The sequence below is a fragment of the Hemitrygon akajei genome, chromosome 10, assembly GCF_048418815.1.
Source record: "Hemitrygon akajei chromosome 10, sHemAka1.3, whole genome shotgun sequence".
Taxonomy (NCBI): domain Eukaryota; kingdom Metazoa; phylum Chordata; class Chondrichthyes; order Myliobatiformes; family Dasyatidae; genus Hemitrygon; species Hemitrygon akajei.
The window spans coordinates 161,002,981-161,557,657 of NC_133133.1; the positions used below are offsets into that span (position 1 = coordinate 161,002,981).

Below are 554,677 nucleotides of genomic sequence, written 5' to 3' on the forward strand. Positions count from 1 at the left end.
CAGTGTGTCCTCAATTACTTCTTTTGACCAATCCCAACCTGGTCATCAAGACACTCCCCATCATACTCCAACCCATTGTCACTGTTGATCCTTCACCCACCGCCCTCCGCCCAACCATTCTCTCCGATTCCAAATCAGCGTTCCAGCCTGACAATTTTTTTTCCCCCTTGCCTAAATTCTCTGTGTCCTCCCATTATCTCCCCTCAGACAGCTTCCAATTCTCTTAACACTCTTTCACTTTAACATGCTTTTTTTGGAGTGCAATTTCATTTCAGGCCCACAGTATTATAAATAATTTATGGAAGCTTCTTAATGATAGTGTAGAAATGAAATTTAAGAGAGGGTTTTCTAAAAATACCACATTGCCAAATCAGCTCATCTTACATTTCCACCTACAGTGAATTCCTTTTCTCAATTATGCCTTCGATGGGGATTGCCTTCTTTCAGGAAGAAAATATTTAGAGACTGAACCAACACACTTCGGCCCAAAACATCGACTGTACTTTTTTCCAAAGATGCTGCCTGGCCTGTTGAGTTCCTCCAGCATTTTGTGTGTGTTGCTCAGATTTCCAGCATCTACAGATCTTCTCTTGTTTGTGATTTGAGAGACTGAACCAGACTGTTCTGCCCCTCTGCACTGTCAGATCAGTCCTCAGCATCAATGGATGGATCAAAGTGGGTTTCCAGCTCAGCACGCCTTCCAGAAAACGACAATACGTATGAAGTCACAGGTCACTACAGCACAGATGCAGATGGCTGTGTCAGCTGAGTCTTTAGGTATATTTAAGGCAGAGGTTGATAGATTCTTGACTGGTCAGAGCCAGAAGGAAGATGAGGAGAAGGCAGGAGATCGGGGCTGAGAGGAAAAATGGATCACCCATGATGCAATGGTGCAGCAGACTAGATGGGCCAAATGGCCTCATTCTCCTCCTATATCTTTTGGCCTTATTGCCATAACACTACAGCAGAAAAACATGCCCTTAAGCCCATCTACTCCATGCTAGCCTGGTCTTCTACCTAGTCCTAGCTAACCCCACTTGGACTATAGACTTCCATACCTCTTTCATCAATGTGCCTGTACAAAGTTCTCTTAAATGTTACAACTGAACTTGTATCTACCGTTCTGAGGGGACCTCTCATCAATCTCTAGGGGTATATCCACCCTAGTATGCCTTAAGACAGCAAGTACAACTTGTCCCATAACCTGGATACAGTCCATGGCCTTACTATTCTTCTCTATCAGTCCTATAAACTCCGTGTCTGCCCCCCCAAATGCAAAATTGTGAGAACAAATCTTACTGAATGTACCTTCTAATTATAAGTCCTGCTGTTTCACTGACCATTCTGCGCCAGATTGCAGCTAGACAACATTTCTACCCATATTCCTGAAGATGATTCTCCTTCATATTCCATTAATTAGTCAGGCATAAAGGTGGGGGCTCCCATCATCTTCAGAGCATTGGCCTCAGGGACTAAGAAATGTTGGATTGAGATTTTGTTGCTTTGTCTGGGCAATGCCGCAAATACTTCTGAATTAAATTTGTATGTGTCTCACTAACAAAAGGTGATGGCAGAATAAAAAAAACATTTCCCTACAGTCTCCATATTAGTCAGTAAAGCGACCTACACATGTGTAAATATGTGGTTGTAACTTTCACAGATTTTATGTCTAAGTTTTACAACTATTTGATCATATTATATCCCAATAACAACTACAGATTTATAAGGCTTTAAAATGTCATGAACCTTAAAAAAGGCATCAATATTTTTAAAAATCCTAAATAAACGCAATTTAATGCTGAGGCAATTTCTTCCTTCCATTTGTGACATTGGAGGTCATTTATAATAAAACGGCTTGCTACATAAGTTGTAAAGCAAGATTTGCAGCTTTGCTTTTATTGTACGTATGGAAATAATGTAGAATTTCTTTCTATATTTTGTAAATGAAAACACCCTACTCTGCAATTAATGCTCTTGTTTTTATTATATCTACAAATATTTTTAAAACAAAACATTCACCACACGTTGCGGTAATGTTGTGAGATGTTGTTTAAGATTAAGGGTGGCGCAATGGCTGCTCCCACAGTTTCCATTTTTGATCCTGACCTTGAACCATTCTGTCTGCAGTTTGCACATTTTCCCCGTCACTGCATGCCTTAGAGTTGTTGGGCACTACAACACAGAAATAGGCCCTTCAGCCCATCTAGCCCATGCCAACCTGTTTATCTGCTTGGTCTCATCTACCTGCACCCCAGCATAGCCCCTCCACAGCCCTCCCAACCATGTACCTATCCAAGCTTCTCATAAAAGCAATTGAACTCACATCTACCAATTGAAGCCATGGTCAGCTCATTGCACATTCGTACCATCCTCCAAGTGAAGAAGATTCACCTCTGACTCCCTTTTTTTCCCATTTTTCACCTTTCACTTTTAACCTATAACCTCTAGTTCTTGTCTCACCCAACCTGAGGAGAAAAGACCTGCATGCATTCTTTCTATCTATACCCCTTCTAATTTTGTCTGCCTTAGAAGATCTTCACTCATTCCCCTGTGCTCCAGTGAATAAAGTTCTAACTTACCCAACCTTTCCCTGGAAGGCTGTGTTTCCCCGAGATACTTTGGTTGGTTCCCCTGTTCCAAGGACAAAATGTTGGGTGACCGGTTGCTACAATTCCCCTTAAAACACATGGGAGTCAGGCGTTGATAGGGAGAATATGTTGCAGGAAATACAGTAGGTATGGGAATGGACTAATGTGATTGCTCTGAAAACTGGCATAGACTCAACTAATTTAATGACTCTGACAGAGTCATAGGGACATATGGAATTATCATTCATAATTGAATCGTTCTGATCAAAATGCTACTCATTTAATAATTGATTTGAAGTGGTCAACTGGAAAATAAATATGTCAGCTCTGAAAAAAGCGTGATTATTTTGCTGGACTAATGATCCAGAGAAAATAAGTTTTTAATCCCATAACAATAGCCTGAATTGTAATTGCAAATATTAAATATATATAATGGAGATCATGAAGCAACCAGATTGTCATACGAAGAAACAATCTGGTTTACTCATTCTTCATGTGGAAAAAAATCTTCTCTAACTAGGGAAGAAAATTTACCAAATTCACAGTCATGTGATTGACCGTTAACTGCCCAATGAAAGATCCTGGCAGTTAATCCAGAAGGCTTATGGTCTTATTGTATGGGGTTGAATGGGATCCGGGATCAGCCATGATGAAATGGCGGATCAGACTCGATGGGCTTACTGGCTTAATTCTGCTCCTGTGTCTTGTTAAGTTAAGAAAGTAGCTCATCCTTAGCGTCTCAGTGGAAGAAGGGTCAGCAAAAGGGTTAATGAACTAAGAAGCTAAATTTTATTTTTCTCTTTGAAATTTGTAACGCAATGAATTTTTTAACTCAATGTCCTAAGCTTAGAGCTGCAGACAGCAGACAGTCTTTCATAAATAGGATGCAGCACTGATTGCAGATGGCCAAGAAGTGGAACATACACTCCTACGACTTAGTTACTTGCCTGTTCTATGATTAAAAATATCTTGCGCTATGGATGTACTTCTTAGCTCCTTGTTTGATATATCTGCTTGTGTAACAGATTCCCTTGCATGCATAACATGCAAGTAAGTGCTGACAGATGTTCAGCATACTCACTTATATTCATCAGTAGAAATATATGCCGGAATTGCTCTCTAACTCAGAGCCTTGCACAGTTCTGCAGACTCTCCATGAGATCATACTGAATAAAGGTATCGCTGCCTGAAGTCTGGTCTCTAGAGTTACTTTTCTTCAATAGTCTCAAAGGCAATGTGGATGGGATATAAAAGCCATCATGCCAATAATGCCCACATCTAACTAATACATAAAAATAAAATTAAAAGTAATTAAACCTGGAAACTTATGAAGGGATCTGGGAATAATAAAGAAACCTCAGCAGGTAAGGCAGCGTTCTGAAGGGCAAGAAAGCTACTTAACATTGCAGATGAATGATCCTTCAACAGGTTGATTAATGATCATTGACTTTCATTCTATTTCACACATCAGATATGGTCTCTGGGAGTTTCCAGTATAGTACTATGCTTTAATTTCAGATTTCCAGCACATGCAATTCCTAATTTTTGAAAGGATATGGGTTAGTGCAGGAAAGTGGTGCTGAGGAAGGATATTTTATTCTAATCTTGAAGTAGATAAGACTAATTTCTTCTTCAATGTAATGATAGCATGGCCTCACACTCCAGGGGTTATAAATGTTGGGTGAATGGGCTGAATCTTCAAAGGAAATTCAAAGTCAAAGTAAATTTATTATCAAAGTACATTATTGTCACCATCTTCTATCAGGTTCGTTTTCTTGCAGGCATTTACAGGAAAATAAAGAAGTACAATATAAGTTATGAAAAACTGTACATATTTCCTTTCGGAGCAATAAAAAATCTAACTACCTATAAACTTCTTCGGTTGTCCATCGGAATCCGATGATGATGTCCACTCCTTTAATGGTGAGATCTTTCATGACTATACAGTCCTATCCTGGACCCACAAGCTCTATTGCAGGTGGGGCATGTATATGTGGTAGTGGTGGTAGTGATGGCAACCATGGCTGCATTTCTCCTGGCTCTCTTCTGCTGTCTTCGGGTTGTTCTTTCCATCTCCAGAATATGAACCCCCATCCCTACACAGCTGTCGCTAAGTGTTACGGTCAGCAGCAACATCCTCCAGGTCCTCAGGTCTGATCTTGCACTTCCTTAAAGCATTCCTCATCTGATCCTTATAGCGCTTCTTCAGCCCTCCAGCTGAGCGTCGACCATGATGTAGCTGGCCGTATAACACTCTGCGGGGTAGCTGACATGGGTGCATCCTTATCACGTGCCCCAGCCACTGTTACAGACGCTGGGTGATCACGGCCTCAATACTTCTGCAGTTGGTCTTTACAAGTATTTCAGTGTGAGGCACCGGCTCACGCCAGGTAATTCCCAGGATGCGCTGGAGGCAGCTTATGTGGAAGCGCTCCAAGGACCTGATGTGATGGCTGTAGGTCTTTGTTAATATCTATAAACAAAGACTGACAAACAACCAATGTGCAAAAGAAGACAAATTGTGCAATTTAATAAATACAAGATACTGAGAACATGAACTGTAGAGTCCTTGAAAATGAGTCTGAACGTTGTGGAATCAGTTCAAAGTTGAGGTGACTGAAGTTCTCCATACTGGTTCAGGAGCCTGATGGTTGTAGGGTAATTACTGTTCCTGAACCTGGTGGTGTGGGACCTGAGGCGTGAGGACATTCTGTTCTTGGACATTGGTGTTTCCATACCAGGCTGATCGAAGACCAATCTTTGGTTATATCTTAAAATAAATTCACAGTTGCTTTTGTTGTTCCTTACTGTGCCTTGTGGCACATTGGCTGGCTATCTTTCCATTTCTGTAGTATTTTTGTCTGATTTTTTATGAGGCCATGTTGCTAGCTTGACATTCATCCCAGTACAGATGGAAAGTGTGCAAGGAGCCAGCCAGATTCGAACATGGGACCTTTCACCTCGAAGTCCAGCGCGGATACCACTACATCACCAGCCGACTAAGATCACAATTAACAATAAATAATTATTTTGCTAAAACTAGCCTCTTTAACTCATGGAAGTCAGCGTTTTTCCAAAGCCGGACCCTATTAAATGACAGTTCTCTACACCCAAAGCCACTATGATTCAAATGGAAATATTTGCACGGCACAATGAACTTACTTACATGGTATTATAGTACCCATGTTCATTTCTAGGGTGGTTTTGTCATTCATCTATTTCACTCTGATCAAAGTAGAAAAGGGGAGGCCCTGGTAGAGCCAACTTTTCTCTGAAATCATATCCTGCCTGCTCAGAAATCATGCACTTGCTAGCACCGAGTCTTTGGATTTCCAGGACTTGTGAATAAGAGAGCTAAAGATTCAAAAAGTCTTATTTTCCCGACCATCTCTGGAAGTGACAGACATGTAACTGAAACATTCGTCATATTAATTTGTTATTCACTTCAGTGTTACACAACGTGCATTTTCAATTCACAAGCAGGAATAAGTGATGCCTCCAGTTGTTGAAAATGGCAGCCAAGTGACAGCAATATTCATTTTACACATGTGAAAGCATTTTGAAATTACATGAAACCTGTTTTAATAGTCATGTTACTGAAGCAATCATGACAGTTGAGATGAAATGCCTTCCATTTTTTGTAAGGCTATCCAGTGCATTCTAGTGATAATATCATTACAATTAACTTACAATGAATTGCAAAAATCAATGGAGTATAATGCAAAGGTATTGGTTGCAGATGTGTCTGTAAAACATCAAATCAAATGGTAACTTGTGTTTGTGTAGCAGCTTAAGCTAAAGCTGCAATCTTGTTCTGTGGTTCCAAATATAAATGTTCTAAAGTTCATATTTTTGGATTGAAAATGCATTATAATCTTGCAGTGTTGTGCCTAAGATGACAAATACCAAGTGAACTCATTTTTCAATCTTCTGCCTTCACTGCTGAAGTGTGTTGGAATAATGCAGGCTGTCTGTAATGAAGGTAATAAGCAATATGTTCAGTGTCTGTACTTTCAATGTATTACAAATTAATTTAGACAGCTGCTGATTTAAAATGCCTGTGGGACTGGCACATTGTTCTGCGGTACTGTCTTACAGGTTAAGTTGAGCAGCAGAGCAACAAGATATAAGGCCTACAGATGGAGAAGAGGACACACTTTGCTGTGATGTGCTAATAGTAGGTTAAAAACATCTTTAGAATTTCCTGTCACAACAGTGTCCACAAAATCAGTCGCATTCACTGGAACAAGTAGTCCACAGGAATGACACTTGTTAATTAATTATTTTGTGCAGACGCTTTGAGCAGAAAATTGAGACAGGTTCTAATTATTACACAAGGTTGTGAAACAGAACAAAGTAACCTGTTCTGTTTTCTTAGCATCCTGGTGCCAGACTGCATGTTAATTGAAGGTTGTAGCTAATTAATATACAACGAGCATAATTTCTGCATTGTAATCGCACAGCACAGGCGACATGGTAAGGGTTTTACTGCAGACAAAGAATTCTAAATCAGACCAATTTATCCTGCCGTCTTTCCTTGCACACCCACCACCCATAAGCTTTCTTCTCAATGTTAAAACTTGCCCACGTGCATGCTCATATACCTGTTGCTTCATCTGCAGTATGTGAAAATGCATGGCACATTTTTAATCCTGCCCTATCAGTTTTGTTGGCATAAAATGCAGACCAGAAAGACCAAATCGCTTTTTGCTGAACTGGGAACTGGGGATGGGGGGGGGGGGGGGAGGTTTAATTAGAGAATATATACCCTATACAACATGCTGCTGCTTCTGCGGGGAGGGGGAGAGGGAGATTTAAGGTTCTCATGTTTCTGCGTCTTCTATTCTTTTGGGATTCTTCTGTTTCTGTAGACATCTGCAAAAAGTAAGAATTTCATGTTGTATACTGTGACACGGTTGAAATCTGTTCAATTTAGTTATAAATAATTGTTCAAATAATTTTTAAAAGAGTTAAAATCATTTGTTTTTTGTGAATATCATTTCATGCTGAGAAAAGAAAAGGGATATTACTTGAAAATACTTTTATGGTATTGAGCACTGAATCTGCCATCCACTTGTAAGGGCCTGCATTCAATCTTCTGCACGAGATTGATTGCTCATTACTGCCAGAATGCCTGAGGAGGGGTAGTACGCACCATACTCATTCCATAAAGTGACTGGTGCATGAACACAGTGTAACTATTGATGCACCATCAATAACTCACGCTGAGACGTAGAAAACGAGGTATCGGCTTTTATTGACTGGAAGAATGAACAACACTACATCCTGGGGAATGAGGCAGGGCAACAGGCCACAGTCGCCTTTATACAGGGGTCTGTGGGAGGGGCCACAGGAGCAGTCAGCAGGGGTCTGTGGGAGGAGCCACAGGAGCAGTCAGCAGGGGTCTGTGGGAGGAGCCACAGGAGCAGTCAGCAGGGTCTGTGGGAGGAGCCACAGGAGCAGTCAGCAGGGGTCTGTGGGAGGAGCCACAGGAGCAGTCAGCAGGGGTCTGTGGGAGGAGCCACAGGAGCAGTCCAGACAGGTATATGTAGTTCACCACAACTATGTTTCATATGCCTTTTTCAGGGGCACTACAAAATTTTGGAGGCATGGCAGGGATCCAATCTGAGTTAATCCAGTCCACACCCAGCCTTTTCTTAATCGCCTAAAGCAGCAGCAGAGTGAGGCAGTTGACTGAGGTGAGGGTGAGGCTGAGGGCTGGGGGCACTTGAGGCACAGTGAATGCTAGAGGGTGCAGAACGCAGTCAGCAGCAAGTAATCTTACTGTCATCACAATAACTCACACCACCATCAAGGGGAAAAGAAAATGGTCGTGTTTAGGAATCTCCCAGAAGAAATTAGTGAGAAAGTGGCGTGAATTACCTAAAGACAAGCTGTTAGAGCTCAGTAGCTTCCTTCAGCTCCCGGGAGAGGACGTAACTAAGAAAACACGTTTGCCTCTCGTATCCGTGATGAGTAACCATCTGGAAAGAGAGGGGCTGGGAAGTCTGGAGGGCAGTGGCACGTCTGAACTTCAGCAGGTTGGAGACAAGTTCCATGAGTTAGTGTTTGTTACAGCTGCTATGGTTGATAAAACAGAGGCAGAAAACAGGGAAATTACCGTAACCCATAGTTCAATACCAAGGTCAGTTCCTAACAGGGGGGACTTGAGCGATCTACAGCAGTTAGTTCAGAGGGAAACTGTCCCAGCAGCGTGGCGTAAAGACTTTAAAATATCTGGTCAGGTTGGTGAGCCCGGTCAGAAAGACAAGTTGTCGTTTTCTAGCCGTCTTCGCCAGATAGAAGGCCCCCTGAATAGAGGCTATCCAGAGAAGGAGACCCAGAGTCACAGTTGAAAACATTTAGTGAAGACATTGCACAAGTCGAGGAGCAACTTCAACAGCACTTACCTGTGCGTCACCAATGCTTTTCAGTTTCAAATTAAAAAAAACAGGAGGTGAGAGCAACTCCTTCTCAGCCACAGGACCTGGCACGGAGATACCAGCAGCCACCAGGGCGGGGTACAAAGAGGCCTGAGCAGTCTACAGGGCAAAACATTGTCAGGTCTGAACTCCAGAGAGGGCCAAGCATTGAACAAAAACAGCTGTGGAAAAAGCAACACCAATTAATTGAACCAGCTCTGCCTCAATCATAACCGGTCCCTCAACAACAAAATTTCTCCCATCTCAGCAGTATGCACAGTATCGTATGCATTGCCATCTGAAGCCCAACGCCCATGTCAAGTAGCTCCACAGAATCATTTGTTTTCACCATCGCAGCATGGAACTGCATCCACCACAGTACCCAGTCCCAATATACCCTGCCCAGGCGACTTCGGTCACCATGAATTAGAAAGTGTTTCCACTGTCAGCAGAGGGACTGTGAGGAACTGTTACAACTCAGCAGGATGCAGAGCATTGAGGAATAAAACAACCCAGACAGGATCCTAAACCAAGATGGATTGCTTCCGCGGGACAGGAAGTAACCAGTGTTACTGAAGTGTCCCACCAATGTGCCAGCTGTGATGGGGTAAGTGAAGTTGAGTGAAGTTATCCCCTCTGGTTCAAGAGTCTGATTGTTTAATGGTAAAAATTGTTCCTGAACTTAGTGGTGTAAGTCCTGGGGCTCCTGCATGACCTGGCTGATGGAGGCCCTTGTTGACTGATGCTGTTACCTGAGACAGCATTTCTTGGCGATGTGGTGGGGAGACCATTTCCCCATGATGGACTTTGCCATATTCGCTAATTTTTATAGTATTTTCCATTCAAGGGTATTGGCATTTCCACACCAGGCCATGATGCAACAAGTCAGTGTACTCTCCTCCACACATCTATGGAAGTTTATCAAAGTATTTGATGTCTTGCCAAATCTTTGCAAACTTCTGAAGAACTGGCATTACCACCTTGTGCTTTATTTACTTTCCTTCATGTTTGTTCATTCTCATCCTCCCTCTTGTTCTCTCATTCTCTCTCTCCCTAACTGTCCTCCATTCATAGCTTTTACTTTCCCTTGATCGTGTTTTCTCTTATTTCTCTCATTAATCTATGAATCAGTTTTCTTCATGAATTACTTATCCCGTCCCCAATAATAACTCGAGCCTCATCTTCTCAGTGAAATCCCTTTTGACCATAGGTGTTGGAACATCAACAATTCTATTCACCCCATAGGTGCTGCTCATCCCATTGATTTTCTCTAACAGATTGTTTGTTTCTCCAGATTCCAACATCTACAGCCCTTTGTGTTTTTTCTTTGTCCAATTAGCACTTTCTCTACCTCTTTGCAACCTGAAACTGGCATGTTTTCAGTTCTGTTCAAGTGTCTGAGACAAAAAAAATATGAACTCCATCTGATATTTCAGAGATACCATCTGACCTTCCGTGCCTTTCCAACATTTTACGATTTTTTCATCCTGTCACTGTTTGGAAATTTGTCATACTAGGAGAAACTGTTGGTGTATCAGCATAGTTAGAAGTGATTTCTTGTAGATTTCTGCCAATCTTCTTGCACTTCTTTTCCCTTTCATTGGGAGTTGCTTCTCTTTGTGTCTTATCCTCTCTTCCCCTTATCTAGCTCCAATCAGATAGGACATCACATCCGCAGCTGTCACATATTAAACTCATGTGCTCAGAATAGAAGTGCTACACCTCCAATAAAATGAGAACTCAAACCATTTGCAGCACAGCAGAAGTAGCCAGTGCAACAGAACATAGCCCAGCAACATGTGAAAGACCGACCAGTCTAACGTGAATGCAGCTGAGGATCACTAGAAGTAACATTAGTGAACTTTGCCTCTACAAGTGGTTTACTAAATAAGCACAGGATCAAAAGAATTATCATGTTTACATGTCCCCTCTGTTGTGATCTCCACCCTTCTCTTCCCCAGTGTCTCCATCTGCCAATCACAACCCCTACCTTGGCCTGGATACACCTTGCCTGCTCTTGCCCCATCCTTCCCTGGCAACTCTTTGTACTGATTAGCTCCTCTTCACTCTTTCAGGCCAGATAAAGGGTCTTGACCTGAAACATCAACTGCCGATTTCCCTCTGCAGATGCTGCCTGACCTGCTGGGTTCCTGCAGCAGTTTGCTTTTTCTTTAAATTTGGCAAGTTTGTTTACTTTCAAAGCTCAAAGTTATTATTAAAGCATGTATACTTTTGCAACCTTGAGATTCATTTCCTTACAGGCATCCAGAAAACAAAGAAACCTAAAAGAACCCATTAAAAAAAAGAGACCGTCAAACATCCAAAGTGCAGAGAGACAAAATGCAATAAACGCAAGAAAATACCGTTCTGAACTGAAATCTACTAAGGGAGTCCATCCACAGGCCCACAGTTCATTGCAAAGTCAAGTAAAATTAACAGAGCAGCGAACTAAACTGGCCAGTCCCTCACCTCGGACTCCAACGCCCTGACATTTTCAATCTGGCCCAGTGCTTAAATCATCATCCAAACAATGAGTTCAGTCTCTTCAATACACTTTGGGGCTTTCTGGACCCTGCCACCTCGATACAGCCTGTACTCGACCTTTCCAATTTGGCCCAGCACATAAATTGTCATCCAAAGATCAGGTTCAGTCAAAGAACCAGCTTCAAGTGACATATGTTAAGGATTGGGCTGGATGGGGATCCTCTGACTGAATGTTTGTTGATGCCTCCCCAATAGTTCACAGCTGCAATATATGCCACTCGCTACATAACGACAAGTCTGGACTCCATGGAGCCTCCCAGTATCTGATAGTTCGTTGATCATGTCATCAGATATGCTATCAAATCAGTACTCTCCCACATTACCTTTAATTGTAGTTCCCTTTTAAGAATTCCCATCCCTCCTCCATTTTTGAACACGTGCCAGTTTTGTCAATTTATGATCTTCAAAACTCTTTGCTCTGACCGATAAGTTTAATACAATTCCTAATTTATTTATAGAAAATCAAGCAGTACACACTAGGATGTGGATGAGAGAGAATTTGCAATTTTATATAAGTGTTTACAAAGTGCTGCAAATGCACCACTTTGAAATGGAACAAGCTGCAGGCTGCCAATTAAAAGAATAATAGGATTTATTCCATGTCCTTAGGCAGGTAGATTCCATAATCCCATGTAACGTAAATCTAAAGCTTCACTTGTACTGAACAATTTCAGCAAAGATGTATAAGTAAATTCAAGAGTCTATAACAGTGATAACTTGATTAACAATTACAACATCTGGGATAGGAATTTAAACACTGGTAATATGAGTGGCTATAAGTGCTGTATGAATGTTTAAAGCTAAATGGGCAAAATTAATCTAACTTATTGAAAGGGTTCAGATATTCATTCTGCATTCTGTCAGATGTACTCTCTGAAATAGAAATTAAAACAAGGCAGCATATAAATTGGACAAAGAGTCCAATGGTGTTCATATGTAGCAAGTAGATCAAAATATTTCTTTCATTTATTGATCTCTGTGTAATAATGCTGAATGTTTCTGACCATATAGAATAAATATCAGGCTTGCAAGTTATATCTGGATGAAACAGCCCACTAACTTTTACTGACAAGACTTGAAAAAATAGTTTTGTTTAAATATAGGTATTGCCACAGTCTTGGAATACCACTGAAATAAGGCTATCCAATAAAATATTAATATCAATTCATCATTATTTACCACTTAGTTGTTCTAATTTAATTGTGTCAATTAAAACAAAAACCTAGACCTTAGAAGCATACATCAGACCAACTGACAGAAGATGGATATCATTTAGACACAGGTTTGAAATTGTAACCCTCCGCAGTGAGATTGAAAGGTCTGCAGGATGGATCAAAATTTAAGAAATATGGCACATGGCAACAGATAGAAATAGTCCCACCAACATACCATCCCGTTCATGGAAAATAAACACCGTGACTATTGATGGAGGTGGTCGGGGGGAATAAGTCAGTCATGGTAAATGCCAGTCGCTGGAGGAGATTTGAGGATTCCTTCTATTTTTTTCTCCCCCCACCCTCTATCAGTTCCCTTTGTCTCCAGGTTACAAGCTGCAGCTCCTCTCATGCGCCAGTTTTGTCAGCCTCTCTTCATCTTTCCCCCTCTTTCATTTCAGGTTTTCAAAGTGCGCTTTTAAGGACTATTGGTTTGACTTCTCAACACGTACCAGCCATTTGCACTTGAATTATTCAATAGTTGTCCAGAAACAGGAAATCTGTCCAGTATTTGCATAAATAATTCACAAGTCAGTCTGAATATTGCATCAGCTGGGTTCAGACATCTAAGGGTAAACAAAGAACCCCTCAGACTGTGAACGCTTGTCACCAGCACAAATTGTTTGGATTGAATTTTTCTCTGAATGTGTCTTTGTTTTTGCTAATTTCTCTCATGCTCCCTCTAAGTAGTTCCAATTATTCCTTTCAGGAAGATGTTGAGAACCCATAATTACCCATTTTTTTTCTGACTAGAATGTTTCTAAATTTCTACTTTTTCTTCCCTCCATTTAAACTGAGTGTAGTTCTTGTTATCTACTTTAATTTCTATTTTTATCTGGTTCAGACACAACTTACCTTGCACTGACCTTTTCTAGCACAAACATTTCATTTTGAGAATTTCTTTGGTTCAAAGTAAATTTTATTATCACAGTACATATACGGTACCACATACAACCCTGAGATTCATTCCTCTGGTAGAGTGCATGAGATGAAACAGAAGCCAAGGGAACCCATTTTAAATCTTAAAGAATCTATAAGATCTCTAATAAACAACATTTCAATGGGCCCAAGCTGACATTTGATATTGGGCTGCAAGGTGTCATGCCTTGAAAAGAGAGTTAGAGTCCTCCTTTGGCCAACTATAGCAAATATGAACTGAAACCTTCATTAAAACTTAGGACACTTTCAGCTTAGTGTTCACCTCTTGGAGGTGAGGTCTTCTTAAACATAATGGATCATTTCTAGCAGGAAGGATCAGAAATAAACATGAGAAAATCTGCAGATGCTGGAAACTCAAAGCGACACACACAAAATGCGGGAGGAACTCAGCAGGCAAGGCAGCATCAAACGAAATGAATCAACAATCAATGTTTGGGTCGAGACCTTTCTTCAGGGCTGGAATGGAAAAGGAAAAATGCCAAAATAAAAATGTGTTGTGGGGGGGGGCGGTGGTGAAGGCAGATAGCTAGAGGTGATAAGTGAAGCCTGGTGGGTAGGAAAGGCTGGAGAGAGAGGAATCTGATAAGAGAGGAGAGTGGACCATAGGAAAAAGGGAAGGACAAGAGGACGCAGGGAGGTGATAGGCAGGTGAGAAGAGGTAAGAGGCCAGAGTGGGGAATAGAAGAGGGGAGGAGCAGGAATGAGGTTCTGACATACCTTATTCCTATCTTAATCGATGTTTTCCACCATTCCCTACATAATTAACAACACGATTTTCTTAAGAACTATTCTCTCTTACTATTTTAACTATAGTATTCAAAAATTCTAAAATTTTTAGTTCTTGGTTTTTGCATATTACTATACATACATTTCCTATTTGGGGGCCCTTGATTTTGCAAGGGTTTGCTTTGCAGAACCTGAGATTAGTTTCCTTAGTATCTTCAGTGTCAATGTAAACCTGGACTGTCTGCTGATCTCCTTTATTTCAAAGATCTTCTACAAACCTCTGTTACATCCTGAAACCTCTTACCTTGGAAGGAACTTCATTTAGGATACACCTTTGTAATGATAAAACCAATAACATGCTACTCTTGGCACTCAGTGCCTGTACTACTATAGTTTACCTTCCTGAGGATCTACTTCATTCTATGTAACCAGGATATTGCTCATGATTTTAACTTAATTTTGCTTATTAAATCATCTTTATGGATATTCAGCGTTAAGTGAATGAAATAGACAGCATCATACCTTGGTTGTTACCCACACACCCAGTTTGTCCATATCCCCTTGAGGCCTCTTGGTGTCCCTATCACAATTCATACTGATTGTCCACTTATGTTTCTATCATCAGCTAACTGTGAAATACGAGAATTGATTCCTTCAGCCAAATTACCAATATCGATTGTAAATAATTGGGACCAAAATATTGATCCCTAGGATAACCTACTAATCACCGTCTCTCAACTTGAGGAAGGCCTGTTTATTTCTATTCACAGTTTTCTCACTATTAATCATATCATTTAGATCTTGCAATAGGAAACACAATTATAAAGCAAATGACTACACTCTTTTATCATTTCTCTGCACACTTTTCCATCAGCACTAAATACACAGTACAGATCCATTGAGGCATCCTATTAACGGTCAAGTGGTCAAATCTTTTTGGCAATCTATTTGACAAAATGAATCCTTATCATTTTTTACACTATGAATTTTAAGATCCTTGATTATACGGGATAAATAGAAATACTCTTTAATGTCCACTAGCCTAGTTGTATCCCAATGCTCTGTACTCCACACTTGTTTCAAACACAACTCATATTTGCAATTCCTTAAAATATTATGTTTAAAAACTGCTCGATCATAACCACTAATTTGAAATGATCAAGTTTTGAATACCAACATAATAACATGTCCACTCCTATATTTTTTCTGTCAGTTTTGTATTTATTTTTTCTTAACTGCTATGTTATTTCAGCCCATAGTTTATTTGGCTCATCCACACTGTCTGCTGACGTTCTCCGTATGTACTGATCAAATCACCTTTAACATGGGTAAACAAAACAGCACTTTTAAATCAAACACGAGAAAATCTGCAGATGCTGGAAATTCAAACAACAACACACACAAAATGCTGGTGAAACGTAGCAGGTCAGGCAGCATCTATAGGGAGAAGCGCTGTCGATGCTTCGGGCCGAGACCCTTCGTCAGGACTAACCAAAAGGAAAGAAAGTAAGAGATTTGAAAGTAGTGGGGGGAGGGGGAAATGCAAAATGATAGGAGAAGACCGGGGGGGGGGGGGGGGTGGGATGAAGCTAAGAGCTGGAAAGGTGATTGGCGAAAGTGATACAGAGCTGGAGAAGGGAAAGGATCATGGGACGGGAGGCCTCAGGAGAAAGAAAGGAGGTGGGGGGGAGCACCAGAGGGAGATGGAGAACAGTCTGCATTGGGTCTCACCAATATATCCTGCTTTTTCTGGCGGACCGAGCGCCACCTCCAACGGGATCCCACTACCAAGCACATCTTTCCCTCCCCACCCCCTTTCTGCTTTTCGCAGGGATCGCTCCCTACGCGACTCCCTTGTCCACTCGTCCCCCCCATCCCTTCCCACCGATCTCCCTCCTGGCATTTATCCTTGTAAACGGAACAAGTGCTACACCTGCCCTTACACTTCCTCCCTCACCACCATTCAAGGCCCCAGACAGTCCTTCCAGGTGAGGCAACACTTCACCTGTGAGTCGGCTGGTGTGGTATACTGCGTCCGGTGCTCCCAGTGTGGCCTTTTATATATTGGTGAGACCTGACACAGACTGGGAGACCGTTTTGCTGAACACCTACACTCTGTCTGCCAGAAAAAGCAGGATCTCCCAGTGGCCACACATTTTAATTCCACATCCCATTCCCATTCTGATATGTCTATCCATATCTCTATTGCCAAAATGAATCCAAACTCAGGTTGAAGGAACAACACCTTATATACCGGCTGGGTAGCCTCCAACCTGATGGCATGAACATTGACTTCTCTAACTTCCGTTAATGCCCCTCCTCCCCTTCTTACCCTATCCCTGACATATTTAGTTGTTTGCCTGTTCTCCATCTCCCTCTGGTGCTCCCCCACCCTTTCTTTCTCCTGAGGCCTCCCGTCCCATGATCCTTTCCCTTCTCCAGCTCTGTATCACTTTCGCCAATCACCTTTCCAGCTCTTAGCTTCATCCCACCCCCTCCGGTCTTCTCCTACCATTTCGCATTTCCCCCTCCCCCCACTACTTTCAAATCTCTTACTATCTTTCCTTCCGGTTAGTCCTGACGAAGGGTCTCGGCCCGAAACGTCGACAGCGCTTCTCCCTATAGATGCTGCCTGGCCTGCTGTGTTCCACCAGCATTTTGTGTGTGTTGTTCTTTAAAGTCAAAGCTGGTTTCTTATTTTTAAAAACTAATGGTGTATTCAGCCATGAAATTTCCTTTGCATGCATACTCTAGCTAAAATGACTTAATAAGGAACACAGCTTGAGGGGCTTGAATGAAAACTTAAGTATAAGGCTATATAGCTGGTGAACTCAAGTGGTTTACAAAGACAGCCAAATCTCTATGTGTATCACAGCCTTGAGCATGCTCCCAGCTCTCTTCCTGGGAATAGTTCGTTCTGTTCCTGTCCCACATCTTCTTGCTTCTGGCTGTTAAGTGACAGCACTGTTAGTTGTAATGTGCACTACTACAGCTACAGTTCTGTCTCACTTCAGCTGTGTGTAAATATCATGTGACAGGAAGAATTCCTATAAAATAATAGATTTCATAGCAATAAACAGGTGGTCAAATGTCATATGTCAGTGATAATAAATCTGATTCTGAAATGAAGAATAGGGAGAAAAATCCAGGCCGCTGATGGAACTCAGCAGGTTATGCAACATCGGTGGAGGGAAATGGAGAGCCAATAGAGTACATCTGGGCTGAAAAGAAAGAGGGAGAATAGCTGGTATAAAGAGGTGAGGGGGATGGGTTGAGCAAGGGTTGGCAAGTGATCCTTATGCGGAGGTGTTGACTGGCAGATGGAATCAGGTGGGTGACTTGGCCCTCTACATTACTAAAAGAACCAGTAAGCCAAACAAATCAATATAGTCAATGTTATGTTCTTTATATTCATATGTACCGTGGGTTACTAATAAAGAACCATATTCTGGAAGAAATAGAACTTTTATTTAACAATAGCCACAACGTGTTACAATACCATCTTTTCTAGATCTTTCTATCATTCCTGCACATGCTCAGAACTCTCTCCAATCATGTTCTTACATGTCATATCACCACATCTTCCTTTCCTTAAAAAGAAAAACAATTAGCAACATTGACCAGAGCAAATGCATAATTGAGCATGTCTCTATCAGTCTCTCTGGGGGTTTATCAACACGAGTAGACCTTCTAAGTGGTTCACACAGTTCTTGTGTTTTGTTGTTATTTCCATGTTTTGTCTGGTCTGCATCATTTAACTGAAACTCTGAAGTTGGCTTTTTTCTTGAGGTCTTTGTGATTTCTTCTTAACGCTGCTCCTTCTTCTGTTTGGACCATGTATGATCTGGGTTGTACTTCTTCAAGTACTGTAGCTTTCTGTGTCCATGTGTTCATTTTGTCTTGTATCCTCACTTCATCTCCTTGGTGCAGTTCAGGTAATGGACGAGAACATCTGTCAAAGTATGTTTTCTGCTTTGCTTTGTGTTCATCCTTCCATCTTTTCACTTGTTCTCAGAAGGCTCTCATCTATTGGCAGATTGGATCTCAAACGGCATCCCGTTAAGAGCTGAGCAGGTGAAAATCCACATTCAAGTGGAGTACTGCAATAGGCTAACAAAGCTTTATAAAAATCACCTTCACCATCTTTTGCTTTATGCATCAGTTTCTTAATAATTCTAACCGATTTCTCAACTAATCCATTGGACTGAGGGAAAAATGGACTGGATATTGTATGAACAAAGCCCCATTCCTGAGCAAAATGTCTTATGCATTCACCATTGAATTGTGGACCATTGTCTGTGAAAACTTCATCAGGTATACCACGTCTGGAAAAAACTGATTTCATGCATGTAATTACATTCTCTGCAGTTGTTCTGCTCAGACCACACACTTCAGGATACAATGTGTAGTAATAGATAATCTTTGTTGTCAGTTACAAGAAGATCAACGCCTACCTTCTGATAAAGTCTCTGAGGACTAGGATGTGGATGCAGTGGCTCCTTAGGGTTGCTAGGCTGGTACTTAAGACATATTTGACAAGAAGACACCAATTCTGCAATTTCTTGATTCATCCTGGGCCAAAATATCACTTCCCATGCCCTTCTCTTACACCTTTCAATACCTAGGTGGCCTTCATGAATTTTCCCCCACATTTCTTCTTGGAGACTTTTAGGAATCACAATTCTGCTACCTTTGTACAATATCCGATCCACAACAAACAGTTCTGATCTGTGGTTCCAATATTCTTGTACTTCTGAGGTACAGTCATGCTTATTATCTGACCATCCATTCAACACCACTTGTATTACCTGACTGAGAATTTTGTCCTCCTCTGTCTCAAGACACAGCAGTTCCAACTTTTCAACAGCAACAGGTACAGTCTCTGTGATCATATCAACAAATGCCTGAACATCAACAGCGTCCCTGTGACTGTCTTTTGTTGTTGAATCCAGAACTCTGGAAAGTGTGTCAGCCGTGTACGTGAATTTTTCAGGTGTGTATGACACATTCAATGCATACCTTTGCAATTTGATCATCATTCACTGAATCCGCAAAGGACAGTCGCTTAAAAGTTTGCGAAACAATGCAATCAGGGGTTTATGATCAGTTTTAACATCAATAGATTGCCCTGACACAAACTGATGAAATTTCTCGCAAGCAAACATAATGCTGAGCGTTCTTTTTCAATTTGGGCATACCTTGTTTCTGGATCAGATAATGAACGAGATGCATATGCCACTGGTAGCCAGTCCTTATCATGTTTCTGGAGTAATACTGCCCCTAAGCCTGCTTGAGATGCATCACATGAGATTTTGATGGATCTCTCAGCATCATAGAATTTCAACACAGGTCTGTTAGTGAGCACTTTCTTGAGAATTTGTCATGCCTTCTTCTGTTCATGATTCCAGGCACCATTTATTTCTCTTTTCTGTTAGCTGCCTCAATGGAGCAAGCTGCTCCAAAATATTGGGTATGAATTTCCCATGTAGCTGACCATTCCCATGAACCTTTGAACATCCTTTTTACATTGCGGTCTTGGCATGTTCTCAATAGCAGAAACCTTCAATGGGCCAGGTTGCACACCCTTATTGCTGCTGATATCACCCACAAAGGTAAGTTCAGTCACTCCTAGCTGACATTTGTCTTTATTCAGCTTCAGGTTTGCCTTGTCTGAGTCTGGCGTCATGCTCTTGTTTAGATGATCCCCAAACAATAATATCGTCCATGGAAGTATCCATGCCCTCAGTGTGCTCATACAGCAGGAGCTGATGCAATTCCAAACGGAAGCCGAAGAAAACAATATCTGGCAAAAGGAGTATTTAAGGTACACAACTTTGAACTCGGTTTAAGTTGCCAGAATCCAGAGGATGCATCTAATTTACTAAAGTACTTTGCATTAGCAAACTGTCACATAATTTCTTCACAAGTAGGCAATTTGAAATACTCTCTTTTAATGGCTCAATTCAAGTCTCTTGGATCGAAGCAAATCCTCAGTTTTCCATTTTTCTTTCAACAATGACAAGCAAATTGACCCATTCAGTCAGTTCATCAATTTTTTTTAATGACTCCTAGCCGTTCCATTCTGTCAAGCTCTGTTTTCAGTTGATGATGTAATGCAAAAGGCACTTTTCTACATGGATGTACTACGGGTGGCCTTGTGTTGGCAATTTTAATCATGTGCTCTCCTGGAAGACAACCAAGCCCTTTGAACAAGTCCTCGTACTCTTTCATCAAATCACTGTATTCTGACTCTGCGTCACTGTCCAGGACTAATACTCTTTTCACCAAATTCAGTCTCTCACAGGCAGATAAAACTAGTATTGACTGTACATTCCTTGGCACCACCACAAATGAAAGTGTGTGCACAATATTTTTGTGTGGTACTTTCGCCACGCATGTTCCTTTAACTGGAATGTCCGCACCTGAATACCCAGTAACTTTTATATTTGTCTGATGTAACTTTGGTCTTGGCTTTAATGCATTAAACTCAGATTCTGCAAGAACATTTACTTGTGCTCCAGTATCCAGTTTAAACAGAATATTGTTTTGGTTCACTTGCAATGGAAAAGTCCAGTTATTCTTACTTTGTTTTCACAAAGCACTTCTATATAAAACTCCTCAAGTTCATTTTCAAGCACTGCATTTACTTGTTTTATTTTCTTTCTATCTGCAACAGCGTGAAAAATTATTACTCTTACCGCAGTCGTTGCACATTTTCCCATACGCTAGACACTGTTTTGGCTGATGCTGCCACCCACAGTGATCACATAGCTTTTTTCTCTCAGATGACGTCTTGCTCTCTGTCATTTTTGTTGTCATTTTATTATTTTTTCTAATATGTTCGCGCTTCCTCACAGCGTCTATGTTGCAGTTCTCATTGAAAAGTTCTTTAGACTGTGACATCACGGTTTCCAAAGCTTTGCAGAGCATCAAAGCTTTTTCCAAGTCTAAGTCTTGTTCTCCTAACAGTCTTTCTCTCAGACCAATATCCAGAATGCCACAAACAATTCTGTCTTTAATGAGAGAGTCTGTGAGTTCTCCAAACTTGCATGTTTTACTCCGATGTCTCAACTCAGTAACATACTGATCAATAGTTTCACCAGCTCTCTGCATACATGTAAAAAATCTCTGCCGTTCGTACGTCACATTACGCTTCGGTATACAAAATGCTTCAAATGAGTCCATTATCGATTTTACCTTTAAATTATCTCCATTTTCAAAAATAAAATGATTATATACCTCAATTGCGTCGTCACCTATTACGTGGAGTAGAAGCGCAGCTTTCGTTTTTTCCGGTTTTCTATCCGCATCGATTTCCAATAAACACAATTCAAATCTCTGCCTAAATTTTCCCTGGTTCTCAGCTATGTTCCCGGACAATTGAAGTGTTGGTGTAAGCTGCAAACCTTCCATTTGTAAAACTGTTAGCAACACCAAAACAGTTCAAACTCTTTTCAGAAAATTATCTTTGATTCTCCCGTGTTAGGAAACATATTATTCTTCCAGACCGACTTCTGACACCATGTTGTGTTCTTTATATTCATATTTACTGTGGGTTACTATTAAAGAACTATATTCGGGAAGAAATAGAACTTTTATTTAACAACAACCACAATGTGTTACAATACCATATTTTCTCGATCTTTCTATCATTCCTGCACATGCTCAGAACACTCACCAATCACGTTCCTACACGTCATAACACCACAGTCAATATTGACCTATTTATAATATTCAAATCATGTACCCCTTGAATTGAATTTCCCAGATGGACACATTCAGATGTGTAAAATATTTATGACTGATCCGGGATCGGGATTGGATTGCTCTCGGGGCTGAAAGGAGAAGTCGGAGTCTGGGCAGAGGAGATTTGGTGACTGTACAACTGGCCTGGGTGAGAGGTTGGATCGCCCTTGGCGCCAAACTGACTTGAAGAGCTTAAGAGCAGCTTCCGAGCCCAGAACAAGTAGCTGGGCAGCACGGTCTATGCCCAGTGCTCAGGTTCTGGTGCAAGGTACAATTCGCTGTTGAGACAATTGAAATACTGGCCCAAATCGGAGGCAAGAGCCGATTTCACTCGCTCTCCACAATGTTTACTCCTCTCTCCAGCCTTTCGGTGTTCATTATGAAATCTTGAGAGCTCATATAAATAAATACAACAGAGCAGTTCATCTTGAGAGCCAGTCATTCTTTTATAAAATTATTAATGAGAGTGCAGGCAATCCAAGAGTATTTTTTTCAACTATTGATTCTTCTATTAAACCCAACAGTTTGATGAAATGGTTGCTGAAAGCATCTGAGGCTAAAAGTGAGCGTTTGGCAGCATTTTTATAGAAAAATATAAATAATGAGGTAATGAAAAACAGACCTCAAGTATAAACCTTGTTGAACCTCAATGAGCTCAACACTGTGAACGAAACTCCTTTACTAAAATAAGTTTACCTGAACTTTGAGAAATAATTACTCAGCTAAAACCATCCACCTGTGTCCTTGATCCTACTCCCACAGGCTTTTTAAAAGAAGTTTCTGACATGCCAATTGACAGTGTACTTGACACAGTTAATTGCTCACTAGTTTCTGCCAGTTTTCTGGATTCCTAAAAAACTGCAGTATTTAAACCCCTGCTTAAGAAAAATAATCAAGACTGCTCTATTTTGGACAATCTTAGACCTATTTCCAACTTGCCTTTTCAAAGTAAAATTTCAGAATATGTAGCTTTTTGACAATTAAGTGGTTATTTGAATAAAAATTCTACTCTTGACAAGTATCAGTCAGATTTAGATCAAATCGTAGAAACTGCATTGCTTAAAGTAGATAATGTTGATGCATGTAAAATATCAGTTCTTGTTTTATTTTTAGTTATGATACCGTAGATCGCAGTATTCTCAGAAACTGCCTTAGTCAATGGGTAGGTCTTTCTGGTACTTTTGAAAGCTGGTTTAAATCTGACACAACAGGAAGAAAATTCATTGTTAGCTGCGGTGACTGCATCTAAAATCTTTGATATTGTGTTTGGTGTACCGCAAGGATTAATTCTCGGCCTGTTGTCGTTCTCACCCCACAGGCTCCCATTAGGTCAGATTATTTTAAAACACAATGTGAATTACCACAGCTATGCCGATGACACACAACCGCAGTTGTCTATTATACCAGGTGACCCTGAATATCTGAACCCTCTGGTCCGGTATCTTACCAGCAGTACAGAATGGACGAGTTTGAATTTTCTTAAACTAAACAAGGAAAAAAATCAGAAATTTTGGTTATTGATGAAAAAGTGTTTATCTTAGAAATAAACTGGATCATCTGGCCTTACAAATCAAGCCAGAAATAAAGAATTTAGGCATTTTTATTGACTCTGAGCTGAATTTCAAATCACAAATTAACCATACTACTAAAACTGTGTTCTTTCACTTAAGGAACATTGCCAAGAGTTCAATTTCTTATAATATCTCAAGATGTAGAAAAATTGATACATGCTTTTGTTTTTAGGCGATTAGTCCTCGGTAATACACACCTTTCAGGACTGCCTAAGAAAGACGTAAATCGGCAACAGTTTGTTCAAACTGCAGCATCAAAAATCTGAACCAAAAGAAGAAAAGCTGAGCACATTTCACCGGTTTTAGTATCATTGCACTGGCTGCTGGTGTCCTTTAGGATCAATTTCTTAAATCTCTTAATTGTATATAAGGATCTGAATAATCACACTCCTCCATATATTTTGAAGAGTCTATTTCTTTACATCCGTAACTGTAATCTTAGATTTCTGAATACTGGCTTGCTTAGTATTACTAGAGCCAAGCATTTAAGAAATGGCAATGAGGCCTTTGCTCTCATGCACCACAACACTGGAATACTCCAGTGACTGAGAAACACCAGACTCGTACTGTGGAATGTTTCAAAGCACTTCGAAAAACCTATTTTTTTTTAACTTTGGCCTACTTGTAGGATTATGTAATGCCTGTTGATGTTGAATACATTTAAATTATTTGGTATATTTCATTATATTTTATTCTATACAATGTTTGTCCTTATTTAATTTTGCCTCGTACTTTTATGACTATATTGATTTATCTTTAAAATCTATGTAAAGCACTTTGAAACTGCATTTTAGTGTATGAATGGAGTTATATAAATAAAGTTATTATTATCATTATTATTATTATTTTAACGAGGGGCAACCTCATAGAAGAGTATAAAATCATGAGGGGTATTCGAAAAGGTAGATGGGTATAGTCTTTTCTAATGAGTCCAAAATGCGAGGGCACAGATACAAGATAAAAGAAGAGATGTTTTAAAGAAACCAGAGAGGTAACTTCTTTACATAGGGAAAGGAGTACTTGGAATGAGCTGCCAGAGGAAGAGGTCAGGGCAAGAACAATTGCAACATTTTTCAGAGTCAGAATTTGAATCAAAACCAGAATCAGGTTTATTATCACCGGCACGTGTTGTGAAACTTGTTAACTTAGCAGCAGCTGTTCAATGCAATACATAATATAGAAGAAGAAAAAATAATAAAGTAATAATTATAAATCAATCAATCAATTACAATATACATATATTGAATAGATTAAAAATCATGCAAAAAACAAAAATAATATATATTTAAAAAGTGAGGTAGTGTTCACGGGTTCAATGTCCATTTAGGAATCAGATGGCAGAGGAGAAGAAGCTGTTCCTAAATCGCTGAGTGTGTGCCTTCAGACTTCTATACCTCCTACCTGATGGTAACAGTGAGAAAAGGGCATACCCTGGGTGCTGGGGGTTCTTAATAATGGATGCTGCCTTTCTGAGACACTGCTCCCTAAAGGTGTCCTGGGTACTTTGCAGGCTAGTACCCAAGATGGATCTGACTAGATTTAAAGCCCTCTGCAGCTTCTTTCGGTCCTGTGCAGTAACACCCCTCCCCCATACCAGACAATGATGCAGCCTGTCAGAATGCTCTTCGCAGTACATCTATAGAGGTTTCTGAGTGTATTTGCTGACATACCAAATCTCTTCAAACTCCTTATGAAGTATAATCGCTGTCTTGCCTTCTTTATAACAGCATTGATATGTTGGCACCAGGTTAGGTCCTCAGAGATCTTAACACCCAGGCACTTGAAACTGCTTACTCTCTCCACTTCTGATCCCTCTATGAGGATTGGTATGTGTTCCTTCATCTTACCCTTCTTGAAGTCCGCAATCAGCTCTTTCGTCTTACTGACATTGAGTGCCAGGTTGTTGCTGCGACACCACTCCACTAGTTGGCATATCTCACTCCTGTACGCCCTCTCGTCACCACCTGAGATTCTACCAACAATGGCTGTATCATCAACAAACTTATAGATGGTATTTGAACTATGCCTAGCCACACAGTCATGGGTATATAGAGAGTAGAACAGAGGTGAACCAGCATTGATCGTCAGCGAGGAGGAGATGTTATCACCAATCCCTACAGATTATGGTCTTCCAGTTAGAAAGCTGAGGATCCAATTGCAGAGGGAGGTACTTGAGGCCCAGGTTCTGTAACTTCTCAATCAAGATTGTGGCACTAAATGCTGAGCTATATTTGATGAACAGCATCCTGACATAGGTATTTGTGTTTTCCAGGTGGTCTAAGGCTGTGTGAAGAGCCATTGAGATTGCATCTGCCATTGACCTATTGTGGTGATAGGAAAATTGCAAAGTCTCCTAGACCTTGCTGAGGCAGGAGTACAGTCTAGTCATGACCAAAGCATTTCATCACTGTAGATGTGAGTGCTACTGGGTGACAATCATTAAGGCAGCTTATGCACAGGTACAGGTATAATTCTTCTTAGGCACGGGTATAATTGTTGCCTTTTTGAAGCAAGTGGGAACTTCCACTCATGGCAGTGAGAAGTTGAAAATGTCCTTGAGTACTCCTGCTAGTTGGTTGGCACAGGTTTTCAGAGCCTTATCAGGTACTCCATCAGGACCTTCTGCCTTGCAAGGGTTCACCCTCTTTAAAGACAGCCTAACATCGGCCTCTGAGGCAGAGATCACAGGGTCATCAGGTGCAGCAGGGATCTTCACAAGGATCATTTAAGAAGCTTTTGCATAAGCACATGAATGGGAAGAGCTTGGGGAGTTATGGACTGAACATGGGCAACTAGGACTATCAGGGAGGATGCTGTGGTCGGCATCAACCAGTTGGGCCAAAAGGTCTGCTCATGTGCCATGTTACTCTATGACCATATTGTCGCGATATTAATTTTCTCCAAAATAGGGGGTGGGAGGTCAATGGTGAGGAGATTATCCAAATGTTGGCTCCCACACTTGTCTTCTTATGCAGTAGAGGCCATGGATTAGGGAGAAGCTTTAGCGATTTGCTGCAGTGCAGTTTAATCTTCACTCTCTGGGGTAATCTGACTGAGACACATTACCAGCCAATTATATCACCACCCCGGTTTATATTCTATTGATTTGAATGGAATGAATAAAAGATGGGTCATACAATATGCAGTTAATTTATTGTGCGAGATGTGCACCAATTAGGCTGTGAAGAAGCAAATCTCCACTGTAAAATTAAATTAAAAACTGAGCTGACAACTGTATTACATGTTACATTTCCACTCACCCTTTTTAGGTATGTGCTGTTAGAAAATAAATTCTCACTTCATTTTTGGAAATTTCACACATTCAACAGCATTCTAATGATATTCCTCCTATGATTATACCACCAGAAGAACATATTTTCTGCATTTATGTAATTAGATTAAAAAGAATTCTATTTTAAAAGCACCTTTCACAAAACACAGAATTACACATTCAATGAAGAAATCTTGAGGCACAGTTGTAATACAAGGAAGCAAGCAAAGTAATTCATACAAAGAAAGGTCATGTAAACCTTGTAATAAAATAAAAAAGATGTCTATTAAGTATTGTCAGTTGCACAGGGGGAAAGTAGTAAGAATAATATTATTTTTAAATGTTATTTCTAAGCATATTCAACAAACATGAGAAAGCCTGCAGAAGCTGGAAATCCAAAGCAAGACATACAAAACAATGGAGAAACTCAGTAGGTCAGGCAGCATCCATGGAAGAGAATAAACAGTCGTCGTTTAAAGTAAAATTGGATAGGTATCTGGACAGGAAAGGAATGGAGGGTTATGGGCTGAGTGCAGGTCGGTGGGACTAGGTGAGAGTAAGCGTTCGGCACGGACTAGAAGGGCCGAGATGGCCTGTTTCCGTGCTGTAATTGTTATATGGTTATATGGTCATTTTGGGCCAAGACCCTTCTTTAGGACCCTCCTAAAGAAGGAACTTGGCCGGAAGAGTCGACTGTTTATTCTGTTCCATAAATGTTGCTTGACCTGCTGAGTCCCTTCAGTGTTTTGCTTAAACATATTCATCCCACTCTTAAAGGACTTTTGATTATGTTTAAGTTGAACAGTTCTGCCACTGAAAGGCCACTATTTGTGGCATTCATTTTTGTCACTGCCTGCAAAGAGTTAAAATCTAACTTCACTCTGTCCTTCATACTCCATTATATGAAGAGCTGAAAAAATTGAATGAGTCAGGGCTCACAATGGTACTGCCATTATTGAGATTTATTAGCATGTAATGTATGCTGTTTATTATCATGTGTTTACTGAGGCTTGTGTCACAAGGTGACACTTCTTTATTTTCTACATATATATGTCATGCATCTGTCAGTTCATCATCGCAGTTACAAATTGATATATTACTTATTTTCCTAAACAATTTAAATACATAGTTAAAATATAATACTTATCAGGAATGTGGCAAATAACAGCCTAATATAACATGCACACTACATTTAATTATAGCAAAACAACCTGTGTCCTTTTCTAATTTAAAAATATGACCGCTTTGCATTTTCATTGAAACTATTTTCAATAGTGGAAATCGGAAAACCAATTTCTGATTTCTGAATGCACATTGAATGCATGAACACTACCTCACTACAATTTAATTTTTATTTTTGTACTACTTATTTAATTTAACATATATATATCTATACTTACTGCCATTCACTTTTCTATTATTATGTATTGCATTGTACTGCTGCTGCTGCAAAAAACAAATTTCACAATATATGCCAATGATATTAAATCTGATTCTGATTCTGAAGTTTTACCAATGTTGTCAGAAAACAAAATTACCAACTAAACAAAAAGCATTCATTATTTGTCGCCTCCAAAAGAAAACACATTTGTTGGGTAAGCACCTTAGTTGACCTCATTTGAAACTTGGCTTAATTGTAGTTTTAAGTTGGTTTATAGATCTTACTGAAGATCGGGGGAGTTCATTGCAGCTTCATGCGGTATTGAATTGCACACTCTTTATTGCCTTTTGCAATCTACCTTCTGTTTAAAAGAACAGACAGACAGTCTCCCTTTCCACACTGGACTCATGCTGCACCTCAACAGGTGAAGACAGAATTACCTCTAATGTGAGGAAACCTAATAAGACCTTCAGCACTCAGGTATCATGGGCTATCTTGTGTCTTTGTTAGGTAGAAAACTTGAAAATTTTCAACATTTCACTGCTACGATTGGAAGTTCCCACTTGCATCAAAAAGGCAACAATTATACCAGCGCCTAAGAAGAATAATGTGGACTGCCTTAATGACTATCGCCCGGTAGCACTCACATCAACAGTGATGAAATGCTTTGAGAGTTTGGTCATGACTAGACTGAACTTCCTGCCTCAGCAAGGACCTGGACCCACTGCAATTTGCCTGTCACCACAATAGGTCAATGGTAGACGCAGTCTCAATGGTTCTCTACACAGCTTTAGACCACCTGGACAACACAAACACCTACATCAGAATGCTATTCATTGACTATAGCTCAGCATTTAACACCATCATTCTCACAATCTTAATTGAGATGTTGCAGAACCTGGGCCTCTGTACCTCCCTCTGCAATTGAATCCTCGGCCTCCTAACCGGAACTCCAATATGCTGACGTTGGAGAGGGTTCAGAGAAGATTCACTAGAATGATTCTGGGAGTGAGAGGGTTAACATATGAGGAACGTTTGACCACTCTTGGACTGTACTCCTTGGAGTTTAGAAGAATGAGGGGGGACCTCATAGAAACATTTCGAATGTTGAAAGGCATGGATAGATTGGATGTGACAAAGTTGTTTCCCATGGTGGGGGAGTCTAGTACGAGAGGGCATGACTTAAAGATTGAAGGGCGCCCATTCAGAACAGAGATGCGAAGAAATTCTTTTAGCCAGAGGGTGGTGAATCTGTGGAATTTGTTGATACAGGCGGCAGTGAAGGTCAAGTCATTGGGTGTATTTAAGGCAGAGATTGATAGATACAGTATCTGAGTAGCCAGGGCATCAGAGGTTATGGTGAGAAGGTGGGGGAATGGGACTAAATGGGAGAATGGATCAGCTCATGATAAAATGGCAAAGCAGACTCGATGGGCCAAATGGCCAACCTCTGCTCCTTTGTCTTATAGTCTTATGGTCTAAAATCACTATCCCTGTGGATTGGTGATAACATATCCTCCTCGCTGACGATCAACACTGGCGCACCTCAGGGATGTGTGTTTAGCCCACTGCTCTACTCTCTATTACACATGACTGTGTGGCTAGGCATAGCTCAGATACCATCTATAAATTTGCTGGCGATACAATCATTGTTGGTAGAATCTCAGGTGGTGACGAGAGGACATACAAGAGTGAGATATGCCAACTAGTGGAGTGATGTTGCAGCAACAAGCTGACGTTCAACGTCAGTAAGACGAAAGAGCTGATTGTGGACTTCAGGAGGGGTAAGATGAAGGAACACATACCAATCCTCATAGAGGGATCAGAAGTGGAGAGAGTGAGCAGTTTCATGTTCCTGGCTGTCAAGATCTCTGAGGATCTAACCTGGTCCCAACATATCAATGTACACTAGTTATAAGGAAGACAAGACAGCGGCTATACTTTATTAGGAGTTTGAAGAGATTCGGCATGTCAACAAATACACTCAAAAACTTCAAAAGTTGTTCCGTGGAGAACATTCTGACAGGCTACATCACTGTCTGGTATGGAGGGGCTATTGCATAGGACCTAAAGAAGCTGCAGAAGGTTGTAAATCTGGTCAGCTCCATTTTGGATACTAACCTACAAAGTACCCAGGATATCTTTAGGGAGCAGTGTCTCAGAAAGGCAGAGTCCATTACTAAGGACCTCCAGCACCCAGGGCATGCCCATTTCTCACTGTTACCATCAGGTAGGAGGTACAGAAGCCTGAAGGCACACACTCAGCGATTCAGGAACAGCTTCTTCCCCTCTGCCATCCGATTCCTAAATGGACATTGAATCTTTGGACACTACCTCACTTTTTTAACATACTTTTTAATATTTCTGTTTTTGCACTTTTTTGTAATCTATTCAATATGCATAATTGATTTACTTGTTTATTTATTATTATTTATTTTCTCTCTCTCTGCTAGATTATGTATTGCATTGAACTGCTTAGCTGCTGCTAAGTTAACAAATTTCATGTCACATGCCAATGATAATAAACCTGACTCAGATTCTGATTCTGAAATTGGCTTGATGTAGCACTGCATTGAATTTAAGTGGAGGTCTGACCTTCCCAGTAAAACAAGTATGTGAAAGAAATATGTGAGAAATGGACCTTCACCTTTTTTCTTCTTCCTCTATCAAATGCATTTCAACTTGCACAAGTCACTAGACAGATAAAACTAGCTCCATTTCTGGGTAACTTAAACACTTAATTATGCATCCTAACAAATTAGATCTAATTAGATAATTACAACTTTACTTTGTCTGACCAACAATACTGACCAACATGATAACTTCCCTTTGTACCTGAAAACTGTTACTCAGCCATATTCCACTTGCTTTGGTAAAGGTGTATACATGTCAGGCTCTATTTAGAGCTGGTAAACTTTGGCAAAGAATGCCCAACAATTGTTTCTTCTAGGTAAATTAATTTAGCAGAGGGTTACCAAGCCAAGACAGCTCAAGCTGCCTACTAAGCAACTTTTAGCAACACTTCAAATCCTGTAAGATAGGCAAAAATTGGACAAGATATCACACAGTAAAATTGGTCTGTGTTAGCCCAGTTTTCATGTCAGAGTTCAAAGTAAATTTATTATCAACGTACATATACTGTATGTCACCATATACAACCCTGAAATTCATTTTCATGCTGGTGTACATAGAAACTAATTAAAATTGATGAAAGGCATTACCTATTAGAGCAGACAAACAACTAATGTGCAAAGCCAACAAACTGCAAATACAAAAGAGAGAAATAATAATAATAAAAAATAAGCAATAAATATTGCGAACATAAGACGAAAAATCTTGAAGTTGCGTCCATAGGTTGTGAAGACAGTTCAGTGATGGGGCAAGTAACGTTGAATGAAGTTATACCCCTGGTTCAATTGCCTGATGACTGAGGGATATAACTGTTCCAGAAACTCGAGGTGTGGGATCTTGAGGCTCCTGTACCTTCTTCCTGAAGGCAGCAGCAAGAAGATAGCACGGCCTGGGTGGTGAGGGTCCTTGATGATGGATGCTGTTTTCCTGTATCAGCGCTCTGTGTAGATGTGCTCAATGGTACCCCTGATGGACTAGGTCATATCCACTACATTTGTACATTTTTACATTCAACGGCATTGGTGTTTCCACCAGGTCATGATGCAATCAGTCAATATAGTCTCCACTACACATCTATGAAAGTTTATCAAGGTTTTAGATGTTCTCTTCATAAACTTCTAAGAAAGTAGAAGCAACTGGAAATCTGTAGCCGCTGGAAATCCAAGCAACACACAAAATGCTGGAGGAATTCAGCAAGTCGGGCAGCATCTATGGAAAACAGTTGATGGTTTGGGCTGAGACCCTTCATCAGGACTGGAGAAAAATAGATGAGAAGTCACAGTAAGAAAGTGGGAAGGAGGGGAAGGAGAAACACAAGGTGACAGGTGAAGCCGGGAAGGGGGCAGGGGGAAGTAAAGAGCTGGGAAGTTGATTGGTGAAAGAGATACAGGGCTGGAGAAGGAGAAATCTAATAGGAGAGGACAGAAGGCCCTGGAAGAAAGAAAATGGGGAAGAGCACCAGAGGGAGGCAATGGGCAGGCAAGGAGATAAGGTGACAGAGGGAAAAGGAGATGGTAAAGGGGGGAGGAGGCATTACCAGAAGTTTGAGAAATCAATGTTCATGCCATCAGGTTTGGAGGCTATGCAGATGGAATATAAGATGTTGTTTCTCCAACCTGAGTGTGGCCTCATCATGACAGTAGAGGAAGCCATGGATAGACATATCAGAATGGGAAAGAGAAGTGGAATTAAAATAGGTGGCTACCGGGAGATCCAGTTTTTTCTGGCGGATGGAGCATAGGTGCTCAGTGAAGCCGTCTCCCAATCTATGTAGGGTCTCACTGAGATACAGGAGGCCACACCAGGAGCACAGCATACAGGATAGGACCCTAACAGACACACGGGTGAAGTGTCGCCTCACCTGTTTGCGGCCCTGAATGATAGTGAGGGAGGAGGTGTAGGGGCAGGTGTAGCACTTTTCCTCTTGCGAGGGTAAGTGCCAGAAGGGAGATCAGTGTGGAGGAACAAATGGACAAGGGAGTCACGTAGGGAGTGATCCCTGCAGAAAGTGGAGGGGGGGAGAGAAAGACGTATTTGGTGGTGGGATCCCATCGGAGATGGTGCTGCCATGATTTCTTTGGAATTGCACTCACGTGCCGGGCCCTGGACAGATCCGCTGAAATGATAACACGGAGGAATTTACAGTTGTTGACCCTTTCCACCTCTGATCCCCCGATGAGGACTGGTTCATGGACCTCTGGTTTCCTCCTGCTGGTCAATAATCAGCTCTTTGGTCTTGCTGACATTGAGAGAGAGGTTGTTGCTGTGGCAGCACTCAGCCAGATTTTCAATCTTCCTCCTATATGCTGATATCCCAGATGATGATGCAAATGTGGATGATTTCCTTCATTATCAGGGGATTTTTGTATTCCATGATTCCAAAGTGTTCCTCTTTAGCTATATTAAGATATAATGGTCTTACAACCATTATGTAGATGATCAAAAAAGCCTTAACTTGGTGTTCAGCCATCCTGGCTCCTCTAGCATGCATTTAACAAGGGACATCTAATCAGGTTTCCTATGGTAGGCTCATACATTACCAAGAGACATGGGATCCTTGGCTGACATTAAGTCAGGAGAAATGAGATCCAGGGAAATTTGGCTGCATTGGCTTGTTCACAGAAGGCAGAGAGTGGTAGTTGAGGATATTCCACCTGGATGTTGGTGACTAGTGGTGCTGTGCATGGATCTGTTCTAATATGCCTGCCTTCTGTGAATTTTATAAATGATTTGGATTAGGAAGTAGAAGGGTCAGCTCACAAGTTGCTAGGGTGATTAAGAAGACATATGGTGTATTGGCCTTCATTAATCGGGGGATTGACTTTATGAGCTGAATGCTAATGTTGCAGGTGTATCAAACTCTGGTTGCATCACATTTAGAGTATTGCATTCAGTTCTGGTCAGCTCATTATAGGTAGTACGTAGAAGTTTTAGGGAAGGTGCCAAGGAGATTTACCAGGATGTTACCTGGATGAGAGTGCATGTCTTATGAGGAAATGTTGACCGAGCTCGAGCTATTCTCTTTGGTCTGGAGGAGAATGAGAGGTGATTTTATAGAGGTGTACAAGGTGATAAGAAACATTTACAAGGACGTTGATGCATCTGGAGGAGTTATAAAGAAAGATGGAATAGGTTAGGATTTAATTCTTTGGAACGTAGAAGATTCAGAGGAGATTTGATAAAGGTATACAGTACAAAATTATGAGGGGTATAGATAAGGTAAATGCAGTCAGGCTTTTTCCACTGAGGTTGGACTACAGCCAGAGGTGACAGGTGAAAAGTTTAAGGGGAACTCAGAGGGTTGTGAGAGTGTGGAATGAGCTGCCAGCGCAAGTGGTGCACGCAAGCTCAATTTGAAAGTTTAGGAGGTTTGGATGGGGACATGGATAGGCACATCAATGAGAGTAGGCAGTTTAAGTGTTTCAGCACAGACTAGATGGCCGAAGGGCCTGTTACTGGGCTGTACTTTTCTATGACTCTGTGATAGAGTGGACAGTCAGGATCTTTCTCCCAGGGCAGAAATGGCTACTACAAAAGGACATAATTTTCAGGCAATTGGAGGAAAGCATGGGGGGGCTGTCAAGGGTAGATTTTGTTTTTAAACACATAGAGTGCAGGTCTGTGCTTCCAAGTATGATGGTAGAGGTAGGTACATTAGAGGTCATTAATAGTTTCTTAGGCATATGGATGAAAGAAAAATGGAGGGCCATGCTGGATTGGTTTGAGCTTGGAGTAGGTTAAAAGGTCAGAACAACTTTGTGGGCCAAACAAACTCTAAATGCAAACACGAGAAAATCTGCAGATGCTGGAAATTCAAGCGACACACACAAAATGCTGGTGGAACGCAGCAGACCAGGCAGCATCTACAGGGAGAAGCGCTGTTGACGTTTCGGGCCGAGACCCTTCGTCAGGACTAACTGAAAGCAAAGATAGTACGAGATTTGAAAGTAGGAGGGGGAGGGGAAAATGCAAAATGATAGGAGAAGACCGGAGGGGGTGGGGTGAAGCTGAGAGCCAGAAAGGTGATTGGCAAAAGGGAATGGATCATGGGACGGGAGGCCTAGGGAGAAAGAAAGGGAGAGGGGAGCACTCCCCTCTAAGTGCTCAAACTCAAACTCTAAATGCATTGTTCTGTGTGCTATGGTCCTTTAGTGGGCTGGATAAAATGGAGAATCTTTATAACATCAGAATACATTATACCTAGTTACAAAATATAGTTTAGATTTTCACCGATAAGTAATATTCTGGTTAAATACATTTCATCTGTATTCTTAGTTTGATTCCTAGCTTTGACACAGCAATCATTCAATTCTCCATATTGAGTGAAGCAGTTGGCCTTTTGCTTTGATATTTGAAATGAGATGAAATGATCAGGGCAGACGTAAAGGACAGGGTGGTCCTCATTGGATCCATGGTGCTAGAAGGTATTGGCTTACTGATTTAGGACAACTGCCAGTTAGCCCTACAGCTGGCAATCGGTACTGCTGCTGCAGGCATCTCATCGTCACAAATCAAAGAAGAAATCTAGTATTTTTTCTGTCTATAAATACTAAATGAAAATTCCAATTTTCATGGTATCTTGTCAATAGCTGAGGTCAAATAAATTTAACATCTATTCAAACAGCCTAGGTCTCAAGCCAAGTAATGTAAAATCATTGTGATTAATAACTTTTCTCAAATATTTCACAATGTATAATGCATAAAGCCTCAGAGAAAGAATGGTTTTGAATGTTTTTATATCTGTCAGTATTTCCTTGATACATTTTTAATGAAAGTGAATTTAATAGCAGCATGAGAGTCAACAGAATTGTTTGTAGTCATTAAATTTTATATCAACGAACTAGAAACTCTTGTTTATTTGCCGACTACATTTATTGATTGATTGCAAGCTATTAAAATCACTATTGAATTATATTTTATATAAAATTTTGTTTTAACACATCTGTCCATAATTAACATCTGTATATCATTATTTAACCCCACTACAATGTGATTGGTACAGATGATTAGGCATAGAATACTTTGTCATATTTATTACCCTGAGCACAAGAGTACATAGATTCCTTATTTAAAATAAATGTTTATTTATTGTATTTCATTTGAAGTTTCATTGATTTTTGTATGAATTTGTTACAGAGTCTAAGAGTTTGGAACATCTGTTCAAACCAAATGAATGGTAAAAACTGGAGTCTTTCTGCAAGAGTCTGGCACCCAGCAACACTTCTATATTCTATGATAGTCCACCATATTCTTAATACAAGGAAGCTGCAAGTTTTGGCCTCCTGGGAAGGAGGGAAGATATAAAAAGAACACAGCCTTAAGCAGCGGGCAGCGGAGTGAGCCGGGAGCAAAGTGTAGGGCTTGGGCTCAGAGGGCTTAGGCGGAAGAGGGCTTATCTTTTAGTTCTTGTTATTTTCAGTTATTCGGGAAGTATGAGTGTGAGGGCAGCTTCTTGTTCTCGGTGTCGGATGTGGGAGATCCTGGAGTCTCCGAGCCTCCCGGACGTCCACATCTGCGCCAGGTGTGTCGAACTGCAGCTCCTGAGGGACCGAGTTAGGGAACTGGAGCTGCAGCTCGATGACCTTCGGCTGGTCAGGGAGAGTGAGGAGGTGATAGAGAGGAGTTACAGGCAGGTGGTCACTCCGGGGCCACGGGAGGCAGAAAGGTGGGTCACGGTCAGGAAGGGGAAGGGGCAGGTACTAGAGAGTACCCCAGTGGCTGTACCCCTTGACAATAAGTACTCATGTTTGAGTACTGTTGGGGGGGACAGCCTACCTGGAGGAAGTGACAGTGGCCGGGCCTCCGGCACAGAGGGCGGCCCTGTAGCTCAGAAGGGTAGGGATAGAAGAAAGAGGACCATAGTAATAGGGGACTCGATAGTCAGGGGTTCAGACAGGCGGTTCTGTGGAGGTGATCGGGAGTCCCGGATGGTAGTTTGCCTCCCTGGTGCCAGGGTCCGGGACGTTTCTGATCGCGTCCAAGATATCCTGAAGTGGGAGGGTGAGGAGCCAGAGGTCGTGGTACATGTAGGTACCAATGACATACGTAGGAAATGGGAAGAGGTCCTGAAATGAGAGTATAGGGAGTTAGGAAGGCAGTTAAGAAGAAGGACCGCAAAGGTAGTAATCTCGGGATTACTGCCTGTGCCATGCGACAGTGAGAGTAGGAATGGAATTAGCTGGAGGATAAATGCGTGGCTGAGGGATTGGAGCAGGGGGCAGGGATTCAAGTTTCTGGATCATTGGGACCTCTTCTGGGGCAGGAGTGATCTGTTCAAGAAGGACGGGTTACACTTGAATCCTGGGGGATAAATAATATCCTAGCGGGGAGGTTTGCTAGGGCTACAGGGCAGACTTTAAACTAGTAAGATGGGGGGGCAGAAATCAATTTGAGGAAACTATGGGAGAGGAGGTTAGTTCACCAGTAGAGCAAGTAAGTAGACAGTGTGTGAGGGAGGAAAGGCAGGTGATGGAGAAGGGAAGCGCTCAGCCCAAAGATGTAGGGGAGAAGAAAGAAAAGGATAATAAATTTGAATGCATTGCTAGGGATGAAAAGAGAGGAGGAGGTGGAGAGTATCTTAAATGTATCTATTTTAATGCTAGGAGCATTGTAAGTAAGGTGGATGAGCTTAAAGCGTGGATTGATACCTGGAATTATGATGTTGTAGCTATTAGTGAAACATGGTTGCAGGAAGGGTGTGATTGGCAACTAAATATTCCTGGATTTAGTTGCTTCAGGTGTGATAGAGTAGGAGGGGCCAGAGCAGGAGGTGTTGCATTGCTTGTCTGAGAAAATCTTATGGCGGTGCTTTGGAAGGATAGATTAGAGAGCTCCTCTAGGAAGGCTATTTGGGTGGAATTGAGGAATGGGAAAGGTGTAGTAACACTGATAGGAGTGTATTATAGGCCACCTAATGGGGTGCGTGAGTTGGAAGAGCAAATGTGTAAGGAGATAGCAGATACTTGTAGTAAACACAAGGTGGTGATTGTGGGAGATTTTAATTTTCCACACATAGATTGGGAAGCTCATTCTGTAAAAGGGCTGGATGGTTTAGAGTTTGTGAAATGTGTGCAGGATAGTTTTTTGCAACAATACATAGAAGTACCAACTAGAGATGGGGCAGTGTTGGATCTCCTGTTAGGGAATGCGATAGGTCAGCTGACAGATGTACGTGTTAGGGAGCACTTCGGATCCAGTGATCACAATAGCATTAGCTTCAATATAATTATGGAGAAGGACAGGACTGGACCTAGAGTTGAGATTTTTGATTGGAGAAAGGCTAACTTTGAGGAGATGCGCAGGGATTTAGAGAGAGTGGATTGGGTCAAGTTGTTTTATGGGAAGGATGTAATAGAGAAATGGAGGTCATTTAAGGGTGAAATTATGAGGGTAAAGAATCTTTATGTTCCTGTTCGGTTGAAAGGAAAGGTTAAAGGTTTGAAAGTGCCATGGTTTTCAAGGGATATTAGAAACTTGGTTCGAAAAAAGAGGGATGTCTACAATAGATATAGGCAGCATGGAGTAAAGGAATTGCTCGAGGAATATTAAGAATGTAAAAGGAATCTTAAGAAAGAGATTAGAAAAGCTAAAAGAAGTTACGAGTTTGGTTTGGCAAATAAGGTGGAAGTAAATCCGAAAGGCTTCTACAGTTGTATTAAAAGCAAGAGGATAGTGAGGGATAAAATTGGTCCCTTAGAGAATCAGGGTGGTCAGCTATGTGTGGAGCCGAGGGAGATGGGAGAGATTTTGAACGATTTCTTCTCTTCGGTATTCACTAAGGAGAAGGATATTGAATGGTGTAAGGTGTGGGAAACAAGTAAAGAAGTTATGGAACCTATGACAATTAAAGAGGTGGAAGTACTGGCACTTTTAAGAAATTTAAAAGTGGATAAATCTCCGGGTCCTGACAGGATATTCCCCAGGACCTTGAGGGAAGTTTGTGTAGAGATAGTAGGAGCTCTGACGGAGATCTTTCAGATGTCATTAGAAACGGGGATTGTGCCGGAGGATTGGCGTATTGCTCATGTGGTTCCATTGTTTAAAAAGGGTTTCTAGAAGTAAGCCTGGCAATTATAGACCTGTCAGTTTGACATCAGTGGTGGGTAAATTAATGGAAAGTATTCTTAGAGATAGTATTTATAATTATCTAGATAGACAGGATCTGATTAGGAGTAGCCAGCATGGATTTGTGAATGGAAGGTCATGTTTGACAAACCTTATTGAATTTTTTGAAGTAGTTACAAGGAATGTTGATGAGGGTAAGGCAGTGGATGTAGTCTATATGGACTTCAGCAAGGCCTTTGACAAAGTTCCACATGGAAGGTTAGTTAAGAAGGTTCAGTCGTTAGGTATTAATGCTGGAGTAATAAAATGGATTCAACAGTGGCTAGTTGGGAGATGCCAGAGAGTAGTGGTGGATAATTGTTTATCGGGATGGAGGCCGGTGACTAGCGGGGTGCCTCAGGGATCTGTTTTGGGCCCAATGTTGTTTGTAATATACATAAATGATCTGGATGATGGGGTGGTAAATTGGATTAGTAAGTATGCTGATGATACTAAGGTAGGAGGTGTTGTGGATAATGAGGTGGGTTTTCAAAGCTTGCAGGGAGATTTATGCCGGTTAGAAGAATGGGCTGAACGTTGGCAGATGGAGTTTAATGCTGAGAAGTGTGAGGTTCTACATTTTGGCAGGAATAAGCCAAATAGAACATACAGGGTAAATTGTAGGGCATTGAGGAATGCAGTGGAACAGAGAGATCTAGGAATAACAGTGCATAGTTCCCTGAAGGTGGAGTCTCATGTAGATAGGGTGATGAAGAAGGCTTTTGGAACGCTGGCCTTTATAAATCAGAGCATTGAGTACAGAAGTTGGGATGTAATGTTAAAATTGTACAAGGCATTGGTAAGGCCAAATTTGGAATATTGTGTACAGTTCTGGTCACCGAATTATAGGAAAGATATCAATAAATTAGAGAGAGTGCAGAGACGATTTACTAGGATGTTACCTGGGTTTCAGCACTTAAGTTACAGAGAAAGGTTGAACAAGTTAGGTCTCTATTCATTGGAGCGTAGAAGGTTGAGGGGGGATTTGATCGAGGTATTTAAAATTTTGAGAGGGATAGATAGAGTTGACGTGAATAGGCTGTTTCCATTGAGAGTAGGGGAGATTCAAACGTGAGGACATGATTTGAGAGTTAGGGGGCAAAAGTTTAAGGGAAACACAAGGGGGTATTTCTTTACTCAGAGAGTGATAGCTGTGTGGAATGAGCTTCCTGTAGAAGCAGTACAGGCCAGTTCAGTTGTGTCATTTAAGGTAAAATTGGATAGGTATATGGACAGGAAAGGAGTGGAGGGTTATGGGCTGAGTGCGGGTAGGTGGGACTAGGTGAGATTAAGAGTTCGGCATGGACTAGGAGGGCCGGAATGGTCTGTTTCCGTGCTGTGATTGTTATATAGTTATATGGTTATATGTGACAGTTTCGCCCTTTTTCCATTTAGGCTTTAAGCATCCATTGAGAGAGGTCAAACAAGAACCTAGAGCATGTCATTCTCTAGATCATGTCATTCTGTAGATGCGCAGTAGAGAGCATCCCAGCGTGCTGCATCACTGTATGGAATGGAAACTGCACTATGGCAGACAGGAAGACTTAACAATGGGTAGTCAAAACTGCCCAAAGCATCACCTGCACCAGCCTACCCACCAGCAAGAACATATAAACAGAAAGGTGCCAGAAAAAGGCCAGCAATATCATAAATGACCCCACCCAACCTGCTTTTGGAGTGTTTGTCCCACTGCCATCAAGGAGGAGGCTACACAGCATCTATGCCAAGACCACCAGACTCAAAAACATTTACTTAATGGAAGCAGTAAAGCTGATCAACACTCCATCTAATGACTCCTTCAAACCCCCACTTCCACTACTTTATCATTTCCTATCAGTCATTTATGTAACCAACTTTTCTGTGCCGAACATCACTTCATAGACATTCAATCAATCGCTGCTAGGTTTTCACAACCTGAGGTCAATGGACCACCCAGTTAACGGTAAGACTCCATGGCATAAAAATGTTTAGGAACCTCTGATCTATGCAATAAGCTATCTAATGAATTCATAAACAGTATACTGTATATATTTTTATTATTGTGTTCTTCATCTTATTGGGTTTAGTTGTGCTGCATCGGATCCAGAGTAACAATTATTTCATTCTCTTTTACAATTGTGTACTGAAAATGATATTAAACTATCTTGAATCTTGAACCTTGAAGAGTTTCTACAGAAGCTGGAAATCTTGGAGGGGAATAAAAATTGATATTTCAGGCCGAGACAGGAAAGGAAGAGTTATAAATTTAATATGTCAGCAAAATTGTAAATATATTCTTTGATTATACATTCTTTGTTGTTTAACTAAGCTTTATGGGTTATATGTAAAAGTATGTGAATGGCATATGCCATCATGCCACCACATCATATGTATGCCTCGCTTAAAATAAAAATGAAACTAAACATACACAAGTTATCTCCCAGATCTGTGTTTCTCTTTTAATTAAATTCTGGAGTTACTAAATATAACAGTTGCAACAAGGAAGTTTTAAAAGAAACTGAGATGACTACCTACCCGTTGAAGTGCAGCAAGTCATTCAAGTAAAAAAAAAGGCAGAAACGGACAAACTCACAGGTTCATGAACAATAAGTACCATGTGATAATCTTCATAAATAAAAGAGAGCAGAAATGGCTGGCTACATCAGAAAGATAGATGTGTTCGATTGCACAAGGTAACTTAATGTTGTATACTGAACAAATTGAGTAGTATTTTGAAGCAAATGAAATAGCCAATTTTTATTGACAAGTACAAATTTTGTTGACTTCATTGGATTTAAAGGCATACAGTTTGGTTAGAAGTTTGACTGCTCCGATCAAACCAGCTGAAATGAACTTTGCTGATATCATGAAAGCAATGAAGGAACATTTAGAACCAAAAACATAGTTGATTGCAGAACATTTTAGGTTTCAGCAGTGGAATCAAAAGGAAGGAGAGTCCATTTCAGTGCAGATGGCTGAACTGAAGAAAATATTTGAGCTTTTTGAGCTCAGTAATGGGTTAATGATGTTCAGAGACATTGAAGATAATGATGTCCTGCTGAAGGGTCTCAGCCCTAAACGTCTCTTTTTGGTAGATGCTGCTTGGCCTGCTGAGTTCCTCCAGCGTTTTGTGCGTGTTACTGAGACATTGTTTAGTTTGTGGAATCTTCCAAGAAAACTTTCAAAAACGGTTCTTTACTGAAGCACAACTTACATTTCAAAGAGCAGTTGAAATAGTTGTATTAGTGGAGGCAGCAACAGAGGAACAATTGAGTTACAGTCAGAAATGAAAATGAGCGTGAACAAAATTGCAACGTCTAAACATTCCTGAACAAATTGTGTTACTGTTGTGACAGGGGCTCACATGCACCAGACAATGCAAATTTAAAGATGAAAATGTAACAAAGTAGGACACATACATAGAGCTCGTTGGGCAGACAAAAAATTGTGGACTGCACAGTGAAGAGAAAAGATAAAAAGTCATGTTGCAGTTTCAAAAAGAGCACTGAATCTGCATGCTGTTGATGAAGGATCTGATAGTGATCAGAGTAACAAAAGACTGAATAGCCTTGAGCTTTACAATGTGAAAACTAACAAAAGACAAGCAATATGGTTTATACCAGAAGTGCATGGAAAATCAATTAAAATGGAATCGGACACTGGATTGGCTATTTCAATCATCCACAAAATTAGTTTAAAAGGCATTTCAAAGATACTGAACTGAAGCCTGCAAATATCCTAAGTCCTTCCATTGGATAATAGAAAACACCTGCAGGAATGACATTAATTACAGTGAAATACAACCATCAAGCTACATAAGGCTCGATTTTCTTTAAACCAAGCATCACCTACTGTGTTCACACAATTGATGCACAAGAATTACATAAGTGTGTTGAGAAAATTCAAGCAGAGGTCAAGGTCAGTTGCAAACCTTTCTAGGATTTTTCAGTTACTATAACAGGTGTGCTGCACTCCTTGAACTCATTACTACAGATCGGGGAAAAAATGGCAATGAAAAAGCAGTGTGAGGTGGCTCTCCGAAAGACAAAGGAAATGGTGACATCGGCACTGTACTCAAAGATTCAAAGTACATTTATTATCAAAGTATGTATGCCGTATACAATCCTGAGATTCCTCTTCCCGCAGGCAGCTACGAGACAAAGAAACACCATGGAACCTGTTCAAAGAAAACATCAAACACCCAACACGTTAAAAAAAAAGAACAAGAGCAAATGGGAAAAAGTGGGCAAATCGTAGACAGAATCTTAAACATCAAACCGCTTGTCCCTGAAATAGTCCAGGAATGTTCAGTTTAGTTCAGTTCGATTCAGCTCTGGGTCATTCAGTGACAGCAGTCTGCGTCAAAGCACCCTGATCAAAATCACGCAAAGTAGCAATTTAATAAAAGGGTAACCATAACTACGTGTAACATGAACCACAGCAAAAATGAGTCCAATCCACAAGCCATGCTGATCAAACCTTGCCCAAGACCCAAGAATCCTGCAACTTCCTCAGGCAGCAAGCAGGAAGGAGAGGGACACCCAGACCTTGACCTGCCCTTGTAATGTTAATTTGTATGGTAGGTGCAGCTGAGTTTTGCTCAATGAGACCTCCTGCAAGCTCATAGTGGAGAACTCTGCAATTATATTTCCATTAAACATCAAAAATAGGTGATAAGACTGTTTATTCATCACTGCAGGTACTTTATAATATGAATATTACTTACCATGTATCAGTTCATAACTTAATGTTGTCCAGGTCTTTCTGAATACAGGTATATAGCCTGTTAGAGTTACTCAAAAGCTGCTAATGGAATTAAACATCAGCAAATAACCTACTTCTGTCTTTTTGATGGTGTTATAACTGAATAAAATTGAGTCACACGGAAACTGTAACTGGGAAACAGAAAAGTCTTTAATCACACAGCAGACATTCAGGAGAGAGAGAGAGCTCGAGAGAATCTCACACTCTTGACTCGATGGTTTACACTTCTTCAACACAAAGATATCAGTAAACAACTAGTGTCAATTGCTATAATCACCTACAATTGCTGTAACTGCCTATTACCTGGCTGCTTCTCAAGTTATTCCCTTCTCCCTTCCCCTGCACCTGCATTCTTCCCTCTCCCAGATTCATCCATCACCTGCCCCCTACTGTTTCAACCCCTCCCCAAGGAATGCCCTTTATAAAGCAGCTGAAGACATTTGGGCATCAAAACACCATCCTTAAAAACTGCAGTGATGTTCTAAATTTCAGGTAATTACATTCCAGCAATCGTAACCTTCTTCTTTTGTGCTTATTATGACTCTAGCCACTGAAGTATTCTTCCCTTAATTCTCATAGGCTTAAGTTTTAGCACACCATGCTCAGACAAATACAGCCTTAATGTGAAGTGTTCATTCTCACCTGGAATTCAGCACTTTAATTCATGGTTGGACCAAGACTACATTGGTGTCTGTAGCCAAACAGTCTTGCCATAATTCAAACTAACAGGAATCTAGAAAACAACTATTGGACATTTATCTCTGAACTGTTGGTCTAGTACTTTGGATTACTCCATCAGTAAATTAACTACAGCATCACTGTACTGATGTGATTTCATTCTCTGTGAGGCTAGGAGAATATTACCTGCAATACATACTCACATCCTCCAAGAGGACAACTTTGTCATGGTTTGGAGGCTTGCATGCTTCAATGACCCAGAAAGTTATGTTGGCTGGAATCAGGACTTTATCCTTTGGCTCCTGGTAGGGTCACGTATTCCAAACAGGTAAAAGGGTAGAGGCTGGTGTTCCACCTGTCCTACAGGTTCAGGGGTTCAGCTCAGGGCTAACAACCCTGACTGGACTCTCCACCCAGAACTTGCATGACTAGCAGTAGTGAAAAATGAGGGCAAGCTACTGACATGATGAAGGAAGCCCTGAGCACCACCAGAGATGGAGGGTCTTCATTGCTGCCCTAAATGCCAGCAGCATAATGGGCAGTAAGTAGGTTGTACATACTCACATAACTGTCCTTCCCAATTAATTTGACACCAAGCTAACTATCTTTGAGTTTACTAGTGATTCAAGCTCGCTTCTAAATTGTTGTATGAGAATTGACACCACAAGCATCATCTTCCTTGTCCGACGCAGATGCTACTATGCCACGTATTTGCTGAACGGTGGGAGTCATGCTAATAATGTGCTATCATAATTCATGACATAAATTTAAAACAAATCAGCACCTAAAAGGTGCTAAATTGACAGATTACAGTGTCCAGGGATTTAAATATGCCTTAATTCACTATCTTGCAGACAGACTATTATTTTAAAATTGACCTGCCACACTGTTAAGTTAACCTTGTTGGGTGTAAGATTCCAAAGTTCACTGAAGCTAGTCATAAATGATTCTTAATGTGCAAGGTTAATTCTACAGTCAGGGAAGGAGACAGCCTTTTTAGCAATCATGACCATGAGTTCTAAGTGATATGTTTTCTCCCTGGTGCAATGTTGGAGGACATCGTAAAGTGTCTAGAAAACATCTGGCAAAGTCATGGTCCTTGTTGAAACAAATGAAATGAAGAAGTGCATTTAAAATCTTGCAGAGGAGCTAGTGGAGTGTAACAACGCTATAAATATTCATGTTATGTTTCTATTATTTGCTTCAAATGCAGCTCAGCATATTAGTTTTGCAGCTGAAGCTCAAAACAAGTCTATTGTAGTATTCCTGCTGCTTTCAGAGACAAAGAATTCCACGGAGGCACAGCACAGATCCAATAGCTGAACGATTCGAAAAAGATGACTCTGTTCATTATCCTGGCGGTACTGTGAATTTAAACTAGGCTTTGGGACAAGGGAAAAGGTTCACAAAGACTTAAGAATCCAGAATTCAACAACCAGAGTAGCTTGCAACATGAAACTGGATAAAAATAACAGTGCCAAGAATAAAATAATAAACTTTTCTCCTGCAGAGAAAACAGACATATCAAGATTTTAACTTTTAATCAAATAATATCAAAATCTGTTGAAAAGAATTACCATTCCAGTTGGAATTAAATATATTCTTTAAAGTATCTTGGGAAAATGATCAAGATGTAAAAGCTCAGATTCTAGGTGTTTTCTTCTGTTTGCAGAATCAGAACTCCAAGGCAAAAAGGGAGATCCAAAGCCAGGCCTCCAGCAATGTGAAGATTCAAAGTAAAAATTAATGGTGCTTCTCAAGGACATAGAGGATAATTTCCAGTTTCGTTTAATCATATTATTTTGAAGTATTTCAGATTTTTAATGGTTTTATTACATTATAAACCTCGGTTAGCTTCAATGTCAGTTGCTCAAGGAGAAAAATAATGAAGAAAGGTTTTTTCTTTAAAAAAAATCTGTATGAAAAATGTAAGTGTCCCACTTGGTTCCGATCTGTAAAAGTTAAACAGGAATGGATTTATAAACTTGGATCACTATTAACAAAATTATATTGATTCATCAGGTGGTAGCTCTTTGAATTATTTAAAGAATAATCAGTCAATTTGCACTACAAAAAAAAGCATAATACTTGTTGGCACTGGTATTCTAGGATATGGGAAGACACAAGGTGGACACTTAAAATCTTATCTGGATGCATATAATTCATGTATTAATACAGAATTACACAGCAAAGGGACAATCAATATAGTGTGAACCCAATCAGCCTCATCTGTATCACTTTGTAACTTAATTTGGTGAAGAATTATTTTCATGTCTCCTCTTATATTATCAGCTACCAATCCCTCTTTCCCAATGTTCAAATTACATATTTAGATACCTCTTTAAATATATTCAGCAACTTGGTCTCAACACTGTGGCAGTGAATTCAAATGATCTAATGTCCTTTCTCTGGAGAAATTTCACCTTGTGCCTTATCCTGTACCATGAAACTGTGACCTTCAATTCTAGAAGCAACCAGTCAAGAAAATATCCTCACACCATCCAAGCTGTCAGGTTCTCCAGTTCCTTTTCATCTTTGCTTATTCATGCTTTCATCCATCTAACAACTCTCATTAATAACTAGAAACCATCTTCTAATCAAATGTTTTCTTTAAGTCCATGTAGCATGTGCCACTATAACCCAGACAATGCCCTCTTCTCATTCCTACCATCAGGAGGAGGTACAGAAGCCTGAAGACACACACACAATATATTAGGAATAGCTTCTTCCCTACTATCATCAGATTTCTGAAGGGACAATGAATCCATGAACAGTACCTTAGTATCTATTTTTCTTTTTGCCAGTGATAATAAACCTGATTCTGACCTCCTCTGCTGGAGATCTCCCACTTATTATATGTGTCACCTCCATAAAGTACTCTCAAGTTTATCAAGGGCAATCTTTATGAACATTTGAGATCCTGCGCTTTTAATTAATTCTAACAAGCAAGAGTTGAACAACTTCTGTTTCTTATTTAAGCACTGACAGAAAAATTAAAGACATATTTAATTACCTGGTAAAACTGCCCTTGTTTTAACTTGAAAGCCTCCAGAATTTTATCAGAATAAATCCGTACATGAAAGGAGGGATAAATAGAGACAAGAGTAAGCATTAAAAATAAGAGCAAATGGGTAATCCTGCATAAGAGCTATTGGTGATTTCTGCTCAGAAGCTACAGCGATTGTGGCTGGAGACATGTTGAAAGCTTCAGAGAAGGAACACACAAGCATCCATATCAGTGCTTTGCGTAGCTGAAAAATGAGCTGTTCTGTAAGCTCAACATTCCAGTTCACATCTTCTCTAAAAAGATCCCAGGCAAAAGGAAGCATACATCGTGGGCATTATTTAAAGGGGTCCCCATTTGCTTCTAGATTTGTGCCTGGTCAATTTTTTAAGCCTGTTCTTTTGATTCTCCAAGTATTTGATAAATGATGCAGTTGCAGAGGTTAATGGAAGTTTATAGTGGGTGATGTGGTGGTGTTGAGGGAAATATTGCTGGCCTTGCAACGTCATATGAATAGAATACGGAGATGACATGCAGAGAAAGACAATCTGCTGGAGGAGGAGGAGGAGGAAGTCAAAAGCTCTCTGCAGCAGATCGTACTATCAAGTACAATGAAAACTTTGCTTTAACAGTCTGCCAGATTGGACCATGGACATGTTGAAATAATGCCCCATTTAGCCAAACAGTTCTGGAGGATACCGAAGTCACCAAAGGCAAAAGGCCTATGGCAGAGCAATCTAATGAGCAGTAGGGGTATGAGGAGGAAGAAAAACAGAAGACATCACCAAAGACCTTCTTAATAGTCTTCTCCCAGTGCCCAAAATCTGTCTTCGAAATGCATTATGGAATCTATCCATCTAGAATAGGCATGATCTTCATTGCACAATAACTCCAAGAAATTAGGGAGCAAAACCACCCACTAAACATGGCTTTTTGGACCTCACTACAGATTTCAATTGGTAAGTTCTGTAGGACACTCTATTTAAATTTTACAGAAATCTGTCCCCATCTTCTATTTGTTTCAGGATACTAGTATTTTGACATGGATAACCCCATTGATACAGAAAATGCAGAAGTGAGATTAACATTATATAGTGATACCAAGTTAGCAAGCCCTGGAAAATGAAGCAGCAGAGGAATAATTTACTTGTTTATCTTTTCCAGGCTTGAGATGTACTGGAAATAATATTTATAATAAGGAATTATAGTATAGAATAATGGATGCAATCTTTTGGAAAGAAAAATCAAATTAGTTTATCTCAACATTGAACATCATGATCACTATAGACATAGAACAAGTGGTTAGAGACAAGAACAAGGTCCGAAAAATATAGATCCACCTCAGACCTTGAATATCACTTGAGTCTCACTAAATTTGATAGATTATTAAGATTGATTGATATGAAATCAAAAATGCTTTTGCCATCTGGTTATTGTGGCAACGTGGTGGGGTTTCTATCAATTAATGCGGTGATGCGTCAGTTGCAAGTACCCTGTGGTTAAATGAGATAGAAAAAGGAAAATTTGACCTTCAGCTTAACTGTGAGTAATTCAGTGTCAGCTGGTTAATGAGGAATATAATAGATAGAAGTTTTTGGATGTAGACTACTCTCTTATAATAATCATCCCTGAACTGAATTTTTATTATTTCATAACCCATAAAAAGTAGAACACATTGTTCTGGCCTGAAGATTATAAACTTATGTAGTTGTTAAAACAAGTTTCTCGTAGGCATTATGTATCCAGGTAGAGCTAATAGGGTATGGATCACCATCCTGATCACCCATGTTCATTAGGGAATTAAACATCGACTGCCAGGAGATGTCTACATGCATGTCTATGTGTGCTTCTTCTACAAACGTACTTACCTGATGGCTATCTTTAATTTTAGGAAAAAAAAACATGCAATCGGGGAGAAAATAGAAGCATCTGCTCAACGAAACATTGAAATGATTCACCGGTAAGTTTACTAAAATAAAGCAGTCTCTCCAAATTATCAAACTCAGAGTCATAATCCACTGAGGTAAGAATATTTGAAATGGATACCATATTAAGTACCTCACGAACATTGGATTATTTTAGAATCAAGTTAGAATTTAGTTCTGAAGATACACGTCTATCTTTGCATCAACATGAGTGAAAAAAACATTTCTATCCGTCTGGAAATGGCAATATACAGTACCTATCAAACGTATTCACCCTTTCCCTTGGAAGCTTTTATGTTTTATTATTTTACAACATTGAATCACAGAGGATTTAATTTAGCTTTATTGAAACTGATCATCAGAAGTGAAAACAGTTCTGCACAAAATTATCTAAATTAATTACAAATATAAAACACAGAATAATTGATTGCATAACTATTCACTAATCACCCCCTTCAAGTCAGTATTAATAGTTGCACTTTTGGCAGCAATTACAGCCTTAAGTCTGTGTGGATAGGTTTCTATCAGCTTTGCACATCAAGACTCTGCAATTGTTTTCCCTGTTCTTCTTTACAAAACTGCTCAACCTCTGTCAGACTACATGGGGATCTTGAGTTAACAGCACTTTTCTCAATTGAATTGAGGACTGGGCTCTGACTTGGGCACTCCAGGACATTAACATTGTTGTTAAGAAAGCTAATGGCATGCTGGCCTTTATAACAAGAGGAATTGAGTATAGGAGTAAAGAGGTCCTTCTGTAGCTGTACAGGGCCCTGGTGAGACCCCACCTGGAGTATTGTGTGCAGTTTTGGTCTCCAAATTTGAGGAAGGACATTCTTGCTTTTGAGGGAGTGCAGCGTAGGTTCACAAGGTTAATTCCCGGAATGGCGGGACTGTCATATGTTGAAAGATTGGAGCGACTGGGCTTGTATACACTTGAATTTAGAAGGATGAGAGGGGATCTGATTGAAACATATAAGATTATTAAGGGATTGGACACACTGGAGGCAGGAAGCATGTTCCCGCTGATGGGTGAGTCCAGAACTAGAGGCCACAGTTTAAGAATAAGGGCTAGGCCATTTAGAACAGAGATGCAGAAAAACTTTTTCACCCAGAGAGTGGTGGATATGTGGAATGCTCTGCTCCAGAAAGCAGTGGAGGCCAAGTCTCTGGATGCATTCAAGAGAGAGTTAGATAGAGCTCTTATAGATAGCGGGGTCAAGGGATATGGGGAGAGGGCAGGAACGGGGTACTGATTGTGGATGATCAGCCATGATCATAGTGAATGGTGGTGCTGGCTAGAAGGGCTGAATGGCCTACTCCTGCACCTTCTGTCTATTGTTTTTAAGCCATTCCTGTGTAGTTTTGGCTTTATGTTTGGGGTCATTGTCTTGCTGGAAAAGAAATCTCCTCCCAAGTCACAGTTCTCTTGCAGACTGCATCCCATTTTCATTCAGAATTTCCCTTTATTTTGCTGCATTCATTTTACCCTCTACCTTCCCAAGCCTTCCAGGGCCTGCTGCAGTGAAACACCCTCACAGCATGATGCAGCCACCACCATGCTTCACGGTAGGGATGGTGCTTCTTTGATGATGTGTGGTGCTTGGCTGGTGATGTGAGTCCTGAGGTTCCTGTACCTTCTTCCTGATGGCAGCAGCGAGAAGAGAGCGTGTCTGGGTGGTGGGATTCCCTGAAGAAGGATGCTATTTTCCTGTGACACTGCTCCATTTAAATGTGCTCAATGGTGGGGTGGGCTTTGCCTGTGATGGACTAGTTTTTGTAGAATTTTCCATTAAACATAGAACATAGAATAGTACAGCACAGTACAGGCCCTTTGGCCAACAATGTTGTGCCGACCCTTAAACCCTGCCTCCCATATATCCCCCCACCTTAAATTCCTCCATACACCTGTCTAGTAGTCTCTTAAATTTCACTAGTGTATCTGCCTCCACCACAGACTCAGGCAGTTCATTCCACGCACCAACCACTCTCTGAGTGAAAAATCTTCCTCTAATATTCCCCTTGAACTTCCCACCCCTTACCTTAAAGCCATGTCCTCTTGTATTGAGCAGTGGTGCCCTGGGAAAGAGGTGCTGGCTATCCACTCTATCTATTCCTCTTAATATCTTGTACACCTCTATCATGTCTCCTCTCATCCTCCTTCTCTCCAAAGAGTAAAGCCCTAGCTCCCTTAACATGCATTGGAGTTTCCGTACCAGGCTGTAATACAGCCAGTTGATATACTGTCCATCACATACCTATAGAAGTTTGTCATAGTTTTAGATTTCATGTTGAATCTTCACAAACTCCTAAGAAAATAGAGGCCCTGCCATACTTTCTTTGTAATTGCACTTACATGCTGGGCCTAGGACAGGTCTGATAACATTAAGGAATTCAGAGTTGTTGACCCTCTCCACCTCTCATCCTCTGATGAGGACTTTTGGTTTCCTCCTCCTGAGGTCAATAATTAGCTCCTTGGTCCTGCTGACCACTCAGCCAAGGTTTTAATCTCCCTTCATATGCTGATTCATAACCATCTTTGATTCGGCCTTTGACAGTGGTGTGGTCAGCAAACTTGGAATATGGCATTGGAGCTGTGCTTAGCCACACAGTAATAAGTGTAAAGCCAGTAGAGCAGGGGACTAAGCACACAGCTTTGTGGTGCATATGTGCTGATGGAGATTATGGAGGAGATATTGCTGGCAATCTGCACTGACTGGGATCTCCAAGTAAGTAAAATGAAGATCTAAATGCATGAGAAGATATTGAGGCCAAAGTCTTGAAGCTTATTGATTAGTTTTGAGGTGATGATAATATTGAATGCTAAGCTGTAGTCGATAAAGTACATCTTGATTTACGCATCTTTGCAGTCCAGTTGTTGCAGTGTTGATTGAAGAGCCAATGAGATGGCATCTGCTGTGGACCTGTTGCTCTGGTAGGCAAATTAGAGTGGGTCCAGGTCGCTTCTCAGGCAAGAGTTAGTACATTTCATCACCAACCTTTCAAAACACTTCATCACTGTGGATGTAAGTACTACTGGATGATGGTCATTGAGGCAGGTTACCATGTTCTTCTTAGGCACTGGTATCATTGAAGCCTGCTAGAAGCAGGTGGGTACCTCAGACTGCTGAAGCAAGAGGTTTAAGATCGCATTGAGCACTCCAGCCAGTTCACCAGCACAGGTTTTTTGTAGTTTGCAAGGTACACCATCTAGGCCACATGCTTTCCATAGGTTCACTCTCCTGAAGGACGCTTGCACATCAGCCCCAAAGACTGAAATCACAGGATCATCAGGGGCTGTGGGAGTTTGTGATGGTTTCTCCATGTTTTGACAGTCATATCAAGCATAGAAGACTTTGAGCTTATCTGGACACGAAGCCCTATTGTCACTTATGTCACTTGATGTTACTTAACAGGAGGCGATAGCACTCAAGCCTTGCCACAACTGTCAAGCGTCCTTCAGTGATTCAAGTTTAGTCTTGAATTATCACTTCACCTGTGAGTGGCTTTCCAGAGATCATACCTGGACCTTCTTGGTCGCCAGACCTGAATGTGTCTGATCTGGCCCTCAGCAGATTGCAGATCTCATGGTTTGTCCAGGGCTTCCGGGTGGGGAAGACTGAATGATTTTGTGGGGACACACTCATCTACAACTATTTTTATAAAGTCTGTGGCTGCATTCATATCCACAGATGAATCCTTGAACACAACCCTTTCCTCCAACTTGAAGAAACTCAGCAGCTGCTCCTCTGCCTCTTGCAAACACATCGTTGTTGCCTTAATCTCTGGAGCTTTTGGTCTTTAGCCTCTATCTCTGTGCAGGTAGGAGAAGATCAACCAAGTGATCAGAGAGGGGGTGTCACGTGATGACGTAGGATCGAGAAGTGGAAATCCAGCTCTCCCATAAAAACTAGTAAAATAAAGTTTAAGTGAAGAAGAGTTAATAAATACTTTCTAAAAACTACTTAAAAACAACTCAGGACTAGATATGTCTCCTAAACAGAAACAGAAGAAAACTACTACTTTGAAGATAGCGCGAGTTGGCAAAGAAAGAGGCCCGACCATTATGATGGAACCTCGTACTCAAGTTGGATCTCTTCCCGGCGAAGTACATGTCGCCTCCGACGATGCAGAACAGGAAACTGTGGCAGCATTAACGGTCTCTACGAAGAAACAGCAGGAACTGCACATGCGTGAAGAAACGGGTATGTGCAAACAGGTGCAAACAAAACTACAAGTTCCAGCTGCGACTGAAAGTGAAAGTGAACTGGAAGTAGAATCAGACTCTCTGGAAAACACAGATGAGGAAATAGATGAAGGAGAAGAAGAACAGGAAGAAATTAAAGGTGGAAGACTTTCTGGAGACATAAGAAAAGCCCTGATACAAATAATGCATGAATTAAAAGCATTAAAAGTAATAAAAACAGATAATAAAAATATGAAGATTACGCTTGATAAGGTGGTGGAAAAACAAAAGAAAACAGATAAGAAAGTTAAAAAGCTGGAAGAAAAAATGGGAGACACCACTGAAAGAGTGGACAAGATGGAAGATAATATCCTTGCTTGGACATCAGAAAGAAAACGGTTGTTGGAAAAAGTAGATGTGCTTGAAAATTTTAGCAGACAAAACAATATTAAGATTGTTGGTCTTAAAGAAGGTATAGAGGGAGAAGATCCAATAAAATTCTTTCAAAAATGGATCCCGGAAATGGAAGAAGTCAGTTAATTGAAATCGAAAGGGCTCATAGAGCTTTAAGACCAAAGCCCCAACAAGATCAAAATCCACGATCAATCTTGATAAAATGCTTAAGATATCAAGATAAAGAAAGGATCTTGAAGGCAGCTGCTCAAGGTGCCAGAAAGAGAAATGGGCCATTGATGATAGAAGGGAAAAGAGTTCTTTTCTATCCTGATATAAGTTACGACCTTTTGAAGAGGAGGAAGGAATTTAACCCAGTGAAAAAAATCTTATGGGAAAAGGGTTATAAATTTATACTGAGCTACCTGGCAACACTGATAATCTTTTTGGATGATGAAGAAAGAAGATTTTTTACTGATCATCGGAAAGCAGAGGAGTTTGTACAAGAACTTCCTAATATTCGCGAGACGCGGTAAAGAATTATGGAACTGAAATGGATTAAAGATGAAGACTGAGATAGGGATCGGATTTGATGTTTATTTAAGAGTAGAAGAATATACAAATATACTTTAAGTATATGATAGAAGGGGAGAAAGATAAAAAAAATTGAGGAATATTAATTGGGAGTAGAGATATTAATTTTTTTTCTTCACTTATATATATCTTTTTTTGTTACGGGGAGCTGGAGGAGCTTCTGATCAATTGCTGCAGGATTCATGTGTGTAATCTTGGCGATTGCCATGACCCATAAAACGGAGGGGGGTAATGTTGTGTTTCTATTCATTCACAACATTAGTAGGGGGGTATTTTGTTATCTTTTTCTTTACTATCTATCGTTCTTTCTTTCTCTTTTTCTTTTTTTTAGATAGGGATGTTAAGGGGAAGGGTTAAGGGGAGGGGAGGGCTGATACTAATTTTCAGTACTCTCATTATTCTATTCATTTTATGTAATTCTCTTAAAAATTTAATAAAAAATACATTTTTTTAAAAACCAAATGATCAGATTTCCAGAAATATTGTCTGGGCATGGAACAGCAGGCATTCCTTATCTTAGTATGACAATGGTCTACTGTGTTGGAACCTCTGGTGCTGATAACAGTGGTAAAGTTTGTTGGGACCTCTGGCCATTTAGGGAAAAGACAATGAAATGAAGTACAGGAGGAACTCAGCCAGTCACACAGCATCTATGGAAAATGAAAACATTTAACATTTCAGGTCAAAGACCTTTCATCAGACCTGAGGAAGAGAGAAAGCAAAGTAGTCCAAATAATACTGAAGGTAGGGTAAGACAATTGGTGGAACAAAGGAAATGTCAATCAGGATTTGAAATAGATAGATAGATAGATAGATAGATACTTTATTCATCCCCAAGGGGAAATTCAATGTTCCTCCAGTATGATATCACATAAACACAAGACAGACCAAGACTAACTGACCAAAAAAACCACATAATTATAACATACAGTTACAACAGTGCAAAGCAATACCATAATTTGATAAGAGCAGACCATGGGCACGGTAAAAAAAAGTCTCAAAGTCCCAGATAGCCCATCATCTCACGCAGATGGCAGAAGGAAGAAGCCATCACCTTAGTCTATGTGTGTATTTTTAAATTTGTATATTCAGACCCATGGGGACATGCTAAACAGATCAAACTATACCAATAAAAGGAGGTTAGAGGAATGACATGTATGAATAGCTGATCCCAATCAAAGCAGAAAGAAACTTCAAGTTATCTGAAGTTAGTGTATTCAATATTCCAGCAAAAATGATCTATGGGTGCTGGATGCACCACCAATGCAGTTGTTAAAGAAAATATCTGTGTCAATATTTTGAAAATTATACATTTAGGTAGCTCCGTCAGAACAATTGCACCATCAACTAGACGTTCTCCAAATTTTCCAGAAGCCTTTTGCTCTGCTGCTGAGATATTTGCTAAGGTTGATTGAAATGATGAAGATTAGATGGTAACTTTTTGTATAACTCCTGGAGATATTTTGATATCTACAGAGATGTAATTTCTGTATATGTGTTTTTTTTTTGGAAATCTAATAGCTTATGTGCTCATTTCTGATTCAAAAAATTCATCTCAGCCCATTTGGAATTAATGAGGCACATCCATTAAAAAATTCAGTACTGAGAATCAAACATTGCAGGATGTAATATATTAGTGAAAAATGGTAGTCAAAGGAGGAACTGGAGCAGCAGTATGTGACAGATATAACAGCAAAATGCCCAGTAGTAAAATATCGCTAAATGAACAATAAATAGTAAAATATCCATGAAATAGTATACAGAAAATAGTATAATTTAGGATAACTATTTAAACTTAAAGACAGAGAATAACTGGAGAAAAGGTGGTTTTGAGGGACTGGGATTACAACTTGGAAAAATATAATGGAAAACAATGAAGGATAGCAATGGCAGAACTTATAAAAGAGTGGTTAACAGAACCCAGGAGAAATAGCTTCCATTTTAAAAACAGGCCAAATGCTTGTAGGATATCAAATTTCATTGGGGGGGGGAGTGATGGGGAACAAATGATGGAGCCATTTGAAAGGGGAACTATAGAAAGCAAGACAGGGCAGAACAAAGAACAACACAAAGTGATGAGGAAAAAAGTAAAAGAAAGCAACAAAATATACAACTAAATTATTGAGGAGCATTAAAATATACAGGCACAGGTATAAAAAGGGAAAACTGGGATAGGATCAAAGTTAGAAAAAATCCTGAGAAAAAATCCTAGGCCATTGGACAAATCAGTAGGATTTACCAGGAAGATACATTAGATGACTTGACATCAGAAGATGAGTTTAGACTGCATTTAAAATAAAAACATATGGAAATAAATAGCAAACTAACTAAACTCAAATAGGCTAAAATCCCTGGACTAGATGGAAGTGCACCTTTATATTTGAAAAGAATTTATAGAAAGAGCAAGCAACTATATTTCTTTAAGAAAAATTCATCACAATAATGTGTTAATGCCAGTGGACTGGTGGAGAGCTAAATCTGTACTTAGAATCATGAAAGTGTCTAGAAAACTGGAGCCTAGTCAGCTTTACATTGAAAATAAGCAATTCTTATTAAAGACAGATACAGAAACACCTAAACACCCACAACTGAAAATTTGGAAATGTTGACAATGAGCCACACAATGGAGATGTTAGGATGCATGAAAAGAAACTGAGTCAAACTTAAAGTAGGAAAAGTTGGTCTTCAGAGTTCCAAAGATTTGGGACTTAACATTTGAAGGCACACAAGCTAATGAGGGGGCTAGTAATTTCAAGAATAATAAAGACTCCAGATTCAACAAGCCCAATTTCTTGCAGGTTTATAAGTTTTAGCTGAGGTTAAAGAAGAATAAAAAAGTGAAGACATAAATCAAGAGATATGTTGATCTGGATAAGTAGGAATAATTAATCTCTTCCAGCTTAAAGATGCATGGAAAAAGCTTGAAAATTGTGGACAATTATGTGGGAATCATCTCTGAGTAAAGGCAAACATCAATCTTGAAATTCAGCACTGCCTTCAATGTTCCAGTACACAGAGTATTTGAAGGCAAAGACATTAGACCTGGCATATAATTCATGGTCCACCAGACAGTAGTAATCCTGCTCTCCCATATGATCTATGACCTGGAATAAATACAGCAGGGATGTTAAGGCACTGTAAAAATACTTCACAAGATCCTCCAAACTCACAGGAAGGACAAGCAAACCAATGCCGATATCCTTACTCAAACCAACATCTCCGGTATTAAGGCCTAGTTAAATTCCGTATCACTTCACCATTTTGGCCAGAGAACATCATTTACCTGCCTGACACAAGGTTCTGTTATGACAAGAAATGGACAGAAGAAAAAATATCAAGGATGTGCTCAAACTTCCTTGATGAAATGTTCACTGTCTTGAGAATCTTTGACTGCTTAAAGTAGAAAAGGGGCATTTGTGATGGTACAAAGAGTTTGGAAGAAATGGAAGTCTAATGTAAATGACATTAAGGGAGTGTCATTGCCCATAAACTACATGTTGCGTTTGACAAAGAGCCTGTGGTTCCTAAACCAGTCTCAGTAACTAACTAAAATCAGAAAATCCCCAAGGTCTGCCTAAGAAATACAAAGAGTGAGTGAGTTAGATGTGTATGAATTAAGATGAGAGCAGCAAATTTTCCTGAATAGTATTAACAGGACAGACTGAGGGATGCTTTCCTGGAATGCAATGGTATTGACAAGGGCATGGATAAATAAACTACAGACGTTAAAGGATCTGTGGTAAATGAGTGCGATATCGACAACGTCACTGAGGCAGCAAGTTGTAGTCTGAAACTTATGTGGCTGAAATTTAAGTGTAATCAGTCTGGGGTACAGGGATGGGCCAGGAATAGATCCTTGGGAACACTGAAGGTGCAAGTGAAACAGAAGACTTCGCAGGCATCGTTGGCAAGCAGATTGTAGAGAAGGGCTGGAGAATGATGGTGTGGTCAACTGTGTTAAAGTAAGAAGGAAAATGAGAATAGATTACTGGTCTCACAATCGCACAGCATGTTATCAGTGACTTTGAAAAGAGCAATTCAGCTTTTTGTGAAAAGGTGGAACCTACAGTAAAAAAAACATACCAAATTCTAAAGCTTATGTCTACGAGTGTAGAATTGAAAAGTACGGCCAAACATATTAAACCTCATTTACTCCACTGTTGGAGAACTTATATAATTTTGGTTGACATTTTACAACTATAGTACAAATACAGGGAAGAGGAATTATATTTGGATTTACAAAGACAATACCAGAATTGAGAAGTACCGACTTTAGGAAACAATGTGGAGAATGTATCTCTTTCCTCTTGAAATTAGATCAAGTTTTGAAATGGTTATTACAGAGAGAGTATTTCCACTTGTGGGGATGGGCAAATTTGTAGGTATTCACCAGCAAGTCAAAATAATTTAGAACAAAAAACCTTTACCCAATTATTTACTGCCATTACACCACTGTTGTTTAAGGCGGCAATGAAGGCCCTTGATCTCTGTCCATAAAGAAGGATTCTTCATTGCTGTTTTCGCAACAATTGTTTTTTCTGACCAGTTGGATTTGTTAGCCGAGCTGAATCCCCAAACCTGGAGGACCATTGGACCACTCTCAGTCTGGCTTCTACCCTTTGAACTGTTTGGCATGGGTAACCCTACCAAGAACCAAAGCATAATGCCCCATCTCCAGCCAACCTAGCTCACTGAGTCATTGAGGCACGCAAGCCTCCAAACCCCACGACAAGGTTGTAATCCTCTTGGAGGACCCAATCATGAGACTGTGGAATATTATGCCAGATTGCATTTAAGGAGGGAGATTGATGTGAAGGATAGAGGAATTGAGCTTTACGCTGAAACAGTGTTATGGTAAAATATGAGAAGCAAACTTAGTGGAGAAAACATTCAGCATAGACTGATTGGATCAAATTTCTACATTCTATATTCTGTCCAGTTGTACAAATCACATGACCTAACTGTTGTAATAGGAGATGCAGTATAGGACTAAGCACAACCAGTGTTCTGTATGAGTGATATCCACCTGGAGCAACAAACCATCCAGCTGATACTGTTTCTCTACCCTCTCCTGCTGCCCGGGCTGCATTTCTAGCATTTGAAGTATTTTACTTTTGAACAACAAATGTGTTCTTTTTCTAACATTCCATTTTAATAACTGATGGGTGTTAAAATAATAGCTTACTCTCATTACCTTAAAAAAAAGCTACTTTCTAATTCAAGAAGTTTGCCTTGGTATGGTTATTTACAGCCTGTCAACTTACTGACAGTTTGGGGTTACTTAATTAAAACGCCTCAGGTTAGGAGCTGCTGTGGGGGTTGTCTTTGTCTAAATTGTCTGTCAAATTTGTCCACTTTCATACTGCTCTCTATTAGGATAAATTGCACTTATCAGAAAAAGAACATTACAGATGCTGACACTTAGTGTACTATGTAACTATGGTGATAGGATCTGTAGTTGTCTGATAGTTTATTATTAATTGTAGGAGTGAGCCTAAATGAACAAATACATTGACACACAGATGGCATTTCAAATTAGGAAGAAACTACTTTTTACTCATGAATTTTGTGATTTAGTGAAGACTGTGAATGTGCGTACTGTGTTGGCTTATTCAGAAACACTGCCATTTGTGTTACGTACAGCTGCGCCCAACTACTCTGGCCAACAGTTTTCAATGAAAATGCCACTGTTGATTAAAACAGTAGTCTCCTTTCAAGATAATTGAATATGAATATAATTTGTGCAGTGGCATACCCACAATCACGCTCAAATTAAACACTTTGCATGTGTATCAAACCTAAGGACAACATTTCCATCAAAATGATAGCAAGATTTCCTTTTGGAAAAATCATTAATAAACTAACAGAAATTCACTTTCTGATTCACAAAGACAGCTGCAATACAAGATCAAATGTTCTTATTAAGAAAGCTGCATCTTTTTTACAAAGTGTTTAATTGAAGTGCAGAGCTACCCTACCACATTGACGGTAAATGTATCAGAATCAGAAATCAGGTATTCACTGGTGCATTTGCTGTAAGAATTGTGCCAACTCAACATGAAAATTATTACCAAGTTAGTGTTATAGCAAATGAATCTTGTTTAAATGATGTGTTTCACTACACTTCAGCAGGCAGTTACAACAGAAAATAAACAATGTTTAAAAAGTACTTCTATCTAGCTTTTAGTCTTCTGATGTCTTCTCATTTAACATTATATTGTTTCATATTTTGTCAAAGTTGGAACATCTGAAATTTAATGGTTTAGTTAATGGGAACAGATTTTTAAAACTATTCAATCATAAAATGGTCTATTTCGCATTCACCTTTGTTTGGGGGAAAGACAATCTATTTAGATCAATATAAATTCATCCATGATGTCTAAAGGATCTGTGGCATACCTATAACTTTAAATATTGTATTAATTTTTTAAATTAGCAAGTCAGTTAATTTGATGCAATCTGATATTAACATTGATCTTTCAAGCTCTATGGGAGCTACAGTTGCAATTCTTTCAGAAGATTTTTATAAGATTGTGCAATAAAGCTCGAGAGAGGCCCTTCAGTCCAACTCATCTGTGCACTCCATAATTCCCTTCTAAGCAAGTCACATTTACTTGTGTTTGGCCAATATAAACCTTTTCTATCCATGCACCTGCCCTACTAACTTTTAAATGTTATTAATATTCCTGCCTTGACATGAGGCACCTCAGTCCATGTGCTGACCACTCTCTGGGTGGAAAATGTTACCCATTAGACTCCTCTTAAATCTCTCCCCTCTCACCTTAAACCTATACCCTCTAGTTCTTGATTCCCCAACCCTGGTGCATTTGGTACATTGATCCTATCTAAGTACATTGCACATTAGATACATTGGCTCTATCTATGCCCACTTGATTTTATACAACTCTCTGTTATCACCTCTTAATCTCATATGCTCCAAATAATAAAGTCCCAAGCTGTTCAAACTCTCTCCATGACTCAGACCTTTGAGTGGTGGCAACATCCTCCTGGAATCTCCTCTGTACTCTTTCTGGCTTAATGGCATCTTTCCCTTAGCAAGGCAACCAACATTGAACACAATATTCCAAAAGAGGCCTCACCAACACTTTACAACTGCAACATCCTGAAGTTTGTACTCAATGCCCTGACTGATGAAGGCACACCAAAAACCTTATACACCACCTTGCCTACCCATGATACTATCTTTGGCAAACCATTTACTTGTACGCTGAGGTCCCAGGACAAAATATTGAAGAATCACTTGTGCTTATATTGCATTTTTCTTAACTTCTGGGCAGCTAAGACAGTTTGGAAACAATGAACCACTTTGTAATTACTGTTTTAACATAGGGACAGAACAGTCAATTTCCAAAGAAGTTCTCAATGTGGTAACAGCCAGATATTCTGATTTTGCTTGTTGACTGAGTGCAAAACATTGGCTCAAACATCTTTAATGTCGCCCCCACTTTTATTCAAAATGTTCCAAATGAAGTAGTTCAGATTTAACTGAGAGTACAAGTATAGAATCGGATGGCAGCTCATCAGGAAAAAAAGAGTTTCTGATAATACTGTGTCATCAGCACTGTGTTAAGCTCAGATTTGGTTCACTGAATCCAGAGCCGTTGCTGACTTGGAACTGAGAGCACGATCTTGTGAGCTAAAGGTGGGCCATTTTTACTCTGATCATTAGACTTTTTTAGTCGAAATGCGGTTCGCTAGCATAAGAACATAAGAAATCGGAACAAGCGAAAATCAACCAAATGTTCAAGCCGCTCCACTGCACAAGGTCTGATCAGCGATTATCTCAATTTCAGTTTCTCGACAACTCCACAATCGTTAAAACCATTTTTTAAAAAAAAAAATCTCAGCCTGAAGTACCTTAATGACTCAGAATCCGTGACTCTCTGGAATTGAAAACTCCAAAGAATTACAACAATGGCTGAGCGAAAGAAAAATCTTCTAATACGGCCTAAAATGGATGTCCCTGTATCCCAAGGCAATGCCCAAGTTCCTGATTCCTTCACCAACAAAACATTTGTAGAATCTATCCCGTGAACTCTTTCATAATTTTGTTTCAATAGCACCAGCGTTTTTTTTAAACTTCATCTTCACAAAATAACCCCTCATCCCAGAGAATGAGCTAGATCAATTTATTTCTAATTTTTCCTACCGCGAAGCGAGCATTTATGCAGTGTCCTTGCCTGCATTTATCACTTAGCCAGCAGCGCCAATAGTGGATTATTTGAAACTCGTCCTGTTGCTATTTGTGGGACCTTTCTGTGCTCAGGTTAAGTGGGTGCGTTTGCTACATTTGAAAAGTACTCGGAACTTGCAAGGCTACAAATAAATGTCGGCGTTTTCCTATTAATCAGTTGAATTCTTATTAAACTTGTCAACGTTTACAGTAGTAAAGATTGCACCGATGTTCAAGTGCGCCGTTTTGGACTCCTGCTTTTAACACCAAACCAACCCGCCCACCACCACCACCGCACCCCCCTCCAACCCCAATGCTTATATTTTGCACACACCCGTTTTGATTTGGACTGCTCGGGTTGACCTGAAACTTACCGCCCTCTGCAGGTGGATTTCATTGCCGTGGGCTTGTAGTGAGGAAGCAGAAATAGTCGGAACTGAATGGAGCCGAAACACTGCCTTGGAGTATCTGAAACGAGAACTCGAACCGGACGGAATCTTTTTCTCTCTTTATCTGTGTATAAACGGCAGAGAAGCACGTAGACGGCAAAGGCGAAAAGCGCGCAGGAGTTGGTATAAACGGCGGACACCGAGAATTGAAAAGATTTCTAATCATTAATTTCTGCAAGACCACTGGATATTCTGGTTTCAAACATCGATTTTATTTTACGGAAGTTCTGGTAGCAGAAGCATCGCTCACCCCCACCCATCCATCCATACAATTAAAAAATGTAAGTCTTGATCTTACATCGAGGTCCCCTTGAATACACAATAGCTGACGGTTATGAACCACCCACACGGTCTCAGAACAAGGAAGTCCAACTGCGCCCTCAGTCTTGCGAGTGCCTTCATATATTCTGTCTATAAATGTATATGAAAACGATCTCGTCTTGGTACTGTACTGCAAATAGTGGAGAAGTGGAATATGTTAAGGTGTTACATCGTCTACAGCATCGTCAAGCGTGATTACGTTTCCTGAACTTGTTGCTGGTGGACTGAAAGCTCTATTGAGGGACTCTCCTGTCACTGATCCGGTACAGGTTATTCGCATTTTTTATACATAGCATACATTGATAATGCACATAATGTATATAAAATCGTGGATTGCACCGATACAGGTCTGAAACCTCTAACCATCGGACAAGTGGCCGATGCTTCAGAGAGGTACGACAACAAATAGTTAAAATGTTCTTTTGATAACACTTGGTAAATGTGCGTCTGCTTTTGAAGTTGATGTCTGGAGAAACACAGCTGCAATAAGACGGTACTCTTTAAAATGCATGTGTATACAGATCTACAGAGATAGACAATGCTGCAAAATAAAAACCCTGAATCTTGACAATCGTTTGAATTAGGGGGCTTGCCTTTATTTTATTTCCCAACTCGTGCAAATTACATTCCCATTCTGGTTTGTTTTATCTTTCTAGATGTCAGACGCGCAACATCCAGCCTGGTTTTGAGTCAGGAGCGACCCGTTTCTCTCCAGCCACCCACCCATCCCGGTCAGATCGCAGTAATTCGTAAGGATGGCAGCAGGAGTAGCAGCCTGGCTGCCGTTCGCCCGGGCGGCGGCTATCGGGTGGATGCCGGTGGCTAGCCACCCCATGCCCGCCGCCCCCAGCGACAGAAAGCGGCCGCAGGACGGGCTGGTCATCCTCAACGTGAGCGGCAGGCGCTTCCAGACGTGGCGGAGCACTCTGGAGAGGTACCCTGACACCTTGCTGGGCAGTTCGGAGAAGGACTTCTTCTACAACGACGAGATCAGAGAGTATTTCTTCGACCGGGACCCGGACATCTTCAGGAACATCTTGAATTTCTACCGCACTGGCAAGCTGCACTACCCGAGGCACGAGTGCATCTCGGCTTACGACGAGGAGCTCTCCTTCTTCGGCATCATCCCGGAGATCATCGGCGACTGCTGCTATGAGGAGTACAAGGACCGAAAGCGCGAAAACGTCGAGCGCATCATGGACGACGCCGAGGACGAGCTGAGCAACGAGAACCGCCTGCCGTCCATGACGGCGCGCCAGAAGGTGTGGCGGGCTTTCGAGAACCCGCACACCAGCACCCTGGCGCTCGTGCTCTACTACGTCACCGGCTTCTTCATCGCCGTGTCGGTGATGGCCAACGTGGTGGAGACGGTGCCGTGCGGCGCCATGCCGGGGAGCGTCAAGGAGCTGCCGTGCGGCGAGCGCTACGCCCTGGCCTTCTTCTGCCTCGACACGGCGTGCGTCATGATCTTCACCGTCGAGTACCTGCTCCGCCTCATGGCGGCCCCCAGCCGCTACCGCTTCGTCCGCAGTGTCATGAGCATCATCGACGTGGTGGCCATCATGCCCTACTACATCGGGCTGGTGATGACCGACAACGAGGACGTGAGCGGCGCCTTCGTCACCCTGCGGGTCTTCAGGGTCTTCCGGATATTTAAATTCTCCCGCCACTCTCAGGGCCTGCGCATTCTGGGCTACACCCTCAAGAGTTGCGCCTCCGAACTCGGCTTTCTCCTCTTCTCCCTTACCATGGCCATTATCATCTTCGCCACTGTTATGTTTTATGCCGAGAAGGGTTCCACTGCCACCAAGTTCACCAGCATCCCGGCTGCTTTCTGGTACACGATTGTCACCATGACCACTTTAGGGTAAGTGATTGGGGTTTCTTTGCACTGTGGCTGGTTTAAGTTTGCCTCCTTCCAGTTGTGTGTTTTACTTGTGCTTCGCAATGAGTGGAAGTTTTTGATTTGGGTACCACTGTTTCATTGGCTACCAAAGGTAGGATTTATTATCATCTCGGCGTTTCTTGAGTTACTTTGGAGTAAACTTTTGTCGCAGAAGGCCAGCCTTGAGTTTCAGTATGCAGTACTTATTGAAAGTGTATTGTTTTTAAGGGTTCTCTAAATTGATCTGTTGCTTGTGTAGAAAGTGTGAAATTGTTTGTAATAACAACCAATGTAATCTGCATACATCTGGATGAATATCTGAAGTGTTTGATAATTCAATCTGTTTGCTTGACATAATTTTGGAAACTTTACAACTTAACATTTTTCCCCACCAAAATTATATTTTACAAATAAATAAACATACAATTAAAGAAGTACGTCTTGGTATTGCCACCAAGGCCCGGTTGTCATGGGGAAAATTTGTTGAGAAGCTCAACACTTCTGAAATGTTGGGCTGCAAAATTGCATTTATCTTTTGCTATCATCTGATATTAAGGTGTATTATATACTTGTGATTCAGCAAATATGGATGGGTGTTTAGTAAAATATGAGACAGCTTGGAGAACCTGATGCTGCTATTGTGATGAATATGACCATCTTTCCCACTTGTTATCTGATCTAATAGAACAAAGCAGTCCATGTGCAGTTGAATGATTGAAGTCTGAAATTTTGGTCAATGATGTCTAACTAAATGTCAATTATGTGAATGAATTCATGTACAATTCCCATACTATTACTTGTAACAACCTTTTAGCTGTAAATTTCTATTTGTATACAAAAACAATAGAGGTTAATAGCTTTTTCATCTTGTGTGACAGATCATACTGGAAAACTTCTGGTGATAGGATAATGAATAACTGGAGCTAATGACAGCATCTCCTTAGTTGAGTACATATACTCAATTAAGCTAGTTTTATTTTAGTTCTGTTTAAGATGCATGTGAATGTACACATTCTAAACCACGATGTGTAATTTCACAAAACCATGGTGCAGTTTAGATTATATGTGGATCAGGTCTTGAGTGAGGTGTACATATTGTCCTGTGAAGGCCTAAATATGGAGTTTAAAAAGTAGGAGCATCTGAAATTGCTGGATAGTCAAGAGACGGTTATGTCAAGATGTAGTTTATTAATTCTCTAAGATGAGACCAAGAACTGGCATGATTCTAGAGGAAAGTTGTTGGAGAGCCACGATAGGATAAATGATTGGACACTCTACTCTGCAAATGACAGTTTCCAAGAAAACTTCATTATGCTGCGTGAAGCTGCCAATGATTTTCAAAAGTTTGCATCATAAGTTAATAGAATAAACCTGTATAATTTTAGTTAACCCTTCTGAAATTGTGGGTCAGTTAAAATTCTGCACTATATTACAAGAAAGGTATCAGTGCTCCAAGTAGCTCTCAACAGTATTCATTTGTCACCTGTTACCCAGGTTCAGCACACTGTTTGGCTATTGCTTATGGGCCTAGGAATGGAATTTTCATGTCTGATCCAGAATCTCGTTGTACTGAGTGATGAGATTGTGCTTAACCCAGTGTCTATCTTGAGTTTTACTCCCTGCAAGTAGTGATATGCCAGACAAACTATCTACTCCATGTTTTCAATTGGATTTGAAGCTATGACCTTTCAAGAAATTGCGTAAATCTAAGTGATGTCTGGTACCCTGGATTGTCCCGAAGACCTCTTTGACGGGTGGCATTGTTTGAATCAAAAGTTTTAGGAAAGTCTTCAAAATTTGATACATTTACTTCAAACAATGTAATGATGTAAACTGATTAAAAACACTACTTCTTCCCCCAAACTCCATTCTTACCACATTCTACCAGAGCACCATCGAGAATAAATGGAACAGCTGCAGCATCATCATCTCCTATGGGAAGGGAACTGCTATGCATCAGATCACAAGACCCTGCACCAGATAGTGAGGACTGCTGAAAACATTGTCATGGTCTCTCTTCCTCACCCCTCCCCCCCCCCAAAGCATGATTCTGATCTGTTCAGGATATGTATCAGAAGCACTGCGTACATAGTGCCTCCAGCATTGTCAAAGACTCAGAAAGCTGCAGCACAGACTTCCTCTCCTTTCCATTATCTCTTTGATCTCCTGGCGTCAAGCAGAAGGTACTGCAGCATAAGAACCAGAACTGCCAAGCTGGGTAACAGCTTCTTCCCCCAGGCTGTTAGACTTATTAAACATCCTGCTGCCACCCAGCACACATGTACGCCCTATCTCAATGTCCTGAATCCACCCCTCCACTCCCCAACTCTCATATACACTCTCATCTAGCTCTGGTCACTTCTCATTTTATATTGCTGCTGTATCACATATTTATAGAACTGCTTGATTTATTATAATAGTGTAAGTAACATTATACTGTCTTACCTAAATATGCACCTTACACTTTCTGTCATCCTGTCAATCTTCAAGCTAAGTTACTCAAGGACTTGTGCTAATTTTATTTTGTGACTATGTACTGGATCGTGACTATATGCTGTGTGTGTCTATATGTACTATGTTTTGCATCTTGGTCCTTGAGGAACATCATCTCGTTTAGCTGTATACATGTGTACCATTGAATAACAATGAATTTGAAAAATAGTTAAAAAATTTCTTTAAAATGCAAGCTATTTATTTAAGTTAACTTTTGCATTTCCAATTCAAATAAAGGAGTTGCACTAAATAGGCCAGTATTGCTGAGCACAATGTATCAAACCCTTCAGTTTAGCATGGTTGAGCTCTCCCTCAGATTTGGTACTGAGTCCAGCACATTTCATACTATCATGCTTTTGGAGCAGAGCTATGGAAATTAAGACATGCTGAAGAGCAAAGAGCATATGGGCAACAAGTCCCTGTGGAATTCTGGTACAATGCATTGTTAACCCAGCATTCTCTTTTCATGAACTTCACTGAATTGTGACCTACGGTACAAAAATATTCAGATTTCCTCCCATTGGTCTTAAGGTTGCTGAGGCATTTCTGGTGTGGAATTTTCTTTCTAATGTTTTTGAACTTGATATTTGAATGTTTTGTATGGCAATGTAGTGAACTTCACTTGTTATTGAGAAAATGATACATAACTGGATATATAAGGTATTTAACAAATCACGTAGCAAGAGATAATTTCAGAGATCAATACAGCATAATTACAGGCCCTTTGGCCAAAACGAGCCCATATTGACCTTGTAATAGTTGCTCCCAACATAGGATTTTGAGCAGATCATTTCAACCGCTTGTAAGTACTTCTAATGTTCAATTACAACAGAAAGATATCAATATTAAATTTTCTTCCGGCATTATTTGTATTTATTTTCTCTCTAGAAATAGAGAGGAAATGGAAATATCCTACTTAATCTCAGTTCATTCTGTACATGGTACAGCTATTATAGAAATAGGCTTATCAAATTGATTGCTATCCTTAATCTTCGTATGCACACAGATAAATTGTTAAAACAATAATTGCTGTTTTTAAAAGACAGAACACTTTTGATGTTTGACTCAGATAGAATTAACATGAGTTATAATAGATCTACCTGAATTAATGATGCATAGTTGAAAACTGCTCATGGTAATTCATGTTTCTTATTAGAGTGATGTACCACCTAATGCCATTTTCTTGATAAAAATTTGAGGCATTTGTCTTCACCACTTTGGCGGTTTGTAGAAATTCACTATGCCTTTTTCAGTGTTTATCCAGAATCTAGCTTTGCACAGGCAGTAATATCTATTCTACTTACTTACTACCTGTTACACCACTGGCATTTAGGGCAGCAATAAAGGTCCTCCATCTCTGGTGGTGTTCAGGGCTTCCTTCATCACGTCAGTAGCTTCCTCTTGGTGTTCACTACTGTCAGTCATACAAGTCCCGGGTGGAGATTTAGGAATACCGTCACCCTCAGATGTGGAAGGATTGTTCATTGCTGTTACTGTAACAATTTGTTTTACCACTCAAGAGTTGTTAATCCTGAGCTGAACCCCCCCAAAACTGGAGGGCCAAAAATCACTCTTAGTCTGGCCTCTATCCTTTGACCTGTTTGGCATGGGTGACCCTAATAAGAGGCAATGCATAAAGCCCTGACTCCAGCCAATACAGCTGTCCAGGTTATTGAGGCATGCAAGCCTCCAAACCCAACGACAAGGTTGTGGTCCTTGTGGAGGATATCTATTCAAATATGTCAATTATTTCCTTTTGCAGCATTACTATAAAAATAGACTTTGGGTACTATTGCCGTGATAATGCTATAATATGCTGGAACAAAGCCATGTGGCTTTGGTAGGAAATGAACCATACCATTTACATCTCTGTGTCTCTATACACTAATATGATCTTGTGAAAATCTGGGCCAAGTGTAATTTCATGTTAACAATTTAAGTGGGTAATTTTATCAAAAGTGCTGAAGTGGAGTGTGCTTTAAGGCAAACTAAAACATAAAGTTGTAAATTAAAAAAACAGAAGTTCATCAGGATTTAGAGGCTTTTCGTATTTTTGTCCAAAAATGTCCTAAATTTATAAAGTGTAAATAAGAAGAACTCCAATTATTCATCAGCACAGATGTAAAATCTAAGGGATTTTGTGCAAATATTTGAGGATAGTTATGATTTTTGTGGTCTATCTCATTAATGAGTTGTAGTTCTGCAGCATGCCTTGATAATATATTACCTCATCAATGTGAGGTAATATATGTACAGTATGCTAGTTCCAAGTGTAGTAATTCTTAATGGAAATGGAGTCAAAAAAGGAGTATCAAATTTAAGTTTCATAGCAACTGTTGAAGGCACTGAATTGCTTCCAGTGTAATGACTAATGCAGACTTATTTGTATTGTAAATGATCACAGTCATAGTATTGGGATGGGCACTAGCACAATTTTAGAGTATACTGATTAAAAAGCTGTGTGGTAGTATTGTCTAATATATTGTATTGACACCACCCCTGTCAAATTTGGGGTAATACACTTCGCCTAACAAGCTACCTTAACAGTGCACAGTAGAAACTGTGTTTAGTAGCAGGAAAAATTTTGGCTACAGACCAGATATCATCAAGACTAGCTCGTAAATTCTTCAGCTTTTTCTACTTGTGTTATTACTTAATAGCTTTTAGCTTAGCTCTTTAGAAGTGGCAAGGTCTACAGAGCACTTGTAAAGTGTACTATGCATAAAACTTTTGCTTCCAAACATTGGTACATTTATTGTTCCACACAAACAGCATGACAATTGAGCTTAGATAGTCACATAGTGAATCTAATAGCTCAGAACTAGGCATCAGGGAAGTTCTGTGCACTATTAGCAATAGAGTTATACTTCACCTTTATCTGTAATGGACTAGCATTTCCTTCACTGTGGCTCACTATCAAACAGGAATGCAACCCAGATTCAATGAGAAATTTAGAAGGATTTACTGGGAGCAGTACCAAGTATACCGAGAAATTAGGTGCTAGTTAAGTTCCAGCGTGAGATGATGTGTGTGCCATATGATTAATCACAGTATCCAGTAGACAGAATTACTGTAATATATCAGGTCAAAACTCTGCAGTTATTACCACTTCTAGTTGTGAATAGTGGTTAGTTAAACTGGTGATGAGAGCAAGAAGCACCAAGAGCATCGCAGTATGTGCATTACAAGGGGTGATTGATAAGTTTGTAGCCTAAGGTAGAAGGAGTCAATTTTAGAAAACCTAGCACATTTATTTTTCAACATAGTCCCCTCCTACATTTACACACTTAGTCCAGCAGTCATGGAGCATATGGATCTTGGACGTCCAGAAAGTGTCCACAGCAGGGATGATTGATAAGTTCGTGGCCTAAAGTAGAAGGAGATGTTATTAACTTCAAACTTTCTGCATAATCTCTCAAAGAGTTGACCTGCATGTGCATGTAATGAGAGCTGTATAACTCATCTCCTTCTACCTTAGGCCACGAACTAGGGTAGACTAATGGACTAAGTGTGTAAATGTAGGAGGGGACTATGTTGAAAAATAAATGTGCTAGGTTTTCTAAAATTGTCTCCTACCTTAGACCATGAACTTATCAATCACCCCTTGTGTAAAGACAGGGTCAAAATATTTGCAGACATGTTCAGGTAGAAATGCCAGATAGATAATTCTCAGTTTCCTTCTGAGATATCTCAACACAGGAGCCAGTCTTCAGCCAACTTATCTCAATTCACATCACGTAAAGAAATGATTGAGAGATCAGGATAAAGTAAAAGCTAGAGGACGGGATGACACCTCGAGTATGATATTGTAGATCTGTGCTCAAGAACCAGTAATGCCTCTAGTTAACCTCTTTTTTTTTTGCCCATTACACCACTGGCATTCATCCAACCAGCAGCAAAATGCCTAGATGTGACCTGTTCACAAAAAAAGCAGGACAATACTGATCAAAGACTATCACCGTAAGTAGTGAATCCTTTCACATTTCGTGCTTGGTGGCTGCAGTGCAAGCCATCTACAAACTACACTGTATGCTTTCACATCAGCTGGTTCAAAGGCACAAACACACCTGCAGCATTTACCACCAAGTAAGGAGGTAGGCACAAGGGAATGTCACCATTTGCATTTGCCAATCCATCTATTGCTATTTCTATTTTTGCCTGATATGTTTTGGATTTCCTCTCCAACAATATTGACCTTCACTAGAACGACTGCAGGAGTGGAAGAAGGGTGCTTGCCACAACTTCTCAGGGGCAAATAAATGTTGGCCTTGCCATTAGTGTGCATAACTGAAAACTGTGTTATGCACTCAGTCTTAGTTAACAAATCTGGAGATGAATCAAATTTACTTGCAATTACTTAATGTCATGTGATGAGGTGCAGATCACAGAACCATTCTATTACTTGAATGAATGAAATTATTTTATTTTGGTCAGTACAAACATAACAAGAAGCATCATTTATAATGATTTCATAGGACAAAATTACAATGAAAAGCATAGATATTCTTTAAAACAGACCAAAAGGGTGAAGGCTGAAGCTACAGGTTATTATGCCTACCCCTCTTACTTACACAACAACATATACAACATCAATCATCATATCAAAAACAAAAAAATTCATAATCTTTTAACACAAAATCCAATTCCAAATATCATTTATTTACATTACTCCCATTCATTTTAAATCATGTATTTTATATTTGTTCATTAAATATTTTTTTAAACTTGTTAAGTTTGGTGCATGTTTTTAAATCCTCACTACAACTGTTCCATAGATTCACCTCTCTGACAGAAATACAATAATATTTATATTTATTCTTTTCCTTTGTTTTTGAAATATACATGTTCCTCTCAAATCATGTTGTCTTTCTCTCATTTTAAACAACCTTTGGATACTTTGTGGTAGCTGTCCATTTTTTTTTTACTTTATACATGATTTGTATTATTTTAAAATCTACAAAATCTCTGAATTTTAGTTGAATAAATAGTGGATTGGTTGGCTCATAATAACTTGTCTTATTTACTTGGCAAACGCGAGGAAATCTGCAGATGCTGGAAATTCAAACAACACACACAAAATGCTGGTGGAACGCAGCAGGCCAGGCAACATCTATAGGGAGAAGTGCTGTTGACGTTTCGGGCCGAGACCCTTCGTCGGGACTGCGTTCCACCAGCATTTTGTGTGTGTTGCTGTCTTACTTATTTGTCTTACTACTTGCTAACAAAGCTATTGGGTGTGCCTGCTGCAGGTGCAAAGCATTAATTGGAGTGGCTAGTTTTATCTGTCATTAGTCACTCTCTAACTTCAACCTCCTGCTGTTGTGATAATCATCAAAGCTTCGCAGGCTAAGCATTGAATTACTGTAGTAAATACTAGACAGCATGATTATGTGGGCTGTCAACTTTGCTTTGAAAAGATACTAATTGATTGTGTGTTACATATCCACCACTGTCCCCCAAACAAATCTTTCCATATCCAATTTAATGTGTGAAGACTTTAAGTCATTACTCTTAAAGAATTGGAACTGAACATTTGTGGATTCATCTGTTAAATTTATAGTAATTAGACTTCTCCATTTTCTGAAAAGCAAGATGCTGGTCTCGTTTATTCTTAATATAGGTCATTAATCAAATTCAATGTTTGAAAATTACTATTCCACAACCTCTTTGAACTCCCAACACTGAATTATACCAAAAATGGAATTAATTGTAAAGCCTAGTCAATGTGAATCATGTCATTCAATGTCTGTCTTATCCATAAGAATATTGATATTGTTCATCTTGTGATCTAGGGTTGTACTGCACCTGAACTTGCTGTTCTTTCAACTCAGCACTTTATTTAATCCAGGTCATTGGATCTTATTTATCTTATGGATTTTAGTGGAATTATGTTTTTTGAGTTTGATATGCCTACTGAACAACAATAAAATGTCAGCTTCACTCAGGTGTGGAACTTGTGCCTTCTGAGCTCAGGTTTGTAGACTCGTGGATATTAAACTTGGCTGACAAAGTATTAGAATACTGCATTATAGAAGGTGCCTTTTTTCAAGAAGACATTTAAACAAGGACCTCCGGCACCAGGAGTATGATTTTCCACCAGCTTTCTTGATTAGAGCTTTAAACCTCTGTAACATAATTAAAAGTGAGAAAAACAATCAGAAAATGTTTATTTGTGGAACCATATGACGTGTAAATTCAGTATCATATTTTCTGCAGTGTCTAAACTTTGAAGTATTTAGTTGAGTTTAGCATACATTTGTCCAACTCAAAAATATAGAGGGATTTGTATTACTGCCATTGATTTCAGTGTAGTAGGGAGATATAAAGCTGCTTCCAGACAGAAATAAGAAACAAGGAGGTGTAATATTTTGTTCCTGTCCAACTGCTAGTTTGTCACTCTGTCTTTTTGGATGGCAGGTCCTTTTAATGCTCACATCTAAACCTCATGACTGACATGACACCTACTTTTGGTCTTAATGAACTTAAAGTATGTTTGCATTTTCTATCCAATGTCAGTAGTTTGTCCAAAGATGAGCACAAGTGGTAAAGTTTTAATTTATTCGTATGTGGGTTTGACAAGCAGTGATGTACATCTAGACTGTTGAAAGCAAGCTGTCACATTGAGCGGCACGGTAGCATAGGGTTAGCACAACGCCCTGCAGTATAGGTCACCCAGGTTCAATTCCTGCTACTGCCTGTAAAGAGTTTGTACATTCTCCCTGTTTGCTCTGGGTGCTCTGGTTTCCTCCCATGATGCAAAGATGTACCTTTTGATAGGCTAATTGGTCACTGTAAATTGTCCTGTAATTAGGCCAGGGTTAAATCAGGGGGTTGCTGGGCAGCATGGCTTAAAGAGCTGGAAGGGCCTGTTCCACGCTGTAGCTAAGTAAGTAACTAAGTAGGTAAGTAAGTAAATCAATGAGTCCCTTTCTGGATTTCCACACCATTACAGAAACTAGTATCCAGCCAACTAAATTCACTTTGTTTAATCAAGAAAGGGCTGTAATCATTGATATTGCAAAAGCAAAGGGACCAGCTGAAGTCCCAGGAGCTCTTCTGAAGACATGTGTTCCAGAACTTGTTAGGAATCTACCAAAGCAGTTCTAAAACGTTACAGTACTTGCATCTACCCATCTTTGTGGAAAATTGTCCAAATGTGCCCTGTTCACAACATGCTAGAAAGGGATTTGACCTGCGAACTATTGATCACATGGTCTACTCTTTGTCATCAACGGGGTGATGGTAGATATCTATGTTGCTATCAAGTAAGACTAACTTGCCAATAACTAGTACTAATTCATGACAATTGGAGTATTTCACCCAATGAGATGAGGCTATGATTTCCCTTCCCCCCCCCCACCGATGTGGAAATTTCTAAAATTGTGGGATACAGATATGGTAGACTGCAAGAACCTTTCCGGTTTTCAGAGGTGAATAAAATTAGAGGACATTGACTAGGGGCAAGGATAAAGTGGGGAGCTGAATGGGACCTCTTTTCATCCAGAGTGGTGGGTACCAGGAATCCACTACACTCCAGGTACTGGAAGCAGAATTGCAAACAGCATTTAAGAAATGTCTAGCCCAGCCCTTGAATCTCCTAGGTGTAGAAGCCAAGTGCTGAAAAAACAGGAATAATACAGGATACTCACTGTCACAATAACCTGTTTCTATGCTGTGACTCTGTGATTCAGTGAAACTGAACCTATAATCAGTTTGGTTTTCCAAATTTCATTATAGCTTGGTTCAAGCATTGATCAAAGATCTGGAGATGAAGTGAAAGTAACTGCCTTTGACATTAAGACAACTTTTGACTGTGCAGTATCAAGACGCCATGATAAAAGTGAAATCCAATGAGCTTCAAAAGGAAAATGCTTCAGTGGTTAGAGCCTCCTCAAAAAAGAAAATGTTTGCAATAGTCATAGGTTAACCAACCCAGCCTCAGGTCTTCACTGCAAGTGCACTTCAGAGGAATTTTCTTGGCCCAATTATCTGCAACCTCTTCACTAGTGACATTGCATTATCAAAGTGCCAGAAGTGGGAATGTTCACTGATGACTGCTCAATTCCATTTGCAGTTCCTCTTCCTTGGCCAATGTCCATCAAGATTTAGACATCATTCAGGTATAGGCTGGTAAGTGGCAGTTAACATTTTGGCCATGAAAGTGGCAAGCACTGGTCATCTCTAACAATTGCTTGTTCAACCATTTGCCACTGATACTTAATCACATTATTATCATTAACTCCTAACCATCAAAATCCTTTATTAACAAGACAAATTGGCAGGTCAGAGGCTCTGTACCCTGCAACAAGTGATTCATCTCCTGTTACCACAAGGTCTTAACACCACTGAAGGTGCAAATCAAAAGCTGGATAGCACATTCACTTCATTTGCTTGGGTAAGCACAGAACCAACAACTTTCAAGAACCATAATAGTTATCAAAGATGCTGTGGACTGAAGGGCGTGTTCCTGTTCTATAAGGAAACATCATGTGGTCAGAACAAACCACCTTGTAGGCATCCCATCTACCACCTTCTTCCTTGAATATACTGGATGCAGTGCAGCCACTTGCCCAAGCTATGCTGACACCATCTCCTAAACCCACGGTCACTACCGCCAAGAGACAGCAGGGCAGTATGTAACTCCCTGCAGGTTCCCCTCGTTATCCTTCCTTGGATTCCATTCCTATTCCGAAGAGTGGATTCATGGTCTCCTCTTGTTTTGAGATGAGGCCACCCTCAGGGTGAAGGAGCAACACCTTGTCTTCCATCTGGGTACTCTCCAGCCTGATGGCATATATATCAATTTTCCCTTCCAGTGAACAAATTTCACCCTCCCCCTTCCTCTATTCCCTACTCTGATGTTTCATTTCTTCTCACCTGCCTATTTCTTACCCTTGGAACCCTCCTTCCCTTTTTCCTATGGTCCACTTTCATCTCCTATCAAATTCTTTCTTCTCCAGCCCTTGACCTTTGTCAGCCACCAGCTCAACTGTTTACACTTTTCCATAAATCCAGTCTGACCTGCTGAGTTCCTCCAGCATATTGTGTGTGTTGCTTTGGATTTCCAGCATCTGCAGACTTCCTCATGCTTCGAAAGGTATGGCCTGCCCCACATTGTTGTTTCTAAAATTCTGGAGTTCCTACCCCATATTCCTGTGGCGTATATTCACCAGAAGGAATGCAATAGTTCAAGAAGGTACCTCACCACCACTTTCATACCTTGGCATTGTGCACCATCCACCTCATTTGTTGTATTCAAAAGCATCTAGGAGTAATTTTCAATTCACTAGCATGGAAAACCTGGGAGTTAGATCCACTGTCCTTTTATTTAACATTTCCATTGAAATCAGTTTTAAAAACATATTTTGCAGATTAATCTGCTTGTGCTGTACTTAAATTTTTACTCTGATTGTTTAACTACCTGTGGCCTTTAACTGATCTGTCAGTGTAGTAGAAGGTTGGAGCCTATAGTATTTGTCTTGTTTCATGCCATCATTGTGCCCTGTATTAATTTCTCAAGGAGTCGTCAAATTGCCTGCATTTCTGATGTGCCTGTTGTTTAGCTTCTCCTTATCTCCAATCAGTTGCAAACCATTTAATGTTTTATTTAAGCAGTAGTTTATATTCATTTGCTGATTGCTGAGGCTATCAAAATACAACCCAGCTACTATTTATATCAGCAAACACGAGGAAATCTGCAGATGCTGGAAATTCAAACAACAGCACACACAAAATACTGGTGGAACACAGCAGGCCAGGCAGCATCTATAGGGAGAAGCGCTGTCGAAGTTTCGTCCTGACGAAGGGTTTCGGCCCGAAACGTCGACAGTGCTTCTCCCTATAGATGCTGCATGGCCTGCTGTGTTCCACCAGCATTTTGTGTGTGTTACTATTTATATGACTTGGCACATAAAAATGTACAGTGCTTTTTGTTAATATTCTTTTCAGAATTATCATGGTGGCTCATAGTTTGACTTAGTCCATTCCAGTTGTTTGGACTGCAATTTGAAATGTATTTGGGGGTTAAATAATTCAAACTTCAGGAATTTATTTCATGAAACTTTCTATGATGTTTTGATTGAAAACAACTATGAATGCCCACAAGGAAATGAATCTCAGGGAGACATAATAGTGTTTTGATAATACATTTATTTGAACTTCTTTATGATGTAAAATTCAAGCATATATCAAAATAAACTAAATCTATTTATATTTTTGCATCTGTGTCTCACGTGACAAGGCAAACAAAATATGGTTGGATTTTCTCTCCTTCCCTCTCCCCCACCTCTACTAATTTATGAAACATTCATCTAATAGATCAATTCAGAATCAATAAAACACAGCTAACACAGAGATAAGTAGTTCAGTAATTCTGCAAATTAAGTGAATACATGAGCAGCATAATTGACTAAAGCAAGTATTTAACAGAATTGAATGGTTTAATCACTTTGTTTATCTGCAAACAGCAATACTTTATGCAAAAAATAAATATTTTGGAACTTATTTTCTTTCTTTCATTCATTTTTGGGTAAAATAGCAATTATGGATTTATTCAAAGTTCAAAAAAGTTCAAAGTAAAGTTTATTATCAGAGTACATACATGTAGCCACATATAACCCTGAGATTATTTTTCTTGCACACATACTTAGCAAATCTATAGAACAATAACCTTAAAAGGATCAATGAACAACCAACTATGAAAATGCAAATATAACTGATGAGCAATAATAAATAACATGAAGAAAAGTGAGACCGTTGGTTGCGGGAACACCAGAAATAGAGTGAGTGTAGATATCCTCTTTCCTTCAAAAGCCTGATGGTTGAAGGATAGTAACTGTTCTTGACCTGGTGGTGTGAGGCCTGAGGCTCTTGTACCTTTGATCTGATGGCAGCAATGGGAAAAGAGCATGCTCTGGGTGGTGAAGATCCTTGATGAAGGATACTGCTTTTCTATGACAATGTTCCATATAGTTGGGAGAGCTGTTCCCATGATGTACTGGGCTGAATCCACTATCTTTTGTAGGATTTTCTGCTCAAAGGCATTGGTGTTCCCATACCAGGCCATAATGTAGCCAGTCAGCACACTTCCCATCGCACATCTATAGAAGTTTGCCAAGGTTTTTGATGACATGCCAAATCTCTGTAGACTCCTGAGGAAGTAAAGGCACAATTGTTAAGACGCTTTCTTTACAATTATATTTGTATGATGAGTCTAGGATAGTCCTCTGAAATAGTGACACCCAGGCATTTAAAGGTACTGACCCTCTCCACCTCTGATCCTCTGAATACTGGTTCACAGACCTCTGGTTTCCCTCTCCCAATCAGTCCTTGGTCTTATTGGTCTTGAGTGCAAGCTTGTTATCACACCACTCAGCCAAATTTTTAATCTTCCTCCTGTATCCTGATTCATCACTACCTTTGATACGGCCCACAACAGTGATACTTATCAAATACAGTATTGACAGATTTAGCAAGACTATAAAATTATTTAGGCAAGTAAAATACATTTATTTGAATCTGTAATTAAAGACAGGATTTGATTCTGAAAGGTGGTTGGATGCTTGGTTCAAAAAATTCCTAAAAGTTATATCACTTCTGTGAAGTTAATAAACTGTGAGTTGTTTATTGGAATATTTTAACATAGGGGATGCAATATCGAAATAAATTTACCAGTAAGAATTACTCGACCATAAACAATGAACATTTACTGTTTTTGTACAGTGTGGAATCTGTCCATTGTCTATTCATTTTCCCTTATGTATAAATGTTGCAGTGTATGGTGTGTTAATTTAGTCTTTGAATGTATCTTGCAGAAATCAAGTTATTCATGAATACAAAATGTGTATATTACACTAGAACTGAATGTTCTGGTGGTATTATTTCTGTCATGAAGGTGTGTAGCTATGAAGAGTTGCAGAGATATACATAATAGAACTAAAGTCTAAAATTGAAACCAGAGATGGGGTATAGAAAGAGAATAATAAATGGTTAAACTTTGTTACCCAAAATCTGGACTACTATCATTATCGTATGTAACTCTTTACCACAGTTCTCAAGTGCTGTTCAGTAACTTATTTCTATTAAAATGACATAGATTGAACACCAGTAATATTTTTGAACACCATTCATGATTTTAACATCCTCTACTGTTAACAATGCTTCTTCCCTTGTTCCTCATTTTATTGTGTCTTATTACTCTAAAGATCTTGTCCTCATAGAAGCACCAGTAAATTTAGGTTGCCTTCTGGTGCTGTTGACATCCTTCACTATCAAGACCAACTTTTCCTCACACATCTTTGCAGGCATTGGACAGAAAGTAATTATGTTTTGAATGTAGAAATACAAATTAACTATCACAGGCAATGGACACACAAACACTTATCTGTGTAAGGGAAATTGTAGAGTGTAAATTGAAGACATTGGAAAATGGTTGCAATTTAATCTGGGTAAGTTCTTTCTACAGTGACTTCTGATGACATTGAGAAAATTAGAGACCAGTGGTATTTAACTAGTTTGTATTTCTCCAATCTGTTATAGATGGTGGAAAATTGTCTAGATATATACTAAGTCACGATACCAACATCCAGTACAGAGTTTTCTTTGGTTTAGATTTAATAATACACTATTGAGGTCTTCCATGGGTGGATTACAATATTATTTATGAAATAATCAAATGTTGTGAGAGTAAGACATTTACTTTTCTATTTTTCTTATAGGATCAACAAGGAACAAAATGTTTCAATACATGGGGCACTGCAATAGCATAGGGGTTAGCAGAACGCTATTACTGCTAAAGGCATTGAAGTTCAGAGTTGAATTCTGATGTCATCTGTAAGGAATGTGTGGATTTCCTCCGGGTACTCAGTTTTCCTCCCACAATCCAACGATCTACCAGTGAGTAGGTTAATTAGTCACTGTAAAATGTCCAATCACAAACAAGAGGAAAATCTGCAGATGCTGGAAATCCAAGCAACATACCCAAAATGTTGGAAGAGCTCAGTAGGCTAGCCAGCGTCTATGAAAAAAAAACACTGTTGACATTTTGGGCTGAAACCCTTCAGCAGGACTGGAGGAAAAAAAGCTGCGGAGTAGATTTGAAAGGTGGGGGGAGGAGAGAGAGAAACACCAGGCGATAGGTGAAGCTTGGAGGGGGAGGGATGAAGCAAAGAACTAGGAAGTTGATTTGTGAAAGAGACAGAAGACCATGGAAGAAAGAAAAAAGGGGGGAGGACAGGAGGGAGGTGATGGGTGGGCAAGGAGGTAACATGAAAGTGGGAAAAGGGAATGGGAGTGGGTGTAGGCATTACTGGAAGTTTGAGAAATCGATGTTCATGCCATTAAGTTGGAGGCTACCCAAACAGAATATAAGGTGTTGTTCCTCCAACCTAAGTGTGGCCTTATCACGAAAGTGAAGGAATCCATCTCCATCTGGACCCCAACAAATACATCTTTCCCTCCTCTCCACTTTCTGCTTTCCGCAGGGATCACTGCCTATGCTACACCCTTATCCATTCGTCTCTCATTTAGAAACATAGAAAACCTACAGCGCAATACAGGCTCTTCGGCCCACAAAGTTGTGCCGAACATGTCCCAACCTTAGAAATTACTAGGGTTACCCATAGCCCTCTATTTTTCTAAGCTCCGTGTACTTATCCACAAGACTCTTAAAAGACCCTATTGTATCGTATTTAAGCTGCACTTAGGTTGAAATGCAGTTGACATTTTGGGTTGAGGCCCATCAGCAGGGCTGGAAAAGGGTCTAGGCCCGAAATATAGACTGTATTCTTTTCCATAGATGCTGCCTGGTCTGAGTTCCTCCAGCATTTTGTGTGTGTTGCTGGTGTATATATGCCTCTGGACTAGACATGCCTGGGTATCATCCCAGATGAAGATGGCAGTGTTCGTCATCGAAAAATCAATTAAAATCGATACCTGTACTCAGCTGGAAGCCTGAGGAGAGTTTATTCATCATATACTGTGGGAAAGCACTAGATCCAGTAGATGCTGGTTTTTCTACAATTACTGTACTTCTTACAAGTAACTACTAACTGCATTTCTGTGGTATGATATATATCGTACTTCCATAAAAAGCCAATCAGAACCAACAGCTTCATGCTGGTGTTTAACCTCTTAATTCAATCTTTCCCCATTCTTTTAAAGTTAAACTCCTGGACATGTCTGTGTACTTAATATTCCATTATTAATACAGTTTTCAGTCTTTTCTCCTTGGAGCAACAGAGGATGAGAGGTGACCTGATAAAGGGTGTACAAGATAATGAGAGGTATTAATTGTGTGGATAGTCAAGAGACTTTTTCCCAGGGCTGAAATGGCTAGCACAAGAGAGCACAGTTTTAAGGTGCTTGGAGGTAGTTACAGAGGAGATGACGGGTAAGTACTTATTGTTAAGAGGGATGACCACAGGGATGCTCTCCACTATCTGATGTTTTCCCTCCCCTCTCTTGACAGTCACCCATTTATCTGTCTCCTGTAGCCTTGAGGTGACTACCTCCATGTAGCTCCCATGCATCACCTCCTCACTTACCCTATCACACTGAAGGTCATCGAGCTGCAGCTCCAGTTCCCTAACATGGTCTCTAACGAAGCTGCATCTCAATGCTCTGGATGAGCTGTGGCCATCGGGGAGGCTGGAAGTGCCACATCTGACTCAGCCAGAACAAAACACTGGCCCTGCAGACACCACCCCCTGTTCTTTCAAGAGTTAAATAAGAAAAAGAAATAAGAAATAAACTTACCTACTTGCACAGATTGTAGTGAAAACAGTTAATGCAGATCCTATAAACTGATCTGCCTGTAGAATGTCAATCCAGTCATCTGACTCACTTTAATAACCTCTAGTTTTTTTTTATTGAGTGATTTGGAACTAAAAATTGCAAGACAACCTTGACTGGTACTTACAGCCTTGATTTCTCACCTCATGTAAATATCTCACTTGAATTTCATATCTTTGGTATATTCTGCACATAGCCCCACACAACCCAAGTACAAGAGAATTGCTGAACCTACTCTTTCTGACCTCTTTTTATCTGAAGTGTTCACTTTTGCATTTTAATTTTGTCTTGCTGAAGTCTGTTACACATTTTAGTTTGCTTTGCCAGAACATCCTTTCTGCAATTTTCATTGCTGACTTGGTTTCGATGTTCTCGGTTACTAAATGCTTTGAATCACAGAATTTGAAGACGGTAAGTATTCGTTATAGTGTTCTGAATATACTGCAAACTAAGGTGAGGAGCCAGCATTGCAGACTTGACAATCCTTGCAGCATTTTGACTGTATTTAATATTACCCTGGGATCTCTGCCAAAAACTATACCTTTGGACATATGAGATTATGTCTGAGGAGACTTGTCTTAGCAGTAGCCTTATTGTAAAGCAGGCTGTCAGAAAATTATGTCACTAGCTGCATCATGATATATCGAAAGAGAGGCTGCAGAAAGTTTTCATGCTCTCTTTTAAAATTGTTGCAAGTAACTTTTGCTGCCCGTAGCAGTGTGAAGTGTGTGCACAAACCAAACTGATGATCAATACTGTACATAAGTAGCAATAGCTTCACCAATTTTCCTCTGGAAAGAAGGACAGGACATGTAGTTTTAAGTTTCCTTTCAGAGCAGATACTATAACTGCCACCCACATATGCACTGAATGTTTTCATACTGGTCCCATAGGCTTATAGCATAACATTTGGACATAATAATTGTGATACTGTGCACTCAGCTCCTGTCATACCCAATAATAGCAAATCTTCAATCCTCTGACCCTCGTATTCCACCCTTGGAAATTCACTTTTCTGATTTTCTTCTCATTATTTGTTTAGTTAAAAATACCACCAAATTAGCATATATAATGAAATATTTATCAGTTGTTGATAAATATATATGGTGCTGCTGCCTTAACACTAACTTTCTAATCCTGGAATTTGCAGCACTAAAAACATAACATTTATTGACAACATAAAATTTACAGTATCTTAAAAGCTAATCAACATTTATAATTTTCTATCACTGCACCAAACTCTTCATTTTTTTTGTTTGGTCTGAATTGATGATGCTGCTGCAAGTGGTTGAATGATTTAGTTAACGGAATATAAATTTAAATTTTATGATAAATGCTTAGTTTGTGAAATCTTAATGTACTTAATTGCATGTAGCTGATATTTTATCATAGTTCTGTGAAATTTGTTTCTAATTTACAGACTAAAACTTACTAAGATAAAGGTCTTAAAATATTAAAGATTTGGCAGGTTCTATTTAATTAGATTATTCTAACAATATAGACTTCTGAGCAAATTTAATAAGTGTGATAAAACAGCTGAATGACACTTCTGTTTCCAGAATGAGTATCCTATTTTAGGATTTGGGCCCAAATGTAAACTTGGATTGCACTGCAGTGCTGGTGTATTCCTGCACTTTTAGGATCTTAGTTTCATGTTTAGAACAGGAAATACTCTTTTGTTTGGATTCAAGACATATAATAGGAAGACACAAAGAAATATGAGATCAAGTAAATTGAACTTGGGCATTTTTATTCAGATATCAAAGGTGTTTGAATTTTCTGTTGTGGCTGAATGTCATAAAATACCTATTCTCTATTGAAGTTTGAAATTGATGACTCACTTTAAGATTGGTTATTTTCTTATCTTACTATTGTCTCTTCTCTTCACTCCTGTACTCTAACCTCTAATTTCTTTTCCTGTTTTTCACACATGAATCGCCATTGTGAAACTGAATGCTCTGTTAGTCCTATAGATGAGTATGGTTGGTACGAGCTCTGTGTCCCAGATTGCCAAGTGCATGATAAATTTAGGCAATTTTGCTTGCAGCTATGTACCAGATAATTCAACAGGACAGAAATGCTCTCAGTGGACACTTTTTATTAGTTTTACCTGTACACCTGCTCATTAATGCAAATATCCAATTAACCAATTCTGTGACAGTAACTCGTTGCATAAAAGTATGTAGACATGGTCAAGGGGTTCAGTTATTCTAAACAAGAGAAGATGCTGCAAATCCAAAGCAACACACAAAATGCAGGAAGAACTTCAACAGGTCAGGCAGCATCTATGGAAAAGAGTAAACAGTCACCGTTTCGGGCCGAGACCCTTCTTCAGATCAAATATCAGAATGGGGAAGAAATATGACCTAACTGATTATAACCATGGAATGGTTGTTGGTCCCAGACAGGGTTTTTTGAGTGTTTCAGAAACAACTGATCTCCTGTGATTTTCATGCACAGTCTTTAGAGAGAATGGTGTGAAAAACAGAAAAAAAATCTAATGTGGTAGTTCAGTGGGCAAAATCGCCTTGTTAAAGAGAGAGGTCAGAGGCCAGACTGGTTCAAGCTGACAGGAAGGCAACAATAACTCAAGTAGACATGCATTACAACAGTGCTGTGCAGAAAAAAAAATATCTCTGAACGCACATGTTGAACCTTGAAGCAGATGGGCTACTGTAACGGACCACAACCGTTATACTCAGTAGCCACTTTATTAAGTACGGAGGTATGTAATGAAGTGGCCACTGAGTCTATGTACTCATTTCCATTATCCTCTAGTCAAAATGAGCTGGATAATTTGAAATTTATATCAGAGCCACACACAGGTTTCAGAAAGGGTAGACTTTATTTTTTTGTAACACGTTTAATAATTTTGTTAAAAATGCAAATTATTTTTAAAAAGGATGTTACCTGTTATCCTGGTGGATGTAACAGTTCCATTATAAGGGGCGGGTTCATAGATTCTATGTAAATTGCACCTTGGCACAAGATCTCAGAACGGATTCCCAGTCTTAAATTCTTTGGAATTCTAACAAATCTCAGCTCCATGTGTGGACCACGAGGAGTTCAGTGGTAGAATGCAGCTAAAAAATAACTAAAAAGATTTCATTTAGCAAATTTAGAACTTGAATATGCATGGAAATGTTGACAAATCCAAATGAAATCTAGATTGTGGTTTTATCAACACATCACAACTCTGATAAACTGCTTTCTGGTTGATCCATAGTTTTAATAGTTCAACAACTGAGTTATTGGGGCTTCCCAAACTCAGTGGAGTTTTACTGTAATTCATCTTGAATGTTCATTTATGCTTTATCATTGTACTTTGTCTTTCTTTTTTAGAAATGTCTTCCTTAGTAGGCTTGAGTCAGTTTAATTCTTACTAACATTAGTCAACTACTGTTGAACAAGCAAATACAGATGAGGAAGGACAGCCGCTGTGAATTCATATTTGTATTTAGCCCAAAGAAAACAATAGTCTGGCCTATCAAAATTCAAGAAACTTTGTTAGTAACTCATACCTGCTGAACTAGATAGAGGAAATATTTGAAATCTGGCATTGGCTCTGTTAAATAAGAAAATCTTGCAAATATCAGTAGTAAAAATACTCCCCAGTTACTGATAGGGAAAACCTGAGCTGTTATTAACATCTAACCTGTCACTGATCCTCTTGGGAAGAATAATGATTTCATTTGTAGTGTCAGGAACCTATAATTCTCCAGATTTGACTTTTGGTTGTGGTGTTACTGTAATCTGACACTGAACAGGGAAGTTAATCTTCTGTGTGAGTAGAATAAATACAATACACTTATCTCTGTACTGTAGGCAATTAGTGATTGATCACTATACATCCATGCAGTTTGGAATGAATTATAAGGTCTCAATGCACTATTGCCTCCAATTTGCATGACCTTTTCACCTGCTTCAATTGCATTGTCTCCACACTTTTATTTCTAATGAATTTACCAAGTGCTTTGACACTTGTATAATATATTATATATTATTTTATAAAAACAAGCAAATAACTTGAATTATAGAGTCAGTGGATTCTTAGCTTCCTTTATTTTATTTGTCATAATGCTTTTAAGTGAAATGTTAATTGGTTTAAGATACATGGATAAATTTAAGATTGAACTTGAACTGCTCATTAAAACGCAGAATAAGAAGAGCATCACAGATGAGTGGATGATAATCTGTATTCAAATAATGCAGTAGCATATTTATCCCATTACGAGTTTCTGAGGGAGAACTTGACTGAAGTATGCCTCCCAGGTCTGCAGTGGCAGCACAATTATGGTTTGCTGCTGTTACTGATGTACGAATTAGGAACAGACCACACAGCCATTTTTTTAAGCTCACACTGCCATTCAAAAAGATCCTGGCTGATTTGATTGTAACACCAACTGTCCACTCCTAATGACCCTTAACCCCTTGATGTTTAATAACCTATCTACCTGACTCAGTGTTGTACAACAGAGAAAAGGACCATTCAACCGGTCACATCCATGCTGACATTTTTGCTTAGCTACACTAATCCCATTTACTCTCTTTAAACAAAATATTCAAAGACTCGGCATTTACTACTCTTTGAGAAAGCGACTGCAATCTTCTGAAAGCAAAAGCTTCCTTTGTGTGTGGATGACATCTTACTTTTTACATATCCACTGCATCCTCTTCTATCTGTAGTATGCTTCTGAAGTCACCTTCACTCTTCCAAGCTTCAGTGGATATGAGACTAGCATAAGAACATAAGAGATAGGAGCAGGAGTAGGCCAATCGGCCCCTCAAGCCTGCTCTGCCATTCAACAAGATCATGGCTGATCCAATCTTAACTCTAGTTTTCACCGAATCCCACCAGGCAACAGTGCCAACCAACAGGGCACCATGCCGCCCATTTTATTTTATTATTCATCCTGCCCAAACCCATGTGATCACCCGGGGGAAAAAAACCGAGTTGCCAATTGAGGAGAAAATTCTGGAAAATTCCTCTCCGACCCATCCAGGCTATCGAAAAGTGGTCCAGGAGATCACATGGCTGATCTAAACCTAGCCTCATGTCCGCTTACCTGCTCGCTCACCGTATCCCCTAATGCCGTTTTTATCCAGGAAAATGTCTATCTCCGTTTTGAATTTATTGAGTGTAGTAGCTTCCACAGCTCTCTGGGGCAGTAAATTCCACAGCCCCACTACCCTCTGAGTGAAGAAATTTCTCCGCATCTAAGTCCTGGAACAGCATCCCCTTATTTTAAGATTATGCCCCCTAGTCCTAGTTTCACCCATCATTGGGAACATTCTCCCCGCATCCACCCGATCAAGCCCCTTCACAATCTTATATGTTTCAATAAGATTGCCTCTCATTCTTCGGAACTCCAATGAGTAGAGTCCCAATCTACTCAACCTCTCATCATACATCAACCCACCCATCCCCGGAATTAACCTAGTGAACCTTCTCTGCACTGCCTCGAGAGCCAGTATGTCCTTTCTTAAATATGGACACCAGAACTGCACGCAGTACTCCAGGTGTGGTCTCACCAATACCCGGTACAACTGCAGTAAGACCTCCCTGTTCTTATACTCCATCCCCCTAGCAATAAAAGCCAGAATTCCATTGGCCTTCTTAACCACCTGCTGCACTTGCATACTAACTTTTTGTGTTTCCTGCACCAGGACCCCCAGATCCCTTTGCACAGAAGCACTTTCCAGTTTCTCTCCATTTAGATAATAACTTGCTCTATTATTTTTCCATGTCCAGACTTACCGAATAAAATCTGCCCATTCCAGGTATCAGTCTAGTAAACCTCTTGAATTACTTCCAGCATAATTACACTCTTATTTAAAGAAGCGAGACTAATATTGTACAGAGTAATTCAGATTTGTCTTTTTTCTTTACAGCTTATGATTTATATATAGCTAATATTTTTTGAACACTGACACGGTGTCACAATGGAAAATCGCTGGGAACGTTCCCAGTTGATGCTCAAGTCTCTGCACACCATAGACAGTCTGAGAAATGACCTCACATATGTAATGAACAGAAGTTGATGAAAATAGAAAAATACTACATAAAGCTAAAATGAAGATCTTGATTGTGTATCGTCAGTGGAGTGACATTATGCAGTTTAACTGAATGCTAGTCATGAAACAAGCAAGGATCTATCATGATACACTGAATATTGTAATTGTGAATATTCAGCAGGCTGGTTGCAGAAATTTAATAAAAGACACAGCATTAAATTTTAAAGCATCTGCTGATCACAAAAATCTAGCACCAGAACAAGTCTATGATGCTGACTATATTTACACCTCACAAAACCTAACAAAAGTAGTAAAAGACAAATACAGTGTACTGTAACCTTTTTATGAAAAAACCACGGTATCATAGGTGGAGACTGAAAACCTGCTATTGTTTGTTGTTTTAAACAGTTGACTCCTGTATAATCTCGATGCTGCTGTGCTACTTTTGTTACCCTGCACACATTATATTTTCAGTATATCAATGGTAGGCAAAATTTTTTTACTGTTAAGTATATACCATAAGATCATAATGTATAGGAGCAGAATTAGACTATTTGGCCCATTGAGTCTGCTCTGCCATTTCATCATGGCTGATTCAATTTTCCTCTCAGTCCCATTCTCTTGCATTCTCCCCGTGTTCTTTCATGCCCTAACCCAATCAAGAATATATCAACCTCTGCCTTAAGTATACTAAAGATGCCCTCCACTGCTGCCTGTGGTAAAGAATTCCACAGATTCACCACTCTGGCTAAAGAAGTTCCTCCTCATCTCTGTTCTAAAAGGACGTCCCTCTATTTTGAGGGTGTGTCCTCCAGTCTTACTCTCCCAACTTAGGAAACATCCTCTTCACAGCCAAGGGCTTTCGCCATTCGATAGGTTTCAATGATGTCATCCTCATACTTCTGAATTCTAATGAATACAGGCTCAGAGCCATTAAACACTCTTCATGTAACAAGCCATTTAATCCTGGAATCATTTTCGTGAACCTCCTTTGAACCCTCTCCAGTTTCAGTACATCCTTTCTAAGATAAAGGGCCCAAAACTGCTCACAATACTCACAAGTGAGGCCTAACCAGTGTCTCAATATTACATTGTTGCTATTATATTCTAGTCCTCTTCAAATGAATGGTAATGTTGCATTTGCCTTGCTCACCACAGACTCAACCTGCAAATTAACCTTGAGGGAATCCTGCACGAGAACTTCCAAGTCCCCTTGCACCTCAGTTTTTTGTATTTTCTCTCCATTTAGAAATGTCAACCTTTTCATTTCTACCAAGGTGTATGACCATATACTTCCTAACACTTCTTTCTGCCATTTCTTTGCCCATTCTCCTAATCTGTCCAAGTCCTTCTGTAGCCTCTCTACTTCCTCAAAACTACCTGCCCTTCCATCTATTTTCATATCTCCTACAAACTTTACAACAAAGCCATCAACTCCGTCATCCAAATCATTGACATATAACATAAAAAGAATCAGTCCCAACACAGGCCTCTGGAACATCACTAGTCACAGACAGCCAGCCAGAAAGATTTCAAGGTATCTCAATATAAACTCCAAAATCAAAAAACCTAAATCCAAAACGCTTCCAGGCCCAAGCATTTCTGATATGATGTACTCAACCTGTAATATATTGTATTGTGCACTTTGTCTATGGCAATGAGAATCCAGCAACTGGTGAACTATGTATATGGGATCATCATCCTAGGTTCCACATATTCAGGTTTAGGTGGGTTGAGTAGTCCTTACACAACAGGCTTAAGGCAGGACACGTGGAAAGTAGGTGTGATCATAAAGGAGGGTGGCAGTTGGAGATTAGTGGCAGTGGCATGATTAATGCGATGGGTCATCAGTGAATTGGGATGAGAGCTTGTGTGAGTCATTGGCAGGGGAAAGTCTTAGGTGGACAGCTAAACATGGTTCCCAGTCTAGTGTTGTCTGGCTGGGCACAGATGACACAGTTGGTGGCCCTCTGTGCCCTTCTCCAAGCATTCCAGCTGCGGCAAACCAAGGCCCTGGGAAATGGGAGCTCCTTTGTGGGCTCTTCTCCCGAAAGCAAGGAGAGTTGGAGCCTTGAAGCACTGTAATGGGTGACATAACCATGGCTGTGGAAGTGTGTAGATTGTGAGACAGCAACACACCCAAAATGCTGGAGGAACTCAGCAGGCCAGGCACCATCTAGGAAAATAATACAGTCGACATTTTGGGCTGAAACACTTCAGCAGGCCTGGAGGAAAAAAAAAGCTGAGGAATCGATTTAAAAGGTGGTGGGGGGAGGAGGGAAACACAGGGTGATAGGTGAAACTTGGAGGGGGAGGGATGAAGTAAAGAGCTGGGAAGTTGATTAGTGAAAGAGACAAAGGGCCATGGAAGAAAGAAGGTGGGGGGGGGGGGAAGCACCAAAGTGATGTGGTGGGCGGGCAAGGAGATAAGGTGAGAGAGGGAAAAGCGGATGGTAGATGGTGAAGGGGGCAGGAGGGCATGTCTGGAAGATTGAGAAATGGATGTTCATGCCATCAATTTGGAGGCTACCCAAACCACAGGCCACCCATTTTAATTCCACTTCCCATTCCAAAAGTGTTCATCCATGGCCTCCTCCACTGCAGTGATGAGGCCACACTCAGATAAGTAGAGATGCTGCTGTGTTTTCTTCATAATTGTACTCACATGCTGGGCCCAGGACATATCCTCTGAAACATTAACACCAAGGAATTTAAAGTTGCTGACCCTCTTCACCTCTGATCTTCTGATGAGGATTGGCTCATGGACTTCTGGATTCCGCCTCTTGAAGTCAATAGTCAGCTTTTTGGTTTAGCTGACATTGAGTGAGAGGTTGTTATTGCAGCACCAATTAGCCAGATTTCTAATCTCTCTCCTCTGTGCTGATTCATCACCACCTTTGATTCAGCCAACAACAGTGGTGTTGTCAGCAAACTTAAATATGACATTGGAGCTGAGCTTAGTTTTATAGTCATAAGCTGTCAGGGTGATGGAGCAGGGATCCAATCACAGACCCAGTACTGTGCACACAGTGATATTAGTTGAGTAACAAATCCCAAGATGCCATCCAAGTCGGCATCAAAGTTCAGGCAGGGATCAAAACATCCAGAGAAATCCAAAAACCAGAATCAGGAGACAGACACATGCTGGAAAGGCTCAGAGAAATTCACTGGCACAATCTGACAGCAAACAGGTGAAAATACAGGACTAAAATACAGTGAGCAAAAAACAGAGAGGCAGATGATAGGTGGAGCACAATGAGACAGAAGTGGCAGCAAAACAGGTAATAATGAGAAACAAGTGAGAGGTGGAGTATTCACTAACAGAGGGGTTGGAGTAGAGCAGGAGCACATGGGGCATGAAAAAAAACAAGAGCACATGGCATTATGAAACCATCGTGCACATGGCAGTATGAAACCACAGACTGATGGCTAGGAGGAAAACACACGCAAAGACAAAGGTCAACTGGAGGTACTGACTTAAGTATAAAGCAAACAGATCAAGGGGCTAAGCACACAGCCTTGTGGTGCACCCATGCTGATGGAGATTGTGAAGGTGATGTAGTTGCCAATCCAAACTGACTGGGGACTGCAAGTGAGGAAATCAAGGATTCAATTGCACAAGGAAGTACTGAGGCTAAAGTTTTGAAGCTTATTGATTAGTTTTGAGGGCATGATGATATTCAGTGCTGAGCTGTAGTCAATAAAGAGTATCCTGATGTAGGCATCTTTGCTGTCCAGATGTGCCAGGGTTGAGTGAAGGGCCAATGAAATGGCATCTGTTGTGCCAGTAGGCAAATTAGACTCCAGGTCCAAGTCACTTCTCAGGCAGTAGTTGATATGTTTCATCACCAGTTTCTCAGAGCATTTCATCACTGTGGATATAAGTGCTACCAAATGATAGTTATGGAGCTAGATTACCACATTCTTCTTGGGCACCGGTGTAATTGAAATTGGTTGGAAGCAGGTGGGTTTCTCAGACACCGGAGTGAGAGGTTAAAGTTATCATTGAGCACTCCAGAAATTTGATCAGCACAAGTGTTTAGTACTCAGCTAGGTACCCCATATGCCCAAAATACTTCTCCGTAGGTCAGCCTCAGACTGAAATCACAGGGTTATCAGGGCTGTGGGAGCTCGTGAAGATTTTCCATGTTTTGATGGTCAAAGCAGACATAGAAGGAAATGAGCTCATCTGGGAACGAAGCCTTGCTGTCACCTTTGAAGAGGTAATAGTATTCAAGCCCTTCTACAGTTGTCGAGCATTCTTCAGTGATTGAAGTTTTGTCCAGAATTGCCTCTTTGCATATAGATGGCTTTATGGAGATTGTAACTGAACCTCTTGTATCTTACTTGGTCGCCAGACCCGAATGTCACTTAACTAGCCCTCAGCAGATTGTGGATCTCATGGGTCATACAGGGCTTCTGGTTGCGGAGGACTGAATGATATTTTGGGAACATTCTCATCTACGATTGGTTTTATAAAGTCTGTGACAACTGTGGTGTATTCATTCAGATCCTCTGAGTCCTTGCTTCAGTCTACCAACTTGAAGCAATCCCACAGCTGTTTCTGTACTTCCTTTGTTGTTTTTATCTCTGGAACCTTGCCATTTAGACTCTGTCTGTATGCCAGTAGAAGAAGGATAGCTAAGAGATCAGATTTCCTGAAATGCAGTCAAGGCATGAAATGGTAGGCATTCTTTGTTGTAGTATAGCAGTGGTTGAGTGTGTTGAGACCCCTAGTGCTGCAGGTCATATGCTGATGATAATTGGGCAGAGATTTATTCAGATAAACTTCAATGAAGTCCCAAACTATGATTGGAAATGTGTCAAGGTGGGTAATGTCTTGTTTGGTGATGACAGCATTCAATGTTTCAAGTGCCTGAGTAATGTCAGTGTTTGGCAGTATACAATCTGTGGTCAGGATCACAAAGAAGATCTCTCTCGGTAAGTGGAATAGACAACACTTAATAGTTAGACATGTGTGACAAAACCAGCACCACAAAACATCTATCATGAAACACACTCTTTGCCTTCTCTGAATCAGCAGTACAGTCCATCCTGAGTACAAAGAAGCCACCTGGTTTTACCAACGTATCTGGCATGTCTGGGGAGAGCCATGTCTCTGTGAAACACAGAACACAGCAATTCCTTATTTCCCTCTGATTCAGCAATTTTGCCCTTAAGTCCTCAATCCTGATCTCCTGCGACGGTACACTTGCTAGCAGCATGCTGGATAAAGGGAGTCTTATTCCTTTGAACTTCAGCCTGGCTTGGAGTCTTCCATTCCTTCCTCTCTTCCGGCCATGGTGAGGTACATTTAAAGGTGCCCTACCTCCATGCTTGAGACTTAAAGGTACAATACCTGCATGCTTGAAAACTAGCAAGAATTAAAGAATTAGTATGCTGTCTACAAAGTGCAAAGTTGCTACTCTCCTCCAACGTCCCAGAACTTCAACCTCTATAAGAAAAAAGGGCAGGTGCATGTGATTGCAGCCCCCCCCCCCCCCCCCCATGTTGCACACTACCCTCATGTGGAAATGCAGCAACAAGCTGTTCATAATGTTCTTGAGTGATTGATGTGAATGCCCTTTAAATACTACTTTTAACATCTACTTCTGAAACCAGTTCTGGAAAGATTCAGAAATGGGATATTAGTAATATTTTGAAATCTTGATTTTCATCCATTTCTTTAACAACTGTCAGGAGAGTTAAAATTTATTAAAAGAAGGCATGTTTAACAAGAACATTTCAGCCTTTCCAGAGGAAATGTTTGAGTGTCTTTATGGTTGTTTGATGTCTTTTAGAACTGCTGTTATCACAAAATCTTAAGTAAAGAGTGTCAACTGAAGCATATTCAAACTTTGCAGTAGCCTTTGTAAAATACAAGAAAGCAGCAAGCAATTGGTTGTCAAGTGGTCTTTAGTAAAAGCCCAATGAAATTAGAAACTCTTCCCTAAACTAAGCAGATCCAAATAAAGAATAATTCTATCATTTACAGTGCCTATAAAAAGTAGCCCCCCCCCCCCATCAGTTTTCATGTTTTATTGTTTTACAACGTTGAATCATGTTGGATTTAATTTGGCTCTTTTGACACTGGTCAACAGAAAAACACTTTTTTTGTGTCGAAGTGAAAACAAATCTCTACAACGTGATCTAAGTTAATTACAAAAGTAAAACACAAAATGACTGATTACATAAATATTCATCCCCTTCAAGTCAGTATTTATCCTTGGAATAAATGAATAGAAAAAATATGAAGAAAGATTTGGTGGTAATTTGGTAGAACCAACCACATTTTTATTCCAGTAATTCCCCTGAACATAACTCAAGAGGGTTGTGTAATGGGATGGCTATCCGGTGCACATCTGCCTTTATTAGATTGCTTTACTTTGCTAAAGTCTGTTCAATGTTGGTAATCTCATGATTGACCTTTTTAGTTTGGAGTTGACTACATAAACATTCTCAGTTTACTTAGAGCTCCCACATGGGAGGACAATTTGGAACAAAGCCAACATCTAATAAATTGGGCAGTTAAACTGGTAAAATTAGCGTCAATTTTGAAATTGTTTTTGAGAGTTTTCCACCTTGTAGTTATTCATGATATGGCGGTGAGGTTCTGGTGGTTGAGGTGGTGGACTATAAATGATTTTTTTTTGTAAGCACACAATTGTATGCATGCTGAATTATGCATCTGAAGGTGCACTACTGATGTAAGCAGTCTTGACTTCCACAATATAGTTTGTACCCATGCTTTTCTCCATTTAGCCATTTCCTGGGCAGTCTTATCATTCATACTAGGTCCTTCACCAAGTGCAGATCATTCCTTTTTTCTCTGAATCCTCAGAAGTGTCAGGATAATATTAGGTATGACTTTAATATAAAGCAAAGTGTCACTTATGCTCTGTAACTAATTAATTATTGAGCTATTTATACCCCATCAATATTGAAAGACTATGCATGGAGTCAAGAAGGACTGAGCAAAGCAAAATTTCAAATTTTGCATTAGAAGAATATTGACATTTCCAATTTTAAAGCAAGGCAAGCAGCCTCAAATTTGTGGAAGTGACAGCAAATGATGTCAGATTTTGGAGTAATGACAATCCTTTCTTTTTAATTGATGCTGCAGAGACTGCTTAATATTGGCTCTGAAAATTGCTGAGTAAGTTTGGCTGTTTTTTAAAATCATTAGTTGTAAACAGCAACTTGACAACTGTGTGGGCAGACATAATTTCATATAGTGATGTAATCTCCACATGAAATAGTTTTACATTATGTATGCAATTGGATTGATCAATGCAACAATAGATTTAGGACATATATAATAAAAACCTCAGTAGACTGCATCAAATCCAAGATGATAGAGTACTTGTTCAATAAGAATTGATTATAGTCAACCATTCTTAGGTTAATTACTTATGTCAGGAAACAGTGAGAATGATCCCATAATGTAAATGGAAGACTTAGTTAGGGCTGGTGAAGTGCTGAGGTGCATCATCAGTACAGACTCCCATGGCTAAGACAACTGGATTTGAAAAGTCAGCTAGTAAGTGGAAAATGGCAGCAGAAATTCAAACAACAGTTTGAGAAAGACATGAAGAAATGGAACTAAGAACAGGAAATTCATATGTATAATGATTACACTGGACAACAAACTTTTTCCAAAAGTGGTGCTTCCTCAGAATTTTTTTGTTTATGATCGACTGCTTAGAGCTGAACACAAATATCATTTCAGACTATTTGTATCATGTAGGAATTTAGAGAAAGAATAAATAACTTGAATATAATGTTTAATTGCATAATAGTGCTGATGCTTTGCGATAGTTCAACTATGCTAAAAATGTTTTGTTAATGATTTTCATTTGTACTCTGTTTGGGGCTTCTCACTTCAGTGTTCAACAATAATCAGCTAGCATTGTTGGATTCCAGTTCCCCAAAACCATTTCTCCATGACTGCAATGTCCTGGTGAAACCTTTTCCCATGCTTGTCACTGACAGCAACTAGATTTGCAGGGGTCAGTAATCTTAAATTCCAGTGTGTCACTATCTCAGAGGACCTGCCCTGGACCCATCATATAAATATTATTGCAAAGAAAGCACAACTGCACCTCATTTTCCTCAGGAGTCTGCAGAGGTTTGGCATGTCATTGAAAACTTTGGCTTATTTCTATAGATGTGTGGTGGAAAGTGTGCTGATTGGCTGCATTACAGTCTGAAATGGGAACACCAATGCTTTTGAGCAGAAAATCATACAAAATGTAGTGAATTTGGCCCAGTACCTATGTACACCATAGGTATAATCCTCCCAACCATTAAGCACATTTACATGGAACATAAGAAATAGGAGCAGGAATAAGTCATCTAGCCAATCAAACCTGCTCCGCCAGTCAATAAGATCATAGCTGATCTGACCATGAACTCATCTTCACCTATCCACCTTTTCCCCGTAACCCTTAATTCCCCTACTATGCAAAAATCTATCCAACCTTGTCTTAAATATATATACTGAGGTAGCTTCCACTGCTTCATTGGGCAGAGATTCACCACTCTTTGGGAATAGCAGTTGCTCTAACGTTCTAAATTTACTTCTCCAAATCTTGAAGTGATGTCTCCTAATTCTAGTCTCACCTTCCAGTGGAAACAATTTTCCTACCTCTATCTTGTCTATCCCTTTCATAATTTTATATTTTGTGTAAGATCTCTCATTTTTGTGAATTGCAGCAAGTACAGACCCAGGTGACTCAATCTCTCCTCAGAGTCTAACACCCTCATTTCTGGAATCAACCTGGTGAACCTCCTCAGCACTGCCTCCAAAGCCAGTATATTCTTCCTCAAGTAAGGAGAACAGAACTGCACGCAGTTCTCCAGGTGTGGCCTCACCCGTACCCTGCACAGTTGAAGAATAACCTCCCTGCTCTTAAATTTCATCCTTCTAGCAATCAAAGCCAACATTCCATTTGCCTTCTTGATAGCCTGCTGCACCTGCAAACCAACCTTTTGTGATTCATGCACAAGCACTCCCAAGTCCCTCTGCACGGCAGCATGTTGCAATTTTTACCATTTTAAATAATAATAATCTCTTTCATTTTTCCTTCCAAAGTAGTTGACCTCATATTTACCAACATTGTACAGTAATCCATCTGCCAGACCCTTGCCCACTCACTTAACCAATCTATATCTCTCTACAGCCTCTCCGTATCTTCTGCACATTTTGCTTTTCCACTCAATTTAGTATCGTCAGTAAACTTAGATACACTGTACTTGGTCCCTTCTTCCTGATTGTTAATGTATATCATGAACAGTTGCAGGCCCAGCACCAACCCCTGTGGCACACTGCTCACCACTGATTGCCAACCAGAGTAACACCCATGTGTCCCAACTCTCTGCTTTCTATTAGTTAACCAATCCTCTATCCGTGTAAATACATCACTCCCAATTCTATGCCTCCTTAACTTATGGATGTCTTTTATGCGATCTTAATGTAGAAAAGCTGCATCAATCATCAAAGATATCTACCATCCAGGCCATGCTCTGTTCTCACTACTGCCTCAGGTAGAAGGTACAAGAAACTCAGGACTTGCACCACCAGTTTCAGAAATGGTTTCTACCCCTCAGCCATCAGGCTCTTGAACAAAAGGGAATAGCTACACTCATTTAAGCACTCTGTACAAATGCAGATATAAATGCAGAAATAACAATATAACAGTTTGTTTGCAGTTAACAGTTCCTGGTGTTTACAGTTCCATATATATTCTAAGTATGCCTGCAGAAAAAAAAATCTCAAGGCTGTATGTGGTGACATGCATGTACTCTGAGAATAAATTTTACTTTGAACTTTAAAGAAGTCTAAATAGAATGCAAAAAGTGATTATTGATAAGGTTTTGTATGCTTGAAGCTTGTTGTTAACCAGCTGCACATAGTTTGGTGCTCTGTAGTCCCCAAGAATTTTTTCAACAACATCACTGAATGCCTTCCATGTGATTTTTTTTCGGGTCCCACGAGAAGTTCTTTGAATTGCCTGTCTTTGAATCAGAATCAGAACCACAATCAGGTTTATTGTCACTGGCATGTGTCATGAAATTGATGGCATGTTTGACTTGTAGACAAATAAAAATCCCTTCCTTAATATTGCATCAGTTATTCTGATTTGAGTTATGATTGAAATAACAAATATAGGCAATTATTTTAAAATGGGGCATGACAGAGAAATTTCATGATGATTTTCATGAACTGTAGTCCAAAATCCATAAGATACATCCAAAGGTATTTAGAAAGCAAAATCTTTGTTGCCCAGTGTTGTTATTTGAAGCCGTTTATGGTTTATTTTGCATTCTGAGACAGTTAATGAAGCACAGTCACAAATTTAGAGGACTCACTTTGAATTGTAAACTTTGACACAACACATCCATGTAAGTTTCATATCCCTTCATGGAGCATATCTAAGTGATAATAATCCATATGCAGCACTCAATTGGCAACGGCATGAAATTGAAACTTAAAAGTGAGCCTTATGCCTGGTATACGTCACACACTGTGATGTAAATCTTAATTGCAGTTGCATCTCAAAGTCGCAGCGTATAACTGCAGCTCCAGATGTTATAGGTAACCTGATAAAATTCAGCTTGACAAGGTTCCTGCAGGTATAGTCACCATGGAATTCGGATATTCTCCTGTTTTCCCATACCCTGCATGAAGAGCATATCACTAGCCTGCTTTCCATACCTTTTATCCCAAACCCTTCTATGCACAAAGAAAGTAAGTTTATTAAGTTTGCATCAGACATTATTGGAATAACAGAGGAGGCCATAAATAGAATAATTAATAGGATGGAGAATTAAAGTGAGAGGCAACTAGAAATTTAGTTTTACCATTTCAGAGAACCTCTCCTGGGCCCAGCATTTAAGTGCAATTACGAACAAAACACAATAGTGCTTCTACTTCATCAAGAGTTTGCTAAGATTCGACATGATATCTAAAACTGACAGACTTCTGTAGATGTGTGGTGGAGAGTATATTGACTGGCTGCATCACAGCTTTGTATGGGAACATCAGTGCACATGAATGAAGAATCCTACAAAAAGTTGTAGATATGGCCCAGTCCATCATGTGTAAAGTTCTCTCCACCATTGAGCACGTCTCACTGAATACACCTGCTGCCACCAAGAAGGTGGTACAGGAGCCTCAGGCCTCACACAACCAGGTTCAGGAACAGTTATTACTCTTTGGCCTTCAGGCTCTTGAACCAAGGGGGATAACTTCACTTGCCCCATCACTGAAATGTTCCCATGGACTCACTTTCAAGGACTCTTCATCTCATGTTCTCAATATTTATATTTTTTTACAGTATTTACTATTATTGTTATTATTATTTCTTTTTGTATTTGCACAGTTTGTTGTTTGTTGACTTTTGCACATTGGTTGTATTCCCAGTTTTTGTTGTCTTTCATTGACTCTTATTATGGTTATTGGACTTATTGAGTATGTGCACAAAATATAATCTCAGGTTTGTATATGGTGATATATATGTACTTTGATAATAAATTTTCTTTGAACTTTGAGCACTATGCTAGTGGTGCTGTTCTGAAGTGATGTTGTGGAATTGCTAGGGATGAAAAATCATTTATAAAATGGCCCTGGACCTGGATGGGTCAAAATATTCAAAAGTCCCTGAAATTTTTTTACATATATTGTAGTAAAGATATGATATAGATGAATGGAAGTCTCTAAGCTGAAGAGTGAAATGAGCTGTTAAAATAATACAGTGCCTTCTGTGGCAGGAAAGTAGTGTGAAGGCAGTTGTGCTTCGTACTGATTTTTTTCAATGTTGCAGTTCCCGTGAGAGCATTGTTAGAAGAGTTGTATGCTGGAATAAAAATTTAAATTGTGGCATGAATGTGAGTGCAGGAAACCTTTCTTACTTAGTTTGTTGTAATGTTCAAAGCATGCTTCAGCAGTAACCAGATTTTCCACTTTTGTCATTATATTTTTGTTTCCAACTTTATACAGGGTGTTTCTCCACTTTCAGTTACTACTGTGTTTTTTATATCTACTCAAGTCAAGGTCTGAAAAGTTTAAGAATTCTTATTTAATTTTTCATAGTTTGCTAATTGAACCCCTAGTGTAAGTTTCACTTGGAGATCCACAAGAAAATAATTAATATGGCTAGTTTCTGTTACAAAATAGCTATAGAGCTTGGGAAATTATTAGAAATATGCCATGAACCATAAAATTAATAATCTGTCATACTTGAGACTTGGTGATAGTGGACTAGCAGATCTTCTGCACTAATAAACGTTATTCTTACAAATACCCGTACAGTTTTAATTTCCTTTTTATGTAGTATACATTAGTAGCATAATTTTCTAGTGCAGCTGGTATGTTTTAAAGAGTTCTGAAACTGGGGCTCCTGTGAGACAATGCAAAGCTAGGGAATCAAGGTCTCCATTTGAGCAGAAGGATAATGGAGAAACCTGGACCTCAAGACAGCTGAAACAGTTAATGTTACACATCACCTCATGTGCCAGATACTAGAAACGATTCTCAGTGTTGTATGTGGTGACATATAATACTTTGATAATAAATTAATTAGAATTTTTAAAACTGGTTTTTATTAACTTTGAAATCTCATGATTTCACATTATTTATGTGGCAGATAGTTCCATTTAATTAATTTGAGTAAATAGTGCAGAATTCCATTATATTTATCAGTAAGGTAGTGGTAACTCCTGAATGCATTTTGTAGTTTTGTTTTCAGAACTCCATAATGGCTTTTTGCTCTCGCAGATATTATTTTGTCTGTTTTGAATTGCAGATTGATATATACCTTGTCAGATGAAAGTGCATTATTTAACCAAATTTTCTTTTTGGAGTTGGGGAGGTGGATGTGGCTGATGAAGAAGATATTCTCAACAAAACAAAACCTAAGCAATTCCTTTTCTATAGTAGTGTAATAGTTCTGAATAAATATACTATATGTGAGTCGTAAGAAACAAAAAATATATCCATTTATTGAACAAATAGTGAAACAGTGGCACATTAAAAAGAGTTTGGAGACAAAAATAACTGCATCACCACTTGTCGGTCTAATTAAGTCACAAAAACTTATTCTAATTTTGATCATCTTTCTTCTTAGACTTTTGGATCAGTCTCTTTCACATGGCTTACAGGGCCACCACTCTAGTGTCTGGAAGAATATACTCATCTGAGACTGGAGATGAAAAGGAACATAAGATGAACAAAAACAAGAGTAAGAGAATGACAGTTAATTTAAAGTTGAATATAAAAGTCTTCTACAGGCAAAGGGTGTGTATAAGAGACGCAGCAGATCTGTTCACAATAACATAAATTAAATATCACTGAGGGCAGAATTGATACATATATATTGGTTTTTATCAAGAAAGGAAATGCTGCCAAAGCTTCTAATTTGTGGGAGCTAATAGAGATAATGGATAGGGTGAAAAGTTATAAAGCAGATACAGGAAAGAATATCTGTTTTTAAAGTAATGAGTCAACAGATCCAGTTGTCACATACCTAGATTGCTTAGGGAGGTGAGGTTATATTCTACAGAAAGGATTGCCATAATTTTCTAATCTTAGCTCAATGTGTGGAAGGTTCAGAAGCTCTAAGAAAAAAACTGGCAAGTGTAACACCCTTATCTAGAAAGGGTGTAAGAACATGATGAGAATGTAAGTGACACACTGAGTAAGTTTGCAAGTGACACCAAAAGTGGTGATATGGTGGCCAGTAAAGTTATTCTAAGGTTACAGGTGGACATAGAGATTACAAGTGGAATTTAATCAGGACAAGTGCAAAGTGATGAATTTTGGGAAATTAAACCAGGGTAGGGCACAAGTAGTAAATTGGTTTATTTTTGTAACATAAATGAAGGTTCAGTGGACAAACTTGGTTTTGGAAGCCATCCATATGTTCTATTTCATCGCATTAGAATATTGAGGTGTGTCCATTATATGACAGAGTCCACAGGAGAGTTGAACAGAGAGATGAGGCATAGAAGTACATAGTTCACTAAAAGTAATGCAAGTATACAAGGTGAATAAGGCAAATGGCCTGCTTGATTTCATTGGTATTGAGAAGTCATGTTACATGATGTTGTGAGACTACACCTGGAATATTGTATGGAGTTCTGGTTGCCATTCTATAGGAAGGAGACGGTTAAGCTAGAGAGGGTACAAAAAGGATTAGGAAGGATATTACTAGGACTAGAGAGCTTGAGTTAAGAAGACAGACTGAAGAGGCTGGGATGTTTTTCCTTGGAATGAAGGAGGCTGGTGGATGACTTGAGAGGTTTATAAAATCATGAGTTGCATAAATAAGGGAATAGATGTGGTCTTTTTCTCAGGTTAGGGGAGTCTAAAACTAAAGGGCATAGGCTTAAGGTGAAAGGGGAAAGAATTGAAGGGGACATGAGGGGCAATTTTATCACACAAGTGGATGGTAGGTATATAGAATATGATGCCAGAGGAAGTGGTAGCTATAATTATAACTTTCAGAAGGCATTTGGATAGGTATGAAAGGTTCAGTGGGATATGAGCCAAATGAAGGCAGAAGTGGAATTAGCCCAGGAAGACACCTTGGCCTGCATGGACTGGAGTCATAGTTGTACTGCATTGAAACAAACTCTTCCAGGCTGCCTACCTTTTGGCTCAGGATCTGTTTCGGGGCTGTATGACTCTACAAGCTAGTCAATCCACAATGCAGAAGCTTTTGGAAATGATAGGAAGATATTAATAGGCACTTGGAAAAGCATGGGTTGAGAAAAATTCAATCAGTCATGTCATACCACTTTCAGCAAAAGTCATTTGACTGCCCTCATTGAATTTATTTTTGAGTGATTGTTGAAGATGATGTGCTACATGATGTTTCTGTGGATCTTCAGGAGATATTTCATTAAAATGCTGTGCAAAAGATCAGTTAACAAGACATTTAGGCCCATGGAATTGAATGATTGCCAACAGCCTGAACTAATGACAGAAAGTAATATTTAATAGTTGTAATTTGGAGGTCAACTCTTAAAAGAGATGTTTTCCTAAAACTAAAGTTCCTGAAAAGAGAGATGGAATGAAATAGATTTTTATATGGGTCCTGGCTAATACTATAGTACCCTGCCTGCACACATACGCACAACGCACATCTGGCTTTCACTTGGTTAAATTGTTTTCAGAAAGACCCAATTCCCAAGGCATTATCACAAACAAGAGAAAATCTGTAGATGTTGGAAATCCAAGCCCAAGACTTAGACTGTTTTTCCTATAGATGCTGCCTGGCCTGCTGAGTTGCTCCAGCATTTTGTGTGTGTCCCAAAACATTATTCTCACTTTGAAATTTTACAGATCAGACTTAAATTATGACACAAAAGTACCCCACTGGGCCTGCCCTGCCAAATGTTGATAAGTTTTAGCACTTTTGAATCTCCAGTCCAAACACTTATAGGTACAGGTATGCTTGAGAAGACATATCTATTCTGGCTGCACACTGAAATCTAGATAATAGAGTCCAGCAATGGCCCATATCTTGGTGCAGAATAGCTACATTACTCACTCTGACATAACCAAGAACAGTAATGATTAGCAGCTTCTCAAATGGAGTAGTGACTGATTTATTGCTGGATTGCACCATGCTCCTGGCACCCCAGTACACAGCAGGATGGAGGGGGAAATTTACATCAGATTCCTGACACCATACTGTCAGCACAGTAGTGTACTACAATGGGGAGAGCATGCCATAGTAGCAGTTAGGTATGCATTTTTATAATATAATGGTATAATGACTCCTAACACTGATTTTGTTAGCAATATTAAGACTAATCTATAGCAAGAAGAATCATGACTGGAGGTAATCAAGATAATAATTTCTTTCCCAAAAGCAAACTTTGGGTCTTTCCCAACGGGACATAGTTATCCTTTCTTCGAATACAGTGCCCTTCCAATCCTTCCTCAAACATAAGTTTTGTTTGCCTGGTCACCGATGTTTGCTTCTTGCAGACAGGGTCCTGACGAAGGGTCTCGACCCGAAACGTTGACTGCTTCTTTCAACGGATGCTGCCCTACCTGCTGAGTTCATCCAGCTTTTTTGTACGTCTTAATTTTAATTCATTATCTGGTTGAGCTTTTCTCCTAGTTTTGTTCAGGAAATGTAGTTCTGTAGTCACACTGGGGCTTGGGGAGACAGATAAGTGGGTAACAGTCAGGAGAAGGAAGGGCAGGAGTCAGAGGCTAGAGAGTGCCCCTGTGGCTGTACCCCTTGACAGTAAGTATTCCTGCTTGAGTACTGTTGGGGGGGGGGGGGATGGCCTACATGGGGGAAGCAACAGTGGCCACGCCTCTGGCATAAAGTCTGGTCCTTTGGCTCAGAAGGGTAGGGAAAGGAAGAGGATGGCAGCAGTGATTGGGGGCTCTATAGTTAGGGGTCAGACAGACGATTCTGTGGATGCAGGAAAGAAGCACAGTTGGTAGTTCGCCTCCCAGATGCCAGGGTCCGGGATGTTTCTGATCACGTCCACGATATCCTGAACTGGGAAGGAGAACAATCAGAGGTCATGGTACATATTGGTAGCAATGACATAGGCAGGAAAAAGGAGAAGGTCCTGAAAGCAAACTACAGGGAGTTAGGAAAGAAGTTGAGAAGCAGGACCACAAAGGTAGTCATCTCGGGATTACTGTCTGTGCCACACAAGAATAGAGTGAGGTGGAGGATAAATGTGTGGCTGAGGGATTGGAGCAGGGGGCAGGGATTTAGATTTCTGGGTCATTTGGACCTCTTTTGGGGCAGGAGTGACCTGTACAAAAAGGACGGGTTGCACTTGAGTCCCAGGGGGACCAATTTCCTGGCTGGGAGGTTTGCTAAGGCTATTGGGGAGAGTCTGATCTAGGATTGCTGGGGGGGTGGGAACCAAACTGGAAAGGTGGTTGGCTCACAAATAGAGAAAGCTTGGAGAAAGTGGGAGAGGGAGGATAGGCAGGTGATAGAGAAGGGACACGCTCAGACCGATGGTTTGAGATGTGTCTATTTTAATGCAAGGAGTATTATGAACAAAGCAGATGAGCTTAGAGCGTGGATCAATACTTGGAGCTATGATGTTGTGGCCATTAGAGACTTGGATGGATCAGGGTGAGGAATGGTTACTTAGAGTGCCAGGCTTTAGATGTTTCAGAAAGGACAGGGAGGGAGGCAAAAGAGGTGGGGACGTGGTACTGCTGATCAGAGATAGTGTTACAGCTGCAGAAAAGGAGGAGGACATGGCGGGATTGTCTGCGGAGTCTCTATGGGTGAAAGTTAGGAACAGGAAGGGGTCAATAACTCTACTGGGTGTTTTTTATAGACCACCCAATAATAACATGGACATCGAGAAGCAGATAGGGAGTCAGATTATGGAAAGGTATAATAAAAACAGGGTTGTTGTGGTGGGAGATTTTAATTTCCCAAATATCAATTGGCATGTCCCTAGAGCGAGGGGTTTAGATGGGGTGTAGTTTGTTAGGTGTATTCAAGAAGGTTTCTTGACACAATATGTAGACAAACCTATAAGAGGAGAGGCTTTATCATAGCATTGGAGAGGGATAGGAACAGACAAGTTAGGAAAGCGTTTAATTGGAGTAAGGGGAAATATGAGGCTATCACGTAGGAACTTGGAAGCATAAATTGGGAACAGATGATCTCAGGAAATGTATGGAAGAAATGTGGCAAATGTTCAGGGCATATTTGGTGTATAAGTCATCTGGACAGGATGAGATGTACCCCAGGCTACTGTGAGAGGCAAGGGAGGAGATTGCTGAGTCACTGGCAATGATCTTTCCATCATCAATGGGGACGGCAGATGTTCGAGAGGATTGGAGGGTTGCGGATGTTGTTCCATTATTCAAGAAAGGGAGTAGAGATACCTTAGGAAATTATAGACCACTTCAATGGTTGGTATGTTGATGGAGAAGATCCTGAGAGGCAGGATTTATGAACATTTGGAGAGGCATAATATGAGTAGAAATATTCAGCATGGCTTTGTCAAAGGCAGGTCGTGCCTTATGAGCCTGATTGAATTTTCTGAGGATGTGACTAAACACATTGATTTCAGCAAGGCATTTAACAAGGTACCCCATGCAAGGCTTATTGAGAAAGTAAGGAGGCATGAGATCCAAGGGGACATTGCACTGTGGATCCAGAACTGGCTTGCCCACAGAAGGCAAAGAGTGGTTCTAGACGGTTCATATTCTGCATGGAGTCGGTCACCAGTGGAGTGCCTCAGGGATCTGTTCTGGGACCCCTACACTTCATGATTTTTATAAATGACCTGGATGAAGAAGTGGAGGGATGGGTTAGTAAATTTGCTGATGACACAAAGATTGGGGGTGTTGTGGATAGTGTGGAGGGCTGTCAGAGGTTACAGCAAGATACAGCAGGATGCAAAATTGAGCTGAGAAGTGGCAGATGGAGTCCAGCCCAGATAAGTGTGAGGTGGTTAATTTTGGTAGGTCAAATATGATGGCAGAATATAGTATTAATGGTAAGACTCTTGGCAGTGTGGAGGATCAGAGGGATCTTGGGATCCTGTGCAGGTTGACTGTGTGGTTAAGAAGGCATACGATGCATTGGCCTTCATCAATCATGGGATTGAGTTTAGGAGCAGAGAGGTAATGTTGCAGCTATATAGGACCCTGGTCAGACCCCACTTGGAGTACTGTGCTCAGTTCTGATCACCTCACTATAGGAAGGATGTGGAAACCATAGAAAGGATGCAGCGAAGATTTAGAAGGATGTTACCTGGCTTGGTGAGCATGCCTTATGAGAATAGGTTGAGTGAATTCGGCCTTTTTTCCTTGGAGTGATGTAGGATCAGGGATAACCTGACGGAGATGTATAAGATGATGAGAGGCATTGATGATGTGGATAGTCAGAGGTTTTTTTCCAGGGCTGGAATGGCTAGCACGAGAAGGCACAGTTTTAGGATGCTTGGAAGTAGGTAACGAGGAGATGTCAGGGGTAAGTTTTTTTTATGCAGAGAGTGGTGAGTGTGTGGAATGGGCTGCCGGCGAAGGTGAAGGCGGATATAATAGGGTCTTTTAGGAGCCTCCTGGACAGGTACATGGAGCTTGGAAAAATAGAGTGTTGGGGTAACCCTAGGTAATTTCAAAGGTAAGGACATGCTTGGCACAGCTTTGTGGGCAGAAAAGCCTGTATTGTGCTGTAGGTTTTCTATGTTTCTACGATGTACTTGATCTAAAAATTAAAATATGCCAAGCTCTCCTTGGCCTCCATCCTAATGACTTATGAATGCTGTTTAAATTTGGGCTAATTTGAAGCACAAAATGTTTGAATATAATTGTTAGAGCAATGATTGGGAATGGGGGAAATGAGGACTGAAGGGAATGGTGGAGGTTCCCTTTGCAAACAACAAATCTGCAATGTGAGGATCAGCTATTTTGATCGAAGTCCATCAATTTGGCTTTCTTTATTATACTAATGAGAAAAACATTTGAATATTTCTCTAGTATATAGTTAGTGAGAAAAAAGTGCATATATATGATAATGTGGAAATTATCTATTAGATCCCTTTGGCAAATTACAAATCTTTAGACATGTATAATTTGATCTCGTTATTCTGTCTTTTTTGCACAATTTGCTTATTTTTGTCATTTATAGATTTTTATTTCTTTCCTTAGTACTGCTGCTGTAAAGCAACAAGTTTCATATATGTCAGTGATTCTGATATTTTCATTATCATTGTATGCACTTACTAAATTAACCAGAGTCATTTGGTTGCTGATCTTTCCTTTTATCTGAAATGTATTGTAAAGGTAAATAATTTCATGTTTCTCACACTGCTTTTGCACTAATGGAAGAACTTGGTAATGTGCTTTTTAAAAAATGGGTATTTTGAGGTCAAGGTCATAGTCTTCGCAGTTGATTACAGTAACATTTATTATAGCTTTTTAAACCATTCTAACCATACATGTCAATTTTGTTGCCTTTTAAATATATTTTATGCTCTTTCTGATTACTTGTAAGTAAACTAATATTTCTAAATTCATAGGTATGATTGACTAAACTAGATACAAAAGTAGAAAATAAATTTGAAAGTCATCTTTAACTGTTGATGAAACTATTTAACAACTAGATGTCAAGAAAATTTACTTTTGATACACTTTCTGTTGCACATACTCACTACTTCAGTATTGCCTTCGTTAACAAAATTTAAATGATAAAAGCTCATTTGCTTTGATTAACAGTCAGTCAGCACACGCGGTATTTATGTGTGTTCACTCTGCTACTGTAGTTCTTAATTTCCACCTCCTTTAGTCCATGGTGATGCAAAACAAACTGCATAAAAGCTATATGAAAATTGTTATTTTAGATTAGGTAGCCCATATTTCAGAATGAGTAATTCATGACTGTTTACCTACAGTGCCTTGATAAAGTATTGAGCTCCCAACCCTTTGTTCACATAAATGAGCATTACAACCAGAGATTTTGATCAATATAGAAACATAGAAAACCTACAGCACAATACAGGCCCTTTAACCCACAATGCTGTGCCAAACATGTACTTATTTTAGAAATTACCTTGGGTTACCCATAGCCCTCTATTTTTCTAAGCTCCATGTACCTATCCAAGAGTCTCTTAAAAGACCCTATTGTATCTGCCTCCACCACCATTGCTGGTAGCCTATTTCACGCACTCACCACTCTGCGTTTTAAAAAAAAGAAAACTTACCCCTAACATCTCCTCTGTACCTACTTCCAAGCACCTTAAAACTGTGTCCTCTTGTGTTAGCCATTTCAGCCCTGGGAAATGGCCTCTGACTATGCACATGATCAATTACTCTCATCATCTTGTACACGTCTATTAGGTCACCTCTCCTCCTCCGTTGCTCCAAGGAGAAAAGGCCAAGTTCACTCAATTTAACTGAGAATTTTTATTTATGAATCGTTTGCCTTTTTCACAGCAGAGCTCAAAACCAGAAAATTGCAAAGCATGAAAAACTAAAACTTCAAAAACTGAAATGTCAATAGTTCAAAGGTATTCATCCCCCTTTGCTCAGTTCTTACTTGAATCACCTCTTGCAGCAATTACAGTCAGTAGTCTTTTTAATTAGTCTCTATTAATTAGCCTTTCACAAGTGATGGGGCAAGATTTGTCTATTCCTCCTTGCAAAATTTCTTAATCTATGTGTGGTGAACTACATATACCTGTCTGGAGACGCCCCCCCCCCCCCCCCCCACCGCTGACTGCTCCTGTGGCTCCTCCCACAGACCCCTGTATAAAGGCGATTGGAGGCACTGCTCCTCCCTCAGTCTCCAGGATGTTGTGTGATGGTCTCTTGCTGCTGACAGTGCTTTCTTCCAGCTAATAAAAGCCTATCTCGCCTCACGTCTCCGAGCGTTATTGATGGTGCATCAATTTTATTAGCTGGAATTTTAAAACATGGAAAGTATTTTACATCCGGAAAAATTGGACATTGATCCTCAAGCCCCAGAAGCAGCTATTGCCTTTGAACTCTGGCTTGCATGCTTCCAATCATACTTGAAAGAGATTCCCGTGACTGAGCCTGCTATCATGCACAAAATCCTCCTCTCCAAGGTCAGTCCGAAGGTATACTCCCTTATCAGGAACCTGCCGACCTACCAAGGGGCACTGGACGCCCTCAAAAGACAGTACCTGCGGCCGGTGAACACCGTCTACGCAAGACATCGCTTAGCGACGCGGTGGCAACGGGACAGAGAGTCGAACGCTGAGTTTGTCAGAGCCCTACAGACACTCGTGCGGGCCTGCGACTGCAGGGGACTGACGGCGGAATAGCATGCGGAGCTCCTGGTACGAGACGCCTTCGTTATGGGGATCAGGTCAGCGTACGTGCGCCAGCGGCTGCTGGAAAACGCTGATCTTACCTTACGCTCGGTGATCGAGCTGGCCGACATGCTGGAGGCTGCTCTGCACAACGCTGACGCTGTCCAGCCATGCGATCTCCCGCCGGCCCATGGACACCGCAGATGCAGCCACCCGGCCAATCGACCTCAGCTGCTGCCACTCGTGAGTCCGTGAACTCCCCGGCGAATCGACCACAGCTGCTGCCAGTCACAAGTCTGCGCAGTGTTACTTCTGCGGACTCCTAAAGCACCCCCGAAAATGCTGCCCGGCCCGAGAAGCTACCTGCTCCAGTTGCGGAAAGAAGGGCCATTTCGCCAAGGTCTGTAAGTCTAAACCACGAGTGGGGTCGAGCAGTGCCGCGTGCGAGGCATGGGGGCCACCATCTTGCCTGCCCGCCTCGTGCGAGGTATGGGGGCGGCCATCTTTGTCGGCGCCAACTCGCCCCGCCTCCAACCCACGGGTGCTTACCGGGCACCAAGATGGCGATTCAACTCTGGCCTCCATAACCCTCGACCAAAGCGCCCCACACCAGCTTGCAAGGTCAATGATGGACATCCTGGTGGAGGGGCACAGGACTAGTTGCCTGTTTGACACGGGCAGCACTGAGAGTTTTATTCACCCGGACACAGTGCAACGCTGCGGACTCGTGACACGGCCGGTAAGCCAGAGGGTCACCATGGCTTCTGGGTCGCATTCCACAGACATCCGGGTGGGTTGTGTAGCGACATTGGTGGTACAGGGCACAGAATATCGGGACTTTGCGCTACCGGTCATGCCGCAACTGTGTGCGCTTGTGCTATTGGGGCTGGACTTCCAGAGCCACCTAAAAAGTGTGACTATGGCATATGACGGGCCCCTCCCACCACTCACTGTCAGGAATCCTCAGTTTTGTGGAACTTCGTCATATACCCCGCTACTGACCACACACACACACCGACCCGCACATCCCACCCAGCACCATGCCGACAGCTGCGCTACTGACACCACTTGCAGCCTCTCCACCCTCAAGATCCCTCCCCCACCGCTGTTCGCCAACCTGACCCCCGACTGTAAACCTGTGGCAACTAAAAGCAGGAGGTACAGCGCGGGGGACAGGGCCTTCATTCAGTCGGAGGTGCAGCGGCTGCTCAGGGAGGGGATTATTGAGCCAAGCACAAGTCCTTGGAGGGCCCAGGTGGTTGTTGTTCGGACCAGGCAGAAAGTAGGATGGTCATGGACTATAGCCAGACCATCAATAGGTTCACGCAGCTTGACGCGTACCCCCACCCCGCATCGTGGATATGGTCAACCAGATAGCTCAGTACAAGGTGTACTCGACCATAGATCTGAAATCCGCTTACCACCAGCTCCCCATCCGCCCGGAGGACCACCCCTACACCGCCTTCGAGGCAGGCGGCAGGCTCTATCACTTCCTGTGCGTCCCCTTCGGTGTCACAAATGATGTCTCTGTCTTCCAGAGGGAAATGGACCGGATGGTGGACCAGTGCCAACTGAAGGCCACATTTCCATATCTGGATAACATCACCATCTGCGGTCACGACTGGCAGGATCACAACACCGACCTCCAACGATTTTTCCAAGTGGCCAAAGCTCTGAACCTTACCTATAACAGGGACAAGTGTGTGTTCGGAACCACCTGACTTGCTATCCTTGGGTATGTCGTGGAGAACGGGGTCATTGGCCCTGATCCTGACCGTATGCGCCCCCGTTAGAACTCCCTCTTCCCACCACCCTCAGAGCCCTCAGACGGTGCCTGGGCTTCTTTTCCTATTACGCCCAATGGGTCCCTCATTACGCAGACAAGGCCCGCCCCCTGGTCAAGTCCACCACATTTCCCCTCTCAGCCGAGGCCTGCACGGCCTTCAGCCGCATTAAAGGGGACATTGCCAAAGCAACAATGCATGCGGTGGACGAAACCATTCCCTTCCAAGTAGAGAGTGAACTTCGTGCTGGCTGCTACCCTCAATCAGGCAGGCAGGCCAGTAGCATTCTTCTCTCGTACCCTTCAAGGCCCTGAAATTTGGCACTCCGCGGTGGAGAAAGAAGCCCAGGCCATAGTGGAAGCTATTAGGCACTGGAGGCACTATCTCGCCGGCAAAAGGTTCACCTTGCTGATCGACCAGCGCTCAGTTGCGTTCATGTTTAGCAACCAACAGCGGGGCAAAATCAAAAATGATAAAATTTTGCGGTGTAGAATAGAACTCTCCACCTACAACTATGATATCCTGTACCAGCCTGGAAGGCTCAATGAGGCCCCTGATGCCCTATCCCGGGGAGCGTGTGCCAGCGCGCAGCTCGACCAACTATACGCCCTCCATGCAGATCTTTGCCACCCGGGGGTCACCCGATTTTACCATTTTGTGAAAGCCCAGAACCTGCCTTACTCCCTTGAGGACATCAGGACGATGACCAGAGACTGCCAAGTCTGCGCTGAGTGCAAACCGCTCTTCTACCGTCCTGAAAAGGCACAACTTATCAAGGCCACCCGCCTCTTTGAGTGTCGACTTTAAGGGCCCCCTTCCCTCCACCGACCGCAATGTCTACTTTCTCAACATAATCGACGAGTAATCGCAGTTCCCCTTTGCCATCCCCTGCCCCAATACCACTGCCACGTCCGTCATAAAAGCCCTGCGCCAGCTCTTCACTCTGTTCAGATATCCCTGCTATATCCACAGTGATAGAGGGTCCTCCTTTATGAGTGACGAGCTGCGCCAGTACTTGCTGGCTAGGGGCATTGCTACTAGTAGGACCACGAGCTATAATCCCCGGGGAAATGGACAGGTGGAGAGGGAGAATGCCACAGTGTGGAAGGCCACACTTTTAGCCCTTAAGTCAAAGGGGTTGCCGGTCTCTCGCTGGCAGGAGGTCCTCCCCGAGGCACTCCACTCCATCCGCTCCCTTTTATTTACGTCCACCAATGCCACCCCTCATGAGCGCCTCTTTTCTTTTCCCAGGAAGTCTGCCACTGGGACCACCCTACAGGCTTGGCTGACGTCCCCAGGGCCAGTGCTGCTCCAGAAACATGCGAGGAGCAATAAATACTTCCCGCTGGTCGAGAGGGTTCACCTACTACATGCGAACCCCCAGTATGCCTACGTGGTCTTACCTGATGGGCGGGAGGACACGGTCTCCGTCCGCGACCTGGCGCCCGCAGGAGCAGCAGACCACTACCCCGAACACTCCACGGTAACTATGAACCCTGTACCCACCGAGGTGTATACCCACCTGACACCGCGCACACCAAGCCCTACACAGACTCCTTACGACACTCCCATACCGGGCGTCTCGTACACGCATGAGGGATCACTGACGCCTAATGGGCTGACACCTCAAGTCAGGCCGGAACCAGCACAACCACCGTCTCCGGTGCAATCACCACTGGCACCGGTGCAATCACTGCCGGTGCTGCGTAGATCGCAGCGGCAGATTCGACCACCTGATAGACTTAACCTGTAAATATACTTGTAAGAAACTTCACCCCATGGGGACTCTCTTTTAAAACAAAGGGGGGGTGAATATGGTGAACTACATATACCTGTCTGGACATGCCCCCCCCCCCCCCCCCACTGAATTAGTCTCGCTATTAGCCTTTCACAAGTGATGGGGCAAGATTTGTCTATTCCTCCTTGCAAAATTTCTTAATCTATGCCAGGTTAATTGGGGAAAGGCAGTGGACAAAAATCTTGACGTCTTACCAGAGATGAGAAAATCCCCTAAAGGCAAGATTCCTAAAGTTTAATTTGCAGGTTGAGTGTGGTGAGGAAGACAAATGTAATGTTGGCATTCATTCCAAGTGGAAGAGAATGTAAAAGTAAGGATGTAATGTTGAAACTTTACAAAGCACTGGTGAGGTCTCAGTTGGAGTATTGTGAGCAGTTTTGGGCCCTTTATCTTAGAAAGGATGTGCTGAAATTGGAGAGTGTTCAATGGAGGTTCACAAAAATGATTCTGGGATTGAATGGCTTATATGAAGAGTGTTTATATGAAGGGCTTGTATTCACTACAGTTCAGAAGAATGAGGGAGCCACTATGACTGGGCCACTCAAGGACATCTATTTTCTTCACTTAAAGATACTCCTTGGTTGCTCTTGTGGTGGGCTGTGGGTTGTTGTTTTGCAGAAAGACAAACTTCTTCCCCAGTTTAAGCTTTCTGCAGAGGTTAGCAGATTTTTATCCAGGATCTCTTTGTATTTAGCACCATTCATCTTCAGATCAATCCTGACCAGATTTCTAGTCCCTGCTGCTGGGAAACATCCCTATAGCGTGATGCTACCACCACTATACTTTACAGTAGGGATGGTGTTTCCTAATTGAAGCACATTGTTAGATTTACACCACACATACTGCTTAGTGTTGAAGCCAAAAAGTTCCACTTTGGTTTCATCTGACCACAAGACCTTCTTCCACATCTTTACAGTGTCTTCGAAGTGACACTTTGCTAAGTCTTTACAGGCAAGGATATGTTTTTTTTAATGGTGCATGTGGCATAAAGATAATACTGTGCATCAGCCAGGTAACACCATCCATACTGTAAATTATGGTGGAGGTATCAGCATGCTATACTCATTTATGTGAACAAATGGTTGGGGGCTGAATACTTATTCAAGGCAGGGTAACTAATCACAGGTCAGAGATGCATCTGATTTTCTGTTGGAGGGTGCTAAATTGTGTATTTTTGCAGGATTTGAAGTGTCTGCACATTAAGGTAGCTGGCATTGTGCTGTTTCATAAATCAGTGACATAATGTTTGGAGGAAAGGAAATGTGGAGCAAAAAAAAACATTTTGACAGAGAAATCCCGACATAGGAAGGAAGCATAGATGAAATTCTCTACAAAAGAACTGCATATGAAATCAGTACCATATTCATCACTGCCAGTTTAAAGCTTTTGCACACCAAACAGTGTTTAATCATACTAGTCAATTTTAATTTAAAACAATTGACATAACATATGACATAGACTTATTTAATACATGCATGCACCTCCTTTTACGTTTTAAGTGCTAATTGGTGAATTGTTATGAAGACTAAGCTCCTGAATTCAAAGGATGTTAGTTTCCTTTTGTAGTTGTAGGATACATCCTCAGCTCTCACCATTTTCATTTAGTAGCATCAATCAATTCAGTGCAAAATAGCATTCCATGTGACATAGTAGCCTGTTTTATGCATTTGCTGTCATATCACTGATACATTTGCACGTATGGTCCAAAATGTCTGGCCAAGCTAGATGCCAGATTGAAGATACATCCATATAGCCCCATTCCCTGAATATTCATATGACTGTCTAAAAGTAATTTGAACCTCTCCAGCGTACAGCCATAGAGTACCAAAGCATAGTCTGCTGAATGGGAAATCGTGGAGTGAATTGGAGATGGTTCCTTGTGGACTTTAAACACTAGATTAAAGCGGGAGATTCCTTGGGTTATTTGTAATTGGGCAAGGGCCAATAAAAAGAAGTGAGGTGTATATGAGGGGCCATTGTGTGAGTGGGCCAGTGTTAGATTAGTTAGTCTTTGGCTCAACAGGCTTCGGTGAGAACAGGCGAGGCTAAGGGTGCTGAGTCATTTGGAGACTTTTAGTTATTGTGGAACTTGAACTTAGGAAGTTAAAGACACAGGTAAAACAAGTGTAGGTAGGTATGTAGTTAAGACAGTGGAATGCTCCTCCTGTAAGATGTGGGATTGAGGGTGCCTAACAGTCTATCTGATGACTACATCTGCAGGAAGTGCACCCAACTTCAGCTCCTGACTGACAAAGCCAAGAAACTGAGGCTGGATCTGGATGTACTCAGGACTGTACAGGTGGCTGAAACCCTCATGGATGAGACTTTACTGAGGTGGTCACACCAATAGTGCAGCCTTCAGGAGAAGTAACGGGAGAAAGTAGTTAGTGCAGGGTTTTCCCATATCCATTGTCCTCAGCAACAACCTTGGATACTACTGGGGAGGGGTGACCTATTAGGACAGAACAGCAGCAGCCAGGCCAGTGGCACTGTGGTCAACTCTGAGGCTCAGCAAGGAAGGGTAATGTCAGATAGAGCATTTGTGATAGGAGACTCGATAGTTAGGGGATGGATAAGAGATAATGTGGGTCCAAGATGGTGTGATACCTCCCAGGTGTTAGGGTCAAAGATGTCTCAGAGCAGCTGCAGAATATTTTCAAGAAGAAAGGTGAGTAGCCAGAGTTTCTACCTATGTCACCAATGTGACATAGGTAGAAAGGGGGAAGAGGTCCTGCACAGTGAATATAGGGAGTAAGGGAAGAAGCTAAAGAGCAGGACCTGCAAGGTAATAATCTCTGGATTATGCCCAGTGCTACATGCTAGTCAGGGTCGGAATAGGGTGATAGAACAAATAATGAGTTGCTGAGGAACTGATGTAGGAGGCAGGGTTTTGGATTTCTGGATTATTGGGAAATCCTGGCAAGAGTTTAAAGTAAGTTGGCAGGGGATGGGGACTAGTGTGATAGAGCTGTGGATCAGGCAGTTAGTATAGAAGTAGTTATAGTGTATTGAAAGACCATGAGGAAGGACAGGCAGATGATAGGGTAAAGTTGGAGACATTGGGATGAGTTGAAGTGAAACATGAGAGCAAAGTCAAAAAGGGTGATGGATACAGAACTGAAGGTGTGATATTTGAATACACGTAAAATATGAAGTAAGAAAGATGACCTCATAGCATGGTTAGAGATAGTCAGGTATGATAGTGCAGCCATCACTGAGTCATGGCTAGAGATCATAGTTGAGAGCTTAACATCTAAGGATTCACTTTGTATTGAAAGGATAGGTAGGTAGACAGAGGGGGTGGGGTGGTTCTGTTGGTAAAAAGTGAAATCAAATCCTGAGAAAGAGGTGGCATAGAATTGGAAGATGTAGAATCCTTTTGGGTAGAGTTAAGGAAATACTAGAGTAAATAGATCCTCATGGGAGTTATATACAGGCCTCCAAGCAGTAGCCAGGATGTGGGGTACAAATTCAATGGGAGATGGAAAACACATGTAAAAAGGGCAATGTTACAACAGTCCTGGAAGGTTTCAATATGCAGGTAGATTGGGAAAATCAGGTTGGTACATTATCCCAAGCGATGGAATTTGTAGTGTGCCTTCAAGGTGGCTTTTTAAAGCAGCTTGTGGGTTGAGCCCACTAGGGAAAAGGCAATCCTGGATGGGGTATTGTGTAATGAACTAGATTTGATTAGCAAGCTTAAGGTAAAGGAACCCTTAAAATAGAATTTACCCTATATCTTGAGAGGTAGAAACTCAAGTCAAATACCTCAGTATTAGAGTGGAGTAAAGGAGATTACAGAGCATGAGAGAGGAGCTGGACAAAGTTGATTGGAAGGGTCACTAGCAGGGATGACTGCCGAACAACAATGGCAGGAGTTTCTGGGGACAATTTGGAAGCCGCAGGATAGATACCCAAAGATGAAGAGGTATTCTAAAAGGAGGGTGAGGCAACCATGGCTGACAAGGTAAGTCAAAAGCAGCATAAAAACAAAGAAGGGGGCATATAATATAGAAGGTTAGAGGATTGGGAAGCTTTTCAAAAAAACAACAGAAAGCAACTTAAAGCAAACCATAATAAGAGAAAAGATGAATTTGAAGGTAAACAAGCCAATAATATAAAAAAGGATACCAAAGATTTTTTCAGATATGCAGAGTAAAAAAGAGGCGAGAGTGGATATTGGACCATTAGAAAATGATGCTGGAGACTTAGTAATGAAGGACAAAGAAATGGCAAGCAAACTTACAAAATATGTTGAGTCAGTCTTCACTTTGGAAGACACTAGCAGTATGCCAGAAATTAGTGTCACAGGCAGAAGTGAACATAGTTGCTATTACTAAGGAGAAGGTACGTGGGAAGCTCAAAAGTCTGAAGGTAGGTAAGTCATCTGGACCAGACAGACTACACCCCAGGATTCTAAAAGAGGTAGGTGAAGAAATTGTGGAGGCATTGGTAATGAATCACTAGATTCTGGAGTGGTTCCAGAGGACTGGAAAATTGCAAATATCACTCTAAGGGAGGGAGGGAGGCAGAAGAAAGGAAATTATAGGCCAGTTAGCCTAACTTCAGTGGTTGGGAAGATATTGGAGTCCATTATTAAGGATGTGGTTTTGGGGTACTTAGAAATACAGGATAAAGTAGGCTAATGTCAGCATGGTTTCCTTAGGAGGAAAAATTGTTCGACAAATCACAAAGATTCAAAGCACATTTATTATCAAAAAATGTGCAAGTTATACACCTTGAGAATTGTCTGCGTATAGGCAGCCGCAAATCAAGGGGGAGGGCAGAGATCAAACAAATTAAACAAAAGACCTAACACCACTGCACAGAGAAAGAGAGCAAAATTATACTGTTCAAACAATAGAAGCAAGCCGACAATATCCCGAACCAGACTGAATCCCAGATCCTCTCTTGGAATAGCCAGAGTAGGCCCAAACCAATCCTCGGTCCCCATTTTGCACAGCAGCAGGGCAGAAACACCGTGCAGCCAACTCAGCCTCCAACCTGATTTTTGCTAATCTACCTGCGCATTGAAATCTTCCACGTCTTGTAACATGGCCCTTTTTATATGTGATTTCTATCTCCCATTGCAATTTGTACCCCACAGATAGCGCTCAGCCCACTGAGTTCCTCCAGCAGATTGTCACTCCAGCCTCCAGCATTTTTTGTCTCTATGACTTATAAATATATCTATATTAGGAAGACATTTTGATCAAGCAGCTATAATAATAAAAAATCTAAAGTACAGACACTCACTAAAAAGATACATTTTGCAATCACTTGTTTTGCTGGGATATATTTTAATGCATTATAATTGTTGTAATTTGTTCAAATGATTTGTAGAAAACACAAGGTGTAATTTGTGATTGGCATTATTTTACACTTGATAATTATTTTAATATATGCCCAGTAATTTGATGTTTATATGATTTTTATTTTTCTGCTATTGTTACCGTTTTTACTTGAGTATTTTGAACACCAGCTCATTTTTGGGATCTCTGGAATTTGCCTACTGCCTAAAGTAATGACACACCAGAAGGTAAAACTAGAACCTCCACTAATGGCATGCAACAGTGTAAATTTAATTGACATTGTTTTCCATCTAATAAACTTCATCTTTTTTGAGTTGCAGCTTAAAGCTGAAAAACAGTAGCATCTTCATACCACAATGGTTTATTTATTACTTTACTTGCAACATTTATTTTTATTTGATGTCATGCAAATTTTAAAATACCAATATTTAATGTCAAGGTTGAATGTTATTCATGTCTCAAAATTAAGAATTAACTGTTCTTTCTCATCACAGGCTGCACAAATAATTGAACCTGTTTAATTACACCAAGCAAGTAAATATTAAATTAACTTTAAAACATACGTACATTAAAAGTTGTCTTGTATTATCTTTTTGAAGGTACCCCAGAATGCAGTTTGCATCTCAATGTGCATTTACACAAAGGGTAATTGAAATTGTTTTCACAATTTCTTGCAACCAATTTAAATCACAAGTTTATTTGCATATGAAAGTTAAGTATCTAGTTAATGACAGTACACTCAGTGGCCACTTTATTAGATACATCAGCTTGTTAATGCAAACTTCTAATTAGCCAATCATGTGGCAGCAGTGCAATGCTTAAAAGCGTGCAGACATGGTGAAGGGGTTCAGTTGTTGTTCAGATCAAACATCAGAATGGGGAAAGAATATGATCTAATTGACTTTGACTGTGGAATGATTGTTGGTGCCAGATGGGGTGGTTTGAGTATCTCAGAAATTGCTGATTTCCTGAGATTTTCACGCACAACAATCTCTAGTGCAGGGGTTCCCAGCCATTTTTGTGCCATGGAGCCTTGCCATTAACCAAGGAATCCTTGGACCCCAGGTTGGGAACCCCGCAGAGTTTACAGAGAATGGTGTTTTTAAAAAAAAAACCACCGAAACATCCAGTGAGCACCAACTCTGCGGATGAAAATGCCTTGTTGATGAAGACCCACAGGAGATAACCAGGCTGGTTCAAACTGACAGGAAGGCAACAGTAATTCAAATAACCACGCATTACAACAGTAGTGTGCAGAAGAGCATCTGAAAGCACAACACCTGAAATGGATGGGCTACAGCAGCAGAAGACCACAAACCTATACTCAGTGGCCACTGAGTGTAGACTTCCAGATAAAAATAATTGCCTTTACTGATTGTATTTGGATTGAAAAAACACTTTTTAATCACAGTGGATTTATCAAATGAATGATGACTTGTAGTATCTTTTAAAAATACTTTTAAGTAAGCTGAACGGGTTGTTCTGTTTCTTTTAAGATCCCTTTTAGATTATATAGTTCTGTCTTTGCAAAGCCTCCCACAGCTTTTCATATTTTTTTAACAATTGGATGGATTTGACTTGTGTAACATGTTGTCTCTAAGTGTAATTACAGTATGTTGGAAGTATAATTTGGTTGTCACACTTATCAAAGAGCTCAATATTTGTATATCTCTGTAACGCATGTATGTCAAATAAAGTTTTTTAAAACATTAACTTTTCATATTATTAAAACCATATAATGTTTTCCAATTAAAAAACATAAAGGAAAACTGTTTACTGATTGAAACTAATTTCAGATTCAGATTCAGTTTATTGTCATTTAGAAACCACGAATGATATCACAAAAGCATATGACAAAACAGACTACACTAAAAAATCCACATAACGTTTGGCAATCCCCAATCCAGAGTCCGGAGAGGCTGCTGCGTATTAATTTGCTTCTTTCTCAACAAAAGATCCAACCAGTTCCCCTCCACCACCACCACCCGTGCTCCATCTGACAGAACCGGTCCTCGCCCTCAACAATTTCTCCTTCAGTTCTTCTCACTTCCTCCAAGCTCAAAGGTAGCCATGGGCCTCAGCTATGCCTGCCTTTTTGTTGGCTACATAGAATACTCCATGTTCTCAGCCTTCTCTGATAATGCTCCCCAACTCTTCCTGTGCTATATTGACAACTGTATTGGTGCTGCATCATGCACCCATGCTGAGCTTGTCAATTTCATCAACTTTGCTTCCAACTTCCACCCTGCCCTTAAATTCACTTGACCCATTTCTGACACTGCATGCCAGTCATACTGCAGTATGACGGAAGTATAATCTGGTTGTCACACTTACTGAAAAGTTAAAAAATTTGTATTTCTCCGTAACACATGAAACTGATTTGCTTCTTTCTCAACAGTTCCCCTCCACCACCATCCTATTCCATCTGGTCCTCAGCCTCAACAATTTCACCTTCAGCTCAAGATAGCGATTCTTATGGCTATCTTGACTATACCACTCCCCCGCCCCCCCCCCCCCCCCCAACTGTCTCCTGTCAAAATGCTTTTCCATTTTCTCAGTTCCTTTGTCTCCACTGCATTTGTTCCCAAGATGAGGCTTTCCTTTCCAGGACATCAGAGATGTCCTCCTTCAAAGAATGGGAATCACCTTTTCTCAGCATTTCCCTCCATTTCCCAGACCTCCTTGCTCATTCCATCTTCCTGCTGCCTTAATAGGAGTAGAGATAGACTTGTCCTCATGTACTACCCAATCAGCCTCTGCATCCAACACATCATCCTCCACAACATCTGCCATCTTCAATGGGATCCAACCACCAAACACATCTTTACCTCCTCCACCCCCCATCTCCACTCCCTGCTTTTTGCAAAGGTTGCTCCCTCTGTGATTCTCTTGTCCACTGGTCCTTCTCCACTCATCTCCCTCCTTGCAAATATCCCTGGAAGTGATCGAAATGCTACACCTCCCATTCACTTCCTCCCTTACCTCCATTCAAGGCTGCAAACATCCTTCTGGGTGAGGCAACATTTCATCTGTGAAAGAATTGGGTTCATCTATTGTATTCTGTGTTCTCGGTGTGGCCTTCTCTATGTTAGAGAGACCTGATGTAAATTGGAGAACCTCTTTGCCAAGCACCTCTGCTGAATCCACCCCAAAAAAATTACCTGGTGGGTAACCATTTTAATTCCTATTCCTATTTCAACATGTTGGCCTCCTCTTTTGCCATGATGAGGCCACTCTGAAGGTGGAGGACCAACACCTCATATTCCATACAGGTAGCCTCCAACCTGATGGAATGAACATTGATTTCTTCTTCTGGGATTCTTTTTCTCCCCCTTCTGTCTTCTACTATTCCCCAATCTGGCCTCTTACCTCTGTTCCTCACGTTTTCTCTCATGGTTCACTCTCTTTTCCTATCAGATTCCTCCTTCTCCAGCCCAACAGACTTCACCTATCACCTTTTAGCTAGTCTTCCTTCCCCCTCCTCCCATCTTTTCATTCTGCTGCCTTCCCCTTTCCAGTTCTGAAGAAGTGTCTGGGCCCAAAGTGTTAACTGGAACTGCTTATTCCAGCATTTTGTGTGTGTTACTAATTACTGAAAATATGTCTAAATATATTGAATTCTGTATATTATCAAATTAATACACCTCAAAACAAAATGTAGATTTCCTGAATCCTAGCTCTATCATTTGCAGTCATTCCTCTCCACTGAAATGGATAAAGATGTTGAATCTGCCTTTGTTCAAAGCCCAGATTTTCCAGTGTAACTGCAGTATGATTGTATTGCATTTCTAATTTCTACTAGGAGTGCAATTGGATTGACAACATAAGGATCCCTCGAGATGTTCAGTATTTCTGTGATTTTGGGATTGATTTTCATTTACAATCTGGTTCCCTGTGTTGGAAGTAAATGTTGTTGCCAATAATAAAATAAGTAAAACAACTGGGCCCAGAGCACACACTCTTACGACTCAAGCATTCCTTTAATTTTACTTCTGCACCAAGAGGACAGCATGGTTCCTTGTCACCCACAATGTTCTGAAGCCTCATCAAAATGGCTCATCAGTAACAGATATTGACTATTGTAAATTGAATCAGAATCGGGTTTATTATCAACGGCATGTGATGTGAAATTTGTTAACCTAGCAGCTGCAGTTCAATGCAATACATAATCTAGCAGAGAGAAAAAAAATAATAATAAATAAACAAGTAAATCAATTATGTATATTGAATAGATTATTTTAAAAAGTGCAAAAACAGAAAAATTGTATATTTTAAAAAAGTGAGGTACTGTCCAAAGCTTCAAAGTTCATTCAGGAATCAGATGGCAGAGGGGAAGAAGCTGTTCCTGAATCACTGAGTGTGTGCCTTCATGCTTCTGTATCTCCTACCTGATGGTAACAGTGATAAAAGGGCATGCCCTGGGTGCTGGAGGTCCTTAATACGTAATGCTTGAATTCCTTTCTTGCAAGATCAATCGCCATTCACAGTCGAAAACTCAAACAGACAGCCGATGATAGTTTGAAGTTGGTAAGGACAATGGAATTTGGTGTCTTTCACATCCTTCTGTTATCTGTCTCTGGCACCCCCTATTGTAAACAACCCTAACCCTAACCCTAATGTTTTAAGAAGATCTTTCTGGAAAAAGTCTCACTACATGGGCCTCACCCGTCTGGCTTGTGTACACCCTACTGCTGTCTAACTGGTCTGCACTAAACAGGTGTCGCCAGTGGTTACATTTGACTACAAATTCCCAAGGCTATCTTAGCGCTACTACACCTTCCACACATGTAAAAAAAATGTTGTGACATTGTCAAAGGCAAAATTGTCCAGTTAGTAAATGTAGCTATCACTATCACATTTATATTCATTTGAACTTTTGTTCAACTGTGTTTTGTGTTATCTTTATTATTAAATTATTCATTGAACATGTTTTGAAGGCAGCTCAATGTGGAGATCACTATTTGATTCAAAGTCTGCAAATCTGTTGCAATCCCTGACGTTCCCTGCCAAAGGCAGTATATTTAAGCAAATGTTAAACACAGTCCTTCAACTTTCTTCCCATTCAAATATCACCTTTTTTTTGGACAGATAGGTGAAATTATTGTTGGTGATCCCTCAACTGGAGGGGATTGATTTTTCATTTAAAACTGCAACTTAATTTTGAATCTCTTTGAGGTTTTTAGTCCATTAACAGTGTAGATATTATCAATTTGGAATTACAGTCTGCACTTGAAGGTGGACTATGAGATTGGCTGAGTATTTGCAATGACTTACAGTCTTCAATAGCACCTTTGCTTGCAGTGGTGGAGGTAAAGGCTATGGGTACCAAGTTGACAAAGCATTCTATTTGAGTTATAGCTCTCAATATGGAAACATTGATTTGTCACGGTCAAGGATTAGCAGGAAATTTCATACCTGCTGGCTCTTCTGATAAGTAGTTTCCCTGGTGTTGCATCCTGATTGCTGGGGACTAACCTGACAATTCAGATTCTGTATTGCTGTGATTTAGTTGCGTGTGTGATTTACTAAAGCCTTCCAGGCTTCTCTAGTGCTGGGACTGACAATTGTAACATGGTATTTGTGTGTTAGATATTGGTGCTATAATCACAGCATTTCTCTATTTTGGATTCTTAATGAAAGCCCTTGATTAAGTTGAATAATTTCTTTTGTGTATGCTAATAGCACTGTCTCCTATGTTGCCTTTCATTAACTCTGAATCATTGGGGCTGACTGCCTCAAGCAAAGAATTCTTTTCCAGATAAGTACCGGTAAGTCATTCCTTCCTGATTGCCTGCTCAGTTTTGTGCAGGAACCTGAGGAATGCTTCAGTATTCTATAGAAGTTTGACAAGCTACCTTGTTCAATTCTATACAAGCTTGTTATTGATTTGACCACAGACTATAGTATAGCTTTTAGAAGCAACTCTATGTGAAGTCTACTGTAATTGAATGGGTGGAATTGAGCATTGATAATGGCCTGTCAGTTCTCCATTTATCTCCCTCCTGGGTGCAGAACTCAGCAGTGGGGTCCTCAAGAACCTCCGGGCAATCAGTTTGTCCCTAACAGCACATCATTTGAGAACCTTGAATCTTAAACATTGGATGAGACCTACCTAAGCCATTTAGATTTCTTTGAACATGTTTCTCCTCAGCTTCCTACAGTTTCACCTTCTTGTCATGATTTACCTGGTGGATCTAGGCAAAGGTTAAATTCTCCAAATAATGTTTCAGAAGAAGCAGCAACTGATGTCAGAGTATCCACACTTCTCAGGAAAGTATTATGGAGTAACTTCGGACAATCTGACAGCATCAATTCACAAAGATTCTAATGACTTTCTGTTTTAAAGTTATTTTGTGTCAGTCATGTTTAAGCAGTTAAGATAATGATTTTTGTCTCTTTAGATCTGACATTTGTAGAGAGACCAGGCTACCTAAAAATGTAAGACATGAGGCATGACACCTGCCATGAGAAATTACTTGTGGTCTTCCTAGACCATATATGTCAAACTCAAGGCCCGTGGGCCAAATCCGGCCCACGGTGGAATTATCTTTGGCCCGCGAGATAATATCTAATTACTATTAAAGCTGGCCCCAGTAATCAAAGCGCCTATGGCGTATGATATGGCTAATGCTGAGTTTATTCAGGTACCAGGTTTTCAGGGTTTTTAGTGTTTATTCGGCAGTCTTCTTCATAAGAAACGGAATTTATAAAGTGAAACACTTTGTAGTTATAGCAGAGACTGAGACACATGAGAGCAGGCTGAAAAAACGGAGGCAACGAAAGCTGCGTTCGCACGCATCCGACTGATCCGGCCCGCATGAAGCTGCATTTTGCTCAATCCGGCCTGTGACCTAAAATGAGTTTGACACCCCTGTCCTAGACTTTGCTAAGGGAGTGATGGATTTTTACATTTAGTGTGATGGAAAAGATGTAAATGGAAATTGCTGAAACACTTGTATGTTCAGAAGAGGGGACAGCTAGTTTTGTCGGTGTAGCCAGCTTCTACTGGGTGCAAGTTGAGCAGACAATTAAAACTTAATTTATGCAGAACACAATTTTCACTTAAAATTCTATGATCTTTGTAGTGGAATAATTGATTTTGGATACATTATGCTAAAATGTAACAGTACAACCAAACGGAAGCCCATGTGTTTATCTTTATACAAATAATGTGCTAACTCTTGTATTTAACATTCCTAGAGATTTTTCATTGGACATAAGTTCTATGTAATCACTAGATAAGCAAGTAAATGTGGCATTTTCTTCCATAAAATATCCATAATGTTTACAGGAATATCTTTAATGAAGTTCCATTGTTTCTATAAACATAGAGCAGTTATAGTTTTTTTTAAACTTTCCATGAAAATATTCTTGTATTTTAGTACTTTTGAGATAATGTTTCCATATCAGTCTCAGAGTTTTGAAGTTAAAGCATCTATAAATTGGAAATTAGAAGTCTGTAAAACTGGAAATAAAATGAAAACAGTAAAGACTGGAAAGACCTGGCTATTCAGGCAGCCTCTCATGAAAAAGAAACATAATTAATGTTTCACAATGAATGCACTTGATGATTACTGTGAGAGAAAAAAAAATCAATTAAAGTTGCAGAAAGGATAGAGAAGAGGCAGGCAGGGCAAGGGAAATAACTTTAGGTCAAGGGGAATGTGAGTTTAGGATTGCCGAATTTTCAGCTCTGTCCAGCTTAATGAGGGTAGTTAGTAAGCAAGAGAAAAACAATGTAAAGTTGTGAAATAGAGGCCAGAGTTGCTGCTGAAACCTGAAAGCAAAAAGAGAAACAACACACACAAAATGCTGGTGGAACACAGCAGGACAGGCAGCATCTATAAGGAGAAGCGCTGTCGACGTTTCGGGTGGAGACCCTTCATCAGAATATGGGAACTGTCCAACAGATCTGGCAGTGCCTGTGGTGACAGAAAAACTGAGCTAACTTTACAGATGGCTGACCTTGCAGGAGAACTGGACTGATATCTGACTGATGAGTTTCTGTTGCTCAAGCTCATGGTAGGTTTTGCTGGAGCTCTTTAGGCAACCACATTTCAGTAGTTCAAAATAGAAGAGGATTTAAAAAGGTATAGTGATCGGCATCTGGAAGTTCAGAGTCCACCATGACCGAAAAGAGAGTATTCAGCAAAGCTGTCTCCGATTTGGCATGTAGTTTTTTCACTGCACTGTGCAGGTCTCTGAATAGTGGTAAGGGGCAAAGTAAAGTACCTCATGCTCTTTGCATGGAAAAGTGTTGTGGGACAAAGAATATCTTTTGGAAAAGAGCAGGCCAGGGAATAGCAGAAGTAATGGTCTCTATGAAATGCTGAAAGGTAAGTGGTAGAGAAGATATATTGATTGGTAAACATGGTAGAAAGTGTAAACAATGATGTGTGAGTGCAGAGGCTGGTGAGATGTCCGTGGTAAAGTTGAGTTTCAGAGGAACCTTATTCTTGCTCTGCCCAGAGGGGAAAAGATGTGAGCAGAAGTGCAGGAAGAAGATGAGTGATTGTCAACTATGAAAGAGAGAAAGACCAAATCTAATGATAAAGGAAGACAGTCTCAGGGGGATCTGAGGAGAACATGCCATTATTAGAGCACATGTGACAGTGGCAGCAAAACTGGGAGAATGAAATTGGGTTGCTACAGGAAAATGGATTAAGATAGCCAGGGGAGTTTATGGACTTGTAATGGATATTAGTTGCTAATTTATCCTCTGAAATGAAGAAAGAAATCTGATAAGGATAGAATCAGAGATGAACCCTGTGAAAGTAAGGGCACAAAGGAAATTGGCAGCAAAAGTATCAAAATTTGGTTTTAGAAAGAAGGCCCAATGCGATTATCAATATACTGAAAAAGAGCTGAGGGAAGGGGCCTGAGCCTGATTGAAATAAGTTCTGTTCCATGTATGCTCCCTTGTGTATTCCCATAAATACAGCTTTGACCTGCAGAAAATGAATGGTATTGCAGAAGCTGTTCAGTATGAAGGAGAGTTTGCCCTTTAATTTCAATATTAATTTTTACATTCACTTATTTATAATCTAAACCCCTCTGAACTTGCAGTGCTCTGCTCACTAAGGTACAATCCTGATATCACCTTCAAGACTCTGTGTCTGAAGTTATTGGTGAACTGACTAGAAGCAAGAAGTTATCTTTTAGACACCTCAAACGTGCCTATGGTCTGTTATCCCACAACTGAACATTAAGTAAGTCAGTGTTTCCCTAGCAATCATTTGCTTCATCTGCTTGAGATATTTCCTCCACATTCTAGATTGGAGGTAGTGGAGGAAACATTTCTCAATCACATACAGCAAGCAATTGGATTCTAGTCCCCAGTCCTGCACAGTCTGCTCCTACCTTCTACCCAAGACCCACGAGCAGGTGTGTCCAGGAAACCCAATGTTTCAGCATACTCTTGCTCCACTAAGCCTATTCTCCTTATCTTGACATCATCATTTCCCTTCACACTTCCGTCTTTGACACTTCTAATGTCCATTGAACATTTTGGTGCAAGGGAATTGATGAGAATTTTATTCATGGAAGGAACAATCCTCCCACTATCCAGGCATGGGGCAGAAACATAGTGATGAAAGTGTCCATGTACATATGAAGGTATGCCATTTGTAACCAGGAAGTAGAGGGCAACAGAGATCTCACAGATGTATGTGAGCAAGCATTGAACAACGAAAGAATGAAGAGATACATTTTGTTAGCCAAGAGCAGGCTAAAGCAATGAATCTACCTGGACATTTCTACTTGTTGAGTTTTGGAAATGCTATAACAGCTTAGTGGGTCAAAAATAGGTGAAATCCAATCTGTGGCATTTATTTTGTACTTTTGCCTTACTTCATATGGGACGTAGGAATTCTATACAGTGTTGAAATAGTAATCATGTAAAGGTATGGCAGAATACAGTGGTAAAATTTATTTGATGCTTAAACTTAAGTATTCTGGAAACAATTTAACATAAGCATATTGAACATATCCATTACATCAGTTTTTTTTCCAAAGTACATGTAAACAGCTGATATAGAACGTGGTATTCACTTTTATGAAATTTAGACAAGGTGACAGATTCCTTACTGCAGAGCCAGCATTGAACAGAATGGAAACAAGAAATATAAATACAGTAATAAATCTGATAGTGCTTCTTGTCAAGAATTGGCAGAATAGCTTTTTTTACAGGTTTCTGGAAATAAATCACTGGGATGTCAACCACAAATGTACTGTTCCAGCAGCTTCTCTTTTCTATTTTTATAGTTCTTATACCTAATTTGAATAAGTCTCCTTTCAACAATTTGGTGACTTCAACCTCATAAATGTATACAAGCATGTATTACCTTAATTGAGTAATGGAAGTAGTCCCTTTACTCTATTTAAAATTTTAAAAATTCTGTAATTGTTATAATATCTTTTTTTGAAGAAATAGTAAAATTTGTATTTTAGCTGTTAGGAGAAGCTAGTAGTAGTATCAAATTTGTGTTTTACCAGAATGAATATTTGTATTTCAAATTGCTCCATCAAATTACTTTTCCTCACCGGATCAAATCCTAGGGCCAGTTCTCTCCGGTGTCTTCTCACTTCATCTTCCATCGAACAAAGACAAAGTCTCACCACCATTGTCAGTCACAAAACCACTCTCCCAGCCTCCTCCAGAACTTTCTCCTTGCTTCACTCTCCTTATTGGATGGCCCACATTCCTAAACACCCCTCATCTCCCACAGTAGCCCAAACACTGCTCTACAGAAAGACCATTACATGACTACTACATCTATTCAGGCCTAGGGGGACAGCGTTGGGCACGATGACGGATTCTCCACTCCTTCCTCTCCCTCATCAGTGTGTTCAGTTCATCTACATTAGCCGCGCCGCTATCTTCTAGGAGCGTGTTGACCATAGTCTTGGGAGGGCGCCCAGGGTTCATCCTCCCATGCTTGGGCTCCCATGTGATGACTGGGCTGGCAGGTAGTTCAGGGTGCCATAGACAGTGCCCTGCTAGTTGCAGTCTTTTCGCCTCAATTTTAGTGGTGAGCATCGGTAGGTTGTCATTGAGCTCAACGTTCGTCATGTGTTGTTGTCAACTCACGTCAAGAACCATCCAGAGCATTTGTGTATAGCAACCATCTAGTGACTTTCACATGGTCTTGGTGAGCGTCCATGTCCCACATCTGTACGTGAGAATGGACTCTATGACTGCTATGAAGATCCTCTTTTTGGGCCCTCTGGTCAAGTTTGACCCCCAGATTTCCTTCATGTCATTCATAGCCCTCCACGCCAGCGCCTTCCGTATCTTTAAGTCCTTCTCCGAACTCATCATTCTTGACCCGAGTACTTGAAGTCTAAGACTTTCTTAATGGTATCATTCTTTACGGTCTTGAGAGTAGCTTACAGAGTGCCAGACCATCTATTGAGAGCAATAGAGTCCAGCTATACCAAGACCATGGCAAAGGTTGTATCACCAGACAGAGAAACAACAGTGTTTGAGCTCCTAGCTGGTGTGTTGCAAGGAGACACTCTGGCACCCTACATCTTTATAATCGTCCTTGATTATGCTCTACGTCAAGCTACCAAAGGTCATAAAAAGCTTGGGTTTACCATAAAACCATGATGAACCAAAAGTGTCAGACCAGCTATGCTCACAGATCTCGATTTTGCAGATGACATTGTCCTGCTATCTGCCCAGATGGAGGAAGCACAGCAGCTACTGACAAAAGTGAGCATAGCCCAGCACATCACACAAACCAATCTTCCATCCTTGGACTCACTTTACACCGCACGCTGTCGGAGCAGTGCTGCCAGGATAATCAAGGACACGATCCACACAGCCAACACACTTTTTGTCCCTCTTCCCTCCAGGAGAAGGTTCAGGAGCTTGAAGATTCGTACAGCCAGATTTGGGAACAGCTTCTTTCCAACTGTGATAAGACTGCTGAACGGATCCTGACCTGAATCTGGGCTGTATCTTCCAAATATCCGGAACTGACTTGCACTACCTTACTTTCCCTTTTCTATTTTCTAATTATGATTTATAATTTAAATTTTTATTATATTTACTTAGATTCATACTCCAGGGAGCATGAAGCGCAGCATCAAATATCACTGTGGTGATTGTACGTTCTAGTATCAATTGTTTGGTGACAATAAAGTAAAGTGGAAATTGAGTGCAATAAACTTGGACTTCACCTAAATGCTAAAAAGACAGAGTACATGGCGTTCAACTGCGACGAAGGTGCTCTCAAGACCGTAAAAAAATTACATGAAATACCATACAACATTAGCAGTAAAACCTTTACTAGGATGTTACACAACAATAACCTCTCTCTCAATGTCAGCAAAACCAAAGAGATGATTATTGACTATAGGAGGAAGAAGCTGGAGGTCCATGAGCCAATCTTAATTAGGGGAATGGAGGTAAAGAAACTTTACATTCTTCGGTGTTAATATTTCAGAGGATCTATCCGGGACAGATACTAAAGTGTCATCAGCCTTTGAACAGATAATCCAGTACATTCTTAGAACCTTGCCTAGATAAAACGGTCACCAAAAATTTTGACAACCTTCTGTAGCTTTAACAACAGCAAGGGCCAAACTGTCCCGAGTCATCAGAGGGGCAAAGCGTGCATATGCCCAGCTAATCCACAGTTACTTCCAGGACAGCGGTGACACGCGGCACATGTGGAAGGGCATTCAGGACATCACCAATTACAAGACAACCTGACTGTGCAGGTGATGCCTCCCTTCCAAATGCGCTGAATAACTTCTACACCCGGTTTGAGGCGGAAAATGATGTGGCGGCGAGGAAGTCCACCCCTCCTGCGAATGACCAGGTGCTGTGTATCTCCGTGGCCGACGTGAGAAGAACCCTGTGCAGGGTCAACCCACGGAAGGCTGCTGGACCAGACAACATCCCTGGTAGAGTGCTCAGAGGATGTGCAGACCAGCTAGCTGATGTTCTCACTGACATCTTCAACATCTCCCTGAGCAGCGCCACCATTCCAATGTGCTTCAAGGCCGCCACCATTGTCCCTGTGCCAAAGAAGTCTTCAGTGTCCTGTTGCACTTACATCTGTCATCATGAAGTGTTTCGAGAGGCTCGTCATGAGGCATATCAAGACCCTGCTGCCCCCCTCACTGGACCCCCTGCAGTTTGCGTACCGTCCCAACCGCTCAACAGATGACGCCATTGCCACCACCCTCCACCTGGCCCTAACCCACCTAGACAAAAAAGACACATACGTTCAGATGCTGTTCATAGACTTAAGTTCAGCATTCAACACAATCATTCCTCAGAAACTGATTGGAAAGCTGAGCCTATTGGGCCTGAACACCTCCCTCTGCAACTGAATCCTAGACTTCCTGACTGGGAGATCTCAGTCAGTCTGAATCGAGCATCTCCAACACCATCACACTGAGCACGGGGGCTCCCCAGCATTGCATGCTCAGTCCACTGCTGTTCCCTCTGCTGACCCACGACTGTGCTGCCATATCGTTAAGTTCGCCGATGACACCACCGTGGTGGGTCTCATCAGCAAGAACGACGAGTCAGCTTACAGAGAGGAGGTGCAGCGGCTAACGGACTGGTGCAGAGCCAACAACCTGTCTCTTAATGTGAACAAAAGAGATGGTTGTTGACTTCAGGAGGGCACGGAGCGACCACTCCTCGCTGAACATCGACGGCTCCTCGGTAGAGATCGTAAAGAGCATCAAATTTCTTGGTGTTCAGCTGACAGAGAATCTCACCTGGTCCCTCAACACCAGCTCCATAGCAAAGAAAGCCCAGCAGCATCTCTACTTTTTGCGAAGGCTGAGGAAAGTCCTTCTCCCACCCCCATCCTCATCACATTCTACAGGGGTTGTATTGAGAGCGTCCTGAGCAACTGCATCACTGCCTGGTTTGGAAATTGCACCATCTCGGATCACAAGACCCTGCAGTGAATAGTGAGGTCAGCTAAGAAGATCATCGGGGTCTCTCTTCCCCTCATCTCAGACATTTCCACTACACGCTGCATCCGCAAAGGAAACAGCATTATGAAGGACCCCATGCACCCCTCACACAAACTCTTCTCCCTCCTGCCGTCTGGGAAAAGGCTCCGAAGCATTCGGGCTCTTACAACCAGACTATGCAACAGTTTCTTCCCCCAAGCTATCAGACTCCTCAATACCAGAAGCCTGGACTGACACCTTGCCCTACTGTCCTGTTTATTATTTATTGTAATGCCGGTACTGTTTTATGTGCACTTTATGCAGTCCTGGGTAGGTCTGTAGTCTAGTGCAGCTTTCTCTGTGTTTTTTTTTTATTACGTAGTTCAGTCTAGTTTTTTGTACTGTCATGTAAACCATGGTCCTGAAAAACGTTGTTTCATTTTTACTATGCACTGTACCAGCAGTAATGGTCGAAATGACAATAAAAGTTGACTTGACTTGACTTGACTTGACTTGAGATGGACGGGGAGAATACCCTAACTGTTTGTATCCCAGTCTGGTGTGGAAACACCAATGCCCAGGTATGAAAATTGCTACACCCAGTCCATCAGAGGCAAAGGCCTCCCCGCCATTGAGTATATTTACATGGAGTGCTGCCACAAGAAAGCAGCATACGTCAGCAGTCTCAGAAATAATCCTGATATTACCCATTAGGTACTTTTTTAGGGAAGTGGAGGAGAATACAGATATGTGAATAAAATTATAAGATAGTAGTAATGGGATTTATAGCTACAATTTAAATAGATAACCATCATATTTATGGTGCATTGCTGTTAATGCTATTTCATTTTTGTTACTTGTACATTTTTATGTTCACTGTTTAACTCATTTTGTAGTGCTTTGTTGTTGATATTAATATTTTATGTAGGATTTTAGACTTTGCTTTGTCTCCTCAATTCCTTTCAATTCTAGTTAACATAACATTTATTAATAGCTGTCTCAATATTAGAGAAGTTGGGCTGTATTTATTATGCCTCTGAGGATGTCAAATGGTCCTACCAAATGTTAAACAGATAAATGAATATAGAGTTGTGTTATTTCAAATTGGGATCTCATCACATCTAGATTAGTGTTTTTCTTTTTGGTAAAACAGTATCAACATAGATGATTGGATTTTTTCAAGAATGTAATCAATTAAAGAAATACAATATAAAACAGTTATTTCTAATTAGATATTTACTTAAAAATTATAAATCTAGTTTTTAAATGTTAATGTTTGTGATATGGTATTACAAAGATAATTCAAAATAACCTGATACATAAACTGAGTTAGTAACTATCAAATTCCTTGTGACTAATCATTTGATGATGCAAAAGACAAGTAATTTACTTTTTTTCCTTTAGTGTGTTGTGATTATTTAAGTATAGATATGAATTAGTTTTACTGTACCCATTTAACCTATTTTACTTTTGTTCTTTGTGATATTGACAATGGATATCTTAGCCTTGTATTACCACATTTACTGGGAATTGTTCACTTCTTTTATGATTCTATGTATCAATTTTGCATACAGTGGCAAATGTAGAATTAACACAACAAAGGCATTTTTCTGAGCAGACAGCTTTCAAAGAGAGGCTGATTATTTTGAGTTATCATAAACTGAATTAGCAGTAACACTATATTTGTTTCAAGTTACTTAACACTTTTGGAACCAATATTATTTTGTGTATTTTTCATGTGCTTGATGAAAAATTTGTAATTCAAATATTCCAGTTCCTAATATGACTGTTTCTTACTGATTTCCCCATGGGTAAGAATGTGTGTGTTAGCAGACTACCATCTTTGTGGTTTGAATTAAGCTGTTAGTTCATATTGGGCTAGCACATGCTTGTTGGGCAGAGGAGTATTTGTGCATTAGACTCTGTGATTCTCAGGAGCCTGCTATCAAAGTATTTAGTAATGATAAAGGCCCAAGGTCCTTCCTTTGACTACTCTGTCATTGTGGATATGATAAAGGGATCATATAAGCTCAAGGCAGAGGAGGCAACAGTGACAGGTAAAAATATCAATTCAATATGATTAGTGAAATACTCACTAATCACATTCCTCATAGAGGTCCCTTCACTCAAGAAAACGTGCACTCTGAGTGCTGATTATTTCTAAAGCTTCAAACTACAACGACCTCCTAATCTTTTGAACTGACTTCTCTGTTTAACCTAATTCACAGAGTACAGGTGTCATCTATTTACCTGCATGCATATTACTTTGGATTAATGTATATTAGCTTTCATGCATGAATGCTCTACCACATAAATATATTTTTTCCAACACATTCTACATTTAGTGAAATAGACTCATGATGTGGAAGGTCCAGCTACAGTACAAACAGAGGATGTCTGATTCCAGGAACTATGTCAGTATTTTATTCAGAAGATGCCATTAGAAAAAATGATTTTTCTTTTCAAGTCTAATAGAAAGATGAGAGGAGATGCAGCAGATGTCTGCAAATGTATTATATATATTAGTAAGATACTTGAAGGAGGCAAAAGCATTCTTATTTGGGTGATGACAAAAGGGGATGTAAGTTTGAGTTTATTCAAGATCAAAGTGTGAGGTAGGGGAATTCTTTTCATCTAAATAGTTATAAAGATGTTATAATGACTTAAGTGGGAACAACAGTTGTGTGCAGTTATCAGTATGTCCCCAAACTTGCTCCAGTATTCTGAAATAATTTCTTCTGCAAATGATGGATTGGGGGGGAGAAGGCAAAGCAGGTTCATTCTTTCTGTTGATTTTGCACCATTGCTACATGCCCCGGTGAACATGTATATCTTCCTGTATGTGCTAGAGATGGAGAGGTAGAGAAGAAACACCTGCCACATTATTGTGATCTTTATACTTAACAATTCAGTTTGTTTTGAATGTCCTAATACTAAATGCTAATATGTGTTCGTTCACTCTTTTAATAGAACTATACATTCCTTATTATGATTAATACACAACACACACAAAATGCTGGAGGTGCTGCCTGGCCTGCTGAGTTCCTCCAACATTTTGTGTGTGTGTTGCTTGGATTTCCAGCATCTGCAGATTTTCTCTTGTTTATGATTAATACTTATCTGGATCCAAGACTTAATTTGCCAAAATTGATAAACAATTCATAGTTTTGAATCCATTACCCCATTCTAACCATATCCAGCTTTTAACAAGATACAGGTGTCACCTGCTTTACAAATGTTTGCTTTATGCCACTTTGCTTTTACAAAAGACCTACGTTAGTAACCTGTTTTCGCGTTACAAAGAGGATTTTCGCTTTTACAAAAATTTTTCCCATATAAATCAGTGTTTCTTCGCTTTACGCCATTTCGGCTTAAGAAAGGTTTCATAGGAATGCTCTACCTTTGTAAAGGGGGGGGACGCTTTTATTGACTATAGTATAATGTGTTCTTTATCTACATATTTCATTTCTGGATGTGCTTTCTCCTGGATTGATATAGTTCTGCAAGAAGAGGATAATACACATGAATTTTTCAATGAAATAATCACTCCAAGTGCAGAGTTGGTCTATAATCATGCAATTGATCTCTTGTTGTATTGCACATTGGGAATTAAGAACAGACACAAAAAATGCTGGAAGAACTCAGCAGGTCAGGCAGCATCTATATGGAGGACTAAACAGTTGATGTTTGGCTGAGATCCTTTGAAAAGTCTCAGACCGGAACATTGGTTGTTTATTCCTCTCCACAGATGCCTGACCTGCTGAGTTCCTCCAGCATTTTCCACGTGTTACTCTAGATTTCCAGCATCTGCAGACTCTCCTGTGTTTGGGAATTAAGAATAGTTGTTTCTTCACTTAAAGTGACAAAAGAGGGCAGAATTAATTTGGAACAGATACACAATTACCCAGCAAACTGTCTTGAGAGTGCAATCTGTTCAATGTAGAAGGTAATATTGGTACCTGTTATTGACCTTTAGAAATTAAGACCTACAATGAAAACAATACTTTCTATGAATAATTACAAAATGAATGTGATTCCTTAACTATTTTGAAGATGATATAATGAGCAAGTTTATCTTGCAGACTTGAATAACACTATGGCTCATACTGAATAAGCCGCTGCCTGCAATTTGAATAGTATCAAAGTTAAGGACTCTACCAAATGTAACGGCTATTGACCAACCTGTTCAGTTACTTGTTCGTCAGTGCCAGTCATAATGTACGTGATGTTTATGGATTCCTTTGTGAACATACTGAACACAGATCTTCATTTGATCTCTTGTGCTCATTCTGAGTATAACCACATCTCTTGATGCCATCTCTTTATCTTCTTTCTAGTTGGTATCAGCAACTAGAACTGAAGTTAATATTTCAATTTTGAGTAAGATGATATAGGCATTGAAAGAGAGGAAAGAAGTTTCAATATACATGGTTATGAGGCAGTGTATTAGACTATAAGACATGGGAGCAGAATTAGGTCATTCAGCCCATTGAGTCAGCTGCATCATTGCATCATGACTGGTTTATTATCCATCTCAACCCCATTTTCCTGCTCCCCGTAACCTTTGACACCTTGACTAGTAAAAGCCTTATTTTCTCCCTGTTTAGAAAATAAATTGTGCCTTTCTTGCTTCTACCAAAGTACACGACCATACATTTACATACACTATATTCCATTTTCCACTTCTTTGCCCTTTCTCCCAATCTGTCTAAGTCATTCTGCAGATTCCCTGCTTCCTTAACACTATCTGTCCCACCACCTATCTTCGTATCATCCATGAGCTTGGTCACAAATCCATCACTTCCATGATCCAAATCCTTGATATAAAATGTGAATATTAACAGTCCCAACACCAAAACCTGCAGAACACAACTAGTCACCAGCAGTCAGTCAGAAAAGCCCCCATTATTCCCACTCTTTGCCACCTGCCAGTCAGCAAATCTTCTATCCATGCTAATATTTTTTCCTGTAATAACATGGGTTCTTATCTTGTTAAGCAACTTCATGTGCAGCACCCTGTCAAAGACCTTCTGAAAAACTAAGTAACATCCATTGAGTTGTCCTTTTTCTATCCTGCCTGTTATTCCTTCAAAGAATTCCAACACATTTGTCAAACAATATTTCCTCTTTAGGAAACCATGCTGACTATGGCCTACTTTATCATGTGCTTCCAAGTGCCCTGAAACCACATCCTTAATAATGGAGTCCAGTATCTTTACAACCACTGAAGTCAGGCTAACTGGTGTGTAATTTCCTTTCTTCTGTCTCCCTCACTTCTTACAGAATGGAGTGACATTTCCAGTCCTCTGGAACCATTCCAGAATATAGTGATTCCTGAAAAATCATTACAAGTGCCTCCATGATCTCTTCAGCTACTTCTTTCAGAACCCTGGGGTATAGTCCATCTGGTTCAGATGACTTACTTAATTACAAATCTTACATCAACAGCAAATTTGGGAAGACATGTTATTTAAATGGCTGACATCAGGATCAAAGCAGCCTCCTTATTGTGTTGGGGGAAGGGAATATCAGGTGATGAATGATGGAAAAGTTACAAATCTGTGCTCAAAATCTTGAAAAATTGTAATATCTCCATAATCACCTGGCAATCCCTGGCTCCTGATCATTCATATTGGAGAAAGAGCTTTTGGGATGATATTGATAATACTGAATGCTTGCATTGGATGTATGTAGAAGCATGGTGTAAATGTAAAAGTGCAATACCTCATGGCTTGGCCTCCTGTTGAGCACCCCCTATTCCATCTGTGAAACAATTTCTAGTACCAATATTTATCTTGTTGATCACATTAGAATGTATAAAGCTTGGAGTAAAAGTATTTTTGATCCCAAGGCACTGTTGAAGTCAAAGACAATGTTGGATGATGATAACACTGACTATAGACTAACTATTAATTTCATCTTGGAATATTCCAAAGACTTGCAAAGACAACTTCAGTTCTACAGCATTTGCAATTTTCAAAGATCAAAGTAAAGTTGTTAACAAAGTATAAATATGTTACGATATACAACCATGAGATTCATTTTTTTGGGGGCCTACTCAGTAAATCCAAGAAATCCTTTGAGAGGTTGGTCAGAACTAGACTGGACCCACTGAAGTTTCCCTATTACCACAACAGGTCAATGGCAGACACAATCTCAATGGCTCTTGACACAGCCTTAGACCACCTGGACAATATAAACAGCTATGTCAGGATGTTCATCATTGACTATAGCTCAGCATTTAATACCATCATTCCTACAATCCACATTGAGAAGTTTATGAACCTGGGCCTCTGTACCTCCGTCTGCAAATGGATCCTCGACTTCCTAATCAGAAGACCACAACCTGTGCAGATTGGTGATAATATCTCCTCCTCACTGATGGTCAACACTGGTGCACGTCGGGTGTGTGCTTAGCCCACTGCTCTACTTTGTCTATGCCCACAGCTGTGTGACTAGGCATAACTCAAATACCATCTATAAATTTGCTATGATGCATACATTGATGACAGAATCTCAGGTGGTGACGAGAGGGCATACAGGAGTGAGATATACCAACTAGTGAAGTGGTGTCACAGCAACAACCTGGCACTCAACGTCAGTAAGATGAAAGAGCTGATTGCGGACTTCGGGAAGGATGAGATGAAGGAATACATACCAATCCTCATAGAGGGATCAGAAGTAGAGAGAGTAAGCAGCTTCAAGTTCCTGATGCTGCTATAAAGAAGGCAAGACAGCGACTATACTTCATTAGGAGTTCGAAGAGATTTGGTATGCCAACAAAATCATTCAAAAACTTCTATAGATGTACTGTGGACAGCATTCTGACAGGCTGCGTCACTATCTGGTATGGGGGGGGCTACTGCACAGGACCGAAAGAAGCTGTAGAAGGCTGTAAATTTAGTCAACTCCATCTTGGGTACTAGCCTACAAAGTACCCAGGACATCTTCAAGGAGCGGTGTCTCAGAAAGGCAGCATCAATTATTAAGAACCTTCAGCACCCAGGGCATGCCCTTTACTCACTGTTACCATCAGGCAGGAGATACAGAAGCCTGAAGGCACACACTCAGTGATTCAGGTACAGCTTCTTCCCCTCTGTCATCCAATTCTTAAATGGGCATTGAACCCGTGAACACTACCTCACTTTTTTAATATATGTTATTTCTGTTTTTGCATGATTTCTAATCTATTCAATATACATATACTGTAATTGATTGATTTATTTAGTCTTTTGTATTACATATTGCATTAAACTGCTGCTGCTAAGTTAACAAATTTCACAACACAAGGTTCTTTTGAAGACCCTGACCTGGAGTTACACTCTGACTTCAGTTCTTTGTGGAAAAGTGGGACTCACACTCAGGGCCTCATGACTAGCCGCTTTTTGATATCCCAAGGACGCAGCCTGGAAGGTTATTTGGCTTTTTTTTGTGGCTCCGGAAATGGGCTCATTCAAGACCAGTGCCCCTGACTGAGGCGTCGTAGGAGAATACAGAACATTGGGAGCAGTGGCTTAGCTGTTGGCTATGGGTCCAGAGGGCTGCACCTTTCCGGGGCCGATTATCTGGGCGCAGAGCTTGGAAAAAACGATGCAACAGACTTTTAACATCATAAATCAGTGAGTTGTTTGTTATGTCTCCCCACTCACTGTGAATTGGGGCCACCTGTTTTGCATTTATCAGGGAGAGAGAGAGCTTATGGTATGTCAAGTTACCAGGCGAATGAGTAGTCTTTGGGGTACTGTAGGTCTGTGTCTTTATTGATGCTTTTGTGCACGCTTGAGTGCTCGGTGAGGGGTGCTGATGCTTTTTTGCTGGTGGGGGGGGGTCATTGCCTTGCTGCTGCTTGTGTGTGGGGGGAGCTGGGGGGGTCTTTGGGGTTCTAATGTTTTAACTGTCATTCATTCTGTGGGGCACTCCTGTTTTCGTGGATGTTTGCAAAGAAAAAGGATTTCAGGATGTATATTGTATACATTTCTTTGACATTAAATATACCTATTGAACCTAATGACACATGCTGGTGATAATAAAGCTGATTCTGATTCTGGAATGTAATCGAATCAATAAAACACTGCATCCAACAGAATGGACAAACAACCAATGAGCAAAAGACAACACACTGCAAATGCAAAAGAAAAAGAAGTAAACAATAAATATCAAGGACATGAGATGAAGAGTCCTTGAAAGTGAGTCCATAGGTTGTGTGAATAATTCAGTGATGGGGCAAGTAAAGTTCTCTCCTCAGATTCAAGATCCTGATTGTTCAGGGGTAATATCTGTTCCTGACCCTGGTTGTGTAGATTCTGAAGCTCCTGTACCTTTTTCCCAGTGGTAGCAGGGAGAAGAGAGCGTGGCTTAGCTGGTTGAGGTCCCTGATGATGGATGCTGCTTTCCTGTGTGTAACACGCTGTAAGGTTTCACTGGTAATATATAATGGCTTCCTTGTAATGTTCACTGCTTAAGTAACGGTGTCTCTGTAGCAGCAATGTTTGGGTTATGGCTGGAGATGACAAGACTGTGTGATACATATTAGCCAATCAGGATTTTGTTGCCCTGTCTTGTGAATCTGCAAGCAATTGATTTCACGGGCTTTTGCCAGAGAGTGGAAGAGATGAAGAGAGAAGATGCGAATGGAGAGATTTGGTAGACCGCTGGACAGGGTGGACTCGGAGCGAGGGTCCGCAGGGCAGCGACGATCAGAGGAGGTTGATGGGGACCGATTGGCCTATGAGTGAGCTCTAACTTTGCGCACAGACTGTTAATAAGATTGGGCCCTTTTTTTTTCTTTTATTTCATTTCTCTACTAACCATATAGTCGAAGTAAGAGTTTTAAAGCTTAGTCGTTTAATCGCATGTTGTGCACTGTTTGTTATTTCAAGGTACTGATTTGTTACGGGACACATTGCACAGCATCCACCCAAAAGAGATTTCTTTAAGTTTGGCTGGGTAACCCCCTACATTAAGCCGCTAGGCGAAGCAATAGTTACATGTGACAGTGCTCTGTGTAGATACATTCAGTTATGGTGAGGGCTTTATCCCTGATGGATTGGGGCGTATCCACTACTTCTTGTAGGATTTTTTGTTCAAGGACATTAGTGTTTTCATACCAAACCACTTTGTAAACCCCAGTTCAAATATTTGTTGAACTGTGTTCTCAGACTTTTGTGGCTCTCCATTCCATTTCTCATTCAATGGATAAGAAGTTAATTGGGATTAACTTAGGATCAGTATATTTTGTCTGGAATTAAATGGCTGTCCCAATTAGTTGAAATTTCATATAAAGAAGACAAACTACCATTTAAGTGAATACTGTAATAAATTATGCATTTAAATGAAATACAGAGAAAATTAGAACACCATCAATATTACTACAGTACTATAAATCTGTGTATTAGTTCATAATAGTTATTGACAGTGGAATTCATCCAGTGTACACTGCTGCAATCTTTTGACTGTAAATAAACAAAATCAGTGCACACACCTAGTGTAGATAATGGACTGCTTTCATACAAGGCTGGTGGTGATTGTATCCTCTAAATCTTCGTTTTATTTGTAACATTCAAGATGATTGTCGATACCTTCAGATTCTTGATAGTTCCTAACTTGTTGAAATAGTGGCCATTTCTGGCATCTCCAAGCCTAAATGCATTCAACCACAGTGAACAAAACAGTTTGAATTGTCATTTTGCTTCTTACTTACCAACTATCAGTGACAAAAATCACTGCTTTGTGAACACAAACACACACAACTGATACTATTTTAAAAATGTTTTGCTCTAAGCATGGTGTAATCTCTAATGGCCGCACAAGTACATGTATCTGACACCTAGTTAGCAACAGTCTCCTGCCCTGGTTAAGTGGTATAGCATCCCAAATAAATGAATCCCAGCTGTTTTCTTGATTCATCTTTGCTTTTTAAGAGTTGTCCCAAATAAGTGGTTGCTCCAATTAACCAGAATCCACTGTATTTTACTATTTTCCCCCATCCGTGTGTGTTTGTGTGTTTTCTAACCAATCTTCTGCTGATTACTTATTTCTTTAACTTATTGAAGGCATCATATTGAGACTGAAGGACTTGCAAGAGCTGGTCTTAATTATTCATATAAAACAATATGTGACATTACCAGTTCTTTTCCTCCCATAGATGCTACTGGCATATACTGTATGTTACAAATATTAATATGTTTGTTAGTGCAGTTTCTGGGATTAGCACATATGGCAAATAACTTCAGCAACTGTCTTTAGCCACTAGTCTTTAGATTTGAAGTGGGAGGTATGAAGTTTGTCTGTAGTTCAGAAGTTTGTCTGAATTGTGAATTTGGAATTGTCTTTGATCTTCAGCTCTTTGGAGTGTAGAAGGTTGAGGGGGGCTTGACAGAGGTATTTAAAATTATGAGGGGGATAGATAGAGTTGACGTGGATAGGCTTTTTCCATTGAGAGTAGGGGAGATTCAAACAAGAGGCCATGAGTTGAAAGTTAAGCGGCAAAAGTTTAGGGGTAACACGAGGGGGAACTTCATTACTCAGAGGGTGGTAGCTGTGTGGAACGAGCTTTCAGTAGAAGTGGTAGAGGCAGGTTTGGTATTGTCATTTAAAGTAAAATTGGATAGGTATATGGACAGGAAAGGAATAGAGGGTTATGGGCTGAGTGCAGGTAGGTGGGACTAGGTGAGAGTAATTGTTCGGCATGACTGGAAGGGCCGAGATGGCCTTTTTCCGTGCTGTAATTGTTATATGGTTATATGGTTATATAAATGCCGTATAGGTTTGGATTGAGCAGAACACTTGCTCCGCAGTGGGGTATCTCTCTCCCTATCTCCCTCTCTCCCGCTTCTGCTCCCCACTCACTCCTCTCTCTTCCCCCCCTTTCTCTCCCTCCCTCTCTCCCCCCATCCCTTTGAAAAGGCCATCAGTTTATTTGTGAGTGTGTGTATCAAATAAAGACTACTTTTCATATCTGCCAATTGAGGCTCTCCAGTGACTTTGTTTATGTGCCAACAGTGTATATTTACAGTACAATAAAACATTGCATCAAAATTACTAATTCTATTTCAAAAGCAAATTGTCAATGAGTAAGAGCCAATCATGGTCACCTTTTTGAGTAAACATTTGATTGTGGTTATTATATTAATAATTATTGCCTGTAACTACTTGTTTAAGAAACTGTAATGCAAGTTTCTGAATTTAAACGTTAGAAACTTTTAGGTGTAAGATGGGGTAGAACATCCCAATTTAAACATGTGAAGTGTCACGTCCAAACAGGGCTATTGAGAGGTGTATTCTAGTGGAATATTAAAAACATGCACTGACCCACAATAAAACTTAAGCCGATGAAGCCCTCACAAAGTGTGAACAGGTGTAGGCGTATGTGCACACTTGCACACTCACCTCTTGTCAGTCATACTGTCACACATTTCACACTTTTCATCCTTTTAATACACTAATGCAGTAAGTGTTACTGCCAGGAATATTTGATACAATCCAACAATATTTGATGAAATAATACTATACATATATCACTTGTGACATTTTAAGGATACAGAGATATCATGCTTAAATATCAAATTCATTTGAAAATGTTGAAAGTTAGGTTTTCTTTGAATGAAATAAATATTACATTTGAATTTGGTATTTATGTACTGTATATTACAATATCTTTTATTCAACAAATGAACATTGCATCAAATATTTTACAGATATTGCCTTTAATCATTATGTAGTAAATAAACAAGTTGATAAGGTTTGAACGAAAGGGATATTTTAGTATTTTCAGTACTGAAATTCAGAAACATCAGTTCTAAACAAGTAAGATATTTCCACAACTATAATTGCTGACGTACTTGGATTTATACCAGGGAGTAGATATGACGCAGACACACTGATACAAATTGATCATTGATAACTGGGAAATTGATTATTATTATTATTATTATTATTATTATTATTGTTTGCAAACAGAAAAGGGAAAAATAAAGCTTTTTGTGAGGTAGCCATCAGTATTGTTTTTTTAAGGATCCTTCATTGTGCTACATTTCACCAATTACAAATATGGACAGAAAATGCAGAGCATATGCTCGGATATTTTATGATGCCGTGGGTTCCATTTGTACTGCAAAGTTGCAGCCAAGGTCCCATGGCAACAAAGAATGTCTGAGATAGAATAAGTGGGCACTTACCAAATTTCAAAGGTTTCAAAGGTATATTTAATGTCAGAGAAATGTATACAATATACATATTTCAAAGCATAATGTTCCTTTTTTGAAATTAAGTCAAGTTCATATGTTTTCTTATTTCTAATCTGTTGTGGAAAAATTGCAAAATTAATCCCATGTGATGTTTTGAGTTATTACCTCGTATGGTTACAGAAACACATTGCTCATTTCATTAGTCATGTTCTATATGTGCTGACAGACAACAGTTTGCACATTTACTATTTTTGTTGCCAAAAATTAACTTCAAAGGATATAGTTTAGTGTATTATCAATGTGCATTTTAAAATCCATTGATTCCTTTCTCTGTAGTTTACCACAAGAGATCAAAATAAATTCAATTTTTTAATGGTTACGTTTTATTTAATGCTTGTTGAATCAATGTATCATTCTAACCATTTTAGAGTATAGTCATCACAAATCTGTCTTCAAAGAGGCCAACAGATACTTTTGATAGTGGGTATGATTTAATTGCCTGACATAAGTAAGTCTGTAATCTTAATTTATTACCAGTTAGAATTAAGCCTTCAAGCACATCAGTTACAAGTTTGGAGAGAAAGCAGGTACAGGGTTCTGAGTTGAATGATCAGCCATGATCATACTGAATGGCGGTGCAGGCTCGAAGGGCCAAATAGCCTACTCCTGCACCTATTTTCTATGTTTCTACGTTTCTATCATATGAGGAATGTTTGATGGCTCTGGGCCTGTTCTCACTGGAATTCAGAAGGATGAGGGGGGATCTCATTGAAACCTTTCGAATGTTGAAAGGCCTAGACAGAGTAAACGTGGAAAGGATGATTCCCATGGTGGGAGAGTCTAGAACAACAGGGCACAGCCTCAGGATAGAGGGGAGCCCTTTTAAAACAGAGATGTGGAGAAATTTCTTTAGCCAAGGGGTGGAGAATTTGTGGGATTTGTTGTCACATGCAGCTGTGGGGCCTGGTCCTTGGGTGTATTTAAGACAGAGATTGATAGGTTCTTGATTGGACATGGCATCAAAGGTTATGGGGAGAAGGCCGGGAACCGGGGTTGAAGAGGAGATAGGAAAAAAGGGTCAGCCATGATTGAATGGTGGAGCAGACTCATAGGCCAGATGGCTTGATTCTGCTCCTATGTCTTATGGTTGTGGGACAGGTGGCAGGGAAGGTGTGCAGGGGTGGGGATAGCATGGGTAGAGACACTCCCAGCCTTGAGACACGAGACAAGGTCATTTGATTCCAAACAATTGGTTTATTGATCATTACGGAATGTCTCTGTGGTGCTTCCCACTCCTTCCCTTTCCCTTAATCTTTTCCCAACCATGATTCCCCTCTCCCTGCCCCTTCCCACTCTCAATCCACAATAGAGACCCATATCAGAATCAGGCGTATCATAACACACATATGTCATGATTTTTTTTTGTGTGGCTGCAGTACCATGCAATACATAAAATTACTACAGTTCTGTGCGAAAGTCATAGGCACCCTAGCTATATACATGCGTTTAAGACTTTTACACAGTCCAGTAGAGCATGTGACTTTGCATTATAGTTATCAGACTGACAATCCATTTTCAGATTCTTGAATCAGTAGAAAAAAATGGTGAGAAATTAAATAGACTGCTAATTTGTTACCACCCAGAGTGTAAATTTTAGAAGACTTGTATTTATATTCATTTTTATTTGTTATTATTTAAATATAATTTTGTTATATCAATCATAATCTTATAAAGTGTGAGTGACATTGTTTATTGCATCAGTCTAATCCAAAAAAAGTCGGCATATTATGGTTCATATTCTACATTTTTTGGTAAAATAAAATAAGTTCAATCTGAGGAATTAATGGTGAGAGGATAGGAAGGTTGGAGGGTGGGTCGTGGATGATCATGGAAGTGTTAAATGGATCCAGGAGGCAAATAGCAAAGTGGCACCTGATTCATTAGTTTTCACCTTTTTGGCTGCTAATTTTATGATGCCCGGAAAACCTAGCTAACGAGAACTAATATCAAAATGGGAGTTAATACTGAGTTAGACAACCCTGTTTTAGGATACAAAGTTTGGCTCCTGCAACCTAATTGGTTACCTGTCTGTCATCCTGCCTCTGAACCCATTTGACAGGCCTTTATTATTTTTGATTTCCTGTGTCAAACCTCTTACAAATGATGAAGTTTGTTTTGTTTGCCAGATTTACAACATATCTACTTCATACTAAGATCAGTCAGTGTAACTCAAGTGTCCAACCTAAAGCTGCCCTTCACACATAGACTTGCTAGGTTCAGTTTGATCTTTTGGCAATTTTAAGCAATGGAACCATGGCAGGAAAATCCTGAATACAGTATATTTCTTCAGGGGTAAATTGAATTTGAAGTGAATTTTGCTTCAGTGATATACTCTAAACCTCATGAACATCTGAGGTACTCATGTAATACCTTTCATTATCCCCTAACAGAAAACTTCATGGAAAGCCTGCAAATTACATTAACCTAATATATAAACATTTGGGTGCACAGTTGATTCCTGATAGATGTGTGACTATTTAGCCAACAACCTTTACGTTTGAATCAGAACTTCTGTAAACTGAATATAAAAAGAGACAAAATTGCATTGAATTGCTGAATGAACAAGTTAATGAGCTGTACCAGAGCTCATTAACTTATTCATTCAGCAATTTGATCTGAGCAAAACTTAATAGAAGCACTGCACAGGAACATCTTGTACAAACAGTGATTAGTGCTATAAAGTTAGTTTCATTCTCTGTGTGTGATTTAGCAGTAGTATGTTGAACATTGGGAGATTTATTACTTTATTTTTCAAGACACAGTGCACAATAGGCCCTTCTGACCCTTCAAACCGTGCCACCTAGCAATACCTCAATTTTTTATTCCAAACCTAATCACAGGACAATTTACAATGATCATTTAACCTACCAACTGGTATGTTTTTGGAGGAAACCCACATGGTCATGGGGAGAATGTACAACTCCTTACAGGTAGCAGCAGAATTTGAACTTTTGTTGCCTGTACTGTGAAGAGTTGTGCTAACCACTATGCTACCGTGCTGCCCTCAATAACTCAGAAACAGCTTGTGGTTTGTATTTTTATGTATAGATATTTAACTTATGTTGGATATGCTGCTACAATGGGAGATAATTGAAAGTTGTTTGTATATTGCCCACACAGGCCCGATTTATTTTTGCCACTAGTGGGAATTGCATTTTAAGATGAGAGGCTGAAACTGAGAGATAAGATTTTAAACAACAAATGCCAAAATAACATTTACTGACAATGTGCACATGAAATCATTTTACTCTTGAGGCAGAGAGTAATATTGAAATAGTCAAAATCTTTTCCATTTTATTTTGTAGTTGGAAATTATTACTAGCACATTGGAAAAATACAAGATTCATCTTCTTGCAACAATGAAGTTTACAAGTATGATATTTGTAGAGCAGGCGTATTAGCTTTTTTTTTTGAAGGTTTTATTTATTTAGATATTTCAGCCTGGTGTTGTCCTGGATTATTGGATTTGTGTTGTTGAAAACAAAAAGGTATTATCTATAATTTTATCACTACCTTACCACTCCAGTATAATTATTCCAATGAGCTTTAGTTGGTTTTCTCTCGTTGCAGTGAGATGTTTGCTGTACCCGTCGCATTTACCGCTATTTGACATTCCAACATAGTTATTCAAATGTTTTTCTTTTTAGGTTTTCTTTTGTTGTAGTGAGATGCTCCTTACAAACTTTTTAAAATAAAAAAGTAATTCTCTAAGCATGGATCATGTCACTGACATATTGGTAAAATAGAACGGACATCTTGATGCAACAAAATAATGGTCAGACTTATCAGTTTCTCGAGTGTTTATCAAATTCCGTTCGATGAGAATCAAAGGAAGTTGGCAGGTTCAGAAAAGAGTCGTCATACTGATCCCTCTCAAAGATGATCTGAAATATAAACATAAACCTAAATATAGAATATTCCAGAATTTACTCTGCGCCTACGAAGGATGTTTAAACAGTCACCATACCATAAGCCAATGAACACTTTTAATGTGGAGCATCACAGTTTTGTAACAGATCATCATTGCGTTAGATAAGATCTTTGTACTCTCCACACTTGTGCATTCTATGATCATGCAGGTGGAGGGGGCACAGGAGGATGAAGTCAGCAAGTAAGGTGGTTGGCTGAGAGTTGGCAGAGGGACTGGGATAAGGGAAAGCAGTCAAGAATCAGCACTGTGTGGTGGGCATGTGTAGGGCTGTAGATTGATGGTGGTTGTAGTGAGAAGACTGCTGCCTGGATTAGAGAACATGTCTTATGAGGAAAGGTTTGGAGTGGAGGAGCACGAGAAGTGACTGTATAAGATTATGAGTGGTATGGATAGAGTGGACAGTCAGCAACTTTTATCCTGGGCAGCAGTGGCCAATACTAGAGGACATCTGTGTTTTATTTAAACAGAGAATGAAAGGGTGCTTGGAAATCACTGCCAAGGTGGTGGTAGGGAAACTTGAGAGACTCTTAGATAGGCACATGGATATAAGAAACATGGAGGGTTATGGAGGGAAAGGTTAGATTTGTTGTGGATTACCTTTATATAAGTCAGCACAAGTGTTCTATAAGTGTCCTCAAAAAATGTCTGCATACAAACAAAGTCAGAAAGTGGTTTGTGCTGTTTTTAATACTGTTTGCTATTGCAATATCAAATAAATAGACACTGATTTTGTTTTTTTAACTAGATTAGTATTTGGTATTCTGGGGTTTGAAAACAAATAAGGAATTCTTTTAAGTGCATTTTTTTTGAGTACTATGAAATTCCAAACCAGTATTTGATTTTCTTATTTACCATATGATGTGCGTACAAATTTGTAGGTCAGTCACTTTGACCACCAAATTATTAAGCACATGACTGTTGTCACCCCGGAAACATGAAACCCCCTGTAGAATTAGATACAGTCAACAACATGGGCTGAATTTACCAAGCTGCCAGTCACTTGTGGAATCCAGCTGTATCTCAAATGGCATTTGGAGCATGGGCTGTAGACCATGTACTGGTCTTAAAGACACATTCCCAAAATTATCGAATGGTGTGGGGTTAATCTATCAATCTGTCATCGCAGTCTGATCTTGTTCAACATCAACTGGTGCAAACTTGGTATTTATTACTGTCTGTTATATGCTGTATACTCATACAATAGTGAAGCCCCAGCTCTTTCTATCAGTTATGCAGAAAACATCTTCAAAGCAGGAGAAAGACATGAAGGAAGGAGGCTGTAAAAAGCTGCTACCGTACAATGAAGAATATATGAGAGGCAATATCTTGAGCAATCCTAGATGTAGACTGCTGGGTTTGACGCTTAAATCTTTCCAGCAGGGTTTTCAGCAATTTGAGCTGGCTGGCTGATAGACCATGCAAGGGAAGGGCTGAAAGGCATTGGGTGGGATGGGATCTGAAATGTGTTCCGAGATAGTTGTATTCCATGGAACCTCTTCCTCAATGAACATAGCAATTTATTTGTGAACAGATTACTGGTCTAATACAAGGCCCGAAAGCCACTTTCATTACTGACAGCCCTAATTATGGTGGCAGCAGTTTGAATTTGGCACAGCAGCAAATTTAACCACTATGACAGAAAGCTCAGGCTTAGGGACTGTGGGTGGCTTTTGTTTCATCAGCCATTGATTATTATCATACTTGGTCAACCATTTTAAGGCAGTCATCATATTTTAAATAAACAATTTACTCTAGCTCAGAACAAAATGATGAAAAAATAGGAAGAAAGATTGTAGACACTGCATACACCAGCTGCACATGCACATACAACAATATTTTTGCACAATACTCAGTATTTCATTTTATTTGTCAGTGTTTTATTAAATAAAGTAATCAATCATAATGGTATATTCTTATCTTCACTGCCCTGAGCTGTAATCTGGTGGAGCAGATGGCCTATCCATTGTAGTATCATTTCACATTACACATTGTGGAATAAAAAGTGAGCAGATTCTGTTAGGGGTGAGTGATGCCCTCTACATAATTACTGCCAAGGAATAGAGGTTAAATTTACCCCTGAATGGCGGCACATTAACAAGAAGTCAAAATAATTCAAACACTGCTATTGCCTTCCCATCAATAGAAATTTTAACACCCTACACTAAATGTTACTCCCGACCCTATTTCATTACTACAGCTTGCGAATGTTATGTGAGACTTCTGTCAATGGCGATATTGTGAGATCAGGAGCAAGTGCCATTTTATTTTCCATTTTAATCCAATTTTTTAACACTCAGAAGTACCTAATCATGTAGTCTATGAGTCTTTTGACAGGAGTTTCAAATCATCAGGAAGACACTCCTTAATTACTGATTCCCCTTCAAAGAGATGGGTCACTGTAAATGGATTAATGTAAAATGAATTAATAATATGTACTGCCTTGCATTCATATGGAATATATTCATACTGTAGTTTGCAGATTCATAGAATGATTGCTCTTTCAATTGACAACACTAAATGAGTGCAATCAATTATGCTGCACCTTAGAAAAGCATCAAATAATCAAAACTGGAACTGGCTACCATGGATTAGATTTTAAGACTGTAATAAATGGAGATCGGAGTTTGAGGAAACCCAGAAATCAATACAATTATTTTGCATTACCCAATCACTACACCCCTATGTTATGTCCCCTGAGTAATTACTGTCCATCAAAGCACTGGCAGTAAATTGTCATGAATTCAACTCCAGAGTGTATAGAGACATGTTAAAGCTGAAAATGGAACAAATTTGGAGTTGGGAGCCAACAAAGAGGAATCTTACTCCTTGATTTGATGGCTATGTTGCTGGTTCCTCATCAAAGAGTTGTGAGTACTAGAACAACTGTACATTTACTTAGCAACTTGAGAACATCAGGAATATGTTGAGCTGAACTGAATATGCCTGGACTCTTTCTTTTCTGTGTTTTTTGCTTGTTTTTTTTTGTTACTACTTGCGTGATTTTTTTTCTTTGAACAGGTTCCATGGTTTTCTTTGTTTCATGGCTGTCTGCGGGGAAGATGAATCTCAAAGTATACAGACATACTTTGATAATAACTGTACTTTGAATCCTTTGAATATGCAGTAGCCAGTGGAGGAAGTCCACTGCAAGGATATTGTGCCACATTCCTGAATGCCTTGAAATAATAGTATTTCCACCTCGGTTTTAGTGTTTAAGGAAGAGTAAAGATTTTGTGTTCACTTGTGGTTACAGGTGTTATTTTAACATTTTGTTTGGTAAATAACCCAAATAATTGTAATAATTACATCCACTCTATTTATTATAATTTCTTGATGATCAGCAACTATTTATTCAGTTACATGATAATGGAAGGCAAGACATGAATTGATTGAAATAATAGGAAAAAGGATGTGGTTGGGTGTGTTGTTGAAGAGGTATGGTGATGGGCAAAGATAATTGTGTTTTGCAGATCTATTTTTCCTGTGGCTTTTTGTTGTAACAAAATCAAGCCAAATCTTTGAAAGTTGAAGGTACTTCTGGCAACTGTGCTGATGATGATGATGCACAACAGACATCAAACTTTATCTTGAATATCTTACCAGAATCAGAATCAGGTTTAATATCACCAGCGTTGTCGTAAAATTTATTGTTATGCAGCAGCAGTACATTGCAATACATAATAAAAAACTTAATTCCTTTAAGTTTTTATACATATAATAGTTAAATTAAACAAGTAGTGCAAAAAGGAAAAAATAGTTAGTGTTCATGGGTACAATGTCCTTGTCAGAAATCAGATGGCAGAGGGGATGAAGCTATTCTTGAATTGTTGAGTGTGTACCTCCTTCCTAATGGTAGCAATAAGAAGAGGACAGTAGTGGTCCATGTTTTGCACTTTGTTGCTTTCACCTTCTAGACCTCCCTTATTATGTAATGTTATGCAGTGTGTAGCACAGTGTAACGTATCCAAACCATTATGAAAATCCTGATTGGAACACACAGTAGATCAGTGGTTCCCAACCTGAGTCTATGGACCCTTTATTTACTGGTATTGAACCCCTGCACTAGATCTATGCTGGCATCTGAAGTGTACTTCAGATAGGGATATGACAGGGTTTTTTTTAAGAGACTCCTGGATAGGCATAGAAAAATAGAGGGCTATGGGTATCCCTAGGTAATTTTTAAAGTAAGTACATGCGGTGGGCCTGTATTGTGCTGTAGGTTTTCTATGTTTCTGTGAACTTTCAATTATAAGAAATTGCAGCATCATTGCATTGCTTTTGTGCCTCATTTTGTAAGACACCCTCAGCTGTATTTCAAATAGGCATTTCTTGTGTCCTGTCGGTCAGTTAGTATCTTTCTAAAATAAGGAGCCCAAAACTGCACACAATACTCCAAGTGTGGTCTCACGAGTACCTTATAGAGCCTCGATATCACATCCCTGCTCTTATATTCTATACCTCACTTTCTTCACCACCAACTCAACCTAGAGGTTAACTTTTAGGGTATCCTGCACAAGGACTCCCAAGTCTCTGCATTTTGAATTCTCTCCCCATCTAAATAATAATCTGCCCGTTTATTTCTTCCACCAAAATGCATGACCATACACTTTCCAATAATTGGTCAGAGTATCCAAGGAGGGGGCAGAGAGCAGCCTTGTAACCACCATGGCGGTTGTATAAACCAGGTCTAATGTGTTCTCATCTCCATTAGCAAAGTCAATATGTTTATAGAATTTAGGCAGGACTGTTTTTAAGATAGCGTGGTTGGAGTTGCAGGCAACAATAAAGAAACTATTTGGGTGTGTAGCTTGGAAGTCGCTGATGGCATCGCAGAGGTCACACAGCACTTTACTAACATTAGCAACAGTGGATGGGTGGATGGGGCTAAATACAGCCACAATCACGATGACAAGGAACTCACTTGGTAAGTAGAAGGGCCTGCATTTCACCATTAAAAACTCTACCAGAGGCATACAGTGGGTTGTCATTACCGAAGTGTTCACACACCCGTTCTTATTGACGTAGATGCACAGTCCTCCTCTGCTGGTCTTACCAGAAGTCGCAGGATTTCTGTCCACCTTAAAGGAGATAAAACCCTCCAGCTGGATAGCCACTTCATGAAGCCACATTTCTGTCAGGATGAGCACGCAGCACTCCTTCATCTCACGCTGATTTAGTCACAGATATAGGTAATCTAGTGATTGAATATTTGAAAGCAGAATCAATGGGAGAGCTGGCCTGTAAGGTTTCACCGCTACTCTTACACAAACACCAGCATGCTTACTGTGATTCTGTTCTCCTACGCACCGCTTCCATATTGTCTTCCCTGGGTGGCTGTAGCAGACGACGACACAGTGTGCAATAAGCCCATGCTGTGCAGCTCCTTTGCTATCTACACTAGTGAGGTAGACCTGCAGTAATTGGTGTTCCTCATATCCAGCAGTGTCTTGCGATCATAAAAGAGATGTAAGGGCGAACAATTACACTATTAGTTGGAGCTGGACTGGCTGGTGTGATTGGGCACACCGCCATCTTGATGATTGGATTAGAACATTTGGGAGAATAAAATTAGAGCATTCTCACTTCTGGCCAGGGATATTATGTACACCTGCATAGAGATCTTGTCTCCTTCTCCAAGACCATTTTAACCAATGTTTATATTCTTTTGTTCTACACACAGCTGTTTATTCATTTCCATAGATGCTGCATGACCTGCTGAGTTTTTCCAGCATTTTGTGTGTGTTGCTCTGGATTTCCAGCATCTGCAAAATCTCTTGTCTTTAGTCTATTAATTAATAAATACAGGAAGGACTACTGGAGAAACTTCCATACTCAGAGTTCAGTAAAACATGGCACTTGTTACAACTTCAAATGGTTGAGATGAGCAGTATTGATTCATTTAAGAGTAAGTTAGTCAAGTATATAAGGAACACCACTTCCCCATGGTGGGTCTGTAACTTTCTTTTAACCACAAAAACATGGAGAAACCAAGTTATTGAATATAGAGGTGACTATGACGTTACATTGGGGTGTGGGGGAGATGAGGGCCTTGCCCCTAGAAAACTGTCCATATCATGATTTTCCATAATGCAAAACCACAAGCATCTGCAGATGTGAGAGTTGAGAACCCCTTTTTTCACTAAAAGCTCATAAGAACAATTTTTCATCATTTATTCCTGATTTTTGGTCATGATTTGTGCATTCCATAAGGATAAATTTCTGTTAGCCAATCTACCATGATGTGGATGAGTGGGTGGAGGTCGTAAGCATGGGTCAGTTGTATTTAAGAAGGAGAACAACATTAAAGGGATGCAAGGAGAGTACAGAAATATGGTATAGAGATTGGTTGAGATTGTTTTGAATGCTGGGGAAGACTTAAAGGGTTATCATATCCAAGTAATTTTTTTAAAATATATCAAATGTACTATTTCACATGCTCTTTAAAGCTTATATTTGTAGGCTGTTCAAAATTTCCATGTTATCAGCATTGACAGATCATCTCAGGTTGAAAACTGAATATATTTCATTGTCTGAGCAAAATGTACCTGGTAGTTTAAAATGAATGAACATTTGTAGAAGCAATTTACAATAGAGAAAAGATTGGGTGTGAAGTTAATTTAAAGCAAAGTCATTCACAGATTGGTATCTCTGCAAGTTATAGCACAATTTTGCAATTTATTGAGGAGATTTTACTTTATGTGCAGGACATTTAGTAAGTACGGTAGCTGTTTATATTCTGCAGCAGTGAAATATTAGCTATTCATGTTTGTTAACACCTTAATATTGATGTTAGGTAGTATTTATGAATCTGTTTAAGTAAAAAAAAGTTTCTTGAGCTAATGAAATCTGAAGGTCACAGCCTTAATTTTCAAAATATTTCAGCTTCTCTTTCCTTCATTCTGACCAATTTACTCTTGTAAAATATTGTACATTTAATTGAGTGAAGCATTGTTATTTCTAAATCCCTTCTGATTAAGTCAAGGAATGCTTAAATTTTTTAAATGTATAAGCCGTTCCCTGAACAGCTGTTGGCACTCTTGAACAATTTCAGTCGAGAAAATGTTATTTATGATTTAGCACAGCTTGCTAGCAATTAATTGTCCATTCTAAAAGGAAGCTTATCTCATGGTTGCTATTTGCCAGCGTATTTCCTACCTTAGGCTCAGACTAAATCAGGGATTGCTGGGTGACACGGCTCAAAGTGCTGGAAGGGCGCATTCCGCGCCTTATCTCAATAAATAAATAAATCTATCTATAGGTAGATAGATAAAATGAATAGGATATTGTCATTAGAATGTTGCGGATAGACTTTAGCTTGGATTTTAATTGACAAGGGAGATGAGGAAGAAAGAAGATACAGTAAATGAAAATTTCCATTGCCAGCAGTAGGCTGAGATCTGGATAAATTCAATTCCTGGAAACTATGAGTTTGACTCATTAGCAGTTTGCCTGAAAAGATTGGAAGGTAAGCAGAACCATTACCAGAAGGTAAATGGAACCATTATCAGTAAGGTGGGGCCCTGGAGAGGAGAGAGTTGGTTTTAAGAGGATCTTTGGAAAATTAGAGCTTGGAACTTGGGAATTCTAGCCTTTCTAGAAATGTCCATAGAAGCATTTTTGCTGTAATGGATCCACAAGAAAAATATATGTTTAAACTTCTTCAGGTCCAATAAGCTCTTGCTACTATCTTCACAATGGGAAACACATTCATAGAAACATAGAAAACCTACAGCACAATACAGGCCCTTTGGCCCACAAAGCTGTGCCAAACATGTCCTTATCTGAGAAATTACTTAGGGTTCTCCTTAGCCCTCTATTTTTCTGAGCTCCATATACCTGTCCAGGAATCTCTTAAAAGACCCTATCGTTTCTGCCTCCACCACCATCACCAGCAGCCCATTCCATGCACTCGCCACTCTCTGCATAAAAAACTTACCCCTGATATCTCCTCTGAACCTACTTCCAAGCTCCTTAAAACTGTGCCCTCTCATGCTAGCCATTTCCGCCCTGGGAAAAAGCCTCTGACTATCCACATGATAAATGCCTCTCATCATTTTATACACCTCTATCAGGTCACCTCTCATCCTCCATCACTCCAAGGAAAAAAGACCGAGTTCACTCAACCATTCATAATATTATTTGAATTGTAGCTATGTGTTGATGATCTTGTTGGAAACTGACTTGTGCATTTAAATCAAATGCCTTTCTTCTAACACAGGAGATTCTGCAGATGGTGGAATTCCATTGTTCACACACAGTGCTGGAGGAACTCAGCCGGTTGGGCAGCATCTATGGAGAGGAATAAACAGATGATCTTTCAGACTAGACTGTTCATCTGGTCCTTTTTATCTAACCAAACCAGTAGAGCAAGTGCATAATTTTCATTATTCTTTCAAATCAAGACAATTATGTACTTATTCTATATAAGTTTGGATAGGAGTAGTGTGAATGAAATACCAGCATTTAAAATGTATACCTGACAGAAACATTCTTAAGTACAAGAGAAACACAAACAAAATGCTGAAGGAACTTAGCAGGTCAGATAGCATCCATGGAAAAGAACAAACTGTCGACAATTCAAGCCTAGACCCATCTTCAGGACTAATTACAACGGATGCCAGATTTGCCCTTTGAGTTATTACCCACAATGGAAGGTCCTAAAAATTAGCTGAAAATTTTCAACACTGGACGAGTCAAAATCAGTGTTAGCTGAAGTGCAAAGTGATTATGTGAGTTTTTTGGGTCAAATTGTACTGCTGCTCCAGAAATTCAATCAAGCTCTTAGTTGGAAATTATATATATATATATATATATACACACACATACACATATTTTGATGAGCTTATATAATTTCTCTTGTATCATTTATTTAATGTATTGTCTGGAGAAATTAAGTGATGGTGATGCCAGCCCTGATTGATCCCTCAGAACCAAATCAAGTTGTTCAGAATGTTCCGAACTCTGCAGATGTGAGTTGCAAGTACCATCACCAACATGATTGTTTTCTAACACATGGTATTTGCCCTGATTTCAAACTGCATCACCCCGCCCACACCTTTTATAAACCACAGTCATCACTCAACTCTTAGTTACACTGCCCAGGACCTCCTGAACCTGGACCTAGACTAAGACCTGGAATTTCATTGTGTTTTCAGTATCAGAAATCAAAGGAAATGTCCTTCCTTGCAAAAAAATACATGATTTGGTGAGGCTAGATGCCTTGAGATGTGAGTGCTATTGAGATTTCAATATACCAGTGACCATCATACAAATGGTTATTGGCATGCTGTATGATAGCTGGTTATTGTGTGTGGAGGGAATTCTAGCCAGACAATGTTATACATTCCATGCTGATACAGAAAAGAAAATAATGGAAAATAAAGAAAATGATAATAAAATAACTTTATGTATATTCTTTCCATCTTGTACAGCAAATTTGTAGTGAAACAAATTTCCAATGAAATGACATACTCAATTGCATTCTGCATTTATTACATCCATGGATGATATGATTAATAACATGCTCTTAGCAATGAAACATGTGCCAGCCATTTTACAGCACATAAAAGATTTGTTTCTGATGCCCAGTACTTTCCTAATTTTTCATTAGGAAAATATACTGTATCATATGTTAATCTCAAGAATGGACCGTGCTTACATCATATGCTTTTCCTTGAACGTCTGAAACCTATTTCTTCCTGCTTTTGTTAACAAGCACCACAAGCAAGGGAAAATCTGCAGATGCTGGAAATCCAAAGTAGCACACACAAAATGCTGGAGGAACTCAGCAGACCAGGCAGCATCTATGGAAAAGAATAAGTAGTTAACATTTCAGACTGAGACCCTTCATCAATCCTGATGAAGGGTTTCAGACCAAAGCATCAACTGTTTACTCTTTCTATAGATGCTGCCTGGCCTGCTGAGTTCCTCCAGCATTTTGTGTGCATTACATTGATTTCCATCATCAGCAGTTTTTTTCGTTTGTGCAAAACACAATTTTCATTGCTCTGAAAATGATACCTATCTATAATTTTATTTAGAGTCATTTACCTTACCTATAAAAATGTGAAAGTTTTGGTTGTTTTGTTTTATTAAGTGATAAATTAACAATTTTAGTTTATTTTATCGGATTGGTATCTAGTGTCCTGATTAAGGGTCTCGGCCTGAAACGTCAACTGTTTATTTTTTTCCCATAGATGCACCTGGCCTGCTGAGTTCCTCCAGCATTTTGTGTGTGTTGTTTTGTTAACAAGCACTGCAGTTTTTGCCAATGCTGTAGTAAGCATGTATAAATTTCTATTCTATTTGTTATTCAGTACTTCAAATTTTGTTATCTACATCATGCAAATAATATTAATGCAGGGAAAATAATCTCAACTCATTTAACAGTCTCTGTAACTTTTAGAATATAACTAAAGCCTTGTCTGTCTTTTAATTATTCTTTCCAATTAACTTACGTTGTAGGGTCATTTACTTGAGGGAACTTGGTAGGATCACATCTGAAATTTTCTAATATGTGCTCCCAGCAGGCTTGACAATGACATGCCTGCAGATGGCCACGCTTCCCTTTGCCAGAAAATTCACTGACCAAAATGTGGTCTTAGGATGTAGTTACTCTGCTTTGTTTGCATCAAGGAAAAGCTATTAATGCAGCATTACTTCTCTCGATAATGACATTTTTAAAAGTTTGTTAATACAGTGTGTAGTTTAAAATAAAAATCTATATATCAGAAACAGTGAACATTACTGTAAAGCACTACTTCAATTACTTGCAAATGCCAGAATGTGACCACACAGCTGTGACCTCATTAGCCAGGCATTAAAAGGATGTGCACACACTACCTGCATCCTTCTGACTACATAGACTTTGCACAATGGCCAGAAGTCATGTTGCTAATTATAGAGAGAAGTATTATGTTTTGAAACTCCAAAGCACTAAACTAATTGAAAGGAAACATGAAGCTGGGAATGCGTGTCTTTGTTTCAGTTTTACTTTATATGAGGCGTGTGTGTATGATGTGTTGGTGTGATGATGTATGCCATTCATGTACTTTTACATATAACCTGTAATGAATTATTTAAATGAATGAGATTACTTAAACAATATATTTACAAGCAACACACATAAAATGCTGGAGGAGCTCTGCATGTCAGGCAGCATTTAAGGAAAAAAGTACTGTTGGTGTTTTGGGCCAAAACCCTTTGGCAGGACTGGAGAAAAAAAGCTGAGGAGTAGATTTGAAAGGTGGGGGGAGGGGAGAGGGAAAAAACACCAGGCAGTAGGTGAAACTTGGAGGGGGACGGATGAAGCAAAGAGCTAGGAAGTTGATTGGTGAAAGAGGCGAAAGGCCATGGTGGTTGTAGGAGTTGATTCTGGGGCCTTAGGAAGTCGTTCTGACACCTCTCGTCACCTTTCTTCTGGACATGTTGGCATCCCAAACAGTGCATAGCAAGCTGCTCGTTCTGTTGATCTATCCCAGACCACAAGACAAAACTTTGGGCCAATGTTTTCATTTTCACCATGCCTAGATGACCAGCATGTAGCTTCTCCAACACTTTAGCTCTCAGCTTGGATGGTACTGTGGCGACCCAATTACTAGCACACTCGAACCGGCTGACAATTAGCCAGCGTGCAGGCACAAAGGCTAGGTCCGAGACAAAGGCAGAAAGCCTGAGGGGGTTTCAGTTACGTGCCTCTCGAGGCATCCGGCGGGGGAGCGAGAGTTTAAAGCAAGACTGTTAAGTTGGAATAAACTTGATCCTTGACTGCAGTTTACCGACTACGTGTCGTTATTTTAGCGCTGCGTGTAGCACACCGCTACAGTACAACAATTCTCAATCCCCACATAAGGCAACCTCTGTCAAGGGGTAAATATGGGGGAAGTGAGATTTCTGCTGCACAATCTAGCCATTCTAGGTGGCCATGTAGACCTGAGATAGCATGGGGTCTTTTCCTTCAAGGAGAATACTACAAGAGGGTGTCCTCTTTTGTAAATTCTTCAGGTATTATTTTCTCCAAAGGTAAATGGGACAATTTATCAACATTTCTGTGATTAGTTATCCTCTTGAATTTGATATTGTAATTGTGTTCTCCAGGAGAGAACCAGAGCCCAGTTCTGTATTTGTGCTGCTGCTGTTAGTGGAACAGCCTTCTGTGAATTGAAAATTAGTGATATTAGTGAATAATGATCAGTAATGAGGGTAAACACTCTCCCAGTGCTGATCAGAATGTTTTACTTCCCAAACCGGACTCAAGGCCTCTCTATCAACCTGTATATAATTTTTCTCTGCAGCAGTAAGAGAACATGATGCAAAGGCTACGGTGACATGACTGAACCTATACCATAAGGTGAGACATCACATGCAAGCTTCACTGGACAATGTGGATCATAATGTGTGAATACAGTGTCGTATGTCATAATTTCCTATACGTTTTTCAAAGCTATCTCATACTATTTTGTCCATTGCCATTCTTCCCGATCTGTAGTAATGAGTTCAAGGGATAGAACACAGTAGCCAGGTTTGGTAGGATCAGGTTATAGTAATTAACAAATGGACTGTAACTTGACAGGTCATTTGGTCTTAGGGCATCATCGGCTGCTTGAATTTTCTCAGCACACTTGCATAATCCTTGAGCATCAGTGGTTTGACCACAGTAAGTGATGCTTGGTTTAAACAGTTCACACTTGTTACATTGTGCTCTGAGCCCATAATCTTCTAATCGTTTTCACAATGTATTGAAGTTTTCGAGATGTCCTTTGTCATCCTTACTTGTAACAATAATGTCATCCTCATTGCCTGGGCAGCCATGCAGCACCTGGTCCATTGTTTTCTGCCAGAGTGCAGGTGCAGATGCTTCTCTAAAAATAAGTCTATTATAGTGATAAAGCTCTTTTTGAGTGTTTATGGTGAGAAACACTTTGGATTCTTCTTCCATCTCCATCTGTAAGTAGGCCTCAGCTAAATCCACTTTGCTGAAGTGTTTTCCGCCAGAAATATTTGCAAAGATATCCTATATCCTGTGCAGGGCATACTTTTAGTATTGGATTGATGGTGACCTTAAAATCACCGCAGATCGTGGTAAACCCATTCTTCTTGGCTAACGGTACCACTGACATTGCCTGTGGGCTCAGATCAACTTTGGAAAGAATTTATTTTGCTTCAACTCGCTGGCTACTTTATCACAGATGGTATAATGAACCAGATAGGCTTATAAAACTTGGTGTGGCATTTTCATTTAACGCAATTTTACCCTGATATGTTAGAGTTTTCCAATATCATCCTTGAACACTGCTGTGACATCATCCATTACCTTGTTTAATTTGCTTTCAGTTGATTCTTTTGCAGGGAGATGTGGTATGCAGTGGTGGATGGATCTCCAATCAAGTTGTACTTGTCTCAGCCACTCAGACCCTGCAGTGCTGGTCCTTCTTTTCACTACATACAAGCCCAATGTGGCTTTTTGGTTGTTGTATTTCACTATTATGAATGTCATTCCCACAGGAGTTTTTTTTTCTCCAGTATCAGTTCTTAGATATCAGCCTTCAGTTCACTTTCTTTGAAATGCCATTCAAACTGATTTTGTCGAATAAGTAAAACAGCCGAGCCAGTGCCCAATTCCATTTTAATTCATTTGCCATTCCCTTCTGGTGTAAGCTATATTGCTTATCTATTGTTAGTTTTCCCAATGTAAATCTCAAGGCTACTCAGTCCTATGCCACTCTCACAAGATATTTCATCAACAACATGCAGATTTGTGCTCTTTTTGAATCTGCATTTTGACTTTTTATTTTTTTCTATTCCCTGTACAGTCCACTTATTTTGCCTGCCCGACACTCTTTGTATATGTCCGACTTTATTACATTTTCTGCAAGTTTCACCTTTAAACCTGCATTGGTCTGGTGTATGTGAGCCCCTGCCACAACAGTAACACAATTTGTTCATCTAGGCTAGGTTCTGTTTAAACATTAAAATTTTTTTGTCACTCACTTTCAATCCTGACTGGAACTCAATTGCATCTGCTGTTTCAATTGATACAGCAATTTCAGCTATTTTTCTAAATGTGAGTTGTGCTTCAGTTAAGAGCAGTTTTTGAATGCTTTCTTGTAAGATTCCACAAACTAAACAATTTCTCAGTGCACCATTAAGCCCATTACCGAGCTGATAGCGATCAGGCAACTTCTTCAATTCAGCCACATGCACTGAAATAGACTATCTTTCCTTTTGATTCTGCTTATAGAAACCTAAGCATTTTGCAATTAACTGTGGTCTCAGTTCTAAATATTCCTGCATTACTTTCATAATATCTGCAAAGATAATGTCGGCTGGTTAGGTGGAGCAGTAAAACTGTATGCTCTTCCACCAATTGCAGCAAAGCTGGCATTTGATTTTCTTTGCAACGCACAGAATGTGCTGGAGAAACTCAGCAGCCAAGGCAGCATCTATGAAAAAGAGTAAACAGGTGATGTTATGGCTGAGACCCTTCGTCAGGACAGGAGAGAAAAGATGAGAAGTCAGAGTAAGAAGGTGGGGGAAGGGAGGTTCAGGAACAGACCCTTCAGTCCACCAGGATTTTACCACCCATGATGCCAATATAAATTGCATTTCTGTTTGCATGTGATCTTTCTCTCCCTCGCCCCTGTCTGTTCATGTGCTTGTCTAAAAGTCTCTTAAACATTGCTATGCAATTGGTTTCCACCACTTTCCTGGCAGTGCATTCCAGACACTTGCCACATGAAGAAGGGTCTTTGACCAAAACGTCAACTGTTTATTCATTGCCATAGATGCTGCCTGACCTGCTAAGTTCCTCCAGCATTTTGTGTGTGTTGTTTTGCATTTTCAGCATCTGCAGACTTTTTCGTGTTTATAGTTGGCTGGGTAAATCTCCTTTAAACTAAACTAACCCTCCCACCCCCCCCCCCCCCCACCCCACCACCTTAAATCTATGTCCTCTGGCATTTGACATTTCTACCCTGGGAAAAATCTACCCATGCTTCTCACTATCTTTGTATATTTCTATCAGGTTGCCATTCAGCAATCAACACCCCAACCACTCTTTATTGCTAATGCTTTCTAATCCAGTCAATATCCTAGACAACCTCTGTACCCTCTCTAAAGCCTTTAAACTGTTCCTGTAATCCAGCGGTCAAACTGCTCACACTACTCGAAATGTGGCCTAACCGAAGTTTTATGGAGTTGCAATATGACTTCCTGACTTTTGCACCCAAAAAAAAAATGGATTTACCAATTTACTTAATGCCCTGACTGATGAAGTCTGGTTGACAGTACCCTCAAATACACCTCATCTACTTCCTTAGTTTTGCTCCCAATCTGTCTCCTCACAGCCAGAGCAAGGATAGGTTTCCTCTGTTTCTTGCCTTCCATCTCACCAGCCTCTGCATTTTTAATGTATCATCTTTTGAAATTTCCATCACCTTCAACAGGATTCCACCATCTAGCACATCTTCTCCTCCCTTCCCCTTCAGGAATTCCAAAGGAATTGTTTGATGTGTGACTCCCTGTTCTGTTCTTTCATCTCTCGCAACTACCCTTTCTCAAGGCACTTCCCTGAGCAATCAAAGGTAATGCACTCCTTATCTTTCACGTTGTTCCTTTCCACCATCTAGGAATCTAAGCAAGCTTTCCAGATGACGTAGCACTAAACTTGTACTTCTAAACTACAATATTGCATTCAGTGCTTATCATGTGGACTGCCAATATTGGTGGAGAAACCAAACGCTGATTTGAAGACAATCTTGTGGGATATCACAGTTCTATGCTTAGAGCTTCCAATGATATCTCACTCTAATTCTCCATTCCATCTCATTCCATTTAGACTGATTTGTCTGAGAACCCCTACGCTCTTCTAATGTAAGTTTAAAGAACACATAAATGTCCCTTTGGACACACTGCAGTCTTAAGGACTTAATACTGAATTCAATAATTTCAGTTAAGTCTGTCTACCAATTTTTGTCCTATTTTCTAGCCTTGTCTGGGTTCCAAAGGCTGATAACACTCATTTATCTGAGCAACACATGATGTGCACACCATTGAATGGTCAGTACCATCCAATGGATTTAATAAGGACACATACCCCTGGACTCTCTGAACATATCAAGTTCTATTCTATGGCCTCTAGCTCTCATGCACTATCCTCTTTTGTGCACCCAAGTCTGCTTCCCCAAATTGCAAATAACACTTCTTGGTATCTTGCAAGAAGTTGATGTATCAAGGCCACAGGTTCATCATAAGCATTATTTGCCAAGAATGAAACCAGCAGCACAGGGGAAGTGCTGTGATATAGTGTTTCAAAGCCCATATGAAAATGCATAAAAATGACATGGCGCAAACGGTGAATAGATTTTGATTTACTGTATCTGGAAGTATCCTTTATAACTTGTATATTTGAATCCAATAAAGTCTTCACTGATTCACTTGTGCAGTTCTTCCTGAGTGATGCTTTTTCATTCAACTGTTGAGATTTGCCTTAGTCAGATGGAAATCTGACCAAAAATCTTCAGAATGAAATCTTATCCCTTTTTCCCTTTCCACTGTTGTTGCCTAACCTGCTGAGTGCTTCTAACAGTTCTCATTTTGTATTTTAGATTCTGCTTCAGCTTTTCATCCTCAGATCCTTACCCATACTTAACAAAAGTTAACTGACATCTTTGGAGTGGTGTTGCATCTGTCCCTACAAAGCACAAAATGAATGCTTCTGTAAATAGATGCAAATTGCACACTTTTGTCATCAACTGCAAAACATAAAGCCCCCTTTCTTCTCTGATGTTTTCTCAAGTCAAGTCAACTTTTATTGTCATTTCGACCATAACTGCTGGTACAGTGCATAGTAAAAATGAGACAACGTTTTTCAGGACTATGGTGTTACATGACACAGTACAAAGAACTGGACTGAACTACATAATAAAAAAACACAGAGAAAGCTACACTAGACTACAAACCTACACTGGACTGCATAAAGTGCACAAAAACAGTGCAGGCATTACAATAAATAATAAACAGGACAGTAGGGCAAGGTGTCAGTCCAGGCTTTGGGTATTGAGGAGTCTGATAGCTTGGGGGAAGAAACTGTTACATAGTCTGGTCGTGAGAGCCCGAATGCTTCGGTGCCTTTTCCCAGATGGCAGGAGGGAGAAGAGATTGTATGAGGGGTGCATGGGGTCCTTCATAATGCTGTTTGCTTTGCGGATGCAGCATGTAGTGTAAATGTCCGTGATGGCAGGAAGAGAGACCCCGATGATCTTCTCAGCTGACCTCACTATCCGCTGCAGGGTCTTTCGCTGTCTGTTTTTGAAGATGAGATTAATAGGATTATTTAAAGGAGAAAATGAGGCTACATATTTGAAGGCCATCTGTGTCACCATGTCATGAAACCAAATTGACTTCCAAAGCTACATCGAGGAGTTTTAAGTCAGAACATTCAATGCTGCCAGTGGTAGCCTCCTTGAATTGAGCTCCCTTACACCACATTAATTTAACATTAGCAAAAATAGTGAGCATTTGCAATTTGATCAAATAATAGTGACTTACCAAACACAGTGTTTCTTCAGAAATCTAACAGGGCTACAGATGCCCTGGGAAATGTGAGTATTGTCTTAATTTTACAATCGCTGCAGGATGCCATGCTTCCCGCCCCGCTGTCTGAAAAGTATCTCTTCTTCAAAAGCTAATTTTCAGATAAGAATCTTTTACAGCAGCTAAATAAACCAATAAACAAGTCAGTATTTTATTCTGGATTTATTAAATTTTATTAAAGATGAGGGGTGAAGCATTCTTATTTCTAAAAGTAGGAAATTCTCTCAAATTTTTAACTCCCATGGTATTCCACACATATATTGAAAAATATGATCTGATATTGCCAGTCTGTATTGCATTTGACTTAATGTATCTTTCCATGTCACTTTTCTGGTTCTGTGAATCTTTTTGCTTCATTTGCTGACTTCTGTTTATCTTCTTGTACTTTTCATCTTTTTTTTCCTGCCTCTGTATCTTCAAATAGGAAATGGTTTCATGAAATAGTGTGAGTGCATGGGTATGGCAACTGCTCTGCACATAACCACTGGAAACCACAGACACTTGTGTACACAAGTCACTATATCATGGAAACCAGCCTCCCTTTCATGGACTCTGTACTTCTTACTGCCTCAGTAAAGGGGCAACATGATCAAAGACACCACTCACCACAGACTTTCTCTCTTCTCCCCTCTCCCATTGGGCAGAAGATACAAAAGCCTGAAATCATGTACAGTCAGCCCTCCTTATCCGCGGGGGATTGGTTCCGGGACCCCTCGCGGATGCTTAAGTCCCTTATTTAACCTGTCTCAGTGCTGTTGGACCCGGGGGAGCTCTGGACCCGCCGCCTACGGCTGCTGCTGAATCCGCAGTGGTCCTGTTCTGTTGACGGAAAACAATCACAATTGAAACTAAAGTGGAAATAATAAAGCAATCGGAAAGAGGTGAAATGCCATCGGTCATTGGAAAACGTTAGACTACAGTCGGCCAATGATCGAAACAATTTTAAAGGATAATGTGAGAATAATGGAGCATGTGTAAGCCCAGCCCCGATGAAAGCTACAATTATTACTAAGCAATACAGTGGTTTAATTATTGAAATACATAGGTTTCTTAAGTGTTTTATATGTATAGAAAGGTAAAATATATACTATATACTAAGACAAACATTTGACTAACTGACACTAAATAATACTGGATGTACCTGTTCCGACTTACATACAAATCCGACTTAAAGACTGCCTGTACTTTGAATCATCTCTAGATTACTTTATAGTACTTAATACAATGTAAATAGTTGTTATACTGTATTGTTTAGGGAATAATGACAAGAAAAAAAAGTCTGTACATGCTCAAACAACGAGTGCTGGAGAGAGAACTTCTGGGTTTTCCCGATCCGCGGTTGTTTGAATCCACACATACAGAACCTGCAGATAATGAGGGTCGAGTGTACCACCAGGCTCAAGATGAAGAAAGCAACTAATGAGAGCCACTGATCACATTTCCTAGTGTTAGATATGTAAAACTAACTCTTTTGCACAGCTGATTTTCCCTTCCTAGTATCTCTCTATTTTTAATCACTCTCTCTTTTATTAACATTGAATGTCTTTTGCATCATCCCTTGCATTTCACATTCTCTCCTGTCCTTTGCTGCCAGGTCCCTTTTTCTTCCGATCATCTGCCTATTACTGCCTCTCCTTATTCCTGATATACATGTTTGCATCATTCCCAGTTTTCTGCTTTGTCTCACATACTTGCTATTCATATGGTTCAAATGGTTATGTTTATTATCATAGAATGTACATAGTGCCTATAAAAAGTATTCATCTCCCTTGGAAGTTTTCATGTTTTATTTACAGTGTTGAATAACAATGGATTTAATTTAGCTTTTTTTGAAACTGATCAACAGAAAAACATCCTTTCTCATGTCAAAGTGAAAACAACTACAAAGTGAGCTAAATTGATAACAAATATAAAACACAAAATAATTGATTGCATAAGTATTCACCCCTTTAATATGATACACCAAATCATCACTGGTGCAGCCAATTGTTTTAGCAGTCACATAATTAGTTAGATGGACGTCTGTTTTTAGAGACCTGTGTGCAGTCAAGGGGCTTATATTGATTGTAGTAAAAATACACCTGTATCTGGAAGGTCCAGCTGCCGGTGAGTCAATATCCTGGCAAAAACCACACCTTGAAGACAAAGGCAAACTCCAAGCAACTTTGCGAAAAGGTTATTGAAAAGCACAAGTGAAGAGATTGATGCAAGAAAATTTCCAAGTCACTTGGAGTACAGTTCAGACAACCATCAAAAAATAAAAAGAATATGGCATAGCTGTAAATCTGCCTAGAGCAGGCCGTACTCAAAAACTGAGTGACCTTGCAAGAAAGGGACTAGTGAGGGAGGCCACTAAGAGACCTATGATAACTCTGGAGGAGTTATAAACTTCCATGGCTGAAATGGGAGAGACTGTACATATAACAACTATTGCTCAGGTGCTTCACCAGTCACAGCTTTATGGGAGAGAAGAGGCAAAGAGAAAAGCCTCTGTTGAAAAAAACTCACATGAAGTCTTGGCTAGAGTTTGCCAGAAAGGCATGTGGGAGCCTCTGAAGTCAATTGAAAGAAGGTTCTGTGGTCTGATGAAACCAAAATTGAGATTTTGGTCCATCAGACTAAACGCTGTGTTTAGCATAAAAACATCGGATATAATCAAAAACACACCATCCCTACCATGAAGCATGATGATGGCTGCATTATGCTGTGGGGATACTTCACTGCAGCAGGCCTTGGAGGTCTTGTGAAAGTAGAGGGGAAAACACATGCAGCAAAAATAAAGAAGATCCTGCAGGAGAACTGCAATTTAGGAGAATAATTGTTTTTCAGTAAGACAAAGACCCCAAACATAAAACTAAAGCTACACAGGAATGGCTTAAAAACAACAAATTAATGTCCTAGAGTGGCTAAGTCAGAGTCCAGCCCTCAATCCAATTGGGAATTTGTGGCTGGGCTGGAAAAGGGCTGTTCACTCATGATCCCCATGCAATCTGACAGAGCTTGAGCAGTTTTGTAGAGACGAATGGGGAAAAATTGGAGTGTCCTGATGTGTAAAGCTGATAGAGACCTATCCACACAGACTCAAGGCTGTAATTGCTGCCAAAGTTGCATCTACTGATATGAAGGAGGTGAATACTTATGCAATCAATTATTTTGTGTTTTATATTTGTCATCAATTTAGATCACTTTGTAGAAATCTGTTTTCACTTTGATACAGAAGAGTCTTTTTCTGACAGATAGACAGACAGACAGACATTATTGATCCCGAGGGAAACTGGGTTTCGTTACAGTTGCACCAACCAAGAATAGTGTAGAAATATAGCAATATAAAACCATAAATAATTAAATAATAATAAGTAAATTATTCCAAGTGGAAATAAGTCCAGGACCAGCCTATTGGGTCAGGGTGTCTGACACTCCGAGGGAGGAGTTGTAAAGTTTGATGGCCACAGGCAGGAATGACTTGCTATGACGCTCAGTGTTACATCTCGGTGGAATGAGTCTCTGGCTGAATGTATTCCTGTGCCTAACCAGTACATTATGGTGTGGATGGGAAACAATTGTCCAAGATGGCATGCAACTTGGACAGCATCCTCTTTTCAGATACCACCATCAGAGAGTCCAGTTCCACCCCCACAACATCGCTGGCCTTATGAATGAGTTTGTTGATTCTGTTGGTGTCTGCTACCCTCAGCCTGCTGCCCCAACACACAACAGCAAACATGATAGCACTGGCCACCACAGAATCTTAGAACATCCTCAGCATCATCCGGCAGATGTTAAAGGACCTCAGTCTCCTCAGGAAGTAGACACGGCTCTGACCCTTCTTGTAGACAGCCTCAGTTTTCTTTGACCAGTCCAGTTTATTGTCAATTCGTATCCCCAGATATTTGTAATCCTCCACCATGTCCACACTGATCAGTTTCTGTTGATCAGTGTCAAAAAAAAGCCAAATTAAATCCACTGTAATTCAATGTTGTCAAACAATAAAACATGAAAACTTCCAGGGAGGGGGGAGTGCTTTTTATAGACTCTGTAAGTCACCTGGACCAGATGGTGTACACCCCAGGGTTCTGGAAGAGCTGGCTGAAGTGATCATATCCATCCCATTGTAAGAGACACTGAGGAGGGCTCTATCATTGGCGAATGGTAATTTCTGCTCCTCCTCTCTGTTCCAATGTGCTTATCAATGGGTCCATCGCAAGATCACTACCATTCAGTGCCCCAAATAGTCTTTCCAGGTGAGGCGACACTTTACCTGTGAATCAGTTGGAGTCATATACTATAACTGGTGCTCCTGGTATGGCCTCCTGTACATCGGTGAGACCCAACTTAGATTGGGAGACCGCTTCACCAAGCACCTATGCTCTGTCCACCAGAAAAAGTGGGATCTCCCAGTGGCCACCCATTTTAATTCCGGTTCTCATTCCTATTTTGATATGTCTATCCATGGCCTCCTCTATTGTCATGATAAGGCCACACTCAGGATGGAGGAATAACATTGATTCCTCACACTAGTGGTAGTGGCCCCCCAGCCTCTTCTTCTCCATTCCCCATCCCCTTTTCCCTCTCTCACCTTATCTCCTTGCCTGCTGATCGCCTCCCTCTGGTGGCCCTCCCCCATTTTTTTCTTCCATGGCCTTCTGTTCTCTATTATCAAAATCCCCCTTCTCCTGCTTTGTATCTCTTTCATCCCTCCCCCTTCCGGTTTCACCTATTACCTTCTGTTTCTCTCTCCCCTCCCCCATCTTTTAAATCAACTCTTCATCTTTTTTTCTCCAGTGCTGCCAAAGAAACGTCGACTGTACTTGTTTCCATAGATGCTGCCTGGCCTGCTGAATTCCTCCAGCATTTTGTGTGTGTTGTTTGGATTTCCAGCATCTGCAGATTTTCTCTTGTTTGTGAAGAGATTGTAGATGTATTAGTAATGATCTTTCAAGAATCACTAGATTCTGGAATTGTTCCGCAAGAATGGAAAATAGCTATTGTCACTCCACTCTTCAAGAACTGAGGGATAGGAAAAAGGAAACTATAGGCCAGTTAGTCAGACCTTAGTGTTTGGGAAGATGTTTGAGTCAATTATTAAGGATGAGGTCTCAGGGTACTTGGATGCACATGTTCAAATAGGCTGTAGTCAGCATGATTTTCTCAAGGGAAAGTCTTGTCTGACAAATCTGTTGGAATTCTTTAAAGAAATAACAAGGATAGACAAAGGGGAATCAATTGATGTTGTATACTTGGATTTTCAGAAGACTTTTGACAAGATGCCAAACATGAAGCTGTTCAACAAGCTACGAGCCCATAGTATTACAGGAAAGATTCTAGCATGGATAAAGCAGTGGCTGACTGGCAGGAGGCAAAGAGTGGAAATAAAGGGAGCCTTTTGTGGCTGGCTGCCGGTAACTAGTGGTGTTCCACAGGGTTCTGTATTGGGACGGATTCTTTTTACGTTATATGTCATTGATTTGGATGACAGAATTGATGGCTGTGTTGCAAAGTTTGCAGATGTTTTGTTGATACATAGGTGGAGGTGCAGTTAGTTTTGAGGAAGTACAGATGGTACAGAAGGACTTAGGCAGGTTAGGAGAATGAGCAAAGAAATGGAAGATGGAATCCAATGGCAGGAAATGTATGGCCATGTACTTAGGTAGAAGAATTGAAAAGGTTATCTGTTTTTTAAATGGATAGAAAATACAAAATACTGAGGTGCCAAGGGGCTTGGGGGTCCTTGTGCAGTATTCCCTAAAGGTAAATATGCAGGTTGAGCCTATGGTGAGAAGGCAAATGAAATGTTAGCATTCATTTCAAGAGCACTGGAATCTAAGTGCAAGGAAGTAATGTTGAAACTTTATAAAGCACTGGTGAGGCCTCACTTGGAGTAATTTGAGCAGTTTTGGGTCCTTATCTTAGAAAGGATGTGCTGAAACTGGAGAGGGTTCAAAGGAGGTTCACGAAAATGATTCCAGGATTGAATGGCTTGTCATATGAAGAGCATTTTAATCTAGGTTTTTAATCATTAGAATTCAGAAAAATGAAGGGAGACCTCATTGAAACCTATCGGATGGTGAAAGGTCTCAATAGGCTGGATGTGGAGAGGATGTTTCCTATGATGGGAGAGTCTATGACAGAGGTCACAGCCTCAGAATAGAGGGGTGTCTTTTTGGAACGGAGATGAGGATTTTCTTTAGCCAGAGGGTGGTGAATCTGTGGAATTCTTTGCTACAGACAGCTGTCTTTATGTATATGTAAGGCAGAGGTTGTTAGATTCTTGATTGTTTCAGACATGAAGTGATATGGAGAGAAAGCAGGAGATTGGGACTGAGAGGAAAACTGGATCAGTCATGATGAAATGGTGAAACAGAGTCAATGGCCTAATTCTGCTCCTATATCTTATTGTCCTATACATTGACTTGTCTGTGTTTTTTTGTATTAATATTCAGAGCAGTTGGCATACCAAACTGTTCTGCATCCAGACAGGATGCTTTCTGTGGTGCATTATTCAAATTTAGTGAGGCTGGATGGACTTATTGCCAATTTTTTTATAGCCTTCTGAGGAAATAGGTACATTGTTGAGCTTTCTTGAATGTGACATCAATGTGGCCTGAATAGGATGGTCTGTCATTGATGGTCACTCCTAGGAACTTGAAGCTTGCAACTTCCTTAATCTCCATATTGTTGTTATAAAGAGGAGAATATGTATTGCCTCCCTTGCAGAAGTCAGTGATCCGTCTTTTGTTTTGCTGACGTTGAGGGAAAGGTTGTTGTCATGGCACCATGTGGCTAAGCTCTCTATTTCCTTCCTGTACTCTGATTCATCATTATTTGAGAAATGGCCCAGTATGGAGGCATCATCAGACTTGCATATGGAGTTAGAGCAGTATCTGGTCATGCAGTGATGAGTCTACAGGGTGTAAAGTAAGAGGCTAAAGGCACACCCTTGTGGAGCACCTGTGTTTAGAATAATTGTGACAGAGGTGTTGCTACCTATCCTTACTAATTGTGATCTGTTGGTCAGGAACTTAACTGTAGAGGGAAGTGTTGAATTCCAAGGTCTGGAGTTTGATGATGAGTTTAATTAGAATTATAGTTTTTAAAATGGAGCTGTTGTCAATAAACAATAGTCTAGCTTGGGTATCTTTACTGTCCAGATGCTCCAGAGATGAGTTTAGTGCTGTGGAGATTGCATCCACCATACATGTTTCGGAGGAAGGCGAATTGCAGTGGTTTAAAGATGTCTGCAAGGCTGGAGTTTAGGCATGCCATGACCAGCCTCTCGAACTTCATGATGGTAAAAGTCAGAGCTATGGGAATTTGTGGGTTAAGGAGGGTGAAGTGAACTGAGTGAATACCAACTGTAGTTGCTGCTGTCTGAAAGAGGCTGGTAAAGGCTAGTAAATAACAAAAGCTAAATCTGAAAAAAAAACAATCTGCTGGAGGAACTCAGCAAGATGAAGCATCTGTGAGGTGGGGCGGGGTGAGCAAGAAGGTTTTGGGTGAAAACCCTGCATCAGTTCTCTTCCCATCCATTCACAATCTATAAAATTCCTCCAGCAGATTACGGTATTTGTTGCTCAAGTATCAGCATCTGTAGTCTCTTGTGTACCCTGTCTGGAGAAGATGTAAATGGAAGGAGATAAATGTAGTGGGAGAAAGCAGAAGAGAAGAAAGTTAAAAGTTATGTGATGTGAGACTGGAATAGCTGATTGTCTGGAATTGTTAAATTTAATGGGGAGACCTAAAGCTGTAATGTGCCAAATTGGAAGATAAAGTGCTGTTCCAAACCAAATTAACAGTTATGTTGAGGAATGAACAGTGACTCAGGATATTCTAGATGTTGTTGTACACTGCAAAAGAGGTAATGTGGTATTTAAAAGCCTTCAGGGAAGATTGTTCGTATTAACATTGAATTTGTATATGACTGAAAGTGATTTTGTCAATCTAAACAAAAAAACCTACAATTGTGTGATTTGACTTTGGCAGATTGGAAAACTAAATTAAAATAAATGATGGCTAATTTAAAATATGTCTAACATTTGGAGGATCAACATAGTTTAAAACAAATATCTGTCCCTTTAAGGTCCAAAACACTGAGAAAATCAGATAGGCTTTGCTAACAAAAGATCGTATTAAATTAAAGGAAAAGGCTTATAATGTTGCTAAAACAGTAAAAAGCCTGAAGGATTGGAAAAGCTTAATCTCTTTTCTCCACCTTACCAATTTCTTGGTGCTGTTGTGCTGAATGCTAAAAGAGATATCTAATGAGAAAAAAAATACAAGATGCTGGCAGAACTCAGTAAGCCAGACAGCATCTATGGGAGGAGGTGGTGACGACGTTTCGGGCCGAAACCCTTCATCAGGAGTGAAGTAACATGGGATGGTCAAGGGGGGATAAGAAGTGGGGGGAGGGATAAAGTAGAGAGCTAGGAAGTGATAGCCTGGGTAGCCTCCTACCTGCCGGCATGAACATCCAACTCACAGACCTCCGTTGATACCCCTGCCCCATCCTTACCCCCATCCCTATCTATTATTTCAGTCTGGTTCTCTTTCTCTCTCTTTTTCCCCCCTCACTATAATCTCCCCCCAGCCCTACCTTTCTTTCTCTTTTATTTCCCATAATTCTCCACCTTCCCCCTAGCCCATTTCCCTCCTACCTATCACTTCCTAGCTCTCTACTTTATCCCTCCCCCCACTTCTTATCCCCCCTTGACCATCCCATGTTACTTCACTCCTGATGAAGGGTTTCGGCCCGAAACGTCGTCACTACCTCCTCCCATAGATGCTGTCTGGCCTGCTGAGTTCTGCCAGCATTTTGTGTTTTTAATTTTTTATTTATTTCCAGCATCTGCAGATTCACTCGTGTCATCTAATGAGAAATACAGAGTTTAAAATCTTTAATAGATATGTAAAAAGGAAATGACTAGCAAATATAAAAAATGGTCCCATACAGACTACAACACAAAAAATTATAGGGGCCAAAAGGGAGGGGGGGGAGAGAAATATATCATAGAAAGAGACTTTAACATGAAATGTTATTTCATTCTGCACAGACGCTGTCACACCTGCTGAGTGTTTCCAGTATTTCCTGCTTTTATTTCTGAACATCACTATTAGTTGGTTTGTAGCAGCAATGTAAAAATGGTTAAATTGATTGTATCACCATACCTGAAGGTTATTCATTTTATAATGATCTTGCAAGTATGTGAGTGATTTGGGAATGAAATTGCAAGAAGCTGTGGATGTTAGGGGGCTTTGAGAATAGTTTCAGGATTAAAATCGCCTTGTAACACATCTAGAAAGGGGTTCTCTCTGGGGAACCATGACATGGGTTTCTGTTACTGAGGCTGTGGAATGACTGACCTCTCATCCTCATTTTTCTTTTGCTGCACGACCTGATATTTGTCCTATGAGACATCTTCTGGTTCTTTGATTTCTTCAGTGTTGGTCCTCTTAATTCCATATCGACAGGAATGGCTGAGTTGTTTGTTGGTTAAATTACACAGTTCACACTTGACTAATATGAAGATTGACATTTTGTTTGCTGTAAAAGTAGAGTTCACCCAGAGAGGTGCAGTCAGCAAAATCTCATTCGGAGCATCCTCATTGTGGTCTTGTGGTCACCACCAATTTCCTTGTCATGGTTTTACTGTGATGCTTGGTGTGTGCAAAATCCTAAGGTCCATGAAAGATGAAAGACAGCAATGGCAAGTTAAGATTGAATGAGTTTTACAACCTGCCATCACACCTGGAATTGATCAGTTTAGTAATCCTTTGATAATCCCATACTCTGAACATTTGACAACATTGTACTCCTTTCCTGTGCACACTTTTATTTTCAAAGAATGTGAGTTGCAGCAGTGATGTATTCACATTCCCAGTTTACATACTGCTCCAGAAGCTGAGGTACTGTCAAAGTGAATGAAGTACTGTATTATCTTGTGAGCTACAGAAAGCCGTTATTGCAATGTGCACAGAAAACTATGAAATATTTCATATATTGATAGCTATGGAAAATTGGCCTTAGTAGATGCTGTTCACAATAAGAAGGACAAATCAAATCTCACAAATAACTGCAGAATCAATCCACTTTCAGTCATTAGCGAAGAGACAGCAGTATCAATCAGTACTTAATCTAGTCACTAATGTACATTGTTTTGCCAGGACCATTCTGCTCCAGACCTCATCACAAGTTGGCCCATATGTGGAACAAAGGGCTCAGTTCTGGAGGTGAGGTGTAAGTGATTGTTCTTGACATCAAGATTCCATTTAACTGAATATGACATCAAGTCACCCTCATATGAAGTTGATGGACATCAAAGGGAAAACATCCTTGCATTTGGAGTAATAGTTCACACTATGGAAAATGGATGTTTTCATCAGAAGGCAATCATATCAGTCTTAGGATATCAATAGAGGAGTTCTTAGCCAAATGATCTTTAGCTGCTCAATCAATGATCCTTTTCCTTTGAGTGGGCCAGTGTTAGAGGGGTCAGGGTTTAGCTCAACAGGCTTAGGTGAGAACAGGCAGTGGATTTAAGTAAGTTTCCAATAAGTTTCTGATTCTCCTTGACTACTAGTACTCAGCTAGTGTCTTAAGAAATGATACAGGGTTAGTGGTACGTTCTTTGTGTGACATTATAAGGACATATTATAAACCATAGGAGCAGGATTACAGCCTTCAGCCCGTTGAGCCTGCTCCGTCATTTCATTATGACTCATCATTTTCTTCTCAATCTCATTCTTTTGCCTTCTCGCCATAACCTTTGATGCCCTGACTAATCAGGAACCTGGCAACCTCTGCCTGAAGTAAACACAATGACCAGGCATCCACAGCCGCCTGTGGCAACCAATTCCACGGATTCACTACCCTCTGGCTAACGAAATTCAAAGTTCAAGGTAAGTTTATTATCAAAGTACATATATGTCACCAAAAACAACCCTGACATTCATTTTCTTGCAGGCATACTCAATAAGTCCATGGAATAATAACCATAACATAATCAATGAAAAATCACACCAACTTGGGAGTTCAACTGGTATGCAAAAGATGCCAAACTCTGAAAGTACAAAAAGAAAGATATACTATTAAATAAATAGCAATAAATATCAAGATAGTTTGGTACTGTGGTATAAAAAAAAAGCAACTCCATAGGTTGAGAGAACATTTTGTTGGTGGGATAAGTGAAGTTGAGTGAAAGTATCCCCTTTGGTTCAGGAGTCTGATGGTTGAGGGCAATAACTGTTCCCCTGAACCTGGTGGTGTGAGCCTTGAGGCTCCTGTACCACCTTCCTGATGGCAGCAGCAAGAAGAGAGCATAGCATGGATGGTGGGGATCGCTGATGATGGATGCTGTTTTCCTGCAACAGCTTGTCATGTAGATGAACTCAATGGTGGCGAGGCTTTACTCATGATGGACTTGCCCGTATCCACTACTTTTTGTAGGATTTTCCATTCAATGGCATTGGTGTTCCCATACCTGCTGCATCACAACCTTTTACTCTCTACTACACATCTACAGAAGTTTGGCAAAGTTTTAGATGTCATGATAAATCTTTACTAACCCTCTCCACTTCTGATCCTTCAATGAGAACTGGCTCATGGACCTCTGGTTTCCTTCTGCTGAAATCAATAATCAGCTCTTTGGTCTTGCTGACATTGAGTAAGAGGTTATGGTTATGGCACCACTCAGCCACATTTTAAATTTCCTTCCTATATACTGATTCATCATCTCCTTTGATTCAACCTAGGAAAGTGTTGTCATCAGCAAACTAGAATATGGCATTGGAGCTGTGCTTAGCCACATGGTCATAAGTGTAAAGCGAGTAGAGCAGGGGACTAAGCACACAGCTTTGTGGTGTACCTCTGCTGATGGAGATCATGGAGAAGATGTTGTTGCCAATCTGAATTAACTGGGGTTTGCAAGTAAGGAAATAGTGGATCCAATTGCACCAGTAGGTATTGTCTTGGAGCTTATTGATTAGTTATGAGAGGATGATAGCATTGAATACCAAGCTGTAGTTGATAAAGAGCATCCTGATGTAGACATCTTTGCTGTCCAGATGTCCTAGAGTTGAGTGAACACTCAATGAGATGGCATCAGCTGTTGCTCCAGTAGGCAAGTTGAAGTAGATCTAAGTCATTTCTCAGGCAAGACTTGATATGTTTCATCACTAACCTCTCAAAACACTTCATCTCTGTGGATGTTAGTGGTCTGGGTGATAGTCATTGTGGCAGGTAACCACGTTCTTCTTAGGCACCTGTATAATTGAAGCCTCCTTGTGCAGGTGTGTACCTCAGAAGTGAGAGGTTAAAGATCTCAGTGAATACTCTAGCCAGCTGATGATCAGCATAGGTCTTTAGCACTTGGCCAGGTACCCTGTCTGGCAGGATGCTTTTCATGGGTTCACTCCTCTGAAGGCTGCTTGCATGTTTGCTTCAGAGACTAAAATCACAGGATCACTGGGGGCTTTGGGAGTTTGCGATGGTTCCCCATGTTTTGATGGTCAAAGGAAGCATAGGAAGCTTTGAGATCATCTGAATGTGAAGCCATGTTGTCACCTATGTGCAAACACGAGGAAATCTGCAGATGCTGGAAATTCAAACAACAGCACACACAAAATGCTGGTGGAACACAGCAGGCCAGGCAGCATCTATAAGGAGAAGCGCTGTCGACGTTTCGGGCCGAGACCCTTCGTCAGGGACAGCGCTTCTCCCTATAGATGCTGCCTGGCCTGCTGTGTTCCACCAGCATTTTGTGTGTGTTGTTGTCACCTATGTCACTTGATTTACCTTTATAAGAGATGATAGTATCCAAGCCCTGCCACAACTGTTGAGTATGCTTTGTTGATTCACTTTTAGTCTGGAATTGCCACTTCACCATAAGATGGCTTGTTGTAACTTTCTTAGTCACCAGCCATGCATGCCTCTGATTTCATTCTCAGCAGATTGCAGATCTCATAATTCATCCAGGGCTTCTGACTGGGGAAGACTGAACGATTTTATTGGAACACACCTGTCTACAACTGTTTTAATATGGTCCGTGACAACCATGATGTATTCATTCAAATTCACAGATGTGTCCTCTTCATCTCCATTTCATCTAAATGGATATCCCTCAATTCTGAGACTGTGCCCACTGGGCCTAGATTCCCCACCATAGAAACATTCCTGCCACATTCTCTCTGTCTGGACCTTTCAATATTCAATATGTTTCAATGATTCTCCCTCACTTCTACATTACAACAAGTAAAGGCCCAAAGCTGTCAATCGCTCTTCATACGATGAGCCTTTCTTTCCTGGAATCATTCTTGTGAACCTCCTCTTAGCCTTCTCCATTGTTGGCACATCCTCTCTTAAATACTGATTACAGTACTCCAAGTAAGGCCTCACAAGTGCCTTATAAATCATCAGCATTACATCATTGCTTTTTTATTCTAGTCTTCTCAAAATGAATGCTAACATTGTGTTTGCCTTCCTCAACATTGACTCAATGTGCAAATTAATTTTTAGGGAATCCTATACGTGGACTCCCAAGGCTGTTTGCAACTTGGACTTTTGAGTTTTCTTCTGTTTTGAAAATTGTTTATGCTTTTATTCCTTTACCAAAGTGCATGACCATAGACTTCCCGACACTGTATTCCATTTTGCTAAGCTGCCCAAGTCCTTCTGCAGCCTCCTTGCCTCTTCAGCACAACATACATCTCCACCTATCTTCGTATTGTTCACAAACGTGGCCACAAATCCATCAATTCTGTCATCCATATCATCGATAAACAACGTAAAAACAAATGTTGTCACTCCCCCACTTTTCAACACTAAGGATGCTTCCCTTCCTCCACCATCAACACTGCCCTCAACAGCATCTCTTCCATTTTGTATTTGTCTGCCCTCAACCATTATCTCACCACCCCACCAGGGATAGGGTTCCTATTGTCCTCACCTACTACCTCACCAGCCTCTGTATCCAGCACATAATTCTCTGCAACTTCCGCCACCCTCCAACAGGATCCCACCACCAAGCACATCTTCCCCTCCCTGTCAATTTCTGCTTATGCAGGGATTGCTCCCTACACGACTCCTTTGTCCATTTGTACCTCCTGACTGATCTCCCTCCTGGCACTTATCCTTGCAAGCAGAACAAGTGCTGCACCTGCCCCTCCACCTCCACCCTCACTGCCATTCAGGGCCCCTAACGATCTTTCCAGGTGAAGCAACACTTCACCTGTGAGTCTGTTGGGGTCATCTACTGTATCTGGTGCTCTTGGTGTGGCCTCCTGTATATCGGTGACACTCGATGTGGGTTGGGAGACAACTTCACGATGCACCTATACTCTGTCCACCGGAAAAAACAATCTCACAACACTCCTTGTCTCCATCACTTAGGGGGGACTGTGGAACTTCCTCCTAAAATGTAGTTATCCATGGAAATTCATATTCAATCTACACTTGTAGGCCATGATTCCAGACAATAGGTGCACAATGGAGCCAATCTCAGTGAAGAATGATGTTAAATAAGGTTGCATTTTTGGCCTAGCCTCTTATTCAATATTCTCATTGTTGTGGCTTCTCATCTCAAAGGAGGCTTTTGCTAGGTTGGAGCTAATCTGAAGAACTAATAGGAAATTGTTCAGCCAGTGGAAAACACTCCAGAAACCAGGTCAGCCCAGCTACAATAATCAAGCAGCAGACAATGTGGGACAGACCTTGCTGACTAATTCCTTGCACCACTGTGCAACTGGGTGTTGGACTTCCTAATAAACAGATCTCAAATGGTCAGGATGCATGGGTAGTTAATACTGACTACCAGCACCATCAAGGACAAGTATAAAGAAAGGTGCCAGAAACGGGCCAGTAACATGAAGGATCCCACTTGTTCTGCTTATGGACTGATTGCCCCACTCCCATCAGGGAGGAGGCTATGTAGCATCCACGCCAGGACTACCAAACTCAAAAACACTTTCTTTCTTCAAGCGGTAAAGCTGATCAATATTTTCACCCAGTAGCACACCCCTTCACTCCCCCAACCACCGCTAATTTAATATTTTCTGTTAGTCACATTATGTACAAACACTCCTGTGCCTAGCGTCACTTTATAGACTTAAATTCATCCTATGTATATAAGCTATCTAATGTATTTATATTTATTGTGTTTTTATTATTGTGTTCTTTTATCTTACTTGTTTTTTGTGCTGCATTGGATCTGGAGTAACAATTATTTATTCCTCCTTTTCACTTATGTAATGGTGATGACATTAAACAATCTTGAATCTTGAGTTTTATAAAATCTCGAGGCAGAATTGTAGATCTTCTTACCTCTGTAACTGAAAATAAATTTATTTCATTGTGACTTGCATCCAAGTCCTGAATTGACTTCTGTGAATGAAGTATAGATTAAATTGTCATAGTTATTGGTGTTTAATATGTATTGATGTCATAAAGCAATATTTGAAATGTTCATTTGAATATTTTGCTAAGTTGAGATAAGGTTTCACAAGGGAACAAAACTTTATTTCTAAGTTCAAACAGATGAAAAATATGATAATGAATGTGATGTTTGTTTTGTTATGATGGGAAGTTTGACAGTCAAATAGTAGTTATCTTACTTAGCATGATGGGGTGCAAGTGGTTTTTGTGCAGCTTTCCCATATCCTGTCATGTGAATGTCCATTTATTTTTATAAATAGGAATCTTATTAACTATTCAGGTTGTCAGTAATAGCTAAGGGCAGTGCTTCCAGAACATAAGACTAATAATAAAAAAGAAATTCTGTAGATGCTGGATATCCAGAGCAACACACACACAAAGTTGGAGGAACTTGGTAGGTCCTGATGAAGGGTTTCTGCTCAAAATGTTGACTACTTATTCCCTCTATAGATTTTGCCTCCAGCATTTTGTGTGGTTTGCATAAGATTAATAAGCCTTCTTTTTAATTGCTTTTCCCCCGTTAACAACAATATAGTTAGTGCCAATGTACTATTTCAAGCTTCCTGGATCTCAGAAATGTGGTATAATATCTTTATCATGGTCCCAAATTTTGCTGTAGGTGCTCATTGACCTCCAATGACAACTGTCTAGTAACAAGTAAGTTACAAAATTTAAATTCCACCATAATCTCACATCCTTATCTTCATATAATCATCAAGTTCTAAAACCCACTGAAGTATCTGTAATCTACCAATTCTGGTCTCTGATGTTCCTTCCACATTTATTGTTCTCCCTACAATGGCCATGTTTGACCTTAAACAATTGAATTCTCACCCTGAAATTCACTGAATCTATAACTTTGAAATCAAAACACTCCTTCACTATAGGTTTGAACATCTATCCAAATATCAACTCCTATAATTTTTAAGATTTTATTCTGTCTTCGTAATAGGTGGTATATCTCGTGATGAAAGAACGGGCAAACTATGCTTGTAAGTGCTGGTGTTTAGAAGAATGAGAGGTGATTTCATTGAAGCATATAAGATCACAGGTGATCTTGAGAGTGTGGATATGAAGACACCATTTTCTCTTGTAGACAAATGAAACGCTTTTTAAAAATAGTCACCTTTTTAAGCTGGAAGTGAAGAATTTCACTTCTCAGAAGATCTTGAATCTTTTGAACTCCTTTCTCATAGAGCAGGGGAGTTGTTACTTTGATCATTTTTAAGGCAGAAGTAGATAGACTTCTCAAATTCAAGGAGGTCATATGTTACTGATGCTGGTGGAAATGTGGAGTTATGCTTGTAATCATATCTGCTGTGATCTTTTTGAAAGTTAAGAGAAAGCTTAAGTCACCTACCCATGCTCCTATTTTTTATTTGTTGGTATTACAGTTTTAGTGGTGTTTATAAAATGCAGACAGTGACATAAATGATTGAAAAAGAGACTATCACATTAGCTTAGTAAACAGGTTACATCAGATTTTGGGCACTGCTAGAGAGCAATCACTCAGTGTCTCTAAATTGTTCCAGTGCAGTACATGTCCACAGAAGTCCAAAATAATTTTTAAATGTACAAAACTTTTATTTTAATTGTCCTTTTTAACCTTCTATGAATTTATTTGTTATATTGCTGTGTTTTGTGTTTAATTTTCATTTTCTGATCTAATATAATGCTCAACAGTTTATGTGATTAATAAGAGCAAGACGACTCATGATTGATGAGAATGCTATTGATGTTGCCTGAGCATCAGTAATCGTTCCTATGGGATGGTCTCTAAAGAAATTATGTCTGGGCATTTTTGCAATGGAATAATTGATACTTATGTAAAAATAGTAAAGAACATTTTATTTCAATATAATCTAGAAACTTTTCGGCTCGCACAATACGGTGTATTCTGTTTTTCGTATCTTTAGTTGCGCTTTACTGATGCAACTATGGACTTACTTCATCATTTACTTTTCAACCATTCAGAGAAACAATGGAAACCAAGAATGTTTTACCTAAACTTTAAAACCTAAGAGCAGTTTCTTTGAACACTGGTGTTTCAACTAAAACCTGAATGGAGTCAATTTTCACTCTCTCTTTCCAATCTGATCCATTGCTGCATTTTCACTATCCCTTATGACTTGGACATGAGAAGGGTATAACAGGGAATAATCAGAAAAATGAAGCAAGAGCTTTTCTGGTTGTTCTTGAATCACTCCTAGCTTGAAAACAACATTGTGAAGAAATTTAGGAAGGAATATGGAACAAACCCTCCAGTTGAAATATAAAACTGAATAAAAATATATGAAAATACACTCAAATTACTATTAATATATTCAACTCCAATAAATTCTTCTAAAATCTTTCTATTTTATTGAATGAGTAATCCTCTGAAAATTATTCTGCTGCTCCCCCTTCCCAATAAACAAATTGGGAATGCTCATTGTGTAATTGTTGGTACCTAAATCTCATTCACAGAAATATGGAATGATAGAGAGCAGGCAAAAGAATGTTCTGATGAACTGTCTGAATTACCAATGCAATCTGGAGAAAATTCGAGGTCAGCATTCCCTGTTTCTTGTGACATTTTCCATATTTAATACTGTTGCTTTGCACTCTAGTTTCATGGACAGAATTATCATGCCACTCTTTAAAAATTGTGCAACATCCTCATTAACGTCGACAGTGCTTCTCCCTATAGATGCTGCCTGGCCTGCTGTGTTCCACCAGCATTTTGTGTGTATTGTTGTTTGAATTTCCAGCATCTGCAGATTTCCTAGTGTGTGTATCCTCATTAAGCAATGGAAACCACTGTCCTACAACCACTTAAAGTGTAATAGAGCTTTGACCTGTGACCAATCTGGACATTGGAAATTTGAGAGGAGGGGATTTCACTCAGGTTCACTGCCCAAGCAGAGGAAGGCAGTAGCAGGTCAGAACAGCGCAATAGAGCTTTGACCAGCGACCAGTCTGTGTTTGGGATTGATTAGCAAGGGCAAACTAGGGGAAGGTGGGGGCAAGCGCAGCTGCCATCATTGTAGCAGCTGTCAATTGAGTATATAGAGCCATGGCGATGATCTTGAGGCTTTAGCTCTTCAAGCCTTGAGTCAGAGATACCAGGCAGGGTAGTTCAGTTGAATACTCCTCTCGTGGGATGTGGGAAGGCACGGAGACCTCCAGTGTCCCGGATGACTACAACTGCGAGAAGTGCATCCAGCTGCAGCTTCTTACAATCCGTATTGAGTTGGAGCTGGAACTGGCTGAACTCCAGATGGTTTGGGAAGCTGAAGGGGTGATAGGTGGGACATATAGAGAGGTAGGTACACCCAAGGTGCAGGACACTGGAAACTGGATGACAGGAGGGGGAAAGGGGTTAAGGGGTCAATGCAGAGTACCCCTGTGGCCACCCTTTCAACAACAGGTGTATTACATTGAACACTGTTGGAGGGGTTTGACCTAACAGAGAAAAGTCACAGTGGTTGGGTCTCTGGCACTGAGTCTGCCTCTGTGACTCAGAAGGGAAGGGGGAAGAAGAGGCATGCTGTGGTGATAGGGTATTGATTAGGGGAATGGACAGGAGGTTCTGTGGGCAAGAGTGAGATTCCCGGATGGTATGTTGCCTCCCAGGTGCCAGGGCCTGGGTTATCTCAGATCGGGCCCTCAGCATTCTTAAGTAGAAGAGTGAACGGTCAGAGATTGCAGTCCATGTAGGTACCAAATAACATAGGACATTGGTATCTCTTTTAGGGAAGGTGGGATGTGTACAGAAGGGACAGTTTGCACCTGAACTGGAGGGGGACGTATATCCTAGTGGGAAGGTTTTGAGGCTGCATGGTGGGGTTTAAACTAGAGCTGCAGGGAGATGGGAACCAGAGTGCCAGAACAGTTTGTAAAGAGGTTGGAGAGGGCATATGTTAGTAAGACCTCATAGCCAGGAAACAAAAGGTTGAGCAAGGTGCGAATAGTATCCTGAGCTGCGTACATTTCAATGCAAGAAGTATCGTAGGAAAAGCAGATGAGCTCAGGGTATGAATCAACACCTGGAATTATGGTGTTGTAACCATTAGTGAGACTTGGTTGCAGGAGGGGAAGGACTGGCAGCTCAATATTCCAGGGTCCTGTTGTGACAGAACCGGAGAGATTAAAGGAGGAGGAGCGGCATTACTAGTTAGGGAAAATATCATGGCAGTGGTCGGTGAAGACAGACTAGAAAACTTGACTAGTGAAGCATTATGGGTGGAACTTGGAAATAAGAAAGGTATGACCACGTTAACAGACCACCCAACAGTCCTTGGGATTTAGAGGAACCTATTTGTAAAGAGATTGCAGACTGTTGAAGGAACATAAGGTTGTTAGAGTAGATGATTTTAACTTTCCACATATTGTCTGGAAATCTCATACTGTAAAAGGCCTAGATGTGATAGATTTTGGCAAATGTGTTCAAGAAAGTTTCCTTCATCAGTACGTAGAAGTCCCAACAAGAGAGTGTGCAGTACTGCTATTCGGGAATGAGACAGGGCATGTGACAGAAGTTTGTGTGAGGGAACATATTGCATCCAGTGACCACAATGCCATTAGTTTGAAAGTAAATATGCGAAGAGATAGCTCTGGTCCATGGGTTGAGATTCTAAATTGGAGAAAGGCCAATTTTGACGGTATGAGATGTGATCTGGCAAGTGTGGATTGGGATTTGCTGTTTTCTGGCAAAGGTGTACTTGGAAAGTGAGGGGCCTTCAAAAACGTAATTCTGAGAGTACAAAGTTTGTATGGGCCTACCAGAATAAAAGGTAAAGAAAACAAGTGTAGTGAACCTTGTTTTTCAAGAGATATTGAGGCCCTGGTTAGAAAAAAGTGAGGTGAATAGCAGGTATAGACAAGAAGGAACAAATGAGGTGCTCATGGGCTACAAGAAATGCAATAGAACACTTAAAGAAATCATGAAGGCTAAAAGAAGGCATGATGTTGCTCCAGCAGACGTGGGGAAGGAGCATCCTGGGGTGTTCTACAGGTATGTTAAGAACAAAAGGATTGCAAGGGACAAAATTGGTCCTCTGGAAGACCAACATGGTAATCCATATGTGGACCCAAAACAGATGGTGGAGATGTTAACTGCATTCTTTTCATCTGTATTTACTCAGGAGACAGATACAGAGTCTATAGAATTGAGGCAAAGCAGCATCAACTTAATGGACCCTGTACAGATTATAGAGGAGGGGTGTTTATTACCCTGAGATGTTCCATCAGACCCTATGGGAAGCAAGTGCAGAAATTGCTGGAACTCTATGAGAGCTATTTAAAACATCCTTAGCGACAAGAGAAAACCAGAGGATTGGAGGACAGTCAATGTTGTCCCATCTTTTAAAAAAGGCTCTAAACAGAAACCAGAAAATTATAGGCTGGTGAGTCTGACATCAGTTGTAGGAAAGTTATTGGAAAGTATTCCAAGGGACCGGATGTATAAGTACTTGGATAGACATTGACTGATTAAGCATAGTCAACATGGCTTTGTACGTGGCAGGTCACGTCTAACCAATCTTACAGAGTTTTTCGAGGAAGTTACCAGGAACGTAGATGAAAGCAAGGCAGTGGATGTTGTCTACATGGACTTTAACAAGACGTTTGACAAGGTTCCACATGAGAGGTTGGTCAAGAGTGTTCAGTCGCTTGGCATTCACGATGAGGTAGTAAATTGGATTAGACATTGGCTCTGTGGGAAAAGCCAGAGTGGTAGTAGAGGGTTACCTCTCTGACTGGAGGCCTGTGACTAGTGGTGTGCCACAGGGATCAGTGTTTACCCTTTGTTGTTTGTCATCTATATCAGTGATCTGGATGATAATATGGTTAACTGGATCGGCACATTTGCAGAAGACACCAAGATTGGGGATGTAGTGGACAGTGAGGAAGGCTGTCATGGTTTGCAGAGGGATCTGCATCAGCTGGTAAGTAGGCTAAAATGGTAGATGGAATTTAATTCAACCAAGTGCAAGGTTTTGCACTTCGGCAGGATTAACCAGGGTAGGTCTTACACAGTGAATGGTAGGGTACTGAGGAGTGGGGTAGAATGAAAGGATTTAGGAATACAGGTACATTATTCATTGAAAGTAGTGCCACAGGTAGATAGGGTTATAAAGAAAGCTTTTGACATATTGATCTTCATAAGTCAATTTATTAAGTACAGAAGATGGGATGTTATGTTGAAGTTGTATAAGATGTTGTTGAGGCCTAATTTGGAGTACTGTGTGCTGTTTTGGTCACCTACCTAAAGGAAAGATGTAAACAAGGCTGAAAGAGTGCAGAGAAATTTAGAAGGATATTGTCTGGAGGACCTGAATTACAAGGAAAGATTGAATAGGTTAGGACAGTATTCTTTAGAATGTAGAAGATTGAGAGGAGATTTAATAGAGGTATAGAAATTTATGAGGGGTATAGATAGGGTAAATGCAAGCAGTCTTTTTCCACTGAGGTTGGGTGGGACTACAATCGGAGGTCATAGCATAAGGGTGAAAGGTGAGAAGATTTAGCTGAACATGAGGGGAAACTTCTTCACTCAAAGGGTTGTGAGAGTGCGGAATGAGCTGCCAGCACAAGTGGTCCATGTGAGCTCGATTTCAACATTTAAGAGAAGTTTAGATAGGTACTTGGCTAATAGAGATTTGGAGGCTATGGTCTTGGTGTAGGTTGATAGGAGTAGGTAGTTTAAATTGTTTTGGCATGGACTAGATGGGCCGAAGGGCCTGTTTCTGTGCTGTACTTCTCTATGATTCTGTTACACAGTAGTTCTTCCAGGATTACCTCCTTAGTCGAGACAAGGTCATAGTTACAAATTCGTGAGTATCAGTAAGACAATCTATATGTGTTTAAACATAATTACTGCACCTGGTATCACACCAGTGGAACCTTCCAACAACAGCTGTGCTTGTACTGTAGTTTGAAACTACTTCTTACATTAGAAATTCTAAATTCGAGTGAAATACAAGAGATAAATTTTCATAGTTTTCCAAATCCAGAAGCCTAAATAAATGTCCTCATCTAATTTTTTCAATCAATAACTCCTTTGTAGGTTATCTTACCTTTCTGGTTGACAAATGATTTCTGGAATGAATGATTTAGCTTGCAAGTAAATTTTAAGATATTTTGATCCTTTCTCTCTGCTAATGCTGGCAGTTTGAAATGCATTTGCCAAAATTTAGCCGTTTAAACAGCAGCATGTCCAGGACCTTTCAGGGTCCCTTGGAAGATTTAGAGGTCCTGAACTTACCAATAGTTCTGCAGTGCTGCACCTGTCAATTCCCTCTGTTGCTTGACTCAACATGGAATCTAATAGTGGATCCTAGGCTTCTGAAATAACCCAGAAGAAATTGCTTCTTCCATCATGCCTTTTGTCATATCTGAGAAAGAATATTCTGTTGATTTCAAAGTGACTTGCAGATGAGTGAAGGTATGAGTAAATTACAGTTTAACAAATTATTTAGCTTTAGTTTAACATATTAATTTTTTTAAATATTTTCATTGTATTCTTTAATTCTAATGTAACAGTTTTTAAATACCTTTGAATGACAAATGATTTAAAAAAAATACAGGTTCCTCACAGCTTTCACATCAGTCAAAACTTTCAGGCACTGTACATTTAAGGAGCAACACCTCCTCATGACACTGCCTGAGGGTGTGCTGCTGCTGAGACCATATCATTGAAATTCTGGATGCTTTGAGCCAGCAAGAATGCCGCTGACGCCACTACTCACACCTACCTGTTTGTCTGGTAAAACCCACCCCTCATCTTCTACAATGCTCTGTCCTTTTGAACAACACAGTGCATCATGTTACTAGGCCTACTTACCTTCACTACATCTCCAAACTAAGCTGGTCCTGTCCTAACTCCAGTGCCTAATGGCAGTTCAAGAGAGGATGGATAATTTCAGAAGGCAGAGGTTGGGTAACAGGGACCCTGACATTTTTCGAACATTCCACTGTTATGGAGTATCTCTGCAATTTTGTCTTTCATCTTCTTTTCGAATGGTAGAGCAGACTCTATAAGCTCCATAGCCTAACTCTGCTCCTACGTCTTATAGTCTTATTCTTTTCTTATTGGGTATGGGAACTGAGTGGAATGAAATTCCCTCAATGCAAATCCAAAGTTATAACTAAAAGATGCAATTTCAAAAAGTTAATCATGCTCAAATTACTAGAAAACAGCTTTAGAAAGAAAACCTTTCCCTTAGATTGCCTGCATTCAAAGTTGCCTGAAGTAAGTTAGGAAAGGCATTAATCATTTTTGTAATTAATTAAGGATATATCCGTCAACTACTATCTTTCTTCACAAAAATAATTTGTTGCATGCTCAGCGTAATCCATATTGACGAAAGTTTTATGAATACCAGCCTTCAAGTTCAACTGCAGCAAATCTTGTTTACTGAAGTTCTTTAGAGTACACATCCACAATGCATCACACTAATCAATCTAAAACCACAGCAGTGTTCTTTTTAGAGATCTGTGCCTTTTACTAAAACTATATGCTTCGCTGGTTGGGAGATTTATTGGGTTCTCATCAATAATATAGCCTCTCAGTGGAATATTTGAGCAGCAAAAAACAAGTCATTCAAAAGAATAATCTTTGATCTACAGTGGCTTTGAATTGATCAATTACTTGCATACTTTGAGAAATATTTACATGCATACTCTGATAATTTTGCACACTATATTAAATTATTTCATTTTTGTGCACAAAACACAATAAAATAAAATAAATATTACTCACAGAATATATAAAATCTCTCAGCACACCTTAGATTCAAAGCATGTTTTTAACCACCAATGGATAAATCTAGTGATTAAAATGTTACGTTTTATTGCTGACAATGTCAATAATGTTATGGAGCAATTTACCACTCCCAACAAAGAGGCAAGCTCATGAGGTGAACTGGATCCTTAGCACCCTCACCCACCATCTCCCCCTATGGTTGTCCATTAATATCGGACATTGGGCAGATGCTATGTACTAATACTCAGTGCATTGAAAGGGCAATTTTGCATTTTGAGCAAAGGAGCCCAATTTAAATATTTTGTCTATTTCAAGACTTCAACTATAATGATAGAATAGTTTATTTTTACAATTCTTAACTTGTTTCCTCTCTGATTCTTTCAAGAATCAATGGGAGCACAATGAAAATCAAGAATATTATTGTTAACAGGTAGAACAGGTTCTGCATTTTGCCAAATTGATTAGTTCCAATATTTTCCTGAGTATCAGGGATTTAAAAAAAATCTGCTAGCTCTTTTTATGTCTTGAGAATCAGAAGAAGAAGAACTAAGGGTTTGAGAATGTGGCAGCAGCAGCAGGAAGTGTATGTGAAAGAGGTGATTATGTTGTTAGTCTGATAGCAGTGGGGATGAAGCTGTCTTTGAGTTTGCTCAACTGGGCTTTCAAGCTCCTTTACATTCTCCTTGAAGATAGAAAAGAGAAAAGAAACTGACCAAGACAGCAGGCATGCTTGATGATTCTGTTAGCTTTCAGAAGCACTGTAAACATGAATTGGATGGAAGGAAGTGATGAGCCTGTTATGTACTGGGCTGTGTTTTCCATTTTCTGCAGGTTCTGGAAGTCCAGAGCAGATGCCTTATTCAGCCTGAGACATGACCTGTCAGATCTCTTTCCATAATGTACCTGTAAATGTTCAAGAGTCCTCACAGATGAGCTGAATCTTCTCAGACCCTTAAGAAAATACATGCACTGATGTGCTTTCTTGATTTGGATGGAGGAAAAATTCTGCATTTGCTTCTAAGTGCAGTTTTTTATTCCATTTTGCAGCAAGAATCAACATGCAAAGCCAGTGAAGTGATTTCTGATGCTTGTCTATAATATTTACTCACTTCATTTATAAGACTGGCAAATATGATAAACATTGGTGATTTATATTTGTGACTCTTTATCCTTGAATGATTTTACCTCAGCAGAATTCTCCCTTTGAATTCCCTATGTCCTCACCTCAGTGAATTCTGAGCAGAGCATGTCTTTGGCCAGGAAATTTCCCCATCACAACAGACTCCTCCTCTTACTCCAGCTAACACCATTCATTGTCTATATCTTATCGTTGCCCACTATTGTGATAAAATCAACTGGGAGTGTATACTCTACCCATTCTTCTCTCCAGATTTATCTCCTGACCAGGTAACCACTAACATTTGCCAAGAAATTTGATTTTACAATGCTCCTTCTTCAGTCAACATACTGACTTTATCCAAAATGGTGTGTGATAGCTGCAGGAAATTACTCAAAATTTGACTCAGTGATTCACACTTGAAGTGATTTAAATTTTTCACCTTCAACCATTTTCACCACTAACCATCAATTGGCCCAGATCTCCAAACCAACAGTCCCCTGTGGCCTCCCCACAAGTTTCCCCAAACCAACCATTCTATATTCTCCAGACTCACACTTTAATCCTTCTCGCAGAATTTTCCTTTCAGGCCCTTATTCTCATGCAGATCCCCACCAGCAGACTGTCAGTTCCCTCAGCTATTTGTCTTCATCACTAACCCAACCCCAGATCCCGGTTCTCAGACTATGGTCTTTGGCCATCTTCCCCAAATTTCACCATTGACTTTTGGAATGGAGATGAATGGAGTGGGGGTTGGAGTTATGACCAAAAGCCCTTTGCAACATCAATTTAGTGTATTCATTTAGATGCTCTAAACAGGGGATCCCAGCCTTTTTTATGTCATGCACCAATAACATTAAACAAATAGCATTCCCCAATTGGGAACTCCTGCCCCAAAGCATATGTGTCATCTTCAACACCTACAGTATATTGCTTTAGTGTTGCTAGTGTGTGAAATCTTCTTGGTTATTTGATTCCAAACACACTACGGAAATATGTTTAATTTGGAGATAGCTTGGTGTCAAACCCAAGCATTCTCAGTTTTGAAGATAGTTGTTTTGTGGCTTTGAAACCTGAACTTGTAGATGACTATATATTCTGTGTCCATGTCTCAGTACAGTACTGCTGAATATTTGCATATTGGGAAGATGTAACATTTGGATGTTCAAAATGAACCTCATGGCCACAGATTTGTTGTGAAAAATCTCTGGAGACCATTCGAGTATAAGCAGTCAAGTTCTTTTGATGTCTTAGTCAATATTGCAGCATGACTTTGGACAGCATTCACACTTCACACCTGAAAAATAGACACAACAGTGTCCAATTTCTTTTTTGCTACAGAGGTTCTCTAGCATTCAATAAGCTTGTGGTTTAGTAGCTGTCTTGATTTTGTTAATTATGATCCATTTATTCAGCTAATCACCAGCTAAAATGCTGCTCTGGAAGCTTTTGCTCTCTTTTGGGCAACTATTAAAAGGTCTGCAAAGCAATAAACCTCCTTTGATCATAATAATGAACCTTCTGAAAACTCATTGCTTATTAATATATGCAGGCTTTGACATTAAATTATTGTTCTGACACTAAAATCTTGATGCAGTATTGATGGTCAAGGATGATTGCATGAGGTTGTAGGATTTAATTATTAATAACAAAAATTTTGCATTTGTGAAAGATGAGTTATCATGGGAATTGTAATACACGCCATGACTAAATTATAAATGATTTGTGAAGGTGTTTCTTGCATTTGGGATACAAATAGTTATTCAAAGTCCCCTGTAAATGGTTCAATTTATAAACACAGTTTATTCTTGGTTATTTTTGAGAAGTATCTACTTGGAATACTTCCCACGGTCATTTATGGTAACCTCTTCAATTCAAGCATTCTGTTAAAAATGTATAAGTTTAAATTATAATAACTGTTAACAATTGAATCATTTTAGTCATATAATATACATTTTTAATTACATGTAATTACTTCCAAAGCTCATAAAGTATTTAAAAAGCAGAATCTACGTTAGTCATTAAATATATATTACTTTTTATTTACTTTCCTTAACCAAGGTTTAATCTGGTTTAACTAGCCTATGCTTCATGTCATGAGACAAAATGACTCTTGGGCAAAATATGTTGCTTTGAATGTAGTGCTGAAGGTGCAGGAGACTGTGCTTCTTCCAGGTTTCTTTTCCAGTCCCTGGTAAATGCATTGCATCTGTTCACTACCCTTCACAATCAACATAGCTTAGATTCTGAATTTCCTCTGATTGATTTTTGGGAAAACGAAACACTCATGGGATTCTATGCATTGGTGTCAACATCCCATTTAGTTACTCGCAAACTACTTCAGATGATTTTGACAATGCTACTCCACCAATTAACTTTATTTCGTGCAATGGTATCTAAGTGCTTTAGGAAAAAAATGATACTTAAACCATGTACTTCAATGTTATTCAAATGTGTTTTGATGAATAGTAGTCTTAATTTGGCACTGTAAATATTGTCAAAATTTTTACTGATACTGATTGAATTAAACCAAAATAATACCTTAAGTACTGTACAGAGCTTTAAAAAGTCACCTTCATCTTTTAATTTAAGTGATAATAGTTCTTAACATTTTTATTTTAATTGACTGCATATAGGTAGCAACATAATATACCAGGAACAGTGCCAATTCTTCATACACTTCAGAAATCTTTTTCTTTGATTATTCCTTGGGGTTGAGGGTGTGTTGTTTCCATACCAGCTCTGTAGATTCTAAGGAGGCTGATGAGGCTGACGTTAAACTTACAGATTCTGCCACATATGTGACAGAAGATACTCTATTTCCTATTCTCCAGCTGTTCTATGCTTAGATCCTGATCGAGGCAACCCCATTGTTCCCAGTTCCACCAAATTTTCTATGGTCCTTTCTTTACTTTCATCCATTTTTCTATCTGCTCATGTAGCTAAGTCAGATTTCTGCTATTTAACCTATTATGGAATCTGCTACTAAAACCAATACTTTCCACACGTGTAGAATTTCTCCTTTCTACCTCTTTTTTCTCAATTCTGCTGAAAGTTGTATCTGCAATTCTTGTGCTGGTTGGACTTGACTGCTTTCATCTCCCTTCTTGCACGTCTCACAACTTGGAAACTATAAATCCTGCATCCCGCCCTACAATAAATCCTGCTTGCCCATTTACCCATTGCTAACACCTTAACAAATCAACATTAGTCACTATTCTTCAACTGATAAAATTTAAGATATCTGTGCTATCTTCAGATCTGTCATGATGTTAGTCCATCCCCTGCTAATATCTTCAGGCACATACCCAGTCCTACTCTCGGGTCTTTTAATGTCATTCTCACTTCAGAAGCAAAGCTTTAAGATGCCTCCACAATCAACTTTTTGGAATGAACACAATGCACTCCCCCTTTACAATCATCCCAATCCCTACTAAACTGCTGTACTGTTGCATTCATTTATGGAAGGAGCAACATTGCCTTATTTATTTATCTTTCAGGTTCTGGGTATCACTCGCTGTCCCAGCATACACAAAGTGACTACTTTATTAGGTACACCTGTACATCTGCTCAATAAAACAACTTAATGCATAAAAGCATGCAGATATGGTCGAGGTTCAGTTATTGTTCAGACCAAACATCATAATGGAGAAGAAACTTGATCTAAGTGACATTGATCGTGGAATGATTGTTGGTATTAGATGGGATGGTTTGAGTATCTCAGAAACTACTGATTTCCTGGAATTTTCACGTGGAACAGTCTGTAGAGTTTACAGAGAATAGTGTTATTTTTTTTAATCCAGTGAGTGGCAGTTCTATGGGCAAAAATGAGAGATGGCAAAGGAAAATAGCCAGGCTGGGTCAAGCTGATAGGAAAGCAACAGTAGCTCAAATAACCACATGTTACAACACTGCTGTGCAGAAGAGCTTTTCTGAATGAACAATATGTTGAACCTTGAGGTGGACAGACAACAGGAGTAGAAGACCACAAACGTAATAAAGTGGCCACTTTATTAGGTACCTAACAAAGTGGCCACTGAATGTATATCCCAGCAGAATCACCAAAATGTTGCCTGGAATTAAGGATTTCAAGTAGCAGGAGAGACGAGACAGACTGAGTTTGCTTTCTTTGGAGTAGAGAAAACTAAGGGATGACATGACTGATTTTACAAGATATGAAGAGCATAGGTAGGGCAGCTTGTAAGAATCATTTCCTCATAGCAGAGATGCCTTTGACAAGAAGATATACAATGCCTATAGAAAGTATTCACCACCCCCTCTTTGAAATGTTCATATTTTATTATTTTACAATGTTGAATCACGGTATATTTATTTTGGCTTTTTTGACACTGATCAACAGAACAGATCTCTAATGTCAAAATGAAAAGAAATTTCTACAAATTGGTCTAAATTTATTACAATTATTAAACACAATAATTAATTGCGTAAGTATTCACCCCATTCAAGTCAGTATTTAGTAGATGACCTATGGCAGCAAATACAGCTTGTAACATCTGTATGGATAGGTCTCTATCAGCTTTTCACATCTGGACAATTTTTCACCATTCTTCTTTACAAAACTGCTTAAGCTCTGTCAGATTGCATGAGGATTGTGAATGAACAGCCTTTTTTAAGTCCAACCACAAATTCTCAATTGGATTGAGGTCTGGACTCAGACTTGGCCACTCCAGGACAATAGCTTTGATGTTTTTAAGCCATTCCTACTAGCTTTGGCTTTATGCTTGGGGTCATTGTCTTATAGGAAAGTAAATCTTCTCCCAAGTCGCAGTTCTCTTGCAGACTTTTGTTGTATTCATTTTACCCTCTGCCTTCACAAGTCTTCCAGGGCCTGCTGCAGTGAATCATCCCCATAGCATGATACAGCCACCATCATGCTTCACAGTCAGGATGGTGTGTTTTTGCTAAAGTGTTGTGTTTGGTTTACACCAAACATAGCATGTAGTCAGAAAGCTCAATGTAGATTTCATCAAACCATAGAACCTTCTTTCAGCTGACTTCAGAGTCTCCCACATGCCTTCTGGCAAACTCTAGCCAAGATTTCATGTAAGATTTTTTTGAGTCTCAAGATGGCGCTTATGGAGTGAGACTGTTTTAGGCTTCGCTCCAATCCTTTTACTTTTTTCTACTTACAAGCACCCCCCCCCCCCAATTGACCTGTTTATACCTATTCTAAAGGGGTTCATACTTATGAAATCTTTTTCAACTGTTTGAGTCATTTTCAACTCGTTAAAATGTCTAAACCACGAGAACCTAAGGAATCGAAACAGACGAAAGAACCGTTAACTTTGGAAGCAATTGCAAAACTAGTGGATGAGAGACTTGAAAAACTGGAGAATAAATTAACCCCAAAGCTTTCTACGCTCGATGAAATTTTAAAGACAGTCGATGCAAATCTTCAATCACTTACACTGGATTCTCAACAACAACAAGCAAGAATTTTAGATCTTGAAGAAGCCGCTCGCCAGAGAGATCGCAAAATTGAAACTGTGCAACAACAGCAAGCTTCGACTTCTCAACTGCTGGATCATTATAAATCTAAAATCACTGATCTTGAAAACCGGTCTCGAAGACAAAATCTCCGGATAATTGGGCTTCCGGAAAATTTTGAGGACAGTGATCTGACTGTATTTTTCTCTAAATTTTTAATGGATGTCTTCAGCTCAGGAGTACTGGATACCCCTCCAATAATCGACCGTGCATATCACATTTCTCATTTTCAAACAGCTCCAGGTACGAAACCACGACCAGTGATTCTCCAGATTCATTATCCTCATACCAAAGAACGTTTGATTCGGGCTGCCCAGAAAAAGGGTATGATCAGCTTTCAAAATTTCAAATTTCGTATTCTGGAAGACTATAGTCCCGAAGTTTTAAGGGCAAGAATGGCTTTTAAATCGGTTATGTCGGAAATTCATCAGAAAGGCTACAAGCAAGCGCTGTTATTTCCAGCACAATTGAGAGTTACTCTCAAAGATGGGACTTATCAGCTGTTCAAATCTCCAGCGGATGCTCAAAGATTCCTTGAAGAATAGTACTTTTTTTACTACGAGTTGACTATTGTAATTTAACTACTTGTATTAATTTTTTTTTCTTAATGCTAATAATTAGTCTATAGATTTGGATCTTTTATAATTTGATGATTTTTATGTGATGGCTAACAGTGTATTTCTTACACATGGTAAAGGTCCTTTTTTTTTTGGTTTATCCTGAGTTCATTCTTTTTATACTATTATTCTGTTAGTTTTGAAAGTAACTCATTAGGTTTTTCTTTTAAGTTCATATACACTTTTTTTATATTTTTAATGCTTAAATATTGAGGTCTTTTTAAATAAAATACTTTTCTAAGATGTCGTTTCTTTTCCCCAAAAGACCTTAGTGCTTGGATACATGGATGTGTCTGAATAAGTTTAAGGACTTTCTTTTAAAATATTAATATAATATTATCCATTTATGGGTTTTAACGTTTTAGTTTTTTTTTTCTTTTTTCTTTTAATCCTTTTATTTTATATATATATAACTAATTTTATAGTTTAATCTTTGTTATACTAACCCTTTCTTAAAATATGGGTGGTTTGTATCTGTTTTTTACTTTTTTGTTTGAGTTGCCGTCTTGAGACATGGGGGTAAAATTAGTATTAGATTACCTGCTTGCCTCTTTTTGGCTTTTTTTCTGGGGTTTTGAGGGTGGAGGGAGGGGGATCCTTCTTTTTGCTTGCTTCACGCTTAGTTTTACTTCATGGGCTGACTCGAAACTACAAAAATGGTTGCAGTGTCATGACTTCCGGTTCCTCCTTGAACTTACTTCCCTCTTCCGGATTCATGAATTCATCTTTTTTTTAACCTTATGTGTTATTTGTAATAAATATTGGCAATATGGATAAGATTATTAATTTTGTTTCTTGGAATACTAATAGTTTAAATCATCTGATCAAACGGAAAAAATATTCAAAGTATTCCACAGAATGAATGCTAATATTATCTTTGTACAAGAGACTCATGTGAGGAAGGTGGATAGTCAATGTTTTTTAGGTTTTGGAAAAACCAACAGTATCACTCGAATTCCCAAGCCAAAGTAAAAGGCGTTTCCATTTTTATAGATTCTTCAACCTCTTTTATACACTATGAAACAATTTCGGACCCACAAGGTAGATTTTTGCTTATTACTGGTTTACTTTTTAATCAAAAAGTTGTTTTAGTTAATGTTTACGCTCCAAACACTGATTGTCCTGAATTTTTTAAGTGTCTTTTTACATCCTTTCCTAATTTGAATCAGTACATGCTGATAATGGGTGGGGATTTTAACTGTTGTTTAAACCCTTCGATGGATAGATCTAAGCCCACCCAAGCTCTTCCAAATAAATCGGCCTCTCTTATTAATTCCTTTATGGTTGATTATGGAATTTCCAAAATTTGGCATTTTTCACACCCCAATGACAAAGAATTTTCATACTTTTCTCATGTTTATCATAATTATTCAAGAATTGACTACTTCTTTATTGATCATTGTTTACTTACAGATGTTATTGATTGTAAATATGATTCCATTACCATTTCTGATCATGCACCTTTGAAGCTATCTATTAAGACAATGGATTCATCTTCTAATGCTAAATCTTGGAGGTTCAACTCTATTTTATTGCAGGACTCAGACTTTCTTAATTTTATTAAACAACAAATTGATTTGTTTTTTTCAACAAATTCTACAGAAGAGATCTCTGGTGGAACATTATGGGATACTTTTAAAGCATTTATTCGTGGACAGATTATTTCATACTCTGCTGGAGTTAGGAAACGAACTAATTTTGAAATATTAACATTGGTTGATAAAATTAAAGCAATTGATAAGATTTATTCAGTGACCCCCAGCAAAGAACTTTATAAAGAAAAAGTTGAACTTCAAATGGAGCATAGTTTGTTATTATCCTCTTCGATTGAAAATCAGTTAATTAAATCTAGAACCCAGTTTTATCTACATGGAGATAAATCCGGCAAATTATTGGATAATCAATTGAAAACTGCTTCGGTTAAACGACAAATTACTAAGATTCATAAACGAGATGGCACTTTGACGATTGATCATAAAGAGATAAATAAAGCCTTTCAAGATTTTTATAATTATTTATATCAATCAGAATTTGTTGAGGATTCTTCTATAATGGATGAATTTTTAAGAAAATTGAATATCCCAAAATTAACAACAGTAGATAGTGTACTTCTAGACGCACCTATTATGGAAACCGAAATAAAAGAGGCTATTTTTTCAATGAATTCAGATAAAGTCCCTGGTCTGGATGGTTATACTGCAGAATTTTTTAAATCCTTTTCCTCTATACTCTCTCCTTGGCTTTGTAAAATTTTTGAAGATGTGTTAACTGTAGGTAAATTACCACAATCTTTTTATGATGCCTCTGTTTCTTTAATTCTTAAAAAAGATAAAGACCCCACTGAATGTACATCCTATAACTCAGAGTCCTGCCATGTGCAGAAGTTCGCTGATGACACGGCCATAGTGGGGTGTGTCAGGAATGGACAGGAGGAGGAGTATAGGAAACTGATACAGGACTTTGTGATATGGTGCAACTCAAACTACCTGCGTCTCAATATCACCAAGACCAAGGAGTTGGTGGTGGACTTTAGGAGATCTAGGCCTCATATGGAGCCAGTGATCATTAATGGAGAATGTGTGGAGCAGGTTAAGACCTACAAGTATCTGGGAGTACAGTTAGATGAGAAGCTAGACTGGACTGCCAACACAGATGCCTTGTGCAGGAAGGCACAGAGTCGACTGTACTTCCTAAGAAGGTTGGCGTCATTCAATGTCTGTAGTGAGATGCTGAAGATGTTCTATAGGTCAGTTGTGGAGAGCGCCCTCTTCTTTGTGGTGGCGTGTTGGGGAGGAAGCATTAAGAAGAGGGACGCCTCACGTCTTAATAAGCTGGTAAGGAAGGCGGGCTCTGTCGTGGGCAAAGTACTGGAGAGTTTAACATCGGTAGCTGAGCGAAGGGCGCTGAGTAGGCTACGGTCAATTATGGATAACTCTGAACATCCTCTACATAGCACCATCCAGAGACAGAGAAGCAGTTTCAGCGACAGGTTACTATCGATGCAATGCTCCTCAGACAGGATGAAGAGGTCAATACTCCCCAATGCCATTAGGCTTTACAATTCTACCGCCAGGACTTAAGAACTTTTTAAAAGCTATTATTAATGCTTTTTGAGATGGTGATTTAGATGCATATCATATTTTTTTTTTACTGAGTTAAGTATTGTATGTAATTAGTTCTGCTACAACAAGTGTATGGGACATTGGAAAAAAAGTTGAATTTCCTCATGGGGATGAATAAAGTATCTATCTATCTATCAGCCTATATTTTTGCTGAATACGGACTGTAAGATTTTTAGTAAAATTTTGGCCACTAGATTAGAAAATATATTACCTCAAATTATCTCTGATCAGACTTGATTTATTAAAAATCGTTATTCATCTTTTAACATCAGAAAATTAATTATTATTATTTATACTCCTTCATCCAAAATACTAGAATGTGTCATTTCCTTAGATGCGGAAAAAGCGTTTGATAGAGTTGAATGGCCATATTTATTTAATACGTTGTAGCATTTTAATTTTAGTTCGAAATTTATATCATGGATTAAATTAATATATTATAAACCTTTGGCTTCGGTTTTTACCAATAATCAAAGATCTCCTTTTTTTCAGTTATTCCGTGGTACGAGGCAAGGCTGTCCTTTAAGTCCTTTACTATTTGACATTGTTTTGGAATCTTTAGCTATTGCCATTCGTGAATCACCTAATATTTTGGGTATTACCGGTGGGGAAGGGACATAAGTTATCATTACATGCTGATGATTTGTTACTATACATATCTGACCTTGAGAGATCTATTCCTGCTATTTCATCCTTGCTTGCTCAGTTTAGTAGCTTTTCTGGTTACAAACTGAATTTTAATAAGAGTGAATTACTTCCATTAAATATGCAAGTTCCAATTTATAAACACTTACCATTTAAAGTTGTCACAGATCATTTTACTTATTTGGGTATTAAAATGACCAAGAAACATAAGGATTTGTTTAAAGTTAATTTTTTACCTTTAATTGACCAAATTAAGCAACTTGTTACCAGGTGGTCCCCATTATCTTTGTCATTGGTTGGTCGAATTATTGCTATTAAGATGATAGTGTTACTCAAAATTTTATATTTATTCCAAGCATTACCAATTTTTATTCCTAAATCTTTTTTTGATATTATTGACTCTAAAATATCCTCGTATGTGTGGCAGAATAAAAATCCTAGACTAAGCAAAAAATATTTACAGAAGCCTGAGAAGGAGGGTGGTTTGGCTTTGCCAAACCTGAGATTTTACTATTGGGCAGTTAATATTCGATATTTAATATTTTGGACAAAAGAATCGATTATAGCATCTTGCCCACAATGGGTAAATTTGGAATGTAAATCTGTACAAGACTTTTCATTGTTTTCAATTTTAGGATTTTCACTTACTTTTTCTTTATCTAAATTGAATAAACAAATAACTAATCCTATAGTTAAACATACATTGCGAATATGGTTTCAATTTTGTAAATTTTTTGGCTTGAAAAAGTTTATCTTATCAAGCCCTATTATATCTAACTTTTTTTTTCGGCCCTCTTTTATGGATCAAGCCTTTGTATTATGGAAAACAAAAGGTATAACATGTTTTTGTGATCTATTTTTAGATAATAGTTTTATGTCCTTTGAACAGCTATCTAATAAATATAATTTACCTAAAACTCATTTTTTTAGATATTTGCAAGTTAGAAATTTCTTGAATAATATGTTAGTCTTTTCCGAAATTATGTTCAATGGACATTATGGAAAATTTTTTAGCTCTGAATCCTTGCCAGAAGGGTTTAGTAGATAGATAGATAGATAGATACTTTATTCATCCCCATGCGGAAATTCAACTTTTTTCCAATGTCCCATACACTTGTTGTAGCAAAACTAATTACATACAATACTTAACTCAGTAAAAAAATATGATATGCATCTAAATCACTATCTCAAAAAGCATTAATAATCGCTTTTAAAAAGTTCTTAAGTCCTGGCGGTAGAATTGTAAAGCCTAATGGCATTGGGGAGTATTGACCTCTTCATCCTGTCTGAGGAGCATTGCATCGATAGTAACCTGTCGCTGAAACTGCTTCTCTGTCTCTGGATGGTGCTATGTAGAGGATGTTCAGAGTTATCCATAATTGACCGTAGTCTACTCAGCGCCCTTCGCTCAGCTACCGATGTTAAACTCTCCAGTACTTTGCCCACGACAGAGCCCACCCTCCTTACCAGCTTATTAAGACGTGAGGCGTCCCTCTTCTTAATGCTTCCTCCCCAACACGCCACCACAAAGAAGAGGGCGCTCTCCACAACTGACCTATAGAACATCTTCAGCATCTCACTACAGACATTGAATGACGCCAACCTTCTTAGGAAGTACAGTCGACTCTGTGCCTTCCTGCACAAGGCATCTGTGTTGGCAGTCCAGTCTAGCTTCTCGTCTAACTGTACTCCCAGATACTTGTAGGTCTTAACCTGCTCCACACATTCTCCATTAATGAAAATACAGCCAGAAGTATCAGAAAAAATTAAGAAGGAATGGGAAAAAGAACTTCATTGTCTTATACCCACTGAGCAGTGGGAGAAAATTTTACAATTAGTCAATTCTTCTTCTATTTGTGCTAAACATGCCCTAATACAATTTAAGGTTGTACATAGGGCTCATATGTCCAAGGATAAACTTGCTCGATTTTATTCTTATATTAATCCAACCTGTGACAGATGTCATTCTGAAGTTGCTTCATTGACCCACATGTTTTGGTCTTGCCCTTGTTTGCAAAATTATTGGAAAGATATTTTCAGTATTATTTCAACAGTTCTGAATATCAAATTGCAACCACATCCTATTACTGCAATTTTCGGTTTACCAATGGTGGATAATAGTTGTTTATCCCCCTCAGCTCAACAGATGATTGCATTTGTCATATTAATGGCTAGAAGATCTATCCTATTGAACTGGAAAGAAATTAATCCTCCAACTGTATTTCAGTGGTTTTCTCAAACTATTTCTTGTTTGAGCTTAGAAAAAATTAGAAGTGTTGTCTTTGATCCTTCAGTTAAATTTGAAGAAACTTGGAGACCATTTATTCAACATTTTCATATGAGTTAAACTGACTTTTCCTAAACCCTGCTTCTATTATCCTTAATTATTTGGATGGAGGTGCGGAGTTATTGACGTTACTGTGTATATTTGACATAATGCAATGGCCCATGTTGGTTAGGTTTTTTTTTCTTTTCTTTTTTGGGGATTTTTTTTCTTATTTACTCCTTTTTTCGTAATTATTATGAGTTTGGGAAGTTATTATATATGGATTATCATCTATTTGAATGTATACTTAACCTATTAATTATGTACTCTCAAACTCTCTGTATTCATGTTTCATTTATGTTTGTTTAAAATTAATAAAAAGATTTTTTTTTTAACAACAGTGGCTTTCTCTTTGCCACGCTCCCATAAATCTGTGACTGGTGAAGCACCCAGAGAGCAGTTGTTGTATGTGCAGTCTCTCTGATCTCAGCCACTGAAGCTTGTAACTCCTCTAGAATTGTCATCGGTCTCTTGGTGGCCTCCCTCACTAGTTCCCTTCTAGCACAGTCACTCAGTTTTGAGGATGGATTGCTCTAGGCAGATTTACAGCTATGCCATATTTTTTCCATTTCTTGATGATTACTTAATTGTATTCCAAATTATACTCAGTGACTTGGAAATTTTCTTGTATCTATCTCCTGACTTGTACTTTTCAATAGCCTTTTCGCAGAGTTGCTTGGAGTGTTCTTTTGCCTTCGTGATGTAGTTTTTTACCAGGGTACTGACTCAGCAGCAATTGGGCCTTCCAAATAAAGGTATATTTTACCACAATCAGTTGAAACACTTAGACTGCACTCAGGTGATCTCTATTTAACTAATTATGTGACTTCTAAAACCAATTAGCTACACCAATGATGATTTGGTGTGGCATATTAAAGGACTTGAATACTGATGCAATCAATTATTTTGTGTTTTATATTTGTAATCAATTTAGATCACTTTGTAGAGATCTGTTTTCACTTCAACACCAATGAGTCTTTTTCTGTTGATCGGTGTCAAAAAAAGCCAAATTAAATCCCCTGTGATTCAATTTTGTAAAACGATAAAACATGAAATCTTCCAGGGGGGGGGGGAGGGTGAATACTTTTTTTTTGACACAGTAGCTTTAAGGAAGGAATAAGAATTTTAAATGAGAATATGGAGAAGATTTTTTTCACCTGAAGAGTGAATGAAACCTGTAATTCACAACATAAAGGGATGATAGGGATAGGTACTCTCTGAACATTCAGGAGGAATTTAGCCGAGGATTTGAAATGCCATGGCATAGAAGGCTACATGCTGACTATTGGGAAATGGAATTAGTTCAATGATTTGATGTCCAACAGGGATTCAGTGTGCAGAAGGGCCCATTCCTTGCTGTATGTACATTTTCCAAATGAAGCAGATTTACCATGCAGTGCTGTTTGATGGGATAATTACAACACTTGACTGTTCTGATCAGTTTCATTGTCAAAAGTTGAATAACAGATATTATCTCTGTATTCTTCACATTTTAATGAATATACTTAACCATGTGAAAAATCAAATGCCGCTTTGCCAAGATGGAAAATTCAAATATGACTGATGTATTTGTGCTTATATTAAGATTATTTTGTGTACTATGACATAGTCATATGTTCAAACTCGGAAACCTTAAAAACATCCACGCCTCCTATTTAGTCATTTAAATAGAATTAAGATCCACATAGTCATTGTTCTGAAACAGCAGTATAGTCATAAATATGTTATCCCACTGTTTTTACAATGAAGAGAAATTGCATTTTTTTAACATGAATACCAAAAATAATGACATAATTCATATTAGGAAATAATGATTGTTTTGATACAGTGAAGCAGACTTCTGAATTGAACAGGTTTATCTAAATTGGCATTTTACCATTGTCTAAAAATGTTCATATAGATTCATTGACGTATTGTCCATGAGAATAGGCTGTTGTACCATCTTGAACTGTTTTAATTTTTTTTTACAGCTAAATAGCTCACTCGGCTATTTCAGAAGATAGTTAAGAGTCAATTAGCACCGCATTTTTTTTACTTCCCAAAGGACATAAGTGAACTGGATAGGACTTTTATGGTAATCCACTGATTTCATACATTACTAGTAATGTTTCTAATTCCAGATTTATTAAGTGAATTGAATTTAAATTTCTCAGCTATGTTGCTGGATTTTAACTAATCTCCCTATTTATCAAGACTTCTGAATTACTAGTCCAGTAATGTAGCTATTTTACTATTGTTCCCTATTAAATGTTTTTTTGCCTTGCAACAGCTCATTGGTCAATGTTTGATACTGTAATAAATTCATTCACTCTGAGTATTAGTAATGCTGATGATGCTGTCCATAAGTAGAATCTCTATGTCAAATGGCCCTGACAGTCAGCATTAATTTGAGGAGCTGGTATAGTTCCATACATAAATTTAATGCTTCTTGCTGGATTAATCAACAGTCCATGCATTCACTGAGCATTTATCTGGACTGTTTCACTGCTTGAAATTGAAATAACAATCCAATGCAAGGTGTTGGAAGAGATTAAAAAAAGAACTGTTTGCTGAGGAGGAAAGATGAAGAAGTGAATATATGTGTACCTGAAAATCAGGTGAGCATGAGTTTATAATTGACAATAATAAAACAGAAAGTGCTAGAATTAATCAGCGGGTTAAGCTTCCTTCCTTTGGAAGGAAAAGCAGACTTAACATCAGAAAATAATTTTCATCCCTCACTGATGCTCAAATCTGAATTTCAAATATCCAGGTGAGATCTTTGAACCTTGAAAATAATTTTTACTAGTGATCTAAGTAATTTTGTGTTTGGTTATGGTGTTAGAAACGTTAGGCAGAGTCATGACCGAAAGAAAATTGTTGTTTCTAATGTTGGATTATCATATGGATACATATCCAATGCTTAATATAGGCACAGAACCTTCAATTGTTTTCAGTTCCTATTCTTATAACTCAGAGCCAGTAGGAAGATGTATAGGGAATTGATACTGGCAATTACTTTACAGTTTTGCACAAATGCAGGCTGTGTTCCATATGTTGTTCATAAATAGTGATGGACAATAAATACTGGCCTTGCCAGTAATACCAGATTCATGATTTCCTAGAAAATGGCCAGTATCAATTGAGAGGTCAATTGGCTGAACCTGGTTGAAGGGAAAAGAACAAATTGTGGGAGGCTTTTAAGAGTGTGATAGCAAAACCACTGGAGCAGCTTGAAGGGTGAAGGGGTAAATCTGGCAAGTTCAGCAAACCTTCCTGACACGGAATATTGAGGCTCTGGTCAAGAAAAAGAAGGAAGCATTCATTAGGTTTAGGAGGTTGGGGATGAGTGAATCCCTTAATGACTATAAAAAGGTTAAAAATACACTTGAAGTGAATCAGGATGACACGAGGGTATGAGGTGGATATGGCAGGTAAGTTTACGGAAAATTCCAAAAGGTTCTACTGCAATATAAAGAGCAAAAGCTAGTTAGGGAGAGAGTTGGTCCCCTTAGAGATCAACAGACCCACATGTCTTGAGCTGCAGTAGATGGGTGGGAGTTTTTTTCTTTTTGGTGTTTACTGAGTGGAAAATAATGGTTACACAAAAGCTGAGAGAAGCAAATGGAGATGTTTTGGAGGATATTCATACTACCTTGGACAGAGGTGTTTGCAGCCTTGTATATTAAGGTGGATAAATCCCCAGGGCCTGACCAAGTGCAAACTTAAATCCTGTGGAAGGCCAGAGAAGAAATTGTGTAGGCCTTTGTCAAGATATTTTTGTCATTATTAGCGAAGTTCCCAAAGATTGGAAGGTGGCTTATAAGCGCAAGAGATTCTGCTGGAAATCCAGAAGACTTATGAAGATGTTGCCAAGGCTAGAGGGTATGAGTTAGAGGGAGAGGTTAGCCAGGCTAGTTCTTTATACCATGGAACATGAGGGAGAATGAGATATGATATTATAGAAATGATTAAAATTGTGAGCCATATAGATAAGGTGAATGATAAGCCGTTTTCCAGAGTTGGGGAGTCCAAAATGATGAGGCATAGATTTAGGGTGAGAGAGGAAAGAGTTCAAAGTGGCCTTTTTTTTCTCTGATGGTGGTGAGTATATGGAACACGCTATCAGAGGAAGTGGTTGAGACAAATACAATATCATTAAAGAAGCACCTGGATAGCTACATGGAGGAGAGGGATATAGGCTGACTACAGGAAATTGAGGTGCCTGGCTGGACATCACTGTTAACATAAACTCATTGTATCTGTGTTAAATTGCTCTATGCTTCCATCATGATTTTCTGTATCATGAAACTACATAATTTGCATGAGCATTAAGAAAAGTGAGTTGAAAATTATCAATTCTGATTAAATTTATTTTATTTTTTCACATAAACTCTATGAGAGTAGATTTTATGCCATAGCTTAAATTTCTTAGTGGTGATTTCTAAATTATGTAGGGGTGAATTCCATTATATAAATGACTGTCCCTGTGAGGGTCACTTGTGTATTACTTCTTAGGCTTCTTAGGATCGGAGGTGGAGAGGGCCAGTGACTTTAATTTCTTGGGTGTCACTATATCAGAGAGCCTGTTCTGGACCCATCATATAAATCTAATTACAAAGAAAGCACAACACAGCCTTTACTTCCTCAGGAATCTGTGGAGATTTAGCATGTCATCAAATACCTTGAAAAACCTCTATAGATGTACGGTGAAAAGTGTATTGACTGGCTGCATTGCGGCCTGGTATGGGAACACCAATGACTTTGCAGGAAAGGTAGTGGATTCAGCTCAGTACATCACAGGTAAAACCCTCTGAACCATTGAGCGCATCTACAGGAAATACTGTCGTAGAAAAGGAAGATCCTCATCACCCAGGGCATGCTCTTTTCTCGCTCCTCCCATCAGGTCGAAAGTACAAGTGCCTCAGGATTCACACTACCAGGTTCAAGAACAGTTACTACCCGTCAACCATCAGGCTCTTGAACAAATGGGGATAACTAACTTATTCTGTTTCTGGTGTTCCCACAGCCAGTGACTCTCTTTAAGGACTCTTTATCTTGTTATTTCATGCTCTCATTATTTATTGCTATTTATTCATATTTGCATTTGCACAGTTTGTTGATTCTGTTTACAGTTATTGTTCCTAAGATTTACTAAGTATGCCCACAGGAAAATGAATCTCAGGGCTGTATGTGGTGACATGTATGTACTCTGATAATAAATTATGCTTTGCACTTTGAGCTTTAGGCCATGCAGCAACTTATCTAATGGAATAATAAAATCTAAGACTCATCGATTCCTCCTTTAACTACAGCATGTTATTTTTTCAAAGATCTCCCATGAATTTATCAAACATGATTTCCATTTCATAATGTATTAAGAAATATCTCTGATTACCTTGAATTTTTCCAAACCCTTCCCGTAATAATAGTTTCTCATATCTTCGTTATTTTGGATCTGAAGCTGACTGCCCAATAACTTACTGGATAGTCTCCCAATTCTGAATAAAGGAATTATTTTGCTAATTTAAGTTAGGGAATTTTAGATGCTTCAACTACTTCCAAGCTACTTCTTTAAAGAACTGAGGATGAACTCCATTAGGGTAGAGATATTTGTCATCCTGAGGCAAATGTTTGCCAGTTAGCTCAGTGCCGCTTTGTTATTGATTCTAATTTCATGATATTCTGCCTTTCTTAGCATTTCTGATTTACAGCTATTTCTGTAATTTTAACTATGTTCTCTATTGTGAAGGCTGTCACAAAATAGCTGTTTAATTCATCTTTTCATTTTATTATTTTTTATTTTTAACTTCTAATCACATTCCTTTGGACCAATGCTCCCTTTGATGCCTGTTTTAAAGTATCTATAAAAACTCATTGCATGCGAGTTTTCTTTTTGTTTTCCATTCTCATTAAATTTGATTCAATCTTTGCTCTCTGTAGTGACCACTCTTCCAACTCGCCACCTGTCTTTGCACAATTATATGTTTCCTCTTTTTCTTAGTTGATCACCAATGTAAGGGTTCTACCTGCTAAAGCCTACTTAGCCGAACAATGCTGAATATGGTTGTAGTTCTCCCTGTAGATTTGAAATGAACACAAGAAAGACGGTGCAAGGCAGGAATGTCACTTTGTACATATTGATATTGTGGATGAGAGGACTATGTGCATACTGTAATGAGGTTGCAGAGCATTCATGAATTGCAGGTGGCAGAAACTGACTGACATAATCACTTCCTAACTTAATCTACCCATGCCAACGCGTGGTGTTAGAAGAAATTCCATATTCAGTGAGTATCCTGACTCATTTAACTGGTGCTGACAAATGTAGCCTTGCAGCACACACTCAGCAGCATCAGCTGCCCTCTCACACTTCACCGTTCACTGCATGTATACAGATCTCCAAATATGGCAGCTTCAATATGTTCTTTAATGCATTCCTCACAGCTCCTTAACAATGTCCACAGCTTATCTCAAATTTAGACATACTGTATACCTGAACAGCAATTACGTAGATTGATAGGAACTTCACCTATGTCGGTACCAGCAAGAGTTCAAAGTAAATCTGTATTTCAAAGTGCTGTGAATTCCAGTTAATTGGGACACAATGAGACCAGTACATTTTGGCCCAATTAAGCAAAGTTTCATGGAAATAGTTAGAATAGTGTTTAAAAAAAGACAAACTAAGTGACAAGTTATGTATTTAAATGAAATTCAAAACAAATTAGAATACTACTATAAAATTGTATATTAGTTTTTAATAGTTATCGATAAGGATATTGGGGCTTTCTGAAGCTGAGGATGTTAGAAGTGAGAAATTAATGCACCAGCCCTGAATAATATGACAATGTAACTCTCCGTGTATACCGAGTCTTCACTGACTGAGAACAAAGTGCTAGAGGAAATCAGCAAGTTTAGTAGCATCCATAGAGGGGAATGAACAGACTCTTTATCAGGATCAGTGTGCAGAATATGTTGTGTCTGTGCAACTACATACGTATCAGTTAAATAAAAGCACACGCACGAGAGATGGCTTTAATTGATGTATTTACATTGCAGCGAAAGTGAGAGAGCGATCAATGCACATGCGTCGACAACAGATCAATATGTAGTTTTAGGAGGGGAAGGTCATTGCTCTAAAATAAATAGACCTATTTATTACACTTCCTCCCCTTTTAAATTAATGCAGCATTAGACTGTGCAGTGTGTGTACAAACATTCAGTTTCCCTTTCATAAACCTACCGGTATATTCCAAATAGACATGCTTTCCCAGTAATAGTCCATAACCACCTTCACAGTTCTAAAGATTCAGTCTTTTGGGTGATGCTCTGCTCTTTCAGGATAGCGCCTCTGACCTGTGAAATGGCATCAGGTTTGGAAGATGTCTTTTCTAAGACAGTGTTCACCGTTGCCCGTGTCATGTTGCTGTCAGTGACATGATTATCACTGAGAGGTAAGTCCAGTGACATTAATGTGTCCATCTTGTTGGATACAATTAACTCAGGTGTGTTCTTCAGTTGAACGTCCAGTATCTAGTCCACATGGTGGCTCCATGTGTGATCTCCAACTTGCATTGTGCACATCAATGGTCCAGTTCTTGCAGCTATCCTACTGTGTGACCACGTCTTCTTGGTAATCACACGCTAGGACTGCTTGCCCAATCTCAAAGCTCCTTGCTACTTTACTTGGCAACTGTGTTGGACTGTTTATTCTGCAATTCCCTCCATAGGTCTGGTTTCAGGTTGTTTATGTGAGATCTCAGATTCCTGCTTACAAACAGCATTACAGATGTTTGATTTGTCATTGCATGAACAGAGCTCCGATACATAAAAAGGAAATCGTCCACCTTGTTCTGTAGAGAAATGTCCTCTTTCTCCATAGCTTTAATGGACCTCTTGAATGTTTGGATAAACCTTTCAGCTAGCCCATTTGTCAGCTGATTTGAAATGTCTGATGCCTTTTTTCTTCTGAAACAGTCAGGATTCTTCTGACGTGTATTTGGTCTGTTGTCACATGCAATTTTTTCTGGTAAGCCATTTCTGGTGAAGGTGGTCCTTAGAGCAGAGACAGTCTTTGCTGAGGTGGTTGACTTCATTGATATAACCACCAGCCACTTTGAATGAACATCCATGAATGGCCCACCAAAGTCAATATGTATTCTTTGCCATGGTGACAATGGCCACTCCCACAGGTGTAATGGTGCCTATAGGGGTGCATTTTGAACTTTCTGGCATCTTGAACAGCTTTTGGCCAAGTTGTTCAATCTGTTTATCTATTTTCGGCCACCGCACATAGTTCAGGGCAAGACTTTTCATCTTGTCTGTGGCCTTCATGCAGATTCTCTAACACTCTAGTGCACAGTTTAGCGAGGACCACAATATGAGTTCCACTCATCAGCATTCTTTGACATACCAACAGTTGGTCTTATCTCACTGAGAACTCTGGAAACATAAGGTTACCATGAGCTGGCCATCCTTGCATGGTGATTTCACTGATTTTTGGCAATGTCGAGTCATTCCTTGTTTCCCTTTGTATTTTAGAGTTTGTTACTGGCAACTGATCCACCAACGCTGTGTGGAACACTTCTGCTGGGTCACAGTATGAAAACTTCTCGTCTTCAGTTGCCAACAGTGGCAGAGCATTAGTAGCAGACCAGTGGATTTGCAGAGAGACCAAGCTCCGCACAGGTTGGGGAGAAGAGTTTAAAAAAGGAGTGATTTGCGGGTTTTGGCGCAGCAAATGTTGGCTCCCTGAGGAACTCAAGCTCAAAGTTGATGACCTGGAATCTGAGCTTCAAATACTGCAGTACTTCAGGGAAGGGGAGAGTTATCTTTGTTCTCTGTAGCCACACCCGTTAGAAAAGGTGCCTCAAATTCACTCTGTGGTCAGGGACAAGAGGGTGTGACTGTGAGTGAGGCGGGTAGTGGGATCCAAGACACAGTGCCAGAGGAGCCTCAGCCCTTGAGCTTGTCCAACAGGTCTGAGATTCTTGCTCCTTGTGTGGATGAGAGTGGGGGCTGTAGGAAGGGTGAACAACCTAACTGTGGCATCAAGGTTCAAGGAGCCATTCAAGAGAGGGGAGAGAAGAAAATGTAGTGGTAATTAGGGATAGTATAGTCAGGGGAATAGACAAGAGTTCTTTGCTGTGAGGATAGAGCTGGAAGGCTGTGTTGCCTGCCTGGTGCCTGGGTTTGGGACATCTCATCTGACCTGTAGAGGAATTTACAGTGGGAGGGGAAAGATCCAGTTGCCGTGGTCCATGTGGGTACCAACGGCATAGGTAGAATGAGGAAAGAGGTTCTGCTGAATTTGAGCAGCTAGGGACTAATTTAAAAAGCAGAACCAAAAAGATGGTATTCTCTGGATTACTCTCTGAGCCATGTGCAAATTGGCATAGGGTCAAGAAGATTAAAGAGTTAAATGCATGGCTCAAGTATTAGTGTGGAAGAAGTGGGTTTGAATTCATGGGACATTGGCACCAGTATTGGGGAAGGAGGGAGTTGTACCAATGAGACAGGCTCCACCTGAACTGTGAAGGGACCTGGTTCCTAGCGAAATACATAACTGGGGCTGTGGATAGGGTTTTAAACTAAATAGTAGGGGGTGGGTTCAACAGATTGGAGAAGTATGGATAAAGTAAAACAGAAAAGTGTGGCTAAAGAAATAGTAAAAGGAAAAGATAAAAAAGAAAAAAAGTAAGAGTGGAGTGAAGAAAAGTCAAGTGAAGAGTAAAAGATTACAAGATTTTAAAAGTACAATGAGTGTAAGGCACTTTAGTTGAATGCCCGTAGTATTCGAAACAAGGGCCAGTGAACTTGTGGCACAAATCAGTACAAAGAAATATGATTTAGTAGCCATTACAGAGATGTGGTTTCAGGATAGAGAGGATTGGGAATTAAATATCCAAGAATATCAGGTAATAGGGAAGGATAGGCAGGAAGGTAAGGGAGGTGGGGTATGCATAGAGTTGGGGATGATGTATTAGCGTGGATAAAGGATTGGTTAAGTAATAGAAAGCAAAGAGTTGGGATACATGGGTGTGACAATCAGTGGTGAGTGGCGTGCCGCAAGGATCGGTGCTGGGCCCGCAACTGTTCATGACAAAGATTAACAATCTGGAAGAAGGGACCGAGTGTAGTGTATCTAAGTTTGTTGACAGTACTAAATTGAGTGGAAAAGCAAATTGTGCAGAATATACAGAGAGTCTGCAGAGAGATATAGATAGGTTCGGTGAGTGGGCAAGGATCTGGCAGATGGAGTACAATGTTGGTAAATGTGAGATCATCCACTTGGGAAGGAAAAGTGAAAGAGCAGATTATTATTTAAATGGTTAAAAATGCAGCATGTTGCTGTGCAGAGGGACTTGGGAGTGCATGTGCAAGGTCTGCAGCTGCTTATGCATAGCGGGGGGTGCTGGGGAGGGGTTTTGGGGTTCTAACATTTAACTGTCATTCATTCTTTGGGGCACTCCTCTGTTTTCGTGGATGTTTGCAAAGAACATTAATTTCAGGATGTATATTGTATACATTTCTCTGACGTTAAATGTACCTATTGAAACCTATTGAATTACAAAAGGTTGGTTTGCAGGTGCAGCAGGCTATCAAGGAAAATGGAATGTTGCCCTTCATTGGTAGAGAGATTGAATTTAAGAGCAGTGAGGTTATGCTGCAACTGTACAGGGTCCTGGTGAGGCCACAACTGGAGAACGTGATATACTGGCTTTGGAGGTGGTGCAGAGAAGGTTCACCAGGTTGATTCCAGAGATGAGAGGATTAGATTATGAGCTGAGATTGAGTCGCCTGTTACTGTACTCGCTTGAATTCAGAAGAATGAGGGGAGATCTTAGAGAAATATATAAAATTATCAAAGGGATAGACAAGATAGAGTCCGGAAAGTTGTTTCCACCTGTAGGTGAGACTAGAACTAGGGGACATAGGCTGCTGATTCGAGGGACTAGATTTAGGGTGGAGTAAGGAGGAACTGCTTTTCCTAGAGAATGGTGAATCTGTGGCATTCTCTGCCCAATGAAGTAGTGGAGGCTACCTCAGTAAATATATTTAAGACAAGGTTGGATAGACTTTTGCATAATAGGAGAAATAAGGGTTATAGGGAAAAGGCAGGTAGGTGGAGATGAGTCCATGGCCAGATCAGCCACGATCTTATTGAATTGCTCGACGGGCCAGATGACTTACTCCTGCTCCTATTTCTTATGTTCTTCTGTTCTTACGTAAGACGTGACAAGCCATCCGTGTTGCTGTTGTTTGGTACCCTTGAGCTCTGTGTCATAAGAGTGGGCTCCTAAGAACAATGCCCAACTTTGTAATTGGGTAGCAGTCATCACCTGGGATTGAAAATGGACACAAGGGGCTGGTGATCTGTCACTTGCATAGACTTTTGTCTGTAGAGGTTATGTGGAACTTCTTCATTCCCCATACTAGGCTAAGGGCCTCTCAGTCAATCTGTTCATAGTTGTGCTCTGCGCACAACAGTGATCTTGACACAAATGCAATTGGGCATTCAGATCCCTTTCATAGCGTGCAACAAACAGCTCCAATACTATAAGGGAAAGCATCACATACCAATCTGATGGCAGTGATGGGTTATAATGGGTGAGCAGTTCATATGATGATATTCGTCTGTTTGTTTTCTCAAATGCTCTTTCACATCTTTCTGACCATTCCTACTTTCCTGCTGTCTGTAACAGTGTGTTCAATGGATGCAGCACTGTAGCAATGTTTGGGAGAAACCAGTTTTAGTAGTTTACAAGGTCCAAGTATGACCTGAGTTGTGAGAATTTAACAGTTTGGGTGCCTGTAGTATTGCTTCAGTCTTCTCTTGTGACTTATGTAAGCCATGCTCTCGGTCTGTACTCGCTGGAATTCAGAAGGATGAGGGGGGATCTCATTGAAACCTTTCGAATGTTGAAAGGTCTAGACAGAGTAAATGTGGAAAGGGTGTTTCCAGTGGTGGGAGAGTCTAGAACCAGGAACTAGGGTTGAGGAGGAGAAAAAAAGGGCTCAGCCATGATTGAATGGTGGAGCAGACTCAGTAGGCCAGATGGCCTAATTCTACTCCTATGTCTTATGGTCTTATGTTTGACAGTGATTTGTCCATAATATGAGATTTCATTCTTGAAAGACTCACATTTCTCTCTCTTTGCCCGCAGACCATACTCACTCAGCCTATTAAGCACTTTCCCAAGGTTCTAGAGGTGCTCTTCATCATTCTTCACCATAACAATGATGTCATTAAGGTAACATTGTGTTCCTGGGCTATCTTGGAGCACGATGTCCATTGCTCTTTGCCAAATTGCTGGAGCTGATGTGACGCCAAAGATGAGATGATTATACTGGAACAGTCCCTAGTGAGTGTTGATTGTGAGGAACTTCTTGCTTGACTCCTTAATCTCCATTTGCAGATAGTCTTGTGACAAGTCAATTTTTGCAAACCTCTCCCCACCTGCCAAAGATGCAAAAATATCTTCTATTCATGTCAGGGGATACTGCACAGTACACAGCACTGGGTTTATGCTCACTTTGAAATCCCCACATATGTGAACAGCTCCAGCCTTCCCTTTCTTGATCACTGAGACAATGGGTGAGGCCCAATTGCTCCACTTGACCTTGGAGATAATTCCAGCCATCTCCAAGCTCTGAAGTTCAGCATCAAATTTAGTACCAAGTGAGTATAGCCCTGGACGTGCTTTATGGAATCTTGACTTTGCTGCATCATCCAGTTCAATTCAGGCCTTTATACATTTGATTTTGCCAGTACCCTTTTCAAACACCTTTTCATTAGTGGTAAGCAGTTGTGACAGTCCCTGGTTGGTGCTCTCATTTGTGTTGCTGTTGCCTGTTGATGCCACATTGAGAGTTTTGATTGAGTGCCAGTCTAGTTGGATTTTTCTGAACCATTCACATTCGAAAAGTGCTGGCCCTTCATTTTTCAATTCATAAAGCTCTAACTGCTGTGTTTGACCTCCATATGTCACATTCGCCTTCAGTTTGCCTGTGTAGGTCTTTAGCATCACTGAGGTAGTTCAGAAAAAAATCAGTTGTAGTCTCTGTAGTCATAGACAAAGCTGACACTGTATCCAAATCCATTTTCAGTTTTTCCCCGGACACATCTATTGTGATCCATATGATTTTATGATCAGCTTCAGTAATACCATGCAGTTCTAGCATGACAGCTCAGCTTTGTCAGACGCTGCACTATCTGAGTCTGTTTCCCCATTTGGTCACTTTATACATTTGCTTAGTTTTATGTGTGAGATTTATCACTCCGCTGTGCTTCTTGTCTGACTTGCACACTCTCTCTACGTGACCTTACCCATGACACTTTCTGCAAACTTCTTCTTTGAACCAACAGTCATTTACATCATGGGAGGATTTGGCACATCGATAACATTTTTGGCTCTTTGCAGCATTCAGGAACATTTTGTGCATTTCATATTCTAACCTCTTTTTCCGTAGATCTGCTGCATCTTTTGCTGCAGTCTCTAGCCATATTGCAATGGTCAATGCCCACTCTAAGTGTAGCCTGGGAAAAATACACACTCAAGACAACAAATGCTTTTTTGGGTGTTTAATTCTTTTATCTGTTTTGGATGTTTTAATGCAGAAAGAGGATATCAGAATAAAAACAACAAAATTAATTTTACAATTTCAGCTTAATTTCACTCCACACCCTTGTGTATGAACTAGATATGTATACAGTATGAAAATTAATAAAGCAAAATATCCAAAACCAATACTGTAGTGGCAATTCTAAAAAAATTACAAACAACATTAGAATATCACCAACCCTAGACCTTATACACAACATCAAAAATATGAATAAATACAACTCATCTTAACTAAGAGGTATACTCACTTTGGCACACACTTTACTCAAGTTAACTTTGCTAATTGAATCTTTCACTGTGTACTATGAAGGCAGTTACTCACACACCACTTTATTAGCATCTGTGATAGCTTTCATACTGTTTAACTCTCACTGTTCTATCGTCAATGCAGTTGGTGATATTCTCTGACATTCAGGTTCATACTTGTCACCAATTTGTTGTGTCTGTGCATCTGCTTGTTAACTAAATAAAAGCACATACATGGAAGGTGGCTTTTGACTAGTGTATTCATGTTGCAGCGAGAGAGAGCGCGATCAATGCACATGCGTAGACAACAGATTATACGTAGTGCTACAGGGAGTCACTGCTCTAAAAGAAATAGATCCATACATTGCAGAATCTCTTGTGTGTATCATCATGAATGTACTCTTTTTGAATTTTTACTTTTTATCATTCCACTATCGTTGCAGGTACTAGTCATTTGTTTTAATTCTAATGCATCCCACTGTGAACGTGATACACTTCACAGGGAAGGAGAAAGAAGAGAAAGACTATGTATTGGCACATGATATCACCAAGCACCAGTTCAGGTGTTAGGACCATAAGGATTTAATATGCTGGATTAAGCATTTCAAATGACACCAGTTAGCTGCAGTTAAACCTAAGGTAAAGATAAATGAGTGTCTGTGCTGTTGTAGTTAGGGCTACATTAATTCTGCTATGAAAGATTTGGATAAGGTCTATAATGGAGGAGAAATTATAGGAAGGCTCCTGTGAATGCATGTTGAATTGCTTAATACGTTCTCCAGCTTGCCTGACATACTGCGAGAGATGTTAAGAACCATGGAGAGCATCTGCAAAATTTCCAGTGAATCCAGGAGAGCGTTGTCTCAGTTAAGTGGGTGGTGAGCAGGAATGATTGATGAAGGAGTTTGCTAATTCCAGCTGAAGTCCATATGACTTTTTGGAGGCTCAATCAGTTCCATTCAGAGTTCTGTTTGCTGCCATTTAAATTTGGCTACTGTGTACTCAATCTGTTCAGCTTTGGCATCAATATAGATTGTAAATAGTTTGAAACCCCAGCACTAATCCCCGCAACCCTCCACTAGTTATTGATTACCAGTCTGAAAGTGGCCCCTTTATCCCAATTCTTACTATTGTTAGTTAGCTAATCCCATGCCCATGCCAATATTTTATTCTGACCTTATGTGTTCATTTATAATGAACTTTGTTCCCATACCATTGTTAATTTTAGATAAAGGCTTCTCATCCTTGTACTGAACTTGAATTTCTTCAATGCTATGATCACTCTTCCTAAGGGATAATCAATTGCTCTTGTCTCATTTATATAATACTGGATTTAAAATAGCCTGCTCCCTGGTTGCTTCCTCCATGTATTCCTTGAGAAATCATTCTGAATACATTCTATGAAATTGTTTTCAAGATGACCAATTTGATTTGTCTAATACATGTGATGATTAAAATTTCCCATGATTATAGCAGTGCTATTTTTACTAGCCTTGGTTTATTTATTGATTCTCCCACAGCGAGGCTTCTGTTAGAGCTCCAATGTACTTCTTCTGTCGATGACCTTTTAGACTAACTATTTCTTATCAAAAACCAGTCTTTGCCTGAGGATTTTAACTGTGCATTCATTGTTTGTTCAAGCTAAGCATGTTGAGGATTATAAATCAACAATATCTAGCATTTAAATCCTGTCTTTTCTCTCCTCCTTAGAAAAAAATAATCTTTTTTAAACCTTGTGCTAATGATAAAAGCTGTGGTACCCATTTAATTCATGGCAGCAAGTTGCTTCCAGCAACTGAAGTAATGGTTGAATTCACAAAATATTTTTGAAGAAGGACATTTTCTGTGTGATAAACTAAATCGAAGGTTGAGCAATACAGATATAGCCTTAAGTCTTCTTATATTTTGAAAAGTATATAGAATATTATTATAAATTGGGTTTACTCTGAATATACTAAATTTGCTGAACAACGTTACAACATTTTTATCAATTTTGGTAATACACAGGACAACAAATTATTTAGAAAGTGTTGCTTCCTCAGAAATTTTATTTGTATGTGATAGACTGCTTGAAGCTGAACACAAATATAATTTCCAACTACTTGTATCACGTAGGAATTTGGAGAAACTAGAAATTAACTGTTATTGAATAGAATGCGTTTAGTTGCATAACGGTGCTGATGCATTGCAATAGTTCAACTAAGTTAAAAATGTTATGTTGATGATTTTCATTTATACTCAGTGTCTGAAGCTTCTCACTTAGGTGTCCAACATTAATCAGCCAGCATTGATGGATTCCAGTTGCCCTGGTACCATTTCTCCAAGACCACATTGTCCTGGTGAAACCTTTCACCATGTTCATCATTGACAGTGCCAGGATTTGCAGGGAGTAAGGTTAAATGAGAATGCAGAAAATGAATCTTTAGTGACAAGTTGCACTTTATGGTTTTATATGCTTGAAGCATGTTGTCGTCCGGCTGTACATAGCTTGGTGCTCTGTATCCCACATGCCAAGAAAATTTCAACAATATCTTTGAATGCCTTCCAAGCGATTTTCTCCAGTTCCACTTAAAGTTCTTCAAATTGCCTGTCATTGATGACCTGTTGGATTTGTGGACCAATAAAAGCACCTTCCTTAATCTTGGCATCAGTTATTCTGGGAAACCTCTGTCTCAGATATCAAAATCCTTCATAGAACTCCTTGTGCCTGGTGACAGTAGATTCCACCCTTGCAGTCTTGAACCCAGTAATACTGCTTTTGCCTTTGACAAACCTAAGTCTCTGCCCGTGTTGTTCAACTCAGATGAGGCTTAATCAACATAAAGAGTTCAAAATCTGTATCAGTATCAGTGTCATTTTCCATTCCTGGCTAGTGCATCATGGCATCTTTGTCTGTCTCTAGACTCCATGTCCTGTTTTTCTAAAACATGCCCTGCCAAAGCATGCCCAGGCATATCCAGACAATACAGAAATTTTTTTAACTTACATTGTGGGCAACATTTTAATTGACTTGAATTATGAATTTAAATAACAAGTGTAGCGCAGTTAGATATTGGCAGGTTTGACATTGTGGGCATCCCTACTGAGCTTGAAATATCATAGCTTGGAGCTTAACATCCAAGGATACACAAAAGGACAGGCAGGTAGGCAGAGGGGGAGGGGTGACTCTGTTGATTAAAAAAATGAAATCAGATCCTTAGGAAGAGGTTGGAAGATGTAGAATCCTTGTGGGCAGAGTTAAGAAACTGCAAGGGTAAAAAGACCCTGATGCAAGTTAGATACAGGCCTCCAAACAATAGCCAGGATGGAAGATACAAATTACAATAGGAGATAAAAAGGACAATGTTACAATAGTCATGGGAGATTTCAATATGCAGGTAGATTAGAAAAATCAATTTGTTGCTGGATCCCAAGAAAGTTTGTTGAATACTAGCGAGATGGCTTTTAGAGCAGCTTGTGGTTGATCCCACTAGGGGAATGACGGTTCTGAATTGGGTGTTGTGTAATAAACCAGATTTGATTAGAGAGCTTAAGGTAAAGGAACCCCTAGGAGATAGTGATCATAATATGATAGAATTCACCTTGCAGTTTGAGAGGGAGAAGCTAAAGTCAAATGTATCAGTATTACAGTGGAGTAAAGGGAATTACAGAGGCATGAAAGAGAAGCTGACCAAAACTGATTTGAATGGGACACTAGCGTGGATGATGGTAGAACAGCAATGGCTGGGGTTTCCAGGGACAAATCAGAATGCGCAGAATAGGAACATCCCATAGAGGAAGAAATATTCTAAAGGGAGGATGAGTCAACCGTAATTAACAAGGGAAGTCAAAGACAGCATAAAAGCCAAATAGAAGGCATATAATAGAACAAAAAATTGTGGGACATTATTGAGAACCTTTTAAAAAAACAACAGAAGGCAACCAAAAAAGTAATTAAGAGGGAAAAGATGGAATACAAATTAAGCTAGACAATAATAATGTTTAAGAGGATACCAAAAGATTCTTCAGATACATAAAGAGAGGCAAGAGTGGACATCAGACTGCTGAAAAATGATGCTGGAGAGGTAGTAATGGTGGCAAGGAAATGGCAGACTTTTGCATCAGTCTTCACTGTGGAAGACACCAACAGTAGGCTGGAAAGTCAAGATTGCCTTGGGGCAGAAGTGAGTGTAGTTGCTATTACTAAGGAGAAGGTGCTTAGGAAGCTGAAAGATCTAAAGGTAGATAAGTCACCTGGACCAGATGGACTGCACTGCAGGGGTATATGAAGGAATTAACTTCTCAAAGAACTAGCTGAAGAGGTAGTGGAGACATTAGTAATTATCCCTCAAGAATCACTAGATCCTGGAATGGTTCTGGAGGACTGAAAAATTGCAAATGTCACTCCATTCCTTAAGAAGGGAAGGAGGCAGAATGAAGGAAATTATAGGCCAATTAGCTTGACTTCACTGGTTGGGAAGATGTTGGAGTCCATTATTAAGGGTGAAGTTTCGGGGTACACAGAGGCATACGATAAAACAGGCCAAAGTCAGCATGGTTTCCTCAAGAAGAAATTTTGCCTGACAAATCTGTTGGAATTCTTTGAGGAAATAACAGGCAGAATAGATGAAGGAGAGTCAATGGATGTTGTTTACTTGGATTTTAAGAAGGCCTTTGAGAAGGCGCTGCAAGTGAGACCACTTAAGAAGATAAAAGCCCGGGGTATTACAGGAACGTTACTAGTATGGATAGAAGACTGGCTGTCTGGAAGAAGTGGGAATATGGGGGGTAGGGCTTTTCTAATTGGCCACCAGTGACGAGTGGTGTTCCATAGGGGTCATTATTGAGACTGCTTCTTTTCACATGATATGTCAATGATTTGGTTGACAGAATTCATGGCTTTGTGACCAAGTGTGTAGACAAAACAAGGGTAAGTGTAGGAGCAGGTGGTGTTGAGGAAGCAGGAATCTGCAGGAAGACTTAGACAGATTGTGTACTTTGGTAGAAGGAATAAAGGGGAGAACATTCAAAATATCAGAGGTGCAAAGGGACTTGAGAGTTCTTGTGCTGGATGCCTTAAAGGTTAACTTACAGATTGAGCAGGTGGTAAAGAAGACAAATGTTAACATTCATTTTAAAGGGGTTAGAACATAAGTGCAAACAAGTAAGGCTGAGGCTTTATAAAGTTCAAAGTACAAAGTAAGATTTATTATCGCAGTACATACATGACGCCACATACAACCCTGAGATTTTTTTTCTGTGGACATACTTAGCAAATCTATAAAGCAGTAATGTAAACAAATGGACAACAAACTGTGCAACTGCAGATATAAATAAATAATGAGTATGAAGTACCAAGCTAAAAGAGCTCTTAAATGAGTTGAGGCTCTTAAATGACCTGATGGTTGAGGGGTAGTTACTGTTATTGAACTTGACAGTATGAGTCCTGGGGAACTTCTGCCTTCAGCCTGATGGCAGCAGCAAGAAAAGTGCATGGCCTGGGTGGTGAGGATCTTTGATGATGGATGCTGCTTTCTATGGCAACGTTTCATGTAGATATACTCAATATTTCAAAGGGTTTGCCCATTACGCGCTGAACCGAATCCTCTACCTTTTGTAGGATTTTCCACTTAAAGGCATTTGTGTTTCCATATCAGGCCATAGTGCAGACAGTCAGCACACTTTACACCACACATCTATAGAAGTTTGCCAAGGTTTTTGATGATTTGAATCATCGCAGACTCCTGAGGAATTTGAGATGCTGTCGTGCTTTCTTCACAATTATATTTATATGATGAGTCCAGGACAGACCCTCTGTGATAGTGACACCCAGGAATTTAAAGTTACTGACCTTCTCCTCCTCTGATCCTCCAATAATTACTGGCTCATGGATGCTCAGACCGTACTTTGAGTACTGTGAGCAGTTTTCGACCCCCTTATCTAAGAAAAGATGTGCTGACATTGGAGCGGCTCTAGAGGAGGTTCATGAGAATGACTCCAGGAATTAAAGTGTTAACATATGAAGAGGATTTTTTGGCTTTGGGCCTGTACTTGCTGGAGTTTTTTAAAAAAATGAGGGGGACAGTCACATTGAAACCTATTGAATATTGAAAGGCCTAGATAGAGTGGATGTAGAGAGGGTGTTTCCTATAGTGGGTGAAACTAGGACCAGGGGGCACAGCCTCAGAATAGAGGGACATTCACTTAGAACAGAGATGAGGAATTTCTTTAGCCAAAGGGTAGTGAGTCTGTGGAATTCATCGCCACAGACAGCGTGGAGGACAAGAGAGAGTATATTTAAAGTAGAGATTGATAGGTTCTTAATTAGTCAGGGAGTTAAAGTGCATCAACAATTACAAGGAAAAGTTTAAAAGAATGAGGTTGAGAGAGATAATAAATCAGCCATGATGGAATGGCAGAGCAGAACAGTCTTGATGGGCTGAATAGCCTAATTCTGCTCCTGTGTCATATGGTTTTATGGTTCTATGTTTTTGTAGCACAAATATCTTTATACACATCAGCAATTTCATGTTTTGAAACCAAAAATCAACAGATACTTTAAATCTGAAACTAAAAGAGAAAATGCTGGAAGTATTCAGGTCAGGCAGCACCTATGTTGAGAGGACCAGTGTTAATGTTTCAATTTCAACAGTTGGTCATTGATCTGAGATATTAACAGGTGCTGCCTAATCTGCTGAGTATTTCCACTATTTTCTTTTTCATTTGAACTCTGCTTTTTTTCCCACAAGAAATGCCGTGGAATGGTGTAAATTATCCAACAATTTATGTTTATTTCCACATCAGCATATTTGTTCCTTGTCATCCATTTATGGGAATTAATAGATCTCTCTTTTTAGTAGTTTCCCATTAGGCAATTATAGACCCATTTCACTTGATTTTATTTTTGCATTTATTTGTTTTAAATTCTTCATTTGCCAGAAGGGGAGTGTCAAAACAATTACTGTGCTGATGATACAATCCTAAAACAGATTGTGAAAAGATTGTTCAGGATATATTTTTCCATTGCCTTTTAATTACTGATTTCATTCTTGTAACATACATGTTATGAAAACCTTCATTCTCTTGTAATAGCCTTCAAAATACATGGCCTGTTAATTGAGTGTGAAATGATACATAATTTAAAAAGGGAAAATCAAGATTTCCATTTTGAAGTAGACATCACCGTGTGATGATATGCATTCAAATTAGATTATACCTTTCTACAGCACAAATAGTTGTTATATATCTTGGAATTACAAAAATAGGTCTTATGCATGATTTAGTAGGTTAGGGAGACTAGGAGTGGTTAAAAAAAAAGTTTGGTAGTTAAGTACATTTTTATCATTTGGAACTCATTCATGGTCTCTGCTATTCATAAATTATTGGGGAGAAGAAACAAACTGCAACTGATAATCGTGTTTGGCATATAATAAGTAATTCAGATGAGTTATTTTCCTGGATAAGAATAGAATGGAGTTGGTAATGGCACGTTGAAAAGAATTCGGTGAAGGGTGAAAAGAAACATAATGGAATGAACAGAATTTTGTTTTGTTAATTGGAGAAATTGAGATTGATAGTAATCATACAATTGTAAGAATTTGATGGATCTTCTCAGCTCTGCAGTGGACCTATTAACTCGGTGTAAAGTGATGAACAAGTACCTTCAGGTGCAAAGAAAAGCAACTTTCTTGAAACCAGACTGAGCTCTTAAATTGACTCTTGGGGCAAAGGAAATTTGAACAACTAGAACTTTGTGATGTGTAAAAGCTAGTTGAGAAGGAATGACCCTTTATTATTATACCTCAAAAACTCCCAGCTGTCTGAATATTTCCCCAAAATGATCCAGAACAAATAGTAATTTAACAAAGGAAATACTGGAATCATAGAAATCTACAGCACATTACATGCCCTTCAGCCCACAATGTTGTGTCAACCATGTAATCTACTCTAGAAACTTCCTGGAATTACCCTACCATATAGCCCTCTATTTTTCTAAGCTCCATGTACCTATCTAAGAGTCTCTTTAAAGGCCCAGTTGTATCTGCCTCTACCACTGTCACTGGAAATGCATTCCACACACTCACCACTCTCTGTATATAAAAAAATACTCACCCCTGACATACCCTCTGTACCTACTTCCAAGCACCTTAAACTATGCCCCCTCGTGCTCGCTGTTACAGCCCTGGGAAAAAGCCTCTGGCTATCCACATGATCAATGCCTCTCACCATCTTATACACCTTTCATCCTCTATCGTTCCAAGGAGAAAGGCCAAGCTTACACAAACTATCTCATAACCATTCTCTCCAATCCAGGCAGCTTTGACTGCTATGTGATTTACGATTTTGATTATATCATGTTTCACATGGACTAATGCATTGAATAATATACATAAAATAAAAAACACATATGTCTAAGCATACTGATTTGATCAAATGAGCTATTGATATAAAAACTAGCAATTCAAATCATTTTCTACTTTAAAAATAATGTCGCTATGGATGCCTTTGGAGTATAAATCAGGGATAATTCCCAAATATTTGTGTGGCTGGCACTTACATTCATAGAAGCAGTGAACTACTGTCTGTTTAAAAAGATTAAATTAATGATTATGTCTATTTGTCACATGTTCATCAAAACATTGAAACATACAGTGAAATGTGTCACTTGTGTCAGTGAGCAACATAATCAGTGGATGCGCTGGGTGTAGGCAGCCCAGCCATGTCACCATACTTACAGCGCCAACATAGCATGCCCACAACTTAATGACCCTAACCGCTCATCTTTGGAAATGTGGGAGGAAACTGGAGCAACCAGAGCAACACGGTCATGGGGAGAACATACAAAATCCTTACAGACAGATGTAGGAAATGAACCCCAATCGCTGATCATTGCGTTGTGCTAACTGCTATGAGGCAGCTTGCCATTCTTATGGCTGTAAGTTCATCTGCAAAGTCCAATTCAGCAGCAAATAATTATAGATCAAAGCACAGAGTCAGGTTATAGATTCAAAAAGGCCACTGTAACAATTAGAAGAATACTTAGCGAAATATCCTAAGTGAAATACCCAGATGCCATAAATTTGTTGCAAAAGCTATCATAAATTTTGCAGAGCAAACACGAAGGGTCTCAGCCCGAAACGTCGACAGTGCTTCTCCTTATAGATGCTGCCTGGCCTGCTATGTTCCACCAGCATTTTGTGTGTGTTTGTATAAATTGTGCAGCCTAGCCTGTAGCCATTCTTTTATATCTCCTCCTTGATGTGTAAATGACATAGAACCAAAAACTTGGATCTGGCACATTACGTATTTATTTATGGAGATCCAGCACAGAACAGGCCCTTCTGGCTCTTCGGTCCGTACTACCCAACAATCCCTGGATTTAACCCCAGCATAAGCACAGAACAATTTACAGCAACCAATTAACCAACCAACTGGTACATGTTTGGACTGTGTGAGGAAACTGGAGCACCCAGAGGAAATCCGCGAGGTCACGGAGACAACGTGGAAACAGTGGCAGAACTGAACTCAGGTTGCTGGTACTGTAAATTGTTGTGCAAACCACTATGCTTCCATGCCACCCGTAAGTGGTATTATGCTATTTATAGCCACCTTTTGTTTGGAGAAAGCAGAAATACCCTCCTGATGAAGGGTCTCAGCCCTTCCAGTATTTGAAAAAGACTCTGACCACCCACCCTCTCATTATGTTATATACAGTACTTGAACAATAATTTTCTCACCTCTGATGACAGGCTTCAATATTCTCTTCAGTAATGTCCTTACCCAGCACCTGCTACTCTTTGCATTGGGAGTATCTTCCTTAGATGTTCCATTTTTTACCTTCTTTTCTTATCAAATTCTGTAAACTCCTCACGTGGATCCACCTATCTCTCGTGCTCTTGCTCCATTCCTCTCCCTCATCCCTTTATACCAGGTGTCTCCCTCTACTCTTTCAGTCCAGATAAAGTGTCTTGACTGGAAACATGAACTGACCATTTCCTTCCACAAATGCTGCCTGTGTTTCCCCAGCAACTCCCTATTTAAGTTCTTTGTTACTTTCTTTTTTTAATCCCTCAAGGGTATTTTCAGATTTCAGCTTTCTAAATCTTACGTAAGCTTCCTTTTTCTTTTTGTCTTGATTTGCATCATTTCTCATCATTTAAGGCTCCCGAACTTCGTCATCTTTGTCTTTGTTCCTTATGGGAGGATATTGATCCTGACTTCTGCCCAGCTAGCCTTTAAATGACTCCCAGAGATCAGAAATTAATTTACCTAATTATATAACAGCCATTCCAAATCTGCTTTCCCCAGTCCCTGCCTAATACTGCTGTAATTAGACCTTTCCCAAATGAGCACTTTCTCCTGGAGTCAAGTTTTATTCTTATCCTTAACTCTCCCAACCCTATGAAATTATGATCACTGTTCCCATTGACTCTCCAATCACTTGGCCAGGCACATTTCCCAATAAAAGATCTAGTATAACTTCTTCCCTGGTGTAACTATACACATAGTGTAAGAAACCTTCCTGAATGCACCTAGGAAATTCTACTCCATCTAAGCCTCTAACACTGAAGGAATCTCAGGCAACATTGGGGAAATTAAAGTCACACAATACAACTATCCTATTGATTTTGAATTGAATTTCTTTATTACTTACATCCTTCATATACACAAGGAGTAAAAATCTTTATGCAATATGCAATTTATAGTCATTTATAATAAATAGTATGTAGAACAGGACAGTCAATACAACATAGAAATACAGTTGTATTTTTCACCCCACAGCCGGTACGTACAGACCATGTAAGATCCTTGGCGATGTGTATGCCAAGGAACTTAAAGCTGTTCACCCTCTCAACCCCAGATCCATTGATGTCAAAAGGGTTAGCCTGTCTCCATTCTTCCTGTAGTCCACAACCACCTCCTTTGTTTTCTTAACATCACTCTGTCATCACTTGATGATCTCTGTAGGCTGCCTCGTTATTATTTGAGATGATTGAGATAGTTGCCATTTTGTATCTTTCCATAAAATGCTTGGATTTCTGTTCCTCTATCTCTAGTTATGGGTTATTCATATAACTTTATTGTTCCTGAGTCCTATCCATATTGCCTCATTGGAGTAGTCCTTCAGGATGTTCAAGTCCTGTTGATCCATTGCACTTGTGATTGCTGCATCACTGTGTCTGTCAAGACATATTTGTATCATTATCCATCTCCATGAGTTTGTCTGAGCTCTTTCTTTCCAAAGTATCTCTCAGTCAGACTTCTATTCTTTTGACCTCTGAGCCTATATATAAACTGTCCAGTTGAATCCCTTTTGTATCAGTATTCTCTAAATGTTACTCCCATTGCAGAAAGCAATGTTCCACTGCATATTTATAGAGGCACAGCCACTCTTAGTTACAACCTCCCTTTCCCTCCCTTGAAGCAATCCTAGATATCCTACACAAACTTTTACCTGCAAATCTGTTGGGGTTATCTAATATATCTAGTGCTCCCGATGAGGCTCACTCTACATTGCTGAAACCCAACACAGCAATCTTCCACAGGATCCTACCACCAAACGTGTCTTTATTTCCCCCCAACTCTCCGCTTTCTGCAGGGATTGCTACCTCTGTGATCCCCTTGTCCATTCATCCCTCCTCACTGATCTCCCTCCTGGCACATACACCTGCAAATGACCGAAATACAACACTTTGCCATTTACCTCCTCCCTTACTTCCATTCTGGGTCTCAAACATTCCTTCCGGGTGAGGCAACACCTCACTTGTGACTCTGCTGGGAATGTCTCTTGTATCCACTGCTCTGGATGTGACCTCCTCTACACTGGTAAAATACAATGTGAATTGGGGGACCACTTTGTCAGGCACCTCCACTCAGACTCCATCTGCCAAGAGCAGAATTTCCCAGTGGCCAACCATTTTAATTCTTATCCCCATTCTTATTCCAACATTTTGGTCCATGGCCTTCTCTTTTGCCACAATGAGGACACTCAGGTTAGAGGAGCAATATCTCATATTTCATCTGGTAGCCTCCAACCTGATGGCATTAACATCTATTTCTCCTTCCCATAAAAACATTTCCTCCCACTTCACTCTTTTTTGATTCCCCACACTGGCTTTTTATCTCTTCTCACATGCTTATCACCTCCCCCTGGTGCCCTTCCTTCTTCCCTTTCTTCTGTGGTCCATTCTCCTCTCCTATCAGATTCCTTCTTCTCCAGCCCTTTATCTTTCCCACCCACCTGGCTTCACCTATGATCTTCTAGCTAGTCCTTCTTTCACTCTTCTCACCTTTTTATTCTGGCCTCTTCCTCCTTCCTTTTCAGACCTGAAGAACGATCTCAGCTTGAAATATCGACTGTGTATTCATTTCCATAGATGTTGCCTGACCTACTGAGTTCCTTGGCCATTTTGTGTGTGTTACTCTGAATTTCTAGAATCTGCAGAATCTCTTGTGTTTATGATTTTCTACCACTATTTTATTTTCTTCTTCAGCCTTATTGCCTCATAGCCTCACCAGCATTTGTGCCCAGTTTAACTTTCAATATCTTCCTGTGCATTTTGGGACTAGCATTAATCTATTTGTTGTTCTAAGCATAGAAATTATTATATCAATAAAACAATAATGTGTGAGAGATGGGAGAAGGCTTTGAGAACCATTAACTGCAAATAAACAAGTGGAAGTAAAACAGAAAAGGTGGAAGATATAAAGGCAGACAGTTCTTTAAAGGGAGAGTATTTTTAGTTTTAAACAAGACCATATTTTTTAAATATGATCAGTATTTGCACACCAACAGCACATATATAGATCCAGCGCAGTAGCATCGTGATTAACACAATGTTTTACAACATCAGTGACCTGGATTCAATTCCTGCCACTGACTGTGAGCAGTTTATACGTTCTGCTTGTGACCGCATGGGTTTCCTCTGGTTGCTCAGGTTTCCTCCCACAGTCCAAAGATGTACCAGTGAGTTGGTTAATTGGTCATTGTAAATTGTTCCTTGATTAGTCTAGGGTTAAATCAGAGTTGCTGGGTAGCACAGCTTGAAGTGCCGGAGGGGCGTATTCTCAACAAATAAATAAAATCCAACCTGTGAACTTTGTGAATGTGACAGCATCAGAAAAAAAAACTAACAGAATTACTGTTCCAAGCTAATCATTGCCAGATATAGATTATTTCTTTATTATCCATTGCCAGTTTAACGTACAATGCACCTAGTAATCTGACTTTTAAAGATACGATGTATACATTGTCTTGTATAATTCTCAGATTCGGTTAGAAAATTGATGCAATAGGTTGGCAGTGATAGGTCACAGCTTTATGCTCAAAAATGTGCTTTTCTTTTGCTTATTTTACAAAATCAATTCTCCCTCATGGGACTGTATTTTTATCAATTTAATGATCTTGCAGGCTACACATGAGCAAAGTAATGCTGACTCCTCCACTCCCTTGATACTGCTTTATGAACCAGAAGGCAGAAAGTGCCTGAATTCCCTGTGTATTTTTAACACTATTCACTGTGATTAAAGAGAAGCTGCTAAATATCCACAGGAGTCACCCAGGAGGCCTAATAGCATAAAGCCTATAGTAAAACTGGTGCATAAGAAATTGGAATTTGTATATTGCAATAGGTTTATTGCCTCATTTTAAGGCAGTATAAATTGACAAGATTTTTTTAATGTAGCCAAAGAAAAACAAATTTTCAGAAACATGCAAACATGGGATCGGGCATTTTATTTTCTCAGGAATATCGGGAGACAACTTCTGTTAATGTAAAATGATCACTGAAGTGTGATAGAGCTAAAACAGAGTGTAGCTTGAAAAAACTGAAAATTAGACATTTTTGTGGCTATGGGAATTAATGGCAGAGTGATCAGGTTTGGAAATTTACCTTTATTTTGGAATGAGAATTTTATTTGGTGTTTTTAACTTTGCAGCATTCAATACATTTTTGGTTCGGTAAATAATTTGGCCAGTGCTAGTTAACAATTATTTAGATTGTTAGCTGTAAATGGTAGAATAAATTAATGGCCATTATTGTCAGAAATTTAGTCAGCACTTGTGGATTCTGCATGTGGGTTAAAGATAAAGAAACTTTGTAGAATGTGATGTATCATGTCTCTCGTACCTACGGCATACTTGTTAACTTTGGGCACTGCTTGGAAGTACCTACATTTTGCTTGGTGCAAGCATGTCAGGCTGATGAGAGACTAATAAATGGGTATAAATGATTTAACTTTGAATGGATAAACAAATTACTTAGAGAGCAAATAATATTTTTAAGTCGCAGGTTCTGTGTGTAACAGTAAGAGGCCCTGTAGTCCAAATTAATGAAGGGGAAACAAAGCTTCCCATCAAATTCAAAGTCAGACAAGACTTTCCATATCACTATGTCTTGTTTGTATGTCATATTGAATATTTTGCTAAACTGACCAGTAAAAACTTGGGCATAGAAGAGATGATGACGCCTGATAGTTGGAGGGCATAGAACTCAGGTCAAAGGATCTTTCTACAAAATGACATCACCATCTTCTGATTGGACCTGTGCTACATCTGCAGATTGATTAACATCTGCAAAATCTTGAACTGGCATTCTTTAGCAACTGACTTTCCTCATCCTCTGTCGCCTTCATTTTAAGACCAACTAGCTGAAGGTGCTTGGAATCTGGTTCTGAGTGGCAAGACCATGTTGCTGCAGTAGATAGCAAAATTGAAACAGTTTGGGAATGTGGGACCAGACAGACATACCTCAATTGCATTTATTATGAATTAAGTAAAAACAATTACAATAATGAACCTGTGCAGTGTGTAAAGCTCTGAATAATGTGTTAAAACCTTGAAATACCATGCTCTGGCCAAGGGTATGTTGGGCTTGAAATTCTGCCCTGTGTTCGTTTAGGAAGAGAGACAACTTACACCGGAATATTACAAAAACGTGGCTTTATTGCAGAATTCGTAACTGGCACAGCGAATCCACGGAGTCGCTGGAGAAGGCGTTCTGTTTTCCCCTTACAATCTGCTCTTATTTATACCCCTTTTCCCCCCAGCACAACCCCGCTACATATTAGGTAATATCGGGCACTTGTGTCCATCTTATTGGCCCGCAGCCATATGCTCACGAGTTACCTGTTTCTTTTGTTTACTGAATCGCGTGACACTAATAGTATCGGTGTAGCGGGGTCCCCAGTTTCGCTCCCCCCTCCCTCGCATTCCGGCCTCCTAACATTATGTGTGTTACGTGAGCCACTCCTGACCTGTAATGGCAGTCTCGAATTAACCCCAACACTAATTAACCCCAACACAAATTAACCCCAACAGGTAGTATTCTGTTTTTGAAGAGTGTGGCTTACCACACCTCACAACTTCTGACAGTGCTTGCAGTGGTAGGTAGGTCAGCAATCCATATGGTCAGGATGCGATGATTGTTACCCCACCCACTTGGCTATTAAACTCCATTAATGCAGCTTTACCATCAATGAAGAGATGATTGGTTGCTACTTCCTTGTACAAATAACATACAAAAATGCTCATCTCCACTCATTAATATGTATCCCCCAATGTGTGAATGACACACAGAGTGTTGGAGAAACTCAGCAAGTCAGGCAGCAACTATGAACTGAAATAAACAGTCAACATTTCGGGCTGAAGCCCTTCATCAGGACTGGAAAGAAATGGGGAAGAAGCCAGAATAAGTTGGGGGAGCGGAAGGAGTACAAGGTGGCAGGTAATAGATGAAGCCAGGTGAGCTGAAAGTTGGTTGGGGGAGGGAGAAGAGGGATATGTTGTACCTCTCTTTGCAGGGAAATTTACCAATGCTATGTGGGAGGGGTTAAACTAGATTGGCAGGCAGCTGGAGCTCTTGACAGGAATAAGTCATAAAATAAAGAACTGTGGCTGACCTACTGAGTTCCTCCAGCATTTTGTATTTGCTACTCAAATTTGATAAGAACAAGTCCAGTAAGAATAAGTTGAGTAATCAGGATAGTCAAGGACACAGGAACAGCAGGGAAAGGAATACCCAGTTCAAATGCATTTATCTCAATGCATGATAGTTAACAGGTAAAGCAGATGAAATCAGAGTGTGATTGGCTTTGAAGACTGTGATGTTATAACCATTATGGAAACATAGCTAAGAGAAGGGCAAGATTGGCAGTTTAGTGTTCCAGGATACAGATGCTACAGGTATGACAGAGATACAGGTAAATGAGGAAGGGCTGTTGCCTATTTGATAAGGTAGGACAATAATAGCAGTACCTAGTGTATAGATGACTTTCTTGGGGGATCATCCAGTTAGGCCATTTGGGTAGAACTTAGAAGCAAAAAGGGGAGGATCATTTTAGTGGTGTTGTAATATAAAACATTTCTCATCCTCCTCCCCCTCCCACCCCAATAGTCAGTGGGAACTCGAGAAGAAAGTATTGAGAAATTGCCCATATTTGTAAGAATAATAGGATTGTATTAGTGGGAGATTTTAATTTCCCCAGTATTGACTGAGCCTGGACAGGATGGAATTTGTGAAATGTGTCATGAAAAGTTTCCTGGTCTATATATTGAGGATCCTACCCGGCACTGTGCAATACTAGACCTACTGTTAGAGAATGAGGTAGGGCAAGCAACAGAAGTGGCAGTCAGGGAGAAATTCAACCCTAATGACCTTAATTATGATAGCTTTAGGATAGTAATGCACAGGTCCAGAGGTTAGGGTCTTAAACTGGAGCAGGGCTAATTTTTGGGGAATTAGGCAGGATCTAGCAGAGGTTGATTGTGTGAGCCTGTTTGAAGGAAAAGGAATGAATAGCAAATAGAAGGTTTTAAAGAGTGTGATATCAAGATTCCAGGAGCAGTATAGTCCTGAAAAGAATAAAGAGTATATCTGGCAAATTTAGGGAATCCTGGCTGATGAGAAACGATGAAGTAAGGAAAAGAAGGAAGCCTACTGTACATTGGGTTTAGGAGGTCTGAAACAAGTGAATCCTTTGGTGACTATAGAAAGATTAAGAATATCCTTAAAAAGAAAACCAGGAGAGCAAAGGGCTGGGGTATGAAATGGATCTAGCAGGTTTGCTGATGGCAAATCCCAAGAGATTCTACGTCTATATAGAGTAAAAGGGTGATTAGGAAGAGAGTGGCTCACCTGAGAGATTAGCAGGGCCACCTATTGCTTGAGCCACAAAAGATGGTGGAATTTTTAATATTCCACCTCTGTATTTACACAGGAAAGTAGAACCGGCCATATGGGGACTATGGTCGGCATGGAGTCATTGGGCTAAAGGGCCAGTATCTATGCTACATTGCTCTATGGCCTGCTGTTTATGAATTTTGGAAGTGACAGGGTAATGCAGCATATGCATTTGTCTTCTTTAGGATATTGGGCAGATTTTATTAAACAATAAAACAGAGATTAGGCTTTAGTAGGAGAAGTAGGCACAATGTATTCTGAATGCTTTTTCTCACAAACATTGCAGAATGGCAGTGCAGAAATAACCAACAATTAGTAATTTCAACTATGTTAGACAAGCTGAGGTCATTCTCCTTAGAAGTATCTCCTATTTTCTAGTCCTGATAAAGGTTTCTTACTCAAAACATTAATGTCTTTTTTAAATGTCAACAGCTCTGCTTTGTACTTTCAGCATTTCTAGTTAATTTCAGATTTCCTGTGACTCCACATAATTGGTAACAATTTTCTTCTATTTGACTGGTGTATGGTAATTGTTTTTAATTGACTTTAAATATTACAAATTGACAAAATTTACCATGGTTCTGTAGGATGTTGTGCCATTTTCAAAACAACAAAAAGGACTGATTTCCTGCCTGGTGCACCATCAATAACTCACTCTGAGACGTAAAGCGAGATATCGGCTTTTAATGACTGGAAGAAGGAACGAGCAGTGAGTGACCACCATACTACATCCTGGAGACTGAGAGGCCGGGCTCAGACCTCCATCACCTTTATACCGGGGTCTGTGGGAGGAGCCACAGGAGCAGTCATCAGGGGGCGTGTCCAGACAGGTATATGTAGTTCACCACACTGCCTCACTGGGATTGTTTCTAAACAAAGTAACATGTACAAATGCCCTTTCAAATTACGAGAGAAAAAACTCTATGCCAACCTTTCTTTGTAGTGCAAGAAATACTGATCGGTATTTAAACATTATGCACAGGATGTATTTACATAAACAGACCTTTCCAAATAGATTATGTAGGTCAGAGCTGGTCAGATATCCTCAGCTGGCAGAAAGTGTATTGGTAAATAGAATAGTTCAACTTGCCCAAGTTGTTGATGTGGACTCAGATTTTCCTAATGGAAGTAATAAAAAGGATTATATTTTAAATGAGGCCTTTGTACAGAGGAGTCAGTTTCTTATTCTCAAAGCATCATCACCTACTGCAAATTGACTTGCAACTAAATTTGGGTAATTTGAATAGGCCTATCAACTTAGAAGTTTTCTTTGTTTCAAATGGAGGATCAAAGTGGACATGCTAGAGAAATATTTTGATAAAAGGAATAAGTATGGTTTCTTTATAAGTCACATTGGCTTTGCCGAGGAGATTACATTCCAGAATAATCATGAAATCAAACCTAATAAGTGTAAGATACATCAGCCATGAACATAGATTCAGCTTTGTGCACACTACAATACTGGTATTTATATGACAGCTTTCAAAACTTAGAATAATACTGTGTCATGCACAACTAACTTGAAGCGTAGCCACTGGAGGAAATATGAGTGTTGAGTAGAGTTGTACATGGAGTTGTATACAGAAGCTTCCTACAATTCAATAACATAATAACCAGATAATCCATCATCCAGATAATTGCATAAAACACGCCTGTTGCTCTGAACTCTGTGAAAAGTCTCCTGATAATGGATTTTTTTTTACCATACACACTTTCAGGACATAGGATGGATAAGCACCGTTTTAAACATTTGGAGAAGTAAGCCGGCTGGTGGCGTAGTGGCTTTGGAGCGAAGGCTCCCGAGTTCAAATCCAGCCGGCTTCAATAACCAGATGGATGGAACCGGAGGGATGGGCTCCACCAGGTTTCAGATGAGCAATCACCAAAAAGATCGGTGCAAAAAGGTTGTCATGATGGCGTCCCAACGACTCCACCAGGAGTTAAGGGCACCCACACACACACGCAAAAGTAAGCTGTACTCCCCAAACCAGATAAAGCATGGACCTGATTTTCAGAAATTAGTTGTCATTCATTTTTATGCCAAATTGCTAGAGGAGAAAAGATTGGAAGCTGCTTTTGTTGATGAATACCAAGCTAGTGTCCAAGTATAAATAATAATTTGCACCATTTGGAGGACATTGTGGAGACACAAGAAAGCTGGGGGGAAGGATGGGAGCAGTGGCTGGTGGGTGATAGGTGAATCCAGCTTAAAGGGAGAAGACAGGCAGGTGGGAGGGTAATGATGTGAGAAGCTAGGAGATGATGGGTGAACAAGATGGAATCTGATTGGAGAGGACAGTGGACCATGGAATAAAGGGAAGGAGGTGGGGAAACCAGAGGAAGGGTGTTGTGAGTAATGGGCAGGTCATGTTGGGGGGTGGAGAGAAAAGAGAGGGGATAATAGGGTAATGGGGTCAAACGGATAAGGGAAAACTTGATTGAATTGGGTGTGGTTGGGGGAAGGACAGAGGAGTGGTTACTGGAAATTACTCAAATTAATGTTGATGTCAATGTTGGATTCTACCGAGACTAAAGATGAAGTGTTGTTCCTCTAATTTGAATCTAGCTTCAAATTGGCAGCAAGGAGGCTGTGAACAGACTTGTCAGTTTTTGAATGGGATGTGGAATTAAAATGACTGGCCACCTGGAGATCCTGGCTGTTACAGCAGGTGAAGCAAAGGTGCTTGAGGAAGGGGTTTCCCCAATCTGTGTCAGTTCCCAATAATGTGGAGGAGGCTGTACAAGATACAATATTTATTCTTGTATATCAGTCTAAAAGATTAAAATATTTCCATCTAAAAGAATGGTTCCCAATGTTTTTTATGCTATAGACCCTACCATTAACAGAGGGGAACCCCTAATTTAACATATCTTAGCTTAGAATGATCCTGAAGGATAAAAGTTGAGGGGTTTGCTCATTTTATTTAAAGTAACAGGATTTGTTCATAAAAGTTGCAGAGATCTGCTACCACCTGGTGTGATATACATTGCTACTTCATAAAAAGAGAAAACTGTGTATTTAGAGCCGTAGAGTATTATAGCACAGGAACAGATCCTTTGACCCATTGAGTCCATACTGACCTGGTTTCTGCCTTGTCCCATCTACCTGCACCCAGACCATAGCCCATTCACATCCATGTACCCATCCAAACTTCTCTTAAATGTGCAATTGAATCTGCATCTTCTACACTCTTCACACCTTCAGATTAAAGAAGTTCCCCCTTTTGTCTCCCTTGAAAATCTCAGCTTTCACCCTAAAACTATGACCTCTAGTTCTAGTCGACAGCCTGAGAGGAGAAAGCTGTATGCTTTAACCTTATCCAAATCCTTCAACATTTGGTCTACCTCTATAAGATTTCCCGTCATTTTCCTACACTCCAGGGAATAAAGTTCTAGCCTGTAAAGTTCTAAACTGCTCCCTGTAACTCGTGTCCTCAAGTTCCAGCAATTTATGCATACATTTTATTTGTACTCTTCAAAGCTTATTGATATATTTCCAATAGGTGGGTGACCAGAAGTGTACACAATATTTCAAATTTGGCCTCACCAGTGTTCAAAGTTAAAAGTAAATTATTATCAAAGTACATACATGTCATCATATACATCCCTGACATCCATTTTCTTGCAGGAACACTCAATAAATCCGTAGAACAATAACCATAACAGAGTCAATGAAAGATTGCACCAACTTGAGCATTCAACCATGTGCAAAAGACAACAAACTGAGCAAACAAAAGAAATAATAATAAATAAATAAACAATAAATATTGAGGACATGAAATGAAGAATCCTTTAAAGTAAGTTCTTTGGTTGTGGGAACATTTCAATTATGGGGCAAGTGAAGTTATTTCCTGTGGTTCAAGACCCTGATGGTTCTAGCTGTTCCTGAATCTAGTGTTGCGAGTCCTGAGGCTCCTGAAACACCTTTTTGATGGCAGCAGCAAGAAGAGAGCATGACCTGGGTGGTGGGGGTCTCTGCTGATAGCTGCTGCTTTCCTGCAACAACGTTTCATGTAGATAAGCTCAGTGGTGAGGAGGGTTTTACCCAAGATGGTTGGGCCATATCTCCTACTTTTTTTTTAGGATTTTCTGTTCGAAGGCACTGGTGTACCCATACTAGGCTGTGAAATGGCCAGTCAAGATACTCTCCACTACACTTCTATAGACATTTGTCAAAGTTTTAGATGTCATGCCAAATCTTCACAGACTCCTAAGGAAGGAGAGGCTGTGCTGTGCTTTCTTCGTAATTGCATTTGCATCCTAGACAGATCCTCCAAAATAGTAACACCGGGGAATTTAAATTTGCTGACCCTCTCCATTTCTAATCATCCAGTGAGGACTGGCTCATGACCTCTGGTTTCCTTCTCCAGAGTCAATTATCATCTCCTTGGTCTTGCTGACTTTGAATAAACAACTTCTATTTCAAATACAACTTCAACATAACATCCAAACTTCATAAACCAGGGCAGTGAGTAATGAAGGCCAATATGCCAAAAGCTCATTTCTATTTTTAAAATGTCTGTATACCTTGTGTACAGCGCTGTGAGTTACTTCATCACTAGCTCAGCTCTGTCACTAGCTTCTCTTTGCCAGTGAGCTCCAGCTTGGTAATTAGTAGACTAATCCAGATGGTCCCACGGTTGTCCTGTCTTCTCTCTACTCAAGTTGCTACTGCACTAGCAGCACTTATCTTCAATTCTTTGTGGAAACCCGCAAACTGGAGTCAAATATGGTCAAGAGCAAAAGTGTATGTATCAGGAGTAAGGTATCATTAACCCAGTCAACATTTTTTTCTAAGTTTGCTTAGAGGAATAAAACAGCTCTTGTGAACAAAAGCAATTACAGAGTCACTTGGGAGAGCAACTGTGAAGTTGTAGTACCGGTATTTATTTTACGATTACGTTATCAGCTCTTTTGCTGTCATTCAGTGCTTCTCTTCACTTCTGCAAGGCTTTGAATGGCAAGTTTCAGAGAATCTATATTCTCAAACAGTCAATGAGAATCCTTTAACTCTGAAGGTACAGGCACTCTTAATAAATGATTAACACATTTAAATAATTATCTGCTGTTCTAGTGGAGGATTCTGAATTTTTGCTTGTTATTCTGATTAAATCTCAGTATTCATTGTTGTTCCAATACACAGGCTATTTCTTTGGGATCTATCCTACTTCCCAACCTGCTGCAAAATCCATTTACTCAGGAGTTAAAACTTAACTATAGCTTTCAGCATTAGCAAGTCTAAAATAAATGAAAAATCCTGAAGTTCTTTGGTTCCCGAGGACATAAAACCATAAGTCATAGGAGCAGAATTAGGCCATTAGCGCATAGTGTCTGCTCCACCATTCAACCATGGCGGATCCTTTTTCCCCTCCTCAGCCCCACATTATAGTCTCTCACTGAGAAATTAGATGTGAAGATCATAAAGTTGACCCCTACTTCTTTTTTAAAAAGTGATTGGTACTTTTTAAGAGCAGCTGAATGTTCAACATAAAAAAATACCCAAGGAAAGTTTCAAAATCTAGATGTCTTTATCAGTTATGATCAGATGATAACCTTTGGTTTATATCAATACCAGGATGATGTTACCAGTGTTAGAGCTACAAATAAAGGAGTTTTAAAGTCCTTTGAATCAATACAACTTATCTGCTTGAATAATTTACCAGCTGACATGATGAGTTCTTTCAGTTCTCAATAGATTAAAGTCCCACATTTTGCATTGTATCTCATGCATTCAGTGCTGAATTCCTGTTGACAATTCATAGTGAGATTGGTATGTATTCAGGGCTTAACTTAAGTACACATTGAAGGAAGGACAAGCCAATGATTGGGCACAAATGCAGACAAAGAGTTAAATTGTACCACAGAGGCAAAATTTAAAAGGGTGAACAATGCAGGACGGAAGGTGTTGTATTTAAAGGGCCGCAGCATTCAGAATACAGTGGATAAACTCTTAGCGCAATTAGAGATTGTTGGCATGACGTTGTGGGCATCATTGAATTGTGGCTGAAAGAAGGCCATAGTTGGGAGCTTAACATCAAAGGATGTACTTTGTATCGAAAGGACAGGCAGGAAGGCATAGGTGGTGGTGTAGCGCTGTTGGTAAGAGATAAAATTACATCTTTAGAAAGAGGTGACATAGGGTTAGAGGATGTTGAACATTTGTGGTTGGAGCTAAGAAATTGCAAAGATAAGAAAACCATTATGAGAAGCATATAAAAGTCTCCAAATAGTAGCCAAAGTGTGGGGTTGAAATTGCAAAGGGAACTGGAAAGGGCGTGTAATTAGGGTAATGTCACAGTTGTAATGGAGGACTTCAATATGCAAGGGGGTTGGGAAAATCAGGCTGGTGTCAGATTGCAAGAGAGGGAATGCCTACAAGATGGCCTTTTAGAACAGCTTGCTCGGGGTGTTGTGCAATAGCCCAGATCTTATTAGGGAGCTTAATGTAAAGGAGGCAGTGATCATAATCTGGTTGAATTCATACTGGAATTTGAGAAAGAGAAGAATAAATCACATGTATCAGTATCACAATGCACTAAAGGGAATTACAGAGGCGTGAGAGGGGAGCTTGCCCAGGTGGATTGGAGGAGGATACTGATGGGAATGCCGGCAGAGCAGAGATAGCTAAAATTTCTGGGAATAGTTCACAAGACGCAGGATAGATATGTCCTGCAGAAGAAATTCTCCAATGGCAGGGATAAGCAACCATGGGTGACAAAGGAAGTTAAGGACTTCATAAAAGCCAAGGAAAGGACATATAAGGTAGCAAAAGTGAGTGGGAAGTTGCATGGTTGGGAAGTTTTTAAAATCCAAAAAAGGCAACTATAAAAACTATAAGAAGGGGAAAGATGAATTATGAGGACAAACTAGCCAATAATATAAAAGGGATACTAGAAGTTTTTCAGTAATATGAAGAGCAAAAGGGAGGTGAGTGTTGATATTGGACATACCAAATCTCTTCAAACTCCTAATAAAGTATAGCCATTGTCTTGCCTTCTTTATAACTGCATCCATATGTTGGGACCAGATTAGATTCTCAGAGACCTTGACATCCAAGAACTTTAGACCACCTGGACAACACAAATACCTACGTCAGGATGCTGTTCATCGACTATAGCTCAGCATTTAATACCATCATTCCCACAATCCTGATTGAGAAGTTGCAAAACCTGGGCCTCTGTACCTCCCTCTGCAAATGAATTCTTGACTTCCTAATTGGAAGACCACAGTCTGTGCCGATTGGTGATAACATCTCTTCCTCGCTGACAGTCAACACTGGTACACCTCAGGGGTGTGTGTTTAGCCCACTGCTCTACTCTCTCTATATCCATGACTGTGTGGCTAGGCATAGCTCAAATACCATCTATATTTGCTGATGATACAACCAGTGTTGGTAGAATCTCAGGTGGTGACGAGAGGGTGTACAGGAGCAAGATATGCCAATTAGTGGAGTGGTGGCGCAGCAACAACCGGGCACTCAAAGTCAGTAAGATGAACATGCTGATTGTGGACTTCAGGGAGGGTTAGACAAAGGAACACAAACCAATCCTTATAGAGGGATCAGAAGTGGAGAGAATGAGCAGTTTCAAGTTCCTGGGTGTCAAGATCCTGGTTCCAATATATTGATGTAGTTATAAAGAAGGCAAGACAATGGCTATACTTTATTAGGAGCTTGAAGAGATTTGGTATGTCAACAAATACACTCAAAAACTTCCTTAGATGTGCTGTGGAGAGCATCACTGTCTGGTATGGGGGGTTGCTACTGCACAGGACCAAAAGAAGCTGCAGAGGGTTGTAACTTTGTAAATTTAGTCAGCTCCATCTTGAGTACTAGCCTACCTCATTCCCACAATCAAGGACATCTTCAAGGAGCCAGGTCTCAGAAAGGCAGCGTCCATTATTAAGGACCTCCAGCACCCAGGGCATGCCCTTTTCTCACTGTTACCAGCAGGTAGGAGGTACAGAAGCCTGAAGGCACACACTCAACAATTCAGGAACAGCTTCTTCCCCTCTGCCATCCGATTCCTAAATGGACATTGAACCATTGGACACTACCTCACTTTTTTAAAAATATATTGTTATTTTGTTTTTTTGCACGATTTTTAATCTATGCAATATCAATATATTGTATAAAGTATACTGAATAAGATTTACCTTTTTTTCTATATTATGTATTGCATTGAACTGTTGCTACTAAGTTAATAAATTTCATGTCTCATGCCGGTGATAATAAACCTGATTCTGATTCACTGTAAAATGATGCTGGCGAGGTAGTAATGGGGGACAAAGAAATGGCAGGTGAACTTAGTGAGTACTTTGCATGAGCCTTCACTGTGGAAGACCCTAGCAGTGCGTGAGAGGTCTGTGAGTATCAGGGAATAGGAGTGAGGTCCATTGCTATTACAAGGGAAAAAGTGCTAGGCAAACTGAATGGTCTTACGGTGGATAAATCCCCTGGACCAGATGGGCTACGTCCCAGAGTCCTGAGAGAGATTGCTGAAGAGATGATGGATACATTGGTCATGATCTTTCAAGAATCACTTGATTCTGGCATGGTCCTGGAGGACTGAAAATTACAAATGTCACTGCACTCTTTAAGAAGGGAGGAAGGTAAAACAAAGGAAATTATAGGCAAGTTAACCCAGCCTCAGTGGTAAGGAACATGTTGGAGTCTATTATTAAGGATGATGTTTCAGGGTACTTGGAGACTAATGATAAAATAAGTCAAAGTCAGCATGGTTTCTGCAAAAAGGAAATCTTGCCTGACAAATCTGTTAGAGTTCTTCAAGGAAGTAACAAGCAGGGTGGACAAAGGAGAAGCAGTGGATGTCATTTACTTGGATTTTCAGAAGGCATTTGATCAGCTGCCACACATGAGGCTGCTTAACAAGATAAAATCATATGGCATTATAGGAAAGATACTGGCGTGGATAGAGGAATGGCTGACAGGCAGGAGGCAGTGAGTAGGAATAAAGGGGCCTTTTCTGATTGGCTGCCAGTGACTAGTGGTGTTCCTCAGGGGTCAGTATTGGGACCGCTACTTTTCACATTGTTTGTCAATGATTTGGATAATGGAATTGATGGCTTTGTGGCAAATTTTGTGGATAATATGAAGATAGGTAGAGGGGTAGGTTGTCTGAGGAAGGAATGTGATTGCAGCAGGACCTAGACAAATTGGAAGAATAGGCAAAACAGTGGCAGGTGGAATACAAGGTTGGGAAATGTATGATAGCGCATCTTTGTGAAAGGAACAATAGCGTGGACTATTATCTAAATAGAGAGAAAATTCAAATATCAGAGGTGCAGAGGGACTTAGGAGGCCTCATGCAAGACTCCCAGAAGGTTAATTTACAGATTGAGACTGGTAAAGAAAGAAAATGCAGTGTTGGAATTTATTTCAAGGGGAATAGAATATAAAAGCAGGGAGGTAATGCTGAGGCTTTATAAGACACTAATCAGGCCACACTTGGGGTATTGTCAACAGTTTTGCACCATATCTCAGAAAGGATGTGTTGTCATTGGAGTCCAAAGGAGGTTCACGAGGATGATTGAAGGGGTTAACATATGAGGAGTGTTTGGCAGCTTTGGGCCTATACTCACAAAATTTAGTAGAATGTGGGGTGATCTCATTGACACTTGCTGAATGCTGAAAGGACTAGATAAGGTGGATGTGGAGAGGATATTTGTTACGGTGAGGTATCCGAGCTAGAGGGCACAGCCTCAAAATTGAGGGTCAACCTTTTAGAACACAGGTTAGGAGACATTTTTTCGCCACAGAGTAGTGAATCTGTGGAATGCTCGGCCACAGACTGCAGTGCAGGCCAAGTCCGTGGGTCTATTTAAAGAGGAAGTTGATAGTTTTCTGGTCAGTCAGGGCATCAAAAAATATGGCGAGAAGGCAGGTGTATAGGGTTGAGTGGAATCTGGGACCAACCGTGATGGAGCAGACTCGATTGGCTGAAAGGCCTAATTTTGCTCTTATGTCTTACGGTCTAAGTATTGACTATTTTTATTTTGCACTGGTTTGTACTTTTGTTGATAGTTGAGGTAGAAATCAGACACAATGTATTAAATGGTGTAGCAGTCACAATGAACTAAATAGTCTACTCCTGTTTATATTCTTTCAATTCTAACCATATTATGATTATTGATCCTGGATGCACCATGTTTTGCAGATCCAAGAGCATCGTTTTTGAAGATGTGCAGCTTCCAGATGATAGAAGGTGCAGTTACAATGCAGCAATGATTATAATTTAGAAAAATAAAGATATAATTTGTCACTAATTCAGTATTTTGTTCTAAAACCATACTTTTTAAAATTAAGTTTTTTAAAACCATAATTCTAACAAGTTAAAAAAAAAATTTTTGGTTTAATGTGTTTTGTTGCAGTACAAAACAGATTTTCATTGCACTAAATTGCACAAGCGCACAACACATGCACCGGTATAAAGTAGAAAATGTGGCACTGCAGTCCATCATTTTAACAGAACAAAGGTAATTTTATATTGTGGTGAAAACATCAAAATCAAAATTAAGTAAGAATCACAGAATTTAAAGAACGCGTCAGTGTTCACAATGACATTCAAAGTACTGAAGTTTAATTTTTATCAGGTCTTCTTGTTTAAAATTATTTGCCGACCTTAAGTACTTGAGGGAGTTCTGATTTAAGTTTAATCAAAATGATGGATAGTAATACTAGGAGTTGTAATAATGCTTTCACAGTTATGGAGTTTGGTGTTGAATAGATTTGATGCACCAGACTCCAGTCTTTGCCCTGATACAGTTACCGAGACTGGATCCATCATGATTTGCTGCCTTAGTTATGTTTTGAGCCGTTTTGGGTGAAATTAAATACCTAGTGTCCAGGACTCAAATCACTGATGCTGATACAATTCATAAAATTTTATAACAAAGTAGACTCATTTTATTACCATGGCCTAGATTTTATGGAAAAATATTTGCAGGTTTCTCTGTAACTGTCAACATTTTTGCTGGTTCTGTCAGCAACTTCGGGATTTCAATGTGAATGTGTCAGTGCTAAAGTTGCAATCAGCTTTCTTTATTTTTTTTACTGCACTTTGCTGTTGAGCTCTAGATGGGAAGTGAATCATGGACATTTTGCCTTGCACTTATGAAAATAATTCACCAGTACTGTTGGGATGGATCTCCTTTGATATTTTTACAATTATTTGAGTGACTTTAAAATTCTTATGTTTAACATTTTTATTTGTTATAATACTAAATACCAAAGTTGTACTTTTTAAAAAGATTCATGCTTTTAATATTAATGTATCTGAATAACAGAAACATACAGAATATCTAATGTCGCTCTAAACAGCGAAACGTGGCATAGCCAGCTGTCAAAGGCTTTTTATGTATTTTGTGGGCATGGCTTTCTTTGACCATCTAGGGTCATCCTAATTCATTAATAAAGACCCTGCTAATGTATTGGAGCTACACATTTATATTTGAAACTGTACCAGGTCTGAATTTTACTGGAAGCCAGTAGAGAGTCACCTCTGCTCACAACTAACTTCAAATCCTGGGCCAGCCTCTCCTGGCTCACCCACACAATCAGGTATTGTCTGAAAGCCCTATGATCTGATCTGACTATAATAATTGAGGCCTAAGAAAACTTCTGAGGGTGTTTTGCTAGATTAATATGGCAATGCATTGTAACCAGAAATAAAACGGATACTTTTGTGAATTACTTTCAAATCTGAAAAGGGGGATTTCCTGTTTAACGCAGCATGTTATGACCATATGTTCCTTACTTGAAAGGATGAGGGAAGCAAATTCAATCATAGTATTTAAAGGGTAATTAGACAAGGGAATGATAAGGGAAATTTGAAAGGCTAGGGGACAAAAGCAGGATGTTTGACAGTCCTTTTCAAAAATTATCATGTTGACATAATTGGCTGCAATGCTATGTAAATCGGCTATTTCTATGAATTAGAATAAGAATCAGGTTTAATGTCACCGTATATATCGTGAAATTTGTTAACTTAGTGGCAGAAGTATAATACAATACATGATAATATAGAAAAAAAATACATGAGTAAGTCAATATCAGTAAGTATATATTTGTATATTAAATAGTTAAATTAAAAATAGAGCTGAAACAGAAATAATATAAAAAAGTGAGGTGGTGTTCATGGGTTCAATGTTAATTTAGAAATTGGATGGCAGAGTGGAAGAAGCTGTTCCTGAGTTCCTGTGTGCCTTCAGGCATCTATACCTCCTTCCTGGTGGTAATAATGAGAAGAGGGCATGTCCTGGGTGGTGGGTGTCCTTAATGATGGATTGCACTTTTTTAAGGCATGGCTCCTTGAAGATGTCTTGGATACAACAGAGGCTAGTATCCATGATGGAGTTGACTAATTTTACAACTTTCTGTAGCTGGAAGATGATGATTAAGCTACTAGTTAATTGGTAGTGGACATAATGAAAAATCAGTTGTTTAAGGAAATACAGATTGCATTTAATCTATTATGTTGTTATTATAGTGTTGGGCATTAAATGCTCAGCACTTTGATCTCATCTCAAAGTTCAAAGTAAATTTATTAACCAAGTGCATGTATGTCACCGTACCCTACATTGATATTTATTTTCTTGTGGGCATTCACAGTATTTACAAACAGACACAATAGAAGCATTGAAAAACCAAAGGCAACAAGAAAGACAAACAACCAATGTGCAAAAGGCATCAAAGTGCAAATGCAACAAAGAATAATTAATTATTATTATTAATAATAATAATAACAACAACAAATAAGCATTAAATATCAGGAACTGAGATGAAGAGAAGATTTTGGGAACAGTTCAGTGCTAGGATGAATTAAGTTGAGTGAAGGTATGCCCTCTGGTTCAAGAGGGAAAACAGTTATTGAAGGGTAATAACTGTTCCTGAAGCTGGTGGTGTGGGTCCTAAGTCTCCTGTAGCTCCTTCCTGATGGCAACAGGAAGAGAGCATGGCTTCTGTGTTGGAGGTCCTTGAAGATGGACACTATTTTCCTGTGACAGTGCTCCATGGAGATATGCTCAGTTGTGGGGAGGGCTTTGCCCATGGTGTACTGGGCCGTATCCACTATGTCAAACCAAAAAAGGTGGAAGAAACAAGCAAGTTTATTTACCTGCAAAAGTATTTTCAGAAACCAGTATGAAGGTAGCAGGAAGCTGGTATGAGAAAAAATACAAGAGCCAGTGATGAGTATCTGATTTGTTAATTTGTGCTTATGAGAAGAAACATCAATAGAAGAACATCACTGCAGACAAGCCTGGTCTGCAAGTATATACATATAGAACTGTATAGTTGCTGAAAGAAAAAGGGATATATAGCAACAAGTTATGAGTTTTCAAAAGGCATTTACAAATATTGCAAATAATTCCAAGAGACTTTTGTATTATTTTATCTCTTACCTGACTGCTGGCCTGCCATTTAGCTTAAGTCACCCTTAAGACTTTTATTTTTCATTATGCAAAAATGTTATCTGATGAGGAAAAATAAGGAGTATAATTCCAATTTATGGGGCTGTATTTCTGACAGGCAGGACTTGTTTACGTAGTGGCTATGACAAATTGTTTATCGTTTTTAAAAAATCACTATTAATTGACATCTCACTTGGGCCCCCATGGACAAAATAGAGAATGCTTTTGTGTGGAGTTAAGGAAGGTAGATGATGGTATGCAAAAGGAAAATAAAAGACTAAAAACCTGGTTCAAAAATAAAATTCTTTGGAAATATAAATGTAAATGATGGCATATGTACAGTATTCTATTTGATCCAAATGTTCTGGACTGTCTGGTAACAGTTTAAACTGTTTCCAAATACATCAATATATATTTTTAAAGAGGAGTTTTTTTGATACATCTGCATTGTTGCATGGTTAAATAAGCTTTGATGCTCTTTTTTAGGTAGAAATAACATTGTTTTATTATTTGACACCACATCAATAAAATTTTCAAAGCAGTAAATTGTCTTTTTAACTTTGACAAAAGCATAAACCATAATTTTGAATGTGTATTTCTGTGTGTTTTCTTGGCTGTCAAGAACTACTTGTTTTGTGGCTGTGGAAAATATATAACAATATACAATGGATTTGGTTAATTGAGATACATCGGAGCCAGTACAATTTGGCCCAATTTAGTGGCTGCCTCAATTAGACAAAGTTTTATGTAAATAGTTATAAAGGTAAAGATATAAAAAAGATAAACTACCATTTAACTGAGTAATGAATTTATGTACTTCAATAAAATACAGAACAAATTAGAACGCTACCAATACTACTACAGTATTATAAAACCGAGTATTAGTTCCTAATAATTATTGTCAAAGGAATTCGTCAAGTGTACACTGCTGCGTTCGTTTGATTGTAAATGAACAAAATCGGCACAGACACCTAGTGCAGATAATGGGCTGCCTTCCTGCAATGCTATCAATGATTGCATCCTCCAAATCTTCATTTTCGTTGTAACTTTTAGATTATTGTTGATACTGTACCTTCAGATCTTTTGTAATTTCTAATTTGTTGAAGTAGTGAAATCATTTCATTTTCACTCCCGGCCATTTCTGGCACTTCAAGCTTGTATGTTTGAAACAATGGTGAACAATACAGTTCTGAATTAGTTTGTGAGAAATAAGCAGTAAAGTATCAGTGATGACCATCACTGCTTTTTAAACACAAGTGCCCACAACTAATGCTATTTAAAAACTGTTCATGCTAAGCACAGAGTAGTGTTTCGTGACCACACAAGTGCATGAATCTGACGTTAGTTAGAAACTATTAGGCAATAGTCTCCTGCTCCAATTAAGCAACCTAGTGTCACAAATAAATAAAAGGATTCTGGCTATATTTTTGATTAGTTTTTGTTCTTTAAGAGTTGTACCAAATAAACAGCTGCCCTGATTAACCAATGGCCCCATTAACCGAAACCCACTGTATTAGAAATTTTCTGCTGTTCATTGGTGTAGTTATTTTATATCAACTGCAGTGCTAATAAGAAATCCACCACATTTTTACATCAAAATTTGTTAAACATGGTAACAAAAAATATCCCTCTGCAGCTGGATCCTCCATCTCCTCCACAATCTCCATCAGCACAGGTGCGCTACACCTACTCTACTCACGTTACATTTACCATTGCGTGGCTAAATCCAGTTCCATTGTGGTATTTAAGTTTGCTGACAACACCACTGTTGATGGCCAAATCAAAGATGATGATGAGTTGGCATATAGGAGGGAGATTGAAAATCTGGTTGAATGGTGCCACAACAACAACTTCTCATTGAAAGTCTACAAAATCAAGGGGCTGATTATTGATTACAAGAACCCAGATGTTCATGAGCCAGTCCTCATTAGGGGAATGGAGATGGGGAGAGTCAGTGGCTTTAAATTCCTTGGCATTAATATATCTGAGGATCTGTTCTTGGATCAGCTTATTAGTGTGCAATTTCTTTTGCATAGATTCCATGTCATGAAAAACGGTTGATTTTTATAGATGCACAGAGGGAAGTATCCTAACAGGTTGCGTCACTGCTTGGTATAGAAACACCAATGCCGAGGAATGGAAAGGGCAACAGCAGGTGGTGGGTACAGTCCTGTATCACAGGCAAACCCCTCTCCACCACTGAATATATTTACATGGAGCACTGCCACAAGAAAACAGCATCCATCATGAAAGACTCCCGCCACCCAGGCCATTCCCTCCTCTCCCTCCTGCAATTGGGCAGGAGGTATAGGAGTCCTACAACACCAGGTTGAGGAACATTTATTACCCTATAACCATCAAGCTCCTGAACTGACGTGGATAGCTTCAATCACCACTACTCTGAACTCATTCTACAACCTACAGACTCAATTTCAAGGACTCTTTCTAACTCATGTTCTCAATATTTCTTTTATTTGCACTGTTTTCTTCATATGCACTTCGATTGTTTGTCAGCCTTTGTTATGTATAGGTTTTTTTTTGTAAATGCTATTGGTTTCTTTTTTTCCCCTGTAGCTACTTGCAAGAAAATGAATCTCCAGGTAGTATATGGTCACATACAGCCTATGTACTTTGATAATAAATATACTCTGAACCACAGGAGAATTAAGGTAGTGTAGTGGTTAACACAATGCTTTACAGTACCAGTGACCTGGGCTCAATTCCTGTGACTGCGTGGGTTTCCTCTGGTGCTTCAGTATCCTCCCACAGTCCCAAAGACGTACTGGTTTGTAGATTAATTGGTCATTGAAAATTGCTGGGTGGTGTGGCTCAAAGGACCAGAGGAGCCTATTCTGCATTGTCAATTTATGCCAGTAAATAAAATTACAATGTTATACAGCAATTACACCTTTTGATAAATTATGTTAAATATTCTGCCTTTATTTTAATAAAGGGAAAACACTTGCTATTTCATTAAGTTTAGTAAACAAATATTTATGATTCAACCCAAAATAAAAAGGTCTTGCACATTAATACAGAGATAAATCGATATGAGTTTCCATGTAATGCCATAACTGATTTAATTCCATATCTTTTTCATCCAGTATTATGCATATTGGCCTTCATCAGTCAGGACATTGAATATAGGAATTGGGACGTAATGTTGCGGTTGTACAAGACATTGCTGAGAATGCACTTAGTGTACACTACAGATTTTGGTGGCCCCGTTTAGGAAAAGCAGCATTAAGTTGAGAAAAGTGCAGAGAAGATGTGAGGGTGTTTCCAAGACTCAGGAACTTGAGTTAAAGGGACAGGTTGAGGTTCTGACTTTATTCCCTGGAGTGTAAGATGTTGAGGGGTGACCTTGGTGTCATGAGGGCATAGGGTGAACACACATAGAACCCAGTGAAGAGAACTAAATTCTGGTACAATTTTTTTAAGTGTACAAAATAGGATAATTAGGTTTTGCAACATATTAGATTTATTTAATTGTATTTGTTGCAGAAGTTTTCAATATATGTTGAGTTTTACAGGACTTAGAAGTTGTATTACATTTTCTGTTTTTTGAACTTAATTGGAAGTAGAATTATGTTGTACTGCATATGCAACCCACTGCTTCACAGAAATTTTATATTTCTTTTAGCACTAAATTAAGGAAAAATATTAATGGCTTGCCCTATTTAGATACAATTTGGCAAACCTGCTATCTGCAGCAAGGAGCATAAACCGCAGGTGGCATACAAGATAAGTATCTAGCCTTCCAATATCGACATGCCGCTCAAGGTGGCAACAGTTATAACACAAGACCTCACTCCATTCCAGAGCTGAAAGAACTCATAAAATGTCTGAAAATCTGCCCAAGCTTAACCATTAGTAAGTCTGCAATAAAACCCACTTATCTTATTTCCAGATGTATATTGATTATTCTTTAATAATTTTAAACTTGCATGGAATTGAACATTAATTATGAGAAGTTATTTTCAAATTAATACAGTTTAAAACTGAATGCAAGGATATTTACTCATTTCATTCATCCCAGCGTTTTTTCTCATGTATCACTGCACTCAGCTGTATGTTTCCTCCTCCTGGTATCTGTATCAGACTTTCTTTCCCTTACAGATGTATAATTACTTTAATATAGATGGACAAATTAAACCTTATCTCTTTCGTGCTAGAATTGTTAATTACAGTATATTCAGAAAATAACATCTCCCCTATTCAATTGATATTTATTAGTCAGTAGTATTCGATATATAACTCCTACAATTAATGGGAATTTAATAAAAAGTTATCTCTACAAAATTTTAACATGCAAATCAGAGGCATTAATATAGGAATCTTGTATGTGTTTTATAGAATCTAATATTTTTGGCAAACTTGTTAATCTTCAGTTTGGAGTTGTATTTCTGTTTAACTCCTACAATGCCTCTATGTTTTTATCAGTATTAATAAAATAATTAATAATAATACATCTTACCTTAACAGAATGTTGCTATTGCAAACCTGTTTGAGTCAATTACATGCAGCTTAAATGGAAATTTGTATTTTATCAAACTCTTGTTTGCTTTGGTTTTCAGGAAGGTTGGAATTCTGGATGACTAGGTCCCTGGTTTGAAATAGCTAGGATCTTTTACATTTTAAAATGTTGAGCTTGGGGAGTGAGGGATGGTGGGGGAAGAACCATGCCTTTTTTCTTGTTTGTGCATAATTTGAGTTCCAAGCATATCTGTGGGAAATGGTGGTCCTTCAGATGGATGAGGCTCTTTGACATGGATTTGAAGGTTTGCAGAATACAGCTTGCCCTTCATATTTGTTTTTTTACTGTATGAATTTCAGTTCTCCTAAATTTATGTGTAAGTTGTCATGACTTGTAAATTCCTCACCATTCTCCCACGCTGCACTATTGGTGTCAAGGAATTTGCCTTTTGTGGAAGTAATAATGGGTTTAAATACACATGCATGATTGGCTGGAATAAGTGCAATTTTAGTTTAATGATAAGAATATAGCATGAAAGATATTTAAAGTCATTAATCACCTTGTGTACCAGGCATGAGGACTATTGTTTTGTTCCTTGTGTCAAGCATTACTATAAAATCAAATGAGGGATTCAAAAATGGAAATGCATTTTGTCTACCGATAAATATCTGTGGCATACAAATGCAGTAATTTAAAATAATACTTTCAAAACCTCTCAGTTGGTCAACTTTCTTGAAATGGACCATCTAGACTGAAAAATGTAGACTTTTGTTTGGTGCAAAACTCAAGAAGGATAGTAAATTTATGAATTTATTCGAAGTTTCTTGATGGATAGACAGACTGAGGAGAATGTTAGTGAACCAAGCAGGCTGCTGGGACTGGGAATTAGACTGCCTTATATTTTGAGTTCCTTACTTCAGCTTCTCATATTTATGTCTTACCAATGTTTTTATAATGTATTCTCAGTGGGATTGCTTATAACTCAGAAGGTTTTCATCATATTGGCGATGGCAGTAACTTTTGGAGTAATTTATATTTAATAGGGTATATTTCTTCATGGTCTTTAAGGGCTTAGATCGAGAAAGATCATGACTCTTGTATTGAAAGATCAATGCTGCATCTGCCTTCAGGCCTTCTATAGTATCTACTAAAAATGATGTTCCAATGAAGCTTCATGTAAGCTCGAGAAACAGCACTTTCATCTTCTCCCTAAGTTTATTGGACTCTCTGATGAATATTGAATTAATTCATTTACGGTAAGTATTCTTCTTCTATTAACACTCTTCCAAACAAACCAGTTATCAGTTGACAGTGAATGAAAGATATCTCTTAGACAACTTTGGTTTCTACCCCATTCAAAACCTTCTCTTTGTTCTCATCACTTCTCTCCATCACTGCAAATTAAAATATGCTGATTTTTTTCGGTATCGCCGTTCATTAATCTTAAATACTTAGTTTCTTTATCTACAGTTGCTGCCTGACCAACTGAGTATCTCTAACATTTTTTTAACTGTTTTAGAATTGCTGGATTGGGTAAGAAGTCCATTAGATTTATAATATTTATCTAACAAATCATAAAAGCTTATGCAGATATTAGTTCTGATTATTTTTGGACATCTTTCCCATGCTTCAGAAGTCACTGAAGGAAGAGAAACACGTTTTTTTCTGAAGAGCTGACCTGCCATACTGTGTGATGACTGAAATACGGCATGCAAGCAGGTTGCCTGGAAGTTAATTAGTCCTGCAAGCTTCTCTGTTGAAGGGTTCAAAATCAGAATCATTGGCAGTTCCTCCTTTCTCTAATGTTCCGGACTTCTGAGTGCATCCAGTATTTTCTATTTTCATTTCGGATTCTCAACATCTAAATTTTTAAATTTTCAAATTTCTCTGATGCTTAGCATTAACCTTCATGCACTAGTGCAAAAAGTAATTGCACGAAGTATACGAAGTGTCAGCTACAGTAAATGTAGTCTATCACTCCCTGAACCTTCAGAAAGCCTACATTTTATACAAATCTACATTCCCACTCTGATAATCTTTGCTCAAGCAAAATGAGGCAAAATACTTTTTTCCTTCAGTAATGAATTTTACTGACTTGCTTCATTCTGTAAAGTGCAGTAAACTAGGATGTAGGGTATATTTCAGCATCTGCAGCCTGGAACAGTCGAAAGGCGAGGAGATCCTATGACCATGGACTTGACCTCCAAGGACAAAAGAGAGAACTTCAAAATATTCACTGCATGCTGACAGATTTTAATGTAGATAATGCTATTTGCAGCCTTTAAAATACCATTTATGTTTGTTGGGTATTCAGATGTTTCACTTATTTTTATATCTCTGCAATTTTAGCCCAACTCACCTGCTGAGTATTGTGCTGGCTAAAGGTTAAAACTACTGTCATTTTAAATTATTGTATTTTTATCATTTTAACTTCAGGGATCCTGAAAGCATGCAGGTTGGGCTTATTTAAAAATCATGACTCAGCGCTGCATCATAACATGAGTTTAACTGAAACTTCTAGAAGTACTGCAGATCATAAAAGCACCAGTGAAACTTGCATGAGCAGAAGTCGGAAGAGGCTAAACTGATTTTTCTTTTACTTTGAAGGAAATGTTGGAACAAAAGGGGCAGGAATGATTCAGTGATTCAATTTAATATCAGAGAATGCATACAGTATACAGCCTGAAATCCTTACTCTTCACAGACATCCATGAAACAAAAGAAAAACACCAAAGAATGACGGAAAGCATTAGACCCCAAAAGCACTCTCTCCCTCACATACAAAAGCAGCGGCAAAAGCATCAACCCCTTCCCCCACCTACTTGCTCCAGCAAAAGCATCAACCCCTTCCCCCACCTACTTGCTCCAGCAAAAGCATCAACTCCCATCACCCAGCATGCAAGCAATGGCAAAGCTCCCCAAGAACCATGATCCAGAGTCCATCAAAAAACTACTATCCATCCAACACTCGACATCCCAGACAGGTTCTCGCTCTCAGTAATGAGGGAGAGAGAGATATTGCTTCTGCAGCAACGAGAGGGAGACCAACAACTGGCTGTTTCGATGTTACAATCTGTAGCTTCACTTATTTCGAGTGCAGCATACATACTGTCTCGACGTTCTGAACTCCCTCAGAGACACCGGCGAGGAATCGGGTCATCCACAGGACCGCACCTGGAGATCCCAAAATGCAGGCACGCTCCAAGAGCGAGAACCCACCGTTGTGAAGAACTGCGGTTTGAGTGGAGCTGTAGATCACAGACCAGCCACCTTGAAAAGGAAAGAAAGGACAGTAAAAAGTGAAGAAATTAAACTATTTCATGGACAAACTGGAAGTTATCCAGGTATGCAAAAACCTTGGGTGGCATCTCTGGAATGTTCCTCCAGATCCCTCAAAGAATATTTGAACCTCTCCAATTTCAGTTTTTCCTATTATTCCACTGACTGGTAGCAGCTCTGTACACACCTGACGCTGTCTCCTGTCAAAGTAGGACTGTTTCCTTCAGTTCCTATTATCGCCCAGCTCTTGGCATAACTCCTATCCAATATTGACATCATTCCCTTAAATCTTAGTCATAGAATATTTAACTAGGTTCAAAAATGATAAAATATAGCCGAAGGTTCATGCCAAGAAGCTTATGGTCGACTCTTACCCATTCTGTTTGCAGTACCTCTTTCTTACAAAATCATAACCGATGCCATACTGTCTGGATCATAAAGATCTGCTTTGAAGCCATTCTACATTAGTGAATATTTGTGCCAATTGTAATAAACATCATCCCATGTTTCTAAAAAAGGAAACCTAAATAAAAGATTATAAGTGATGTTAGGAAGTGGGTGAGGCAGATACATTAACATTTAAAAGGTGCATGGATAGGAAAGGTTTAGAGGGATAGGGAGCCAAATGCAGGCAAATGGAACTAGTTTAGACTGGAATTTTGCTAGATATGGACCAGTTGGCAGAAGCGTCATTGTCATGTTACATAGCTCTACAACACTACCGTCATCGGACTCATCCAGAATAGTGATGAGTCTGCATATCGACAGCAGGTGGACCAACTGGCGCTCTGGTGCAGTCGGAACAATCTGGAGCTGAACACGCTCAAGGCAAAAGAGATGATAGTGGATTTCAGGAGACATCCCCCCGCTATGTCTCCCCTCACAGTCCTCAGCAGCCCTGTGTCCACCGTGGAGAACTTCAGGTTCCTGGGAACCACCATCTCTCAGGATCTGAAGTGGGAGCAGAACATCAGCTCCATCCTGAAGAAGGCCCAGCAGCGGATGTATTTCCTGCGGCTCTTGAGGAAATACGGTCTGCCTCAGGAATTGCTGCTGCAGTTCTACACTGCAGTCATTGAGTCTGTCCTGTGCACCTCCATCATTGTGTGGTTTGGAGCCGCCACCAAGCAGGATAGAACCAGACTACAGCGCACAGTGAGGACTGCTGAGCGCATCATTGGAGCCTCCCTGCCCTCTGTTGTGGACCTGTATTCTTCCAGGTTGAAGAAGAGGGCGGGGAACATCATAAAGGACTCCTCCCATCCTGCGCACGGACTGTTTGATCTGCTTCCGTCTGGTAGGCGCTTCAGATCCCTCCAGACTAAGACTAATAGGCACTGGAGAAGTTTTTTCCCTACTGCGGTCACTTTGCTGAACAGTTAACTGCCGGTTAACTGTCGGCTAACTATTACTTGGATTGTACTACCTGTATGTATAATCTATATTTTCATTTATATTTATCATTATTATTGTTATGAGCAGAGAGACAACATCTGCCAGAAGTAAATTCCTTGTATGTGCATAGGTACTTGACGATTAAAGTCTGATTCTGATTCTGATTATGATCCTAAATGCTGTTACCAGTGTGTCTAAATGTTTTCATGGATATCCTCTCATTTGCAGATATCTATAGAGGCACCTGACTAACAGCATTCTCCCCTGCTTGAGAGTATATTCAGTCATATAATTATGTTAAACAATCACCAGAATGTATATGCTGTGAAATTGATTTCTTTAAATCCTAGTTCACAAGAATTAATTATGCTTGTATATGAAATAACTTTGAAAATGGGATATACTATTTCTAGAACCTATTGAAGCCGAGTCACTCATAGCAGTTAAGAGTTGAGTACTTGAGGAAAGAAGTATAACAATGAAAGAGATGCTTAATAGCCAACAGCTTGCATGTGCAGTTAGTATGAACAGAGGCACATTTGGCAGAATGCCAGCCTTCCAGGTTAATTTAAATGATATTTTAAAAGTCTTTACTGTTTTGACAGCAGTGTTAATCCATTTATTTTAAAAGGATTAATGCTGCTACTGAAGTAAGAGGCAAAGGAATTTAAAATAAATTCATTTGTGTCAACATTCAAAGAGTCTGATTTCAAAGCATATGCTTTAACTGAAGATTGTATTTCTGTTTCTCTATGCTTTCCACGGTGTCTCCATTTCCAACTGTAAGGGAAGCGTCTGGTGACTTGTTGGGCTGTCTGGTAATGAGGCACACACGGTATTTTCTCCTCACTGGTCCACAGTGAGTTACTTCAACTTTCAGTCCTTTTGTTTCTGTGGTACAGAACCATACTAAAGAATATCCTTGATCCCTAGTGCGAAGTTCATTCATTTTAAATTGGTAGAATTGCCATCTGAACTAGGCAGAAGTTCTTTCCTCTGCTGATTATCCGTTATACATCCTGCAAAGTACACCTGGGCAACAATCAGAATTGCTTTGGGTGTGATGCATACTTCAAAGTTGGTCACTCATGAATTATTAAAAGCTGTCAAACAGAATCCAATGTATTTGCCTTCAGCAAAGCATGGAAAAGGTTAAAGTGTCATTTTTACTATTTATTTCATTTTATTAGCTACAATTAACAGCATGAATGAACTGAACATTCGGGTCTTTGATCTGCAACCTAGATGTCTGTTTCAATAGCATCCTACTTTCCCTTTTGGCCACACAAGTGTAAGTCTAAAACTTCCTAAGGTGTGAAGTCATACTTGTCAGTTATGTCCAATTATAAGGGATAGAAATATTTAATGTGGTTTGATAGTTAAATATCAAACACTTTAATTTGTTTGCAAATGATGTGGATGATTATTATTTATAGTAATTGCATACTTTATATTTGGCCGTTAAAGCAAACTTAGAATTTTTAACCAAGTACCAATAATTCTCCTCTTCTATAAGGATATATCTAAGCGCAGAAGATGGACAGTGTTTGAAATTTAGCCCAGAGCTGTAGATATTTTATTGTGCCATAAAAAAGAACAAAATCAGGCCAATTCCTGCAAAGTGCTGTCATTGTGAAAATTAGACCATCCGGAATTCGAACTGTTTCTGCATGTCTGGCATCTTGGCTGTTTTTTGGGATGTGGTTCTTTGCTTCTATTACTGGAAAATCTACTAAAGTGTAACAAAAATATTTTACACGTACATAGTAGAAGTTTCTTTTCAAAAAGACGAAGCAAGATTTTGAGTGATTAGTTTATTTTGATGTTGTATAAGAACAGCATACTGATGATATATGTACAAACCAGCTGGCATTGCGATTGTAATTATAGGACACCGTGCTACAGTAATGAGTTTTTCACTGCATAATCTGTTGCTGTCATTCACTTTCCATTATGCAGAATAACTCAAATTTCAATTTCCAATGAGTGCTTCAGTCAATATGCTATTAAACATCGCCTTATCTCCACTGAGATGTCACGTTTTTAATAATGCATGATTCAAGGTGCTGCTTAATGTACAACTAAGAAGCAATAGTCAGAATTTTTTGAAATTGATGATTATTTGGAGGCAGTAGTGTATATAATCATTGCTGATGGTTTAGTTCAATATCCATTTCTTTCTTAACCATATTTTTCTGCTTCTGATCATACTGAAATAATCATTGTGTTGAGAATCTAAAAATAATTATAAGTGAAAAGTAATAAAGTTTTAGCAACCTCCAGGCTTCCATTTGTTCACACTCTCTCCGTTCCTCTGAGAGACATCACGTCCTTGTCATCCCCCCACTCCCACAACACCCCAGAAAACCGTACCCACTATTTGAGAGAGTTCAGATAGTAATCAAGGTTCACAAATATCTATTTAGTAATTGTTATTTGCCACACCTGCATGGCAGTCCAGATGATAAATATTTCAGTGGCATTTAAATAAGACGAAAAAGTTTTAAAAATAATCTCACATGGTCTTTGTGAATTGTTTAAATTTTCTCACAAGAAACTAAATCTAAACTGAAATTCACCAAGTAGTGGCATTGTGAAATAAATCTGCAGATGACAGGCAATGAATGTAAAAGAACAGAAACTATTGGAATGCATATTTTATTTTTATTTTCTGAAAATGTACATTCAACTATCATGCGCTGTCTATTTAATATTATTTTGTGGAGTCGTACTGTAGTTCGGTGAATTGGAATAAATCTATGCAGTACTATACCTCAAAGAATAGTGAATGATGTGCAACTCTTGTTTTTATTTTAAGGCGGTGATACAAGTGGGACAGGTGGTTTCTGTGTAGAGTTCCTATTCATTGTAAATTGTCACCTGTATCAGGCCAGTAATTCAATTTTCCATTATTATTGGGTCCAAAAGCAAAGGCACTATTTCCAAGTTATTAAATGGCCCAACTTTTCTAGGCAATTCAGTAAGTCCTCACCCAGTAATTACTAGTGTATTTGGTCCTCAGGCAGTTTTAATTAACTCTTCACTCTTTGATAAAGTGTAACCATCTTTGTAATGAGATTTTGCAAGCAGTTCTGAAGAAGTACAAAAGCAGTTGCTGAGTAAAAAATTTTGTTCTTTATAAATGTGTTAGTTTTCCTTGATGCCTGCATGGCACAGTATGGTACAACCCCCTCAAGCAAAACTAGAGTTTTACAAGACAAGTTAAGCTGGCTTCACCATAAATTAAAGAAATTGCTGGAGCAGATCTCATCCATGGAGATAATGCTGAGAAATGGCTTCAGAAAAATCATGAAAATTGTCTGTTGGTGGCAATTTTCAACCCAACTAACAACCCTGAAATATGACACTCATTCCACCCGATTGCAAATATACTGCACAATTGTTTCACCCAATTCTCCCACTGGTGATAACTGAACTGTCATAGTTCTGATTCTCAACATTCAGGATGCTGGTGGTGTTTAGGGCAGCAATGAAAGTCGTCAATCTCTGGCGGTGATCGGGGCTTCTTTCATCATGCCAGCAGGTTCCCCTTGGTTTTCACTGCAGTCAGTCATGCAAGTCCTGGGAGGAGACTTGGTAATACCAGCGCACTCAGATGTGTGCTGATTCCGTAACTATTTTGTTTTACCAGTCAGGGTTGTTAGCCCTGAGCTGAGCCCCTGAACCTGAAGGACCAGTAGACCACTCTTAGCCTGGCCTCCAACCTTTGGCATGGATGACCCTACCAAGAGCCAAAGCATTAAGCCTTAACTGCAGACAAAATAGCTTTATCGGTTGTTGAGGCACGCAAGTCTCCAGCAAGATTGTGATCCTCTTAGAGGATTGATCCTAAATTTACCTTTTTTTTTGTGTAGGTCTAGTTACATCATGCATTAGTCTCCACACACTATTGCATTTCCAATTAAGCAGGCTGCTTTGTCCTGACTGGAATGTATAGTTGAAGGTGTAAGACCAAGTTTCAATGCCAGTTTTAATAATTTATTAAATGCTTAAATTTTAATTTTTAATATCAATATATCCATGCATTGTTTGAAAACTTTCTTTTAAATCATTGAAATGTTGAAATTATTATTCTGATGGAATTAGCCTCTAAACATAAATAATTTTTCAGGGTCAGAGATTGTTGAGCAGTAGGTATGGCTCCAAGTTGATATGAATTGATGTCAGCAGTTATTGATTCTAAATCTCCCACAGTGAGAATAATGACAACTTTGAAGCATCTCAACAATTGGCCAATGAATTAATATAGTTTTATGAAAGGAAAAGATTTACAGCTATATTATATTCTTTCTTTATATCATGGAAGTTTTTAAAATTGTGTACTAAGACATGTAATGTTAACTGAACAATCAACATACACAAAATGCTGGAGAAACTCAGCAGGCCAGGCAGCATCTATGGAAAATAGTAGATGTTTTGGGCCAAGACTCTTCATCAGGACTGGAGAAAAAAAGGTGAGACGTCAGAATCTCCACCCATCAACTGTTTACTATTTTCCATAGATGCTGCCTGGCCTACTGAGTTCCTCCAGCATTTTGTGTGTGTTGCTTGGATTTCCAACATCTGCAGATTTTCTCACGTTTGTGATTTAGCTGAAGAATTTCTGTTTTTGTGCATATACTTTTCTTCTTTTTAATTCAACAAGGCTTACTTGTGCTGCATTTCCTGCATTTGATTTAATGTTGAAGTTTAATGTAAAATTTACCACAGATAGCCTTGAGATTCATTTTCCTACAGGCAAATTCAGCAAATTTATGGACAGTAATTATAAACAGGATCAATGAACAACAAACAATGCAAATGCAAATATAAATAAATAGCAATAAGTAATGAGCGTGAAATAACAAGATAAAGAGTCCTTAAGGTGAGACCATTAGACTTTGATTAATTGCACATTTCATATGAAATCTCAGTATTTAAACTCACCTCTGCCAAGTTTACACAGTATATTTCTTAACAGTTTTATGTTTTATATTCCTCAAAATTATTTATATTTTGTTTATCAATCATAGTGTACATATAGCAGCTAGTTTTTTTTGTGGTGGAATATATTAACCTGTACATAGAACATAGAAGAGTACAGCATTGGAACAGGTCATTTGGCCCACAGTGTCGTGCTGAACCAGCTAAAAAGCAAATCAAAAACACCGAAACACTAATCTCTCTTATCTACACCAAGTCCCTATCCCTCCATCTTCCTTATTATCAATGTGACTACCCAAGCGTCTCTTAAAAGCCTCTAATGTACTTGCCTCTACCACCATACTAGGTGGTGTTTTCTGGGCATCTGAGTGAAAAACTTATCCCTCACGTTCCCCTTGAATCTAAATTAACCTAATTTACTCACTCCACTCTAGCTGTACGGGGATATTATTTCCACTATTTTACTAATCCTTCTAAATCTGCCTAATCTTGCTGTTACCAAATGGTTCCCTTTCTAATTGGATTATATAACCTTATTGTATGGTGGTCACTAGTCCCAAGAAACTCACTTACTTTTAACTTAACCAACAGAACAGTATAATTACTCATAAAATATTCAGACATATGTATCCATACTGATCTAGCAGCACTGAAAACCAGGAAGATAGGCAAGCAGTTTTTATTTTGAAATGGACCTAACAATGACTGCCTGTGATACCTAATTCTGTTTTTGAATGGATTACAAAATGTCTGCCAATGTAGGAAGAAGCCATTATTTCAATTTAGGTTCAATGCTTGTTGCAATACCAATACATGGGCAAGTAAAGTAATTCTAGCAGGGCAGAAGGATATTGTGTTATTACGATGTAAACTCTTTTCTTATCCCATGCATGTTCTGAAAGGGGTGATGTGATTCCCAGCTGGACCACTTTCTGAGATGCATTGCAACGTGAAGTGGTAGGATAGGTGTTGTGGGCCATCAGATAGCAGCCTCTAATGATGAGCCTCTTCTGTGAAAGAGCTTCTGATAACCCATGTAATTAATGCCTTCCCCCTCAACTCATCAGAGCGATAAGGCTCTTAATGATCTGATATGGCATCCCTCGGTAACTTTCTCATTGTCCTACACCTCTTGTTCCTGCTGTTCTTCAGGCTCCACCTTATGTTCCTCAGGCCTGCGTTGCTGCTCTTCCTTTGGCACCAGTTGCTGTCTTTACTTGGCAGAATAGTGCACTCACAGCACACAATGATAATGCAGAGCAGTGAATGACACACATCCATTCTCCAGAAAAGCTTTTATTTGATCAACCGTTCACTCTATGGTGTTTGAATAGCTTTCACTGTACAAGTACTCAGTTACTGTGATAGTACTGCAAGTTGAACTGTGAAGCCAAAGGCGCAGCAAATTGTCTCTGCTTCTAGTTACGGCTTCTGGGTGATCAGCAGGGCTGCCTCTGTCTCGAGCCACAGGCGATGGGTGGGATTTGTAACAACTATTTTTCCTAAGAGAAAATCGTAATTGCTCAAGAGATAATGGCAGCTAGAGGAGATGCTTTTGAAAACATCTATTTTACCAGGGAGTAGGTGTTTGCAGCCTTGTTGCACATTAAGATGGATGAATCCCCAGGGCCTGACTGAGTACATCTTTGGACTTTGTGGAAGGCCAGGGAAGAAATTGCAGAGGCCCTTGGGAAGATATTTGCTTCATCATTAACTACTGTGAAGTTTCCAAAGACAGGAAGGTGCCTAACATTGTTTCATTGCTTAAGAAAGGTAGAAAGGACAATCCACTGAAGTACAGCCTGATGCAAGTGGTGAGAAATTACTGGAGAGAATCAACCAATATTTAAACAAATAAAGTCTGATTAGAAGTCAGTTTTCTTTTGTACGTGGGAAGTCATGTTTCATAAATCTTTTAGATTTCTTTTTAAGCAAAATCCAAAAAGGTAGTTGAGGGCAGTGGATGTTCTCCTTTTGAACTTTATTTAGTTAGGCCTTCAACATGTCCTGCACAGCAAGCTGGTCTGGAAGATCAGGTTCCATGGAACCTGGGAAGAATTACTGTAATTACCTAGGAAGCAGAGAGTAGTGCTTGAGGGTTGTTTCTCAGAATGGAAACCAGTGACGCGTGGTCAGTGTTGTGACCCTTGTTATTCGTTATTGATATAAATGATTTTGATGTGAATGCACAAAGCTTGATCAGCAAATCTGTGTGTGATACGAGCTTCAGAAGTGTGAGTGATAGTGAAGAAGGTTATCATAGATTGCAGAGGGTCTTGATCAATATAAGTATGTGCAAGGAGATGCATTTTGGAGAGTGAAACCGACATAGGACGTGGTGGGGCATTAGGAGTGTCGTGGAACAGAAAGACCTATGAGTACAGGTCACAGCAGGATGCTGATCAGTTAGTGGACTGAGGAGTGGCAAATGGATTTCATTGCATTTTGGAAAGTAAAAGCAGCACAGGATTTATATAGCAAACACAAGGAAATCTGCAGATGCTGGAAATTCAAACAACAACACACACAAAATGCTGGTAGAACACAGCAGGCCAGGCAGCATCTATAGGGAGAAGCGCTGTCGACGTTTCGGGCCGAGACCCTTCGTCAGGACTAACCGAAAGGAAAGATAGTAAGAGATTTGCAAGTAGTGGGGGGAGGGGGAAATAAACACCCTACGCTCGGTCCGCCAGAGAAAGCAGGATCTCCCAGTGACCACACATTTTAATTCCACGTCCCATTCCCATTCTGATATGTCTATCCATGGCCTCCTCTATTGTCAAAATGAATCCAAACTCAGGTTGGAGGAACAACACCTTATATACCGGCTGGGTAGCCTCCAATCTGATGGCATGAACATTGACTTCTCTAACTTCCGTTAATGCCCCTCCTCCCCTTCTTATCCCATCCCTGACATATTTAGTTGTTTGCCTGTTCTCCATCTCCCTCTGGTGCTCCTCCCCTCCTTCTTTCTCCTGAGGCCTCCCGTCCCATGATCCTTTCCCTTCTCCAGCTCTGTATCACTTTCGCCAATCATCTTTCCAGCTCTTAGCTTCATCCCACCCCCTCCGGTCTTCTCCTACCATTTTGCATTTCCCCCTCCCCCCACTACTTTCAAATCTCTTACTATCTTTCCTTTCGGTTAGTCCTGACGAAGGGTCTCGGCCCGAAACTTCGACAGCGCTTCTCCCTATAGATGCTGCCTGGCCTGCTGTGTTCTACCAGCATTTTGAGTGTGTTGTTACAGGATTTATATTATGATTGGTAGGGCACTAGAGCGTGTAACAGAACAGAGGAACTTAGGAGTACAAGTGGATAGTTCACTGAAAGCAGAGTTGCAGGTAGACTGGGTGGTGAAAATGGCATTTAGCATACTGGCCTTCAGCGGTTAAAGCACTGACTATTGGAGCTGGGAACATGATGTTGGTGAGGCCACACCTGGAGGGCTGAATACAGTTTTCCTGTTACAGGAAAGACATGGTTAAACTGGAAAGAGAGTAGAAAAGATTTATGAAGATGTTGCCAGGACTAGAAGGTCTGAGTCATAGGGAGAGGTCGGAGAGGCTGGGTCTTTATTCCTTCAGGGCAATGAGGCAACCTTATGGAACTGTTTATGATAATGAGAAATATGTAAGAGGTGGATAGTAGCATTCTTTTTCCCAGGTTAGGAGAGTCCAGAGCTAGGGGGCATAGATTTAGGGTGGGAGTGGAATTAAAAGGGACTCATGATATCTTTTTCATGCACTGGATGGTGGGTATATAGAATCAGATACCAGAGGAACTGGTTGAGGTGGAACAATAGAATCATTTAAGAAGCACTCAGATATGCACATGGAGGAAAGGGGCTGGAAGGATATGGGCTGAAGGCAGGATATTGGAACTAACTAGGTGAAAGACATGGTAGGGTTGAACTTGGGCCAAACAGCCTGTACCTCTGCAGTATTGTTTAATGCCTTTTCGGTTCAATGAAGTCATACCTGATGAATAAGGATCCTTAGTTATTCTTATTTCTGAGTGCCACAATGCCTTATATAGGTACAGTTGGAAAAATACTATTGCCAATGCCAATTTGCTGTATTGACTTGTGTGTTTATGATACAACCAAAACTTAATAGCAATAATTCAAATCAATCGCAACAAAAATAGCTTCTTCTCAAAATTAGCTAGTAAAGAGCTACATCATGGTGTACATGGTGTAGTAAGAAGTACAGAATGTGAATAGCATAGAAGACCACTAAAGCAATGTATTCTTGGGAGATATTCAAATTCTCTTTTCATGAAACCAGCTAGAGCTATCACAGAGGAATTATCTTTAGCAAACACTAGAGCTTACCATCCCCTAGGCTATAATCATCTCAAAGAAGGATGGTGATGAGCTGCAAGATAATTTAAAATCCTTGGGTACAAAAGTGCTATAGCTACTGAAACTACCATCTAGGAAACATGAATCTGTTGTGTTACTGATCAACAAGACTTATCACCAATCACCACTTATCAGCCGATTTTCTGATATACCATTCAAGCTGTAAACTTTTCAGTAATAGGAAGGATACATATTAATCACATGATAGGCATTGGCTTTTGATTACATTCTCCACTATGTCTGAGCTTGTTTAAAAAAGACTAGAATCTGCATTATTAAGCCATTAACAGTAAACATCTCAGTGTGCAGAATCTGATTACATTTGAAGCATCCTATCATTGGCAATGTGTTTTATTATGCATTTTGATTAGCCTCATGCACCTGAGGTTATCTCCCATCAGTTTTTTTTTTAGTTTCTTCATCTAAAATGTAGCTCCCTGCAGCAAATCTTCTACATTAGAGTAGTGTTCTGAAACATCCTTAGCCTAAACATCTCTTGGACAGGCACATGGATGAAAGAAAAATGGAAGGTTATGGGGTAGTGTGGGTTTAGTGCTTTCTTAAGGATTATATGGGTCGGCACAACATGGAGGACCTGTACTGTGCTGTAGTGTTGTATGGTTCTAAACATCAATTATCAGTTTTATTCAGATGGACCTACAAGCAAAGTTCATCAGGCATAAAAGACTTCTACTTCTACCCCATTCTAAATTGATACCAAAACTGGGTTTAATTAGTTAAAACGTCCAATTTTCAAAGTTTTTGTCTCAGAAACCAAAACTTAATAGAACTTCCTTATTCCTTAGTGTTTTTCAAAATTAATATCTACAGGAACAATTATTTTCAAGTATGGATTAAAAGAAGGGTATATTGTGCTCTTATTAGTTACTGGATTATCATTATCAATCGCTTGAAATATACAGAAGTGCAAATACAATATGCGTAATGGACTTAAACAACTATTTTCCGAGCATTAATAGTGTTAAGTTGTGATTTATAACTGAATAAAATATACAAGTTCTCCAGATTATGTATTTTAGTATATTCCCATTTTACATCCATGCATACAGCAATCAATAGTATAATTGGCTCTTGAACATACATCGTTTTCACCATCATAGTCAAAGAGTCTTAGAACAACACAACACAGAAACAGGTCCTTAGGTACAACTGGTTTGTGCTGAACTATTACACTGCCTAGTCCTTTCAACCTGCACCTAGACTAGAGTCTTCCCATCCATGTACCCATTCAGATTTCTCTTAAATGTTGAAATCAAACCCACATTCACTAGCAGCTCATTCCGTACACTCACCACCCTCTGAGTGAAGACGCTCCCCCTCATATTCCGCTTGAGCATTTTGCCCTTCATCCTTAACCCATAATCTCTCGTTCTTCATACACAGAACTTCAGCCACATTAACAACCATAATGCTTTTGTGACTAGTCACTACAAATAAATGGCACTTGTAAGAGTCAATGGCGATGCTAACAGTCAATCTGAGTAAGCTGCAGAAATCAGTGACCATAACTGGACATTAAGTTCATCACTCCACAATCTCTAAAGCCTTGCACAAAAAGGATATTTATGGAAGAGTGACTAGGAAGAAACCCTGGCTAAAAAAAAAGCATATCCTTGCCTGCAAAGGCTTTGCAAAGCATCCCTTAGAAGATACTGTAAAGATGTGGAAGAAGGTTTTGTTGTCAAATTAAACTAAAGTGGAAATATTTGGCCCCGATGCTAAGTAATACATGTGGCACAAATCTAATACTGTGCATCAACCAGGTAACATCATCCCCAAATAAAGTGTGGTGCAAGTAGCATCATACGATGGATGCTTTTCAGCAGCAGGGACTGGAAATCTGGTCAGGATTGATGGGAAGATAAAAGGTGCTAAACGCAGAGAGATCCTGGATAAAACCCTGCTACCCTCTGCCAAAAAGCTGAAATTGGGGAGTAAGTTCATCTTTCAGCAGCACTACCCAAAGCACACTGCCAGAGCAACCGTGGAGTGGCTTCAAATGAAGAAAATTGATGTCCTTGAGAGACACAGTCGAGTCTTGACTTAACTCGATCAAACCTCTCTGACAAGATCTGAAGATTGCTGTCCACTGCCACTCCCCAACAGAGCTGGCACCGCTTAAACAATTTTGCAAGGAGGAAGAAGAATTGGCAAATCTTGCTCCATCACACTGTGCAAAGCTAACAGAGACTTATCCAAAAAGACTACTGGCTATAATAGCTGCATGTGATAGTTCAACTAAGTACTGAGCAAAAAGATAGGAATATATGATTCACAAATAAAAATTTGAAGTTAAATTTTTCAAAATCAGTGGTTATAATACTCATTTATGTGAACAAAGGGTTGGGGGCTAAATACTTTTAGAAGGCACTATAAATAATTCATTATAGTTCATTATATGGCTTTCAGTCTACAGCATATATGTCAAACTCAAGGCCCGCGGGCCAAATACGGCCCGAGGTGGAATTATCTTTGGCCCGCGAGATAATATCTAATTACTATTAAAGCTGGCCCCAGTAATCGAAGCGCCTATGGCGTATGATATGGCTAATGCTGAGTTTATTCAGGTACCAGGTTTTCAGGGTTTTTAGTGTTTATTCGGCAGTCTAACAAAATTATTGTTCTAATTATGTCACAGACAAGGTGAGATTTTTTGAATAAGAGGATAAAATTATGATAGATAGATTATGAAATTGTATTTTAACAGCAACAGCTACTCTTGTTATAATGTTTCAGTGTAGTAAACTATAACAAAGTATTTAATTAAAGTATTCTCAAAGAAAATGTGATATTGAAACAGATGACAAAAAGTAAGGTTTCAAGGAGGTGTGAGAAGTAAAGAAACAGTGAACCTTCGAGCTTAGGAAGCTTAAAGGCAAGGTCACCAAAGGTGAAGAGATAAATTGGGGATATTCAAAAAGCTAGAATTGGAAGAGCATAGATTCTCAGATAAATATAGGGCTGAAGGAAGTTCAGAGATTGGTGTTGCCCAATTTGTAGAAGGATTAAAGTATAACAATGAGGATTTTAAGATTGATGCATTCCAAACTGGTAAAAAGTAGTTTATGGGTACTGTATCAAAAAAAGTGTCAATGTGAATTTGCTGATGATAGTAATTTTGGATAAGCTCAAGTGAATAGAAATTCATTGATAAAAATGTATGAAATTAAAAAAGCTGTGAATGCACAGGAAATTTCTGTTTTGATCGTTTGACACTATAAACTGCACTGAGTAAATTATTTTAACAGAATTATGTTGCTAATTTACATGAAATGCTGTTGTAGGAAAGTAGCATCCATCATCAGAGATCCCCAACATCCAGACCATGCTCTTTTCTCGCTGCTGCCATCAGGTGGAAGATACAAGAGCCTCAGGACTCTCACGACCAGGTTCAAGAGCAGCTCATAACCATCAGGCTCTTGAACAAAAAGAGATAACTACACTCACTTGCCTGTCCACTCACAACCAGTGATCTCACTTTAACTTTTATCTCATGTCCTCGTTATTTATTGCTATTTATTTTTATTTGCATTTGCACAGTTTGTTGTCTTCTGCACAATGGTTGATCATTCATTGATCCTGTTATAGTTATTATTCTATAGATTTGTTGAGTGTGCCCACAGAAAAATTAATCTCAGGGTTGTATATGGAGACACGTGTACTTTGATTATAGAATTTACTTTATACTTCTGATTTGCCGGATTTTACTTCCTTAGTTATCCATCCTTGTAAACTCTTAAATAGATACCCTATATCACAGCCAGCAAGGAAAAGAGCATCTCTGTTGCTGCAGTCTTTCATTATACTTTTCATCATTGCACTAAAACAAAGTGACAACTCTTTATATTTATAAGTGCACCCACGTGATTAGTCTTGTAAAAAAACAATGTCAATTAGGTGTGATATAAATAACAAAATTAATTTTCCTGTACTGAAAGTAATCAATTTCCTTCTGTATAATTTCCAGTATTGGTTCAACTATAAAACTTTTTCATCTGGTAAAGAGCCATTTGTGAGGCTTAGATTCTAGATTCACTTGAATATACAGAATCAAATTGATTTACCAGCTTCATTTGTTTTTAATGATAATCTATGAATGCATTTGAAAATGGCTTCTGGCATAGATTTCTGATGAATGTGTTTGGTAAAGCAGAAAGCAGGATATAAAGATGTGACTGGAATAATCCACAAGATTAAGGGCAAACTTTAGTTCTTTCATTATCTTCTAGACACTATCAACCAGATTAATGAGAGAATTCATAAATTATGCCAGTCTGTTCTAAATAAAGATGTTCTGTTCTTATTGCCCTATATAGGGAGCCCTCAAGTGGCATGTTATGGTTCTTTTTTTTGCTTTTTATCAGTATCAGTATGATCTGTATCACTTGATAAAGGGAGAACATCCAGTCTAAATATAGGACACATGAAACACATGAAGTATTATACTTGTCATGAGAGCATTATGGTTGCCATTGTGGCTGGAATTCTGTGTGTGAAGCAAGAGCACGTTTTAGCCCAATATGGCAACTGCTATATTCAAAAGGGTATTAGTCATGTGATACACAGGTATTTGTGGAATTGGATGTTGTAACCTCAGTTTTTGTGCAACAGTAATTAGATCCCAACACTGCCAGAATGCATAATAACAATGCGTTGTTGTTTATTCAAAGTTACACAGAAAAGTGTTTGCTTTTGGTATAATGTTGGATCTTGGCCAACATGGCATTGTGCTTTGATAGTGAGAAATACTAATTGCTTTCAGCATGACATTTCTGCAGTTCCAATCTTTTTCTAAAGTATCTCGTTTGGTAAAAAGAATAATGAGTAAAGAGGGGAAAGGCTAAATGGGCCAAATGCATTTGAAACCTGAGAGGGAAAGGTCAAGATGAAGAAACTTTGGCAGTTCCTATGAATTTGGACAGAAGGAAGAAGGAGCTATGTTGAAGGGTTCAGAAACAGCAATGTGTGCATACAGGATTATAATGAGATAGTAAGGGTAAAGTGAAGGATTTGAAAGGGAAGACAAAGTCTGAATTTTCTGAGGGAACAGTAAGTAATAGTGTTTAAAAGAAAGAAGGGTGTAGTCAGAATGTTTTTGCTGCAAAAATGCAAGGGAAATATGGTGGGTGATTGTGTGGAGGAACAAAAGAACTTGGGAGTATAAATATATCCACAGATCCTTAAAAGTAACAGGATGATAAGCAGCTGATAAACATACAAGAAATTGTCGTTATTTAGGTGAGTGATGGATTTTTAAAAAGGTCATTTATGCTTCATCTGCTTTGAACAGAAGATTGACCACAGATGCATCTAATTCCAGTTTCAGCATTGAAGGATAAGTGTTGTTGCACCAGAAACGATATTGAGGAGTTTCAGGAGGATGTTGCTAGAACTAGAAACATGAAGCTAACTGCATTTAATACTGGATCAGCAGGGTTGGTTTGTTTGGAATAAAGGGGAATGAGGGGAGATTTACTTGAGCTTTGTAAGATGTGGAGGGGTGCCTGAGAAGAAGGTATAGTTTAAAATGCTCATTATATTATAAAAAGTACATCAATGAATCTTTGAAAACCCATGACCCACAGGGCTATATATCTAGTGTTGGAAGGTAGGATTTGGCTGGGTAGTTGTTTCTAACCTTCATGTGCCACACGGTCTTCTGTGTCTTAAATTTGTTTTCTTCATAATAGTGGATTGTGAACAAAGGCATTTTTCATGCAGTTTATGGGAGTTAGATTCAAGTAAACTATCTAGGAGAGCATTGGATGAATCAAGTGAGGGTAACAGTATTCCAAATCCTTGCAATGAATTGAGGAATAAATTATCATTTATAAAGATTAACACCTCTTCTGTAGCCAAACTATCTGTTAACTAGACATTTTCTAGTCGATTCTAGGACTGCACACTTTCTAATCAAGGATAAGATTGGTTCATATTTAGAGTGAGAACCCATTGAAAGTAACATCTTGTTTTATTTATAGCAATCATAATAACATCTTTTATAATTAATAAAAGTACTCAATTTTGACAAGAAGCTGTATTCTACTCCTAGCTTGGACACCTTACAAAGGTTGCCTGGAGGTTTCAGGGGCAAGGGCTTAATTAGGAAAGGGAAAAAAGATTATGAGAGAAAGCTGGCAGGAACATAAAAACTGACTGTAAAAGCTTTTATAGATATGTGAAAAGAAAAAGATTGGCTAAGACAAATGTAGGTCCCTTACAGTCAGAAACAGGTGAATTGATCATGGGGAACAAGGACATGGCAGACCAATTGAATAACTACTTTGGTTCTGTCTTCACTAAGGAGGACATAAATAATCTTCCGGAAATAGTAGGGGACCGAGGGTCTAGTGAGATGGAGGAACTGAGGGAAATACATGTTAGTAGGGAAGTGGTGTTAGGTAAATTGAAGGGATTAAAGGCAGATAGATCCCCAGGGCCAGATGGTCTGCATCCTAGAGTGCTTAAGGAGGTAGCCCAGGAAATAGTGGATGCATTTTTGATTTTTCAAAACTCCTTAGATTCTGGATTAGTTCCTGAGGATTGGAGGGTGGCTAATGTAACCCCACTTTTTAAAAAAGAAGGGAGAGAGAAACCAGGGAATTATAGACCGGTTAGCCTGACATCGGTGGTGGGGAAAATGCTAGAGTCGGTTATCAAAGATGTGATAACAGCACATTTGGAAAGAGGTGAAATCATTCGACAAAGTCAGCATGGATTTGTGAAAGGAAAATCATGTCTGACGAATCTTATAGAATTTTTTGAGGGTGTAACTAGTAGAGTGGATAGGGGAGAACCAGTGGATGTGGTATATTTGGATTTTCAAAAGGCTTGTGACAAGGTCCCACACAGGAGATTAGTGTGCAAACTTAAAGCACACGGTATTGGGGGTATGGTATTGATATGGATAGAGAATTGGTTGGCAGACAGGAAGCAAAGAGTGGGAGTAAACGGGACCTTTTCAGAATGGCAGGCAGTGACTAGTGGGGTACCGCAAGGCTCAGTGCTGGGACCCCAGTTGTTTACAATATATATTAATGATTTAGATGAGGGAATTAAATGCAGCATCTCCAAGTTTGCTGATGACATGAAGCTGGGCGGCAGTGTTAGCTGTGAAGAGGATGCTAAGAGGATGCAGGGTGACTTGGATAGGTTAGGTGAGTGGGCAAATTCATGGCAGATGCAATTTAATGTGGATAAATGTGATGTTATCCACTTTGGTTGCAAGAACAGGAAAACAGATTATTATCTGAATAGTGGCTGATTAGGAAAAGGGGAGGTGCAACGAGACCTGGGTGTCATTGTACACCAGTCATTGAAAGTGGGCATGCAGGTACAGCAGGCGGTGAAAAAGGCAAATGGTATGTTGGCATTCATAGCAAGAGGATTCGAGTACAGCTGGAGTGTATTGTGTGCAGTTTTGGTCCCCTAATCTGAGGAAAGACATTCTTGCCATAGAGGGAGTACAAAGAAGATTCACCAGATTGATTCCTGGGATGGCAGGACTTTCAAATGAAGAAAGACTGGATCGACTAGGCTTATACTTGCTGGAATTTAGAAGATTGAGGGGGGATCTTATTGAAACGTATAAAATTCTAAAGGGATTGGGCAGGCTAGATGCAGGAAGATTGTTTCCGATGTTGGGGGAGTCCAGAACAAGGGGTCACAGTTTAAGGATAAAGGGGAAGCCTTTTAGGACCGAGATGAGGAAAAACTTCTTCACACAGAGGGTGGTGAATCTGTGGAATTCTCTGCCACAGGAAACAGTTGAGGTCGGTTCATTGGCTATATTTAAGAGGAAGTTAGATATGGCCCTTGTGGCTAAAGGGATCAGGGGGTATGGAGAGAAAGCAGGTACAGGGTTCTGAGTTGGATGATCAGCCATGATTATACTGAATGGTGGTACAGGCTCGAAGGGCCAAATGGCCTACTCCTGCACCTATTTTCTATGTTTCTATGTAATTCTTTAGGAATATGCCATCCAAGGTATACTTGCCACTGAGGTCTTATTATGCTTTGCTCAATGTCACCCAGGTGTGGAGAGTCATTTTAGTCAGTCCTGCATATCTGGCCCATGTAAACTGAAGTCCTGTTAGTGGGTCAAATCCAGCTTGATTTGGTCCATAGTTCTCATTGGTTGCATTATGTGAGATTTTGAATACTGTTTACAGTTAAAAGGAATTTTATTTTTCTTTTGCTTGTTACAGGTTCAGGCAGATGATACTGATAACTACATTGAGAAATCAAAGAAATACGCTGCCACAGTTTAATTATGTAAAATGTATTCTGTGGATTTTGCAAATTGCATAAAAAATTCAACCTCAGGGAAGACTGTAGACAACCAAGACAATGTACCACTTAATTCAATGAATTCAACATTGATACCAGTACGTTGTGCTGCATATTCCAGTTTGAACACCAGCTTTAATTTCTGGACATGCCTGCAGAAGCCCAGAGTCCAGCTGGCAATTGTATCTTCTACTGTGCTTCCTGGGCTGCAGCCTGTCCCCCATGTGGACACCTGAAATTTCAGTCTTTGCTACTATGAGGATGGGAAACGTGCTTGCCAAATATGCTTTACGTTAAAAGTGAAGCAAGCACAGCAGTGTACTTTATTGAATAGAAAAAATGGATTGCTGGAAGAAAAGTAAAGCTTATTTCATCCTTTAGTTACCTTCATTTCAATGTCTTTACTTGTTATTTAGTATCTGAATGTGTTTGTTTCAATTAGATATTAAAATAATTATTTCTTTAGCAATATTATTTCTGACCCATCCCAACTGTTTGAGTGTTTGTGAAGAAGATTCAATGACGGCACTACTTTGGAAACAGGGTCTTCTCTATCAACACCACTGTATGAGAGCAGCTATGTGTCTACTCTGAAATAGACCCTGTGTTGCACTTGGTACTGCCAGTGTGCTGGGAGTTAGGCTCTCAACATAATTGCACCCTGAGTTAGGCTGGGACAAACAGTATGTCTCAAGAACAAATATGGTTTGGGGGTAACATTAGATTTGCCTCATAAAACTATTTTCTTCCTAATTATACCATAAAACATTGCAGCAGAATTAGGCAATTCAGCCCAACAAGTCTACTCCACCATTCAATCATGACTGACTTTCCCTCCTGCCTTCTCCCTATACCATTTGATGCTCTTATTAATCAAGTACTTATCAACCTCGGCTTTAAATATACCCAATGACTTGGTCTCCACAGCCATCTGTGGCAATGAATTCCATAGATTTAGCACCCTCTGGATAGAGAAATTCTTTCTTGTTTACCTTGTTGACATTAAAAGAATATCACTGTGAAAATAACAAATAAAATTTAAGATTTTAACTGAATAAATGCACACTACATGTTCAATACTTCAACTCTAAACCGATAGCGTAATTGAAATCACACTTTTTTATCCTTTTCTCTCATGCTAAATGTCTGTGCTTCTACTGCCAAAGACAGCCTTGTAATTTGGCTGTTTACAGCTACGTTAGACTTGTGATTCCAAGGCACAGAGCACATTGAGGACAGAAGTACAAGGCACAGTGGCAAACCTGGTTGAGTTGCTGTCTCTCATCTTCAGTGACCCTGTTTTGATCCTGACCTCAGCTGCTGGCTGTAGAGTTTGTACATTCTTCCTGTGGTTGTGTGGAATTCCTCTGAGTGTTCCAGTTTTATTCACACATCTGAAAGCTGTGCAGGTTGGTAGTTTAATTGGCTGCTGTAAATTGTCCCCAGTATGTGTAGCTGAATGGTAGCATCTGGAGCAGTTGATAGGAATGTGGGGAAAATAAAATATTGAATACTAAAGCTGTACAAGTGTATTAATATTTTGTAAATGCCAAGAAATGAAGAGCTGAGAAGAGAAAAAGGAACAAAACAACAACTATTATTTGTTTATCGAAGTACGTATCAATAATTTGGTTTCAGGGGTTTATTTCCAGATTGTTGAGTAAAAATGTGAATTAAGTAATGGTATATTCTGATACAATTTGTAAGATCATGGAAAATTTTCCTAATTTAAGTGCCTTGGGGGATAAGAGTACATTTATGTTGTTTGGCCATCCTATGCTAACATCCACAGAAAGGAAACTTAACTGTCTTTTTAAAAGAGAATAGGATTTAAATAATGAAAAGAAAATTATTCTACTCTGAGAGTCACTGTCAAAATCCTACCCTGGGGTCTCCGATGAATTCCATCATCATTATTTGATAAATGAATATTCCTATTTCGTTTGATGATTGGTTGTTAATCAAATACTAGATATTTCTTGGGCAAAGGAACAAGAAGAGAATACAATACCCTTCCTTATTTGGATAGGCATAATGTGAATCCAGTGTTACCTCAGGATAGAACAGTTGCCATTGTCAGTGAGATGAATGTGGAGCCCCTAGATTGACTCAAAGAATATTCAGCTGTACACCTCTCAATCTCTTGCTTCGGCAGCCTGAGGTACTCAGCTGCTTCAAGCAGACTTCAATTATACACGTACCTAAGAAGAATGTGGTAACTTGTCTCAATGGCAATCATCCAGTATCATTTACATCCACTGTAGGTGCCATATCATTGGCTCTTCACTGAACCCTGGAAAATATGGACAGCAAATGAGTCCATAAGTTGTGGGAACAGTTCAATGATAGAGCAAGTGAAGTTCATCAGGCTGCTCTTTATTGAATACAGATCAGCATTCAATACTATCATGCCCTCAAAACTAATCAATAAACTTCAACCTCAACGCCTTGGCCTCAAAACCTCTTTGTTCAATTGTATCCTCAATTTCCTCACTTGCAGACACCAGACAGTTTGGGTTGGTAGCAACATCTTCTCCACAATCTTCATCAACACAAAAGCATCACAAAGCCCCCTGCTCTACTCACTTTATACTTCTGACTGTGTGGCTAGGTACTGTTCTAATGCCATATTTAAGTTTGCTCACAACACCACTGTCATTGGCCAAATCAAAGGTGGTGACAAATCAGCATAGAGTAGGGAGATTGAAAATCCGGCTGACTGCTGCTACAACAACAACATCTCACTCAATATCAGAAAGACCAAGGAGCTGGTTTTTGACTTCGGGAGGTGGACGTCCATGAGCCAATCCTCATTGGGGGTCAGAGGTGAAGAGGATCAACAACTTTAACTGTTTCTCATTTCAGAGGACCTGTCCTGGGCCCAGCATGTAAGTGAAATTATGAAGAAAGCATGGCAGCGCCTCTATTTTGTTAGAAGTTTATAAAGATTTAGCATGACATCTAAAACTTTGACAAACTTCTATAGATGTGTGGGTGGACAGTATATTAACTGGTTGCATCTCGGCCTGTATGGAAACACCAATGCGTTTGAACAGAAAACCTTACAAGGAGTAGTGGACACATCCCAGTCCATTACAGGTAAAGTCATCCCCACCACTGAGCACATCCACATGGAGCACTGTCATAGGAAAGCAGCATCCATCTTCACTCAGGTCATGTTCTCTTCTCACTGCTGGCATCAGGAAGAAACTACAGGAGCCTGAGGACTCACAACAACAGATTCAGGAACAAGTTATTACCCCCTCAACCGTTAGACTCTTGAACCAGTGGGACAACTTCACTCAACTTGTCTCACTTTCAAGACCTCTTCATCTCATGCTCTTGCTTATTTATTTATGTAATTGCACAGTCTTTCGCACATTAGTTGCTAGTTCAATCTGTTGGGTGCAGCCTTACATTGATTCTATTATCGTTCTTGAATTTACTGAATATGCACCCAAAAAAACAAATCTCAGGTTTATATATGGTCAGTTATATGTATGTTGATAACAAATTTACTTTAAACTTCGTATTTTTGTAGAACCCATTGTTATGTCTGCAGAAAACCTTGCCTGGTATGTTGGTGATTATAGAGCTGTCTACAGTTGAAGTCAGAAGTTTACATACACTTAGGTTGAAGTCATTAAAACTCATTGTTTAACCACTCCACAGATTTCATATTAGCAAACTATAGTTTTGGCAAGGCGTTGAGGACATCTACTTTGTGCATGACATGAGTAATTTTTCCAACAATTGTTTACAGACAGATTATTTCACTTTTAATTGACTATATCACGATTCCAGTGGGTCAGAAGTTTACAAACAAAATCAAAAGAAATCAGCCAAGACCTCAGAAAAAAAATTGTGGACCTCCGCAAGTCTGGTTCATCCTTGGGAGCAATTTCCAAACGCCTGAAGGTACCATGTTCATCAGTACAAACAATAGTATGCAAGTATAAACACCATGGGACCATGCAGCCGTCATACCGCTCAGGAAGGAGACGCATTCTGTCACCTAGAGGAGAACATACTTCGGCGTGAAAAGTACAAATCAATCCCAGAACAACAGCAAAGGACCTTGTGAAGATGCTGGAGGAAACAGGTAGACAAGTATCTATGTCCATAGTAAAATGAGTCCTTTATCGACATAACCTGAAAGGCTGCTCAGCAGGGAAGAAGCCACTACTCCAAAACCGCCATTAAAAAGCCAGACTACAGTTTTTTGGAGAAATATCCTCTGGTCTGATGAAACAAGATTTGAGCTGTTTGTCCATAATGTCCATCGTTATGTTTGGAGGAAAAAGGGTGAGGCTTGCAAGCCAAAGAACACCATCCCAACTGTGAAGCATGGGGGTGGCAGCATCATGTTGTGGGGGTGCTTTGCTGCAGGAGGGACTGGTGCACTTCACAAAATAGATGGCATCATGAGGAAGGAAAATTATGTGGATATATTGAAGCAGCATCTCAAGACATCAGCCAGGAAGTTAAAGCTCGGTCACAAATGGATCTTCCAGATGGACAATGACCCCCAAGCATACCTTCAAAGTTGTGGCAAAATTGCTTAAGGACAAAAAAGTCAAGGTTTTGGAGTGGCCATCACAAAGCCCTGACCTCAATCTGATAGAAAATTTGTGGGCAGTACTGAAAAAGCGTGTGCAAGCATGGAGGCCTACAAACCTGACTCAGTTACACCAGTTCTGTCTGGAGGAAAGGAACAAAATTCCAGCAACTTATTGTGAGAAGCTTGTGGAAGGCTACCCAAAATGTTTGACCCAAGTTAAATAATTTAAGGCAATGCTACCAAATACTAACAAAGTGTATGTAAATGTCTAACCCACTGGGAATGTGATGAAAGAAATAAAAGCTGAAATAAATCATTCTCTCTACTTCTATTCTGACAATTCACATTCTTAAAATAAAGTAGTGATCCTAACTGACCTAAGACAGGGAATGTTTTCTAGGATTAAATGTCAGGAATTGTGAAAAACTGAGTTTAAATGTATTTGGCTAAGGTGGATGTGAACTTCTGACTTCAACTGTATATTTATGAATCTAATCACTTGAGTCAATGGCCAAATGTTTCCTATTAACTTAGCATATCTTTTTAAGTATATATAAAGAGTGTGTGGTTCTATGAAATTGCACCTTTTGCATTACACATCATAAGAAAAAGGATTGCTGAGATCTCCAAGGTGCTGAAGGACAAATTTGGGATGTATGTGCATATTGTCAAACTCATCTTTTTAGACAGTGTATTCCAGCAGAAGCATAGTTTTGTCAAATTAGCAAAGTGAAAAATCTTGCTCTGTGTGTGTGTGTGTGTGTGTGTGTGTGTGTATACACAGTGATAAAGTTAATGCTTTGATTGTTTGAATGGGAAGCTTTTTAAAATGTTAGTGGCCTATAAAAATTGACTTATTATTGTAAGGACATTCTAAATACATTTTCAATTAGAAGGAAGTCCAGTTTAGATCCTAGTAGTAACTACACTATATATTGTTATTTACATCCTTTAATTAACAGTATCACTGGTAATGGTAAGGTATAAATTAGGATATATTAAAAATCAATACTTCTAATCATGTTGGATCTTTAGTTTTATGAGACATGATTAAAGATGGAGATTTCTGACTTTAATTTTCAGCATTTTCTCCAATTTGATAACAAAATATATTAATTTAGGAATCCACAATTAAATTGATCCATTATAAATTTAATAAAATTGATCATGTGTGCTTTGCAAATTAGTCATTGCAAATGGTTCATGATTTTTTTTTTAGCTAACTTCAAGATATCCAAATATGCCTGAATGCTAGGATATAAAAAGGCTAGCAGGGGAGCTCTAAACTTTCAGCAATGTTTCTCTTCTGAAAATTGAGCAGTTATTGAATGAAAATGTGGGTTGGGCATTCATTTCATGCCAAGGAGACTATGGTTAACTTAAAGTGTAGAAATGTGGTGTACTCCTGCTGGAAATACCGTTGGTCAGTGCTGGGACTTGCTCTGGCTATTCTAACATCAACTTCTGCACTGCTTCATCCAAATCTGACTTCTCAGATGGCTTAAACCTCTCCCTCAATGTTGCAAAAACCAAAGGAGCTGGTTGAGGACTAAAGGGGGAATGGAGACAGGCTATCCCCTATCTACATCGATGGATCTGGGGTTGAGAGGGTGAACAGCTTTAAGTTTCTTGGCATAAAAATCAGCAAGGATCTCATGCGGTCTGTACATACCAGTTGGGTGGTGAAAAAGGCACAACAGCGCCTCTTTCACTTCAGACGGTTGAAGAAGTTTGATATGGGCCCCCAAATCCTAAGAACTTTCTATCAGGGCACAATTGAGCGCATCCTGACTGGCTACATCACTGCCTGGTATAGAAACTGTATTGCCCTCAACCACAGGACTCTGCAGAGAGTGGTGCGGACAGTTCAGCACATCTATAGATGTGAACTTCCCACTATTCAGGACATTTACAAAGACTGGTGTGTAAAAATGGTCCAACGGATCATTGGGGACTCATGTCACCCCAGCCACAAACTGTTCCAGCTGCTAACATCCAGGAAACAGTAACACAGTACAGATCCAGGATCAACAGGCTCCAGGACAGCTTCTTCCATGAGGTCGTTAGACTGCTTAATTCATGTTGACACAACTATATTTCTATGTTATATTGACTGTCCTCTGGTATACACTATCTATATACTACTAAAACTCTCATGCTCTGTTTGTCTGTTTGTGACCTCCAGTTAGCGCAAACAGTGCATTACAGCTGCACTTTTTTTGGCTAAATCGACTTAATATGTGCTAACTTACAGAATGCGAGCAAAGTTCAGGGTTATATATTTGTATAAAATTGCTCATTTGCCAAAATCAACAGCCCCGCTTTCACCCGAGAGTCAATCCACCATCAAGGAAATCGGGACGTGACACCACGATGCATGCGCACGGCCAGCCTCAGCAGCAACACCAACTGGAGCAAAAGGGCAGGGCAAGGCAGCTCTATTTCGATTCTCTCAAAGGGTGCCCCAACGGGCCACCCGTTGTCTAGTTTATTATAAATTGCACATTGCACATTTAGAAAGAGACATAATGCAAAGGTTTTTACTCATGTATATGAAGGATGTAAGTAATAAAGTCAATTCAATTCAATTCATTAATATAGCAATCAAATTTCCTGCCTACCAAGCTAGTGGCCTGCAGTGGAACACTTACGTGATTCCCACACCTCTCCATTAGTAATTTAGATTCAGTGAGTTGCCAGAAACTGAACTTGGTTGACGTATCAGAATCCAAACTTTGGGTGGACAACATGACTTCTCCATTGATTTGGTTTATTCAGAGAAAATCAGTTATCATCCCTGCCATCCACTTCATTAGAACAGCTGATTCAAATATTTGTATAAAGAAAAATTACGTGATGTCTACTAATTATTACAGGGCTACTGTCCATGAAATTTTGTTGAGTACTCAGAATTATTGATCATAATAAATGGTCTTTCAGTACTCTATAAGAAGTAGACAATAAAAATGACATTATACAATGTATTTACAACACAATGATTTGAATTATTTACCTAGGCAATTCTTTTAAATAATGTCACTCCTTTTCTAAATTGATGATTCATAGTAAGTATGGTGCCATTGGTGTTGGAAGCTGTATCATAAATTAAGACAATAAATATTACCAGACATACAGAGTTTATATTGTACAAACCTTCTGTACACTTATTGTACTTTTAACAGCATTACTCAGCAGAAGATATCATGTATGGCTTTTTTACTCTGTCCAAGGTACTGAATCAGTTGCAAGACATCAGTTGATGTTGCCCTCACCCACATCTCCTCCATTTCCTAGCTGTCTACCCTCACTCCATCTTCCCACCACCTAAACAGGGAATAGAGTTCCTCACTTACCAATCCATGAGCCTCTATATCTAGCACATCATTCTCCACAGCTTCTGCCATTTTCTACACGATCATATCATCAATCACATCTTTACCTCCTTCAAGAATCAATGGATTCTGGCTTGTTTCCAGAGGACTGGAAAATTGCACATGAGGTAGATGGGGAGACAGGTAGTTTTGAGGAAGTAGAGAAGCTACAGAAGGACTTAGACAGATTAGGAGAATGGGCAAAGAAGTTGCAGATGGAATACAGTGCCAGGAAGTGTATGATCATGCACTTTGGTAGAAAAAATAAAAGCATATACTATTTTCTAAATGGAGAGAAAATTCAAAAATCTGAGCTGCAAAGGAACTTGAGAGTCTTTGTTCAGGATTCACTAAAGGTTAATTTGCAGGTTTGAAAGTAATGTTGAGGCACTGATGAAGCCTTATTTGGAGTATGGTGAGCAGATTTAGAGTCAGAGACATACAGAAGTACAACATAGAAACAGATCTTTCGACCCATCTAGTACACGCCAAAACTATTAAAGTTGCCTACTCCCATCAACTTGCACCAAGACCACTGCCCTCCATGTTCCTACTATCTGTGTAACCTGTCCAAATTTCTCTTAAACATTGAAATCAAGCTTGCATACACCACGTGCTGGCAATTCATTCCACCCTCTCACGACCCTCTGTGTGAAGAAGTTTCTTCTCACATTCCCTAAAACTTCTCACCTTTCATCCTTAAGTTATGACCTCAGATTGTATTCCCACCCAACCTCAGTGAAAAAAGCCCGCTTGCATTTACCCTCTCTATACCCCTCGTATTTTTCTATACCTCATCAAATCTCTTCTCAATCTTCTATGTTCTAAAGAATCCAGTCCTACCCTATTAAATCTTTCCTTACAACTCAGGTGTTCCAGACGCAGCAACATCCTTGTGAATTTTGTCTGTACTCTTTCAACTTCGTTTTCATCTTTCCTGTAAGTAGGTGACAAAAACTGCACACAATACTCTAAAATTAGACCTCACCAATATGTTAGGCCCCTTATATAAAAAAGGATGTGCTGGCAATGGAGGGAGTTCAAAGGAAATTTATGAAAATGATTCCAGGATTGAAAGGATTATCATATAAGGAACATTTGGTAGTTCTGGGCCTGTATTCACTGGAATTCAGAAGAATGAGGAAGGATCTCATTGAAACCTATGGAATGTTGAAAGGCCTCAATAGAGTGGATGTGGACATAATGTTTCCTGTGGTGGAGTAGTCTAAGACTCTGAAAAGAGGAATGTTTATTTGGAATGTAGATGGGAAGGAATTTCTTTAACTAGAGAGTGGTGAATCTGCAGAATTTGTTGACACAGATGGCTGTAGAGGTCAAGTCATTGGGTATATTTAAGGCAGGGGTTGGTAGATTTTTGATTAGTCAGGGCGTGAAAGGATACATGAGGAAGGCAGTAGACTGGGACTGAGAGGGAAATAGCTCAGCCATGTTGAAATGGTGGAGCAATCCTGGTGGCCAAATGGCCTAATTTATAGCTTATGGTCTTATTTATTTGTTGTTGCTTCACACTTGGCTAAATCAAACAGTTTGCTAGCTCAATCCCTAATCTAAAATAGTTTTACAGTGCCTTGAGAAGAATTGCAACAGATTTGTCACGTAAGGTGTTTCCTTAAGGAAACCACGCTGACTACATGCCTCCAAGTAACCATATCCCTAACAGTCAACTCCCAACATCTTCCCAACCACTGACATTAGGCTAACTGGCCTATAATTTCCTTTCTTCTGCCTTTCTTCCTTCTTGAAGAGTGGAGTGGCATTTGCAATTTTCCAGTCCTCCAGAACCATGCCAGAATCCATTGATTCTTGAAAGATCATTACCACTGTCTCCGCAATCTCTTCAGCCACCTCTTTTAAAGCCCTGGCCTGTAGATCATGTGGTCCAGGTGACTTATCTACCTTCAGACCTTTCAGTTTTCCAAGAACCTTCTCCTTAGTAAGGGCAACTTCACTCATTTCTGCCTCCTGATACTCTTGAACTTTGAACATACTTCTGGTCTTCCACAGTGAAGACTGATGCAAAATACTTATTCAGTTCATCCGCCATTTCCTTGTCCCAATTACTACCTCCCCAGCATCATTTTCCAGTGGACCAATATCTGCTCTCACCTCTCTTTTACATTTTGTGTATCTGAAGAAAATTTTGGTATCCACTTTAATATTATCCTTCTTTATGACTTTTTTATCTGCCTTCAGTAGGTTTTTTAATCTTCCCAATCCTCTAACTTCCCTCTAATTTTTGCTCTGTTATACAGTATGCCCTCTTTGGCTTTTATGTTGGCTTTGACTTCTCTTTTCAGCCATTGTTGCGTCGTCCTGCCTTTAGAATACTTCTTCTTTAGGATATATCTATCCTGTGCCTACTAAATTGCTCACAGAAACTCAAGCCATTGCTGCTCTGCCAAGATCCTTGCTAGTGTTCTCTTCCAATCGATTTTGGCCTGCTCCTCTCTCTTCCCTCTATAATTCCCTTTACTCCACTATAATACTTATGCATCTGACTTTAACTTCTCCTTCTCAAATTGCAGGGGGAATTGTATCATATAATGGTCACTGCCTCCTAAGGGTTCATATACATTAGGCTCTCTAATCAATTCTGGTTCTTTGCATAACACCCAATCCAGAATAGCTGATTCCCTTGTAGGCTCAACCATGAGCTGCTCTATCCAGTGAGACATCAAGGAAGTCAAAGGAAAATCTGTGGTTAGACCATATTCTCCATCTTAAATTAATACCTGGTTTTAAACAAAGTACCCTAAATAAAATGAAGCCAGTGGGAAAAAATCATGAGGCCCATGAATATCATACCCTCTTGACAAGGCACGTGAGGTTCAATCTGGGCTTTGGGCTGAAGTATACTTACAGGAATCCTCACCCCTTTGTAGATTTACGGCAGTAATTTGATTTCTTATCCAAATCTGGTAATTTCATAGCAACACACACAAAATGCTGGGGGAGGTCAGGCAGCAGCTTTGGAAATGAACAGTTAATGTTTTGAGTCTAGACCTTTCTTCATGACTGGAAAGGAATGGGGAAGACGTCAGACTATAAAGGTAGGGGGAGAGGAAAAAATGATAGCTATAAGGTGATAGGTGAAGCCAGGTGGATGGGAAAGGTATAGAGATAAAGGAATCTGATAGTGAGAAAGGGAAGGAAGAGGGGCACCATGGCAAGGTGATAGGCAGGTGAGAAGAGGTAAGCTGCCAGAGTGGGGAATAGAAGAAGGGAGAGCAGGGAATTTTTTTTACCGGAAGGAGATTTTGATATTCATGCTATCAGGTTCAAGCCTAGCTAAATGGAATATAAGATGTTGTTCCTCCACCCTGAGGGTGGCCAAATCGTGGCACAAGAGGAGGCCATGGAACAACATGTCAGAATAGGAATACAAATTAAAATATTGGGCCACCAGGAAGTTCCATTTTTGGTGGATGAAGTGGAGGTGCTCGACAAAGCATTCCTCCAATTTATGACAGGTTTCATCAATGTGGATAAGGCTGCAAAATTTGTTCCTTCAGGTAAAAAATGTTTTCTTCCAACTTCCCTCTTCTGTTCCCCACTCTGACCTCATACCACTTCTCACCTGCCCTTGGTGCCCCTCCTCCTTCCCTTTCTCCTATGGTCCACTCTCCTCTCCGATCAGATTCCTTCATCTCCAACCCATTTCTTGCCTTCACCCATCACCTTTTTTTTGTAATTTATTTTTTTTATTGAAGACTTGAGGTTTCTGGTAATTTCATGATTTCAACAACAGACCAACAAGAAAATGAAAAATGAGTTAAACTAACAAAAAGCATGTTACTCTTTGAACCATTAAATATTGAAGGTTAACGTGATGATTATGAAATATTAAGTGATAATAAAACATCAGAAGTTTGTGGAAAAAGATTATTCGACAAGGACTAGTTTTTAAATTCACCTCACTTAACAGAGGAACTTATACTTGTAAAGAGTTCAGGTCAAAGTGACAGGCTTTTGCATTGAATAGTCCAAGTAGGAAGTATTTAAATCTGGACAACATTATTAAGATAGAATAACAAAGTAGTTTTTGGTGTATGTGATGAACCATTTGCTGCATTCTATTCAATGTATTCCTTGGCCTTCGTTCTCTCAGAGTTTTTTAGTGGGTGCCCGATGGCTGGCCCTCAAAACAGTCCTGCTTTGTCCCTGCACTTCAAATTGGTTCAACGATAAATATATGTCACTCACATTGTGCTGCAGAAAAAAAGCTCATCTGAAAGGCTTTGGTCACATGCTTGTAAAAGTAAGCAAGCCACTAGCATAATTGTCATGGAGCTGGTTAAGGTTTCTGAAACGTACAAACTATAATGATAATGGATGAGATCTTGGTGCTATCCATCCATAAAAGTCTTGGGAATTCATTAAAGCTTTTGTATTTTAATTAGCTGGTGTGTATTGCCAATAGATTTCTTAACCTCTAGAGTGATCCCAATGGCATTTGGCAGACAGCAGTTGTGCCTAATAGGGCCACTACATAATCTCCAAATTAAAACAAGGAAGTAAACAAGCATAGTTAACATAATTTCCTGTTATTGATTTGAAAGCACTTGCTGAATTTTGAAACAGCTATCACTTAATTATTGAAAGATATCTGTTCATAGGCAGTAATTCAAGTAAAAGGGAAGCATTTAGTCAAATTCTGCCCTTCAGCTTTCCATCCTCAACATTGCTATTTTATCATGTTACATTATATAGACCCATTCAAAACAATTACATTCCACAATGCCAAAAGCAAACCTTACTAACCATGAGAAATGAGCACAGAACAGATCTCAAACTCCAACAGGTAAAGCTAAGGATGAAAACAAGTTCCTTTAAAAGTTGGATGTGACAAGGCCTCAGTTAAATGGTGGGAGTGATGTCTTTCTGTTGGCAGTCACCTGAAGGGACTATGAGGGGTGATTGATAAGTTCGTGGCCTAAGGTAGAAGAAGTCAATTTTCAACATAGTCCTCTCCTACATTTACACACTCAGTCCAGTGGTCGTGGAGCATATGGATCTTGGACCTTCAGAGAGTGTCAACAGCAGCGGTGATTGATAAGTTTGTGGCCTAAAGTAGAAGGAGATGAGTTATACAGCTCTGGTTACATGCACATGCAGTTCAACTCTGAGTGATTGTGCAGAAAGTTTGAAGTTAGTAACTCATCTCCTTCTATCTTAGGCCACAAACTTATCAATCACCCCGATGAGTTATTAACTTCAAACTTTCTGCATAATCACTGAAAGAGTTGAACTGCATGTGTATGTAATGAGAGCTGTATAACTCACCTCCTTCTACCTTAAGCTACGAACTTATCAATCACCCCTGCTGTGGACACTTCCTGGACGTCCAAGATCCATGTGCTCCACGACCACTGGACTAAGTGTGTAAATGTAGGAGGTGACTATGTTGAAAAATAAATGTGCTAGGTTTTCTAAAACTGACTCCTTCTACTTTAGGCCAGGAACTTATCAATTACCCCTCGTATTTGAACTCCATGATTTCAATGTAAAAGAAATGATACACTTTTTTGCAGCAATCGAATAATTCTTGAGTAGCTGATGAAGAAGTTACTTCATATTTTGCAAAGAGACCCACTGTCGGATTTAATACAATTATAATAATAATACTATAGAACTCAACCAGATACTGTAGTGAATTAACTTTGCAACACAAACAAGATGCTGGAGGAACAGAGTAAACCAGAAAAAAGAGCAGAATCGACGTTTTGGGCCGAGACCCTTCAGCAGGACTGGAGAAAAAAAGATGAGCAGTAGATTTAAAAGGTGGGGGGGGCAGGGAGAAACACAAGGTGATAAAGGTGGGATGGTGAGGAGTGAAGTTAAGAGCATGAAGTTGACTGGTGTAAGAGATACAGGGATGGAGAAGGGGGAATCTAATAGGAGAGGACAGAAATCCATGGAAGAAAGAAAAGAGGGGGAGGAGCAGGAGAGGGAGGTGATGGGCGGGTAAGGAGATAAAGTGAGAAAGGGAAAAGGGGATGGGGAATGGTGAAGGAGAGGGGGTGCATTACCAGAAGTTTGAGAAATCGATGTTCATGCCATCAGGTTGGAGGCTACCCAAGCGGAATATAAGGTGTTAACCATAGAACCATAGAACACTACAGCACAGTACAGGCCCTTCAGCCCTCCATGTTGTGCCGACCCATATAATCCTTTAAAAAAAAGTACTAAACCCGCACTACCCCATAACCCTCCATTTTTCTTTCATCCATGTGCCTGTCCAAGAGGGTCTTAAATACCCCTAATGTTTTAGCCTCCACCACCATCCCTGGCAAGTCACTCCAGGCACTCACAACCCTTGATGTCTCCCCTAAACTTCCCTCCCTTAATTTTGTACATATGCCCTCTGGCATTTGCTATTGGTGCCCTGGGAAGCAGGTACTGACTATCCACCCTATCTATGCCTCTCATAATCTTGTAGACCTCTTTCGAGTCCCCTCTCATTCTTCTACGCTCCAAAGAGAAAAGTCCCAGCTTTGCTAACCTTGCTTCATATGACTTGTTCACCAAACCAGGCAACATCCTGGTAAATCTCCTCTGCACGCTCTCCATGGCTTCCACATCCTTCCTATAATGAGGTGACCAGAATTGAACACAATACTCTAAGTGCAGTCTCACCAGAGATTTGTAGATTTGTTGTTCCTCCAACCTAATTGTGGCCTTACCACAACAGTGGAGGAGGCCATGGATTGACATATTGGAATGGGAATGGAAACTGGAATTAAAATAGGTGGCTACTGGGAGATCCTGCTTCTTCTGGCAGACGTGGTGCTCGACGAAATGGTCTCCCAATCTACATCGGGTCTCACCAATATAAGGGAGGCCACACCAGGAGCACTGAACTCTGTATATGACCCCAACAGATTCACAGGTGAAGTATCACCTCACTTGGAAGGACCGTTTAGGGCCCTGAATGGTAGTGAGGGAAGAGGTGTAGGGGCAGGTGTAGCATTTGTTCTTCTTGCAAGGATAAGTGCCAAGAGGGAGATCAGTAGGGAGGGACTGTGACCGATGCTTCCAGTGTGGTCTCCTGTATGTCGATGGGACCCAATGTAGATTGGGAACCATTCAGGGCCCCAAAAAATGTTTCCTGGTGAGGTGGCACTTCTCTTGTGAGTCTGTTCGGGTCATGTACTGTGTCCGGTGCTCCTGGTGTGGCCTCCTGTATATTGGTGAGACCCAACATAGAATGGGAGACCGCTTCACTGAGCACCGACACTCCATCTGCCAGAAGAAGCGGAATCGCCCAGTGGCCACCCATTTTAATTCCACTTCCCATTCTCATTTTGGTACGTCAATCCATGGCCTCCTCTACTGTCACAATAAGACCACACACAGGTTGGAGGAACAACACCTTATATTCTGTCTGGACATCCTCCAACCTGATGGCATGAACATCAATTCCTTGAACTTCCAATAATTCCACCCCCCACCACCCCCACTGCTTCACCATTCCCCATCCCCTTTTCCCTTACTCACCTTGTCTTCTTGCCTACCCATTGCCTCCTTCTGGTGCTCCTACCCCTTTTCTTTCTTCCATGGTCTTCTGTCCTGTCGTATTAGATTCCTCCTTCTCCAGCCCAGTATCTCTTTCACTAATCAACTTTCCAGCTCTTTACCTCACCCCTCCCCCTCCCAGTTTCACCTATCACGCCTCCCCTCCCCCACCTTTTAAATCTACTCCTCATCTTTTGTTCTCCAGTCTTGCTGAAGAGTCTCAGCCCGAAACATCGACTGCACCCTTTTCCATAGATGCTGCTTGGCCTGCTGAGTTCCTGCAGCATTTTGTATGTGTTGCTTGGATTTCCAGCATCTGCAGATTTTCTCATTATGAATTAATTTTTATCTTTTTTCCCCAACAAGAAGCAAGTAAAAACTGTTGCCTGTTTGATCAGAAGAAATACTTGCCCTATGTTCCTAACAATATATCTACAGATACCCTGTTTTCTTCCAGTAATTAATATGGCAACTCATAATATCAATTATAGACAAGCATGTGAGGTAAATGAGAATTGATTTGCTAGGAAAAGAAACTATTTTAGAATAAGCCTTCTATAGGAATGTCTACATATTTACAGGCATTGAATTTTTTAAATAATCTTTTCTGTCAGGTCATTTATTTCCTTTAACAACTTTGCAATTCCTTCCATGCTTATGATATTCATAATCTTTCCAAGAGAGCTGGTCATTGACTTAAGGAAGGAGGGAGGTGGTGCACGTGAGCCTGTTTATAATCAAAGGTGCTGAGGTTGAGAGGCTTGAGAACATCACCTCTGCATGTCTTGGTCCAACAACATAGACACCACAGCGAAGAAAGCTCACCAATATCTCTACTTCCTCAGGAAGCTAAAGAAATCTGGAATGTCCCCGTCAATTCTTACCAATTTATATCAATGTACCATAGAAAGCATCCTATCTGGATACCACATAGCTTGGTATGGCAACTGTTCTGCCCGTGAATGCAAGAAACTGCAGAGAACTGTGGACACAGCTCAGCCTATCATGGAAACCAGCCTCCCCTCCTGTCTATATTTCTTGCTTGTTAAGTAGAGCAGCCACTTTAATCAAAGACTCCATATAACCCAGTCATTATCTCTTTTCTCTTTCATTAGGTAGAAGATACGAAAATCTGAAAGCACCATACTCAAGGACAGCTTCTGCTCCACTATTATAATATTACTAAATGGTTCCCTAGTGCAATAATATGGATTCTTGACATCACTTTACACCTTGTTACGAGTGTGCATCTTACCTTCGAGCTACACTGCACTTTTTCTGCAGCTATTACACTTTATTCTGCATTTAGTTATGTTTTACCTAGTACTACCTCAGTGCATTGCAATGATTTGAGCTGTATGATTAGTATGGAAGACAAGCTTTTTACTGTACATCAATACTCGTGTTAACAATATACCATTTGCATATTCAAAACAAAGTCAAAATGTACTTCAAAAGGTATATCGCTTTCTGACAAATATAGTACTTGCATTGTAAAAGCTGTTAAATATATCTTGGCTTGGACTATTCATGTTTCTGTCTAGAAATGCAAGATAATGGCCTACAACATGAAATCACTGAAAAAGATTCTTCTAATTATTAGAGCAATGAAAAGTTGCTGTAAATATATATGTATAGGAAGAAATAGCAATAAAACTGGAATGTAGCTTCCACTGGAGTGAAAATCATTGCTGTCTTGGTGCTATCTTTCGTTTTAATCAGCTAGCTGCTGTTTCCCAAACAAATCAATTAAACAACTACAGTTTTCAGTAATGCGTACAAAACTCACAAGAGAGAAGCAAGATAAAAACACAAAATGCTAGCAGAACTCAGCGGGCCAGACAGCATCTATGGGAGGAGGTATTGATGACGTTTCGGGCCGAAACCCTTCATCAGGAGTGGAAGCAAGATTCTCTTTTTCTGCATTATGTATGACTCTAGCTCTAAAACCTTTCTTTGAAACCTATGGTCAGAAATAGCCAATGGCCAAAGATCTTCCAGTGAAACAATTGTGGATTTGAAAATGTCAAATGACACGATGTTGTGGAGTAAAATCAGAGTCCCGTCTCGCTTTGTGTGGGGAACATTGCTCTCTGTTTTCAGTTCTAAAAGGGTCTGATTATTTTTTGGATTCTTCTTCCAAAGGAAATTTTTTTTTATCCTAGCACTACCAGACAACTTTACACTTCCACACAATTTTACATTTCCACTCATCAAGTACATTTCTTCACTGGGCCACATATCTCCTAATTTAGTATCATATGCAAATTTTAATGTACAGCACTGCATTCCTTCATTTAAGCCAACATACATGGCAAATTCTAAGACTCCACTACAGATCCCAGGGATCACCAATTTGTATTGGCATCTTTATCCCGACTTGCTTATCTCATGATTGACAATGAATTACTGGACTATGTCTCAATATTATTTTCATTTGCTAATCTTATGTAAAACAAGTTCAATTTCTTCGAATGGACCTGGACAACTCTATGCTTCAACACTTTTTGATCAGCTTATTTCTGTGCCGAGACTTGCAGTAATTTTAACTTTGAAAAAAAAATTCAGATTTATCCCCAATCTGCCTTCAAACTGGATTTAGTAGAGGCATGGCAGGGACAACAAAGTCACGGCCTTTCCCAGATGTTGATCGTCTCTGAAAATATTATAATAAGCTTCACATTTAGTCTGGCCAATGGGATTAACTCTGGCCAATCAAGTTTGCTTGGAATGTTATCAGTCCAAATGAGACAAAGAGAAATAGAAAGTACCTTTATATCACTGTAAATGCAATATGAAAAGATGAATATTTCTTTGCAGCTTAGCCAACAAACCACACCTGTCTTATTAAGAATAAGATGCCTTCTCCCTTATTGCAATAGAGCGTCCATAGCCCACAGGCCATCCCCTACCCTACTCCTACCGCTGCAATAGCTAGTTTCCTCCCAACTCTGATCTAATACAGATCATAAATAAGAAAAAAATACTGTAAATACTTGGCTGATCAAGCAGTGTGTGAAGGTTGACAATCAGACTCAATATTTTAGTTCTATGGCCGTTCAAAGACCAAGGTAACATGTCTGAACAACTGGCGTCCTGTCGCACTCACCTCAATAATAAGCAAATGCTTTGTGAGACTGGTCAAGGATTACATCTGCAGCACACTACCACCCACACTGGACCCTCACAATTCACCTACCGCCACAACCGATTTACAGACGATTCAATAGCCACAGCTCTACTCACCGTCTTTACACTTCTGGAAAAGAGGGATGCTTATGTGAGAATGCTTTTCTTGGTCAACAGTTCAGCATTAAACACCATAATTCCCTCCAGGCTCAACAGAAAGCTTAGAGACCTCGGCCTTCCCCCTGCATTGTGTAGCTGGTTCCAGGACTTCCTGTCAGATTGTTGGCAGGTGGTAAGAGTGGGCTCCCTCACCTCTGCCCCTCTGACCCATAGCACAGGTACCCTTCAGGGCTGTGTACTAAGCCCTCTCCTTTACTCTCTGTATACCCATGTCCGTGTTGCCACCCACAGCTCCAATCTGCTAATTAAATTTGCTGACGACACTACACCGATTGGCCTAATCTCAAATAATAATGAGGCAGGCTACAGAGAGGAAGTTATCATGCTGACACAGTGGTGTCAAGAAAACAACCTCTCCTTCACTGTCGCAAAAACAAAGGAGCTGGTTGTGGACTACAGGAGGAATGGAGACAGGCTAACCCCTATAGACATCAATGGATCTGGGGTTGAGTGAGTGAACAGCTTTAAATTCCTTGGCATAAACATCGCCGAGAACCTCACGTGGTCTGTACATACTGGCCGTGTGGTGAAAAAGACAGAACAGCACCTCTTTCACCTCAGACGGTTGAAGAAGTTTGGTACAGGCCCCCAAATTCTAAGAACTTTTTATAGGGGCACAATCCAGAGCATCCTGACTGGCTGCATCACTGCGTGGTATGGGAACTGTACTTCCCTTAAACACAGGACTCTGCAGACAGTGGTGCAGACAGCCCAGCATATCTGTAGATGTGAACTTCCCACTATTCAGGATACTTACAAAGACAGGTGTGTGAAAAGGGCCCAAAGGATCATTGGAGACCTGAGCCACCCCAACCACAAACTGTTCCAGCTGCCACCATCCAGGAAACACTACCACAGCATAAAAGCCAGGACCAACAGCATCTGGGACAGCTTCTTCCACTAGGCCATCAGACTGTTTAATTCATGCTGACATAACTGTTTTTCTTTATTATATTGACTATCCTGTTATACATAATATTTATGATAAATGACTATAATTGCACATTACACATTTGAACAGAGATGTAACGTAAAGATTTTTACTCTCGTATTTGAAGGATGTAAGTAATAAAGTCAATTCAATTCAATTCAATCTAATCATGAGAATCAGAATGAATTCCTGATCAGCAAGGAGCCAAGCTTGTGAATCATATCAAAAAGCTTGTCAGAAACAAAAAAAAGTTACTTAAAGGTCGAGATCAATCCTTCTTACCTTCCCACTCCCTACCCACTACCTGTGCAACCCACTGAGTCCTCGGTGATGTTAGATTACTAAGAGTTCCAAATTGGTATTACCTACATATTCTCTTGCTTATCAAGTATTTGTGTCACATGTAGAGTCACTGTTATTGGTTGCTTTTAAGATGATACACTAAAAATGCTGTCATTTACTTTTTAACAACAAATTTCATATCATATAAGACAGTGAAGCAAACCTGATTCTGATTCTAAACCTATTGATGTAGTCGGGGCATTTTTATTTCGTCCATATGATCTCCTTGCATCACATCGTTAAATGACTCCTCTTCCCCTATTTTAAAGTTTCCTGATATTGCTGGTGTCTTCTCTTCCCTTACTTGAGTGAAAGTAGCTTTTTTTTAATTGGTACAGTTATATCATTCCATAGCCAATTTAACCCATTTATGTATTGATTTTCTTGGCCACTTTATTACCTCTCTGCTGTACTAGCCTGTGTAGACTCATTTTGTGAACAAGGCAAAGCTTAACAACATGAAACACTGACACTTACATTGTGCCAGCGCACATTCACATTAGACTTTCACAATAACTGTTCTTTTGATGTTGAAACTGATGCTTTGAAATAGAAATCTAGGCTCAGCTGGTCTGGTTAGCAGAATTGCATTCAGCACTCTTGAAAAGAAGCAGCACTTGATTTAATTCTTGAATCCAATTTCTTTGAATAATAATTACCAGTGTCCAACATATCTTAATCTAATATGACCTTTATTTCAATAATTCATTTGAGACGCTTATGCTTTGCTGTCAGCAATTTTAATTAAAAAATTATATTTTCCAGTTGTAGTTATTTTTGGAACATAAATGTAATATATTTTATTAAAGCTTCCTTATTAATTAATTTTTTTGTTAATAAAACCAAACTGATGAAAAATGCAGTGGAGTGATAGTAAGAAGCTGGCTATTGAATGCACTCAGAAACTGCTTTATCTGTTTTAGATGTGGACCTTTAATGGTCTTCAGGTGTCAGCATAGGACCCAATTAAATAATTGCTGAAGGCAAAGGGAAATGTCATAAGTTTCTTTAGTTTTACCTATAAAGCAGTCAGTGTAATTCATTGTAAAATACAAAGGATATTTCAACACTAAGCGAGTAGTTAAATGTAAGCATAAGAATAAATATTTTTCCACTATCCTGAAAATAATGATGTGATAACCTGTGAGTTACTGTGCAGACATTCCCTATTTTTTAAACCATTATTTTGACACTATGCTTCAACATTTCTAGAGGCACACACACACGTTGGGTTGTATTGCAGAAGCAGCTGGAGAAAATCCACTAGGACCTGACTACCTTGGGCCACTAAAATCTTAGTTTGCTCAGCCAGAGAAAATCTCCGTCATTAACAAATATTGCCTCTAACTTCAAAGTTAATGCTCCCATTGACCCGTTGGAGCAGTGAGATTTGTCAGGTCAATGATGTGGCCTTGGAGATCTCCAAATTTTTTTTTCAGAGAATATTTTTTCATTATTATTCTTTTGTCTTGCCACAGTTCTGTCAATACCTGCCAGTGGCTCCTTGTAATCGAATTTTCAGCCTTCCTACAACATCTTGGATAAGCATACAATTGCTGTAGCAACCTCCAACTATTTTAGTTGACTGACCCTTGTTACCCTGGTGGTAGATGACAGCAGATGCCACTGAACCACACTTATATCAGTGAAATTTTGGGTCCGCTAATTTTATTGTTAAAACAGTGCTTACATTTATATTTTGATGCTGGTACTATTACTATTGTTTTTCCATCTTCATTTTACATTCTATTATACATTTTTAACAAGCCACAAAAAAAAACTGTTCTAGTAATATGCTCAACAATCCATTATACATGAAAAGCAATACTGGTAGCTGGTATATTCTAGGCAGAGCAACTGCCCCCCCACCCCTTACTTGATAACCATTACCACAAGAAACATATTTTAATCTATAGACGTCAGGATTTCTGCAGGCCTGTTACACGCATTTTTTAAAATTCAGTCAAGACTCTTTAAATGAGCCGGCATCTAACTGTGCATTCCTGGTCACCCTTGAAAAGGCGGCACTGAGCTGCCTTCTTGAACCGCTGCAGTCCTTGAGGAGTCTATACTGCTGTTAGGTAAAAAGTTCCAGGATTTTGACCCAGGAACTAAAACATACAGCATTTCCAAGTGAGGATGGTGTGTAACTTAGAAGGCAATTTACAGGTGTTAGTGGTTCCCATTCTTTTGCTGCCCTTGTTTTCTAGATGATGCCGATCATGAGTCTGGAAAGTACAATGGAAGAAGTCCACAGAAATTGGAACACTGAGACTAAATTGAATTTTGCTGTGATCGACGTGGCTATTTTAGTTTTCTTAAATAGTTTACCCTGATGAACTACTTTTAGTTATCTGAAGATCTTTACCCATATTAAAGGCATAGCTATCATTTGACCAATGTAATGACCATGTGGTTCTATCTACAACATTATTATACTGGCCTTTCTTTAGGAATTGGATAATATGGTTTAGCTCCCTTAACTGTAACAATCCTCGTTCATAATGAGAACAGTGTAGCTAGTCATTAACCATTTGCTTCAATATGACAGTTCTGGGGATTTTGGATGTTTTCCAGAACTATTAATGCTGTTTCTCTAGCAACCGCAGTCTGTTGTTGTTTAATGCAGTCGGCTAATTAGTTTAACCATGCGGAGATACTTCAGTGCAGGTAGATGAAATGTGAACAGTGCAACGGTTTGAAAAAGAGCTGTTTTTGATCAGATGGTAACATTGATATTTAGTGCAATCCAACTTGATAATTATTATTAACCCTGAAGCAAACTGATTGCCAGGTTGAAACAAAACTGAGAGTTTTGATAGCTGATAGTTTTGATGTTGGCTCCTGCAACCACAACATCTCAGAACAAGTACTGTATCTATTATACAAATGCAGTAATCAATGGCAGTAGAATAAATATACTACCTAAAAAACGATAGAGAGCATTAATTAAGTATGAAAAAATATCATATAAAATAACACCTTTCGGCACAGCACATGTATCAGGCAAGGTTGCTGAAAGGCATGCTATTAGAAATCTTTGGAGAAGTCATTTTATTGAAAGGATGTAAAAGTCAAGGTAATTCAAGCATTTTTCCAGAGAAGACAAGACAGCTGATCAGGCTTTCCTGCTTCTTTTTGTATCTGATGATGAACTGGGTAAGCAATGGCTGGAATTATAGGGCGAGGTTAAACAAAGGACCAGTATTGGAACACCAATAGTTATATGAGATAGAAAATATGGAACACTTTAGAGAAGGAAGTGATGGCCTTGAAGGACTTGAAGATTTTGTATTTGGGAGATAGAGGATCAGTGAGGATAAGACTGATTGACAACTGGATAGCATGAAGACAACTGGATAAAAATGGTGGAGTTTATGGAGAACCTATGCTATATATGAAGAGATCAGATTCAGATTCAGCTGCAAGATGGCGGCGCGACACAGCGCGCAGCAGCCACTTTGGAATGAATATCTGTAATCTGTCAAGTAGGATGCCGTGTACAATCCTGATTTGATGGAGACGGACGTGTGAAGCACGGAGGAACATCTGGTGAAACTTTTGAAATGCCTGTTTCGCTGCCGCTGCTACTGTGTGATCGGAAAAATCTCCGGGCGGAAGGCCCCGAATCCTCGGCTTTGCCTGTTGCTTGGCGGCCGGTGCCGGGGTCGAAGCACTCGGCAGAGATGGTGCTCGGTGTCGGAGGCTCGAAGTTTTCGGATGGACTCGGAGTTGGCTGTGGTCAGGGCTCCCAGAGTGCTGTATCGGCAAGCTGCGGCGCTGGAGGTTCATGACAGGAAGAGTTTTTCTTCCTTCTACCGTCTGCGTGAGATGATGGGCTGTCGGGACTTTGAGACTTTCTTTTAAACCATGCCACGGACTGCTCTTTATCAGATTATGGTATTGCTTTGCACTGTTGAAACTATGTGTTATAATTATGTGGTCTTGGTCAGTTAGTCTTTTATCAATTATGGTATTGTCTGCACTGTTGTAACTATACGTTAACTATAACTATATGTAACTATGTGGTTTTGTGTAGGTCTTGTAGCTTTAGTTTTGTCTGATGGGTTTGTAGTTCCTCTCCGGGAAACGTGCTAAGACGGTAGCGCGATATCAATACGCAGCAGCCTCTCCGGATTCTTGATTGGGGATTACCAAACGTTATGTGGTTTTTCTTGTGTGGTCTGTTTTGTGCTTGTTCGTGATATCATTCCGGAGAACATTGTCTCGTTTTTTAACTGCATTGCATTTGTGGTTTATAAATGACAATAATCTGAATCTGAATCTGATCAAACTTTAACTTAACACAAATGAGCAAAAGAATTTCACCAGCAGAAAATATTGAGCATTGGAGCCAAGAAGTATGATGTTTTTCCATAGATAAAGTGAGCAATATGAAAGTAGAATATGCAATTTGAAGCTTAGGTCAAATTCATGTCTGGTACCAAAGCAATACCCATGGAGGATATAGCAATAGCAGCTGGACAATGAAGTTTATGGTAAGGAAACAAAAGTTTAACTTTAGGCCTCTCTAATGCCTATTAGTAGGAATTTATGGCTCATCCATGACAAAAGCTCAAACGACAGCTGTGGTTCAAAGTTCAGAGTAAATTTATTATCAAAGTACATGCAGTATATGTCACCAAATGCAACCCTGAGATTCGTTTTCTTGTGGGCATAGACAATAAATCAAAGGAATACAATAGATTCACATTTAATAGGATAGAAAAACACACAGTGTGCAAGAGACAACAAACTGGAAATGCCAAAGGAAAAAGAAATAATGGTAATAATAAATAAGCAATAAATGTCAAGTACATAAGATGAAGAGTCTTTGAAAGTGTGACCATAGGTTGTGGGAACAGTTCAGTGATGGGCTGAGTGAAGTTCTCCTCTCTGTTTCAAGAGTCTGATGGTTGAGGAGTAAGGATTTCCTGAACCTAGTGATGTGGGTACTGAGTTTCCTGTACGCTCTTCATGATGGCAACAGTGAGAACAGAGCAGAATCAGAATCAGGTTTATTATCACCGGCATGTGATGTGAAATTAGCAGCAGCAGTTCAATGCAATACATAGTCTAGCAGAGAAAAAAATAATAATACTAAATAAAATAAAATGAAAATAATAATAATAATAAATAAGTAAATCAATTTCAGTATACGTATATTGAATGGATTTTTAAAAAACATGTAAAAACAGAAATACTGTATATTTAAAAAAAGTGAGGTAGTGTCCAAATATTCAATGTCCATAAAGGAATCGGATGGAAGAGGGGAAGAAGCAGTTTCTGAATCACTGAGTGTGTGCCTTCAGGCTTCTGTATCTCCTACCTGATGGTAACAGTGAGAAAAGGGAATGCCCTGGATGCTGGAGGTCCTTAATAATGGATGCTGCCTTTCTGAAACACCGCTCCCTGAAGATGTCCTGTGTACTTTGTAGGCTAGTGCCCAAGATGGAACTGACTAGATTTACAACCTTCTGCAGCTTCTTTCGGTCTTGTGCAGTAGCCCCTCCATATCAGACAGTGATGCAGCCTGTCAGAATCCTCTTTCAAGGTTTTTTTTGAAGACCCTGACCGAGAGTTACATACAGGCATCGCTTTTTTGCAAGAATGAGACCTGTTCTCGGGGTTCCACAACTGGCCATTATTCGACACAGCAAGGGTTTGGCCTGAGAGTCTCAATCGTGGTCAGAAGCCTTAGATCTCGGGGCTCTGGAGACAGGTGGATTGAAAGTCAGTGTCATGGCTGGAGACTCGTGTGCCGTCGGGAAGGCCGGAAAATCGTTCGCTGTGGGCCCAAAGACCCGCGGTCTTTGTGATCTTCAGACACAGAGCTCGATAAAAGTGACAAAACGGATTTTTAAGATCATAAACCAACAGGTTGTAATTATGTCTCCCACTCGCTGTGAAAATGAGAGACACCTCCCTCTCCCTTGCCAGGGAGAGAGAGAACCTGTGGTTTGTCGAATTTCAGATGAAATGCGAAGCTTTTGGGGTAACCTCAGTCTGTGTCTTTGCTGTTCCTTAGCACATGCTCGGGCTCAGTGATGGTACTGATGTGATTTTTTTTGCTGGTGGGGGGAGGGGGGATTGTTGCTTGCTGCCACTTACGCGCTGGGGGGGTACTTTGGGGTTCTCACGTTTAACTGGTGTTCATTCTTTGGGGCACTTCTCTGTTTTTGTGGATGCTTGCAAAGAAAAAGCATTTCAGGATGTATATTGTATACAGTTCTCTAACATTAAATTTGACCTTTGAACCTTTGAACGGCTCAACTATTGACGTTTTTGAGTGTATTTGTTGACAGGCCAAATCTCTTCAAACTCCTAATAAAGTATAGCCTTTTTTATAACTACATCGATACATTGGGACCAGGCTAGATCCTCAGAGATCTTGACACCCAGAAACTTGAAACTGCTCACTCTCTCCACTTCTGATCCCCCTATGAGGATTAGTATGTGTTCCTTCGTCTTACCCTTCCTGAAGTCCACAATCAGCTCTTTTGTCTTACTGACGTTGAGTATGGCCTGGCTGGATATTGCAGTGGTTGAGAGAAATGGTAGAAAAAAAACTAGGTATTATGAGCATTTGTGAAAGCTAATTCTTCATTGAGTAGAACATGTAAAGTACATGTTGAGAGCTGTTATGGATAAGGTCAAAAAAGAGTATAGAGGGGAAGGCTGAGTAAGTCATTCCGTAAAGTATTGATTATAATGGCTACAGCAGCAAAATCAAACCAACAATTGCCGTGGCCTGTGACCCTATAGATTTGTTATACTTGCATTACACGCCTCCAGCTCCAATGATTGTTCCTACAGTCAAGGATATGTATTTGATCCTTTATTAGCAATTAGCAAACATACAATATTGAAGCAATGAAACTTAAGCTTACTCAAGTATAAGCGAAGTGTAATTGAACTTAATTGAGCATTATTGAGAAGTCAGCAAAAGATATGACATCCACTGGTCCCAAGCTACAAACTGCTATGAACGAAGCATGAATACGTAACTTACTCTCTTTGCTTTTACCGTGACTCTACTCATGTGACTAGTTACCATAACAAACATAATAACCACACTACAGAGAATTCAGTGCAGCTAGAGAACAGATGAACGGCTCCTACATTCCAGCCCCATAATTGTTATACTAGAAAAATTACAACTACGTGCTACCAAGACACAAGAGACATGAAATCTCAACAATTGCACAAATATGAGGAAATCTGCAGATGCTGAAAATTCAAGCAACACACGCAAAATGCTGGTGGAATGCAGCAGGCCAGGGTGTGTGTGTGTGTGTGTGTGTGTGTGTGTGTGTGTGTGTGTGTGTGTGTGTGTGTGTGTGTGTGTGTGTGTGTGTGTGTGTGTGTGTGTGTGTGTGTGTGTGTGTGTGTGTGTGTGTGTGTGTGTGTGTGTATATATAAAATCTGTAGGAAGGTCCTGACGAAGTGTCTCGGCCCAAAACGTCAGCTGTGCTTCTTCCTATAGACGCTGCCTGGCCTGCTGCGTTCCACCAGCATTTTGTGTGTGTTGCTTGCATTTCCAGCATCTGCACATTTCCCCGTGTTTACATTTTTTAATTCGCTGAATACCTGTTCATTTTCCGTGCTCATCCTCAATGATTTTAATCTTGCTCAACGATGTATTTGCCACTGAGTAAAGGAACTGACCAAGGGCTCGTCTTCTGCTCTAAGGCTTCCTTGCAGTGTCCAACCCTAGCAATGACCTGTACTGTCAAGAGTCTAATCCACCAGGGGATCACAAAAGAACCAGATTGTTCAGTTGGTTGAAAAGAACATCCTTAAAAGGGAAATTACAGGCTGCAGTCTCTGTCCTCAATGCCCAAATCTGAGTTTAAGACTTTGATCCCTGGTTCTGCACACCCCAACTAGGAGAAATATTAACTTTTGTCAACTTCCACTGCACTGTGATACAGAAGTAATTCTGGTCATTTTTATGGTAGCATCATTAACTAGGTTTTGATGGATAATATTTCAATCAGCATTCTTCCAAACGATAGATCTTGATTTTAGGAATCTTAATCCTGTTCCAGAGACCACCTGTCACTGAACTGTGAAAAGGTTCAACATACAATTCTACTTATTTTTATCATGTCTCTGAATGGAAAAATACAATTTAATATCATATGATAGGAAAGTAGGGGATATTGGATCATAGCCACATGATGTCAAGTTAAAATTTCCAAATTCATTTCAGCTCAAATCACCTTTACACAATTCAGAGACAAAATGATCACCTCATCCTATCATTATTCTGATCTGTTCAATTCTTTAGTTAAGTGGAGAGATAGTCCATATGACATTTTATGTTGAGGAATTATTGAATTTAAATTATAAGGATTGAAATATCAAAGCTCTTTGCTTCCTTGTCTAACCTCATAAAATATTACCTGCTGTGAAGATTACCACAGAATACAAATTAAATCTAAACTTAATGTTGTGCTGTAGAGTTCCTTTTTGTGCAGTAAGCATGCAAAATTGGAATTGTTGAACAGTATCAAAGCATGTTTTTGTTATGTTGCTGAGTCAGTATGCAACACTATCTTCTGGCTTGTCAATGTAGTTTAGTACAGGTAATTTCCTGATTGTTGGTGCTGGTAAGAAAAGTATTGATAGCTGTCTTTTCTTTATTAAAGAATGAATGTTAACCTCTGTTTCTAATTGTTTCTTTTTCAGAATATTTTTAGATGGTATGGAAAAGAAAACAAAAAAAGGTATAACTTTTAATATTAATTAGGTTTACCCAAAATCAATTTGGATGGTTTTTTCCATAACTTTCAGTGAGTAAATGAATTATACAGTGCTATACAGATCGGAACAACTCAGCACCGATGACAGGTCAATGTTGCATGAGAGCATCTCTGTGCTAGCTGGAGAAAAGTTCAGCCCATCTCTGCTGTTGATCATCGTATAGTTATTTTGCTGGATGTACAGTACATCTGCAAATTTTGGCTTTTGATAGTTCAGTAACCAATTGACCAAGAACGTTACGTGTAAATTGGCTGCTTATGTAATGTAATAGAGCTTTCCTCAGAACCATATCCATGAATTGTTCAGCAGGTAGAGAATGAATGGAAGAATATAAACCTACAAATTGAATGTATTAGCAAATTAAAAACAATTCCACCCAAGTTAAATAGCTCTAAGGTGAATCGGCTCTTGAATGTCAGAATCAGAATCAGAATCAGGATAAGGTTTATTATCTTCAGAATGTGACAGGAAATTTGTTAACTTAGCAGCAGAAGTACAATGCAATACATAATAGAGAAGAAAAAGAAACAAAATAAAATAATAATAAATAAATTACTGTATACATATATTGAATAGATTAAAAATTGTGCAAAAACAAAAATACTTTTTATTTAAAAAGTGAGGTAGTGTCCAAGGGTTCAATATCCGTGTAGGAATCGGATGGCAGAGGGGAAGAAGCTGTTCCTGAATCGCTGAGTGTGTGCCTTCAGGCTTCTGTATCTTCTACCTGATGGTAACAGTGAGAAAAGGGCATGCCCTGGGTGCTGGAGGTCCTTAATAGTGGACGCTGCCTTTCTGAGACAGCACTCTTGAATGTAATTTTCACCTTAGAGCAGCTGACATTTTCCAGCATCAGGCACGTAGCTGATGATGTCACAAGACACGTGCTGCACGTTTTCTTCCACAGCCAGCATAAATTGGGGCTTTTGCTTACCAGCTAAACCTTTGTTGACCAGTCACAGAAAAAATCTAGGAATCATGGCACCTGTATTTGCAATGTGACGTCACTTAAAGGATGTTTACTCTCACATTGATACCTTGTGTACTGCAAATACCAGTCTCGGCTTTCACCATTCAGGCTGTTTCTTAAACTAAGCGCATGAAACTACTGTGCATACTTGGTCACTGTATCATTGCTCACCATGCCATATGGGGCCATATGCTTCAAAGGACTCAATTAGATAGGGCAGAGCTTAGCAAATTGCTGTGTCCACTCTCTGCTGTGTTTTCCCTCTTCTCCCCAGCAGTCCATTTATTGTAATGTCCTTGAGTTCCTTAAAAATCTTTTACTACCAACCTGTGAATAGCGCAGGTTGGGTGCTTCTAACAAAATTTCCTGTGACTCTGCACAGATAACACATTAGCACATTAATTCTGAATATGGAATTGTGGCCAATTTCACAAGTTCTTGCAGGGGATCTAATTTTGTCCTTGCGCTGTGCATTGCACATGTTTAGCACACCAAAAAAGCTGGAATCCAATTTCTAGTCAAAGCAATGTAACCTTGAAATTTCTACAGAAAATTGTCTTGTGTATTGAATTGTAGGAACCATTATTTTAATATGGAAACAATTGCTCATAGATACACAGAAAATGAATCAGAACAGGAGTAAGATGTCAGAGGAGAAAAATAGAATATTATGGTTTATGCCGCAATGAAGCACCTGAACCAAAGATTGATCATATAAATAAAAATGGAATAAATCAGTTATGTTCATTGCACTCATATTGGTTTTCATTTATTCCTTTAAAGTAGCAAGTTTTTGTTGATTCAATTTGATCCATTTGATCTTACCTCTTGTCAGTGTATTTTGTCAGACAGATAGACATACTTTATTGATCCCAAGGGAAATGGGTAAATTGGGGAAATTCTGGTGTGTCAATACATTGAAACTGCTTCTTTATTTGACAAAAAATATTGATGAGATTATAAACACTTAAGATTCCACAGATGCTGGAAATCTAGAGTAACACACACAAAATGCTGGAGGAATTCAGCAGGTCAGGCAGCATCTACTGAAGAGTAAACAGTGGACGTTTCGGGCTGCGACCCTTCATGATTGACATGTCTGAGGTGGTGCTTGAGATCATTCTACTACTACTATGTCGACCCAGGCCTAGGGGGCCGGCATCGGGCAGGATGACGGACTCTCCACTCCTCCCTCTCCCACTCTCCTTTTTTCTGCCCTTTATGTATTGTGCAATGCAAACTTACTGTACTTTTTCAACATTACAAAATGCTGGAGGAGCTCAGCAGGTCAGATGGCATCTATGGAAATCAATAAACAGTTTGTATTTTGGGCTAAGACTTTTTGCCAGAGCGGGGAACAGAGGATAATCTGATTTTGCTATGGAAATGGAAATGTGCTTATGAAACTAAGCTGAATGTATTGTGACTACTTTGTACACTGAACAGATATTTTCCTCATTATGCAAAAGAGGGTGAAAAAGATCTGTTTAGATTGAATTTCTCATCTCTCTATCTGTATCAAAACTGGCATTTTCTCCCTGTTATCATTTTGTCTTAATCTTTCTCTTTCCATTAATATGGTTTGGTTTGATGCACATGTACCACATTCTTGCTGTTAGCACCATGTAACGCAGCAAAACACAGGGACTTCTGACTGCCATTTATAGTTTCGCCGTGTCAAGGGTTATTCACTTTGTTCTACCCATCCCTTCCCTGTCATAAAATCTAACTTGTTTTCCCCCTTTCTCAGTTCTGAGAAAGTGTCTAGGGTCAGCAATGTTAACTGGGTTTCTTTTCACTAATTCTGACAGACCTGAAAAGTGGTTCTTGCATTTTCTCTTTCTGTTTCATTAGGTATAGCATCTTCCAAAATTGTTTTACAGGAAGAGTAGTCTCTATGCATGTGCATATCAGTATGCATTTCCTAATAATTTAATAACTCACCAAGCATTTCAACTCACAATTAAGTAGTCAGTAATAATAGTTATATGAAATTATTCTCCTTAATATACATAATTTCTGCTAATACTGTATATTGATTGCTAGCTCGAGTGCATTTCCATTGAGTACAATTTTAGATTAAAACATAATTTGGTGAGAAGAGAAATTCAGATCAGGCCATTCCTGATGCAAGGTTATCAACCTGACATTAATTCAATTTTTCTCCCTCCACTAACACTCCCTGACCTGCCAGCTACTTTTCATTTCAGATTTCCAGCAACGTGCAATGTTTCTATCTCTTAATTCCCAGCAGTGCCTTTGATCTTGCTTCCTATACCTCTGCACTTTCTTCGTTCATTTTCTTCTATTTACATCTCCTCAGACATGTCATTTTTTTGCAGTTAACGTCTTTGACACTCTGTCAAAAAAAGCACTATTTGCATCACAGTCTCTCTTGACCTGCTCTATCACAAACATTCCTTTTGTTCTCTTCAGTTCTCCCCTTTCTCTACAATGTAAAACACTCTTGTTTCATAGTTCCGACAAAAGATCATCTCCCTGAAATATTAATTCTTATTTCTCACTCTGCACAGATGGTGCCTGAGGTGTAGTGTTTTCAGCATTGTCTGTTTTATGACAGATTCAAAAATCTTGGTGATAGATAAAAAAGGAAATAAAGATTTTTTTGCACAAATTAGGATTTGGAATTCCCAGCTGTTAGAGATTTGTGATGACAATTTATCAGTGCCCATTTGCAGGAGTGGAGGAGTGGAACTGACATTGTTGCTCAGCCAGGAGTCAGCAGGCCAAATGGTCTCAACACGTGCTGTAACAATTCCATACATATACAATATATTGTTCCATTTGTGATTCTTCCAACAAACCTTTTACATTATTATGCTAAACCATCAGAAAGTAGCTAAACACTGACACAGAATAAACAATGTATCTTTTGTATTAGATATTCTCACTGACTAAATGCCTTTCTTTTAAATCTAGTTTAATTTAGTTTTATCAATTTAAAAAAAGTCTGAAAATCAGCTGGACCTCTTCTCTGTTCGAAAGGATCAAGTATATATGATAAAATTTTCTGTTTTCTTCCATCCTTAATCAAAACTGTAAGCTACAGAGCATCACTGAAATTGTAGAAGTCAGTGGGAGCCAGTGACTTTTTTCTAGAACGTGTTCCAAACTACGGTAATACTTGAAGTTCTTGGCTTTGTATGAACTACTTAAAATCTCTTCTTAAATATCCTCAGAACCTCGGTTTTGATGCAAAAGAACATGAAGGATTGTGACTTGATAAATCTGATCTAATTAAATCCAAATATGAAAAATGCACATTATTTTAAACATTCTACTTGCTACATTTTTTTTTGTAAAATGTGGTGCCGAAAATGTCACATATTTCAATGACATGACATCGACATCCATTGTCATTATTGAAGGAGATAGCTGTCAGAACAAAAATAATGAAGATAGACTTTGCTCGTTTTCTGTTGAAGCTGTCATTTACTGTCTTTCCACTATGATACTTCCTGGAAGATAAAATGCATTGCAATTATGTAGCTGTGGAAGACTGTGTGAACTGACCTTACAATACGTAAGAAGCTGAATCTAATTAGTACAAAATAAAGCAACCAGCAAAGTCATTCTGAACTATGTTCCCCAATCAACTTCTGAATTATTTTTACTAACTTCATGAAGTGAATAATATGGAAATCCAAGAGAGTTAATGGTAAGAACTGATAATACAGGGGTGAGAATGGCAGAGCAGAAAGCAGGGAAGTAATTATGGAAGGGTTATAGAGAGGAAAAAAAAGTTACATTTCCATGAGGCAGAAATGTCATGGACATATGAGTAACAATGGAATTGAAGGTTGTCATTTCAACCCACTGTGCCACTTCTGCCATTCTAATAATGCCTGATCTTTATTTATTCAGTTCTGCACCATTTCTTTTTAAACTTACTGAACAGAAAAGCTGTTGATTGCCGTTTTGAACATCTGAATTAGGGAGCTATTCACAGTACACTTTGGAATGGAATTCCTGTTTACTCTGGATAAAAGAGACCTTTCTGATTTCACATTGAATCAATCTTGCTCTTAATTAAAAGATTTTCTAACCTTCTGTCAACCCTTTTATATTTTAAGCATCTTGAATGAAAATAGCATTTAATCTCTAAAGTCAAAGTATTACAACTCAGATTTATATAACCTGCCCTTATAATGTAACCCTTTGAGCTATGGATGTACAGTGGCATGCAATGGTCAAAATTTCTCTTACTGTGAATAGCTAAGTGAGTAAAAGATGACCTGATTTCTAAAAGGCATAAAGTTAAAGATGACACATTTCTTTATTATTTTAAGCAGAATTACTTTTTTATTTCCACCTTTTACAAGTTTCAAAATAACAAAAAAGGAAAAGGGCCTGAAGCAAAAGTTTGAGCACCCTGCATGGTCAGTACTTAGTAACACCCCCTTTAGCAAGTAACAGCTTGTAAATGCTTTCTGTATGTAGCCAGCTAAAAGTCTTTCAATTCTTGTTTGGGAGATTTTTGCCCATTCTTCCTTGCAAAAGGCTGCTAGTTGTGTGAGATTCTTGGGCCGTCTTGTATGCACTGCTCTTTTGAGGTGTATCCACAGATTTTCAATGATGTTTAGGTCGGGGGACAGTGAGGGCCATGGCAAAACCTTCAGCTTGCGCCTCTTGAGGTAGACCATTGAGGATTTTGAGGTGTGTTTAGGATCATTATCCTGTTGTAGAAGCCATCCTCTTTTCATCTTCAGCTGTTTTACGGACAGTGCGATGTTTGCTTCCAGAATTTGCTGGTATTTAATTGAATTCATTCTTCCCTCTACCAGTGAAATGTTCTCCGTGCCACTGGCTGCAACACAAGCCCAAAGCATGATCGATCCACCCCCGTGCTTAACAGTTGGAGAAGTGTTCTTTTCATGAATTTCTGCACCCTTTTTTCTCCAAACATACCTTTGCTCATTGCAGCCAAAAAGATCTATTTTAACTTCATCAGTCCACAGGGCTTGTTTCCAAAATGCATCAGGCTTGTTTAGATGTTCCTTTGCAAACTTCTGACGCTGAATTTTGTGGTGAGGATGCAGGAAAGGTTTTCTTCTGATGACTCTTCCATGCAGGTCATTTTGTGCAGGTGTCGCTGCACAGTAGAACAGTGCACCACCACTCCAGAGTCTGCTAAATCTTCCTGAAGGTCTTTTGCAGTCAAACGGGGGTTTTGATTTGCCTTTCTAGCAATCCTACGAGCAGTTCTCTTGGAAAGTTTTCTTGGTCTTCCAGACCGCAACTTGACCTCCACCTTTCGTTCCTGTTAACTGCCATTTCTTAATTACATTACAAACTGAGGAAACAGCTACCTGAAAACGCTTTGCTATCTTCTTATAGCCTTCTCCTGCTTTGTGGGCATCACTTAATTTAATTTTCAGAATGCTAGGCAGCTGCTTACAGAAGCCCATGGCTACTGATTGTTGGGACAAGCATTGAGGAGTCAGGGTATTTATAAAGCTTTGAAATTTGTATCACCTGGTCTTTCCTAACAATGACGGTGAAAAAGCCATAACCCTAACAAGCAAATTAAAGTCTGAGACCTTGGTAAAAGTTAAGTGAGAGCTCAAATCTCTTGGGGTTCCCAAACTTTTGCATGGTGCTCCTTTCCTTTTTTTTATTCTAAAATTGTACAAAACAAAAATAATACACTAATCTTGCTTAAAGTGTTGAAAAGAATGTTTCTTCTTTAACTTTATGGTTCTTGGAGATCAGTTCATCTTTTACTCGCTCAGCTATTCACAGTAACAGAAATTTTGACCAGGGGTGCCCAAACTTTTGCATGCCACTGTATCTTGAATCTGTACTATGTCCTGGAAGGCCAACATATTTATACAAATATCTGATACCAGATTTTTCACTAGATGGAGTCTCACCAACATTCTGCATGGAGGGTTCACTCTTTATACATCGCTGATTTATGTGAATGAACGTCGAAATTCAATTGCTCCTCTAAAAAATTTCTAGTTTTTTAATACCATTGAAAGGAAGATAAGGCGAGAATCTGGATATGCCAGCATGGAGTACACTGCCAGCGACAGTTGTAGATGTGGATACAATAGGGTCTTTTAAGAGACTCTTAGATAGATACATGGAGCTTAGAAAAATAGAGGGCTATGCGAAAGGGAAAAATGAGGCAGTTTCTCGAGTAGGTTACATGGTCAGCACAACATTGTGGGCCAAAGGGCCTGTAATGTGCTGTAGGTCCCTATGTTCTATGTTCAGAATGGTTAATCTGCAGCAATGCCATCAGTGAAAGTAATAATCTATTACTTGGACTTTGCGGAAAGGTAAGGCATCCCACTAAGCCCAGTTTCTCCATTGTAGATCACTAAAATAAACTATCTAATTGGCTGCTTTTGTTCTATTTGATACTAATAAATAACTTCATTTTTCAAGATGCACATCCAGCCTACCCAGTGCTCCTTTCATGCTAATTGTTTTTAGCCTTGATTGATCCATTCATGGGGTCATTCCAGATGTGAGTGATCAGACCATTATACATGTAACATCTGTGCCCCCAATCTACCCCCGTACTCTGTAATGTTACTTAATGTTGTAATGGGTTTCTGTAGCTGGAATGTTTGGGTTATAACTGCAGATAAGGGGGGAACTGCTGAGCGGGAGTTCACGGCAGGGCTGTCAGTACCATTAACTGTGGTGTTAACTGTTCAGGCTAACAAAATGGCTTCTCTGTAATGGGTTTCTGTAGCTGGAATGGTTGGGTTATAACATTACAGAGAAGCCATTTTGTTAGCCTGAACAGTTAACACCAAAGTTAATGGTACTGAAAGCTCTACATTCTCCCCCCCCCCCACCGAATTTAGACACGCCCTCATGCTGCTCAGATAATTTGCCAACCCTTCCTGCAAAATACAAAGCCCAACCCAAGTGCAGAAAGCAGTGACCTAACTCCCCAAAACAGTGGAGATCACACCCTGTTCCCTGGGAGCTACATAGGCCAACCTACCTGAGGGGTGCCTACTTCTCTGAGACCTGCGCACTCCCTCTTCTAACTCCTCCACCTCGGACACTACAGGAGACTCATGGAACTACGGGGCGAACCCTCCCGCGAACGGTCACCCAAACCCCTCTGCACCTCAAAACCCTCTATCTCTTGCTTGGGCCCCGCATCCTCCTCTCCAACTCCTTGTGGTACCCCGACAGCCCATCACTAGCCTCCCTTACCCCATCTAACCCTGTGAGAAAAGGGCCAGGAGCCTCCCCCTCCATCACGGGGGCATCAGCAAACGGCAGCATGCACCAATCATCCGAGTCATCATCCTCCGAGTCAGTATCCCTCACAGGGGCTGGACCTAGCCCCGTCTCTCCCGGTGTGGGCTCTTCCTCTACCCTGCACGGATGCAAAGTCCTGGTACTAGGTGCAGCCGGCACCTCGGGCTCCCGCTGTACCTGTACATCTCGCCCCAGAGGTGATTCCGATGGAGAATCTTGACGGTCCCCTTCCTATCCTCGGGCTGCACTTGGAAAACCAGTAAGTTAGGCAACTGACTCTCCACCACATAGGGTGAGCCCAACCAGCGATCAGCCAGCTCGTGCTTCCCAAGTACCGGTAATCCCAAATTCCTTATGAGGACTCGGTCTCCCGGCAGGAGATGGGAGAATTTCACTTTCTGGTCATACCTCTTCTTATTTCCCCGATTCTGCTTGGCAGCCGCCTCCCCAGCCAACTCATAAGCCCTTTGCAACCCTTTCTTCATATCAGACACATACTTCAGGTAAGGTACGGTGTCGGTGATACTTCACCCACGGCCGTCCTGAAACAGAGGTCAGTGGGCAACCTTGCCTCGCGCCCAAACATCAGGGTGAGTACCCAGTAGCAGCATTGAGTGTACAGTTGCAACAGTGAACCAGATGTCCAATATGTTGACTCCATCAACTCTTTGTGCTGATCTCCAGAGTCCCAAACATATCTAGCAAGGTCCGATTAAACCTCTCCGGCTGGGGGTCGCCCTGCGGATGATAGGGAATCGTCCTTGATTTCTCAATTCCCAGCATATCCAGTAACTCATAGATGAGCTTCCTCTCAAAGTCCCATCCCTGGTTACTGTGTATCCACCGGGGAAGGCCATAATGCATAAAATATTTCTCCCATAGCACTTTTGCCACTGTAATCGCCCTCTGATCCTTGGTGGGGAATGCTTGAGCATACTTGCTGTAATGGTCTGTGATGACTAAGACATTCGCCGTGTTGCTGGTATCGGGTTCTATGGCCTGGAAATCCATATTCACCAGATCCAAAGGCCCCGCACTCTGCAAATCCGACAAATGAGCAGCCTGCACAGGCAGCGTCTTCTGGCGTATGCAACCTCCGACCTCATTCGGGACCAGTAAAACCAGTCCTTGAGCAGCCCATAGGTCTTCTCCACCCCCAAGTGTCCAGAGTCATCGTGCAGTGACTGCATCACAATCCTCCGGTACTTCTCAGGCAGGACCAGCTGCCAACGCCGAGGTCGGTCCGGGGGTGCCGTTACCTGGTATAACGTTTGGTTCTTCAACCTCAACTGAGGCCATTCTCTCAGTACCAGAGACACTGAGCCGTGTTGTGTCTTCTCCACCTGGGCCACGTCCCCCTTCTCAACTGCGTCCCGAATAGTGCCAATGCCAGGGTCATCTCGCTGAGCAGCTGCCACTTCCCCAGGACTCAACTCTGGCAGCTGCTCAGCGAGATGACCCTTGGTCATCAGACAGCCCCCAGTGGGTCCACTGCACGACCTGGCCTCTCCTTTTCCTCGGCCTGCATGGTGATAGCAAACTGACACATGGCCTTCACCCCGGATGCAGGAACACTCTCCCATTACTCATCCCTCTCCAGGTCCTCATGCCGCCGTCGGGACAGAGCATCCGCATCGACATTCCGGCTCCCTAACCGGTACTATAGGCTAAAATCATATATGGACAGGGCGGCCAACCACTGATGACCAGTGGCATCCAATTTCGCTGCGGTCAGGATGTAGGTAAGCGGGTTGTTGTCCATCCTTACCTCAAACTTGGCCCTGTAGAGATAGTTACTCAACTTATCCACCACCGCCCATTTCAACGCCGGAAACTCCAACTTGTGGGTGGGATAGTTCCCCTCGGAGGGTGACAAACTCCGGCTGACAAATGCTACCGGCCTCAGCCCTGTGCCCTGATCCTGATTAAAGATGGCTGGCATCAATATGTAGCACATAGGGCAATCGGGGGTCCACAAAAGCCAGCACCAGTGCCTGAGTCATCATCTCCTTCAGGGACTGAAATGCCGCTTCACATTGGTCATCCCATCCCTGTCTGAAGGGATCTGCCGGGTTCAAATATTCTCCAGCCTCCCGTCCTCTCCTCTCTTTCCCTTTCTGTCCTAGAGGAGGAAAGCCACTCAGAAGCTGGTTTTAGGGGTGGCTCACCTTGGCATAGCCCTTCAGGTATCTCTGGTAGCACCCACAGAACCCCAAAAACGAGCGCAGAGCGCTCACAGTCTGTGCCTTTGACCAGGTGGTCACCGCTTCGATCTTAGTTGGGTCTGTAGCTACTCCATTCTGCGAGATTATATTTCCAACATAGCTAACAGACGTCTGACAAAACTGGCACTTGTTCAGGGAAAGTTTTAACCCTTCATCCGTCAGCCGGTTGAGCACCTTCATTAGCCTCGCTTCGTGTTCTTCCAAGGTGGATCCAAATACTATCAGGTCGTCCAAATAGACCAGCACTTCACGCAGGTTCAGATCCCCCACGGTCTTCTCCATGACCCTCTGGAAGGTGGCAGGGGCCCTCGATATGCCCTGGGGCATCCTTTCGAACTGGTAAAATCCCAGAGGGCATACAAAGGCCGTCTTCTCTTTATCCACCTCACTCATTGGGATCTGGTAATATCCACTCCTCAAATCCAACACGCTGAACCACTTCACCCCACACAGACAGGCCAGTGCGTCTTTGACCCTGGGGACTGTATACTGGTCAGGGACGGTGCACCTATTCAGGGTCCTATAGTCCACACACATACGAATCTTCCCGTTTTTCTTCCTGGCCGTGACTATTGGGGATGCATAAAGGCAGCGGGACTCCGTAATAATCCCAGCTTCCTTCAACTTACACAAATGTTGCCACACATCCTCCACATCTGCAGGGGCCAGTCGCTGCGACCTTTCTCGAAACGGGGTGTCCTCAGTCACCCGGATGGTGTGGCGAGTGCGCCTGGAACAGCCCATGTCAAACTCGTCTAGGGAAAAAACATCTTTCAGCGTCAACATCTTCTCCACATCCTCCGCTTCCAACTCTCCGGCACAGGTGAGGCCCCAAAGTTAAATGCGCCAGCGTTCAACTTATCCCTGTTTTCCAGTGGCCCTCCTCCAGCGAGCCTCACGGAGGCACTATGCATCACCGTCACCGGGAACAAATGCGCCAGGTGCATCCCATGTTTAAAAGTGACGTCCCATTGTGGGGTGTTCCTGACGATCACCGCCATCCGGCGTGCCTGTACCACCGAGATCTGCTGCAGCTTGGGTCTCACCAGCACCCCAGCCGGGAATCTCGATTCCCCCTTGAGATCTTCTGGGGTGTCCACTAAAAAGGCTTCACCCTTAGGCATTCCGGAGTATCTGGGGATCCCCATCACTCTCGCTACTTCACCGGGTCGGACCACCCTGGGCTTTGACTGGGAACACCATACAGTTCCTCTTTCCAATGCCGTGTCCCGCCCCGTGCGACCACACACTTCCTTAAAGGCAGCTTGAAACAGTGGGTGCACCAACAGGGTCTCCAAAAAGTCCTCACCCGCCTTCTCCTTGCAGGCCCCCAGGAGTCTCCACACAATAGGGGTGTTGGTCCCCACCAGAATTGACTGGGTCCGGGCAAACCAGCACCAAGGCCTCATGAGCCTCAGACACTCCCACCGCAGCCTCGGAACTCCAGCCTCAAGGATAAATAACCATCGTATGGGTAGTCACCAGCACTGATGCCCCAGATTTCTAAGGCACCAAAGGGCGTCAAGGGTAAATGCGACAAATACTGATCGTAGAACGACCGGTGCAGTAGCATGACCTGCAACCCAGTGTCGAGTGTGGCTTTTGCATCTATTCCCTCTATCCGGATAAACACGCTGGATCAGGGTCCCACCAATCCTTCTGGGAAAGGGGCTTTTCCTCTCGGGGGTTCCGTGGCACATTGCTGGGAACGTGTTTTCCCAGAAACTCCAGCTGTTCCCTCACTGGGTCTCCTCTAAGTTTCCCGACCCCCCCTTCCTGCTGGGACACCCGTGGAGTCTCCCTCCGAGGGGCTCCTGGCTGGACACATTCCCGCCTGAAGTGCCCCTCTTCCCCACGGTTATAACACACACCTCGTCTTGCGGGACCTCGACCTCTGCGAAGTCCGTCCCTTCAGGGAGGGGCCCTCTCTGCCAGTCCCCTCACGCGGAGGGACCCCACCTGTCACGACCCCCCTCACTATCTCCCGATTGGAGCTGGCCCCAGTTACTTCACTACAAGGGGCTACCACGGAGGACTGCACTGTACTGACGGAGCCCTCTTCCGACTCCATTGCATCCTCCTCCTCCCTCACCTCTCTGACCAACTGAACAAAAGATGCGGGGTGGGGGGGTTCACGATCTGCGGGACTGCCGGAGACTCATAGCAATCACATCAGGCCTCTGGGCGCCCCGGGCTACCTGGTCTATCCTTATCTGATTCACCTCCATCTCCGAAATGACCCCCACCCCCACCCCCGTTCCCTCAAACAGTTTAGCCTTTGCTCTGCACAGAAAAGATACTCAGAAAGCTTTTCCCCTTTCTCCTGATGCAGGCTCCAAAGCCTCTCTAAAAGCTCCACCGTGCCCCCCCCCCCCCCCCCGTCAGACCAAAAACCTCCTCCAACGCTTCTAGATACTCCTTCCAGGAAGCCAAGGGTTTGCTGCCTTTCACGCCTTTTACTACCTCAGCTGCTACCCCTCTCAAACTGTCAACTCTGCCGCTTCTCTTCCTCAGAACACTGCCACTCACCAGCAGCCGAGAGACATGTTCTATCCAGGTCTCACACTCATCCTCCCCTTCGGGCATGGGAGGGAGCCCTCCCTGAGAAAATTCTTGACTTCTGATAAGGCTTTGTTCACCAGTGAGTTCATGGCTGATGCCAACTCTGAGCCTTCCTCCTTCTGTGGGAGAGGGAAACTAATTAGATTTTCCAAATCTGACCACTCCCTTCCTTCATCCTTCAAAACCGATAGGACCCGCTCTCGAAAATCTCTGCCCCCAGCGGCTGGCAACAGCAGTGCCCCATCAGACCCTTCAACCCTTTCCTCTGTGACAATGTTCACGCCCCGTGGCCCCGCCTCACTGAGGTCACCGATACACGGCGGCAATCCCACTGCCGTGATGTCAGCACCAGTCTGTAATAACACAAAGCCTAAATCCCCCATTTTAGCAATCTTTCTGCCTACGATTTTGACCTTACCGATAGCTCTAACCGTACTCAAACATCGAATCAACACTTCGTCCGAGATACGCATATCCACCCCACTTAATACACAGGCATGATTAACCGGTCCTCCCTCAATCTCACACCAGAGTTCAATCTTATCCGAATCCATCTCCCCTCATTTAAACCGGGGTGAATTACACCGTATCTGACAAATTCAAATCCCAGACAAGCCCCCACAAATGTAGCATCTGGGCCCCTAATTTACCCCTGTTCGCCTAGGGTGAACCGCCGTCGCCCCACCAACAGTGTAATACCTTGGTGTAATGCCCCCCCAGAACACGCTCGTAACACAAATATCAGACAATACACCAAAGGCGAGTAAGTAATTGCAACTTTATAGTTATTTCTTAGTGATGGGTTAGTAGAAACAGATAACCTAAAGGCGCCAAATTAGTAAGTTTATCAGTTTGTGCACATAATATTTTAATACGTTGGAGCTCACGCCTCCGGTTCCATCCACAACACCCTTCTGAGCCACCCTCCGAACCGCTGACTTCCACTATCCGCCACCCCCGAACCGCTGTCCGCTCCTCACACATCTGTCCTCCTCGTGAACTCCTGCTCAGCTTACACATACAAGATAGCATAACAATTCTCCATTGGTTGGTTCCCCCCTTATCTGCAGTCATAACCCAAACATTCCAGCTACAGAAACCCATTACAGCATTAAGTAATATTACAGAGAAACCATTTCATTATAACAATACAGAGAAGCCATTTTGTTAGCCTGAACAGTTAACACCACAGTTAATGGTACTGAGAGCCCTACATACATTGTTATGTGTGATGAGAAAACCATGGGGAGATGGGGTCCAGAGTTGACCCCCCCGTGAATTATGCTGCTAACGAGAGAGAGAGATAAAGAGGGGGAGAGCGCCATGCTGCACATGCTGATAATGAGAGAGAAACAAGGATTTAAAATTATGGCTTCTTCGCTGATTGTTGACTTTACTTCCAAGGACTTTGCCACTTTGCCTGCTTGTGTGAATCCCTGCTGACACGGCAGAGTGATGCCAGGTGCCTGCTGAGACAGGAGGGAGTGGCCAGTTTGATGGACATGGTCAGTTGATGGATGGCTGGTACCCCCGGCTGGGGAGATAAAAGACGAGTCTGCTGAGACACGGGCAGACACGCCACTGGACACTGAAGGAGTGTTGTGCACCCACAGGAAGGTGGGGGCTTGGAGGATCGATTCGGGGGAATCGGTCAGAGGCTCACAGTGTGGTGTGTGAAGGCAGACTGGTGGGGTCTTGTGTGTGTGTCCACCCTCACCTGGGGTGACAAGCTCATCACTGAAGAATGGTCTGGCCTGGAACAGAAGGGTCATAATCAATGACCTCAACAGTACAACGAAACAAGAAGACAACAGAAGGTTTGCCTGCTGCAGCTGCTCATCTCTCTCTCTCTCTCTCTCTCTCTCTCTCTCTCTCTCTCTCTCTCTCTCTCTCTCTCTCTCTCTCTCTCTCTCTCTCTCTCTCTCTCTCTCTCTCTCTCCCTCTCCCTCTCCCTCTCCCTCTCCAACATCACAACAGCAACTACCTCGACCCAAACTGAACTGAACTCTGCATTATCTTAAGACTATTCATTTACCCCTAGACTACGATAGAGCTTGGTTTTGATTCTTATTCCTACACTTCTGTATTTATCATTGCTGACCTGTTTTATATGTATATTGGCATTTTTTTGATACTGTATTGCTTAGTTTACTAATAAACACCTTTAGTTACAGTACCACCAGACTCCAACGTATCATTCCATTTCTCTTGGTTTGGTAACCCGGTCACGGGGTACATGACAATGTATTGATCAAAACATTCTCTAATTTGTACTTTGTTCTTTTGGTGATGTTTTCTTGCTTTTTTTCAATATTCTTTCAGTATTTTTTCTTGTTTCCCACTCTGCATAAATTGGACAAATTGAGCATTGTATCTGTTGAAACCCTAATAAATATAATTTCATTCTTGGCTATTTTATGTGTTATTCTAGGATTATGTTTAGTTCAAGTTCACGTTTAATTATCATTCAACAATACATGTGAATACAGCCAAGCAAACAGTGTATCTTTGGGGCCAGGATGCAAAACACAATACCAACAGTCACACACAGCACATATAGTTATGAAAGCAGAAAAACGTGCAGTCACAAAGGAGAAAAAATATATATATTTATGTGTGTGTGTGTGTGTGTCCCTAGTCCGCAGTCCTGCTGTCCTTAGCAGGCACTGGGTCAGCCGCAGATGAATGCAATCCAGCTTGTCCAGTACCAAGCAAACACTAGAGGGCAGCAAATGAGCAGCAGTGAATGTCATTTACTTGGATTTTCAGAAGGTATTTGATAAGGTGCCACACATGATGCTGCTTAACAAGGTAAGATCCCATGGCATTATAGCAAAGATACTTGCACGGATAGAAAAATGGCTGACAGGCAGGAGGTAGTGAGTGGGAATAAAGGGGGCCTTTTCTGGTTGACTGCCTGTGACTAATGGTGTTCTTCAGAGGTCAGTATTGGGACCGCTTCTTTGTAACTTGTTTGTCAAAGATTTAAATAATGGAATTAATGGCTTTGTGGCAATGTTTATGGATGATACAAAAATAGGTGGAGGGGTAGGTAATGCTGAGGAAGCAATGCGATTACAACGGGACTTAGACAAATTGGAGGAATGGGCAAAAAAGTGGCAGATGGAATACAGTGTTGGGAAATGTACGATAATATGTTTTGGTAAAAGAAACAAAAGTGCAAACTATTATCTAAATGGAGAGAAAATTCAAACATCAGAGGTGCAGATGGACATAGGATTCCTAAAGCAATACTCTCAGAAGATTAATTTATAGGTAGTGTAGTAGTATAGTTGACTCTGTAGTAAAGAAGGCAAATACAATGTTGGCATTTATTTCAGGGGGAATGGAATATATAAGTATGGAGATAATGCTGAAGCTTTATAAGACACTAGTCAGGCCACTCTTGGAGTTTTGTCAATAGTTTTGGGCCCCAGAAAGGATGTATTGTCATTGGAGAGAACCCAAAGGAGGTCCACAACGATGATTCCAAGAATTAAGGCATTAACATTTGAGGAGCATTGGCAGAATTGGGCCTGTACTCACCGGAATTTAGAAGAATGCCTGGGGTATCTCATTGAAAACTACTGAATGTTGGAAGGACTTGGAAAGGTAAATATAGATAGGATGTTTCCTCTGGTAGGGCTATCCATGACTGGAGGGCACAGACCCAAAATTGAGGGCAACCTTTTATATCAGAGGTAAGGAGGGTTTTATTAGCCAGAGAATGGTGAATCTGTGGAATGCTCTGCCATAGAATATGGTGGAGGCCAAGTCCATGGGTATATTTAAAGCGGCAGTTGATTGGTCAGGGCATCAAAGGATATGGCAAGAAGGCAGGTGTATGGGGTTGAGTGAGATCCAGGATTAGCTGTGACAGAGTGGCAGAGTAGGCTCGAAAAGCTGAACGGCCTAATTCTGCCCGCATGTCTTATGGATTGTTGAAAACTATTAAGTATCCAGCTGAAAGACAAGGTTCTTGAATTTACGTTTTTCTTGAGCTTTAGTGGGGCTATTTCAGGGGCCAGTATCAGAATGGAGCAGAACAAAAAGTTAAAGTAACTGAAGATCAAAAACCTGGAGTCACACTTGAGGGGTGGAAAGGAGGTGTTACTATAAACATGCACCCAATCTTTATTTGATGCCTCCAGTGTCAAGAAGACTATATGAGTGAGGAGTGTTTTATACTAATTTCCAAGAAATTAAATCATTGTGTTTTATGCTGAGCAAATGTGTTTAGGCTGTAGTGGTGGAAAAGCTAGGTGCTGCATCACCTATACCTACACAGGAAGATATTGAGAGGAAGACCAGAATGGTCTGGATGGAGTAGTCTATTAGGAATACTGGAAAGTTTGAGCGGGCAAAGATGTCAGTGATGGCATCGTACTGACGGTGACAGAATGGTGTGGATTATCTCTTAAATGTGTAATTCAAATAAGGAAAGTTCCATCTCGGTTGTTGAAGGCGAAGAGTGGTTGTAGACAGATCATATTCTGCATGGAGGTGTGCCTCAGGGATCTGTTCCAGGACCCCTACTGTTCGTGATTTGTATAAATGACCTGGATGAGGAAATGAAGGGATGGGTTAGTAAATTTGCTGATGATACAAAGATTGGGGGTGTTGTGGATAGTATGGTGGGCCGTTAGAGGTTACAGTGGGACACTGATAGGGTGCTAAGCTAGGCTGAGAAGTGGCAGATGGCGTTCAACCCAGAAGTGTGAGGTGGTTCATTTTGGTAGGTCAAATATGATGGTAGAATATAGTATTAATGGTAAGACTCTTGGCAGTGTGGAGGATCAGAGGGATCTTGGGGTCCGAGTCCATAGGACACTCAAAGCAGCTGCGCAGGTTGACTGTGTGGTTAAGAAGGCATATGGTGCATTGGCCTCCACCAATCGTGGGATTGAGTTTAGAAACCGAGAGGTAATGTTGTAGCTATATACGACCCTGTTCAGACCCCACTTGGAGTACTGTGCTTAGTTCTGGTCACCTCACTACAGGAGAGATATGGAAGCCATAGAAAAGGTGCAGAGGAGATTTACAAGGATGCTGCCTGGATTGGGGAGAATGCCTTATGAGAATAGGTTGAGTGAACTCAGCCACAGTAAACTTGGAGTGACAGAGGATGAGAGATGACCTGATAGATGTGTCTAAGATGATGAGAGGCATTGATCGTGTGGATAGTCAAAGGCTTTTTCCCAGGGCTGAACTGGCTAGCACGAGAGGACACAGTTTTAAGGTACTTGGAAGTAAGTACAGAGGAGATGTAAGTTTTTCACACAGAGAGTGGTGAGTGTGTGGAATGAGCTGCCAGAGAATGTATGAGATGCAACTGTAGATGTTAGGGAGCTGGAGAAAGAAGAAAAAATCAGCTCTGTGAGGTAAGAGCTGCCTGAAACTGCATTTTCCAGGTTAATCCAAAAATGAATCTTAGGAAGGAAATATACAGCAGTTTGTTCGCACCTGAAGAAGAAAGGGTTATTATTTCAAATGCAAAGCTATCTGCCTGTGCAGCTGTTGAAGATAAAAGCAATATAAACTGCACAACTGCTACATTTTGATAGCTTACTTGTCAATGACCTGCTCAAACTCGTTGTAAACAAAATAGCATTCCAGCCATTACAGGAAATAGAGACCACCAGATTTGATGGTTTTGACATTCTGACAGCAGCATGAGTAATATTTTCACAGCACCAGGTTGGAGAGGCACTCTTCAAATACCACTTGAGGAAACAGTTTTCTAACATAAATGCAGCTGAGTTAGTCCCACATTGAACTAAACTACCAGTTTGGTGATTGAGAAAATGTTAGTGGTAAGTCTGATTAAAAACATGGCGCAGAGTTAAATGACAGCTCATTCTAAAACCTGCCGCAAACGAAGGAACAAGAAAGTACAAGTCTGAGCAGGAGTTCAGACTAACATCCTGTGCTGCTACACAAACAGTAATTATGGGAACAGACACATCTGAAATTAGAGTGGGCTGCTTTTTGCAACCAATTATATCTGAAAACTCTTTATCTTAAATGGAATTAGACAAATCAGTGCACTTTGATCTCAAAAAATGTTATTTCATCTTCCTTGGAGAGGAAAATAAATTATTTTAAGTAATGTCAATGGCATTATTTATTAATGGAGCAAATGGAAACGTGGATTACAAATACCAGCTTTGGCTGTGTATAGGTTTCTGAACATTATTTGATTGGACAAATTGCAATTCACTTGAGTCCTAATATCTTGCCAATTTCTGTTGCCACCTTTTGCTTGGACAATGGAATGAATGTCTTTATAAGATTCTTTTAAAAAGTGACAGGCTTACTAGAATGATGTATTGGAGATCATGGTTCTATGATTTAGGGCATAAATATTTAAGCAAGGATAATGCTAAATCCATATGAACATTAGTAATATAGGAAAATCCACAGTTACTATATTATTTTAGTTTCTGCTTTAGTGAGAATCACTTTCACCAATGGCAAATGAGAATGACTGGCTGGATGTTTGAGAGGCTTCAGTTATGAGGAGAATCTGTAAAAAAATATACTGTTCTCCTTGTCTCATGAAAAGCAGATCTAATTAATTTATTTTTAAAAAGGGATCACGTGGGACCAAGGTTGAGCAGGTCAATTTGGTAAAACGAAGGGTGTGACAATAGGAGATAGAGGATTGTGGTGGAGGGTTTTTCAGATTGAAGGCCAGTGACTAGTCCTGTGCTGTAGGGATTGGTGCAGGGTCTGCTGTTCTTTGTCCTTTATATTAATGATTTGAATGACAACGTAGGTGGCAAGGTTAGCAAGTTTGCAGATGACACTAAATTGGTGGTGTAGTGGACAATGAAGAAGGTTATGTTAGATTACCGCAAAAATTTTATCAACTTAGCCAGTGAGCCGAGAAATGGCAGATGGAGAGTCAGTACATTTGGATATGGCCCAAGTGCGGAGAAAGAGACACTGAAGTGGGTCAGTCATTCACAGACTTTAATGCGAACCATATTTTAAGGGAAAAGAACACAATAAACTTTAGGCCAAACAGAAAACTAGATGTCAGCATCACAGCTGAAAGGAATATCTAAAAAAAATACAGTCCGCCCTCCTTATCCATGAGGGATAGGTTCCGGGACCTCTCACGGATACCAAAAAATGCGGATGTTCAAGTCCCTTATGTAACCTGTTATAGTGTGGTGGACTTTAGGACCCAGTGGAACCCCTAACCTTATTTAACCTGTCTCAGAGCGGTAATCTTTAGGACCCGGCGGAGCTCTGAATCCGCAGTGTTTCTGTTCACGAAAATAAGCACGATCGAAAATAAAGTGGAAATAATAAAGCGATCGAAAAGATGTGAAACACCATCAGTCACTGGAAAAACGTTAGGCTACAGTCAGTCAATGATTGGAACAATTTTAAAGGATAAAGTGAGAAAGGCCCTGCCCCGATGAAAGCTACAATTATTACTAGGCAACGCAGTGGTTTAATTATTGAAATACATACGTTTCTTAAGTGTTTTAGGATGTATCTGTTCCGACTTACTTAGTAAGAGAACTTCTGATTTTTTTTCGATCCTGATCCACGATAACCCACGCACATCCTCCCGTATACTTTAAATCATCTCTAGATTACATAATACCTAATACAATGTAAATGCTATGTAAATAGTTGTTATACTGCATTGTTTAGGGAATAATGACAAGAAAAAACTCTGTATATGCTTGAACAACGAGTGCTGGAAGAGCACTTCAGGGTTTTCTCGATTCGCGGTTGGTTGAATTCGTGCATGCGGAACTCGCGGATAAGGAGGGCCGACTGTACCGCTAGTCTTCAGCATCAGTCAACTCGATAGTCAGTGCTATACTCAAGTCTCAATAAGTGCTACAATGAAAAGGATGGGAGATAAATACACCATAATGTAACAGTAATTAGCTGATGTGTGTATATTTATGAGGTAATTGCTGAATCTGCTGCGTAACTTGCCTGCAGGGGCACGTAGACTCTGCAGAGTCCATGGTTGTGACAGGGAATCCCTCCCTAGGTGCAGCTCCTACTGTGCCTCCTGAAAGTCCTGGATAAATTACTTGTCCAGGATGTCCTTTGCGATTATCCAAAAATGTTCTTTAGGATCATAAACTTCCCAATCTACAAGGTACTGGACATTACCACATACCAAGCAAGATGCCAGGAGGCAACACACAGGATAGACAAGCGGAGAGTAGGAGGGGGAGGTGGGGTGACTGGGGCTAGTGGAGAGATAGTGACTGGTTTGAGCTGAGAAGCATGGAACACTGGGTAGATCTTCATTGATGGTGGTAGGCGCAGTCTGTACGAGACCTTGTTGACAGCCTTTTCAAATGGTCCCATGTAACGTGGAGCCAATTTTGGGCTCTCAGCTTTCAGGGGAAGATCCCTTGATGCCATCTGTACCTCTTCTCCTGGCTTAAAAGGCTTCACCTGTTGGCGGAGCCGATCAGCCTGCCAAGCATGTTGTTTCTGGGTGCGCAGCAGAGAACCCTGGCTCATCTACAGGTGCGCTTGAAGTGTTGGATCAGCTGATTAGGGAGGAGCAGTGGCTGAAATCCTTTCTGGCTTTCAAAGGGGGACATACCAGTGGAAGGTGAATGGAGGTTATTGTGGGCGATCATTGTCTAAACCATTGGGAACTCCAGGACGTGGGGTTAGAAAAAGCAAGGCAGTGCAAGGTTATCTCCAGCTTTTGATTCAATCTCTCAATCTGCCCATTGGATTGGAGGTGGAAACCAGACGAGGCTGGCCGTGGCTGCTACGAGACAGCAGAAAGCCTTCCAAGTTCGGGAAGCAAGCTGTGGCCCACAATAGACACTATATCTTGAGGGAAACCATGGAGCCTGAGCACTTGTCTAACCATGAGTGGCAGTTTCATGAGCCAATGGGAGTTTAGGGAGGGCAATGAAGTGGACACCTTTGGAGAATCAATCCACAATGACTAAGTGGCAGTATTTCCAGTAGATGGGGGCAGACCAGTGATGAAATCCACTAAGAGGTGAGACTAGGGTGGTGGGGCACAGGCAGTGCAAAGAGCAGACCCACAGGATGCCGATATGGCATCTTGTTCTGAGCGCAGGTGGGACAGACAGATACAAAATCATGGACATGCTGGGACATAGATGGCCACCAAAATTGTCTCTTAATAAACTCCTGTGTCTGTTGAATTCCCAAATAGGAGGAGTGACTCCACTCCAACCCCATTTGGAGCACACCGTGGCAGGGACAAACAGCCGGTTGGGAGGTCCCCCACCCAGGCCTGGATCTGACTGTTGGATGGCCCTCATCTTCACCTCTATTCCCCAAATTACTGCAGCAGCAATGCACTATTGCGGAAGGATGGGCTGTGGATCGGTATTGTCCTCGGACACGTTCAACAGCTGGGATAGAGCATTGGCCTTGGTAACCTTGCTGCTGAGATGATAGGTGACGATGAAATTAAACTGGGGGAAGAAGAGAGGCCACAGGGCTTGACGGGAGTTGTTTCTTTGTGTCCTGAATGTAAGAGAGGTTCTTGTGATCTGCCCAAACCAAGAAAGAGTGCTCTCCCCCCTCCAGGCAATGTCGCCATTCCTCCAGGGCGTCCTTGGCAGCCAGAAGTTTCTGGTTCCCAAAATCATAATTTCTCTTGGCTGGACTCGAGCAACAGTAAAGAAGGGGACCAGGGTGCTGCCGGCTCTCCGCAGAAGAGCGCCGAGAGAGGACGGCTCCAATGCCAACATCGGATGCATCCACTTCGACAATGAATGGCCGTGGTAGGTCTGTGTGGCCATGGGGGCAGTGATGAAATGTCGCTTTAACTTTGAAAATGCTTCGTCAGCATCGTCTGTCCAGTGGAATCCTGCAGAGTTCCTACTAGTGAGTGCATTTATGAGAGCTGAAATTCCAGATGAAGCGATGATAAAAGTTCACAAACCCCATGAAGTGTCATATCCGTTTGACTATAGATGGCTTGGGTCATTCTGTAACTACCTGGACTTTCGCAGGGTCAATTTGAATACTTGATGGGTTAAGTATATAGCCCAAAAATAACACCTAGTCTTAATGGAACTCTCGTTTCTTAGGCTTGGCATACAGGTTATTTTTGAAGAGCCATCTGAGAACGTGCAGGCGTGCTGGATGTGTTCCTGGTGAGAGCGGGAATAGATAAGGATGTGATCTAAATATACAAAAACAAACTGGTTCAACATGTCCCTCAGCATATCGTTAACCAAGGCCTGGAAAACAGCGGGGGTTTTGGCAAGACCGAAGGGCTTCACAATGCACTCATAGTGGCCATTAGAGGCTTTGAAAGCTGTCTTCCACTCATCCCCTTCTCTCACACAAACCAGCTTGTAAGCATTGTGCAGATCACTTTTGGAAAATATGGTTGCTCCCTGGAGATATTCGAATCCAGAAGCCAGCAGGAGAAGAGGGTAGTGGTTCTTCGCAGTGATATTGTTACGGGGGCGATAATTGATGAAGGGATGGAGCTTCCCATCTTTCTCGTTCCCAAAAAAAGAAGCATGCTCCTGACAGCAAGACTAACCCATCGCCAATGGCTCATTTATGTATTCTTCCGCAGCCACCGTTTCAGGACGAGGGAGGGAAAAGAGCAGGCCCTGGGGAGGACTAGTGTCAGGTAAGAGGTCTATGGTGCAGTTGTATGGCCAGTGCAGAGGCAGGAAGGTGGTCTTCCTTTTATTGAAGACCTCAAGGACATCAGCATATTCAGCCAGACAGCTCCACATCCTTAGCTGACACAGGAGGGGATACTTGAGCTGGACCCAGACAGGTAGACAGGCATACCAGTCCCCACTCTTGGAGTGCTTTAAGACACTGATCGATTAGTGGGTTATGCCAGAGTATCTGCCCAGTGCTGGAATAGTCGGTTCTTGTACGGATGCAGGAGTTTGTCATGTTCAGTTCTAGACCAGGTGCAGGAGTGGGAGCCGCAGTGGCAGAGGTTGTCAGGTCAGCGGAAAAGGAGGATCCGTGAGGTGCTGGGACTAGGACTGAGGCGGCCAGAGGTTGCTGAAATGTGTTGGCAAGAACGCTAATTGCTGTCAGCTGGCGCTGGCTGTCCGCGGTAAGCTTTTGGACGGCAATCATGAGAGCAGAAATCGCAGGCACCTGGCTTTGATTGTCTACAGTCGTGAGAGCAGAAATCACAGGCACCTGGCTTTGATTGTCTACAGTCGTGAGAGCAGAAGTCACAGGCACCTGGCTCCGATTGTCTACAGTCGTGAGAGCAGAAATCACAGGCACCTGGCTCCGATTGTCTACAGTCGTGAGAGCAGAAATCACAGGCACCTGGCTCCGATTGTCTACAGTCGTGAGAGCAGAAATCACAGGCACCTGGCTCCGATTGTCTACAGTCGTGAGAGCAGAAATCACAGGCACCTGGCTCTGATTGTCCACAATGAGCTGCTGAACAGTTGCTTCAAGGGATGATACCTGTTGCTGTAGATGAGGCTGAGCCTGTGGGCATGAGATTATCTGCCTCATTGCTTCAGTAACTTCACCCAGAACAGATTCAATTGCCTGTAGCTTGTCCTCTACCAGACTAATGAATCTCAGGGCCAAGGTCAGATGCTCTCTCTCTGCCTGGTCCATCTTTGTGTGGTCGAGACTCTCTGTCAGTACGTACGGATATGACAAGTGCAAAGAGAGACGCTAAAGTGGGTCAATTGTTCATAGATTTTAATGCAAACCATATTTTCAAGGAAAAGAAAACAATAAATGCTAGGCCAAACAGGGCCATTAACTAAAACTCTGAAGTGGAAAACAGCGCCTGAGAGGAATATCACTTTCTCAGGCAAGGCCAAATGCAAGCAGGCAGCATAACATTGCTGTGCTTTGCTCAAGTCTTGACAACAAAAAGAAGGGAGTTAATTACACCATAACAAAATAGTAATTAGCTGATACGTGCATATTCATGAGCGCAATTACAGAATCTACTGTGCAACCTACCTGCAGGACCCTGCAGTGTCTGTGGTTGTGACATGGAGTTTAGATTAAAGTGTTGCACTTCAGTAAGACAAACTAGGGTAGGACTGCTCACTACCTGATGATCTCTGCTCAAAGAGATTGAAGTCAAGTTTCCTGGAATAGTGTCAGTGATCTTCCACAAACATCAGTCAAATACAAACGGAGAAAATATCTTTTGTTCCAGACTGAAAGATTTCCTATGTTTATGCACCTTAGCCACCGTTGACAAGGCAGCTCTTTCCTGTCCTGAAATTGCATTCATGACTTATTTTATTAAGGCTATGTTTTTGGAAGTACAGATGCCTTGTTTATTACTTTTGCTAAAGCACAAGAAGGAAACTTAATCCCTGAACCCTATGCCTCTTCCTGATGATTTTCTTGCTCTGTGTCGCCTCTTTTCACAGTCTTAGAAATTCCTCTACTCTGTGTTTCAGACCTCTGTGGTGGCCACCGTGTATACAGCTGTTGTCTATTTGCTATGGGGACTGTTAATAGGTTGATAAGTATCTACACATTCAGAACTGAACAACTGCTGCCTAGTGGCACTGACTGCAATCATCATGAAGTGCTTTGAATGGCTGAAAATGGCACAAATCAAAAACTCCCTTCTTGCCACATTGGACGCTCACCAATATGCTTGCGGACAGAGCCGGTCTATGACAGATCCCATAGCCAGGCCCGGAAAGGGCCACGTGTCAAAATGCAGCTTCTGAGTTTCAGTTTGGTATTGAACACTATTGTCCCACGGACTTTGGTGAACAAACTCCTACTCCTGAATCGAAATTCACCACTGTGCAACTGCCCATACCATTGCTGAAAAAAATAGTGAAGCATAGTCTATTTATCTGGACAAGTGATTTAAATTTTATAACAGGTGGTAATGAATATCAAACAGCTGGCACATACATAGCAGGTCAAAATGACCACCATCTGTGCTGCAAAATTACCTTGTTCTAAAGACTTCTTTTATAAATGTTGAAGACTAACATTATACTATAGGACATGGTATTCTATAGTCATGATCTTTTTTTTCTGCACACCTGTAATCTCTCCTGCCCTGTATTAATGAGGCTAATGTATGTATCTCTTGCTGTTGCAAGAGTTACTGTGGTTTGATTATAAAGATGTAATTTTGCTTCATTTCAGCTGAGGTGTTATGCAGCCACAGTTAGGGTTAAGGAGAGTAAAAGTAGCAAAGTAATAGAATACAGTTCATTGCACATAACTTTACAGCAAGAGACCATCTGTTGGACAGTTATATCCATGTCAGCCTCTTACCAGAGCCATCCAAAACTAATTCAGTCGCCCTGTCCTTTCCCTAAACCTTAACCCTTTGTTTCCATTGAATATTTATCCAGCTCCTCCTTAATTAATTTAATGACTTCAGCCTGGAGCGATACATTGCAAACAGCAGTAACATTCTATGTAAAGATAAATCTTTTAATCAGTCTCACCACTCTGTTGGTAACAACTTAAATTGATGACTGTGCTGTTCACTTCCCTTCAGTCAAGAAATGAAAACAAAAAATATCAGGGATATTCAACAGGCCAGGCAGCATCAATGAAGAGAAAAACTGAATTATTCTCAAGCATGTTTTATGATGTATAGAGATACAGGGCTGGAGGGAACACTGGGAATATCTGGAAATCAAATTTGTCCAAGTGGTAATGTGACAAAATAGGTTTTAGTATTATCCAGTTAATGATAACTGATCTATCTGGAAAGAGTGTTCATAGGAGGAGTTGAATGAAGGCAATTAGAAAAAAAATAAATTGTTGGAACTGTGAGATACAGATCAAAGCATTTCCTGGAAAACCAAAAAATAATGCTGGTAGGGCAACAGTAATTCAAATGACTACACACGACAACAGTGAAGTGCAGAAGAGAATCTGATCGTTCAACACTTCAAACCTTGAAGTGGATGTGCTGTAGCAGCAGAAGACAATGAACATACACTCAGTGGCCATTTTATGAGGTACCTCTGTACCTCATAAAGTGGCGACTGAGTATGTTTTTATGGTCAAAATACGAGGTTTGGTAATAAAAAAGGCTCTTCCAATTGTATGTTGAGAAAATGATTGTTCTTTCCCTTTTTATCCCCGTATCATAATGCAGATTCGGTCCATTAATAGTGAAGAATCATGTATATTCTACCAATGTGATAAAGGAGAAATGAAAGAGGAGGATCAGACCAATCAGTGTACATTATCATCCTTACAAAAGCCTTTGACTCCTTCAGACAAGATGGAGGATGCTTGTCAAATTTAGCAGTTCTAAGAAATTTGATACATTCTATGTCCACTCCAAGATGACCTTCAAGCAATGCTCGTAAATAACTGGTCCACCATGTAACAATTGCCATTGCAGGATGTGGTGAAGAAAGGTCGTGTCATCACACAGACTCTCTTCTCAATCTTTCTTATTCCTGTTCTGTACTTCACTTTTAGCAAGTTACCCACTATTAGAGGTAAGGTTTATGTACAGGAGAAGAAACTGTTCTGTTTTTTGTCTCCGCTCTGTTACCAAGTTTACCTCAACCTCAGTCATCAAGATACTATGTAGAGATTATATTTGCATATGTGCATGTTTGGAGGATGAGCTCCATTGCTGTCAGGATAGGCATGAAGTTAAACTCTTAGTTTTATGGTGTTAGTGAATTCGGATTGTTGTGTTCCCTGTGCTCAAGTATGAATCAGAAACACATATTAGAGTTTGCCTAACCTTGATTCCTTTGATGACTCTACTTTTTTCTTTAATATATCATCTACTTTCCTTTTTCTTCTTCACTTAAAATATTAACCTGAATAATTACATACAGCAGGATCTCTTTAAATTCTCTGTCAGTCATTTGGCCATAAGATCTTAAGACATAGGAGCAGAATTAAGCTATTTGGCCCATCGAGTCAGCTCCGGCAATTCAATCATGGCTGATCCTTTTTTTTCCCCTCCTCATCCCCACTCCCCAGCCTTCTCCATAAGACATAGGAGCAGAAATAGGCCATCTGGCTGATCGAGTCTGCTCTGCCATTCAATCATGGCTGATGCTTTTTTCCTATCTCCTCCTCAACCCCAGTTTCTGGCCTTCTCCCTGTAATCTTTGATGCCGTGGCCAATTAAGAACCTATCAATCTTTTGCCTTAAATAGACCCAATGAAATGGCCTCTACAGCTGTCTGTAGTAACAAATTCTACAAATTCACCACCCTTCTGACTGAAGAAATTTCTCCACATCTCTGTTTTAAATGGACGCCCTCCTATCTGTGCCCTCTTGTCCTAGACTGCCCCACTATGGAAAATATCCTTTCCACGTCTACCACATCTAGGCCTTTCAACATTTGAGATCCCACCCCCATTCTTCTGAATTCTAGTGAGACAGGACCATAGCCATCAAATATTCCTCATATGTTAACCTTTTCATTCCCTGAATCACCCTTGTGAACTTCCTCTGAACCCTCTGCAATGCCAGCACATCTTTTCTTAGATAAGGAGCCCAAAACTGTTCACAGTACTCAAGGTGAGGCCTCACCAGGGCCTTATAAAGCCTCAGCATCACATCCCTGCTCTTATATTCTAGACCTCTTGAAATAAATGCTAACATTGCATTTGCCTTCCCCACCACTGACTCAAGCTACAAGTTAACCTTTAAGAGGTTCTGCACAAGGACTCCCAAGTCCCTTTGCATCTTAGATTCTTGGATGTTTTTTCCCTTTTAGAAAATAGTCTGCACTTTTATTTTTCCTACCAAAGTGCATGACCATGCATTTTCCAACATTGTATTTCATTTACCACTTTCTTGCCCATTCTCCTAATCTGTCTAAGTCCTTCTGCAGCCTATCTCCTCAACACTACCTGCCCCTCTACTAATCTTCATATCATCTGCAAACTTGGCAACAAAATCATCTGTTCCATCATCTAAATAATTCATATACAGTACAGCTTAAAAAGATCATTACTAATGCCTCCACAATCTCTACCGCTACCTCTTTTAGAACCCTAGGGTGCAGTTCATTTGGTCCAGGTTATTTATATAGTTTTACGTCTTTCAGCTTCTTAAGCACCTTCTCTCTTGCAATAGTGACTGCACTCACTTCTCTTCTCTCACACCCTTTAACATCTGGCACAGTGCCAGCATGCGCCAAGCATGCAATATAGCAGCATCCGCAGATTGTTGTCTAGTTGTGAATTGCATTTCAAAGTTCAAAGTAAATTTATTGTCAAAGTACATATATGTCACTGTATACAACCATGAGATTCATTTTCTTGTGGGCATACTCAATAAATCCATAGTAGAATAATAACCATAATAGAATCAATGAAAGACTGGACTAACTTGAGTGTTCAACCAGTGTGTAAAGGACAACAAACTGTGCAAATACAAAAAGGAAGAATTAATAATAATAAATAAATAAACAATAAATAACAAGAACATGAGACAAAGAGTCCTTGAAAGTGAATCCATAAGTTGTGGGAACATTTCAATGATGGGACAAGTGAAGTTGAATGGAGATATATCCACTTTGGTTCAAGAGCCTGATGGTTGAGGGGTAATAACTGTTCCTGAACCTGGTCAGACGGTGTGAGTCCTGATGCTCCTGTACTTTCTTCCCGTAAGAGCTTCTGTCATACTTCAATGAACACAGCCACATTTGATGGTGACTGTGTGCCTATAGACTGGAAGAAATATTCGAACCCAGGGGTAAGTATAGTTTAGGTCTCCCTGGGTCCAAGATGCAAATACTGAAAATATGTTCTCTATTTCAAAATTTTCACTTTAACATTGTAATTACCAATGAGGTTGTTACAAGTTGAGTGCCTGAAATCACCTTGTCTGATAAACCAGAATGATTGATTCTATAACCCATATTGAAATTGTGAAAAATTGATAGCTGAAAAATATATGCTTGATTCAAAACTTGGCTGAAATGCTGTTTAAAAAAAACAAAATTGCTCAAAATTAATAAATTAATGATTTCAAAGAGGGAGAAATATGACCTTCTTAAAGGTGAAAATCTTGCATATTATGGAGTACCAGTATCACTCTTCTAGTGATAAATTTAAATGGTCATAATGTTATTGATATCATAGGAACATGTGTTGAGACAAATGCTGTAATGTAGAGTTTCGTGCAATTTTTAAAAAAAGAAGTTGCGTTTAAAGAATTACTAATTTTTATCCAATTATTGTAGGCTTACATTATAACTTGAACAAATAATAATGTATTCTGATGAAATTGGGTTACAATATTACAGGAACACTTATATTTCATGTAAAGATAGAATCTGAAAGAGAACATAGCAGACAAACGAGGCCTTTTTTGTGTGGCTAGTATCCCATTTTTCAGTATGAACTTGGCAGCAGTGAGACCAAAAAAGGCATAGAATATTGTTAACTTATATTGCTTGTTATATTAAACCATACTTCAATTTAGAACGTTAATACTCCAGCAGGGCAATTAAGGATCGACAGTAAATGCTAGCCCTGCCTGCATGCCGAGAAACTAAAATAAAGTGAATAAATTTTAAAAATCAAATGCATCATCTGAGTCTCCTCTGATACTAATAGGGCCCAAATGTTGTTCGTTGATACCTTATTAATTGGTTGTGATGTCTGGAAATTCTTCACAAATCTTCACTGCTGATCCTCTTTCAGTAAAAATGTTCATCCTTACATCCATCCTGGCTGAAGAGAAAGAAACAGAAAGTGGAATTATTATGTCATGCTGCACAGAGACCACAGCAAAGGAGAGCTTGCTATTTTATAACAGAGTGTACAATCCTAGAATTAAATCGCCACTTTTCTTGGAGCAGAAAGCTACACTTTTTCAAGCAACACACACAAAATGCTGGTGGAACGCAGCAGGTCAGGCAGCATCTATAGGGAGAAGCGCTGTCGATGTCTCGGCCCGAAACGTCGACAGTGCATCTTCCTAGATGTTGCCTGACCTGCTGTGATCCACCAGCATTTTGTGTGTGTTGCTTGAATTTCCAGCATCTGCAGATTTCCTCGTGTTTGCCTTTTTCAAGCATATTGTCACCAATTAGCTTTACTTCTTCCAGTGTCTCCTGAAATGGTCTGAGCAGTACTATGGTTTGAGTCAGTGCTTCATACATTAACGTAGTGCCTACAAATGGATACAGTTAATGATTAGCTACTAGCATAAGACTAAAGATGAACCAATGTGGTTGATGGATGACCCAAAGTTCAAAGACAGTGAAGTTACAGTGCCTTGAAAGAGTATTCAGCCTCAACCCTCTGCTCACATAAATGAGTTTTACAAACAGGGATTTTGATCAATTTAACTGAGGATTTTTATTTGTGAATTACATGCTCGTTTTTCACACTAGAGCCCAAAAACAGGAAAAATTGTGAAGCATGCAAATCTAAAAATCCAAAACTGAACTGTCAGCAATTCAAAAGTGTTCATTCCTCTTTGCTCAGTACTTTGTTGAACTACCTCTTGCAGCCTTTTTGGATAAGTCTCTCTTAGTTTTACGCAACGTGATGGAGCAAGGTCTGCCCATTCCTCCTTGCAAAATTGCTCGAGCTGTGTCAGGTTAGATAGGGAGTGGCGGTGGCCAGCAAACTTGAGATCTTGCTAGAGATGTCTGATCGGGTTAAGATCAGGTCTCTGACTGGGCCACTTAAAGACATCAGTTTTCTTCAATTGACGCCACTCCATGTTTGCTCTGGCAGCGTACTTTGGGTTGTTGTCCTGCTGAGGGACAAACTTAGTCCTGAGTTTTAGCTTTCTGGCACAGGTTGGTAAGTTTTTATCCAAAAAGCATCCCATAGCATGATGGTACCATAATTCTGCTAAAAAAAAATGCATATACTTGCCCGTAAAAACTTTGCAAAGCGTCATTTAGAAGGTACTGTAAAGGTGTGGAAGAAGATCTTGTGGATCAGCGCTAAGATCAACACTAAGCAGTATGAGGTATAAATCTAACACTGCACATCAGCCAGGTAACATCATCCCTTCTATAAAGTATGGTGGAAGTCGCATCATACCATGGGGATGCTTTTCAGCGGCAGGGACTAGAAATTTGGTCAGGAAGAAATTTGATGGGAAGGTGAATATTGCTAAATACGGAGAGATCCACGATAAAAACTTGCTAGACTCTGCCAGAATGTTTAAACTGTGGAGTAAGTTCGTCTTGCCACGGGACAACTCAAAGCACGCTGCCAGAGCAACCGTGGAGTGGCATCAAATAAAGAAAATCGATGTCCTTGAGTGGCCCAGTCAGAATCCCGACCTTAACCCAAATGAACATCCCTGGCAGGATATCAAGATTGCTGGCCACCATCGCTCCCCAACTAACCTAGCACGGCTGCAGCACTTTTTGCTAGGAGGAATGTGCAAATCTTGTTCCATCACATTGTGCAAAGCTAATAGAGTCTTATCCAAAAAGACTACTGGCTGTAATAGTTCCGAGAGGTGGTTTATTTAGGTACTGAGAAAAAAGATGAGTACTTTTGAACTGCTAACATTTCAGTTTTTTGAATTTTTTATTTTTTCATGGTTTTAAATTTCCCCTGTTTTATGGGCTCCACTGTGTAAAAAGGAGCATGTGATTCAGAAATAAAATTTCTCAGTTAAATTGATCAGAATGCCTGGTTGTAATACTCATTTACGTGAGCAAAAGGCTGGGGGCTAAATACTATTTCAAGGCAGTGTACCTGTCTAGCAGTTGCATGTTCACTGATTGGACAAGGTAAGTTTTCACCTACAGAAGCAGAATACTCCTCACTCGAGAAGTCTGAAATAACAGAGAAAGTGTTAGAAATAGATAGCAGTTCTGGCATCTGCTCATCATTTTTCAGCAAATGAACTTTTGTTGGAAGCTGGAATACTTAAAAACACCAAAAAATGGGAGAAAAGAAGGGTTGTGAGAGTATAGACAGCAGGAAGGTTTAATAAAAAGGGGTGGTTTTTATGGCCTGTGATTGTGATGCAGCTATGAGCCAGTGAGCTAATGGAAACAGACCAACCTCAATAAAGCAGTACATTGTGGCTTACATTCTAACACATCAACCACTAACCTACAATGACAATTGATGGTGGTGGTATCCGTCGGTCTCGAGAGACCATGGATCTGCGCCTGGAGTTTCCAGGGCGCAAGCCTGGGCAGGGTTGTATGGGAGACCGGCAGTTGCCCAAGCTGCAGGCCTTCCCCTCTCCATACCACCGATGTTGTCCAAGGGAAGGGCACTAGGACCCATGCAGCTTGGCACCGGTGACGTCACAGAGCAATGTGTTGTTAAGTTGAGCAATGCCTTGCTCAAGGACATGCTGCCTCAGCTGAGGCTCAAACCAGTGACCTTCATGTTACTAGTCTGATGCCTTGCCCACTAGGTTCACGCGATACTGCTGCACTTAAGTTACAATACTCTCAATATTGTTTTCAAATTCCTCCCTGGCCTTTTCCTACCCTTTCCTTTGTTTGAACACTCTTGAATTATCTGTGCTTTTTCACAGACCCAGTTTTCACTGCTCCACTTTTGGTCTGGATTTGTAACTTAAACATTTCCAGTTATCACCTCCCACCTTCTCATATCATCACCCCCTTCCTCACCCACCCGCCTTACCCCTCACCTGGTCTCATCTATCACTTGCCAACTTGTATTCCTACCCCTCCCCCCTCCCCCACCTTCTTATTCTGCCCGCTGACCCTTTCCTTTCCAGTCCTGATGATGGCTCGTTCAATGGGGGGATGGAACTCATTAAAACCTATTGAATGTTGAAAGGCCTCGAGAGGGTAAATATGGAGAGGACGTTTCCTATATTGGGGGAATCTGAGATTAGAGAACACAGCCTCAGAATGGAGGGATGCCCATTTAGAATGGAGATGAGGAATTTCTTTAGCCAGAGAGTGGTGAATCTGTGGAATTTGCTGCCACAAGTGGCTGTGGAGGCCAAGTCATTGGGTACATTTAAGGCAGAGATTGATAGATTCTCGATTAGTCAGGGCATGAAGGGATACGGGGAGATGGCAGGAGATTGGGGCTGAGAGGAAAATAGATCAGCCATGATGAAATAGTTGAGTAGACTCAATGGGTCAAATAGTCTAATTCTGCTCCTATATCTTATGGTATTATGGCTTTATGATGAAGGATCCCAGCCCAAAAGGTTGACTGTTTATTTCCCCCCATTGATGTTACCTGACCTGTTGAATTTCTCCAGCATTTTGTGAGTGTTGCTCAAGATTTCCAGCATCTGCAGAATCTCTTGTAGCTTAGTTTTCCTCATTTTCTTTTCATATGACTTCCATAATCTTCAATGCCTAAGCTTTGACCACCTGAATTTCTGTGTCTATATGTGGCTTAATACATATTTTGTTTAATAGAGTCATAGAGAAGTACAGCACAGAAACAGGCCCTTTGGCCCATGTAGTCCATGCCAAAAGCATTTGAACTGCCTACTCCTATCAACCTGCTCCTGGACCGTAGCCCCCTATACCCCTGCCATCTATGCACCTATGGAAATTTTTGTTAAAGGTTGAAGTCGAGCTCACATGCAGCACTTATGCTGGCAGCTCGTTCCACACTCTCACAACCCTCTGAGTGAAGAAGTTTCTCCTCATGTTCCCCTTAAATTTTTCACCTTTCGCTCTTAACCCATGACCTCTGGTTGCAGTCCCACCCAATCTCAGTGGAAAAAGCCTGCTTACATTTACCCTATCTATGCCGCTCATAATTTTGTATAACAGTGAGGCAGATCACTGAGAGCCAGCCAGCAGTTCGGAAAAGTACAGTCCATGAGCTGCAATGTGAACGTCAACACATTCCAGACCTCCACACCAGTGCAAAAGTACGGTATTTGCTGGAGACGAGGTGGTAGCATAGCTCACCTCTCAGTCATAGGAAACATTAAGATGACATGGGAAAGAGTGCATCAGATATTGGACAGAGCCTTAATCCCCCTATCTGCATCATAGTTGCTGCTCACAGACCACTAATAGCAACGAGACTGGCAGGTTATTGGGAGCTGCACAACTGCAATGTGGCCACGACTGAGTCCAGCACCACTCAGCTCTTTTTCTCTGAAGAACCTTGGGACAGTTTACTTCATTGAAGGCACTGTATTAATGCTGTTGTTACGTATCTGAAAGCGTAAGGCAATCTTTGATGCTTATTTTGCACAAAGTTTCTCTGAAATTTTGTTTCAGGGTCAGAGGCTAAATAGGAATGGATAATTTAAAATAAAAAGATGAAGCAAATATGAATGTGGTACATCAGAAAGGACTTAGTATCAGCAATTCTAAAATCTCTGGCACTTCGTGATACAGTCATGTGACTTTCAGAAATCTTTAAAGCTGGTTTGAAAAAAAAAGTGGCGCTGGTCTTCAGAGCATGAATCCTAAAGTTAGGAACATATTTTATGATCATGAGATGAAAACTCATCTACTTAGTGAAGATGCAATTCAGTTACCTAAATCATGTTGATACCAGAATTAGTCAATGAAATGCACTGAAGAATCGAGAACTGATTTTCAGGACAGTTCCCTAAAATGAAATCCAAACTTCTGTAAGCATTTCTGCACTACTGAGAATACTCCTGAAGAGCACTCGAACCACATGGTGCCCCAATCGTTAGCATGCTGCCTGCTGCCAGCACTAGTTTACCGAGCCTTCTGAATCAGCTTTTGAATGTCATGTTAGCTGTGGATAATCTGCTACATATTTCAAAGCACGAGAGATGAGAGTGAGTAATATGGAGTTGCCATGGCAAAGGGCATCTATGAGCTTGATGCCAAATGCCGTTGCGGAGAAACAGGCAGTGTACACAAAATTGCTCTGTGATATATTAACAGAAGGAGACATATACAGAGGCTAAATAATATCTCATGCAGCACGTGCAGACAGAGTCTCACACAGAAATGTTCTCTGTCGACAGTGTCACCTAACACCACATCAATATAAAAATTTTAACAGTATGTCAGAAACAAATCATACTCTGCACTGGAAGTTCACTTTCATTGCAATTGCAGCTTTGTTTCATAATGTGGAATTCCAGATACAGAGTTAGTCATCGCTAAGGTGGAGCAGAGATTAGGCTGGGACTTCACTTCTGTTTTTCTTTCCATTTATGCTCTTAGCAGCCACAAGGCTCAGATATACTGAATACATATAAGGCTCATATACTTGAGAGGTACTGAATCCTGGTATAATAGCCTCCAGCTTTGCCCTGTTAAGATATCTAATTTTAAAAAAGTTACAATACCAGAATAGAACGAGGCAGCTCTTTCACCAAGATGTTTTTTTTAATATTCCATCTGTCACCGTACATAGCCACAAAGAATATCAAAACTATAAAAATATTTTCCACAAATATTACAGAGTATTTGAATATAGTGACTTTTATGAATCAGAGTGAAATGGGAATATCAGTGCAGCATAACTCTGTCTAAAAAGGTTGTTGTCATGATATATTAAGGTGAGCAATTGGTTAAACTTCTGATATCATTGTCATGCAGTGCACGTTGAATTCTGCTTTAGGGACTGCACTGTGTGACATTTGGAGAAAACTTTGCAAAATGGTGTAGAAAAAATATTTTAATAGATAACACAGTAGTGTAGATCTACTTTGGAATAAATAAACCCCTTTCTCAAATGTTACTCAACAGGAGTGAAAAAGAATAAAAGAAACATGAAAACTATTTTATCAGTCATTACATTTCAATATTACATTTCTTTGGACTTTTTAAGCTTTTCTGTTCATGTTGTGTGATCTATGTTGTATGCTAAATGTCACTGACTGTTCTTAATATTATTCATGCTTTATTAGTAGCAAATGCAGAACTGTACAAATCATCTATTTTCATGAGCATTAAGATTTTCATATTTTGATTATGTAAAGGGAACTATCAATCTGTCCTGCTGTGGTTAAATTTGAAATTAGTTACTTATTAATGAATCTTCAGTTCAATGTAGTTGGCACGTTTTCTCTTTCTAGTTACACAGTCATGCCAGAAACAGAACGCAGGAGCAAATAAGGCTTTATAAATTTGGAACCAACTCTGAATGACCTTTAAATAGATCTATTATCTGGAAAGTTTGTCTTGTCCTCACTGAGTGAAAGGTCTTTTCTGCTAAAAGGCTCCCGAGACCACGAGGTTTGAACCTATTAAATGGTTCGGTGAGTTGAAAATCCTCCTTCTTCAGTACCTTGTTATCAGAAAAAAATCACCAGCTGCAGAGGCCAGTTCAGTTTTACAGTCAACTTCTTCTTGCTTGGAGTTTAGTGCCCCCTTTTGGTAAAAAAAAAATGTTCTATTAAATACACATTAGTTGAAGTTTGTTGAACACAAAACAAATGAAACATTGAAAGTTATATTTTAAAGTTCCATTTCAAAAAGATCTTTGCAAATTCATGTATCTGTAGCTCTTTGTCATACTTCTCTCTATATAATTTTTATCCCATAATTTCTGGTATGGAGGTTCTAATGCGAGCCTAATTACGTACCTTAATTTCAGCTGTTCTTACACCTCTGATTTGATGTTATTAGTTATGCTTGTTTGAAATACATTCTGAAAAAAATCTGTGTAAAAGCAAAATTAAGTCATTAATCCAAATGACTGCAATTAATGATTTAACACCAGGATGGCTATTTTTCACCAATCCCAGTAATTAACAGATTGAGCCAACACAGTGGCAACCTTGAATTTGGAGAGCAGCTGGCAAATATTGTTGATTTCCACTGCAGTTCTCAGCCATAAGGTGGGTTTTGAATGTGCTGCTGTGAAAGCTGAGACCTCAACTGTCAGATGCTGTGAGACATTTGGATAGGTAAATATTAATGTGGACCTGGCCACTTCTTCCATTCAGGAAAGGGTGGAAGCCTCAGTTGCACATGTTCCCTGATGTTGCACATATTTTATCTCAGTTATGCTAGTGCAGCAGATTTTTCTTATAATTTTTCCTTAAATGTCCTGGTCTGTGCCTTAGCAGGGGTAGCTGGCATCAAAGGTAATCTTTCTTCTTGCTTTGACAACTCTGGCCCTCAACCTGAAGCTAACAGCTACAGCATACATAGGGTATGTATCTGAGCCGCATGCAAGTGTCAGGTCAAGTGATAATAATTTCATATTTATTTTCTTATTATTCAGCATCGACCTTAAGTTGGACCTCTTTGGTATGTTTAAGGAGAAAGGTTCAAGTCTAAAATAGCAAATGGTTATTCTCCTCCATAAATGCTTCCTTGAAAGTAGCACCACAGGTAGATGGGGTTGTAAAGAGAGCTTTTGGCACATTGGTCTTCATTAATCAAAGTATTGATTACAAAATTTGAGATGTTCTGTTAAAGTTGTTGATGCACCATCAATAACTCACGCTGAGACTTAGGAAGCGAGATATCGGCTTTTATTGACTGGAAGAATAAACAACACTACATCCTGAGGAAAATGAGGGAGAGCAGCAGCCCACAGTCGCCTTTATACAGGGGTCTGTGGGAGGAGCCACAGGAGCAGTCAGCGGGGGTCTGTGGGAGGAGCCACAGGAGCAGTCAGCAGGGGTCTGTGGGAGGAGCCACAGGAGCAGTCAGCAGGGGTCTGTGGGAGGAGCCACAGGAGCTGTCAGCAGGGGGTCTGTGGGAGGAGTCAGCAGGGGTCTGTGGGAGGAGTCAGCAGGGGTCTGTGGGAGGAGTCAGCGGGGGTCTGTGGGAGGAGCCACAGGAGCAGTCAGCAGGGGTCTGTGGGAGGAGCCACAGGAGCAGTCAGCAGGGGTCTGTGGGAGGAGCCACAGGAGCTGTCAGCAGGGGGTCTGTGGGAGGAGTCAGCAGGGGTCTGTGGGAGGAGTCAGCAGGGGTCTGTGGGAGGAGCCACAGGAGCAGTCAGCAGGGGTCTGTGGGAGGAGCCACAGGAGCAGTCAGCAGGGGTCTGTGGGAGGAGCCACAGGAACAGTCAGCAGGGGTCTGTGGGAGGAGCCACAGGAGCAGTCAGCAGGGGTCTGTGGGAGGAGCCACAGGAGCAGTCAGCGGGGGTCTGTGGGAGGAGCCACAGGAGCAGTCAGCAGGGTCTGTGGGAGGAGCCACAGGAGCAGTCAGCGGGGGTCTGTGGGAGGAGCCACAGGAGCAGTCAGCAGGGGTCTGTGGGAGGAGCCACAGGAGCAGTCAGCAGGGGGTCTGTGGGAGGAGTCACAGGAGCTGTCAGCAGGGGTCTGTGGGAGGAGCCACAGGAGCTGTCAGCAGGGGTCTGTGGGAGGAGCCACAGGAGCAGTCAGCGGGGGGTCTGTGGGAGGAGCCACAGGAGCAGTCAGCAGGGGTCTGTGGGAGGAGCCACAGGAGCAGTCAGCAGGGGGTCTGTGGGAGGAGCCACAGGAGCAGTCAGCAGGGGGTCTGTGGGAGGAGCCACAGGAGCAGTCAGCAGGGTCTGTGGGGGGAGCCACAGGAGCAGTCAGACAGGTATATCTAGTTCACCACAGTTGTATAAGACATTGGTGAGGCCTAATTTGGAATATTGTGTGCAGTTTTGGTCACCTACCTATAGGAAGGATATCAACAACATTGAAAGAGTACAGACAAATTTTACAAGGGTGGTACCGGGACTTGAGGATCTGAGTTATAAGGAAAGCTGAAGAGTTTAGGAATTTATTCCCTGGAGCGTAAAAGAATAGGGGATATTTAATAGCGATATATAAAATTATGAGGGTATTGATAGGGTTTTCCGCTGAGGTTGAGTGAGACTAGAACTGGAGGTCATAGGTTAAGGGTGAAATGTTTAAGGAGAACATGAGGGAGAACTTCTTTACTCAAAGGGTGGTGAGAGTGTGGGATGAGCTGCCAATGGAAGCAGTGGTTGTTGTTTGATTTCAACATATAAGAGAAGTTTGGATAAGTACATGGATGGGAGAGCTGTAGAGAGCTACTGTATGGGCCAGGTGCAAGTCGATGGGACTAAGCAAAATAGTAATTTAGAATGGACTAGATAGACTGAAGGGCCTGTTTCTGTAGGGTATGACTCTCTCCTGTCTGACTTGCTGAGTTCCTCCATTACTTTGTGTGTGTTGATCTCCACTGATCCATTGCTCTGTGTGTATTTGTTCAGAATATTAAGGTTTTCAGCACGGGTGGTGTATGCTTGTGAAGAATTTATGAGGAAATGAAAGCCACCGATGAAACAAACTTGAAAACATTTGAGTCCTTACAACTGCCCTGAGGAACTCTACTAGTGAAATCCTGGGACAAAGTCAGTTGACAACATTTTGTAGGCCAAGGTATGAATCTGCTCAGGAGATTGTCCTACCCAAGATTTCCATTAATCGAAATTTTACTCAAGCTCTTTGACATTTGGTCAATAGCTACTTTGATTTAAAGGCAGTTATTCTCACCTCACTCCAGAATCCAACCGCTCTGGCTTATTTGAACCTGATTATTAATAAAATCTGAAGCCAGATATACATTAACATTGTGCTTAAGTAATTATTGATAAGAAGGTGTCACTAAATGGTGATGATTGGGGGAAGTGAAAGAGCAGTGATTGACCACAAATTGGACCTTTGCTGCGTTTTGTGGAAACATTTTCCATATCGTTGAATTGATGGCAGTTTTGTAACTGTACTGAAACAGTTACAGCCTGGAGGCAGAACTTATTCTGGAGAAAAGCCTTTAGCACTGTTGTCAAAATGCTGTCGAAGCCAGTGGCTTGTACTATATCCAGGGTTCTCACCTGTTTCTTGATATAATATGAAGTGAACCTAATTGGCTAACAATTTTATACTGGGATGATAGGCTTTTCCAGGAGGACATGCTGGATCTTCTGGCTGACAATGATCGCAAATGTTTCAGCTTTGTCTTTTGTACTGATGAACAACAAAAATGTTGCCTCAGGAAAAGAAATGTCAAGAGGGCTCAAGGAACCCACAAAGAAAGCTCCATTACTTCATTACCTCATAGTTAACTTGATGACTACCAACCAGTAGTAACCACAGAGAGCATAATCTCTGCCATAATTAATATCCACCGTAATTAATATAGAACCATAGAACATTACAGCACAGAAACAGGCCTTTTGGCCCTTCTTGGCTGTGCCAAACCATTTTTCTGCCTCGTCCCACTGACCTGCACCTGGCCCATATCCCTCCATACACCTCTCATCCATGTACCTGTCCAAGTTTTTCTTAAATGTTAAAAGTGAGCCCTCATTTACAACTTCATCTGGCAGCTGATTCCACACTCCCACCACCCTCTGTGTGAAGAAGCCCCCCCCCCATGTTCCTTTTAAACTTTTCCCCCTTCACCCTTAACCCATGTCCTCTGGTTTTTTTCTCCCCTAGCCTCAGTGGAAAAAGCCTGCTTTCATTCACTCTATCTATACTCATCAAAATTTTATATACCTCTATCAAGTCTCCCCTCATTCTTCTACGCTCCAGGGAATAAAGTCCTAACCTGTTCAACCTTTCTCTGTAACTCAGTTTCTCAAGTCCCAGCAATATCCTTGTAAACCTTCTCTGCACTCTTTCAACCTTATTAATATCCTTCCTGTAATTCGGTGACCAAAACTGTACACAATACTTCAAATTTGGCCTCACCAATGCTTTATACAATCTCACCATAACATTCCAACTCTTATACTCAATACTTTGATTTATAAAGGCCAATGTACCAAAAGCTCTCTTTACCACCCAGCTGTGACGCTCTCTTTACTACCCTATCTAGCTATATCTCTAGAAAATACTTTTGTCTTCCCTATGAAACAAAAATCAAGATTCATTTTGGTGAGATTTACCAAAAAATCTAAAAGCTAAGTTGAAAGCACAGGTACCACTGTATTAGTAACTGGAGATACCTTGAATTCTAATCAATGATAGTGACCCCTAGTGGCAAAGATGTTGCTTGTATTTGCTATGGTAATACATTGTGCATGACTTCACATTCTGATCTTTAATCCTCATTAAGGACAATCCCATTAAAGCTAAACTTGATAATAATGAGGTCTAAGATATTTATTTAAAAATAAAAATTAAAGAAGGAATTCTAACTTTATTCCTTTTACAGATTTGAAGCAAAAGTATTTGGTGTAAATAACTCAAACACGGGGAAATCTGCAGATGCTGGAAATTCAAGCAACACACACAAAATTCTGGTGGAACACAGCAGGCCAAGCAGCATCTATGGGAAGAAGTACAGTCAACGTTTCAGGAGAAGACCCTTTGTCAAGACTAACTGAAAGAAGAGATAGTTAAAGATTTGAAAATGGGGGGGGAGAACTGAAATGATAGGAGAAGACAGGAGGGGGAGGGATGAAGCTAAGAGCTGGAAAGTTGATTGGCAAAAGGGATACACAGCTGGAGAAGGAAGAGGATCATGGGATGGGAAGCCGAGGGAGAAAGAAAGGGGGAGGGGAGCACCAGAGGGAGATGGAGAGCAGGCAAGGAGTGATTGTGAGAGGGGCAGAGAGAGAGAAAAAAAGAAAAAAAGGGGGAAATAAATAAGGGATGGGGCAAGAAGAGGAGGGGGGCATTAACGGAAGTTAGTAAAATCAATGCTCATGCCATCAGGTTGGAGGCTACCCAGATGGAATATAAGGTGTTGTTCCTCCAACCAGAGTGTGGCTTCATCTTGACTATAGAGGAGGCCATGGATAGACATATCAGAATGGGAATGGGACGGGGAATTAAAATGTGTGGCCACTGGGAGATCCTGCTTTTTCTGGTGGACAGAGCGTAGGTGCTTCTGGTGCTGCCTTCCATATATTGGTGAGTCCAGTGCGAACTTCTATATATTGGTGAGACCCGACGCAGACTGGGAGACCGTTTCGCTGAATACCTACACTCTGTCCACCAGAGAAAGCAGGATCTGGGTAGCCTCCAACCTGATGGCATGAACATTGATGCCAATGTTCTAACTTAATGCTCTAACTTACGTTAATGCCCCTCTCCCCTTCTTACCCCATCCCTTATTTATTTATTTACTCCCCCCCATTTTTTTTCCTTTTCTCTCTCTGCCCCTCTCACAATCATTCCTTGCCTACTCTCCATCTCCCTCTGGTGCTCCCCTCCCCCTTTCTTTCTCCCTTGGCCTCCCGTCACATGATCCTCTTCCTTCTCCAGCTCTGTATCCCTTTTGCCAACCGCCTTTCCAGCTCTTAGCTTCATCTCTCCCCTTCCTGTCTTCTCCTATCATTTTGGATCTTCCCCTCCCCCTCCCACTTTCAAATCTCTTACTATCTCTTCTTTCAGTTAGTCCTGACAAAGGGTCTCGGCCTGAAACGTCGACAGTGCTTCTTCCTATAGATGCTGCCTAGCCTGTTGCGTACCACCAACATTTTGTGTGTGTTGGTGTAAATAACTGAGAGCTTTATATGAAAGTTATTGCATTTTTCAGAGTAATCACCTTAAATTGATATCAAACAGCACATTGATCTGTTTAGAAATGTTCGCTCACATTTTGTGCATCTCTGACAACCAATTATTTATTGTAACATAATCAATATTAGATAATTTTCCCCTCAGAAGAGCAATACATCACGGATACAGGCCCTTTGGGCCAATAAGTCCTTGCCAACCACGGTGCTCACTCAGCTAATCCCAGTTTCATGTGTTGACCCCATTACCTCTAAGCCCCATCCCACATCTACCTATCCAAAGCTTCTTAAATGATACTATTGTACCCACTTCAACCACTTCTTCTGGCATCTCGTTCAATATACTCATCACCCTCTGTGTGAAAAAGTTGCCACTCAAGTATTTACCAAGTATTTAAAAAGTTTTTTTTTGTTCTTAAATGTAGTCTGAATTGAACCATGGATATGAATATGGATATATTTATGAGTAGGAGTTGCAACACATATTGCAGATATAAATACAATATAGTAAGTAATCTTATTTTGATTTCTTGCATTTTAACCATGCCTGTGCTATCCTGTACAACCATATATAAAAGCAGGTGACAGAAGAAGGTCAGGTGATTCATTAAGCTTGTCCTGACCTGTCAAGGTGCAATACAATGAACCCCCGCTCCTATTTCCCTCTGCCCTTCCTTTCCTCACTTCTGCCAGAACAAGAAAGGGAGAAATTCTACAAGAATAAATGCCTAAGAAAGTCCTTTGTGACTTATGAAAAAGAAACAAGGTCCATGAACTGTTGAGGATCAGGGTAATACAGTCAGGAGTTCATCCAGCACATTATAGTATGTTCACACTAAAACTATACTTGCTGCACAAGTGGCCACTGAGTGTAAATTAAGGGTAAATCAGCTAAATCTCTTCAAGGACTGCTCTTTTCTAAAGACAAGACAAATTTTAATTTCAGTGGTTTTAATTTCTGCAGACCTCTAGCCTAGGTATCAATCTGGAGGTCAATTCTAAATCTCACTGTCACTCAGCATCGATTGGAGAAGAACAAAAGTGGACAAAATGATGCCCAACCAGGATCTTACGTTAAGATAATGTGGATCTTTTTGTATTTGAATCTCTTGTAAAATACTCCAGGATTCTTAATTGCTTTTGCTTTCATCACCTTAAATGCCATCAGATTTTGTACGGTGCATGCTGTTAAGCCTGTTAAGGTGCTTGTTGGTATGCTTGGGCCCATTTCTCCACCCTACCTAGCTGCTTCATCTCTCAGTGCTCCACATCTTGATGCTTCATTTCCCAGTGCTTGTTTCGATGATGCTAGGCTTGATTTCACCCAGTTCTTCCTCTGTCCCTTCCCTAGATTTCCACGGCATCCTGATAAGCTCATCTTGTTCCACAATGGCAGAACTTGTGGAGGAAAAGATGTAGTTGTTACAAAATGCCTTGAGAATCATGGAAGACCTTGGAGCACATTTCTTCCAGTCCAAACATGATCCATTTTCACTCTATTAGTGCCAATTTTAAAACCATATTATATATAGAGCATTCTTGAAGATTATATCCTGAGAGATCACCTGAGTCTATGGTTAGAAACATAGAAACATAGAAAACCTACAGCACAATACAGGCCCTTCGGCCCACGAAGTTGTGCTGAACATGTCCCTACCTTAGAAATTACTAGGGTTACCAATACAAAAGATATCCAATGTCTTTTAGAATCTCATCTTGGCTGAAACCATTTCTTCTCAAGTGCGACAAGTACTATTTCGACTACACTTAATGAAACCTTTAACATTGATACCTATGGTATATTTGCATTACTGACAATTATTTTCTATAATGAAGTAAAACTATTTTCCTCAATCTGAGTTGTCAGGTAGTCACTGAACAATCTGGCCACATGTCTGCTTTTAACTCTGGGGACTCATTTTGCTTTGTTCTGCATTAGGATATTCTTAACATTATATTTTCCTTCTGCATTTATAATATTCTTATCTTCTATACTTATAGAATCCTTAGGTCTACTCAGCCAAACCCAAATTATTTACTACCTTCAGAAATTTAATCCTCTTAAAAATATAGTAATTTAAAATGGAACTTTAAAAAAAATTAACATAGAATGTGGTATTTAAGTAGAAGAAAAGGGCAAAAAGCCTTCAGAACAAATAAATCAATAGTCACAGGTAGCCTACCAATGTTTTTTTTCTCTCTCTCAGTGATTGCTATAAATTCTGGAGTGAACAAGGCGAAGGCACTGTAGGCTTTTGAAGAGGCCCTGTACAATTAACACCGTTAAGGACAGGAAACATTACACGCGATATGTTGGGAGGATCAGTCTGAAGTTGGATCTGAGCACCTGACTACACAGCCATGTTTCCCTTAAGTCACTCCAAAGCTTTGGATATCACGTATGCAATGAAGGCCTCCTTCTGCATAAGTTACCCAGTTAGCCTAGTCCATTCATACATGATTGACGGTTGATCCCATTCTCTAGTTTCCGGCATCTTTGTATGTCAGTTTGCCAGGTGCACCATATTGGCCTTATTTGTCGGGGCATTGAATACAAGAGCAAGGATCTTATGCTTCAGCTTTAAGAACCATTTATCAAGTCTCAGCTGGGACACTGCATGCAGATTAGTCACCACACTAAAGGAAAGATATGATCGCTTCGGAGGGTGCAGAGGAGGTTAACCAAGATGTTGCCTGGGATGGAGCATCCCAGTTATGAAGAGAGACTGGAGAGGTCAGATCTATTTTCCCTGAAGTGGAAGATGTTATGATGGTTCATGTTTGAGGTATATAAAATTATGAGGGGTATAGATGGAGGAATAGACTGGAGGAAACGGTTCCCCTTCTCAGCAGTGAATAAAACTCAAGGGAGTAGATTCAGGATAAGGAGTAAGAAATTTAGAGGTGATCTGTGGGGAACCTTTTTCATCCAGAGAGTTGTGAGTACTTGGAATGCATTTTTGGAAAGAGTATTAGAAGCAGAACTACTGAGAGCATTTAAGAAATATCTTGATTTGAATAATTAAGTCACCCAGGCATAGGTTGGATAGATTGTTGCATCACAGGAGAATTAAGGGTTATGGGGAAAAGGGAGGTAGGTGGAGATGAGCCCATGGCCAGATCAGCCTTGATCTTATTGAATGGCGGAGCAGGCTTGATGGGCCAGGTGGCCGACTCCAATTCCTATTTCTTATGTTCATAGAAGGTTATGAGCCAAGTTCTCAAAGATGAGAGTATTGCATATGGATGCCTATACAGTCTAGATGTGGTGGGTCAAATAGTCTGTTTCCAGGCTTTGTGGCTCTAAAATTGTGAAGTTTATAAGTCCTGTATTTTATAGAGGGTATTAACATTATTCATTAGGACCATCAAAGTAATAAATACCATGGTGCCGAAATGGCCGTGAGATGGAGGGTTTCATGCTAGCGCGGATTACTTCAGAAATTCAAACCTTGGTGGAGACCGGCAAACGAAATCAAGGGAAGACGGAGAAGGTGGGGATAAAGTTTGAAGATCAGGACTAAGGAAGATGGAGATCTGTAGATCAGGTCCTTGTGGGATGGTGCCTGTAACAACAAGGCCTGGGAGAAGTGGCAGGATGTAATGAGGGCCTGAGTAGCAAGTCTTGAGGATAGGATAGCCACCATGTGGTCACAGAGGGGGTGTGAGGTTACAAAGGGAGCTGCTAAGTTTTTTTAAAAAATTGAGCAGCCATCAGAGGTAGCAGCATAACGTAGTTTCACAGTTAAACATGGTGGCTAGGCAATGAAAGACTGTTTAAAAGTACTAATTGTGTTTTAACTTTTCTTCAAATTCTCAATAATTTAATTCTTTAAAATTGATTTTAAGACTTACTGAATGTTTTTGAATATCAGGACTTGAAGAAACATTCACAGTCCTTGACAGCATTCACATAACATAGAGAATTCGGAACAGCTGTGGCTTAGAATCTCTGAGCTGTTCATCAGAAAACTTCAGAGCTTTGATATTTAAACAATTTGTCAAAGACAGATCCGTTGCAGTTTAATGCTGTTTCTTCAGGAAAAAAAAAGATTTTATTTCAGACTTACTAAATCACCAACAATAAGACAGCCTTTAATCAAAATGGCCATAGATCTCAGCCATTTCCCCACTCTGCTCTTAAACTTCCTTTGATGACACCCATGCCATCCATGACCACCCAGTGACTCAGTTGCCCCTATCCAGGCCAGACCTCTGGGATTACCTGTGGCCTCAATGTTGTAAGCATCATACTCCAGATACCCTTTTAATTTCAGATGAGTGCAACACCAAGAATTGTGATGTGTGTGCATCATGAAGAATAAACATCTCTGTTTATCCCATTAGAGACCTATTGCAGTTCTTAAGTGTAATACGCCCAAAGATCCAGGTCAGTGCAATTACTGGTAGAAAAGTGCCTGGAGTAACAGCTACCTAGACTGCGGCCATATTGTTAGCTATTTTGACATGTCCTCCTTGTCCCACCATAGCTAAGGGCTAAATTGTAAACTGTCATGCTTCTTTGTGTTATTGAGAGGAATATCCAGAAAGATCAGATTTGGCAGACAAATGAATTTTTTTTAAATAATGACAGAATAGCTACTATTTAACAATGCAATAGTTATCTAACATTTTGCTTTAATGAAACTAAACTAATTGCGTAGTATTACATCAGCTATCCAAAAAAATATGGAAGTCCCCTTTCCATTTTTAAACTCAGAAAATAGCATAGGATTTCACAGACACACATCAAAATCAATTATAGACATTGTCAGCAAAAGCTACTTTTTTCTACAGAAAAAGGATTACACCCACAGATTATGATCTGAGAGAGGGAAACAACAACTTGCATTTCTAATGTATGAAAACAGATATAATAAATATATTGATATCAAGCTGAAAAAGGTATTAGATTGAAATCCAAGGTGGGATTTAAAGATACTTTAAAAGATCAAAAGGAAATCAAGACAGAATTCTAGATGTTAGGGCTTAGAAAACTGAAGAAAGTTTCACACGTAGGACAAAAGGAGAATGAGATAAAATGTGGGCAACAATGAAGCCAGGTAAGCAGGATACTTGGATGAGTTTAAGATTGTGTGGGTAAAGAGAAAGAGAAAATATTGAAGGACAAGACGTTGTAAGTCAGGGCTGATAGATGGATAGCATCTACTGCAAGATACGATCAGATATTAGTTTTGGTTGACCTTACTCACCTATTGCCCGTTACATTGCTGATTTAGGGCAGCAATGAAGGCCTTCCATCTCTGTCTGTATAGAAATTCTTCATTACTATTGCTGTAACAATTTTGATTTACCTGTCAGGGTTGTTGTTAACCCTGAGCTAAACCCCCAGGCCTGGATGATCAGTGGACCGCTCTTAGTCTGCATCTACCTTTTGACCTGTTTTGCATGGGTGACCCTACCGAGGGCTAAAACACAAGGTCCTGGCCCCCAACATAGCTCTCTGGGTCATTGAGGCAAAAAAGCCTCCAAACACTGCAACAAGGATGTGGTCCTCTTAGAAGTTTTGGTCGACCTGAGGGTGGAATAGATGAACATTAACACAGTTAGATCTTTGCTGTAAAGTAAAAACAATGCAAAAGAATTTCTGAACCATATGAGCTGGGATAAACTTTTAGAGATAAGGACTAACATTAGGTAAAAATTTGCCCTTCATCACATAATCTATATTCGTAATATAGTACCACATGGAGATCGTACTCCACTTCTGAAATTTGAAGTGAAAAGAGGTCAAAATTATCAAATTTTGAGAGCAGATTGCAAAACACAATATAATGCATATTGCATTTTTGGAACATATAAGCAATTATACATTTCTCTACAGGGTCCTCAATAATGGAGGAGAAATGAAATCAGAAATTCAGCTCAGTGAGAGAAAATGCAGAGGTTTCTGAACACTGCTTTAGCCTGAGGGTGAAGTAAAGGGTTAGGCATAAAATTGGTGGAATAGCTATGTGGAGATAGCTACATGATACAGATAGAAAAAGACTGTTTAAAGTACTAGTTATTTTGCATGCTAGCTACATGCTATACTTAGCCTGCAATAAAGCAAGATACCAAATGTACTTGTCTTTGCTAGTTTCCCTTTGAAGTTGCCATGTAAAGAAATTATCATGGAGTTAGGCCTCAGGTCATATCATTTATTCACTCTGTTTCATTAAAATTATGTATTCCAGCATGAAATTAACATGCTTTTCAAAGCTCCAACTGAAGTAACAACCATCAGCTGCAGTGATTTTTTTTTGTAATGGCAATCAGGTTTATTTTAAAACATCACTGAGATCTTTAAATTGTTTTATTGTAGATAATTTCTGAAAACATCAAATAATATGGTACAAACTGCCAAAAGCAGTGGTTAAGGCCCGTACAATGGTATCATTTAAGAAGTACTTAGGTACATGGAGCTACAGGGCTTAAAGGGATGTAAGTTGAATGGTGGAAATTGGGACTAACTGTTGGGCACTGTGGTTGGCATGGACTCATTGGGCCAATGGGTCTGCATACATACCAATTGATCTATGATTTTATTTACAAGGCAATTTTTTAATGCAGAGAATGGCAAGTGCCTAGAACACACTGCCAGGAGAAGTGGTAGAAGCAGATAAAATAACAGCATTTAAGAGGTGTTTACACAGGCCCATGAACAGGCAAGAAATGGGGGAGATAGACCACATGGAGGTAGCTGGGACTAGTTTGAATTGGCATCATGGTTGGCACAATCATAGTGGGCTAAAGGGTCTGATCCTGTGCTGTACTGTTCTATGTCCTAAAAGTGGAATTACATTCCAAATCATTGATCTACAAAGACTGCAGTGACATACCTTGCAAAGGAGGAGGGTGGTACTGATCACAAATTTTGGACTTTTGCCTTTAACTGCAGGTGTAGACTCCAGAAGGTGCTATCAGTTTGACACGGATAACTTTTCCGTTAATGGAACCGCATGTTTCAGTTTATTATTCCTCAAAAAAAAACTGAGGAAATTAAATGGTTTTAATGAATTATAAAGAATTATTAACTTTTAGCATTGGTGAGTTTGCTTTCTATAAGTTCTATTTTACATATTCATCACCTAAACACTAGGCTGATGACATCATCTGGGAAATTTGCCATGCACAGTTATTCATCTTAGCAGTGTGCTTGAGCAGCTGAATCAACACCCACAAACAGATTGGTGATGCTCCCTGGGTTAATAATTGCATCTGCTACTGTTAATTCAACTTCTTCATGCTGTCAAACTCAGCGGTTATTCCAACCAAGATCCTGATGATGTCACTGACACTTGCAGTTTAATCCAAAACAGTTCAAAGGAAATGGGCATAAAATAGAAAACAATATTATATATAATAATAGTTATTTTGAGGTTTATTTTTAAAGTGAGTGACTGCTAAGATTTCTGTTTTGAGCACTCTATTAGCCTTTAGAAGAAATTTGGAATATTATGTGTATATCCCCTTCTCAATGGTAATGAGTAAATGCATGGAATCAAAACATTTTTATAAATGGTTAGCCATGGGAAATGTTGGTTAAAATATAAGTTTGAATTAATACATAGTCATGAAAGAATTGTTAAGATTTGTTAAACCCAGAAAATGCACATCTGGGGTAGGCATTGTGTGGAAAATCACTTCTAACTAGCAAGTAAGGAAAAGGGGGTGAGTCATCAAAGGTGACTATTGCAAACTATTCAGAGAAGTCTTTTCCATAGGAATCACTTTATCAAGTGTATATATCAAAGGAAGAAAACCATGAAAACATCTTGTGGGTAATATTCAAACATGTAATTATTTTCTCAGTGTGTTTTGAAATAAGTATGACAAATTGAAAAGCAAAATATAATTTTAAAGAGATTTACAATGCACAGTGGATTCTAGTTAATTGGGCCATTGGTTAATCAGGGCAGCTGCTTATTTGGGACAACTCTTAAAGAACAAAAACTGAGAAAATAGCCTGGATTCCCTTCAATTATTTGGGATTATGCCACTTAATTGGAGACTGTTGCTGAACAGGTTCTAACTAGGATCAGTCACATGCATTTGTGTGGCCGTTAGGGACTACATCATGCTTAGAGGGAAATGGTTTTTAAATAGCATCAGTTGCACGTGTTTATGCTATTCATTTGGGCTGAGGGACACCAATTCAAAAAAACAGCAATTTTCAATCATTTGGTTTTTTATCTTGACTTTAAAAAATTTAAGACCCTTGCCCAAGATGCCACGTAAAGACACTAGCCGAGAAAATGACCTTTCTGGACGAAATTAAAAGCCATCTGCCTAACACCACTCATCATCAGCTGGCAGAGGAAATTTATTGTTGGATTACCACACTACTTCATGCAGGAAGCTAATGAAGACAGTCCATTATCTGAACAAGGTGTCTGAACTGATTTTAGTCACTTACAATCAATCAAAAGAACACTGCAGCACACACTGGATAAATTCCTCTGTTAAGACTATTAATGCACAGTTTTATAGTACTGTAAGTGTATTGGAAGTGTTACAATTTGTTCTGTGTTTCATATAAATAAATAATCTGTTACTCAGTTAAATGGTAATTTTTTAAAATCTTTTTTAACTAGTTCCATAAAACTTCGGCTAATTAGAGTAGCTGCTTAATTGGGCCAAATGTAATGATCCGGATGTGAACCAATTATACAGAATCCACAGTAATTCAGACAAGATTAGAATGTTCCACCATCCCAAATCTATTGGTTTAGATAATGATGTCTTGTACATGATTGCCATCACAAATTTATAAATTTTATAGATAAATTTCTTAGAAACAATCAAGATGTAGTGGGTGTCTGTGAGCGAACAATTCTCAAGGTTGTATAATTTATACATTCTTTGATAATAAATGTACTTTGAATCTTGAAGATTTACATTAAATAGTTCTTTTTCTTCTCATCACAATCTTTAACCACTTTTCCTGCTGCTTTATTTAGCAACTTTTAATAAGCCAGGGGATCAACCCTGGTTTAATGAGGAGTGCAAGAGGGCAGCACCAGCCATACCTGAAAATGAGTCAAAAATCTGGTGAAGCAGCAATATATTCTGCATGCAAAACAAAAGAACCGCCATAAATTGACAGAGCCAATGCAAGCCTGCAGCCAAGAGATCAGATCTGCCCTGCAATCCCAACTCACCTATTGATGAACGACGGTGGATATTAACAGGATGAGGAGTCTATTATTCCCACTTTAAGTTATCGAAGTGTCCAGCATTTGAATACTAAAGGCAAAGCCTCTGGTGAATAAAATCGATGATCTCAGAGTTAGGGTGCTGAATCAGAGGGACATTGGGTCCGCATGTGTCCTTTGTTTCATGGAATCCTGGTTAACCCCTTCCGATTCAGATCAGCGGGTTTACTATACACTGTCAGGATAGATCTATAGAGTCTCTCAAAAGCAGAGGTGGAGGAGTATGCCTCATGATCAACTCTTCTTGGTGCACAAATATATCAGTGCTGTCCCAATTCTGCTCACCAGACCTGGAATATCTAGTAGTTAAATGCCATCCTTTTTACCTACCATGAGAATTCACCAGGGTCATTTTGGTAGTGGTATACATTCAATCTCAGGCCAATATCAATCATGCTTTAGTTGGTCTGAGCACTGGGATCAACATGCACGAAACAGCGCACCCTAACACCTTCACCATCTTTTTGGGAGATTTTAACCAGGCCAGTCTGAAAAAATCACTAAGCAATTACCATCAACAGATCACTGCAACACTAGACCATTGTACACCACCATCAAGAATGGTATTCCTCATGCTATTCCTCACCCTCACTTTGGGAAGTCTGATCACTGTCTGTACTTCTACTCCCTGAGTGTAGGCAGAGACTGAAGACTGCAGCACCAGCAGTGAGGCCCAAGAAGGTACGGACAAGGGAAGCACAGGAGCGCCTACAGGACTGCTTTGAATCGGTGGACTGGACTGTATTCAGGGATTCATCTTTGAACCCTGATGAGTATGCTGCAGTTGTTGCCGACTTCATTCAAACCTGTGTGGATGAGTGTGTGCCTACAAACACTTACTGTACATTCCCAAACCAAAAGCCGTGGATAAACCAGAAGGTACGTCATCTGCTGAAGATTAGATCTGTGGCATTCAAGTCTGGCAACCCAGGCCTGTACCAGAAAACCAGGTATGATTTGCCAAGGGCTATTTCAAGGGCGAAGAGACAATTTCGAATGAGGTTGGAGGCGACATCGAATGCACAGCAACTCTGGCAGGGTTTGCAGGACATTACTTCCTACAAAGTGAAGCCCAATAGCATGAATGGCAGCGATGCTTCACTACCAGATGAACTCAACGCTTTCTATACCTGCTTTGAAAGTAAGAACAAAACTACAGCTGTGAAGATCCCTGCTGCACCTGATGACCTTGTGATCTCTCTCTCTCTCAGAGGCCTATGTTAGGCTGTCTTTAAAGAGGGTGAACCCTCGCAAGGTGGAAGGTCCAGGTGGAGTACCTGGTAAGGCTCTGTGCCAACCAACTAGCGGGAGTATTCAAGGACATTTTCAACCTCTCACTGCTACGGGCAGAAGTTCCCACTTGCTTCAAAAAGGCAACAATTATACCAGTGCCTAGGAGGAATAATGTGAGCTGCCTAAATGACTATCGCCCAGTAGCACTGACATCGACAGTAATGAAATGCTTTGAGAGGTTGGTCGTGACCAGACTGAACTCCTGCCTCAGTAAGGACCTGGACCCATTGCAATTTGCCTGTCGCCACAATAGGTCAATGGCAGATGCAATCTCAGTGGCTCTTCACTCAGCCTTAGACCATCTGGACAACACAAACACCTACGTCAGGATGCTGTTCATTGACTATAGCTCAGCATTTAATACCATCATTCCCACAATCCTGATTGAGAAGTTGCAGAACCTGGGCCTCTATATTTCCCTCTGCAACCAGATCCTCAACTTCCTAACCGGAAGACCACAATCTGTGCGGATTGGTGATAACATATCCTCCTCACTGATGATCCACACTGGCACACCTCAGGGGTGTGTGCTTAGCCCATTGCTCTACTCTCTATGTACATATGACTGTGTGGCTAGGCATAGCTCAAATACCATTTATAAATTTGCTGACGATACAACCACTGTTGGTAGAGTCTCAGGTGGTGACGAGAGGGCGTACAGGAGTGAGATATGACAACTAGTGGATTGGTGTCGCAGCAACAACCTGACACTCAACATCAGTAAGACGAAAGAGCTGATTGTGGACTTCAGGAAGGGTAAGATGAAGGAACACATACCAAACCTCATGGAGTGATCAGAAGTGGAGAGAGTGAGCAGTTTCAAGCACACACACACACTCAACTCAAGCAACTTCCTCCACCATCAACTCTGCTCTCAAACGTGTGTTGCTTGTATTTCCAGCATCTGCAGATTTCCTCGTGTTTAAGCAGTTTCAAGTTCCTGGTTGTCAAGATCTCTGGAGGATCTAACCTGGTCCCTACATATCAATGCAGTTATAAAGAAGGTGCGACAGTGAATATATTTCATTAGGAGTTTGAAGAGGTTTGGCATGTCAACGAATACACTCAAAAACTAATATAGTTGTACCGTGGAGAGTATTCTGACAGGCTGCATCACTGTCTGGTATGGAGGGGCTACTGCACAGGACCGAAAGAAGCTACAGAGGGCTGTAAATCTAGTCAGCTCCATCTTGGATACTAGTCTACAAAATACCCAGATTATGGAGTACTTGGTAACACAGGACAAGATAGGACAAAGTCAGCATGGCTTCCTTAAGTGAAAATCTTGCCTGACAAATCTACTGGAATTCTTTGAGGAGATTACAAGTAGGATAGATAAAAGGGATGCAGGGGATGTTGTATTCATGGATTTTCAGAAGGTTTTTGACAAGGTGCCACACATGAGGCTGCATACCAAGTTAAGAGCCCATGGTATTACAGGAAAGTTACTGGCATGGTTCGAGCCTAGGCTGATTGGTAGGGAGGCAGTGAGTGAGAATAAAAGGATTCTTGTCTGGTTGGCTGCCAGTGACAAGTGGTGCTTCACCGGTTGGAGTTGGGACCACTTCATTTTATGCTGTATATCACTGATTTAGATGATGGAATAGATGGCTTTGTTGCCAAGTTTGCAGCTGATACAAAGATTGGTGAAGGGGCAGGTAGTGTTGAGGAAGCAGATAGGCTGTAGAAGGATTTATACAGATTAGGAGAATGGGCAAGGAAGTGGCAAATGAAATACAATGTTGGAAATGCATGGTCATGCACTTTGGTAGAAGAATTAAATGTGCAAACTATTTTCTAAGTGGGGAGAACATTCAAAAATCTGAGTTGCAAAGGGACTTGGGGAGTCCTCGTGCAGAATGCCCTAAAGGTTAACTTGAAGGTTGAGTTGGTGGTGAGGAAGGCAAATGCAGTGTTAGCATTCATTTCAGGAGGTCTAGAATACAACAACAGGGATGTGATGCAGAGGCTCTGGTGAGGCCTCACCTTGAGTATTGTGAACAGTTTTGGGCTCCACATCTAAGAAAAGAAATGCAGACAATGGAGAGGGTTCAGAGGAGTTTCACAAGGTTCCAGGAATGAAAGGGTTATCATACGAGGAACACTTGATAGCTCTGGGTCTGTACTTGCTGGAATTTAGAAGGGTGGGGGGAATCTCATTGAAACCTTTCAAACGTTGAAAGGCCTAGATGTGGTAGATGTGAAAAGGATGTTTCATATGATGGAAGGATCTAGGACAAGAGGGCACGGCCTCAAGATAGAGGGGTGTCCATTTAAAACAGAGATGCAGAAAAATTTCTTTAGCCAGAGGGTGGGAACTTTGTGGTATGTATTACAACAGGCAGCTGTGGAGGCCAGGTTTTTGGGTATATTTAAAATGGAGCTTGTTAGGTTCTTAATTGGACACGGCATCAAAGGTTATGGCAAGAAGGCCGGGAAGTGGGGCTGGGGAGGGGAAAATAAAGGATCAGCCATAATTGGATGGTGGAGCAGACTTTATGGGCCAAATGGCCTAATACTGCTCCTCTGTCTTATGGTCTTGTGGTCTGAAGAAACAAAACTTAGCAAATATTAATAAGCCAACCAGAACAAGTTCCTGGACTACTCTCAAAATCAAAGTAAAGATCATCCTCACTCATGGGAGCATCACCTCAGAATTCTTGCAGGCGGTCTCCTTGAGATATACTACCTCTGACACTATGCTGCTTATGTCAACATTGCAGAAAGCAAGAAAAGCTCCACCAGCAAAATTGGAACCTACCAATTTTGATAAATTAGACCTGGAAGGAGAATTTAGGTCTCTCTAAATTGTTACCATTCATATACCTCACTGGCAACATCTTCCCACGAATGTCGTTTATACGCGGAGATTATCTTCTTCACACTCTGTTCTTCAGAACCCTGTGCAGCTTGCCTGACCCTGACATTCACCTCTGCTCCCTACCCAATTATTGTAGCACGTTTCCAATATTCCTCGCTAGCTGAAAGGGTGATGGTTGCACTCCACTGACCTTTTAAGGGCTATATCCTGAGGTGTGAGCTGTGGAGCAAAGTCCTGTTAATGCAAAAAGTGCATCCACTTATGGATGCTATTCCTGACACAGAGTACCAGCACACAAGGCGGTTCAAGTGCTACTTTGGAACTGAAGCTAATGAATTTCATGACTTTTTAAAGAGCTTTTTGAAACAGCTTTAGGGAATTGCTAACACCATTCTAATGCTACCAGTATAGTGCAAATGAACTGTATTCCTCCTTCTGCAAGTGCTCTTGCTGCAACAGCGTCACAGAACCTGGTAATCATCACAATTTGAGCCTGTTCTGAATCTTTCCCATCTAGGTAGTGCAAGACTGACGGTATACTGTCTGAAGATGGGTCTTCATCTCTCCAAGCTCCCTGTGTTGGTCACACCTACCAGTGCTTGTATAGAGATGCACATCCAGGCAATAGATCAGTAAGAACATAGTCAAGTATGTTTTTTCCTCTTCAGCTCTTCAACACCAAAGATCCATTGTAGTGACATTGAAATACCTTACTACAAAGAGTATTAAATCATAAACTGAAGGAGGGTGATAGGTGATAATGAGCAGGACATTTTATTCCGTTTTGAAAGTTCATCAAGTACATGGTAAAAAATTGGGGGCCTTCAGGGCCATTCTGATTGAATGGTATTGTACCACTACCATGGCTGCTTCTCATATGGTAGTCAGACAGGGTATTCCTGGAGACTCCAGAGACTGTAAGAAACTATCCAACAACAGGGGTCGGTGTTGGGGCCGCTTCTTTTTACACTGTATATTGATGATTTAGATTATGGATTAAGTGGTTTTGTGGCCAAGTTTGTGGATGACACCAAGATAGGTGGAGGAGCAGGAAGTGTTGAAGAAACGGAAAGGTTGCAGAGAGACTTGGTCACTTTAGGAGAGTGGGCAAAGAAATGGCAGATGAGACACAATGTTGAGAAATGTACAGTTGTACATTTTGGAAAAAGAAACAATCGGGCAGATTATTATTTAGATGGGGAGACAATTCAAAAATTGTAAGTGCAAAGGGGCTTGGGGATCCTAGTGCAGGATACCCTAAAGCTTAACCACCAGGTTGGATCGGCAGTAAAGAAAGCGAATGCTATGTTGGCATTCATTTCAAGAGGAATAGTGTATAAGAGTAAGGAGGTGTTGATGAGGATCTATGGGACACTGGTGAGACCTCATTTGGAATACTGTGTGCAGTTTTGGGCCCCCTATCTTAGAAAGGATGTGCTGATGTTGGAGAGAGTTCAGAGAAGATTCACGAGGATGATTCCTGGAATGCAGGGACTAACATATGAGGAGCGGTAGTCGGCTCTTGGATTGTATTCATTAGAGTATAGAAGAATGAGAGGAGATCTCATAGAAACATTTCGAATGTTGAAAGGGTTGGACAGAGTAGATGTGGAAAGGCTGTTTCCCTTGGTGGGTGAGTCCAGGACAAGAGGTCACAGTCTAAGAATTAGAGGGTACCCATTTAAAACAGAGATGAGGAGAAATTTTTTTAGCCAGAGGGTCGTGGATTTATGGAATTCGTTGCCACATACAGTGATGGAGGCCCGATCATTGAGGGTTTTTAAGGAGGAGATTGACAGGTATCTAATTAGTCAGGGTATCAAGGGATATGGGGAAAAAGCCAGAAATTGGAACTAGACGGGAGAATAGTTTAGCTCATGGTGGAGTGGCAGAGCAGACTCGATGGGCTGAATGGCCTACTTCTGCTCCTTCGTCTTGTGATCTTGTGAATTATATCGTACATGAAAAAAAGCTTCCTTTTGGATTATTTTTAAGAAATTTTAATTAGTTTTACTTACCAACAATTCTTTTTTTTATGCTCCTATTAAAACAGCTCAGTTCTTGTCACCTCACTACAGGAAGAATGTGGAAGCCATAGAAAGGGTGCAGAGGAGATTTACAAGGATGTTGCCTGGATTGGGGATCATGCCTTATGAGAATAGGTTGAGTGAACTCGGCCTTTCCTCCTTGAAGCGACGGAGGATGTGAGGTGACCTGATAGAGGTGTACAAGATGACGAGAGGCATTGATCGTGTGGATAGTCAGAGGCTTTTTCCCCAGGGCTGAAATGGTTGCCATAAGAGGACAGGTTTAAGGTGCTGGGGAGTAGGTACAGAGGAGATGTCAGGGTTAAGTTTTTTACTCAGAGAGTGGTGAGTGCGTGGAATGGGCTGCCGACAACGGTGGTGGAGGCGGATACAATAAGGTCTTTTAAGAGGCTTTTGGATAGGTACATAGAGCTTAGTAAAATAGAGGGCTATAGGTAAGCCTGTTAATTTCTGAGGTAGGGACATGTTCGGCGCAACTTTGTGGGCCGAAGGGCTTGTATTGCGCTGTAGGTTTTCTATGTTTAAAACATTCACATACATAATGCTGCTGTCTATTCTGTGTGAAATCATGTTTGGAATTACTTAACATATGAACAACAGTACTAGCCTTGTAATGTTGAATTGTAGATTTTAATCTGTTAAACAGATTAAATTGTTCTTTGGTAATATGATTTTTTTGCTTTTGAATTATTCATTTAATGCCACATACTTTCAACGTTCCCTGCTGCTGCAGTACCATAAGCTTATTTGAAGAATTTAATATAGATAGTAGCAAATTAGATATGTGTAGATTTTAGCCAAAGATGTCAAAATACCATCTTATGCAAAGTATATGCTACCAAGAGCTGTCTTAATAATAAGCAGGAAAGCACAATAGTTTGAAATTGTCTCATACTGTGTTCGATTGTGCCATGAAATACATTATGCAACATATTCTTGGAGTATAAGCTACTTCATAGAAAGCTAGGCATTTTACATTCAAGATAATTGATATTGTCGTAAATACAAAAATTATTACAAGATATAAATAATATAACATGTCTTTTTCAGCAGTACTGTGTAGATTAATACACAACTGATGCACATGATATGAAACAGATTTGAGGCTCCAATATTGCCATGTGCATAAGGGTGCAATGGAGCATATAAATCTTAGTTAAAAGTCCTGAAATGTCAGTGATGGAGATCTGATAAATATACCAGTGCCTAAGGCTAGTAAGATAGAGCTTTTAAGACTCCCTTCACTTAACCTAATTGTATGTGTGAGCTTCATTGAACCTTTTGCAGCACTGTATCCACATCCTTCAGGCCACAGTCCTGCCTCTGTCCTCCACAGCTTTCTATTCACAATTCTTTTTAAACATGTAATGGGGGCCCTTTTGATCCCAGATATTTCTAGTAATGGGCACTTCCTTCGCCAAGTCTGGCAGCACAGCCTTCATAAACTTAATCCCTGTTCTCATCCATATTGTTCCAATCTTCACATTTTACCAGGTCAGGTTCATTTTCTGCAGGTCACCTGTTACATTTATACATCTGTATCACATTTTAACTGTTGCTAGCCACTCACAATATTAACACAGTTCACTGACTGGACACTGCTAAAGGGTCCAGTCAGTGAACTGTGCTGACTAGTAATAAACACAGAATACATTTAATGGATGAAACACCATATCATCCCTGTCTCTGTAACTAATTTTGATTGACACTAAAATGTTGTTAAGTAATAACATTCCAGACTATGTTGTTTTGGATAACCACTGGACAACAAATTTTTTCAGAAGTGTTGCTTCCTCAGAATTTTTTTTTTTGTTTATGATAGGCTGCTTGAAGATGAACACAAATATAATTTCAGATTACTTGTATCACGTAGGAATTTGGAGAAACAACAAATTAACTTTTATTGAATATCACACACAAAATGCTGGTGGAAGGGTCTCGGCCCGAAACGTCGACAGTGCTTCTCCCTATAGATGCTGCCTGGCCTGCTGTGTTCCACCAGCATTTTGTGTGTGTTGTTGTTTGAATTTCCAGCATCTGCAGATTTCCTCGTGTTTGCTCTTCTATTGAATATAATGTGTTTAATTGCATAATGGTGCTGATGCTTTGCAATAGTTCAACTAAGTTAAAAATATTTTGTTAATGATTTTCATTTGTACTCAGTGTCTGAGGCTTCTCGCCTAAGTGTCCAACAATAATTCGCCAGCATTGAATTATTGCCCTGGTATCTTTTCTCCATGACTGTAATGTCCTGGTGAAACCTTTCACCATGCTCATCTCTAACAGCACCAAGATTTACAGGGAAGAAGTCTAAATGGGAATGCAGAAAATGAATCTTTAGTGACATGTTGGATTTCATGGTTTTATATGCTTGAAGCATGCTTTCAACCAGCTGCATGTAGCTTGGTGCTCTGTAGATGCTGAGAAAAATTTCAACAACTTCCTTGAATGCCTTCCATGTGATTTTCTCCAGTCCCACTAGAAATTCTTCAAATATTCTATCATTGATGACCTATTTGATTTGTGGACCAACAAAAATGCTTTCCTTAATCTTGGCATCAGTTATCCTGGGAAGCATCTGTCTCAAATATCAAAATCCTTCATAGAATTTTTGTGCCTGGTGATAGCAAATTCCATCCTTACAGTCCTGAACCCAATAATTATTACTAAAACCTGTCCTGCCATGCGGCAGCCGCGCTGCCTAAGCATACCTGGACAAGGTAGGAAACTTCCCAGCTTATATTGTAGACAGCATTTCAATTGACTTGAATTATGAATTGAAATAATAAACGTAAGTGATTTCAAAAAATACACACAAAATGCTGGTGGAACACAGCAGGCCAGGCAGCATCTATAGGAAGAAGCACTGTCGATGTTTTGGGCCGAGTCCCTTCGTCAGGACTAACTGAAAGGAAAGATACTAAGAGATTTGAAAGTAGTGGGGGGAGGGGGAAATGCAAAATGATAGGAGAATACCGGAGGGGGTGGGGTGAAGCTAAGAGCTGGAAAGGTGATTGGCGAAAGTGATACAGAGCTGGAGAAGGGAAAGGATCATGGGACGGGAGGCCTCAGGAGAAAGAAAGGGGGAGGGGGGAGCACCAGAGGGAGATGGAGAACAAGCAAAGTGATGGGCAGAGAGAGAGAAAAAAAACAAACAACTAAGCTCAGGGCTGGGGTAAGAAGGGGAGGAGGGGCATTAATGGAAGTTAGAGAAGTCAATGTTCATGCCATCAGGTTGGAGGCTACCCAGCCGGTATATAAGGTGTTGTTCCTTCAACCTGAGTTTGGATTCATTTTGACAGTAGAGGAGGCCATGGATAGACATATCGGAGTGGGAATGGGATGTGGAATTAAAATGTGTGGCCACTGGGAGATCCTGCTTTCTCTGGCGGACCAAGCGTAGGTGTTCAGCGAAACGGTCTCCCAGTCTGCGTCGGGTCTCACCAATATATAAAAGGCCACACCGGGAGCACCAGATGCAGTATACCACACCAGCCGACTCACAGGTGAAGTGTCGCCTCACCTGGAAGGACTGTCTGGGGCCCTGAATGGTGGTGAGGGAGGAAGTGTAAGGGCAGATGTAGCACTTGTTCCGCTTACAAGGATAAGTGCCAGGAGGGAGATCGGTGGGAAGGGATGGGGGGGACGAGTGGACAAGTGAGTCGCGTAGGGAGCGATCCCTGCGGAAAGCAGAAGGAGGGGGGGAGGGAGAGATGTTCTTGGTAGTGGGATCCTGTTGGAGGTGGCGAAAGTTACGGAGAATTATACGTTGGACCTGGAGGCTGGTGGGGTGGTAGGTGAGGACAAGGGGAACCCTATCCCGAGTGGAGTGACGGGTGGATGGGGTGAGGGCAGATGTGCGGGAAATGGGAGAGATGCATTTGAGAGCAGAGTTGATGGTGGAAGAAGGGAAGTCCCTTTGTTTAAAAAAGGGAGACATCTCCTTCGTCCTGGAATGAAAAGCCTCATCCTGAGTGCAGATGCGGCGGAGACGGAGGAATTGTGAGAAGGGGGTCTGTAGGCTTATAGTAGATATTTCAAAAAATATTAGTGATTTCAAAAAATGGTGTGTGATAGGGAAATTTCATGGTGATTTTCATGATCAGTAGCCCAAAATTCATAAGATACACCTAAAGGTATTCAGGAAGCAAAATCTTTGTTGTCCAGTGATTATTGTAGTGAACATGATAAATGCATCAACTTAAAAAAATATATTTGAAGTAACACAGAAGAACAAGTGTTAATTATGACTGGCAATGGTAAAACTTTAATAATGCTTTCTTTGGGAGCCTGATGACAAATTGCATTATTATTATATAATGGCTTCAATTCCCTTCACAAATCTCTTTTGTAGGGAAATGCACAATGTAGCATAAGTTTCATGCACTGTTAGCAATACCTTTCATCAGTTTTCTCATGATCAGAAGTTAACTGTTTAGATGGAATTAACAAGACTGTATATGTCCTGCTGTTTGTGGGCGATATAACTGGGTTATCTCGCACGTTGTCAGTTAGACACCGGGGTTGTAACTACACTGAGATAGCTTGTTCAGAGATTCAGTTAGTTCTGGAGTGCAGGTTTTCAGTACATTCAAAGAGGATGTCATCTAGCCCCCAGAGTCTTTGCTGTATCCATTGGTCGCAGCCTTTTCTTGATATCATATGGAATTAATTGAACTGGCTTCTTTGAAGGTTGGAAGCATACAAAAAAGGGATCAATAACTAGACACTTTGGACTAAAAAGAGGTTGTAAATATTTCACTTTTGTCTACAACTTATGTACTCGAACATCACTAAGGATATTCTTGGAGCCCCCCACCCCCCCCGGCTGATTAATTATTCACATCCAGATTTGGCAAGACTTGGGTATGAGCTTATTTAACCCGATTGCGTGCTGTTTTTGCTGTTTTGCATACATGTACTCCTGTGCTGCAGCTTCACCACGTTGACATCTCCTTTTCATATTCACCATGCCCTCTCGCCCTCTGCTCTTCGTTGAACTAATGTTGACCTCTTTCCTCATTTATAATGGTAGAATAGTTCAATAATGCCTTTTTAATGTTAATTCATTGACTTTTACCCACAATACTGTTTGCTTACAGTAATCGATGTCGCTGGAAAGAGGAACTTAAATGAAGCACTGATTTTTCTTATAGAGTCAGAGTCACGGAAACAGGCCCTAGAGCCCATCTAGTCTGTGCCAAACTATTTAGTAAAGGATAATTCAGTGTGCTACAGTAACCTAGACAAGAATTCATATTTTTCCAGTGTGTGCCATCACCTCAACTGGAAGATATCATCCTGTCCTGAAACGTATCCTAGACAGAATTAGTTCATATTTGGAGTTTGCAGTCCTCCTCCCTAAAAAAAAAAGATATGGAGACAAAAAATATATCATCAAGATTACAAGGATTGTTTGCAATTAGGAAGTAAATTTTATAAAAATACAATAGCCTGCATTTCTTTGAAAGGGAGCTGTTGTAAAAATAGGTTTGATTATTGTGTGTTTTGTGCTGGGATTGTTTTCTGAAGGACTGGATGTTGCAGATCATTACCATAAAAAGCTACCTTCTGTCTTTGAATATTTTGAATAAATATGCCATTATAATTTAACAGAACTTTTTAAAATCTCTTCCTAAGAAACAGAAAGAAGAGGAATGTGTATTTTTGATGTGCCTATCAGGCTTTGACAGAAACAGAACATGAGGAAAAGACATTAAACTGAAGATAGGAATTAATGTTGCACATATTGTAAATATCTACCCCTCCCCCACCTGTCATCTGTGGAACTAACTGGGAACCTAATATACATCTTTTATTAATGAAAATACATTATATCTTATTGAAACTAATGATTCGTTGCTTTTGTTTCAGATATGGAGACATGGTACCAAAGACCATTGCTGGAAAGATCTTTGGATCTATCTGCTCTTTGAGCGGAGTGTTGGTTATTGCCTTACCTGTGCCCGTCATTGTCTCAAACTTCAGTCGCATCTATCATCAGAACCAACGGGCAGATAAGCGCAAGGCACAGAAGGTACTCTGATAGTTCTAATCCATACATGTCTTAATATAATATCTGCGATTTATTTACAAATTAGTTTCAAGTTAGTTGTAAAGATATTGCTTTGTACGCACAAATTAGTTTAAAGTTGTGACTAAGGGCATTGATTGACATGTGGTGGTCCTGAGGAAAGGAAAACTAATTTATTCATTTGATATTGATTGTTGAATTTTTAATTTGTGTGGGCAAGAGTAAATGGTGGCTGTGGTAAATGGTTGGGTCTTTTGGTTGTTCTGTTTCTACTTCCACTGTCAGCAAAGCATAAAACAGGTGTGCATTGAGTGATGGTTTATTATAGATCCTGACTCCTTCCTTCTGAATTGAAAACATTGTACCTGAAACTCAACAGTGCAAACCAGTTTTATCATATTTATCACTGATTTAAGATTCCAGAAGCCAATATGTTCCTGTGCCAAAGAATTTGAATAGTGAAATTCATTGGCAGTGATATTTTGAGTTAGTGCAAGAACTCCCAATTTGCCATAATGCGGCAAAGCTGTGCCCAAATGTAACACCCAGTAAAGCCAAATACCTGCCTATCGGGATCAGAAGTTGGTTTTAAACAGCATCCAAAGAAAGAGGAAGAGGTGAAAAGGCAAGGGGGTTTAGGGAAGCATGTACAAAACTAATGCTTTAAATAATAGCTGGGGTACAAGAGACTGCAGTTGCTGGAATATGGAGCAGCAAACAATCTGTTGGAGGAACTCAGAAGGTCCCACAGCATCTGTGGAAGGAGCAGAACTGACAACATTTTGGATCAAAACCCTGCATCTCATGACCCCCTGTGTTCCTGCAGCAGGTTACTTGTTCCGGTAAATTATATCTGCATTGTTGCAACGTTATGAATAAAGAAGGTTGAAGGTACTCAAAAGGTCAGAGTTTAAGGGAAGGATTGCGTGAGGATGAGAAATTAATTTCTGAAGAGTGGAAAATGGGAGACCCAGTGGCAGAAGAAATATTGACATTCCGGACATTATACCGGGCATTCAGGAGTGCCAGGGAAGTGAAGTATGTGCAGTGAAAATTATGACTGAGAAGGTGCTCGGGAAGCTTAATGGTCTGAGGGTGGATAAATCTCCTGGACCTGGTGGAATGCACCCTCGGGTTCTGAAGGAAGTAGCTGGAGAGACTGTGGAGGCATTAACAGTGATCTTTCAAGAATGGATAGATTCTGGCATTGTACCGGATGACTGGAAAATTCCAAATGTTACCCGGCTATTTAAGAAGGGTGGGAGGCAGCAGAAAGGAAACTATAGACCTGTTAGCCTGACATCAGTAGTTAGGAAGTTGTTGGAATTGATTGTTAGGGATGAGATTATGGAGTACCTGGAGGCACATGACAAGATAGGCCAATCCCAGCATGGTTTCCTGAAAGGAAAATGTTGCCTGATTAACCTACTGCAGTTTCTTGAGGAAATTACAAGCAGGGTAGACAAAGGAGATGCAGTAGATGTGGTGTACTTAGATTTTCAGAAGGCCTTTGACAAGGTGCCATACATGAGCCTGCTTAGCAAGATATGAGCCCATGGAATTACAGGGGAGTTCCTAGCATGGGTGGAGCATTGGCTGATCAGCAGAAAACAGAGAGTGGAAATAAAGGGATCCTATTCTGGCTGGCTGCCAGTTACCAGTGGAGTTCCACAGGGGTCGGTGTTGGGACCGCTGCTTTTTACGATGTATGTCAATGTTTTGGACTATGGGATTAATGGATTTGTGGCTAAATTTGCGGATGATAGGTGGAGGAGCGGGTAGAGTTGAGGAAACAGAAAGCCCACAAAGAGACTAAATTGTTTAGGGGAATGGGCAAAGAAGTGGCAAATGAAATACAATGTTGGAAAGTGTATGGTGATGCACTTTGGTGGAAGAAATAAACAGGCAGACTATTATTTATATGGGGAGAGAATTCAAAATGCAGAGATGCAAAGGGACTTGGGAGTCCTTGTGCAGGATACCCTAAAGGTTAACCTCCAGGTTGAGTCTGTGGTGAAGAAGGCGAATACAATGTTGGCATTCATTTCTAGAGGTATAGACTATAAGAGCAGGGACGTTATTTCCCATGGTAGGGGAGTCTAGGACAAGAGGGCATGACATCAGGATTGAAGGACGTCCATTCAGAACTGAGATGCAGAGAAGTTACTTTAGTCAGAGGGTGGTAAATCTGTGGAATTTGTTGCCACGAGCGGCTGCGGAGGCCAATTCATTGGGTGCATTTAAGGCAGAGATAGACAGGTTCTTGATTAGCCAGGGCATCAAAGGGTATGGGGAGAAGGCAGGGGAGTGGGGATGACTGAAAGAATTGGATCAACCCATGATTGAATGGTACAGCAGACTCAGTGGGCTGAATGGCCTACTTCTGCTCCTATATCTTATGGTCTTATGGTCTTACCTTTGATATTATCCATCCTACTTCAAGTCATTAACATCCTTGCAAAAGTAGGTTACCTAAAAATGGACAAAATGCCCTAACTATCCTTGATCATATGGATTAGTGCCGTACTCTGCAACGTGACAGACATATCGAGGCTACTGGCTTTTTTCAGAATTTACTTCAAAATATTGTACAATTGCTGCCGTTTATATTATTCAGATATCTTGCTTTGTTAGAAATATTTATGATAAGCTAGGTTAATTTGAATCTTTACTTATTGTAGTACAGTGAAATATAGCAACTTAAAACACTGGGCTATTATTTTTTTGTTTGCATGGAAATAGATGCTAGAAAGATCAGGTTTGCTGGTTGTTTGTAGGGTTGTTTGCCAAGCCTGGAGGTTAGGATACAAACATTTTGTCAACAGTCAAGGTAACATCATCAGTGCACAATTAAGTGTTGTTTCTGCCTAGTGCTTGTGTTTGTATTGGTCCAACTCATTCTGATTGGTTGGCTGTTGCGCTGGCTGCTATTCTCCACCGGGTCCCAGCCAACTGGATTGTTGAGTGATCTCCACTGACTTGTATCCCTGGTTATCAGTCGATGTGATTGTTGGTTCTTTGGGTCTCCACAGCTCACCTCTCAACCCCTATACCGCAGATACATAGGTTTGTAAATTGCGTCCAGTTCAATACGCTTGTTAATGGAGTCTTCTGTTGAGAACCAAGCTTCTAAGAATTCTCTTGATTTTTATTGTTCAGTGCTTCTGCCAGGATTTTTGTAGTTTCCCAGATGGAAGTGTGTCCTTGGTATTCATGTGCAGAGATGACTGACAGAGGATCGTGTCCTCTTAACGGTTAGCTGATGCTCACGTAGATTTGTGGATAGTTTTCTCCCTATCTCCTCTACATAATGTGCGGGGCTGTGTCCACTTTGAATTTGGTGTATTAAATTTGTTCTCTCCATGTGGGCTGTTGGATCTTTGGGTCTCAAGACGAGTGTTCTGATAGTTGTGCTGGGTTTGTGTGCTACCATTATTCCATTTGGAGCAGTCGTGCCGTAATTTCAGAAATATTCCTGATGTATGGTAGGGTTAGCCTCTTTCTTGTCTGTGCAGCAGGAGTTTCCAGGGTTGAGACACCTTCTGATGAAGTTTATTGGATAGCCATTGCACATGAATACTTTGAAAAGGTGATTTTCTTCTTTCTTCTTGAGGTCTATGCTACCTCAGTGTGTTTCCACTCAACTGAATAACGTTCAGACACAATGTATTTGCAGATTGACATGAATTCCCACCTGCTAAGACCTAAAGTGGTGAAGGCATTAAAATCTCCTCCTCCAAGTATAGCTCTATAAGATTTTTACAAACAGATCTGTCAGTGTTTGAGCATTGCAGTGTCAAACATTGTGTAATTTCCTATTGGACAATTATTACTACCTTACTATTTGTTTGGAATTAGGTGTAATAGAATGAACAAGGCCTGTCTGGGTTCCTCTCCAACTCTAGCTGACATAAGCAGTGTTAATTGAATGTCTTGTAGTATTGCAGCTTTTCGTGCAAATGTTTCTTCTATTTGTGCCCCTTCCAAGAAGCTAACCAGCAGCCAGCACATCAGTGCTGAGAATATAAATGCTTGTTTATTTGGAAAATGTCCTGTTTTTCTTGAGCTTATTGGAGTAGACTCCAAAAAAAAACAGAACACGCTCATGAAATACAAAAGCAAAATACTGCTGATACCAAAAAATTGTTGTGCAAATGCATAGAAGGTCAAGCAGTATTTGTAAATAAAGAAATAGTGCTAATGTATTAGATCAATGACCTTTCATTATAACCAGAAAAATAAGAAAATTCCTGTGTTCTACGCACTATTTTTCTTACTTATCCAGTTATGATGAAAGATCATAGACCTTTAGAGAAGGGGAGGGAGGATAGAGAGAGCAAAGGGAATGTCTGCGATGAGGGGAGACCTGACCAAGAGAACACGGATGTTTATAATGTCATCCAGAAGAAGTTGTTGAAGTCTTGTTAATCATTGTTAATCTGATAGGAAGAGGTGTAAAAACAAGAAAATGTCTAAGGACAAATGAGGGGGAAAAAACAAAAAAATGCTATGTCTGTGAGATGCAGCACACAGCAGTTGATAAGAATGGTCAGCAGGCCAGAGGATATGTGTAGAGAGAAAAACTGAGTTAATGTTACGCATTGCAAATGAGAATTTAGCCTTGTGCCCTTAATGGTATATGCCCAAATGGAAAATGAGATGATGGTCCTCAGGTTTATTTTGCACTATGTCAGGCCTACTTGGAATAGTATAGGAGAGTAAAGACAGAGAGTCTTCAGGAGGGAGTGGGAGTGCAGTGAAGAATTAAAGTGACTGGCAGATAGAAATGTAGGGTCTCCCTTGCAGCCTGAACAAAAATATTCAGCAAAGTGACCATCTAAGTATTGGTTGGTATCTCCAATGTAGAAGAGACCATATTGTGAGGGTGGAAATAGTGTGAGTGAATTGTTCATTCACTTGAAACGACTGATTGAGTTAGAATCCCTGGACACTTAAACGAGTAGAGGTAGGATAATATTATAGCTACGTACCTTAAGAAGGTGCTGGTGGTGAAGAGTGAGCCAAGTAAACTAGGAATGATTTCAACTCTGTGGTTCTCTCTGAAGAAAACATTATGTGTATGACTTCCTGGTTTCTTTTTCCCTTGGTCTTCCAGCTATCACCGATGTTTAGTTTTTCCCTTGTTTGCATTTTACCAACAATGCTGAAGTTATTAATTTGAAGCATTAGTTCTGTTTCTCTCCCCACAGAAGCCACCTGACCTGCTCAGTATATTGAGAATTTTCTGTTTTTATTTCAGAACTCAAGCATCTGCAATGTAATAATACATTACCTGGAATTCAAGGCAAAATAAAGACTAGAGGTGTTAACTTGGTACTATACTTAGTTAGCTTCACAGAACGGCAATTAATAGCAACATCTTTTAAGAAAATAATTGCACATTTTGCGATTATCTTTCTGTGTGTCATTAACTTCACACCTCTCTTATCCAAAATAGTTTGTTTGAGTGTTGTTAAACTTAACCACATTTTTATTTTTTTAACTGGCACGGTTAATTCCTAAAAGTCACAGTAAATCCTAAGATAAGCAGTGTATTTATCCTACTGGTTAAAGCAAGGGGCGAGAAATATTTTTGCATTATGCAATATTATTTCGACCGTTTCGGCTATTCATATGCATAGCACAATGGAGTCCTAGAATACTACTGCACTGTACAGGCCCTTTGGCCCATCTAGTCCATGCCGAGCTATTAATCTGCCTAGTCCCATCGACCCACCCCAGACCTTAGCATACCATACCCTTCCCACACATGTACCTATGCAAATTTATATTAAATGTTAAAATCCACTTACACTGGATTCAATTTGTTCACACTCTCATCACTCTGTGTGAAGTAGCTCCTTCATATGGCCATGGCAGGGAAGGCTGAATTCAAACCAGGCTGAAACGCCGAGGAATGGGGCCTCCTTTACCTAGCATCTTGTTGATAAATGTGCAGTCGCTGGAAAATTAAGATTGACGATCTCAGGGCAAGGCTGCTGTATCAGAGGCAGGTGAAGCAGATCTCAATTGTTCGTTGCATAGAGACTTGGTTAACAGCAAACACGCCAGGCACAGCTATCCGACCAGAAAGTTTTGCAATTTCCAGAATAGATCAAACTGCGAACTCTGGTAAGGAAAAAGGTGGTGGCGTGTGCTTTTTGGGCAATTCTCTTTGGTGTTTGGACATGGGGGTAATGTCGACCTCTTGCTCCCCTGACTTACAACACTTAATGATAAAACATAGACCATTCTGTTTGCCATGTAAGTTCTCATCCGTGATCCTGACCGCAGTTTATTTACCACCATCAGCCGATTATCAGCAACCACTTTTGAAACTGCATGATGTCGGATGCAGGAAGAAACAGCCCATACCGAAGAACTGCAAGTTACAGTCGGCAACTTTAACCTGGCCTGTTTGAAGAAAACAAGGATGTGCCCAATTATCACCAGCATGTAACCTGTTGCACTAGAGGTCCCAACACACTAGATCACTGCTACAGTACATTAAGGAATGCCTATCGTTCCTTCCCAAGACCTCGTTTTGGCAAATCGGACCATTGGCTGAATTCCTACTACCTGCAGACAGATAGAGAGGTATTAGAAGGCAGAGGAACAGTTACGAGATTGCCTTGAGTCAGTGAACTGGGCCGTCTTCAAGCACTCATCTGAGTATCTGATTGACTACACCAGGATCTTTACAGACTTTATTAAAACAACTGTAGATGAGTGTGTCCCCACAAAATTGTTTAGGGTTTACCCCGATCAGAAGCCCTGTATGAACCATGAAATCTGGAATTTGCTGAGGGCCAGATCAGAGGCATTCAAGTCTGGAAATCAAGAATGCTACAAGAGATGCAGGTATGAACTCCAGAAAGCCATCTCACAGGTGAAGTGGAGATTCTGGACCAGACAGGATTCAACAAGGGATGTTCGACAGCTGTGGCAGGAATTGAATGCTTTAAGTTAAATCTAGCAACAAAGGGGACAGCAGAACTTCACTTCCAGATGAGCTCGATGCCTTCTAAGCTCACTTTGATCACCAGAACAGGGAGGAAACATCGCATGCCTGAATGCCTCCCGATGATCATAGAACATGGAACATAGAATAGTACAGCACATTACAGGCCCTTCGGCCCACAATGTTGTGCCGACCCTCAAACCCTGCCTCCCATATAACCCCCCACCTTAAATTCCTCCATATACCTGTCTACTAGTCTCTTAAACTTCACTAGTGTATCTGCCTCCACCACTGACTCAGGCAGTGCATTCCACACACCACCCACTCTCTGAGTGAAAAACCTTTCTCTAATATCCCCTTTGAACTTCCCTCCCCTTACCTTAAAGCCATGTCCTCTTGTACTGAGCAGTGGTGCCCTGGGGAAGAGGTGCTGGCTGTCCACTCTGTCTATTCCTCTTAATCCTTGAGATCCTTTGGTCTCAGTATCTAAAGACGACGTGCAGGCTGCCTTCAAGAGAGTGAATTGAATACAAGCATCCACTCCGGACGGAGTACCTGGCTGAATACAGAATACCTGTGCTGACCAACTGGCTGGTGTATTTACAGATGTCTTCAACCTCTCGCTCTGGCAGTGTGTGGTACCCGTCTGCTTCGAGCAGGCGTCAATCATACCAGTGCCCAAGAAGGAAGTGGTAACCTGCTTCAATGATTATTGCCCAGTAGCAGTTACATTCACAGTGATGAAGTGTTTTGAGAGGCTGGTGTTGAAGCGTATTAGAGTGACAACTTGGATCTGCTCCAATTTGCCTACCAAGGCAATAGATCCACAGCAGATGCCATGTCATTGGCTCTTCACACAACCCTGGAATGCTTGGACAGCAAATATACATACATCAGGATGCTCTTTAGTGGTTACAGCTTAGTATTTAATACCATCATCCCCTCAAAACTAGTCAGTAAACTCCAGACCTGGGCCTCGATACCCCCTTGTGCAATTGGATCCTGGATTTCCTCTCTTGCAGACCCCAGTTAGTTTGTATTGGCAAAAACATCTGCTCCACAATCTCCATCATCACAGTTGTACCAGAATGATGTGTGCTTAGCCCCCAGCTCTACTCACTTTACCCCTATGACTGTGTGGCTAAGTACAGCTCCAACACCATATACAAGTTTGCTGATGACACCACTGTTGCCGGCCGAATCAAAGGTGGTGATGAATCAGCATATAGAAGGAAGATTGAAAACTTGGCTGAGTGATGTAATAACAACAACCGCTCACTCAGGGTCAACAAGACCAAGGAATTGATCGTAGACTTCAGCGGAGGGGAACCAGAGGTCCATGAGCCAGTACTCATTGGAGGATCAGTAACTTTAAATTCCTGAGTGAGACTATCTCAGAGGACCTGTCCTGGACCCATCATATAAATGTAATTGCAAAGAAAGCACAACAGCGCCTCTACATCCTCAGGAATCTGCGGAGATTTGGCATGTTATCAAAAACCTTGGCAACTATAGATGTGTGGTGGGAAGTCAGCTGACTGGCTGCATTATAACCTGGTACCGTATGTGAACACTGATGCCTTTGAGCAGAAAATCCTACAAAAGGTAGTGAATTAGAAAAACCAGCATTCATCATCGAAGATCCTTATCACCAAGCCATGCTCTTTTCTCACTGATGCCATCAGGTAGAAGGTACAAGTGCCTCAGGACAGGTTGAAGAACAGTTACTACCCCTCAGCCATCAGGCTCTTGAACAAAAGGGGATAACTACACTCATTCTAGTTCTGGTGTTCCCACAACTGATGGTCTGACCTTAAGGACTCTTTATCTTGTTATTTCATGCTGTCATTATTTATTGCTCTTTATTTATATTTGCATTGGCATGGTTTTTTTTCACTGATCCTGTTTACAGTTGTGTTTCTATAGATTTGCTAAGTATGCCCACAGGATAAAGAATCTCAGGGTTGTATGTGGTAACATGTATGTACTTTGATAATAAATATTACTTTCAACTTTCATATTTCACCTTTCACCATTTAAGCATGACCCCAAGTTCTAATCTCACCCAACCTCAGTGGAAAAATCCTGCATACGTTTACACTATCTGTACACCTCGTAATTTTGTGTACCTCTATCAAAACTTCCTTCATTCTTCTATGGTCTAGGGAATACAGTCCTGACCTATTCAACCTTTCCCTATAAGTCAAGTCCTCAAGTTCTGGCAACGTTCTTGTAAATTTTCTCTATACTCTTTCAATATTATTGACATCTTTAGTAGGTGACCAGAACTGCACACAATACTCCAAATTGGGCCTCACCAATATCTTATTCAACTTAAATATAACATCCCAACTCCTGTACTCAGTACTTTGACCTTATGAAGGTCAATGTGCCAAAAGCTCCCTTTATAAACATATCTGCATGCTTTGTCTCTTTCATGGAATTATGAATCTGTATTCCCAGATCCCTCAGTTCTACCACATTCCACAGTGCCCTAACACTCACCAGGTAAGACCTACCCTGGTTCGTCTTCCCAAAGTGCAACACCTCACACTTGTCTGCATTAAATTCCATCTTCAATTTTTCAGCCCATTTTTCCTGCTGGTGCAGATCCCACTGCAAGCTTTGACAGACTTCCTTGCTGTCTACTACGCCCCTGAATCTTGGTGCCATCCACAAATTTGCTGATCCAGTTAACCACATTATCATCCAGATTATTGATATAGATGACAAACAACAGACCAATCCCCGTGGCACACCACTAGCCATAGGCCTCCAGTCAGAGGCAACCATCTACTAGCACTCTCTAGCTTCTCCTGCAAAGCCAATCTCTAATCTAATTTACTACCTACAATGTAGTAGATAGTGGAATGGATTTCTGTTCATTAAACATTCTTACACAATGACTCCATTGATCATTCAACACATAGTTGATATCACTGATACAATATTTGTACACTAATAAGTGTCAAAGAGACATCACAGGGTTCCAGTACAATTCAGATGTACTGCGCTATGAGCACACATCCATTCTGCATAAGTTGTATCTAAAAGTATGTTACAAACTGCTTAATATCGCTACACCTCATGACAATGATGATGGCATCGGTCTGTCTCAAAGGACAATGGATAGCAACACTGGAGCAACCTCTCCAGAGTACAAGTCTGGGCAGAAGGTACGGAGATCCTGGGATGCCCAGTTGTCGAGATTTCCCTCTCAGTCTCACTGGTATAGTCTAAAGGAAAGTGAAGCAATACATTTGGCACCAGCTTGGCTGCAGGAGCTGCTGGAATAGTGTTCAGTGACATCCAGCCACTTTAGGGGCTCCAGTCCAGATTATCTGCCTGGGTATACTCCCTTAGCCTTCGTCTCTCCTGAGGCTGTCCACAAGGCAGTGATCGTTCCACATGACCAGTGGTCAAGACCTAAACCAAATTTGCCAATTTTTCAATTGTTTTGTTATTGTAACACAGATGGAACAAAGTCTAAAACTTTTTTTTGAGTTTTTAATTTACTTTATGAACTTCTGAATTATTATATATTTGAGGGACAAAACTTGACAGAAGGTGGTTTTGATTGTCTTCATATCAAAATAGATTCTTTGAAAAGATAATATATTATTCAACTGACTAACCTTATTTCCTTTGGTTCTATGAATGCGTAATATCTGTTATGCTGATTTTCATGTACACAAGAGAACAAGATGAATGAAAACCATCTGTCAAAATTCTTTTGTCAAAATGTTTGATCATGTACTGGCCTCAAAGTAAAAGAATTGTGGGTGTTGTCTGCATACATGAGTGATTACATTCCAAGAAACTTATACACAGACCTATTGTAATTTTACACATAATAAAGCTTTCTTTCTTTAAATTCATTCACAAAACAAATGGAATCCAATTTTAAAATATGCATAGAGCTTTTTTCTCATTTTTGTCTTAATTAACCTTGACCAAATAAAGCTACTTCTAAATCTGATGTTCCTATTTAATATTTTGCATTGCCTATGCAAATACAGCTTCAGGTTTTTGCTCAGCAAAGGTTGGTATGAGGGAAAAACTGAAGCTGCATTACTGTTCAAATGTAGGAGTCTTCACCACAAGATGTCCATTGGTAATTCCAGTGAGGACTACCATACTCAGAGATCAGTAAAACATTGCTACTACATAGAATGGTTAAGATGAACAACGTTGATGCATCTAAGAGAAAACTGATCAAGTACGTGGGGAAGAAAGGAGTACAATGACATGCTGACAGGACTAGAAAGGAAAACTGCGAGGAAGCAGCCGTAGTATTGATCTCTTGTGAGTGACTGTTTTTAAATTAGTAAAAGAAACCACTATTTAAAAAATCAGCTTTTAATCATTACATGGGTGCTTTCTTGGTTTAATTTTAGTTGATTATTTGTAAAATATAAATAAATGATATAAAGATGGAATTGAAATTCAACAGTGGTGATTGCAAAATGCAATTACCCCCACCTGTTGTTGGAATGCAGGCAACATGCCAATCTCCTTGCTCTTTTTGATCCTTGCACACCACCCCATTCATTGTCTGGATATTTTATTGACTAGCTTGTCACAACTGAAGCTATATGCCACTAAAGGTTTGCCTTAAAGAGGAAAGCCATTGTAGCTGCTCTCGGGTATCAGACATCTCAAACCTGGGGGGGGAAATAATGTATTTCTACACTATGCCTCTCATAATCTTATAAACTCTGTCAGAACTTCCCTCAGCCCTTGCTGCTCCAGGGAAACAACCCAAGTTTGTCCAAGCTCTCCTTATAGTACTTGCCCTCTAATCCAGGGAACATCCTGATAAACTGTCCTGCACCCTCTCCAAAGTCTTGACATCCTTCCCATAATGGGGTGACCAGAGCTGTGTGAAATACTCCAGATGCAGCCTATTAGTTACAGTGGCATGCAAAAGTTTGGGCACCCCTGATCAAAATTTCTGTTACTGTGAATAGTTAAGTGAGTAGAAGATGAACTGATCTCCAAAAGTCATAAAGCTAAAGATGAAACACTCTTTTCAACATTTTAAGCAAGATTAGTGTATTATTTTTGTTTTGTATAATTTTAGAGTGAAAAAAGGAAAGGAGCGCCATGCAAAAGTTTGGGCACCCCAAGAGATTTGAGCTCTCAGATAACTTTTACCAAGGTCTCAGACCTTAATTAGCTTGTTAGGGTTGTGGCTTGTTCACAGTCATCATTAGGAAAGGCCAGGTGATGCAAATTTCAAAGCTTTATAAATACCCTGACTCCTCAAACCTTGTCCCAACAGTCAGCAGCCATGGGCTCCTCTAAGCAGCTGCCTAGCACTCTGAAAATTAAAATAAATGATACCCACAAAGCAGAAGGAGGCTATAAGAAGATAGCAAAGCATTTTCAGGTAGCTGTTTCCTCACTTCGTAATGTAATTAAGTAATAGCAGTTAACAGGAACTGTGGAGGTCAAGTTGAGGTCTGGAAGACCAAGAAAACTTTCCGAGAGAACTGCTCATAGGATTGCTAGAAAGGCAAATCAAAACCCCCATTTGACTGCAAAAGACCTTCAGGAAGATTTAGCAAACTCTGGAGAGGTGGTGCACTGTTCTACTGCTCAGCAACACCTGAACAAGTATGACCTGCATGGAAGAGTCATCAGAAGAAAACCTTTCCTGCGTCCTCACCACAAAATTCAGCATCAGAAGTTTGTAAAGGAACATCTAAACAAGCCTGATGCATTTTGGAAACAAGTCCTGTGGACTGATGAAGTTAAAATAGAATTTTTTGGCCACAGTGAGCAAAGGTATGTTTGGAGAAAAAAGGGGGCAGAATTTCATGAAAAGAACACCTCTCCAACTGTTAAGCACTGGGTGGATCGATCATGCTTTGGGCTTGTGTTGCAGCCAGTGGCACGGGGAACATTTCACTGGTAGAGGAAAGAATGAATTCAATTAAATACCAGCAAATTCTGGAAGCAAACATCACACCGTCTGTAAAAAAGCTGAAGATGAAAAGAGGATGGCTTCTACAACAGGATAATGATCCTAAACACACCTCAAAATCCACATTGGACTACCTCAAGAGGCACAAGCTGAAGGTTTTGTCAAGGCCCTCAAAGTCCCACAACCTAAACATCATCGAAAATCTGTGGCTAGACCTCAAAAGAGCAGTGCATGCAAGACAGCCCAAGAATCTCACAGAACTAGAAGCCTTTTGCAAGGACTACTACTACTACTACAATGTCGACTCAGGCCTAGGGGGCTGGCGTCGGGCACGATGACGGGCTCTGCACTCCTCCCTCTCCCTCTCCCTCATCAGTGTGTTCAGTTCACCTACATTAGCTGCGCCGCTATCTTCTAGGAGCGTGTTGACCATAGTCTTGGGAGGGTGCCCAGGGTTCATCCTCCCATGCTTGGGGTCCCATGTGATGACCAGGATGGCATAGACAGTGCCCTGCTAGTTACAGTCTTCTCGCTTCGATTGTAGTAGTGAGCATCTGTAGGCCGTCATGAAGCTCGATGTTCGTCATGTGCTGTTTGCAAGGAAGAATGGGTGAAAATCCCCCAAACAAGAATTGAAAGACTCTTGGCTGGCTACAGAAAGTGTTTACAAGCTGTGATACTTGCTAAATGGGGTGTTACTAAGTACTGACCATGCAGGGTGCCCAAACTTTTGCTTCGGGCCCTTTTCTTTTTTTTTGTTATTTTGAAACTGTAGAAGATGGAAATTAAAAAAGTAACCTTGCTTAAAATATTAAAGAAATGTGTCATCTTTAACTTTATGCCTTTTGGAAATCAGGTCATCTTTTACTCACTTAACTATTCACAGTAACAGAAATTTTGACCAGGAGTGCCCAAACTTTTGCAAGCCACTGTATATCTTGATATGTTTTCAAGTTCTTGACAGGGAAGTGGAAAAGACTAGCGAGTTCAGTCAGTACAACATAGGACCCAATCCCACAGTTGAGGGTTCAAGCCCTGTGTTGGTTGCTGACATTTTCAGGCAGCACGTTATCGTAGCGGAAAGCATAACGCTATTACAGCACTAGCAGCCCAGGTTCAATTCCACCATTATCTGTAAGGTGACCACGTGACTTGTGACTTCCCTCCCACGTTCCAAAGACATATTGATTAATAGACTAATTTGACAGGAATGTGCGGTCGGTTATGGCCTAAGTGCCCAGAGAGGGACAATGATACGGATCGACGGTTCACTGACTTTTAATAGGAATTGTGCAGAAAAAAAGGAAAAAACAATAAACACTAGACTAACAGGGCCATTAACTGGTACTATAAAAATAAAGCTAACACGAATACAGCAGCTCAGCAATAGTAAATAAATACTGCTCCTTCACAACGTCAGTCAAAGCAGTAGTCTTCGTTCTCGGAACCAGGACGTGGTAAGCAGGGAGCATTGACATTGCTGTCACATCTCAACAAGACTGAAACGAGAGGAAGGGAGTTAAACACCACCACAATGAAACACTAATTGGCTGAAACATTGATACTCACAAGCTAATTGGGGATCATGTTCAGCACCCTCCTACAAGGGTGTGTAGACCCCGTAAGCACAGTCCATTGCTGTGATGTAATTGCTCACATAAGCATAATTGGGTGGCATGGACTTGTTGGACTGTAGTTACCTGTTACCAGACTATAAATTTAGAAATAGATACTATATCTACAAGAAGTCAGGAGATAAGCTCAGAAGGTTTTGGGTGTAATAGCCTTGAGTGTACTTACTTGAATGACACTCCATAGAAGTATCAGGGCCAGACCAAAAGGTATGTACAAGGATTATTAACTAACTTTTGTATGCACAGTAGCATAAAATAATTTATAAATCTTAAGTTTTTATTTTGTAGTGGTTCCTATTCATATACATTAGAGCCAAGCAGATACTGTGTGGTCAGTGAGAGAGGAAAGGTTGAGAGTTTGAATCGTTTGGTGAATGTGGTAATTGAATTTCAATTACTGCCCATGTAAAATGGTATCTTTCCTTTCTCCTCTTCCACATGCTTCTGCTTCTCAGCTACTGGCCATGTGGTTGGTAGCAAACTTTGCGTCCTAATGATGGTGAGGTTATGTAGCATGCAGCAAACCATTACAGATGGCTCTGCTAAGTACTGTGAGCTCACCAGGCAATGTTATTTCATTGGTGTGCTGAGCTACATGGCTTTTACTGATGTCCACATGAATGGGTTTTACACTAAAGTCTTCAACATCAGAGTTCCAGTCCCCACTTGGTCTGCTTGTGGCTCAAAGGCAGATAGCACAATGGAATTCCCTTAGCATGAAGATATCTTAAATACTGCTGGAATGCCAGGCATCGATCTTCATAATCTGCTGGCTGAGGTCACATACAAGATGGACACTGAGCAAGTATTTTGTTTCTTGAATGGCATAATTAATATGTATATGTAATTAATGAATCCCTGCATCTCAAAAATACCAGATATCCTAGCGTAGCAACATGTGATTTCTCACCATTTATACCTGTTACCAAAGGACAGAATGTAGTTTCTTGCATAGCAAGATGCAGTTTATCAGCAATGACTGGCTATTACTAAGATGGGTATTATATGAGGTGAGGACTGCAGTCACTAAAGAGGCGGTGCTGAGCAAACTGAAGGGCATAAAGGTAGACGGTTCCTGGATGGAATGCAGAAAGGAATGGCAGAAATTATGGTAGAGTTGTTTGAGATGATGTACCAAAATTCTCTGAACTCCAGGTGGGTCCCAATGAATTAGAAGACTGTAAATTTCATGTTACTATAAAGACAGGATGTAGGCAGAAGGAAGATAACTATAGGCTGGGTAGCTTCAACGTTTGTAGCTGGGAAATGCTTGAAGCTATCATTAAGGAAGAAACACAAACAACTGGATAGAAGTAGTTTCATCTGGCAGTTACAGCATTTATTCAAAAGGGCAGGTCCTGTTAGACAAACTTACTGGAGTTCTAACAAGTGCAGTGGATAGAGAGCAATAGGTGGATAATGTACACTTGGAATTCCAGAAGGAATTCACTGAGATGCCACATAAAAGATTTATCCATAACATAAGGATGCATAGAATTGGAGGTAATGTATTAGCATGGAAGAGGATTGATTAATCAATAAATGACAGATGGGATAAATGAGTGTTTCTGTAATCAGCAATTAGCAGTGAGTGGAGTGCCGCAGAGGTCAGTGCTGGGCCCACAACTGTTCACGATATACAAAAACGTTTTGGAAGAGGTAACGTCTAAGTTTGCTGATGACACTAAATTGAGTGGAAGAGCAAATTGTGCAGAGGATGTGGAGAGTCTGCGGAGAAATATAGATAGCTTAATTGAATGAACAAGAGTCTGGCAGATGGAGTACAATGTTGGTACTGTTATGAGTGATGGACAGACCTGATGGACAATGGGGTGCAGAGTTAACCATTCCCAACCCCCCTCCTGAGAACTACGAACTATCGCTGTTGCTATGCTGCTCATGAGAGAGAGAGAGATGAAACACAGGCAAGAACATTTGCTACAGATAAGAGGAGGAGAGAGACTGTTGATTTACTGTATTATGACTCTTCCTGGATTATTTACTTTCCACTACAAGGACTTTGCTTTGCTCATTAACATTCCTCAGGAGATAGCAGGAGTGGCCTGATTTGATGGACACTGTCATTCAGAGTTGATGGATAGCTGAGACCCCGTGAGTGGGGATAAAAAGACGGGTCTGGAGAGACACACCAGTGACTGAGTGTTGGGAACCCACAGAAAGGTGGGGGCTTCGGAGACCGAATCAGGAGATCGGTCAGTAAAGTTCACAGTGTTACAGCAGGGCCGGTGGGGACTTGTGTGTGTGTCCACTCATGCCAGAGTGACGAGTCCACCACAGAAGATCAGTCTAGCTGAAGAACAGAGGGGTCATAACTGAATGACCACAACGATACGACGGATTAAGAAAGCCACAAAAGGTTTGCCTGCCGCAACTGTTGCTGTTACATCTCGCTCGCTCTCTCTCTCTCCAACGATTTCAACACAACAACCATAACTACTTCAGCATTTAATGAACTGAACTCTATACTTACATATGACAATTCGTTTACCCCTAGACATCGATAGAGCTTGTTTATTATTGATTATTATCATTCCTACACTTCTAGGTTTATTATTGCTAACTTGTTTTATATGTATATTTGCATTTTTGATATTGTATTGTGTAGTTTACTAATAAACACCTTTAGTTTGGTACCACCAGACTCCAACGGATTCTTCTTTCTCTGGGTCAGACACCCAGTTACGGGGTACGTAACAGTACATGTTAGGTTAACCACTTTGGAAGGTAAAATGGATGATCAGATTTTATTTAAATAGTGAAAGATTGCAGCTAACTGTTGTGCAGAATGAATTAGAACTTCTTTTGCATGATTGGTTAGCAGGTGCAACATGTTATCAAGAAATGTTATCAAGAATGTTGGACTTTATTGCTAGAGGTATTGAACTTAAGAGCAGGGAAGTTATACAGGGTACTGGCGACGCTGTACTGTATGCAGTTCTGGTACCCTTACTTGAGAAAAGGTACTGGCTTTGGAGGCAATGCAGAGAAGGCTTGTAGCCAGAGCAGCATGATCTTCTTGAATTGCGAAGCAGGCTCGATGGTCAGATGGCCTACCATTTTCCCAGAAGAAGTCAGGTACATAAATGTTCATTGACATTATCATGGAGACAAGAAGTTACGAATGCTGTGATCTGGAAGAAACAGAAAGCTGCTGAAGGAACTCAGTGGCTCAAGATGCATCTGTGGAGGCAAAGGTTTGGTTGGCATTTGGGTCAAACTCCTATTTCAGGAATATTACCTGAAAGCAGATCCAGGCAGGTCCTGGACATAACGTCCTGATTCAAAACATTAACTGTCCTACAGATGCTGTCTGACCTGCTATGTTCCTGCAGCAGCTTGCTTTTTGCTCCATTGCTATTTTCATATAACCTTACTAACAAACCGCCAAACTCTGTTGCAGTTGTTACTGTGACGGATGACAGATTTCATTGTGGATTGTTTATTGAAGGTCAGTTAGCTTACACCTTATTCCTCAATTCTGCCGTGTAGGTGAATTCCTCCTTGAACATCGTGAGGGATTACAACCTCCTCTTGAGGGCTCTTCACTCCTTCTCCTCCTCCTCCTCCCTGTTTTGGCTCTTATCATACCCTGCTTGTAAACTATTCATTGTCCCATTTATGGTTTGTTTGGAAATTGAAGATTATGTAATGTCATTTCTACTACACAAGTGTAAAGCAGAATGAAATCATTGTTACTCTGGATCTGATGCAGTATATAAAAAATCACACTAAGATAAAGAACACAATAATATAAGAAACACACATAAAAATAAATACCTTAGATAGCTGATATACATAGATTGATTGTGTGTACATAAAGTGATGCTAGGCAGAGATATGTCTGTCTTTTTCGGTTGTCCATCGGAATCCGATGACGATGTCCACTCCTTTAATGGTGAGATCTTTGATGACTATACAGTCCTATCCTGGACCCACAAGCTCTATTGCATGTGGGGCATGTATATGTGGTAGTGGTGGTAGTGATGGCAACCACGGCTGCATTTCTCCTGGCTCTCTTCTGCTGTCTTCTGGTATGTCTGTACATAAGGTGACTCTAAACTGATATGATAAAGTAGTGGTGGAGGGCTGGGTCAGTGGGTGGAGGTATAAATCAGGCTTACTGCTTGGGGAAAATAACTGTTTTTGAGTCTGGTGGCCCTGGCACGGATGCTTCATAACCTCCTCCCTGATGGGAGTGGGACAGACAGTCCATGTTAAGGGTGAGTGGGATCCTACATGATATTGCTGGCCTTTGTCCAACACCTTTGTATGTATGTGTCCTTGATACTGGGTAAGCTGGTGCTGGTGATGCATTGGGCAATTTTGACTACCCATTGTAAAGCCACAGTGCAGCTTCTGTACCATGCAGTGTTGCACCGTGTTAGGATGCTCTCTGCTGGATATCTGTAGAAAGTCCTTACACTAGCTGTACATAGTCTAGCTCTGCTCTGAAAGCAGGGGCATTGGTGAGCTTTCTTGATTGTGTAGGATGTGTTCTGGGACCATGAGAGGTTGTGCGAGATGTTTGAACCTGTGCCACCAGTGAAAAGAGGGATGTGAATGGTGCGAGTTCTCCTGAAATCGATAACTACTCCTTTATCTTGTTGACACTGAGGAAGAGGTTATTTGTCCGTCTTCCTCCTCCTTTCTGAAGGCCATCTCATCGTTGTTGGTGATGAGCCCCACCATTGCCATGTCATCAGTGATCACCCATGTGTATGGCCATGCAGTCGTGTGAGCAAAGGAAATACCTGCCAGTAAGGCGTGTGCAGGACAAACAGATTTGTACAGATGCCTTCAATTCAGTAACAAAAATCTTTTAGCCCCTGTAGCCTGGTTTGGGTTCAGTGACAGTCTTCACAATCTCCTTAGCTGCAAAGTTCCTAGGGATATTCATTACACACTTACCAATATGGAATCTCATGCAATTAGTTCTACATATACACACACTCAGGACATTCCCAGCAGCTGGAGACCGATCAGCCCTTGTACCTGCTCAACCATTCAGTAAGGCTCTGGCCAGCTTTTTATCTCAGCAGCATTTTCTTGCACAAAGCACATTTTCCTTGATTCCTTTAAAACCAATCTTAATTATTTTTTCTTGCTTATATACTTGGGTATGGAGCCTCTGGAGCCCTCTTCAGCAGAGGATTTCAAAAAGCGAATGAATGTTACTTCTCATCTTGTCCTGAATGTCCAATGCCTTACCTTGAAACGATGATTGCTAGTTCCAGAGACTCCAACCATGAGAAATAATGTCCCTGCATGTACTCTGTCATTCCCCTTATATCATTTGGTAAAAACAAGTGTAGAATGCAAGTAGTGGATATCACAGATTGTTCCATATCAAGGACTCCAGTTTGCATATTAAAAGAGTCCATTGCCTGAAACTTAGATACACATTTGAAGATGGTGCTGACCATTTAGGAATGCAAATCTCACAGGAAATGTCTGCCCTCTATCTTTGGCATGTTGCCATTTTATTTTCAGCACCCTTAACGTTAAACAGTCTGTCTGTAAAGAGTAATGGCATTGCATATGACAAAACTGCAGTATTTGTGAACGGTGAGGTCTAGTTGCTGTATTTTTATCTTTTATTTCCCAGCCGGTAGTTCAGTGAATATTTGAGGGATAAGATGGAATTTGAATGTGTTTGTATTTATTAACAGATCAGTTTGGGGGCTGGGGGTTCATTGTTATCAACATTGTGCACGTAGGAGTGGGTTTTTCAAATGTAAATATTGTCAGTGTTTCATAAGTAAAACTTAGACAAAAGGAATGTATTAGTTGCCTGCTCTATAAGCAGTATCTTATAAAATGATGCAGCATAGTGCACTAGAATTCCCACAGGTATATTAAGATAAGGAATTATAAATATATTTCTCTTGCAAAATTCATTGATTGTTAAGATTCTTAACGCGTTCTGATGTCACTGCTAAATATAATAAGAAGATAGAAGGATGAATTATTGATTTGCTTATATGCTCTTGTTTGTACAGAAAGCCAGACTTGCAAGAATCCGTGCAGCTAAGAGTGGGAGCGCAAATGCTTATATGCAGAGCAAGCACAATGGCTTACTAAGTGAATCACTGGAGCAGGTAATAGTCTGCTGAAAGATCAGTGTTGATTGTTTTGTCCCTTCTCAGCAAGCAGGGGAGTAGAGCCAAAAAAAAAACGAATGAGTTGCTAGCAGTAACCTTGCATTTGGTTTTTTATATTTTGAGATATGTCAGTTAAATGTTCCTTGAGAGAATGCCTTAAATGAAATTGAAATCCAGGCCACAAATCTGCTGCTTGTATACATTTTCTCTCACATGGAAAGATTAAGCAGTTCCTCGTTTTGAATTCTTGTCTCCTTTACTTCATGGGACATTTGAGCTGACAATATGTAATGATACATGGAACCAACTAGAGGGATTATGAAGGAGGAAGAAATTGAGCAATATGAAGATATACAGATTAAGCACACAGCAGGCTCTAATAGCGACAACTCCAGCTGTGAAATATACTATCATAGTCCACATATTTAAAATCCCCAACAGGTTTTTTCTTTTTTGTGTGTAAAATGGAAAAGACCAATGATTCTACAAACATGTTCGTAGAGTCAAATAGGTATATAGCCATCCAGTGTGTGCCAGCCATTTATATTAACCTGTATTTACTCACACTACATAATTATTTCACACTTCTACACACCACGGGCAAGTTTCAGTGGCCAAATAACCAACCAATCTGCATGTCTTTGGAATGTAGGATGAAACCGGAGGAAAACCCACACAAAATCACGCAAACTCCACACAGTCAGCACCTGAGATCAGTTTTGAACCCAGGTCTCGGGTTCTATGAGTTCTGTGAGGCTGTACTAACTGTACCACTGTGCTGCCTACCCATATTGTCCCAGAAGATCTGTCAGAAAATTGCGTGATCTATTTAACAACAAAATCAGCAAGCAGGGCGTTTGAAACAGCAATGATATTTTCCTTCAGTTTGTGTCTCTTTGTCCACTCCATTGCTTAGGTAGGGATGTTTAAAGCCCAGCCAGACAGGCGGTTTACACCCAGCACCTTTACCTGAGACTGGATGGGAGTAATTCAGCAGATTAGTTAGTGATTATGGAGCTGTGCCCTCTCCAACTCCATAACACCAAGACAAGGAATTCACAGTGAGAACACAACCTCCACTGATCAGCTGCTGAGCTTAAAGGAGGAGAATATACACGGATTTTTGTTTGTGAAATAAAGCAACATGGTATAAAAATGTTTACAAGTAATGGATCCAATTCCCGTCCCTTTAATATTTTTACAAACTCAATTTGGCCAATCAGGGATCTTTGCTAAAATGCAGACAGATCGTAGTCACTCTCCAGATACCACAATCTGTTATTCCCAATGACAAAGACTGATTGTGGGTACAGATGAGTCCTGTACACTTAGTAGCTGGGTAACTGATTCAAGCAAAGCACTGCAAATGCCTGGAGTGCCTCTGAGGATAGTGCAATTTTTATCTGAAAAGTAATGTTAGGAAAGTATTAATATTAACTATTTTCCTCTCCACAGCGGTAGCAAGCCTAAAATCTCTCTTCTCCAGATATGAGTTTCCCCTCTGTCCCTTGAGCCAGCAACGCAGCAACCTTTCTCTTTTGTTGGGGTTTCTTTGTATTATTTATTCATCATCAAAGAATTGTCAAGGTTGCAAATCTGTCAGTAGACATTCTCTCCTCCCTTAGTCTCCCAAACCTGCTGGAGGCCACAACCCAACTACCCATCAATGCTGCCCTACCATCACCCAAGTGCAACATAATTCAGAACCACTACTCCAAGCGTGTAAAGAGTAGGTGCTGCCTACAACAGAAAAAAAATAAAATTAACTAAGTAAAAATGGAATAATATTGTAGCAGATTAAGAACGTTAGGTTTAGTGGAGTAGAAATGATTAATGCAGAGGAGAAAAAAGCAGCAGCAAAAGCTATCTGACATGGGAAACAAATTACAAAAGGATGGTGGTTGTCTATCATATCCAGTGATGAGAGGAAACCTGTCAGGAGGGTTTTTAAAGTGGAAAAGCTGTTGCACTGAGATAGATTCCACTCTCAACCACTCAGAAGATCGGGTCTAGTGGTATGAGTAGTCGTCAAAGTGGGGTCTTCCTTGGTTGCAATAGATGCCAGTTCCTTCTCCTTTGCAGCAAAGATCATCCACTTCTGTCCAGTAAGAAAGTGCAAGTTAACATATGTAACCTCTGTGCAACCTCTTGGCATTCTGCTCTTTTTCTTGACTTATGGCCTCTCTACCTTAAAATTTCTGCAAATCACCTTCCCATTTGCCTAAAACTAATTGTAGCTTGATGGAAAGATGGAAAGATTTTCTGGCACTATGGATTCAATAATATTTACCTTCCTTAAAGATATTCCAACAAAATTCAATGGATTAAAATAGTTTTGAATAAGAAGCAAATGCTCAGCTGTGGAGGTATTTTCAGGAGAGTCTAGCTAAACATGGTTAATTTTTAAATATTTGGAATATTGGCCTGAGGCAAAACCCCACTTTCAATTTCCTGTCATAGAAAAAGAATGTTGTTTCACATTGCACATTCAAGTCTCCTCACACTACACACGCCAAGCTGTTTGATATTGCCAGCCTTCTCATATCCTTTCTGACTACACCTTCATCACTTAAGCTGTCATTCCTATGAGGTCTTGAGGTTCTGCCACCCTGTCGTTCCCAGTTATAGCAGCCATCTCCATAGCTACTTCTACAAGTTCAGATTTTCACTGCAGAAAATGCCTGTATATCTCAATAGTTATCTTGATTCTTTTCCTCAGATCAACCCAGAAGGTACTATGGCTAATAACAATTGTAATAAGAAGTCCCTCCTTATACTGTATATGCAAAAATACATTTTATGTATACAGTCTAGCCCAAATGCCTCTGATATACCGGCCAACTTTATTTTAGTTGCCTTTCTAAAAGATAGGTTACCCTTTCCAGGACTGAGGTTTGGGCGATTTGCACAGCTCATGCTGAAATCTTCCAAAAGCTTAAACAGTCAGGTCCTCTGGATATGATTTATTAACATTGGAGGAGCAAGCAGTAGAATCATTACCGCACGGATTCTAAAGGTTAGGCTGAACAAGTCATAATCCTTGCTGAATAAGGTTCTAACCTAAATACATGCTCACTTCTAGATGAAATTAATCATTCTGCTCCTCCAACCACAGTAATTTTGGTCCTCAGATATTTTTACAGATTCTAGGTAAAGTAATGCAATCTGGAGTGTGGAATCTTTTAACTTATTGTTACCTGATTTTTCCCCCCCCAGTTATCTAATGATGAAGAACAAGCTCTAGTTAGCAAGCCAGTATCTTCATTTCAGAGGCAACATCATCACCTTTTACACTGTCTGGAGAAAACTACGGTAAGGAATGAATGCCTTCACCAGAAATTTGGAATAAAATGCATTAGTCCTCTTAAATTAGCTTTTGTGCTTGTAGCATTTCTGTTTGGAAAACAATTGTTATAAAGATGTGTGATCTGCAAAAATAATGTTGTCTGTTCACTGAAAATAGATCTGACCAGAACACTCCATTTCACAGCACCATATCATTCTTGCTTCAGTTGCACCTTGTCCCTCTTTCACCTCCAGTGGGAATAAGAAAAACACAAAGATGAAACTATAATAGGGTTTAGCTATATCTAAAATAATTTTTAAAAATACTAAATATTGTTCCAATATAAATTGAGAAATTAATAGCATTTAATTATGGTGATATTTCAAATATAACTGATTTGATTTTACAGCTATTTAATAATTTATTTTAAAAGACTTTTTACATGAAGATAACTTAAATTTGACAGAAAATCATTGTGTACCTTGGATTCAATAATTTTGTTTTTGCCTTAATAATCCATATAATTTATGGGATTTTTTAAACCAGGAATATAATACATAAATAATGAAATCTATAATATGCCCATAATTTTAGGGTAAGAAGTTTATTAAACATTATACATTGTAAGATATTTCAAATTATTTTACAGTTTTGGTCAGGGATCGGAAACGCCATCATGCAGGGATTAAGTAATTCTGCGCTAGGATAGAATAAAATGATAGAAGAATAAGCTGTTCCTCTCCATGGCTGTGTGGTGTGAATAGACTCTGGAAATTCATATTACCACAGGACTACAAAAGGACTCAAAGCAGGACATATACACGTTAGTCAATAAATTGTACAAAAATACAGAATTTAAGTATGTTTAAAAGTAAAAATAATTTTTGAAAAAATGAATTGAAACCTGCAGTGTAATTTGGTTCTTAAAGATTTTTGGGTCATAAACCAGTCCAGGCATATAGCTAAAAATTAAATAACAAACTATAAATTTTATTAATGACAATAACTCTATTTCTTAGAAAAAATATCAATTTCAGGTTCATGGGAGTTGCTCTCAGATTTTGACTGTACGGTGCACATCACAGACTTTTCATCAGTTAGAATGGAATGTGATTCAAGATAGAAGCTTAGTTGCATAATCACTGCTGTCGAACACTGAAAACATAAGTTCACACCCATTATAATACTGCTTTGTAAAATTCTGTTAAATGGGCTGTAAAAGTAACATTAAGCTCCACAGAATAAGTACATAATTCTATCATGTTTGGCATTTAAAGTAGTTTATTCTCCTTTGAGTTGCTCCATCAGAACTTTATGTCACAGTGTTACTGGTGGCATATTTGAGTTATAGTCCATTATTTTAGATGATGTTGGCAATTGGAATTACCTTACATGCAAATGCAAACATCTTGCACTTGTACAGCAACTAATCAAAAGTGTAATATATAGTACTTTTTACAAATTTTGTACTTCCCAAAGTCTTTAACATCCAATGATTTTATTTTTAATGGTGTTCCCTTTCTCCTATTTCACTGGAAGGACAAGCTAAACAATACCAGCATCCACTGCCCAGCCAACATCCCTAGTTACAGACAGTTCGCTATCTTGGGCAGACCTGATGGTTTGCATGCACTAGACTCTCAAAATTGGCAGTCTGCCATAGAAAAATAAAGGAAATGGAACAGAGAGAGGAAAAGATGAAGGATGTGCTCCAAACGTCTGATGAATTGCAGCATCCCTCTGATTCCTTGAAATCTCTGATCCACAACAACTTAGAGTGGAAAAGAAGCATTCGGATGATGTTGAGAACCTCAAAGTCATGCATCAAAAACACACAGAGGTCCTCCGTAAGTAGCAGTAAGCCCAAACCTCCTTGCAAACTGCCCACCCACCCCATCAGCCATCACCAGCCCTTGGTTTCATTAACATTTCATAAACTGAACAGGAGCAAGTTACCTTCAATCATAAGGGCTTGCCTAAGAAATCTCTCTTTAATATGAACATGAATTATTGGTTTGTGTACATGACTCAGATGATCACTGGTTGTTGTGTGAACATCTGCTAATTCATTGTAACAGCTCCTCAGAGAACGGCCTTTCATCCTCAACCTGCAATACTGAATCAGCGAGGACCAATGTGGATTGGTAATAACATCTCCTCCCTGATAATCAACACCGGCATACCTCAAGAATGCATGCTTAGCGTATCGCTCTACTCTCTCTACGCTAAGCAACACAAATGCCATTTATAGTCTGCTGCTGACACTACTGTTGTTGGTAAAATCTCAAATGGAGATAAGGAGGCATACAGATCATCTGGTTGAATGGTTCTACACCCAGTGTCAGCAGTACTAAAGAATTGTTTGAGGACTTCAGGAAGGAAAAGTCAGAAGAACACACACCAGTCCTCAATGAGTCGGTGGTGGAAAGGACGAATTGCTTCAAGTTCCTGGACATCCACATCTCAGAGGATCTATCCTGTGCCCAGTACATTGATGTCATCATAAAGAAGGCATGTCAGCAGCTCTACTTTGTTCAGGGTTTGAGGAGACCTGGTATGCAAATTTCTATAGATTTGTGGTGGAGAGCATTCTGAATAGTTGCATCATAGCTTCATATGGAGGCTCTAATGTATAGGATTAGAAGAGACTGCAAAGAGTTGTAAACTCAACCAGGTCCATCACAGGCACAACCTTCCCCACCACTGAGGACATCTTCAAGAGACAGTGCCTCAGAAAAATAGTATCCTTTACTAAGTATCCTCACCATCTGGGACATGGCCTATTCTCATTACTATCATTGGGGAGAAGGTACAGGAGCACAAAGTACTCAATGATTGAGGAATAGCTTCTTCCCCTCCACCATCAGATTCCTCCTTTATTTTTGCACTATTTATTTATTTTCATTTCATATACATCAGTGATAATAAATCCAATTCTGGCCACCAACTAACAAAAGGATTGGGAAAAGCCAGTTAGCAGACCAATTGATCACAGTCAGAAATGAATTACCTCCTGAGCGAACTTAACGTCTGGCTCAAGGTACAAATGGCAAGCATGGCGGAGCCAACAGATTGAAAGTGAGATTCAGCAGGTGTAGCTTTCAGATGAAATCATGCAGGTTCTATGCAACAGCAGCCTTGTATATAACAGCAGAAGCAAACAATGAAATGCCACCAGAAACACCCTTCAACAGCACAATGCATTGAACAGCTACAATACCAGAAAGAGTAACCTGTGCAGAACATTAGGAGTAGACCATGTGGAAAGGTTGGACTGGACACACATGAAAAGGAAAAACCAGCATCAAGAGTTACCTCTTTTAGCTTTCTAATTCATAGTTGAATTTAGGAACACAAGAACGGCTGTGATGGATGGTGTTCTAGGAATTTATTCCAGCTGGTGAAACAATTAGCTCTTAGTGATACATCATCCTAATCATCTTGCAAGACTTCAGATTGTGGTTCATTTCAACCTGGCAATTGTCTTGAATGTTTACTGAAGGAACACTCTTTCCAAAGTAAGATACTATGTAAACATGCAGAAAATAAGCAGTTAATGAAAAATAAATCACAGATTAATGACTGGATTAAAGTAACATATTCAAGGAATTATTTCAAGCCACTGGCAAAAAGTGTTAGAAAAAAAACTGAAGATTCAATCTACTGTTGAGAAATACAATCAGAATCACTCATTTATAGTTTTCATAGAATTGTGTTGTATTTGTAGATAAATATTGGGCCAATACATGTCTGAAACTGCAAGCAAATTTGCAGGGTTTAGAATTACTGTGAAATGGCAGGCACACATTTGCAATAGTATGCCTATAGTTTTCTCTTGCCAACATCATTTCTCTCAAAGTGATAATATTCTTTTTGATATATAACTACCCATTAAGAATTCACATCTTGCTGAGAAATGAATGAACAGGATGAAGTTTCCCATTTTAGCTACCTAATTTCATTACAAGTTACCTTCAGATCAGATCTGAGAACAAGTTTGAAGCTCCTCTATTCCGCTTGACCTATTCCTGTTGAGGTCCATATTAACCTCTCAACAGTTACCTGCTGCACTACAGGGACTTTTACCTTTTATTTTCAACCTTAGTCATCTTCACGACATTTTTGAAAAGAATTGTAAAGAACTGTCCTCAATACCCCAGCTCACTTTACATCAGGGTCATGCAATTAGATGCAGAACACAGAACTGAAAGATTACTCTGCCAGGCTACCCAGTATAAAGATAGATTCACATTCAAATTATAAAGCAGGGGTGGCGAACCTATGGCACATATGTCCACAAAGACAGAATCAAATAATTTGTTGACATACGGCGTGCAGCGCTGCCCCTCGATTCTTTAAACCCCACCCATAACAAAAAAGATACATAATGATTATTTTTACTGCCAAATGAGGTAGCAAATGATTCACTGATGGGGAATATAAGACCATCAGATGTTAAAGAGTCATGGTTAGAGTGGGCAGCTTTACTACAACACATGAAAGAACTTTACAGAAAATTATTGCCAATTTGGGCACACGCTCTCAAAAAGCTTCACCACCCCTGCAATAAAGCATACTCACTCTTTATTGTTTATTCCTATTACATTACTGAATACTCATTTGAAGACAATGTCATGTTATGAAATCTGAAGAAAATTTATTTTAATCTTCTTGTAAATTCTCAAAAGATAACCTATATTTCCCTCATTAGGATCCTGTTACTGCAAATTTCTAAAAGCCTTCTAAGATCAGGCCATTGCTTTCCAATGTTGTTTACCTGCATTTCAAACTCTATTGTCAACTCAGTGCTAATAAATCACTTCTTAACTTCAGCAGGATAGCTAATGAAAACATAAGAAAATTCAATTCTTAACACTTAATATATAATTGGATCAAAGCATACTGTATACAGTATATTGTAGTTATTTTTCAATTCAAGAATGCAAGAGGAGACTTTAGAACAATATTTAAAATGTACTTAAATTTCCCCTTTAACTGTTTGTTAATATTTTATTGATATATTTATTTTAATTAGAATCTGCCCAAAGCAACAATTTTTAAACTGCTATTAAGTATCTTCAACATAAAGTGACTGCAGATATTACCATGTAATTCACAATGCTATACTCCCAGGTAATAAAGATGCCAGAAGCAATGCTTCTGTTTTGTTCAGATATTTGAATACTCATTTTAAGCTTTTCAGATGCATTAGTCATTTTTTTTCTTTTCTGTTGGCATGTTACCATATAGGGATTGTCCTATCTTGAGGATGATCCCCTCTTATCAATTCGGTCTTCAGCATCCATTAAGGTACCAGTCTGATTGTTCATGTCAGAGTTACTTGAATTTTAAGTGTTTAACTTCATTTTATGTGCAGCTGCTAATGCATTGACAATCTATAGATGTTCGTGTTGTGCCCTGGTATTCTGTGATTGTGCCAAAGCTTCTTTGCTGATTACTTGTTTGGTTATTTATTGAGATGAACTGAATTCTGGGTTTGTTGAGATGTACACCTTCCAGGGGTTGATATATGCTGATTTCATGCACAGTTAGCAGTGAATCAATTAAGTTACTGATCCATGAAATTTTACAAAATATTTAATGAAAAATACTGTAGAACATGGCATTTAATACAACTGCTAAATTGCAAAATACAAAATCTGTAATGACTCCCTAACCTAAAACGAAGGATGTCTTTGGGATCTGTGTGTTCTTAGCACAGAATTTGTTATTATTATAAATTTGACTGCCGTTCAAATCTTTAATATTTCTCCAACCACATATATTTAAGTGCTTCAGAAAGCTTATTGCCTTTCAAAAAGATCACTTTTTCATTATGTTGGCCCAGATGGATTGCTGGATTTCAAAACAGAATGTTTCTATACGGTATGCTCCAAGCAATGACACTGTTTCACTGGACTAACCAGTTTAATTTCACTGATGCACTATTAACATATAAATATAATGATATGAAAATTGTCTATTAGCTATTACAAATTTTAATGCAAGCTCAATTATTTTTGAACAGGTTAAACAAGAGAATGGGAATTTCAGATGATCATCACTGCTTAATTTCACCCAACTATCTCTTAAATGTCATCTTGTTTTTCAGATTTTACAGATTACTCCCTGTATAGGCTATTAACTTACCACACTCTATCCCTTGCCTCAGTTCCAGACAGAGCACAGTTCAGTAATTGAGGATAATAGCCAGCACACACAACATGACTTTACATCTTTATTACTCTATCAGTGATGTTGAGTTTCATGGGTACAATGCCATTTCACATGATGTGTTCAAAATTTTTATTTGTACTCTTGTACAATCCTTCTATGTAATTTGTCTGATTGGTAACAAAGCACTATTTATCATTTGTGGTGTTAAAATCTTTATCATCTCTGCTAAAAGAAAGAAAAATAGAAATGCAAGATAATCAATTTCTCTGCAGCTCCTGAAATGTGGGAGTCCTATAGTTGGAACTCAACTGATTGTTAAACAGCCATTATTTGTAGCTTGCATTGAGACCAGTCAGCCAAACCTTGATGCTTCCAGTGTAACCCTCTTCTAAGAAGAAATGAGCCACCAAAGTTCCCTTTAAAATGATCTGTAAAATATTTTCCTTTTCTTTTCCTCTTTCAATCAGAATCATGATTTTGTGGATGAACAAACGTATGAAGAGAACTGTCTAGAAGAATCCACAAGAAATCGATCAAACTCGCACAGTTCTTTCTCCTCTCAACATGGTTTAACTGGAACATGTTGTTCCAGGCGAAGCAAAAAGCCTTTCTGCCTCCCAAATTCAAATACTTCTAGCAGTCACCCAGGAAATGTACAGGAACTCAGTACTATTCAGATTCGATGTTTGCAGGAGAGTGGGCTCTCTAACAGGTAACTACTAAGTACTTTTATATTTTAACAATGACCTTAGTGATCCAATCCTTTTAGCATAATAAGAAAAATTGTAGAAACCAAGAGCAAATTAAAAGAAAATAATCAATGAATTGTACAGCCAACTTTCTTTTGTGCAAAAAAATCTAGTCTTAGAGCATTCACATTGCTATAACTAATGACAAACAATAGGTTAAAAATTGTGTTAGTCCTATGACTCACAGCCCTGGAATTATATTTGAAATAAATTATATTGCCAGAGAGTTCAAAACACATAAGGTCATGTTAGTTTATATGACTTGGGTGGGGCCTTGTGCAGAAAGTCCTGATATTTATCAGAGAGAAACAAACATTACACTTGTAGGAATGAAACTGAACACTAGCTGTTTGCCATTTCATTTGCTGCATGAATGTCTGTGGTAAATGCAAAAGGTGTGAATCTGCCTTCTTGGCTAGGTACCACATGACTTGGACCCAAAAACCTAGCCGACACTAGTTCCATCATGCTCTCCTTTAGAGATGCATTTCACTTTTGCTGCATCTTAGACCTTCAGGACAATAAGATATAGGAGGAGAATTAAGCCATTCAGCCCATCGAAACTGCTCTGCCATTCCATCATGGCTGTTTAATCCCTCTCAAACTCATTCTCCTGTCTTCTCCCCATAACCTTTAAAACCATTACTGATCAAGAACCTATCAACTTCCGCTTTAAATATACTCAATGACTTGGCCTCCGCAGTCATCTGTGACAATCAATTCCACAGATTCACCACCTTCTATCTGAAGAAATTCCTCATCTCTGTTCTAAATTATCATCACTCTATTCAGAGGCTGTGCCCTCAGGTCCTAGACTCCCCACTATCAGAAACATCTCTCCACGTCCACTCTATCTAGGCCTTTCAATATTCGATAGGTTTAAATGAGATTTCTCCCTCATTCTTCTAAACTCCAGTGAGTACAGGCCCAGAGCCATCAAACATTGTTCATATATTAATCCTTTCATTCTTGGGATCATTTTCATGAACTTCCTCTGGACCCTGTCCAATGCCAGCATGTCCTTTCTTAGATAAAGGGCCCAAAACTGCCCACAATAATTCAAGTGTGGTCTGACCAATGCTTTATAAAGCCTCACCATTACATCCTTGCTTTCATATTCTAGTCCTCTTGAAATAAATGCTAACATTGCATTTACCTTACCACTAATTTGACCTGCAAGTTAAACTTTAGGGTGTCCTGCATAAGTGGTCCCAAGACCTCTGATTTCTGAATTTGCTCCCCGTTTAGAAAGGAGTCTTCATCTTTATTCCTTCTACAAAAGTGCATGACCTTAAACTGTATTCCATCTTACTCTCCATTATGTTACTGCACCCTTGAAAATGTAGCCACTGTTGAAGTCCACATTTCAGTTTGCTGTCGTGTTCTCCAGCCATTTCTTTACTGCTAAAGTAGTAACACCAGGAAGCTGAGAGTTAAACTGTATTTAGTATGTTCATAAATGCGTATGACGTAAGTTTCAGACTGAGGCTTTGAAGGGTAAAATGCACAGAGCAGGCATTACAGCCTTCTCAATAATGCTTCTTCAGCAAACCTGCAGCCATCGAAAAGGAACTTTAAATTTCCACAAGGCCAGGGAGAGCATAGATGGTCCCCTTTTCCACATTCTTGGAGATCAAGCCCCAAACACCTCTCGCTTGTGTACTTTATAATATCCCCCTCCCAAAGCTGATCTGGATATACAGATGAGCCAAATGGACCAGTTCTAGTTCTCATGCACTGCATTCAGAAATAAATTTTAACTAGATGCACAGAGATGCAATGCAGTGGTCAGTGCTGCCACTCACATCTGGACATTGTAGAACTAGTTCCAGGGCAGTGCTCATTTGTACTAAATTGAATGTCATGTGCACAGTCTTTTACTTAGAAATTAAGAACATTAAGTAGGAAAATGGCAACTGCCGGTCTTCCATACAACCTTGCCCAGGCCTCAGTCAACATCGAAATCGATAGACAGCCGAAGAAGAATAACATTAAGATCATCAGTTAGTTGTATTTTAAATTAAATATTCTTATTAAATGTATCTGACTATGAGAGTGGGCCCAATTAAGTTGAATTAAATCAAAAATATTTATTTAGTAAATCAATTAAAAATCTATTCTAATGGCTATTTTGTTGTAAAGCTTTGCTTGTATGACATTTATATTCTATTGGTGCTTGTGAAACTTTAACTCACCTGTATGCTTGCGGCTAACACGAGCTGTGTTCATTCTTCCAGCCGCTCCAGTCTGAACGCAAAGTTAGAGGAAAGCGTCAAGCTAAATTGTGAGCAACCGTACATAACCACAGCGGTTATAAGCATGCCCAGTTCTCTTATCGCGACATCCGAAGGAGATGACAGGCCTGACTCTCCAGAGCAAGCAGAAAGCAACATTGTAAAAGTGTCAGCACTTTAAAAATCTTACCACGTCAAACGTGAGCCTGGAACGTCATCTGACCACCTGTGTTGTTCCTGCTGTTGAGGAAGTAGAAACGAACATCACAGATTGGAGGGCAAGTGGTGAACATCAGCGCTTTCCCAGATAGTTTTGCATTGTGAAGTCCATGATAACACTGATCATCGCACTGAAGATATTTATCAGTGGAGTTTGACCTCAGAGTTATGTAACATTGATAGTGAGATGAGCAAAAGAAGGTAACATTAAGCTTGAAAACAATTCTGCAATAATTCCTTTGCAGTTGAGCACAATGAGACATTTTCACTTATGCTACATGTTCGACCCCAAATGCTTGTTTTATTATAAAGTACTCATGAACTGGAACAGTGTGCATGGGGGAGGAACAACAAAACCAACTTTCAGAACTTTTCATCTTTACAGCAACATGTATACAGCAAAAGTAAAACAAACCTGTTTAAGTTAGAAAATAATTGTTAGCAGTGGATTGATTAAATTAAACAAAGACCACAACAATGCATGTTGAATACTCCTTGAGGCATTACCTAACATTCATTGTTTTTCTATACAGTGGGCACGTTCAATACTTCACCAAGATCAGGATCTGTTATTAGAGGGAAATGTATAGGGTACCTTGGAAACTTTGCTAGTTGGCCATTAGTCATTGAAAGACCGTTTAGTTAATACCAGATGGAAAAATAATTGTAGTAATGTGTTTTGATTGATGGTTTATATTAATAGTTTACACTACAATAAAATCTTGTGAATAATACACCTTAAATTCAAAAACGTTGTATTGAGGTTGACAGCTGGAGTAGCTGCACCCAGGTTTCTTTAACTTTTCTTTCCTATATCAGCTTGTCTTTTGTTGCTTATAGCGAGTGCAACCAATTTTCAGGCAAGCACTTGAATGAGTGAACTTTTAATTGATGTGTACGACAGATTTTATCCTCCTTCATTGCAGCTGCAGTAAGATAAAAAGACTGCTCTTTCTGCATGGACTCCCAGATTTATATGGAACTTAGTGGATGATTATTCAGCAAGCTATGTGCTCCAATCACCTGCAGCTATGGAAGTTGTTCTTGCTATAAATATATGTATATTTTTGAGTCAGTACCTTTAAAAGTACTAATTTTCAGTATTAGGTACAATGTTTTTAATTGGGGATTTTGAGTGTAGTAATATTTAAATACTTAAACCTGTTATTTTCCTTAAAATGACACTAAGCTATTTTGGAGAGCAGAATATCCTATACTCTCAGCCACAGTTCCAAGGAAGTGAACTGTTGTCTGCATGCTCAATATTGAAGAGCATGTTTCAGTGGAGTTAAGCTCTCCCTGGCTTCCTATACTCCAGCCAAACAAACAACACGAATGATACAGTGCTTCAAACAGAGGTTACAATTGCAGAAGCTTCAAGCTTGCATGATTGAAGTTCTGAGGCAAGGCTATAAACCTCCCTCTATTTTTTTGTAATGCCATTATATCTAAACTAATATATCAAGTTTACAAATGTGAACTTTAATGGTGTGCTGTCAAATAGGGCATAGTGCTTGGAAAGAAAAATAAGAAGATGATGCTGAGGTTTTATTCTTTGTTTCCCATAGATTGGGTTCTGGCTGAAGCACTGGAAAATTACACAGCAATACTTACGATAACATCTGAAAAATATCTGGATGTAAACAAAAAAAATTGCTTCATACTTTTACAGTTAATGATAACAGAATTGCACCTGAATTTTCCAATGTACACCTGTGTATTACTTATGCAAAGTTCCCTCTTAAATTTTTATCACTGTTTTTCTGAGCAGTTTCAATAATAGTGCCCTTAAGGTTGTATTTGTATGAGTGACTCAGAAATCTGTCAGACTTATCGTCCTGGGTTGTAAAAATGATTACAGTGTGAAATGCTCTGTGCTGTAAATTAGTTGTAACTTCGTAGTGTTCATGAGTTCAACATCTTCGCTGTTTTGTATTTAAACAGCTTTCATAGGTTTCACTTTAATGAAGCAGCATAATTTGCCACCTATTATGCTCAAAGAAGTAAAAATGTCTGCATGCTTCAGTTGGAAGAGTTGGTATTGTAACTGGCAGTAATGCTTGATAAATGAACAACATTCATTTTCTTAACTACTTGAAGGTTGTCTTGTAAACTATCTACAGATAAGTTGTCCAGACCGGATAGTATAAGAATGGTACGAGATAACAATAAAGTATTTCTGAAGACAACATGTGCAATTGGGAAGTAGAATGTAAGGCATAGAACTTACAGTGGTAAAGAGAATAGATGAGCTAAACAACTTTAACTGTAATATATACACAGAAATAATGTGTTGTTGAAATGGAAGTATTCGATTGAATCTACAATCAAAAATTGTGTATTCACATAGTTTTTGAAAACAAAGAAACATTAGAGACATAAGATACATAAAATGATTCCCATGTATGAAAGTTGAGATTAAAATGTTTTAATTTTTGAGCACGTGTTTTATGTCACTTCAATAATGTATTATTCATTGAAGGCCAGTTGTTTCCCACAAAATAAGTTTCTTTATTAAAATTTTAAAAAAAGGAAGCAGTTGGGTTCTTTAATTATCTGGGAAGTACCATGTATGGCCATTTACTTGAATGGCCAATTACTGTTACAATCCACATACATTGATGAGATCCAGTCTTTCTTCTCTGACTCTTTTCAAAGTCACTGTGCTATAAAGCTTCTGATATGACCCTCAGGCTTAAATGAGGCATACTTTTCTCCAATTATGGAGCTACCATGTTTTTCCTTCACTGTAAACTCAGTACCCTTTCCAATTTTGCTCTTTAAGAACACATTTTGCAACTTTGCTAACTTTCTAATTACAGTTCTTTTTCACAAATACTATCGATTTCTGCCCATGTAACATCACCCATCCTTACCCCACCCCATCCACAGTCCACTCTTACTCCCGTTTAGGACCATGTTCCAATACTCCCCTATTCCAACGTTTCAACATACTGCATACCCTGTGGCAAACTTTAGGTCATCCAGATGTTGTAAAAGATAACAAACTTGGAGGTGTGATTAGTAGTGAGCACAAGAATAATAGACTGTACAAGAGCATGGGTAGATAGTAAATCAGACAAACAAGTGACTGTTAAAATTTAATACAGAAAAGTACAGAGTTGTATGTTTGCAGAAAAACTGGGATTTACAAAATAGACTATATGGCATAGTACTAAGAGGTTTGCAAAAGCCTAGGGACCTGAGTGTAAAATCTTTGACGACGCTAGAACATGGTGTTTTCCTAGAAATTCTAATACATCATTAAATAAGAATGTTTAAAATCAGCCACCATCATCCCCATACAAAAGAACTCTACAAACCAAATGAAAAAATGTTTCGCTGGACCATGGTGCACCCACAAAACATTGTATATCACACACAGCACATAAACCAAAATATTACAATGAATAAGTTAAAATAGAATTCAAAATGCACGCAGTGTACAGCACAGGTAAACAGTACAGTATACAGTAAACAACAAACTGACCTAGTGACAGTCCTCAGTGTGGTAGAGTATTCTTTAGTCTCACACCCTGAGAGAAAAAGCTGTTACAAGGAAAAGTCTACAACACTCCCAGTAAATGTCACAAATGGGGAGGGGCCTCCCCAGTGGCCCTCTCGATGGATTTACCTGTCCTCTGTAGGGTCTTGCAGCCTCCGTACCACACAGTGATGCAGCCAGACTGGACAGTCTCGATGGTGTTCTTGTAGAAAGAATGGGGGCAGGCCTTAGTCTCCTCAGAAAGTGAGGGGGTGTTGTGGGTCCATGTTAGGTCGCCCACATGTGCATACCAAGGAACTCCATGCTCTTCACTCTCTCTGCAGCAGAGCCAATAATGTGCGATGGAGAGTAATCGACCTGTGCCTTCCTGAAGTCCACTATTATTTCTGTCTTGTTCACGTTGAGACTCGGGTTGTTGTTCTCATGCCATTTGACAAGCCCCTCTACCTCTCGGTATGCCGACTCATTGTTGTCGTAGATCAGGCCGGCCACTGTGTATCGTCAGCAAACTTGCTGATGCAGTTTGAGCCGAATCTGGAATTGCAGTTTTGAGTCAGCTGCCCGAACAACAGTGGGCTGAACGCACAGCCCTGGGGCGATCCAGTGCTTAGTGTGATGAAGCTTGAGATTTTGCTGCCAACTCAGACTGACTGGGTTCATTCCATTAGAAAGTCAGCACTCCTCCCTCCCTATCATCCTGTAAAGAGAGGCCCCCCAGGGCTGTGTGCTGAGCCCATTGCTGTACGCTCTGCTCACACGTGACTGCATGGCCAAACACCCAAGCAATCACATTGTAAAGCTTGCCATGATACAACACCAACAATAATGGCCCACGGAGAGGAGGTGGAAGAGCTCAAGGTCTGGTGCAAGGCAAATAACCTTCTCCTCAATGTCAATAAGACAAAGGAGATGGTTATTGACTTTAGGAGATCTCGCACCTCTCTTTACTTCAGCGGCACAGCAGAGGAAACTGTGAGCAGTATCAAACTCCTGGGAGGGCTCAACTCACACAGCATCTCATGGTCTCAGAGCACATTATAGACAATCAGGAAAGCTCACCAATTCCTCTGCTTTCTGAGGACACTAAAGAGAGCTGGACTAGGCACATCAATGCTCACGTCATTCTACAGAAGAGAGCATCCTAATAAGCTGCATTACTGCATTATGGGAACTGCACTGCAGCAGACGGGGAAAGATTTACATGGGCAGTCAAAACTGCCCAAATCATCACTGGCACCAGTGTACCTGCCACCAAGGATATATATATAGCAAAGTGGCAAAAAAGGGCCAGTAACATCATGAAGGATCCCACCCACCCTGGTCCTGGACTGTTTGTCCCACTCCCTTCAGAGAGGAGGCTACGTAGCCTCCATGCCAGGACCACCAGACTCAAAAACAGTTACTTTCCCCAAGCAGTAAGACTGATTGACATCCACCCCTCCACACCCACAACCATCTGTACTTTATCATTTCCTGTCAATCATGTTACGTACAGACACTTCCTGTGCCAGGCGTCTCTTTAGGGACATACAATTAATACCATCGGTAATTGATAAGTTTGTGGGCTAAGGTAGAAGGAGTCAATTTTGGAAAGCCTAGCACATTTATTTCTCACCCTCCCCTAGTGTTGCCACCATGTCCTCGTGGACCTCCTTGGGTGATAAGCCCTGAGACCGAGGTAGCAGATGACTGCACGAAGGCCGATATTGTCCATTTTCTCAGACAGTGCTTACTTGCAATTTTCAATGATCTGAAACAGAAATACCACAAAAGTTATTAACTTCAAACTTTCTGCATAATCACTCAAAGAGTTGAACTGCATGTGCATGTAACGAGAGCTGTATAATTCATCTCCTTCTTCCTTAGGCTACGAACTTATCAATCACCCCTGCTGTGGACCACTTTCTGGAGGTCCAAGACGTCAACTTCTACAAAGAAGGGATCCGTATGCTCCACAACCGCAGGTTTAAGTGTGTAAATGTAGGAGGGGACTATGTTGAAAAATAAATGTGCTAGGTTTTCTAAAATTGACTCCTTCTACCTAAGGCCACAAACTTATCAATCACCCCTCGTATATGTATATAAGCTATTTTATGTATTTATATTGTGATTTTTATTATTATTTTGTTCTTAATCTTGCTGTGTTTTGTGTGCTTCATCTGATCTGGAGAAACAATTATAAGACCATAAGATTCAGCAGCCGAATTGGGCCATTTGGACCATCAAGTCTGCTCTGCTATTTCATCATGGCTGATCTATTTTCCCTCTCAACCTAATCTATTGCCTTCTCCTTGTCCCTTCATGCCTGACCAATCAAGAAACTATCAAACTCTACCTTAAAAACACCCAATGATTTGGCCTCCACAGCTGCCTGTGGCAACAAATTCCACTGATTCACCACTCACTGGCAAAAGAAATTTCTCCTCATCTCCACACTAAAAGGGCATCCTTCTATTCTGAGGCTGTGTCCTACTACCATAGGAAACATCCTCCCCACATCCACTCTATCAAGGCCTTTCAACATTCAGTAAGTTTCAATGAGGTCACTCATCATTCTTCTGAATCCCAGTGAGTACAGGCCCAGAGCCATCAAAGAATCTTCATATGACAAGCCCTTCAATCCTGGGATAATTTCCGAGAACCTCCTTTGAACCCTCTCCAATATCAGGATATCCTTTCTTAGATAAGGGACCCAGAACTGCTCACAATACTCCAAGTGAGGCCTCGCAGTGACTTAAAATCCTCAACATTACATCCTTGCTTTTATATTCTAGCTCTCTTGAACTAGAATGCTAACATCACATTTGCCTTCCTCACCACTAACTCAAATTGCAAATTAACCTTCTGGGAATCCTGCACAAGTCCCTTTGCACCTCAGATTTTTGAATTTTCTCTCCAGTTAGAAAATAATCGGAGATTTTATTTCTTCTATCAAAGTGCATGACACTTCCTGACATTGTATTCCATCTGTCACTTATTTGCCCATTCTCCAAATCTAAATCCTTCTGTAGCCTCTCTTCTTCCTCAAAACTACCTGCCCCTCCACCTATGTTTGTATCATCCAGAAACTTGGCCACAAAGCCATCAATTCTGTCATTCAAATCATTAACATATAACGTAAAAAGAGTCTGTCCCAACATCACTAGTCACCAGCAGCCAACCAGAAAAGGCTCCCTTTATCCACACACATTGCCTCCTGCCAATTAGCCAATGCTTTAACCATGCTACTACAGTATGTTATTATTTCATTCTCCTTTACACTTGTGTACTGGAAATGCCATTAAACAATCTTTAATCTTACTAAGTCACCAGCACAAATAAAATGGAGTCAAAATATAATGGGTCCCATTATCATTGCGGAGGATAGAATTTTGCTCCAGTACAATATGTCTTTCCAATCTCTTGCTGTGGAACTGGGATGGGAAAATTAGTTCTCAGTGATGGTGGAGAACTGGATCTTAAGGACTGGCACTTGGTTAAGATTGTGGATCTGGCAGCATATTTAAGGGATAGGGATCGAAGACCAGCAGCATGTCAGGATAGTGGGCTGGGATGAGGGACCACCAGTACAAGGAGAGGGAGGAATTGGGATTGGTGTCTTCAATCAAGGTGAATTACAGTGTAGTGAAGAAAACCGAATTAGCTACATGATGCACTGGGCAATGTGATCGGTGAATTTTAACGACAAACGATTTTATTTATCTGGGAGTCATGCTTGATATAGCACAATGCTAGCAGGACCATGTTTTTCCAGGCATATCTAGCAATATGCATCCCTGGGATCTGGGGTCCAAGTTCTTCTGGAAAGAGCATTTCCTGGGGAATTTTTATCCCATACATGTAGAAACCTGACCTTCATGAAAAGAGGGACTGGATACAAGAACAAAGAGATCACCTCAACTCTTGTTAGATTGCTATTTTAGGAAGAACGTGAAGGCCTTCAAGAAATGATAGAAAAGACTCCATGGACAGGTTTCAGGATTGAGGAAATACAGCTACAGAGTTAAACTGAATAAGCTGGTATTGTTATCATTGGAACAAAGAACTTCGAGAAGATTTTATAGAACACCACAAGATCATAAGACATTTATGCCAAGAGAAACTGTTGCTAATAGTCAATTATTCAAAGAACAGGGCACACAGAGTCAAAGAATAAGGCAAAAAAATACACAAAAGGATCTGAGTAATTTTTGAAGCTTTTTGACGTGCAGAACCATTTGCCCACAAGGATAATAAAAGGTACCAAGTGGCACTGACTCTGCGAGTAAAGTGGCAAGCTGCTGTGCTGTATTAACACTGTGCTCTACCTTGGATTAATGAATATGATATAGTTGGGATCACAGAGACATGGCTCCAGGGTGACCAAGGATGGGAGCTCAACATCCAGGGATATTCAATATTCAGGAGGGATAGACAGGAAAGAAAAGGAGGTGGGGTAGCATTGCTGGTTAGAGAGGAGATTGACACAATAGAAAGGAACAACATTAGCCTGGAGGATGTGGAATCGATATGGGTAGAGCTGCATAACACTAAGGGGCAGAAAACACTGGTGGGAGTTGTGTACAGGCCACCTAACAGTAGTAGTGAGGTTGGGGATGGCATTAAACAGGAGATTAGAAATGCGTGCAATAAAGGAACAGTAGTTTTATAATGGGTGACTTCAATCTACTTATAGATTGGGTGAACCAAATTGGTAAGGGTGCTGAGGAAGAGGATTTCTTGGAATATATGCGGAATGGTTTTCTGAACCAACATGTTGAGGAACCAACTAGAGAGCAGGCCATTCTAGATTGGGTATTGAGCAATGAGGAAGGGTTAGTTAGCAATCTTGTCATGCGAGGCCCCTTGGGTAAGAGTGACCATAATATAAACAATAGACAATAGGTGCAGAAGTAGACCATTCGGCCCTTTGAGCCCGCACAGCCATTCTGAGATCATGGCTGATCATCTACTATCAATACCCGGTTCCTGCCTTGATTCCCCTATCCATAAGATACCTATCTAGCTCCTTCTTGAAAGCATCCAGAGAATTGGCCTCCACTGCCTTCTGAGGCAGTGCATTCCACACCCCCACAACTCTCTGGGAGAAGAAGTTTTTCCTTAACTCTGTCCTAAATGACCTACCCCTTATTCTTAAAACATGCCCTCTGGTACTGGACTCTACCAGCATCTGGAACATATTTCCTGCCTCTATCTTGTCCAATGCCTTAATAATCTTATATGTTGCAATCAGATCCCCTCTCAATCTCCTTAATTCCAGCGTGTACAAGCCCAGTCTCTCTAACCTCTCTATGTAAGACCGTCCGGACATCCCAGGAATTAACCTTGTGAATCTACGCTGCACTTCCTCTACAGCTAGGATGTCCTTCCTTAACCCTGGAGACCAAAACTGTACACAATACTCCAGGTGTGGTCTCACCAGGGCCCTGTACAAATGCAAAAGGATTTCCATGCTCTTGCACTCAATTCCCTTTGTAATAAAGGCCAACATTCCATTAGCCTTCTTCACTGCCTGCTGCACTTGCTCGTTCACCCTTCAGTGACTGATGAACAAGGACTCCTAGATCTCTTTGTATTTCTCCCTTACCTAACTCTACACCATTCAGATAATAATCTGCCTTCCTGTTCTTACTCCCAAAGTGGATAACCTCACACTTATTCACATTAAACATCATCTGCCAAGTATCTGCCCACTCACCCAGCCTATCCAAGTCACCCTGAATTCTCCTAACATCCTCATCACATGTCACACTGCCACCCAGCTTAGTATCATCAGCAAACTTGCTGATGTTATTCTCAATGCCTTCATCTAAATCGTTGATGTAAATCGTAAACAGCTGTGGTCCCAATACCGAGCCCTGTGGCACCCCACTAGTCACCACCTGCCATTCCGAGAAACACCCATTCACCGCTACCCTTTGCTTTCTATCTGCCAACCAGTTTTCTATCCATGTCAATATCTTCCCCCCAATGCCATGAGCTCTGATTTTACCCACCAATCTCCTATATGGGACCTTATCAAATGCCCTCTGAAAATCGAGGTACACTACATCCACTGGATCTCCCTTGTCTAACTTCCTGGTTACATCCTTGAAAAACTCCAACAGATTAGTCAAGCATGATTTGCCCTTGGTAAATCCATGCTGGCTCGGCCCAATCCTATCACTGCTATCTAGATTTGCCACTATTTCATCTTTAATAATGGACTCTAGCATCTTCCCCACTACAGATGTTAGGCTGACAGGACGATAGTTCTCTGTTTTCTCCCTCCCTCCTTTCTTAAAAAGTGAGATAACATTAGCCATTCTCCAATCCTCAGGAACTGATCCTGAATCTAAGAAACATTGGAAAATGATTACCAATGCATCTGCAATTTCCAGAGCCACCTCCTTTAGTACCCTAGGATGCAGACCATCTGGACCTGGGGATTTGTTAGCCTTCAATCCCATCAGTTTACTCATCACCGTTCCCTTCCTAATGTCAATCTGTTTCATTTCCTCTGTTACCCTATGTCCTTGGCCCATCCATACATCTGGGAGATTGCTTGTGTCTTCCTTAGTGAAGACAGATCTAAAGTACTTATTAAATTCTTCTGCCATTTCTCTGTTTCCCATAACAATTTCACCCAATTCATTCTTAAAGGGCCCAACATTGTTCTTAACTATCTTCTTTCTCTTCACATACCTAAAAAAGCTTTTGCTATCTTCCTTTATATTCCTGGCTAGCTTGCGTTCGTACCTCATTTTTTTCTCCCCTTTTAGTTAAGTTCTGTTGTTCCTTAAAAATTTCCCAATCATCTGTCTTCCCACTCACCTTAGCTCTGTCATACTTCTTTTTTTTTAATGCTATGCAATCTCTGACTTCCTTTGTCAACCACTGTGGCCCCTTTCCCCCCTTTGAATCTTTCCTTCTCCGGGGGATGAACTGATTTTGCACCTTGTGCATTATTCCCAAGAATACCTGCCATTGCTGTTCCACTGTCTTTTCTGCTAGGATATCCGTCCATTTAACTTTGGCCAGCTCCTCCCTCATGGCTCCATAGTCTCCTCTGTTCAACTGCAACACTGACACCTCCGATCTGCCCTTATCCTTCTCAAATTGCAGATAAAAACTTATCATATTATGGTCACTACCTCCTAATGGCTCCTTTACTTCAAGATCGCTTATCAAATCCTGTTCATTACACAACACTAAGTCCAGAATAGCCTTGTCCCTGGTCGGCTCTCGTACAAGCTGTTCCAAGAATGCATCCCGTAGGCACTCTACAAACTCCCTATCCTGAGGTCCAGCACCAACCTGATTCTCCCAGTTCACCTGCATGTTGAAATCCCCCATAACTACTGCAACATTACCTTTGCCACATGCCAATGTTAACTCCCTATTCAACTTGCACCCAATATCCATGCTACTGTTTGGGGGCCTGTGGACAACACCCATTAGGGTCTTTTTGCCCTTACTGTTCCTCAGTTCTATCCACACAGACTCTACTTCTCCTGATCCTATGTCCCCCCCTTGCAAAGGACTGAATCTCATTCCTCACCAACAGGGCCACCCCAACCACTCTGCCCACATTTCTGTCCCTACGATAGCACGTATACCCTTGTACATTCATTTCCCAGGTCTGATCTCCCTGCAGCCATGTCTCCGTTATCCCAACAACATCATAGTTACCTATTTGCACCTGAGTCTCATGCTCATCCGCCTTATTTCTGACACTTCGTGCATTCAGATATAGAATTTTTAGCCCATTTCTCCTCTCTCTGTTTAAATCGCTGCCTATTGTGCTTAACACAGCTCCCCGAACTCCCATTGGGCTATACGCCCCTTGAATTTTGTTGTCCTTCCTAAACTTACTTATTCTTTCTGCACACTTAACTCCATGTTCCGTCAGACCATCCCTCTGTATATGTGTCCTCCTTATCACTTGTTCCGCCTCACCTTTCTCTACTACACACTTAATATTCTGGAACTGTGTAGTCCCCACCTGTCCTTTATTCTTCATCTCGCTATCCTCTCTCGCATTCTGGATCCCTGCCCCCTGCAAATGTAGTTTAACCCCCCCCCCCCCCCGCCGAGCAGCACTAGCAAACTTTCCTGCAAGAATGTTAGTACTGCTCCAGTTCAGATGTAAACCGTCCTGTCGGAACAGATCCCACCTTCCCTGGAACAAAGCCAGGTGGAATTCTTCGTTAAGATGGAGAATGACATAGTTTATTCAGAAACAAAGGTTCTGAACTTAAAGAAAGGTAACTTTGAAGGTATGAGACGTGAATTAGCTAAGATAGACTGGCAAATGATACTTAAAGGGTTGACGGTGGATATGCAATGGCAAGCATTTAAAGATCGCATGGATGAACTACAACAATTGTTCATCCCAGTTTGGCAAAAGAATAAACCAGGGAAGGTAGTGCACCCGTGGCGGACAAGGGAAATTAGGGGTAGTATCAAGTCCAAAGAAGAAACATATAAATTAGCAAAAAAAAAGCGGTACACCTGAGGACTGGGAGAATTTCAGAGACCAGCAGAGGAGGACAAAGGGCTTAATTAGGAAAGGGAAAAATGATTATGAGAGAAAGCTGGCAGGGAACATAAAAACCGACTGTAAAAGCTTTTATAGATAAGTGAAAAGAAAAAGATTGGTCAAGACAAATGTAGGTCCTTTACAGTCAGAAACAGGTGAATTGATCATAGGGAACAAAGACATGGCAGACCAATTGAATAACTACTTTGGTTCTGTCTTCACTAAGGAGGACATAAATAATCTTCCGGAAATAGTAAGGGACCGAGGATCTAGTGAGATGGAGGAACTGAGGGAAATACATGTTAGTAGGGAAGTGGTGTTAGGTAAATTGAAGGGATTAAAGGCAGATAGGTCCCCAGGGCCAGATGGTCTGCATCCCAGAGTGCTTAAGGAAGTAGCCCAAGAAATAGTGGATGCATTAGTGATAATTTTTCAAAACTCCTTAGATTCTGGATTAGTTTCTGAGGATTGGAGGGTGGCTAATGTAACCCCACTTTTTAAAAAAGGAGGGAGAGAGAAACCGGGGAATTATAGACCAGTTAGTCTGACATAAGTGGTGGGGAAAATGCTAGAGTCAGTTATCAAAGATGTGATAACAGCACATTTGGAAAGAGGTGAAATCATCGGACAAAGTCAGCATGGATTTGTGAAAGGAAAATCATGTCTGACGAATCTTATAGAATTTTTTGAAAATGTAACTAGTAGAGTGGATAGGGGAGAGCCAGTGGATGTGGTATATTTAGATTTTCAAAAGGCTTTTGACAAGGTCCCACACAGGAGATTAGTGTGCAAACTTAAAGCACACGGTGTTGGGGGTATGGTATTGATGTGGATAGAGAATTGGTTGGCAGACAGGAAGCAAAGAGTGGGAGTAAACGGGACCTTTTCAGAATGACAGGCAGTGACTAGTGGGGTACCGCAAGGCTCAGTGCTGGGACCCCAGTTGTTTACAATATATATTAACGATTTAGACGAGGGAATTAAATGCAGCATCTCCAAGTTTGCGGATGATACGAAGCTGGGCGGCGGTGTTAGCTGTGAGGAGGATGCTAACAGGATGCAGGGTGACTTGGATAGGTTAGGTGAGTGGGCAAATTCATGGCAGATGCAATTTAATGTGGATAAATGTGAGGTTATCCACTTTGGTTGCAAGAACAGGAAAACAGATTATTATCTGAACAGTGGCCGATTAGGAAAAGGGGAGATGCAACGAGACCTGGGTGTCATTGTACACCAGTCGTTGAAGGTGGGCATGCTGGTACAGCAGGCGGTGAAAAAGGCAAATGGTATGTTGGCATTCATAGCAAAAGGATTTGAGTACAGGAGCAGGGAGGTTCTACTGCAGTTGTACAAGGCCTTGGTGAGACCGCACCTAGAATATTGTGTTCAGTTTTGGTCCCCTAATCTGAGGAAAGACATTCTTGCCATAGAGGGAGTACAGAGAAGGTTCACCAGATTGATTCCTGGGATGGCAGGACTTTCATATGAAGAAAGACTGGATCGACTAGGCTTATACTCACTGGAATTTAGAAGATTGAGGGGGAATCTTATTGAAACATATAAAATTCTAAAGGAATTGGACAGGCTAGATGCAGGAAGATTGTTTCTGATGTTGGGGAAGTCCAGAACGAGGGGTCACAGTTTAAGGATAAAGGGGAAGTCGTTTAGGACCAAGATGAGGAAAAACTTCTTCACACAGAGAGTGGTGAATCTGTGGAATTCTCTGCCACAGGAAACAGTTGAGGCCGGTTCATTGGCTATATTTAAGAGGAAGTTAGATATGGCCCTTGTGGCTAAAGGGATCAGGGGGTATGGAGAGAAAGCAGGTACAGGGTTCTGAGTTGGATGATCAGCCGTGATCATACTGAATGGCGGTGCAGGCTCGAAGGGCGAAATGGCCTACTCCTGCACCTATTTTCTATGTTTCTATGGATCTGTAATATTGGTCTTTCTGTTCTTCATTGGTTTGCACATCCTGGACTCAAATTTAACGGTCCATTTCCTGCTCAGTCCATCCAAGCCATGCACCAATCCCATGGCTGTGCCTGCAGGATCCTTTCTAGAGGACACCTTCACTCCATGACTGTTACAGAAGAGCTTATTCTTATCAAAGGTATGCTTGCTGATTTTAAATACCTGTAATGTTCAGTCATTTGAAAGTGGTTTAAAAGGATTTAAATGTTGTTGAAAAAATGGTTTACAAATCTACATATCTAATTAAAATAGATTAAATGACAGCAAAAGTATATACTAAACATATTGAAAGGAAGCACTTTGCCTACATTTTCTTTCCACTGAAAGTTGACGGTTCCATGCCAACAAATAAGATTGTTGCTTTTATACCGCTGCCAAGATATGTATCGGCATCTTTTGTAAGGAAGTGCACAGAGATACAAAAGGACCTAGTGAAATGAGTAGCTGGAGGTTTGCTACAGAATTGTTCCCTGCATTGGGACACAATCCAAACCGACGTGTAAGAATTCTATGTGAAAAAACACTCTTAAGACTTGCTAATTGTTAGTTTATTTGCTGAACTGCAAAGAGCATGAAAGTTCCATGTTTTATTCCAACTGTGCTGAACAATCATTTATAATGGATCAGACAATTATCCTTAACACTGTTGGAATTCAGAAGGATTAAGTCAACCACAGAACAGTTCTAATCTGCATTTTTATATCTGATATAAATATACTGTTATTTAAATCACCATGGTTATTACATAATATCCTTAGTGAAATGAAAGTATGGATATCAGGTTAGGCTAGATCAGTCTCAGCTTTTAAATTACCCACTGTTTATTACCTTTAAAGTTTTCAAGTCACACACAGCGACTGGAGACTGGACTTGTTTGAGTCTTTTGCAACCAAATTAATATTTTTTAAAACGTTTGCACCTAATTTCATCTGAAATATCAGGAAGTAGTTATTACTCATCTAAAATCATCTTTAACACTCTTTCTTTGTCCCTTCCCTGCCACCCCCAGCCAACTACACACCCAAACCTTTTGTTGTAATTTAATTCAGTTTCTCACTTCAGAGATGATTTACTATGCTTTGAGCATTTTGATTTTTGTCGTATTCCTTGGCATTTCTGAAGTAATCATTTGTTACTTTGAATCACAGCCTGTTTTCTTTACTATCCACTACATCCTCATCCTCTACGGGCTCTGTGATTCCTCTTTTACTGCACCTTCATCATTACAAATAATCTGTGTAATTAAAACTTGCATACACACAGGAAATACTACATAGGGCTTGGCTGTATGAAAGCTCACACTATTATTGGAATAAAGAACACTTTAACATCCAGAATTTTCTAGTGGTACTGAGAAATACTTGTTTTGGATAATGTCTCTGGTATTTTCTCTGTTCTGGTCACTTTGGTGCTGTCTAGCTGGTTATGGAGTGGCAGATGTTTAAAAGAAAGCACTCTTAGCACAGAACCAAAAACAGCTGTCTCTGTACCACTGTAATATTTTCTAAGGAAGACCAAATAAAAAGCATGTGCAATACAAAGTATTGACGGTGACAGACGGTGGTGTCTGAAAAGAGGATGCTGTCCAAGTTGCATGCCATCTTGGACAATGTCTCCCATCCACTCCATAATGTATTGGTTAGGCACAGGAGTACGTTCAGCCAGAGATTCATTCCACCGAGATGCAAAACTGAGCGTCATAGGAAGTCATTCCTGCCTGTGGCCATCAAACTTTACAACCCCTCCCTCAGACTGTCAGACACCCTGAGCCAATAAAAAACACAAAATGCTGGCAGAACTCAGCAGGCCAGACAGCATCTACGGGAGGAGGTAATAACGACGTTTCAGGCCGAAACCCTTCATCAGGAGTGAAGTAACATGGGATGGTCGGGGGGGGGGGGGGATAAGAAGTGGGGGGAGGGATAAAGTAGAGAGCTGGGAAGTGATAGGCTGGAGGGAAATGGGCTAGGGGGAAGGTGGAGAATTATGGGAAATAAAAGAGAAAGAAAGGTAGGGCTGGGGGAGAGATTATAGTGAGGGGGGAAAAAGAGAGAGAAAGAGAACCAGACTAAAATAATAGATAGGGATGGGGGTAAGGGTGGGGGGCAGGGGTATCAATGGAGGTCAGTGAGTTGGATGTTCATGCCGGCAGGAAGGAGGCTACCTAGGCGGGAGATAAGGTATTGCTCCATCGACCTGCGTGTGGCCTCATCTTGACGGTAGAGGAGGCCATGGACAGACATGTCGGAGTGGGAGTGGTCTGTGGAATTGAAGTGTGTGGCCACAGGGAGATCCCGCCATTGCTGGAGGACCGAGCGTGGCCATGGACAGACATGTCGATGGAGGTCGATGGAGCAATACCTTATCTCCCGCCTAGGTAGCCTCCTTCCTGCCGGCATGAACATCCAACTCACTGACCTCCGTTGATACCCCTGCCCCCCACCCTTACCCCCATCCCTATCTATTATTTTAGTCTGGTTCTCTTTCTCTCTCTTTCCCTCCCTCACTATAATCTCTCCCCCCAGCCCTACCTTTCTTTCTCTTTTATTTCCCATAATTCTCCACCTTCCCCCAGCCCATTTCCCTCCAGCCTATCACTTCCCAGCTCTCTACTTTATCCCTCCCCCCACTTTTTATCCCCCCTCGACCATCCCATGTTACTTCGCTCCTGATGAAGGGTTTCGGCCCGAAACGTCGTCACTACCTCCTCCCATAGATGCTGTCTGGCCTGCTGAGTTCTGCCAGCATTTTGTGTTTTTTATTTATTTCCAGCATCTGCAGGTTCACTCGTGTTGACCCTGAGCCAATAGGCTGGTCCTGGACTTATTTCCACTTGGAATAATTTACTTATTATTATTTAATTATTTATGGTTTTATATTGCTATATTTCTACACTATTCTTGGTTGGTGCGACTGTAACGAAACCCAATTTCACTTGGGATCAATAAAGTATGTCTGATTCTGATTAAACAATTTTACCAATAAGATGTATAATAATACATATGCTGTCTTTTAAAGAGGATCTTTACATACTGATTTTTGAATACTCAGTACTCCATAGAAACAGAATGCCTTCTGTGTGTTTTAGGGCCTTTTGAGACTACTCATTGCTTCTATGTAAAATGGTACTTGTGAAGAAACTCAATTTAGAATATCTCATCCCAACCTCATACATGTTCATGACAATTTCATAAAACTAAAATACTCAGCCAGAAGCATCCAGTGGAGTGTATTAACCCACAATTTCGGCAGTGGCCTTCTTCATTCATAAATTCAGTTGCATAATTAACCACCCCATGCCCATAGGCAGCAATACCCGGACAATATTCAGGCCTATGCTAAGACTGGCATTTATGTGATGCAAATATTATTTGCCATATCAATCAATATTACCAGAAAGAGTCCCAATATTGCCATTTATTTTTATTATCATTGCTGCTTTTCCTACTATTGCAAACCAAATCTTGTCTCCTTAAAGGACGACTGGATCAGTCATGAAAATACCATCATACTAGACCAAAGGCAATATGTTTTACAGTGCCTTGTACACTCGTCAGTAAAAAATCTAATAAAAGTACAAGTCAAGCAAATATGTACATTCTCCTGGGTTTTTTTGGATGAATGTAGCAGAAAGGAAACGACAGGTGCTGGAATCTGGAGCAGATAGTCATGATGAGACCTGATGCAGTCACAATCCAAAATGGCATCCATCCCTTTGGCAACGCTACTGGCCCTGCAGAGTTCTTCCAACAGTGTTTTGTTTTGCACTACAATTAGGAAGCTTAACGTGCCCACAGTAAAGCAATGTTCATTTGTTAGCCTATACATTTACTCTTTTCCCAGCATGCAGTGGTGTGGAGGCAATTGTGTGAGGGAACACTTCCTCTTTGCTGCAAAGGTATAACTGCGGTTCCCAATCAGGCCTTTGATTCAGCTGTGTTCGCACCTCCCTAGTTCCCATTTGCTTTCTGTGGGCAAGAACTCCTTTTAAAACAGTTCAAGAACAAATCAATAAAGAAGTTTTAAAGTAATCCAGGATAAGACATCAGCTTTTCCAATTTCATACTAACACCATCTTTGATAATGCTTTCTTGTGGCGATGCTCCATGTAAGTGAACTCCATAGTAGGGAAAGTGTCACTGGGATTGATAGGGCTGCATCCACCACTTTCTGTAGCTGTTTCTGTTCCTGGTGGTTCCATGCCAGGTGGTAATGATACTGATGCACCATCAATAACTCACTCTGAGACGTAAAGGCGAGATATCGGCTTTTATTGACTGGAAGAAGGAACAAGCAGTGAGTGACCACCATACTACATCCTGGAGACTGAGAGGTCGGGCTCAGACCTCCATCACCTTTATACAGGGGTCTGTGGGAGGAGCCAAAGGAGCAGTCATCAGGGGGCGTGTCCAGACAGGTATATGTAGTTCACCACAGATACCATTTAAGGATACTCTCTGTTGTGCAACTACGGAAGTTTAGCAAAGCTTTTGGTGATTTGTTGAACCTACGCACACTTTGACGAGAGTCACTGTTGTACGTTCTTTGTGTTGATGGCCATCTGTTGGTCCCAGGCCAGATCCTCTGATATGTTAACACCAAGGAATTTAAAACCACTGACTTCCCCATCTTCATCTCCCTAATGAGGACCGGCTCTTGGACCTCTGGCTTCTTCTTCCTGTAGTCAAGAACCCGCTCTTTGGCTCTGCTGACATGGAGTGAGAGGTTGTTGTTGTGGCACAACTCAACCAGATTTTCGATTTCCCTCCTAAATAATGACTTGTCACCATCTTTGATTCCGCCACAACAGTGGTGTCATCAACATACTTAAATTTGGCATTGGAGCTGTACTTAGCGGTACAATCACAGGTATAAAATGAGTAAGAGCAGGGGGCTAAGCACACAACATACATCCTCCTCACTCACCTTTGCTAATGGTGAGTAAGGAGGAGATATATTAACTGGGGTCTGCCAATGAGGAAATAGAGAATTCAGTTGCTCAAGGAGGCACTGAGGCTCAGGTCTTGGAGCTGAGTGATGAGTTTCAAGGGATTGAGTGTAGAATGTTGCAATCGATGGTGACAATGCAATCACCCCTGGGGTCAGCTCTATCACTCAGAGATGTTGCGAAGTGTTTCGTAAAGGTGACAGATCATCCGAATGTTAAACTGTTTACATTTTACTGTTTCACAGTGCACATCAAAGGCACTATTGCAAAGTCTGCCATATTTTTGTGAAACTTCAGACTTTAGATACCTGATGTTGATCAGTTAATTACACGTCAGGAGACTTCAGCACGAGTTACACTCAAAATGTATTTCCATTAAACAATTAATGCAGCTGTTCTGTTTGGAAAGGAATTCAACCATGACTTACTTGAGATAATCATTGCTGATTATTATTTAATTAATTTACACCTCAGGCAGCATATTTGAGATTTAAGAAAAATTGATGCATCAGTAATTCAGGTCACTCACTGAAACAAAACTAAAATTAGTCCTGCTAGTGACTGTTGATTGGCTTCCCGACAGCTAAATAAAATAAAAGATCAAAATGGTGAAGTTATAAATCAAAAACAAATTAAATTAGTTGGAATAAATTTTCATCATTAAATGGGCAGAAGAGATTACTTACTTACGCACCCATTAATCAGTCAATGCGATGCTGAGTAAGTTTAACTTCTGTATCCCTTTTATATGTAAAACCTGAAACCCCACTATTTCATTTAAATCGTTACAATAAAATGTTTTGTCCAAATAATCTAGCCACATGTGGTGTATGCTTTCTTGTTATCTGTTCAAGGTTTTTAATATTGAGATGTTATTTAAAGATAAATTATCAGTGAATGTTAGGTCATCACATGCTACACTGTTCGTCATTTGGAGAAACGAATTAAGTAAAACTCTTTTTTCCCCACTCAGAAGATGGCGAGAATTTGGAATTCTCTATTCCAGAAAGCTGCAGAGCTCAATCTCTGCATAGTAATTCAAGGGATTTTCAAAGAATAGATTCTGGATCTAGTTACTGAAATGCACCTGTCTTCAGTGATTTGCAGGTCACCCTGGCACAAGGTATGAGGGTGCAAAATTTATCTGGGCATTGTTCCGTTCATAGGTAAACCTGGAGGAAACAATTGGTGCCATTGCCTTCAGGCCTCTACAACTGGGCTGCCGGTCCCCTTTAACACACAAAGCTTCTCTCCTGCCATCCATTGCATTGGCCAGGACTTGAAATGCCTTCCTGATTAATGTGAAAACTGCTTCCTCCATGGCAACCATAGTGTGATTTGCAGCAGCCTGCCATAGGGAATGTGTCTTTAATATCTGCACAATAAATTGGCAGAAGCTGCATTCAACCAAATGTGGCTCCGTCCCAAACAATGTATGGACTATTTTCTGGAAAACCACATGAAATCCATTTCAATTTCCACCCCCACCCCCCCCCCCCCCCCACTTCCCAAATCAAGTGCACAATTTGCTTTTTTTGGGAATTGATACTAAATACAGAATGGCTGAATTCATTAAAAAAAACAGGTGAAATTCAGTTCCTGAGTTAAAGAAATCCAAAATGTCATCCAAAGCTTTGACCAGATTCCACTGATGTTACTTTTAATCCTTAAATCATTTAAGCATATGAATATTTTGAGCTTGAAGTTGCTGAAGAGCAAGAGATGGACAGGGCGAACAACTTTCTTCACCTTAATCAAGTATAAAATCAAAACATGATGATTACCAAAATGATTAAATAATGAATTCAATGTTCATAAAGAGAAAAAGAAAGATTGAGCAAATTTCTAGCAAATAAAACTTAAACAAATGAGACACTAGATTTCTGATTGCCTCAGATCATCTGCTTACAAACCCACCTGCTGTGGAGCACACCAAAAATCAAATTAAAACGAAAATAGAAAAAATGGTAGAATCACTCAGCAGGTCAGACATTGTGGTTTCACAGAAGGCATGAAGATCTTTGTCCTACAATGTTAGATGATTTTCGCTGTCCACAGATTCCCAGAATCTCCAGGTTACCTTTGGTTTTTGAGAGAGAAAGATCATTTGTGCTCATCGCTCAGTCCACGGTTGTTTCTCCTCATTAACATCCCTGACTCTGCTGGCACACAGATCTCTCAGCCTAATTGTTGGGAAATTCGAGAAAGTGTGTTGTGTATTTAATATTCCAGTCATTTGAGTAACATTGTAAATATATTGCTTAATTAAGATTCTTTGTTTACATAATTTAATAAGGGTTAAATACAAGAAGTACATGAATGGCTTACGTTATCATGCCACCATGTCATATCTGAGTGCCTCACTGAAAGAAGAAAGCCAAATACACACAAGAATTTCCAGGCTCATGTGTTTTTTTCTTTTGATTAGCTTTTAGAGTTACAAAATACAATAATCTGTGGTTTATTGCTCCAGGTCAAGTGACTTCAACCTTGTTATTCCCATACTCAAGCAAATCTATTGGTTTTTAAGAGGAAACAGGGTAATAGTTACTTTCTATTTAAAATTCCTTTCATACTTACAAAGTTCTTAGTAACCATTCATCTCAAACATCTTTCACATGGATTCCAACTTTCTTGTCTTGGATCCATCCATTGTGAAGCACAGAGACATTTATAACAGTGTTCCTTGAACCATTTCTCCTCCTATTCCCCAAGACTATCATAGGGGCCTGTGTTGCCATACACTTTTCTTCTTTCAACACCAACATTTTGTTCAATGTCAAAATTGCTCCTGCCAAATCCATTTCATTTTTCACTTTGTTTGACAGTTTAATGAAAAAGTTGCCTTAAAGTGCAAGCTATGATATTTTTTATTATCAATGCCATAAATCTTCTTACCTCTCAACTTCCGTTTGATTTTATTCCTCCTTCCAATTTCAGTGTTAAAATAAGGCAAATAATGTCCTTCTCTGATCTTGAAAAATCAGTGCACTCCAAACTTGATCTCACTTCACCCACCCAATAAATTGCAAACTAAGCACAAAGTTGGCCTTTTAGTTCATTTTGCCTCCGTGTTCATTTCATCATGTGTCTTGTAATTGCACAACTTTCCTTGTTCCTCCCACTATCAGTGTTCTCACTACACCTGCACCTCCACAGTGAGATAGATAGATAGATACTTTATTCATCCCCATGGGGAAATTCAACTTTTTTTCCAATGTCCCATACACTTGTTGTAGCAAAACTAATAACATACAATACTTAACTCAGTAAAAAATATGATATGCATCTAAATCACTATCTCAAAAAGCATTAATAATAGCTTTTAAAAAGTTCTTAAGTCCTGGCGGTTGAATTGTAAAGCCTAATGGCATTGGGGAGTATTGACCTCTTCATCCAGTCTGAGGAGCATTGCATCGATAGTAACCTGTCGCTGAAACTGCTTCTCTGTCTCTGGATGGTGCTATGTAGAGGATGTTCAGAGTTATCCATAATTGACCGTAGCCTACTCAGCGCCCTTCGCTCAGCTACTGATGTTAAACTCTCCAGTACTTTGCCCACGACAGAGCCCGCCTTCCTTACCAGCTTATTAAGACGTGAGGTGTCCCTCTTCTTAATGCTTCCTCCCCAACACGCCACCACAAAGAAGAGGGCGCTCTCCACAACTGACCTATAGAACATCTTCAGCATCTCACTACAGACATTGAATGACGCCAACCTTCTAAGGAAGTACAGTCGACTCTGTGCCTTCCTGCACAAGGCATCTGTGTTGGCAGTCCAGTCTAGCTTCTCGTCTAACTGTACTCCCAGATACTTGTAGGTCTTAACCTGCTCCACACATTCTCCATTAATGATCACTGGCTCCATATGAGGCCTAGATCTCCTAAAGTCCACCACCATCTCCTTGGTCTTGGTGATATTGAGACGCAGGTAGTTTGAGTTGCACCATATCACAAAGTCCTGTATCAGTTTCCTATACTCCTCCTCCTGTCCATTCCTGACACACCCCACTATGGCCGTGTCATCAGCGAACTTCTGCACATGGCAGGACTCCGAGTTATATTGGAAGTCTGATGTGTACAGGGTGAACAGGACCGGAGAGAGTACGGTTCCCTGCGGCGCTCCTGTGCTGCTGACCACCGTGTCAGACCTACAGTCTCCCAACCGCACATACTGAGGTCTATCTGTCAAGTAGTCCACTATCCAATCCACCATGTGAGAGTCTACTCCCATCTCCGTTAGTTTGTGCCTTAAGATCTGGGGCTGGATGGTGTTAAAGGCACTAGAGAAGTCAAGGAATGTAATCCTCACAGCACAACTGGCCCCATCTAGGTGAGAGAGTGATTTGTGCAGCAAATACATGATAGCATCCTCCACTCCCACCTTCTCCTTATACGCAAACTGAAGAGATACCATCAGGTGAAACACAAACAAGAATTTTTAATTACCGTAGATTCCGGACTACAGAGTGCACCTGATTAAAAGCCGCTGGCTCTAATTTTAGAAATAAAATCAATTTTTTAATTGTAAAGGCCGCACCGGATTTTAGGCCGCACCGCTACTTTTAAATATACATACGTATCGGTAACACAAATTACGTTGCATATACTTTTTTACTGAACAGCACGAACAACATTCCAATATCTCCTAGCGACTGGTAAAAATATATATACTGCAGCCTACCGGGAAAAGTTATTGATCGCCTTTAACTTAAAAGCAGCGTTTTCGCTCGGGTCTGACGCGCTCGGGTCTGATGCGCTCGCGTAACGCGATCGGGTCTAATCGGGTCTGATGCGCTCGGGTCTGACGCGCTCGGGTCTGATGCGCTCGCGTAACGCGATCGGGTCTAATCGGGTCTGATGCGCTCGGGTCTGACGCGCTCGGGTCTGATGCGCTCGCGTAATGCCCCCACCTTCCCGTATATATCCCACATGACGCGGCGAAACCGGGTGTGATGTCATAGCATCCCGGGATGTAGTACAGAAAATAAATATAGTTAAAACACTTCTAACTTTAACTAACAAATGAATTACTAAGCGAAAATATTATAAACTAAGTAACTGCCATAAAGGCAGCACAATGCTTTTCTTCGAGTGTTTTCCATGTTGATGAGGGTGAGTACAAATGACTGATTTACAATAATTTAATTGTGAAAGTGCGCTTGATTTATCGTACAATTTCATTGGACCTCTGTGAACTACTCATCAATTTTATTGGTCTACTGTTACGAGGCAAAATGTTTACGAGGCGGCATGAAAAAAAACCATGTATTAGCCGCTCTGGATTAAAGGCCGCAGAGTTCAAAGCTGTTCAAAATGTGGGAAAAAAGTAGCGGCTTATAATCCAGAATCTACGGTAGTTAAAACATCTTTAGGTGTTTTAAACCTTTTCCTTAAAACAGAATTTCTAGATTTTGTAAACTCATTACTTACATTTGATAAAAAAATGAACAATTCTTTGAAATATCAGGCATTCAGAAACTCAAAGAAGCACAGATGGTGACATTAGATAGGTGCAAGGATTTCCACAGTCACATAACAATCTGGAAAACGTGCCCTTTGGCTCACCATTTTCATGCTGACCACCAAGCACCCAAAATAAACATCCCAATTATTTCCCCCATCACCCATGAACAGTCACCCTTCCCCAATTTTCCTGCCACCTAAACTATACCAGAAGCAACTCAAAGCAGTGAATTAACACACCAGCCAGCAGAGCTTTGGCATATGTGGAGCAAGCTGCACATCATGATTAGATCAAATCTGGGTCACTTGAGCTTGTACCCACTGTTTTATGGGTTGATCTTATTCTCCCTACTCACTTCAGCTGGTAGCAGTGTTGGAGCCCCAAGAGCTGTCAGGGCTTCACTCAACTGCCAGATGCTCTCAGCCAGTGAGATTGTCCTTCCAAGTGTAGAGAAGCTGGGGGAATGAGGAACACAGGCTACAAGAGCAAGAGGCAAGTCAAACTCAGAGAGATCCAGGCCAGTAACTCATTCTCCCTGCTGCCTTTTCACACTCAGGAGGCACAGATAAGGAAATTAAAAGGAACAAAAAATAAGAGCCGCTAATACTATCATTTTGTAGCAAATTCCAAACTATTTTGCATCGCATGGTCAACAAATTTATTAACAACTTCCAAAATTAAACAGTAAATGAATTGTAGTGTACACCTTATACTGAGTGTGCCAACTCCCCAAATATTTTTTACAATCCTTTTGACTATATATTATTGAAACACAGCCCGCAATTAGGACAATTATGATACATGTATTCTGCAATATTTAGTTATTAAATGCTAATTGCATAAAAGATCATTTGCATTTACCTTCTGAGTAAAGAAATCCTATTAGGCTCCTTATACATCTAATGTTTTAATGAGAAAGGTGAAGACTTGCAACATGGAATTAGAAAGAAGTTAATTCTAAACATTGAGAATTTGGACTGCAATTATGTGCAAAACAGAACACAAATCATTCACACCAGCATTCGTTAATGCAGAACATAAACACATAAGTACTACCAGCTTTGATTGAATCTGCATTTCCCTCTCCCCAAACACACCCTTGCCCCCCACCAGGCCAAAATACAGTAATCAGTCATTTCTGGCAATTTTCATTGCCAAGCTTAATCAGCTGATCTATTACAGCAGCTCCAGTATTCTATAACATTAAAAAAATCAATGTTAATTAAAATTCTCCTATGTTGGTCAGAATGCTTTTGAGAAAAGATGAACTATATGCTTGACATCTTTATGCAGTTTAATGAAACAGGCAAAGCCCACTACCTGGAAATCAACCTTTGCTTTGGATCTCTACAGAGGCAAAAATAAGAATCCTGTAATGACGGAATGACACCAAGGGAGACTGGCACTCGAGTGCAGATCTTATGCAGCGGCAGAATAAAAGTGCCTTAATCAAAATAAATTATTTGCAGATCACTTCGTCAAGTCATTTTTTTTTTCTCTGTCTCCAGTTTCTTTGCTTGGAATGGTGGTTTAGTAGACAATTGATGTGCAAAGGCCGAAGTTGTTCTTGTCCAATATATTCAGCATTGTATTGATTTGACCAAGTTCAGCTACAATTCCTCGATCTCAAAGTGTGTGTAAAAGCTGGTTGTTGCACCTGCCTGTTTCAGTTCACTGCTTCTGGGGACTTGCTTCAGTAATTCTACTGAATGGCAGACAAGGTGCTGGGAAGTAGTCTTTTTTTGACCAGCCTGTGGCTCCTTTTTGTCATAATACAATGCCCACAGGAATGTAACAGTGAGTATCATGGCCAGTAATTGTGCTACCCCAATGGATATCCCAAGAAACCTTAACATTTGCAGTTGTTTGGTCCCACGCAAAAAATTGTACATTTTCTGTCCACAGCCCTGCATCAAAAGGAAAAGATATTATGGTGAATAATATGGAAATAAAATCCTGCAATTAACTGCTGAAAAAAATGAAGTTTAAAGTGCAACCCATTGCTGTGTAAATTGCATAGCAATTTACTCTGAGAGATGCCCCGCAATTTGCAGATTGGTGCAAGGTGCAGGATAATTTTTGCTCTGTTGGTGACGCCTTCAAATGCATGGCACTTCAAGAAATTGCTGCTTGTATTATTGACTACTACCCGAAGTCAATGCAAAATGGTAGATCTGCTAATTAGTATCACAACTATTTGAATGGCTGAAGCTGCATTGCTACAATCAAAGGAGGGAATAATTATAAGCATAGAGTCGCACATCTGAAGCAGGAGATTCATTTTCAACATTTAAAATGAATCCCTGTTTTTTTTTCCCCTTCTAAGCTCATTTGACTTTCCACTGTGTTCTTCCTTCTCTCAAAGCCCAAATCTCATTGAATAAAAAGGGAGAGAGTGTTGGGCTTGACATCCAATAGTCCCAGATAACCAGGAGGCTTTGGGAGCTCATCCCTACAGAAAATTTCAATATATAATGCTTGGAGTAAGGGACACCATGGAGTGCAAGCCAAGATGATGTGCTCCAGCAAACTCTAAACTTTTATTTAAAAAAATAAACTGGAAATCTTTATTCAAGTTTGTGCTTTATTTAAGAAAAGTGGAATAATGTCAGTTAATCTGGGTCGGCTAACTTATAAAAAGGGGTCAAACAAATTTTCATCAAAAAACTTTGCTTTCCATTTACACATTGACAGGATTTGGATATTTTTCATAACGCTGGCATTTATATTATCCGCTGTGAATTGCACCTGAAATACAAAGGCAATTAGAGACAACCGCAGTGATAAGTCTGGAGTCAGAGAGATCAGATTGAACAAGAATGACAAATATCTTTCCCTGACGCACATAAGAGAATTTATGGATTCAATGGTATCCATGCTTCTTAATTATGAGCCTGGTCCTTGCAGTATAAATGCAGTTTATAGGCTGCTCACATTTCTCTCATTAACAATGACCTCATCCACTTAATTCAGTTATCATTGCCCAGTTTTTCCCTCAAACACATTTGCATTTGAAGAAATCAGAAAGCTTACTGATGGCAACTTAGATCGTAATTTGCTCAAAAACAAAATGATCATTGCAGGTACAATTGCAGAGGAACTGATGTAAGATTACCACTGATTGTACTGTATATTGAAAGGTATTTCTATTCTTGAAAGTATGAGAAAAACAGGACACTTACAATGACATCTGAATTAATGATTTCCAGCATGCTGACATACTTGTCTCCCAAATGGCCTTTTGGACAGCTAGATCAATTCCCCAGTGAGTTCACTTTCATAACATCTTATGTATATTTATTTCCATGACAGTTTGAAAACTGATGCATTCAGTACCTGACAAGTAATTCTCTATAGGCTACATCAGTCTCAGAAATGTTCTTATTAAATCAATTATTATGAAGGCAAAAACTAAAATCATATTGCTTTTAATTAGCATGATACCGGCACATTGGCCTAGAAACTCATACAGAGGGAACTGTGCTATACTGTTAGTGTTTTGCATAAAATTGATTGCAAAATATCACAAGATCACAAGGCTAAGGAGCAGAAGTAGGCCATTCAGCCCATCGAGTCTGCTCCACCACGAATTAAACTATTCTCCCACTCGTTCCAATTTCCGGCTTTTTCCCCATATCCCTTGATACCCTGACTAATTAGATACCTGTCAATCTCCTCCTTAAAAACTCTCAATGATTGGGCCTCCACAGCTGTATGTGGCAACGAATTCCATAAATCTACGACCCTCTGGCTAAAAAAATTTCTCCTCATCTCTGTTTTAAATGGATACCCTTTAATTCTAAGACTGTGACCTCTTGTCCTAGACTCACCCACCAAGGGAAACAGCTTCTACTGTCCACATCTACTCTGTCCAACCCTTTCAACGTTCAAAATGTTTCTATGAGATCCCTTCTCATTCTTCTATACTCTAATGAATACAGTCCAAGAGCCGACAAACGCTCCTCATATGTTAGTCCCTGCATTCCAGGAATCATCTTCGTAAATCTTCTCTGAACTCTCTCCAACATCAGTACATCCCTTCTAAGATAGGGGGCCCAAAACTGCACACAGTATTCCAAATGGGGTCTCACCAGTGTCCCATAGATCCTCATCAACACCTCCTTACACTTATACACTATTCCTCTTGAAATGAATGCCAACATAACATTCGCTTTCCTAACTGCTGATCCAACCTGGTGGTTAAGCTTTAGGGTATCCTGCACAAGGACCCCCAAGTCCCTTTGTACTTCCGATTTTTGAATTTTCTCTCCATCTAAATAATAATCTGCCCAATTTTTTCTTCTTCCAAAATGTACAACCATACATTTCTCAACATTGTATCTCATCTGCCATTTCTTTACCCACTCTGCTAAACTGACTAAGTCTCTCTGCAACCTTTCCGTTTCTTCAACACTTCCTGCTCCTCCACCTATCTTGGTGTCATCCGCAAACTTAGCCACAAAACCATTTAATCCATAACCTAAATCATCGATATACAGTGTAAAAAGAAGCGGCCCCAACACCAACCCCTGCGGAACACCACTAGTAACCGGCAACCAACCAGAATAGGATCCTTTTATTCCCACCCTTTGCTTTCTGCTTATCAGCAGATGCTCCACCCATTCCAATACCTTTTCTGTAATTCCATGGGCTCTCATCTTATTAAGCAACCTCTTATGCAGTACCTTATCGAAGGCCTTTTGAAAATCCAAATACACAACATCCACAGCCTCTCCCTTGTCAATCTTATTTGAGATTACTTCAAAAAATTCCAATAGGTTGGTGAGGCAGGATCTTCCCTTCATGAAACCATGCTGGCTTGGGCCTATCTTGTCATGCACCTTGAGGTATTTCATAACCTCGTCCTTGAGGATTGACTCCAATAACTTTCCAACTACCGATGTCAGTCTAATAGGTCAGTAATTTGCTTTTTGCTGCCTCCCTCCTTTCTTAAACAGTGGAACTACATTTGCGACCTTCCAGTCCTCTGGAACCATGCCAGAGTCTATTGATTCCTAGAAGATCATTTCCAATGCCTCCACAATCTCCAAAGCCACCTCCTTCAGGAACCATGGGTGCACCTCATCCAGTCTGGGAGACTTAACTATCCTCAGTCCATTTAGCTTCCCAAGCACTTTCTCTCTAGTAATCTTGACTCTACCTAATTCTATTCCCTGAGACCTCTGGCTATCAGGTATGTTGCTAATGTCTTCCATTGTGAAGACTAATGCAAAATACTCATTTAGTTCCTCTGCCATCTCTTTGTTACCCATTATAATTTCTCCAGCATCATTTTCAATCAGTCCTATATCTACCTGTGTCACTCTTTTACTCTTCATATATTTAAAATAACTCATAGTATCCTTTTTTATGTTAATTGCCAACTTCCTTTCATAATTCATCTTTTCTTTCCTAATGACTTTATTAGTTTCCTTCCGTAAATTTTTAAAAGTCGTCCAGTCCTCAGTTTTCCCACTAATTTTTGCTTCCTTGTACGCCCTTTCTTTTGCTTTTATTTTAGCCTTAACCTCTCTCGTTAGCCACATTTTTGCCATTTTTCCATTCATGATTTTCTTTTTTCTTGGAATATATTTTTCCTGCATTTTCCTTATTTCTTGTAAGAACTTCATCCAATTCTGCTCTACCGTTCCTGCAACTAGCTTACTTTTCCCATCAACTTGGGCCAGTTCCTCTCTCATACCACTGTAATTTCCTTTGTTCCACTGAAATATCGATACACCTGATACCAGCTTCTCCTTTTCAAATTTGAAACTGAACTCGATCATATTATGATCACTACTTCCTAGGGGTTCCATCACCTCTAGCTCCCTAATCACATCAGGCTCATTACACAGCACGCAATCCAAAACAGCCGATCCCCTGGTGGGCTTATGGACAAGCTGCTCCAGAAGGCAATCCCATAGGCATTCTACAAACTCCCTCTCCTGAGATCTAGTACCTTCCTGACTTTCCCAATCCATTTTCATATTAAAATCTCACATAATTATCTTGATATTTTCTTCTGACACGCTTTTTCTATTTCTAGCTGGAACTTGTAGTCCACATCCCGGCTGCTGTTTGGAGGCCTGTACATAACTGCTATTAATGTATTTTTACCCTTGCCATTTCTTAACTTGACCCACAAGGATTCTACCTCTTCTGATCCTATGTCCCTTCTTTCTAGTGATTTGATATCATTGCTTACCATCAGGGCCATGCCACCCCCTTTACCTACCTTCCTATCTTTCCTATACAATATGTATCCTTGGACATTCAGCTCCCAATCACATCCATCATTTAGCCATGACTCGGTGATGGCCACAATCCTGTATCTTTTAACCTGTAGCTGTACAACAAGGTCATCCACTTTATTTCTAATGCTGCGGGTATTTAAGTGCAGTACATGTAGGTCAGTATCTGTTACTGATTTTGTTATATTTCTATCACACAGCAGATTATCCTGACTATTCACCTGCCTGTCCTTCTTGCCATCTTTGCTGCACAGTATCTTTGACTTATTTCTATTTTCCTCTTCCTCGACCCTAACACCCTGGCTTCCTTCCCCCGGCAACTTAGTTTAAACCCTCCCTAACAGCTATATTAAACAATCCCACCAGGATATTAGTACCCTTTGAGTTCAGGTGTAACCCATCATTTTTGTATAAGTCATACCTCCCCCAAAATAGATCCTAATGATCCAAGAATTTGAAGCCCTGCCCCCTGCACCAGTTACTTAGCCACACATTCATCTGCTTAATTCTGCTATTCTTACCATCATGGGCACACGGCTCAGGCAGTAATCCTGAGGTTATTACTCTGGAGGTCCGGCTTTTCAATTTTCTTCCTAGCTCCCAGAAATCTTCCTTCAGGACCTCCTCTCTTTTTCTGTCTATGTCATTGGTACCAACATGTACCAAGACTTCTGGTTGCTCGCCCTCTCTCTTAAGAATACTCTGGACCTAATCCGAGATATCCCGTACCCTGGCATCAGGGAGGGAACACACCATCCGGGTATCCTTGTCCAGCTTGCAGAATCTCTTGTCTGTTCCCCTCACTATGGAATCCCCTATAACTACTGCATTTCTCCTTGCTCTCTTGATCACGGCAGAGTGCCAGAGTCTCGTTCATTGTGGTCTTCCTCTGTCAGGTCAACCTCTCCAACAATATCTAAAACGATATATCGATTTCTGAGGGGGACTGTCACAAAGGTGCTGTCTACTATCTCTTTATAGGTATTATCAATCGCCTCCTCACTTTCCCTAATTAGCTGAAGGTCATCAAGTTGCAGCTCCAGATCCTGAACACGGTCCTTAAGGAGCCTCACCTCAATGCACCTGATGCAGATATAATCCTTGGGGAGGCTGGGAGTCTCCCAGGGTCCCCACATCTGGCACTCCAAGCACAACACTAATCCTAGATGCATGCCTCTAATGCTACTGTTATTACTAAATAAATAAACCTGTAACTTACCCCTTTACTATAAGACTCAACGGTCGCAGGAAGCCTCTTCCCATTTCCACCTAAGCCCGTTGAGCCAAAGCCCTATCACTCTGCGCCCTCTCACTCCGCTGCCCACTCTGACACTGCCCGCTTGATATGGCGATGTTCTTTTTAAGCCTTCCACGCTCTGAGGTCACGCGCCTGCTCAGTCGTGCCTCTTTTATCCCAAGTAGTTAAAAAGAAACCTGAATTTTCTCCCGAAAAACAGCGACTTACTCCACTGCCTGCTTGCTGTGAATCAAAAAAAAATGTTGAAGATTGCTTCCCTTTTTAAACCTTCGCACTCTGAGGTCACACGCCTGTTCAGTCGTGCCTCTTTTATCCCAAGTAGTTAAAATATCTGAATTTTCTCCCGAAAAAACGGCGACTTACTCCGCTGCCCGCTTGCTGTGAATCGAAAATATAACTGGGAACCAATGGTAATCATTGCAAAAAAAATGAAAACTTATCAACACCTTCCATGCACATTTCTAGGGTAGAGAACAAATCCTATGTGTTTGAATGTAGATACTGGTAACACTCAATTAGAGGACTACTATTTACAAATACTAATAAATAAAGAGAAATTAACCCCTATGATTACATCGTACCGTGTCAGCATCTCTTTATGAATCCCAATTTCATGATCTTTCCTGAAAAAGATAATCAACTATCAAATGTTTTTATATCCAATCAATTATTGAATGATCACCAATATGCATTCCTAAGTGCCTATCATCCGTGTGCCTTACCTGCTCTACTATTGCCATCATCGTAATAATCCTAACATGTGTGCTCTTGGTTGTTCCTTTGAGTAGGGGAAGCTTTAGATGGCCGTCAGTGGTGATTTCAAATGACCAACCTACACTCCCCATGCCATTTACTTCATTAACACATCGCCAAGGATTCAAATTACTACCAAGCAGTCTAGCAGAGCTGATTTGTGTTATGCTTGGAAGATCTGATGGAATTCATTTAAGAATTCTTCAGAATTTCAAAATCACTAAATTCCTGAAGTACCCCCAGCACAGAAGAAGCAGTTCAGACGGTCAGAACATATGTCTCTACACACCTTATATAAGTGACACCACTGGTGGGGAGGCATTATTCTGTTATATTCATCTCAGCATGTGGACACTGATCTATGGGCTTATCTAAGGCATCTGTTGTGGAATAAAACTGTAGGATGCTAGAATCCCTATTTAAGATGTTCCAATTCTGAATCTGAAATAATTATTATGGTCTGGTCACAGGATTCTACCCACCCCACATCCACCCCCCAGCCCAACAGTAGAATTTCCTGTTCCTTCTAGGCCGGGTGGAGGCAGATTTAAACTCTCAGTCTGGCTTTGCTAGAGGTGTCGAAGTTGGATTTGAGTAGTTACATTTTGTTAAGTTAAAGACAAAGTGTGACATGAAGAAAGCCTCTGTATATTTGTAAGTTTTTCTACATGTTTGTTTTCAGTTTTCTATTTGTAAGTACTTTTCTCTTCCACAAATTTTGGGCAACTTTTGCACTTTTTCCACCTGGCACTAAATAAAACCCCTCGCACTAACGTGCTGTCGCGGCTTACCATCTGCTCTTTTTTTCCAACTGGTGACCCTCATCGGACACTCTTACCTACACCTGATAGCAAGGTGTGACATTGATGTCATCAGTAAGGAGTCTGTAGATCCTCCCTGTGGAATTTGTGTGTTTCCTCCGGCTGCTCCGGTTTCTTCCCACATTCCAAAGACATACCAGTTAGTAGGTTAATTGGTCATTGGAAATTGTCCTGTGACTAGGCTAGGATTAAATCGAGAGTTGCAGGGCAGCATGGCTCAAAGGGCCAGAAGGCATTATACCTCAATAAATAAATAAGTATAAAGCTCATTGAAATTGACCCCATTCATGATAACGCTGCTATCTGTCTTAAGCAGATTCCAGCACTTCACACTGCTTCCTCACTAATAACTAAAGGTGATACTTCCAGATCACGGGGCTAAAGCTAAAGAAATAAGGCATAATTACTGTTGTGGGTCTAAGTTAAACAGTCTCTAAGCCTGGTAATGAGCATGTGGAATTGAAGTATGGGGACAGAAGAATGCCAGTAAAAGGATATGAAATATTTTCAGCAAAATGGGTATTGATGGAGTAAATCAAAGTTCAAAGTAAAATTTATTATCAGAGTACATACTGTACTGTCACCACATACAGCCCTAAGATTCCTGTTCCTGTGGGCGTATTTAGCAAATCTATAGAACAGGATCAATGAACAACAAACTGTGCAAATGCAAATATAAATAAATAGCAATAAATAATAAGTATGAAATAACAAGATAAAGAGTCCTTGAAGTGGGACCATCTGTTATGGGAACACCAGATGTAGTTATCCCCTTTTGTTCAAGAGCCTGGTGGCTGAGGGGTAGTAACTGTTCTTGAACCTGGTGGTGTGAGTCCCGAGACACTTGTACCTTCAACCTGATGGCAGCAGTGAGAAAAGAGCATGGCATGAGTAGTGAGGGTCTCTGATGATGGATGCTGCTTTTCTACAGCAATATTTCATGTAGATCTGCTCAATAGTGGGAGGGTTTTACTTGTACTGGGGCCAAATCCACTACCTTTGGTGGGATTTAACGCTCAAAGCAATTGGTGTTCCCATACCAGGCTGTAAAGCAGTCAGTCAGCACACTTTGCACCTCACTTCTGGAGAAATTTGCTAAGATTTTTGATGATTAGCTGAATCTCCACAGACTCCTGAAGAAGAAGAGGCACTGTTGTGCTTTCTTTGCAATTATATTTATATGATGGGTCCAGGACCAATCCGCTAAGATAGTGACACCTAGGAATTTAAAGTTACTGACCCCTCCACCTCTGATCCTCCGATGAGGACTGGCTCACGGACCTCTGGTTTCCCTCTCCTGAAGTCTACAAACAGTTCCTGAGTCTTACCGACATTCAGTGAGAGGTCGTTGTTATTACATCACTCAGCCAAATTTTGAATCTCCCTCTATATTTGATACAGCTCTCAACAGTGGCGTTATCAGCAAACATGGATAATAGTGTTGGAGCTGTACTTGGTCACACAGACATAGGGGTAAAGTGAGTAGAGCAGGGGGCTAAGCACACATCCTTGTGGTGCCACTGTGCTGATGGAGATTGGAGAGGAGATGTTTTTGCCAATACAAACTAACTGGGCTCCACAAATGAGGAAATCCAGGATCTAATTGCACAAGAGGGTATTGAGGCCCAGGTCTTAGGCCCAGGCCCACTGATTAGTTTTGAGGGGATGATGGTATTAAATGCTGAGCTGTAATCAATATAGAGCACCCTGATGTATGCATCTTTGCTGTCCAGATGTTCCAGTGAGATGGCATCTGCTGTAGAACCGCAAAGTGGTGTGGATCCATGTTGCCACTCAGCTGATATGCTTCAACCCCAGCCTCTCAAAACACTTAACACTATGGGTACAAGTGCCACTGGGCAATAGTCAGTGAGGCAGGTTACCACACTCTTCTTAGTCACCAGTATGATCGAAGCCTGCTTGAAGCAGACGGGTACCACACACTGCCGGAGCGAGAGGTTGAAGATATCTGTGAGCTCACCAGCCAGCTGGTCAGCACAGAACCAGATGCTTTCCTTGGATTCACTCTCTTGAAGGCAGCCTGCATGTCATCCTCAGACACTGAGACAAAAAGATCATCTGGCGACATGGGGGCGTGTGATGGTTCCTCCCTGTTCTGGTGGACAAAGTGATCATAGAAGGTTTGAACTCATCTGGAAGCAAAATGTAAATATCCACCTGAAGAACTCCTCTGGTAATGTAGAGAAATGCACCACCCAATATATGAAGTTTAATTTCATAGGAGAGATATTAAATATGTTTTTGAATGGACTCTGAACTATTTCACCTCATTAACAATGACGTTGCAGACAATCTATTCACCTTTCATCCTAACCCATGATATCTAGTTGTAGTCCCACTCAACCTCAGCGGAAAAAGCCTGCTTAAATTTACCCTATCTATGCCCCTCAATTTTGTATACCTCTATCAAATATCTCCTCAGTCTTCTAAGTTCCAAGGGATAAAGACCTAACCTATTCAATCTTTCCTTACACCTCAGGCGCACCAGTGCCGGCAACATAATTGTAAATTTTCTCTGTACTCTTTCAACATTATTTACATCTGCCCTGTAGGTAGGTAACCAAAACCGCACACAATATTCCAAATTAGGCCTCATCAACATTTTATACAACCTCATAACATCCTATCTCCTGTACTCAATACTTTGATTTATGAAGGCCAATATGTCACAAGCTTTATTTACAACCCTATCTACCTGTGACACCACTTTCAATGACAATGGGCCTATATTCTCAAATCCCTTTGTTCTACCACACTCCTCAGTGCCCTACCGTTCACTGTGCAAGACCTACCTTTGTTGGTCCAACCAACATGTCTGTGTTAGTTTCCATCTTACTTTTTAACCCATTTTTCCAGCTGGTTCAGATCACACTGTAAGCCCTTATAGTCTTCCTGGCTGTCCACTACACCCCCAATCTTGGCGTCATCTGCAAGTTTGCTGATCCAGTTAACCACATTACCATCCAGATCATTGATATAGATGACAAACAATAATGGACCCAACAATGATCCATGCTAGTCACAGGCCTCCAGTCAGAGAGGCAAGCCTCTACTACCACTCTCTGGTTTCTCCCATAAAGCCAATGTCTAATCCAATTTACTACCACATCTTGAATGCCGAGCGACTGAACCTTCTTGACCAACATTCCATGCGGGACCTTGTCAACTACATTACTAAAGTCCATATAGACAACATCCACTGCCTCGCCTTCATGAACTTTCCTGGTAACTTCCTCAAAAAACTCTCTGGGATTGGTTAGACATGACCTACCACACACAAAGCCATGCCGATTATCCCTAATCAGACAATTTCTATCCAAATACTCACATATCTGGTCCCTTAGAATACCTTCCAATAACTTTCCCACTACTGATGTCAGGTTCACCAGCCTATAATTTCCTGGTTTATTTTTAAGAGCCTTTCTTAAACAGCAGAACAACATTAATTATTCTTCAATCCTCCGGTACCTCAACTGTTGCTAATGATAATTTAAATATCCACAATCAATGATCTCCCTTTAAGACTCTTTATCACACGTTCTCATTACTTATTGCTATTTATTTATATTTGCATTTGCAGAGTTTGCTGTCTTCTGCACTCTGGTTGACAGATCCTGTTATAGTTGCTATTCCATTGATTTGCTGAGTATGCCCACAGGAAAATGAATCTCAGGGTTGTATATAGTGACATATACAGTATGCACTTTGATTATAACATTTACTTTGAACTTTGAGATTCAGTATCTCTGCTACCTTATTAGGCCCAAGGGATTTACCATCTTAATTTGCCTCAAGACGGCAAACACCTTCTCCTCTGTAATATGTATGGGGTCCATGCCCTGGTTGCTGCTTTACCTTGCTTCTGTAGACTCTGTGTCCATCTCCTGACTAAATACTGATGCAAAAAATATCCACTTAAGATCTCCCCCATCTCTTTTGGCTCCACGCATGGATCTTCCAGAGGACCAATTCTGTCCTTTGTAATCTTTGCTCTTAACATATCTGTAGGATCTCTCAGGATTCTCCTTCGCCTTGTCTGCTAGGGCAACCTCATGCCTTCTTTTAGCCCTCCCGATTTCTTTCGTAAGTGTTTTCTTATATTTCTTACACTCCATAGATACCTCATTTGTTCTTGCCTGCCTATGCACCTCCTTTTCTTTCTTAACCAGAGTCTCAATATCTCTTAAATATCAAGGTTCCCTAAACCTGTTATCCTTCAGTTTTATTCAAGGCGCATACAAAATTATAATTTCGTTATTTCTTCCTCTCTCTGCAGTTTTACTTCTCAGCTCTTCTACTGCTTCAGAATTTCAGCGATACCAAAGCCAAGTTTTACTGCTCAGATACCGAAAGCAGTGCCACACATGAGAGCAAGTCAAATAAATTCGCTAATCATTCCCCCATGATACTCCGTAACTAGGGTTATTTTGACATAAATAATTTGACATTTGCATTGATGACCACCGCTATTTGACTACTGCTCATCAACACGAGGGAATGATGAAAATTGGACACCTAAATGGGTGGACAATTGAAACACTAGCCATGCCTGGCAAAACATTTGAGACTGTTATGTTCTTATCAGTAGATTCTGATCAAATGTGTTAAAAAAAAGTAGAGAAAAAAAAAGCTTTTCATTCAGTCCACATTTACACAGGTCTGTCTGCCGGGATGTGTTGGATAAATATAATTCAAGTTAATGGCCCAGAAGCAAGGATTCTGGACTGTTGATCCAGAAAATTCCAGTGTGGTCTGTAGGGAAATTATATTCATATTAAATAAAAGTCCTAATTAAACGATATCTCAGAAACAATAACTATAAAATTATCAGATTATTATTAAAACCCCATCAGGTATATCAACATTTTTAGGGTATTAAGTCTTCCGTCTTCTCCCACTGGTCCATTTACAAATCCTGTCAGTCTAACATGGCAAGGCATAAATGCCTTCTTATTTCACAATTGCAGAAAAAAAATAAATGCTGGCAATGCCACAACATCCTCATTTTATGAGCAATCAAATTATCATGCAACATTCATCAATAACCTACTCAAAAGCTTAAATTAAGGTTTGCCAAGATTACTTTGCCACAAATATCTTGATTAGTCCAAACATGAGAACAAAAAAAAAGTCAGGATTTGAACAAGTTCCATTCACATCAAGTTAACACTCGACAAAGTATGCATGGCTGAGTCATTTGTATCAGTAAATCCAGTAAGATCTGTCAACAAATAATGATGGATAAACTCTTGACTGGCAGGAGTCAAATCCTTTCCATTATGTCACATGTTGCTCAGATCACTGCAGTACACCTAATCATCTTCAGCTACTTCATCAAGGACTTTCCTTCCACAGTAAGTGGGAAGGGAAGGTTCACTAAATGCTTTCATGATGTAGCCCGTGCCACATGCAAAAGGATTTAGACTATACTTAAGCTTGTAGCAATAATTGGCATGTGCCACAAAGATGCCAAAAATGACTATTTCTAATAAGTGAACATCTAGCCACCTCCATCTTCAAAGGAAGCAGGATTGTTGAATTTCTTAATGTCAACCTCCTGACTGGAAATTTAATTGGAAGAGCACAGTAGGTTCTGGTCTGCCCTACTTCAGACTTGTACCTTCAGCCTATTAGATATAGATCTGAAGATACAGATCTGGTGTAGGACAGTCTGTGATGAGTGGGTCCATTTCCCCAGGCTTCTCAGTTAGCAAAGTAAAGGTCAAGAGAGGATGGAATTCAGGTCCAACAATGCGCAAGAAGCTCAGTACCATTCCTGGCCTGCCTGACCCGCAGCACATTGAACAATCATACCACATCTTCACAACCAGTGCACCAGCTACAAAGTGAACTGCAACAATTCACTAAGGCTTATTTGATGGCAGGTTTCACCTCTGCAGTCTCTCAAACAGAAGGACAAGGGCAGCTGAGAATGAGGATGCCACCACCTGCTTGTTGATGTAGACATCCTATGCCTTTCCAACACAAAATAAATTGTGCTTTTATTGTCACTGGAACTTCCTACCTATCAGAACTGTACAGTCCTGTCAGCTTGTAGTCTGGAGCTATTCAAGAAGGCAGCTCACTATCATAACTTTCCAACAGCGACTAGGACTGGGCATTAATGCTGGCCTTAATCACATTCCGGGCATGGAAAACAATTTAGCAAAAAGGATAAAGGAATTTCCTTCACAGGATTTCTATTGGACAACGACCAAATACAGGGTTCCATTGCCTATTGCTAGTGCGTATGAGATAGCATGAAGCTCGTGCCTGTCAGAGTTAATGATCACATCAGCTATCTGCATCTAATCTGCATCTTGCTCCTATAATGCTTTCTAACTTACTCCGATGTCACCAGCAGGGAAAGAGACCATTGCCCGCTCAATCATCTCATGCTGCACTATTATTTTAGTGGTGAAATAGGACAGGTGTTATACTGCTCCACCATCTACCTAAAGGCTTAGACCCATGCGTCAGGGTTTTATGTGTATTTTATACCATAATTTTTACCTTTTCTTTCCAGTCTCAGAAATAGCTGCCAATAAGTGAATAGCTTTACCTGTACTGCAAATTACTTACCATTATTTCTACACTACTTCTAAATTTCACATGCAGATAATTTATCACACTCATACCTATCCATGCATGCATTTGGAAAGTATATATTACTATAATGAGCTATCCATTTAAAAATGTGTACTGCTACAAATAGGGTAGACAACCATTTCTAACCCACAATTTGGAAAGGAAAAGCACTCTTACCTCTTGATAAATGTCAACACTATCCCCATAATGTGCTCGTTTAGAGCATCCTGGAAATTCTCTGATGCAACAGGAGTCCGGAGGCCATTCCATTCCTGCCATTTCTAGCCAATCTGTGAAGTACACTACTCCGCAACACTTGAACTGGGGGTAAAAAGCGACAAAGCTCTCAGCATCTTGAGCATGGAATTCTTGGCTAGAGAAGCTATGCATAGTAAGTAATTACCTTTGTTTTACATATTACCACACCCAAAATAGGCTGCATTTTTGGACTAGCCATTCACTTCTTTCAACAAATAACCAACATTAGAAACAGCTTCTGCACATCATAAAATGAGGAAATAGGTTCTAGAATAAGCAATTAATGAAGTAAGAACAGAACAAACCTAGTTTTCTCAAAAATAGGCAAGAGCTGGAATTAAGCTTTATTCATTATTTCACACAGGATCTAAATTTCTCTCATCTGTATAAACAATAATTTTGATATTTTGATAATTTTGAATCATCATCCTTTTATTCTGTAGATATCCTTACTATGCATACCGCCACCAGGTTTATCTCCATAGTAGCATTCTCATCATTGAGAATTTATGGGCTGAAGTTCCTGAAGTACAATTCAAAGTAGAGCAACACTTCCTGATACTTCTGCCAATATTTTCCGTCAAACCAACACCATAAAAGAACTTATTTACTGCATTGCTTTTTATGGGATCCTTCTGTGCACTGAGTTGTAATCATTGTTCCTGACAGTGCAACTGGAAAAAAATACTTCATCAATGCATGCTCTCTTTGTAATAGACTCAGACACTTCAGCATGGAAACAGGCCCATCGGCCCACCAAGTCTTGCTAACAATCAGCTACCCAATTTTATTATCTCCACATTCTCATTAACTCCTCCCAGATCCTACAAATCTTCCACACACTATGAGTAATTTACAGTGGCTAATTAACCTCCCAACATGCACATGTTTTTGGGTGTGCAAGAACTCTGAACATGAAGTAAGGACTGAATCACTGTCTCTGGCAATGAGAAGCAGCTGCCCCACTGCTCTTCCCTTCCATAGGCAATCTTAGATTTTTCTCTAGATTATCAGCACATCTTTGTTGGTCTGCCCACAGATTATATCTGCTGCATATTTGTCCTACTTTCTCCCAGCTCTCTCTTCCATGAGAGTTTAAACACATTTCCTTTTGCCCTTTTCCCATTCCTGTATCCTGCCATCTTGCTGGGCCAAAGTATTTTTAACAATGCTAATGGTTTTCCACGTTTAGGCACTTTCACTCTTCCTCTCATGTGCGTCATCAGAACCCGCAGGTTATGTGACAGAGCTGACAATCAGATCCCATCAATTGTTCACCAACACTTACCCCTCCTTGCCCAGAGGCTTTTTATTTATCACTGACTCACGGCCACAAGCTCTTTCCCAAGAGTGACGGAACATCCCTTTATACCTGGCCTCTTTCACTTCAGTAAGCATCGCAACAAAATAAAAGCAAAAAATGCTAGAAATACTAAGCAAGTTAGTAAATGTCTGTGGAGTGAGAAACAGTCACAGTTTCTTGGTGGGAACATTAGATCAGATTTAGGAACTAAAGAGCAAACAGTTCCTGTCTCCTGACTAGGTGAGTGTTTCTAGTCCTTTATTATCTTTTGGTTCAGATTTCCAGGATCTGCAGAGTTTGTGTTTTGTTCTTCCAATGCCTTAATGAATCCCAACATCTCTTTCTATTGCCTTTTATCTGTGACACACCCCTTCCTAGCCTGCACTCCTTCAACAACTATTTTTTCTTCCCCTTGGACCATTCCTGGTGTGAAGTTATTCATTCCTTCCATGCCTAATTATGTTGCCCCTCAGTGGCATCACCTATATTAATGAAGTGAGTTTTCATTTGCCAAATATCTGATAATATTAACTGAGAGGAAGATGCAGTCATGATAAATTGTTTTTGAATTGTTATGAAGTGTTACTGCTTTACAACAGAGTCAATGCTTATCAGAGACTACTTAGCCAGGCTCCCGATCTCAGTGGTCATTTAACGTAAAGCTAAGCTTCAGATTCTATAAGGGTTATCACCAGCAGAACCCACTAACATCCACCTGCACATTATTGTTGCTCTTAGATTTCATAGTTCCCTGATTGTCACCAAAACCCTAATCCGCAGCACCTAGAATGAATGGGCAAAGAGCGGCTTTGTGGTATTCATCCATGGTAGAAGTTTCAGTACGACTGAACCGGGAGGCCAAAGATTGCCACCTCCCTGAGGCAGATGACAATATTATTCGGCTGCAGTAAAGATGGCTTGTGGCCCATGCCACAGCTCCTCAACCAGAAAGAGCATTACTATTCTTAAGTACTGTAAATTAAAGAAAGTTTTTCAAAATAATACTTGCAGTTTGATGCCTGCTGGTGATTAGGCTATGGCTAATAATAGAAAACCTCAGAATCAGCTTGTCAACCTGTCTTCTCAGCACTGACCAATTTTTCCAAAGGGCCAACTAACCCAGATATTTAAAAATTATTTAAGTCATTAGATGCGGCATCAAAAAAAAGCCATTTTTGAAAATCAATTTTCTGCTTGACATATTAACAAAATGAGTACTAATGTTTCCATTCTTTCTGAGTCCCACCTACATAATTGCCCTAATCATTCAAAGCTGTGCTGTAACTGCCCTATCCTATATTAACCCATATCCGTCTAACATCTCTTCCTCAAAATACTCGGACCTTTGTCTTAGTTATAAATCCTTCCTTAGTCCATCCTGACTCAACCTCCGCAGGCCTTCAAATACACGCCATAATTGACCAAATCCTACACAATAACCGCCAAGTTATTGAAATCTGATTGTCTGGAACAAATAAAACCAGAAACTGCTATGGATATTCATCAGGCCAAATGTCTTCCTTGGGGAAAGGAAGGTGAAGGCAGGGATTTGAGTCTATGACTCACTGAATGATGATACCAGCAGTTACTGTATCTATATTGCAGATCTTTGAGAGGCTCCTCTTCAAATACTGTACCTTCCATCAAACTTTACAACTCCTCCCTCGGAGTGTCAGACACCCTGTGCCAATAGGCTGGTCCTGGACTTATTTCCACTTGGCATGATTAATTTATTATTTAATTATTTATTGTTTTATTATTGCTAATTTCTTCACTATTCTTGGTTGGTGCGGCTGTAACGAAACCCAATTTCCCTCGGGATCAATAAAGTATGTCTGTCTGTCTGTCTGCTTCTCTAACTTATGTGCAGATTTTAAGAAGGTCCTTAAAGTTCTATTCCCAACGGAGGAATTTGCCTTCTCTTTCCAGACTTCCTGTAAGGATTGCTGATGCTGCATTACTCAACCAACTCTTTTGCATGTACTCTCATTCAAAGAAACTCTGCTAATTTTTAAATTAATATTCACAGGATGTTCAAAACTACGAAAAACAAATATGTTCAATTTTATTTCTGCTACCTCCATTACAAATTTACAGGTTAATTACATTTGAAACCACTATGCAGTTAACGCATTATAATAAAGTGCACGAGCAAAACAAACTTGAAAACATGCATCCGATTTTAACCTTTCATCTACTTTTAAGAAGACTTGTCAATGCAATAATAACAGTTTTTAAACATCTACTCTTTCAAATGACAGATCGAATTACAATTATGTCACTTGCTTAAAATTAAGTCTGATCCATCTTTCTGCTGACACTAGTGGGCGAATCAACATCAGTAAAAGTACTGCATTGTTAGAGTAAAAGGAAACATGACACTGAAACTCCAAGAGATAACATACCTCTCTCTGAAAGAAATTCCAGGCATGGGTTAACCACTGGTATGTACCCATACCAAAATGAGACATTCTTGATTTTAACCCAAGCATATCAGACTTTTGTATGGAGATCTGAAACAAAGAGTAACCACTTAGTGACATCATTGTAATTAAACAGTGAATTTTTTGGCCAGTATGACAAAATGCAAAAATATCAACCATGTACTAAATACTGATCTTAGTACAATAACTTGTTGCAGATATCCTTAAGTTATAATATAAATTTGACTTCAAAATTAACATTATATGCTCACATTTAAGGACGAATCTTTTAGTCTAAATTGACATTATGACAGATCTATACTGATGTAAAAAAATTTCCATCTGCATCAGAATTACATTTAATTAGCATGTCATCCTTCCCATAACTCTAAAGAAAAATTACAGCTAGTGTCACTGTTTATTTGCAGATCAAATAGACATATAGACTTAGCACTGCAGCGTCTTGATGCAAAAGCACTAACTGAATCACACCAGCACTTCTGTAAACAATCAACAAATGCTTTTGAAGTAGATCTTCCCATCATTTTGTTTGCTGGTACTGATTAATATTAAAATAACCATGTATTATAGGACACACAAAATGCTGGCGGAACACAGCAGGCCAGGCAGCATCTATAGGGAGAAGCGCTGTCGACGTTTCGGGCCGAGACCCTTCGTCAGGACTAGCTTTCCTTTCGGTTAGTCCTGACGAAGGGTCTCGGCCCGAAACATCGACAGCGCTTCTCCCTATAGATGCTGCCTGGCCTGCTGTGTTCCGCCAGCATTTTGTGTGTGTTGTTTGAATTTCCAGCATCTGCAGATTTTCTCGTGTTTGATGTATTACATGACTTGCTTTTCCAGCAAAAAGATCAAACTAATGAAGAACAAATGCCCAATATTTGCTTTTCAAAATAAGCTCGAGTTAATATCTTCTGGACTGACTAAGATCAAGAACTGCATTCAAGTAATTAAATAATATTTCAGGTCACAGAATAAAAATAGCAAAGATCAAATTGGCTGGACCTATGCCTCTGTCTGCAATTCTCTGCACAGGAAGTACCCAATCTCTCCACACAAACAAGAGAAAATCTGCAGATGCTGGAAATCCAAGCAACACACAAAATGCTGAAGGAACTCAGCAGGCCAGGCAGCATCTATGGAAAATATTGAGTGAGTTTTTGTGCATGTTAAGTATCCAATCTCTGTCAGTTTTCAAGAGCAATTGCCAAAGAAGGATTAGTTGCAGGATGTCAACTCTACCAATCTGGTACAACCAAACCTCACGATGATCAACTCAGATACTGTCCTGAAAAGCAGTGATTGCCAGTCTCACTTGCTGTGACAAGATGCATGTTTAGGGAAAAAGTATAATAGAAAAATTTGAGTTATTTGCAAGTCGCGCTCCAGAACCTGAACTTCCTGGCTTCTGATTTTGCCACGTTGGCGATGGCACAGTAATTTATTTCTGAAGTAAATACTCAGAGTATAATATAATCAGTACACGTTTTTAGTTATTTATAGTGTCATCAAGTCCATACATGCTATCCACATGGTCTCCTTGAACAAAACATTCACGTTTTTGAGGGTCTGTTATACAGGACCCAGCTCCTTAGCAGCAGAACCAATGTTTTTCAGTCCTTTCCCCCACCAGCAATTCCAACCACAAAGCCTTTGAAACTACAGTACATTGTAAATGAAGCAGCCACCAAGCCAAGCAACCATGGAAACATAATAACATTGTCAGAAAGCTCCGTTATACCAAGTTAATGCATGGAGGGTTCAGAGCAAACCCTATTTCATTCCCATTCCAAAAATCATACAACGATTCTACAACGGATAAATGGAATCACAGGGGAAACTCAACCATACAACTAAATTATACTGCATGATTCTGCACTCGAGAGAAGGATTTTTAAAGCTCCTTTCAGAAATTTAAATGTGCTGAGAAATAATTGTAATTTATTTTCCAACATTTTGTTCAATTGAATAGGGAAGACTACAGCTTTATCCTGGAAAAGCAAAGATTAAAGATTAAATGAATAATAATTGAAGCAGTTTCTTTAAAGAATCACAGTTTACAGCTTTCTTGCCAAAGCCACCATGGCTTACCCTGTACTATTTACTAGCAGACTTTTTAAAAAACCTTATTATACATTTATTGCATGCTTCCAACAAGAGAATTCACAGTCAAACTGACACATTAGAAATACTACTATCCAAAGCTGTCAACAAACATAACTATCACTGATCCAACTTCCCAATGATTACAGGCAGGGAAGAGGATGGACATGCATTTTGTCATAGAGATGTACAGCACAAAAACAGTCCCTTTGGCCCATCTAGTCCATGCCAAAACTATTTAAATTGCCTACTTCCATTTATCTGCATGGGGACCATAGCCCTCCATATCCCCACTATCCATGTACTTATCCAAACTTCTCTTAAACGTTGAAACTGAGCTCGCATGCACCACTTGTGGGGGCGGCTCATTCCACACTTTCATGACCCTCTGAGTGAAGAAATTTCCCTTCATGTTCCCCTTAAACTTCTCACCTTTCACCCTTAACCCATGACCTCTGGTTGTAATCCCAACCCACCTCAGTGGAAAAAGCCTGCTTGCATTTACCCTATCTGTACCACTCATAATTTTGTATACCTCTATCAAATCTCCTCTCAATATTATACGTTTTAAAGAATACAGTCCTAACCTATTCAATCTTTCCTTATAATTCAGGTCCTCCAGACCCAGCAACATCCTTGTAAGTTTACTCTGCATTCTTTCAACCTTGTTTACATCTTTCCTGTAGGTAGGTGATCAAAACTCCAATGAGTCACTTTACCGTCAATCTCTTTGTGCAACAGCTGACTGTTTATCTCAAATCTGAAGAGAGGGTAGGGGAGCTTAGGGTGCGGAACAGGATCAGCTGTGGATCTCTCAGTCAATTCGTTTTCAAAGAAATCCTCGAGTCGGAACAGCATCCATCGCCTGTACTCAATACTTTGATTTATGAAAGTCAATGTGCCAAAAACTTTCTTTACGACCTTATTTACCTGTGTCACCATTTTCACTGAATTCTGGACCTGTATTCCCAGATCCCTTTGTTCTACCACACTCCTCAGTGCCCTAACATTCACTGTGTAAGACCTACCCTGGTTGGTCCTACAGAAGTGCAAAATCTCGCACTTGTCTGCATTAAATTCCATCTGCCATTTTTCCAGCTGATGCAGATCCCTTTGCAAGCCATGATGGCCTTCCTTGCCGTTCACTATACCCTCATTCTTGGGTCATCCACAAATTTGCTGATCCAGTAAACCACCATTATCATCCATTTCATTGATACAGATGATAAACAACAAAGGACCCAGCACCAACCCCTGCAGCACACCACCAGTCACAGAGCCATACAGCATGGAAAACAGGCCCTCCAGCTCATCTCTTCCATGGCAACCACGGTGTCTAACTGAACTAGTCCCATTTGCCTGTATCTAGCCTCTAAAACATTCCTATCCATGCACCTGTCAAAATATCTTTCAAAGCCCTAAATGTACTGCTTCTGCCACTTCTTCTAGCACTCATTCCATTTACAGACACCCTCTATGTGAGAAAGATGCCCCTCAGGCCCCTTTAAAATTACCCCTCTCACTTCGAACCCATGGCTTCAAGCTATGGACTCCCTTCCCTGAGAAGAACACTGTAGCTTTCCCCTTTTTTTTGTGTGCCATACTCTGCCAGAGCCTCGGCGACCACTCTTTTTTCCAAGTGGTTGTCTTGGAGAAAAGATACTGTGAGTGGACCCCACATCCTTCTCACGGCGCAGTGTTTGTTTTTTTTTTAAACGAGGCCGAGTTGCAAGCTCGACACTCAATCCGGCACGATGGAAAGCGTGCCTGAGAGCGGCCCGACTGGATTCGAACCGGGAACATTTCCTGCGGAGTCCGGCGCTGATGTCACTGCGCCACCAGCTGACCTAGCTTTACCCTAGGGAAAAGCAAATGCACAAAGTCTCTATTTGCAGAGCTGAACTGATTACAAGTTAAAATTATGGAAGAACAAATGTAAACCATAGAAAGCAGGTTTATATAGACATTGAGGGATGAGCATATCAAGGTGTGTATTTTGTTTGACATTTAAATCATAACTGGAGATGAACAGTCTGTATGAAAGAATTTGTCTTCCAAGATCTCCTGGTAGGTCACAGATGACATATCAAAGAAATAGTGAAGATAAATCGTTATAGGAATTGTCTCATGAAGACTGATGAGAAGTTCTACAGTCCATGCAGAACCCGACAGAAGACTAAATGATTCAAGATGTAAACACAAGAGATTCTGCAGATGCTGGAAATCCACACAAGATACTGGAGGAACTCAGAAGGTCACTGCAACATCTACAGAGGGGAATAGAGAGTTGCTGTTTCAGTTCGAGACCCTTCATCAGGACTGGAAAGGAAAAAGGAAGGAGACAAGGTAAGAAGATGAGTGGAGGGGAAGGAGTACAAACTGGAAGATGACAGGTGAAGCCAGATGAGGGGCAAGGAGGATGAAGTGAGAAGTTGGGAGGTGACAGGTGGAAAAGGTACAAGGTTGAATAAGGAGGGAGAGTTGAGCATAGGAGAATGGAAAGGAGAAATGACACCAAAGGGAGGTGGTGAACAGGTAAGGGAGGAGTAAGAGGGGAGCAAGAATGGGGAATGGAAAGGAGAAAAGAAACTTGAGGGTGTGGTGGGCAGGTAAGGGAGGGGTAAGAGAAGAGCAAGAATGGGGAATGGAAAGGAGAGAAGAAACCTGAGGGAGTGGTGGGCAGGTAAGGGAGGAGTAAGAGGGGAGCAAGAATGGGGAATGGAAAGGAGAGAAGGGGTGGGGGAAATCACCAGGTGGAGAAATCAATGTTCATGCCATCAAGTTGAAGGCTACTCATATGGAAGATGAGGCCAACCTGAGATTAGCATCATCATGGCAGTAGAAGAGTCCATGGTCTAACATGGCGGAATGGGAATGGGAAGTGGAATTAAAATAGTTCACCACCTGGAAATTTTCCCTGTTGCAGACAGAGCAAAGGTGCTCAACAATGTCATATGACTAACTCTTCCATGGGCTGCCAAAATATTTCAGGAACATTCAACTACTTCTTGACTGAGTAAACTACACATACAGGTTCTCTCCAGCTTATGACATCCAACTTACATAAAACCTATGTATACAAACAAGCATTGAGAAGACTTGGGGTGTGAGTTTTTCAGCAGCTCCGGGTTTGCACACACTTTCTGTATTAGGATCACAAGGAAAACGAGAAACGGATGGACTAACTTAGCACTGAGAAAGACATTATGAAAGACTTGCTAGCTGAGCTAAGGGGAAGCTCCTGGTTCTCCAGAAAAATCTGTTACCCTACAGAATCCAGCTGATCCTCCTCTTATCCGAGTTCCAGGAAAACACTCTTCAAATATAAACAAATTCCATAATCTGAGGAACGGAACAGCATCAAATTGAATTAATGACCTGCCTCGGTTAAGCAGGTATCCCAAAACCCACTTTAGGTCCTGGCACACTGAATTCCATATCAGAGTTTTGTAACGGCATGGAAGGAAGAGGATGACACTTGGCCCATTGAGCCTGTGCTGGTTTGGTCCACACCCAGCTCTTGTTACCTCACAGTTCTTTTTTCCCTTCACACATTTCCCCCTTGAAGAACAATGGTTGAAAAATGCAATTTTCATCCCCTCACACTGTGAAATCTGGAAAATGACCACAGCACTGCAGGATAAAATTTTTCCAGCTATCACCCTAGTTCTTTTGCCACTCACTTTAAATCTGTATCCTCTAGATCTTAACATTTTCATCAACGGGAAGAATTATTTTTAATTCTCCATGCACAGAATGCTCATAATTTTGGAAAACCACCATAATGATTCATGTTTATTTTTACTAAGAAGTACTCTCTGACATTTTCCAGCAGAAGATGTTTAAAATCTCCCAAATGTTATAAATAATCATTTTTATGGCCTTTCCAATAAATAAATTTTAAAAAGTTGCTTCTGAAAAAGGTATAGAAACAGGGTACAAAGTTATTAAATAGTTGCTGCTTGTAAAATGGTACAAAGCTTTAAACAGATCTGGTGCAACTAAGAGAAGAGGTAACTAATCAAACGGGAAGGAATTGACTAACAATGACACAAGGCTAATAGATGTTATTAATGCCAAGCACAAATTTAGCAACAGTTTTTACTTCATAGACTGGAAAATTCAATAACATCAAAAATTCTACTACTGTTCAATGGAATGTCACAAGATTTTGTTTAAAATTTGTCAGTGGGCTATTTATACAGTCCACAAATTCCCCAAGATGGTGAGATGTACGAACACAAGCAAAAAGAACAAGACAGATTATATGGTCCCTCAAGCCAGCTACTCCATTTAGTAAAATTATCTGTTCCTCAACCTCTGCTCCATTTTCCCAATAGATCTCTTTACAACCTGCTTCCATTAAACACCAAAAACTTATTGATTTCAATTTTATATGTTCCAAGGCAGAACATTCACAATCCCAAGACAGAAAAATCTATTCTTTGGGTAAAATAGTTTCTTTTCATCTTTGTCGTAAATGACAGCTTTCTCTTTGTGAAACTATACCCTTTGTTCTTGCTTTTCAGCCAAAGGGGAAGAAAGCAGAATATTAGTCCTTCTCAAAATCGTGTGTTTAACAAAACAATTTGGAATAGGTGGAATCCGTCCTCAAGAAGTAAAGTAAACAGGTTTAAAAAATTGAATGATCAATTAAGGATAGTAGGTTTATATTACAGAATCACTCTGAAATGTAATTGAACATCCAATTAGAATTAAACCTGCAACCGAACTATACATTACATGATCTTACCTCTGTGATACATTCTCCCCACCTCCTCCTCCTCCTTTCGACAGATGAAAAGAAATGCAATTTGAAATAGAAAACTGTGATTTGATAAACATTAAACTTAAACAGACATCATTGAGATGTCAGATTGTTGGGAATCAATAAACAGTATACAGCACTCTGATATCAAAAATCACAATATTTCTGACAGATATTCTGCATCCATATTTCATCAGATGGTTTATTTGAGGTAGTGGTCAAATGTCACCCCCAGCAACTTCCTCATGCATTTACAGGAATTTTCTCACTCGTCAGTCGTGTTGTTGTGAATGTCATAAGTCATCTTAAAATACAGTTAGTAATTTCTTTTAAGTTGATCATCTACATACTAAGATTTCAAGATCACAATAGAATCAAGAAAATTTTTTTCTCCCTGAATTATTCTAAGTCCACCGAGTTTGGGAGTGGTTGGAGGGGGTAGAAAGATGGGGTATTAGTAATAAGTATCAGGCTCACAAAATTGCTAAATTTTAATCCTGTTCTGACGTATGTCACTTACTTCAAAAGTAGAATTAAATTTTAATTTCCTTCAGTTCCGCTTGGATATTAGATCCAGATTTTTGGAGGCTGAAGTGCACAAAGCAGAAGAATCACTCATGGTAAGATGATAATAAGGTTCTAACCAAGTGCAAGATAGGAAAAAATTCTACTGCGTCTTTCATCAATAAGACACTTTAGGCTACATCCACACCAGACCAGATCATTTTGAAAACGCCGGTTTCGCATAAAAACGATAGGCGTCCACACTATGTATTTTTTAAAATATTTCTGTCCACATTGAAACGGAGATTTCGGTGAATCTCCTCTTACTGGGCATGCGCAGGACACATCTACTGAAAACAAGCGAGATGTTTGGTGTCGAATCTCACTGTGAAAGTGTGCGTTTATGTAGTTACAGACTAAAAAAACTTAAAACGACAGACAACTATTGGCTCTCGCGCAGCAGAACTTTAAAGTAAAAAAAAACAAATACTGGAGCGTACGGAGGCAACCGACAGGGAGTTCACGGACAGATTGACCCAGCTGACGACGAACATTGAAAAACTGACTAACTCTGTTGCATTAATAAAGCCCCTTGTTAAAATGTATAAAACATGTCTACATCAGTGTTATCTTGTATTTCCATACAATGTTACATTAGGCTGTTACATATCTATTGTCAAAGAAATACTTGCATAAATAGGTAAAACCACCTTCAAACGAGCAAGGACAGAAAAATGCAAAGTGAGTACAGTATACTTATTTATTCAGTAAGTTATGGGTCAAAGTATTTGGTGAGTGCATTTCTAACTCTTCTGGGTTATTGTCTCATTGCCGTCTGTTCTGAAGTTGTTAGGTTGCGTTCAAGAAAACAATGAAATGGCGCGCTGCCGTCTGACAGCGTTTTCAGATTTCTCCAGTTACCCCGTCCACACTGCTCCGGCCAATCCGGCATTTTCAAAAATACACACTCTGGAAAGCGTTTCTGAAAAGCTCCAGTTTCAGGGGACAAAAACATCATTTTAGTGTGGACGGAGGGTAAAAGCGAAGAGAAAAAGCTTCGGTTACGGATTTATTCGGCGTAGTGTGGACGTAGCCTCAGTTGCTTGTCTGAAGATACTTAACCCTAGTTAAATGCATGCCAACTCTAATTTTGGGACAGAATCCATGTCAGAGGTCCTTTGGGAGTGTCAGGTATACAGTTCTTCACATTTACTTAATTATCAGCTACCTCATGACTTTTACACCTTTAACCTTATCTTTATTTTCCACTATGATCTCAACTAAATTCAGATGAAACGCCCCATACATCCTATATTGCTAAAACTAATTTAGAATCATTCACAGAGCTTCAGAGGAGTGGTAAAAGTAGGCACTAAATTACTTCACTATTTCAGATCACCCACCATAATGTGGGAAACTGAAAGATCCTTGCAGAAATATTGTGTTCTGTCTCCTGTTAGCACAAGGTAAATCCTGAAGCAAAACACAGGAAATGAACTATTATCACCTGTGCTTTGTTGGGAGCCAGAAAATGAAACCACTCCAAATCTGACTTTTATGTAAGAAATAGATTGAAAGATTGAGAAAGGTGCATATGGAGACTCTGATGAATCAAAGCAACGGCTTTTTATAGAAGAAAAAGCAATCATTTTCATTTGATGATTTTAACAGATTTTAAATACCAATTAACTGAAAACATAATTTGTTCTAACATAAGCATATGACTTGCTCTGCTGGGATATCAACTAAGCTGAAATGTTGAATATTGTACCGGATGTCCTTTTACTCTTTTTCCAATATATTTTGAGCAACACACACAAAATGCTGGAGGAACTCAGCAGGCCAGGCAGCGTCCATGAAAGTACACATTTCGGGCTGAAACCCTTCGGCAGGACTGGAGATAAAAAGGCTGAGGGGTAAATTTGAAAGGTGGAGGGAGGGGAGGGAGAAATGCCAGGCGATAGGTGAAACTTGGAGGGGGTGGGGTGAAGCAAAGAGCTAGGGAGTTAATTGGTGAAAAGTGACAGAAGGCCATGGAAGAAAGAAGAGATGGGGGAAGGGGAGAGGAGCACCAGAGAGAGACAATGGGCAGGCAAGGAGATAGCGTAACAGAGGGACAAGGGGATGGGAAATGGTGAGGGGGGGGGTTGGTGGAGGCATCACTGTAAGATTGAGAACTCGATGTTCATGCCATCAGATTGGGGGCTATATAAGGTGTTGTTCCTCCAACCTAATTGTGGCCTTATCACAACAGTGGAGGAGGCCATGGATGGACATGTTAGAATGGAATTGGAAAGTGGAATTAAAGTGGGTGGCCTCTGGGAGATCCCACTTGTTCTGGCAGACAGAGCATAGATACTCGACAAAATGGTATCCCAATCTACATCGGGTCTCACCAACATACGGGAGGCCACACCAGGAGCACCGAACACAGTAAATGACCCCAACAGATTCACAGGTGAAGTATCACCTCACCTGGAAGGTCTGTTTAGGGCCTTGATGGTAGTGAGGGAGGAGGTGTAGGGGCAGGTGTAGCATTTGTTCTGCTTGCAAGGATATGTGCCAGGAGGGAGATCAGTGGGGAGGGATGAATGGACAACGGAGTCGCATAGGGAGCGATCCCTGCAGAAAGCAGGAAGTGGGTGGGGGGGTAGGGAAAAATATGCTTGGAGGTGGGATCCAGTTGGAGGTCATGGAAGTTTTGGAGAATTACGTGCTGGACGCAGAGGCTGGTGGGGTGGTAGTTGAGGACAAGAGGAACCCTATCCCTGGTAGGCAGACCCAACCAGTTCCTCTCCACCACAACTCTCTCCCACCCCTCTCCCCCAACATTCAATACTCTTCCATGACCTTCTGTCTCTTTCACTAATCAACTTCCTAGCTCTTTGCTTCATCCCTCCCCCTCCAGGTTTCACCTAACACCTGGCATTTCTCCCTCCCCTTCCCCCCCCCCCCCCCCACCACCTTTCAAATCTACTCCTCCGCTTTTTTATTCTCCAGTCCTGCTGAAGGGTTTCGGCCCGAAAAGTCGATTATACTTTTTTCCATAGATGCTGCCTGGCCTGCTGAGTTCCTCCAGCATTTTGTGTGTGTTGCTCAGACTTCCAGCATCTGCAGTTTTTCTCTTGTTTGTGATTTTCTGAAAGAAGTTTTGAAAGAAATCTGATTAAGGTGGCTTGAAAATCTCTCACATTGTTCAAAGCAACTGCAAATGTGGTATATTATTCCCATCAGCTTCCATGTAGGGTCCAGCCATTACCATTGCAACTTATTTCTATGATTGCTACATACAATCAATCCTAACCATACTGTACATTGGCTCCTTGCATTAGTCAAGGTCCCAAAATCATGGAGGCATTGAAGCTGAAACAGTTACTAAGCTGAGGGATAAATTAAGTGATAAACAGGAGGAGAGATATCCTTTAAGAGGCCAGCAGGTTTTTCAGGCACATAATCACAAAGGCAATGAGAGAAAGATGGAAGCAATGGCAGTCTTTGCTAAAAGTGTGAATGATGTGGTTGCAGGGCCACCTTCAGTGACCTTATTTATTAGACACTGAACACATGAAAATGCCATGGACCTTTATTTGTATCCCAAACCTGATATAATTTTTAAATTTTTATACCTACATCACTTACCTACCACCAATCCCCATCAGCTGAACCCTATGTTAAAGGGCCCCATCACACCTACACACTAAACATTGCTACAAGCCTCAGACCATTTGAAATGCATTCAGATTGGCACACAACCAGGCTGGGAAAAGAGGGATAAAGACCATGTGCAGGCAGACAGAATTAGCCAGATTAACATCATGGTCAGCACAGACACAATGGGCTGAAAGGCCTGATCCTGTGCTGTATGACCTATTTTCTTTTCATGATTTAACCAAGTTGCCAGTTGTACAGCCATTACATGCACCAAATGAGCAACAGCGATTCATGTTTTCCCCTCTCTTGCAGAATAAGGTGACCTCATCTCAGCACAACAAACCCTCAGGGACCAGACAACGTCGCCGCGAACGCGACTCCATGTCTTCCGCACGCCTGTTGACCAAAGACAGCTGAAATATGGGAAATTAGCATCATCACACTCAGTCTTATTTCTCACAATCCTGTTACTGCTAATCCATTATCTCCTCAGATCTATGACAACAAATGGCCCAAGTATGTACTTACTAATTTCCCCCTACCTCCCACTGCAACCATTCACCAGCCTATCATTTTTAAGTTTTTCTCCCTCCGGGTGATAGGAGAAAAGAATGAAGATGTAGCAACACCACTGCACTCTCTGTCTAGCTCAGTTACAAGTTATCTGCAACATATTGCACAGAGCGGAATCTGTGTACGGTCAGCGTCCAGGCACGAATGGCCTCCATCTGAGGAAAAGAGAAAGGGCAATGTGTACTTTAGCTTGCTGGAGAACCAGGCTGAAAATTACTCCGCTGCAGGGATTCAAGTGAAGATTTAGATGGGGCAGCCTACAGAAGAGAAACCTGCTAGGAAGCCCAGTGCATTGAGTGCATTTCTAATCTTTCATGGTTTCACAGTAAGAATAAAGTTGATCCTTTCTAACAGGAACCCTAATGGCGTCATTTAACAACTCAGGATCACTCTGCCTCAAAAGCCACCTGACATCTGGATGCTCCGATGGCAAGGTTGCATTCCAGTCTGCAACCCTTTCCAGGTTCACAGCCGGGGACATCTGTGTTGAAAGGCGATGGCAGGATGTCATTTTAATCCTGCAATGCCATCGAAAACTTGGAACACTGTGTGACCACCAGAGGGGAGTGGCAATGGTCCCACAACGCTCATCCGCAGCTGGCCCAGTCTTCCCTGGTCTGAATCTGAAAAGACATTTTTGATAGCTACAAGCCACTAGGACTTGATTGACAAGTTTCCGCCTGGAGCTTGACAATTTTGTGTCTTAATCAGGTGGTAAGAGAACAGTTAGAGACCCATTCTGAAACTTCTGACAGATGTCAAAACCCCACCCTCCACTTTGCTATCAAACCTAAACTGTTTGTTGTTCCTGACACGTACCACTAAGATGCCAAACGATGAGTATTTCCAATAACTGAAAGTCTAACCATCTCCACCTTCAAAAGGTAGCATTATTGTTGAATCCTTTAATGACAACTTCCTAGCCACAAAGTTAACCGGAAGAACCCAGTAAGTGCAGGCTTGCCCTACCTCAGAAAGATTTTTTAGAAAATCTTCAAAGCACACTTGAAATTTTTTAATTACAACTAATTGAAATGACACAATGCAACATTTCCTTGCTGCTGATGTAATCTCGTGGACGTCTGTGAGCAAATTTCCCAGTGTAAATGATAAAGAATCTCAGTAAGTTATTGTGTTCATGACCACACGCAAACTGATTGATTCCCCACTGGAATCACTCAGTACACTTACATCTTCAGTGTTTATATATCTATATACCAAAGGTCAGAACATGCTGCCATTTTTGTGGGTGAATGTTAGTAAACTGCATACCAGCCATTTGCCATGGGTCTGCTGGCATTTTCAACAAAATTTAGCCCAAATATAACTAATTTGGGCTAAATATTGATTAAAGCAACTGCACTACAGGGGTTTAAGTATTTAAAATAAAAATATAACTAAATTTATATCAATTTATTTTAGTTTTTAAATATAATTTACTAAAACTATCAAATTGCTACTCACCAAATAGTCCTGATCATAGTTCCATACTCCACAGGCTAATTCCACACAGAAAATTATCAGCAGGATACCAAAATACTGAAAAAGCATAAGGTGAATCATTTTTATGAGGCAATTCTTGTGGCTGAATTAAATTATTAAATATTTTCCACAGTCATCCATCTGTCATTGCAAATTAGCACATGGAAAAATCTCAAAATAAAGTCAGAAATAGAATTCCCCACAAGTTGTATCAGTTTACGAACTGCATAATTTCTTCATTTGATTTGCTCAGTTGCTATTAATACAAATCAAAAATAAAAATATAAAGCAACATACACAAAGTACTGGAGGAACTCTGCAAGGCAAGCAGTATCGACGGAGGGGAATAGATAGGATTTCCAAGAATATAAAACCCCTCACAATTTCAGGATCTTGCAAAGTACTTTAAGACATGTAAGTAACCACTGATGTAATGTGGAACTGTAGCAGCTATTCATGCAAAGTACACAAACCACAGAATGTGGCCTGGCAATTAAACTAGTGTACAACTTTTAATGGTGTGAGAAATATGAAGGACTACCAAGACCCTTTTCTGACCAAAAAAACAACTTTTAGACAATGATTTCATTCCTTCAGGCTGTGAATTGTATCTTTATATATGCCTTTTATATATATTTTCCTTTCTTCTCCCCTATATCAATGCAATCTGTTTTTCCCTTAATCTTTTCCAGATCTGACCAAATTCATGCACTAATTCAATCTCCTGCCATTCCACTATCATTCTACAAGTAGCTTTATTTAAGGAGTTGATGATCGTTCTGCTGTCAAGATGTCTGCTGTAATCCAACACAGTTATCATCTTGCACTTCAAACAATATTTTGGGCCAAGATTTTAAACTTGCAATGTGCACCAAAAGATTAATTAATAAGGCATAGTGTCATATATACCGCAAAAATTTATATTGTTATTTATTCTTCTCAGATTGTGCAATGTATTAAAAGCGATAGCATATCTGAAGAGGCATTTGAACATTTACTTATCTAATTTACACTGTGTGCTTTTCTGAAAGCATATTTACCCAAGCAAGGAGCAGTGGATTTCCCTTCAGTGTCCCACAGCAGCCTAGCATTCCAACTATTATTAAAAAACAGCACACTGCAATCATTAAGGGATGAATCACTGGAAAATACGTCAGAATGAATGCTTCTTCCAGCCTGCAGAAGAACATTAAGATTCCATTAATAGCATACAAAAGACAAAATAGTCATTGATAACATAACCTTTTGCATTAATATATGCCTGCAATTGTATTGCTCCTTGTACTTCTTATGGTCAATTATGGAATACACTTCAAAAAATAATTTCCTGTACACTATATTTTATAAGCACATTCTGAATAATAGTTAAATGTGACACATTTTCAGTCTATGTGATATTATGTTATGATAAACAAATGAAAGGCTTTACAGATGAAAAGATTGATGATCATTTTCAGAAGGCAGGACTATAATCAAAATGAGGAGAAATGTTTAATATTTTCGATATGCACACAACTCATAGGATAAAATTTGTACTAATTAGAATGCCCAAACTCTTGTGTAGCCATTAATAATGGATTATATGCTACCAATTACATAAATATGTCTTCTCGACTCAACTCTTTATGTTAATAGCACATTTATTTTCATCTTTTTTTATTAATTTTATCTTGATGCCCATTTCCCAACTTTCCCCAAGGGCGATGATTTCTCTCTGCTTCACAGGTCCCATAGCTCTTGCTGCACTTCAGCATCTTGTACTAGTGGTCACATTTTACCCGAGTCTAAGCAGGATTTTAGAAGTGCACTTTGAAGTTCTCTTTCACGCACAACTTCTGTGGGACTCCACTGCAGACAACTCCCTGGCAAATTGAGAGATTAGTAGCTCAAATTACACACTGAACTACTAAGTATTAAAAGAACTTTTGCCATCAGTTCTCTCATGCACATTTAACACTGAATTCTCTACAAACTTCGGTAATATTTATTCTAGAGAAAGGAAATCAGTACCAGTCCCACAGAAAAGAGATAAAAGCGGAAGTACAATCAAGATTTCATTGCCCTGTCTTGCTCCTATACTGTGATACGGGGGGGGGGGGGTGCGTTGGAAGTGGACCCAAAAGCAAGACACAGACACTCTACTACCAGGAACAGGACTAGGCGTGAGAAGGAAGCAGGGGAAGAGAGGAAGAAAAGACACTAGACATGACACCGCCCCCGGATGAGACAAGAACTCCGGGCCTGGGCTAGGACCTGACTAGGATAGGGAACCAGGACATGGAACTGGGAACTAGGAGCCAGAGAATGGACAAGGACCCAGAACCTGGGTCTTGACTCGGGCTCGGACCCCAGAACTACGCGAGGACATGACGAGGTTACAGGACGAGGAGAGGCGCAGGACGGGACGAGAGACTCCTGGACGGGACAAGGGAACCCCAGCACCGGGCTGGGCAAGGTACTCTTGTGCTGGGCGAGGCACATGGACATGACGAGAACACAGAGCCAAGGGAGAGATAGGAACATGGAACACCGAGCCGGGACCCCTCCTTGGGTACAGGACGTAGGGCCGGGACTCATCACGCAGAACACCGAGCCGGGACCCCTCCTTGGGTACAGGACGTAGGGCCGGCACCCCTCCTTGGGTACAGGACGTAGGGCCGGGACTCATCACACAGAACACCGAGCCGGGACCCCTCCTTGGGTACAGGACGTAGGGCCGGGACTCATCACGCAGAACACCGAGCAAACGGCCGGACCTACCTAGCGAAGGCGTGGACACAGACAGACAGTTCCAACAGGGCGAGGCAAAGCTCCAGGCAGAGGCGAGGCGAGGCGAGGCAAGGCTCCAGGCAGAGGCGAGGCGAGGCGAGGCAAGGCTCCAGGCAGAGGCGAGGCGAGGCAAGGCTCCAGGCTCCAGGCAGAGGCGAGGCGAGGCAAGGCTCCAGGTAGAGGCGAGGTGAGGCAAGGTGAGGCGAGGCTCCAGGCTCCAGGCAGAGGCGAGGTGAGGTGAGGCTCCAGGCAGAGGCGAGATGAAGCGAGGTGAGGCAAGGCTCCAGGCAGAGGTGAGGCGAAGCGAGGCAAGGCTCCAGGCAGAGGCGAGGCGAGGCAAGGCTCCAGGCAGAGGCGAGGTGAGGCGAGGCGAGGCAAGGCTCCAGGCAGAGGCGAGGTGAGGCGAGGCGAGGCAAGGCTCCAGGCAGAGGCGAGGTGAGGCGAGGCAAGGCAAGGCTCCAGGCAGAGGCGAGGCGAGGCAAGGCTCCAGGCTCCAGCAGAGGCGAGGCGAGGCAAGGCTCCAGGTAGAGGCGAGGTGAGGCAAGGTGAGGCGAGGCTCCAGGCTCCAGGCAGAGGCGAGGTGAGGTGAGGCTCCAGGCAGAGGCGAGGTGAGGTGAGGCTCCAGGCAGAGGCGAGATGAAGTGAGGTGAGGCGAGGCTCCAGGCAGAGGTGAGGCAAAGCGAGGCAAGGCTCCAGGCAGAGGCGAGGTGAGGCGAGGCGAGGCGAGGCTCCAGGCAGAGGCGAGGTGAGGCGAGGCGAGGCGAGGCTCCAGGCAGAGGCGAGGTGAGGCGAGGCGAGGCGAGGCTCCAGGCAGAGGCGAGGTGAGGCGAGGCGAGGCGAGGCTCCAGGCAGAGGCGAGGTGAGGCGAGGCGAGGCAAGGCTCCAGGCAGAGGCAAGGCGAGGCAAGGCTCCAGGCTCCAGGCAGAGGCGAGGCGAGACGAGGCAAGGCTCCAGGCAGAGGCGAGGCGAGGTGAGGCAAGGCAAGGCTCCAGGCAGAGGCGAGGCGAGGTGAGGCGAGGCTCCAGGCAGAGGCGAGGTGAAGCGAGGCGAGGCTCCAGGCAGAGGCGAGGTGAGGCGAGGCAAGGCTCCAGGCAGAGGCGAGGTGAGGCGAGGCAAGGCTCCAGGCAGAGGCGAGGTGAGGCGAGGCAAGGCTCCAGGCAGAGGCGAGGTGAGGCGAGGCAAGGCTCCAGGCAGAGGCGAGGTGAGGCGAGGCAAGGCAAGGCTCCAGGCAGAGGCGAGGCGAGGCAAGGCAAGGCTCCAGGCTCCAGGCAGAGGCGAGGCAAGGCAAGGCTCCAGGCAGAGGCAAGGCGAGGTGAGGCAAGGCAAGGCTCCAGGCAGAGGCGAAGCGAGGTGAGGCAAGGCTCCAGGCAGAGGCGAAGCGAGGTGAGGCAAGGCAATGCTCCAGGCAGAGGCGAAGCGAGGTGAGGCAAGGCAAGGCTCCAGGCAGAGGCGAAGCGAGGTGAGGCTCCAGGCAGAGGCAAGGCGAGGTGAGGCTCCAGGCAGAGGCAAGGCGAGGTGAGGCTCCAGGCAGAGGCAAGGCGAGGCGAGGCGAGGCAAGGCTCCAGGCAGAGGTGAGGCGAGGCAAGGCTCCAGGCAGAGGCGAGGCGAGGCAAGGCTCCAGGCAGAGGCAAGGCGAGGTGAGGCAAGGCTCCAGGCAGAGGTGAGGCGAGGCGAGTCAAGGCTCCAGGCAGAGGCGAGGCGAGGCGAGTCAAGGCTCCAGGCAGAGGCGAGGCGAGGTGAGGCAAGGCTCCAGGCAGGAAGGTGGAGGGAAGGGATACAGACAGGGGGTTTTGACAGGAACAATCCAGCAGCCAGAGGCTGAATCCTGAAGCTATTTATGAAGCCAGCCTGAACAAGAATTACCTGCCTCAACAGAAACTGGGCAAACCCAGAAACCTGGAATATGGAACATGGACCGGACCGTGGACCAGAATGTGGATTTCACGGACCGGACCATGACATATACCTACCTTTTTGGCTGCTACTCTGCTCAACTTCCAGGCGAGATGGGGAAATTAGTTCAGGACCCACAATAAAACAATAAGCAAAAATAAAAATAGAATGGATAGTATAAAAGTAATGCACACAAGATGCTGGAGGAACTCGGCAGGCCAGACGGCATCTATGGAAAAGAGTGAACAGGACATTTTGAGCCAAGATCTTTCATCAAAACTGGGGAAAAAGTACAAGGTGGTAGGTGATAGGTGAAACCAGGAGAGGAGGAGGGTCTGGGAAGCTGATAGGTGATAGAGACGCAGTTTACTCTTTTGCATAGATGCTGCCTGGCCTGCCAAGTTCTTCCAGCATTTTGAGTGTATTACTTCAATTTCCAGAATCTGCAGATTTTCTCTTGTTTATGGATAGAATACAAATGATATTCTCATTTAATAGTAAGGAATTCCTTCTTGACATATAAGATGCATAGTTTTTTTGATGCTCACCAAAAGTTTAACTCATCTAAACACTGGTGGCCAAAGTAAAGAGTAGAAGAGGTATTAATTCTCCACAAAACCTTTCCTCAAATGTCTTTAGTTAATAAACTTATCATGAGAAATAACTTTGCCAAAAAATCAGTGATATATATTACAGCCATTCCGTTTCTACCACCACAATCTCAAATTATTGAGAATCAATGAAGGATGCTCAACAGTTGTGGCTGGGCTTGAATGCTATCACCTCTTACAATGTAAAACCAAGCAACATAGGCGACAACAGTATTTCCAGATGAGCTCAATGCTTTCTATGCTCATTTTGACTGTCAAAACATGGAGGAACAATCACAAACTCCCACAGTCCCTGATGATCCTGTGATTTCAGCGTCTGAGGCTGACATGCAAGCAGCCTTCAGGAGGGTAAACTCACAAAAAGCATCGGCCTAGATGGGACACCTGGCCAAGCTCTAAACCCCTGTGCTGATCAACAGGCCGGAGTGTTCACTAAGATCTTTAATCTCGCACTTGGTGGCTCAACAGCCATCAGCGCCGGACTCCAGAGTGAAGGCTCCTAAGTTCGAATCCAAGTCGAGCCACCACCGAGCACACTTCCCATCTGTGCCGGGTTGAGCGTCGAGCTAGCCACTCGGCCTCGTAAAAAAAATACAAGGGTCGAGTCAGGAACGTTCATACCCTGACCTGGTTAATCCGAAAGGAGACCAAACCTGACACCACACACCAAACAAGAATGGCTGACTGTCTGGTGCGACACACTAAAAAAAAACCCTCTCACTTCATCATTCTGAGGTACCTACTTGTTTCAAGCAGGCCTCAATTATATCAGTGCCCAAGAAGAATATGGTAACCTGCCTAAATGACTATTGTCCAGTTGCACTTACATCCATAGTGGTGAAGTGTTTTGAGAAGTTTGCAATGAAACACATCAACTCCTGCCTGAGAAGCTCCAATTTCCCTACAGAGCCACAGGTCTACAGCAGATGACCTCTCAATGGCTCTTCACCCAAGCCTGGAACGTCAGGACAGCAAAAATCCATACATCAGGATGCTCTTTATTGGCAACAGCTCAGCATTCAACACCATTATCCCCTTTAGACTAATCAATAGGTACCAAAGCCTTGGCCTCAATACCTCCTTGTGCAATTGGATCCTCGATTTGTTCACTTGCAGACCCAAGCCAATTCAAGACGTACAGAAAAGCTGGATGAACTCAGCAGGTCAGGCAGCATCCATTGAAAGAAGCAGTCAACGTTTCGGGTCGAGAACCTTCGTCAGGACTAAAGAAGGAGGGGCAGGGGCCCTATAAAGAAAGTGGGGGGAAGGTGGAAAACCAATCAGAGGAGAGATCAAGGGGTGGGGGAGGGGATAGGCAGGAGAGGTGAAGAAGGAATCTAAGGGGAAAGCACTATGGATAGTAGAAGAAGGCAGAGTCATGAGAGGTGACAGGCAGCTAGAAGAGGAGACACAGTGAAGGTGGAATGGGGAAAGGGAGAGGGAGGGAATTACCGGAAGTTGGAGAATTTGATGTTCATACCAAGGGGCTGGAGACTACCCAGACGATATATGAGATGTTGTTCCTCCAACCGAAGTTTGGCCTCATCATGGCAGTGGAGGAGGCCATGTATGGACATATCCGAATGGGAATGTGAAGGAGAGTTGAAGTGAGTGGCAACCGGGAGATCCTGTCTGTTGTGGCGGACGGAGTGTAGGTGCTCGACGAAGCGGTTCCCCAATCTGCGTTGGGTCTCGCCAATGTAGAGGAGGCCACACCGGGAGCACCGGATGCAATAGATTACCCCAGCAGACTCACAAGTGAAGTGTTGCCTCACCTGGAAGGACTGTTTGGGGCCCTGAATGGTGGTAAGAGAGGAGGTGTAGGGACAGGTGTAGCACTTACACTTGCAGGGAGAAGTGCCAGGTGGGAGATCTGTGGGGAGGGACGTGTGGACCAGGCAGCATGGGCCCTAGCTATGCCCGCCTCTTCGTGGGTTATGTGGAACAGTCTATGCTCCAAATCTATACTGGTACCGCTCCCAAACTTTTCCTTCGATACATTGACGACTACATTGGTGCTGCTTCCTGCACCCATGCTGAGCTTGTCAATTTCATCGACTTTGCCTCTAACTTTCACCCAGACCTCAAATTCACTTGGTCCATCTCGGACACTTCTCCCCCCTTTCTTGATCTCGCGGTCTCTATCTCTGGAGATAGACTGTCCACTGACATCTTCTATAAAGCCACTGACTCCCATAACTACCTTGATTATACCTCTTCCCACCCTGCCAAATGCAAAAATTCTATTCCTTGTGAGTCTGTTGGGGTAATCTATTGCATCCGGTGCTCCTGATGCGACCTCCTCTACATTGGCAAGGCCCGTCGCAGATTGGGGGACCGCTTCGTCGAGCACCTCTGCTCCGTCCGCCACAACAGACGGGATCTCCCGGTTGCCACTCACTTCAACTCTCCTTCACATTCCCATTCGGATATGTCCATACATGGCCTCCTCTACTGCCATGATGAGGCCAAACTTCGGTTGGAGGAACAACATCTCATATATCGTCTGGGTAGTCTCCAGCCCCTTGGTATGAACATCGAATTCTCCAACTTCCAGTAATTCCCTCTCTCTCCTTTCCCTCATCCCACCTTCACTCTGTCTCTTCATCTAGCTGCCTATCACCTCTCATGACTCTGCCTTCTTCTACTATCCATAGTGCTTTCCCCTTAGATTCCTTCTTCACCTCTCCTGCCTATCCCCTCCCCCACCCCTTGATCTCTCCTCTGATTGGTTTTCCACCCTCCCCCCACTTTCTTTATAGGGCCCCTGCCCCTCCTTCTTTAGTCCTGACGAAGGGTCTCGACCCGAAATGTTGACTGCTTCTTTCAATGGATGCTGCCCGACCTGCTGAGTTCATCCAGCTTTTTTGCGCATCTTTATTTGACCACAGCATCTGCAGTGTACCTTGTGTTTACCAAGCCAATTCAGATTGGCAAAACATCTCCTCCACAATCTCCATCAGCACAAGTGCACCACATGGCTGTGTGCTTAGCCCTCACTCTACTCACTTTACACTTATGACTGTATGGCTAAGCACAGCTCCAATGCCATATTCGTTTGCTGATGATACCACTGTCGTAGGCTGAATCGAAGGTGATGATGAATCAGCGTATTGGGGGGAGGTTGTGGTACTACAGCTACAACCTCTTACTCAATGTCAGCAAGACCAAGGAGCCAATTACTGACTTTGAGAGAAGGAAACCAGAGGTCCATGCACCAGTCCTCAACAAACGATCAGAGCTGGAGAGGGTCAGCAACTTTAAGTACCTCAGTTGTCATCCTGCCCTGAGCCCAGCATGGAATTGCAACTACAAAGAGGCACAAGACTGCCTTTACTTCCTTAGGAGTTTGCAAAGATTCAGTCTGACATCTAAAATTTTGACAAACTTCTATAGATGTATATACATCACAGCCTGATACAGAAACACCAATGCCCTTGAAAGGAAAATCCCCTACAAAAGTAGTGTATATGGCCCAGTCCATCACGGTTATAGCCCTCCCTACTACTGAGCACATCTGCAAGAAGTGTCATTGCAGGAAAGCAGCATCCATCATCGGGAACACTCACCACCTAGGTGATGCTCTCCTTTCATTGCTGCCTTCAGGAAGAAAGTACAGAAGCTTCAGGAGTCACACCACCAAGTTAAGGAACAATTATTATCCCTCAACCATCAGGCTCTTGAACCAAAGGGGATAACTTCATTCAACCTTAAACACAAAGTACACTGCAGATGCTGTGGTCAAAGCAACACGTACAACATGCTGGAGGAACTTAGGTCAAGCAGCATCTGTGGAAACGAGCAGTCAACGTTTCCCTCTGTGTCAGTCCTGATGAAGGTTCTTGGCCCGAAACGTTGACTGCTCGTTTCCACAGATGCTGCCTGACCTGCTGAGTACCTCCAGTGTGTTGTACGTGTTGCTGCACCCAACCTTACTTGCCCCATCATTGAAATGTTCCCACAATCTATTGACTCGCTTCCAAGGACTCTTCACCTTATGTTCTCAATATTTATTGCCTATTTAACCCTTCATTATTCTTTCTTTCTTTTTGAATTTGCACAGTTTGTTGTCCTTTGCACACTGGTTGAATGGCTAAGCTGGTGTGGTCCTTTGTTGATTCTATTATCGATTTATTGAGTAGGCCCCTAAGAAAATGTATCTGGGAATTGTACGCGGTGACATATATATACTTTGAACTTCAAAGCCCAAAACCTAATTGCGGTAAATAACAGCAGTTTTGAAGTCTGAAAACTATTCTTTTACTACATTAGCTAATGAAAAGATAAAGAAAACTATCTCTTAAGATCAGCAAGAAACAACTCCACTTGGACCTGTAACTCATTAGTTAGAGGTTTAATGCTAGTAAGAAGAATAGCTTGCGGCTTTAACTGAAGCTTTCCCTTTAGCAGGCGGAAGCTATGACTCTAGAAGACCAAATGTTCATAAAATATCTTGAAGATTAGTAAATTTATAGTGATGTGTTGACCACTGTTCCCTCTAAGCCGTGCAAGTGCATGGCTGTGCAGTGACTGAAATGCCCCCATGCACATAGCCTTCGTCACCATGTAGATGGAATTTTCTTTTATATAAAGTGCCGCGCAGTTTTCAGGCCATGTAAAAATTTCCTGCTCAGAGCAATGGTTGATCTGCGCAGTTGTAAAAATTTAGAGGGAACATTGGTATGGACAATTGTGATCTTGTTACATTACCCTAAAAAATATCAGAGAACAGGCAATGTAAAATTTCAATATGCTAAATAGAGTGAAATAGAGGATAGGAAAACTCCTCAAACCAGGTCTCATTTAAAATACTTCACCTCAAATCATACATCAAGTAGTATTAGATAAGTCGTAAAACCTGCTTGACAGAAGTAGTTCCACATGCCATCAACTATATTAGGCATTTACAATACATACATTTTGTAGAATCTATCCAGTAATTAGTTTATACATACCTGGTTTCTGTTGTCAATACAAGCACATTATTCAAATAATCCCTCATCCACGCAGACACACCCAGAACACAGAGTGACATCAGCTGCAAAATATGCACATTTTTCATTTACTCTAGCCGTATATTTAAAACTGTACAGTAATTTCCTTTTGCTCAAACCTATCAGCTTTTTGCCACAAATGGCTATTTTACTAAATTGCAGGTATAAACACAAGCTTATTTTCTTTTGCTAAGTGTAGAAATCCAAGGTTCCATCAAGAATTTTTTATTCAAATATTAAACAAATTAAGGGTGTTTAATGTCATCTGCTCCCAACTGCAAAACGTTTCACATCAAATTTGGGAGAAGTGTTAAATGGCTGAAAACACAAGATCTATTTTAACTTGGTCCTTCTGACAAAGATGCAACATTGCATAGAGTTGCAATTACCAAGATTAGAAAGATAAAACACCTTATAAAGACAAGAACCTTATGTTCAGTCTTGTGATAAACTGCAGACACAGGACTGGATCATGCTTAAATTGGATTGCCACCTGCATTTTATCTGCATCCATACACTTTGAGCACTCCCATGGGTGCAGCCACCCTCAAATCCTGCTTACTATGGTCATCCCCAATGTGGCATGCTCAGTGGCAACCAGCCCTCAGATCACCCTAAAGGCTTTTGCCAGCTTAACAGTTAAAATGTATTTGAACAGTTTTTAAAATTCAAATAAAGTTCAGTAGTACAGAGCATTTTAAAATCAAAATGCATGCACAAGAAATTTAAAACATTAAGAAAAAAATGAAAAACAAACTCCTTAACTGCACTTACCTTTTAATTAAAAAGGGGAGTTCATTAGTGCACCAGCCATCCATGGTGTAAAGCTAATGGGCAGTTTGTTCAGGCTGTGGACTCAGCGTTGAGTCCAACAGTACAACAGATGTATACAAGGATTGACCTCCAGTTAATTTCTGCAGTCACACAAGTTTGGAGCAAGCTGACCTAACCACTGCAGCTAGCCACAGTTTCTCTACAGAACCATCAGCTGCAGATCATCATGGTCAAGTTCACGACCATGATAAATCCCAGATGATAAAATTCGCCTAACACTGACAATAACTCAGCATTCCAAAAAGTATTTTCAGTTGTCTTTTAAGGAATAAACCGGAATAGTTCCTGTTATCTTTTCATTTGAAGAGCTCAATTACATTCCCAATTCAATGTTACGATTCTCCATAAATAAATGACCCAACTGCGAATTGCATAGAATTAGCATCACAGAAGCAGGCCTTTCAATAGAAACGGTCCCTGTCAGAGTTAATGATGCTCACAGGCATCCTCCCACTCCACCGCCACCTAAATTTTCCCTTACTATTTCTTTCTCCCAAGCATTTAACTGGTTTCCACTTAAGCATGTCTCCTTTCAAATTGCAGATAATTAATAAAGATCCCCACAGCCAATTAAAAAAAGCAAATAAATCCTAGAATATTTCCACAGTGTTAATACAGTTTATGTGGCAGTTGGCACTAATGGGAGTAAATAAAGCCATTGATGAGATGGGAGTGGTATCCTGGGCAGTGATACCAAGGTGGAATTGGAACAAGGTGGTACCAGTGACTGGCGTTGGAAAAGTCACACTCCACATCAATAACCCTGCTTGGACCCAAGAGGCAAAGATGCAGATCATTAGTATATATGGATACACTGCCACTTAATGTAAAAAATGTGCATTTATTTTGCTTCAGAAACTTGAAGTTCTTTGCATAATTATGGAAATATCTTTGTAAGTTCAAACCTCAATTTGAACATTAATAGGATTGCAGAGTTACATAAAATTTATGAACAATTATTGACCAAAACTATCAATATTTTAGAAAAATTAACCAGAGAGTAAATAACAGCAAGAGCATGCTGACTTGGTAGAGTTTGCTTTTCTGTTGATAGATACCTGCTCTATCAGAAACAATCTCCCTCCACAATATCCAAAGTTCAGGTAGAAATCGATTAGTTCAACAATGATGGAAAGCGCGTTAGCAACTTCATAAAATTGAATAGGCTTTCGTGGTGAACATAAAGGCAATCGAATTCGATAGCAGCTGTGTAGAGAAGTAGAGCTACCTAACTTATTTAATCATACTCACCCAGAAAAGGAAATTCAAAGCATAAAGCGAGCAGCGTAGACATTTAACGGAATCTTCCCTGGCCATTCTGACGGAACCTCAAGGGTGAAAGCCATCGCTGTGTTTCACAACCAGACCATACCCCGTCATCTTAAAAAAGGCAAAAGAAAAAGGTAAACCATGATCACATGAAATCATCGAAGGCTCGATTATTACTTCAAAATCGATTTGGTTTTATGTCCAGTTCAATGATTGCTACGCATGGCTGCTTCAGTTCTCATACTTAACCAAAGGCACCATATCATTGCAAGTAATACAGAATGAATGGATTCGCATGCATGTGTCAGATCGCAGAATAAAGTTAGTACGTTATCACGCTTTAAAGTTATGGAAGTTTTACAATTGGTTTGTAAATTTTACAACAGCTTTGTGAACGTTTCTGAAGATGAAGCATCATTGCCCAGTGTAACTGCCAAACCGGTACGGATTTACTTATTTCTAAAGAAATTAAGCCTCTATATTTCTACAAAACAAAAATCGTTGTTCTATACCACCGCAATAGAAATGTACTCGGTCACTTGGACACCAAAACATTCAGTTGACAGTTAAATTACTGACCTTTCTTTTTCTATATTCATATGTTGCGCCAATCCATTGCATTTCGCACCGCTGAATCACTGAGCTACAGTTACCTAATTCCAAGTGTTTAAACTTTACAATTGATCGAGCAAGTTTCCTCCGCAGCTCGCTCCAGGATGATTAACTCGTAACCCAGAATGCCTGGCAATGAATAATCTCAGCAACTGTCCCACCGGACAACTCATTACTTATTTACCAGTGGCAAACCTCCCGTTCCAAGTATCTATCGATAAACAGTAATAAGAAAATATCAAACTGCACGTTTTGTTGCTTTTGATCAATGCCTGTGTTCAAATTACACTACCACGCGTCGAAACTTACAATATCCCAAACATAATTTCAGAGAAAACTGCACGCCAAAGCCGGAGTTTGCCAGCTGACTGAAGTGGAGTTTACCTACACTTTCAATAAAACTGGGCGTGACGTGCGATATTCAACTTCCTGGTAGTGGAGAAATAGGTGTAAAACACAGTGCTCTTCGTATAAACAGCAAGATTGGAGCAGTGCTCCTACACTATCCTTTTTCGGTTCTCGCACTTTCTTTTAGTTTCTTGGCTAAACTCCTGCAGGAGCGGGATCCTCTCACACAGCGGCTCCCTGAATTCCGAGCACTTTGACAGCCGAATCGACCTCACGCTGCGCTGGGCTGTGCTTTTACGTCCTGCCTCCGATCACTGGAGAGCTCTCGCAAGCTTCATTATTTGCTGCCGCTGACGCCAATAGGGAGCTTCTGCTCCGCAAGCCACTCCAAATAAATCTCTTCATCGTTTGAAAAATAGACCATGAATAAATCCGATTCTCCAACAGTACCGCAAACAAATGTCGGTACTATCGATGCATCTTTTGTATATGATGCAAACTGGACGCATTAGGGAGTACGTTTTCCCGACAAACACTTCCCTGTTGGATTTGCCTCCCTCTTCAAAATATGTCAGAATTGCCAAGTATATGTTCCTTCTCGATTACTTCTTAAATCCCGTCAAATCCCGATCAAGAAAAGAAATAAAGTGCATTTGGCATTTGACTGCCGAGAGTTGGGAACACAGTTCAGAACAACTTGAAAACCAACCTCCCCACCGTGGACTTGTCTAGGCTTTTGGCTACCTTGGTATAGCAGCCAAAGTAATCAAAGACCCACCCCAATAATTTTCTCTTCTTTCCCCTGACCAATGTGCAGAGCACACAACATCCTTAAAGCAGGACCACCAGACTCAAGGATAGCTTCTAGCCCACTGCTAAAAGACGATCCTAAAATTAAAAGGATTTTTGTCCTCACATTCTATCTCGTTTGGCCTTACACCCTATTGCCGCCTATATGGCACTTGCTGTCACTGTAACACTTTATTCTGCACTACCTTACTGTTTCCCCTTGCACTGCCTCAATACATTGATGTGATGCAATGCATGGCGTGCAAAACTGTTTTACACTAAACCTTGGTACATGTGACAATAGTGGTCACATGTTTGACCACTATAAGCCTTCAAATATGAAGGCTTATGTCGCCCCTCCTCCCAAAACAATAAACTCCATTGAACGGATGGTTTGAGATGTATCTATTTTAATGCGAGGAGTATCATGAATAAAGCCGATGAGCTTAGAGCGTGGATCAGTATTTGGAGCTAGGATGTTGTGGACATTGCAGAGACTTGGATGGCTCAGGGGCAGGAATGGTTACTTAGAGTGCCAGGCTTTAGATGTTTCAGAAAGGACAGGGAGGGAGGCAAATGAGGTGAAGGTGTGGCACTGTTGATCAGAGATAGTGTCATGGCTGCAGAAAAGGAGGAAGTCATGGAGGGATTGTCTACTGAGTCTCTGTGGGTGGAAGTTAGAAACAGGAAGGGGTCAATAACTCTACTGGGTGTTTTTTATAGACCACCCAATAGTAACAGGGACATCGAGGAGCAGATAGGGAGACAGATTCTGCAATGGTGTAATAATAACAGGGTTGTCATGGTGGGAGATTTTAATTTCCCAAATATTGATTGGTGTCTCCCGAGAGCAAGGGGTTTAGATGGGGTGGATTTTGTTAGGTGTGTTCAGGAAGGTTTCCTGACACAATATGTAGATAAGCCTACAAGAGGGAGGCTGGTATTGGGAAGTGAACGTGGTCAGGTGTCAGGTCTCTCAGTGGGAGGGCATTTTGGAGATAGTGAACACAATTCTATCTCGCTTACCATAGTATTGGAGAGGGATAGGAACAGACAAGTTAGGAACGTGTTTAATTGGAGTAAGCAGAAATATGAAGCTATCAGGCAAGAAATTGGAAGCATAAATTGGGAACAGATGCTCTCAGGGAAATGTACACCTGAAATGTGGCAAATGTTCAGGGGCTATTTGCGTGGTGCTCTACAAAGGTAGGTTCCAATGAGACCGGGAACGGATGGTAGGGTACAGGAACCGTGGTGTACAAAGGCAGTTGAAAATCTAGTCAAGAAGAAAAGTAAAGCTTAGGAAAGGTTCAAAAAACTAGGTAATGATAGAGATCTAGAGGATAAGGCTAGCAGGAAGGAGTTTAAGAATGAAATTAGGAGAGCCAGAAGGGGCCATGAGAAGGCCTTGGCCACCAGAATTAAAGAAAACCCCAAGGCATTCTACAAGTATGTGAAGAGCAAGAGGGTAAGACGTGAGAGATTAGGACCAATCACATGTGACACTGGAAAAGTGTGTATGGAACCAGAGGAGATAGCAGATGAACTTAATGAATACTTTGCTTTAGTATTCACTACGGAAAAGGATCTTGGCAATTGTAGGGATGACTTACAGTGGATTGAAAAGCTTGAGCATATAGACATTAAGAAAGAGGATGTGCTGGAGCTTTTGGAGAGCATCAAGTTAGATAAGTCTCTGGGACCATACGAGATGTGCCCCAGGCTACTGTGGGAGGCGAGGGAGGAGATTGCTGAGCCTCTAGCAATTATCTTTGCATCATCAATGGGGTCAGGAGAGGTTCCAGAAGGATTGGAAGGTTGCAGATGTTGTTTCTTTATTCAAGAAAGGGAGTAGAGATAGCCCAGGAAATTATAGTCCAGTGAGTCTTACTTCAGTGTTTTGTAAGTTGCTGGAAAAGAACCTGAGAGGCAGGATTTATGAACATTTGGAGAGGCATAATATGATTAGGAATAGTCAGCATAGATTTGTCAAAGGCAGGTTGTGCCTTACGAGCCTGATTGAATTTTTTGAGGATGTGACTAAACACATTGATGAAGATAGAGCAGTAGATGTAGTGTATATGGATTTCAGCAAGGCATTTGATAAGGTACTCCATGCAAGGCTTATTGAGAAAGTAAGGAGGCATGGGATCCAAGGGACCTTGCTTTGTGGAACCAGAACTGGCTTGCCCACAGAAGGCAAAGAGTGGTTGTAGACAGGTTATATTCTGCATGGAGTTCAGTGAGCAGTGGTGTGCCTCAGGGATCTGTTCTGGGACCTCTTCTCTTTGTGATTTTTATAAATGACCTGGATGAGGAAGTGGATGGATGGGTCAGTAAATTTGCTGATGACACAAAGGTTGGGGGTGTTGTGGATACTGTGGAGGGCTGTCAGAGGTTACAGCAGGACATTGATAGGATGCAAAACTGGGCTAATAAGTGGCAGATGGAGTTCAACCCAGTTAAGTTCATTTTGGTAGGTCAAATATGATGGCAGATTATAATATTAATGCTAAGACTCTTGGCAGTGTGGAGGATCAGAGGGATCTTGGGGTCCGAGTCCATAGGACGCTCAAAACTGTGCAGGTTGACTTTGTGGTTAAGAAGGCACACGATGCATGGCCTTTGTTAACCATGGGATTGAGTTTAACACCTGAAAGGTAATGCTACAGCTATTTAGGACCCTGGTCAGACCACACTTGGAGTACTGTACTCCGTTCTGGTCACCTCACTACAGGAAGGATATGGAAACTATAGAAAGGGTGCAGAGGACATTTACATGGATGTTGCCTGGATTGGGGAGCATGCCTTATGAGAATAGGTTGAGTGAACCTGGCCTTTTTTGCTTGGAGAGACAGAGGATGAGAGGTGACCTGATACAGGTATACAAGATGATGAGAGGCATTGGTCATGTGGATAGTCAGAAGCTTTTTCCCAGGGCTGAAATAGCTAGCATGAGAGGGCACAGTTATAAGGTGCTTGGAAGTAGGTACAGAAGAGATGTCAGGGGTAAGTTTTTTATGCAGAAAGTGGTGAGTGCCTGGAATGGGCTGCCGGCGACGGTGGTGGAGGCGGATACGATAGGGTCTTTTAAGAAATTCCTGGATAGGTACATGGACCTATGGATGGATGGGTAATCCTAGGTAATTTCTCAAGTAAGTACGTGTTCAGCACAGCATTGTGGGCTGAAGGGCCTGTATTGTGCTGCAGGTTTTCTATGAACCATCTCACCCATTTCTCAGTTTGCATTCTGCAAAGGCCACTTGCCTCTGGGCCTCACACTTCCATATCATGGGAAGGGATGTCCTAATGTGATTGACTGAGGCAAAATAAAACTCAGAGTGGTGGCAAGGGTCTCAAGTGGGTATGGGAGGAGAAGGGCTAAGGACTGAGCAGTTGCCGACGTCATACTTGAAAAAAAGAGGATTATGATTACACAAGAGATTCTGCAATGCTGGAAATGTTGGATAACATGTAAAATGCTGGAGGAAATCAGCAGGTCTGGCAGCATTTATGGAGGGTAATGGACAGCCCATATTTCAGGCCGAGATCGAATATCTCGAAAGACCGGAAGTCCTGATGAAGGGTTAGGTTGACAATGCTACCTGACCTGCTGAGTTCCTCCAGCATTTTGCGAATATTATGATTAATTCTTAAATTTATCCTCCATCCCCTCCCAAGGATCTATCTTTGACACCGAATGCACTTCTACTCATCGACCAAAGCTGCAATTTTGCATTCCAAAGGTGAACTGACATCATTCCCAAACCTTTCAACTTCATTGACCATAGAACTTAGGAGCAGAATTAGGCCATCCAGCCAATCAAGTCTGCTTTGAAATTCCATTGTGACTGATTCATTATTTCTCTCAGTCTCCTGCCTTATCTCTGTAACCTTTGTCGCCTCGACTAACCAAGAACCTATAAATCTCTGCTTTAAAAAATTCAGAGACTAATATTTATGGGTGACAATGAATTCCACAGATTCACCACCTTCTGGCTAAAGAGTTTTCTTCTCATCTCTATTCTAAATGGACATCTCTCCATTCTGACACTATGCCACCTGATCCTAGACTCACCCACCATAGGAAACATTGTTTCCATATCCATTCTGTATAGCCCTTCCAATATTCCATAGGTTTCAATAAGATCTCCGCTCATTCTTCTAAAATCCATTTAGTACAGGTCCAGAGACATTAAATAGACTTAAATGTTAACCCTTTCATTCCCGGAATCATTCTCATAAACTTCCCCTGTAACCTCTCCAATGCCAGCACATCTTTTCTTAGATAAGGGGCCCAAATCTACTCACAATATCAGTGTGGTCTGACCAAAGCCTTATAAAACTTCAACGTCACATCCTTACTCTTATATTCTAGTCCTCTCAAAATGAATGCTATCATTACATTTGCCTTCCTTACCATCAACTCAACCTACGAGATAACCTTTAAGGAATCCTGCACAAGGACTCCCAAGTCCCTTTGTTCCTGATTTTTGAATTTTTTTCTCCCCATTTAGAAAATAGTCAATGCCTTTGTTCCTACCACCAAAATGCAAAGCCATACATTTCCCTGCAATACTATATATTCCATCTGCCAGTGCTTTGCCCATTCTCCGAATCTGTCCAAGTCCTTCTGTAGTCTCCCTGCTTCCTCAACACTATCTGCATCTTCATTTATTTCTGTTCTTAACTTGCTGGTGTAACGCAGGTGAGCAGAGATTATCTCCAATTAAATATTATGAAGATCCATTCCATATTCCATAGCCATCGTTTCCACCATCATCTGTAGTCACTGTGTCAGGTTGAATCAATTTGTTCACAGCCTCCAGTCTGTCTGATGCTGAACGAAATATTCAACCCTAGATCGGCTAAATCATAAAGATCATTGATCTTCAGCTCTATATTGTCCATCTCCACTCCTGCTTCATCTGCCTGTTGCTAATACCCTATTTGTTCACCATTATTGGAAGAGAGATTAGAGTTAACATTCAGCCCATGCAGCTGCTTTCCTCGTATGTAGATGAAAAAGTTTCCGATATTCTGAGATTTATGTGATTATTGGACTGTACTTCATATTGGTTTCCTTCAGTTTTTTGGTGCTTTCTTTCTTGTGGCCAATTGGCAGTGGGGGGGGTGAACCGTTAATTTTTGTGTTGGGGGTGGCGGTTAGGAGTTTGGTGCTACTGGCACTGTATTTTCTGTGAGTAACAGGGTTGGGGACTGTTATTTCACTGTTTTTTTTCTGTGAGTGACAGGGTTGGGTCTGTTGTCACTTTTTTCTGGGAGTTACAGGGTTGGAGACTGTTTTTCTCTGCAAATGATGGGGTCGGGGGCTGTTATTGTCAAATGTTTTTTCTGCGAGAGATGGGGTCGGGGACTATTATTATCTCTGTTTTTTTCTGAGGGTGACAGAGTTAGGGACTGTTATTGTCACTGCTTTTCTCTGCAAGTGACCAAGTCAGGGACTGTTATTGTCTTTATTTTTGCTTGGGAGAGGGAGGATTTTGGGATCTGCAAGTTTTGTTTCTTTTCTTTTTCATGCTGGGAGTAGAGTTAATGTCTTTTCTTTCATTGGCACCAATGATTTTTGTGTATTTAATAGCTATCTGGAGAAGACAAATAGCAAAATTGTATTGTACATGCATACTTTGATAATAAAATGAACCTTGGACCTTTGAACAGATCAAAGACAATTCATCAAACTGAAATGTTAATTTTTTTCTCTTCCCACAGGTCTGGCCTGACTTTCTGAGTACTTCCAGCATTTTCCTGTTGTTATTTTGTATTTCTAGCATGTACTATTTTTTTCTCTTCATGATCGCCTCAACTGTAACATTGATTAGATGGTTAGCTTCCCAACTATCACTTCCAATAAATCTCCATCCAAAACTCTGTCATTTTTTTAATTCACATTAAATCCCATTCATCCGTTCCTTCTGAGATTGTTAACAACAACAGCTTCCTCTCCATCAAGACATTCAATTTGAAATTGTCTTCTTTCTTTTAAAATGCTTCCATATCCAGCCAGCCCTTCTATTCCGCTCCACTGATGCTGCCTGACCTGCTAGCTTCCTCCAGCAGTTTATTTTTTTCTGTTCCAGATTCAAACGTCTGCAGAATTTTGTGTCAGTATCCTTTTACATCTTTCAATTTAACCTTTGAAGAATCAATCTTAAATTTTGATATCCTGTGCATCCCACATTTCCTTTTGCTTACGAGTGGTGTGTGGACTTTGCTCATATCTTACAGGTCCTTCCTATCCTTCCTCAACCTTTCTATCTCTTCCATAAGATGTATTTTAAAACCAACCCCTCAAATAAATTTTTGATCACCTGCCCTAATACTTCGTCCATTGATCCAATCTCACTTTTGATTTGGATCTTGTACTCAGTAAAGGGTGCTTCATAAATATTAGTTGTTGACCTGATATTGTATGTCCTGATGGGTGATGAATGATGTAATGCTAAAAATATTAAAATGTAACTAAGTGCTGTTCAAAGATCCTCATATTATATGAAAATTAATCATGGGAAGATGCACAAGGTAGAATTGCACAAACTTGCAATGGGTTAAAATGCTTAGTCTAGTGAAGTGACCATTTCAAACAACACTTAGCCTATCTCAACATTGATCTGGCTTTAAATAAAATTACAACAATGTATTTACATGCTGCTGATATTGAATTTCTCAATATGTGCTGAACATTTATATTACAGCATGGTAATTAAAGTTACCATTGTCATGCAATTTTGGAGAATTCCCTCAAAGGAAATTAAGTGATTACTTATTTTAAACTATCCTGATGGAAAAAAAGTGCCATAAACTGAAATGAAGATATTATTTAAAGTAAAAGCCCAACTAAATAGTATAAATACTTTTAAAGTAATTCAGCAAAACTGAAAATATATTTAAAATGAATAGTAAACGTAACCAATAGTTTCTCAGTTGAAGAGGACAACCAGGTACTATAAAGAAACTGTTTTAATTTCAAATACCTTGTTATGATCTTGTATTATATTATTTAACTGCACTTCACTTATTCTGTAGCTTTATTTTTAATTGGTATTCTTTTAGCCTGATGCACTGTGTAATGATTTGAGCTGTATGGACAGTGTGCAAGACAAGCTTTTCACTGTATCTTGCTACCATAAGACCATAAAACATAGGAGCTGAATTAGGCCACTCAGCCCATCGAGCCTGCTCCAATATTCCATCATGGATGATTTCTGTTCCCCCTCCAGCCTTTCTTCTACCTTCTCCCTGTAATCTGTAACACCCTGACTAATCAAGGAAGCTATCAATCTCTACTTTAAATATACCCAATCACTTAGCTTCCACAGCTATGTGTCAATGAATTCCCCACAGATTCACCACCCTCTCGCTAAAGAAACATCTCCACAACTCTGTTCTAAACGGATGTCCTTCTAATCTGAAACTGTGCCCTTGGGTCGTAGACTTTCCCACTATCAGTTACATCCTCTCCACATCCACTCTATCTAGGTTTTACAATATTCAGTAGATTTCAATGAGATCCATCCTCATTCTTTTAAACTCCAGCAAGTACAGGTCCAGAGCCATCAACACTCCTCGTACATTAACCCTTTCATTCCCGAGATCATTCTCGTAAACCTCTCCTGGACCACGTCCAATGCCAGCTCATCCTTTCCTAGATATGGATACATGTGACAATACTAAACCAATACCAATAACAAGATGTCAATAGCAACATTTTGGGGGGAGTTTTGGTCATGAGGAGAGGCTAGTTTGGCTTGTTTTCCTAGCAGTGAAGGAGGCTGAGGGAGGCCTAATCAAGAGTATATAAAATTATGAGGAATATTGATAGGGTAAAGAGTAAGAAGCTTTTCTCCCAGCAGTCATATCTAAAGTAAGGGGGTGAAAGTTTTAAGGGGTCCTGAGGAAGCACTTCTCCACCCAGAATCTGGAACTCACTGCCTGAATGGGTGCTAGAAGCATGTATAACATGTATAAATGTATAACATTTAAATGGTATCTGGACAAGCATTTGAACTACCAGAGCATAGAAAGTTATCAACCAGGTGCTGATAGATGGAATTACCTTACATAATTATCTTATATAAAGATACTTGACAGTTGGTGTGAACATGGCGACCAAATAGCATGTTTCTATTATAATAATATCTGATTCAAACTAAGACTTATGATGTTAAGTAATATATTTTAAAAATGAGCAGATATAAACTTTGGTAGAACATACGTACTTTATATCCATAACATCGTACAGTTAGTTTATTGGGAAATTTACACAATTAATGTCAGTAGCACAAATGCATTAAATAAATGTCAACGTTAATAATGAAGCTAAAATGCCATCAGGTTTGAATAATGCAAAGAGCAATAAATTTAATAAGCAAATTTTAAAAACCATTAAACCATCTATATACTGGAGGCAGTATATGCCAAAGTAAGGAACATTTCATTTCACTTAAATATGCTATGACACGTGATTTTGTCTGTTTCTTTCATATTAATGATTACATCTATTACTAACTTAATTTCATCCATTTAACCAAGGTAGCTAAGAATGATTCAATTTCTACTGAAATCAGGATGGCATAAAGCTTCACACAGAGACAAAAAATACCCCTTGTGTTCATGGAAAGTCAGTGGGAATGAGGGGTTCAGTCATGACCTTGATGAATAGCAGTGCGCACATGATCTACTCCTGAAGCTGTGCTGGTTGAACCCAGCTAGAACAGCGATAAGACCAATGTTTCAGTTGGCTTCTACACCCCTGTATCAGGAAATGGAAATAGGTGCACTTTCAAAAACTCAGTTAAACTGTAATTCATCTACAAGTCTCCAGAATCCATTTTTCACATTCCTTAAAATAAGTGAAGTACAAAGTTTTCCAATTTAAAGTAACAATTCCCAAAATGTTTCCTATAATTAGAAAAAAAGAACTTAGAAAAATATAGTTGAAGTATCTATAGTGTTGTCATCTTCCTTTAAAATGTCATGGAAATCATCCAACTCTGGCGAATTTTCATGCTTTAGTGCAGTTGTATTTTTCATTGCTGCTGTTTGCTCACAATTAATTTCTGGTGATTTTAAACACTGTTCTCAGATGGTCATTATCTTGTCCTCTTACTCGAAATACTGATGCAAAATAATTATTCACCATATTTGCCATTTCTTTATTTTCCTTCACAAAATCACTCTGAATGGGTTCTTTAGTTTTTTTTCTAGAAACAAGTTCAAGAATCAATAAAGCATTACTTGGAGGGGAAAATATCTTATCCCTATGCTTGTTCTTATGGAAAAACCAATTATTAGATATGGTGATTAGTGGAAATGTAAGATTCAGCTGTGATTTTGTTAAATGGCAGTGCAAGGTCAAAGAGACATGCACCCATTCCTCGACTTTTGCCAATTGATCTCAATGTTTACGGCTCTTACTTTTCACTATGTAAATATAAAAATCTTTTCTCTTCATTTTGATTTTCTTGCAGATTTCTTCTCCTCAGCCTTTTTTCAAAACTCTTGCTACCTGGTGATCATTGCAAGAAACACACAAGCTGCCCTGCAGCAACAACCTATTGCCTTTCAGTCAACTAGTCCGTATTCTGAGAGGGCACAACCCATCAAAAGCCATCTTAATGAGCATCAGCAGGTAGTTTAATAATTACTTAACAATACTCTGAACGGCCATTCCTCAAGCACTGACTTAAATAGTTTTCATTTATAACTCTATTTTGGCTACCCAGAGCTCTTAAACATCTATTGTAGCAAGGGGTACTGCTCCTTCGCATTTCAGTGTATTTTGTTCATCATGATTTCAATTACAGAACATCTTCAGTTAATATACACCTATAACAATTTGCATGCTATTTGTTTAATATTGCAGTTGGAATGAAGGAGCAATGGTATACTGTATACAGTAAGCCCATTGACGGGTAGAGGGAGCACTTGAGCTTATTTTATCTAATCTGCTTTAGTTTGAAAAAAAAACAAAATTATATCATATTTACAAAACAAATAGCGATGTAATTGATTTCTAAGCATGCATTAGGTATGTAAATATTTATATCAATACATAGAAATTTACAACAAATTATCAGACAAATTGACAATGTATATCTTATTTCAACAAGCAGAAGACTCTGGCTGTCAATAAAACTGCTTATTTATCAAAGTAAGTAAATCACATAGTTATATATGTTTAAAACATTTCAGAAATGTCAGTAAAACATTCAGAAATGTTACAGCAGTAAGACAAGATGCAATAGCTAGAGAAATCTGCAATTAGGAATCAGATAACAAATGTGCTAACATGAATTTGGAAACTTTGTCATTGCAATTGGCAATGGAATAAATTTCACCCTTCGGAAGATAAAATGATGGACAATGCATATTACTACAAAAATAATTGTCCACAATATGAAAATCTGCTTTCTATTGTCAAAAGCTTTCACTTTCCTCTTGGACACACCTGATACACTACTCTCACTCTACCAACTGCAGAACATGACTAGAAAGGCACAGGTTGAATGCCTAAATGATATCTATTGGTTTGGTACAGGCATTCCATTTTATTAATTGTGATGCATTATAGGGAATTCTTCTGAGTTCGGGTATCTTGGTCTCAGTAATCAATTAAGCTTGAATGCATCTACTAAACCTCATCAAACAAATGAATATTCTTGTTCTGCCCAGTTTTTTTTTGTTACAGCACTTCTCAAAGCATTTGCAAACTGAAAGGCAAATTAACACATGTTGAAAAGAATCAGGGAAATTACACAACAGGACCGTTCAGCCATCACATCCTTGGCAGGTGAAAACAAAAGCAATTTCCAGTGTCCCAGTCTGATGAACTACAGCTTACTACCTCTACAGGGATATAACCAAGTACTTTTCTGTCCCTACTTCCTTCTTGGACAATGTGTTCTACACCTCCAACTCCACTGCTTAGACATATTCCAAGGAAAAACATCCCCATTCTCCCTAATCCTTCTAGTTTTTACTTTAAATTATTGATATCCCAGAAATGGTTGTTATTCAACACTAAATGGTTGCACACAAAAACAAAATAAACACGCTCAATATGCCTTAACAGATGGGAACAAATATAAGACCATAAGACATAGAAACAGAATTAGACCATTCAGTACCATTCCATCATGGCTGATTCATTATCCCCCCCTCAATCCCATTGTCAAGAACCTATCAACCTCTGCTTTATATGCACTCGGTTCTGAGGCTGTGTCCTTAGGTCCAAAAGTTCCCACTGAAGGAAAAATCCTCTCCATGTGCACTCTGCCTAGGCCTTTCAATATTCGATGTTTCAATTAGAATCTCCCTCATTGTTCTAAAGTCCAGTTCAGTACAGGCCCAGAGTCATCAAATGCTCCCCATATGTATCTTTTTCATTTCCAAAATCACTCCAGTGAATCTTCTTTGGACTATTCTTAGATAAGGGGCCCAAGACTGCTCACAATACTCCAAGTACAGTCTAACAAATGCCTTAAAAAGCCTCAATATTGCTTTTATATTCTCATCCTCTTGAAATGAATGCTAACATTGAAATGACTTCCTCACCACCAACTCAATCTGGAAATTAACCTTTAAGGAATCCTGCACAAGGACTCCTAATTCCCTTTACACGGCAGATTTTTGAATTTTTTTTCCCTCTATGCCCTTACTCCTTCGACCATATATTCCATCTGCCACTTCTTTGCCATTCTCCTAATCTGAGTCCTTCTGCAGTCTCCCTGCTTCCTCACTCAGCACTGCCCCTCCACCTATCTTCATATCATTCAAAACTTTGCCAGAAAGCTATCAATTCTGTCACCCAAGTCATTGACATATAACATTATAAGAAGCGGTCGCAATACACACCCCTGCGAAACACCACTAGTCACAGCACCCAACCTGAAAAAGCTCCTTTTATTCCCTCTCTTTACCTCTTGCCAATCAGCCAATGCTCTATCCATGTTAGAAACTTTCCTGTAATACCATGGGCTTTTAACTTGTTAAACAGCCTTGTGTGTGGCACCTTATCAAAGGCGTTCTGAAAATCCAAGTATACAATATCTACCAATTTTCCTTTGTCTATCTTGCTTGTTATTTCCTCAAAGAATTCCATGAGATTTGGCAGGCAAGATCTCCCCTTAAGGAAACCATGCTGACTTCGGCCATTTTAATCATGCACCTCCAAGTACTCTGAACCCGCATCCTTAAAAATGGACTCCCACAGCTTCTTAACCACTGGAGTCAGGCTCTCAGGCCTATAATTTCCTTTCTTCTGCCTTCCTCAATTCTTAAAGAGTGGAGTGACATTTGCAATTTTCCCATCCTCAACCATTCCAGAATCTAGTGATTCCTGAAAGATTATCACTAATTCCTCCACAATCTCTCCAACTACCTCTTTCATAACCTTGGGTGTAGACCATCTGGTCCAGGTGACTTATCTACCTTCAAACTTTTCAGCTTCCCAAGCACATTCTCCTCATAGGTGGAACTACGATGGCGTTAGACAGCAACTTACTTGATCTCATCTGTAGAAACAGATGAATTTCTACCTTTAATGTCTCTCTTTTCCCTTTTCAAGGTGGATCGGATTCTGTCCTACAGATGCCTGCAGACTTCGGTTCCCGCTCTTGGGGCTCACCAACTGGTCATTTATCGATATCCCAAGGACATGGCCTAGAAGACAAGCCAAGCTTACATTCAGAGTACTGAGGCTTTGTGGCCCTAGCGATGTGCCGATTCTAAGCCAGTGCTGCTGTCTGAAGCATTGCGTGAGAAAATGGAATATCAGGAACAGCATTTCAGCTGTTGGAAGGCTCTGTACTCGGATCCCCCCCCCCCTTCCCATTGGTAGGGGAGAGTTTGTTGCCATTCTCAAGTCAGAGAACTTGGGGAAAAAAAGCAATGTAGCAGATTTGAACAATGCAAGTGTTTTTATTTTGTCATGTTAGTCTCTCCTCACATTGTGTGATATCTCTCTGCCCATTTATTGGAGAGAGAGAGAGAGAGCCTCTGGTATGTGGAATTGTCAGGTGAACAATTAGCTTTTGTTGAACTGCAGATCATGGTATTTCTTGGGGGCTTTGCTGTTGCTTGCTTGGTGGGTGGAGGTGCTGATTTTTTTTGCTGAAGTAAATGGGGGAGGTGTTGGGTCAATGCTTTCCTGCTGCTTTTGGTATCCTCTTTTATATTTGCTTGCTTACCTTCATATTCCATCTTTTCCCTCCTTATGGCTTTTTCAGTTGCCTTCTGTTGTTTTTAAAAGCTTTCCAATCCTCTAACTCCCTTCTAATAGCTGCTATGTTACAGGCCCTCTATTTTCCTTTTATGCTGTCTTTGACTACACTTGTCAGCCACAGTTACCTCTTCCTCCCTTTAGAATACTTCATCTTTGAGATGTATTATCCCACATATTCCAAATTGCTCCCAGAGACTCCAGCTATTGTTGTTCTGCCGTCATCTCTGCTGGTGTCCGTTTCCAATCAACTTTGGCCAGCTCCTCCCTCATGCCTCTGTAATTCCCTTTACTCCATTATAATACTGATACATCTGACTTTAGCTTATCCCTTTTGTCACATGACTCAACCCTTGTAATAATAATCAGAGAGGCACAGAGAGATCTGTATTTACCAACACGTACCCTTTTTGTATCAATGGAAGAACACATGAACTCACAGAACCAATATCTGTGTGCACAGCTAAGTTTTCCTAATCTTCTACGAACAGTCAAAGAATAGAAAAGATATTACCATAAAAAGGAGTTTCTGCTGCTGGCCACATGTTCCTTGAACTCCAGTTTCAAATCTCCACGTGTCCATGGGGTACCTCACATCTTTGACATTTGTTCTCCTACAGAGTTAATGCCTCCAGCACATTTGAAGCATCTGCTTTATATCTATTTCTTACCAATTCAAATATTGCATTTCAGTGTCATTGGTTGTAGGTCATGTATCTGACCTTTAACATGTTTTTATTGGCTCTGCTCCAGGCCAGCATCCATTCAATAAGAGGGTCTTCCCGCATATGACAATTGATAATTTATGGCTCTTTATTGTCAGTCAGCAAACAGCTTGATTCACGTAAGACAAATACGGATTCCAACAGTCAAAAACCTGTATGTTATATCCAACCAAAGAACAAATCACAAATAACTTATATGGAAATTATCTGTAGTCCAGCAGATAATCTGGAGCATCATTGTGTCTTCTTTAAAAAACTGATCAAGCCAAGCAACTGACTTAAAATGGAGAACAGAGTGCCTTCACAAAATGACAGCCTTCATCTCCTCCATCATGACAAGAACAAAGGCAATTGGTCCATCTGCTTCCACTGTCCTTGATTCATTCAAATTCACTGATTTGTAGACTATAGTTCTTTCTGGCCAACACTTTCAAACTGCAGGGTGAATTCAGAGAGCATCTTTGAAGACAGAAGCAAAATTGACATTTTTGGTCAATGGCCCCTCATCAAATTTAAGGTAAAAATCAAAAAAATTTCAAGCTTTAGAGAAGGGGAAGCAGTGGAAATAATTTAGGGAGTGCTTTGTTTTTTTTATTACCAACTAAGCAAATGACAGCTCCCTCCACCATGATTCCAAATTGAAATCAATGATTTCTAATAACCAGCTTTTTCAGTATTTATGTCAGCTGGCTAATTGTGATAATAGATCTTCAATGTTCTATGTTAACACTGCTCTTCTCTCTCCAGGGAAGAAGCCTGACCTGTTTTATTTATTGATATTTAGGAGTATTTCCAGCATGTCCTGCTTTTATTTAAATAGTTTCTAATATCAAGGTATAGAGAGAAAGAACAAAGAGCATGTAGTTCTTTACATTAAATTTCACAGTCATGAAAAGACTGCCTATTTTTAATGTTCTTTTCATCATATAACAATATTTTCACAAATGTGTCAGTTCATTTAAAATTAACTTTGTAAACATGCTTTTAGGATTTTTTAAAACATTTTTGTTTCAATCAATGTAGGAGAGTTTCAAGCTGATTGGTTTCAATCAAACCTGCACTCCAATTCTTCTCCCTATTGGGAAAAGAACACCTTGTTTTACCTCAAGGTATCTTAATTTAATGATAATGTCAAGCCTTTGATGCAAACATATAATTGCCATTACAGTGAATGAACAAATATATGCAAATTTAATGGCTCATGAAGCTGTTGCTTGTTTAACAAATTAAAACAACATCTTTTAATACTTCAAAGTGTAGTTTTGTTGACAACAGTTGTTATATCACTTTAGTTGACCATAGAACTTACTCAAGGATGGGAAATTTGTTCCTCAAATGTTAGTATCTCCAGGGATTTCAACAGATGCTATTATAATTAAATGTAGAATCTGCCATCAATTTCATAGATTTCCAGAAATATTAACATTTTTTGCTATTTATTTATTTATACAGTAAACTAAATTGAGCACTATCTTTTCACTTCTGTTAAAGGTTTTTTAAGTAATAATTCTTTTCTAACCTGTGTAACAGACCAACTGATAATGCAGATCATGATGTCTTCACCTTAAGAGAATTCCCATTTCACAGGCTGATCCAAGAGGAACTTCCATGAATAATTAGTGGAAAGTCAAAGTTATCTATTTCTCAGTCCAGATTAGCTGCATTCTACTGGTGAGGCCCATATATTTATTAAGCACATTAAGGTCATGTAATGCAATTAATTTTCTGTTTTGGTTTCAACAGATGTCTGAATTGTGACAGCTATTTTTCTTCACTTGTTTGGAGCCTCAGCCGTTCTCAACCCCACTCCTCACCATTGCTCCCATACCCTGTTGAAGTATAAACATTGTTACAGAGCTTGACAGGGTAGTTATGGGGATATGGTGGCTGCGTCCTGCATCAGGAGTTAAAGATTGAAAATAAGGGGTCAGCCTTTCTAAATGAGGGCTAAAATGGGAAGAAAATTTCTTCATCCATATGATATGAATCCTATAGTTATATACTCAAGACAAAAGTAGGAGTTAAGTCACTGGCTCTATTCACGGCAAAGATCAATAGATTTTCAGATGATATGGGAAGAAAAGATGCACTTTACTGCAGGAATGTAGTGCTGAGGTAAAAATCAGTAATGATTTTATTGAATGATGGAGCAGATACAACAGTGTGAATGTTCTACTACGTTTGTTTGATATTTCCTTATACTGATGCAGGCCATCATATATAGTAGCTTAGTCCCATGTCATTTACTAAACTTAATTACACTAGCCCTTGTATCCAGTACATCATCTTTAGACACATCTGCCAGCTGCAGCAACATCCCACCATTAGCCACAACTTCTCCCCATCTTTCTGCAGGGTCCACGCCCTCTGTGACTCCCTGGACAGCTTATCCCTTATGCCCACCAATGTCCCTAATTACCTGACCCCTGGCACTTTCCCCTGCAGCTGCTTTTATTTGCTTTTACACCTCCTCCCTAACCACCATCCAGGAACTAACACAGCTCTTACAGGTGAAGCAAAGTTTCACGTGCACTTTCTCCAACTTCCATCTACAGCATTCAGTAATCCCAACGTGGCTTCCCCACATCGGCAAGACGAAGTAGAAACTAGGCAACAAATTTGCAGAATACCAGCAACGCCCAGTCTGAGCTCCCAGATGCATGCCGTTTCAGCTTTCCATTCAATTCCCACACTGAGCTCTCCATCATTGGTATTCACCACTGAGTGCATAAGGCCCAATGCAAACTAGCGGAACTACAGTTCATATTCCATTTGTGTAGTCTGAAACCAATGGGATGAATATTGAATTTCCAATTTTAGAACATAAAACATGGGAGCATAATCAGGTCATTCGACTCATTAAGTCAGCTCCACAGTTCTATCATGGCCTATTTATTATGCCTCACAAAACCATTCTCCTGCCTTCTCCCGGTAACCTTTGCTGGCCTGACTAATCAAGAACCTATCAGTCTCTGCTTTAAATATACTCAATGACTTGGCCTCCACAGTTGTTTGTGGCAATGAATTCCACAGATTCACCACTCTCTGTCTAAAGAAATTCCTCCTCATTTTTGTACTAAATGGATATCCCTCTATTCTGAGGCTGTGCCATCAGGTCATTGATTCACTCACTATTGGAAACATCCTCTCCACATCCACTCTGTCTAGGCCTTTCAATATTCAATAGGTTTCAATGAGAACCCCCCACATTCTTCTAAACTCCAGCAAGTACAGACCGAAAGCCATTAAAAGCTCCTAATACTTTAACCTTTTCATTCCAGGGATAATTCTCATGAACCTCCGCTGGAACCCCTCCAATGCCAGCACATCTTTTCTTAGATAAGGGGTCCAAAACAAGGACAGTCTGACCACTACCTTATTAAGATTCAGCATTACATTTTTGCTAAAACATATTCTAGTCTTCTCAAATCGAATGCTAACATTGCATTTGCCTTCCTAACCATTGACTCAATCTCAAGTTCAATTATCATTCAGCCATATATGACTACAGCCAAACCATACAGTGTTCCTTTCGGCCAAGGTCAACAGCACAGTGTACATAGAACAAATTACACATATGGTTACAATTTCAGGAAAACATACAGTCACAAAGAAAAAGAATTGCTAAGTCACTGAGTGGCATGACTTTTATTGTTGTCGTTCCTTTTTACGCCATACGGCACATCGAGCAACATTTTTTTCATTTCAGTTGACTTTTTTTTTATGAGACTGACTTACTAGCTTGACGCTCAACCCAGCATGGATAGAAAGCATGCAAGAAGCCGACTGGATTCAAACTCAGGACCATTCATCTCGGCACCTGGTGCTGGTACCACTACATCACCAGCCAGTTTGGTATGACTGTAGATAGATGGTAAGTTGCCCAATCCAGCTTGTTCTTCCACGGAGCGAACGCTGGGGGCAGCACCAACAGAAGGGCCCGGCCTCCAACCTGCAAGTTAACCTCTAGGGAAGCTGGCACAATGAGTCCCCAGTCTCTTTGCACCTCTGAATTTTGAATTTTCTTCCCATTTAGAAAATAGTCTATGAATTTATTCTTTCTATCAAAATGCATGATGATTCACTTCCCTACACTATATTCCACCTGCCACTTCTTTGCACATTTATATTATTAGTAGTGGGTAAGTTATTTGCTGGTTTTCTAAGGAACTGGATATATAAGTACAGTGGATTCCAGTTCACTGGGCAGCCATTATCTGCACTAGGTGTCTGTGCTGACTTTGTTCATTTACAGTCAATCAAAAGAACATGGCAGCATACACTATATGAATTCTTCTATCAAGAACTATTAGCAATTAATACCCAGTAGTAATATTGGTTGTGTTCTAATTTGTTAGGTATTTCATTTAAATACAAACGTGTTCCTCAGTTAAAAGGTAGATTGCCTTTTTAAAAAAAACTATTTTCCAAGAAACTTCATGTAATTGGGGCAGCCACTTAATTGGGCCATAATGTAGTGGTCCTGATGTGTCCCAATTAACTGTAATTGACTGATTTGGATAGAGAGGGACTGATTTGGAATAGTCAGCATGGTTTTGTGCTTTGTAGGTGACGTCTAAACAAACCTATATTTTTTCAAGGAACTTACCAGGAAAGTTGATGAAGGCAAGGCAGTGGATGTTGTCTACATGGACTTTGGCAAGTCATTTAACAAGGACACATATAGGAGGCTGGTCAAGAAAGTTCAGATGCTTGACAATGAAGATGAGGAGGTAATTGGCTTTGCAGAAGAAGCCAGAGGTTTGTAGTAGAGGGCTGCCTCTCTGACTGGAGGCCTGAGACTAGTGGTGTGCCATAGGGATTGGTGCTAGGTCTGCTGTTGTTTGTCATTCTTATTAACAATCTGGGTGATAATGTAGAAAACTGGATTAGCAAATTTAGGGGTGACACCAACACTGGAGTGTAGTGGACAGCAAGGAAGGATATAAAAGCTTGCAGCGGGTTTTGGAACAGCTGGAAGAATGAGCGGGAAAATGGCAGATGGAATTTAAAGCAGAAAAGTGTCACGTGTGTGTTGAACTCTGGGAGGATAAACCAGAGTAAGTCTTACACAGTGAATGGTAGGGCACTGAGGCATGTAGTGAAACAGAGGGATCTGGGAATACAGATACATAATTCCTTGAAAGTAACATCACAGAAAGTTAGGGTCATAACGAAAGCTTTCGGCACATTGGCCTTCATAAATCAAAGTAATGAATACAGAACACACACAAAATGCAGGAGGAACTCAGTGGGTCAGGCAGCGTCTAGCCTCTATGGAAAAGATGCTTTTTTCCCTCCAGTCCTCGTGAAGGGTCTCAGCCTGAAATGTTGACTGTCATCGTTTCCATAGATGCTGCCTGGTCTGCTAAGTTCCTCCGGCATTTTGTATGTGTTGCTTGGATTTCCAGCATCTGCAGATTTTCTCTTGTTTAGTATTGAGCACAGAAATTGGGATGTAATATTGAAGATGTCAGTGAGGCCTAATTTGGAGCATTGTGTACAGTTCTGCTCACCTACCTGCAGGAAAGATATCAGCAAGATTGAAAGACAGCAGAGGAAAATAACAAGTTTGTTGCTGGGACTTGGGTTACACATAAAGTTGGGATTTCACTCCCTAGAACATAGGACAATGAGGAGAGATTTGTTAGAGGTATACAATATTATGAGGGTATTGATAAGGTGAATGACTTGAACCAGAGGTCATGGGTTAAGGGTGAAAGGTGAAATGTTTAAGGGCAACGTGAGGGGAAACTTCCTCACTCAGAGGTTGGTGAGAGTCTGGAATGAGCTGCCAGCACAAGTGGTGGATGTGGGTTCAATATTTAAGAGAAATTTGGACAGGTACATGGATGGGAGTGATATGGAAGGCTATAGTCTGAATGCAGGTTATGGGACTAGGCAGATATATAGTTTGGCATGGACTAAATCAGCCAAGGGTCTTGTTTCTGTGCTGTAGTGTTCTATAACTATCTGTCTATGAGTTTCTGCAGACTCTCTGCTTCCTCAACACCATTTGTCCCTTCACCTATATTCGTATCATCTGCAACAGTGACCACAAAGCCATCAATTCCATCAACCAAATTACTGACATATAGCGTGAAAAGAAGCATCCCAACACCAGCCCCTGTAGAGCACCACTAGTCACTGGCAGCCAACCAGAAAAGTCACCCCTTAATCTCATTCTTTGTCCCCTGCCAGTCAGCTAATCTTCTATCCATGCTAGTATCTTTCATGTAATACAGTGAGTTCTTATCTTGTTAAGCAGCCTCATGTGCGGCACCTTGACAAAGGCCTTCTGAAAATCCAGGTATACAACATCCACTGACTCTCCTTTAGTTTGTTCTGTCTGTTATTTCCTCAAAGAAGTCCAACAGTCAGGCAAGATTTCCCCTTAAAGAAACCATGGTGACGTCGGCTTATTTTATCATGTGCCTCCAAGTACCCTGAAACCACATCCTTAATAATAGACTCCAAAATCTTCCCAACCTCTGAAGTCAGGCTAACTTGCAAAATAATTTCCTTCCTCCTTTCTTAAAGAGTGCAGTGACATTTGCAATTTGCTAATCCTCCAATGATTCTCAAAAGATCATTATGAATGCTACCACATTGTCTGCAGCTACCTCGTTCAGAACCATGGGGTGTAATCCATCTGGAACAGGTGCCTTATCTATCTTCAGACCTTTTAGCTTCCTACCTCTCCTTAGTAATAGCAACTACACTCACTTCTGCTCCCAGACACTCTTGAATTTCTGGTATACTGCTAGTGTCTTCCACGGTGAAGACTGACACAAAATATGTTTGTCCGCCATTTCTTTGTGCCCCATGACTACCTCTCCAGTCATTTTCCAATGGTCAGATTTCCACTTTCGCCTCTTTTACTCTTTATATATCTGAAAAAAAACTTCTAGTATCCCCTTTTATATTATTGGATAGCTTACCTTCATATTTCATCTTTTCGCTCCTTATGGCTTTTTTTTTAAAGTTGCCTTCTTTGATTACCTTCACCTCCTGTGTTCCTTCCACCGCCACCCTCCCCACTGAACCACCCCGTCTTGGCATTTTGTCCCATTTCACATACCCCATTCTAGCTCCTCCATTATCTATTTTATCCCTCACCGATTCCATCCATCACCTTCCTGACTTAGCAGATTCTAACACTTGCAGCTTTGTGTTCCCACTTATCACTCTCCTGGCTATCTCTGCCTTCACCCTCCCCTCAAACGCTCCTGACAAATAGGTAAGGCAAATCATGTGCTGTCCTTTATATCAAGGGGATTTGAAAAAGGGGCAGAGATATCTTGCTACAGTGGTTCTTGGCTTTACTGAGTCCACACTTCAAGTAAAGTTTGCCAGGATATATTTGCATGGAGAGGATACAATGAAAATTCATCAGACTGAATCCTGGGCTAGGAAAGAGGGAGTGCAACAAATTTGAATATTACATGATGTTGAGATATTTTAAGCTTTAGCATAGGAAATATTTTGTAAAGATTGGTCTAACCAAAATCAAAAGATCAGATTCTTAGAGTTAAATATGACTGCCTTTGATACTATAGCAGTACTAAACCAACAATGATACCAATGAATATATTTCAAGGCAATGGAAATCAAGAGAAATTCTCTCCATTAGCCAAATGTATATCTAACTCAATGGAAGATTATGATTATGGGGTGCCAATTAACACACTCCCAAGATATTAATGGAGTAGCTGTGTCCTAGCTGCTTCACTAGTGATGTTCTCTCCTATAATTATTTTTTTCTGATGAAAAATTGTAATTCCCGTCGTAATTCCTCAGATTAAAGTGGAGGTTGAAAGGATTTTGATTAGTAATGGCATCAAATGTTTTGGGGAGAAGGCAGGAGAATGGGGTTGAGAGGGATAATAAATCAGCCATAATCCAATGGTGGGGCAGACTCAATGGGCTGAATAGCATATTCTACTCCCATTTTATGGTTTTATACACTCAGTTGTCAATTTATTAAGTATACAAAGTACCTAATAAAGTGGCCACTGAGTGTATTTCTGTATGTTCATGGTCTTTTGCTGCTGTAGCCCATGCACTACAAAGTTCAATATGTTGTGCATTCAGAGATGCCTTTCTGCACACCACTGCTGTAATGTGTGGTCATTTGAGCTACTGTCCCATTCCTGTCAGCGTGAACCAGTCTGGCTATTCTCCTTTGACCTCTCTCATTAACAAAGCATTTTCACCCACAGAACTGCTGCTCACTGGATGTTCGATGTTGTTTTGAATCTGTAAACTCTAGAGACTGTTGTGCGTGAAGATCACCAGTTTCTGAGATCCACAAACAACCCCGTCTAGCCCCAACAACCATTTCAAGGTCAAAGTCACTTAGATTTCATTTCTCCCCCAGTCTGATGTTTGGTCTAAACAAATGAAATTCTTCACCATGATTGCATGCTTTTATGCATTGAGTCGCCACCATATGATTATTGATTAGATCTTTGTATTAATGAGCAGGTGTACAGTTGTAACAGATAAAGCTGACACCAAGTGTATCCCAGCAACATAAAAATGCTGAAGGAACTCCACAGGTCAGGCAGCATCCATGGAAAGGAGTACAGTAAACTCCTCGGGCCAAGACCCTTCAGCAGGACTGGAATTAAAAGGTGGGGGGAGGGGAGGGAGAAATACAAACTGATCAGTGAAACTGAGAAGGGGGAGGGTGAAGCAAAGAGCTGGAAAGTTGATTGGTGAAAGAGATACAGGGCTGGAGATGGGGGAGTCTAATAAGAGAGGACAGAAGGCCATGTAAGTGTATATAATGAGTGATTATGTCAACCAAGTTTGAGAGTTGAGAATGGAGGGATCTAATTAAAAAGTACAATACGCTTATTGGCATATTGGAAGGATGAGGGATGCAAATAGACATGTTTAACTACCTAGCACAAGAGTCACAGATTCAGTTTAAGATGAGGATAAATTTCTTCCTTTGAAGTCGTAGACCTGGAGGATTTGCTTTTGTGGGAACATACACGGCCATTACTGTTTTTATAAAGTCCATGACAGCTCTGGTGTATATATTCAGATCCACTAATATGTCTTTGAACATGGTTCAGACTACCAACTCAGGGCAATCCCATAGCTACTCCTCTGCCTCCTGTGACCTTTGTTGTCCTCATCTCTGAAGCCTTGCTCTTTAGCCAGTATGCAAAAGGAACAGCTAAGTGATCAGATTGCCTGAAATGTGGTCTGGACTTGGTACAGTAGGCATTCCTGAATCTAGTACAAGTGTTTGGGTCTCAGGTGCTGCAGGTTATATGCTCATGATAATTGGACAGAGATTTCTTCAAACAAGCCTGACTACGATTTGAAATACTGTACATCGGGGTGGGCTGTTCTTGTTTGGTGATGGCAGCACTCAATATCTTGAATGCCTGGTTAATGTCAGTTTTTTATGGTGGTGGTGGTGGTATCCGTAGGTCTCGAGAGACCATGGATCTGCACCTGGAGTTTCCAGGGCGCAGGCCTGGGCAGGGTTGTATGGGAGACCGGCAGTTGTCCAAGCTGCAGGCATTCCCCTCTCCACACCACCGATGTTGTCCAAGGGAAGGGCACTGGGACCCAAGCAGCTTGGCACCGGTGACATCGCAGAGCAATGTGTTGTTAAGTGCCTTGCTCAAGGACACAAACACGCTGCCTCAGCTGAGGCTCGAACCAGTGACCTTCAGGTTACTAGTCTGATGCTTTGCCCACTAGGCCACGCGCCAACACTTTTTGGTACAGAGAACATTTGGCACTTAATCTTTAGATGTTCCAGGTCAGATCAGGGGAACAAGAGGGCAGTAAGACCAAAACCACTGTGTCCAAGCATCAAAGAGAGTTTATCATGATGCACAGACATCCACCTTTTGCCTTCTGCAAATCAGCAGTTTGGTTCATCCTGCATATTGAGAAGCCCTCTGACCTGATCGCTGAATCCAGCATGTTTGGAGTAAGCCATGTCTCCGTGAAATACAGAACACACTAATGCCTCATTTCCCTCCAGTACAGCAATCTTGCCCTCAGGTCCTCAATCTTGTTCTTCAGAGACTTTACATTTGCTAACAAAATGCTGGGTAGAGGAACTTCCATTGCTTAGAGTATCAGTCTGGCTTAGAGTCCTCCCCTCCTCTGGATATAGTGATGTACATTCAAAGGTGCCATACCTCCATGTCCACCAAGTCCTTCAGAAGATCATGAAATTGCCAGTTCATTAAGACAGTTCAAAAGTACACTGCTTACAGGGAAATTACAGGCTGCAGATTGCAGTAAATGTTATTCAAAAGAGTTATATTTAGAAGTTTAGTAAGCAGCTGGCTACACATCGCTGTGGTTCACCAGCGCCATCTTGGCACTAAAATCAGTGATAAACTACACACAAACAAATCCTCCCCATTTACACATCCACTATACCAATTATTTTCTGTAATGCAATTACCATCTCACTTTGCCTTCGATGTTACTTAATCTCTCCTACCTTTTGTCTTTCTCCTGTTTTTGCTTCATCTCCTTTCATTCCTTGCATTATAAAATGTATCACTTTTTTCAATTGAGACAAAATATTATTTTATAAGGATGCTGCCTAATCTAATGTTTAAAATGTTTGTTCTGTGTGGGTGGCTTCTTATTATTGTCACCTGAAGATTGCAAGAATCTTCAGTGAACTATCAGTCTCAGATCTCGAGAATGTTCCCAAACCCAAGAGTATAAATAGTGCCAATACTAATCTGATGCCTTTGAGAATTACATCTGTGACCACCTATTAGTGTAAAGTTTTCTTTATTCTTAAGAAGTCAATTTGAAATAAATCAGTGTGTTACATTTCAGTGTGGCATGTTCCTTTTCTATTTTGGAAAATTACACCTGATAACAGAACTTGTCAATTGATTGACTTAACAAGAAAAAACTTGTAGTTTAGTAAGGCTCTTTAAATGAGGAATGGTGTCTTACAAAATTGTCATTTTACCACCCTCAAAAAGGAATCTATTTTTAAGCAATGGTAAGGATACGGGGAATAAACTATAGTCCAAGTTTTTCTTGGATTTTCTTTTCTATCGTCGGAAACTAGAAAGTTATTTTAATTAACCAACATACCGGTAAACTCTAAAAGCCAAATGCGCAAGTAACCAGAGTTAAAACGTTGGAAAGAGTCTTCAACCTGAAAAGTTCTCTGTTTCCCTTTCCACAGATGCTGTCTAATACATATTTTCAGCAGTTTTTGTGGGTGCTTTCTTGTGTTCTAGCATCTGCAGTGTTTGACTTTCAAATTAAACAGCGCGCTGGTTTGCGCAACTTGCAGTGGAATCGGAAACGGAAGTGCGTTTTATTTAAAAAAAACAAAATCTGATGCAATATCCAAAACACGACCCACCAACGCGGCGGTTAATTCTCTCATCGTTTGCCATCCAGTGTCCACCGGCTTTACGCACCCTACCCACCAAGGCGCAGAAGAGCGACCCTGAGGCGCTTCTCGCCCTCCGGCTGCGGCACAATGACCGGACTACACCTCCCAAGATGCTGTGCGAGCGGATGGCGGTTCTATTAGTCCCGTGACGACGCATACAAATCACCCGAATGAGCCAATGGCAGAGCGAGCTTCCAACGCGCGAGGCTGACGGCCCGAGCAGCCGTGGTTTGTCTTTCCCTCCACCCCCCGCATCGTCTTTTTTTAACGAACGAACGGCGTTGGTTTGAGGCGCCATATTGGAACCATTTTAGGAAACAAAACAGTAAAAATCTGTCCGGTGTAAAACCTACACTTTTCCCAACATGCTGTACTTGGAGGATTACTTGGAGAGTAAGTATTGAGGGATATGGCAGCGGTGTGGGGTTGTGAGGAAAAGTTTTTTTTAAAAAAAAGATGTACCGACTGAGGTAGAGATGTCGGACGGAAAATGAAGCCGCCCCTCCATTGACGCCGCTGTTTTTTTTCCCTCTTCTCTCGACAGTGATCGAACAACTTCCCATGGATCTCCGCGACAGGTTTACGGAAATGAGGGAGATGGACCTGCAAGTACAGAGTATGCGGCGCCACGTTAGTCGCTCGGCTCTCACTGCCCACCTCACCTCACGCTGACAGTACTTGCCGGGGGGGATATCTTTGGGGCGAGGGGTGCGGGTGGGGTGAACACGCAGCTGGCGCCACAACTCTTTTCAAAAATCATAGTTATTGCCGCTTTGTACAGTGCAATATTATCAATAAAGAACTATTTCCCCCCCCCACCCCACAGTTACTCTCAATCCACATGTAAAGAAAAGTTGAGCACAATGTTCTACTTTGGTGTCATTAAGTAGGAGTAGGCACAATCCGATCACTTGCTCTTGCCACTTTTATTTCTTTATATTGTGAGGCTGCGGTCGGCATGAGAAGAGTTGCGCTAGCATGCACCATAGCAACAGCGTGCCTAGTTCCGTCTGCTTATTGCTTTACCTCCGAGGAAGTTTTTCTCCAAGCTTGGATCGTGCTTTTAATGTAATCCACGGTGCAAACGTTTTAAATGGGAATTGTGCACGCAGTCTTAATGAAAAATTTTCATGCCCTCTGTTAGAAATATATAGGTCATTTTCTAAGTTGACGTTTAGCTGTCTGCACAGTTAAAACATTAAAAGTAATTGAAGGATTGCGTTATTTTTGGGTGTTGCACAGTGCCCACCCATTGAATAATGAAATATCCAACTATAGAAAAAAGTTTTTGTTTTTTTTAATGGGTTCTGAGGTTGAGTACATATGGGTTAGGATATATTTTTTTTTAATTGCGCAATAAATGGGAAAATGCAATTTAATTTTTTAAATACGGATTAGTAACTAACAGTAAATAAAGATTTTTTAAACGTATTCGACTTTTTCATGAGTTTATGCTTCTGCAAATTCTTATTACAACTACTCTACTGCCAGCTTTTGGTCAGTACTGCTTAAACATGTGCAAGTTGAGTTTGAGTCTGATTAAAACCTGATTAGATTTCCATGCACATTGAATAAAAGTTTATGGCTGTTGGCATTTAAGCAGAATCACTTAACAGAAGCTATAATTAACCCTTCAAAATGTTGAATTAATTTTGAAATTGTCCAATTAATTAAATTGATACGAATTGATGGGATTATGTTATTTTTGTTATTATTATCCCACTGATCAAACTTGCTGTGTTAGCTACCCCCACGACTATTTTAATAAATTGTACGATATAAAACTGCAGTATTTTGCTCTGAGTTTTTTTTCCGCAAAGCTTTCAAGTATGAATTGGTCTGAGGCTGATTCAATTCAAATTAATAATACTGTATATTCATAAAACACGAACCAATTTGATAAACATTCAAAAACAGTATTACAAACCACATGGATCTTTATCTAGGCATTTTTCCCCATTTCTAAAATATGCTAGTTTTGTTAATGGATGTAGTGGCTGAATCTGGGAAGAAAAGAATATCTTCTAAGTATTCACTGGAAGCCATGGATTAAAGTTGAGATGGTGAGAATTAAGGAATATGAAATTTTTAAAAATCTGCAAATGCTAGAAATTGGAAGTAAAAAGAGAATATCTTGGATAATGACAGTAGGTTAGGGAGCATCTGTAGAAAAAAACAGTTAACATCAAGTCAAAGATGCTTCAAAGAGAGCTTTAATCTGAAGCATTAACTCAGTTGCTCTGTCCACAGATATAGCAATATCTATTGTTTTATGAGATCACTATTTATGAAAACCCTTAATTTTCAAATTTTTTCAATACCCATTAGTCCTTTATATTCTATAAAAGCACAATTTGATTTTTAAAATTTTGATTAGTATGTTTTCTTTAGAATGGGAACATCCTTTGAAATACTTTCTTTAATATACATAATTATCTTTTTTGCTACATTATTGGTTACATAATTTTAGGCATTCTTGCTGGCAATCCACTCTGGAGAGGTTTTCTGTTTTGGTATTATCAAAGACTCCACGATCTTTATCATACTTTTTCAATTGCTGGAAGCAAAGTTCAAAATTTAACAATTGCTGTTCTAATGGAAGGACCTTAGCACCTATGAGAAGGGTTTAGAAGATTGACTGCCTCAAGATGTAATTAGTTTGTGATCCTTTTAAAAATCTTGTGCACCTCACGAGTCTTCTTTCAAAACATCCTTAAATAATGTAGTAAAATGAGGGGAAAAAACTAAATAGTAATGTAATAAATGTAACAGAAGAGAAAGAAAGTATAATAGTGAAAGTAGATAAATGTGTTTGCAACTTCCTATTGTTCAGTGATGCACATAATGTATCTTGATATGTAATGGCAGCTTGAGTAATAAGTAAGTGCTGCATTTTACCATCTACATTAACTCTTTATTTTTAACTGCATATTAATTGAGTTGAAATATTTAAACAGATATACTTGAAAAATAGTATAAACTTTTGTACGTCTAATACCCACCAGAGAAAGAAATGGGCAAAGTTTCATTGTCAACAGTCAAAATTGTGTGGTGGTCTCTCAATTAGCATTGATTACAGAGTGGCAGTGGCCAATTTTAGAAATCTGTAATCATAATCAAATTATCAGTTAATCATCGCCATTAAAGTACCATGTTCTTTTGAAAAGATCTACTTTAAACCAAAAACTTGCAATTGAGATGCTCCTTCATTGGATTTGATTTATTTTATTATAAAGCAATCTGAACATCAGAAAATTTAATAAGATCCCATTTCATTTACTTTTCCTAATGATGAAATATCAAAAACATTAAAGTAGATTAAATCTACATGTTATGTTTGATTTCCCATGTAGTTTGTGAAAATAACTGGTTTTCTTTCCTTCCCACATAGATGCAATGGATCAGTTAGAACAAAGAGTGAATGAGTTCTTTATCAATGCAAAAAAGAACAAGCCAGAATGGAGAGAGGAACAGATGGAAGCAATAAAGAAGGCAAGTACCTTTGGGTTAATTTTTAATAATAAGTAAAATATTCATTGTATATCAAAGAATTTTAACCTAGTGTAACATTGTAAAATCATATATGTTAAACTAACAATATCAACAACTTAATAAAATTTTTTTCAGTTGTAAAGTTTTCTCCTTTGACCAGTCTTCTGCCTTTCCTCATTTGACAAACTATCCCATCTAATCCCTTTACAGTATGGGAATCTCAGTCCATATGTGGAAAGTTAAAATCATCTACAATCACTTTATATTTCTTGGAACTGTCTGCTCAATCTCTACGAGTTTACTCCTCTAAATCCTGCTGAGGATTGGGAGGTCTATAGTTTAACCCCATTAACATGGTTATCCCTTTCTTATTCCTCAGTTCCATCCTTATTGTCTCTGTAGGTAAGCCCTCCAGTATGCCCTCTCTAAGCACTGCCATGATGAGTAATGCCACCCCTCCTCCTCGAATACCTCCCACTCAATCAAATGTAAAACAACAGAACTCTGGAACATTGAGTTGGCAGTCCTGCTCTCCTACAATCAAGTTTCACTAATGGCTACAACATTGTAATTCCATTTGCTATTCCGTGTTCTAAGTTCAGAATGAGGTTTATTATTATTGGCATATGTTTTGCGGCAGCAGTACGGTGCAACACAAAAAATTGGCACTCGTTATAAAAAGAAATATAAAAAATAAATAAGTGGTTCAAAAAGAGATCAATACAACTGGTGTCTACGGCCATTCAGAAATCAAATGGCAGAAGAAAAGAAGTTATTCCTAAAAAGCTATTCAGGCTCCTGTACCTTCTCCCTGATGGTAGTACATAATGAGAAGAGGGCATGTCCTGGATGGTGAGAGTCCTCAATGATGGATGCTGCCTTCTTGAGGCATTGCATTTTGAAGCTATCCTTGATGGTGAGGAGGTTTGTGCCCATCATGTGTTTTACCTACAATACATCTCGCATTGAAATATATGCAACTCAGAAAATTAGTCCCACTTTGCTCAACAGTTTGGTTTTGGCTGTGCAGGTAGGCTTAACATTCAGTACTCCACAGCCACTCCAGTTGCTGACCTGCCACTCTGGTTCTCACTGCCCCTGCAATTCTAGTTTTAACCCCCTGGTGCAGCACTTGCAAACCTTTCCATCGGATATTGGTCACCCTCCAGTTCAGGTGCAAACCGACCTTTCTGTGCAGGTACCACCTTCCCTGGAGGAAAAACTAAGGATCCAAAAATCTAAAACCCTCCCTCTTGCATCATCTGCTTAGTCACATGTTAAGCTGCATTAACCTTTCTATTTCTGGTACAGATAGCAATCCTACGATCACCAACCTGGAGGTCCTGTTCTTTAATTTAACACCCAACTCCTGACTCTTTGCAGCACCTCATCTCTCTTCCTGCCTATGTCATTGGTACCAATGTGGATCACGACCTCTGGCTGCTCATTTTCACCCTTAAGAATGCTATGAACTTTTTCTTTGACTTCCCTGACCATGGGAAGCAACATACCAACTGGGAGTCGCGTTCTCATTCACAGAGTCTTCTGTCTGTCTCTTTTCCACTTCTAAGCCACAGAACCAGACTCAGTGCCAGAAACCTTACAGCTTTGGCTTTCCTCTGCTAGGTAATTTCTCTCCCTCCCCCTACAGTATCCAAAGGGATATACTTGTTATTGAGGAGAGCAGCCACATGGGTACCCTGCAGTGACTGCCTATTCATGATAGTCACCCAGTTATCTGCTTCCTGCAACTTTGGAGTATGTAGCTGCCTCCCTGGAGATCTCACTGATTTACCACATCATGCAAGACTAGCACTCCATCAATGTTCACTCTTAATTTGTAATGACCAGTGTGCTCAAAAATCTTGTGCTACACAATTTTTTTGTTCGGTGACAACATGTGTGCACTGATTTTTTTATATAGAGGTATTAATTTTAAACACTGTCAATTAGAACTTTGATCTTGTCTGGGTTTGATCATTTTCATTCTCGCCGGAGGTTTTGCACACTGCCCATATGCGATTTGCTTCTAAATGATCTTTAAAAAGCCAAGTTTCCAAATCTCACTCCACTTCTTCCCACTTGCAAATTCTGCAGCAACTTTTGCATCATGACAACTCACGCAGGGAACACCAGTTTCTGTATTGTACATAAATATTTCTGGTAGCTCCACATTCCTGACCTTGTGAGCTTTCAGTGTAGCAGGTTCTACTGTTTCATTAGATGAACTAGCAGTTCTTTTGTACTTCACACCCTTTGCTTCTTTGGAATTCGTCATAGTGAATCAATAATTTCTTCAATAAAAACAGTATAAATAAGCCAGTTCTAAAATCTGCAGACAAATCATCACATACTCCACGTTGTCGACTTCGTCAGCATCAGAAACAGAAAAAGGAAATGTGATTGACTATGATTGTGAAATACACTTAACATGGCAACAAGGTGGAGGGTGACCTTACGTGTGCCGTTTAAATTCCTGTGCCTCTCTCACCAGACCTCAGCTCCACATGATAAGGATCTGATGAAGGGTCTTGACTCAAAACGTCATCTGTGTACTGTTTTCCGTAGATGCTGCCTGGCCTGCTGAGTTCCTTCAGTATTTTGTGTGCGTTGATTTGGATTTCCAGCATCTGCAAATTTTCTCGTTTGGGTTACCTTCAATACTCTTTATATTGAAATAGATCTATCTCAGAATGTTAATCTCACTATCTTTATCAACCAGTTGATTTCTGTTTTGAATGTAGGCTTAATGTCTAATTTTCCCAAAGCCACTGCACTGGCTGCCCTGCACTCTGGTTCCCACTCCCCTACTACAACTCTGTTTTAAACCTTCCCCCACCTGGGTGGCATTAGCAAAGCTTCCTGCAAGGTTATTGGTCCCCCTCTTGTTCACATGCAAACTGTCCCATCTGTACAGGTCCTACCTGCACTGGAAGACAGCCCAATGATCCAAATACCTGAAGCCCTCCCTCTTGCACCATCCCCTTAGCTGTGTGTTAAACTACACTATCTTCCCATTTCTTAGATCATTAAGGAACATTTTGTCTTCCTTTTTAATTAGATTACTGCCTAAAAATGTCTAAATGCCTTAAGTACTTCTAAGGCAGATACTGGCAATGAAAATCCATGAAATAAAGTCCACATGATAAATCCATTCTCAAATTGTAAGTTTAGTGTATGAACAGAAGAAACACCAATTTCTTCAGATATATTATGTGTAAAGTTTGATTTATACTTGTGCGTCGCATCTACGCCGTAGGTATCGCATACCCTATGCCATACCTACACTTACCCTACGCCGTAGGGTGACGTGCACCTCTCCAGAAAAGTTACTTACGTGTCACGGTGACGCAGACCGCAACAATTGTGATTGGTCTGCTTGGTAGCATCGCATTTCCGGTTGCTTCTTCTGCGTCATGTTTGTAGGCTGTGCGTACACCGATATGAAATAGATGAACCAGATGGTCATATCTACCTGCCGACATGCAAAAATGTTTCAAATGCCTTTCCTTGTCCGTGTCTCTCACGAAGAAACTCAACACAGTGGCATAGAAACCCCACCGCCAACTAGTGTTTTGGCTCACACCAACGCATGCTCGCTACGGCGTAGGTGACGCAGAAGTGAAAATCAGGGCTATGGCGTAGGCTGCCGCGTAGCCTGTACGCACAAGTTTTAATCAGCCTTAAAGGAAAGGCTAGAGTAGATATTGGACCACTGGAAAATGATGCTGGAGAGGTCATAATGAGGGACAAGGAAATGATGGACGAACTGATAAAGTCTTTTGCATTGGTCTTCACTGTCGAAGACACTAGCGGTATGCCAGAAGTTCAAGAGTGTCAGGGCGCAGAAGTGAATGAAATGCTTGGAGAAGCTGAAAGGTCTGAAGGTAGATAAGTCACCTTGATCAGATGGTCTGTTTTCAAGAATCAGTGGATTCTGGCATGATTCCAGAGGAATGGAAAATTGCAAATGTCACGTCACTCGTCAAGAAGGAAGAGGCACAAGAAAGGAAATTACAGGCCAGTTAGTCTGACCTGGGAAGTGTTGGAGTCCATTGTTAAGGATGTGATTTCAAGGTACTTGGAGACACATGATAAAGTAGGTTAAGTCAGCATGGTTTCCTTAAAGGAATATCTTACCTGACAAATCTGTAGGAATTCTTTGAGGAAATAAGTGGGATAGACAAAGGAGAATCGGTGGATGTATACTCGGATTTTCAGAAGGCCTTTGATGAGGTGCAACATATGAGGCTGTTTAACAAGTTAAAACCCCATGGTATTACAGGAAGGATTCTAACATGGATAGAACATTGGCTGATTGGTAGGAGGAAAGAATGGGAATAAAAGGAGCTTTTTCTGGTTGGCTGCTGGAGACTAGTGGTGTTCCACAGGAGTATGTGTTGCGACTGCTTCTTATAATGTTATATATCAGTGATTTGGATGACAGAATTGATAGCTTTCTGACAAAGTTTGTGGATGATACGAAGGTAGGTGGAGGGGCAGGTATGTTGAGGAAGCAGGGAGGCTGCAGGATGACTTAAACTGATTTGGAGAATGAACAAAGAAGTGGCAGATGGAATACAGTGTCAGGAAGTGTATGAGTATATGGTACTGAAAGACAGAAGTAGTTTGCCAATGGAGTGCTAGTGTCTCACCCACCCTACCTGCATTCACTGTTGTTGATGAAAAGCTGTCAGTAGTGCTATCTTTCAGATATCTGGGGAGCATTCTGTCTGAGGATAGCGGCATTGACAACGACATCCAGAGCCGCATCAAACAGGTATCAGCTGCCTTTGGGAGACTTCAGCGTAGAGTCTTTCAGAACAGGAGCCTTCGTCCCTCCACAAAGGTCGCCGTATACCAAGCGGTCTGTGTCACCACTCTCCTTTATAGCTGTGAAGCTTGGGTAACCTACAGCCATCACATCAAGTCCTTGGAGCGCTTCCACATAAGCTGCCTCCAGCGCATCCTGGGAATTACCTGGCGTGAGCGGGTGCCTCACACTGAAATACTTGTAAAGACCAACTGCAGAAGTATTGAGGCCGTGATCACCCAGCGTCTGTAACAGTGGCTGGGGCACGTGATTAGGATGCACCCATGTCGGCTACCCCGCAGAGTGTTATACGGCCAGCCACATCATGGTCGACGCTCAGCTGGAGGGCCGAAGAAGCGCTATAAGGATCAGATGAGGAATGCTTTAAGGAAGTGCAAGATCCGACCTGAGGACCTGTCGGATGTTGCTGCTGACCGTAACATTTGGCAGCTGTGTAGGGATGGGGTCCATATTCTGGAGTCTTAAATATAGTCTTAAGTGGCAAAAAAAAACTAGCATTGAAATCAGTTTTAAGTTACTATGGAAGAACAGTGAACATAGATTTAGGCCAGTTAGAAGTGTAGGCTGAAAGATGGCAGATGAAGTTTAATGCTGATAAGTGTGAGGTGCTACATTTTGGTAGGAATAATCAAAATAGGACATACATGGTAAATGGTAGGAATGGTGCATAGTACCCTGAAGGTGGAATCTCATGTGGATAGGGTGGTGAAGAAAGCTTTTAGTATGCTGGCCTTTATAAATCAGAACATTGAGTATAGAAGTTGGAATGTAATATTAAAATTGTACAAGGCATTGGTGAGGCCAAATTTGGAGTATTGTGTACAGTTCTGGTCACCGAATTATAGGAAAGATGTCAACAAAATAGAGAGAGTACAGAGAAGATTTACTAGGATGTTACCTGGGTTTCAGCACCTAAATTACAGAGAAAGGTTGAACAAGTTATGTCTTTATTCTTTGGAGCGTAGAAGGTTGAGGGAGGACTTGATAGTGGTATTTAAAATTATGAGGGGCGTAGATAGAGTTGATGTGCATAGACTTTTTCTATTGAGAGTAGGAGAGATTCAAACAAGAGGACATGAGTTGAGAGTTGAGGGGCAAAAGTTTAGGGGTAACACGAGGGGGCACTTCTTTACTCAGAGACTGATGGCTGTGTGGAATGAGCTTCCAGTAGAAGTGGTAGGGGCAGGTTCGGTATTGTCATTTAAAGTAAAATTGGATAGGTATATGGACAGGAAAGGAATGGAGGGTTATGGGCTGAGTGCAGGTCGGTGAGACTAGGTGAGAGTAAGTGTTCGGCATGGACTAGAAGGGCCGAGATGGCCTGTTTCCGTGCTGTAATTGTTATATATCTGTACTCCACTTTACGCAAACTCTGTTGTTACCGTATCAAGTACCTTAAATTGACCAAGTTGTAAAGCTTGTGAAGCTATATCAAACCATTCATATGACAACATGTGCAGCAGAAAGTTAATTATTTTAAAATAATTAAAATATTTAAATAAATGGGACTTGTGAATTGGTAAAACTTAATATTAGTAGTTTTGCTATTGTAATATCAAATTTATAGTCTTACAGGTATCTGCTTTCAGTCGTGTTTCTTAATCTGAAGTTTTTGAAAAATTTTGTATTGTATTCAGTAATAGATAATTGCATAATTAAATAACTTAAAATAGTTCATAGCAGTTTTAGGCAAACCTTTAAAAAGAAAATGTTACCTTGCCGTTTTTTTCTTTACCAGTATTTAATAATTGTATTTTTAATGTCTTTATCCTTTTATAGGACTACTATAAAGCCTTGGAAGATGCTGATGAAAAAGTCCAGTTAGCAAATCAAATTTATGATTTGGTGAGTAAATGTCAAATTGTATCTTTTAAAGTTCAAACCAATCTCCAGCATCTACATATGTCTACCAATAATATCTGGAAATACATTGCAATTAAGAGGATATTTTAAAGATCACCTGTCCAAAATTATTAACACTTATTAATTACAATCATTCTGCCTGGCAAAATGCTTTAACTTTTTTTTAAAAAGTGACATTTGAAGTGTTTTCCATACCTATAAAAATATTCATTTACTGCTTAAAAATATATAATTATATATCAAGTCAAGTCAACTTTTATTGTCATTTCGACCATAACTGCTGGTACAGTGCATAGTAAAAATGAGACGTTTTTCAGGACCATGGTGTTACATGACACAGTACAAAAAACTAGACTGAACTATGTAATAAAAAAAAAACACAGAGAAAGCTACACTAGACTATAGACCTACACTGGACTGCATAAAGTGCACAAAAACAGTGCAGGCATTACAATAAATAATAAACAGGACAGTAGGGCAAGGTGTCAGTCCAAGCTTCGGGTATTGAGGAGTCTGATAGCTTGGGGGAAGAAACTGTTGCATAGTCTGGTTGTGAGAGCCCGAATGCTTCGGAGCCTTTTCCCAGACGGCAGGAGGGAGAAGAGATTGTATGAGGGGTGCATGGGGTCCTTCATAATGCTGTGTTTCCTTTGCGGATGCAGTGTGTAGTGTAAATGTCCATGATGGCAGGAAGAGAGACCCCGATGATCTTCTCAGCTGACCTCACTATCCGCTGCAGGGTCTTGCGATCCGAGATGGTGCAATTTCCGAACCAGGCAGTGATGCAGTTGCTCAGGATGCTCTCAATACAACCCCTGTAGAATGTGATGAGGATAGAGGGTGGGAGATGGACTTTCCTCAGCCTTCGCAGAAAGTAGAGACGCCGCTGGGCTTTCTTTGCTATGGAGCTGGTGATGAGGGACCGGGTGAGATTCTCCGTCAGGTGATCACCAAGAAATTTGGTGCTGCTTACGATCTCTACCAAGGAGCCGTTGATGTTCAGTGGGGAGTGGTCGCTCCATGCCCTCCTGAAGTCAACAACCATCTCTTTTGTTTTGTTCACATTAAGAGACAGGTTGCTGGCTCTGCACCAGTCCGTTAGCTGCTGCACCTCCTCTCTGTAAGCTGACTCGGCGTTCTTGCTGATGAGACCACCACGGTCGTGTCATCGGCGAACTTGATGATATGGTTCAAGCTGTGTTGCAGCACAGTCGTGGGTCAGCAGAGTGAACAGTAGTGGACTGAGCACGCAACCCTGGGGAGCCCCGTGCTCAGTGTGATGGTGTTGGAGATGCTGCTCCCAATCCGGACTGACTGAGGTCTCCCAGTCATGAAGACTAGGATCCAGTTGCAGAGGGAGATGTTCAAGCCCAGTAGGCTCAGCTCCAATCAGTTTCTGAGGGATGATTGTGTTGAATGCTGAACTGAAGTCTATGAACAGCATCTGAACATATGTGTCTTTTTTGTTGAGGTGGGTTAGAGCCAGGTGGAGGGTGGTGGCAATGGCATCATCTGTTGAGCAGTTGGGACGGTACGCAAACTGCAGGGGGTTCAGTGGGGGGGGGGCAGCAGGGTCTTGATATGCCTCATGACGAGCCTCTCGAAACACTTCATGATGATGGATGTAAGTACAACGGGATAGTAGTCATTTAGGCAGGACACTGAAGACTTCTTCGGCACGGGGACAATGGTGGCGGCCTTGAAGCACGTTGGAATGGTGGCGTTGCTCGGAGATGTTGAAGATGTCAGTGAGAACATCTGCTAGCTGGTCTGCACATCCTCTGAGCGCATTACCAGGAATGTTGTCTGGTCCAGCAGCCTTCCGTGGGTTGACCCTGCACAGGGTTCTTCTCACGTCAGCCACTGGGCGTAGACATTATTCAGCGCATTTGGGAGGGAGGCATCACCTGCACAGTCAGGTGATGTTGTCTTGTAATTGGTGATGTCCTGGATGCCCTTACACATGCGCCGCATGTTGCTGCTGTCCTGGAAGTGACTGTGGATTAGCTGGGTATGTGCACGCTTTGCCCCTCTGATGGCTCGGGACAGTTTGGCCCTTACTGTTGTTAGGGCTGCCTTGTCGCCTGCTCTGAAGGCGGAGTCGCGGGACCTCAGCAGCGCATGCAATTCTGCGGTCATCCATGGCTTCTGGTTGGCACGTATAGTGATGGTCTTGGACAGAGTAACATCATCAATGCACTTTCTGATGTAGCTTGTCACTGATGCTGTGTACTCCTCTAAACTGGTAGAGTCGCCATCGGTTACGGCCTTCCTGAACATGTGCCAGTCAGTGTGCTCAAAGCAGCCTTGAAGAGCAGAGGTGGCTCCAGCTGGCCAGGTTTTCACCTGCTTCTGAACTGGTCTGAAGCGCCTGACGAGCAGTCTGTATGCTGGGATTAGCATTACAGGGATGTGGTCTGAGTATCCGAGGTGGGGGTGGGGCTCTGCCCGGTACGCGTTGGGGATGTTTGTGTAAACCAGGTCCAATGCGTTCTCCCCTCTTGTTGCAAAGTCCACGTACTGATGGAATTTGAGGAGCACTGACTTAAGGTTTGCGTGGTTAAAATCACCGGCGACAATAAACAGACCACCAGGGTGCGCATTCTGCAGTTCACTAATAGCCCCGTACAGTTCACAGAATGCCTCCTTAGCATTAGCACTGGGGGGAACATAGACACTGAATATAAGAGCAGAGGTGAATTTCCGCAGCAAATAAAATGGTTTGCATTGAACTGCCACAAACTCCACTAGTGATGAGCAGTGTCTGGAAACCAGCACAGAGTTCTTACACCATTCCATGTTGATGTAAACACACAAGCCACCACCGCGAGCCTTACCGGAGACAGTTGCATCTCTGTCCATGTATAACAAGCATTTTACCCTCAATTGATCGTATCTCTCATAGAAGATGACTACAAAAATTAAAATCAGTTGGAAATCAAGATATAACCACAATGTACAAGAAATTTGCAAAAGGGAGAATTATAGTGTTCAGGTCAGAATTCTTATCTGTATCAGTAACACTTTCTTTTCCCCAAAAATGAAATCCACACTTCACAGTGAATTAATCTTGAATATTTCCTCCAAGGTGTTTTAACAATGGAATCTCTCTTTCATTGGCTATGATAGAGCATGGTCACAACAAGTTTTCACATTACTTTGTCTAATGACAAGTCTTCGTACCGCTTAATTTGTAAACTTTCAGCGACACACACAAAATGCTGGAGGAACTCAACAGGTTAGGCAGCATCAATGGAAAAGAGTGCAGTTGATGTCTCGGGCCGAAGACGTTTGGCAGGACTTGTAAACTTTTAAGCCTGTATTTTTAGTGGGTATTAACATAATTAGCTCAGAGTTGTCACATTTTATTAGTGTCTGAGATGAAACTCCACCCTACATTACACACCATTAAGTTCAATCACAAGGCTAAAATAGTAGGGGGAGACAGTATTGTTGTCTTGGCTAAATAATACCTGTATTTCTACTGCAATATGCATATTCATAATGTGAATTGGATATAATGTGATTAATGAAAACACTGTATGACATAAGTTGAATTGGTTATAACATAATTTCATTCAGGAACTAGAGACCAATTTAAGAATTACATTGGAAATTGACGAGCAAAAGAAAATCTGTCATGGAATAAAACAATGCCGAGGGTATGTGGTTAGCTGTTTATGTGTAACCTTTCCATAGTAGTCAAATGTCATTGTCCTTTTTTCCTTCAGAACTCAGGCTGCTAGTTTCACCAGGAGAGGCCATTGAAAATTGACAAACAATCACTTCTATTGACACCTGTGCAAAGAGACTTTATTAATCAATCTGACACACAGCCTTTAATATTTTTAGCAGTAAATTAATATATATTTTTTATTTTTCCTATGGGAAAAATGTGTGTCTGAAACTCTTTAGGCCCTAACTCCCTTTTATCCTATTGACAGAATTATTTTTACAATATGATTTTATTTAAGGCAAAGTTTCTTGTGAATTTAACTGTCACATTGTAGCAGAACTACCTCTATTCACTTATTCACAGATAAATTTTATAATCTGGTAAGAGTTTTTAGCAAAATACATTGCAAGAATGCACCAAAACTCAGGAATTCTACTTAAAAGAAAATATCAGACATGTGTTAAAAATTAGACGAGCTTCATATTTATTGTGCTATATTTAATACAGAACAAATTTAAACAGTTCCTGTATGATTATGTTATATGTCCATACCCTATACAATCGTATTTTCATTATCGACGTCCAATCCTTTTACACCTCCATTCCCCACCAGGAAGGCCTCAAATCTCTCTGTTTCTTTCTAGATACCAGACCCACTCAGTTCTCCTCCACCACCACTTTCTCCGTCTAGCGGAACTTGTCCTAACTCTTAATAATTTCTCCTTTGGTTCCTCCCACTTCCTTCAAACAAAAGGGGTAGTCATGAGCACTTGCATGGGTCTCAGCTCTGCTTGCCTTTTTGTTGGTTACATGGAACTGTTCCAAACCTACACTGGCATCCGTCCCCCACCTTTTCTGCGCGACATTAATGACTGCATTGGTGCTGCTTCCTGCACCCATGCAGAGCTCGTCGACTTTATCAACTTTGCCTCCAACTTCCACGCTGCCCTCAAATTTACCTGTTCCATTTTCAACACCTCCCTCCCCTTTCTTGATCTCTCTGTCTCTATCTCTGGAGGCAGCTTATCTACTGATGTCTATTATAAAGCCACGGACTCTCACAGCTACTTGGACTATACCTCTTCCCACTCTGTTACTTGTAAAAACGCCATCACCTTCTCTCAATTTCTCTGTCTCCGCAGCATCTGCTCTCAGGATGAGGCTTTTCTTTCTAGAACAAAGGAGACGTCCTCCTTTTTCAAAGAAAGGGGCTTCCCTTCCTCCACCATTGTTTTTCACAACTGCATCTCTTCCATTTCCTGCACTCTGCTCTTATCTCATCCTCCCGCCACCCTACCAGGGATAGGGTTCTTCTTGTCCTCACTGACCACCCCACCAGCCTCCACGTCCAGCACATAATTCTCCAGAACTTCTGCCATCTCCAACGGGATCCTACCACCAAGCACATCTTTCCATTTCCCCCTCCCCCCACGTACTGCTTCCCGCAAGGATCGCTCCCTACATGACTCCCTTGTTCATTCATTCCCTCCCCACTGATCTCCCTCCTGGCACTTATCCTTGCAAGCAGACCGAGTGCTACACCCTGCTCCATGCATCTCCTCCCTCACTACCATTAAGGGCCCCAATAGTCCTTCCAGCTGAGGCAACACTTCACCTGTGAGTCAGTTGGGGTCATATACTGTGTCCAGTGCTCCCGATGTGGCCTCCTGTATATCGGTGATACCTGACATAGATTGGGAGACTGCTTCGCCGAGTATCTATGCTCTGTCTGCCAAAAGAAGTGAGATCTCCCAGTGGCCACCCATTTTAATTCCACTTCCAATTCCCATTCCGATACATCAATCCATGGCCACTGTTGTGATGAGGCCACACTCAGGTTGGAGGAACAACACCTTGTATTCCACCCTGATTGCATGTACATCAATTTCTTGAACTTCCAGTAATGATCCCCCACACCCCTCTTCATCATTCTCCATCCCCTTTTCCTTCACTCACCTTGTCTCCCCTCACTCTAGTGCTCCTCCACCCTTTTCTTTCTTCCATGGCCTTCTATCTTCCCTACATTTTGCCATAGATGCTGCCTGGCCTGCTGAGTTACTCCAGCATTTTGTGTGCTCTGCTTGGATTTCCAGCATCTCTAGATTTTTTCTTGTTTGCCATCTCTAACATTGGTGGAAATATCCCCCCTCTCTTCCCCCCCCCCCCCCCCACCCATACACACCTTTTCCTGGATGACAAATGCAAATTACAATTCCAGTGACCACTAAACCTATCAAAAGACAACCTGCAGAGTCCTAAATAGAGCCAGGTACAGGTTTCCCCCACTATCCGAAGGTATAGTTTGTACACCTAGAAGGAATAGAAACCGTCTGTAAGCAAGCCGAAATGTTGTAAAGCGAGGAAGCAATTACCATTAATTTATATGGGAAAAATTTTTGAGTGTTCTCAGACCCAAAAAATAACCTACCAAATCATACCAAATAGCACATAAAACTTAAAATAACTTGAACATATGGTAAAAGCAGGAATGATATGATAAATATACACCCTATATAAAGTAGAAATGTTGTATGTACGGTGTAGTTTCACTTATCAAACTTGGGAAGACAGCGAGCCAAAATCGATTTGGAGAAAAAAAATTGGCACGTACCCGCCTATGCATGTATACGCATGCGTATGTATGTACATGCATACGCACGTACAAACATGCGCAAACAACTGCCCGCACAAGGCTTCATGGTCATTGTAGTCTTTCTCGGGGTAAACACACGTATAAAGCGGGTGTCTTTTTTTCGTAAAAGCGAAAATCCTCTGGTTAGCGAAAACAGGTACTAATGTAGGTCTTTCGTAACAACGAGCTGTCGTAAAGCGAACGTTCGAAAAACGGGGGCCACCTGTACAGGTTGCTCCATGAAGGGATTTAAATACAAATGCAACATGATAATGCTGTGAAAGATTACTGAATTACCCACATTGCCAGCATGCTTAATCTGTTAAAAGCAGTGTGTTTTCAACAGATGTGTGAAAATGGTCAATCCTTAGTTGCATTTTACCAATTTACTTATAAAAGTGGTCATGGTAGAAAGAGCAGCAGAGATTTGTACAGGTAAACAATTGATCAATTTATTATGTTTTGTATTTTGATTACTTAGGTGGATAGACATCTACGTAAATTAGACCAAGAACTTGCGAAATTTAAAATGGAGCTTGAAGCTGATAATGCTGGTATTACAGAAATATTAGAAAGAAGTAAGTACATTAAACAATATGATCTCAAACACTAAGGTAGAGATTAATGATAATTTTGATGGCATCCACAAGAATGTGACTAATCCCAAGTTTTATTTTAATCCAAAATTGCTCCTGTCAGTGTTTGTGCTTTCCAGGTCTACATCTAGCATCTAACACCTTCAACTTTATCAACTAATACTATCAACTTCTTTGATCATACAATTCAAACTACCAGAAGTTCAAAGTATATATATGATCAAAGTATTTACGTATACATTATACAACCTTGAGATTCTTCTCCTAACCGGCAGCCATAAAACAAAGAAACCTCCCAAAAAAGTGTGAAAAAAGACCGTCAAACACCCAATGTGCAGAGAAATAAAAGCAAATCATGCAAACAATAAACGCAAGCAAATGGTGTCCTGAATTGAAGTCCACAAAGTCAGTCCTCTCCATAGACCCTTAGATCAGCACAGAGCGGATCAGCAAAATGAAATGGCCTGTCCCTCGACTCGGGCCCCAACACTCTAACCTTTTCAATCTGGCCTGGCACTTAAATCATCCAAACATTAGGTTCAGTTGCTTTGATATGCTCTGGGCCTGGACCCACCGTCTCAATTTGGCCCGTATCCGACTTTTCCGATTCAGCCCGCCGCTTAAATTGATCTTCCTTGCTTTTGGCAACGTGCTTGGTGCCTCACCTCAACTTGGTTCTGCCACATCGAATTGCCTGGAAAAGTTGTTTGTGATGATTGTTTATCAGAAAAAGAGTGATTAACAAAGTATTTAGTTGTTTCCTTTGTTCCATTGGCCACCAGCCAGAAGTCGCTGACATTCACCAGTGCCATCTTAAATTGGAAATTTGAACTTGGATCATTTCGCTACCTTTTCTGATAGAAGTACATCTCTTTGTGAGGGGAATAGATATGGTAGATAGTCAAAGCCTTTTTCAAATACTGGAGGACATGGGTTTAAGTTGAGGGTGGAGGATGTTAAAAGGAGATTTTTTTTACACAGAGAGTGGTACGTGCCAGGAACACTGCCATGGGTGGGGTAGTTGAAGCAGATAAAATAATGACATTTAGAGCTTCTTAAAACATGAACAAGAAAGAAGGTATTCAGACCATGTGTAGGCAGATGTCATTTGTTTAGATTGGCATCATTGTCAGTGCAAGTATGTTTGGTGAAGAGCCTAATCCTGTACTATACTGTTCTACATACATTTTCCTTTCATCTCTTAAGGTTTTTGACTGTATCATCAACATTCAACTCTTTATTAAATCCAGATTTTAGGCATTATTATCACCGACAGGAAATAACCTACTTAGAGCCATCCTTAATTTCAACCTAACCCATGTAGTATGAATGAGGCATGATTTTGTTAAAGCTCACCTTCCTGCCAGCAGCATTTTAGTTTAGCATTTAATTTTTCTAGGCTGCATATTCCAGGAAACTAATTTGCATACAAACGACATTGCTTGATGACATCACTGGTGCCAACTTCAACTATGAGATATTTTGGCACTCTAAATGCAAAGAGCTATACAGTATTGCCTATAGTCTGGTCCAAAGAAATATAATGTAAAAAACTTAATATTTTAGTGTTTTTAAGTATATGAAAAGAATGAAATAAGTCAATTTTGATTGGCAAATTTATTAAACTTTCATAATGTTAAAATAAGTCAAGCTTTTTGTTGACCAAAATAAATTTGCATATTGGATGAGTTTGCTGCTTAATTAAAATATTTAGAAATGTCAAGTACTCCCATTTACTTCATAGTTATTCCCATGGTGGCTTACTTAGCTTGTCAGTTAATAGCACTATCATGTTGAAGTCAGACTATTATAAATTGTTATTAACAGGTATGTCAAATAAAGGATTATGACTGATATTGCCAGTTCTGTATCACTTTCATTAAAATATGCCTGTCTGAATGTTTTACCTTACTCTTGGTAAACTGTAATGGTAATTGTACATACTACTTATATTTCTGTTAAATGATAAATTGAGAAATGTTAAATGGTAACTTGGTAAAGCTGAAGTTTACTAAAATAAGTTTTTTATGTAGCTAGGATCATATAACCTGAAATGATATTAGATTGCAGATTTACCTGGAGCTATAAGGGAAAAATTATTTGTAGTTAAGGAATTCTTTAACTGGTTAATATTTTCTGTTTCCCTTTCAGGATCATTGGAATTGGACAATCCACCTCAGCCAGTTAATAACCACCATGCTCATTCACACACTCCACTCGAAAGTAAGTGCGGAGTAGTGGCTTTTAAAACTACTTTTTGGGCTGATTTTACTTCATACAGAAAAACTGCAAATTTAATGTAGCATAGTAGCATCATGCACCCTAAGGCTGGTAGCTTTACCTAATCTGGGATTATTTGTTATAGAAATTGAGACAACATTCACATGGATCAGTATTCCATTCCTCAATAGTAAATACCTGACTTTGTAGAGAATTCCAAAGTGTCATCGGAGGAAAGTAATGGTCAAAATTTAGTGTGGTTAGTGTTAATTTCTTGCAATTAATCTTTTAGAACTCTTGTAATACCCAAGGGATCATCCACACTTGCTATTACAAAGTTAGGTCTCTACCAGCCTGCGCTGAAGAATTTTGTATTTGATGATACAAAATTTGTTGATGTGAATTCAGAGTTAGCTACTGAGTTTAAAAAGTGCAAGTAAATAGCTTCCATTAAACAAATCTGGTAACACGCATTTGATTTATTTTGTGACATTTTGCAGAACGGAAATATAACCCATCTACGCATCATTCTGTGGACCACATTCCTGAGAAGAAATTCAAATCAGAAGCTCTTTTATCAACACTTACATCGGATGCTTCAAAAGAAAATACACCAGGTGATTTGAATTGTTTATCAGCTAAGCTAATACCTTCCTTTTAGGCATAAACATTTTACGACCTTTACAGTTCTTGACAGTGCATGATTCTAAGTAGTTAATGAAAAGATCTTAGGTTGGATGACCTGACTCTCATATTATAACTACTACTATTTATTTTAGTCTCTGGGTGAGCGGTTCAGCAGACTTGCTTTCTACTCGTTCATGAGGCATGTCACTCATCTTGCCTTACAAGACCATTAGATCATTGGACCATTGGTCACAAGGCCATTGGAGCAGAATTGGGATTCAGCCCATCGAGTCTGCTCTGCCATTTGATCATGTTTGATTTTGTTATTCCCTCTGAACCCTATTCTCCTGCCTTCTCCCAGTAACTTTTGACACCCATTCTAATCAAGAACTTACTCTGCTTAAGTATACCCAATGACTTGGCTTCCATGGCCATCTTTTGCAATGAATTCTATAGATACACCACCCTCTAGCTAAAGAAATTCCTTGTCATCTCAGTTTTAAAGGGCATCCTTTTATTCTGAGACTATCCCTTGGTCCTAGACTCTCTCACCACTGGAAACATTCTCTCTACATCCACTTTATCCTGGCCTTGTATTCAGTATGTTTAAATGAGATCATCCTTCTAAACTCCAATGAGCATAGCCTAGAGCCATCAAATGCTTTGCATGTTGATACTTTCAGTCTCAGTATCGCACTCATAAACCTGATCTGGGCTTTTTGCAATGCCAGCATATCCTTAGATATGGGGCCCAAATTGATCACAATACTCCAAACATACTCTGACCAATGCCTTATAAAGCCTCACCATTATATCCTTGTTTTTATATTCTAGCCCTCTCAAAATTAATGCTAACATTGCTTTTGCCTTTCTTACTGCTGACTCAATCTGTAAGGCAACCTTTAGAGAATCCTGCACTCAGACTCCCAAGTCTCTTTTTTCACCTCTCATTTTTGAATTCTCTCCCCATTTCGAAAAGTGTATGACCATACATTTCCCTGCACTGTGTTCCATCTGCCATTTTATTGCCTATTCTCCCAACCTATCCAAGTCTTTCTACAGACTCCCTGCTTCCTCAACATTATTTGCCCCTCCACCTTTCTTTGTATCATTTGCAATCTTGGCCACAAAACCATCAATTCTAAAATCCAGATCAACACATAGCTTGAAAAGTAGTGGACCCAAAATCAATCCCTGCGGAACACCTCCCTTGACTAGAGCAGTCAATCAGAAAAGGCCCCTTGTATTCCCACCCTTTGCCTTTTGACAGTCAGCCAATCTTTTATCCACATTAGTACCTTTCCTGTAACACCACAGATTCCTATCTTGTTTAGCAGCCTTGTGTGACTCCTACTGAGGACCTTCTGAAAATCCAAGAAAACAAAATCCACTGGCTATCCTTTGTCTTTCAACAGATTTGTCAGTGAAGGTCTCCCCTTAAGGAAATCATGCCGACTTCCACTATTTTATCATGTACTTCCAAGTACCCCGAAACTTCATACTTGGTAATAGACTAATATTTTGCCAACCTCTGAAGTCAGGCTAACTGGCCTATAAATTACTTCTTTTTTGCCTGCCTCCCTTCTTAGTAGTGTGACATATGCAGTTTTCCAGTTCTCCCGAAACATCCCTGGCCTCTAATGTTTCATGAAAGATTAGTACTAATCCTCAATCTCTTTGGCAGCATCCTTCAGAACCCAGGGGTAATTGTAACAGGTTGGTGTTATGCAGGATAATAATTTGCTCTTACAGAGATTTAATTTGTTTTAAGAAGTTACAGGTGAAGATATAGTTACTAATGTAGCAAAGATTAATTTAACTGAGAATTTGCCCGATTTTAAATCAGGCAAATGTCATGATAATCCAACAATATAAGATTTGTTCCACACTACCACCCAGTGGCTGGAGTCTAGAGCAGCATGCAAACTAATCTTAAGTGCATACTTCCACTCTCAATACTGGGCAGGCCATTTTCTCACAAAACATTACTTAGCAGAGAGGTAGGCACTAACTTTTTTTTAAAAATGTGAGTAATTGCTACAAAATCATCTATAATTCTGGCAAATATTGTAAGTAAAGAGCTTTTAATGAGAATTGAGAGACATTTTTCATATCAAAAATATTTTATTTTGTGTTTACTAAATTATTAAGAAATATGTGTACTGGATTGGTACCTTAATTGATGTCAAAGTACATCGTTCTTTAATGTTTAGACTGAAATTTCCACATTTATGAATCAAGCAAAATCTACTTGTATATTTCTGTACATTAAGAATACAGAGTTGCTGAGCAGGTTAAAGTTGTATAATTTACTTCAAGGAGAAAACCAAATTCAGAGTATTTGGTGTTAAATAGAGATATCAATTTCTTTCTGCCATGTAAATTAATATACAATTACATTAAGTTTGCAAACCCAGGAAATTAATTGCCTGGCCCAACTGAAAAATGATGTTTTTTTTCACCATATGGGTTTCCTCCTAAACCCCTCTTCATCTAACCCGGTCACCACACCCTTTCATGTGCTAATTTCAACTTCTTTTCAACCCTTTCAACTTCCTTTCATTGCTTCTATAAGATTCGTTCCAGCTATTCTTTGTTCAAACATACAGATTTCCATACCTACAGTGAAATTTTGCTAATTCCCTACTTGTAGTGTTGCTTATAATTAAGATATGATTACATAATCTTTATTTATATTTTCTGAAGTGCGTCTTTAGCAAATTTGATAGTAATATGAGGAATGATTTGTTTTCTTTCCATTCACATTTTGATCATTTATTTGCATTTATTTATTTATTTATATTTTCTTAATTATTTGGTATTATTCTTGTATTCTATAGCTTTCAAACTGTAATTTTAAGGAAATTCTAATCTTTTTATTTTGAGTAATACATTAAAGAACAATAAAATGGATTTGTTTCTGTTGTTTACTTCAAAGAATATGAATACTAATAACTGTTATTTGTCCATAAAATACTTGCCAAAAAACGTAATTGCTGGTCAGTAAGTTAAAAGGACCATAAAGTAACAGTTTGTCACTCTACCCTAGGTCTGCAGGAATTTCTGAAACAGAATAGAATGTGCTGCTTCCTTTAAAAATCAAAAGTGGGAGTGAATTTCTAAGCATTAGAATTATTTCTAGTATTAATGAAGTTTGAACCAAAATTGATTTGCTCTCTATTTCATGTTCTACTAAGGAATAGAAAAATGTCCTGGTCATTCTGTTCACATAAGGACTTTTAACAAAGTAAAACAGTGTTTTGCAAGTCTGTGATACAAGATATATTGTAGTTTTATTGATAGATTGATAGAATTTGTTCCTTTCCTATTTTTTTTGTTCTTTACAGGGTGCCGTAATAACAATTTAACATCAACATCTAACAGTGCCTACAATGTTAATTCATCACAACCCCTCAGCTCATACAATCTGACCTCATTATCTCCAGGAGCAGGACCAGGAGCTGTAGCTATTACTATGGCAGCAGCCCAGGCTGTTCAAGCCACAGCACAGGTAACAAATGATTTTTCATTGATAGACTGAAATTACCTGGTAATATAAAGAAGTTGTTTCTACCACACACATCTCTCTAATTATCCGATATGACCTATTATTTGTCCAGATAGGCTCATTGTGTCTGCCTGTTCCTGTCCCAATGAATTCATATTCTCATACTTTGACTCCATTCTATCCCCATTGGTTTAGTCCCTTCGCACCTGCATCCACGACAGTTCTCCAGCTCTCAATCTCCTCACTAACTTTAATATTCCTGGCCCTGGCTGCCTAATATTTCACCATGCATATCCAGTCCCAAAACACTTCTATCATCCATCAAGAAGACCTTAAAGCTCTCTGTTTCTTTCTCAATAAAAGTTCCAACCAGTTTCCCTCCACCACCACCCTCCTCCATCTGGCAGATCTGATCGTCACCCTCAACAGTTCTTCCTTCGGCTCCTCACACTTTCTCCAGATTCAAGGGATAGCCATATGCCCCAGCTGTGCCTGCCTTTTTGTTAGCTACACAGAACAGTCCCTGTTCCAAGCCTTCGCTGTTAATGCTCCCCAACTCTTTCTCCACTTCATTTACAACTGCATTCATGCATCCATGCTGAGCTCATTGATTTCATCTACTTTGCCCCCAACTTAAACCTTGCCATTAAATTCACTTGGTCCATTCTGATATTTCCCTCCCCTTTCTCAAACTGCTGATCGACATCTTTTATAAACCTAACAATTCCCAGTTATCTTGACTATACTTCTTCCTACCCAGTCACCTGTAAAAAATGCTATTTCTTTTTTTAGTTTCTTTGTCTCCATCGCAGCTGTTCCCAGGGCGTGGCTTTCCTTTCCAGGACATGAGATATGTCCTCAAGGAACATGGTTTCACTTCCTCCAAAATTGATGTTGCCCTCATCCACATTTCCTCCACTTCCTGAACATCTGCTCTCTCCCCATCTTCCCACCGCCTTAACAGTGATAGAGCTCCTCTTGTCCTTACCTACCAACCCATGAGCTTTTGCATCCGACACATCATTCTCTGTATCTTCCACTATCTCCAAAGGAATCATACCACCAAACATATTTTTACCTCTCCTTCCCCCCCCCCCCCCCCCCACAATCACCTCCACTTTCCACAAAGATCAATCCCTCTGTGATCCCCTTGTGCATTTGTCCCTTGCCCTAATTTCCATTCCGGCACATATCACTGCAAACAACAAAGTTCTACTCCTGCCTATTTACCTCCTCCCTCACCTCCATTCAAGGCACCAAACCGTCCTTCCATGTGAAGCAACACTTTACCTATGAACCTGCTGGGGTTGTCTATTGTGTCCGGTGCTTCTGATGTGGCATCCTTTACATTGGTGAGATCCATTGTAATTTGGGAGGATGCTTCATCAAGCACCTCTGCTCCTTCTTCTAGAAGCAGAACTTACCAATGATCAAACATTTTAATTATAACTCCTGTTCCTATTCTAACATGTTGTTCCATGGCCTTCTCTTGTGCCATGAAGAGGCCACCCTCTGGGTGGAGGAGCAACATGTTATATTCCTTCTGGCTCCAATCTGATGGCACGAATATTGATTTCTGCTTCTGGGAAAAAAAATTCCCTCCCTCTCCCTTCTATTCCCTGCTCTGGCCTCTTACCCCTTATCACCAGCCTTTCACCTCCCCCGGGATCCCTCCTTTCCTTTCTCCTATGGGTCCACTCATGTCTCCCGTTAGATTCCTTCCTTTCCTACTCACCTTGCTTCACCTATCACCTTCTAGCTGTCCTCCCCCTCCTCTACTTTTTTTATTCTGACGTCATCCCCCTTCCTTTCCAGTCCCAAAGAAGGATCTTGGCCCGAAACAACGATTCTTTATTCATTTCCAAAGATGCTGCCTACCCTGTTGAGTTCCTCCAGCATCTTGTGTGTGTGGCTTTGGATTTCCAGCATCTGCAGAATTTCTTGTGTTTACTCTTACATCAGAGATGTGTTTCTTTGTATTTTGCAATACTGTAGGAATTATCAAAGTTTCCATTAGATTTATCCCATAGTTAGTTGTTAGATGCTTCTATGACTTTGCTTGCAAGGCATTAACACCATTAACATCTTGGCTAGATGAACATCTCTTGACTCTCCCCAATACAAAACATACATATCAGAAGTGTGACAGGATATTCTTCAGTTGGTTTGCCACAGCTCCAACAACACTGAAGCTAGACATCAGTCAAAACAAAACAGTTTGCATGATTGATCCCTCTCCTACCAACTAATTGTTCACTCCCTCTACCACTAGCTACGATTTGTTCCAACTAATTACTCAAATTCATCTCTGACAGCACCTCTCAAACTCTTGGCCTTCCCCATCAAGGATGACCAGGAGAACAAGTACATGAGAGCACCACCATCTGCAAATATCCATTCAAAGTGTACACTCACAGAAGTACAAAAACTTGGTTAGACGCAATTGGATTACTGTGTGTGATTCTCACCAAGCTACAGGAGAACTGTGAGGAAGGCAGAGGGAGTGCAGAAAAAAATATCACGAGGATTGTTTTTTAGACAGAAAGGTTTGGCTTATAAGAAGAGACTGGATATGTTGCAACTGGTTTTTCCTCAAACAAAGGAGGCTGAGGGGGTGCCATGAAAAAGTTTTATAAAATTATATAGAGCACAGATAAAGTGGGTGATTACAGTATTTTTCCTCGGATAAAGGAGTCTAAAACTAAACGGGTTTAAGGTGAGATGGAAAAGATTTAAAACAGACTTCAGGAGTAACTTCATCACACAGAGGCTGGTGGGTACAGCATCTGCTGTCATAGAAAGTATTAGGGCAGATACAATTGTGACATTTGAAAGGTATTTGGACAGGTATATAGATAGGAAAGGATTATGAAAATATTGCCCAAATACAGACAAATGGGACTAGCTCAGGTAGGGATCTTGGTCAGCGTGGGCAAGTTGAAACAATTGGGCCTGTTTCTGTGTTGTATAATACTCTGACTCAACTCAATCCAAAAACACTACCCAATAGCTGTTTATTAGGGGGCTCTTCAGTGATTAAGGAACAAAACTCTCCACTACCAAAGATACTTGGGAATAGCCATTAAAGACTGACAGCCAATAAAGGCAAAGCAGCTCCTTTGCCTGTAAGTATTATTAAAAACAAATACAAACCTGTATCACAAGCCAAGGAAATAATTAACCAAGTTCCAATTCCTAAACTGCTACATACAGTGCCTATAAAAAGTATTCAACCCCCTTGGAAGCTTTCACGTTTTATTGTTTATACAATGTTGAATCACAGTGGATTTAATTTGGCTTTCTAACTTTGACTCGAGTCAGAATGTAAACAGATCTCTACAAGGTGACCTAAATTAATTACAAATATAAAACACAATAATTGATTGCATAAGTATCAATTATTGTCGAAGGGTCTCAGCCCAAAACGTTGACTGTACTCTTTTCCATAGATGCTGTCTGGTCTGCTGAGTTCCTTCAGCATTTTGTGTGTGTTGCTTGATTTCCAGCATCTACAGGTTTTCCTTGTTTGTGACTGACTGGTGCAGCCAATTGGTTTTGGAAGTCATATAATTAGTTAAACAGAGATATGTTTTTGGAAACCAGTGTGCAGTCAAGGTGTTTCAATTGATTGTTGTAAAAATAGACCTGTATCTGGAAGATCCAACTGCTGGTGAGTCAGTATCCTGGCAAAAACTGCACCATGAAGACAAAAGAACACTCCAAGCAACTCTGCAGGAAGGTTATTGAAAAGCACGAGTCAGGAGATGGATACAAGAAAATTTCCAAGACACTGAATATCTCTTGGAGTACAGTTAAGTCAATCATCAAGAAATGGAAAGAATATGGCACAGCTGTAAATCTGCAAGAGGAGCCCATCCTCAAAAACTGAGTGACCGTGAAAGAAGGGGACTAGTGAAGGAGACCATCAAGAGACCTATGACAGCTCTGGAGGAACTACAATCCTCAGTGGCTGAGATAGGAGAGACTGCACATACAACAACTGTTGTCCAGGTGCTTCACCAGTTACAGTTTTATGGGAGAGTGGCCAAGAGAAAGCCACTATTGGGAAAAAAAACTCTCATGATATCTCAAGAGTTTGCCAGAAGGCACGTGGGAGATTCTGAAGTCAACTGGAAGAAGGTTCTGTGGTCTGATGAAACCAAAATTTAGCTTTTTGGCCATAAGACTAAACACCATGCATAATAAAAAAACATACAACCGCTACTGTGAAATGTGGTGGCTGTATCATACTGTGAGGATGCTTCACTGCAGCAGGCCCTGGACAGTTTAGACCAGAAGACATAGGAGCAGAATTAGGCCATTTGGCCCATCGAGTCTGCTGCACCATTGAATCATGGCTGTTCCTTTTTTTTCCTCTTCCTCAATCCCATTTCCCGGCCTTCTCCCCATAACTTTTTATGCCATGTCCAATCAACAACCTATCAACCTCTGCCTGAAATACACCCAACAACCTGGCCACCAGAGCTGCACGTGGCAACAAATTCCACAAATTCACCACCTTCTGGGAAAAGAAATTTCTCCACATCTGTGTTTTGAATAGACGCCCCTCTATCCTGAGGCTGTGTGCTCTTGTCCTATACTCTCCCACCATGGGAAACATCCTTTCCATGTCTACTCTGTCTAGGCCTTTCAGCCTTTGAAAGGTTTCAATGAGATCCCCCCTCATCCTTCTAAATTCCAGCGAATACATACCCAGAGCCATCAAACGTTCCTTGTATGATAACCCTTTCATTCCTGGGATCATCCTTGTTCACCTCCTCTGGACCCTCTCCAATGCCAGCACATCTCTTCTAAGATGTGGAGGCCAAAATGGTACACAGTACTCAAGGTGAGGCCTCACTAGTGCCTTATAAAGCCTCAGCATCACATCCCTGCTCTTGTAAGGTAGAGGGTAAAATGAATGCAGCAGAATACAGGGAAGTCCTGGAGGAAAATCTGATGCAGTGTGCAAGAGAACTGCAACTTGGAGGAGATATGTTTTCCAGAAAGACCATGACCCCAAGCATGAAGCCAAAGCTACACCAGCATGGCTTAAAAAAAGAAAAGAATTTGTGTCCCGGAGTGGCCAACGAGTCCAGACCTCAATCCAATTGAGAATTTGTGGCTGGTCTTGAAAAGAGCTGTACACTCACGATCTCCATGTAATCTGATGGAGCTTGAACAGTTTTGTAAAGTAGAATGGGGAAAAATTGCAGTATCCAGATGTGCAAAGCTGGTAGCGACCTATCCACCCAGACTCAAGGTTGTAATTCCTGCCAGAGGTGTATCTACTAAATACTGACCTGAAGGGGGTAATTTTGCAATAAATTATTTTGTGTTTAATAATTGTAATAAATTTAGACCAATTTGTAGAAATTTGTTTTCACTTTGACACAAAAGAGTAGTTTCTGTTGATCAGTGTCAAAAAGCTAAATTAAGTCTCTGTGATTCAATGTTGTAAAACAATAAAACATGAAAATTTTCAAAGGGGGTGTGAATACTTTTTATAAGCACTGTATTTCAATTTTTCAACTCTTGCCTTATGTGTAGTATTAGTTACACAGATGTTAAATATTAGCGTGAATGTATTGTGATGGTGTGGTAACAATACTTTTAAGAATTATATATCTAAACACTTGTAAGTTGAATCATAAAGTGTTGTTAAATATTGAAAATCAATGATGCAGCTCTTATTATATTTGTATTTTATTTGCTTTTATTATAAGATGAAAGAGGGGAGAAGAACATCTACTATAAAGGCCACTTATGAAGCATTCAAAAATAACGATTTTCAGCTTACACGAGATTTCACTATTTCAAGAGAATCAACAGGTTATTCCTCAACACTAGCCTCAACACTTACACAGACATTACCTGCGTCAGCCACAGATTCACGCAGTGGTCGTAAAAATAAGTAAGTACTTCCATTATTGGTGAGTTTATTTTTATTTGGTTGCTATGATTTTACTTAATATGGTTCTGAATACTTTTACAAATTATTAACAATTAGCCAGTATAAACCACCTGCTAAAATAAATCCTAAAGTTTTGTTCATTTTATTAATAGATTTTGCAACTATAAGCATGTATATAATGCACATTTTTAATGCAATGACATAGCATCTTAGCCCATCACCCCTATAGGGACATAAGCCACTGAAGCCGCTGATCAGAGTTCTCTGTCCTGGGCCAGCCTTTCAAGATGTGCCCAGGTGTAGCCCATCTTCAAAGATCCTTTCACTCCCAGGGATGAGGTCTTCGGAGCTTCTGTAGCAGTAGGTTTTTATGGGATGAGGTTACTAGCCCCATGCCTTACTCTCCTCCTTTCGCATCCAGGTTTAAGACCATCCATGGCGGAGTAACTGCTAATTCAAGCTGAAGTAAAATTCTTCAGTGAATTCTTGTCATTGTTGTTGTATTCAGCCCAGACTGTAATTTCAGATTTTATTTATACTTTATCTATTTTGTAACAAGATTGCAGTAATTGAAAAATTATTGTGAGTAATACCTATTCTGTCTCTGTTGATGAAGGAATTCGCCAAATCATTTAAAAATTATTGGCAGAAGTTTGCTTTGTCTCTGGGTTTGATAAGTTGTCAAAAATTAAGAAGGAATGAAAAACAATTTGAAAATCAAGAAAGCCTGCACGAGTTTCAAATTTAACCTAAAAATAAAAAATGCTGGGAACATTCAACAGGTCAGGCAGCATCTGTGGAAAACAGAAGCAGTTAACATTTTAGGCCAAAGAACCTTTATCAGAACCTTCAGTATTTTTGTTGAAACTCAGGGCTGAGTAAGGTTTAGCTTATGAATTAAACTTCTTAAAAATCTAATTTCTAGGGTTATGTATGTTTGCAGTTCATGCATAATGTAAGAACAAACTATTTGAATCTGATATAATTTGTTCGTATTGAAAATTTATTTTAAAATTATATTCATTTCTTACTTGCTCATATTTAAACACAACAAAAAAACCTCTTTCCAATATTTTTATTAGTTTCTACATAGAATACAGAGCACAAGAAAGTGTATATAAAAGGTCAAAAAGGAAAAAAAAGCTACCAATTACATTATATCTGTTCATAATAACAATCTCATTACCCCATATTCATGCAAATTAATCATTAGTTATATTGAAATATACTAATTTATTACAAGAATAAGAATCTAACCCCTATCAAGACTGAAACTGTTCATTAAGAAAAGAAGGTAAAATACTTCTCATATAATAAAAATTAATAATAGCCAACATCTGAGTTTAAACAACGAATTGAAGGTTTTGAAAATAATTCAGAAAAGGTCCTGACAATGACAAAAAACCTCTAAGCTGAAACTTTCACTTGTAAATTGTGACTGTGGTTTTCTGCTTATGTTTTGTTTCTTTATTTTTAGTTCAATGTGAGGTAATCTTGCTGAAGTGTGAGCTTATGTTTAGGACTTGTACCTTTCCTGTAGTTGACTGTCTACTTGAAGTTGTTTGCTTTTGATAATTTTGATACTTATATAGCAGGGGGAATGGCAAAGAAGCAAAATACTTTTTACACCAAAAAGTTCTTCATTGATAAAGAAAAATAGAGGTGGAGTAGTTTTTCACACTTTTTATCAGTCCTGAACTGAGCACCATTCAAGAAGTGTGAACCAAACTACAAAGAGCTGAGGCCTTTAACTTGCGCCTTGAGCCTTGATATTATTGGGAAAGCTGCCAACACCATTTGCACTTTCCATACCAAGAATGTTAATGAACAGTTAATATTTGACAAATCAAGATATGTAACCTAATAATCTTTGTGGGAGTATTGGTCTATTGTAACAATTTTGCGATCAATTATTGAATCACTTGTAGAATTAAAAAAAATAGCAATATCCTGATAAACCTAATACCTCTGCAGGTCATAGCATTATATGATTTTGGCTTCAGAAGGGACAGGATACCTTGCTTACAGTATAAATATTATTAAAATGCATTTGACAACATTCGAATTGCTTTTGATTAGGCCAGATTATACGAAGCAAATGCTAATGGGGTACATAAACATTACAGATAATTTACAAAGCTGTTTACACTTGAACAAATAAGGCAGTGTTAGAATGCAGAGAAATGGTCAAAAGTTACAGTAGTAGAAACCATTAAGGGTAATAAACAAGCACCAGTCTTCAATCTACTACTTCTGTATCTTACATTCACATTAAAGTTATATTGGAGGCTTATAATATGATATGTAACAAGTTGCAATGGAAATGACAAGAGTAGCTGTATCAACAAGGCTGCTATCTACTAGGTTGACAACTGTACTTTATTGGCACCTTAAACAGCCCACAGCCACTTGACGTAACAAGTTCTTCTTGATGTAATTAGTTTTTAAAACTAATCCCAGTATTTGCACATAGCAGTTTTGAAACCGATGACAATAATTGAAATATGCTTCAAGAGGATGTAGTACTTATAAAAGAACAAGGATGGAAATCACAATATATATTGTGAGTTCAGTACTGTATTAAAAATAGACATGTATTGATTATACTAGAATGTTACTTCTGGAAAATCATTGTGTGTTATAATGGGTAGAATTGGAAAAAATGCAAGCTGTTAGAAGATCAGAAGCACTAGCACGTTACTCTGAGATTCATATTGGTTAAAACAAATGCAAGATGCTATGCTAAGACTTGGAAGATTGTAAGGAGTGTGATGAATTGCGTTCCAGACCTAAAAATACTTAGCAGTATATTAGGTGGAAGACAGCAGGATATTTTCTAAAGGAACCTAAACAAGTCATGGGTGGCTCTTTGGATAAACAAATATTTGATGTTAATGGGTCAGACACCTTTTGGAAAAGTTTTTTCTTGTGTGTATTCATCTAAAGGGATAAGAATTTAAGAAACAGAAAACTTCATGGGCATACTTCAAATTCAAGTGTTAGTGTTGGATGATGGTCCAAGTAAAGGACCACAAAGATGTTGGGACCATCCATATCAATACAGGCACTTTGCCTACTGGAATGGCTGCAACCTAATTGCTATACTACCTCTACCAACCTGGCTTCAAAACAAGCATCAGTGGCAGTCTTGCATCAGAAAATCAGTGTTGAAATCCTGTACTACACATACCGCTCTTCCCATACAGTGCCTCACAAATAACCTGCCAACTCTGAGACAAGAGGAGCCACAGAAGTCCACAGCTTATTGGCTTCTCTAAAGTTTGCAATAATTAGTACCTGTGATGAGAAGTTTGACTCAATCAAAGAACTAAGTCTAGTTTGCTGAGAATGATAAGGTTGTTGAGGAACTAGTTGCAAACAAGGTGGTCCAGATTGAAATTGCACTGTCACTTAGGTGAAAGAAAAAGGTGTACATGCACCTGAAGGGAGAGGCTCAGTAAAAAAAAAAAGTGACCTAAAGAACTGATGGTGGTGGAGACAACAGAAGACTGAGCAATGACAGCCATAATGTGTATCATGGTGCTGATGATCAGCATTGTAAAAGCCATTTAAGGCCCAAACATTCAAGGCTTTATTCTAAGAACCATGAACAGGATTGAACTCATCAGCGACAGAGAAGCAGTCAACTGTCATTAGAAGAAAAAACCTCAAAGATCTCTCAGCCTCAGCTCTGTCCTTGGTGTGAATGCTCTTCACAACATTGTGTTTGCTATATTTTCTAGCCAGTCTTTCAGTCCTGACAAGAAGAAAGCCAAATATTGACATAAAAAACAAAGCCTCTGAAGTAGATAGTATCCCAGTTGAAATTCTAAAATTCAGCAGTGAATCTTGAGTCACAAATTCACAATTTTGGTGTCTACATCTGAGAAGAACATGTACTATAGGGCCTCCAAGATGCCATAATCAAGACTGTCTTTAAGAGAAAAGTGTATAGAGGGCTAAAGCATTGATTCCATCCATCTGGAAGTTCAGTGAACATGACCTCCACATGACAATGCCAGCAAAATGCAGGGAGAGCACTTAATACAATAACTCCTTTGACTTAAGTAAGTATTTTGATTCCATCAATTGGGATCAATTTCAGAACACCCATCTTAAATTTAGCTGCCCAGAGGAAGTTATCTCCAACTTACTTCTGTTTAATGAAGGTATGAACCCCTTGATACTTACTAATTGATCTGCACAGAACCAGTTTCTTTGAAAACTGATGTCAAACAAGGTTGATCATTGCCCGGCATTTTTCTCAACAAATCTTCTCACTGGCATGAAGTTAATCTTAAAAATGAATAGGAAACTGTACAACATACAGCAGGTGCTGCCCAGAACCAGGTTGACCCAATACTCAAGAGCTAGTGTGTCATATAGACAACACTAACTTGCCCAAATCTGGAAGCTGAGCTACCAGACACTGTCAACTTGTTCGCCAAAGGATAAAGCATGACTCAGGATCCAGAAATGAAAGTTCTGTATCAATTTGCTCCTACTGCATTATTCTGACTCCAGCAAAGAAAGGTTAACAGCAAGACCCTGGAAAACTTGGATTATTTCAAGAGTTACCTGAGTGGCATGATAGTACAAATGCTTTACAGTGGCAGCGATCAGCAATTAGGGGTTGTTTCTTGTGGCTCTCTAAAGAGGTTGTACATTCTCCCCATGACAGCGTGGATTTCCTGTAGGTGCTGCCGGGTCCTTCTACATTCCAAAGACGTTACAGGTTAGCGTTAGTGACTTGTGGACATACTATGTAGGCGCCAGAAGTGTGGTGACACTTGTAGGCTGCCCCCAGCTCAATCTTTGGACTGTGTTGGTTGTTGATGCAAAAACGACACATTTCACTTTATACTTTGATGTACACATGATGAGTAAAGCTAATCTTTAACCTTTACCTCCCATCATATGCAGACATCATTGATTGAAATTGACGACTATATTTAATGCATCACCACAACCAATGATTGGTTGAGGGTGAAGATATGAGAAAAAGATCTCAGACCTGGCAGAAAACTTTTGGTCTACCAAGCACTACTATAAGCTTCTAAGATCTGGGCCACCCATATTACATACCTCAAGGCACAGGAAAAGTTATATCAATGCTGTCTACAAAATTCTTCTAATTTACTAGAAATGTATGTGAGCCAACATCAGTGTCCTCTCCCCAGCAAAATCCTAAGCACCAGCTGCATTCTTTTAACTTTGTTGGGCAGGCCATATTGTTTGCTTGTCTGAGCTTCATGAAGCAGACACTCTACTTGAAATTCAGACATGGGAAGAGTCAAGTCAAGTCACTTTTATTGTCATTTTGACCATAACTGCTGGTACAGTACATAGTAAAAAATGAGACAATGTTTTTCAGGACCATGGTGTTACATGACACAGTACAAAAACTAGACTGAACTACGTAAAAAAACAACACAGAGAAAACTACACTAGACTACAGACCTACACAGGACTGCGTAAAGTGCACAAAACAGTGCAGGCATTACAATAAATAATAAACAGGACAATAGGGCAAGGTGTCAGTCCAGCCTCTGGGTATTGAGGAGTCTGATAGCTTGGGGGAAGAAACTGTTACATAGTCTGGTCGTGAGAGCCCGAATGCTTCGGAGCATTTTCCCAGACGGCAGGAGGGAGAAGAGATTGTATGAGGGGTGCATGGGGTCCTTCATAATGCTATTTCCTTTGCGGATGCAGCGTGTAGTGTAAATGTCTGTGATGGTGGGAAGAGAGACCCGATGATCTTCTCAACTGACCTCACTATCCGCTGCAGGGTCTTGCGATCCGAGATGGTGCAATTTCTGAACCAGGCAGAGATACAGCTGCTCAGGATGCTCTCAATACAACCCCTGTATAATGTGATGAGGATGAGGGGTGGGAGATGGACTTTCCTCAGCCTTCGCAGAAAGTAGAGATGCTGCTGGGCTTTCTTTGCTATGGAGCTGGTGTTGAGGGACCAGGTGAGATTCTCTGCCAGGTGAACACCCAGAAATTATGGTGCTCTTAACGATCTCTATCAAGGAGCCGTCGATGTTCAGCGGAGAGTGGTCGCTCCGTGCCCTCCTGAAGTCAACAACCATCTCTTTTGTTCACATTCGGAGACAGGTTGTTGGCTCTGCACCAGTCCGTTAGCTGCTGCACCTCCTCTCTGTAAGCTGACTCGTCGTTCTTGCTGATGAGACCTACCACGGTGGTGTCATCGGCGATCTTGATGATGTGGTTCGAGCTGTGTGTTGCAGCACAGTCGTGGGTCAGCAGAGTGAACAGTAGTGGACTGAGCACATAGCCCTGGGGGGCCCCCATGCTCAGTGTGATGGTGTTGGAGATGCTGCTCCTCATCCGGACTGACTGAGGTCTCCCAATCAGGAAGTCTAGGATCCAGTTGCAGAGGAAGGTGTTCAGGCCCAGTAGGCTCAGCTTTCCAATCAGTTTCTGAGGGATGACTGTGTTGAATGCTGAACTGAAGTCTGTGAATAGCATCCGAACGTATGTGTGTTTTGTGTCCAGGTGGGTTAGGGCCAGGTGGAGGGTGATGGCAATGGCGTCATCTGTTGAGCAGTTGGGACGGTACACAAACTGCAGGGGGTCCAGTGAGGGGGTCAGCAGGGTCTCGATATGCCTCATGACGAGCCTCGAAGCACTTCATGATGATGGATGTGAGTGCAACCGGACGGTAGTCATTTAGGCAGGACACTGAAGACTTCTTCGGCACGGGACGATGGTTGCGGCCTTGACGCACGTTGGAATGGTAGCACTGCTCAGGGAGATATTGAAGATGTTGCTAGCTGGTCTGCACATCCTCCTAGCACTCTACCAGTGATGTTGTCTGGCCCAGCAGCCTTCTGTGGGTAGACCCTGCGCAGGGTTCTTCTCACATCGGCCACGGTGAGACACAGCACCTGGTCATTTGTAGGAGGGGTGGACTTCCTCGCCGCCACATCATTTTCCGTCTCAAAACGGGCGTAGAAGTTATTCAGCACATCTGAGAGGGAGGCATCACCTGCACAGTCAGGTGATGTTGTCCTGTAATTGGTGATGTCCTGGATGCCCTTCCACATGTGCCACATGTTGCTGCTGTCCTGGAAGTGGGTGTGGATTAGCTGGGTGTGTGCACGCTTTGCCCCTCTGATGGCTCGGGACAGTTTGTCCCTTGCTGTTGTTAGGGCTGCCTTGTCGCCTGCTCTGAAGGTGGAGTCGCTGGTCCTCAGCAGCGTGCGCACCTCCGGGGTCATCCATGGCTTCTGGTTAGCGTGTATATTGATGGTCTTGGACAGAGTAACATCAGTGCACTTGTTGATGTAGCTGGTCACTGATGCTGTGTACTCCTGTAAGTTGGTAGAGTCACCATCGGTTGCAGCCTCCCTGAACATGTGCCAGTTAGTGTGCTCAAAGCAGTCTTGAAGAGCAGAGATGGCTCCTGCTGGCCAGGTTTTCACCTGCTTCTGAACTGGTCTGGAGTGCCTGATGAGCAGTCTGTATGCTGGGATTAGCATAACAGAGATGTGGTCTGGGTAACTGAGGTTTGGGCGGGGCTCTGCCCAGTACGTGTGGGGATGTTTGTATAAGCAAGGTCCAACGTGTTCTCCCCTGTCTTTGCAAAGTCCACATACTGATGGATTTGGGGAGTACTGACTTAAAGTTTGCGTGGTTAAAATCACCGGCGACAATAAACTGTCCATCAGGGTGTGCGTTCTGCACACTAAAAGAGAAAACTAGAGTGGAGAGGAAGTTCAAGGCTTCGGCTCATGACAGCTCAAAAAGGAGAAGAGCATTTGCAAACTGAAAACTTTGAGGCCATGCATTGGAAAAATGTCACTCTCAATCCCATGGAACTGCAAATGTAAAATTTACCAGCAATACCAACATCCAAACACTAGTGACAACTCTCCATTCCTCCCCCCCCCCCCCCAAACATTATCTCCTTTACTGCCATGTCAACCCCGTATTTCTACTTGTATGTGAAGATATGAATCAGGAGCTTGTATAGAACATATACAGTGCCTATAAAAAGTATTCACCCCCTTTGGAAGTTTTCATCTTTCATTGTTTTACAACATTAAATCACAGTGGGTTTAATTAGGCTTGTTTGATACTAAACAAAAAAGATTCTTTCATGTCAAACTGAAAACAGACCTCTACAAAGTGATCTAAATTAATTACAGATATAAAAACGATTGCATACGTATTCATCTCCTTTAAGTTAGTATTTAGTGGATGCGCCTTTGGCAGCAATTACAGCTTTTTGTCTGTGGATAGGTCTCTTATCAGCTTTGCACATCTGGGTGCTGTAATTTTTCCCTTTCTTCTTCACAAAATTGCTCAAGTTCTGTCAGAGTGCATGGGGAATGTGAGTGAACAGCCATTTTCCAGCCAAAAATTCTTAATTGGATTGAGGTCTGGACTCTGACTTGGCCACTCCAGGGTTTGTTGTTTTTAAGCCATTCCTGTGTAGTTTTGCTTCATGCTTCAGGTCATTGTCTTGCTGGAAAACAAATCTTCTCCCAAGTTGCAGTTCTCTTGCAAACTGCATCAGGTTTACCTCCAGGATTTTACCCTCTACCTTCACAAGCCTTCCAGGCCTGTTGCAGTGAAGCATTCCACAACATGATGCAGCCACCATCATGCTACACAATAGGGATGGTGTGTTTTTGATAATGTGCTGTGTTTTGCTTACGCCAATCTAAACGCTAGTTTGATGGCCAAAAAGCTAAATTTTGGTTTCATCAGACCATAGAACCTCCTTTCCGCTGACTTCAGGGTCTCCCACATACCTTCTGGCAAACTCTAGCCGAGATTTCATGTTGGTTGAGTTTTTTTTAACAGAGACTTTCTCTTGGCCACTCTCCCATAAAGCTACGACTGGTGAAGCTTCCGGGCAACGTTGATGTATGTGCAATCTCTCCCATTTCAGCCATTGAGGCATTTAACTCATCCAGAGTCATCATGGGTCTCTTGGTAGGCTCCTTCACTAGTCCTCTTCTTCCCCAGTCACTCAGTTTTTGAGGATGGGCTGCTCTAGGCAGATTTACAGCTGTGCCATATTCTTTGCGTTTTTTGATGATTGACTTAACTGTACTCCCAAGAGATATTCAGTGTCTTGGAAATTTTCTTGTATCCATCTCCTGACTTGTGCTTTTCAATAAACCTTTTGCAAAGTTGCTTGGAGTGTTCTTTTGTCTTCATAGTATAGTTTTTGCCAGGATACACCAGCAGTTGGACCTTCAAGATATAGATGTATTTTTACTACAATCAATTGAAACACCTTAAATGCACACAGGTCTCCAAAAACAGATCTTTGTTTAACTAATTATGTGACTTCTAAAACCAGTTGGTTGCGCCAGTGAAGATTTGATGTGTCATATTAAGGGGAGGGGTGAATACATATGCAATCAATTGTTTTGTGTTTTATATTTGTAATTAATTTAGACCAATTTGTAGAAATCTGTTTTCACTTTGACACAAGAGTCTTTTTCTGTTGATCAGTGCAAAAAAAAGCCAAACTAAATTAAATCCACTGTGATTCAATGTTGTAAATTAGTAAATGAAAACTTCCGGGGGGGGGGGGGGGGGGAGAGGGGTTTAATACTTTTTATAGACCCTGTATGTAGTCGCTCAAACTTTTGCATCATGACTGTTTTGAATAATTCCCACACCACGGTTAAGCCTAGTAATCTATACCTTCCATTTATCTTGAGTTTCCATTTAATGTAAACCAAGGAACACCCATATCTGCATAATACTTAGATCACATTTTTGCTACACCAAAGAGGATTCTATGCTTCACTGCTCTGTTGCATATCAGTGATAAATAGTGGCACAGTTGGTAGAAGTATTGCCTCACAGGTTTGGTGACTCATGTTCAATCCTAATCTTTGGATTAATTGACCACTGAACTGTTGCTCATGTGTGGATGGGTGGTGAAATCCGGGGAAAGTTGATGAGAATGTGACAAGAGGTTAAAGGAAAAATTCCTGAGGGAATGTGATTGCTCTATGTGCCAGCATAGACTCAGCCAAAATGTCCTCAAATATCATGAGGATATATAAGTTTGTTTTAATTATTTTTTTCTACTTACTTTGCTTGTATTTCTCAAAGTAATTGCTTTTTACAGTTCATAACTTTTAAAAGTTAGTAAAATACAAAAAAATTAGATTGCTATTTTTAATGATCTATTTTTCCCCAGAAACAGCAACAAGTCTTCAAATCACCAATCATCGTCGTCATCATCTTCGTCATCATCATCTTCATCATCAGTGGTAGCACAGGAAATCCCTCAACAGACCCCAGTTATACCAGAGTCTGATTCAAATAGCCAAGTCGATTGGACATATGATCCCAATGAACCTCGTTACTGTATATGCAATCAGGTAAGTTTGTAGAAGCAGGTAATTATGGATATTTAGATATAAATGCATTCAATATAAGTACACCTTATGTTCTGTTATTTTCAATGGAGACACTAGAGACGGCAAATACTGGAATCTGGAGCGACAAATCCGATTTTTTGCTTTAAATATTAATGTCAGTTTTTTATTAATGTGTATAGTTTGGAGGTACATATTGTTATAAGAATATATTGTAGCATTTACTGAGTGGAAGAAAATGGTGGTTCAGTTTCCATTTAATGTAAATCATAAAGTGTATCTGCTACAAATATGTGCAAGATTACTTGGCTATCTATAGCAACCATTACATGAAACACGTTTTTATTGAATAAATCAAATCCAATGCTGCCATAGATTAATGAACCTAATTCTAACTACCAGTTTATCCAAACTCTTGATTTTTCCTGTGGGATCAAAATATAATGGAAGCTTCATGAAGATAATGACTAAACACACTTATAAATACAGTGGATTCTGTTTTATTAGAACACATCAGAACTAGTACATTTTGGCCCAATTAAGTGATTGCCCCAATTACCCGAAGTTAAGAGGGTATAAAAGGATAAACTACTGTTTAACTGAGTTAAAAAAATGTATTTAAATGAAATACAGAACAAATTAGAACACTACCAATATTACTACATTAGAATAAAACTGTATTAGTTTCTAATAGTTATTAATGGAGGAATTCATCCAATGTACTCTAAGTGTTTTTTTTAATTGACTGTAAATGATCAAAATCAGCACCGACACCTAGTACAGATATTGGACTACCTTCATACAATGCTTTTGATGATTGCATTCTCAAAATCTTCATTTTCATTATAACATTCAAAATGATTGTTGATACCTTAAAATTTTGTGTAGTTCTGTAACTTGAAGTAATGAAGTAATTTCATTTTCACTCCCAGCCATTTCTGGCATCTCCAAGCCTGAAACTACAGTGAGCAAAACTGTTCCAAATTGCTTTACTGCTTATTTCCTGCCAACTATCAGTGACAAAAATCACTACTTTTTGAACACAAACACAGCTGACGCTATTTTTTTAAAAAAACTGTTCACTGTAAGCAAAGTGTAGTGTTTAATTGCCATACAAGTTCACATCACTAATGCTAGTTAGAAATTTCAGCAATGGTCTCCTATCTCAGTTAAGCAGCATTGTGTCCCAGATAAATGAAGAAAAATCCCAGCTATTTTCAATTAGTTTTTGTTCTTTTAAGAGTAGTCACAAATAAGCTGATACCCCAGTTAACCGTTGGCTGATTCTGGTTTAACCACAATCCACTGTATTATTTGTGTAACTTTATAAACGGTTGAAGAACATCGGCATGAATTATCCACACTCAAGAATGTACAACTTGCTGAAGCATAAAAAATTGTCACGTTGGTATAATTATGGATATGAATGTTTTCATTGCCAGACATGAAACAAAATAAATTAAACAACCTGGTTATTAAAGTTGGTGTTAATGCAGCAATAAATCTGAAAGATAGGCTTGAGGAATTCCCCAATAAGGCACAGTCTATCTTAACTTGATGCACCTGTTAGTTAAATATAGACAACCAATAATTTACTGAGCTTAAATATAGCTTTTTTTTCCCACCCCATCTTTACAGGTGTCCTATGGAGAAATGGTAGGATGTGATAATCAAGATGTAAGTATTTTTCCATTATCTATTTTTTAACCATTACCACTAAGTTGTTTTACACAAAACACATCACACCATGTGTTACTTCTAATCGATGTTCATTCAAAATATTATGCTAATAAACAAAAATCAGATTAATAGTACTCAGGGCAAATGTAGAATGCATATTCAGAACATACAATATTGCATATTTTTAAAAAAAGTTTAACTTGATAAAATGAAACTGATTTGTAATCAGGCTAACAACATTTTTTTTTTCTTTTAAAGTGCCCCATTGAGTGGTTTCATTATGGATGTGTTGGACTAACAGAAGCTCCTAAAGGAAAATGGTATTGTCCACAATGCACTGCAGCAATGAAGAGGCGTGGCAGTCGCCACAAGTGAAATTCAAAGACTGAGGAATTAATGTGACTGGTGCTTTGTCCAAACAAACAAACTTTAATAATATCGAATGGGAGCAACAAATCACTGCAATGAGTGACATATGTGCAGTACTCTTGTATGTGTTCCTATCTGAGAATGTACAGCTTACTGATGTAAATTGGATTTTCAATTTTTGTTTTAAGACACAGGATTAATTATCAGTCTCTTAAAAATACTCAATTACCTAACTGAAGCAAAAAATCCTAAATGTATAGTCAATATTTGTTTAAAGATGCTTTACTTTTGTGTTTAATTATTACTTCTGGGAAAACTAAAAGTTCAGCTGGCTGAAGTAAAATGCAATATTGGCAATAAAATCTTGTAGAGCTGACAAATGTTAATGTCCTGATACATAAACAAATATTTCTTTATCATGTGAATGCCAGTTTGTGCCATCAGTGTTCATTGTTTTGGTGCAGCACGTTTCTTATAAAGAACATAAAAATAAAATTATCAGGATGTCTTTGATACTAAGATTGAAAATGTTATGATGTGTTTATGGAAACATGATTTTTCCACTTGTGTAAGACATGGCATTAGTGTTTGACCAGTAAAAGTATAACAATTGGTGAAGTGTGATTTCATTTTTAACTGTACCTGGAACCAAAATTGGATTACAGTTACAGAATAGCAAAATAGTTTTCATGGAGACACGGCTTAGTGCTCTTTATTCCATTGTAAGATAATATTTAAATTGGTAAAAATGTAGCCTACACACATATTACAGAAGTATTAATACTTCAAAACAGTATATTCTCTATAGATTGTCCTGAAATCAAAGGCACAATACAAATGTAAATATTTCATACAGAATATGCTTCTGCAACTTCCATTACTTCAGTCTTTATTCTTTGTCTTCATTTTCATGTACCGATTATATCAAGTTCCTAATATTTTTAAACTTCCATACTTGGTGTTACCCTAAAAATCTATCTCTAACCTATCGTATTTTAAATAGACTTTGAGTCAATCAGCGTACAGTCTCAGTATATTAAACACTGAATTACTCCTCCTCCAAGAGTCCTCAAAGTGAAGTTCAACATTATATGTGGACTGTTGATACAAGCATTAAAGTTAAAGGAACTAATGTCTTAACATTTCCTTCGTAAGAATGGGTAAGAAGTAGCACTTGAATTCAGATTTCAAATCATTACAGGCATTGCATTTAAAGTATTTTCAAATCTAAGCAGCAGGTGATACTTGTTGGTTATTGTACAACAAGGTTACATGTCTAAGGTTGCTGTTACAACTAAGAATTGCTAGATTTACAGACTGATCAGCTTCTGGCACTTACAAGTTAATGTCATCAGACCTGGTTTCTGGTTTGGGCTTTATAATCTGGTCTGTTGACTTTATTCTGGAAGCATGTGATGTATTACTATTTGTAGTGGTGGTTGTCAACTTATTCTTGCTTGGCAATCTTACAAAAAGTCATAATGTTTCTGCAACTATACTATATACAGGCTTCATGCAACACTTGAAACAGGAGAGTAAATAATGCGGCAATGCACTTTATAAGGTTTACTAAAGGTATATATTGAATTCTGTGCATGAAATCCTGTTTTCCATATGTACAGAACAGTTCAATATAATACACCAGCAATTACTCTGAAGATGCATGGTTTTATGATTTTACGATTATGATACATGTGACCACTGAATGAGTATTCATAATTGTTTAACTGTTGAAACTTCATGCAACTGACAATTCTAGATCTTTTTGTCCTCGGTTGTATCTTCTTATTTCTTGTCCTGATTGTAAAGTTAACTTCACTCAGTAAGGAAGAAATTTTAAGTTGTACAAATCTAGTGAGCACTTTTGGGTACTAATATTAACATCTGTTTGAAAAGAGTTAATAGATCCCTTTAACACATAAATCTTCTTTTCCATATGTCAGCAGAAAATACCCATTTAAATTATTCTCTTTATTTAATCTTGTACAAATTTTGATAGTTGATTTCTTGATGTGTAAAGTTGAAGTTCACTGGTACAGTCACTGTTACTTTGAAATTACTTGGGCAAAACATTGCAAATGCAAGAAATATGAAATATAAACAAGCATTTGTGGGCAGAAATAAAAAGGGGTGATATAGAAAATGTTATAGCAAGTTTTAAATCAATGCAGAGGATTGAAGAAACAAGGATGAAGAAACAAAAGGGGGTAGTTGAAAAATCTTGAAGAACTGGACTGAATAAACAGCAGAATCATCACCAGAACTGCTGTCTGAAAAAGTAGGAGAAATAGTTAAGATATAATATTGTTGAGCTTTGAATTAAGAACTTTACAATGTGCCTTGTCGAAAGGTGAAGTGCTCTAGAAGGCTATGAAAGTGAGACCTGGGAATAAGATTGGTTTAAAAAACTGTCATTCCATATTGGTCCCATCTTACTCCAAGACCACCAAAGCAAAATACTGCAGGTGCTGGAAAGCTCTGTACATGAATGCTTATATACAAAACTACTCCCAGCACTCCTTCATGCATTTGAAGGTATACAATAATGCTGTACCAAGACAGGTTTTGATAAGTTTCTGACTATTTGATGTGAAATATGTATAGACTTATACAAACATTTTTAAATTGGGAATAATTTCCATTCCATGACTATTTAATCATGTTTAACTGCACAATTTAACACAGGAAAACCCTAAAAGGACTCCTGGAGAAACATTACCCGTATTAGTTACCTGTTAATGGGTGCCACTGGTCCTTGGAATTCATTGTATTGAATAATTTAACTGTGAAATGGATGTTTTCAGTAACTTAAATACATATATTCAGAAGCACATAACCAGTGTCAGTACAAAGATAAGGAAAGTAGATGTTCTAAGTAGTGGACTAGTTTGTAAATTTGTTTCTTTGCTTGATATTTTTGTTTTTGGAACATAATGTGGTCAGGGTATAGAACCAGAGGGGCCACGTAGCCCATTGAACCCATACTAATTTCAGTAGGGCATCACGGTAGCATACTGGTTAGCACTTCACAGTGCAGGTGACTAGAGTTCAATTCCCACCATTGCCTGTAAGGAGTTTGTACTTTCTCCCTGTGACTGCATGGGTGTCCTCTGGGTGCTCTGCTTTCCACCCACAGTCCAAAGACATACTGGTTGTCAGGCTACTTGGTCATTATAAATTGTTCTGTTATTAGGCTAGGATTAAATTGGGAGATTGCTGAAGTGTGCGGCTCGAAGGGACTACTCGGCACTGTATCTCAAATAATTAATCTGATGACTCTCCATTTCCCAACTTATTCTCTCTTAAGGTGCTTATACATTTCCTGTAGAAGGCACTGATTGATTTTATTTCAACCACAATTACAGATAATAAGTTTCAGATCTTAACTATGTACAATGTACTGTGTATGTTAATCAAAATGGCTTCTTTGTTTTGTTAAGAGTAGGAATGCTTCTTTGTATGATAAGTGCTTTCTCTCGCAGTTTTAGCTTTAGACTTGTGATATCGGGATTGTATTCATTTGCTAACCAATGGGGAATGTTATTTTGTCTTGTGAGGCTGGGAGCTTGGGGGTTTACGTGGTCTTTTCAGGGGAGTCGGGAAAAAGACGCCGAGGAAGGTGGACATGCGCTGCACTGCTCGGTCGACCACCAGGGTGGCCCCAGGTGCAAGGACGTGGAGGTCGGAGGAAAGTGACGAGGGGTCGAATGGTTCGATGGTTGAGCTCCAACGATGTGCACTAAACCGACTGAACTTTGATAAGTTGGCGCCTTTTACTTTATTTTCTTTTCCTTCATATGTATTGTATTGCATAGTACTCTTTTAGTAAAATCTTAAAGTGTATTCCATAACATTATCTGGTGTGAGTTTGATATAGTATGTGTGCGCGCGGCATAAACTTGAGTCTCACAGCACCTGCGTGTACGGGAGGTGGGGTTGGTGTGTGGCTGGATCTCCTTTTCCCCCTGGACATATACCAGCCTGTTGGGTAAGTGTTACAACTATTCAAAATCTTTGCCCAAAGTGCTAAATATCTGCCCAGGAACTCCTCAACACAAGCTTCCCGCTAAATACCCCGGACTAATCATGGCTCAATTTGCCCTTGCAGGTGATTGACTTGGAAAATCTTAATGAAGTCACTTGTCTGGTGTCCTTTGATCATGAATGTGGCCATGCACTTGGCAACTAGAAAATAAGTAAACAACTTGGAATGACACCACTGTCATCCGGGAAAAAGTAGGACTTTGAAAAAAATAAAAATTTTAAAACCTTTTCAAGATTAGGAGCAATTCTTCCCCCATTTAGTTGGCTAGTATTTAGACAAACAATTTGATAGTGTTTGAAGGGTTGACCAGGCTGATTGATGAGGTAGAACAGTGGATTTTAGTATGGCATTCAACAAGTTCCCTCAACTTATTTATTTATTGACCAACTAACCTACTAACCTATACATCGTAGGACTGTGGGAGGACACCAGAACATGGAGGAAACCCACGTGGTCACGGAGAGAACATCCAAACTCCTTACAGACAGTGGCGGAAGTTGAACCCGAGTCACTGGTATTGTAAAGCGTTGTGCTAACCACTACACTACAGTAGGTTCATCCAAAAGGTTAAGATGCATGGGATCAAAACTGACTTAGCTGTTTGAGTTCAAAATTGACTTCCCCTTAGAAGACAGTGTTGTGGTCAATGGGTCTTATTTTGTCTGATGGTCTCTGACGAGTAATGTTTTGCAGGGATCTCTGCTGTTTGTGATACAACTTGGATGAAATGGCGGTGCATGGGTTAGTAAGTTTACAGATAATTAAATAATTGTGCTTTGGTGGAAGAGTGCCAAAGGATACAGCACAATATAGTTATGGGCAGGGAAATAACATATGGAGTTAAGTGTGAGATGTTGCATTTTGAGAGATCAAATGTAAAGGGAATGTACTCAGTTAATGGTAGGATCTTAATAGCACTGATGTACAGAGGGATCTTGGAGTCCAAGTCCATAGCTCCCTGAAAGTGGTGTCACAAGTTGATAGCATGGTAAAGAAGGTGCATGCCAATAATTGTCTTTATTAGTCAAGGCATTGAGTTCAAATCTCAGGAAGTTACGTTGTAGTGTTATAGAACTCTGATTAGGCTGCATCTGGAGTATCATAATGAATTCTGATTGCCCAGATACAGGAAAGATATGGAATCTATAGAGAAGGTTCCAAGGAGGTTTACCAGCCAATACCACTAAGTGTGTGTGGCCTCCGTCGGTCATGGTCGACCATGGATACTGCACCTCTGGTACTCACTGGTTTGTTGAGCAGCGTCGACTGAATCGATTGAGGCCGATCCTGGAATGGTAGGCTCTGCCACAGTTGCTGCATGTGTAGGGCAACATGAATTTGTTGTCCGCTGTCCACTGTGCTCTCCGTTTAGCTCTCCACTCCTCAAACTGACTCAGGATCACTTTTTTGCTTTGCTCAAGGTGTTGCTGAAGAGTACCTTGCCATTTGTTGTGATCATCTGCTGTATCCTCCCAGCACTCTGTGTTGATTTTTAAGGCTTTCATGTCGTGCTTACAGCTTGAAGCGAAGCTGGGGTCTACCAACATTCCTCCTGCCTGTTGCTAGTTCTCTGTAGAGGATGTCCTTTGGCAGACTACCATCCTTCATACGACGGACGTGGCCCAGCCAGCACAGTCTGCTTCGTCTTAAAAGCGTGAACATTGTGGCAAGTCCAGCGCGGGAGAGGACCTCAGAGTCTGGGACTTCATCTCTCCAGGTGATGCCGAGGATGCAGCGAAGGCTGCTCAGGTGATATCTATTTTCCTCTCCTATTTGGAGTAGATGGTCCAACTCTCGCTACCGTACAGGAGGATGCTGATAACACATGCATTCTACACGGAAGTCTTGGTCTTTGTACTGAGTTTCGGATTCTCCCAGACCTTGATTGAGCCTATACAGGTACTATGAGGAGAAATCACAGTTGTTTTCTCTCAGTCACACAGTCACAGAGGCCGAGAAGAGTCCTAACAGAAGTTAATAAAATTATGAGAAACATAGATAGACTACAGGTATATTTTTCCCAAGGTTTAAATGCCTAATACTTGAGGGCATGCATTTAAGGCAAGAGAGGATAATTTGTTTTAAATACACAGAGAGTACTGAGTGTCTAGAATGCGCTGCCAAAAGTGGTGGTGGAGCTCTTAAATATGCAGAGAATAGATGGATATGGACCGTGTGCAGGTAGAAGCTATTAGGTGTGGCTAATTTAATTAACTCAGCATAATGTTGTTATTCAGATGATCTAGACCCTCATGAGTCTCAGTATCCCAAATTCTTTACAAACTTGCCAGTAGAGCCTTGTCTACTTCAGCCCACAATGTTGTGCTGATCTTTTAACCTACTCTAAGAGTAATCTAACCCTTTCCTCCCACAATACTCTCTATTTTGCTACCATCTGTGTACTTAACAAGGTCTCTTAAATGTCCCTAATGTATCTGCCTCTACCTCCACCCCGACCCCTGGCAGTGCACGCACCCACCACTCTGACATCGTACCCCTTTACCTTCTGCCACTCACCTTAAAATTATGACCCTCATATTGGCCATTTCCGTCCTGGATAAAAAGCTCTGGTTGTTCAGTTGTTCTATGCCTCTTATCATCTTTGCACCTCTATCAAATCATGTCTGATCCTACACTCCAAAGAGAAAAGCCCTAGCTCGCTCTGCCTATCTTCATAAGACAGGCTCTTCAATTTAAGTATCATCCTAATAAATCTCCTCCTCATCCCCTCTAAAGCTTCCACATCCTTTCTATAATGAGGCAACCAGAACTGAACACAATATTCCATGTGTGGCCTAACTGGGGTTTTACAGAGTTGCAGCATTACATTGTGGCCTTTAAATTCAATCACCCGACTAATGAAAGGCAAGAGAACATACCCCTTAACCCAATAAACCTGCTCAACAACTTTATGGGATCCAAGAATCCTCTGTTACTCCATACTACTAATAATCCTGTATCTGCCTTCAAATTTGATCTTCCAAAGTGAATCATATCACATACTTCTGAATTGAACTCTTTATCTGCCACTTCTCAGCCTAGCTCTACATTGTATCAATGTCCTATTATAATCCTTAAAAACCTTCTACACTATCCAAAACACCACCAACCTTCGCGTCATCTATAAATTTACTGACCCACCCTTCCACTTCTTCATCCAAGTTGCTTACAACAATCACAAAGAGCAAGGGTCCCAGACAGATTCCAGCAGAACACAACTGGTTATCAACCTCCAGGCAGAATACGCTCTATCTACAAGGTCCCTCTGCCTTCTATGTGGAAGTAGTACTGAATCTCCTGTGTTTATGGCTCACTCATTAGTCTGTAGATTGTACTGAATTAAAAAAATACAGTCCACATTTGTTTTCACGTAGATTGCAATTAAATATTGTAAGTATATGAAATTATACAGCCCAATCTATTTTAGCCATCATGCCCTATTTTCTCACAAAGCATCTTGCATATGTCACTAATATTTCTAATCATATTATTTATATAGTTCAAGTAACTCATTTGTATGCTAAATTGGTGAGATGGCAACTAAAATATGACTGATGGTTAAATTTCTGCTAATTGTATAATGAAATCTAAGAAGCCAAAAATAAGTAAGTGATTTGATGAAAATAAAATATGAACAATTAACACTTTAAATCTGTCTGGAACATCATCGTAATTGAAAAATCAAAAATTTATTTTATTCTCTCTCCAATTAAGTACAGGATGGATCAGATAATGAATAAAACCAAACTTTTTGTACATTTCCTGTAGAGCCATGTGGTGTTATTTTTATTATAGACTATTAATTCTGTTCAGCAAGCTATCAGGAGTACAATACATCAGCCCGGTGAATGATAATCATCCTGTAGATTGGTGTCCACCTGTCTAGGCAGCAATAAGCCAACAGACTGTAAAGGGTTAGTTTATTATGGATTTCAGTTCAGCCAGAGAGCATCATGGGATGGAGTTTACATTTGATTTGCAGTTGGCCTAAATTATACTCCAGAGACTATGTTTCCTTTAATTAAAATTTTATGACAGTACGGTTTAGATTGGATAGGAAAAAATTATCAAGCCTGTGGTATTTGAAATGCCATGCCTTGGATGTTTTGTGTATTTGAGATGATTAAATGCACAGTGCAATGTCCTGGAGTTTGAAGAGTACTTGCAGTAAGCTGTGGAGAACGTATATTTGATAAAGTAGTCATCCCATAGGGAAAGCAAGCTAGTCATGAAAGTGGCCATCAGTCAAGTTAGAAAAGGAACAGATTGCCCAACTAAAAGTTAAATCAGTCTAGAGTTATTTCCTTCAGAAAAGGTCCATCAGAGTATATGGACATTATTGTGAGAGGCTTACTTGGCCATTTCTATTCAGGTTCATTGAAGAGTCAAGCATCATGCTAAATCCTGATCAGAAGGCAAAAATTGTTTAAAAAAAATAGGCAGATAAGATTTTATCACAGTGGAGAAGTCACCATTAGTTTTGTTTTCAATTCCAGAGTTGTTTCAATCTATGTTTCCTAGATGCCATGGTGGAATTTGAACTTAGGATACTCGTCTTGTAACTAAACCAAATACTACCATACAATACCCTGATTACAAAAACACTTTTGAGAAAGGCAGAAGGACTGGAGTACAAAGTAGGGAAGAGTGGAAAAAGGCTGAGTTGCAGGGGGAAATAAATTAATTACTTTTGTAACTGCTGCTAAGAAGTGCAAAGAATTAGGCCAAGAAATACACAATATTCATCGAGGAAGTGAGATATTTATGTATTATATACATGATGGAACAAGTAATACATTAAGAATAAAACTGTTGTCTACCAAATGAGATGGATTAAAAAGTGGGATACTTAAGGTATTAATATCAAGATAGGTTCTGCTTATATATACACTGGTTAAGCATAGGGATGGTAAAACAAAGGAAGCATAACTCCAGAGAGATATGATAAATAAAAATCTGTTTTGTTTTGGAACACCAGTATTAGTCTGTAGAAAGGAGATGGCCTGAAAAGCAGAATCAAATTCACTGGAGTAGGATGAGGACTTTTGTTCTCACCAGGAGAAAAGCCACCCTACTGGACAGGATTGAAACTAATACACCAAAGGAAGTGAAAAATATGGTCAACAATCCTGCAGTGAAAGCAAAAAGAACAACATGTAATAAAACTGCACAACCATAATAATAGCATCAAAAGATAAATAGGGTGAGAAGTAATGTAAGTGGCAAAGAACGGAAGGTGTTTCTACTGTACTACTTCCTGAATCATTAAGTTTTTAGTCCAACAATCTAGGAAAGGAAATGATCATGCAAACAATCTTCAGGGAAAAAACCTGTTAATTCTAATAGACGCTGACATAACAAGGCCAAGTTGTATGAATCCCATGTTAAGCCTTCTTTCAAATCTCCAATGCCTTTTGTTTGGAGACATATGAATGAATTTCTAGCCCCACAGTTTTACTAGATGCCAATGTAATCTCCTGAACAGGACAGAAACAAATATTAAAAAAATTCACTAGAAGGCATTTAATCTCCTGGGCAGGACAGCAACGAACTGAAAAAACGGAAAAAGTCGGACAATTGTGGGAGGGAAGCTTCCTTTCTGACTACAATCCCCACAGAGCTGTTGGTTGCATGACAAAAGTGATCAGAAGGAACTTTACCAAACTATTATCTGCACAGGAAGTGATGTTATCTGCTTCTGGTGATTCTACCAGCTTCTGTTTCAACGTAGCAGGAAATTTTTGCTCACTGCACAAACTTAAAATATATTCCACTATTATATTGTCATACTGAAAAGATAAGCAATCTTCAACCCATGCTTATTACAAGATTACATGGTCTGTTTTTTGATGTATAATTTAATTTTTGTAATTCAAATATCCACAACTTCTTCAATATGCTGGAAAAAGTACAGCTCTTTTAAAGAGGACAGAAAATGTTTAATATTATCAGAAGGTCGGCAATACCTGTACAAACATGATCAGTTAATGTTTCGGGTTAATATCCTTTCATCAAAAGTGGGAGAAGTTATAACAGGTTTTAAGATGTAGGTAAAAGGTGAAAAGGTGTAGGGCAGGGGGCAAACAAAATGACAGAAGGTTTGATGATGCAATGAGATAAGGAGAGGTATTGGGATTCAAAGTAGCAGAAAATCTGTTTAGGGCACGTAGATCATAGAAGTAGAATTGTTATCCGGAATTTGAAGTGGAAAACGCTGTGGATGCTGGAAATTTGAAGGTAAAGCCATAACACGTTAAACTAACCATTGTGAGTACAGAAGACTGTGATGCGTCCAATTGAATGAGTTTCTATCACTTGAAGCAGTGAAGGCCTACCACAGAGGAGTGATGGGGATTAAAATGAGTGACTACAAAATTTGGGGTCACATGTAGTCAATGAAATGGAAATAGAATCTATATTTGGTCTCTTCACTGAAGGGCAGACCAGACTAGAATCAGCAAATGCAGTATCTAAAATTGAGAGATGCATCTAAATTCCTTAAAGAATGACCTGTCCGTGACAGAATTGTTAGAAGCGACCACTGCACAGTTCTTGCGGATGCTAAATCCCACCTTCACATCAGGGACACTCTCAGCTGCTTCATCAATAACTTTCCTTCTATCATAAGGTCTGAAGTGGGGATATTCATTGACAATTGCTTTATGTTAATTCCAATAGGAATTCCTCAGCAAATGAAGCAGTCTGTACCTAAACTCAGTAAGATCTAGGCAACGTTTAGTTATGGGTTAAAAAGGGGCAGTTAATATTTGCACCTGGATCAGTGCAGGCCAAGAAGCGCGACAGCATCCAGCGTAAAGTAGCCATTTGGACTCCACCAACCACCCTTAGCATTCATCAGAATCAGTATCAGAATCAGGTTTATTATCAACGGCATGTGTCATGAAATTTGTTAACTTATCAGCAGCAGTTCAATGCAATACATCATATAGAAGAAAAAAAACAAAATAAAATAATAATAATAATAAATAAATAAATTACAGTATATATATATTGAATAGATTAAAAATTGTGCAAAAAACAGAAATAATATATATTTAAAAATTAAGGTAGTGTCCAAGGTTTCAATGTCCATTTAGGAATCGAATGGCAGAGGGGAAGAAGCTGTTCCTGAATCACTGAGTGTGTGCCTTCAGGCTTCTGTACCTCTTACCTGATGGTAACAGTGAGAAAAGGGCATGCCCTGGCCTTTCTGAGACACCACTCCTTGAAGATGTCCCGGGTACTTTGTAGGCTAGTGCACAAGATGGAACCGACTAAATTTACAACCCTCTGCAGCTTCTTTTGGTCCTGTGCAGTAGCAACCCCCCCCTCAACCCCCCACCATAACAAACAGTGATACAGCCTGTCAGAATGCTCTCCACAGTACATCTTTAGAAGTTTTTGAGTGTACTTGTTGACATGCCAAATCTTTTCAAACTCCTAATGACGTATAGCTGCTGTCTTGCCTTCTTTATAATTGCATCGATATGTTGGGACCAGGTTAGATCCTCAGAGATCTTGACAACCAGGAACTTGAGACTGCTCACTCTCTCCACTTCTGATCCCTCTATGACGCTTGGTATGTGTTCCTTTGTCTTACCCTTCTGGAATCCACCATCAGCTCTTTCACATTCCATCTAGCACAGTTGTACCGTGGCTGCAATGTGTACCATGTACAAAACATGGTACTCACCTACTATGGTGGCACTATCTTCCATTACTATGACCTCTATCACCAAGAAGGACAAGTAGAACACCACCACCTGCAGATTTCTCTCCAGGCCATATGTCACCCTGATTAATAAGTCACCAATTCATTATTGCTGTGTATGAACCTAGAATTCAGTACTCAACATTATTATGAGAGTATCTTCACCAGACCTCCAAGAAGACTATAACCACGTTGTGGTTTGGAAACGTGCGTGCCTCAATGACCCAGAGAGCTATGTTGACTGGAGTCAGCGCTTTATGCTTTGACTCTTGGTAAGGTCACCCATGACAAACAGGTCAAAGGGTAGAAGCCAGACAAAGAGTGGTCCACCAGTCCTCCAGGTCAGGGGTTCAGCTCAGGGCAAAAAGCCCCAAGTGGTGAAACAAAATTGCTATGGAAACAGCAATGATGAATCATCCTACATCTGAGTGTGACGGTATTCCTGGGTTTACACCCAGGACTTACAGGACTGACAATAGTGAAAACTGAGAGGAAGCTACTGACACAATGAAAGAAGGCCTGAACGCCATCATATGTGGAGGACCTTCATTGTTGCTCTACACGCAAGCGATATAACGGGCAATATGTAAGTATCTTCACCAGAAGGACTGCAGTGGTTTAAGAAAAGACGGCTCACCATCACACTTGCAAGGGCACAGAGATTATTAATAAATGCCAGCCTTGTGTGTCATCTACACATCCTGAAATGTGAACTAAAACCATATTTGATTCTGTGGTGTCAAATTCAAGATTCCAAGAATCTATGTTGAATCTGAAACTCATTATTTACTTTGTAATCTTTCAACAACATCTTTCATTTGTTAGCCTGGTTTAAATCCAAATGTTCAATATGAATGGACATGCACTGAACTTTAAGATGAAAGTAAAATGGTATAAAATTCATCTGGAAAGAAAATGCATGACATTTGACCGACAGCTTTTTAATATAGTTTGGTAATTTCTCCCTCAACATATGCACCTGGTAATTAGAAATAAGGTGCATTTCAAATACTAAAATTCTTGCCAAAAATCATTTAACTTGAATGAACTGTTCAACATATTGGCTTCCAAAACTGAAATTAGTTCATCACCTGAGATACTCAGTGTTCGTCCTCTCAGTGATATGCTTTTGGTCAGCTTTTTGATTGAGACTGTAATGTGTGCTGCCAGCTAATCCATTTAATCTAGTACTGTAAACAGTAATAACTTTTACCCCAGCAGTTGATATTAGAGGCATTACTTATGCTGGGTACATTTTAAATAATATTTGTGGAGACTAACTAATAAGGTAAATGGGAAGAGGAGAAACTTTAACCATAAACATAAAGAAGCCAACGTATCTAAGTTGAGAATGGTTTATAAAGAATGAAGGAAATGTAGTTGAATTGCTTGAAAACCTATCTATACCTTGAAGTGTTAGTGATAGAGAACAGGAGTAGGAAAGAAGACATCAAAAGAAAGGTTTCCTTTTTCAGCTCTTGAAGATAAACCACTTATGATTGTTTAAAGTTTTTTTTAATGAAGACAAGAACTTGTAAAGGAATGTTTCACATTATTGGATCTTGGTGTGGAAAGTGAAAAGTTGATGAAGAGTTCTGACTAGTAGAGGTGAATTTTTTGAGAGGAACACTGGAAAAGTGAAAATGCAGAGGATTAATAATAACAAAATAATATTTTCTAGCCACGAGATAATGCAACAGATCTTCCTGATCTGG

The 554,677-nt window shown here is 40.3% G+C and overlaps 3 protein-coding genes across 12 annotated transcripts; 2 read left to right on the forward strand and 1 right to left on the reverse strand.

The window, feature by feature from the left end:
- The first annotated feature begins 63,215 nt into the window (after positions 1-63,215).
- Positions 63,216-405,166, forward strand: kcnd2 (potassium voltage-gated channel, Shal-related subfamily, member 2). 5 transcript variants are annotated; one of them, XM_073059532.1, is made up of 8 exons: positions 63,216-63,892; positions 64,280-65,490; positions 369,257-369,419; positions 389,961-390,059; positions 393,279-393,374; positions 398,599-398,658; positions 399,993-400,237; positions 402,512-405,166. In XM_073059532.1, exons 2-8 carry the CDS (start codon positions 64,379-64,381, stop codon positions 402,687-402,689), a joined length of 1,953 nt encoding a protein of 650 aa, XP_072915633.1. In that variant the 5' UTR covers positions 63,216-63,892; positions 64,280-64,378; the 3' UTR covers positions 402,690-405,166. The 5 variants fall into 5 exon arrangements, with proteins under 5 accessions (XP_072915633.1, XP_072915632.1, XP_072915635.1 ...); XM_073059531.1 differs by having other exon boundaries at positions 63,216-63,886; XM_073059534.1 differs by having other exon boundaries at positions 63,216-63,583.
- Positions 405,167-427,785: 22,619 nt separating this feature from the next.
- On the reverse strand, positions 427,786-499,265 carry tspan12 (tetraspanin 12). 6 transcript variants are annotated; one of them, XM_073059538.1, is made up of 9 exons: positions 473,287-473,518; positions 472,866-473,109; positions 472,269-472,397; positions 470,145-470,227; positions 460,957-461,092; positions 459,899-459,973; positions 446,800-446,907; positions 443,011-443,154; positions 427,786-429,048 (listed from the first exon to the last, which is right to left on the reverse strand). In XM_073059538.1, exons 3-9 carry the CDS (start codon positions 472,332-472,334, stop codon positions 428,752-428,754), a joined length of 909 nt encoding a protein of 302 aa, XP_072915639.1. In that variant the 5' UTR covers positions 472,335-472,397; positions 472,866-473,109; positions 473,287-473,518; the 3' UTR covers positions 427,786-428,751. The 6 variants fall into 6 exon arrangements, with proteins under 6 accessions (XP_072915639.1, XP_072915638.1, XP_072915641.1 ...); XM_073059537.1 differs by lacking the exon at positions 473,287-473,518 and adding an exon at positions 473,208-473,222; XM_073059540.1 differs by lacking the exons at positions 472,866-473,109; positions 473,287-473,518 and adding an exon at positions 499,107-499,265.
- Positions 499,266-499,646: 381 nt separating this feature from the next.
- Positions 499,647-541,818, forward strand: ing3 (inhibitor of growth family, member 3). Its single transcript, XM_073059543.1, has 12 exons — positions 499,647-499,809; positions 499,961-500,032; positions 502,808-502,908; positions 509,522-509,587; positions 516,395-516,491; positions 518,661-518,732; positions 519,230-519,346; positions 522,704-522,867; positions 528,591-528,778; positions 538,977-539,160; positions 540,796-540,834; positions 541,096-541,818. Exons 1-12 carry the CDS (start codon positions 499,782-499,784, stop codon positions 541,210-541,212), a joined length of 1,245 nt encoding a protein of 414 aa, XP_072915644.1. The 5' UTR covers positions 499,647-499,781; the 3' UTR covers positions 541,213-541,818.
- The last annotated feature ends 12,859 nt before the right edge of the window (positions 541,819-554,677 follow it).

Excerpts from the sequence above, each read along its gene's own strand:
- tspan12 (XM_073059540.1), bottom strand. The coding sequence starts at position 472,334 with ATGGCCAGGGAAGATTCCGTTAAATGTCTACGCTGCTCGCTTTATGCT. Across the intron at positions 470,228-472,268 it reads CTTTGAATTTCCTTTTCTGG|CTGATGTCACTCTGTGTTCT; the intron begins GTGAGTATGATT and ends CATATTTTGCAG. Across the intron at positions 446,908-459,898 it reads ACTATGATCAGGACTATTTG|ATCTCCATACAAAAGTCTGA; the intron begins GTGAGTAGCAAT and ends TCTTTGTTTCAG.
- ing3 (XM_073059543.1), top strand. The coding sequence starts at position 499,782 with ATGCTGTACTTGGAGGATTACTTGGAGA. Across the intron at positions 519,347-522,703 it reads TTCAAAAGAAAATACACCAG|GGTGCCGTAATAACAATTTA; the intron begins GTGATTTGAATT and ends TGTTCTTTACAG. Across the intron at positions 528,779-538,976 it reads CGCAGTGGTCGTAAAAATAA|AAACAGCAACAAGTCTTCAA; the intron begins GTAAGTACTTCC and ends ATTTTTCCCCAG.
- kcnd2 (XM_073059532.1), top strand. The coding sequence starts at position 64,379 with ATGGCAGCAGGAGTAGCAGCCTGGCTGCCGTTCGCCCGGGCGGCGGCT. Across the intron at positions 369,420-389,960 it reads ATAAGCGCAAGGCACAGAAG|AAAGCCAGACTTGCAAGAAT; the intron begins GTACTCTGATAG and ends TTGTTTGTACAG. Across the intron at positions 390,060-393,278 it reads TAAGTGAATCACTGGAGCAG|TTATCTAATGATGAAGAACA; the intron begins GTAATAGTCTGC and ends TTCCCCCCCCAG.